The following is a 576,716-nucleotide window of genomic DNA, read 5'->3' on the forward strand; positions in this document are numbered from 1 at the left end:
TTCCTGCACTCTGCTGCTCCAGGCCCACTCAGATGAAATGCCAACCTGTCCTTGGAGGCACAGCCTTGACCAGCAGATGGTACGTAAATAGGCATGAAAACCACAACATCACAAAGAGCTTCCTTCTCAGGCTGCATTCCTTGCTTGCTTTCCTCTCTTTTTGTTGGCAGATGGGATTAGCAGTTTGTCCTGTGCTGTAGTAGGCTGCATCTTGCCTGGCTCAGGATGCCCAGGGATGACCCGGCACTGCAGGGGTCTGCTGAGCAGCTGGCCTGCGCTGGCAAAAAATGAAAAACTGGAGTAAGTTTGTTGGGTTTCCTGAACTGCCTGTTTTCTGGGAAGGATGGCAGAACTGCCAAAAATTTAGGATGCTACTGGTTATGTCATCAAGGCTGTTTATATCAGTGAAATAAAGCTGAAAATCAACTGAAGAAGTCTGAACTGATGAGCGATGACTGGCGTTGGAGTAGTGGTTTGAGTTGTTCACAACAAAGATTAGCTGTTCTGCCAGATACGAGTTTTTAAAAATGGTACATGGAACCCCCAAATAGGCCAAGAATGGCTTAAAGAGTGAAATATGAAAATATTACCTTTGAGTTGTTATTTATATGTTGCATTAAAATACTGAGGGCTCACATTTTTGAGATTTTATCTGTATCTAAATCAGCTAGAAACATTTTTAAATGTCATGTTCTGGTGATAAGTTGAATGTAAATCTCCTTTTATAGATCATAACATTCACCATAAAATTATTAGCCTTGCCAGTGCGGGATGCAAGTTGGAAGAGACTGATACACCAGTGATAATGCATCAAACTTTATGTTCATCAAAACGAGTAGAAAAGCTGCTCCTGGCTTCAAGTAAGAGCCAGCTCTGACCTACGTATTTCTTTAAAAGTTATGTCGGGGTGGTAAAAATTGAAAATATTAATAAAAACAGATTCTGTCATTGTTGTCGTCACGGCAAAGTCCCAAAAGCTTTTGTATATATACCTTGTACCGTTCATTATTGTATTTTGCCTGCATGTGAAGGCTGAAAGTGGACTGATCAGTAAGCATCCTGCTTATTCAAACCAAGTCAGGAGCTAGGTGCTGAGCCCAGCTGTTAACGGTACAGCAGCTATTGTACTGTGAGAGCGCGGTTAAAAAAGAGCTAACTTTAAAAGTGTTTTCCCAGGGAATCCAGCCAGCTTTTGAAATCAGACTATCACTGTCTTCAGTAAGCTGTCCAAATGTTACAAAATCTGGAAACAGTGCGCAGGAAGCCTGCCAGTCCCCTGGCGCAGAATGATCATCTCACGTAGCTTCGCTGCTTGGCTGTCAGGGCATGCCGGGGTAGATGCTTGTGGCGTGTTGTGGTGTGTGCTTTCCTTAGGGAGCATCTGAAGAGATGTGTGTGTGTGTGCCTCTAGGTCTCTGATGTCCTCGGTGCAGCCCACATCCACAGGCTGCCCTGCAAGGCCGTGGGAAGGCAGAATTCAGCAGTGCTGGCAGCAAGGACAAGACAGGAGGAATGAAATCGGCTGTCTGGGATTCTGCGAGGAAACGGAGAGGAAGAAGCGTGGGCAGCATCTATCTGGAGGTGGAGGCAAAGCAAACCAGGCATAGGTAGATGTCTGTGCGGTCCTGAGGGAGGAGGTGGGCGTCCGCTCGCACGAAGGCACAACCAAGCATGAAGGAGGAGCAGAACCGCTTCGCGCTCAGGAGACACAATCAACGGCCCGGGTGTTTTTGATCTGTGCTTGGGAAGCAGATGCCTGTGGAGTTAGAAGCAGAGCCTTGTGGTTTCCAAGTGCTCATATTTAGCATTCTAGCAAGTTGGAGCAGATGGCAGGTCTGACTACCCTGGGCCCCATTTCTGGGCAGCAGCTAGAACTCCTTCAGGCCTCTCTGAGCACTGGTGCGGATATGCCTGCTTAAGGAATGGCATCCTGGGATTCCCCACTCCCTTCGCTGCCTCCCCCTAGGTTTTGTACGGCTCTCAGCACGCAGGAACGTGTCCCCGGACACAGTGCTGCAGGCCGGGGACACCCCGATGGGCTGGAGTGGGGTGGCGTGGGTCTGGCTCCACGCCAGCCGTGCTGCGCTGCCTCTCAGGTGGAGACGTGGGAGAGCAGACGTATCTGGGCTGCCTGAATGCCTTCCAGAAACCAAGTCATCCGTGAGCACCGCTGAAGTGAAGTCAGCACGCTCAGAAAAGTAGGGCATGGCTGGTTTCCCATCACCATTCGCCCCTAGAAGCTGAGTGCAGGAAGCTTCAGAGCAGCCTTGGCTACAGGCCTCTAGGATGTCTCAGCCAAGGCTCGCCACCACATGCACCCACCTTCCCAGCGAGACTGTGGGGCACACTGGTGGGCAACACCAGCTTTATGCCACCTATTACCCCACACAAGCCAAAATAAATTCTTTTTTTTCCTTCACAATTTGAAGGGACCCGCACAAAGGAGGTAGAACGAAAGGCAGGTTTTCACCTTATGCATGTAGTTTACACAGAAACCTGCAGCTTTTCAAATGGCTTTCTAAACTTTGCTCACTAGCTTTAGCAAATTTCAGTGTGCAACAAAACAGCTGTTCTTCCCAAAGTACTGTCACCCTGAATAAGGCTTCTTATATTCTCCAGTTATTGGTAGAGAATCCGTAAGATGAGCACCACATTTACACCCTTCACAGTCTGTTATATCTGTGCTTTTGAAGAGAACCAGCACAGAAATTGTCCAGCTATGTGGCAAATAAGCCATGTGCTTGATTTTTGTACAGGTTTAAGGTTCATTGTGGGCAAAGAGAGAAAGGGGAGAAAGGCAAGAACCTGTCAGCAAGACTGAGGAAGGGGCTGGAACCAGTCCTGGTCAATCCCTGGTTTACCAGGCTCCACGCTGGGGATGTGAGGCGGTAAGTGAGGGCGCGCAGTCACCATGGAGCATAGCCACACTGTGGGGATTAGGCACTTCGCTACACGTTCACCAGCAAAAACTAATTCTGGAAGAAGAAAGAGACGAAAAGCAACTCAGAAGGAGAAGGCTGTCATCGGTACTAGATGTGACATAGCAAATGAAGTAGCGGGAAAATAAAATGATGAGAAGTGGAAATGACCTGTCGAAAGCTGATACACGGAAAATTAATTTCAGATTGTAACCACCACTTTACTAGGATGAAGTCAGAGAAGTTCTCTGAGGAAAGAAGCAAAATGCTCAGAAATTCAAGTTTCAACAGTGAGGTTCCACGTGAGCTGACAATGCCTCAGGGAAATGGCAGGCAGATCAGCAAATAACAAATTACCAAAGTGAAATTAGCATGTAATAAAAGTCTCAGTACCCCTTTGAGATAACACTTGCTTTTACCTGTAGAGGTTCCTGAGAGGGTTGTGGGAGCTTGAAAGAAAGCAGTAGCTCCAAAATCTCAAACCTCAGAAACAGGAAGAAAAGAATTGATTCCCATCGAAACACGTGGGTAAGAAGATGCCTCCGCTGGGAGAGGTCGTGTCAGAACAACCATGTCTTTAGTCATCACTGAAGTCCTGAAATCAGAAAGGCAGTCATGCAAGACAAAAGGAATTGCTCAAAGGACTTGCTTTCGTTTCTTTCATTTCTTTCTTTCTTTCTTTCTTTCTTTCTTTCTTTCTTTCTTTCTTTCTTTCTTTCTTTCTTTCTTTCTTTCTTTCTTTCTTTTCTTTCTTTCTTTCTTTCTTTCTTTCTTTCTTTCTTTCTTTCTTTCTTTCTTTCTTTCTTTCTTTCTTTCTTTCTTTCTTTCTTTCTTCCTTCCTTCCTTCCTTCCTTCCTTCCTTCCTTCCTTCCTTCCTTCCTTTCTTTCTTCCTTCCTTCCTTCCTTCCTTCCTTTCTTCCTTTCTTCCTTTCTTCCTTTCTTCCTTTCTTCCTTTCTTCCTTTCTTCCTTTCTTCCTTTCTTCCTTTCTTTCTTTCTTTCTTTCTTTCTTTCTTTCTTTCTTTCTTTCTTTCTTTCTTTCTTTCTTTCTTTCTTTCTTTCTTTCTTTCTTTCTTTCTTTCTTTCTTTCTTTCTTTCTTTTTCTTTCTTTCTTTCTTCCTTTCTTTCTTTCTTCCTTTCTTTCTTTCTTCCTTTCTTTCCTTTCTTTCTCTTCCTTCCTTCCTTCCTTCCTTCCTTCCTTCCTTCCTTCCTTCCTTCCTTCCTTCCTTCCTTCCTTCCTTCCTTCCTTCCTTCCTTATCTCTCTCTGTATATCAGAGATGGGGCCCAGCCATGAAGTATGGCTCAGACTTCATTTCTCGATCCAAAAATAGATAGGATTTGGGATATGGGCGCTGGGCAAATCCCTCTGAAACTCATGGTGTTTGGGAATTCATTCAGTTCCATGGTTTTGGCTCAGATTTTGCTCCAATTCATCCTGACTGATGTATAAATCCTCACTGGAACTGAACCAGCAGAGGACTCAGGAGGTGTGTTTTGTGCAGTCATGCGCTAGCTGTGTTCATGAAGGGCTGGGACGTTGCAGCATTAGTGACTTGCTGTGTCTGTGCTCATCCTGCTCTGTGCTGAACTCAGTAGCACTGCATGGCTGCTGCTGCTGTTGCAGCTGTATAGCTGTGCATCATTAATTACAGGGATGCCCACAGTGCTAAATGCCAGTGAGGCTTTGGGGCTGGGAGCGTAGATGGAAAGCTCTCTTTCCTCACTAAAAGCTCTCTTTCCTCCCTACACTCATCAGCCAATTTTGTCTTGCAGGGCCACACAGTCTATTCGTTGGGGATTTAATCACAGGGAGCCACAGGATGTCACAGGGGACAGGAGCAGTTTGCCTTCTGACCTTCTCCACTCCATTTTGTGGGGACACCCCAGTCATCCCGACCCAGATCCATTTTGGGGTCCTCTGATTCCCCCTGCATGTCAGAGAAAGAGAGGAATGCTGGTGGCAAGGAAGCAGGCAGGCTTGGAGGGAGCGACACTTTGCCTGTCCCAACACACGGGAGCACGGAAGGGAGGAACCGTGCCATCCAGGTGGCTCAGAGCAGGGCCAGGCAGCAGCGTGGGGCACACGACTGGTCCTACAGGTTGTGCTGCTATTGCCTCAGGTCCTGCCGCTGCCTCATAGCCGCGGCAGCGTTTGATGTCCTCGCCGAGTCACGACCCTGTGGGATTTCTGGCACTTGGGCCAACCTCTGACACGCAGGCCGGCCGCGTTCCTCCCACCCAGTGCGTGGGCAAGCCTGCACAGACAGCCCGTGCAGAGCTCGTGCCTCTCTGGCATGATGGCAGCACACCAAAATGTCCTTCTATATATCAGACGTGGCTGTTCCTCTCTCAGGAAGAGCTGTGGCCCAGGCCTGCTGCTGCTGGGGGCGTGCTAAAGGCCCTGCCTTGTGCTGCTTGCTGGAGTGAACCTAGGAGGCCTCACAGAGGTTTCAAAAAATCATCCATGGAAAGAGCTGCTGTAGCCAGTATACACCTGAAAGCATCATCAGTGCTGAAGAAAATAGATAGATAGATAGATAGATAGATAGATAGATAGATAGATAGATAGATAAAAAGGAAGTGGGAAAGGTGGTTGCTCGAATGGTCAAGATATATTGATAGGGAACACCAAAACTAAGGGGGATTTGTCTGGAATATTCTCATCAATTTCTTCCTTTTGGAGAAGGACAGTAAACGTCTCTTCTAGGTGAATTTTGACTTTATTGGGTAAAGATTTCCTGTCTTTTTGATAAATTCAGGGGAAAAAAAAGTCAATGAACAGCAGCAGCACGAGTCCCAGGTGTTTATAGATCCTTTATGGTCTGTTCTTAACATGTGTGGTTTCAGACACATAGGAAGGAGCTCCTTTCTACTTTCCCTCTTACCAGAAGGCTTTGTTCCTGTGTGCAGACTGTTTATATTCTTACACACTAAGCTGCTGTGTCCAAGATTCCAGTCAAAGGTCGAGGCCCTGTTGTGTAAGACAGGATATTTGCCCAGAAGTTGGTTCCTGCCCCAAAGAACTTCCAGAGACAAAGACCATGGCACAGCTCATGGCAGGGAAGTGGAAGGCACTGTTGAGACACTTACAATTACGGTAATGAGCATCAATTAGATGATACAATAGCTACCTAATCTTTGTCAGGTACTTTTATGGGCATTACAACACAGCTGGATTGCAAGGAGAAATGATAGGGGTGTTAAGTAGGGACTACTTCCAGGACAAACTCTTTCCACTCCTAAATGCAGGTTTATATGAGACCACATGAAATAAAAAGCAGAGTAGCAGCAATTAATTGGGATATACCTAAGCTGTGTGCTGCCTGTTTATCCACAAGCGCTGTGATCTCCCATCTACTACCCACCTAATGCCTAAACGAGGTCCTGGTTCGAATGCACAGTTGCGGAATACTAATCTCTGTTTACAGATTTTTACATGCAATGGAAGACTGAGCCAAAATTAAAACCACTCTTTCTAACTAGAAAATGCAGGCACTAGATCAATTGTATTGTCAGGGGAGACTTCTAGCCAGTGGAATTACCTGCCATTCACAATCAAACTGGTTTTGCTTTGTTTTGTTTGTTTAATTGTGTGTTTGTTTTTAAACACAAATCCTTGCTGAGATATTCTGGAAGGGCCTTCCAAATTTCTCACATGAATTTTTAGAACATCTTTACCACCCACCTCTGCTTTACATTTACTGCCACTGCATAGTGAGCTAGATTTTGGGGGCAGCTTTTCAGCATGCAATCCCTATGTGTTCATTCACAATTTTCCATGGGTGAATTCCTTTTCCAACAAGAAATGAATGTGCACACAAAATTGCAGTGGGTTGAAATGAGCACTGAGCCAGCTTGGGAACTGTGGTTTTACAATCCCCCTAAGACATTGACCCAGAAGGGACATTTGCCTGTTGTGTGTTGTATAAAAACCTAAAGGAGACTAGTGGAGGGAGATGAATTCATTATTTGTGAATGATTCAGCATTTCTTATTCTTTGCCCTTCTCTAAAGACCCCATGGTGTCACTCTAGTCAAGGCAAGTTTAATCCATACAGGCAGCAGACCACAGAGCACAACTTGGCTGACCAACATTGGTGTCTGGTTTGGGGCAGCCTGAATCCCACCCTATGCAACAAGCCAGTGGACGTATATGTTCAGTGACCACGGTGTATATGAGCTGAACTGAAACTGTGCCTCACACCCTCTATTCTGTTAGCAGGTCAAAGAAACAAAGAGCTCATGGAAGTTTTCTCCCTACTGCTGCTGCACACACTGCAGTAAAACTAAGAAGAAGCAAACTCTCAGACCATAAAGCTGAAAATCATGTTGTATATAGCTGAAAGGTCATTTCCTTGTATTTAGGAGGAAAGGCACAAACCTGCTATAGCTAAGCCTTGGAAGCTATGGTAACGTGTGAATTTTTCATAGGCCTGCTTCCAGGATGAGTACATCATTTAATTTATTTTATATGCAATATGAGAAGGTTGAAGTGATGTAGCTTAAAGTCACACAAAAAGAACCACACGCCATATCTGTATATATTAATAGAGTTATCTATTGATGTATCATGTTACATACCAATATGCTCTGTGTTAATATTATTTACTAAAATTCAAGCAATAAATATTGTTCTCTGAGACACAGAAAATGCATACAAAACCAAAGCCTATGTTTTAGTAGATTTATTGCATCCTTAATAGCTCAGAAGTCAGATAATCAATATACCTGACATAATTTAAGCTACTAAGGCAAATGAGAGCTGTTCTGTGGTGAGCTGATTGCAGAACCATAGCAGTAATCATTCATATGCCTGTGAATGAGAAAATAAAAAGGCAGGCAGGAAAAACTTCTCAGCATTACTTCCTTGGAATCACAGGAATACTTTGTGAAGTCGCAATGATTTTTCTGTTATTGCAGTATTCCCTTGCAGTGCTTTTATATGCCTAATTCATTTTTTCCCAATACGTGCAATCAAATATCTGGTTTGAGTCTTTGGTTATTACAGTATCTAACAGTTAAAAATTTCATTCCACAATTTACCAGGCCACTGTCACAAACATGTTGCTGGGTGACTGCAGATGTTATCAGCCACTAAAATACATGCGTTTTCCAGATGTAGTCATCAAATAATTTTCACCCGAGTGATTCTGTGTTGCAACAAAGTTGAATATCTATTTAAGGGTCTAAGTGCTTAAAAATACACAAGCTTATTTGACTGATATTAAAAACTTTTGTGCTTCAGGAAAGTAGAGGACAGGGATCCAAACGTGGGGTAATTTGACCAAGGGTTTCTTCAGATTCAGCTCCCTCGGAACTGCAATTTTATGCTATCCTCCTGCTTTTTTTTTCTTTTTTTTTTAACTTCTCTGCATACCTAATGCTCACATTCTGCATCTAATTATTCTACAGCTGATCTCTGCTGATTGGCATTTGTATCAGCTAGTGATATGACTCATTAACCCTTTTGGAAAGCAGCATTTCAAAATTTAATAACCGTAAAGTTTGAAACTTCAGGCTGATGCGATACCCAGGCACAAAAATGCATGAATTTCCAGGCAGTTTTAGGTGTCATTCTGCAAGCTGATTTTGTCAATCATAACGAGTGTGGTTGAGCTTGCAGATCAAGATCCCCAGACGTGTCAATGTCATCCATGTCACCGGTGGGGCCAGGAGAGCTGCTCAGCCAAGCAGATGTTGGTCTCTACATCAGGGTGAAGAGCTCCCAGGCTCCTGGAGTGTGCTAGCTGCATTGGCAGTGACAGCAGAAGGGAGTTAGATACTTGGCTCACATGTAAAAACATTCATTAAAGTGTTTTAATCTGCAAGCTGACTCCATACTCCAAGTAATAGAGGAAGTGCGAGTAATTTGGATAAAATTATTTACTCTTTTTTGGGGGATACAATTATTTTTTACCTCCTTTGGCTTTGGAAGTTCCCAGGCCACCAATGGTGACAAGGCTGGGAGGTTGTTCTGAGAAAATACCACTATTTATTTTCTATATTCTCCATTTTTTTTCCCTTGACATCCAGTTTTGGCCACGTATCAGAGACAAAACATTGTACTAGATGGATCTTCTCCTGACCTGTGTGGCTGGTTTTTGGCTATGAACGTATAGGTGATTTCCAGATGTGTATGGCACCCATATCATTGGTCTCCAGGGTGTAGTGATAGGCATGGGAAGAAAATATCGGAGAAGAAATCCTTAATCCTTTTGGCAAAGCTGAGAGGACAGCAGTTTGGGAGGTTTCTGGTTACTGTAGGTGCAACATCTAAACATAGCTCAGATAGCTGTTTGCTATGCCTAAGCTAAATCTGTCTTTACCACATCAAAAAAAGATCTAGACAACATATAATAATGTCCATGTGCTCTCTTCTAAGAGAGTTACAAAGCATTTCACAGACTGTCTGTGAGATGCCGTGTTATTATGCCATTGCTCCGGGGAGAAGTGGAGCTGTAAGACAATCATTGCTCTTCCTGTCTCAGTTTCACTGGCATCAGGTAACAAAAGGTGAGAAAGTTACCGTGAATTGTGGCTTGGGCTGCTCAGTGTGGACCAGGCAACCCCTGGAAGTCCCCTCCAACCAACATTTCTAGAGTGCACAGAAGACCTGCACGCGTCTGAGTCAGTAACTCCAGAGCATCTCAAGTGGCTCTTCCTATTTACGTGACGGCAAGTCATGGTGCTCCCTGGTCAACACCAGTACTGGAGAGTGATGCAGCTGACCAGTTCCTCGACAAACTAGCTGACAATTCATCAGCCAAGCAGGTGTACATAATGAGTGGGTGTACATGCGCCAAGCCGGTGTACATATAATCAGCTCCTTTTGGGATAACCTAGCGCATCTGACCTGTCCACTGGATGTCATTTTGGAAGGATATGTGTCCATCATAGGTTCTGTGTCATATCTATGTGAACACCTCAGGTACCTGGGGGTGTCTCCAATGGCCTGACACATGGCTAGGCAACTGAACAGAGCCCTGGATGTTTCCTGGGATGAGCAGAAAGGATTTGGCTTTTTCACCTGCATGAGAGCGAGTTTCAGGATTTCCTCAGTGGCTTGCTTACCTTAAATGATTGTTCTCTGTGGGGCTGTGGTTGGTATATTTAGCTTACAGCATCACAGCACCAGGTCAAAAAAATACACAAGCGCTCTGCTACACAAATGTTGATCTGGGATAAAGCCCTGCTGTCAGATCGCATTTGTTCAAAAACCTAACCACAAGTCACAGTCGTGTTCACTGCAGCTCATTTACACGTTGGTTGGGTTTGCTTAGTTCTTCTTACTGTCATCCAAACTGGAGCTGGGTGGAGGTACTGGGCCTACTGGTTTTATGGGCAAAAGCCACTCTGTAGCAGCTCCCCCAGCAGCAACACATCGTGCCACAGTGTATATCCCATTTTCACATTGATGCTTTAGCACAAACATCAAAGGGACTTGAAAAGCTGAAAAGCAGCTGTAAGAAGGCCACGCGCAGCAGTCTGAAGTGTAGGGATGATTTGGTGGCCCATCTGTCCCAGTAAAAGTTAGTGGCATCACCAGCTGGGATGTCTATGTTGTTCCAAAGTGCAAGAGATGCTGCATGGCTGAACATCTGGATCCCTTGAGGCTATCACTGCAGGTAAGAAAGAACATTGATGACTAAATTGTTGCCCCAGATAAAGCCACTGTACAAAAAGAGCAGATTCCCAGTAGCCTCTTCCAGATGTCAGCACCTCTTCCACCAGCTGGCTTCTGAAGGATTCAGGCCATGTGAAGAGTGCTGCTTTTCTGACCCTTTCCTGACTTCATTTTTGTGTTTGTTTCTCCTCTGGAATCCAAAGCTTTTATTGGGCATGCAGCCAGGTCTGGCACTTTGCTACCAGGGCATATTAGTGTGGCCACTCATAAAATATCCAACCTCAGCCTCGGGAGCTGGGCTTCCAGGGCTCCTCCACCTTGCTGGTTTTGCTTGGTGTAACCCTGTGTGAAATCCTGTGCCTAAAAAAGAAGGGAAAGTGGTCACACACACGCACACACACGAAGATGTTGGAAACCCAGCCATTTAGAGACTTGTTTCTGAGTGACACAGGCAATTGAATCGGCATAATTAAGGGTAGCAGGGGGTGGGGATGCGACTGAGTGGACAGTGGGGACGGGAGCTGGCGTCAGACTGGCCGCACAGAAGCGGTGACTGCGAGTCCAGCGTGAGCCTCACCTCTCCCCAAATGACGCTCCTGTCTTTTGTTTACCTGCAACACCTTTATTGCTAGAGTGGACAGAGACCATGGGTCATAAATGACGTATGCTACCACTCAAAGCACATGCTTTTACCTTAGCTCTAATTACTCCTTTGCATTCCTTTCAGGTACAACCATAGCCCACAAGTAGATCTAAGTCCTCTCCTCTCCTCTCCTCTCCCGTGACAAAACCTGAAGCGCTGATGGGAATCTTCCGTCTCTGTTAACAATTTCAGGCACATAACAGTAACAAAGGATTGATACGGCTTTGCTTAAAACCAGATGTTAAGTTATTAATGTAAAAGAAGTTTCATTGCTTTGAAGTATAAATTATTTACATGAAAATGTCACAAACTAACGTTTACTTGGAAAATGCAATTTTGTATTTTAAGACTCCTTTTTAGCCTTTTCCAGAATGAATAATATCTTATAGAATATGTTTAGCCTAGAACGAGCAGTTCTGGGTGATAGGCTCAATGAGGAAACAATTATTCTGTATATTTAATAATATTAATAAACTTTTCTTAATTCCGAATACCTTAACGTGTAGGAAAAGCTCAGTTTTATGTTTTGTCTTTCTTTTTTTGTGAAGACACAAGTTTCACGAGCATCATTTTCCCTGCCTAACAAAGGATGTGCTTACGGGGATCTGTTTAGTTTGTCCCCACGCTGCGAGACGACTTGGTGACAGTACATAAGCACCATCAGGGAACAGAATGTGGGAAGCCAAGGAAGTGTTTAATCCACCACAGGCAAGACTAACAGGGAAGAAAAGCTACGAGTTAAAGCCTTGTTGGTAGTGAGCACTATTTTAACAACATGTGCAAATAAGCTAAGAACAGATCACCTGATGAAAACCAGGCGTTCCCCAACACTTTTTGTCTTCAGAGCAGGCACATGAATGTCAGGGCAGTGCTGGCCTTTTTTTGTCATAGTGCTGTGTTCGGTCCTCCTCACCAAGCTGAGGGAGACCTGGGGGGGACCTGTGCAAGGAGCAATGTCCACAACGCCAAATTTTTCTAACACAGTTCCCAATCGCTATCAAGCAATTATCTCTCTCCACTGTCTCTAAAAGGAAAACAAGTGATCATTTAAATGAGCTATATGGCTAACAACTTTCCAGAGATGTAGTGCCTTCATAAACTTCACTAAACCGAGCAGACTGGATCCCACTATAATTTAAATACACTTTTGGTGACCAAGGCTACAGTATTGCTCCCTCAGTTCAATGGACTAGGGCCCAGTGCTGCTCTGCTTAGCTAACTCTTTGGTAGTAGGGGGATGGTTGGACCAGATTCTCTTGGAGGTCTTTTCCAACCTTGATGGTTTTCTCATTCTCTGATTCTCTTCTCATTTGGCTGCATACTGCAGGCACTCTGTGCTAGCAGCCTGATATATTTTAAATAAACTTTTTTTAGTGGTGGATTGTAGTAACTGTCACGACATTTTAAGAAGTGTTGTTTTCCTACAGCCCACTAGAGCAGAATTAAGTAATTAAAATAATGTATATGTGCATGTTTATTTATTTTTACGACATATTAACTGGAGTTTAATGGGCCAGGAAACTTTGCTTTTTCAAAATAAAAAGTGATTAAATATTGAATATGCTTTCTAAAGCATCTGCATCTGCATCCGCTGTTCAGAGTGTTGATCTGATACTTTATTATTTTAAGAAGAGCAAATTAAATTAATTCTCCAATGTTAATATACAAACCACATATACACATGCACAAATATTCTCTCATTTCAGATGAGACTGAGTTTATTAATAGAAACATTTCAGATAAATCTAATTACCAGTTTATCTTCAAGACAAAACACCAAATATTATGGAGCAAATATTTTATTATTTTTTTTCCACTTGGTGACGGTATGTTTTTTGTTTGTTTGTTTTGTTTTGTTTTTTGTTTTTAACGTGAAGCACATGGTCCCAAACATCCCAAGACTGGTGGTGGCAGGAGTGCATCACCTCTTTCAGGGTGCAGTTGTCGCAGCTCCTCTGTTATGTGTGGCTCGTGGTGCTTCCAGGAAGCCTGGGTACTCTTGCTTTTCTCAGTACAGATGCTGGGATATCTTCAATGAAGAGCATTCCTATCAAGATCCCTTTTAATGCAGTGGAAGATGGTTCGAAGTATAAGTTTAAGCTGTAGAAACCTGCAGGAGTGGCAACACTTAAGGACCAAGCCTGCCTACGGCACCACTGATGAGAAATTTTGCTGTACAGTGTGTGCTGTTGCTAAGGGCCATGTTGTACAACAAGGATCATTAAAAATAAGAAGAGAAATCCTTATTTCTAAAGCCTGTCTTGTTGGCCTTACTCCTAACAGCTTTTGACATGATTCGGTAAATTTTCTTCATTCCCACTGTGCTGGAAGCATGCTCCCCAGTGTTCCCATCGCATCAGTCCCCCAGGTAAATTCAGCTTGCCTGTAGGCTTTGTTTATCAGCATTTTGTAGCCTCTGAGCCTGATTCAGCCTGAGTGGCACAAGGCTGCTTTGGGGAGTGGACAGACCACGTGAGCTGCTGAAAACAAAAGAACTGTGTATGGGTTGAAGTTGGGGACATGCTAATAAGTTCAGATGAAGTATGGATTGGTGTTGAGAATTTGGCTAAGTTAATGGGAATGCTACCTCTTGGCTCTGGGGTACTCAAAGGAGTAGAAAGTGTGGGCCTGGAGGCATTTTACTGGCACACTGATGTTCTGGCAGGGTACACTTTGAACACAGGATGAAGTAACTAGGATTTGTTCAGCTTTTTTAAAATTTATTTATTTCATTTGACTTGTCTACACATGTCTAAGCCTCAAATTCCATGCCAAGCTTTAATCCTTTCTCCTCTGGAGCCCTTGGAGGTGGAAAACAAAGTTGTGGTAAATCATATCGTTAGACTTTAATAGCCAATGAACAGCAAGTAACATTTTTTCCTCCCAAGGGAGTTATTTAATGTTTAATGAAAATACCAATTTGCATAATTCACTTGCAGTCGAAAGGTCACCATCAGTCTGTCACTAGGATAACAGGATAATTACTTAAGATAACTATCTTCCAGCCATAAAAGAATATTAATTTGTTGAAAAGGACAATTTAAAATGATCGTATTTTAATTATTAGATCATTTTTATTCTATTTTTAAGAATGTCTGAACTTCTGCAGCACAGCTATCAAAGCTGTGTATCACTTTCTCAAATGCAGTGGATACTGAGACCAGTCAGACCAGCTTTCTGTACTAGATCCCAAAAGCCTTTGCTTTGCTCTATTTTTTCTGTCTGTCATGTTCAACTTCGGCATTTGACTGCCAACATCTGTAAACCTGGATAAATGGCAAAAACAGCCGTAAAAATGAGAAGTCTAGGGGAGCCAGAGTGACAGACCAGCATACATCGAGGTGTCTCAGGGAAAGACCCGGCTGCCCCGCTCTGTGTCCCCCCTGAACACAGGGAACGTTCTCACTGTGCTGTGGTTAGGAAGACCCAGCTCCAAGCAGACCTCTATGTCAGATCCCATCAGCAGGGCCACCAAACCCTGTTAGGTCCCAAATAAAATATTATATATTTAATTACAGGCCCACTTCTTTTGAAGTTGTGGTCTAAGAGGAAGTAGAGAGCGGCTTTTAGTAAAGCACATCTAAGCCAACAGCTGCAAAACTTCTGAGCCATTGCACGGCCAAGCACAGCCGAGGGCTTAGACATCAATGCATTGACACAGGAGGAAGCAGTTTATGGAAACATCTGCTGTGGCAGCATGCGAACACCAGCTATTGATTCCCTTACAGCTGCACACAATACGCTGCTTGGGGCAAGGGCCGCCACCAGGCCCGAATGGCCTGACAGGATGATCCCAAACGGGCATCCCACTGCCAGCAGTGCTGGAGGACTCCGTATTCCCCGAGGAACACGTGTGAGAGCTGGCCTGTAATAGGGACTTCCTAAATTGCTGGTACGTGCAATGCAGCCACACTCATGCATGAGTACTTGTGGCGCTGGAGCAAACGGCGTCGCTTTGTGCTTCTCCCTACGTCCTCCTCCTCCTCTGGGAACACTCCTGCCAGGGCCATTGCAGTGCCTGGAGAGGTGACACGGTGCAATTAACTCCTTTTCCCCTTTTCCTGTAAAGCTGGAGCGAGATTTTTCTCTTTGTGTCATCTGATGCACTGCAAGGGTGTCTTTAAAACTGGGAAGTGACCCTGTGAGCTGAAGGACAGACCTACATTTTCAACTCAACGTCACCGGCCAAAACCACACTATGTCTCATTTAATGACTGCTCCTACACAAAGCTTTCAAATAATAGACACTAACCTATTTTAAACCTGAGCAGCCTAAACATTTCATTCAGCGTTCACTCGACTCCACTTCAGCTCATTAAATCCTCTGCTGTGCTGGAGAAGGAGAGAAGGGCGATACGATTAGGACAACAGGATTAGGATTGGACAGACGGGTTTCTTTCAGCTGAGAGCTGAGGAAATGCTGCTCGTCCCCTTAAAGAGATGCAGCAGGGTGCTGGTGGCCCCTGCCAGGACAGGGGAGCTCCAAGCACTAGGTTCCTCTGCCTCTCAGGTGCCCTGGGGGGCAGCATGTTGGGGCTGAGCATTGCACGGTATGGAGTGAACCCCGCTATTCACCCACGTGTCTCCAGAGCAATATCTGTTAGGGATACAACAGTAGTAACTCAGCTCTCCTCTGCTGTGATTCAGAAGGTGTCTTATTGCATTTACACAATGGACACAGATGTAAATGTGAGATTTCTGCAAAATTCGTGTTCTGTTTGTGTTTAATCACTAAATGTCCTTTTCCACCTCCTCCCAAACTGAGACCCAGAACAATAGTATAGAAGTCAGTGCAAGCCTTCCACCACCCCATGATAAGCCGGTGTACGATGATCTCTCCAGGCATAATTTCCACCTCCTTCCCTTTTCGGTGATCTGTGCAGAAGCCAGCTCTGTTGGGAGCAGGGGGTGGTCAATTTAGTTATGAATTTAAGTCTTGTATGACTTCCAAATGCAGAACTCCCATAAAGAGAATTGGAGCACAATAAAAACAGGCTTCACAGGACTGGGCCATCCAGTCTGTCAGGAGGGCAATCCAAGAGCACGAGGAAAAGGAGGTTCCTTATAGGAGGGTATTCCTGCTACGAAAGTATATAAATACACACCAGTGGCTTTTTTTGGTATCCTTCCTGACAGGAGCCAATAGCACATATATGGAAGAGTTTCTTAACAGCAGCAAATGGTGATGCTTCTCATATAAAATCCCAGCTTTAAGCTGTCTGACACAGGCCTCCTTAAGCCAGCAGCAACGTCTTCATCTTTAAAATAATTAATGGAGCTCAAAATCTAAAAATAATCCCAGAGTCATACATTCTCTTGTTCTTCAGCATTTCAATCATTCCAGCTACACCACAGTGTCATAAAACAGATTTTGAGGAAATAAAAACCCCAACCTATTCCCGAGGTTCCCTAGAGCAAAATACAGAGTAAGTGCAACCTCTCACTCTTAAAGTGCGTACCTAAATCCCATTGTTTCAGGAGGCACTGAAGGCGTGGGATGAGAAGCATGGGGATGCCCTGGTCACCTCACTCCTCAGGAATGCGGCACAACGGCCGCGGGTGCCCGTCAGATGCAGCAGGTCGGCGTGCTGGGCTCTCACTCATGTTCATTCTCCTGTGTGAGTTCAAAACCTAAAAACAACCCAACTGGTAGAAATCTGATTCTTCTCCAGAAACGAGATCCTTGGCAGGAGTCCCAGGAAAGCATCGCATCAGAATGGAATTTGGAATAAACACCAAAAGTGCTGGCTACAAGCAATGTGAGGCAGGGAAATTGTCTTCATTAATGTTACACGCTTTTGCCTTTTCTACCCAAAGTATGAAAGTGGCACAGAGGCATGTCTGCACTTCAAATAACTTGTTAACTTGATGTGTGTATGTGTAAAACCCTATTGTTAATACTCTGCTGTTCAGGTGCGTTTCTGGTAGCCCCTAAATCTACAAGCATACTGTGATCATCTCTAAAAACCTCCAGTTATTTAAAACAACAGTATTTGGTTTACATACACTGCCATTTTATATTCATTTTCTTTGGGAGTGTATGAAGGAAATGAGGTTAAGCTAAGACCCAGACTTAGGCATGTATTTTTTCTTCAATCTTATGAGAAAGAAAAGCCTGAGACACCTTCATCCCAGTGGCCCTGATACATCACCCAGCGCTAAGTCCCAAACTTGCCATGCATCATCAGCACTGTGTGTGATGAATACTGTTGAACACCTGGACCACCACCAGTACCCAAGACCTGATGCTCCCTGATTTACGAAATTGGGAAATGTTGCCCTCAGCAAATGATGGGTGTCTGATGTGAGACCCTCAGTGGGTGCTTGGAACAAAAGCCATCTGCAGGGTGCTCCCACAGAAAAGGAGGCAGAAGCCAGAGAGCATCCCCCTTCCCCAACCCCTTCTAATTAGTTTTGTGACCTGAGAGCTCATAATCGCCCTGGAAATAAATTACACCGGCTCCTCCTGGTGGCTGGCTGCACCAAGCTCAGCGCACAGGGATGTGGTCACCAGCAGCACGCTGCATGCATTTACACTGCCACGGAGCTTGGAGCCTTCAACCCAACCACCTGGCCTCCTCCTGCATCTCACAGTCATGGAAACGATCACCACATTTGACCTTTGCTTCGTGCATTTTTTAGTAACCACTGAGTGCTGGTAACAGGCCTTCGGGGGCATGGCAGGAGGCGTGGGGGCGGCTGTGGGGTATACCCAGCTGCTGGTGCTTCAGAAGGAAAACCAGAATAACGCAGCTGCGAATCTTATTGATGGAGGAGATAACACACGCAGTCAAGTCATAAAGGAAGCAGCTGGATTATGACTTGAGCCAATCTGTGTTCCCTAAACAAATCCACCTGGGGTTCATTTTCCTCACGGAATGGCATCCCCCATCCGGGGAGGTCCCTTCAGGAGGGGGAGCTGTGGGAATGCCAGAGGACACCAAAATTTGAATAAGTATTCTGTATAAAGCAGGCCCAGTGACTGAGCGTGCCTGCAGGCTGGCCTGGGGACCTGCTTGCATCTGAAGGGCTGTGGTTATAATGCTGTCACCACTGCTTGCATCAAGAATTAAAACCACGCGCGTTTGGAGGCTCATCGCTTTTAGTCAGCGCCTTAAAGATGGCTCGCTTTTATGCACGCCCAGTGCTTTCCTTGACCTATTTTTGGACAGTTAGAAGTTATTTTTGTATCTAGACTTCCCAATTAACTATGACAATAAAATGAACAGAGGACTAGGTGTGCTGAGGAGGAAGAGGAGAAAGGCAGCAGCCGGCTGTGTTCTCACCCAGGCCATGTAACACAACACAGAGAGGGCACTGGGTGTAAGGCTGGTTGGTGTCACAAAAAAACATCTTACAGCACATGCTGATCAGTGTTACAGCATACAGAATGGTGGATGGGGATTACCTTGAGGCTATGTTTGTCAGGTGATCTGTGAGGACTACCTGGAAGAAAAGAAGAAATTTGCACAAGACACGTTACAGGTGTGAGATATTAGACCTCTACCAGTTCTTCTCCATCTGCCCCTCTCCTGACAGCTGAAGTGTTTAGTAATTGAACAGTGTTAAAGGTTTATCTGTTCGTTCTGTTATAGTTTCAATGAGCATCTGTCTGTAGACCTGTCTGTAGGTACCCTCGACACAGCGCTGTGGCATCTCTGGCCAGGCAGAACGGAGGAGCACCAAGTCAGAAGAAAAGCAGAAAGCCAGAGGGCAAATGAAAAGGGAAATGGCTGCCTTTCCACAAGAAACAGAAAAAAAAAAAAAAAAAAAAAAAAAAAAAAAAAAAAAACTGGTTATGAAGAGAAAAGACAGAAAATGTACAGATGTTATCACAAACCTGGGCCAGAGACACAGAAGAACCTGTCTGCTAATCTTCTCTTGAGCAATAACACTTTACTCACATTCAATTTGGAGATCAGGTGAGTGATGAAAAATATACCCCAAAATGTGTAAAAAGAAAGAAAGTTTGAAATAATTCAGATACATACTTTAATGGGAGAAATGTAATTTAAACAAAGAAATACGAGCAGTAGTAGAGGCAGTATATACATATAAGCAGTGGGAAGCTCTGAGAAGTTGGGTGCATCTGTAAAACTTCGCTTCCCCATGCCTCAGGGGCTGGCACAGGAGGGAACACCTCTTAAAGTGCAGCATCTCCACGTGAAACATGGGAGTGAGTGGCCTGGACCAGACTAAAGCTCTGCCCAGCATTGTGCTCTGCCTCTTTCACTAGCTTACAGCAGATCTCCAGAAAATAGCATAAGAACCGAGCAATGTGTAGTTTTGCCTCCCAAAATTGCATATATACTGGCCCAGGCTCCAGCAATGTGTGGCTCAGGGGCTTCCTCAGCCAGAGGTAATATCTTTACGTTTAGTACCTGCTCCTGGACACCTTGCTGATTCTATTGTTGTGGGGCGCAAATCTGAGCCATTTACTAGCATGCTGCGGTGGCACTTCACTCTAAGACCAAAGTTGCTGTTCTAGTCAAGTGGCATGTGCTGTATTTTCACTTTTTCTAGGCTATAAAGTCAATATGAATTTTTTACAAAATGCAGCCCTGATATATTGAGAGGATTACTGCTATAGGTGTGAAGGTGGCAGTAATATATTTCTTCAGGACTTACTTCATGTTTGTGCCTGCAGTGCCCATTACCATGATACCAAGTAGCATTTTCTGAATAGCTCTGCTCCACAAAAGATATCTTTTCCCAAAACATATCAGTGTGTAGCTCCCTTCATCTCCATATTTAAAGCAAACGGTCCATTTTCTTCTAATTGTTATGCAGAGTCAGAGCAAATATTGATAGATAGTGACAGAATTTAATTTATTTCTTTGTTGAAGATTGATTTTTCTTGGGCTTCGACAGTACTGGCTGCCTTCCCAGAAACATCACTTAATTTATCTTTGCTGGGTGCCAAACTGAGTCAGAAGGAACAAGTTTTAAATACAAAACTCCTCAAAGCATGGGGATATCTCGGCGTGATGGAGTTCCAGCCATGGCCCTCGGTGCTGTGGTGCAAGGACAGCTGAGAGGAACCGCGGCAGGGCGTTAGTGCCGATGGTGAGGGGTCAGCGTTGGAGCGGGGTGTCCCTTTCTGCCAAGGGGTTATTAACCCTCACCACTAGCTCTTGCCTCATACTGAAGACCATTTCAAAGACACAGTTATGTCTAGGCAGGGAGTGAAGGGAATGGAAGCGTAAACTAAGACAGACAGACTTGCCCGTGGGCAATACTTTGCAGGGTCCATCACTCGGCGCCGCCACAGGAATCCAGCTGCTCCAAGGGTGGATGGGCAGCAGTCTCACTTCCTATATTTTCCAACCTTAATGAATCTATGATCTTCTAGCAGAAGAAAGCTCATGGCCTCGCTTCTTCAGTCCTCTTCTGCCCACCCTCATCAGCGTTAGCAGCTCTCTCCTGATGTCTCCGCTGAGGAGCAGGGCGAAGCCAAGCAGTGAGGCACAAAAGGGGACATTCCCCAGGGGCACACAGAGATGCCGCTGGTGGTGTGACATGCACTGCACTTCTCAGTGTGTCACTGCAGCTGCACACGCCTGCAACACGGCTGAGCTGAGCCTTAGTGCTCTTACAGAGAAGTACAGCTTCAGTGCCTACCCTCAGTAACATCCCACAGCATGAATTGGGAGCCAAGGCGAGACAAGCTGAGTTTCACATGAAGCTGCAAATGTTATATACTCTGTTGACTTAATTAATCTGGACTTAGAGTGAGGATATTTCAGCTGCCAAGATGCATGGTTCATATCTCAGACTGTCCACCGCGGGTAAGGAACGAGCGGCTGGCAGTGATGCCGTATGCACGTGCCAGGCCATTTGGGCCATGAAGGTAGCACGGCATCTTTCTGAGTAAAATGGAGCCAGCTTCTCCTTGCTGTCCTGATCTGCCTGGTCAAGCTCACGGTGCAGCCAGGTATCCTTGGGTAAACGTGGAGCAGGCACAGCAGAAGCAGAGGAGAGGCTGTGGAGTGGTGTCAGGGGAAACAGCTTTTTTCATCAAAAGGATCAACAAGGAAGTTAACAAAAAGTCTGGGAACCGACAAGATGAAATGGGATCCCTTCTTTTTTTAAGGGAAGCAGCTTCCATTTGTGAAGATCTCTGGTTTCCACCACCTCGAGGAGATGTAGGGTGTCCTCATTTCCCAGGTGAGAAAGTGAAAGGCCACAAACCAGGCCCTTCCCTGGAGAAGTCCCTTACCAGTGGCTTGTAGTCATAGAACCACAGGATGGTTTGGGTTGGAATGGACCTGAAAGGTCATCTAGCCCCAGCCCCCTGCCATGGGCAGGGCCCCCTCCCACCAGCCCAGGCTGCCCCCAGCCCCATCCAGCCTGGCCTCGGGCACTGCCAGGGATGGGGCAGCCACAGCTCCTCTGGGCAGCCTGGGCCAGGGCTTCACCACCCTCTGAGTGAAGAATTTCTTCCTTGTATCTAATCTAAATCTACCCTTTTTTAGTTTAAAGCCATTATCGCTTGTCCTAGCACCACACTCCCTGACACAGAGTCCCTCCCCAGCTCTCCTGCAGCCCTCTTTAGGCACTGGCAGGCCACTATAAGGTCTCCCTGGAGCCTTCTCTTTTCCAGGTTGAACAACCCCAAATCCCTCGGCCTGTCTTCATAGCAGAGGTACTCTAGCCCTCTGATTATCCTTCTCCTCAGGGCTGCTCTCAATACAGTCCTCACAAGTATTGCTTCCTCTGAGACACAGGAGAGACCTTACTGCTCACAGGAGAACCTGGTTGTCTCTTTTCTAGGTGAGAAGCTCCTCCCAGCTGATTCATTCTGGCTTGAAGAGAAGAAATTCTTTGTACCAAGGCCCTCACCTCTCTGGAGATTGTTCTTTATGTTCTGCTCCCCTCTGGGCTCTTGCTCTGGCTTGGTAGTAATGGCTGGTGCTGTGAAGCATAGCAGGCTCCACTGTGAAGCCCTGCATCCTGCATATCTTCCTTTCTTTGAACATTTTCCATCAGAGTAGCAACCAATCTCTATTTCCTACAAAAATTGCTTCTGGCTGCAAGGCTGGATGGGCTTTCTGCTAGTAGAAGAGCAATCAGAGAAGTGACAACGTGCAAGCCTTTGCACCCCTCTCATTCCTTGCACGGCTCAGATCTGCTCTGCAGAGGTTTGGTGTGCTGCAGAGCTTTGCTCTTACACTGTGTGACCATCAGGCCAGCACTGTGGTGTCACTAGGACATTAGGCAGGGAGCAGCAACCTGCCTTGGGTAGGCTGAGCATCACAGATCTGTACCTTCCTGGGCAATGCCACTGCCAGCTTCTCTGGATGTGGAGAAGCTGTTTGCTCCTGGCACCAGATCTTCAGCTGCACTTCCAGACAAGCCCACAGCCCTGAAAATCCCAAATAAACACCAATCCTCACAACATTGTCTGAATGTCAGATACTCTCACCCTTTAAATGAGCAAGACTCAGGGGTTCTCTGCTTCCGACAGCTCAGAATAAGCAAAACTGTATGAAATGTTTCCACCCATCTCAGGCTAGTGTGTCTGATCTACCCATAGCACTCCTAATTCTGTTTTTTTACAAAACCAAAGTAGCAGGGCTATACCTCAGGCATTGCATCTCTGCCTTCCGCAGCAGCTGGCTCTGCCAAAGCGAGCACAGGGCTGCCTCACCAACACTCGTTTCGAGACACTCTCTTTCTCTTCTCCTAGCACTGGGCTTTCTATTTAATTTCTCCATTTGAATTTTGACAGCATTCTCTTTTAAAGGAAGCTAATTCCTGCATCATCCTCAGCCCTGCTGATGTGAGCCGCAGACACTGGCAGTGTCCCCAAGGAGGGAGGTGGGACAAGGGGGGACACTGGCAGTTTTGTACCCTTGGGAGGTGAGGACAGGATGAACTGCAGCCAGCCCATAGCACCACGGACTGAATTTCAGTACAGCTGAGGCACTGCAGTCACATTAAGCTGTAAAAGGCAGGAAACGTTCTTTATTGCTTTGTCTGGCAGCTTTCTTAAGGAAAAAAGAAAAAAAAAGAAAAAGAGCTATAAAGAGCCACTGTAGACGTGCTGCTTATACTAAACGTAGCATCATACCTGGAGGTCCTGTGCGCACGTTATGGCCCAGTCCTGCCCCGTGTTCTCTGAGGTTTTCACGCCTGCCAGCATCAGTCTCTGTGCCTGGTCTGTCTGAGAGTGCAAGGTGACCTGCTCGGGGGAAGCAAGAGACATTCTTCATGCAGGAACAGCATGCTTTTCCCTTTAGCACTAATAATGTGCTCAGTGGATTTCAGTGTAAGTGCATGGGAGAAGCTCGTACCCCAGGTCTTCGGTCATACACACCTTTAGATGACGCTGAGATGCTCCTTGCAGCATGCTGATGCTGTATTGGAAGACTGATGAATCTTCTGAAGAGCTCAGTCTGAATGAGTGCAGGGGGACTTCTGTTACCCATCTAGCTAATTTCATAAGGCATGGGGTAAGATTTCAGCTGTTTAGGAAACAAATATCTTTACTGTTTAAAAAACCTTAACAGCTTGCCTGTGCACTAGGAGCATCTTTAGGCAGGTTTAAAACTGTACATGTCTTACTGCTTGAGAAGCCATGTAAAATACAGAGTGTACAAGAAAACTGGAGTAAAGAAATCGTAATACCATAACCGTCTTTTTAAAAAGTGACCCTGGGCATAATCTTTAATATCTCCAAACTTAGCCCTCAAGAATTACCATGAAGAAGGATGATAATTCACTACCTATAACAGAGCATAACAAGTTCGCAAGCAAAAATTCATTAAGGAAAACTCCTTCCATGAAAATGACTGCAGGGATTCACGTGTGCCCTTGAGATGTGTCAGTTCTCTGGAAATGTAATGCAGAATTTAGTGCTCTCAGACACCTTCCTCGAATATAGAGAGATAAATCACGGCTATGCCTAGCCCAGACAGCAGACTCCATTTCTTTTCTAAAGCAAGCCTTGGTCTCCAGAAAGTGAAGGAAAGGGAAGCTCATAGATCTTCCTAGGTGTCTGTTTTTTGAAGGGGACAGACCCACAGCCAAAGACCCTATGAGCCCCTTGGCTGGTGCAGTAATCATAGCAGCGTATGGAGAGGAATGAATGACAACATTTCTACTATAAGGTATGTAAGAGGTAGGACAAACCAGAGGAAAGTAAGAAGTGAATGTGCAAAAAGTATTTTCTTCCACTGAGATCAGTAAGAGCGTGGAGGAACAGCCTTAGGCATGCAGGGAGACCTTTCCCATGTGCCACTTGTAGCTGCACCTGGCAAAGCACCAACACCTGTGCAAAGAGAATTGCCCTTCTGTGCTCAAAGGTGATGGAGTAGTTGTTGAGCATCTCTCTTCCATCTCTAATTTCAGATTTTAAAACTGATCTTTGCTTCCCTTTTGCGACAGAAGTAGGGTGTACAGATAGGAACAAGCTCTATTGCTGAAAATATTTTTTGTTTGGGCAGACTCCTAGAAAAATTGCATTGATGTCTCGGTGCCTATATGCCATGCGTGTTGATATATTCATGAATACATAAATACATATAGAAAGTTAGGTAAAATCCTTCCTCTTCTGAAATCACTGAAATCGTTAAATTAGCTTGTTTGTTATTAGCAGAGCACTCAGAAGCACTTAATTATGTATGCGTATGTATAGAATTCTTTCTAGAAGAGGATCTAGCCTTTGAACTCAGTATAACCAAGATTTCAGCTTAACTTGTACCTTTACATGATTTTCTCTTAATTTCTGTTTTACCTAAATCTTGAGAAAAGTGCTTTTAACCACACTGTTTTCTGTGAGGTAGGCAATCTCCTGATTATTAATCTCCTGTAGGTAATCTCCTAAAATCTATTTCCTAGCATGCAAAAATCAAAGTTAATGATGTTGGTTAACCTCTAGGATTTGGAAGATGGCTGTGAGGGCATCAGCACAATATTCCTCAGGATTCATCTAGTTACCAGCATTGATTGTTTTGCCACTATGTCGTTTCTGTGGAAGGTAATCTGGCACAGCCCGTATGTTCGCAGGGAACTCCACCCACATTGTCACGGTCCGTACAGCTGATCTCATCCATCTGCACACCTCTAACCCAGAAGTTTGTCTTTCAGTGTAAAATGCAGTAAATATATCCAAGAGCTCACGTGTCGTTCAGTAACAACTTTCACTCATGGCACTTGGGCTGTGTTTCTTTCCCCGTGTTAGCACTGAGCTCTGTTTTCTCCCTGTGGCTCCTGACAGAGGGGCCAGACTGACACCATTTGCTGTCTTTTCAGTGCCAAATCCAAAGTGCCCAGCCCAGCCTCCTAACTCGGGCTCACAGAAAGGATGCGGGCTGAGTACAGCGTGTCCCTCTTTGTTTAAAGGCATCATCATTGGATATTCATCCTCCACCCCCGGATGGTAAATCCCAGCCACTGAAAGGGCTGCATGTGAGGGCAGGCTGGGTTACTATTGCTCCATACTCTTTTTTTTCAATAGAGTCAGCGTTGATCTCTACCTTTCTGCTGTCGTAACATGTCAAAAAACACTGAGAACCACTGACCTAAACTGCTCAAACTGGATTTTACCTAGAAACAAACAGCAGGAAAATAAATATTTCTTTGTCAGCCACTGCAGAGGTGACCACTACAGATACATCACCACCACCTGATGTGTGGTTAGCCCAGCCCTTAAGGAGCAGGGGGCTACCTTTGGGGAGGCCTGTTCCTTGTTCAGGGTGTGTGCACAGGCAATTGCACCAATCCTGAACCATGCCCGAGCCCGGCAGGACACTCTGGAGCAAATCTAGTGTGGGTGGTTTCAGCCCCATGCTGCAGGAGGCCCTCAGAGCAGGGGGCACCCGAAGAGCATCATTTCCATTCACTGCCAGAGTCCTTCAGATGAATCAAGTGGCATAGAAAAGCACCTTAGCTTAACTGACAGCCATACCCACCAAGTGTCCATCTTGCTCAGAGGGAATTCAGCAGGCTCTGTGTTCAGCCCGTGCAGGATTTACAGTGAACAGCTTCTGGACTCCAGCATTGTTCACTGGAAAATGCCATGCTCGACACTCCAGCTGTTCCTGATGGCTGGTTACAAAACTGTGTTAGCAAACATCCATTTCTTTGGGCACTGTGGGTCACTTGACAGGGAAGATGAATGATGTCATCAGGTGTCCTTTATTTCTGGATGAGTGATGTGGGGTTGCTGACATTAATATGCAAGCATTGTGCAAGGTCCCTTCACGCAGTTCTGCACTTGGAATTGGATAGCATCAGCACTGCTCTCCCACACCTAGCTCCTGGAGATAGTCCTTTTAATTGGGTGTTATTTTTGGTCCTGTGGACAGTGAAAGGTTGAGGCTGAAATTTGAGAATTCGCTTTGATTTGTAGACATTTCCAGAATTGAAATTCAGATCTCCCATACGGAAAAAGGAAAAACAAAACAAAACACAAAAACTCTAGTATATTGTATTTCCTCCTCCATTATGTAGTAGTTAATAATTAAAAACACGCTGCAATTGCTTTTGTGAATTCATAATGCGGAGATAAAGGATTGCTCCAAGTTGTAATTTGACATAAAATAATTGCTATATTTCAGTTATTCGTTAGTGAAGCTTAATTTCTATTTTTTTTTCTATTTTAATGATACAAAGAAAGAATTGACATCAGATGTTTCCCCTGCACTTGTGCAACTCTGAAGTGCCTTTATTTAAAAGGAAATAACACTTCATACAGTTTGCTAGAGCACCTCTCCAAAACCCACCCCACACGGTGGTGTTTTACCACAGAGCCCCTGGGGAACAGCACTGTGCGACTGGCTGCCGTGGGGACATAGCAGGTCCCTTCATAGCAGGTCCCCCCCCACCACAAAATACAGGTCTCACTGCTCTGATTCGTGCTCAGATTAAAAAAGGTGAATTAGCTGGTGAATGGGAAGGAGTCATATTGCTGGGTAGTTATTAAATATGACAGTACAGACCGATAGACTTTAGGCAGGGAGGGGTCCTCTGGGTGCTCCTGTGTTGTTGTTAGTGGGGCTGTGGAAACTTCACCTCTCAAATACCTGCCAGCTCTGTGGCTGGGCCTTCCAGCAAACCCCAGGCTAACAGTCTCTGTACTATTTCCTATATCCCAGGGGGTAGGAATCACCTTGTGGCTTACGGCAAGTCCAACCTCATTTGGTGGCAGCTGTGTGGTGCAGGACCAGGGCAGAGGATACAACCATTCGGTTCTGGTAACTATGAAGAAAAGCTGTTAGAAGTGAGCAAGACGAATGAACAGCAGGCCATTAAACCACCACAACTGCTTCACAAGCAAACCAGGCAGGGGACCACCCCTGTGAACAGACAGCAGTTGGCTTTCTGTGTGTGCTGGCAAGGTCAGGACAAGGCGAAGTGCTTTTGGAAGGCACCCTCGGGGTACCAAATGCAGCTGATTCTCATCCTCTGGCTGCCAGGGCCTGCAGGCCACGAGTCAGTGAGCTGTCACTGAACACAGCTCACGTGTCCTCTTCTCAGGCCCTCTTTATCCTACAGTAACATGGATGGCCTCACCAAGAGCTTGCTGAAGCGAGGTTCCTGCCCTGCGATCTGGTGGCGTGCTCTCAGCTAGCTGATCTCTCCAAGGCTGCCTCCAAGGATGCTTGAGTAGAGAACATACCAGAATTTGGAGCCTGGGCCTACATGGTCCTCACTCTTCCTCTCCCTTTCTTGGTCTTTCTCTCTTCAGCTGCTTTTGTGAGTCTGAAGAGTCTGAAAAGGAGGCCGGCATGCACACCTAACTGCCAGGGGACCATGAAGCACCATCATGGTCTCCCAAGTACCAGATAAGTTTTTGGTGCAAAAGCTGACCATTCCTACCTGCAGCCAAGGACTGTTTCCCGACCTTTCCATGTTTATACACAACTTCCAACATCTTTAACACAATACAGCACTGCTCATTTTTTTTATTTTTTATTATTATTATTTTTTTTTAATATATCTTCTATTTCTTCATATTTCTGTTGGAAAATCTTCTTGCCAAAGAAGCTGTGGGCGCAGGCATGGCTCTTGCAGATGTTGACCACAGACACAGCTGCTTCCCAGCCAGCCAGATGTGTTTTTTTGCAGTGTAACAGAATGTGAAACATGTAGGTAATGGCACAATCTATATCTGATTAGGGAGAGGCCTGGGATGCTACATGGCTGGCTTTGGATGGCATATGGTAGCTAGGTAAGGTCAAGGGGAGCTATTTTGAGCGGGACCTATATGCCAAGGATGGGCTTTTAATTCTCTCTAGTCTATGTCTGAGTTTTCTTGGCCAGTCTTTTCAGAAGAGGACTGGATATGAGCTAATATATGTACAATTTTGGAAAATAGGCAACCTGACACCCTGCATGAGATGGAAATGCCCCAACAAGACACTGTAATGATCAGCTCTGATGTTCTGCCTTGCATGGACCAGGCATTTTCATCCAGCACTCCCATCCTCAGTCTTGCAGCTTCTGTCATTGTATCTCATGAGAAATTACTCACTACTGCTTTAAAATTTCCAGTTGCAGAGGATCCCCAACTAGAACTCTCCAGTTACATACCCTTTTAGGCTGGATTTGACACTTTCAGTTTTCCAGTCTGTTTCATATTAGCTTAGAGTCTTCTAGTGCCAGGTGTCTTTTTGTACTAGTATTTATATGCTCTCCTCTTTGTTGGGATTGAGCTGCCTTCATTTCTCATTGGAAGAAATTGTCTAGATCTCACAGAATCACAGGATGGTTTGGGTTGGAAGGGACCTTAAAGGTCATCTAGCCCCTAACCCCCTGCCATGGGCAGGGCCCCCTCCCACCAGCCCAGGCTGCCCCCAGCCCCATCCAGCCTGGCCTTGGGCACTGCCAGGGATGGGGCAGCCACAGCTCCTCTGGACAGCCTGGGCCAGGGCCTCACCTCCCTCTGAGTGAAGAATTTCTTCCTTGTATCTAATCTAAATCTACCCTTTTTTAGTTTAAAGCCATTATCGCTTGTCCTATCACCACACTCCCTAACTGAGTCCCTCCCCAGCTTTCTTGTTGCCCCCCTTTAGGTACTGGAAGGATCTCAACTATTATAGATTTTTCTGACCATTTTTACATTTGCCAATATTCTTTAAAGAAATGGAAATGAGAAGTGAGGAGCCAGTATTCTAATCATGTCCTCAGCATTGTTGCTTTCAGAGGAAACAACATTGTTTATACCAGACTCTTTTTTTTTTTTTTTTTTTTTTTTTTTTTTTCTGGCTGCTGCATCACACTGGGAGCTCATGTGTTCTTAGTTAACTCATCAGGCTTTCACAACCATTTTCTAAGTCATCCTTTTCCAAGTACCAATCTATAACTGCAACCTACATTTTCATTTCCTACACGTATGACCTCACCATAAGCTTTCTTACAGTGCCTGTTGTTCAGCTGAGCTTTGGTTTCCATGATCACCACAGTGCTCACGGGAGCTGACCTTATTAATTATGACTCCAGTAGCTCTTGGGTCATCTGAAAGCTGTTATGGCTAATGGAGATGCCAGCTGCCTTAGTTGTCTGGCACTTCTTGCTGCTCATATTGGAGGTGGACTTACATGGTTGCAACCTGACTCTTTGGGAGCTCTGACCAAGCTCCATGCTTCAGAGAAGCCCCTGCACCTGGGCTCTCCAGGGGGAAAGCTGCTGAGCCATGCTCCACGCAGCACAGGCATCCCCCTTTGATGCTCTGGCTTTCTGGTTGTGGTACCAGAAGGCATGCCCTCAAGGCTCCAGAGCTCACCCTAAAATGGGCAGAAGGACTCAGGAGCTGTCTGAATCACCACCAGGTTGTGCTTCTGGGGGCTGTCGGAGCCCTTCTAGAAGTGATTGCAGGCCATTCTGTTTGCCCTGGGATGGCAGCACCAGAAAATAGCTGGACACAACCCAGTGCTCCAGAGCCTGACCATATGCAGCAATGTGCCATATGCACACACTAAAGCACACCATTCCTTTTATATATCCTGTCTGGATTTGACCTAATTTTAGTCCCAGTTCCTTGGAGTACACAGAGTGGGATGTCAGAGAACAAGGGCTTCACATGAGGGCTTGACACTGTCCTCAACGTACACAGTAGATGGGGCCCCAAGTTCCTTCTGGTCATCTTGAATGTTTGAAGGTGCTCTAACTGTGATTTTATCCATCTTTTGCACCATCCCTAGCACTAGGGGTGACATCTGGATCAGATGACCTCCAGAGGTGCCCTCCAACCTCAGCGGTGATTAACAGTGTTCGTGTTAGCAGTCAGTAAGACTGTCCTTTTACTGCTGAGCAGAATAAAGAGGACACTGAGGCGAACAGTGAAGCTACATCCCTAAAAAATATTTTTCTTAGCTTAATTTTGTAAGGAGATGATGGATCTTTACAACCATACTGGCACTTAGTGGGAGATTTCCTTTGTGTCAGTGCTCTCATCCCAACAAAACTCCCAGTTCAGTGACTGGACATTTCAGGTTGGCTTCTCTCAGACACAAGCACAGAGCAGAAGTACTTCCCAGTCATTAACGTTAATGCACTGAAAGCAGGAGTAATTGAACGCTAATTACACTTCTGTTTGCACTTTGTAGTCCAGGGTAGCAGCTGCTCTGGGTCAGATCACAGGCACGCAGCAGCAACGCGTGTGCAACCATTGCTGCTCCTTCCAAAATGACTGTCTCTTGAGCCTCCTGTTGTATCTTTTTTTGGGGCTGTTCAGAAATCTGCTAATTAAGGTGTTATTTGAGAATAGTACTTACTTTGCAGGAATGTTGCAAAGATTAATTAATCATTTTTTTGAAAGTTGGGAAAGTGAAAAGTGCTATAGAAGTGTTCCTATGTGTTATCAAGTGTTGTACAGCAACAGCTCGGGACCTTTTGCCCCCCTGATATTTTGTTGCAGTTTTAGGTTCCCATCATGTACCATGCACATTTCAGTGAACAGTAACAGCCCAGTATACCACCTGACAAATGGTAATTCCCTGAAAATGTGTGAAGTAAACTAAAGACAGAGACTATGTTGTGATTATGTAAGTCTGTATAGGTATGTAAAATTCATATATTTACAAAACAGTGTGTATATATGTATACACCCACACGTGTATGTACTGCAAATTGTATGTGTGTCTGGGAACTATAAAATATAGGGAGGTTTAGTACTGCTTTACAAATGATGCTGTGGTAATACCTTTCCCAAGGAGAAGTATGCAGGACCCTTTAAGGTTCAATATTCCTGTGTTTCTGATGCTACCTTTGTAGCAATTATTTATAGCAAATATGAGATTAAATAGCAAATTATACATGTTAAAACACTCGCTATCATAGTTTGCTACCAAAGGTGCTCCTGGATTTACCCCACTATTATTTAAAGAACTGCTGAAGACACTCAGGTACTTCTGCAAGGCTCTCTGACAGCACAGGGACAAGGTGACCTTATAAAAACCCAGACAGGAAGAAAATGGTAAGGAATTGTGTATGTGTGTGTGTGTGTGTGTGTGTGTGTTTGTTTTAATCTCTGTAACACAAATGTTGTCTTTACAAAGTGCAGGGTGTTTGTGTGGCAGATGCAAATACAGGAGAGGTGACAACAAAGGTAAGCTTGACGTGCTGAGTACTAATTCACGTTTATGTCTCAGGGACTATTGTTGATTTAATGGCTACGAAAAAAATACTGCAAGGACTTTCACATAGAGCAAGAATCAATGAAGACTAAGGAAAAAAATAAAAATAAATGAATTTCTAGAAGGAGGAGTGACAACACTGGCAGACATTTTTAGATTTTCTTCAGGAAGGATGCCAGTCAGCATGCCTGTGATTGACAAGGATAGCGTCGGTGTGACCGATATATGGATCTGTACAGCACCGAGTGAAGGATGTGGAAAGAAAATGTTTGCAATGGGTGGAGAAACAGGCAGTTGGGAGAAAGAGGTCATGAGCAGAATGTAAAGAAAATGTGAAATTCAAATTGTGAAACATCGGCTCCTTTGGTGCCCTTGTGTTCAGAGGAAGGAAAGCTGCTCTCATCCGAGGAAGTCTGTGTTTCACGTCAGGAGGAATGTCCTGCCTCTTCTCTCACCTCAGTGACTGCAAGAATATGGACCTGCAGAAATGTTTCTGACTAGCTAAAAAGCAGGCTGCAGCCTTTTCACATTCCTGATTGTGGCAGCTGATTTTGGCCTTCAGGCTGCCGGTGGTCTGGCATGGCAGGAGGACTGCAGGATGGACACGGCCGCTGGCTCCAGCCCTTGGACAGCCAGCAGGAGCTCCCCAGACACATCACGAGCACAGGAGATCCCGAGGCCACCTACAGAAGTTAGGTCTACCTGGAGTGGTTAGGCCAGACTGTAAAGCTATAAATAGCCCCAAATGCAGCACTTGGCCAAAGCATCACTGCCACGCCTGGAGCCAGAGCTGAAGATGCTGCAGGATGCCACAGAGCTCCTTTGCTTTGGGCAATGTGGAAGAGCTGCGACTCGAAAGCACCACCTGCTGACTGCTGCCACAGCGGCACGGCTGTCCCAGCTGCCACCTCAAATCCTCCTGTATCTACTTGCAGTGAAAACTGGCTGTATCACCACGTTTAACAAAAACAGGGTGATATTTTATTTCTTAAATGTCATTATTGGCACTTGTTAAATATACACTGACAAAGATCCGATATTATACAATCTGAAACCTACCATTTTCGGTCCAGCAATGTGAGTTTGAAGGCATCACTTTTTAAAAGGACATCAACTTGGTGTCCAATTTTACATCAAGAACACGTCTGTAGATACCATTTATGTCATAGCTGATTGCAGGGGCATTTAGATGTCAAATCGCTTGCTTTCCAGCCAAAACAAACTAGACATTTAAGTACAATGAAATGTGCCTGCAATTACATGTGCCAGCAAAATTACACCTGCAGATGTTCTCAAGTGCAAGAATCTGAGAATGCTGGAAATCATCTCCAAAAATATGAAATGTGAAAGACGTAGATGTGAGTATCTGAGCACAAAGCACACCCTGCTTCTGCACTGTAAGGGATATCCATTCAGTAATCCTGATTCGTTCTGATATTTACACTTCTGGATCTTAAAGGTTCTTAAATCTTAATTAAGGCCAAATAAAATAATGATGAAATAAAATATTAATACTGCCCTCCTATGTCTTACTTTCCAATGCTGCTGTTACTGTTTGTTCTTTTTTATTTCCTTTCCTTTTCTTGCCTTTTCCTTTCTCACATGGAAAAATTTTCTGAGGCTAATTCCTCCTATTGCCATTTAGGGCAGGTTTGCAAAAGTGATTAGCCTTTTGTGAGTGCAGTTTTGTCCTTAGTGCCAGGAATTCCACACCTTGGGCTGCTCTGGAAAAAGCCTCTGGTCGCAGGCAGTGCCAGCACGGACCCTGCCAGCACTTCATTTTCCATGGAGCCACAGGGAGTCACAGACGGGTCAGCAACTTAGGGTTTGCAGTAATTTTAAATTAGAGTGATCATTCAAAGTTAGAAAGCAAGTTAGTGGAGCATAAAACAAAACAAAGAAACAAAAAAAACACTTATTTTGGACCTAAAAGGTAGGCAATAGCCCACCATGCCCTTCAGGTGTCTCATAGAGGTGCCCAGGGCACACGGGGTTGCACTCACTTTGTGAGCTGCTTCTTCCAGCAAAGAAAGGCTGGGTGCCACTCCTTTTGAGAATATAACTCATGGATGTTACTCTGTCTGGGCCAGAGCACTGACAGAACCAACAAGGGGCCCTATTTTTGCAGAGGAATTACCTATTCCTTAAAGCATTATGGAACTCTGCCAGCCCTGAGGCTGAGCATCCATATGCAGAAAGATTAGCAAAGCAACTCTTTCCTAACCATAATAATCAGCAGATCGGATTGATCCTGAGGATATTTTCACAATACCAGGAATTAGGTATCAGTAACTGATCTACTGAGGCTCTCTGCTTACTTCTGGCTGTTGACTCCTTGGGGAAGGTGGGTGAGACAAGGTATTTTGGAAGCTCTCCTCAGGGCTCTTTAAGGCTTTTGAGGATTGTCCCAGCCTGTATGCTTGGGCAGATGCCTGCACACAATCAAGCACAGGAGAAGGCAGCCCTTCATGAGCGTTTCCCTGGATGTACAGTTGTGACCCAGCTCTGGCAGCACGAATGTAGCCCCTGCACATCCAGATGCCGAGGATGAGGGGCTGCTTCCACAAGGCTCCCCCAGCTGCCTTTTGGTTAAGCTATCTTTTCCCTCAAACAACTCTAAAGAGGAGGAGCTGGGGAAGATAACACAGCATGTCCTCATTATACCTCCTTTAACAACTTGAAAGTTTACCCAGGATTACAGGGCAGCTACAACCATTAGCATGCATACATTGCATTCCTTGGAGTGTTCCTAAGCGTGTCTCAGGCATGTTACCAAGACAGATCAGAAGGCACTGCTCATCTGCAGCAGCATTGCTGTTCTCCAGAGCTCTTTGATCTGTTACTATACGTGCCCTTTGTAATGATAATTTAGTAAAAAGTCTGATACTTATTACTTCAATCTTGAGACTTCCCCTTACCTGCCTTTTGTGTGCTGATACCAACTGACACTGTTTCAAAATAAAATCATGCTCTTGCTATTTCAGACACTGCAGGTATGTGTAAGCACAGTTGCCTGTTTATAGCTCTATTCTCTGTACTTAATGCAGTGCTACTGTGTTGGCAGCTTAGAGTCCAATGTTCTCTGATCAAGGCCTGAGTAGCAGCGAGAGAAGAAGCAGTAGTTTCTGCTACTGCCTTCTGCCAGGATTCCTTGGCCTCGACCTTTGCATCCATCTTACAGAGCAAGAGGTAGGGGAAGCTGCCAGGTCCGTCCAGGTCTGTGTCTCTTCATCGCGATGGCCAGAATGGCACTGGCTATTTTTCTGCAAGCTGACAACTGATACAACGCAGCTTTTAAAATCTGTCATGATCTTAAGAGTTACAGAGATTACAATGGTGGGTTCACAGGAATCTGTAATACACAAGGAGACGGAGGCTTCATTTCCTAAGTTTTTCTACTTTATTAAAGGTCACTACAAATCGCCACTATCAAGTATAACTATGATTAATACAGCAAGCATATTCTAAGCTATTATGAACTGTTACCAGGAAAGTAAGTGTATATATATCAATCATAGCAGAAACCTATAGCATAGTAGTCAATAATACATCAGCAATGTGCCACTTTTTGATTGGGATAGAGTGGCTTTCTTTATAGAGGATTCTATGGTGCTGTGTTTTGGATTTGCCATGAAAACAGCAGTGATAACGCACTGGTGTGTTTAGTTGTTGCAGAGCAGTGCTCACACAGAACCAAGGACTTTTCAGCTTCTCGTGCTGCCCTGCTGGCGAGGAGGCTGGGGGTGCACAAGGAGCTGGGAGGGGACACAGCCAGGATAGCTGGCCCCAAATAACCAGAGAAATCCCATACCATAGGATGTTGTGAACAGCAATGAAACCTGGGGAGAAAGAAACAGGGGAGAAATGCTTGGAGTTATGGTTTTTGTCTTCCCAAGCAACCATTAGGTGTGATGTACCCAGCTTTCCAGGAAATGGCTGAGCATCTGCTGCTGATGGGAAGCAGTCAATGAATTCCTTGTTTTGCTTTGCTCATGGGTGCAGCTTTCATATCACCCATTACATTGTCTTTATCTCAACCCATGAGTTTTCTCACTTTTAATTCTCTGTGTGGTGCTCAGCTGCCTACCAGGGTTACACCATAACAAGTATATACACATTAATAGTACAAGTTACAACAAACCCAAAGTAGCAAATCTAGTCAGGACTGATTACCTATATGCTCACAGATCTATCTACTATTAGATTAGTGATCTATCTACTAGATAGATCAGAGATCTATCTACTATTTTATCTACTAGCTATCTACTATTCTGTCTACTCAAAATGATACCGGTACCAAGCACTAGCAAACCCATCTCAGAAGGGAGATCAAAGCAACCTCAGAAATGGGCCAGCAAAGGCCAGCCCCAGCTGTGGGCTCAAGTAAGTAAGGAACAAAGTCTCACTGCGAGGGGGATCCGCGTCACGGTGTCTGGAGGCAGCCAGGCATGCCCAGCAAAGGGTCGATTTATCGGGAATCCCGGAGGGAAAGGAGAAGTCCGTGCAGCATGGGATGTGCTCCCAGAGAGAGGCTCCATTTGGGATGGAGACCAGGGCCCTGATATACCCTGGAGACCCTGGGGACGTAGGGCACCACCTCTCGGAGCACCCAATGGATGTGGCTGGTTGCCCGTTCTCACCCGAGACAACCAATGGTCGTGGGTGTTTCCAAGCCCCTCAGGCAGAGCTGTCCTTTTCCCAGACTCTTTTCCTTTCTTTCAGCTAACGCAGACAATGATAAGTTGTTGTTGCAGATCCTCGCTTTTGCCCTTATCCGTGGTATCTGCAGGATGTCTCCAGTTCCGACCTGCTCAGCTGCAGTTCAGAGGTGCCAGTGGTGCTTCGCAAAGATGCTTTGGGCTCACAGGCCTGGTTCCCAGGCTGGTGGCTCTCAGGCTGACAGGCATCTTCTGTCCATGCTCCAGCAGTCATTTCCTGTCAGTTTGTCTCCCATTATAGCCAGGTCACCTTATGGCTGCCCCCGTCTCTCCACCTTTTGGCCTACGGCCACCCGTGGGTCACCAGGAGTGAGACTACACCGTGCTTGGTGCGTCTCTCTTGCCTCCTAGTGCGTGAGGCGGAGGAGACTTCTGTCCCTCTATGTCCAGTGTTGTTTTGCCTCCTGAGGTGGTTTGTTAGTTGAGACACAAGCATATGGTACCGGATTACATAAAAGTGATACAGACAGTGATTTGATACAAGATACAATACAGAAAAGCACAAATCCTACAGCTAGTTTGAGAGCTAATACCATTAAAATGTGCCACACCCGTGGTCTGAGGTCTGATAACCAAGTCCATAGCCACGATCACTCTGCTAACAGGCTTCCAAGCAGGGCTTGTTGTTGGTGTTTTCTTTTTTTTTTTTTTGTGAAAGGTACAGACACTGCTGAATAATGTTCGAATTGAATTCAATTTGTTTGGACTTGTTAGCATAAAAGCAACAGGCAGTATTTATGAATACACAAACTCCTCCTTGTGAGGCTGAAAGAGGGTCCAAGGACCAATAATTATGGATACCCAACTGTTAAGAATGAATTAATCTCAGTTTGTAGAGTCTTTAAAGCACCTATAGTAGCGTTTTGGGTGATTTTCAAGGTGTGGTACAAAAACTATTAAAATTTAAGATCTGAGAGGTCTCACTAGGAAGTTTATCCTAACAAAAGGCACGTTCCTTTTGACCAAAAGCTGGCAGACTGATCCTTTCTAACTCCCACTTCTGTGTCCCTTGTACAAGCCCCACCACAGTGTCAGTCATGGCTGTTAACAAGATATTCAAGGAGCCCATCCATGCAGCAATGAGCACTTGGCCTCATTAACATATATATTTTTGGCTGCAGTCCATTCTTCCGGACAATGCACACCTGGCTTTGTTAACATTACAATGGCTTTCCTTACTTCTTTCATTTCTTTGAAACAGTAAATGAGGTGGGGCTCTGCAGCCACTGGGTGGAGAACACAGGGGCACAGGGACAGGTGCTGCCCTGGTGTTCTCTCACTATGACCGTAGTTATTAAAGCCTCTGTCTGGCTTATCTCAAATTGCTTGTGTTGTTACACACTCGGAGTCCTGATATTCTGCAGCAAAGGGTGGCAGAAATGTTAACAATAGCTCGTTCCAATTCAGCATGCCCAAGTTTGGACACAGCGCATGTACAAATTTCTGAAATTCAATTGGTCTTGTCACTAAGGGCTTATGCACTCTGCGCTTATTACTTACGGTTGCATTGAAAGTTTCATGTTAGATCTTTAGAACAAAAAGCATGGAGGCCAAGATGGGCTGTGGTGCAAGTACTGCCCACTGTGGTGGTAGACTCTACAGGTGCCACAAAGCCAGAACCATCCAGGTACTAAAAAAAAGAAGGAAGAAAAGTTACCAGCCCTGTACAGAGTTACTGCAATGTTTGCATAATGAACATCATGGCTTAGAACAATTACAGTTCATTAAGCATCTTTGGCTTGATGGGTTTGTCCGAAAGGGGTTAAGATCCACACAGCCAGACCCATTGTGCTGCATGTATCCCAACTGCTGCCAGTACTCTGCATGGACTGTAGTGTGTAGAATGAGGACTGGTGAAATTGTAGTGTCTTTGACAGTTCATATGATTAACATTTGATGCAATAGTCCAGAATTTCAACCCACTGAAACCACCTTTGTTTGTAAGTGCAGATTCATTATCACAGGTCCATGAGGTTTTCAGTTCAGAATCAGTGTAAGTTTGTGTTCTGTCACATCTAAATTGAAACTGCACTTGGTTGTGATTGCAATATCAGATGTAATTACCATTGCTCATCTTTCTCACCGAAGTTGAACTTGTACCTTGGAGCATTTCATTGCTCCATGGGGCCTTATCATATGAATGTGCTTTGAAAGGTTTGTTGTCAGTCACAGAATCACAGAATGTCTCAGGTTGGAAATAACCTTAAAGACCATCTAACTCCAACCTCCTGCCATGGGCAGAGACACCTCCCACTAGACCAGGTTGCCCCCAGCCCCATCCAGCCTGGCCTTGAACACCTCCAGGGATGGGGCATCCACAACCTCTCTGGGCAGCCTGTGCCAGTGCCTCACCACCCTCTGAGTGAAGAATTTCCTCCTAACATCTAATCTAAATCTACACTTTTATAGTTTTAGACCATTCCCCCCTTTCCAGTCATTATCTGATTGAGAAGAGTTGCTCTCCATCATTTTTATAAGTCTCCTTTAAGTAATGAAAATCTGCAATGAGGTCTCCCTGGAGCCTTCTCTTCTCCAGGCTGATCAGCTCCAGCTCTCTCAGCCTTTCTTCACAGCAGAGGTGCTCCAGCCCTCTGATCATCTTTGTGGCCCTCCTCTGGACCCACTCTAACAGCCCCACATCCTTCTTGTGCTGGGGGCCCCACACCTGGACGCAACACTCCAAGTGGGGCCTCACGAGGGCAGAGCAGAGGGGGATAACCACCTCCCTCCTCTGCTGGCCACTCTTCTGTTGATGCAGCCCAGGATGCAGTTGGCCTTCTGGGCTGTAAGCACACACTGCTGGCTCATGTCGAGCTTTTTGTCCAGAAGAACTCCCAATTCTTTCTGTGTAGGGCTGCTCTCAATATGTTCTTCTCCCAGTTTGCGCTCATGTCTTGCATTGCCCCAGTCCTCAATAATTTGGAGTACTGGGGAGTTAGTATGCCAAATTATTTTGAGACCAAGATGCCTCAGGGCTGCTAACCACCAAAATTTAGCAATCGGTGTTCGTGGGTGGTATAAGCAACACCAACTGCTTGATTCATTGCCCACTTCAGAAATTGTACTCATAAATTAACCAATGTGATTGCTATTCCATCCCAGGGGTAAGTGAATGAGCGTGATTATAATTATTAGGTATAAGCCAATCATTGCATATATAAAATAACAATTATAAGAAGGGAAGCAAATTGCTCGTGACGTTGTTTCCTTTCATGGCAAGCTGCCAGTCAATCAGCTCGCTGAATAAGGTAGGACCAGGATCCAAGGAAAATGATCTGAGTTTCCCGTTGCTGATGTTGCAGCTCGGATAACCTGAAAGAAAAACAAAATCGCTTCATTCCTTTTGGGTATTAGGTATTTGGGACATTCATTGTTCAGAGGTAAGATGCTCATCACCCTGCCGATTGAGCACCTTCCATGTTGCAGTTTGGAGGGGTGTTTGTAATATGCAAGGGAAACTTCCCTTTGTGGATGATTTAACAGGACAGTTTGTCCAATATATAATTGCTGATGATCATTTATGCCTGGAGTTGAGGTTACACGAAGTGGGGATGCTACCAGAAGCTTTCCAGTATGGGAACCACTGAGCCCTTGCTGCACAGGACTCGGTGCTTCCTGCCCAGGGCCAGCACCGTGGCCAGGAGCTTGGTCACTTCAGCCGCCCCATCCAGCTCCTGTGCTTGAGCTGTTCCATCCTCAGGTCGCCAGAGAGCAGCCTTGCCCTTCCCTTCCCCTCCAGCCCTCTGAGCTGCCCAGCTGTGAACCAGATATCAGACCAAGCCTCAGCATCTCTGTGTGAACCAGACAGAGGTGGTGCCTCCTGAGTGAGTGAGGGTGGCATTTCCAGGGGTGCTCTTTGAATATTACAGAGTCATTCAGGTTGGAAAAGACCTCTAAGATGACCTAGTCAAACCTTTAACCTAGTACTGACAAGTCCACCACTAACCCATGCTACTAAGTTTTACATCTACGCATTTCTCGAAGACCAAAAGCTCCGTTCGTTTCCCTGTAAGGCTCGGCTTCACCTTGATCCAGCTGCACTGTGCTGTGTATGTCCCCATTTTCTTAACTCGTCTGAGCATGCAAATTGCCTGCAGAATTGGAGTAGAATCCCTAATTCTTTAAAGAACATGGAGCAGGGTTTGGATTTCTAAGGGTGCATCTGATGTGATGGGCTCAGTATCGAATAGGACTGGGTAAGCAGCTGGGAATGATTTTTTCAAAGGCAAATATCACACCTGGGAACTCTGCCACCTGTTTGATTGAAATGATACAGGAATGAATTGGACTTTATTGGGAACTCATTGCCATATTTCTCACTGATACCCTCTTTCTGTCAGTCCTACATGTAGGCTAAATGGGGCCTGGTATTACTGGCCCCATAGCCTGGTGTGCTGAAACATGGCATAATAAACGAATGCAATGCTTCTCCAGGAAGACTTTCACCCCTGGTTCGTGTCAAACGTGTTCTAATTCTTTAGCCAAAGCCAGACGTGACAACACAGGGCTATATTTGAATTCCTGGGGTAATCAGGCGAAAGTGTACTTGTTTCTGCTGAGGTAAAAGCAAACTTCTCTTGATCCTCAGCTTGCAATGAGACCATGACAAATGCTTCTGTCTTTTCCAGGGGAGGCATCCAAGGGAGGGGTGCTTGCACTATAGCAAAAATAAGATTTTTAACAGAGAGAACAGCTGCACATAAGGATCCATTATTTTCAGTATTTTCACACAATTTTTGCTAATCTACTGACAAATTCCAGGTGCTGTTAGGCTTATGGACAGGCCACATGGGGGAGTTATATGGGGACAGAGTTTTCTGACTAACACCCTGTTGTTCTAAATCCTGACTGACAGCAGCTACACCTTGCAGGGCTTCAGGGCTAACATGATATTTTGTGCATGAGTTAAGGTACTTCCAGGTAATTTAGGTGCAGCCTGTAATAGAAAAGCAGTAGACCCTTCAGCTGGTATTTCATCTACAGAAATTACAGAGTTCTGAGTTTGATGGCTTGGCACTCAGGTGCCTAAAGGAACCTTCATAGTCAGAGATTTCAATATATCCATACCTAATACACCTGAGGGTCCTGCTGCCACTACAGCTCTCAGTGTTCTTCCATTGGGCAAAGTCAGATTTATCTTGGCTACAGGAACCTCTTGTCTTTTTCCAGCAATTCCTGTCACAGAAATCCTTTCAAAGTCTTGTCTTTTATTAATCCAGGGGCATGCTCCGCTTTGATCATTGATACTGGGGCTCCCATACCCATGAGAAAACAGCAACAACAACAAAATATTTACCATTTACTATTAAAGGCATACAAAGACTTTTGCTAACACTAATTCTAAAAATTTCAGCCTCTTGGGACAGGATGTCAGAACTCCCTGGGCTGGATGCTGGGGGTTCCCCCATCAGTTTCCCGAATCAGGGACCGGGGGAGGGGATGGGTTATCTGGGGTCGGGATCAGAGAAGCAGATGGATCAACGCTGTCTGTCAGCTTCTCTTCACTCACACTGGGGGTGCAGGAGCAATCCCTTTTGCGATTATCCCACAGTCTCTGTAAGAGGAACGTGGGCATCTTGTCTAATTGTCCTGGTGTGAATCCTATCCCCCGCAGGAGACCCCACAAGCGTCTCCGCTCCAGGTCTCGCTCCTGTTTGTCAGGGGATCTTCTTGTGTCAGGGCGATTCATCTCAGCAGGGAATTTACGAATATTTTGCCCCTTTTTGTGATTTCCTCTTGGTGTTTGGGTGACCCTGACCCACCCTTCCCTTTGGCGAGCTGTTGATTTGGGGGTGTTTTTCATAAAGGCTACCCAGTACTGCAGCCCTTGGACCATTATAGTGTTCCAGTTGTAAGTCCTGCTGTACAGCATTAAGGCCAAACCCTTCGCTCCCCCGTACGCCGCGTTTTCCAGGAGCCTCGATTTCCCTGCTTCTGTAGCCATCATAGACATCATGTCCTCTGGGATGGCCCCCTGGGCCTTAAGGGCATCCCAGGCAGCCAGTCTCATCGTCCACTTGGCAAACCCATTGCGGGTGTTCCAGGGAGGAGGGGGGCTGTATCCCCACCGTACCTGCATTTGTCTGACAGCGTGTATAATTGAAGATAGTAGAGAAAAGGTGTTCTGTTCGGCCCCCTCATCGGGGTTGTGAAGAATTATCCCCCCTCCCAGGAATATTTGTCTAGCCTCGTTCTGATTAAGAATGAGTGTTCCAGCCCCCATCTGATAGCATCGCGCCACCCACCCCAGCCAGTCCTCGCTGGATTTCTTGCTGAACTGCATGAACTTCTGCCAGAGCTGTCCTGAATTAAAATTTAAAGCGGCCATCGCCACCTGAGGAGAGCCTTCGTCCCTGGCAGGAGCCGGGAGCTGTGTGATGGGGTACCGAGAGGCTGTCTCATCTGGGTTAGATTCGGGCATCGAGGTGGGTGTAGACAGCCCGTTGCTAAAATCGGAATCCTCGTTGTCGTTTTTCAGTGTGTGCATTTCGTCAATGATCTCACTCTCGGAGACCGGGCGCGTATGCTCTTGCTCCAGCTGGCTTAAAGCCAGGGGTCTGAGGTTCGTCTCTAATTGTTGCAGCAAGTGGTCCTTAATAAGGCTGTGAGATTCGTAGGCAGCTGCTCGTGCTTCGGCATCCTGCGCTCGTGCTTCTGCGTCTTTCGCTTGCGCTTCTGCGTCTTTAGCTCGCTGCAAGGCATCCTGCGAGGCAGTTTCTAGTTTCTGCCGAGTAGTTTTAAACAGAGTGCCTGCAGCTGCTAATGCCTCTGTGAGGAGCCCGATGAAGGACCCTTTCCCTTCCTTGCCTTTGCTTTTATGACTCTCCTGCCACCTCTGGAACTCTGCTCGCAGCGCTTCCCAGTTGAAACAATTCTCGGCTACCCAATTCCTGTCCCACCTAGGGGTTTTCCACCCCTTATCCTGTTGCCATTTTCTCTGCTCTTCTACTGCATCCTCCCAAGCATCCATGACTTGTATATTTTACAGAATCACGTTTCTTACACCAATTAATATCACAGCCTAAAGGCTCACCGAGCCTGCAGCTTTATAGAGATCACAACAGTGGGGTCACAGGATTCTCTAACACATGAGGACACGGAGGCTTTATTCCCTAAGTTTCTCTATGTTATTGCAGGTTACTACAAAATACCACTATCAAGTATACCTACGATTAAAACAGCAGTATATATCAGGCTATTATGATCTATTACCAGGAAAGCAAGTATATATATTGTTATTAATAGCAGCAATCAGTACCAGCAGCAATCTATAGCAGTAGCAGTCAATAATATAGCAGCAAGTAGATATATATATACATATATATTAATACTACAGGTTACAACAAACCCATCACCAGGAAAGTAGCAAATCCAGTTAGGACTGATTACCTCTATGCTCACAGATATGCTTCTATCCGCGTCACGGCATCTGGAGGAAGCCAGGCGTGTCCAGCGAAGGGTCGATTTATCGGGAATCCCGGAGGGAAAGGAGAAGTCCGTGCAGCACAGGACGTGCTCCCAGAGAGAGGCTCCATTTGGGACGGAGACCAGGGCCCTGATATACCCTGGAGACCCCGGGGGGCGTAGGGCACCACCTCTCGGAGCACCCAATGGATGGGGCTGGTTGCCCGTTCTCACCCGAGACAACCAATGGTCGCGGGTGTTTCCAAGCCCCTTGGGCAGAGCCGTCCTTTCCCCAGACTGTTTTCCTTTCTTTCAGCTAACGCAGACAACAGCAGTGCTGGCTCCCGCTTTCTCAGGATGTTTTCCCCTTTCTTCCAGACTGTTTTCTCTTTGCCAGACGATAAGCTGCTGTTGCAGATCCTCGCTTTTGCCCTTATCCGTGGTATCTGCAGGATGTCTCCGGTTCCCACGTGCTCAGCTGCACTTCAAAGGTGCCAGCAGTGCTTCTCAAGGATGCTTCGGGCTCACAGGGCTGGTTCCCAGGCTGGCAGCTCTCAGGCTGACAGGCATCTTCTGTCTGGGCTGCTCCCCTCCAAATCCAAGCACCACACTGAAGTAAAATTGCCTTCAGAATTAACAGAATTAATTGCTGACCAGCTCGTTAACGTTTTGACCAGCTTGACTTAAGGTGTTGATATCAAAGGTGAGGGGGACTGGATATTGCTGCCAGACCTGCAGGTTATCTTATAAACCCCACTCAGAAATATTTTTGGTAAGGAAACAAGAGTCTGAGCCTTTCACTTGGGCAAGGTTCAGTGCGTGCAGGGTTTGCCTGAGAGATGAGCTTTAAAACTTGAACACATACATACATAGGGGCTGACACTGGAAATAGCTTTGCAACAGCAAATTGTTGAAATGATTTAAACTTTAACTTAATTTGGATGAGATTCTACAGAATGAATGTAGTACAGGTGGAAGAGACCTGTATGAGCATGGGATCTTATCGATGTATAGGATTATCTGAAAGGAAGGCCCAAAGGGGCAGAGCCAGGCCCTTTTTAGTGGTGCCCAGTGACAGGACAGGAGGGATTGAGCCCAAACTGAAACACAGGAGGTTCTGTCTCAATATCAGGAAATATTGTTTTACTGGGAGGGTGACTGAGCACTGGTACAGGTTGCCCAGGGAGGCTGTAGTCTCCCTTCCCAGAGATCTTCAAAACCTGCCTGGATGTGGTCCTGAGCACCCTGCTCTGTGTGGCCCTGCTTCAGCAGGGACCAGAGGGACTGAGCTCTTCTGTGATTCTCCGACGCTGTGAACGCTTCTCATTTTGTGGGCTAAGAAAGCAAAGATATGCTCTATCTAATTGAAACACTCCAATTTGTTAAGTATACCCAAAACAACAAACCCTTGAACAAATCAAATTCAGACCCAACCACCTAAATCTGAGGCTACTTCGGGAATTTTCAGCTGACACTTCAGGGGAACTATGCCACAGCCAGGCACAGCACAAATCTCACGTGTCCTGCAGGGGTATTTGTTACAGAGTTTTCTTGGTTCCCTCATGATGCCCATTCCCATGCTGATTTTCCTGAGCACCTCTCTGAGCATGTTCTGGGTCCTGCTGGGTGCTATTAGCTGCTCTTGTACAAGACACAAAAACAATTTTGTTTTTAATTTCAAAGTGGTATGAATTACAGTATAATGGAGCAATGTTTTTAAAACATAAAACTATGCCTTGAGTTTGGCATGGACATCGGAGTGCAGAAGGCCAGCTGGGGAAAGAAGCATGTGGACCGAAAGAAAAACAACCTGATAAGGTCTCATCTCTCTTGGCTCCTGGAAGAAGTCTCCAGAGGACAATATCCAGCACAGTACCCACATTTCGTCTTGGAAGGAACTAGTTCTCTTCAAAACTGCTCAGAAGAGTAGCAATATACAGGCTGTGTGAGAACGGGGCACACAGGGGGCAGCTATTGAATGATCCCAGTGTCTGGGTTCAGTTTTGTGAAGGGGTGCACAGTGCACATCTGTGTGTCACTGTTTTGGGTACCAGCAAGTGCAGCAGGGCTGTGAGGATCAGAGTCCACATCTAAAAGTGACAGAAACTGGGAAGACCTGGGGATATGCCAGGGAAGAGCTCCTTCTGTTCTCTAAACCTATGTTTTGGAAGCAAAATGTGACACATAAAATGTGAAGCCAAATCTCACTGCTTCAAGAACGCACCAGGAAAGCAGACTGAAGTATTATTATCAAAATATTTATGAAGCAGCGCGCTCATCATAATGGGGCAGCTGCAGCATGGTTGAGAGGCTATAGCAACAGGGATGGTTCTAACAGCGTGTTTATGATCAAATGATGTTCATACAGTCATTACGGAAATTAATTTCTGGAAAGGATTAGCTACTGGCTTGACTGATTATAGGGACTCTTAATTTTCTAATACCTTAAAAATTTCCACTGCATTGGAGCGTGTCAGCAAAATTAGTAACATGATGAAATAAAGCAACTCTGGAAGGAATTGTGCATTTGAATTCTAGTACTGTAGAAAAATGGGCAGTGGCAGAGTAATACTTGACTAGATTCTCTCAAGTGGAAAATGTCATGCTTTGTGTGGAGAGAGGAAAAAATGTGTGGAAGCCAAAGAATTTCCAGTTCTTAATCTAACTTATTTTCCAAAGTGTATCACATAAAATGTAATTTATCTAAAACAGATATATTTCAATGCATGCCAGCTTATTGTTAGTGTGAAGTAGAAAACAGGGACAGACAGGCACAGTGCATTACACGCCTGCATTTAGGTGCGTTTCAAGTTTATGTCCTTGGTCTATGTATGGGTCTCATGTTTGCTGGAGATAAGCAACAAAGAACGGAGCACAAGGTGTAGTCAAGATCATGAACTGCTCCAGAATTCACTCAAGCTATGCCTTTATCTTAAAGGTTTTACAATTTTGTGTGAGACAAGCCATCAAAAGTTATTATTAAAAAAAAAAAAAAGTGAGAGGATGTGTGTTTGGGGTTGTTTGGGTGCATACCCAGAATGAGCACACACACACAGACACCAAATGGAATGTCCTGGTCCTCGTCCCCTTTCTGCCTGATCAGCATAACTAGCAGAAAATGTACAAAATATATCAAGTAGCTGGTCTTGGGCACTCAGACCGGGTAGTTTTGGCTCAGTACCTCCCGATCTCCACAGTTCCTGGCACTTTGATGTCTGAACCTCACAAGCCCACAGCCCTGCTCCAGCTGCTGGTGCTCAGGACTCTTTCGCACAGCCGTGCCCTGTGCACCCCTTCACAAAATGAGCCCCAGACACAGGAACCATCCCGTATCTGGCCCTCAGACCCCCAGGTCTCCCAGTTACATGCATACACACACTGATAGACAAAACCCTGCTGGATCCGTGCTGCTGTTCTTGGTGCCCCACACGCGGCCCCTCTGAGCCACTGCCTTTTTGGTGGCAGCTGGATCTGTACACACACACACACACACGTGCAATGAAAAAACTCCCAACAAGGTAAACAGTTAGAAATGGAGTTTAATAAGACAGCAGGACAGACTGTGGTGGTTGGGCGTGCAGCCTGAAAGGCACCCTGACCCCTCCCGTCATGGCCGGCCCCCCTCCCTCCCTCTCTCCCCGCCTCCCCGGCACGGAAGCTCGGGGCTCTCGCGAGAGGCACGGCCTCTTTTCTCCCTTTCCGGCAGCGTGGGGCTCGGGCAGCCTGCCGGCATGGCGCTCTACAACTTCAAGAAGATCACGGTGGTGCCGTCCGCCAAGGTAGGGCGCCCGTCGCCATCCCCCCCCTCGTCCCCGTCCCTCAGCCCCTGCGCCCGCCGCGCCTCAGGGGAGCGCCGCCCGCGCTGCCCGGCGTGGCCGCGGCCTTCGCCTTCTCCCCCCTCCCCCCCCCTCCTCGGGCTCGTGGGCTCGCCCAGGGGCAGTGCGGGGCGGCCCGGTGGGCTGTACCATGCAGGGCGCGGGGGGGGGGGGGGCGCCTGAAGGGGGGTCTCGTGGCTCTGCCCTGGTGGGGCTGGCCCTGGCAGAAATCCCGTCTGTTCCCTCCCCCCCCCCATCACGCTCAGCCTGATTGCCGTGCATTTATCTAAAATAAAGTTATTTCCTGGTCTAATGAAGGAGTTTCGTTCCATAGCAGCAGGCTTGCATTAGTGGGGCCACTTCCTGAGCTCTGCTGGGGAGAGGAGGCCAGCCCTTCAATAATTGGCAGGAAAACCCCACTCAGAATGCACGTTCTGTTACTGCTTGGAGATAAAAGTCTGTGTTTCAGGTGTTTTATACTAAAACATGCTCAGTTCATCCATTGCAGAGCAGTGGCGTGGGCCACATCGCTTAATGGGCCTAACTGCTCTGCCCACTCCTCCACCAAAATACAATTAAAGCTTTATCGCTTCATTAAAACTTGACAACTTACGTGATTAATAACATTTATTTGATTGCAGGACTTCATAGATTTGACATTGTCAAAGACTCAGCGAAAGACCCCAACCGTCATTCATAAACATTACCAGATCCATCGGATTCGACAGTTTTACATGCGAAAAGTCAAATATACTCAACAGAATTATCACGATAGGCTCACTCAGATCTTAACAGACTTCCCCAAATTAGATGTAAGTATTTGTTCGTTTGATCATAAAGGAACTTCAGGAATCAGAAATTATTCTGCAACAGTGGTTTTATTAGAGTTTATTTTGGCCTGAGCAGCACACTGCTTATTCTCTGCATGGAAGATTTAGAATAACTCTCAGTAGATTTTTTCAGAGTAAATTTAGGCAAACTTGTTCTACAAAAATACTTTATTCCTACTAAGAAAAGTCAGAATTGTGCCCCTGGGTGATTGCCAAAGGATGCATTTTCAAGGTTTTAGCTGATCAGCTAATGTTGGCCAGAAACTGCTGTTAAATGATGAGTAAGAAAGTTTCTTTTTCCTAAGTATGTTTATGTATTTCTTCTTAATGTGTGTAAATGTAAGTCATTATGTGCCTGTGGTCAGTCTTTCCTACAAAACACCTACTGGAAGTTAGAAATTCCAAAAGTATGTCACATTGCTTCCCATCTTCAGTTCTTCAGAAGTGCTAATTTGACAACAAAAACCTTATTCTTGGCCACACAAAGGATATTGTTGGAAATGCACTTTGACAAGACACATGTAGCCTTAACTTCCCAACAGCTACAGCTGCATCCAGGTGTCCAGTGGGACTTCTTTATGGACAGCTGTACATGCTGCAGCCCTATACCTTCCTGCTGTTTTTGTATCCAGTGAAGGATTTCCACAAATACCTTCTGCATTTTAATCTCTCTTGATGAAGTTTCTGCAAATAAATACATAAGTAACTAAAATAGCCTTCTAAGATGAAATCAGAAAGTATTTTATAGTGCAAGAGAAGAAATGGAAACTATATGAATGAGTCCAGGATATGCTTGCAGAAGAAATTTGACATGTTGAGAATTAGGCATGTAATGACCAAGGAGATTGTTTTCCTTAAGTAAGATGATAATGAAAACAGTCTAGATTGTATTGTCACTTGTGTTGCTATATTAGAGAAAAAGATGAACTTACATAGTTGCCAAGACATAGTCATCTTCAAGAAAATATGAACCTTAATTGTATTTTATGCTTTTTTTAAGGACATCCATCCTTTTTATGCGGATTTGGTGAACGTTCTCTACGACAAAGATCACTACAAGCTGGCTTTGGGGCAGATTAATATTGCCAAGAATCTGATTGACAAGTAAGGAACATTTATTTCTTTGATTTTCTACCTGTGTGGTTGGTTGATAGCTAACTTCCTATTTCATTGTCTCTGCAGTGTTGCTAAAGACTACGTGCGCCTGATGAAATACGGTGATTCTCTGTACCGCTGCAAGCAACTGAAACGTGCTGCTCTGGGACGAATGTGCACGATTATCAAAAGACAGAAACAAAGTTTGGAATATTTGGAGCAAGGTCTGTGTAATAAGTAGGCTAAAACAAAGGAGTATAACGAGAATCTGAAATTTATTTGTACAAACAATAGCAGTTAGAAAGAGAAAAATGTGTTTAATATGGGATGTAGATAAAGGAAACATAGAAATAGTTCCAAAACCCCCAAACACATAGAATTTATTTTTCAACTGAGTGCTTCTCTCTTTTTAAATTCAAAAATGTATATTGTTACTAACAGTTATAAAATGTTTTTCTTCACTTAAAGATCACAGGCATGCTTTTATTTATCATTATTTTCACTTACATATATTTGAAAGATTAGTACTAGACATTTTCCAAACATTACTTCTTACTTCAGGCTCATTATTCCTTCAGGCTGTGTTGCCTGGTTTGATTGGCTCATTCTAGCTAAGAGACAGTGGTCTTCGTTTTTAAAATACTTACTAAGTTTCTTTATTGTTGTTGTGTGTAGATACTTCTGTAGTTAACAAGCAACGATATATTTTCATAAATAATCGCTCAATAAATTATGATGTCCAAAAATATTAAGTCATGAGTAAATACTTCAGAATATGATTTTTTCTCCCATTCAAACTGGAATTATCCCAAATACTTAAGATTTTTTTTCAACATTTCAGTGCGACAGCATTTGTCTCGTTTGCCAACCATCGATCCCAATACAAGAACTCTTCTGTTGTGTGGCTATCCAAATGTTGGAAAATCTAGCTTTATAAATAAGGTGTGTGAATTTTTTTTTAATTATACTGAGATATCATTTAATTAAGATAAAGTAACATTTAAATAATTTGATTTAATTATAGCACTGTCTGATACAAAGGATGGGAAATTTAAATGTGTGGATAGAGACTGAGTGAAATTTTTGGAGGGTTATATGGAAAATTGCAACAGATGGCACTCATAAAATAATTTTTTCCAAAATAGCATGTATATAATTAACATATTTTCTCATAAAGTCTTGCAAATAAACAGTCAGAACAACTAGTTTTTAGCTTTTCTGTAGCAAAGGAAGTGTGTTACAATTATCATGTCCTTCTTGGAAGTTCAGGAAATTATCACTAAATGTGTGAATAACTTGTTTTAAGGTCACAAGAGCAGATGTAGAAGTGCAGCCTTATGCCTTTACCACCAAATCTCTCTTTGTGGGACATATGGATTACAAGTATCTGCGTTGGCAGGTAAGGACCATCACTGTTCTGCATTTTCTTCCAGGAATTAACAGGTTATAATCTGATTTGCCATTTTGGAAAGTGAGTTGCATTTTTGTATCTTGGAACTATTGATTTACAGTCTATTGGTTTACAACTATTGTAAACTATTGGTTTACAATCTTGTTTATGAGTGAAAGGAAGGAGTACTGCTGTCTTTAAAAGGATAAATACTGACCAGATAAATATGGACCAGAAATTGAGTACATGTTACAGCATATCAATTACCTTGTAATAAAGCCTGAGTTAATTCTGTTCGTTTTAGGTAGTAGATACTCCTGGTATTTTGGATCATCCTTTGGAGGACAGGAACACCATCGAGATGCAGGCTATAACTGCACTCGCACATCTCCGTGCTGCTGTGCTTTATGTGATGGATGTCTCTGAGCAGTGCGGGCATAGCCTAGAGGAGCAAGTAGAACTCTTCAGAAACATTAAGCCATTATTTGCCAACAAGGTAGGTTTGCTTTACATTATGAATAAAATCCATTATTTTTTTTTTGTAATATGATAGCTTGGATTATGATTTTTTTTTTTTTCTTTTAATTAGCCACTTATAATTGTTGCCAACAAATGTGATGTGAAGAGAATTGCAGAACTTCCTGAAGAGAGTCAGGTGAGACAACTACTCCCACCTCTCTTTTTCTTCTGAAATTTACAGAAATACTATGCAAGATTCATGGGTTTGCATAATTTATATTGGGCAAGAAATTGTACATGATCATTTCTGAACTTCATTGTCTAATAGTATAATGGAAAGTAGTTTTCCAGGTCTTGACCCAGGTGTCTAATGTATGTACTTGTATTGTCTAAAGCATGTACTTGCCTGCCTATTGTAAATGCCAAACAGAAAGCAGCTCGCTAATGATTTCAGAAGTCTTGGACACACTGAGAACTGCTATTAATTATTACAGTAGTTGGAAGACTGAATGGCCTTGATCAAAAATGCCATTTCACTAAGAGTTCAGGCTGAACTGCCAGTTGCTGCCAGTTGCAGTAGGAGCTCCCGTTGGGCAGCAGTTTGTGTATATGCAGGGCTACTTCTTTTGTATCTGTGACTTCAAGGACATGTTGAACTGGTGTTTCTTTATCACTCTTTTTCTGTTTTTTATTCATGTGTCATTTACAGTTACCGTATAGGAAGTGTCTAATTACTTAAAAAAAAAAAAAAAAACAAAAAACAAAAACACACACACAAAAAAGATAGAACTATAGTTGTAAATTCCTCTCATGTTTTTAGAAACAGATTTTAATGAAATACTTAGTAATGAGTTCCATATATTTATTGATGTTAGATTAAAATTTCAGTTCTTAATGTAATGATATATTAAGAAATGGGCAGAGTGTAATTATTTGGCATAATGTTTCTATTTCAGAAAATATTTGAAACTTTTGAAGCAGAGGGATTTTCTGTCATAGAGACAAGCACTCTAACAGAAGAAGGTGTAATCCAAGTTAAAACAGAGGTATGTCTCCTTTCTCTCAGTTTCATTCAAAAGGAACAGCTAATGTTTTTGCCTCATTTGCATGAATTTAATCTCAGTTAAACTGTGCATTATAGTGACAAGCTTTAAGCACACTAGCCTTACTGTCCTCTTGAGTCTCTGTGGACTTGTTGCAAATGGAAACTTACTTATCTAATACTGTTCAAAAATGTGGTGGTATTTTTTCAGGGTCTTGTTGCTTTTTCTTATAGTCAGCTCATTATAAAAGATGGGTTATACCAGCAAAACAGTATCACATGCATCTTCCTGTGCTGCTTTTTTATATAAAATAGTTTGATACTTTCTTAAAAGCTAGAGAGGTAAAACACAAGATAAATATAAAGCTAGATATTTGGAATTGGAAACTTACTGTATCATTTGCTGGGTCAGGATGATTTAATTCCGTACCTTATGTTGCCATGTGCACTTTCAGGCCTGTGACAGACTGTTAGCCCACCGTGTTGATACTAAAATGAAAGGAAATAAAGTGAATGAAGTGTTGAATAGATTACATTTGGCCATGCCAGCCAAAAGAGATGACAAGGTATGTTATATATTTACACTTCTTTGTATGTTTTCCAGTACTCTTTAAGAAGGATAAGAATTCTCTCCTTGCTTAACAAGTGAACAACTTATATGATGAGATTTGCTTATTTTTTGAATCTATAACTGCTGTTGCTGGTGGGTGAGTCAGCCTGGGCCTTTGCTTTCATTCAAAATCCGTTACTTTAAAACCGTGATTTATAGCATTATATAAAATTGATTCAAGACTTCAAGACTTCTTCTTTCTGTTTTGTTTGTTTGTTTGTTTGTTTGTTTGTTTTAATCGGAATGAATTGTTGCATTAATTTCAGGAGCGGCTGCCGTTTATACCCGAGGGAGCAATAGCACGGAAGAAGCGCATGGAAGTAGACACACCCAGGAGGAAAACAGTGAGTGGCATCTCTTAATTAGGAGATCAGCGGATGGTTTTTAAATGCTTCATAATAGCACATAGATGTACAGTTATGAGATACATAAAGCTGTGTATGTCTTTGCAGGAGAGAGATCTTGAACTGGAAATGGGAGATGATTATATTTTGGATCTTCAGAGTAAGTGTTACATAAGTCTCAGTATTATTATTGATCAGTAAAGTTTAACTATTTCAGTCTTATTGGAGAATGCTTAACCTGGACTCCTTTCAACTGAGTAACAGTGCCACCTTTTTATTTCTTACAGCCCTTTTCTTCTGTTCCAAAACTGGTGATCTTTATTGATTCTTCCTTGGTTTTTAAATTTTCTTAGTGGTTACCCATTTTAGAGTCACAGACAGAGTGACTGGTCTGTTGATTCCCTTTCACTTTATATTGTGGTGTTTCATTAATTGTTGATGCTGACTTTGTTAAGAAAGCATCAATATGAGAACTGGATATCTGTTGCTTATTATAGTTTGCAGTGGACTTGTCATTACTGAACAATATTTAGCAGTAGGCAGGGGATCAGAAGTATTTATGAATATGTCAGAGATGCTGTCACATTTTTGCCACAGAGGGATCTGATTTATTTATTTTTTTATTGTGATGAGTCTTGTTTTCTGTCATTGAATATTCTTTGAAATTGTTTTTGTCTTCTTATTAACATCTGGTTTTGTGTGTTTGCTTTCATTTAAGAATACTGGGACTTGATGAATGCATCTGAAAAGTATGACAAGATACCAGAGATATGGCAAGGTCACAATATCCTCGACTACATCGATCCAGATATAATGAAAGTGAGTTTTCCTTTGTACTTTTTACACATTCTTGCCTCTTTATCCCTTTATTCGTTTAGCATAGATTGCTGTATTCCTGGATAAAAACAGTATGTTACGAAAACAAATTCTTCTACACTGTCTGTACTTGCCATGGGAAAAGAGACTGTTTTCTGAGTGATCAAGGACACAGTTTCAGAAGAATGGAAAATTACTTTACCCTTTCAGACCAAACGGTGATCTTGTCTCTTGCATCTTAAGTTGTTTCCTTACTCTATCACTGTAGCTAGAAGGATTGTAGTTATCAAACAAAATAGACTGAATTCTCAAATTTATAGCATTTTTATTAAATAACAAAAACCTGACTTAAGAACCTAATGGTTCTTAAGAAGAAGTTCTGAGTGCAGACAGCAGAGCCTGCTGGTTATGCAGTTGGGTTCATCTGAATTGCTAGTGCTCCAGAATCACTCTAAATTATAAATAGAAGATTTTTTGAGAGTGTGTTACTAGAAACAGCACAGCTAGTACAGGTCACAGTACGGTACATCTGAACTCACACAGTGGGCTACTTCAGGGCAGCTGTACAAATACAGCCAGACAACAATGTGATGTCATGTGATCAAGTTGGTCTTCATAGGACTTGAATCCCCTTGGATTCTTGCTCAGTAATCTGTATCACTAAGTGCACTAAGCATGGCTGGAGGGACCCTAAAATAACACAGTTCCATCTTTGAAGTGTCTGCATGCTGTCTTTGGAAAGGCCCTGTGCCATGTAAAAATGTAATGTTGAGGATTATAATTCAAGGATTTGATGAGCATCATGGTTTTCATTTAATCTCTTCTAAGAAACTGGAAGAATTAGAGAAAGAAGAGGAGCTGAGAGAAGCTGCTGGAGAATATGACAGTGAACCAGAAAGCGAAGATGAAGAAATGATGGAAATCCGACAGCTGGCAAAACAGATCCGAGAAAAAAAGAAACTGAAAATCCTGCAGTCAAAGGAAAAAGATACTCGAGGGCCAAGGATGCCTCGAACGGCTAAGAAGGCAAGTATAGAACATGTTCTGTAGTAAGACTATATTGATGTATAAAAACTTATAAAACCACGTACTAATTTTGGGCAATGATGGCTTTTTCTCATGTTTGACCCTCTCCCTTGCTGCTTGCTTCCTTCTGTGCTCCTAGGAGTTCTGATAACTTAGTTATGGAGGCGAAACCTTTCTTTCTTTTTCTTTTTCTGGAATACAAGTGAGTCTTTTATAGGATTCCATACATATTATAGGAAAAATTTCTAAGAGTACAGTTCAGTTGTTCAGTTGGGTTACTGCATCTTTTTTTTTTTTTTTTTGCATATTAAGACAAAATTAAGATATTTATATCATTTTTTAAACTAAACATGATTTCCTAACTGTCTTTTAACAGGTCCAACGGAAGGTGCTAGAGAAAGAAATGAGTGATCTTGGACTTGACATGACTAACAAAGATGATGTAAGTTTCTGCTAATTTAACATTGTTCATCTAAGAGAGATCAGTTCCGTTACATGCTAAATTTCCTTGTGCACACTTGAATGGCATATCACAGTTGAGACGAGAGAGAGGTGGAATCGATTAAGGACAAAACAGGAAACCTAAATGAGGCAGTTGATGCTGGAATTTTTGAGTGATGTGATAACAACATAGTGGGTTGGCTGAAAACATGTACTAATGTGTATTTCTGTAGAATCACACATGCATATATGCAATGCTTTCTGTTAGAATTCTTTTGGAATTGTATAGGATTTAAGAACTGGGCTTAATTTTCAGGACTGCGTTGTTGGATGAGACACAACTATAAAGTAGTGATATTTCAGAAAGTGGTATTGGATCAGGCTCATCTTTTTACAGTTCATTAATGTCGTGACCTGTAATTGAATTTCAGATACCGTGACTGGCATTTTTAGATGTAAGTCAGTCAGAGTACTTGAGACCTAGATTTGCCTTAGGGAGCCATTTTCTTGTATTTCAAGTTTAAAAAAATATATTTTTGCACAGAAAATCCAGCAGTATTACGGATATGTAATTGAATTCTTTAACTGAACAAGGGGTTAGGAAACAAGGAGTGTCAACAGTGCCCATCTGAAGCAAGCATTCGCGCTTCTCAGGGCCAATATGCCATGTTGACTGAAGAGCTATCTCGGTGAGGAGGAGTTTCATTCTCACGCTGTGGGATGATGGTTCCCTAGGGCTTGGTCCTGTAAACAGGCTCTAATCAGGGGAGATTTCTGCATTGCTTTTACGCTGTTGCAAATTCGCTTCAGTATTGCTATCTGTTAGTCTGTGTCTTTTTATCCATTACTTATGAGCTTTTGAAAAAAATATTATAAAAATGGAATTGATAATTTTTAAAAGAATGTGCTAATATTCACTGAAATTTGAATATTACTCTGGGACAGAAAGACAGTGACCACCAGGTGACAAGGTCTTTATTTCACTGTGGAGTAACCAAAATGCCGCAGGTATCATTTTGTCTTTTGGTATACAAAGTAACTGTTTGCATCACGACAATGAATCACAGCAGTTTACTTCTTGTTTTCTCATGTTAGTCTAATTAGAAATGGGGCATCTGTCCGAGCCGATTGGTTCCGTTTTCAATAACCAAAGTGCTGTTCTGAATTTCAGGCACATTATGTCAGAAGGTCCCGCAGCGTCACAAGGAAACGTAAACGTGATGAGTCCGAAACCCCCACATCTGTGGCACGCAGTCGCAGCTCCTCTCGCCCACCACGGGATGTCTCCGGGCTCCGTGACGAAAAGGTTTGTAAAGTCATCTGCCCTTTACAGCAGGTGGAGTTGTACTTAAACCAGCTTCTGGGAAACTTGCAGTACTGGTTGGTTGTGCTTCTCTTTGCAGTTTCATTGTCTGTTTGAACTCTAGCTTTAAAAATGCCTAGTTTGTTCTTAAAAATAAGATGTAACAGTACAGACTAAGAAAGTACTTTTTATTTCTCTTGAAATACAATTATGCCAGAAGAGATCTAAAATCTGTATATACTCCATAATCTAATAGTGGAGTTCCACCTTCAGTAATGTAAGATCTCTAGGGATAGCATAATTGTATTTTTAGTATATTGGAGGGGGGGAAAAAAAAGAGTTTTTCTATAGCAGTTAATTGTTACTTACCCTTATAATATGCTAGAGTAGCAGCAGGTGGTTATGTTGGGCATTATTTCATGTCCCTGTTAAAATCCTCTAGCTTTGGTTTTTTAAAGGTAAAGCTGGTTACCTGAGTTACCGAGGAAGTCACTCAGCATATTTGTGTGCTTGTTTTTAAATAGATGGTGAAGAAGGTCAAGACTATGGCAAAGAAAGCTCAGACGAAAATGAATCGCATGGGCAGGAAAGGAGAGGCGGACAGGCACATATTTGACACCAAGCCGAAACATCTCCTGGCCGGAAAGAGAAAAATGGGTAAAACACAGAGAAGATGAGCGCCATTCTGAATTAAAACATAATTTTATTAAAAGTCACTTCTGGTCCTGTTTTCCTTTTTCTGTAACAGAGAATATCAAAAAAAGCACATGGTATTTGAAGCTCAGAAACTTCTGATATGCTGATCTTACAGCTCTAAGTTGTTACTAAGGGTTAATAATAGCAGGAGAAATTTGTCAGTACTGGTGGCAGAAGCCATTTCTAAATAGACATGACAAATGACACTGCTGGACTTTCCTGTAGCAATAAAGCATTTGCTATTTAATGTAAAACTAGGTTTAAAATGAGGTTAAAATATATTAAAAAAAAAAAAAGTATTTGTTAATAAAGCTGCCACCAGAATTAAAAGTGCAAAGCTTTATGAGGAGCTGAATTAATGAGGCTTGGTTTTCAACGTGCCTGTTAATTCTCGGATGTAGGTGATGAGTTCCTGTTGCAGGTAGGGCTGGAACTGGTAGGGAAGGGACAGGAGACAGGCAAGCACTGCACTGAGTTGGTGTTGAGCACTGAAAGGTGTTTGGGTGAATGAAATGCTTGCCAGTTAACTAAGCTGAATGTTGACTGCAACTGGAGAAATAGTTGCAGATCTAGTGCTGACCCACAGCCTAATGGTCTGTAAAAGTGTGAGCAGGGCAGATTACAACCTAGATTACTCATATTTCAGATTATTAATTTAAATAGTGTTTAAAAATATGGATCAGACTGAAATGGCTTGAGTTCGTGTCAACACTTGTTTTCCCTTCAGAAGCTGAAAACTAATCTGTATACGTACAATGCAAAATGCATTGCCAAACTTTAAATATTCCCTTTTTGTCCCTAGTTGGTCAAAAACAAGGTAGAAAATATCTGTACATGAGTAAAAGTGCATTATAAATGTGGTGCAAGAAAAAAACACAAAGCAGTTTTAAAGTTTATACTGGAGTCTAGTGAAATATGTAAAAAAAATATAAAAGGCAAGGAGGAGAATCCTTGATCTTGTTTTTACTTCCAACTATTTTTCAATACCAGAGGGCGTTGTGGTTAAACCCCAGCAGGCTCCTACACACCGCAGCTTCTTGCTCACTCCCTGGTGAGATGGGGAAAGAACCAGAAGGGCACTAGTGAGAAACTCCTGCATCGAGACAGAGACAGTAGAGCTAAAACAAGCAAAGCAAAATAACAAAAAAAAAAAAGCAAAAATAGTCACCGTTTCCCACCGTCGGCAGCTGTTTAGCAAAGAAGGAGCCATCACACTTCACAAAAGACAAATGCTGTAACTCCCAATGCCCCCCTCCTCAGCCCCCAGCTTTTATTGCTGCCCCAAAGCCCCATGGTAGGGAACATCCCCGCGCTGTCCTGGCTGTGCCCCTCCCAGCTCCTGGTGCACCTGCAGCCTGCTGGCTGGCAGACAGTGTGAGCACCACACTTGGCTCTGTAGGTGCTGTGCTGCACTCTGTGAACCTCACTGCGTGAGCAACGCTGTGTTTTCCATCACAAATCCAAAATACAGCACCCTGTGAGCAACTGTGAAGACTATCCCAACCAGGCCCAACGCAAGAGGAACGGGAGTGTTCAGGTGTCAGCTTGTACATACTGGAGCTGTATTTGTGGATTTACACTCGTATTCCTTCCCTCATCTCCTTCATGTAATAAATTCAGTATTAAAAATGTCTTTAATGCTGCAAATAAGTTCAATGTCAAGAAAAACTTTAAAGTTCTCTAAATGTTTTGATGTTAAAGAACTGTTTGGCACAACTTTGTTCTCAGCTTCATGTCTGTTATTCAGGACATGCTTTGCCAGCTCTCGCTCCACGTGGCTCTTTGAAATAGAGGAGACCTGTGTTAGAACACATGTGCCCCGTTACTCCCAGCCATATCGCTTCAGTGATGCGTATTAGGAGGCCTGTTCATGGGGCAATTAAGTCTGCAAAAAAAAACCACAAAGACCCAGTTCACATTTTTAGGTCAGGAGTTTTAATACTCATCTTTTATTGAAGACAATCTTTAAAAAGTATTCCAGGTATTTCAAAAGGACTATAAAGACATTAGTTGGGTAACGTGGCTGATTGAACTGAATTCAAGAGCTGTTACACTGCATCACTATTCCCTCCCAGTTATTTGCTTCATGACAATCAATCTTTTCAGGTCAACATACAACAACTTGGCCCTAAAAACTTTAAGTGTAGAGCTGCTGGCACAACTGGGATGAGAAACACAAAGCATTTGAAAATCTGGGTTTTACCTTGACACCAGGCACAGGCTAGTTAAAAGCACAGCTCACAGACACCAGTAGGAACAATACCCTATTTCACCAATAAATGACCTGAAGGTACCTGGATTGAGTGATCTACTAAGAGAAGAAATCAATTTAAATTTTTTGGGGGTGGGAAGAAAATGCAAGATGACAATGGATTGCCTCTTACACTCTGCTGGAATTTCTGATCAACTGAAATTAAGACTTGGTATAAACCCCCAAATTCTCAATCCTGAATTTTGGTATTGAGGTTTGCATTTTCCAGGACTCTGGAAGGATTATCACAGCAGATGTTGCACAAAGAAACAACTTGTAGCAGGATGCCTTTGTTTGCTGGAAGATGAGGAAGAGCTACCTAATGCATATCCCTTCCCCTCCTGCAAGGACACGCCACTACCTGCATTAGGTACCCACCATCTATACCTAAAAATTAATGGTTAATTATACCAATTAGCAATGTCCAGTATTTGGTTGTCAAATAGGTGTGGGACAGGGAGAAATCAATGTTTTGATTTTGCCCACCACGTAGCACTTGCAGTCTGTGTGGAAACTCAGTCCACACACTCCAATTACTGAACCTTTATGTGCTCGGTTAATTGTACAGTACAGTAGTTGAAGAGTTGCACACTCTGCAATTAAAATCATCCTAACCACTTTGAACTAATCACCTCTCCTTTGGTGATTACTTTTCCCAACATCAACACAGAACCCTAATTCCTTTGTAATCGCTGTTTAAGACATTGTCACCTCTAGGGGACGAGCGGGGCAGCAGGCACCCAGCTCCCTCCCCAGGGCACGCGGCTCTGCCAGGAATGGCCAGCCGGGCACACACAGGCTGAGGATTCTTTAATATCACACGAGGCAACGGAGGAAGATGAACCCAAGGGGGATTCTTGTATTACTGTTGCTCATTTTAAATGACATCAAGCTTAATTCACTCACGGGGAATGGGGCTGGAAGAAAGGGGTGAAGCAGCAGGAAAAAACGGCTCTAAACACCTCTGTATAATATTATTTGTTACACGTGCTCCATGTGGGCCACTTTTCTGCACCTGAGTAGTGAGTTACCATGCTTAGCACATCATTGCTAGCCTTCAGCATCTTTCACTGCAGCTATTTACATTCTGTGTATTTTTTCATGATCAACAAACTTGTCCAAGTTAGGCAAGTTGTCCCACCACTTAAACAGAAAGGTCTCTGCAATCAGTTTAAACCACGGAGTAATCTTGACTTCGTTCCTGGAGGCTTTGTCCAAGAGCTGTTTCAGTTCTTTCTGCGTCACGTAACAGTAGCTCTGGATCTCGTTCGGATCAGGGTTCAGCGTTACATCCTTCTGCACAAACAGGATATAGTCTATTTCGTGTTCACCCCAGATCCCATCAGACTTGGCCTTGTAGTGAATTCGGGTCAGGTAGAGGATTTCCTCCGGAGTTACCTACAACCAAAGCGCACGTCAGAACCAGGAGCACGGCAGAATAATTCAACTGCTAGGAACTGCTGAGAGTTACCAGCTATTACCATCCTCCCTCATAAATTATTTCTCCCCTCAAGGATACAGCTGCACTGCACTTCTTCATAAATAATTACTAGGAAGAAATCATTTTTGTTGCGCTTTGATCAGATAAATTGCGCAGCATTTCTCTAGGCAGATTTACCTGACAATATTTTGACAGGATTTCTTCTGTACACTTAAGTTTCAAATAACGTTTCCCAGAGCTCACAGCACGCTTCTGGAAGCACTGATGGACAACCCTTCGTACCTGCCCCTTATCTCCCAATATCTGACACCACGACCAGAAGTGCTTGCTGACAGACCATGCGTAACGCTGACCCAACAGGGACCCGTGCAAACAGCAGAGCAGGGAATTAGTTCAGGGGATCACCTAACCATCGTGTTCCCCAACAGCCCACAGCTTCTCCCGTGTCCCATGACACAAATGTACCTTGTTACAAAATGTGGAAGGAGATTTTGATCGCCAGCATAAACCAGCCAGCTTTACCCTGCTCTCTGTGCACTCCCAAAATGCCACTGTACCAGAAGGCAGCCAGAAGCAGGGAGTGCAGTTGTTTTGGAAGGAAAACCAGGTGCCCAGGGCACCCTTTTTCCCCCACAGGAAACCTGGGATCACAAAGGGACTCATAGACAGATGGTACAAGTTCTCCTGGGCGAGCAGGATAGCCTGCTTAGGAGAAAATGCAGGCACCCTTAGTTAGACCTGAAGCAGTAAAATCCTTTGTTACTGCTGAGGCCTCAAATTCATTAAGTCCTCTGCATCTCCAATATTAAAGGCATTTTTAGGTTTCATGCTGCCCCCATCTGCCAGCTGCAGCTAGTCTGAGTCAGCACACACTGTTAAGAACTGCCCCCTCTCCTTCCTTTACCTGCTCCATGGGGATTCCTAACTCTGCTTTCATTCGTCTTTGTGCAGCTCTTCGAACACCGACGGCATCATTTTCTTCCAGTTCCAGTGGGTGGCTCAGTGGGTGGCTACAGCAAGTGTTGGTAAAACAATCTGCAAGAAGTTTCAGTTAGCACACTTTTGACATGTATAAATCATTAAAACACACACACACACAAAAAAGCCTGAGACATTGACTAGCTAATCAACATACCACATTTTGTTTCTCATTTGGAGAAAAGGTTCAGAGAGGAAGGAAGTTTTCCTTATTTTTCTTTCCATTTATGTACCTGGATTTGGCTGTCATGCACTGCTTTGCAGGTTAGTGACTGACAGACACTAACACACGTGTTCTGACTGCACAGCACCTACTTCAAAAGCCAATTTGAAGAGACCTTGCAGATGCTGATTGAAGCAGCTTTTGAGAGTTGATATGCAAAAGAATATTGGCAATACCTCTAGAGCTTACAAGACCAGCTGACAGGAAGTAAACAGGCAATTTATGTTTGTAAAAAGTTGTAAGAACGTACCCTCTATACTCTATTTCAAGTATATTAAAAATTATTTATCAGTAACGTAGAGTAACTGGTCAGCCAACCTTTCACCTTCAACAGTCTATCTCATAAAGCATCTAAAATGGAATCTGATTACTTACAGGCTACACTCGAGTATTTTGATTAATTAACAGTCAGGGGAAAAAAAAAAATCAATCCGTAAAATAAAAATTTGCTTGGAAGGAAAGGTCTTTCTTTCGCAAGTTGAGAAGGGTTAGAAACAGTTCCACAATAAACCAAATGCATGTCCTTCCCAGAGGAATTCAAGCATTCTCTAGAGCTGCCAGAGCAATTTCTCTTAACGCCATACAGATCTCTTACAACAGATAAGGTAAACAGCATATGCCATAAACAGGATCAAACAAGTCAGGGAACAATCATTTCCCAAGAACATGCATACCAATAAATTCATGTTCCCATTATGTTGCTTCATCCACAAGAAAAGTGCTTTAAAATACTTTAGAGATGCATCTCCTCTCCAAAGAGAGTAAATTCTAAAGCCTCAGAAGGAGTTACTCTACAAAATTACACTGACATATTTTAAATATAGATTTAAACGTAACATTTACGTGCAATGTGTTTCAGAACTAACCTGGAAATGTAATTTTAGCATTTGACCTCTGCTGCAGTAACAGTTTGTTTTCTGTATTGAATAAGAAAACGCTGAATGCTCGGTGCAATAATCCTAAAAACAAAAACACGTTATTTTACAAAGGAGAAGAATCACATGAAGACAAAATTTCAGGGCTTAGAACAGCCTCATTTTTTGATAAACTGAATTCAAAAATTTTCAAGTGTTACAAATAAAGGATTTGATGAAAAAGAGTTATTATTTAGGTTACTGTGTCAGTATACACTAAACATCATGAAATTAGCAAGGTGCTACAAACAACAATGCAAAAATTACATCAGAAAATGAACTCCCTCAAGCACAGTACAATTATTATTATTATTACTATTAATTCTGAGCTTTTTATTCCTTACTCTCCAGGAAAATACTTCTGATGACTAGAAAAAAGGAGGTCACAAACTGCTAAGAAACTCACAGATAAGACTAGCCTAAAATAAAGCCCATCATTAATTAAAATGACAACCAAAAACCCTTTCCCATTAGAAGCAGCTGAAGCAGAACTCCACGTTCGTTAATTAGACACCAAAGCCTCCTCTCCGTGAGAACCCGGCAAAGAAGCAAGTGGCACTGTTTAGAAAAAAATTACCTAAAATCAGGTGTCTATAACAGGAAAATAATACCGTTTTACCAACAAAATGCAATTCAGAAATATTTATCATAGCATAGAGCTTATGTCCGTGATCACACATCTCTCTACTTTGCTGCTGCCTCCAACTGCTTGTTCCTCCCTATTGCAACATAGACATTAAAAGGCAGGGAGGCTTTCATTCAGCCACATTTCTATGACTTGTATACTTGGAAAAACCTTCAGTCTAACTCAGAAGGTGGTGAGGCCCTGTCCCAGGCTGCCCAGAGGAGTTGTGGCTGCCCCATCCCTGGCAGTGCCCAAGGCCAGGCTGGATGGGGCTGGGGGCAGCCTGGGCTGGGGGCAGGGGGCCCTGCCCATGGCAGGGGGGTGGAATTAGACAATCTTTAAGGTCCCTTCCAACCCAAACCACTCTGTGATCCGGTGGCTCGAGGCGCAGCCCTACCTTTATCGATGTTCTCGTTCAGGTGGCAGTTCTTCTTGGTGTCCGCTCCCACCCTCCGGTCGTTCTCGTCGATCAGGATGCACATCTCGGCCAGCAGCCGCACCTGCTGCTCGTCCAGGCTGTCGGTGCTCACCTCGGGCATGGCGGTGACGGTGCTGAGGGACAACGGGACGGGATGGGACGGGGCGGGTCACACGGCCGGGGCCCCTCACAGCCCCTCGGCAGGGCGGCTCCTGAGGGACCGGCTGCGCTGAGAGGGCTCTCCCCGAACACCGCCCTCACCCACCGCCCTCTCCCTCAGGAACCCTGCTGATGGCCGCTGGGGACCCGTTGGGGACCGTTGGGGACCGTTAAAGGACCGTTGGGTCCCCGCCGCCACCGCCGCGCCCCCCTCCCCGCAGCCCCTCCGCCCTCACCTGAGGGCCCGGGCCCAGTTCCCGCGCAAGGCGGCGGAGGCGGCGCGCGGCAGCGGCTCGCGGTAGCAGCGCGTGCAGCAGCAGCAGCGCGTGCAGCGACGCCCCTGAAGCACCGCAGCAGCCCCGCGGCGGCCCAGGGCGCGCAGCAGCACGCGCCACATCGCCCGTCAGCCCGCCGCCACCAATGGGCGGGCGGCGGCACGCTGACGTCACCGCATCGCCCGATCGCCCCACCGTGACTGGAGGGAGGGAGGAGAGTGGGATGGGGGGGGACAGGCGTGAAGCGCAGCCAATCGGCGCACAGAGGGGTGGTGGCATGGGCCAATGAGGAGAGGGGGGATGGCGAGCTAGCCAATCAGAGTGGGGAGGGCGGGACCCGGCTGAGGCGGGCGACGTTGGTGTCCTGGCAGGGGGCCACACGGGGGCAGGGCTTCGTGAGGGGGGCGTGGGGTGGGGGCAAGGTGAAACCGGGTAGCACCACAAGAATAATTAAAATAAAATAAAATAAAATAAAATAAAATAAAATAAAATAAAATAAAATAAAATAAAATAAAATAAAATAAAATAAAATAAAATAAAATAAAATAAAATAAAATAAAATAAACCATCTGCTGCACAGCCCACTCGCTAGGTTCATTGCTCCATGTGAAAAAAATATAATAAAATAAAATAAAAATAAATTAAATTAGAATAAACGAATGCCAAAAAGGAGCCAAAAAGGCTGTGAGAGCCACAATAAACCCTCATCACAAAACAGACAAGTGAGAGACCTCCCAAGCATTTCTCTAAGGATGCCCTCAGGACCAAGCTTCATGCCACCTGTATCATCTCTCATCTCCCTCACACCCCTCCTGCTTTGCCTTATATCTGTAAACAAACTATTTGTGTTGGAAATAAAAGACTCTAGTTGTGGTAATGGCATGCATTACACTGAAACCTCACAAGTTTTGCTCTGCCCTGCATGAAAAGAAGTGTGAGTGAAGTGACATCTATATAGCTTTACGACTTGATTTAATTTATGCATCTCTTGAAGTCTGCTGACTGTTTTCCGATACTCTACCAACAAGGAAAACACTTGTCACCACTGGGAAGTCTCTCGTTTCACCTGAAAATCCAACCAGCTGCAAATTACTGACAGAACTTTGCTGTCTACTGAGTTGAAGGGAAATGCAAATACACCAAACTGGAGCAAAACATTGTAATTATCCAGGAAGTTAAACGAGTAGGCAGTAAACGGCAGGATAAATAAATGCAGAGTTCCATGGGATTTGACCTCAGAAGACACAGACTTGCGGAGTAAGCCTCTCCTCAGTTCTCAACTTGCCAAAGGAAACAAGTTTTTATTTTTCTCCACCCTTCACATCCAATCTGCCTTTGTTTAAGCTTCCTTTTCACTTGTTTTAAAGCTTAAGTCTTCCAGTTCGCCCTTCTTAGCTGTAGACCGAGCTGCTGATCTCCCTGCAGCATCCTTGTCAGAAGTCAGCTTCTGCCTTGGAGTCATAGCTCTTCAGAAAATACCTGTCTGAAGGCTACACTAACGTGCAGAGCTAACACCAGCCTGGAATTTATCTGTATTGGCAGGTAATAACTCCCTGTCCTAAACACTCTGCTGTTTGATTTCTTAAAAGACCAGCTGCAGGAAAGTGGATTGGTTTTAGCTTGCTTCAGAGAAGACAGATGGCTTCGTAGTAAAAATGTAATACATGTATGTTAAATATATAAGATGCTGTATTTGCAGTTTGCTATCTCGAGTGTGATGGGAAGACTTGTGATGGAAAATTGCATGTACGGCATAAGGTGATGATGAGTAATATAGGAAACAGCTCTTATAGCCAGGAATTATTAAGAGGTTTCTTATAAGAAGGACAAAATAACCCTGGAGTGCTTTTATCCCCTAGATCTGGTTTTCTTTTCTTTTCTTTTCTTTATTTATTTGTGTTCTTTCTTTTTTTTTTTTTTTTTTTTTTTTTTTTTTTTTTTTGTACTGGGCAGGAAGTTCTGCCTTTTCCTGCTACATTTTCAGGCTTGGAAAATTTTTATGTAGAGGATTCAATTATTATTTTGTTCCATTGCTGATTTCCTAAGCCTCGTATCTCAAGTCCAGTTATGGGTGCAGAAGTACAGCGGCAGACAGTCTGGAAGGTGGTGTCAAGGACAACCCAATGTGTGCCACTACTTTTACTGTAGCACTTAAAACAAACAAAAGAAAAACAAACAAACAAACACCTAGCTGTTGGTAAGACTCATGCTAACTAATCCTGTCCCATGTTTCCCTAGGCTCCTGTACTGGTACCTGTGCAAATGTCTTTTTTAAAACAAGTAATTTGTGAAAAGCAGTTTGTTCTGTATGTGTTTGTTAAATGGTGCCTTGCTGCCCTTGTCATGCAGCAGCAAAACAAAACCAGGCCCAGGGCTAGGGTGACAACAGTGCTGCTTATCACGCAGTTCTTGTGAGAAGGCAACTGCATCCATACCAGCCCTGTTGATTTTAGGGTTAGTCCCCCCGTGTCAGGGAAGAAGTTGCTGAAAGCCCTGTCTTTCCCTATTGCAGTATTTTGCATTGCTTCATCAGTAAAAAAAAAAAAAAAAAAAAGTGTTATCTTTATTGCCCCCTGCTGTTAGAGAGTGAGCTGTTCCAGGGAAGACAGTTGCCAAGCATTTTTTTTTCAGGGAAATCTCAAATGTGGATTCTCATTTGCTTTCTGGACATTTTTTCCATTGCATTACATTAACAATTACATTAGGATGAAGTCACTTCGGTAGGAATAATGAGGCTTAAATAAATTTTTGCTTAGGGACTAAATAGTGGTGACTCCAGTGGTGCCTTAGATAACACGGCTGAGATAACTGCACCCGCAGTAACTATAAGGAGAATTCAAAGCATCAAACGGTGCCATTTGCTTGGTTGTGCTCAAGCTTCTTCTCAGGTGATGCTGTTCTACCCCTTCTCCATCTTCTTTTGCCCATGCTGTCTGCCCCTTTTCCTCTCTTTAATGCCACTCAGCCACTCTTTTTGCTCCCTTCCTTTTGGGGGCGTTGAAAAAGGGAATGGGTGAAAGCTATGGGAAGTTCTCAACTAGTTAGGCTGGTTATCTTCTGCAATAACCTCCAGTGAAGAAAAAGATGCTAGTAAATAGGTGAACCACACTATTTTTTTCTGTTAGTACAGTTGCAATTAAGACGTAAGACGTGGCTGCACAAAAGGAGGTAGAAAGGAAAAAAAGACAAAAGAAGTCAGAAGGCACAGTTGTAGCTGGGAAGCACATGAAAAGAAAATGTGATAACATTTGTAGCCCTCACAACGAGGCCCATATTCTTCTGGCCTCTTTACAGACCTCTTCAGAGGCGGCTAGATAATCTGAAGAAAGAGAGCAAGTAATTAGGCAAAGGCCTCTTCTGACTTTCATAATCTGCTACAATGAATTTTACACTGGGGCTTCTTCTGAGCGTTAATCAGCAGAGGAATTAATCCCATTTCAATTACGCGTTGTAAGCCTCAAAGCGAGCAGCCTGCGTGCAGACCTTGGCGGCTGCCTTTGATTTTCTCTTTCTGTCACGGTGTCGGCGGTCCCGCTTGGCTGAGCACCAAGGCTCGGCGTTGCTCTGCCTTTCCTTATCGAAAAGTAGGGAATGCTGCTGGTGGTTTTGTGAAGTTTCATCTCCCTCCTCAGCCAGCTGTGGGGCTGAAGTAAGGAAAAGCAGGCTGGGTTGTTAAATGCCAACATAAAGTGAGGGTGAGGGGGACGGTGAAGGGAATGCTTAGGGGAACACTTGGGGAGATGCTGAGGGGGATGTTTAGAGGGACACTTGGGATGCTGAGGGTGACATTTAGGGGGACACTTGGGGAACAGTTGGGACACTGAGGGGGATGCTTATGGGGACACTTAGGGGGATGCTGAGGGGAACACTTGGGATGCTGGAGACCATTTAGGGTGACACTTGGCGAGACTCTTGGGGGACAGTTGTGACGCTGAGGGGGATACTTGAGATGCTGAGGGGGACATTTAGGGGGACACTTTGGGGGACGCTGAGGAGGATGCTTAGGCAGACACTTGCGGTGCCTCCCCGCCTTACTCCCCACACAGCTGCCTCCCTGCTGGGGGCTCCCCAAGCCCCTCAGCAACTCCGCGGCGCGTTTCGCCCATGGCGGCGGGGCAGGGACCCCCTCAGCGCCGCGCTCCCTCCCCGCTCCGGCCCGTCCCGGCCCCGTCTCCATGGCGGCGGAGCGGGGGCCGCGCTGCGCTTCCGCCCGCCGCCGGATGTCACCGCCGGGGCTGCTCCACACCGAGGCGGGTCGCTGCCGGGCTGCTGGCCGCCCCTCCCGCCTTCCTCCTCCTCCTCTTCCTCCTCCTCCTCCTCCTCCTCCTCCTCCTTCAGCTACCGCTGCCGCTGCTGCTGCCACCCCCCCCCGCCGCCGCCCGCCCGGTGCTGACAGGTGAGTGCGGGGCCTCTCCCCTCAGCGCGCCTCCGCCATCTTCCCGCCCACCCGCCCGCCGCCGGCAGCGGCTGCCCTGAGGGGACGGGACCGGGAGGGACCTGTGGGGACAGGGGGGAACCGGGGAGGAACGGGGGGACCCGGGCTGTGGGCTCCCAGCGCCTCAGGGCCCGCTGAGGGAAGGGGGCTCCCGCCGGCAGCGCTTGGCGCATCCCTCCCTAAAAGCCAAAATCGCCCAAAGCGAGCCTGCACGCTCTCGTATGCCTGCTATCCTATATATATATATATATATATATATATTTAATTTTATTCTTGATAGGGCGTAGGGATGGTCCAGTGCTGCAGGCGGTGGGAGTGGGAGCGCTTCCTCAGGGGGCTGCTGGCGAACTTTGTTTACCTCCTGCTGTGTGTGCTGAGGACAAGCCCAGCGCTGTGGCTCACGGTTTGCTTCAGAGCCTCTCATCACGCAAAAATGGGGTTAAAATCCCAAAAGGCCCCGTTTTACACCCCCTGCAGCGGGGCACAGCTGGGCAAGCCAGGGAAACGCTGGCTGGGGAGGCATCGGGTAGACCTGGCCTCCGGCAGTGGGAGAATGTTGCAGAACTAGGCAAAATGTGTGAAATTCAGGCCTGTGAAGGTGCACTTGCAGTTTGTCGTTATCCGTCCCGGAGCTAAAAACTGTGGAAACAGATTTTGGGGAGGAATTAATATGCTTCATGTGTTGAAAGGTGGAGTAGATTTGTTTCCAGTTGTAGGAAATGAAATAGATGGTGCGTATGTGGAGGTGAGGAAAACTTTTTCAAGCTAAGCCCTGAGATGTTGTTCAAGGATGTCTTGTGAAAAGAGGGAAACTTCTATGTGTGTTGTTATTACTTGCTGTCCCTTCCAGCTTGTGGAAGTTTGTTTTGTTACAGCGCTTCCAAGCACGCTGCCTATAACAGCAATTCATGGAGGATTTACCTAAAGAACTGGTGGAACAGCCTTTTTGAGGTGATTCAGTGTCACTGAGTGCGCCTTGGAATTATACAAATCTCTATTGTTCAGCCGCTGGGTTTGAAACATCACTATCCTTCTGCCTAAATCAAGTTCTGAGACTGTTTTCCAAGCAGGCCTGCTGTTGGCATTTTTTCTAACATCAGATTTTAAAAAGAGATCTGGCAACCTCAAGAATCCTGTGGTGCATTTTCTTATGGGTAGTTTATATTAGATAAGATCTTCTGTGCATGTGTCAGCCCAACCCTGTCTTTCGGTAGTAACTTTAAATGTAGCTTTATGCATTGTGTACTTGGGCAGGTTTTTTAAGAAGAGCATGCACAAAGTATTAGAATTTAAGGCAAAGGCCAGTGTAAATTATTTTAATGCCGCTTGTTTATGTGTATACTTGTCCCTAAACTAGGTTTATTATGTTGAATTTAAAGGTAACTCTGAAATGAGACTTTATCTCTCTAATGTAGACATGCTTGTACATCATGTTTCTTTTAAATTTAGGACATGTTTAATGGATGCAGTGCCTCAGGTATGGACTGAAGTGCTTGGGAGCTTTGGTATAGTCTTGTGAGTGGGATGAAAACGTGTTAAAAGAGGAGTTTACTGTTACACGATCCAGGAATTGCAAACCAGAATTACCACGTGTCACATAGCGAGAAGAGAAGTAACGTTGTATTTTATATGTTTGAGATGAGGTAGGGGTTATGCTGTGCAATTTGTTGGTCTTGGAGCTAAGGCTTGTAGCCTGTGAGGTGGAGGCTGTGTGTGGGGCTTGTTCCAGATGCCAACACTTCAAACCCCTGCAGGGTGAGTTTGCCAGTGCTCTGCATGTGAGCAGTGAGGAACCAGGGCCGTCTCCTCAAGCCAGAGGAGTTTCTTGTTTTCTCCTCATTGATTAACCCCTGCTGACTATTTTGAGACCTGGTGTTTCAAAGTGGTGGGACTGGGTACTCGCAGGGCTGTTAGGTGTGCTGATGAAAGATTTGGTAGCTCTCCCTGCTCGGTAATAGGAGGAAATGCTTCAGGAGTGTGCTGTCTGAGGGTTACTCGGTGCTTCAGAAAGGCTTGCTAGGTGTGTTACAGTTAGAGTCCAAGTTGCTTGCTTCTGCTGACATCTCATCAGTAAAAACCTCTGATTTATTAGCAACTAATATATTCCCAAATGAAAGGCAGTGATACTTGAGGTCGCTTTGCTCGCAGAGAAATGCGATGGCAATTTATCTAGTACTTGGTAATAAGCACCTATGTATTGTTTGGAGAATTGCAGAGCAAGAATCTGACCTCTTAATTAGATGCAGCGCTTCCTTAAACAAATACTTGGCTAAACCACCTTTGTGCTCCAGCTTCCTTGGGATTCCTCACCCTCAGGTCTTGTATTTGCATACCCGAGCACACATCTAGACTGCTTCCAAGCTATTAGGGATTTGCTGATACAGGAAGGAGAGCTAAAGGCTTTGTGAAATGGCTAAGGAAATAAAGTATGTTTGAAGGCTGCTCTTTGGGATTTAACCAGCGGAACGTAATTTAGCAGGTCTTGATGCTCTTTATTGAGCTCTTCAAGAAAAGTCAGCTAATCAATACTTATTAATAAAATAAGCACAGTGTATGTACTGCAGAGGTAAGTAACTAGTGTTAAATGTAAGCTTATATTGTGCACTGTGCTGCTTAAACTAGTAGAAACAGTGAACCCATTCTTCTATATTCTAAATAAAAAGTAATCTACTTTTATTGATTATTGTTTAATGTCAACTAAAATAAGTATGTATGGCTCAGGGTATAATTTTTTGCTTTAGTAGACAGCAGCCTAGGTCTGTGTTGCGTTTTGATGGGATCACAACATTTGCTGACAAAGTTGAATTAACAAGATCAAAGCTTGCTAGCAGCAAAACTGGCCTGCTTCACTCTTCAGTGTTGGTATTAGAAACTTGCTTGGGGTAGGTTCCTGCTAGTGCATTGAAGTTTTTATCATCGCTTCCCAGCTGTATAACATACTTAAAATTCATCGATGCAGTTCCTTTACCATGCTTACTGTCAAAGGGAGGTTGTCTCCTTTTCACTGGGGGCTGCTCTCCCCTCTTACGTTTCAAGTAACATCCAGTTTTGTTTGAGAGCGTGCTGTTCTAAATTTAGGGGAAAAAGATCATGTTGTAACGCTCGAGTGGGTTTTGTTAGGTTTGAGCACGCTTATCAAGAGGTTCTAGCATCATCTAGGATGATCCGGAAGGGTTTTGTTTCCTAAATATTTATCTTTAGAAAAACATTGAGTCTTGCAAAGAAGTCTGTTCAGTGTGATCCTTCTCAGGTGTGCTCTGTTCCTGGCATTTGCAATGAATTAACTACACTTGAATGTATAGCATCCTCGAAACTAATTGTTCAGTGAAAACTTCAAAACGCTTTTAAATTTGATTCCTTTGCATATTAATAAAGGTTGTAGTGGTGTAGGTTGATTTTTAAATTCCCTTAACTCATGAGTAATGCTGTCAAACTCAGTTACATGTGATTAAGAACTTCATAGCTGCAGTCATTCTTCTCTCTTTCCTGTTTCCTTCCCCATTTATGAAGATGTGTTATTTGCATCTTTGTACCTTAAGGTTTTATTGTTGCACAGGACAATAATTGCTGTTGCAATAAGCCTTTGCTTCTTGTATAGTATATGCCAAAATAGTGTTCTCAAAATATATTTGAAACAGAGGGACCTGAAACTGTTTAAGAGATTTAAGAGCACACGCAAACCCAGTAAAATTGTTTTGTTTTGTTTCTGACGATCCTTTAAATAGTAAGTGTTAGCATTGCTAAACTTTAAACAAAATGGAGCAGGGAGATCTTGGGTAAGAGATGTTGCTGAAATTTCCTGATGCTTTCCCTTTCCAGCCTTGCGTGTTGTCTTGAATGAACAAAAAAGGAAATGCAGTACTGTAGCCATTCTGTCTGCGCTCTGACACTTCTTAAAACAGATTTTCTCCTTGGCTTCAGCAGTACGCATACCCCAGGAATTCTTTCCTTTCAGCAGCCTGCTGCTCTTGTTCCATGCTCGAGAGCAGAAGCATGCAAGGGGAATCAGTTGATGGCTGCAGTGAATTAATTCTTTAAGTCGAGTAAGATCTGTGTGTGCAGGTCTGTTCAGTGCCCTTTGTTGTAGCTGAATAAAGCAGTAACTGGTTTGCTGTTAACTCTGATGAAATATTTCCTGTGACTGAATACATGGTAACATCTGTTACAGAAAGGTAGGTGGCAGAACTTTAATTTAACACGCTATAAAATATGATAGGAGTTTAATTAAACAGCATAATTGAAATGCCAGAGTAGCTTTGCGTTCAGAAAGTGGTAATCACCTATGGTCTAGACTGTTTTCTAGGACACGTTTTTTTTCCCCTACTTCTGCTGACTGACTTTGTTGGAAATTCATTTGATAGCACTCCTGAGGCTCTGACAGATCGCTGTGCGAAGAGCCCTGTGCAAGCAGCCTTTTCCCAAACAATTGTGCAGGAATGTTCCATGTGTCCCACAAGCTCGCTTTGTAATAATACAGTGCTGGTTTAGTGGTGTGCCTTTATTGAATGTAGTTTAGTAATACAGCTGTCTTCCCCTTTTTCTGTTGTTTTTTCCCTTGGGAAGTACTTTTGTTCAGTTTGTGTACTCTATGCTAATTTTTAGCTGTTGTGAATTCAGCCTCATTTGGTTCAGGAAACCAGTCCCATGCCTCTTGGTGACTTTCCGTTCCTACTGGTAGTCTTGCTAAGCAAGGGGAAATGAATGTGTCTTCTCACAACCCATTTATAGCATTCCAAAGCTCTGATTAACTACGTCTGACTAACAGTATATAATGGGTCATTTTGATGCCTTTTTTCTTACTCTGTTTGACTCAGATTTGGTGCTTAGCCCTAACTTGTATCGATATATCCCCTTTCCCCCTTTCCTGTAGTCTTCTGTGTTCTAACCACAAACGTTTCAGAAATGTGAAAAACTTTGGTTTGCATACTACTGACTGTGTCACTAATCAATATTTAATATGGTTTTCATAGGATATGTAACATGACACTGATATTCTGGACAGGTAATTTTCACTGCTTGAAAACCTTACGTAATGAGGGGAATCAGGTAACTGCTAGAAATGAGCACCTTATTTATTTATATTTTAGTATCGTATTGCCAAGGATCTGTTCTACGAAATCTGCTCTTGGAAAATCCCTAGCTTCTCACTGTTGCGTCCAAACACTTCTGAAATTGTCAAAGAGAAGTCAATATTTAAAGGGACACTGTCATTCCTTTTTCTATATGAATTTACGTCTTGCTTTTATAAGCTCTTAATGACTGCTCCCTTCCTGGAAGTTTGAGGCTGTTGGGTGGAATTCTGACTAATATTCCAGAAAGTTGAGCTGGTCCCCTTCGGTTTCTCCTTCCTGCCCTCTGTATACACGTGCCTGCTTGTTGCCTCTCCGGCTGCAGCTTTGCTCTGGCGGTGTCCTGGTGCTGGGCCTGGGGAGGAGCGTGCATGCTTTGCTGGCTCCAGAGCAGTGCATGAGCGACGTGGTCCTGCTGGTGCATGAGGAGAGTGCGGCTCCTGGCAGTGACACTGGCTGCAGGTGAAGTGCATACAGTTTAGAAGTGTCTCTCACCTTTCTGTTTGCTTAGCAGTGTTGAAAATAGCATCTCTCGTGCAGTTACTGGGAGCGTTTCACTGTGTAAAAGTACAATCTTGCCTGACTGTGTCCCTTTAAATTCTACGTGGTGGGATGTGCTGGTGTAGAGCTGCCGAATCTGTACATCCTGGAGCAGCGCAGAAAAGAGTGTAGCTTGGTGACGTCTCCTAAAATGAAGGAGCTTGGCAGCGGAGGGCAGGTGGGAGCTAACACAGTTAAAACAAGGAGTAAGTAAACGAGCCTGGTAAGGAATAAATATAAATGATGTTAACATCTCTGTGGGTACCTACAGCTTAGCAGCTGATGTCTGGCAGGATCTAGAAATCAGATTTCTTTTCACAGAGTTGAAGTGAAACAGTGTAAACTGATTTATATGATTATATGCAACTGTGTGCGTGTGTAGGTATAAAACTGTTCAATGCATCTATGTGTGTGCACAGTTTGTTTTACTGGGCCTCAGAAATTAATCACGAACACCACAGAAACTGCTAAACTGGAAACAACCAAAAGAGTGGCTCCCAGGTGAGATAAGAAAGAGGAGAATCTCCAACAGTGCTTGGTGCCTAATTGTAGTATGGAAAGAAACACAAATGTGAGGAGCACTGAAAGCCTATTCCTGATCATTTACCATATGTTCAAGAACAGGAAAATACTCAGTGAAGCCTAGAAAATTGGCAATAACTTGATTATGGGGTTGACTTTTTTTGTAATTTCACCCCTGTCTTTGTAATGATAGAGGAATCCAGCCACAGGGGAAAAAAGAAACCTAGTGAAATACGAAACTACCCGATGGTAGCTCTTCCTCTTCTTTCTCCTTTGGTTTGTGAATATAGGTAATTAGTTACTACTGCTTAATCACACATGAAGAGCTCCAGTGGGATTAGGTGCATGGGGGGACTGTGCAGAGTCCAGTGGAAATGAATGAAATCATTTCAGCGAAGGACAAGCTGCCAGGGCTGCAACCTGAATTTTGTTTTAGATCCACTTGGGGATTGGTGTCAGGTTACTGGAGCTCAGGTGTTCCAGCAACTAATTGAAATACCAATTATATTTTTAGAAGGTCTGAGGATTATGGGCATCAAAACCTTAATTACATCTAGGCTCCTTTATACCACAAAATGAAGATACAAAAAAAAAAAGTACAAAAAACAAGGCAAATTTGAAGCTGTTTTTATTCACGGTATACTGTGTTTTTAGTAAGCTCTGCTTTTCCTTGGCTATATGATATGTTAAAAAGTTGGAAAAACCATGTCAGAAACACCAAAGTGGTTAATGCCTCATCTTGTTCGTAGCTATGGTGCTCATTCCTAGCTTGAGATCTAGTGTGTTGGCGGATCTTAAATTGGAAGTGGCCCTGGGTTTGCTTTAAATTTTTCTTTGATCATCTTGTCTGAAAGGAAGCTCAGTTGCCTTGTTAGCTTTGCCAACTCTGCTCTCCTATTTCTCTGCAGACTGTTGCAGCTATTTTAAGTTGTAATTGTTGTTTCAGAAATCTTTTATGCTGGAGAATGAATTTTTATTTTCAGAATAATAAATCCTGAAATTTTCAAAATGTTTAACAGCTGGTGCCCCATGAAGCTAAAATAATTGGTGTTGAATATCAGGTTTAATAATAAAAAGAAATCCAGAAATTAAATGTTTGTTTAAAAATAATAACAAATTGATGGTAAAGAACATATTCTCCATGTATTTATGCAGAAATCAAATATGATTTGATTTTTCTTACACAGGGGAAAGCAGTAGATCATGCATGGTAATGCTCTTTGGTGATACTGTCAGGTTCTTTTAAGGATATCAGAACGCATAATTGCCTTTAAAAAGTTGACAAAGTTTGAAAATTAACAGCAACAACTTGGTAAGTCAGGCTCGGTTTCAGTGGTCACATTAAGGCAAGTGCACTTTTACTGTCCAACAAAGTGAAACCATGAGCTGTCAAAAAACAGTGGAAAGTAGTTTTCAGAATGCTATTAAAATTAAATTCTGCTATATGTGAACAAGCACATGTATTGACATTCATATGCTAGTGCTTGAAGATGCATTACACAATTTGAACCTGACAGTGTCCTTAAATTATCATGTCTGTTTGCTTTCATTTTCCAGCTGGGTTTTAATTTCTGCATGCATTTCAGTGAACTATAGTATGCATAATAATTGTTTTCTGGAAGCATTTTGGGGCTATTGCTGCTGGTATTCACCAAAATGAGCAAGGTAGTGGAATTTGTTTTCCTTTTGTGGAGGTTGGTAAGCTAATGAAACAGTAACGTGAAAATGATTCCATTATTTGCATTTATGCATATGATTTTGAACTTATGAGTAATAGGATCTCTCTATTTTAATGACACCCCAAAGAACTCCAAAATTTAGCAGAATTTTATTTTGAGGAAATAACCAAAAACCTCCAATTAATTTGGGAAAGCAAATTGTGACATTTAACGCTTGTCCTTAGTTTATCATAGGAGCCTCTGTGAAGCTGTTTTTTTGAAGTAATGCCAATAGAAAGTGGAAGTTGTGCATCTGCTCGCCAAGCAAAGCAGAAACGTAAATCGCACAGCCTTTCCATCCGAAGAACCAACAGTTCCGAGCAAGAACGGGCTGGGCTGCAGAGAGACATGCTGGAAGGGCAGGTAAGGTAACACGCTACTGCTCGGGTAACTTCCTTAGCTTTTTTTTTGTTTTTAATGAAGTATTTCCTACGTGAAGAAGCTAAGTAAACTTAAATGATGAAATACACCCAGTGAAGTTGGAGAAACAGCAGACATGTTTGCTTTCAAGTGCTGACTGTCTTTGAAGACCATTGACGCAGATGTTGAGCGTTTCAGGTTGTTTTCAGACCTGGGAAGCTTTTCGTTAGCTTTTACGTATTCTTACACGAATGATGAAACCGTTAACAAATACAGGGGAAAAGCCTGTTTGGATTGCTGCACCTCCCCCTGCCATCTCCATGTACCTTTAAGGTGAAGACTGGTTCTTGATTTCATAAGTTTGAAATTGGAACAGAAGTAATTTAGGAGTATGATAAACTGAAATACTTGTTTATTACAGTTCTGATAGGGAAGGTATTAGTGAGAACACTCTTCTGCATTCCTTTCTGTAAAATAAATAAATATTGCCCACTTGACAGGCTTGAGCTAACTTAGATTTTTGTTTGTGGTGTGTTTTTTTGTTTTTTTTTGAACTTGGCTCAGATACACGTGGGATTTTCTGTGCAGTTAATTTAAGGGAAAGGACAACAACCACAAACTTCTGTAGCTTTTTAAATCGTGTCACTCTGTACAGTGCATGCAGTTTGGAGCCACTTGGAAGGCTTCACCTTAAACATTGAAATTAACTGTAGGCAGGACCCCTTTAGGAAGTGCTTGTAGCAGTGCTGGCAAAGATAAGCAAGTAGCAGTTTGAAAACTATCTGCTTTCAAGTTGAATATGCAATATTAGCATGGGCCTGGCAAAGATGATGCAAAACTTGATGTTTATCAGAGAGTTGGTTTGAAATTGTAACGGCGTTTAGCTATGGGAAACCTCACTTTCTCTTCTGGTCTGCAGATACTCTGAAGTGAACAGCTTGTGTTTGTTCTGGTGTGACAGGCTTTTGTGCTGAATCTATTTATTCAATTAATTACACTGTTAGTTTTCTGAGAACTGACAGAGCTGAAGTTGTTGCTGCTTGTCATCTGGAAGTTGGATGGCAATACTTCCTCAGACAGAAAAGTGCTCGTGCGTTTGGGCTGTTACAGCCTGACTTCAGGAGGGAAGGGCAGCTGGGAGGTCATGCTGTCACTTCTGTGCAGTAAAACAAACAAACAAACAAAAAAACACATTAACTTATTTTAGTATTTCCTATCAGACTCCACAGGTGTATTGCGCTGTAGTATGTAGATCTTTTAAATGTTTTGTGTGTCATCTTAGTGAATTCTGTTGACCTTTAACCTTGAACAGCCAGTGGCCAGCTCTAATGCACAGAGAGCATAGAGCAACTTCATAGAGGAGCTGCAAACCGCATGAAATCCAGATAATGCTGTCTGCTTATCGGCAAAAATACTTTTTGCATGGTATTTTAATAAGCTAATTGAAGCAATGCCAACTTACAAGTTAGTCTAGGAAGTGGATGGGTTTTACTGTGTTGGTTACTTTAGGACAGGTTTAGATTATTCTAATGCTATCCATCTCTGAGAAGTAGAATAATAACTTCCCCTACTTTTCCTTCCCTGTCTCTACAGTTTTAGAAGGCTAGCTTAGTATCTTTTATAACCTTGCTGCTTGGAATTAGTGGGTATTTGAATCAGAAATAATTGTTTGAATTTCAGTATTTCTTTTGGTAGTGTTTAATTTGTGTAGTATTCTTGTTTAGTCAATTTTATCCCGGGCTGGTTTTAATCTGGATCTGTTTGATACTCTGGTTCTCTGTGAATGTGTGAAGAGAAGTACCCTGTCTTGGGGGGGAGGCAGATGACGATGGAGAACGGAGTAACTGGGGAGGCATGAGGAGCGTAGGACTGCTTCTTTCAGCACTGTGCCTGCTTCTCCCCGTTGAAAGTAGCCATGAAACAGGTGTAAGACAGAGCTGTGCACAAAGCGGGTGTGCTCTGTGTTGTGGCTGGCGGTGGTTTCTCTTGCTCTTCTCTTTAAGCTGGATATCCAGAGACAACCTATTAGCTAATACAAAATGAGGATCATGAGAGGCTTTTCTGCTTCTCTGTAGTCAGTCATGCTGAATGTATGAACCAGAACGTTAGGCTAAATTCTGGTCGCTTAGATGCTGACTTGATCAAAGATGCATGCTGCCCTCTAATGGCTAGTGTGCAAACGCTTGTTCATATTTCAGTCAGTGTATATGGAAACTATTTCTTTTGGTTTGGGTTTGCTGGAACACGTAAGAACAAAACAAGCTATAATCATTCTGTAACTTGCATTGAAATAATGAAGTTCACTATAATTTGGGTGGTTTTCTGTATTAATGTTCCACTCAGTAATGGTTTTCCTGTACTTCCAAGACCTCAAGTAGTGGTGGTTTGTGCTGTGGCAGGAGCTGACTCAATTTCTTTTTTTTTTGTTCAGAGCTGATGGTTTCAAGACTTTGAAGGTATATACTTGTACTTTTTTCTTTTTTAAGTTGCTGATAGGCACATTCCCTGTATTTGCTAGATGAACTCCAAGATGACAGGCTAGATATGCTACAAAGGAATAGTTGAGCTTTTTCAGTGTTAGGGTAGGGCTCACTAAGTGGAAATTTCCAAATAACTGGCTAAGTAGGTAAATGATAACTGCAGTAAGCCCATATTGTGGTCTATCAGCAGCAGAAGAAAAGAACAGTTTTAGCATAATTTATTTGCATGGTGTACAAGAACAGCTCGTCCTTCAATCCATATTTGTAGATTAAGCCAGCTAGTGGATTAATTTACTACAGTTACCATCTTTATGACAATATTTTTCCCTTCTAATGTACCTCTTTTTAGTAGCATACCGTGCTTTAAATTTTATAACATGTTTGTTAGTACTGGGTCGCAAGTTTATCAGTGTGCTGCAGCCTTCTCCTGTACTCGCTGTCTTCTCAAAGCTCTTCAGTAACTGATAGAGTGGGGACCTTGAATCCCAACAGAAATCAGTGCTCAGCTGTTGGTGGTACGGTATGGGTTTCTTCAGTGACAGTGTGGTATTCCAGAGGCAGATTAATAAAATTTAAGTAGTTTGCCTTCAGAAACTTGTGTTGAACTGCATACTGAAGCTGGGCCCTTTAAATCCCGCATTAGTGGTTTTATCACACGTTTTTATGCCTCAGAACTGTGGTGTTGATTATGCTGAAAAAAATTCAGCCTTTCTCTGCAAATTTATCTCAAAGCATTTTCTGCAACAGGGAGGTTCTTGAATAATATGGAGGAGGGATGGGTTAGAGATTGCTGTTTATTTCACACTTAGTTATGGCTAGTGACAAAAATAGGTGACTGTTGAAAAGCTTAGTTTGTCCGTAGGTTTAGTAGTAGATATCATCACAAAGCACTTTTTTCAGGTAATGCATAGTCAACTTGTAAGTTACTTTGTCAACCAGAAATATTTTTCTTCTTGAACTAGAAGCATCTTGACTTTATAATACATTTTTTCACCTTCTTTTTTCCTTTGTTATATTTTTCTCTAATAAAAATAATAAAAAAAAATGGTCACTTGAATTCTGTCCCTTGAAAGAGAAAGCATATGTAAAATGAATTATTTGCATAGAAATGTCCCCAAAACTTTTTGTTTTGTGTTCGGTGCTAGAAGAAGCTTTAATTTCCCTCTTTGCTGAGAGGTAGGAAACTTCTAAAATTGGCATAAGATTGAAAGGCAAATGCAGCTCAGAGTAAACTTTTCTATGTATGCATATATATATAAATATATAAATATATATATATATATATAAAAAAAATATATATATATATATAAAAATATATATATAGTATCTATGTCTATACATAGATAGTAATATCTAAATAAAACTATAAAACCCAGTATTTTGCCTTCTAGGATTCTAAGCTACCATCTTCTGTTCGGAACACACTCCTTGAACTTTTTGGACAAATCGAGCGGGAGTTTGAGAACCTGTATATTGAAAATTTGGAATGTGAGTATATCTTTCTTTCAGCAACTTAAGAACTGTTTGGACTTAGGAATTGGAAGAGTTTACACTGGATACTGTAATTTAATGTATTTTTTGGTGAGGAATTCAAGAACTGTTTTGTAGTGAACTTGTAGTGAAAGATGGAGTTTGTCCCCTTTCAGAAAAAATAACTTTCTTAGCTCTTTGACGCAAGTAGTGAGAACTAATGTGTGATATCCTCCTTGGCAGAGAAAGGGAAGTGGCTGTCTCCTTGTTGCTGCACGTTTGGTTTTATACCATTTTAATCTGGCAGTAACTGTGCAGCCATTGATGTTTGAGACTGTGACTGCAATATATATTTACAGGCTTCATTTTAATGATGTAATTTTAGTCAGAAATTGTCTTAAAACAAAACACACCACAACAGTATAAAATGTAGTGTTTCTGGATCATACTACCTCACGCATTGCATAACCAGCACCTGCAGCTGCTCATGAATTTTGAAGTTGAGCACTCAGTTAAAAATCCCAGGTGTTATCTGGAAAAAATGTTCTACGTGTAATGACTGGATTGTGATATAAATGATCTAAAGTGATGTAAGAGGACCCAGTAACACAAGCAACCATATTGTGAAGCCCCTGCTAAATTTTTCTTATTGGGTTCTGGAAGCTGCATTGCATGGCTTGGCTTCTGAATTGTGGAATCTGTCTGTCTTGGCTCCAAGTCAAACTTTTTTCCAAAGCTAATCTGTTATCACAGTTAAAGCAAACACTCATGTTACAAAAACACTCTTGCATGCTTTTGGAAAATGTGCTGCTTTTTTCTTATTTTAAAAACTGGAGACAGTGTTGGTTAAAGGCCGTCAGAAACACTGCACGCTTCTTGCAGTAGTGACAATTTGCACACCTCAGTTTTCAGCCTCCTGCTGTGAAGCTGGCTGGAAGCAAGAAAAGTATTTTATGACCCCCTTCTCCTTCCAAATTTTTCAGAAATTCACAAATGGCTGTCAGAAAACAAGTGGTAAATTTGGTTGTACCCTCCAGAGCATGGTTATTTTCCTTCCATCCTATTTCTGTTACTTCTGCATCCTTCTTCACCTGGTAGTTATATTTTGCTCCTGGCATTTGTGATCTCTTTCTGCCTCCCTGACAACTTCCGAATTTTTCTCTTTTGATGCCGAGTGTGTTACTGTGGCTCATGATCTAACTCCTGTGTTAGTGTTGCAATTATTTTATGTGGAGAATCTCACTCAGTTTTTCTTTCCTGGCTTTTCATATATTCACTTTTCCTTGTTGCAGCTAATTTCTAGTTTCTTCCTTTTCTGATTCCTTCCATGTTGCAGTCTTGATTTTTTTATATTTTTTTTCCCAGCCATTTCTTTTAGTCTGCCTGGCTTGTCTGTTTCAGTCATTTGTTACTACAAGCTTGTCTCTCTGTTTACTTCTCTTTCATTCTGTGTTTAGTAAGTTTAGGTGCATGTGACCTGGAACACAGGAAAAAGAACCTTGCTTTGCTCGTTTCAGGCACTTGGATTTGATACACAGTTGCAAACTGACTCCTAGTGCTTGTGACTGAGACTTCTCTGAATTTCTTAGGAATGTCAGAAAACACTCTCCTGGTGGATTATTCTCCCAGATCTGAAAGCTTTATTCCAAAGTCTGGGGATGAGTGATTATTTATTTATTTATTTTAAAAATAGTAGTCCTAAGAATTTGTGGAAGAGACAGACCTAGATTTAAGAACAGTTAAAAACTGCTTGGCTAAAGCCTCTCAACCAAGTTTCACCTAAGGAAGATGCTTGAAGAATATCAGCCCAGATTTTGAGGAAAAAACTCTAAGCCATCTTCATCTTTATAAAATGAAGCTGGGGAACTTTAAAACCAACCCAGCAACTGGAAATCACTTCCAAGTACCTGAGCTGTTTTAGCTATGCCATCACTCTGGTGTTCAAATGGCATTAGCAAGAGTCATAAATAATTGACAGATTATTCTTGCATACATGCTCTGTGTAACATGCACAAACATTTTGATTGTACTTGATGTTTTGAAAATGCTTAAGTGCAAATTTATGTGTCATTCTTCACTCTGAAATACAACAAAAGTGTTGTAAAATGCATGTTTGCTCTACTTTTTTTTTTTTTTTTCCCCTGAAACTAGCAGTAGACAAGCATTTGGGGGAAAATACTATTTCATGATGAGTAAAATCTTTGCCAAGAAATGACGTATTAATTGTGTGGCTAAAATATTTCTGATGATGTAAGTTTTCTGCCTTCTGTTGGATTTAAGTCAGTAAAGGTGGGTCATTTATTTCACAGAAGTTGCTTTGTTAATCTTTAGTCACGTTTCATAGTAAAAGCAACAGTAATTAGAAGCCAGTAATACTTTCCTTGGAATCTGGGTCAAGGTTGATCTCTGGAACATTCAGCATGAGTCTTGGTTTATGTCTTGGTGAGAACTGCTTCTATAAAATCACAGTTAATCTATTTTCCTGTCCTTAGTGCAAAATACATTGTGCATATGTTACATAACAATTCTTAAATAGTATGTTAATGACATTGTTAATTATAGTTATATTTTTTTGTATTAATATGAATTTTTGCTCTCATCAGTACGTAGAGAGATAGATACACTTAACGAGCGTTTAGCAGCCGAAGGACAGACAATTGATGGAGCTGAACTGAGCAAAGGACAACTGAAAACAAAAGGTAAGAGATCCACAAAGATTTCTGTATAGTCTTTTTCAATGTACTTTTTTCGTATGTGGCTGGCCTAAACTTAGAATTTATTAAAAGGAATTAATGCCAGATACCTATTACAAATAAGCTAATGCTGTATTTGAAATATCTTCCTTTAAATTTATTTGTCTCAACAGCCAGTCATAGTACCAGTCAGCTTTCTCAGAAATTAAAGACAACTTACAAGGCATCTACTAGCAAGGTATGAGACCAATTAAACCTCTACTCATCACTGTGTACTCATGAGACTAACATGGCTGTCCTGAAGTTGTAAATCGTGGTTTCTTTAAGCTGAGTAGTACTGTGCTTTATGTGAACCTGCCTAATGAGGAACAGTGTCTTTATCTTGGATTCATCAATTACTCATTGCTTCAACCACGCTACCACCACCTTTTTACACTAACTCTTCACATTTTTAAAGAGTGAATGTTGGAGGGGAGAGAATGTGCATGTGTGTGTATGTTTGTGTGAGACGGCTCTCTTGTAAAGATAGCTAAAGGTTTGATGAAGGAAACAGAAATTAAATGACTGTGTTTTTCTGAGCAGTTGAAATTGGAACCTAAGATATCAATAGGCATTGTAGTGTAGGTTTAGATTTTTTTTAAAAACTGTGAATTCCTTTTCTTTATGTCACAAGCCTTGCAAATTAGTAGCTAGCTATCTTTTTGTCAGGTCTCTTAGCACAATTACCCTGTCTGATGTTTTTCTTTTTGTACAGCTACATTTGTTCAGTACTTTTGTTTTTCTCTTTCGCATTTTTCAGTTTTCCCTGCTGCTCTTTCTGCCCTGTCTCAGGGTAATTTTGTGATATGCTAAGAGTAAATAAAATATGAAGTCTCAGAGGAAAAAACAGTGAGAGCTGGTTGTGAACCTAATTATGAGAAGCTCTGCAGAGACTGTTGTTGCAGGCAATAGAATGACTGCAGGTGTCTTGGAAGTACAATCTATTAAGTAGTTTGAAAGTGAGATGATAAGAATAGTGTGGTGAAATACATCTGAGTTCATATTTTATTTGGTCTCCCCCTTTTTCCTGTTGTTTCTCAAACTTTCTTTTTTATTCTTGTCAATATGGTGAACAGAGATACTTTTTTTTTTTTTTCTTTTAATAGCTAATGACTCATAAATCCTTTAGTGAGGCCACTTATATAGGGACAACATAGTATTAATAGTACAATACCATGGAGTTATCAATTAATACTTTCTGCTTTATTTTTTTAATCTTTTCACCTGCTGTTAAATGCTTGCCTTCTTTTACTTGCTAGCAATGTAGTGCTCATATTATTTCCTGGGCAAGACAGGTGAACCTAATAACTTCAGTGCAGGAAACTGGGAGAATCCTGAGTACCTGCTTTGTTTCCCAGTGTTCTGATATGCATGCGCATTGAAGTAGTCCTGAGTAGTGTAACAAGAAGAATTTAATTTACAGTGAGCATCGTATTGATTGTATCAGTTGGTAACTAACACGTCTGAACGTGGTGGAGTATTTCTTTCTGCAACTTTAAATCAGAATTTACTGGGATGTAAAGAGGAGAGGTGAGAACATTCAAGTTGGCAAAACTCTTATCGGAGAATAAGGATACTTTTGGCACCTGGGGTAACTCACTGGTGCTCAAATCCCAGAGAGAGAGTAGATTTAGTGCTTGGTACTCTAAAAGTCATTTTTGTGTATGTTAATGGACAAGATGCTGTTATTTAACGTTAAATTAAATGTGCTGCAAATACAAGAATTACTCTATGAAATTCATGCATTGATGGCAACTTTATTGCTGATGTCAACAACCCCCAGCTGTAACAAATTATAAGATGTCAGGAGCACGTTAACATCTTATGCAGAATCCGAAAATAAACTGAAATTGCATAACTTGCTTCGTCATGAACTATCTTCCAGGATCTCTGATTCTTTTGGACCAGGAAAAGGACTCTTAAAGGAAGGAATTACTTCACCTGTCCATTGAGCAGTTGAAGGGAATAAAACTTTTTGGTAGAGGTAGTGTTTAACCTCGCTGCTTAATGTTCTTTGACAGTAAATTCCATTAGTCAGCCACAGTGCAGTGTTGCTGACCCTGACTTGGCCAAGTTTTCATTCTTCTAATGTATCCTGTCCATTTAAGAGACATCTTTACAGTGTTTTGACACTACGTGCAAACAATTGCTTTCTCACTAGCAAATCTCTGTACAGAAGGAAGTACAGGAAACTATCGATTTAACAAGTAGGACAAACTGGAACACTGTCAAGATATTGCCCAGTTACTTGCACTTGCATATGATAATATGAGGTCTGCTCAAAGAATTTAAAAACTTTCTGCAGTGCAGAGGCGTCTAGCAAATTGCATAGTATTGAAATATTTCCTTTCATTTTCTGGAAAAATGTTTGTGAACGTGTAAGGAACCAGGAAGTAACCCAGGGAAGATCCAGTTGATCCAATTACTGGTATGTGAAGTGAGAGACAGCAAAAGAGGAGTGTATATGCGCGTATATATATGTTTTTAAAAAGATTCCATGTGTAGAGAAAGTGTCAAACAAATTTATGTATCTATCTTTAAACATGTAATATTCCTGAGCTTTTATCCCTTGTGTTCATTCAAAATGGTTGATGCTCCAGCAGGAGTATTGTGGCCTTTCTATTAAATAGAAACTGCCCAGCAGTTTTGGAAACATCAGTGCTTGTTGATGAATAGGAGTTAGGTTTCCCATACAACTTCTGCATGAGGATTCGACTCAAAATTAGAAAAACAAAGTGTAAAAGGAGCTTGAGTGTGGGTCTGAGAGCTGAGAAACTTCAAGTTTGGAATTTGAGCTGAGTGCTGTATTAGTCCTTAACTGTTATTTAGTTCCTTACTTAATTCTGTTGTTTTGTTTCTCATAGATTGATTTTGTTTAGTTCAAGGACAAGATTCAGTGTTAAGGCTGCACCCATAGGATTGTATTCATCACCTGTGAAACTCTGTAGTATGACTGAACTAATAACTTTTCCATTAACCCATTCTCTTTTCAATGCAGCCTTAATAACCATTGCTTCTGCTGCCATGAAACATTATCATTTTGCCACTGTAAAGTCAGTGTGCTCAGGATTTGGAATGTACCCTGGTTTTAGGTCTGGAAGATGCCCTTTAAGAACATTTTAAAGAAGTAATTTGCTTTAATGATATGCGTCAGAACTTCTTTTTTGATGCCACAAACTAATGAGATTTTAACCTTAGTTTACTGTATCTGAAATGTAGACTTAATTTCTAACTTCTGCTAAGTTGTAGATGTCTTCATTTGATTTGTGTTGAAGCATTTAAAGGTTTTGAATCAACTGGTCAGATACTTTCCCATAATCGCATGCAGGAGAAAAGATTTGTAGGATAATAGGGACTATTAAATGAGACTTTGCTCTTACTGAAGTAATCTTTCACCACTCTTGTTTTCAGTTGTCTCTGGAAGTGTTAGAGTGAGATAAACTTTTTTTTTTTTCTTTAAAAGTATTACAGTCTTCTTTCAGCTGAAAATACAGAATTTCTGCAAGTGGATTACTTTTCTATAGACACCAAGTGGTTTTTATTTTCTTGTCCTATAATGTCCTGTAGTTTTCCCATTTTTGCTGTTTTTTTTCTTCCTTTGATTTACTATTACTTATGCGTATACTAATTTGGATTTGTTGAGTCTTCTCTGTTTTCCCTTAAAAACATTTAGGGAATGTATTTATCAAATGCTTAGATGAGTTTGACATATCTTGAAAAATGTGTTAGTGCAGAAATAAACTGTCAGATGCTCTCAGATTACAGTTTGATTTAATTAGCTTTTTGCAGTTTAAAAAAAAATGGTGAAAAAAAATGAATGTTTGTGGGTTTTATTATAATTATTTAATAGTAGATTTTATCAAAGATTGCACTGTCGTTGTCAATTATAATTGTTTGGGAGTGGACAATTGGAATTGTTAAGGAATTGGAATTGTTAGGGAATACGAAGGTGTCTTGTTGTTGGCAGTCTTACCATCGCTGATGGGAAGTGTGCACTGCATTTGTGCAGTATTTTACTTCAAAGAGGTTGTATTAGTGCAGTACTAAGTTGTTTAGCCGTCTGTAAAAAAAAAAAAAAAAAAAAAAAAAAAAAAAGGACATGTTATAAGAAATTGTGGTATGTTTGCATCCAAACTCGCTTTCCTGCCATCAAGTGTCAAATTCTTGACAACAGTGAACTGTTGAAAACTAAAGAATTGGTGTGAAAAAATTGTTTAGCTATTTGTATTTGTGAAATAATTACTTAATCTTATGTTAGTGTGGAAAAAAAGATTTTGGTCTTTCTGCTATTTCAGATCGTCTCCAGTTTTAAAACTACCACATCAAGGGCAATCTGTCAACTGGTAAAGGAATACGTTGGCCACAGGGACGGTATTTGGGATGTCAGCGTTGCGAAAACTCAGCCCGTGGTTTTGGGAACTGCATCTGCTGGTAACGTTTTGTGTTACTCGAATCTTCAGAAAATTGTGGTGTAGTCTCTAAACAATAGTAAGTGTAGATCAAAAGCATTCCTGACTACTTCACTCCACCAATGAGCACAGCTCTGAAAAAGTCGATACAAAGAAATTCCTTGTCTCAAAAATCCTTAAATTGGATTTTTCTTGAAATGCATTTAACCTTCAGAAAATTCAGGCATCCTTATTGATCTTTCTAAAGTCTGTGTCAGTTTACTTCTGTGTGGGTCACTGATGTACCTGTTGTGATCCAAAAATCAAGTTTTCAAGTTAGGAAAAATACCACAAATAGAACTTGCCTTTTGATACCTACTGCAGATTAATCTGATTGGGGTAATTTCTTTTACTTGTTTTGAGAGTTGCTTTAAGTTGTAATGATTGGAAGCTTTTCTATTTTATGTGTAAGCTAATAGTCAAGAGGAGCTGGCATTACCTGGATTTGAAGTCGTTTTTGTATGGTATGCTGTACAGCCCAAGATAACTAGCTTGTTGAATCGGAGTTAAAAGTGAAAAGTTTACACTTGTAACAATATTTACAGCTGTTTTTTAATCTTGTAGATCATACTGCTTTGCTCTGGAGCATAGAAACAGGGAAGTCCCTTGTCAAGTATGCAGGGCACGTTGGATCAGGTAAGATAAGGGCGTGTTATGTAAACTGGAAGCAGAATGTGTTTGGGAGGGGGACGTGTTTTGGACAACTGCAGAAATGTTTATTGTGGTTTTACTGTCAGGTTTGCCAACACCATTAGCAAGTTAACTGTAAATTTCCATTAGTCTTCATACTGCGTATGTTTTCTAATGTGATTCTATTTTAGAGAGGAATATTAAGACAGTTCTGCAAATGCTGAATGAATAAACAGCTCCATATAAAGAAATGTAACAGACACAGGTACAACACTTAGAAGTTAAATGTCAGAATTCATTAAGGCCTTCATGCGCATGCAGAACAAAGAGAAGCTTACACAATCAGAAATTGATTATTTTGTAGGATCTGTGTTTTATTTGGGATTCACTATACAGGTGCTGGGTGACCATTGATCTTCACTTCTTTGTTCAATGTGTGATTTGATATATAATTTATTGCATGGTATTAAAATCTTATTTTGAAGACAGTTAATTCCCTTTTGTCTTCCTCTATACCAGTATGAACATTTCAGAAACGTGACCTTAGTGTTTTTGTATTGCTTCTTGGGTGGAAAGATGCAGTGCAGTAAGTGTTCTGATGTTAATCTTCATTTTTGGTATCCAGTTTGACAACGAGCACCTGTTTAGCTCCCTCCTACCTCGTAATGGGTAAGAATATTGGGTTTTATAGACCAAAGGTGGTGATGTTTTCCATAGCTTTAACTTGCTGATGAGAGTTAAGCTCTCATACGCATATGGAGCATTGAGTCATGCAGCCAGAAGATGAGGGACACCATTATTAACCTGGTGTGTTTGGTTAGGTAATGCAGCTGGCACATCTCGTGAACTCTTTGGCAAGGACACAAATAGGATTAAGTTCTGTGCAGTAAGGTCAGCTGCTTTCAGCCAGGAGTTCTACTTTTGTTTCTTTGCTGCTACGACTATTAGCTCCTGTAGCATAAGGATTCTAATGCCCTATACATAGATGCACAGAGACAACAGGTCACACTTAACTCGTGCAGGTCGCTCAGGTTGCTTACAGTGTGGTGAGGGTACAATTGGTGCCCTTTTGGCCACCAGGACTTGTCTTTGGCTCATGCTGATCTTACCATCAACCAGAACCCCCCAGATCTGCAGGGCTGCATGCCAACCTCTTGTCCCCCAGCCTGCATGCGCAGCCAGGATTACGCTGTCCCAGAAGCAGAATCTGACATTTGTGCTCGTTAAATTTCATACGATTGGTGATTGACCAGCACTCACATCTATCAAGATATCCCTGTAAGGCCTCTCTACCCTCAAGGAAATCAGCATTTTCCTCTAATTTAGCATCACACATAAACTTAGTTAGTAAGTACCCAGTTCCTGTGTTGAGGTGATGATTTTTTTTGTTTATTTTCTTTTTAAATTGCTCTTTGGGTAATCATGAAAATAATAAGACTCCAAACTATAATTAAACAGTTTGTAAACTAAGTTTTAACGGAAAAGAATTACAGTTAAATTTCAGTTCATATAGCTTGTATTTAGTTAAACTTTGTTTACTTGTTTATGTTTGACAGTTGGTTGGAAATAGAGCAGGGATGTTGGATGCCAGCAATTAGTAGACTTGAGGTAGTTCAGTATGAATAATGAGTAACTTTTTCAATTTGCTACTAAATTCTAGCACTCTCTTCTGAAATCATGAGCATCTCTTTTACTTGTATGATAGAAATGATTTTCAAATTCTTTCTTGAAGAACTATTGAAGAGAATCTCATGGATTTTGAAAATGAAAGTGCTTAGTAATGTAAAGTAATTGAATTTTAAACATTGAGCTAAGAACAGCTTTGTAGGGTGATAGAATTCTTGCAGGACTGTGTTGTAAAACAATCATGCTTCAATTACATGTAGTTTTGCAGGACTGAAGTCTAATTTCTGTTATTTCCATTGGATCTTTAGGCATTTGTTCCAGTAATCTGTAGCAATAAGCAGGAAGTTGATGGTCCTGTGTAGGAAGTTTTCATTATGTTATAAATGATTATGAATACTTAATGCTCTAAATTTCCCTAGAGTGAATTTATCTCCAGCCAGCTTGCACACAATTACATGAATATAGTTTTTTTTTGTCCTTTTTAACATGAAACACTTGCACTAGGTTTAGGAAATAACTTGCTAGAAAATGTGTACTGTGGTATCTGTGATTGACAATAACTGCTTTCTTTGATACTACATAGGCTTACGTACTCAAATATCATTGTGGTTTCTCTCACCTAAGAGACTATGATCTGACAAGAAGTTATTTAAAACTGAAGACTTCTTGATGTCTCAATACTTTATGATAAAGCATTGTGAAATAATTCTTTTAGTATGCTAGCTTAAAGCTTTCCTTTGTCTTACACAGTAAATTCCATAAAGTTTCATCCAACTGAGCAAGTGGCTCTTACAGGTATGTACATCGTTTTCATCTGCTGAGTACTTTAATTATGTTGGAAAAATAAATGCATCATTTACTACTGTCTCCCCTCTCACCACTTTGTCAGTATCATTGCTGATAGAATGATCTTAATATTTGAATGTGTAAGAAATCAGAGCTAGATCTTTCCATCTGTTTATCATATCATACTGTCAGTTGTGCTTACCTGCTCCAAAACAGACCTTTGGAATCATACATCTTAGCCTTTTTGGATTAAGTTATATTTCCAGAAGTGAAGGAAAATGTTGATACTGAATGTGCAGAAAAAAAGAAGGAAAGAAAATATGGATGGTAGTGTAACAATGTTTTCAGGATTGAGAATTTTGTCATTAAGCTTTGGGTTTGAAAATTGTCTAATGTGGTTAGTGCTGTGTTTTGTATGGGCCAGCAATTAGGGTACTACCCTTGGGATTAAAGAGATCTGGATTCAATTTGTGGTTTTTGGGTAACTCACTGTAAAATGAAGATAATTGCTATTGAGGTTAGAAATTAAAATGCTGCTGCTTTCTGCTTCAGCAGTGGCTACCTTAAAAGAAGGTAGGTATGATTTCTAGCTAGGCTAACAGTGATTTAAGTTTGGCTAATTGGATTTTCCTGTTTTCATACGCTAACTCTATAGTTAATGTTGCAGTACCATAAATAATATTGTTATGTAAACTGACTTATAAAAATAAATAAACCAAAAACAAAAACCAAAGCAAAAAAATAGCCATAGTGAGACTTCTGTTTTTCTGAGAGGCGTTTCCGCAAAACATTTCCATTGAAAATCTGTGTCACTCGATTGACTTGACTACTTTACATGAGAAAAAAGGGGGGGGGGGAACAAGTGAGAAAACACCTCCCTCCCTGATCCAGAATACTGACACCCAAAAGCATGTAAGGCTGAACTTTTTTTTAACCTGTCTTACTTGGTCTATTAAAAAGAAATTTCTCCAAATGTTTTCACACACATTTTACTTTCCAAGTCTGCGCACACACGTAACAGACTGTTTTTCTTCTCAGTATAGCACTCTCAACATTGTACTCCCTAAGTATTAGGAGCATGTTTGTTTTGTCCATAACAAAGAGAATCTTGTTTAGTGGGTAGGTTTCTTTGAAAAACAGGTGAAGTCTAAAATCAAATGATACCTGCTGAGCTGTGAACTGGTGCTAGTTAAGCTGAGTTGCTTAAGGCAGAGGCAGAATAGCTTCACTCTTGCTGTTCTGATTTTCTCATTAAAAATGTGCTAGAAACATGTAACAGAAGAAATCATTGAATGAAAAGGAACCCTAGCATTTTGGGAAATGGCAAATGAAAGATGGCTCTTGCTAATGCATTAAGTAATTTCTTCAGATGTTATGTACTAGAACAGCAGTGATACTGGTGTTCTGATTTGTAGTATTTAAGTAGATATTTTTCACTATAAGAAGGATTAATTTGGTAGATACTTACATTTTGCATGATTAATTATGTTCTTATCTGTATTGAAGCCAGGGGCCATTTCATTGAAACTTGCTTACCAAAAAAGTTACAGTGGTGTCTGCTTTAAAAAAAAAAAAAAAAAAAAAAAAAAATGCCACACAGACATTATTGCCAAATATGTAACATTAAAGCTTGTTTTTATTTTTAATGGAAATGCTCTTATTCAGCCAGTCTTCCTCTCTCTCTCCCCCCCTCCATTTTTTTGTGCTTTCTTTTCCCTCTGCAGCATCTGGAGACCAGACAGCTCACATCTGGAGATACATAGTACAGTTGCCTACACCTCAGCCAACTGCAGACTGCAGTGTAAGCAATCAACTTACTGCAACTCAACTAATTGCACAGCAATTTCATCAGATATGGGTGTTATGATAATACTGAACATTAAATTTATACATAATTAAAAAATTTCATGATTTCAGGACTGGAAAAGGTGGGGTTTAAGGTTTTAGTTGAACAGGTATATTTCAGCATATTTAAAAAAAAGATTCATGTTATTGAAGATCAGAATAGAAGTGCAGAACAGACTATGAAACTGCAAGCACTTTGACTTTTTTTCTGAAGGTGCTGAACATGTAAGTAAATGAGGTGACAAGTATGTTTTTTGTAACTAGTACAATCGTAAGTAATTATGAAGTTAACTTAAACTAATTAAGTTCTTGTACCTTACCTTACCGAGGTACCTGCATTAGCTGTAGTTGCTGTGAATTGAAAACTGATGGTAAAGGTTCATATTTTCAGCAATTATTTAATTGTATCTCTAAATCTGATTTCTGTTTGACCCTTGCCAGTATTTGTCATACTAACTGACATTTGCTGACTGAATAAAAGCCTGGGAACAACATTTACTGTAGACTGTCAAGTGCTGTATTTGACTTCAAGTCACCCTTACTAAATTGTGAAGACAAATGTAAAATGTAGTTCGTAGCGTGAGCTTCTCAGTAAGCTGCGTAGAGACAGGAGATGGCTGTGTAATGTGAGATACGTAGGTTGATTTCTGAATGGCAAATGTTTGATTCAGCTGAGTTGATTGGTACAAATGTTACTTTTTCTCCTCTGAATATGGTGAAGGAGAAGTGTATTTGGCTTGCATAAGTGAGGTAGGTTTCAGAGCTGGATGCTTTCACCTTAGCAGAAGAGTTTATTTTGTTTGTGTCAGCATGCAGTTCTGATGTAAGGACCAACAGACAAATCCTGATGTCAGGATTTGAATTCTAAGGGATAAAAATATTACCGTAAATGATTGTCTTCCCCGAGATTAAAAAACAGCATCCTTCTAGATGCTTCTGATTTTTAAAAAAAATTAAAGGTAAGAAAGTCCCTTGATACGTGCATGGGAATGAAACTCAGGGTAATAGAGTGAGAGGATTTACAGAAATGATTTGCCAGACTGTAAGGTGGGCAGATATTCAGAGCTAAACAGTTCAGGAGAGATTTGAAAATGAAGAAGCTATTAAAAATGCATTTAACTCACCTGCCTTATCCCTTCAATTAAGATTTTCGTAGTAGATACCTGAGTAGGCTAGGTTCTAGAGAATTAAGCTACCCACGTTCACAGTAAAGGGGTTTGGATGCATTTACACTGTAAAATGTGACTTTGAGACATTCCTTCCCATTTATTTTTATTCCTTTTCCTATTGCATTTTATAGCAAGTGTCTGGAGAAGATGAATATGAGTTCTCAGATAAGGATGAACCTGATGGAGATGGAGATGGTTCTAGTGACTGTCCCACTATCAGAGCCCCGTTAACTTCGCTCAAAAGCCATCAAGGAGTGGTCATAGCAGCTGACTGGCTTGTGGGGGGAAAGCAAGCTGTGACAGCTTCCTGGGATAGGACAGCAAATCTGTATGACGTAGAGACTTCTGAACTGGTCCATTCCCTTACAGGTATTTCTTCAGAAAGATAAAATTGGTGGCTTATTTCTATATGTGGGATTACTTTTAGATATCAAAACACTGGGGAAGTTAAGTTGTTTTGCTGGAGTATGGTGTGAGCTTGCGAAGGGCTTACGCTGCTGCTCAGTTCTGAGTGGCTTCTCAAATTCCAACCTTGTGAATCCTGTGAGCATGAATTTGTGTTCTTTCATGTGATATATGGCCAATGAAGCAGTTGTTTTTAAAGTGAATGTAGCCAAATTTTATCTCTTGCAAAAGTTTTTGTTAGCTTCGTGGCATATTAAGTAGCAATAATGTATTGCTACTTAACATTTGTGTGAACTGAGTGGTAATTGTCTGATTTTTCTTTTTTGTTTTGGCTTTTAAATATAGTTCTAAACTTTTACAGCAGCAGTAAAATGAAAGTTTGGAATGATGATTATTATTGTTTACTGTTTGTTTAAAAAAAAATCATCAGCATTTCATTCCAAGCATATGTGGAAATGAAAAGTCTTATTTTCATTACCTTACATGTCCTCATCTGTGCTTGTAGGGCATGACCAAGAGCTAACGCATTGTTGTACGCATCCCACCCAGCGTCTTGTGGTGACATCATCCCGTGATACAACTTTCCGTCTGTGGGATTTCAGAGATCCTTCTATCCATTCTGTGAATGTCTTTCAGGGCCACACAGAGTAAGTGACACTTGCTTCAGAATTAATACAAAACAAAAAAATTGTTTTAGAAGTTCTAGAAGTATAAATGTCCTCAGTTGCCAATCTGAACAAAGTTGTTAATGTGCTCTTTGAGGTACTAAGTTAATTCCCCTGTTTTATAAGACTTTTTTTTTTTTTTTGGCGTTGGTTATACTGTAGTTTAGGGTTATTACTACAATTGATCAAACAGGTCATCTCTGCTTGTTGTGGTTTCAGTGTGAAATAAATCACTGAATTACAGAATAATTAAGGTTGGAAGGGACCTCTGGAGGTCGTATGGTAGGTCGTAAGGAGGACAGGTAGGAGTTTCTGTGAAAATTGTCTTTATTTTCACCTACAGTCAGTATTGTTACTGCCTTTTTGTTCTCATCTGAGATCTAAACCAACATCGAACCCTACTGATGTATGGTTCATAATTGAAGTTTTGTTCCTTTCTACTACATTTTATACTTCATAGCACTTGCTTCGCTCTTGAATGCAGTAAAACTTCTGGTGGGAGAGTAAAAGCAGCTTTTCCTAAATACTTCGCTGCTTGGTGGCAGAGCCAGGAGCACGGGCACCAGAGCGCCCAGCAGATGGCACCACAGCTCTGCTGGTGGCCGCCAGCCTGGGTGCCTGCAGCCCCAGCTCAGAGCTGTCAAAGAAAAAACTCACACATCAAAGAGGCTCGTAGGTGCCAGACTCTGAACTCAGAGGGTGGCATACCACTTCTGCCTCTTAAAACTTTGCCATCAGACATGTGATTTCGTGGTTCCAAAAGCAATTTTTAGTTTTGGGAATGTGAGGGAGAAAGTAAAGACTTTAAACCTGCTCAGAAACTGCATTTTCTGTTCACTGCCGTATTATGCTTTGTGTCTGTTTGCATACTGAAGATGTAGGTGGATAGTGTAATTTCAAATTCCTTTTTTATTAGCTGTAATGATTGCAGATTTAGTCAAAATGGCACTTTATCTTTTAAAAATAAACTACAGTGTAACAGGCTGAGACTGTTACATACAAAGTATGATTTTATAAGTTGATTTCTAAAACCAAAAAGCAATTACTGTGTGTTGCCTTGTGTGATCAACTGATACTTGCTCAAAACAGGTGTATGTATACCAGAGGTGAGTCTGTTTGTATTTTAAATGAATGGACTAGGAAATCACGTGTTATTTTGGTGTCCTGCGCATGTAACTGTTTGTTTTATTAGAAGTGGGGTATTTCTTGTAGTTTACTCCTGTCACAGTTCTGCTATAGTCCAAGAAAATAAAACCTTGTCCAGTAAGGCCAGAAGGAGCCTGTTGTGATCATCACATCTGTCTTGGGCTACTTATAGTGGTGCCTATTTTTAATTAAGAGGTAATTTTAGAAGACTTGTCCAATTTTATATTAAGTTCTTCAGTAATAAAGATTTCAACTTAGTCCTTGGTACATCCTGTAAGTTGCTTGTTCCAACATTTAACCTCCTTGTTAAACTTTTTGTGCCTTTCTAGTCTGAGTTTGTCTAGCTTCTTATACCTGGTATACCTCCAGTTTGTATCACTTACTACTATTCCCTGTCTGATTTTTCTGTGTGCACCACAAGGAATTTATATTCCTAGTAATGTTCATTTCCAATCATATTCTTCCATGAGACATTTAATAGAGCCCTGGGAAAAGGATGCGGTATCATCCAGACGTTGACCTGTTGCAAGTTAATTGAGCTCATTTCCCGAGTTAAAGCCTCTGTGTTTGGCACTCAAGTGGTTTAGCCCCAGCAGGCAGCTGAGCACCACAGAGCTCCTTGCTCACTCCTCTGCACTGAGATGGAGGAGAGAACTGGAAGGGTAGAAGTGAGAAAACTCCTGGGTTGAGACAAAGAAAGCTTAACAGGTAAAGCAAAAGCTGCACCCACAAACAGAGCAACGAATTCATTGACTACTTCCCGTCAGCAGCAGAGGTTCAGCCTCTGAGGTGCAGAGGTTGCATACAGCAGATGAATTGGGGCTTTCCACTGTTGTCATCTGCAGTCACACAGTGAAAGGAGGGGGAATATACAATAATCTGAAAGAGCTAGAGAATGTCAGTGTTTTTCTGTCTCTTCAGGTATTCTACATGTGGTGAGATCTTTCTAGATTTACACCTTCAAGGTGTAAAATACTGTCTTCAAAAGCAGCTTTGGGTAGCTCTTAGTTGAATGCCTTTTGTTAATGCTTCTTGACTGTGTAGTGCCTCGTTAGGCACCAACTTGTCATGGCAATAAGCATGTTTCTGACTTCAGAAGCATCATCTGAGCAGGTGCTTTTGACCTAGGCTGAAAAAATTGCAAAATTTGAGTTCTCAGACTCAAATCTTCATTGCTAGTTTGAGCCATTACATCAATGTGAAGAATGTGCTAGTTGTTGGTCTTATGTCTTTGTGGGCAAACTCAGACAAAAATTGCTCAAAGTGGATCTTGTGTTATTGCTGCTGAAGAGCAGAATGGGGTGCCTTGTAGCATTTCCAGACTACTGCATATGCCTTCGACTTTCATTCCAATTGTGTGGCTATAGGAGATGTGTGGAAAGCTCCAGCACCCCTGCTGGCTGTATATCTCTGAATATACAGCTGACGGTGAGTTGTGCTTTGTGAGCGCTGTGAAATGAAGGAAGTGCAAACTTCCTTCACTTCTTCAACTTTTCATCTTCTAACTCCTATTTCTGCTGAATTAAAAAACGTAAAAATACTTGATTAGTGGCTGATTAGGATGCTGGGTTGAATTCTGACATTTAATGAGTGTGGAATTAATGTCAAAATGGCATCCTGTATTAAGAGACTAATAATTGTTTTAGTTTCATGGACACTCAAGTTTGCCAAGGTCAGCAGGCTTTCCCAGATCCTTTATTCTGCAAGATTTAATTCTCATACCTGCTATGTGTCTTGTTCGCCTTTGAAAGCCAAGGTGATGTGGGTGAAGGGGGAATACCTTGTTGGATGCTGTCAGTGAAACTCAACCAGTTTCAAGCACTGGGTGTTCTTGAGATACTCCTGGTCTTTCCTCAGCTATTAATGCCATCAGTGATGCTTTACTCTGTCTTTTGTTTATCTACTGTTCCTAATCAAGGAGTGCCTTTGGCATTCCCTGTGTGTGGGTCTCTCAACTCAGCTTCTGTAGGAAGTGCAAAACTTGTCTGTGAAATCTGTTGTTTTTCTGCCCAAGCCTGACTGATTAACTTGATGATTCTTTTCTTACTGTATCTATCTTGTTCTGTCTCCTCCAAAAAATTAGTTTTATTTAGGGTATCACTACCATGTGTGTAAAAAGGTAATGTGACTGGGTTTGTAAGCCCCAATAATCAGTAGTATTCAACTTAGCTTTTTTCGTGTAAACATTGTATCGTCAGACTAAGAGGGAAGGCATTAAAATGTGATGCTATGGAGCTGATATCAGATTCTATTTTTTTTTAATGACAATTTCTGTTTTTGAAATATTTTTTGTCATCTTTATTTTGAGAGAATAGTCAAGACTTGAAGTTTAATCCTTTCTTCCTGTAAAAGGAACGTACATAGTGTTACAGAGAAAATCAGTTACAAGGAGGTTTTGCTGTAGGATATAATACTAACAGTTCCAAGTAACTGACCTTATCCTAGCAAGTTCTCTGCTATACAACCAGTAGTACGCACTCGGAAATAAAGAGATGTACTGCAATCACTTTTGAAATTCTGGCAAATGAGTCATTCCATAAATGCTAGCTGAATGTATGTCAGTATTTGAACATTTTGACAAATAAAGAGAGTTACTGCACCATCATGGAGTTGAAGTGATGAAAAAGCAGTTTGAAAGATAATATTCTTTGATAATTTTGTTTTCTTTTTGATTTTTAATTTGTCACTGACTAATCTTCTTGTTTACTTTTTTATATTTATTAATTACAAAGCAGTTTCCTCTACGTCTCTTTAAGCTGGAAGAGTAACTTTGAAATTAAAAACCCTGTAGCTCCTTAATAATAATAATAATAATTAAAAAATCCATCATATGTTTTATTTGGGGGAATGGAGTATATAACATACAGAGTTTGACTGTACTTGATGTTAGCCATTGGAGATTTTGTCAGCCACTTCAAAAAAAAAAAAAAAAAAAAAAAGCTGAGGGCAATAAATCTATTTAGCTGTTTGTGAATGCTCTCAGCTTTACTACAGTAGATGGAGAGAATCTTAATTCTATTTGTGAATGCATGCTCTAAAATGTACTATGATTTTTTTTTCAAATGACCCACAAAAAGCGTAGCCAAAGGCCTTTTCTTTATATCCTATTCAATGGAAAACACTTCATAGTGTTTTGTTGTTTTAAAGCTTACCTAACGCATGCAGCAAGACTGCAGGGATAAATGAACCTTTTTTATCCATCATAAAGGTAATGGAATTGATTTTAAAGACATCTGCACCTTAACTAATTTGCTAACTTGCCATTGAGTAATTCTCATAAAAGCTAGCAATTGGTTTTCAATCCTGTATCGTTTTGTTAAGACAGAGAAGAAGAGACACGAGGTGTTTTCTCTGAATGTCATGGAACGTGTATCTTTGAAAGGCATTGTTGATTTAAGTGCTAGAGATGACTTTTTGGTGTGAAGTTGTCTCTGAATTCCCACCGTTTCTGTGTTAATTCTTTCATGGTTTGTTTTTAGCACTTCTCAGGTGGGAGGAAGAAGCTCTGCTGATATTTGGAGATAAACGCAGAAATAGACTTGGGGAGTTGTGTGTGTAGCTGCTCTTGGACTTAAGTTCCTTAGCACTTCTAAAACCTGAGTGCGCGGTCAGATGTGGAGGTATTGGGGTGCTCCTTACGTGGTACTCCTATGTCCAGGGCAGACTGTCCTCCATAAATGGAGGCTTTAAATCCAGGTCCAAGCTTCCCCACAGGCTGTGGGGTGTTCTGTGTGAGGATATGCTTAGTTCCCCAAACAGAAGGTAGACTCCCGTGTACAGGAAAGGCTGCCCCAAATACCTCTTTCTTTAGGTTTCATTCCTAAATTTTACCACTTGCAATATGAAACGTGAGTTGGAACGCTCTCATTTTGTTAACTATGATTTGCTGTACGTTGACTGTGTTTATCCAAAAGCTCTCTTTCAGCTCATTTTCTCCAGAACCTTGGCCCACATGCGGGTTAGTGCTTTTTAGTAGCTGCCTTCCCACTGCCAGGAAAACAAGTCCTCTCCAAGTACTCAACAGCAAACCCCAGCATAGGTTGCAAATCAAAATGGAAACAGCAGTGTTAACTTTCTTCTTTGGTGCATTGCCAGTAAGTGTTCTGCATCAGCATTTCATGGTCCAACATTTTCCACATCATTTTTTTTTTCCCTGTGTGTGAAATTTCAGCAGATTGTTATGCAAAACAGTTCTGTGTCTCAGTGTGACTGGGGAGACAGCTGTTCGGCCTAATGAGGAGTGCTAGCACTACAGTATTTCTGTTGATTGAGACCCACGGAGGGAGCAGAATGTTCGAGGCCAGGCAGCGGTGTGTGGTGAGGAAGTGCCACGCTGTCAGCTGGAAGTACACGCTCGGCTGCTCCCTACGACAAGATAAATGAGTTTTGCTGGGGTTTGGCGGGGGCTGAAGCTTTTCTGGAGAATGGTCGTAGCACACCAAACTCCCTGTGGGACCCGTGGTTTGAAGTGTCATAAGACTGCTGCTTCCTTGCCAGTTTTTTTTTTTAAATGTCCTATAATACCTGTCATCTTTTTGAGTTATTAAAAACCTAATGTCTTCTAGCATTCCATTAACACGGGGTTTGATGATCTTTTGTTGACACTTTTTATTAATTTTGCCAAGGGGACGTTAACCACAATTTCAGTTGGGTTAGAATGAATTGAAGACTGGTATTGATGGAAAGTAAAAGCAGCCCCATGAAAATGCAGAAAGCAGCCTTTTATTTTTGTGATGTGGGTGGGATTAGGGAGGCAATACTTCTGAAAGGTTATTGGGATGTTGGCTGCTCTGCCAACTTCTTTCTTCCCACACAGACTTTGCTTAGCTTGCTTCTCAGGAAGTGGGTTTTCTCAATGTTGCCTTTTTGCAATAAAAAGTGCTTTTATATCTAGCCTTTGAATTCAGAGCTCCTTATGAAAAAGGCTATTGTAGTCACGTGTGCTTGTAAATAGTGCATATCTCAGTCTGCAGTGCCTTCCAGTGAAGCTTTGGGATGGGAGCCAGAGGATGAAGACTAGTAAATGCCTTTAAGGACATCATGGAAAACAGCATGGCAGCTTTCCTTTTGCCTTTCTACCCTTTACCCAGTCATCACAGAGAGCTACAGGAGAACTCCGTTGCACTTCTATTTTACAGGCTTCTTCCTGATGTGCCCAGTAATATCTGAATGAATTGTCAAACTGAAAGTAGTGCAGAAAAGGATTTTGGTTTATTTTGAAAATCTTTTTCTTTTGACAGGAGCAGAAAGAGCTGAGCGAACCTAGAGCTGGCGTTCTGTTTGCATGGCAAAAGCTTTGAATGTTTTCATTTGAAAGATGATAAATCTAAGAAAGAGAGACTTTATGTGGTCAAAAAGACTTAACTGTTTGACAGTGATAAGTGATAAAGGAGAGCCAATACGAGATCAAAGAAGCTGGAAAACTGTTTAAAGTTGTGAAAAAAAGCATCCAAAATTGGAGGGTTATTTAAAGACAGTTTGGGAACATATTACGACGATAATTGGAACAAAATGTATGATGGGAAAACAGATCATATCTGTGTGTTGGTAGCAGAATACTAAAATGCTGCCTTTTCACTCACTTGGAGTCTTTCTACAGCTTGAATTCCTTATGCTGTCATGTACAAGGTGGTCTTGCAATGCTTATGCAAAGTGTACAGATTTAATAGTCAATTTTAACTGCTAAACAGTATTTCAAATGCGTTACACCGATACGGAGTGCTGTGGAAGTCTGAAACGTTTTACTGTGAGGTATTTTGCAGCTTGCGTTCAAGAATGTGGGGAAGGAAATGCAGGAATTAGTAAGTCGTGTGGAGGTCAGGCAGGTGGAAGGCAAGTTCTGTGCTAAGAGCATACCAACTGTATGTCTGCAGTAACTTGATCGTGTGGATGAATTTTCTTCCCAAATGTGAAGGTGCTTATTGAAAGACTCCTCGTTTGTGGCCTTCGTGTATCTTTTAACTTCTTGACTTTTGGTTCATGAGTCTAGAAGATTAGGCAAAGGCCTGTTATTATAATCATCTCCCTGATAGCTTAGCTGCACTCTAATAATGCATTAGGAAACTTGGTGTCATGAATAAAGTGGACCTTCATCCTAATTAAAACTTAATTTGGTGTCAATTTAAATTAAGAGGCTTGCATAAACTGGTCCATTGTGACCTGGCTAGTGCTAATCTCAATCAGCAGCTTGGGTAGGACATGAATTCAAATTTCTGCAGAACAACCAAAGTGACAGTAACAACTGACAACTTAAATTAAAATTACTAAATTCTAAGAAATTGATGTGCATGACCCAAGTTACAAGATAGGTCATTAAATCAAATCTGCAGAAACAGAGTTGAGAAGCCTTTCCTAATGATTTTAGGGAGAGATTGTATGCTTTCTTAGTATACTCTGTGAGCAGAAAATAACTGGTTTTAGGTTAAGAATTCAAATTGTACTACTATTTTCATTTAAATACTGAGTACTACTGGTATGGTACAATATGAAATAATAGGTAAAAGATGTAAATAAGAGAAAATTCTAAAATAAAATAGTTTATGTGAGTAATATTTAATAATATAAATATATATTTAATAGATACCTAAATATATATAAAATAAAAACATTTTCTGAAAGTAATATTTTGTGCTTCCAGTTGGTATAAATATTCTTGAGAGTCCTTCTCTGGTTGAACTTGTGCATTTGAAGCCATAATAGGTCGAATTTGAAGAGTTGGCTCGTCATGCTTCTTCATATTACTGCTCTCCATTTTTCTTACCTGACTCTCAGACTTCAGCTATTGTTGAATAGGAATTGAAATCAGAATTGGAAATTGTTAGGCTGATGTAGTCGCTGCTAGTAGAGTTGTTCTGGAAGCTCTGTGTACGTAGTAACATGTTTAGGTGTGTGCACACAATAGCATTAGTTACATCTCAAGTTGGGTATTTTGGATCTCCTCTGTGTCTGCAGTGTGAATAACAAATGCCTGAGGTATTTCTGCAGAAGTTTTTGAATGGAAAATAAAAACAACTTGGGTTAGTGGTCTTAAGACACTTGAGAGAAAGAATTTGATTGTATACTACTGATTCAGTTTTGGGTGTCTGTTGTTCAGCGTAGTGAACGTTGACATAGAAATTGAAAAGTGAATTAAAGCTTCATGAGGTAAACGTGCCCAGTCCTATTAGGATAAATGGAGTACGAGTGGTGCCTCCAAATTGACTCTGCACTGTTGGGCTTCTTTTCATAGCATGTTGGCCAGTCAAGGCCTTTAGACCTTAAATGAAACAACCTCTCTTAAGATTGCTTTATTCTGAGATACCCCCATCAAGGTCTGTATTTCAGGTTATTTTGGTTTGGGCAGGGGCGAAGGCAAGCTGTATCTTTTAATGGAAACATAGGAGCGGGAAGTAGAACTCTAAATCAGCAGCTAGTTTAAATACAAAATTCAGAGCTTGATCTTTTTTCATTTTTACTCCTGTTTGTTCAGCACTGTGACATCTGCAGTTTTTACCGTGGGAGACAATGTTGTTTCTGGCAGTGATGACCGTACTGTAAAAGTTTGGGATTTGAAAAACATGAGGTCTCCTATTGCAACCATCCGTACAGATTCAGCAGTCAATAGGTAAGCAGATCTCCAAGTTACTATTTTCTTAATTCACTGAACAGAGATTTAGTTTTAGTCACTATAATTAAAGCTGTGCAGAGAGATTTATGAGTTTTTGAACGCGTTCTGAAGTGGTTTTCCAAAATACAGATTTAGTCAACATTCATTTTCAATAAATATATTGTATTGATTTTCTGAGATTTTTATATGGGATGCAGAAGTTAAACCTGTTAGAGCATCTGGTACAATAAAAGTCATCTTAATGATTTAATACTTTATTTTTTTCCACTTTTGAATACTAACCAGGAAAAATTCAGCTATATCACTTCTTGTGAGCTTAAATTTATATCATCAAGTTTTGTTTGTCAGGCTGATTATTTTATGCATAACCTACTTTTGTCTCTTATGTGCAGGATTAACGTGTGTGTTGGCCAAAGAATCATCGCGCTTCCGCATGACAACCGACAGGTTAGGTTATTTGACATGTCAGGGGTGCGATTAGCACGGCTCCCTCGCAGTAATAGACAGGTAACTGAATTTTTTTATAGCCTTAAAGTATGTCTGTTCTTCTCTTTCATACAAGGTTAAAAATAGGGTTTGATATCTGTAGTGTAAAAGCTGAAGAAATGCTGAAAGACACTTGTCTATATAAATACACTGTTGAAAATGACCGAAGTGCAAATAAGTAAAATCATATTTTGGAATTGGAAATGATGTTTCAACTGGATTTCATCATAATTTTTCCTCTTGTGAAAGTTACCCTAATGTCTGCCTTCTCTATTAAATGGATAAAAATGTTTAAGAGCATTTTAAAAGTGTTTTAACATCTTGCTGTGAGTCTCATCAGAAAAGTTCGATTTGAGATTTTGAGGTTTCAGGCTTTTTTCAAATAATGTGTGATGAATTTGTTTTGTAAATAAATATAAAAGGAAAAAATGGGACACAGTTTTAAGAACTCACTTTATATGATTTAGTGAAAATCATTTTTTCTCCCATGCTTATGCAAAGAAATTCTTGTTATTTGATACCAACTACTCAACCATCCTTTCTGTAGCCACCAAGTTTATTCATTTGTGGTGCTATTTGGCACGGCAAGCACTGCTATTGTAGCAAATTAGACTAAGTGAAATTAATTGGATTATGTCACTCAAAGGGACCTTTTACAATACCTTTTTTAAAGACCTTAGTTTTCCAGCACATTTCAAGTATTTTATAAGAAGTAGTATGCTTAACCATCTGAAAGGCAGGGTTTCTGACTGTCCTGTATCACTCACAGCTTTGTGGAAACCAAACACGTATGTGGATACAACACCTGTTGACAGAATTGAGGAAAGGATTTTAAGAGCTGTTTAGTGCTTACCTATTTTTAAGTCTTGATATTGTGACTTTTCTTCTTTTCTGTATTTTTCCTTAATATTTACATTCTGGTCGACACTACAGAAATCATGGATATTTTTTGTACTTGAATGTTTATCAGAATCCTCCTTGAGGTATTTTTCTTACTATTGGACTTGAACAATAGATAAGGCATTGCTTTTCCTCAGTATGACATTCCTCCTGCTGTACTGTTATCCTTTCTGAATTATAAACATGACAGACAAAAAAAAATCAACAGTAAACCTTGGAGGTTCATAAGAAATCAGTTGCCAGCAAGTAGTTCCTTATTTTAAGATTGCTTTTATAAGTAAAAGTTTCAAAATCAAAATTCAGTTTGCTTTTGTAAATAAAGTGGCAATTAGATAGCAAACATACTGTGAAAACATCAAAAGTTTTGATTCACCTGTTTGTAGGCTTCTGTCTTTATGGACCCAGTGCTGGTATTAAGCAGTCTCAATGTCATAAAGATTTTACCTTACAGATGAAAGTGGCTATAATATAATAGGAACCTCAAAAACAAACAAAAAAAAAATTAGAGCATGAACAAGTTTCTATTTTGACTTTATGTTGACAACAGAGGCTTTCAAATTTGTTGTAAGCAGTACTGATACGTCTTGAACTGTTGCAGGGCCACAGAAGAATGGTATGCTGCTCAGCGTGGAGTGAGGACCACCCAATCTGTAACCTCTTCACATGTGGATTTGATCGTCAAGCTATTGGCTGGAACATCAACATCCCCGCTTTGTTACAAGAAAAATGAAATGCTGGAAGAATTTTTGCATTTTATGTTGCCATGGACTTCTACACTCCTGCAGACTTCTCCGAATACTGGTCTGCTATTTCTCTAAAAGCTCTTCCTTACATGGAGACTTCAGCAAATGTTGTTCTTGTTACCACGTTGTGCACAGTTTGCATGAATTGTACAGAAAATGTGATTTTTTTAAAATTAGTTCGTCTCGTGTATGAACTTTTATATTTTGGCATCCACTGGTCAATATGTTCACTATTGCATAGAGCACATAAATGTTCATAAGTTATTTAGCGTTTGATAGATAAACAGTAGGGCATTACATTTGTGACATAAATGTGAAATTTATGTAGTAAGTGTAGAGAATGTATAGCAGTCTGTTACGTTTTTCCATGAGTCTACATATCTGCCTTGGGTTAAAAAGAATCTGCAGGGCTAAAAGTTTGAAATGAAGTGTGAATTTCACTAGGTATATGATTGTAAACGTTTTCCTGTTTGCATCTGATTGGAATAGTTTTTTTTTTTTTTTTTAGTGCTGCAGTATAGTGCAACTTCAACTCCATTTTTTAGTCCAGTTACTGGAGAAATAGTAGATTTGAGAAGGAAAATACAAACTACTTGTAGTGAGCATAGGCTGCAAGGTTTATTCTGAATGCTTTTTGTACTTTTTCTTTTGAAAAAGAAAAACGGTCATTCTGCCCTTCTTATATAAAGTGATTCTAAAAATCTCATGGCATTTCACACTAGCAAAAATCCAGAATATTATGGTTCTAATCACTGAAATCTAGTCAAGCAAATTTTGAAGCACTTTAGTTTATAGCTATTGTTATAAACCATGTATGAAAGTTTGACTTTACCAGTGAATGTGAGCTGACCTTTGTAAGGATTGCTTCTTTTTGGTGATCTGCCCAGAAAGGAAATAGTTTTTTTTTTTCTTTTCTTTTTCTTTCTTTCTTTTTTTTTTTTTCTTATACCTACAGTGAGCATGTTTTTAAATGTGCTCACTGCCCGGATTTTTTTTTTTTTTTTTTTTTGAGCCAGCAATACAAAATAAATTAGTACTACCTCAAAAGTGAATGTTGGTCAAGATGCATTGAATCTCTCTGTAGCTTAGAAAAAAGCACTTTTGGTCTCTGGCTGAAGAACTATCTCTGACATGAGAGGAAAGACAATCATACTAAATGTGATCCTTAAGATAATTAACACTTAAGGCTAATGGAGCAATATGATAAGCAAACATCATCTGTCACCTTTGTGTTCTCAGCTGTGGCGAGGGCTGCTGCAGTCCCTATCCTGTTCCAAGGGGGATAATTAACACAGGTCTCCCTTCTTTCTCCCAAATGATCTTACTCTGGTTTTGCTCCTCACTGTGCTCAGCCTCTTTTGCACTGGCAATGTGGTGTTACGCCACGGCTGCTGATTATGTAAGTAAATGCAAGTGTCGGCTGACATCTTCAAAAGAACAGGAAGGCTGCTTCAGACAGACACTTCTTAGCTGGAGCGAGATACTGCCCCTATCTGTCTGACATATCACACTATAAGATGAAGGGTGAGGGAAAGCACTCTGACGGTGGGAATCAGAGTATATTGGGTTGCTGTAAGGAAAGTAGTTGAAACTTTTTATCACCTTCTTAGGATTACATGAAGCTGTAGCTGTGCTTGTGTCCCGTACAGCACTGTTCATAATGACATTAAGGCTGATGTGTTTGCTGGTTTGCCTGTTACCTAACATGTAAAGGCATTAGAGTGCAATGGAAGGGGATGGTGAATGCATCACTGAGTAGTTACAGGGAAGCTGGGGTCCTGGAAATGGTTTTTGAGTGCATAATATTGAAGAAACCCAAGGTATTTAATGGAGTAGTCTAGTGTCTTTATAGTATGGGTTGTCATAGCTTTTTTTTTTTTTTTTTTTTTTTGAGGTACAAGATATATGCAGAATTGTATTGAAGAAATCTTAAAACACCAAAACGAGTGAGGTTGAGGAAAGCAGCTGCAGAGTTTTAAGCCTTTTGATAACAAAGGTTAAAGGATGGTGTCAAAGTTTGTTTTCACTTTTTTTTTTTTTCTGGGTTTTTAACTCTTGGGTAAGGCCATTTGATGTTGGCTTGCAGGTTTTATTCTTTAAGAAAAAAGGCTCACTTCTTCTTTCAGTTGGTGATGGAGAGAGCTTTAGGCAGGTTGATGCTGCTTAGCAAAGAGAGAGACTTCTTTCCAGCCAGTAGAAATGGTTTCTCCAGCATGGCCTGTGTAGCATCTTGAGCAATGACTAACCTTTAATTACATGAGGTGGGGAAAGTCACGGTTTTGGTCCTGCTGAACTAAATTGACAGCTTAGGCTTCTCTAATATACATATGTAACACAGGACCACTGGATTCTATGCAGTTTAATCATTGCTGCAAACTTTTTATATCACCAGAGGGACACTCCTCTGGCACCAGGAACAGGATGATTACACACTTCTACTTTTGAAAAATTAGAAAGAATCAACCAGACAAGGTGCTAGAGCCACGTTCTTATGAGCAGGCTAATACTCAATCAGCTAAATACTGAACTATCCCTTAGCTTTATTTTATATCCTGTACTGAGGATATATCCTATATCCTGAGGATTAACCCCAGGCTGCCATTCCCCTTGAAACACATCACCCTTGAGCAGTAGTAGCGAATACTACTGCCCTGGCTAAACACGTGGAAAACATCTCATGGCTTTGAATGTTCTAGAGAGAGTTTTTCAGCATTGAACAATGTCCAACATTTCATAAAATGGAGGAAAGTTGCAGTTTCAGTATTGTGCAGAATTTCACAGGAAATTGATCACTGGGCAAAATCAAGCTTTTATGTCTTTCAAGCAATGCACATCAGTTTTCACAAGTTGTGTGTATACTTTACAATCAAATCTGGAGTGAAACATTTTATTTGTTGCCTAAATCTGTGAAAACCATCTTTTTAGAAAAAAAAAAAAAAAGAATTTATAAGTTATGTGGAACCACTTTTTATTATTCTGCTAATTTGTTTTTAGATGTAATATGTTATTCCTCATTATGATTCAAAATGCATTAAAACATTCAACTTTTTTTTTTTTTGCAACCTGCTGTTCTTCTGTTCTGCATTAAAATTGCTATTAATATTTCATCTTGTTAATAGTCAAATGATCTTCCTATCCATTTTCCCCTCTTTTGCTCAAAAAGTTCACTTCCAGTGCAATGATGGGTGCAGTTCTTCGGGAAGAAGGCCAAGTCTGCCCCTGAGGTAGGACTTCTGGAGTGCTTTTGGTTGTGCTGGCAGTTAAGTGTGTAGGCTGAAAGGTGCTCAGACTTGGCATTTATGCTCTCATCTTCAGTTTTGTATGAGACATTTTGTAATCACATTTTGTTATGCAGATTAAACAGAAGTCTCCATGCGATTTTTCCCAGTACTCTATAGAGTGATATTTTAAATGCAGTCTAAAACCTTCCATCACTATTTCTTTAGGTTAATGATGGTTTGCTTGTTGCACCCATATCATTCGAAACAGAGTTTTGCAGTGATAAAATCAATCCTAAGAAGCTTGGTGTCAGAGCAGGCTGTGCCATCTGGTTTCAGGTGCCTTAGCAGAGTCTCAGCCAGTACCTGAGTGCAGAACACAGCTGTAGGACACTGCAGTAGGATACTTCAAAGTTCTTCGGGATCCTGTATTGCTACTTCAAATCGTCAAGGTCTAGTGCTCTGGAAAATTGTTATTCGTGTCACTGGTGATATGGATCAGAAATAAAAGACCAAAGTTACAGGATGACACAACAGACTTGGGGGCTGGTTTGGGATAGAATGCAACTCTTTGGTTTATTTATTTGTATTTTTGGTCAATCTTGAGGGATTCAGATCAGGACTTACTGCAACTTATTTTAAACTTGCAATACTTACAACCTTAAATCTCCTAATGACTTAAGTAATACACATTTACAAAGGCTATTCCTGCTCATATTTTGGGTTGAGGGGGGTTGAGGATAAGTATTCTGAAGCCCAGATTTATTTCTTTTTTAAACCTGTGAGTAAATCGCATGCACAAGCGAGTGGTTTCAGTAGGATGTCTGTGCTCTACCTTGAAGAGCTACAGGAGAACCGCTCTCAGGCGTCACACTGTGCTTCTTTGACTGGCACGGAATTTTTATTTAATGCTCCATTGAGACTAAAGTATGTCACTGAAAAATTACTCAGCCTTGTGATATTTTATTTTTAAGTAGTGTTGTTACCTTTTCTAATTCCCACAGCTCATAATTTTCAGAACATAAGTAATTTGCAGGAGCTTACACAGAAAATCCCATTTAATTCAGACTGTAAATCCTGGTCAGAAGGTACCAGCGACTGGGAGAGGCACCGTGCTGGAGAAGGGCATCTTTGCAAGCGTGCCATGGATGCTGCTCATCAGTGTCCTACAGAGAGTGTTCGTGCCAGGACACGGCATTTCTCAGCAGTCAAAAGCACCTTAGGCTCTTCGTACAACTTGTGGAGGTTTCAGAAGAGCGGTTCACTTTGAGGCCCCATTTCCAGCTGCTGCTAACTGCGTGGTCCCACCTGCTTCCAGCGGTGAGGAGAAAGGGCCTGTGGTGTGAGCAGGGATGGTGACCCAGCATTTGGGAGCTGATTTGAGAAGGAAGCAAGGTTGTATGAGAACCTAGAGGGGCAAATTTGTGATGAAAGTGTTTGTATTGCAGTTGAGGAACACAGAAAATGAAGGGAAATGCAAAGCTGAAATAAAACCGGGGCAGCTTAGGAAGACAGGTATAATGAGAGAACAAAGCAATGAGGAGGAGGTGTGTGCCTAAAAGGTGAAACTGTGACCCTCGTGGTGGTCATCTGGAGACGAATGGTGCTGGGAGAGCAGAGCCCAGTGTGTGCCCTTGACTTGATGAGGAGAAAAGGAAGAAGAGATGGGAACCGGGCAGGGAGAAGCAGCAGTTCCTGAGCTGCTGGGAAATGTGGATATTGGGATGTCCTGGTACCCAGATCCCAGTGTGGAAACTGCTGGATATTAAAGATCTTTGCGTTTTTAATAAGAATAGGTTGTTGTTTTCAGTATCCTTGGTCTGGGGAAAACCTCAGTTATATAAACACAATGTTAATGATATATGTTCAATTTTCTACTTCAACTGTTGCAATGGTGCTGTGATTACTGGAGTAGCTGATGGCTGCACTCCTGGGATGGGGCTGTTCCAGTGGAGGATTACAAACGGTGCAGGCAAACAAGCTCCATCCTGCAAACTCAAGGTATGACAGCATGACATGAGGCTTATTAGGAGTCACTCAGACTGGAAATCTCTTCCTTTTTTTTGAATGAACAATTGATTTGCAAGAAAGACATGGTGTTTTACAAGGTCCCTTTGGGTACGTGTGGCTAGTCTACAAAGAAAGTTTCAGCATTTTAAATTCCAGCATGACTTCAGGCCAAAATGCTCTAAATACTTTCCTTAATTCTGTTTATTTCAATTTAATTTGAATTGACTGGGGATGCTTCCCAGCCAAGCCAAAATAGAGGCATTTGATTGCATCAGGGAGATACGGCTGTACTTCCAATAATTCTCTTAGTCCTGGGAAAGACAGAACCAGCCCTTCCTTCCAATTTTCACTTTGAGATGACAAAATTTGACATTCTCCATCACAAACCCAACTGAGTAAAAATCTTACTCTTGGCTTCAGTGGTCAAATTTTTGATTCCAGTTTACCTGAATTTTGGTCAAAATACACACCTAAGGATACAGGCATTATCAGTCTTATGCAAACGTGACATTCTGTGTCTACATCAAAACCATTAGCTGATAGAAAGGAGAACAAGTAACTGGTCAGCTCCATGAGGTTAATGTTCTAAACTTACATGCTTTCAGTACTTCATATTTTTAATTACTATTTTTCCCAAATGCTTAATGTGCCTAAAGCCAGAAATCCAAATTCTTATTTTCCTATTATTTTTTTTTCATCCTTATCTAAATTTTTATGATATCACTAAGATCAGCCTCATACACATGTAAAACTGAACTTAGAGTATTTTGATGGAGTAATGCATGTCCTCTGAGGCTGTAGTTGCTGAGTATATAGCAAACAGACTAATCCAAAAAATAAGAGAGAAAAAAATCTGACACAGCGGGCAATAAACAGCACCGAAATCAGGTTGATAGTATGATAAAAACTTGAAGGGCAGGATTAAAGCATTAAGGTGCAGGGACAGAGATGAAGGAAAAGCAAAACTTTTCAGCAGCAGTTAAAGGGCAGAGGGAATAGTGATGATATCGTTATTAATTAAGATTGTTTTTCAGTGGGTAATTGCAGGACATGTTGTTTTGGCCTTTGATGTTTTATGAGGCTTGTGCAAACTGCTCGCCAGAAGGCTGTCAAAAAGTCAGATGCTGCAGTTCAGTGGTGCAACTTCCAGAAATGACGAGCTCCCGTCAGCCTTCTGTGCAGGCTGGTGGGTGGTTAGTAGTTTGGAAAATCAGATTCATACGCCTAAATGTGGAATTAGAAACTTCATCTTAGGTTCCTGCTTTTGAAAACCATACCCTAATTTTGTATACGTTTTATGTTGTTGCTGAATTAATGTACTTGAAAAGTTCTTGGACACAAACGCATAGTTCAATGAAACGTAAGAAAAGTAGAGAGATTATTTTCCCTTTGAAGTTATATAAGGCTTCTTGGAGTTTGCTGCAGAAAAACTGAAGCGACATTGTGTCAGCTCCAGATACAACTATTTACTGATCAGGGAATAAATACCTTTTTAGGATACTCATTGCTCCTCTTTCAAATGAAAATCTGCTCCCCAGCGTGGAAGTCATAGCATATGTTTTCCACAGAAAAGGAAACCAAAGGTTTAGCTACAGACACATTTATGAAAAGTTGAACACTACAAATATTACGTTGGTGGCTACGTGTGCTTGCTTTGTTACAGAGCCTTGGCAAGTCTGTCACCTGAATTGGGTGACTGAAGTTGTACTCATCCATATATATATATATGGATGGTGTATATATATATATATACACATATACATATATATATATGTTTTTTATATTTATATATATATATATAAATAATATATATATATAATATATATATTTATATACACATATATTTTTTATATATATACATATATATTATGTATTATTTATATATAAAATCCTCCATTGTTCTTCCATTATGTGAAAAATGAAGGAAATCAAATCCAAATGCATATATTTATGGGGACCGGACCTTTCAAACTGATGCCTTATTTCTGAGAAACCGCCTGTACAATAACTTGGGTTGCAGTTTGGTCTTTTCCGTGCCTACCTTGAGGGTAGCACTGGATGTCCGTCAGCAGGTGAGCTTACTGAGGGGCACTTTCTGTGTCAAAGTACTGATGTACAAGCAGGCAGTGCCAGAGAGGAGGTGTGTCCAAATGTTTCATTTACCAGAACATACAACCTCCTTGAAGTGAGCAGCATTTATTTGCATTGGTGCAGGCAAAGGGTCTTGGCGATGAATATCAATTACTCTATATGAGATGGTGTAAAATGAAACTTGGTCTTAACTTTTGTGCCAATGGGAGATGGAGCAAGGTGGGGGCAATGTCAGGGGCTTTGCCCCCAGCAGCAGCTCGGGCCTAGGCAGGAGGGAAGGGCCCAAACCATGAGGGGGCCGCCTGCAGTGCCGAGGGCCCGCCATCTGTTCCCAGGCCTCACCGCAGCTGGAGAGAGGCATTTTTGAGAAGGCTTTCATGGCTTCACACAGCCTCCTTTCCTCTTCAGTACTCAGACATTAGTTTGTCCACATTCTGACCTTGCTGCTGTGTGCTGAGCACTTCTTTGCAGCACTAAAGTCTGGTGTTGTGGTGAGAGAATAACCGGGCTGCAAGGGGCCTCAGCACTTGCCTCTTAACACTGCACTTTTCTCGTCATTTACCTGCTCAGCTCCAGTGTGTCTCCCTCACGTTCATGCAAGTTCATGCTTGCAGTAGTATTTTCAGTAAATCAATTTTTGTCAGACTAGTATCGTCTTTTGAAAAAAGCATTGGCAAGTTCTTAAAAGGGGCAGCTATAAACAGATCAACAGCGCACTGAAGGAAAGCTTAAGAGCAAACGCTAGATAGAGCCATATCCCTGCAGATATTAGCTGTGGCCCACGTAAGTCAAGCGCTCATGAGAAAAATATGAATATCACAAGAGAAGATGACCCAAAATCCTTGAGTTGTGCTCTGCTGGGAATAGAGACAAGTAGGTTGAGGTACTTCTGGGGAACAATGTACAGAAAATTAGTGTTATTTAGCCCTATATCATTGTTACCATAACATATAGAAGCCTTAACTGTAGATACAGCCAGTAAGGGAGCACGAATCTGGCCTTGGGGTGCTGCCACGCTGGGCACAGCCACCCGTCAGCCCTTTGGGGTTCCCCACTGGGGACACATTGGGACCAGGGTGACACAAGCACAGCCAGGGAGCATGAGGAAACATTGAGTGGATTTTAGAGGGCTTCATGGTGAAAACAAGGTGGCCCAGAAGAAAATCAGCGACAGGGCCCTGTGGTGCCACAGGGACAGGATCTGATGTCTCCCAGGAGCTCTGCAGGAGGAGGGATGGGACCGGTGGCGATGGCTGGCCCCACAGGATGATGACCTGGTGAAGTGCACATCAGCTTGGGCTGTGAGGTGTGACAGGAGGGAGGTGGCTTGCTGCCTTGGGGACATAATGAGGGACAACATTAGAGGTGGTGGGAGGGGGTGCAGAGGGGTAGCGGGGGCTCAGTGAGGAAGATGAGTGAGGAGGAAGGCTGGAGGGAAGCCTGTGGGACTCACAGTGGATTGTTTAGGATATGAAAAACTGATGAAAACTTTGATGTCAGCGGAAAAATAAAATTAAAAAGAAAAAGAAGAAAGGACACAAAAAGCTCAGAAGAGGATGAGAGTGTGTGTGGGTGTTAAGGCGATAGGCTTGAGTCACTAAGGCAAGTGAAGGAGTTAGAAGATGAAAAAAACACAAAAAAGTCGGCGTCTGTGAAAGAGGAGGAGGAGTGGGCTGTGGGACAGGGAAGGTGACGTTGTGTTTTTGCCAGTTTTCTGATGAAGGAAGCTGGAGTTACTCAGTGCAGTGATACCCAGAGGGGCATGGGATGCAGGAGCATTTCAGGAGGAACCCACTGAGGCATGAGTCTCAGGTCAGGTAGATCCTGACTGGTGTCTTCACAGACTGAGAAATCAGGGTAATCTGAGCCTTTAAAAATGAAAGCAAACAAAGAAAAAGCCCTCACCCCTCATTCGCCTAGAATGCTGGCTTTATAACTGAAATTTAAGAAAGATTGGAATAATATTCTCCTTAGCAAAAAGACAGCACTTTCTGTTATTGATCGTAAGAATCCTTGCCTAAAGGATGAGCATCTGTTCTAGTAATCTCCTTGAGGGTAAGGTCCTGACCCGACAAGATATTACTTGTGTTTGTACTGCTGCTGTGCATCGCCTCAAGTGCTTTAGGAATGCTGTTTAATGTTACATAGATACAAGTACGCTATTCTGGGGGGGTCTTAACTATCCAGATGTGCTTCACCTCTTCCAAACCCTGTGCCTCCATGCAGTGCTGTTGTACTCAACAGGCCTTTGGCAATCGAGTGTTTGCAAGAGTCTCAGCTGCTCACTTGAGTTTTCTCTTTGAACCACCCAGGAGTGTCTCTGAGATATAACATATGTCTGCTCTCTCACTTGAAAGCCACAGCTACTCAGATGCCCCCTTCCAGTCTCCTCTCCTCCACTGAAAAAGTGATTTTTTCCTCCTTTGGTGTCTTCCTGCCTCAGAGTGACTTGAGAGGGGAGAGAAAGGTAAAAGCAAGCACTAGAACAAGTCCGTATCAGACTTCCTTTTTGCCCCAACCAACCTGCTTTGTAAACAGTCTCCTTCGTATTTATTTTCCCATACTGAAGGCCAAAGATTAATTTATCTGGACGTCTACTCCATCTTGCAACAAAGCCTTGTGTTGTGCTCAATAACATGTAGAGCTGTTTTAATCCGGCTTAATTTGATCTTGATTCTTATTAAATATCCTTTTGATTTTTCCTCTGACCTGTTTTCCTGAAGTTTACAAGTATAAAATCATAGGAGAAATGGTATCTAGCTTCTGATCCACTTTGTTAATAAGCTGATTACAAGTATTTAAAGTTATCTCCTTTTCTCCAGATGCAACGGAAGGAATGACCTCTAAACACTGTCGGCCCTGCCAACAACTTCCAGAGCTCCTGCTGGAAATAAACAATGTCAAAACGCAAACACTGGCCCCAATCCCACAAGTCAAACCATTGTGCGGGTCCAGCTGGGTACCGTGGAGCTCTGTTAAGGCAAAGGTTTCCAGTTCTGGAGCTCAAAGCTGCAGATGCAGCAAACGTGAAGTCTTTGGCTGGGGGAAGCTGCTCATAAACTGTGTGAATAATGCAAAATATTTGCTGAGTGTTATGTCTCCGCAAGTACAGTGCGGAGATTTTTCCCCCCAGCTTAGTCTAGAGCCAAGCCCCGAAAGTAGCAAAGATGTTCCTGCTGACTGTAGTTGCCTCCTGCCTCTATTCCCTCGTCTTTCCTTTTCCTTTTTTTTTTTTTTTTTTTTTTTTTCCACTGTAAGCTCTTGGACAGGGACAACCCTCTATCCCCCTACTGCATGTTTAATTACTGACTGGTGAGCTGGAGCATCCACACATGGGTCCTACATCTCTGGGGGGAACAGGACTCTGGTGTCTGCTGTTTCCCATGACACAGAGAAGGGAAGGGGCAGTCCTGGGGGTCACCTCCAGCAGGGGGTGGAAATGTGGGACAGTCCTGGTTTGGGGAGCTGGGACCGGTGGTGATGGGGCATGAAGACATGGTTGGGATCCTCCTCTGAGGACCTGTGGAGCAGCAGTTAGAAAATGGTTGAGACCAGCTTTTTTTTCTTCAGTTTTTATCATCCAAGTGCTGTGGAAGGAACATCCTCACCCTGGGGTCTGCTAAAAGCACTGCCTTAGGGCTGCACCATTTTTCCCCGTAAGAGAACCCATCACTTCTCCGTGACGTTGATTTTATACTGGTGCAGCTCCATTAGCAACATCGTCTTTCCATGGGATATCTGAGAGCAGAGCCAGATCCTTTTTTATTTGGGAAGAAAACAAGTCTTTTCTTCTTCATTAGGAAAGGCTCTGCGGGGAGACGATTGCAGTTTCCTGCCCATATGCTCCCTGGTCCTTTTTGACAGAAAGTTCTGATTGTTTTAAAAACAAACAATCCTTCAGGAATATATAGACACTTAAAAGGCATTAAACGAGGAAATCTCTGACTGCCCCCAGAGTTGCATGATCTGATCAAGAATACGCGAGGCTGAATTCTTCTTTTGGGGGATTTATGTTTCCATTTTCCCAAGTGAGCTGGTTTTCCAGGGGTAAGTCAGCACCAAGGTACATCATACCTTTGGGGAAGAAGGAAAGAAATGCTCTGGCTGTGGCAGGACAGAAGCTACGTGCGTGGTCCCTGCCAGAAGACAGTGTCTGTTGGTGTCTGCTGGGTGCCTGTCTTGCCACTAAGCCGATGGAGGATGCACTTGCTTTAATTTTCTCCTATTTCCAGAATTTCTCATCATGTGCATTTACCAAAACCACCCTTTCTCGCCGAGCAGAGCTGCTGGCCCCGGGTGTTCCCAGCAAGGGGGCTTTGAGCAGGCAGCGAAGTGCCACCAGAGGGCACGCCGAGATGCGAGGATGGGAAAAAAACGAAATTACGTATGTGCAGTTTGTCTGAGGAGTTAGGCGACACTCGGTTGGTTCATAATTCATGTGCCTGTAGGACATTGTAAAGGAATATAATTGGTCTGTCAGGGAAGTGGTGGTATTTTGCTTTGAAAAATGCTATCAACAAAAATATCTTAAAACAACCACAGAAGCAGCATAATTTTAGATATGCTGATGAAAAGCGCCTCCCTCCCTCCCCTGACTTACCTGGTCTTTTCCCATTAGCTTTTCCTTCATGACATTTAGTAAAAGGCAAAACTAAAAGCCAAGATTTGCTGTTATAAAAGCACAGAAGCTCTTTGTTTTTGTTGTAATAATTGCATCTCTATTTTTTATATCGTGTTGATTCTGTTGCTCTTCAGGGCTAAATTTACAATACATGGGTTTGTGGCGTTAGGTGTTTTCCAGTGCAGTGTGCTGGTCTAGGTGGGATTGTACCCATTGAACATCTTACTGATTGACCACACAAATGTGAGTCTTTATGGGGAATAAAACCTCCCCCGGCCATCCCGCTGGCAGGAGACACAAGCAGCCAGCTAGTGCCAATACACAACTGCATCCTACCAGAGAGATTAATGACATTCAGTGATTCACTGGCTGTTATTATAAATCACTGAATGAATAGATCTGCCCAGAGGACCCCACGCAGAACCATCAAGCCCAGGGTGTCCCCTGTCCTCTGTGTCCACAGGGCAGAGGCTCCAGGCTGGTGCTCGCCTTGTGCTGTGCCGGTGGGCTCAGGGTCTGATGGGATGAGGTGGTGATGGTGCAAGGGGCTGGTGGAACAAATGTGTGGTGGGACCAGGGGCTGGAGGGACCAGGTGCTAAGGTGACCCTGTGGCCCGGGCCATCCCAGGTGCGTGGGGGCTGATGCTCGCTGCAGGAGTGGAAAACCTGCACCACTTAAAAAAAGAAAAAAAAAAAAAGAGAGAAATCGCAGCTTGATTTCTAAGTGTTTAAAGACAGGAAAAGTGTTTTAGCTAATCAGGCAAAGTGCTTAATCAAACTCTCCCGTGCTGTTTAGTTTCTCATAGATCAGAAACACAGTTCTCACCTCGGAGTCACTAAAATGAGATTTCATTTCGGCAGGTGGGTACAGGGGGCATGGCCCTTCCTTGCACCGAGCTAACATCGCTCTGGGGCTGGCACTGCTGTGCTCAGGGTCATGCTGCACACCTGGGGCAGGGGCAGACCTGGAGCCCCTGGCACAGCTGCTGCTCATCAGTGTGGGGTCACAGCCCTGGAAGCACTCCTGCCCCCATGTACCTCTGTCTTTTGGGATTGAGGGAATAAACAGCTGCCCAAACCGCTCCTGGTTTACATGGGAGGAGTGTCGTTTAAAGGAACGTTGTCTGCACAAGTTTTTAGGGGGATGAGATAGGATCCCTCAGCAAGTAAAGTCTTGTGCACTCAGATGGACACCTGGGGACAGCCCCACAGGAGGTGGTAACCCCAGCACCTCCAGTGACTTCCCTTCCCTTCCCTTCCCTTCCCTTCCCTTCCCTTCCCTTCCCTTCCCTTCCCTTCCCTTCCCTTCCCTTCCCTTCCCTTCCCTTCCCTTCCCTTCCCTTCCCTTCCCTTCCCTTCCCTTCCCTTCCCTTCCCGGTTACTGGAAGAGCTCCAGCAATTAGAGTAGTTCCAAGGTGTTCGTTGTTACTCATTTAGGATTTATTTCAAGGATAGCACAAAGTCTTTCTCCTTGCTGTCTTCTTAGGCAATATTTCTTTAATTGGCCACAATAGTTTGTGGTTGACCAACAAGGTTTTCAAACACATCAATTTCTACCCCTGAAAATTAGTGTTGCTTTGAAGGAATGTGTTTTTCAAAGTAACTAAGCAGTATTTGTTTCTTTTAGCTAACCAGTAAAATGATCCCAAAATTAAATTAGGAGTTTGCAATCAACTGAAACGTCTTTCTCAATCCAGCAGAAAATCTGTTATTTTTCCCTTCAGAAAGAAAATAACCCAAGACTTAAATATATTCAGGTGGTCCCAACTACACTTGTAAAAGCAACGTGTAGGTGGAAAACATCACGCACTTTATGAGAAGATTCCTTTTATACAGATACAGGAATATTTCCAATACTGCCTTTGGTACACAATCAATTTCCCAATAAAATATCTTCTCCTGGATCAGAACAACAACAACAAAATCCCCCCAAACTTGTTTTGTTTGGCCAAAAGATGTATAAACTCTAACTAACAGAGAACTGGTGGAGCAATAAACAAACATGTTTAACACCTAAGGCACTGGTACCCTCCGTGGACTCTAAGAGTTCATTAAACCTTGCCCTGTAAACTTATGGACCAATTTCGTCTCATGCTGTCTGCTCTGCCAAGTTCTTGCTCGGTAATTCCCCAAACAGGATAAGCTCCTAAACATTCAGCCGGCAGCCAGAGGAGCAGCAGCTGAGCATAACCAGCAGTCCCACCACCGTGCTCATGCCGTGCCTGGAGCTCACTTCCATCCCTGCCTTAAACAATCATTATAATCAATGGAGCAGTCCGGGAAATAGCCTGACTTTCTGCTGCTATTTGCTGCGTGCCCCAGACCTTCACTAGCACCAGGACACCCCTGGTTTGGCTCTGGGGACCGGGGACCTCAGCCAGGCTGGCAGCACGTGCTGGTGATGTGTTAGCAGCCAGAGGTCATCCCACATCCCTACAGCCCCCTCCAAAACAGAGCATCGTGATGGTGACAGATAGCTGTGCTGCTGGTGTCGTGAAGGCAAGGACAGGTATCTCCAGAGGGTGAATTTTCCTTCCTGAAATAGCTCGCCAAGGCAGATGGGATAATCTTCCCCTGGGAAGCGCCTCCCCAGCATCGATAGAAGCCCCTGCACGCCCAGCTTACACCGAGTGTGTGGCTTGTGAATGGCAAATGTCATAGCAGACACACTCCCATACGCACTCTGTGGGTTTGTACACAAAGTTTTAAGTAGCCACATTATTCCCAATAAACGAGAAGTAACTGGGAGGTCTTTATGAAACATCTACAAAACCACAAATGTAAGTCCAAGCCGCTTGTATTTTTACATCTCTTTCCATCACGGCAAAATATATATTCAGTAAAATGCCAGTTCTGAAGTACAGGAAGCTATCAGGGTTTTCCTAGCATAAGAGAAGTAGTTAAAAAAAGCGAAATATCTGCCTATAATTATCTCCTTTTTTTCCATCCCTCATATATTTATTTTCTTCTCTGTGCACTGGGCCTGTGTTTATCACAACTTAGTGCCAGGCTAAGTGGCAGCCACTCTACATTATTAACCTAAGCTATCGTATATTCTTTATAGATTACAGGCCTTAGAAATGCCTTAGAAAACTTGGAATACAGTCATTAGGCTGATTTTGTGCTCCTCTAACTGGCAAATCGTGCAAGCCTCCTAGAAAGAGAAAAATGTAAGCTAATAGATCATAAGCAGTCATTTCTTGTAAACAGCTTTCCAGCCCTTATAAAGTTAGGTTTTAATAGCCTAATAGATGGGGCTGTGGCTGGATCTGAGAGGGGATCTGTGAATGTCCTTCTCCTCCCAGGCTGGAGCTTCCACCCCTGCCTGTGCTGGGCACTGGTGTCTCCCATGGGTGGACACCAATGGCCACTGCGTTTCCTTGTGTCATTGAAGGGACAGCAGTGAATGGGGCAAATCAGGGCTTTGTTTCAGAGCAGATCCTGCCCTGGACCAGAAGGGGGGTAGGTGTGAGCAACCCATGACTTGTCCTCCTGATTTGACCATGGACTCGTCCCCACGGACTTGTCCAGCAATTGCTGTCCTCGGTTGCCATCACTGGAGCTGCTCAATCCTTTTTTTTTTTTTTTGGGATTCCCAACCTTTTTGTTTCCATTGACCAGCATTCAAGCGTGAATTTAGCTGCATAGTAAGCAGGGTTGGCTTTCTGATTTGGGGCCAAAACCATCTTTGTAGGACAACAGTGCCAAGTTAAGATGATTTGGGATTTGAACGTTTCCTATTGAAATCAACACCAGAGTCCAGCTAATTTCAATAAAAGCTATAAAAAGAACCAGAATTATACATATATAAGTCACTAGGTGGGAATAAAACACCTGACTCTGATACAGCTATTGTCTATTGTTCAGAATTTCAGAGAAATTACCTTTGTGCTGGCACACATTTTCAAATAATGGGAAAAATTATATATACACTTCTAGTAAGGGGTTAATACAAATTATATGTTCCTACAGAGAAAGAATGAGTAAGTTTGGTAATTATGGGGAAAGGGAATTAAACCTGACTAACTTCCTGGGCACAGTAGAATTGCAGTCATGAATTTTTCTTTTGATTGATACCAAGAACACACAGCTGTTAGAGATGAATAATAACACTGAAAAATACATCATCCCAAGCAGCAGCTTAACTCTGTGTACACGTGTGTCAAGTCTCAGTTAAATGTTTGTTTTGAAGTGTGTGATTATTACAGAAATACAAACCTTAGGCTACAAAGATCAAATGTGAATATCTAGTACATTTTGAGAAATGTGCAGCAATATTTTTATTTCAGACTGGACACCAGCTGTAGGTAAATTAATGGGGCTTTTGAAAACATTTCTTTGAAACATTCTGTTCAGTTTTTGTGTACTAAAGCTTCTAGTACAGCACCTCATACAATTAAAACATTGATGACATTTAGAGCCTTCCTAAGAGCATGGGGCTGGACTGTGACAGAGTTCATATGGTCGCATTTCCATGTGATTTGCCCACAGGTTTTTTCTTTAGTGTATTTCAGAATCCGTGAAGTCGACATGGTACAGGAACTGCTTGATTCCTAAAAGACTGGTGTCAGTAACAGGTGCAGACCAAGAGGGCACCAAAGCCAAGCACGAAGCTCTAGGTGACACCATCCACAGCCTGGGTAGGGCAGCCAGCATTGGCTGCTGGCAGCTGTGGTAGGGAGCCCTGGGGTGGTTGTTTGCAAACACTGAAATACTTCATGCTGTGTTTCCCCTCGGAGCTCTGCTGATGCAGCCAACAAAACCTGGAGCGTGGCTTGCCTTCTCCTAAAGCCAATGACTATGATCATCACCCCAAGACGTCAGGCTTCACTCAAGCCTTGCTGTTACAGATCTCAGGCATGTTGTCACACAGGACAAAGGTGCAGCCAATGGCTCCTGAAAGCCATCTCCACAAGGACACCTTTTTCTCTATCCTTAGATATTTAATTTTCTGTGCACGCTCCACTCCTGCCCTGCGGTACACGGGGCCGTACCTTCTTCTCAACTCCCTGAAGCCCAAGCCTCTTTTTCCTGACTGGTCTGTGCCCACCAATGTCAACAGGCAGGTACTGGGACTTCTCATTTCAGAGCATTTTGGGGATGATTTCTTACCGAGTCTCTCTACAAGCTCTTTTGGGGAAGCTGCTGCCGCTAATTAATCTTGCAGAGGGCTAGGCTCACCCATGGCACTTAATGAGCAATAACATTTGATCACTTCTGTAGTGATTAGTGTTGGTCATTCCTGTCTGAAGAAGGGTAGCTTGTCTGACTCACTAATGTTTTGGGGCTGTAAATTGTCTTTTAGCACATTAGCGTTGCTTCATGGCGTGATATTTGATGGATGAACGTGTACATTATCTGTAGCCTATTTTCTCTAAGCTCAGCCCAGGAAAGCAGCATGCTCTGCTCTCCCTGGGAATATTGCAGAGTACCTTCATTTTAAGTCATAACCACATTTAGACATAGTGCTGCTGTTTTAAATTGGGGTAATGAAATCTTGACAAGTGGTTTGGACAAACACAACACAAGCAATAACATAGACTTTAATAAAATGAAAGGATTTCCAGGGAATACCTTCATTTCTTCCCTGCTCCAATTTAATTCTTTCTGAGAATAATCAGACCATAACATAAGACTAAATTCAAGAAATGAAGTTCAGCTGGAGAGGAAATAATGTCCATAAAATGTTTTCAAAGGTTGTTCATTTGTCTGAAATGAGTTCTGTGAGTCAGACTGATGTTCCTTAAATACTTTATAAGCAAATATACTTTGCACTTGAACTATTTTTTCATCTAGGGATCTCAAAGTGTTTGGGAGGAAGGGGGAAGGAAAACTGTTGCTATTGCCTATTGCCAACTAACAGCAGGAGGCCAAGCCTTTCAAGACAGCTTTAAACCCAATCCCAGTGCTGTGTGGGTGGAGGGGACCAGTCTGCTACATCGCCCCATGGCCTGGAGCATAGATTGCACGGGGTGGCCACATGCACCTTCACAGCAGAGCGCTCACTGCTTGAACCTGCAGTGTGGGAAAAGTACAAAGGTTTTTTTGGTGTTTCAGGGCATTTGGCTGGAGAGCCAGAGTTGATGTATGAAAGTAATGACTTGTTTATTAAGGAAACCTTAGAGTAAGCTTGAATTCACATGATCAAAGTAACCTTCATGTAGGTCCAGAGAAACTCTAAATGCTTCCCTTCCCCTCCTTCCATGATAAATACTTAAAAAAACACACTCAACAATGCCCAAAACACTCTGTTTTCAGCCTCTTCTCTGAACGTGTTCCTTGCCTGCCTTGCTCTTTGTCTGTGGCAACTCTGGTGAGCTTCATGTGTGTGGAAAGGGTGTCTGAACCACAGCTCACAGCTCATTTTCTCAGTAGGATGGGTATCATTTCCTAAATCCCGTAGTCTGACAGCCAGCAAAAACTTTTCCAGAAGTCCAATGACAGCAACGTGTCCCATTGAAACAGAGAAAAAAGGCAGCCTTTGTCTGTCCTGCTGCTGTAAAGGCTTGAACGTCTGTGATGTACAACATGGTAAGGGAGTGATGGCTGGGGAGGGACTGGGGTCACTATGTGCTGCCTTGTAGTGTGGGAAGTGATTGGGAATTATTTTGTATTTTTGCCTTGAGAGTCTCACTGAAGGACGTTTCACCCTCAGAAGAAAGTTGAGGCCCTGTACTGAGTTCACCATATTCCACAGTTTCCTTTGGATGCATAACTTAGAGCAGCGGGCTAACGAAAGTCAGTCTGAAGATGATGAGATTGTGTGCTTCATTAGTATCGTTTGTATTTCAATGGACAGTGGGGCAATTAACATAGGGCTCATTACACAAGAATTTTGATCATTTGATCTGCTTATTCATCATAGTATTTCCACTGAGAATACCAGAGACTGTGATTAAGCACAGGAATAATTCATGTAGTTTCTTCATTGAGATTTCTATCACCTTTTTTTGGGGTCTAATTATTTTAGAGCCTTCATTCCTGATGTACTTATGACAAATATGTGCAGTGCCTTGCACATAAACTGTGCTTTTCAGCTTCTGGTTGAGGTTATTGTCTTCTTCTGCCACAGACTAGTGGATCCAAATGAAAAAAAAATAATAAAGCACCAGCCTCAAGGTCCAACAAGGTCTAATGAAATATTATAAGGACCCTGAGACAAGCCATAATAAGCCCAAGGGAATACCTGCTTTGGTCTTGATCCAGTTATTAATTAAAAAACATTATTAAGTAAAAGCATTACAGAATGGCTTTATTGGTCCAGGCAAACCTCTAATTACCCCCGTTTGTTTTCAACAACAGATAACTGATGCCCTTAGAGAAGAGTATAAGAACAGGACAAGCAGGCTGTGATATTTATCAAAGACTTTTTCTCAAGCCTTCAGCAGCAGGACCTTGCTGAGTCAGTTATGACATCTTCATATTTCATAGCTTTAGACAGATTTTTCTTATACAAATTTGTTTATTATACATATAACGAGAGTTGTAATCCATAGCCCCTTGCCAGGACATGAGAGGGATCTAGAAAGCCCAGTCCTCCAAAGAGCAATATGATCTTCTGCCTACCGTCCCCACAGTCTTTTTCTTCTACCAGTTTCCTTTGAGTCATCTCCAAAATCTCTCTGCAGAAGCCAGACATGCTCTGTTGGGAGTTTCAGGCACAGAGACACAGGTTGTACTTGTCCAAAATGTGCCTAGGGAGGACTCTGAGGGCAGCAAAGGGGGACGCACCTGGAAGATGAAAGGGCATAAAATAGCTTTAATTCTGGCACATAACTTCTCTGGGCCTCTCTCTCCTGCATCTATAAAATCCTCCTCACTCTGATATCTGGGGATGTTGTTGAAAAACCTGCCTCAAATGTCATACCAATTTGTGTGCAACACCACACGACACAAAGACACTGTAACGGGACTTTTAAAAAATGCGAAGAGAGAAATTGCATAGAAATGACATAATAAATCATTTTCTGTTGGAAAGTTGGCTTTTAATGTATGGGCACCGTGCAAGATTTTAAAACCTGAGGAAATACAAATACTTTCATTCCCAAGTGCTGGGATAATCTCAGGAACAAAATATCTTATTTTTTAAAAGCTGGAGAGTGAAAATTTGGGGGCATTTCTCAAAAGCTTTGACCAAAAATCAGTCTTGCATTCCTAAGTTACTTATTTTTTACCTCTGTTTCAAATTGCTGGCAACAGTTATTGTGAAGCTGAAAGTCTGCGTTGAAAAGATATGGGTCATTTTTGCTAAAATCTATGCAATTATAGAAGTTTTCAAACATTCAGAATAAATTAAATGAGTATCAGCTGAATGTTCACAAATGGAATATTTTATTTTTTAGAAAACTGGAAAACCAGTTTGACTGCTTGTTAATGAGTATACGAACAAATCAGGTTTCCCATTATTTGATTAGCGTGGGCACTAATATATTCTGCCTACGAAGCTAAGGCAAGGAGAAATTCTGGCTCCAATGAGTTCAGAGATGGAAGAAGGTTTCCTTATTTCTGCAAAGATTTAATTTGCTTTTCCTGCTCAGCTGCAAGCTGATACAAAGGCCTCTCCGTGAGAAAGATAATTGTGCTGGGGTCTTGGCAGATGGGAGAGGCGGGTGCAGAGCCTGAAGGTGTCCCAGCTGGTGGGAGAGGCTGGAGAACTGCTGGCTCCCCTGCCACCTTGTTGAGCAGCACCTCAACATCCTCCTACATCTGGCTTGGACTCTGTGAACAGGTTCACCAAAAAGCAACCAGCCCTGATCGATGGGATGGCCACGGCTCAGCATGGAGGGACCAGCCATGCTCCAGGGGTGGGCACCATCCCCACCACCCTTCGGGAATGGGAAAAGGGAGATCCAAGGCCTGAGCATGCATACCTAACAGGCTAGGTCCTGGGATGATGCCACTCTGCTTGTGTCTGCCCAGGCCCCAACACGCGTGGTACCAAAACTCCTGGGGGTGTTCTGATTCTGGTGAATCAGCAATTTCTGATTTAAGAAGCAGTTGTCTCAGTAAATGTTTCCTGGCTGCTGCTATTGAACTATTTTAGTCTGCGCTAACAGTATCATATTGCTAGCAGGGGAAGCTCATTCCACCTAATTGTTCTAAGCGTGTGGTGATGGAGATGGGAAGCTAATTATCTTCATCAAATTGATTTCATTTTGGTTACCACATGGCTATTAGAGGAATGACAATAAATTTTGGTCTCTTTGATCAGGACTGGAGTTTAACCAACATTTCTGAAGTCATTAATGTGTTATGCCTCCCCCAGGCTAATGATCTGATGGCCACATAAATGTACTGGAGCCAAACACTTTCGCTATACATTGCAGGTGATAGATAGGAGGAGCAGAAAAAATGCATGTTGAACCTAAATACTCCAGCAGAGGAGTACGGGAGCTTTCGGATAGTTGCTGGCAGGCAGGGAGAGGCACTCACCTGGCTGCTTCATTGCAGGTCAACCCAGAGCACAGCAGGGTCAAGGCAACCCTGAGAGCCAAGTCTTGGGTGCTTCCCTGTGAGAAGGATAAAAAAAAAAAAGCATATATTAGTGTAGTGCTCAGGGGGATTTTATTTTAGAGGTTTTAGTGCTAGTTTTTAATGTGACAAGAATATAGGTTACATCAGGTAAAGCATCATATTTTTCACATTTGTACATATTTTAAAATATGTGTGTGTATGCATGTTGCTAGCATGCATGTTACTAACATACACACAATAACGTGATGTGACATAATAATGTTACATTTAAAAATTCCATTAAGTATTTTAATGCGATTTATTTAAAACCGTTTCTGTCTGGCTTGCTGTTTTTGTTTTATTTTATTTTATTTTATTTTATTTTATTTTATTTTATTTTATTTTATTTTATTTGTTTTACTTTCTTTTATTATACTTATTTTACTGTATTTTATTTAGCAACTGTATTTATGTGTAAAGGAGACATTCTGGTGCTTTAGCTCAAGGGGCTTAGGGTACCAGTTCAAAAGCTTCGACTGTTCACAGGACACCAGCTGCTCAATTATGCAGTCCCAAACATTCAGGGCAGCTCGATCAATATTTTAACTGCTGTCTGGAAGACACCCCACTGCCCAGCTGAATCCTTAGCCACAGCACTACACACCATCTCTGCCTCACTGAGTCCTTTCCCCCCAGCTCCATGCCTTGGTGGCAGGAAATCTTGCAGAGATTTCTCCATCCTGATGGTGCTTCGGTGTGGAATAACACAAAGTTATCTGTCCCCTTACAGTGCATTTGTAAAGAGACTTCAACAGCAGGAGTGTGCCCGTGGTCCCTGTGGAGGAAAAGAGAGGTTCAAGGGACTTTGCTGAAGCTTGGAAAGAAGCACGTGGGGACAGTTCCTGCCTCTCGTGCTGCCTTTTGCTCAGTTATTGTGGAAGGCAGCAGGAGGGGAGAAAGCAGTGAGCAGTGCTGTGAGGTGGGAAATACCAAAAAGAACCAAAACGCAACAAATGGGAACATCTGTGAATAAATGCAATTCTACAATTGACAGAAATATATTAAGTGCAGGTGCTTATATCATGGTGACTATCTGAGGAACTGCTCCGTTATGCTGGTGAGAGCAGGCATAAATAAACCTCTATTCACCAACCAACATGGACAAGCTCCTGTGCTGTGCCCTAGATAAAAACTTTACAGCAGCAGTTTCTCCAGTGGGGAGCGGGGAGCTCTAAGACATAGGGATACCACATGTGAAGACCACATGTGCCACATGTACGGTGCTGCAGTGAACCAGGCCAAGTGCTTGGACCTTCTCTGAAATTATATACCAGACAAAAAAAAAAAAAAAAAAAGAAGAAAAGGTTTTTGGCTGGATCAGGTTTCCTGCTCTGCATCACTTGGGTACCTCTGTGGTCTCCAGTGCCAGTGCAGTGCAGGGAGAGAGAAATGGGGGGACACAACGGGGAACACAGAGAGCAATACTGTTTTCAGAGGCTGTCCTGGCTTAAATGCAAGTAAAACTACTGCTTGAACAGCAGGACATGCAGCACCTCACCCCCGGTTTTCTGGCAGTGGAGGCACTGAGCAGCTGATGGGCCATTAAGTACCAGTGTCCTGACACAGCATGTGGGAAGGGGCCCTTGGGAAAATAAAATAAATATGTATGTATACACATCCATACACTCCCAGAGAGATCTACACATACCAAAGCTACCAGCCCGTGAACTACAGCAGCCCCGTGGACACACTGAGGGTTTTTCCATTTGAAAGAAGAGCTGGAGGCACCTGGTTCGTTTGCTGGCTTTTCCTGGGCAGCCCCCGCCTTTTCCCTGGCACCGGCTGCTGCTGCCAGTGCTCGGGGAGAGGGATGCGAAGGACTGAAGGGCTCCAGTCTGTTAATTTATTTTAATGAATATAAATTAATGCAGTTTTCTTTTCTCTGGCTTGCAGATATTAAAGGCCAGTATGACTCATGAGCGTGCTCTATCTTATCGCTGGTGGCAAGAAGACATTAATCAGCTCTGACGGTGGTTCCTACAGCCCTGCTACAGGTGGGGAACAGACTCGAAGGGCTGGGTGAAGGCACAGGACCACACACTCTCCAGCTACTGCAGGCACAGATCTACCAGCATGGGGAACCCCAAGTGATTTTAACACCCAGCATCTCTGCATTGGCTCATCCCCATGTGGCTTAGGACTCCTCTAGCGATAAAAAAGATAACCTCGGAGGGTGGAAGGACTATCAAACTGGTTGACCACTGATAACAATGGTATCAGAAGCTATTGCAAACCTCCCTGTAAAAGATGGAGAGCTGCTTCTGTTAAGACATATTTTTAGTTTGTTCTGTTGTTTCTTCATGAGTTGTTTTACATTTATCTCTGTTAGCTAGCAGGGGACCCCAAAAACACCTGACCTCCTCATGAGTATGACAATGAAAGCAGTTGGCTTGGGGCATGATCAGGGATCTTTCTGCCAGGGATATCTGGAACAAGAGACAACAAGGTGAAAGAAAAAGCAGCAGAAACCGAGCATATTGATTAAAACAAACAAACAAACAAAAAAAAAGGCAACTGAAAAAAAGTGCTGTGGACCTGTTCTCAGGACAGAGGTGCTGAACTGCTGTGACATGCAGGATCACACTAAAATCTCCCACCTTCTCATTAGGGTCCAATCTTCCCTGCAATGGCTGCATAGCACTTTTTCCCCATGAAAACTGGAGGAAAGATGACAAGAGAAGAGAGAAATTAGAAGCAGGAGTAAAGTATGGCACTCCTTGGCCAAACCTATAAGCACTAAAATGCTTCACCAGTTTAATGTCATTTCACAGGGTAATCCTTAGCCAGCCTTGTCCAGAGACACTAGCAGGCTGCTTCGGTGCTCAGTGGTGCAAATCATTGAGTTGCACAGGGAAAATATAAGGAGAGGGAATGATTAAGTGCTTTCACCTACCTTTTTTTTATGTGACCTTAACCCCCTGACCCCCTTCATAAAGTGAATTCTGCTCAGTTACAGTAGTCTGAGTCCTCTGAAGTCAACGGGGTTGCATTAAAGCGACAGAGTTTTACCTTAGTTGGACAGTCCCATAGCATTGTGGGCCAAAATTATTATTTTAGTACAGCTGACCAACAGTTCTGGGATAGAGTGATCTCTGCATCACCTCTTGAGTGAACACGGGGTTATTTCCAGAATTAGTCAGTCTTTGCTTTTGCCACAATGCTTCAAGAGAAACAGGTCAGCAATGAGACAAATAGATGAACAGTTTAATTACTTCTCATCTCGGCATCACCACCTGAGTAATCCACCCAAAAGATAAAAGGATATTTTAAGACAACCATGCACACAGAAAACAGAGCTAAACTTGTACAATGAATGTTTCAAATAACAAGGAAGGTTCTTCAAATGTATTCCCACCTGTCTGAGGGTCGAAAAGTTACTGGGTCAGATATGAAAAAATAGAGCTGGGAAACGCTGAGCCACCACCAGGAAATTCTAACACAAAGGCTCGGATGGCAGTGATGGATGGTTTTCGTTTTCCAGCAAGTACAGGTGCATCAGGGCTAGGAACCAAGTTTTGGCACAAAAATAATAGGAAGCTGTTCTCTTAGCTCTGAAGCTGAAACATTCATTTAGTATCAGCCCAGTCCTGCTACTTGCTGCCAGCAAGGACCCTTTCCATGATTCCGGTGGCAGCAAAGTCGTGTAAGAATAAACTCCCTTACTAAACCTCTAAATATGTACAGCTATGTAAATTTAGTCAGCTATTGAAACTTAGAGCTGGAATGCCTTCTTCCCAGAATATGAAGGTCACACTTTAAAAGCAGACCAACCTACTTCATGTATAGTATACACATAGAAAATTAAGAAACCTCTCTAACAGTCTTTGATTACAGCCTCATGGCATTAATTAATACTCAGAAGAGAGCTCACTGCTTTTTGAAACGGAGGAACAGGAGGTCCTGTGGCGTGCAGGCTCCATGGCTGGGAATCACCTCCCCATGTGTCCTCCTGCGAGACCAGCAGGCCGGGCACACTCTCCTGTCAGCTGGGAGAGGCCAGACCCTTGAGATAACAAGTTCTTCATGTCTCTGGGACACTGTGTTGAGACAGGTAACCTCCTTACGGAGCCGCTTTTCCCTGCCCATGAAGCTTGGAAAACAGGTTCGAACCAGACACCTAGCCTTGGATGGATAAAGTGGTTTAGGGGAAGATGGGCCTTGCCATTTTGTTCTGAGAATGTTCTTCCATGTGCTATGAACTAGGTGCTTGAAGGGCAGGAGCTCCCCTATTCTGAGCTCAGTTTGGGTCTCTTACTTCCTTGTGCCTCACTCGAGAGACAGAACACGGAGAACTCAGAGCTGCCCCTTTCCCAGGCAAGTGTCCTAAAACCACTGATCTTATCATATATTTTTTTCTCTCTCTTGCCAACATGTTATTAAATTATAATACCAAGTAATCCAACTTTTTCCATACAGCGTAAAACAATATAAATGTGAGGCACATCCTTTCAATATCTTTCTTTCAGAGTGCCTGTCTTTCTGGTGACTGCAATACCTCCTTGTCCCTTTAGACAGCAGCATCAATCTTGTACCAATTTGGCTGCTTTTTCTCTTGGGCATGACCCTGTAAAGGCTTTGAGAGGACCACAGCTAGGAAGTGTAGGTGTGTTTCATGAATCTGGACAGGTCCAAGCATGGTGGGGATCAGCAGCAGGCCCACAGCAGGCAGAAGGACAAGGCTTGTCCAGAAGGCATGCAGAGGATATTTAATGCCAGAGGCTGAGTGGGGAGGGTGGTACCCAACAACATGGGATTTAGGTGTTGACAATGACAGGTAGAGTAACAAGACCCTTTTGTATGTTACCGTGTCTCCCACTGAAATCTGAGGTGGAGGAGCCCAAGTCTCACTATTCTGGGTAATGGTCAGGATTTGAGGAGCCTGTGGTGTCAAGGGTATGCTGCCATGTAAATTATGTTGTTACTTCTAAACATGCTTCATTTCACCACTGAGGCCAGGATAAGAAAAAGCCTGACTTAGAAAAAGCAATTTACTTCAGAATACACAGTAAAAATGTATCTTATTATAGATTTAAGAGTTGAACACTAGCTTAGTGAGAGCACAACTTAAAGAGCTTGTTAAAATCAAGTGAAACAAAAGCAATCTGTGGCAAACGATATGCTGTGGAAGGCAGGGGTGGGTGTATTTATGCTGGTGGTGCTGATGGGGCAAGGCACCAGAGGTAAACTCCATCCTTGGTGGGTATGTGAAGTGCAGCCTGTGCCTGAGCGTGACTTTGAGGACCCCAGAGAAGGAGTGGTGGGCACCAAGTCCTCTATGAGGGGGACTGGTCAGACCCAACAGCTAATACCACTCTTCACATCTTTATTTGCCTTTAGAGGAGGTTGCCTCGGTCCTGTCGGGTGTGAAGGAAGGAGCTGCCTCTTCCTTTCCATGGCAATATAGGCTCCTCAGTGATCGCTGCTGTGAAGGCATCTGTTCGGGGCCAAAGGAGAATGAGCAGGACCTTCTCCTCTTCTGGGCAGAACAAGGCGTTAATGGTCTAGTGGAAGTAATTCTGTATCGCAAAGGAAGTTGATAAAATAGAACATAAACTTCTCTAATGGAGGATTTAATTACCAGAAAAGCCAGACTGAATGAAGCATTTGAGCAGAACTATTTCATCACTGAAAAGGCGATGATCATTAATCCCCCTTCTCCAAGCCCAAATTATTTATTCAGGAGGTCTCAGAGTGCTGAGACTTAACACGTGTCTGTGTGTGTGGATGTGCTTGCATGTCTTTTGTGTGTGCATGTGTCTTTGTATCCAGGCTGTCACCGTGCTTTAAAAAGTCTCAGATTTTCTGTGACTTCACACAGATTTCCAGCTAAACTGGTGTATCCACATGATCAGGCTGAAACTAACCAAAGTAATCAGGTCTAAAGGCTGGAAAGTAGGCACAACAGTAATGAATCAAAAGGCTTAAAAAGCTCTTAAATTGCTATTTCATTCTTCCACACACAAGCATGGCTATCAAGGTTTAACTGCAGCAGAAGGACTTATTTATTTTATTTGAGAAACAGGCACTTCTCCGAAGCCCTCTATTAGCCGATATATCAGCTTGTTCATGTTTTATGTTGTTGTTTTTCCAATATACAGTTGGAAAAGAAATAACTGTGCCTGACGAGGCCGGGATGTATGCCTGTAAAGTTTTAAATGCAGTTCTAGTATTTAGCCTTTAAACTTAATGAGATTAAACACAGAATCCATCCATATAATTTACCCTAATGACTGCTTTGTAGTTGTTTTCATCAGCCAAATCGCGTTAGAGTGTTTGCCATGGTCGGGCACTAGCAGCTACTTTTGGAGGCAAAAACAGGCTGGGAGCCACCTGCAGTGAACTCAGCCATGGCCAAAGTGCCCAGCTGTGGGCTGGGGGCTCCCAGCACGCCGGGAAGCCCTGGCAGAGACCTCCAGGTAATGGGGATGAGGACACGTGTGGGGCTGCCACCTCCGTGTCCTCTTTTGCCTTTCTTGGCCCATGCTGTGCTCAGGAGCAGGGCTGAAGCTGGAGCATGGCCCCTCTGAAGCCTTTCTGTGGGGGAAGCCAACGCTACTGATGACCCAAGCAAGGGGTGTGAGAGTAACCCGAAAAGATGAAGTTAGAGGTGGACCCAGCTCAGCCAAACCCACACTGAGTGAGAACAGACTGCAGATCTGTGGCACCTACGGATAAAAATCTGTTTGTGCAAGTGCACAAAGCCACTGTGAAAAATGGTCAACAAACATCGAAAGAACAATTTTACTTGTCATTTTATTCACTTAACAGAAACATTCACTTATCAGGTATCACTGAAGTGCATTTACAGAACTTAGCAGCAAATTCACATATGTAAATTCGGATTTATTTTCTCTTGTTGTCTTTTTTGTTTCTTTTTCTTTTTTACAAATATTACAAATGTACATCCATTAGTACAGTATTGCCATTCACTCATGCGTGTTATGTACAGAAATCTTCGCTAAAGAGTTACTACTGAGCGAGTTTTCCTTTGCTTCAGGAAATGCTGCATTGTAGGTCATGCGTGCTTCTGGGAGGTGGTCCCACCACACTCTGTCGCTGCACATAACGAGAAGAAGTAGACATCTAAGGTCACATTCAACCCTAGTGCAAGCAGGTGCAACTCCACTGCCTTCAAAGGGATCGGCTGGTGCCTGCCTGCAGCAGGGGCTCAGTTCGATCCCCACCGCTAGATTTGTTCTGGCAGCTGAAGCCAAGATTAGGTTTAGGTATTTCTTGCAACAAAGGATAATTCAATCTCACCACACTTCTCTTTTTGTCCGTAGGAATAACCAGGCATGGCATTTTGTTGTCACCTTAGCAAGCTGATGTCGTGCCAGGGCTGGAAGAGGGCAGATGAGGGCAGGGAGATGTAAGGAGGAGCCTTTGAGGTCTTTTGTGTGCTAGGTAAAGGCTAACTTGAAGAGGAAAAGTAGAAGACATGCTTCCCCATGTCATACGGGTCTCTGCTAGAGCCCTGGTCCTCCTCTCCGGTTGCCCAGTGGCTCCCCTCTCTTGGTGGGAGCAGCTGAAGCCCCTGGCACCACCACTGCTGGCATCACCAGCAGCATCTCCTGCCCCACCAGTCATGGGACTGACCACGAGCCCTCCCACCACCCCCGTGTGCCTTTGCTGCCCAGGATTTGCAGGGCAGCTGCAGCAGCAATGGCTGTGTTGGAGGAAAGGACCACGTGAAGGTAGTGGGAAGCTTCAGGAGACATTAGAAATATTCCGAGCTCTAATCAGAATTCCTGACAAAGTGGTCAAAGCATTGACAAAGTGGTTACTACAAAATGCTTCCATTACTGACATGTCTCTCTCTTTTTTTTCTCTCTATTTTTTTTTTTTTTTTTACTATTTCTACTCTAAGTCTTTTTTTTTTTTTTTTTTTTTTTTAATATTTTTGGTAGTTAATATGGAATGTATTATTTTGTTGAAAAGGTTTCTGGAAGGGGAGAGCTTTCTTTTATCTAATTTAAAAATTCTAATTTATCACAATTGTTTTTATACAAGACACTATAGATACATCTTGTAGTTTATAATCTAAAAATAAAATCTCATCAAAATACTGTAGCTATTCTATTGTGGGCATCAATAAACAATGTATTTACTGTATATGGCTCTCCAAACATGATAAACCCTATACAAAGAGCATCTATCTTTATTGATAGGAACAGTTTCCCGTGTAAAGGAAATTACATGGAAAAATATGAGCCTTATGTTGTTTGAAAAGTAACTCAGCTTGACAGTTCTGAGAAAATACCAAGACAATTATCACAAATCAGTAGCAGCATGTTATATACAGATTTCAAGAGAATCACAGGAATAAAAAGAAAAAAAAGTAGTTATATACCCGCAAATTCTGTCATTTAAAAACAAAACAAAACAAAACAAAAAACGTTTAAAGAAATATACAGGGCATTTGAAGGTTGGTTCTGCAGTGGGACTATCAAAGCTCAGTTCTCCCATGACAGTATCTTCTGCCTTCTGATTAAGTTTGGGATGGTTTGAAGCTGAGATAATATTAAACCCAGCCACAGTTACGAAGGAGATGTTTAGCTGTTAGGTGTTACTTATCTCCTAACTGAAAAAAACACCTGATTTTCAGGCAGCAGATGAATAATAATAATAACAATAATAATAATAATAATAATAATACTTGCCATTTATACAGAAATAGAATCTGGAAACTCTTGCATTGAGTAAGATCTTCCCAAGCTCATAGTTGTACCTACCACACCTCCATCAACTGGATTATGCCAGTTGTGCCGAGGTGAAACCCACTGTAAGAGTGACTGCACCTTACACTGTTGGTGTATCTGACCAGAGAACTTTTCTCCTGCCAAGTTCTTCAGACATGAAGTAGGTAAGTATTATTATCCCCATTTAACAGATGGAGAAACGGAGGCAGGAAAGAGACAAGTATCAAACGTGCTGTCTAGTTTGGGATGTCTCAGTTGTGGCTACCCAACCCAGCGATTTTTCAGCTGTAGGGAGCATCCTGAGCTCATAATGACTCAATTTAAAGTGGTGGACCCTTGGCATCTTTGTGGTCTGAGGCTCTGGGTGCTGGCTTCAGCCTGACTGATTTGGGGCAGAGCGGTCCTCACCCCCAGCCCTGGCAGAGCAGTGTAGGGGTGGACAGAGGAGAGCATCTGCCCTGCGGTGCAGGCTGAGGGAAACCCAGGTGGCCCTGCTCCCCGTTGGTGCCTAAAGGTCACGCGGGATGAACTGGGCTCAGATAATTAAAATTTGCAGTGTGCAAAATTCATGGCCAGAATTGAAAATTTGGTGGAAAGTAGTTTGGCCACGGCGCCAGAGGGAATAAATGTAAACACCAAGGGAAAGCCAGTGTCTGGCATTGTGCTCAGAGCCAGCAGTGGGAATCGGTTTAAAAATGCTGCATATCTTCAAGGCCCAAATTCATTCTCACAGATTTAGGCAGCGAGCTGGGTGATTTTTGCATAGAGGTTAGACGCTTTTTTGTTTGTTTTTTTTTTTTTTTTGGTGGATGATTATGGATGCTCAGAGACCTGCTGTGTGCCTGGGGTACTTCCATCTCTGTGTACTATTTTCTGTTATTCGGTGACAACTCTTGCACTGATTGTGTGAGGGAAAACAAACTCTATTTGGGATCAGCCAGGTGGCCTGCTAATGCCTCAAATTGTTAATACCAACAGCAATAAACTATGAAAAGCAGAATCTTTGTGGGATTGGCATTATTATTTGGGCAGGTACATTCTTGGGAAGGGGTCGTTAAAAAGCAGTTTTCTAAAGTCGACTTCAGTGCATCATACACATTTATATTTGTGTATTTCCAATACAGAATCAAAAGAAAATATTCCCATGGAGTTTGCTATTAAATACCAAGCTGTTTCAATTCTCTCGGCTCATGCATCCTGCCTAGCCTCCTCTCCAGCTGATTTGATCTGGTCACATAGCAAAGGTCTCGAGTGATTTACACAGTTAGTAGGAACTGATCTTGCTCTGGGGGTTTCTTCACCCAGGTGCCCAGACCGGCTTTCTGAAACGCTTTAAACAGCTGCTGCTTGACAGACTGGTACGTCTGAGCCACCAGCTTCGCCTCGCTGTACACCGATGGCATGTCTCCATGGCTTGGTGTTCGTGTGCTCAGCTGCAGAACAAGAGTCAGAGAAGAGGAAAAATGAAATAATAATAAAAAAATCAACCCATGAGCCAAAAGAAACAGGAGGCTTCAGTAGCCGTATAATCTTCCTGTCTACATTTCATAAGCAACAAACAAACTATCACTGTGCTTTGTGTGTTTGCTTTTGGTTTAACAACAACAACAGCAAAAAAAACCAAAAACAACAGGAAAGCAATGAATGCCCATGACACTGTTTCAAACCGTTGCAAAGAGGAATGAAGTAAACAGCTTTGCCTTGGAGTGGGCATCATCATCAGCAAATCTTAGTGTGCTTTGCAGTGGCAAACATCTGCCTCTCGGTTAGAATGATTTTTAGAAAAGAAAGAGAAAAATCTTGTCTCGGAATCTTTAAAGAATGCACACAGGTTACCCCAGTAGCTCAGGGCTTCAAAGTAACACTAGGAGGCTGCAGGAGGAGAGTCTCCTGCTGCACCCTCCCTTTCCCTTCTTTAATCTGTTACTGTCAGAAATGCTGTGAAACCTGCCTGGGATGGGGCAGAAATCAGTGTCAGGATCTGTGGTGGTGCTGGAGGGAAGGAGGCCGGTGCAGGACAGCAAAGCAAGCGCTGTGCTGACAGACAGATGGCCACCTGCAGCCCTCATGGCCCCAAGCACGCACACAGCAGTACGCACCCTCTGTTTTCACAAGGACCAAGCAGAAAACCTTCTCTGACCTGCCAATGCCTTAACAGCGCCAAAGCAGTGGTGAGTCTTTGACATTATACGAAAGAAACTGAAATCTGGAAAATGCCTTAAAGCTAGAAGGCAGGTGAAAGTCCAACGCTTACAAGCCAGGGAAATAGCACCCTGTAGGAAAAAACACTGTCAAAGCACAGCCTTGGTGAGCAATCAACACTGCTTTCCTTCTCTGTAAAAAGCAGAAATGCTGAAAGAGGGACTGCAGGAAAAGTCCACAGGAACACACAGCCTGAAATGAGCTGCTCTGCTTCGCTTGGTGCCATCTGGGCACACAGCACAGGCCTGCTCAGCCCCGGGGTGTGTAGGCCCAGCCAGCGAGGGAGGGCGATGCTCCAGCTTGGGGTACACGGGCTGCAAACTGGCTACGGCCCTGCCATAGGCTTGTCCCGGGATTTGTTCCTGTGAGGATCCCTCCATTTTGGGTAGCAGTTGGAGTGTGCTTCACCTCCTGTCCCATGCCTGGTCAGGACCCGTGTCACCACATGGTGACAGGGCACAGGGCATGAAGCCCAGGCTGGTCCCTTCTGCTGTCCCCAGCCTCTAGGTCTCTGTTACTGCTTGGTATGGATGAGTCCTGTCAGACTCCTTTACCCAGGTGTCCTGCAGAGCAGAACAAGCCCTTTGGGCTCATCCTTACACCTCCCCACCATACCTGTCCTTATGCCTTCTTGGATGACCTTGGTGGTGGAAGTGGCTGTAGACTTCCCTGCCATCATTCTGCCTTGTTCTTTCCCATTCATTTCCCCATAGGAAAAAGATTTGGACACTTAGTAAAATCGTTTTTGTCTTGTCCTCATTTTCTCTCACCCTACATGAACTATAGGATGATTCTGGACAAGCCTCATTATAGCAAAACAACATTACAGCAGTGAAAGGAGGAGGGCTGGAGAGACAGTGCTTTTTTCCTGCTGCTCCTCCTGGAGGTGGCAGGGTCAGGCTTGCTGCCTTAGTCCCTGCCTCCACCAGCACCTCCTTGAAAGGTCAGGCAAGAGGAGAAACAGTGACTTCAGAACTAGGAATAATGACAGAAAAATGCCTCATACAAGCATTCAGGAGACAATGTACTCCCTGATAAATTGCCAAATCCTATTCATGTAAAATAACAACACTGGCTTGAAATTACTTTTAAAAACACCCCTTTTCCCTGGGTTGGTTTGGAGCCTGAATGCAGAAAATGTTCTTTTTTTTTGTTAGGCCCATTTCTGTTTCAAAATGTTCATACTCAAATCTCCTCGGCTTCATGTTTCCCACCTGTCAACAAGAGGAAGGATTTGAGGCACCACCCAGTCCTGGCAGGAGGTGGTTGCTCCCTGCTTCCCACTCCATATCACTCTCCTTTCTTGCCCAAACCCTATTTGCTTTCATTTCCTTATTCCATACCAGGCTTCTTCCTACATTTCCTACATCCCTAAGCTCCACCTTCTAGTTTTCGGCCATCCATCTGACCTGCCACTGTCTCCTGTCTGTGGAAACTAAAGTGAAGTGTGAAGGTAGGCTGACCATGGTACCATTTCAAATGAGGGGAGCTGATGGCCATCTTTCCTAGAGAAAGTGGGGCTGTTGAAGGCTGGCGGCTATGTTAACTAATACAGCTTGTAGTTTTAATGCCATTAGGTTGTACTGCTGCTGAGTGTAATGAAATCAGAGAGCCTTCACCTTGTGACAAGTAGGTGTGTCATTGCATGGATTTATCAATATTAAATAACTCATCTGGGGGAGTGGGGAAGGAGAGGGGAATGGGCAATCCATAGCACCTGCTTCCATCAGTCAACTTGGGTGAGACAGGGAGCAGTTTAAATCCTAAAGTCTAAATCCTTGTGTAGGCCATGAAGTGATTCAGATGCCTCCAGGACAATGACAAATACATCCCTCTGAGACTTGGTGAGTTCAACACTTCCCTTGGAGACAAGGAGATACTTGGGGTAAGACATAAAAAATCCCCAGTTCTGCTTGTGTGGACACTGTCTTGGCTTTTCACTGCTCATTGGAGCTTGGCTCCAGTGCCATGAAGAGCCAGAACATCCATCTGCTCTTCAAACCTGCCTGGGTTTCTGCTGCTGGCTTTCTTTGTGCTCTCAGCTACTGCAGCTGACCCCACAGGGTCTCTTACCATGAGATTGCCAAGACAGGGCTGACTCCTAGGTAAGGACTAGACCATGTGTGATGGGCAGCAATGTTCAATTGTGTCAGGCTTACCTTGCCATGAAGCTTTGCCCACCGAGCGAAGAACATGTGCTTGCAGAGCCGTGAGGGGCTCCCGCAGTTCCTCTTCCCCGTTGTGGCGTTGATAACCTCCAGGTCGGCATTCCCCACAATCCAGTTCACACTGAAGCCAGGAGATTTTCCAGGCTGACGAGCATCAGCATGACTAACCCCTGGCAGGAGAGAAGGACATCAGTAACACCCAGAGCCCCAAACCTTAAGAGGATGAGAATGTTTGGTCATTCACTGCGGCACATGTGACATCCTCGGGTGAATGCATTGCATGTGCTCTTGTCACCACTGGTTAAATGTGACTGGTCTGAGCACCCTAGAGAGAGAACGTGCAATTCCTATAGAGCTTTTCCTACCTGGCAGACAAACCTTTTGTTAGCCTGAGGAAAGAATTATAAAATTATATTGAATTATATTGAATTATAAAATCATAGAATGGTTTAGATCCAAAGGGACTTTAAGGACCATCCAGTTCCAACCCCCCTGCCATGGGCAGGGACACCTCCCACCAAACCAGGTTGCTCAAAGCCCCATCCAGCCTGGCCTTGAACATTTCCAGGGATGGGGCATCCACAGCTTCACTGGGCAACCTCTTCCTGTACCTCACCACCCTCTGAGTAAAGGATTTCTTCCTTATATCTAACCTAAACCTACCCTCTTTCAGTTTAAAACCATTCCTCCTTGTCCTACCACTGCACCCCCTGACAAAGAGTGCCTCCCCAGCTTTTCTGTAGGCCCCTTTAGGTACTGGAAGGCCACTGTGAGGTCTCCCTGGAGCCTTCTCTTCTCCAGCCTGAACAACCCCAGCTCTCACTCTCTCAGTTTGTAATGTATGGTGTTGACAGTAGTGTCATGGTTGTTGAATGAAATCTTCCGGGAAGGCTTTAATGGGATGACCATTTTTTAAAGGAACTAAACAAAATGCTTTTGCCATGAATTACTTCAAGTGTGCTTTTCCTGGTCTGGTGTATTTATCTGTTATCAATTGTGGGGACCTTCTCTATGATGGGTACTCTTGATCATAGGTGATATAAATGGGGGATAAGAAAATATGAATCATGCATTCCAGCACCACAGAGAGATTATTATATCCAAGTTAATGAAGATCATGTTGACATCACAGACCAGCACATAAAACAACTCCTCACATTGTTTCTGCCTGCAAGATTCCTACCCTGCAGGATGTGACAATTTCTTCAAGATCTAGTTAAAGTCACCATGGCAGTATTTCGGACATGCTTAAGTGTGATACCTCTTTACTTCCAGACTGTTATAGTGATGATGTTTTCAGTTGCCTGTGGTGACTGAATGACCTCTGTGTCATTCATGTGGCCAGTTTTGGACATCTGATAACACTCTGCAGTCCACTACAGAGCCTACGTGGGTGAGATCTCCCTTGGCTATAATGAAGGGTGGCCAAAAGGTCAGCTGTGGATGTCTGTGTGATGGAGTTATTGTTAATTAGGTGTATTCCTAACCCTTTGTAACCATTTACTGTACATCGTCCTTTTCATGATGTCTACCTCTTTCCCTCTTCTCTTACCTGGAACCAGGAAAAGATGAGTCTTTGTGAGGAGATAAGAGGAATAAAGTGTGTATTTTATTTTCCAGTACAGGAGTGAGCTCTGCTTTGCCCTGCTCACTAGTGCTTCTGGGAGCAGACAGTTAACATCTGGAGCTTCCCAAGCTGGAAAAGATGGAGCAATCTGAGGCTGTCCAAATAGGTTGGACAATTTGGGCAGTGGATGATGTGGGAGGAGATGGGGACTGGTAGAAACAAGGCATCTGCCACCACCTCTAAACATGGTGAGTTCAGTAGGCACCTGAGAGGGACTGTGATGGAGGAGGAGAGCTATGCAGGGCTGGTGACGATGGGGATGCTGCCTCCATGGCAGCTCCTGCCCATGGCCCTTCAGCAATGTCAGTGAGGGATGTGCTCCCCGTCTGCTCCTTCCACCATGGTCCCTTCTGCCCTGGGAGGGAGCTGCAAGAGCCTGGCAGAACTGAGCACACACAGTGAGAGAAAGGTGGCCAGTGAAGGGAAAAGAATATATGGCACATCCACTTTGTACTGGTGGCAAAGCTGGAACTGCAGAAATCAGCTCAGTCACTGGGACCAAACTCATTGCCGTGTAGAAGAGAATTACAGCTAAATCATAACCTCACCCAGGATTTGTAAACACATTCATGGTGTATTAATACCTCGTTCATTTGGTTTTTTTTTTCACCTGAGATAGCAGATCAGTCTGCATCTAAGATTCCAGTTCACCTAGGCAACAGACTATAAACTGAAAGCCTGGAAATCAGATAGCTCCTGGAGCTATTGAAACGCCTCTGTACAGAACAAGATGCAAACAGATCAAAATCTGCTGTTTGACACTACACATCGGCTCTGCCAAGATAGCACCCAAAAAGAATGAGTGCCAAAAAATGCGATAGCAAACACCCTCCTGTGAGAAGCTGCCATGGGTCACAAAATCAGTAAAAAGGCCGTGAAAAAAACTGTGCAGAGGAAATGGAAAGGTGGCACTGGGACCAGAGCAGGCTGTGGGTGCCCATCAGTGGGGAGGTGTGGGCTGTACACCCGTTCCACGTCCAGCCCCAGACCTCCCTCTGCTCCTGGTGGGTGTCCATGAGAGCAGGGGGCTTGCACTATGCCTGGAAAGTGCTCTGTGCCAGTTCTGCTTTCACACTTTTTCTTCCCAGTTATCATATGTCAGTATACATATTTAGCTAAGTGGAAGATATTTTCACATCGTTGTCTGAATGCAAGAGAAGAGGCTTCAAAGCAAACACCATGAGACTCATGCCAGACGCGAATGGGATGGCAGACCTGGATATATTCTGTGATTGCTGTTTTTGATCCTTTTTGTAACATTTTTCTTCAAGTTTTCCTTTTGACAAGTAATTGTTCTGACTTTGTTTGAAAGGTAACTCCCAAATAATCTAGATCATTTTCTCTCCTTTATGTAAAACATCCTCCTTAAAACCAACACAACAAAGAGTACAATAGGAGACTGTAGGAACTTGAAGGAAAAGAAAAGTCTTTGTACAAACAATACAAACTTGAGCATTGTGAGATATGAAATGAAATCTATTCTCATTCTCCTCTCCCTCCTAGCAAAGCCTCATGCCTCTTCGCTATACCCTTTAGAACGGCCTCAGTCTTAAGAGAAAGAGAAATAAAAATTAAACAGTGTTTTTCTTTCTTCTAAACCATACACCCAAGAGTAATTCCAGTGAATGAAAGGATTTCCATCTGTCTGGGACTACTATGAGTAGAAAAGCTCACTGATTATTTATCTGTGGGGCCAAGGAGATATTTCACGATATCTCATCACACAGTATGACTCTTCTCTCCACTGAAATGCTTGTAGCATTACGATGAAGAGCCAAAATAATTGGTCTCCTTATAATTGGAGATCTCCTGCAATTTAAAATCCCCAGCTGGTCTGATCCCAGGGAGGGGAGAGGGAGGTGGAATAGCCTGGTCAAGGTTGCTGTGGTTTGGTGTTTAATGAATTCGGTATGGCTTTTGGTAGGTGGTCATTCCCACAGTCACTGAATATGTTGTCAGCACAGTTTTCCAGCTAAGAGAAATGCAGCACAAGGCTCAGTGATGTAAGTTCTAAGCAGGGCTGCAGTGTGGGCTCCCCGGGACTTGTGGGGGAGGGAAGATTACAAATAATGGCTTTAGAGACAAAAACAATGCAGACAGAGAGAGACAGATTCCTCCCACTGCTTCTCCTAGGCTGAAGAAAACCCACAAACACTTCTGAAGGCAAAGCAAAAGCTTTTTCAAACAGCAGTCTCAGGGAAGGAGGAAGCCAGCCACGAAGCATGCAACTACTTGGAGTGCCACCAGTGCCCCTTTGATGCACTTCTAACTGCCCTGAAATCTCTGGCAATTACTTACAGATATAAACACACACTTGAGCAATTATGTCTTCTCTGCAAGTCCAACCCAGCCAAACAATGGCTATTCTGTGGTTAAATCCCTTGTTGTGTTTCAGTCCTCCAACGGGTCAGCCTGGGTGTGATTTTGATCTTAACACATGGGTGGGCTTGCAATGACCTAGGGCTGGCAGAAGTGGCATGGGATGCAAACTGCTTCCCCGGTGGGAGATGCAGATGCCTCCTGAAAGCAGGGGTGTGTTAGCAAAATAACATCCAGGTTTGGGAAATGGAGAAGTTTTTCCTTCCTCCCTCCCATGGCATGGTGTGGGAAGAGGGGGCTGAGTGGTGCCCAGGCTGGACCAGGGCAGGAGGGACACGGAGGAGGACGAGGAGTGTGGAGCACAGTTTCCTCATACTTGCATTACACAGGCTTTGGCTAGCTGCACTGAAGAGTTAAAAATTGAGATAAGCTGTTCAAACAAGATAAGCCTTTTGACCTATTCACCTTATAACACGTACATGCATATTACACTTACCAGATGTACAAAACCACACAGAACCTGAGAATTTCCCCAGTGGCTAAACTATCACTTCTGCCTCAGCTAAACTAATTCTGTCACAAGGACACAGAAAAAGAAAAAGAAAAAAACAAAAAACAAAAAACAAGAAATAGATAAAGGGGTAAAATAACAATTTCCATGACTTCAGGACCTAGAGGGCTATGAAAGGCAATGTTACACCCCACTAAAGCATCCCAACCTCCCATCTCTGTACTCCTGACATTGTACCGGTGTCTCAGTGAATCCTCCTGAAAAAGTTATCAGTGTCTAAGAGCAAAATAAAGGTCTGATTGTGCAGAGCTAGTGTCCTTACACTCACATGCCTCATGGGGATCTGAAAGGCATTCAGGACTGTGAGACTTTGCTGGGGTGAGGCTGGGCAACTGCTGCCTGGCTGGGGGTTAAGTAATCTGTGGTGGAGATGGGGAGAGATGAAGAAGAAAGGATCAGAGACCTGGGGCAGGGAGAAGGGCTGGAAAGAAGTGGTGGCAATGGAAGAAGCCCAAAGAATAGCTGGGAACCACCAAGCTGCTCGCACAACTGGCAGCAGCCTCAGTAGGGAGCAGAAATGCCTCCAGGAGGTGTCCTAAGCAGGCAGGGACCCCTGCATGAACCCACAGTCCTTCTCTGAGCCATCTGCTCTGAGTACAACTGGTGAAGGAGCAGGGCTCCAACTAAGGGGCACTGGTTGGGGGTTGCATGCATGGGTCCAGAGATGTGAGGACTGCTTCTCCTGACCCCAAACCTTTGTACCCTCTCTGGGTGTGGGAGAGCAGGATGAAAGACTTAAAACTAAAAGGTACTGAACAGTTCCACCTCCTTAAAAAAAAAAATATATATATATATATATATTTTATTATGAATAACTTTTTCCCAGTTAGTGTATTGACAGGTTTCCTAGTTGGCTTATATCCACTACTGATCTTTTTCATGGTCACTGAATTTAAAAGCACGCTTCTTCATTCTACAAATTCATACTCAGCAGGAAAAAAGGCGGCACGGGCTAATCATTTACTCACAAACATGTAAACTTTCCTGTTAGTGACCTGAGCAATTAGCAGTGGGAGAGGGGCTCGTTTGTCTTGCAGGCAGGTGTTCACTTACCACTGAGAAGCAGCTGATTGCGCCGGTATGAAGCTGGCAGCTGACCAATGTCTTCTATTCTATGGCTCATTACCCGGGAAAGGTGACCAGTGTGACAGAGGCTTCCCACAATGATGCTGTGCAAGTACATGGGTTCGATGAAGGAGCTGAGGAGTGCGCCTTGGAGCCCAAGGATGTTCCACCTAGAAAAGAAATTCGGGAGAGAGAAAACACATGGGTGGAGGAATGGCCACAAGAGAGCAGTCCTGGGAAAATCAGCAAAGGCCAACAAATGGATTGGAGGGATGAGGGGTGAAACCATTCCTGTCCTTGTCCTATCATGCATGAAGCACTGTGCTGATGGTTTATTATACTCCCGTAGGACTGATTCTCCCCACACAATGTTTTTAGATTACTGTCATGCCACTGATTCAAGGGATGTATTTCTATCTTCTGTTATTGCAGAGGCTTCCTGTTAAGAACTGTTCTTTATATAGGCATTTTTGTTTGACTGAAGTTAATTTTGCACATTTTTAGCCTCTTTCCTTCCTTCCTTCCTTTCTTTCTTTCTTTCTTTCTTTCTTTCTTTCTTTCTTTCTTTCTTTCTTTCTTTCTTTCTTTCTTTCTTTCTTTCTTTCTTTCTTTCTTTTTCTTTTCTGCATGTATCCTTTTTCAATTGCAAGGGTAGAGCTATAATGAGTGCTTTTGTTATTCTTCCTTTACTTACCCTTTGTCCTACATTACTACCATCCCTATTCATACAGCCAAGATGCCATGTGACTTAGGATGCCAAAATTATCACAAAGGTCTTGTGAATATTTTTTGAGAACCTCATAGGGTGGCACTTACTTGCACAAATGGACATGCAGATATGAAGACATATCTAAGAGACATATCTAAGTGCCTGTTCCTGATAAGCACTTATAGGCAATTTATTTGTAACCGATACTAAAATGTTCCCAGTGATGAACCTGTCTCACATTGCTGATATCTCAAAGGTGCAAGAAAATTATGGTGAAAACCTTGGGCTCTTCAGTCTCTTTATGACTGAGCTCCTTACTGGTGGATTAGTTGCCAGAACTATCATTTATTTTAATTTCCTACACATTTTTCCATCATGCTAGGCACATATATGAATGGGTTGTGAGTTCTTCAGGGGACAGGTGACTGGTCAAAAATTGGAAAAAAAAAAAAGAGGACGAGATGTTGTGTGATGCAGTTATCTTCTGTAGCAAACCTGCTCAGCTCAGCCCATCTAACGAGTTGTTCCCTACCACACAAACACTAACATGCTCTCTTACAATATTTTTATGTAAGCTGAATGCTGTCAATCTGTTTGAATAGTTTTGAGTTCAGGAGTTCAAACTGAAAACTCCTCAGAAAATGTAGTTTTGCAGAGTGTATTTTGGCTCATTAAAAACCAAAACACCGGCAACATTTGGAACGCCGTGGCTGACTGAAGTAGAGGGTAAGAGGTGCCTGCTATTTAAGGCAACAACCAGTGGCTGCCATGCTAAATAATGTGTTTAAAGCACAATCTCCATCAGCAGCAAGCATTATGTAGCTAATTTCTTACATCATTGTTCTTTTCATTAATTAACATTTCTCAACCGTTAGTGCAATTATTGCAGTGCCTCAGTGCTGTATGTCTCTTTTCATGATTAATAAGGAGTCATTATATTTCCCTTTCCTGAAGCAGTCAATTAACACGGAATACTTTCCATTAATTACTGAATGTTTAAAACCAGCATGCTGTACCTGGAGAGCAATCTGCTCTAGGAACCTGTGACACCAATTGCTTTAAAAAGTTCTCTTTAAATTTTATTCCAAAAACACAAGCAATTTAGCTGGCTATATTAATTTGCCTCCGAAGCAGGGCTGTGAATGAGAAACATCTTTTAATCTCATGCAAGAAAAGGCAGCCATCTGGCTGCCGAGGATTTCAGAGTCAGACTCTCCCTGTCTCCCTCTGTAAATGCAGGTCATTAAAGTAATGTGTTCATCTACATAAAACTCAAATGGAATATAAAAGGTAATATTTATATACAAACAATTTAGTCCCACAATTTAAACAGTCATTGGTTTTATGAAACATTTACTTTAGTTGATCAGATTTGCATAACTTCATTTCAAAAAAAAAAAGTGTGGTCATTCCTGCAAATAACATCACTTTTAAAGGAAAGAACTAGCTGCCTCTTTGAATAAATGTCTTACCATGATGCAAAATTAATAATGCAAGCTTAAGAAATTGAGTTGAGTTCAGATAACAGCACTATGCCTCAAATGAGCTTCTGAGGACAGTAAAAAAATTAGACAGTGATATCTTTGTCCAGTTGGAAGCTTGTGAGATTTTGGTATTGTTTTTAACATTTGACATTTCCTTAAAAAAAAAAAAAAGTATGTTTGATTGAAGGAGAGAATAAAAACAGCTAAACAGAAAAACAACATATGTTCAACAATATTGGAATTTTAATGATATGCACATCACAAGAAATCATCTGAGCTTTATTTACCAAAATAGGAAATCGTGTTCAGATCATAAATTACAAGGTAATAGTGATTATTTCATTTAAATTCTTTGCAAGGAACCTGCCTTTTCTTTAGAGATATTTCTCTGCCTAATTCTGAACATGTTCACCCTAGCATATAAAGGGATTCGGATGTCAATGGAATTACATTATTGTAAATCATAGTATAAGCACGATCAGGTCAGCCCCTATGTGTCAAAAGCATTTCATAAACATTAATTAATTCTCACAATGCTTAAGGGAGGTAAAGCCCCATTTTTATACACACTGGGAAATCAAGGATGAAAGGCAGCACGATTAGCTGAAGTCTGTGGCATTATTCCCGTCCCAAAAGAAGACCCAGGCAGGTTTGGTGGAGCAGGTGGGGGCACAAAACTCCTATATCAGCAGTGGTAGGTATAAGTGGCTACAAAACAGATTGGGTGGAGAGGTAAGACCAAAGAAAACAGGGGACATACAGGGCATGAGAGCAAGTCACGCCTGATGGGGAGAAGGTGGTGTAAAAACCACGCTGTCCTAGAATCAGAGAGCATCCTATGGTAGAAAGGGAAAAAAAAAAAGCAGAAAAGGTGCCAATATCGGCAAGACAAGATTCAGCAGCTTGGATGTCTTGCTGGATCTCCTCAAGCAACACCAAGGCTGGTGTCCACCACCATGGCAGGGGGGAAACAGTATGAGGGTGGCACTGGCACTGCTACCGAGGGCAAGTGATGTACTGCTGGTGGCTTTCTGGTTTGGCATGACCTTAGTTTGGCTGCAACCATGCAAGAAAGAGGAATTAAAAAAAAAAAAGAAAAAAAAAAAAGAAAAAAAGAAAAAAAGAAAAAAAAGAAAAAAAAGGAAAAAAAAAAAGAAAAAAAAAAAGGAGCTTTGCTTGCAAGTCTGGCCCAGGTTCAGTGTTTGGCTGGTTACTTCGTTCTGGAAAGCAGCCCTGAACACAAGTCCCACCATGCCAGCACAAGCCCTAGGAAAAGAGGTGCCCTGTGCTCAGATGACCAAGCAAAATGAGACCCTTGCACTGCTGCTCCTGTCCTTCAGAGCACAGGAAAAGGATGTTACTGTTGGCGGAAATGTTGACTTACTCATTCTGTTTCTGTTTTGGGGATAAACAGATCTGCCTTAACAGGCTGCCAGTTCAGCAGTTTGCAAAAGGAATAGACTTAACTGACAAATATTGGAGTACTGGGGAGAAGGTCTCCTGTTCTGTGTGGTGTTCATCCCTCGACCAACAAACATGGATACTGCACTGAATTGTAACAACAAAACTTGGTCCTTTGATAACTGAGAGCCTAAAAAACTTTTTTTTTTTTTTTTTTTTTTTTTTTAAGGTGGTTGATAAGGAAAGTTCTCTGAGCAACAGTGTAGCTATCAATATGGGTGTTCATTTCTGAAGGAGCAATTTCTCTATAGCCTAATTTAGGTGTATGAAAGTAGCTGTGTTCCCATCTGTAACAAAGTGCTCACTTCAAATGCAGCTTTTCAAAATAAAATTATTATTCAGAGCAATGCAGTGTTACATTTTGGGTCCTCAATATATCAAAGTGACTTTTCTCACTATGAAGAAATATGCTGGATCATTCTGAATTTTCCTAATTGAGCAAGATTTTAAGGGCTGTTTTCAAGGCCAGGCATCTCTCTAATAACTTATATGCTGTGTGCTCCTTAATAACCCTTACACTAAAGAGAAAATCAACCCACTGCTCCCTTAGTCACAGATCATTAAAAAAAAAAAAAAAGCACAACAAAATCTTCAGCAAGCAGGATCAACAAAAACAAATGTCTCCCCTTTTCACCTAAATGTGGGAGCTTTCAGTGCTTAAATGGAAGGAAAGAATACCCTTCCTTTTGTTCAAACAGCAGATATTACTGCACTGTTTACAAAGACAAAATCCAGCGTCTGGTTTTCAATATAGATAATCCTTAAATCAATATATTTTTGCCTGTTTGTCAATCATGGAAATGCCAGCAGCGAGCTGGGAGGCATCCCAGACCAAGGCAGTCTTTCTTTAATGAGACGCCGTGCTCTCCTGGCCCCACCGAGCCCCTGCCGCCTCCTGCGCTCTTCGCCAACCAATACCACCTGTGAGGCATTCAGGGAAATATATCCCCAAGCCACCCCCAAGTTATTTGCAGCCTTGGTTTGCACGTGGCATCACTCAAAGAGAAACTTTGGTGCCTGCCTACCATCAAATGGCTTCAAAACAGAGATATGGAGAAATTGGCATCGATGCTTCACAGCGTTTTGGGGAGCACTGTCCACCTGCCGTTGAAGCTGAGGCTGAAGTGTCTCCTCGGGACCTTTGGAAACCTCGTCTGTTAAAATGCACTGCTGATGAATTTCAAAGCTTATTTTGTTAAGGCTTTTAATAAAACACACACTATTTGTGTTGTTATTAAGAGCTTTAAGTCTTACCCACTTGGCGTGTTGTTAACCTCCTGTACCACAGTTTCTATTACTGATATTTCCAGCTATGCTTCACACAATATAAATTGTTATTCATGGTGGCCTGTGCTCAGCAGAACACCTGTGGTGTTCCTATTTATATGACCATTTAGCTATTATTGGTTTGGAAACTGGAACTAGTGCATTAGTTTTTGATCTGTATTTTAACAGTGGGTGGTTTATATATGTTTTCTGGAATATACCTCGTGGTGAAAGATTGAAATTGAAATCTCAGTCACACAGAAAGGGGTTAAGAGGGAGAATTACAAATCATGTGCACAAATCATCTCTAATTGAAGATCTCGCTGTGCTAATTGATTTTCATTTACATTAATATGCAGTCTTTGAAGTAGCTTTTCTTAACAGTTACCTTGTCAGGCTCAGCCTTCTGTTAACAATGGCTCCGGTCGACGGGCTAATGCTAAAATAGATCTAAGAATGCCAGTTTCTAACACTGACTTTTAGTCTTGCATTTTTATATGCTATATTTAAATATAGTTTAATGTGCCCAAATCATCTTGTAAAGTGCTTTCAGATTCCCACTGCTAAATCCTGAAACAGTGCTTTAAGACCACATTACCTTGCAACACTTTAAAGATATTCTCAAAAGATCCCTCTAGCTTGTGGGCCCACATAAGCTACGAACCTTAGCCATGGGACAGGAACAGACTGTCGGGGCTGTAATGCCAAGTTTGAAGGTCCTTTGTTACTGTTTGTGACATTTTATAGGTGAGGTATAATTTAGATGTTCTAGGTCTTATTTAACCTCCAGGCTTAATGCCGCTGTTTCTGTGAAGTACAAGGAAGTTGATGACCATTAACCTGGTAGCAAGAAAATACACAGTCTTTTAAAGGTGACCTTTTAAGAAGCTGTAGTAAGAAAACAATTTCAAGGCCAGAGCTTACAAGATACACACCGAATTCTGGCTTTTATTTGCTGTATAAAGACAATGTTTGTGAGGACTGTTTCCCCCAAATCCTGTGTAAACACTTTCTTCAGGCCTGCATGCTGCAAGGGCAGCTGCAGATTGGCAGTTGGCAGAGGCCACCTTCTGGAAGAGGACAAGTGCCTTGTCTCGTGCATTTATTGGTACATTCATACACTATTAGATGCACGTTGGATGCACAGAAAACTGGCACCTCTCCAAAGTAAATGCATCAGCTAGGTCAGAGTTTAAGATCTCCAATCCATTTGTTGAGATGTATCAAGGAAGAGGGTCTTGGGGAAGAGCAGTTCACTACACAACTCAGCCTCCAAAGGGACACACAGATAAGAACCGATTTTTATGTAAACCTTAGCTTTGAATGCTCGTATTTAGATCCTCTAAATAATCTGCACACATTTCTACAGTGATGATAAATGACCTGGAAACACTGCTTTATGCTATGAGGCTGCTGTGTCATGGTGGCCTCCTCCTTGCACTCCCAGTGCTATTGCTCTTCTCTGCCAAACCACAGGCAATGGTCATCATTAAAACTTTCTGTGCAGCTATTCAGGGGGGAATGCCCCGCTATTACGGATTGGCTGGTGATGGGAGAAATAATTTCTCTACTTTCTCTGCATGGAAGATGAAGGGAGACAGGTGCTGATGTATAAGTTTGATGAGCTCAGAGTGCAGAGCAAGAGACCATACAGGAGGAAGGACAGACAGTACGCGTTGGCAAACCAGGGGCATGGTGGGACTAGGGCTTGAGTCATGGTGGAAGGAGCTTGGCCTGAAGCTCAGACAGAGTTTCCATGAGCCAGAAGACAAAGCTTATGGAAAAGAAGTTTCTGGACTCTGGCAGATACTGTCTTTCCTCTATAAGTCTAACCAAAGGATGACGGACTTCAGTAAAAGAAATATACCATTCTTTAATATTTTTTTCCCCACTATATTTTTCCTACTTTAAGAAAAAGAAGTAGAGACATTTGGGACTTCTTATTTTATATATGAACGTATTTGTTTGTGCAAATTATTACCTGCAGATCTGGAGTGCATGTATATGCTTGATGTGTTTTGGGAAGCCAGAAGAGTTGTGCAGGGGAGCGTGGAGGCTCTGGGCTCTCTTCATGTAGCTTCGTGTCACTGAAAGGGACACAGACAGCCTCTGTCCCCAAGCCCCAGGGCACCAAGGGAATGCTGAAAAGCTTGCCCCCATGGCTGGTGGGAGCCTGAGTGCCTTTCAGACCTTGCTATTCTGGATATTTATGAGGGTCCAAGGTGAGAATTTAGTGCTGGACTTTACAAAATGTTGATCACTGCACTTGAATCTTTGAAGAGCAGCTGAACTCTAGACACATCCTTTCTTTATCTAATTGTGTGTCCTTTAGTGTGTGTGCTTGTACGTTTTCCTTCAAACATCTGGACAGCAAATGTAGAGGCTTCCACCAGCAGCAGCATTAACTTGGCATTGACCTTCTAATAAGCAAGGTATGAGCTGATTCCATGTCCAGCCTTGGTGTGAGAGAGCGAGAGCAACAGAATTTTAATCTAGTCCATTGTACGAATGGGTGTGATTCCATGAAAAAAGAAAAAACTAAGCTTTTTTAGGGCTGTGATGTTGACCTAGGATATCTTTGTTGATATAAAGGCTAATAATAACTTCTGATCAAGAAAATGTTGAATTACTCACATTTTTCCCCAAACAGTTGATCTTTTTCAGAATTATTTAGCTCATGATATTGCTCTTTTTCACGGTGTACATTACAGAGAGAAATGAAAGTCAAAATCCTAGGTGTTAGTGTAACTAATGAATTTTGGGTCTAAAGAACATGGTTTAATCCTAAAATCTGTGGCACAAAAAGGCTGAACTGACTTTAGCTGCACTGTGAGACTCACAAAAGTTCTGAGTGTAAAAGCTAACACTCTCTCAGGGTGGGTTATCTGGGGATTCATGGCGCCCAAACCTTAAATTTGCACATATAAATGCATAGGATTTTAAAGCCAGAAGGAACCACCAAGATCTAGTCTGACCTCCTCTATAATGCAGTTGCAGAATTTCACCTCGTAATTCCCTGCCTGAGCCAAATAACATGAGTATTCATGCTAGAAGTGTTTGTGCTTTAATTCAGTAAGGGAATAGGTATGATACCAGGCTGTTTATCCTGCAATCTCAACACAGCCACAGAACCCGAATAATGCATACCAAGCATCAAATTCTCTCAAATTTGTGGTGATAGTAATAAAAATTGCTAAATGCCTTTGAATAACAAATAAATCTGATTAAATCACTCCCTGCTTGTGGCTATCCTCTGAGCAGGAAGAACATAAATTGTTAGATATAAGATTTATAGAATGTTATTCACTTTTCTGGGTAACTCTATTCTTGGATCTTTGATATTCTGATAGCAATGTCCTTTGCAAATAATGCAAAATGATGTATATTTTAGCAGCTGGTTAGGTTCTCAAGAGGAAATGTTCTCTAATAGCCCAGTGTTCCTGAGGGGCTTTTACAAGCAATAAAATCCAAAGTATACAAGTCAGATTTTTGTCAAATCTTGGTTATACAAACATGAATTTCAGCTCTGGAGATTTTTATTTTTCTCATTGCTAGACAAGTCCAGATGATGTGAAACTAGATTCCTGCATCCTGCAGACATTTGACGAGTCAACTCTCGTTGTGTTAGAGCAAATATTTGAAATCTGATGAATGGCATGGAAACCACTTTCTGATTTCTCGACTGGGGCAGAGAGGGGGGGAAAGGGCCCTCGCACACCAATATCATTGTTCACCAAACTCCACTCCTGTCTGTACTTTCTACATCCAGAGATAAAGGCAAAAAAGTACTCTATATGTGATGACACATAGGTGAGGTGAAATCTTTGACTTCTTCTCTGTATGGGTGAGGAGGATAAGAAGGACAAAGGTTGATCATAGATCGTATTTAATATGGTAAACTGAAATTTGGGATCAAGTTTATTGAATATGTCATATCCAAGCCTTTTCTCACCAGTCTTTGCTAAGCCCTACATAACATTTCTAGCAGCCAAAAATCACTGACAACATACTCACCAGCAGCTTGCCCTGCAGGGACTGCTTATTTTCTACCATGATAGACATGTTTTTGTGAACATTTCCTGTATTGGTGCTTTGCTTTCAATACCACAGTGATTCCCAAATTAGAACTTGTGAGCCCAACAGAAGTTATGACGCAAAGATGAGTAGTTTGGAGGCTGTTTTTTAATCCTGGAGTTTTGTAATCCTGGAAAAATCCTGGTAGATTCTTTTTTCCTCACAGACATTAATGCTGCTTAGACATGTGGCAACAAGGAAAGGATTCACTGAACGTGCTTAGCAGATGTGCTTGGAGAAAAACTAGCTTCTGCGAGTGTGTATTACAGTCAGCATCCACATCAACACCGTTTGCAAAGCTGATATTTAATTCACTGGCTAATGACATTCAAAACCACGGAGAGTGCAATATTTCAATTCTCAAACTTGAATTTTTTCTTTTATCTTTTTTTTTTTTTTTTTTTTTTTTTTGAGTCTGAATTTGGAAAACCCAGCTGCATCTAAAACAGTGTGGGAGATCCACTGAAAACAGTTTGGGTTTTCTTTTATCTCTTTATGAATAAATGAAAATATTATAGCAGAAGATGCTCTTTATCTGTCATGCAAGCACAACATTTGTGATGATTACGCTTAGCAGAGTGTGGATTTTGTGTTCTGTCTTTTGAGCCTGTTAGTATTTACATTTGCTGGTTCAGTCGTACATTTTTTTGCCAAAACGCCAGGCTTTGCTAAGCCTACAGACCAATTGAACTTTAGTAGGTCATCTGGTTAAAGCTAAGTGAATAATTTATACATTTACATTAAACAAAAGCTTTATACTTTTTAAAAAGATTTTGCTTATATTGGCTTTTAATGATTGGGCCAGATTCTCAACTGCTGTAATTTAGCTGAGTTCTTAGGAACGATATTTCAGCAGAGAATTTGATCGTAACATTTACATTTTTATAGTTATAATGCAGTGTATTTTACATGGAGAGCTGCATCTATACACATTATATATATAATTATGAGCATAAGTATACATGCATGTAGAGGTATATACTGATTGTATAAGTATGCATCCAACTGCACATGCTTTGTTTTCAGTTTGTGATAACCATCATTTGTTATCACTTAATGCTCTAAATAGAGAAAGGCAAGTATGATGACATCTTAAGTGCCACCATGGAGTAATTATGAAATATTTGTAAATGGCAATTATTCTCCATAAAGATATGTCATATTTACAAGACAGAGTGGAAAGCCACGGAGGTGGCTGTGACAAGAGAGCTCTGCAATGACATTCAAACTATTAGCAATATTCTTAACAGTATTTAGGGCACTTTATTGGTGCAGATGAGGTAAGCTTATCTGCATGATGGTTGGTTTGCAAGTTTTGCAGTAAATGATCCAATAAGAGCAATAAGATGTATTTTATTTGCACACTGAAATTCTACTGGCAGAAAATGCTGAAAAGAGGGTTTATATTTTTGTCACACTGTAAAGAGCAACTAACGACCCATGGAGAATTTGGGAAAACGTCCTATTTACATTCCATCCTATTTATAGGGTCTATCTTTGCATACAAAGGCAGTCTTTGTTTCTGCAGGTTTTGTCAGCACCTGTGAGTTATTCCCCCACCAGTAGCCATCGTTTTTTTGTGGCATCAAACTTCATTTCCACATGCAAAGAGATTCATGATGCACATGCATCTGGTGGTACGGTACCTGGCGATTTTGTCTGTGCAGGACATGGTGATGAGCTGCTCTCCCAGCAGCACGCCGTCCCATGTCTGCGCCGCGTTGTGGCACCGGACGGGTATGGTTCCTTCTCCAGACTCGATCTTTGTTCGGAGGTGCCCTCGGTATTTTCTCACTATGTGCTTGCTGCTGTTCACTGCACAAAATGAAGACAAAAATGGCAATAGTTAATTTTTTCAGATGCCTTTTGAAAGAAACAGGCTGTGGTGACACCATGGCTTGCATTTGCCTGTGGAAGGCCTTGAAGTTGGGTGCAAAATTAGGTGAGGCTATAGCTGAAGAAAGGAGTACAGTGGAGAAAAGCATGATTTATTTTTCACATAAATCAAAAGTTTTACATCATAGATTCACAGAATCATTAAGGTTGGAAGAGACCTCTGAGATCATCTGGTCCAACTACCTACCTACTGCCAATGTCACCACTAAACCATGTCCCTAAACACCACGTGCAACCTTTCCTTGAACATCCCCAGGGATGGTGACTCCACCACCTCCCTGGGAAACTTGTTCCAGTGCTTGACTGCTCTTTCTGAGAAGAAATGTCTCCTAATCTCTAACCTAAACCTCCCCTGGCACAACTTGAGGCCATATCACTAGTTATCTGTCTACTAGTTACCTGTGAGAAAATGCTGAGCCCCATCTCCCCACACCTTCCTTTCAGGTAGTTGTAGAGAGCAATAAGGTCTCCCCTGAACACCCTCCAGACTAAACAAACCCAGGTCCCTCAGCTGCTCCTCATATGACTTGTGTTCCAGGCCCTTCATATACATGTATGTTGACATCACATAAATTGAGGTCACATTGACGTTCTCTTCCATATTTGAAAAGAACAGAGATGATTTTCTTTTTTAAAGAAGCAACATGATATTTTTTTCTCTTTTCTTTTTCTTTCAATCTTATAAGATTGAGCTGTTTGCTTAAATTCCCTCTGTAGTCCCCCTACACAAGGGAGGTACGCTGCTGTCTTGTGCCATACTGGTCTCTGACATTGCCATTCGTCACTTCAGCGATATCACACATTTGAGGACAAGGTGACTGCTGTTGGGGTGGTGAAGGGCACACAGCTAATACATGTACCCTGTGCCTCGGTGAGCTTGCCTCACAGATATACAGTGAGTGAAAAATATAGTGACATTTCTGAAGTACTTTGCCATAATTTTTTACTTTTTATAAAAGGTCATTATTGAAATTACTCTTACTGTCTTATCATGCTTCCTTGTTCCTGAGTATTTTGGTAGTAAAAGAACAGCATTGTAGGAGCAAGGAAATCCTCTGGGTCTGCTCACTGTCTTACCTCAGAGGGTTTTGTTGGAGGACACCTGAAGAATACCTTTTCTGTGCAACAGACCTTTTATATTTTAGCTCAAAGGAAAAGAAGCAGAGATGGTACAAGGTGGCCTTTGCTTTCCAGGAAAGGAATACTAATTCCACAGACATGAGGGTTTTGACCATATTTGCAGGTCTCCCGCTTATTTTTCCATGGCCAGCTCCTTAGCTGGACCAGGAGGTTTCTGCTGGTGAAGGCGATGCTCCTCAGCCCTTAGTGTGCTATGGGGTTGCCTGGCCTCATTCTTCACACTGAGTAACACTGGGATGTCACAGGTTGACTGCTCAAACCTCTGGCCATGAGCGGCTGGGTGTGTGGATGCTCCCCAGCCACCCGCTCTCTCCCTCCTGCCACTTCTCATCTTTGCCTTGTAGGACTGCTACCTGCACTGCGAGCTCTGGTTGAAGCAATTGATTGACTTTGGCTGCTGCCAATGGATGGCTTACAAAAACAGAATGGGAAAATAAATCACTTCAGCCCACTGGGATTAGCAGAAGCAGCAAACACATGTAGAACAGCAGAGTCAGCTGTGACCTGCCAGCAGACGTGGTGGCTGAGCCCCTGCAGATCATTCCTTTTGGATCCCTTCCTGCTTTTTTAAAATTCAATGTGGGGATGTACATGTGGGCAGCTGGCTGGACCAGGTATTGACTGGATTAAGCGGCCAGAGCCAAAACTGATTCCCACCCAAAACCAGGCTTCATCATACCTGAAAAGTTTGCAAATGCTGCAAACTGCTGCTCTGGGAGCTGACTTGGGGGAAAGTGGTTATTGCACTGCCATCCCCACTAACTGCTGTGTCCCTGGTGGGAGACATGGTGGGTACTGTCAAACTTTGGTCAAAAAAATAAAAAAAAATCCCAGCCTCTTGGAGACGTCTCAGATCCCTCTGCCCTCAAGTTGGGTTGTGCCAGCTCTGGAGGGAAACCATCCCCATGGCTGTGTGCTCTGCCCACAGGTACATCTCTCCTGCCGGGGGTCCCTCCTGCAGTGTTGTTCAGAGGATGTTATGTGCATGGGATTAGCTGTCTGGGAACCAGTCCATATTCTTCTGGTGTCTCTGCAGGCAACTTTTTTAAATGCTTCTGAGCAGTGATGAGCAGCGTATTTTATTATTAAACAACAGAGGGATGGGGAAGGAAGCATGAAATTTGGACAACAAAAGGAGAAAGTGATCACTTCTGCCTAACAAATGTGTCTAGCTGTGCAACAGAGGAAATGTACAGCAAAGCCACTTTGCCTCAGTCTGATCACACTGAGATCTGGAGGTATGGCAGAGCCAGACCTCTGCCAGGGGAGCAGTGAAGAGTGACTCAAGAGGCTATAGCTGTTTCGTCTGGAAGAAAGTTTTACTTTAAGTAAATTGGTTCTCTTTTCCTAAGCTTTCCCGCAGGTAAAATGAAGATAATGATGCTTCCTTGTTCTGCGAATTCATTTAAAGGTACTGCTCAAAAGCTATTTATGAAAGCCAGATGTTACTCTTTCAATAAAGATCTACCACAGGAGTCCACCTGCAGGAAATCCCCTAGGAAAAAATGATTTGTTAGTGTTTCTTTCCTCATCTTGTTTTTTTTTTTTTTTTTTTTTTTTTTTTTTTTTTTTTTTTTAAGAATATTTTCTCTAGCTGGGTCTCTCTCACATTTTTGACCTCTCTCTATTTTTTTCTTATTTTTTCAGCTCCTGCTCTGAACCTCTCCTGTACAAAGACTGGTCTCCTTGACCACTCTCTGTTTCAACTAGTTCTCCATATGCTTTGCATACGTGCAAGGGGCCATGCAACTGCTAGGGAATTTTATTGACCACATGACAAGATGAGCATCCCATTGGGTACGTAATTTTGATTTCACTATATATATATATATTACTTTATCTAGGGAGTGGCAAGGCATCCCCCAGCATGGTGACAAAGAGGGGGAGAGAGCCAGTTCAGGAATAAAAATATCAGCAGCCCTGCAAACAGCTGCTGAGCATTTGAGGAATTTAAAGCAGAGGCCAACAAGTTGAATGCAGAGGACCTTAAACATTTCTGTGAGTTTTGAGGGAGTTACTTATCTAATTTTTATTTGTCTGGATGTACAAAGGCCAAAGTACTCTAGGTCTGGTTGCTCTTGTAGCATCTCAGAGCTGGCCTTCAAGTACCAGGAACTGAAACTAAAGTTTTTTTAAAGCGTTAAGAAGTGTGTGTGACTACACAGATCACCTCACTTTCCAAATGCTCACACTAACTCAGCCCATGTATCAAACTTCGCTCCCCGCACTGTGTGCCCTGCCCAAGGTGCAGCCAAGCAGGCAGCATTAGCTGATAGGATTCAGGCTGCTGAGGCCAGCGTACACTCACCCTGGGATGCACTTCCACAGCACCGATAAGGGGTTTTAGCTGCTCAACTGCTATTAAATTCAATGAATAGGGTGTGACTAAAACCCTCTGCTGTGCTGCCTGTCTCAGGCTGCTCTCATTACTGGGATAGCTGGCGCATATGCCCCAAAAAGAGCCGTAGAACATACAGAAAATACTAATAACCCAGACTTCTGAATACTTTCAGATTGGCAACAATTAAATAAATCCAGATCCACATTTGCAACACACCTAGATCCTTTTTAATGTCATTAAATAGTGCAGGGAGATACAAATATTGAGGAAAGAAAAAGATGTCTCGTGTTTTGCACTGAAGCTGCAGACAGACTCCAGCACATGAGCTGCTTGCTGGCAGTAAGAAATGCAGTCTGCTTGCTGGAACAGTCTGCTATGGATCATTTTAAAGCAGCCTCAGAAATATATTTATTTATGTAACAAAGTCACAAACTACAGCCTACTGCTGTTCTGCTGTTCAGTATGATCAAAGCGTCAGTGACTACGAGCATTTCTGATCTTTGCTGTGCTGCTCCTCCAACTGCTTAATCTCAGCTAATTGCAGGGGAGAAGGCGTCTGAGGATGCCACTTCAACCAGAACAAAATGTCAATTCAAACCGGAATTGGAAAGGACAAATTTAAAAATCATTTGGAGTGGATTTATGATGTGTGCTGTGCTCAGATGTGGAAATTACTCCTGAGAGTTTCTAAGATAAAAAGGTGCTGGATTATTAATTATTGGATTATAAATTTACACAGGTGGCTTGTATTCAAAATAGCATCTTGAAATCCACTGATTTCAAGGCTCGACCCTTATTTTCACATTTTCTCCAGGACCAGTTCTGGCTTAAATGGTAATGAAAAAAGCCACTCCATATTTATTATTTAGTTGAAGAGTGAAGAGGAAATGGACGGTGATTAAACAGAATCACACGAGTAAGGCTCTGTCTGAAATTTTGCTTGACTGCCTCCAAGGTTCATTTTCTATTTCCCTGCTTCAGTGGAGGCCGTTCTCTCCTCATGAAGGAAGAAATAAAGCAGCATATCTTGCATTTTTTTTTTCTCAGTGCTGGACCTTCCATTCATCAGCATAGTTTATAAAGCTTCCTTAAAGTGGTTTGAAACAAAGGGGTGGAAAGAGAGGTGTTAACATCTGACTACCTTTGTACTTTGATGGTTATTAGAGATGCACATTCCTCAAGCAGATGCTGGATAAATGTACAACATTGCAGTTTCTGGAAGTGTTGCAGTGAGCATCGCAGCATTCTGAGAGCCTTGGACATGTCTGCTTTGCTGGTAAGTGGCTGGCCAGATAAATCTCTGCCATGTTGTGCTTTGGCAACCAGCAGAGAGCAAGGCTAAGGTGCAGTGGCCCAGCTTTTGGAAGCAAGAAACTTTAGGGATATTTTGAAAGGAGGCTGAGTTTAGGAAAAAAGAACAGGGCTTCTCACAAAGGGCTAAGTTGAATTGTGGCTACTGATGGTGGGATTCATCGCACCCAGAGCCAGGTAGATAGAGGCAAAGGTCTCATCTGAGGGTCTGTGGAGCTCCCTCTGTGGCAAGTGAAGCGATGTGTCCTTCACCTGGGAATGTGCACCTGGCTTACACTAGTCAAATGTACATGGAGGTGAATCCCTCAAAGTCCAGACGTTTTTTAAATGCAGGCCAGGAGGCCTGTTACATATCCAGGAAGCTCTTCTGCTCACTGCCAGAGCCATGCAGTGCCTACAATGTCGTGCCAGAGCTCAGTTCACATCTGGGGTTTGGACCATGTCATTAAGCCAGATATACACATCTAAGTACCGAACACGTACTTTATCCAAGAACACCTGTGATCTATAGAACTGGAATTAAAAGTTGAATTTGAACTTCTTCACCCTTTCCCTCCACTGTGCATCTTTCCTTGCTGAAATCCTGGCTTTGGACAGCAGTCAGGTAGCCCATGGTCTGATGGAAGTTGCTAACTTTACGATGGTATTCCTTCTTCTCATCATTAATCCTCAAATAACATTTATGAATCTTTCTACTTCTTCCATAATTTCTCATCTATCAGTAGTTTCAAGTGATGTACAGATAACGTACAGATAACAAAGTGAAGGGAATCCGCCCATTCATTCTGCATCAATATGTGGCACTGCAAATGCCACATGGAGGCAAATGCCTCCACATATGATCAATGAAGGGCAAAATTTCACCTCTTCAGGTGACACAGAACTTTTATAAAGACTTTTTATTATATTTGCAGAACAATATGAAATGCATTGCATGCTCATCCTAGGGGGAGGAGTTGGCTACTTTTATGAAACTAACTGCTAGCATAGGAAACTGTGCTCTAACACAAGAAACCCATTTTGATATTGGACTAACTTCTAAGTGAGCCCTGGTCTCTCATCAAGCTTTAACCCTTTGGGACAAAAAAATAACAAAACAAAAAAACAAACCAAGCCAAACCAAAAAAACAAACAAACAAACAGCAAAAACAAAACAAACAAACAAACAAGCAAACAACCAAAAAAAAACAAACAAACAACCAACAAACCACAGAAATACATCAAAGTATGTACCTTGCAAACAAGTTCTCCATAAAGTCTTTGAGGAACCCCTGGGATCAAAATATGAGTAACTAATGAAAATTCTCTTTAAAACAATTTGTTGACAACAAAATCATGCCCAGTTTTCTCTGAGAGCTATAAATAACTGCTACAGGCAAGGAGGAATGAACAGTCCTGGGTCAGGGATCCTTCACGCCACCCACAAATCCAGGCTGGAGACTCCAGCCTGCTCTGGAGGAGAAATGCATTAGTATGTTAAAGACAAAAGCACAGGATCCGTCAGTGGAATTAAGATTCTGTGCATGTGGCAATCAAGGAAAGTAAAACTCAAACACTTCAGGATTATTATTTTTAATTACTAATTGCTCCTCTCATCTAAAATTAGATGCGCAGTGCCATTGCTTTGGAAGTATAGAGGCCCCTGAAGAGAAAAGTTTGGAGACCTGGCAAAAGGTTGTGTCAGCACTGTGAAACTCCATGATGGAGAAAACTTCTGCCTTTCATTAGCCTCATCTCCAGCCACAGAGGCAAACCAGTTGGACTCCAGCAATGATCAGATGTTCTCTGGTAGCATGGACTGCTGATGCCTAGGTTATCAGCTGAGCAAAGCCAGGGCAGCAGTGGGAGATGCATGGGGACAGCAAGAGACTTGGTGGTGTGCCATCAGCTGGAGACCACCAGCAGGGACCAATGCGTCACCTATGTAATCAGCTATGCATCTTCTGCCTGTTTTCAAAGAAAATGGAAAAAGCTTTTCTCTTAAAGCTGGGCTTTATCTTTTAAATGTGCTTTCTGTGAAAAATTGTCAACATTCCTGGAATTGCCCATTTGGTGACAATTTTATTCCCTGCCATGTTTTAATCAAAAAGTTTACACAAACAGAGGCAATGTACTATTCATCATAACCCTCTTTTCTTTATCAAAGAAACATGTTGTTATTCATGTGAGTTTGGGGTTTTTGTTGTTGTTTGGAAATTGGAATCTTCAAGAGTGATTTGGAAAAAAAAAGTTAAGAAAGAAGCCAGCAAAATATGAAAATAGAAAACGAAGCCCAGGAGATGGAAGGAACAGAAATCTGTCAATAATATTTCTGCTTTAAGATCAGCTTCAGCCCCTGTGAGGCTGGTACGAGCCTAGAGAGGCTGTGGTTCCTGCTGCATCACTAGACGTACTCAGCTCAGCTTCAGCTTCTGGATCTGCAGATGAAAATCACTGAGTCCTATGGTCTCTGGGTGGACAAATTTAGGCTAGATCATAAGAAGATGGTCCCCATTGGTCTTAAAAATCTATAAATTGTAATTGCTAAATTATCCTGAATAATGAATATTCTGAATATAACAGTCTTTAAAATATATAGTGCTTTCCACTTTAATACCTAATCTCTGCATTAATTACCCTTCCTCAAAGTTGTGACAGCTGGATACCTTTTATTGCCATTTTACGGGTATGGAAATAGAAATAGCCAGAGTAAAGTGAGTTCAAGGCTAGCTAGAGAAGTAGCAGCAGTGTCATAGTTAAGATTAAGCTGTGTTTGTCACGCTTACATAGCTGTCTCCAAATTTCTCTCTTCAGAAGACTCCAAGAAACTCCCCAATAGTCCAAGGAGTTTGAAAAGCCCCACAGAGATCTCAGCTGGACCTGGCGGTGCCTGACAACCTTTATAAAACTCAGCTCATGAGCTTTACCTGTGGCTCCTTCTCAGTGGAAGAGTAAATTGGACCAAATTAGAATCTGAATGGGTGCAGTTTTTACCACAGGGATTTTTTTTTTCCAGTTATGGTTTGATCTTTTCTACCCAAAATACATGCCACATTTAGATGTGTATCTCAGTCTCTGATCTCCAGTGGGCTGTTGGATGTTGGGGGTGAAACTGGAGCAGCAGTGTCCTGGAACATGTGGTCTGTTGGGCCATTCTGCAGAAGATCTCAGAGAACCTTGGAAATCATGGACAAATTCTGGGATAAGCAGCTTGTCTGGGTGAAAAGTTCTACTGCTATTCTGAAAGCCTCTCAGCCATGACCTTTTGCTGAATAAGTTAGCCTTTCTGTCATATCTGAACACTGTGTCCGAATGCAATGTTTTACCCAGCAGCAAAACCCAACAACAAAGAAAAATCAATAAATATGGTGCAATTCTCTTTGGTGATTCAAGCATTCTGTTAAAATTAGGATCTGATTATAGCTGTGGAAACCTGTGTTCCTGAGTCCTAACAAACACATTTTGCTTTACATGAAAGCTTTTCAATGCTGTGCCCAATGCTGGCTTTGAGCTCTCCATAGTTTCCAGACTCTTCTTTCTCTTTTCCAAGATAGACACACACTACACAGACATATCCATCTACAAAATCTTATTTTCTACTTTAAAACTCCCCCTGAAACAACAGAACCCAAATAAGCCAAAGCAGCCAAGCATATTACAAGGAGAGTGAATTGGGATATTTTTAATGCACTGTCAAAGTCAAAGAATTTTCTCATAATGTATTGGTTTTGACAAAGTTTTATAACAGAAACTGAAAAGAGGAGACCTGCTAGACTGTCATTTTACTGGAGATTTGATATAGGACTTGGGAGATACAGCTTCAAGTTTCTCTTTGAGCCTAAGTGCTCTTGGATGAGAAACCCACCCTAAACTAGGCATGGAAGAAAGTGAAGTTTTTTTTTTTTGTTTGTTTGTTTGTTTGTTTGTTTTTTTTTTTCCTACCTCTAGCTAGTATGCTGATAGCAAGGAGACATGAAAAATATGGGATGAGATCCCATTTTCACACAGTTACTTTATTTCAAAAATTTGCCCAGAAGGTTTTGATTCATCTCCAGCCAGTCAGTACTTTAAGACCTGAAAGTTGCCCACGTAGTTGTTATTCTCCTGTCAGCTTTAGCAAAATACCACTAAGATGCCTAACTACCCGGCCTGACAGAGATTAATAATAAAATATAAAGCAACAGCAAACTTTGAAAAGATGAGTAATTGGTACCAAAATCTTCTTCCTGTATAGCAAAACCTCCTTCAAAGGCCCATTCTGGGCATGATAACACCAACACCAGACCCACCTGTGCTTTTGCAGCCTCACCTCACCCTGACCTCAGCCTTTCTAAACCAGGGGATTACTTGTTTCTCTGCTAGGTTTAGGGATTAGAGATGAATTTAGGCATTGGCAAACCAACCAGTACGGCAGGCTGTTTAGGACAACAGACATCCTATGGATTACCAAAACCGATGGGATTTTCAGCAGTCAGATGCTGGGGGAGGAAGAGCTTCTTGCAGCACCGCAGGTGAGTCAGAGCACTGCCTGCAGGCCTCGTGTAGGGTGTTGGAAGAGGAAGAAAAGCTCTGCTCATCCCAAAGCTCTGTAGAGCCCTCCCCACTCCTCGCAGGCCTTACGTTGCTGTCTGTTACCCACCAGCCACTGAATCTGACCATTACCAACCCCCTCAGGCTTCCCATCCTCTCCATGGCCCTCCTGTCCAAGGTCCCACTCCTCCTTCACCACACTTCCTTCTCCTCAAATCCCTTTTCCCACCTCTTCCAGAAGAAGTTTCCCCATGCACAGACTTATGCTGGATGTTGGGGAGAAATCCTTGAGCTGGCTACAAGCAGCACCACCTCCACACCATGAATGTCATGCATGTGCAGGAGAGCACTAGCCAGAAGTGATGGGGCTGTGGCCATGGTTTCCATACAGAGTTAATTTCAGCAAAAGCAGCCACACTGAAACAGCATTTCATCACTGTGGGAGGACTGTGTTAGAGAAAAGGGCAATTGTATTGGAAGCTGATGAGTTGCTACTGGATCTGAGCAGGGACATAAGTTCCTTGGCAAGCCAGCTTCTAGCTACCTGTAGAAAGTCTTTGTGTTTCCTCTGTATTTACTTTGGCAAATTGAGGCTATGATGGTGGTACATGCAGAAAGGGGCCATTGCTTCAATAGGACTTGAGGCTGGCAAAGATGCTATGCTCATCCCCCAAACCCAAACAGTTTGGACCATCCCAGTCTAGCCCTAATGAAACAAAAGGAAAATTTCACCTCAACTTCTTTAATAAACAGATCCCAAGTCCCTGAAGCAATTCAACAGCCTCATGCTGCGTCTGCCATTCCTGCAGTATCCTGTAAATGACAAAGCAATCTGGGCTGACTACAAAAATTCATCCAGTGCTGGGATTATTTCTCTTGAGGCAGTGTTCAGTGTTACAGCCTACAGTGCTGTGTGTATTTTTTTTTTCATTCATGTTACTTCTGGGCATGGTTCTCTATGATAATTTTTTTTTTCCTGAGGTCCCCCAAGGTATTATTCTGCTCAGTCACATGAAAAATAGGAAAATAATGCACCTTCATCCCAGTGCCACAGACGGGTCATTCATCAGCGTAAAATCAACTTTACAACCTAGGAGGAAGCTGCTTCACGCACTGAATAACTACGAATTTCCACAGTGGATTCCCAAGCTGCAGCAGGCCAGCAGTCACAATGGAACAAAATGATACCTGGGAGAACTTGTACAATGGAAATAAATAGTGTCCAGGCCCCAGTGATGACAGATAGCTACCCCTGATTTTCCTAACAAGGGCATCTATCAATCTGTTAGAACCTGTGATAGCTACAGATATTTGATTTCTTTTCAGGTCACTGAGTTATTTAGATGGTTCTTCTTGCAATGCCTTTTCTTCCTCAGTGTCTACTCACAAGAACAGATTTTTTTCCATTTAGACAAAGCATGGGATTGGCAGAAGGAAGGCGGAGATTTCTCCCCTTGCACTTCTGTAGTGGGTTTACGTGGCAAGGTTTTGGTAGCAGGGGGCCATAGGGGTGGTTTCTGTGAGAAAGATCTAGAAGCTGTCCCATGTTTGGGAAGGGCCCCATTGTTTTCCAGAGCTGAGCCAATAAGCGATGTTGTTTTGTGCCTCTGTGAGAGCATATTTAAGACAGGGAAAAAACGCTGCGCCACACAGCAGCTGGGAGAGTGAAGGGAGTGAGGAACGGCACCAAGGTCAGTGTAGAAGGAGGGGGAGAGGTGCTCCAGGTGCCGGAGCAGAAGTCCCCTGTGGCCTGTGGTGAGGACCATGGTGAAGCAGGATGTCCCCCTGCAGCCCATGGAGTACCACGGTGGAGCAGAGTTCCATGCTGCAGCCCGTGGAGGAGACCACGGTGGAGCAGGTGGCCCTGCACCGACGGAGGCTGCCGCCTGTGGAAGACCCCTGACGGAGCAGATTCCGGGCCGGACCTGTAGCCCGTGGAGAGGAGCCCACGCAGGAGCAGGTGATCTGGCAGGAGCTGCTGCCCATAGGGGAGCCAGTTTGGAGCAGTTTTCTCCTGAGGGATGGACCCCGTGGTATGGACCCATATCTGGAGCAGCTCTGGAAGAGCTGCTGCCTGTGGGAAGCCCACGCCGGATCAGTTCATCAAGGACTGCATCCCGTGGGTGGGACCCCACAGCACAGGGGACGAGAGTGACCGAGAAGGAGCGGCAGAGAAGTGCTGTAGACTGACCATAGCCCCCATTCCCCCATTCCCCTGCGCCGCTCGGGGGGAGGAGGTGGAAGAGGGTGGATGGGGGGGAAGGTGCTTTCGGTTTCTTTCCTTTGTTTCTCACTTCTCTAGCTTGTTAGTAATGAGCAATAAATCTTACTATCTTCTTATGCTGAGTCTGTTTTGCCCGTTACAATAATTATTGCATGATTTTCTCATCCTTATCTCAACCCTTGAGCCCTTTTCACATATTTTCTCCCCATTCCTCTTTGAGGAGGGGGAGTGAGAGAGCGGCTGTGGTGGAGCTCGGCTGCCCACTTGAGCGGAATCACGACAACTTCCAATAACATTCCCCCAAACCAATGCTGTTGGGTGTGATTCTAGCCCAGGTGGCGTCTGTCATAAACACCTTCACTGTATTTGCACCCTGCTACCTGCCTGCAGGACCCTGAATACAGAGGTCTGGGGCTGAGAGTCTCCTGATAGCTGCAGATCATTTGTGTTCCTCTCTTGCAGATGGACAGGTTCCTTAGCTTCTATTTGAACCTGGCCCTCTTCAGATACTTTGCCCAGGACAGGACTTTCAGATAATCTGGTTTGGGTATCTTATGCTGCTGCAATCTGGGTCAGCCCCATCTGAACACAGGGCTGATTCTCTGGTGTGAGCAGAGCACCCCTTCAAGGCAACACCATCTCTGGGGGTTAACAGAGGCCATCTCGTCTGAGCATGGGACGTAAAATCCAGCAGCCAGAGCCGCAAGCAGGGAAAGCACAGGTTTGTACAGGGAAAGCATGCTCGAATTAGAGAGGGCAAACTTGTCTTACAGGGTACTCCTCAGCTCTCCAGCTTCTGGGAAAACTCCAGTGCACATCTTCTCCCCACCACATCACCTACTAAGGCAATGATCCAGCTCACGTGGTCGCAAGTGGATCCTGTTTAGATGAGAGCGCTGCTGAATGTGTGTGCATGAGAGCTTCAGCACAGCTGTAGGTTAATAGACAAGCAGGAGGAAGACCCCATGTGGAGCAGATGCAATGGTGTGTTTCAGACCCAAAGGGAGTGTGGGATAAAACGGGAGCTGGGCTATCAAGGAGTCAATGGTACAAGGCAATACAGCATGTTAGCAAGAGATAGAAAAACAGCCCAGGGGACAAGAATGGAGACAAGCCCTGGGGCAGATTCTGTTCATCTCTTTCACAGTCCATGTAGTGAAAAAAAAAGAGAGTGCATCTTTAGGAGAAAGATGGACAAAGAGGTAAAATCCTGCCAGGGAAGGACTAGTGGAGAAGTGGAGGATTTATTAGCTCAATTTTTAAGCAATTCATTTTGCTTTTCAAGAGGTTCTTAAATAATAATAAAAAAGAAGCCAGCGAGTCAAGAAGCCCTAAATTAGCTAGAAAGGTACTTCAGCAAATCAAGGGCTTGATTGTTCTATGGCTTGCCCTAGATTCAGGAAAAGGTGTAAAATATGCAACAGTTACTGTAGGGCTAGCTGTCCCCACGGCTGCAGCTCCAGCTCAGGAGATGGAGTATGTGTGCTGTAATGGGAAATGCCAGTCTCCTTGAAACCTCCAGGAAATCAATGTTAACTTTGTGCTGGGATACTGCTGGCAGAAGGCAGAAATACAGGCATACCTTGCTCAGATGTACACAGAAGAAAAGAGTACTGGAGAAGGAGATGAGCTGGCCTCCAGCACCAAACTAAAGCAGGGCAGATGTGTGTGAAGGAGCAATTAGAGAGAGTGGTGAGGGCATTGGGAACTTGCTGTTTCATGATATAGTTGGGCTACAACCTTGTGGCTGGAAAATAAGGAAGGGAAGAGAGTCTTTGGATGGAGAGTGGCTGAGAAGAAGGAGCCAGGACAAATCCATATAAACTCTCACAACAGCCTGAAAACCCTCTGGTATTTCCCAGCCTCTCATTCCTGCGACACCACTGAACCTGGCTGGTCTCTCCTCCTGTTCACTTCTTTGACCCTCATCCCCTACTTTCTTGGATTTTACCAGCCTCTTCCAAAGCTTCAAATTTCCTTGAATCCCCTCAGAAACTCTTCCAGCTGCGTGACCTAGAGACAGCAAAAAGAGTTAGAAAACTTCACTCCATGCTCACAGCAGCCCTGTACCAGCTGGCTCTTTGCCTCTTTGTTAGAGCTGGCTTGGGATACATCAACAAACAAGTTGGATCCCCTCAGACCAATGAAGGGCATCATTGCAAATCAATGCACAATTTGCTCTCTTTGGCCCTAATCTCTTACTTTTCTGAGTGAAGCTAGCATGGGTGTGGACTCCCTGACCTCTCCTGCTCTGCATTGCAGCCATTCCCAGGAACCATGGTAAGGTCAGATTTTTACACATGCCATTGACTTGGTACCCAGCACTATCCAGCAAGAAATAAACTGGGTTTCAAGTGCATGCTAGCTTATCTCCTCCCTTACCAGAACAAAGCTCATAAGAAGAAAATGTGAGGCCTCCCTGAGGGTGCTGGGAAGACACGGTGGATAATAGGAAATTTTTGGAAGGAGATTTGAGAAGTGGATTTTACTCACTCCCTATATTGATAAAGGCTTATCATACTCCTTTGCAAAAACAGAAACCACATGGCGAGACACTGTTTTTAAATGTTAATGCATCTTTAGAGAATAATCAGTAACGTTTGATGGCTTGTGCTAGCTCTAGGAGAAGCCTCTTTGTTGTTTAAGAAATGAAACAGCATTCATCTGGAGTTCCTTGTCATTACTGGATGAAAGAAAGGTTATTTCTGTAGTTAAAAAAGAGAGGGAGAGAGGGAGAGAGAGAGAAGATCTGAACGATAAACATTATAAAATACTTATCTTTCCAGATGTCTCTGGGATAATGTGAGCTAAAAGGAAATGCTTATCTCACTGAAGGACAGCTTTTGGCAACATTGCTTTTTATACAAAGCTAAATTCTCTTAAGAGCATGGGACAAAGGTAGAGGGAGCTGCTTATAGCAGTGAAATGCAAACCAGATGTGGTGCCCCTTCAAGTCCTGTTATTGAATCACTCCATAACCTTTGGTAAGCCACACAGCCCTTTGTGCCTCAGCTTCTGCATCAGGACAACAATTGGTATAAAAACCATCATGAAAAGTATTTTTGTGGCCCTGTGAATGCCAGGTGTTGTATGAAAATGTATCTCTAATGTAGCTTTCTGTATGTTGTTATCTAAAGAAGCATTCCCTCATTAGTTGGCAGATTTATGTGTTTGTTGAAGCAGTCCATGAGCCAAGCAGGGCCTGAAGCACCTGCTTCCTTGTGCATGCGAGAGCTGCATCCAGTCCCAGATAGTCCGCAATTGTTCTCAAGAACGAACCACATTTTAAAAATAATAACTAATTTTGGTGTTTCCAATTCTGGTGTTGAGAATAGAAAGCCCCAGGAAGCCTGTCTCCTGGAAAACTTGAGGGCATTTAACCAAAAATACATCTTTTCTGATGTCTTTTAATATGCACAGAAAGTGTGAGGCCAAAATCGTTTCTCATTTTTGATATTCATAGGTACTTGTTTTTAGTTTTATTTATAAGGTGATGCCTGTGTATCCTCATTTTCCTACCTCACCACAAATTTGTCTATTTGCTGCTTGCCTTCTAAAAATTTCCTTGCTTTTCTTTATTTTATATGCCCTACTGACAGAATGTAGAAATCATGTCTGGAAAGGAAGAGTATTTTCTTTCTGAATAGGTGCATTCTCTTTTCTCGCCCCAGCAAGCTGCCGTTTCACACATGACAAAAAGATTCCAGTCTGGGGAGAATAATACTTAATCGTTAATAAATAACTCATACAAATAAGAACCGGGAATGAAACCACCATCTGATGAATTTGCCTGTGAGGAAGTTAGGCCATTGTGTGACCTTGGATGATTAATTTTACATTCCTGTGTCTACGCTTTCCCCTCCATCCGTTCTTCTGTCTTGCCTGCTTCACATTCAAGGTAGTCAGGGCAAGGACTGTTTCTCATTATATGCACATTTAGCAATGAGTACTATGAGCATTATGCCACTGTAAAATGCAAGTATTGGAAACAGTGCCTAGGGGCAGCAATAAGCGTGCACCTTGTGCAGCATGCACTAGATCATGGAGTGACAGACACGTGTGACAGCAAGACACAGATCTCTTGAGTCCCCCATCCCTTGGTGGGACCAGGCCCTGAGGCCAGACAGAGGCAAAGGTGGTGCCGTGGGTTTGCAGCAGGGACATGCCTCCTCGCTGGTGGGGCAATGACAGGGATGTGCACGTCTGTGGGGGGCTGACATCATGAGATCACTGGGACGTGTGGAAAAGATGGGTTGTCCCTTCGTGGCCAACAAGCTCTGCAGGTCTCTTGGTGGCATCCACACTAACTCAAGGTCTGATTTGTTTACCTCAGTTGTGAGATCACCTGTAGAGGACAACTCCCTGTAATGTCATGTGCCTGTTTAAATATCATAGGTATGGATCCAGGGACTCCAAGGCTGGCCCTCTGGTCTCCATCTAGTTCCTCTGCCATGCAATGACCGTGTAGTTGGTCTGACCCAGGCAGGATGGTCTGTGAAGGATTCTTCCCAGAAGGGTCTTGACAATGTTTGCGACAAGAGCAGGTGGCATTTGGAGTGAACCCAACCTTCGACCAGCAGTGCAGGTGCCTTATCTCATATAATGATCTATCTCAGGCTCCAACCACTGCAGGTTGGACAGCTCAGGTCTGGCATAAACTCAGCCCCTCAGACCATCCATACTGCCTAAGCCTTGATGCATGCAGCCCTGGCTGGATACCTGATCCTCTAGTCCAGTCCATGGCCAAGAATCTGTTTGATTGTGAGGACCCTTCCCAAAGCATTTTTTTTAACACTGGGGTTGCATTTCCCAGCATAAAGTGAAGGCTTTGGGGTATTGCCCAGCAGAGCCACGGAGCCTCAGGTAAGCAGAGCAGTTCCAGTTCTGCCCAGCTCTGATTTTCCCCCTACACCTTCCTTCCCAACACGCAGGATGGAGCACCAGTCCCACAGCCACACACATGCCACACAGCCCTGCTGTCGACTTAAACACATTTTCTGTAAGCAAACAAACAAAGAAAGAAGGTTTGGTCTTAAAACAAACAAACAAACAAACAAAAAACACACAAAGGGGAAAAATGAGAGAGAATTTTTTTCTTACAGTCGGTTGTGATTTCATAGGGGGAGTTGAGGCGTGCATCCCCGCAGGGCGAAGTGCTCACGTACAGATGGAACAGGATGTTCTCCTGCAGCCTGTAGCCTCCCTCTTTTAATCGCACAAAGATTGATCGCTCCCAGTCTTCTCGCCGTTTGCTATGATCACAAAAGAGGTTCCAGGTCATTTGTTACACGCCAAATCAGAAACATTTCTGCTCTCTCTCTGTGCTTTTCTCCCTCTGTTTGTTTGTTTTTATTAGCACCTGGCATCATATATTTTGCCTGGTGACAAGAAGAGAAAAGCAATAAGCTTCTCCAAGTGAATAAATGTTTGAAGGGGGTCAAAACTGTCAACATGCTTTTGGCTTGCTTACCTGGGATATATTCTAATGACAAAGCACGTGGATTTTTGAAGGGTAGCTCTCTTCCTCACAAGCACGGATGCATAAACACACTGATTTTAAAGAGGTTCTGGCACATAAAGAAAGGTGAAGTTTTCTTAGGCAAATCAGATCTGCTTATCAGTGTGTCGAGCCACATGTTTAAATCCTGTTAACATGACCATAACTGAGATGTGTGTTTCTATGCTCTGTTGGAAAAGGTCTCTAACAAAGCACCTAGAGTTTCTGACCCCTGCCAAGCCTCCCACTCTCCTGGCACTGCTTTTCCTCCCTGTTCAACCAGAGCCACCCATGAGCACCCCATCTAAGCCAGCAGCATCTCCTTGGTCCCTTGGTGTTTCTGGAAATCAGAAGATGTCCTGAAAAGTGCAGAGAGGACTTCTGCAGGCTTTTCTCAGCTGAGATGAAAAAGATACTTATTAAGATGAAGCTTTTATCTGCGAAGTGGTTCAGCAGCTAGATGGGGACACAGCGCTCGTATTCCATTAGCAACAGCTGCCCGGGAGGCCAAACCCTCCCCGTCCTGCAGTTTGCATCAATAGCTCACATTAGGGCTATGCTGTGGTGTGGTTTCTCAGATGATTTACATTTGTGAAGACATGGGTGATTTCTCTGACAGACAGCTGCCTCTGATATGTACATTTGGGCAACGATTATCACTTTGAAGGTGAAAATGTGATCAGTGAAATTCTAATGAAAGACTTCTTTCCCTTGGATGCCCTGGTCCTTCCCTCAAAAACTCGAGGGTCTTTTTATAGGAATGTCTCTGAGTGGAACTGCGTTTTCAGGTGATGGTTTCCCTAAGAGGCTCCTAATAAAGCCAGAGTCCTACCCATTTAATTCACCCTAGGACAGACCATTAACCGATGCAATTTCTGCTGGTCTCTCTGCCTCCCGTTAGAGCAAACAGGGGTGCTTTTTACCCAGCCTCAGAGCAAGTCCTTGGATTTCATCCAAGCTGCCTCTGCCTGTTTTCTCCCAGAGCAGCCTCTGTGCTATTGAAGCTGTTTGGCTGTCACTCTTCCGTGCTTTGGGTGTTTTGTCATTTTTTGATGCTGGGATGCGTTTGCTGTCAGGAAGAATTTACAGGCACATTACCTTGCCTGCCAGGGGCAGGGAGCCGCGCCGGCTCCTTCCTTCTTCTGTGGGCTGCGGTGGAATTTCCCAACCACACTAATTATATTATCGCCCTGATGCAAGCCTCTGAAATAATAAAATACCCGTAAGTCCTCCTGCTTGGATTTTACAGCGAGTGCAGTTGGTTTTAAATAATTCACTGCAAAATCAGATGGGAGAATACAAAGCTGTGCAGTCCTGGTGCCTGCTATTAGTATGTTAAACCGTATTAGTGTGGGGGGCAGCTTGTACGACTTGGAAACAGTTGCTATGTAGGGTTGGAGCAGTCATGTTTTGGGCTGGGTTACAGGAGTTCACAGCAATCAGCACCCATCCTGTGGCTGTTTTTCACTGATTAACCTTGCTCTCTCCCTCATACCTCGAAGGGTCTGTGGCCAGTGTGGTTGATGGGTTGGGCGATGGACAGCTGCTCTAAACACAGGCAGCTGGAGGGCAAGGCAGCTTGGCTCTTCCTCCAGGAGGATGAAGTACTCCGTACTACATATGCTCTTGACCTGCCGCTGGGGTGGTTTTTCTGGGGGTTGAACGGTTGATTCATCCCTGCCCAGTGGCTGCATGGGCTTATTAACAAAACTCTGAGGATATTGTTATAAATGAGTTCTGCATTTATTAACTACAGTGGCTTTGCAGGGAGTCTTGTCTGTCGGAGGCTTGGGGACCCCATAAGGCTTCAGACCCCAGGGGATGTGAGGACCTGGTAAAAGTGGGCTGTGTGGAGCATGAGAGGCACTTCTGTAATGCCACTTCTCACCCTTGTGAGGGGGGAAATGAATCTGAGGTGGTGGGACCTTCCCAAGCCACGCTGTATAGCCATGCACACCTGCTTGAAGCAATGAAGAGAGAAGCCCATAGTGAGCCCACAATGTCATTCATTCAGTGGGTGGCATTAGTGTGTCACTTCCACATGCTGACAGTGACTAAAAGAGCAGAATTTGTCCCTAAATCTTTGCCTGTTATGAATTACTGCAGCAGAGTCAGAATTTGAGGCTCATTCAAGAGAAATACTTCAGAAAGTGCTAATTTTAATCTTGTGCTTAAGTTCATTATTTAATAATCATGCATATGTTTTGAGATGACTTCAAAAAGATTTCAGCATGTACTAATGGTTTAATATATGTGAAGTGTTTTGCTGACGCAAGGCCTTACTCTCTAAAAGAGGAGCAGAGGAGCTATTTTTAGCACATAAATGTAGGTATGGGGAGTTTCTAGTGCTACGTGGATTGCTTGGCATAGAGCACAGCATCCTAGAGAAGTTAAGAGCAGGCTTATAAAGGCTGTATCCATTGAGAGGCTAGTAGGACAAAAATAAGAAATAGTAGATGTACAACAAATAGCTGGCATTTCCTGGAAAAAAAATAAAAAATTGACTGTACTGGATGAAGACTGTTCCTTACTTTTTACATATAAAATCAATAGTGGTTTTCATATAAATCTCTCAAAGAACTACTGGTAAAATCAACCCTCTGGTACCAGTAGGGCTACTACAGTAGTAAGACTGTTACAGTGCTGATTTGTTTGAAGAATAGCCCATTAGTTTTAGTTTTCTTTAATAAAGAAAATTTGGATTTTGTTTCTTCCCTATTGGCCTGTTGATGTAAATAATCCCACTGAAGTCAACGTGAATTTTACTGCCATCATTGCAAGATAATCAGACTAAGATATTCGTGTACTTTTTGATGGTGAATTTTAGAAAAAGCTTCTCAAACAGTCTTTCTCATCCTTCTTTTGTATATCAGAAAACTTGTGTCTTACTTTTCATCTTTTTTGTGAAAGTCTTGAGAACTTGAGGATTATGGTTGTCATAAAAATGAAATCTGGGAGGGGTAGGGGTTTTAATCAGACTGGTTGGAAACTGTCAGCTTTTAGTTGTGCTTTTAGCTTTTATTTAACTCAAGCTCTTGACAACAAATTGTTGAAAGAAAGTTTCCTTTTGAAGTATTTGTCACTCTTGCTTCTTAGAGAGGATAAAGTTCCCATTCTGGAACTCTCTTCCACAAGAAAATTAAGGAAAGCTGCACCTTTAACATTTAGCAATATGAAGAGAAGGAAAAAAATGTAATTTACATATTGCTGCAACTTTGTCTTGTGGATGGGATTATTCTACATTTTAAATATCTGAAGCAGTCACCCTGTACTATCTTTACAGCAATGGAAAAAAATTACCCCAGTACATGGCAATTCACCTCATCTACAATAGATACTTTAAATAGGTCTGCTGAATCACACTCCACAGAGGCCCATCTCTCTTCACTGATGATAAGAGGAGCCTTGGGGTATCTAGTTCACAGTTGACTAACTTGTAGACATCTCAAGCAAGGTGTCAAGAACTAAAATCAGCTCAGTGAATCCGTCTCCCCTGGACATTCATTCTCTATCCTGGCCCTCAATCTCTCTAGCCTCCCTGTTCCTGCTCTTCGAAGCTTCCACGCTATATTCAGAGAAGCAAAAGTTTTGTTTTCTCCAAAGCTAGTGGAACTATTTGTAAATGATGGAGAAGTGGTTCCTTTACAGGGAGAACATCACTTAGAAAAATAAGTCTTTTACTAGAAAGTCCTGAAGTTTGAAATCCATCTGTGGAGATCAATTTGAGCAGGCAGGCTTAGTGGGAAGATGTGTGACAAAATAGGGAATACTGTCCCACAGAACAACCTTGTCTCTTCCATAGGGAGGGATGGAAAATCTAAGCTGAGACATGTACTCTGCTTTTAGTATGGTTTTGGTTAGGGAACCATCTCTTTGATCTCAGTTTGTACACCACTTTGTACAACAGATTCTAGGAGAGGACTTAAATTTGGGTTAGGTTAATGTAAATGCATAACAACACAGAAATCCTGTCTGTGTTTCCCCCAAGCTTGAGGAGCTAGTATACAGGGAGTCCCAGTGGAGCTGAGTTAACATATCTGTCCTAAAAAAGCTGTCTTTCTATGTCCTAAAAACCTCATCTTTAGCTATGCAGTAGCACAACGTGGCTTCTCTACCAGTGGGAGTTCTCTCCTTTTATAGAGAAAAAGGGGTAAATGCGACTTTAATATTCAGTATATGCATTTTTCATTTAATTTTAAACACCCCCACTCTCTTTCATGACAAAGCTCCTGATGATGGCCTAAAACTGAATGCAGCAATAGATACTGTAATGTAATTGGAAAATATATTACGGCATGCAGTTTTGCTTCCACATGGATTTTAAGAAAGCAAAACCTGATTTGACAGTATCTTCAGCCCTGTCTTTCAAAGGTGCTTAGACCTGACAATTTTTGGTTGAGATTTTTATTATATGTGCTGGTCAGGGAAGCAGTTGTGTCCGCTCTTGGCTGAACAGGGAGTGATTTGAAGTTATTGTGAACAAAGCTTGTGCTGCGCTGAGGATTCTCTTAACAAAAGACTGTTAACATTGATCCAAATAAAATAATAATATGACTGAACATGTTAGGGAAGTGAATCAATACAATAGTTTAAGATACAGTGGTAACACTTGTTTCCCAAGAGACTGTAGCACAAAGGAAGTACTAGGGTTGCTACACTGCTGAAAACATAATAATTTAATGTAAACTTGAAAGCAATTCAGATTGAAATAGGGAGAATATTGTTTTTTATTAAACCCTTCAAGGCTCTTGTCCTCCTTTGTCAGCCAAGCTCATCTACTCAATATACTCTCTTGTCTTCAACCCCAGCCTGAAGTGAAAATAACCACTACTTCTATTAGCATTGCTTTGGAGCCAAAAATATCATAGGCACTCACAAGAACACACAGTCTTTGTGCCTGTGACCTGATGCAAAATCTTCTGAAGACAAAGGCAGTTTTTTTTCACCACAGTTAATGGCCTTCAGTTAAAATTCCATGAAAATGCCAAGAAGAATGGAGGGCAGAAGAATGGTCAGGGCTTTTGATTTCTTTTCTTCCTTCCTTCCTTAGTTCCTTCCATACAAATAAATGCCACTTCAGCTTCACTTCTGCTTGGGTTTCATAGAATCATAGGATTTATAGGATTCAGACTGGAAGGGGTCTCAGCTCTCTAGCTAGGTAGCACAGGGCTTTATCCAGTTGCGTCCTGAAAACCTCCAAGATGGGACTGCAGAACCCTGCTGGGTGGCATGTTCTACAGTGTGCCTATTCCCATGTGGACAGTTTGTCCTTATATATCCAGACTGAGCTTCTCTTGTTCCAGTGCTTGCCTGTTTGCCGTCATCCCATTGTGCTCCCCAGTAAAGACCCCATTTCCCCCATTTTGCTGACCTCCTATAAGTTCTTCTGGGTCAGCCATCTTGTTCCCACATTGAGCAGGCCCAGCTCCCGCAGCCTCTCCATACAGGCCAAGGACCTCCTTGCATGCAGGTGGCCACCAGATTACTCCCCCCATCTCTGTTCAGCAGAGTTGCCCCAAACTGTGCTGTTGCAGGTCATTCTTTCCTTCTCAGTGCAGAACTTCTTGTTTATCCGTATTGAATTTCATGTTGAAGTTCCTGCTGGCCCATTTCCACAGCCATTCTGAATGGCAGCCCAGCCCCTCAAGGTTGTCAACTGGTCTCCCCACAGCCTGGTGTCATCTGCAAAGCTTTTGAGGAAGCACTCCATAACCTTTTCCAGATCACTGATGGAAATGCTTAGCAAGGTACCAGGACAGACCCTGGTGGTACCCTGCTGGTTACCAGCTTCCAGGCAGTGTATGACCAATTAATCATTTAAATGGTAACAAGGTGGGTTTGGCTGAAGACAGGAACAATAATTTCTCTATAGTAACTCTACATGCTATAACATTTTAGAACATCATAAAGAAGGAATGAGTGATAGCATCTTGCACTTTGGCACCAAGTTTACTGTAATGTTAACACTCACTGGTTCTCTAGTGAGTCAATGAAGGCATTAATGATCAGTAAATCACTTCCTTGAGGTATTTCAGCAGCAGCAAGGAACACAGAAAAATGTCTGTAGAGAGCAGAATGACCCCCTTCCAGTCTATGGTTAGTGAGTGATGTTAATAAGCCTGCACATAAAGATTTGTACAAAATCATCAGGCTTCATAAAACCAAACTTTATGAGTCATGTCTAATAGCTACTGAAAGAAAATCAGCTGAAGTAAAGGAGCTCATGACCCAACACTCCAGACTACCTAACACTCATTTTGTACAGTACAGTATGTGGGTCCTTCATCAGCCAAAGACTCAGAAACAACAACATCAAGAAACAAATAGTTCTAATGTCTGGAGGATGGATCTGTTCTATTGAAGGCCATATAACATTCACTAAGCATCAACAAAATTCATTTACCTTAAGTGTAGCTCCAGCTGTGAGTAAAGGAAGTGAATAAATGCCCTTCTTGCAACAATTTCTGCATGGCAGTCGTTGACCGCAAGCCCTTGGTCATTAATGTATTCCCCATTTATACATTTGGTACCCGATGACAGCACAATAACCTGAGCTTGCCTGATGTCCAAACCTGCAGAAAGAAAAACAAAAGTGGTATGAAACTGCCTGGGGGTGAGTATGATATCATAATTTTTAAAGTTCGCAAAGCCCACACTGATGTGGCAGCTGAGATGGCCCTAACAGGATGCTTGTAGAGTTGCTGATATGGTCTTTGGAATATGCGGGAATCTCACATGTCAGTGTTATTAGAATAATAAGGGTTCTATTTCAGTCTTCCTGCTAATTCAGAAATAAAACCTTGCCACAATGTTTGCTTGTTAAATCAATAACTACATCATAGCAGTGCATATGCTGTAGAGAGGTAATAAATATCTCCTGCAGTGCTGATAAATGGCCAGGTTTTTATGAGCTGTTGAAGACATTTTCTGGTGGAAACACACACTCCCTGTAATGCTGGTTTTCATTGCTGTTGCACTAGAAGTGCTAAATAAAATGCAAGTAACACTTCTAGAGCTGCTCTTTAAAATGTCAGAGAACAAACAGATCTGATTTTCAGTAGAGTCTCCTTTTTGTTTCTTCAAGAGCAGTTACATCAGTGCCTCTTCTACTGTGGCCCCCAGGGGTGGAGCGTTCCTCTCTGACACCAGCTTTATTTGTCTACTGGCTTTCCAGGTAACAGTGATAGCAATTGAAGAACATGCCTTTCTTGGTTCAGATAGACACTTTCTAGGATTAATTCCTCATTTCTCTGGAGTTAGTGGCAAAGTGCTCACAGACTTCAACAGGACCTGGGTTTCACCAGAAACGTAGCTCATTCAGCCCTGCAGACAATTTGGAAGAATTGCTAAGAATGAACTGAGCCCAAACTGAAATTACCTACTGAACAGCACATTTCAGAATGCATCTCTCTGAAAAAGAAAGAACAGAGGAGCAGCTCTTGGGGAAAAAAAAAAAAAAAGTTTTTTTTTTTTTTTTTTCTGGCAGATGGGTGCTTCCTCTAGGCACAACAAAGCAGTCTAAGAGCATAGGACTGTGTTTGACAACTGTACATAAGTGTGTATATTTCAGTATTTATTTTCCAGTAATATGTATTGAAGTCAATGTGCGTAGGCAAGCACATTTACAGACAAGCAAGCCAGGAGTTTGGATGTGCCCATGCAGAGTCACTTGAGATGCCCTTGGTGTCCTGCTTAACCTTTGGCTGCTGCTCCAGGGAGGAGGGGGTATCCAGGTGGTTCTGTGCCCTCCCCAGTTGTATCACATAGAAATACAAGAGGTGACTCAGTGGAAACAGATGCCTGCCTTTAGGCAAACAAATGAAGCCCTCATAGTTTTCACCACAGAGTGAGTAGAAAAAAATCTCACCACGGGCTAAATGCTTCTGACACATTTTACTGGAGAATGAATACTGAATCCATACACGCTCTTGCTTTGTTCTTATTTCTGTGATCTTATTTTAGCTGTAAAAAAGCTTTAGGAATAATTTTATAGAGTCAGCAATCTTTATTTTTCTAATGATGAAGTCTATTGAGTGGCAGAAAAAAAAGATGCAGAGACTTTTCTGCATAGGAAGCACCATGCTTGGGGCCATGTTCTCTCATAAGACCTATAGGTTTGATCTGAGAAAACAGCTGAACAGAGAAGAAATGAGTATTTTAAACTTAAAGGCCTGGTGTTGCTGATAATGTCCCAGTTTGTAAACAGAACTAATGATACATCTCAATCTCAACAAAGCACCGGTACTAGCGGTTACCATGCTTAATATCTATAATAGGAGATGACTCCAAAATTATCTCATGTCTATACCAATATGAGAGCTACATTGCAGTCCAAAAGGTTCAGTAGTATCATGGCATGGCAGCATTGTGACATTTGTGGGTGAGGTATAAGTGGTGTGAAAAAGTTCAGTTAGTCACAACTGATGCCTTGGTCATGACACTCTCAGACAGAAGTTGTTTTAGGTCTTAGTGACAAACTGCACATCATGGTATACCTGTGTCTGCAGTTTCATTTCTTGTTATTAGAAGAGCTCAGAGTCTCAAAAACCCAGAGAATCTTGCTTTTATTACCTGATAAAAAGGTACAAATGGCTCTGTCCATACAAAGAAAGGTATTTATGCTCTTGTATATAAGAATTGCTTTGGTGGTTTAAGGGCACTGTCTTCATGAGAAAAATAATGGGTTTAGATCAGATTGATGTCAGTCTAGTTAGCTGTGTCCTTTGCATGGGTTAATACCAAGCATTTCACGAGGCATTGCCTGCAACAAAGGTGTCTGAGTCCCGCTCTGCATCTCAAAGAGTGGCTTATACTTTCCTGAACAGTACATAATGGTTTCCTTGGTTGGAGGGTGCTATTTTATTTACTCAGAAATGTCCATGGAATCTTATTTTCCCCCATACAGTAGAAGGAAACCAGCAAGAGGCAGTTCCCTGATTCTGAAACCCACGACCCCTCCCTCTGCCATCCTGCACCTGAGGAGACCAAATCGATACTCCTCAGGGCAGTGACACCAGCTGCTTCTTTCTCTTTTTATCCTGACTTTCTGCTTCTTTCACCCTCTGAAGTATGCCCATAATGTGCCTCCCCTTCTCCTCCTTCACCTCGCAGTCAGTGCATCAGTCTCTGCACCACCTGGGGGGTACTTTACTCACCTACCCCCCGCCTCTCCCATCAGTCCAGTGCTCTGTGTGATAACTTTCATTATTTCAAACATTTGTTTTTCCATAAATGATCTCTTCTAGCATGAGTGCAAGGTGATTAGCATGCTCAGTGTCTTCTGTGAGGTCTAGATTTGTTCACAAATGAAACAGTCTTACGGAGGCACCCAGCACTTGTTGATGCAGCTGTGGTACGAATGTCTCTGATGTTATTTGCTATAACAATGTCCACATGCACCGTGATAACAAAGTCTACTTGGGATGTTTGTTTTAGGGTGACATTAGCTCCATATGTCGGCTTTCAGTGACACAGGGCCCAGCAGGTAGTTGTGTGTGGGCACAGCCTGGGGTGTCTGCCAGTCCTGGCAAGGTGCACATGTTTGCTCAGCATCACTTTGATGGTGCCTGGGGCTGTAGGCAACAGTTCCCAAGAATTTGCAGAACTGGTCTGAGCAGTAAACATTAAAAGTCTCCGTGTATTTTTCATTTACAACGACAGAGAATATTATCCATGTTCCTCCATGCTCAGAAATACCCAAGAGTGATATCTCACTACTGAAGCACTCCAGAACACAGGGGTAAATGACTTATGCACTCTCTCTGAAATATTTACACCTCACTGGGGAGCCAAATGGGGAAAGTGATCTGTGACCAATATACCACCATTCAACACTGCATGTGAGGGTACCCTTCATGATGAGAAATATGTCCAACAGCCTGATGTGTTCGTGGGCATATATGCTAACAGATTGTCCTCTTGCATGCCTTATCTCAAGTGTGTACATAGAGCTGGAGGTTTATCCCTTGTCAAATGCTTTATAATACTTCCAGTGAACATAGGGGGAACTAGTCTGTGAGAATAAGGTATATGATGCCCAGTTAGTGCAGCCAAATTTTTAACACAAACTGAACACATTGACATTTTAGGCAGCATTTCCAAATCTTGAGCCTACATACTTTCTGCAGTGATTCAGAATTAATAGGCACTTCTGTACATTTCTCTATGTTACATAAAAATGTCATTACTAACTTGTTAATATTTATTTCCTATTTTATTTTGTTTTCAGAATACTTCAGATTTGTTAGGGGATTTCTGTTTACGAGAGTCAAGCTGCCTCCTAAACACTGATTAATTTAACCTCAAACACGTGGCAGATCTAGACAGATCACAACTTCAAGTTATGCCTAAGAAAGCGTTGGGTGTGGCAAAATCTAAAAAAATTAGCACTGTCACCTAATCCTGTCACCATCAGCCCTGTGCCTCACTCCCTGCTCCAGGGAGTACATCAGGATATGATCCTAGAGGAGGATTATTCTTGCCAAGATCCACGTTCTTACTGAGGGAAGCCAACCTCAGATTAAAGACCCAGGGTTCTCACCGTGTTCAAGTCATTTGACAAACAAGAAGAAATGGGCTACATTATTGTGACCTTAACTCCTGACCCATTGATTGTCAGAGTTCTTGAAGCATTTCTTTCCTTCGCTGCCTTGCGAGAAGTAATGTTTGAGAAGACATTAGGTTAAAAGTAACTAGTGAACGATTTATAACAGGCACCTGCATTAGGTTTCTATTATTTGCCTAAAGCCTCCTAATAGTTTTCAATTTGAAAAGGAAATGGAGCAGAGGAAGGGAACTGGGGAGCTGTGTCAGTGTGCAGGCTGGGGACCAGCTAACACCATGTTCACAGCGACAGCTGGGAGAGCAGGAAAGGAATTTTCATTCCCCCTTTTATTCCCCCAAACGATGCCAATTAATTAGTTGTGTTACAGAACAAAAATACAGTCATAAATGCCTCACCCACTCGGCTGACAGGTCCAGTCTCATGGTGTGGGGAGGTGACAAGTCCTTATGTGCTCTGCTAGACGTCTGAGCCCCTTTGAGCCCCCCTGAAGGCCAGGAAGGCTGGGTCCCCTCTCACGATTAGGGGGGACCTCAACCCTGCTAATACTAAATTTTTTGATGTCAGTGATACTCCAGACTTCCAGATCATAGCTGAGCAGTTAAAAAACAAATTGGTTTCATTACAGGCCATTTTCAGTTTGCTGACACCAGCGGTGGGATTCATTTCATCTATTCCGGATAACTAGAGTTTAGATGTCTGTGGCTGGGCTAATTGCTGCAGACTCTCTTTACAGTCAATGGAGAGAAACTTTCCTGGGAGGTGATTCATCTGGCCTATTTTAGATATTTGCATTTGGATAGTCTGAATTACACCTCAGTACTGACACTTTCTCATCATGAGCTCTGAAGACCTGTAGGCAGCCAGCAGCAGTACAGTTTTCTGTACTGTAGACAGCTGCTTGCGGTAAGATTTCTCTTATTACATGCATTCATGCATGAATCAAAACTTCCCAAATCATGAGAGGGCAAGCAAAACAAAACAAATTCGGTGCCTTTTAAAATTTTGTTTTCTGATGTTTGAACTTTCTGAGGTAAATCTTTATTCCCCCTTCCCTCCCCCCATAATAGCTAAGGATATTTTTTTCTGTTAATGTTAATATATTCATAGATTGTCATATTGTCTGAGCTGGACTACTATGCAAATAAAGCAAACAATGCTGTCTTTTCTACTTGATCTCCTATAACATCAGTCTTGAAGCCACAGAGCTTCCAACGTAAATGGTTCAGAAAGATGCTGACAGAAGAGACAGTAAACAAGAAAAAATATGTAAGTTTGTTCAGCAAATAAGTTGGATATGGAGAACTGGCTAACATCTTCTAGACTACAGTGATGAGCTCAGCCGTGGCCATAAATGCAAACTGTCTACACCGATCTGTTTTGTGACACAGCTCTACCAATAAAAACAGAGAGGCAGAGTTTTGGCTGGCCTAATTGGTGTTTCAGCTGACCTTAATAGAGTTACTCTCACTTCTAGCATGCTACAATCATTAAGGCCTTCCATAAAAAAGAAGTTGTAGCGCTGCATATTTATGTGTTGGAAAAGGAAAATCAAAATCACCGGGTAATTGCAAGAGGTGTTGACTGTTAACGTGCAATCAGAAGACGGTATTCAGTGGCATGAAATCTGACTCACACCTGCTGTATGTTGGAGAACTTCCGTGGAGCTCAGTGGGCTTAATTCACATTGAACAGGATGGAGCTTGCAACTGCTAATGCCAGCGTACGACTGGGATCACACTTTGATTTCTCAGCAGCTGGCGTAACACGGAGAGAAACACCAGTCACTATGCATGTATCTACTTTGCTGCATGTTTTAGACCCTGCTAGGGATAATGAAATCTGTCTTCTTTTCAACTTGACACCGTGAAGACATCTCACTGCTTGAAATATATTCATTTTAAATTAGGAAAAATAATCAGAAAAATCAGGTGTGATTAATTAAAAAAACTCCACCTCTTTTATTGTGTTGGAAACAACTGACACGAAATACTGTTCAGTGAAAAGGAAATCCAGAAATAATGATAGTGTAACATCAGCCCTCGTGAATAATTCATGGGGTACAATTTCATGTTATTTTGAATGGTGCTGCTTCTCTCTTTGATAAGCAATAATTTTATGTTCTATCTTTACCTTTTTTAACAAATCAGTCAAAAGGATTGTCTATTGTTACCTGAAAAAAAGTGTATTTGGAATAATGTTTGAGGCAGCTTAATAGAGCTCTGATCACAGAGGAGTTTTTTTTTTTTTTTTTTTTTTAAATACTCTCTACTCGTAGCTGAGTAAGTTCAGGTTTCCATTTCAAGTTTGTTTAGGGAAGGAAAAATTTTTGATGCTACATAGCACTGACAAGTCCCGTATTATTTTCTGTTATCTCCTTCCCTGGCAGCTCCACTACATCATTCAAAGGGCTTTAATTTTGTAATAGGAGATAGTCAAGACTATGAAAATGCACTGGCGCTGGAAAAGCTGCCCCTGGGGATGTGCTGTGGGTGTATGACCACCCCAAGGCAGGCCCTTGAGCCCTGCAGGGGCAGGCACGATAAACATCATGCATTTAACTATTGGCTGCATTTATCTGCCAGCCCCATTCAAATCACAGAATCACAGAATTTTCTAGGTTGGAAGAGACCTCAAGGTCATCGAGTCCAACCTCTGACCTAATGCTAGCAGTCCCCACTAAACCATTTCCCTAAGCTCTACATCTAAATGTCTTTTAAAGACTTCCAGGGATGGTGACTCCACCACTTCCCTGGGCAGCCTGTTCCAGTGCCTCACAACCCTTTCAGTGAAGAAGTTCTTCCTAATATCTAATCTAAAACTCCCCTGGCTCAACTTAAGCCCATTCCCCCTCGTCCTGTCACCAGGCACGTGGGAGAACAGACCAACCCCCACCTCGCTACAGCCTCCCTTGAGGTACCTATAGAGAGCGATAAGGTCGCCCCTGAGCCTCCTCTTCTCCAGGCTGAACAAGCCCAGCTCCCTCAGCCGCTCCTCGTAGCACTTGTTCTCCAGGCCCCTCACCAGCTTCGTCGCCCTTCTCTGCACCCGCTCAAGCACCTCGATGTCCTTCTTGTAGCGAGGGGCCCAAAACTGAACACAGTACTCGAGGTGCGGCCTCACCAGAGCTGAGTACAGGGAGACGATCACCTCCCTAGCCCTGCTGGTCACACTGGTCACAAAGTCCAAACAAAAGACAAACACACAGCTAGCTAATATTAGCAGTACAGCACGTGCTAGCAGCAGGGTTAAAGATATTTAGGGGTGTAAATGGAATATAGATTTTGAAATGCTGGAGTTGTACAGGGATTGCTTTTACTGTCATCAATACTTCGGGATATGTACAAGTAAATGCAAAATTCCTTTCTGACACAGGCAGTTTTGAACTGCTCGATCAGATCTTCAGGTGCCTGAAAAAGGACTTAATCCATTTGGCAAGATGCCCCTGTGCAGGTCTTTCCAGTAAGTCTCCTTCACAAAGACGATTTCCCAGCTCAGAAAAGACTGGGGAGGAGGTTGCCCAAGCGGAGATGAATCAGAAAACAGGGAAAAAATGGCTGAAGAGAGTGACCCAGCTGGAAAGAGTGCAAAAATTAAATGTGTAAGCCTTTGCTAAGTGATGCTTGTGAAAGTAGTGTCAGTGTCTGCATGTATCTGAAGGGTGCTAAGAGGTGGGTACCAAAGAGGAGTGGGTACCAAATGGACAATTTAGGGCAGTAAGACTGAATACCTGGGATGAAATTGCAGAAAATAAAGACAGCCTGAATAACTGATGAGAATGATTAACAATGAGATCTACTAGACTAGAATGGTTTCCCAAGGTAGTGTTGAAATCTCCATTGCTAATAGATTCATTTAAATCTAGACCAGAAAATGCACTCAGGAATGCACCACGGGGAGCCATTTTGTACTTGCAGGGAAATGGACTGGATGTCTTAGTGGTCTCTTCCAGTTCTCATTTCCATGGTCCATTTCTCTCCTCCCCTTAGCAGACAGAAAGGATAAACCCCATCAGAACCGCATCTGAAGAGCCTGGAAGGAGACAGGGCTGTGCTTGCGAGTCCCTTCCCTTCCCTTCCCTTCCCTTCCCTTCCCTTCCCTTCCCTTCCCTTCCCTTCCCTTCCCTTCCCTTCCCTTCCCTTCCCTTCCCTTCCCTTCCCTTCCCTTCCCTTCCCTTCCCTTCCCTTCCCTTCCCTTCCCTTCCCTTCCCTTCCCTTCCCTTCCCTTCCCTTCCCTTCCCTTCCCTTCCCTTCCCTTCCCGAAATGTGGAAGGGAAGGAGGGTCAGACAGTCCAAGCCTCTGAGTGCTTCATCCCCATATCAAGTCCACAAGATTTTTTTCTAACTTAAATTAATATCAGCAGAATCAATGGTATCTGGCAATCCTTTCATGTGAGTATGAGCTCCAGTTTTCTGCTCAGGAAAAGAGTTATGCTTACAGATAATTCCTAATTTTAAAACAGGACTGAATTGCACTCTCTTGCTAAGTCCTCACTGCTGACTGATATCTGTGTTTCTCTAATAAATTCTGGGCCACTAATATTTAAGCATTAGGTAAATTGACAGTCTTATGTGCTAGTGAGATCCTTAATTGGAGTGAGAAATGATGAAATCCTGAATGTGGATTTTGTACAAGAGAACCTTATTCTCATCTTATTTTTATTAAGTATACCTGCATTTTAGTCTTCCTATCTGTTTTACTGGATCACAACGTAAAAGCAATGGCTGATGTCACTAAGCCTTTATTCACCTGAGAAACCTCCCTGGTTTTGGGATCAGATGCACTGTTTGTAATGGGACTGGGACAGTTTCCAGTTTGGCTTTTCATAGAGCAGAATAAAAATCTGCACATTCCAACTCCTTGCCTCACACAATCAGGAAAGGACCAGAAGTGTCTATTTCTCCTTTCCATGTTTTACATAAATTATTATTACCTAGAGGCTGACACAACAATGTGTGAAACAACCAGGGCCTCGCATGCCTCCAGACTTTGAGAGGCATCAGAAAAATCCTTTAAACAAGAACCTAAAGGTCCAGAGACTCTCAATGATTTGGGATAAAGGCTCAGGGTCTGTGAAAAGCTAGGTGCTCTGCAATGGAAACCAGAACAACCAGTGGGCGCAGTGCAGAGGAAGATATTTGCCACTGGAGCCACCCAGAAGGCTCCAGTAGGAAGAGCTGAAGACACCCACAGCCTATGCAGCAGGTGGACAACGGGGGTTCAATTCCCTTCGCAAACCTGTGGGCATTTTCTCCTGTTCTTGTTGGATCTGTGCTACCAAACATATAAGAGGACAGAGGCAGGTTAGTTAGCAGCTGGGAGGGGCTGTACCTTGAAAAGGGAAGCCCTGGTTCTGTACTTCCAGCTGGTGCATATGTATTTCTAATTTCTGTTTAATGTAAAATATATAACCAGGCCCGATTATATATTTGAGATAACCTTCCACCCATTTTTTTTTTCCTACTTTGTGAAAGTACAGCAGGCTACACAGCTATGACCCACCTTATATTTTCTGTCTTTAAGTCAGTACATCTTGAGCTATTTTCTGCTCCTCAGCAAGGATGTAACAGACAAGATGGAGAGACACCCAGCGTCACTCCTGTTAGGGGAGTGACTGCAGTGTTTTCCCTTTCAAAACAACCCACGTTTTGAAAGAAGAGGTGAACCTGGTGGAGCTGCAGTTTTAACTGCAAGACCTCAGACCTTCCTTTGTACCTGCTGGAATTTGGAAACTTAAATCTTTTGGGCCACAGAGATCCCAGACTCCACATCACACAATTTAGGAACAGAGTTGCAACTGCAGAACAAAGATGCTTTTATGGAGTTCAAACTTACTTATGGAGAATCAGAAGTTGATTGGTTTAAGGCTTCTAACCAGAGAAAAAATGATTTCTGAGAAACTGAATTACATACGTGGTTTCTATCTAAGTAGGTATTTACTTATTTTAAAATGGTTCAGGAAAACTTGTCATCTAGTAGTGATGTATCACATGGGAACTTGTACGCAGCAGATAATATTCTCGAGAATGTCCAATGAGTTTGAGCCACCTCAAGAGAAGTTTAACAACAGCAAACAACAGAAGCTGAAGAGACTTCATGAGAATTTTAAAAGCAAGTCAGCAGCTTGGGCACCCATTTTCCATGTCAGGAATCTTATTGAAACCCCAAGTCTCAGTGGCTCTTAGCATCCATCTAACTGCGCAAATGGGACTGGAGACCCTAAATTCTGTGTCTCTCTTCTTGAAGACACCTGCCCTTCTAATCTGTTACTTAATCACAGTTGCCCTAAATGTTTTTTGGCTACTTCAGTCGGGGATGGAGCAGATTGATAGTCTACATACGGCCTGAATTTTCTCCTGTATTTTACCAGTTTCCAACTTCCTATTTAAGCTAAGGAGCAGAAATCAATTGCCCATCAATATTCTTGATTGTACTTAGGTGTCAGGCTTTATGAATCTTAATATGACTGTAAAGATCTATGGAGACATATTGTCAACTTTACTTTTTTCTGTTATTCCACTTAGCAATTATGAAGATCTGTTCCATGAGGTATAGATGATAATTTGCCATCTTTTATCACAGCGTGAAATAGCTATTTAGGGCTCTTTTGTCCAGTTCATCTTTATTTCATACAAGATAACTGAAAAGACCTCCTAGTTTGCTTTTAACATCAAAATGATTGTCAGCCTGAAAAAAAAAAAAAGGATAGAAAAGAGAAAATTGAAGTGAAAAATCAACTTATAACCTTTTTCTATGAATGCCATGCTCCTGTGAAAAGGAATGAACTTTCTTAATGCTTCATTTTTAACAGAAAGCATGACAGAAAGTTCCTATCAGTATTTAAACTGCTAAGATTTGTCAAATACAAATGGAAAAATAGTGTTTAAATAGCAGCCTCATTTTGTCCACACTGATTATGGGAGGGTTTTTGAGCAAAAAGAACCTCAGCAATCATCATCCTTGCAATGAGCGGCAGTTTTTCTTCACCATGTCCGGTGATTTCATGTAGAGCACAAATGTGTGCCCATATCTCTTCAGAGCTGGCAAAGACAAACTCTGTTAGGATATAAATAAACACTGTGAATTGCACCAGCCTTTAAATTGCAGCACTTCATGTGCAGTTCCACTTCTAACTCCCACCTGGTGCTGCCCTGGACTGCGGCTTCCAACCTCCCAGCTCCGATGGGCAGCACTGTCTGCCCTCTCTCCTCGAGGATTTACCCGTGTGCTGGTAAATCCTCCTGACCTGGCTGGGCCAGACCCATGGTGGGGCCATGCACTTCACTGAGCCCTGAAAGAGCTGCTTCTGGCTAGAGCTGCTCATCCTTCTGTCATCAGATAACCTGACTTCATGCATTGGGGATGATGGTACATGAGAGTGCTGCAGTTTCACGTTTGCTGGCCTGTGTTAGAAAATATCAACTTGTTTGCCTTTTTTTTTTTTTTTTTTTTTTTTTCCCCAACTGTTCTAACTGCCCTAATAATAATAAATTTATTTCTCCCTGCAAACTTCACTAGAAAAATGGTAAAGCAGACCAGTGGATCAAAATAAGATGTCTAACTTGTGTCTGAGAGGCAGAGTCACATAGGAGAAGAGGGAACTGGTTACCTTAATCTGTGACAGCAAGAAATGCTATGTCCAGCTATTATTGCTACACACTGAAATGAAATATGTCCCCCTTGGTGGCCTGTCATCAGCATTTCCCAATGCCCTTTCCTCCCTGTACTGTGCCTACCGTCTTTGTCTTTCTGTAGGATTGCTAGCTTCAAAATATAAAACACAGTCCCTGGGTGCATTGGAAAAAAGGCTGGTATAAACACTTGGATCACAGATATTGTCCTGAGAGCCTCAGGTCCCATCTGAGCTGAAGAATCCTATGATCCTATGGTCCTTAGGCTATAAACAAGACATATAAAAAGTAGAAGAATTAAGGATTTTTGAGATTTTTTAAAAGATATGTCTGCTTAGCAGCAACTAGAAAATCTGAATATGAAACAGAAAGCCGAAGTCTGAGGATCTAGTCTCATGCACAATATTTTTCTCAGTTACATGTTTGACTCTCACAGCTGAAATTTCAAGGAAAACCTCATTAACATCACGAACAAGGTATATATATGTCTACATTGTCTAATCTTAAGATTTTGTTTCAAAACTCTGGATCCAGTTTTGGAATCCAGAAATTAACCCTTTGATGGAATGAAATCTGCCTCTTCCTGTCTTGGAAGAGTTTCTAGGGAACCTAGGGGACGAATAAATGGGAGATGCATTTACATCCCTTTTGACTGCAACCAGTACAGATCAGGAAATCTGGAAATTTGGATGGTATTTACATGCATGATACAAGACTCAGTTTGAGGACTGACATCCTCAAATGACAGAGCAGAGATAAATCATTCTGTAGGTGTTAGCTAGTGCTCCAGTGGGGAGAGCCTAGAGGGGAATAAAGTTCTTAAACTTGGCAAAAATATGTTGTCACACTCCATCTAGAATTATTTAGGTATAAGTTTGAACTTCTACACTTTCAGGAATTTTACAACCTGTGCCAAAACACAGGTCCATATACAGACAGTATTTTTAAAAATTCTGTTATACATGATCTGAATGATTTTCAGATCATTTCACAGGTCTGAATATATATGTGGTGGGTTGACCCTGGCCAACAGCCAAACACTCACCCAGTGTCTTGTTCACTCTCCTCTCTTGTGGGTTGGGGATAAAATGGAAGGCCAGAAGACTCATGGATTGAGATGACACCTCATGGTTGCTTGGGAAGAAAATTGCCATAACCCCAAATGTTCTCTTTTTCTTCTCCTTTCCCTGAGCTTCTACTACTTAGTACAATGTCATATGGCATGGAATATTGAATTCTTCATCTTTGGGACAGCTGCCCTGGCTGTGTCTCCCCCAGCCTCTTTCCCATCCTCAGCCTACTTGCAAGGGGCAGGAAAAGAAAGAGAAAGCCTTGACACTGTGCAAGCATCGTTCAGCAACAGCCAAAACATTGGTGTTATCTGCAGCGTTTTAGCCACAAACACAAAGCACAGCATTGTACATACTGCTCTAAGGTAGATTAGCTCCATGCCTCACATGCATGGATATGTGTGCTCTGAGCTGATGGTGTGTAGTTGATGAGATGTGGTCTGGACTGTCTTTCGCACAGGTGAACCAATGACCATAGTTTACCAGCTGTAAACCGGTTATTTCTTCAGTGAAGTCAGAACTACTGTGGATAGTCCTTACACAATAAAATGTAGGTCCTTGTATTAATATTATGTTACAACAGCAAGAAGACTTATTGTTCTTGGAGATATTCCACTTATTCCAAGATATTATTCTGCTTGGATATGTGGGAATATGGCTTGCTATACATGGAAGATTTGAATGGAGTGTCTTACTTTTTAAACATTTTTTTCCCAGAGTAAATCAAATGTTTTTTTGATAGAAGAATCTGTTAGAGGACTGGTAGGTATTAAATATATTACAACTGGAGAACCGTTAAATAATTTACTTAAACCATTCTATCTTTTTGTTTTGAAGCATTTAGTTCAGATCTGTTATGTTTGTTTTTGATTTATTATTATGATTCAATTACTATATTACATCAGATAACATCACATCAGCTAGTATCCAATGTGATAATTTGCTCTTTGGTATTAATTCTAGGCAGAGGTTTTCAAAGATTATCTTGATATCTACTAACCAAATGTTTTGAAGACTTACTTTCACAAAAATGTATTGAGATTTTAAATTTCATAAAAATTCAGAGCAAAGTATATGTAAATACATTGAACTGACATGCTTTTCTGACTGGCAATTTATTACTTGAGAACATTCACAGTCAGTCAATAACATAATTTTCTAAAGTTTTTTTCTTTTTCCTGCTTTGGAATATGCCCTGGGTGCTACAGTATAAGTCAATTACAGTGCCCAAATGTAGCTCTCTTTGGTTTCCCTGGGAAACTGAAATGGCAGAAAAAATGTCAGAGTTCAGGAAAAGAAAACCAATCTAGCACACTTCTGTTTTCTCTGTAGAGATTTCTGTATTATCTCAACAGCAGTTATCACAGAATCACAATGTGCTTTTTACCAGCTTTGTCTGAAAACTCTACAAGCACAGATAAATCTGTTTCTAGTCACGATGACATTAAATTGAAATGAAGGCAAAAACAAATCAATTTCTTTACCGTAATAGTTGTGTATGATACCAAACACAACAAGACATTACCAGATTTGTTTTTATTGATGTCATTAGTATATTGTTTGCAGAGATCTAAGGGTTTTCAGCCAAGTTCTATGTTAAAAACATGGGAAATCTGTACTTATTTGAGTGTTTGATGTGGAAAACCTGTCTGTGCCATCTTTGAACAGAGCATGTCAAGATCCTTGCTCCCTCTGGGGATGACAGTGGGGAGCAGACCACACTGCTACAACTTTAGTACAGAAAATGACACAAATGGCAAATGATTCGTCTTGCCATGGCTGGCAGACATTCTCACGCTGGAAGGAACTCAAATCTTCCTGGAAAATGTATGAAAAGGAGTCTGTTTCTAGCTTTGCATCTTCTATGAATCACATTATATCTGTGAGTTTCTTTTTTCGGCTTCACAAGACCAGGAAGATATTGACAAATTGGATGGCTGACAGATTGGGGAAATTCATAAAAGGGAATTCAGAGTTAAAACAAAAGCCTTGAGAAAAATGGGTTATGAACATAAGAACAATTATACTTTTCTTTAATGCTGACTAAGAATAAATATGAAATAAAAAATGTGCAAAATCTTACTAAAGGCATGTGGCTCATTAAAAAAACAGTGGGAGGACTCTTTCAGTTCTTCCCCAAAGACAATGCACAGATAGGCCCAGCTGGACAGAAGGACTGGCAGGGGTCTGGACATGCTCCTTCCTCCCCCTAGCACTGCATCCCCTCAGCAGCTGCAGTTTTAAAAGTTAAGACCCCTTTGGGTGACTCCTCTTTCCCTATGATGTGGGGTCTTACACTGTCCTTCCCATGTGCATTCCCATGTCCATCTCCAGTGATAGAGCAGTGAGACAGCATCAGCTCCATCAAGTTTGCTTTTATACCTGGGTCTAAAGGATGCTGGTGCTGTAGCAAACTTAGGAATGAGGTGAGATTCTTACAAACAAATTCATATTGAGTGTAAGAAAAATGAACAGGAACACTGAGGACTCCCCTCAGAAACTGGGGAAAGCAAAAGTTCTTGTGTCCTGTAACTTAGCCTCTTCTAAAAGACATGCTTAGACTTTCTTTGTTGTGGTCCTCCTGCTTGAAAAGAGCTCATCTAAATAAATTACAGCACTTTGTTTAGATCTGATGAGTGCCATGGTCAAGAAACCTGGCTGTGACAAGGCAGCTAGTAGGCTGAGCCTAGTGTACATCTTTCACATCCCACAGTCAACGGGACTGTCTCTTTTATTCTTCTTTCTTGGTGCTAAATATGTCTCCTGGGGTCCTTAGGGCTCGTAGACCATGTTGAGTGTTTGTATAACCGTAAAATAATAGAGTCATAGAATTTCCTGAGCTGGAAGGGAATCACAAGTATCATTGACACCAACTTGTGGCTCCACAATGAGTATCTAAAAGTTGAACTATGTTCTTTTTATGACACATCAGAAATAGAAGTCTCCTCCATTATTGCAAGTCCTGAAGTAATACATAAAACAATCACCGGAAACAGATGATCTGTAATGACTTGAGATTTATCCAGAGAACAGTTCATTTTAAACCAGAGGTTGAAAATGTATTTATGTCAGCTTTTCTGCTTCTGACTTCTGGATCTGATTGCTCACTCTGTCCACATCAGAAAGAAGTTGTTCTGCAAAAAATGGTACCTAGGCTCTGTGGTTGGAAAACGTACAGCAGATCATTCTGTCTCTATCCTGTTGTCTCACAATATTCACAGTTGTTTCTATTGAATCTAGCTAGTACATGTACAATTGTTGAAAGGAACAAGTAAGACAAGCCTGGATGAATTATACATACCCTTCCCCCGTGAACTTATCCTCTCATTTCTAAACTCAATCCACTGCACCACACACCTGAGTGAGAAGGGATTTTACGGCAGCATCTCAGCTGCTGACATCTTCATAAATACTGAGGTGCCTGAACTGAGGTGTGCTCAGAAGGAAGGAAAGGCCATTTATGCAACAGTTTCACCAAAGGGATAAAGACTTCTGTATGGCGTGTGCCGTTTGGGTAAATCTTAATTGGAGACAATATCAAATGATGGCCCTGTTGATAAGTACTTTACATGGTCAGAGCAGAACAGAATTAAAGCTACATGTGCTCTGGGTTTCCTTTATTTGGGAAGGAAAAGGGTTGAGATTTGCTTTTACTGTTGGTCTAAAATAAGGTTTATGGTGGCATAGTACAAAAAGAACTCAGTATTTCCAGATTAAAAAAAAAAAAAAAAAAGCAATTAACAAATAATATAGCTTTTTATTGATAACTAAAAAGAAAGAAAACCCCACACCACAAACAAACCACAAAAAACATCTACTAGGAAATGTGAAGTAAGACAGGTCTGCATTTTGTCCTGTAAACACAGCAATGGGGGGACATAGTTATGAATAAATCTTTACCTCTGTTGCCAATATTTTTTGTGTGAACTTACTTGAGGTGTAAATATTTAATGTGTCTTTTCTCTGCATTACTATTTATTTTTTCTGTGTGGGAGCAAAGGCATCCTTCAATACTGCGGACTAGGTAAATAATGTATTACTTAGTCATGAAAAATGCCAGAGGAAAATAAATGAGAGGATATCTTACCTTTGGTCATCACAATTCCTGCAAGAGATTTGTGGCGTGCATGCATGGAAGTGAAATTGTCTGTCAGCTCCTGGAACTTCTGTGTAACCATTTGGTACACGGAGTCTGCAAAGTCCTGAAAGACACAGTCAGAAAGAATTCTTTCACTTTCTTTGATTGAAGCACCTGGGCGTTTCTGCAGATTAATCACCTGCTGTCAACTGCTGAGCAGTCCCTTTTAGAATTAGACGCCACCTACCTGAGCAGAGATGAAAGGAGCATCTCTGCCGACTACCCTCACCCCCCTCAGAAATGGCTGGTGTTAGGTTCTAAATCCAAATTAACTGAATTAAAGCGAAGGCCTGTATTGACTGGGATTAGTGGTAAGGTGGAAAGATTTCAAGGTTGACTTTTCTTTAGCCTCCTAGTCATTGCTGTGGGATCAGTTCACAGAAATTATGTTAGACCTTCAATAATTTTGTTGTAGTGAGCTGAAGAGATGAACACATGTCCCATAAAACCACTTAGACATGGATTAGGTACCAACAACATCAAGGTTTAGTAATTTTCAGGATTTTTGTTGTTAAGGAATGCTAAGGAAGGAAATTTTCCATTACCTCACTGAAGCCTAAGAGCGGAGCTGAGGCCTGGGTTATGAGTAAGGTATCAAAGGGCCATCTTTTTCTGCAGTCAAGGTGAGTTTTTAATGATGCACTGCTACTGGAGTAAAATGATCTGTTTAATACTGTCAGAGGAGCACCATGGTCTGTCTTGTTTCTGCCTTGACTGCCATCAGAAAGGAGGGGAGGGAAACCTCTGCTTGCACTTCTTACTGAGCGGGGTCAGCATGGTCCCTTTGGTGAAAGGTCAGATTTTCCTGTGGACTGGGCTCTGCAGACTATGTGCTCTGAACCCTTAGGCGTGAGTTCAGTCTGCTAGGACACCTTCGGGAAGGTGGGTATTGAAGCCAAGCAGGGCAAAAAGTTTAAAAGGTGAATTCTGAAGACTACATGTGGATGAATGTGAACCTAAAACATCTGTGATGCTCCTGAGAGCACCACTACTTGGACTGTTTTCCTCCTGCAACATTTAGTATCTTTTAATTTACTTAATCTCAGCACTTTGTTTGGCACAGAGCCTTTCAAGCATACATTAGAGATAAGTCAGAGGAATGCTGTTTGTGAGCATGAGTTGTTCTTCAAATGCTTTGCAAGTCTAAGCATAAAAAAGAAAGATCCAAAGGATATATTTCTTTTTTCTTATTTGAGCCATCTGACTTCTAATGTGAAACCATGGTATGCCTACAAATCCTTCTGGGAGCCTCTCTTGGAGGCCAGAGCTTACTCTGGGGTACTGGTTTGAGACCTTCTGTAATCTGGTTAGTCCCAAGTGACTATGCCTGTGGCTTGGCTGAGCAACAGTTCCTGTTCTTCTCGTGTTGGACTAAGCCCACCTGGTATAGCAGGACCTCTTGAGCACCCCTGATTGAGAGGCTGAGGCTGATAATTCTCCCTCCCTCACCCTGAAAGGTCCATCATCATGCAGAAGTAAGGAAATGTCTTTAAGAAGATCATATCTTTTTTATTTTTTTCCCCTCCCTAAACTGTCAATGGCTATAAAAACATGCTGGCAAAAACACGTTATCTTAAACTGGGAGAACACACAGCTATTTTTCAGAGGAAAGAAGATTCTAATTCACAAATATTATCAGTAATACTACTGCCACTGAGCACCTCTGCAGGCTGTACGCCATATGTTTCTACAGTTTGTTGCAGAAAATCATCTTAATTTTTAAACATTATTATAGAAAATATATGTATAATATCTAATTAAATAAAACATAAAAACATTAGGCAACTGTCTTTTCGTAAAACCTTAAATATTTTTTTTAACAGATGATCCTTGCAAATAATCTCGATTTGCTCATAAAGAATAGGATTTTTTCAACATGATAATTTTTCGTTGTTTTGCTAAGTGCCGTTTTCCAAGGTGTTGCTCTGGGAACCAACCATTTTCCCATAATAAGGAAGGCAGTTTAATATAACATAGAACAAAATGCTCTGGCTTGGTGCAAATAAAGGAAAGAGGCATTAAAACTCATCTATGAGATGCTCACAAAATTCTACACAAGAATTAGATGAAAACTAAGAAAAATTATCAAGAACAGTTTGACAGTTCCTAAATGGAATTTCACTTTGACTGCATTTATACCTCTTCTAATCTAATTGTCCACAACCACCATGTGAGCAAGGTATTGCTAATACAGTGCTTCTGAAGGATGAATTTTGGGTCAATTCTCATTTGTCAAGCATCAAGGCACCCCTGTGATATAAATGCAATTATAGCTGTTTTACAGATGAATGAATGCAGGCACTAAAAGGGTGAGGGACTGGTCCAAGGGAATAGCACAGAGCCGGGCAGAGCCAGGTGTTCTGATTTCCTGATGTTCTGGCTACGTGCTCAGCACTGGAACGCTGCCTGTCTTTCATAACATGAAAGTTTGTTTCCAAACTTGTTTTCCCTACTGGAGGGTGACTTCATCCATAGCTGAAAACTAAACTGTATTTGCAGGACTGATGTAACTGGGTCCCATATGGTGGTCTGAAATCTGATCAGCTTTATTTAGACTTGAAAAAAAATGGGAAAAAATAAAGAGCATATAAATAAAACTATCTGCACATCATTTAAAAAAAAAAAAAGAATCAAATCATAAATTTCATCTCCTACAGTATTACAGTTCAATCCATGCCTGCACTTCTAGAGTACCCTCCAAATCTGCATCCCAGGGCATTTTGCGCTCATTAAGAGTTAATTAGCTTAGAGGCACATACAATTCCTAAAAGAATCATTTTAAAAATGCTAAATAGAACAAATAACTTTTAACTTTGGATTTAGAAATCCCTACAGTCAGAGCTTTCCTTACTTCATTTGGCAGTAGGTTCCAAAGCCAGAATGCAAAGAGACTCACTAAAGGCAAAATAACGACATGACTTCAGATAACATTTAGGGACGATAAGAAATTCAGCATTCACTGATCTCAAGGAGTGACCTGGGACATTAAAGAATAGCAAATCCATTAGATGTGAAGCCTCTTAGCTAGAATAAGTCAGGCGAATATTTTTTGTCTTGAATTCATTGCCTAAAAGGATGCCAGTGAAATCAGTAGGAGCAATGGAATACATGAATAAATGGAGGATGCAGGAAAAACAACCAGAACCATAATGTCTTATCTAGAGGTCACTTAAGGGCAATCATACAGCCCTGACTTTGGGTATTGCAGAGTACAGAGGAGAGCAGTCTGTTCTATGTGGAGAAAAATAAGAAGTCAAGACAGCCCTGTAAGGGGTTTGATAACCTGAGGATTTAGGCATGTGTAGTACAGTGTAATCACAGGGTCTTGAATAATGCAGCCCTGAAAGCTGGCCCAGTGGTGGGGCTGGGTGTAGGTTTGGTTTCCTGATGCCCTTAAGTTGCAAGATGCGTAGTGTGCTGCCTTCACCTCTAACACACACCAGAGAAGCTATTTGTCTTGAACCAGTCACACCCACAGAAATCAGCAGAAGCATTTCTTCCTATTTAGAGCCTTTAAACTGGCCTTCAGTGTTTGCACAGAAACAAAAATGGTTACAAATCTACTGAATGCATACAGGAAAGATATGATGGGTAAGTGTTCCTGCATTTACCCCTGTTCAGTTTATAACAAGAGATTTCATTTTAGAGATTTTTTTGCTTTACACTTGATCAATAATCCTAGATTACTGCAAGATATACATCCAAGTGATCATTCTTGATGGGATATAAACCAGAAAGATCCCACTATTGATGACCATTGTGAGCCTGGTTGAGCTTTGGGATACAGGTTAGCTGACGTTATCTGCCATGAGGAATAACTTACAAACTATGCACAAAAGAAACCAGTCTTTTGTTACTCTTCAAAAAAATTAATCTCATAGAAATGTTGCATTTGGTGATACCACAGTTCTTACTGCCAGATATGAGTGAGAATAAGAGTCTCCATCTGGAGTAAATACAAGAGCCAAATACATCTTGGCAGCTTCTGAACAACTATCAGGTTGGTACCAGAAAAAGGGAAGATTTTAGAAGATGGAAAAAAAAAAAAAGAAAAGAAAAAAAAAGAAAAGACTAGAAACATTCCTTGGGAAAAGAAGAAACATGTAATAGCAGAGAAATAGTAGCTGGGGGCAGAAGAGAAAAAAATAAAAGAAATGTGGACAGTCAGAACTCTGCAAATTCATACCGATTCTTGAACACCACCTGAATGCTTGGCCCTGGGGAAAATTTTGTTTAAGTGTTTCTCCTTGGAAAACTGGGGTCTGATCCAAAACTCCACTGAAGCCAGTGGAAATGTGCCTGACTCAGAGATGCTCCAGATGAGGCTCAGCCTGCAAGGAGGGGAATTCAAGTGGTCAGGCAGGGCAAGCTTGGCGACACCAGCTTTTGGCGCTGTGCATGGGCAACCCAGCATGTTGGGAGGAAAAACCACCTCTGTCCAAAAGGACGGACCTTCCAGCCGATGTGTTTCTTTCAGATGGCCTGCTTTGGTTTGTCTGCATTCAAAATCTTGGCTTTTATAGGCCCTTACTTATATTTTTTTCTGTACAAATAATATTTGTCTCAGTAGCAATGTCTTTGAGATCAAAACTTTTCTCATTCTTACTAATGGAGTAGGTGGTAGCAGCAAGGCAAAGAAGGCTGCTTGACCCACACTGAAGCCCAAATCTGCTTTTACTTGCACTCAGGTCATTAACATTGCCTAAATGCCATTGACAGTGGTGAAAGGAAGAGATACCTGTTCAGGTTCCTAGCAGAAGAAAGAAAACAGACAATACTAAAATTTCCGACATGAAGAAACACTGTGAGATATCACAATATATATATTTTGTCATGTAAAAGTAGGCTGGAAAAATGAAAAATAGATGTCATTACCACTAAAACTGCACTGTGTTGTCTGAGGAATTCATCTGTCCTTGATTACCATATCAAATTACCAATGTTATTCACACAGGAAAATTAAACTTTAGATCATACCATTACAGAATCAAAAACTTTTAGTCATTTCTCAGCACTAATATTTCAAATGGCATAAATAATTAAATGTGTTCAAGTTTGCAATGGCAGTCTTCAGGGTAAAACTGACATTCAACAGGAGTAGTAAGGATATTAAAATCAATAGATTATAAAGGAGAAAGCCTTTAGTAAACATTTTCTATTGAAATCCTGTCTTAGGGTTTACGGGGTTGAAATATCAAAAAGGTTAGATTTGCATATGGATGGGAAGAAATACTCTACTATACAGATATCACCAAGGGCTCTGTTTCTCCTGTCTCCCAAGTACTTTATTTTCCAGAAAATTACTGACATTTGGGGGTAAATGTTGAACACGATGAATGGGGATTGGGTTGAATTAAGTTCACAACTTCCTTCACTGATAAAAGGAGATGCACACCTACTTCTGTTTACTGGCCAAGGGGGAAACAGGCGCTCTTTGACAGTGGGAGTTTGTATTTTTTCCTGTGGAGTACTCTCAGTGCCTAAATGGGAAGGGAGGAAAACAGCACAGTGAATATCAATCCTGGAGTGCTGGTCCTGGTCAGGGTGCACAGCAAATTGCTGCTACACAACACACTTTTTCTCAGGCTTGTGAATAAGTTTGCCGTAGCCAGTTGGAGATTCATCACTAAGAGATTGCACCCCAGAGCCAATGAATTAGTCAGGCTCTTCTCAGGTACTACATCATCTTCAAGACAGCCTTGAGAAGAGAAATGGCAGAGGGTCGTGGGCTGCCCTCCACCATTCATCTGCTGGCATCAATTTCGTGTAGCCAGGAGCTCCCCCTGTCCATGGGGAAGGGTTGAACCATGACCAAGAGGAAAGAGCAGGCAGGGGTGGCCCATGGAAGGAGGGAGGGAGGCAGGTCGGAGGTTGGGTTCACTCCTTCCCGCAGCCTCAGTGCAAGCTCTTTGCTTTACCACAAGTACCACTTCTCTAGAGGTAAAAGGGGGTGATTTTTACCCTCCTCACAAAGGAGGCAAATGGCATTAACAGCAGTGAGACCTCCAAGCAGGGTCATGCAGGTACTTCTGGAGGCTGCAGGCACTCACAGCCCTCATAACTCAGCCTTCCTTCAGCATGCACAGGCATTTACAGAGTATTACTCAAAGAACAAGGCATTGCCAAGGAATTCATTGTGGTCCTTTCCTTGAGATGTGCAGTAATTATTTCTCTCCGATCTTAACTCCTACAGTATTGATCATTATGTCTGGTTCTGGCTTATCCCTCAGGGCCAGCATATATGGGCTTTGTTTTATCTTAGATGGACGTGCTTTTATTTTGTCTGGCTGTATGTTTTCATTTCAGCTGGACGTGCTCATATATCCTGTGTACATCCTGACTCAGAGAGGTCTCCTCATTCACGCTCCTCAGAGGGGACTGTGCTCGTGCTGCACAGGCAGCAGCTGGGTATGCGTTCCCACACCGAGCTTCTAATGAAAACTCCAATAACAATAACACATTTCTGACACTGAATATCCTCATGGTTTTCTTATCAAGATTGATGGGGAAGATCAACAGCTCCTATCGATTCAGTCAAAAGAATCCCTTTCACCAACCCTCGCAGCTGTTCATGGTCCTATTACAAAGTTTTAGCTACATGTGATGCTGTGTTACCCTAATAAATTTCTCATTTCTGTAATCACCAAATGCTCTGAATTTGCTCTGCATTTGTAAAGGCTCGGCTGACCTCGGCTGACTTGGACGTCTTGTCTGGACTGTGCAAGGGGCTCATGGGCTCAGAGCCATCATTTGCTGGCTGCTTGCCTCTCCTCCTCTCACCCCGGCTGGAGGCTGATTGCTCTGCTAATTTCCGAGGCCCCACAGAACATATTTGCCTCCACACCATTATTTATATCATTAGTGATCATTTACTAAATTTCAACGCTGTGCTGGCTGCTGTATGAAGCAGAGTTTAAAGACAGACACTGTGCAGCAGATGAAAGAGTGACAAAAATGCACTGAAAGACCCTGGAATGGGAGTTGGAATAGAAAAGTCCTTTCTCTACCCAAAGGTTTTGGGGTTTATCAGTAACCCAATGGCTTTATGAAAATGATAGGTACTGCCCTGACTAGTGTTGAGAGGATATAGCGTGCACACAGAAATTAAGATGGGACAAAGGATGAATGGGAGGGCTAGTTAAAGTCCTTCTTTAAGTCCTTTTTTTAAGTCCTTCTTATGAATGTCAAAGGGGTACTGAACAAATGTCAACTTTTTTTTTAATGTTTTTTTATTTTTTTTTCACAGATACTAAGTCTGAAATAGGGAAAAAGAAATGTTTGTTGGAATATTTGGAGATGGATGGACAAATTTAGAAAGAGATAGATATGATGTGAGTTCTGCTATACTGAATCAACTCGTAAATTTGTCCATAAGTACAAATATGTGATCTTGTAAATGAGATTAATCAATGCTAAATATCTAAAGAGAAATTTGTAGCCATGGTGGGGAGTAATGAAGATCAAACAGGAATTTATTCTAAGAGCTCAGTGAAAAAATTGGTCTGTTTTCTCAATATATCCCTCGACTACAGGAAATCAATCAAACTTAATATAATGTATCTTTTTATTTGTTTCAGAGCCCCCTGGAGTGGCTGTAAGAAAATAGAATACATAAAATAAGCATACTATACAAAAAGGCATTAATGTAAAATCCAAATGTCCCAGCTCCTCCAAAATGTACGGTTTTCTATTCTGTAGCAAAACATTTCGTATGTAGGTTTAATTAGAATCTTTAAATTCACATTAGTGTGTTAATGTTAGGATGCTAACAGATGAGCCCCTCTATTTGAGGTTGATTCATTACTGTCTGCATTCATCTTGCTCTAAAAAGATGCTACCAACAAGTACCATTTCAATGAATTTAGAGGAAACAAGCTTTTCCACCGACACGAACAGTTGTTCCCTAAAGGAAGCCATACTCAGCTTCCAGCCTCTGCTGCTTCTGAGTACAGCTCTGCATTTGTCGCTCTGGTAATGAAGGATGTCCACACCAATTTTGCAGAATCATTCTTGAAGTCAATACTGCACCTGCTAACAAACGCCGGAAAGGAGGGGTTGTTTGTTTGCCTTTTTTCTTTTTTTCTTCTACTGATCCTTAACCCAAAATCCTTCTTCCTACAGAGACACACATAAGGTTGGCTGCGAGTGCTGAATAATTCAAAACAATGAAGTAGTGTTCACTTTGCAGCCTTGTGCCTGCTTTAGGACAAGCCTCAGGTGTCAAGCTGTTGTACACCACAGATATTAAATTAGCACGAATGGGTTTTCTTTAACTAGATAAAAGCTCTATAAAGCCACCAGTGCCTGGGAATGGCTAACTCTGTAAAAAGGCTTTTATGTTCCCTATAAAAAACTAGATTTTAGATTCATATTATGAGCCGTATCTCTTTAATAAAATCAGTGCTTTATCTGAGAAATGTCCTTTCAGTTTTCTGTTTCCTTGCTTTATCTTACGTGCATTAAAATGTATATCCTTTGGAAACTAACAGGAGCAAACCCCTCATCACATACAATACTCTTGGCTGTTTGAGGTCCACTCTCTTCCTACAGCCTAACCAGTCAGCAGCTCTTGGGTACATATTGAAAGCTGTGAGAGAGCCGTGCTTGCTCAAATCCCTCGAGCACCACTTGGAAAATCTACGCCTGTGTGTTTATGGTTCTCATTAAGGAGCTGCACCATTAAGAGCCTTCCCCATTACACATATGCTTTGTTAGATAAAGTGGGGTGCAGGCAGTGTCCAAAACAAATTGAATCTATTCTGAACTGCTGATCCCAGCAAGGCACTGCACAATTCAACTTTCTGAATCACTGCAGAGGTGTATAATACACTACTCGGCAATTACGATACAGACATTGGAATTTTTCCTTTCTTGTTAAAGATCTTGCTATCATTTGCTGTAATGATTCTTGAAATCCAGCTGTAACCTTGCTAGCCACCTTTCCCTTGGCTGGGAGGGATATTAAGGCAAACTGCATTTACCTCACCCTTCTCTGGGCTTCTCCTCAAACGTGTAATTAGCAAGGTTAATTTTCCTCATCTGTGGTGGCCTGGGGTGTGTGTGGCTGTGGTGATTGGAGTGTGTGTGGCACCAGTGCTAAAACCCGTTTCTTCCTCTCTTACTCTTCTTCACTGGACAAACACAGGTCATTAACATGACATTGCTGAAATTAATAAAGGATTTTACTGTTGCATGTTGGCTGAGAACCTGCACTGGATGCTAAAAATTCGGCATTAGTTTTAGTCCATGATGATCTGCCCCCAGATGGATGAAGCGCTACAGATTTCAATCACAGTTCAGATTTCTTACTGCACATCAAACCTTGAAGATTTCCTCATCATATGAGAGTGATCACTGTGGCCAACAAAAGAAGAACTTATTGGGAAAAACAAAACAAAGAATACTTGGATAAACCCAGTAATGAAATTCAAAAGAAATTATTTCTATGTATTTAACTGCTTAGAAAAAATCTCAGAGCAGTTTACCTACAAATTGGCCAAACCCTGTAAGATTTGTTAGGTAGGTAAGTATATTTACTCCTATATAACTGATGATTAAATTGAGAGGTAACCAGCTTTAATATTGTGCTCAGGTAAGTCAGTGTCAAAGACAAAAAATAGAATATGCAATTCTTCCTTTAAAAAAAAAAGAAAAAGAAAAAGAAAAAAAAAAAAGTATAATACGAATAAGAATAAATTTCTTCTATCGACACACCACTCCTCTGGAAGGATACCTCTACAGGTCTCTAAGGTGTCAGGGGATACATGTTTGGGCTCCTGAGTACAGCTATGAGATGACTCAAGAAGGTCCCAAAATCCAAACGACTCCAGAGAGAAATGTGGAACAATCCACAGTTTCCTACATTCATGCCCAGCTCTCATTACCTATAGAATTGTGTCACCAGTGTGTGTATTAAGGTAATTGCTGGATGTTGGCTGATTTGCTAAGATGCACCTACCCTAAAGGGCACCCCAATAAATGACATCTAGCAAGTTGCTCTCTCCTGCAGTGCTCACAGGGCTCATCGGCAAGAAGGAGCTGATGCACAGCCTTACTCTGCCCTCTCTGGTCCACAAAACTGTCCTGGGGGACTGTAGCACAAAGGCTGTAGCTACATAAAATTCTTGGGCTCAAGAGCTAATATGGAAAGCAAATCGAAATATTCTGCTCAGAGCCGCTGGAAATAATTAAGGCAAAAAGACAGAGGATTTAGAGCTGTCTGCCATTGCACCTTTGTCTTGTCTTTCTTCATCCCTTCTGCCCCTATGATTATATGTTTAAATATTTTTCCCTTTTTCAGAGGAAAAAAAAATCCACTCTTGCTGAGTGAATCTATGCTTAGCCTCACAGAGGCATTGCCTAGGTGGTCTGGAAACCCAGACAAACTATTATACAAATCGAAGTCTGTCCAGTTTCTGATAACACCAAAACTAATTTATTTTTTGTTTATACTCTGCTACCTTTGACAAAGCTTTCTCTAGAGATTTATATCTCCATCCTTACTGCCTTCCAACTGTTTGTCAATTTTTTGTTTTGCAACCTACAAAAGAAAAAAAAATCTGACATCAACCTTGGAAGAGGTACTGTGAGAAGAAGTTTTTTTTTTTTTTTCAGATGTGATAAAATCTTGCCTAAAACCATGTCCAACCTTTTCAGTAGAAAGTCCAGATGGCTTTGCAGCCTGTACAACAGACTTTATTCACTGACGCTTCTCTAAGTGTCAGCAGGGTGTTGTCTTCCAGAACTAGTAAATGCGCAATGAAAGGCAGCTTGGAGGGGAGAAATAAACACAAACAAAAAGAAAAAAACAACCCAAAACCTCACTTAAATCTCCTTGTCTCTCCCAAAAAAATCAAATTAATCTGAGTATTTCTATGTGCATCGGACTGAAAATTCCCCCTGGGTGGAGTAAGGCTTTGCAAACAGCTGGAGGTGTGATGGCTGGCGTGGAAGCTCAGGCAGCCACGGGGCAAGCAGCGAAGCGATTTACGCAGTCGCTGCTGACTCCGGGTCACCGTTGCCTGCATCACAAATATTTCGTCTGCAGGATCAGGACCACTCCCATGTCTGTATGTAATCTCTGAGCTACAGCAACTTCCAGTATTATCCGTGGTATGAACAAATCAGCACCAAAAGACTTGCCTGTCCTGCAAGTCTGGTGGGCAGGCAGGCAGCGGTGGGTTGAGCCTCAGGGATATGGGCTGAGTTTCTGCCCCTGTGCCCTCATACCAAAGCCAGGCCTGCTCTCACCCTGCACCTCAGTTTCCAGTTCATAAAATGGGAAAGGAAAGGAAAGGAAAGGAAAGGAAAGGAAAGGAAAGGAAAGGAAAGGAAAGGAAAGGAAAGGAAAGGAAAGGAAAGGAAAGGAAAGGAAAGGAAAGGAAAGGAAAGGAAAGGAAAAGAAAAGAAAGAAAAGAAAAGAAAAGAAAAGAAAAGAAAAGAAAAGAAAAGAAAAGAAAAGAAAAGAAAAGAAAAGAAAAGAAAAGAAAAGAAAAGAAAAGAAAAGAAAAGAAAAGAAAGGAAAGGAAAGGAAAGGAAAGGAAAGGAAAGGAAAGGAAAAGAAAAGAAAAGAAAAGAAAAGAAAAGAAAAGAAAAGAAAAGAAAAGAAAAGAAAAGAAAAGAAAAGAAAAGAAAAGAAAAGAAAAGAAAAGAAAAAAGCCTACTCAAGGCCCCAGAGAAAATCCCTTCCAGCATGTCTCCTGCTTTGTTTCTGTTGACATGCTACTCTTTCGTTTTGAGATGACAGCTGTGGTCCAGCCTTTGTCAGGTAATTAATCTATGTAGTTCATTTTCACAGGTGAGTAGCAGGTTGGCAAAGTCTCCTCCAGCAGTGCTTTGTGGATATTTCTGTTTCTTTTCAGAGCAGCCTGGGTAAAGAGTGTATGAAAGCATTTCTGCATGTGAACGTGTGTGCAGAGTGTGTTTCCAGCCTGGTTGCCCATTTGTCCTTTCCTCATCACAGAATTGCAGTGAATTGAAACCTAATTGAAACCTAACTGAAACCAGGACACAGTGGCCATTACACCATGCCAACAGATGCTGCTCTTTGGAGGGTAAATGGAAGGAAACCTCTGTTAGGAGCTGAAAAGCATCAGACCTGCTCTCATTGATTGCAACTGACAAAACATTTAAAGCCACTGAGTTCACTTGGCAAGGTTGAGCACTGCTAGTCTGACTACCACAACAACTTCTGCATGTATTCAAAAATGAAATTTATTAAAAAGAAAAAAAAAAAAGAAAAAAAAAAAGAAAAAAAAAAAAAAGAAAAAAAGAGAGAGAGAAGGGGAGAGAGAAAGAAAGAAAAGCCATCACATCCCCTGGCATGGAAGTAGCGGGTGATGCACTGCATTTTAACATTTGGTTAGCCATGAAATAATGCAGCAATAATAATAATAATATTCTGCCCATACAGCAGTGACAGCTGAAATGAGCACATTTTCTGTTTCACAGCGTAGACAGCACTCTGCGAGGTCACTGAGCTGGGAAACGCAACTCTATGGTTCTCGTGCCAGAGTGCCAAAATACCCTTACACCAAAGCTGTATGCCTTCGAGCTGTCCCTGAGCTTCACAGAGTCACTTCCTTCTGACTGATGGTTTCTTGCCACTTCCCTCTGGTTCCCAGAGATATCTACCTCAGTGAATGGCTGGGTAATACATGGCTGGACAACATGGTTTTACCTCAAGGTCTCTGCTCTTGACAGCCAACACTACCATGAGGTTTTCTTTATTGCTTTGTCCTTATATTTTTTCTTCTTTCCTTCTTCTTACAACCCAGTATTTAAAACCCAGTCTGCGTATTAGTCTGTATTATGTGTCCCGGGAGACCCCATCCCCCTGTTTCCATGGGACATCAAGCGATGGCTCATTTCAGACTGCGCTGTGAAAGGATGCATGTTATGACATATATTTTCGTCTCCTTGAATAATAATGCTAAAAGGTATTTTGAGCTGTAACCAGCCTCTGTGGAGGATAACAAGCTTTGGATCCTGGTGCCGGGTGCCTTGATGGAAAGCAGTGCAATGACCCCTAGGCAGTCAGCTATGGCTGCATTAGGAAGGTGGATTTAGGGAACTGAGCACCCTCCTCCTTTGATTGAGTGTTTTGGCTAGTTATTTCTAGGTAAGCATTTCAGCAGTCACCCTCATTTCCAATGAGGGGCCGGTGTACCAAGCATTACCCAAGTGATGGCCATATCCTGGCCACCTCTTCCCACCTGGAACTGTTTCTCTCCCCTGACAAAGTGGGGAGCCCAGACCTACTGGGTTTCAAGAGCAGATTAAAATCATTTCTCTCTCTCTTCAGTTTCAATGCCCTAGTAATGAATAGGTACCAGTAGTAGGTGATCAGAATAAAGTGATTTCCTTACACCAGAAAATGGAATAAATAAAATCCCCTCTCCTAAATCCCATTTAGCTCTACATTCATTATATTGCAATGCTTTTGTAGTGAAATGTTCAGATCCTATTGAAATGTCCTAGATATTAATTTTCACTGCTAGTAACAGGAGCCCCATGCACTTAACGTTGTCCTTGGAATGCACTAACAATATGTTTCAGTAACTAATGAAATTATCATAGACCCTGAGACTTGGGAAACAAACAGAATAAGAAAGTCTTTCCCTTGCAGGCAAAAATGATGTGGTTCAGCTGCATTTTGTCACGTACTTGGTATATATATATATGCATATATCATGCCAAGTTGTAGATTGCCATTTTTTATACATTAAGGTGGTTAAGTAGACTTTTTTTAGCTGACATTTCCAACACATCTCAACAACTGTTTTGCTAAAATTTATGTCATGTATCACATATTTCATGGTTTCTTTAGCACGTAGAGGTTTTAACTGTTGAAAGATTAACACTCATCTGCTTCTAGCAGTGATGCGGTAGTGTCATTCCATGTCTATCCAAGCTTTAATAAGACACGCTTTACTACTTTTATTTTGAACTTAATATTTTTGTCTAATTAAACTAAAAAAAAACACACCACAGAACAAACTTTCAACAAAAAAAAAGATGTAAAGGTGTCTTTCAAGGTAAAGACAATGGGAAATCTCTCAGGGTACAAAATTGGGAGATTCTTCAGGGAGCTTACTGACATTGCAAAATGCATTGTAGTAGCACAGGAAAGGATAAAAACTGAGCTCCCCTGAGGTATGTAAGCACTAAACTTGCATAGCTGGATGGTTGGAGGTCTTTGAAGAGCTCAGCCTCATTGCATACTGAAACTAGTTGTACATTTATCCTTTAAAGTTATGTGATGTCAAGGATATTGGTCCTTGTTAGCAAATGGCCTCAGTATGGAAATCCCTATGGGAAAGTGAAACACTGCTGCCACAATGTCATCACATCAGCAGCACGGGGTAGCACATTGGGGTCCACATCAAAGACATAAAATGAATGCTTACTTCCCTCATGGGTGAAATATAGCTCTTAGTAACACTTGGTTTTGTCACCAGCCGTTCAACCCCAATGGGAGGTGGCACCCCATATCCATCCTTCTGTCCGTGTGCCTCTGTATTTAAGACAAATGGGTCCATGTGCTGCCTTTGCTTCCTTGATTGCCTTGATGGCGGTGTGGTGCATGGGCTGCCACACGCTGCAAGAGGTTGGAGAGCCAACTTCTCCTGCAGGACTCTATCAGCAGCTCTTTTCTTTACATGTGGGCTGGTAGCAAATCAACAGCTGGGAGCTCTCCAAAGAGGAACACAGCTGTCCATCCAGAAAGATACAGCAGGTATCGATTTGAACATCACCAAGGGAGGCTGCCCCTGGGAAATGGTGTTTGGGAACAAGCCTCCATCACAGCCAGCAGTGTTAGCGCCATTAGGGGCTTCTTGTTTTAAGGAGAAAATGGTTTATGTGGGCTATGGGAGACCACAGGCTGTTTCTGTTTCTGGTTCAGTACCTGGCAGCAGTGAAATGCTTTGGTAGCTTGCACCAGTTTTACAGGTATAACTACACTACAAAATGCAGGCTAGGGGAGAGGGAGGTCCCCCTTGCTGGTGCTGTTATTCTTCCCCAGGAAGGCTGAAGACCCAGGAGCATTCATACCACAAATATCTCTACACATCCCTAAAGAGATTAGCAAAGTCCCTTAAAGGGAGCACAAAGCAACCTACTTTGAGAATTTTAGATTAGAAAGCCTCAAATGTAAAACTCAGCCCAAAAGACATGGACTAGCACAAAACAAAGAAGAGGAAAGAAATAATTGTGAATGACTGGCAAATTTCCACTCCAGCTTTGGTAAAGGAACCACAGCTGCTGATCTCCTCCGTTGGTAAGAACAGGGTGAATTATGTTCATTTCAATGTGGCAAGACCAACTGGACTTGGCTGTCCAACATGCTTTCTTTTTAATGTTAAAAACACTTCAAAAACAATTTCCAAATCTACCACATTTTAAAATGCTTTTGCTCTTGCTTTTTTTTTTTTTTTTTCTTTTTTCCCACAAAACCTCCCTGCCAGACTATAGTTATACGGCATATGGAAAGAGTTTAGAGCCTGAGCCAAACCTTGTAGAAATCCATAGAAACATTTACTGTTACTGAAGCAGGCTTTGTTTTGGACTCCCTGTGTCTTTAAAAGTGGAAGATATTTGCTATTCTGTAAGTTCAGCTTTTTATGCAAAGCTTTTAAAAAATTTGCTTGTGCATTTAATTTCAGACTACATCTGTAGAAATTTGGAATAGCTAATGGCTATCAGTGATGCCTAACAACCCATTTTGTTGGGCCAACTGGCACTGATATACACCCCTAGCATGTCTTTTGCTAACTAGTACTGTTTCGAAAGATCTCAATGACTAAAAATCAGTCACTCAGAACTTACTGCAGGGGTTTGCAAATAGCAGTTCTCAATTATGGAAGGCAGACAGACCACAAACCACCGTGTGAAACAAGGGATGGGATATTGAAATAGCCTCTGTTCTAAACAGGAAAAAAAAAAGTTTACAAATGTTTCTTGTACAAAAAAAAAAAAAAAAAAAGCAAGAGAAGACAACAGGCAATAGTTCTTGTCCTTTTCCTTCCAGATTTCTCTACTCTTTCTCTTGTACTACTGTCTTCTTTCATTTTTTTTTACCCTTTGGCTTTTCATTGTTTCTTCTGAACCTCCATTTTTTAGATGTTTATTTTTCCCCTTCTGCCATTTCTAGTCCCCTTGGAGAAGAGGGGATCCTCAGCATTACCTGCAAAAGGCATAAAGGCATGAGAAGGAAAAATATGTCATGATGGGCTCAGGTGGTACTTAGCAGAGGGCAGAGACACGACCTTTTACACAGGGAGCCAAGGATGCCATTCAGTGCCTGCTCTGGAAGGTGTGATCACCCTTACCATCAACCAGAAGACCTTATGGAAATGGATGAGTATCAGGGGTTGTCAGAACTGCTAGTGAGATGAATGCATGCCCTGGCTTTGGATCAGGTACTGGAAGAGGAAGGACTGCTTGTAACAAAAATATAGCTCATGTCTTGCAGGGATGGCTTAGCTTTACCCTGTTTTTAGAACCTGCCAAGAGGTTCTTACCACCACCCATGGGTGGAAAAAGGGAGCAGAAAATAGACTAGAAAGAGTGAAGTCCCTGGCTCTTTTCCCTTTTCATGCTAGGAAAGATAGCTAGAAACTAGGAAATCACTGTTGCGTATTTTACAGAAACCACACAATTTCAGGATTCTGATCTAAAAGCTCCAAGTCAAGTCACATATGGAAAAAAGTTCCAATTTTCACAAAGATTAACTAGAATGAAAAGTTATGAAGTCCGGGGTGAGTGATGGATATACAAGATGAATAGATGGATGGTAGATATGGATTTCTTTGTAAGCAATGCATAAATAAATAAATAAATAAATAAATAAAACCTACGACTGCAGAATTTTACTGATTTTACTTTCAGCAAACTACAGCTCTCCTTTTGCTTTCCTCAGATGAATTGAGCAGCAGAAGGGGTTCCAGTACCAGGGTGAATACAGGCACTCCTATTCCTGTTTTGGTTTCACTGTTGCACAGGGGTGCACAAGCCCCAGATAAAACAAGCGTGGCAGAGATTTGGGAAGAGGTGAACACTTGCTCTTGCACACACGCCTCTCTTCTCCCACCCGTGCCCCGCAGCAGCTCTGGGCACGCAGCATAGCTGAATGAGCGCAAAGCACACCGGGCGTCACCGCCACCACGGCCGGCGTTTCCCGCAGCAAGCCATACATCATCAAACATTGACACGGCTCCAGCAGGCTGCCATGCCTGACATTTGATGTATAGCTCTAGGTGCTCTCTGTTTAATTTGGAGGAGCCGGTGAGGGATCGGAGGAAATGCCAAGGTGGCGAGGGGGGGACTGCGGGGTGCTCGGTCCCGCTGGCCCTACCTGGTTAGGAGGAGGAAGGCCAGGCTTGCAGCCAGCAAGTGAATGCTGCTGCCTCCCCTCCGACACCTCAAATATTTATCGTGTTAAATATCAACCGGGAGAATATTGCCTTCGTTTAAGCTTTTCACGTTCCAATGATTTTTTATTATTTCCATCGACCGAAATAAATGAAGAAAATGTTTCAGACTACACATGAAAGCATGTAAAAATCAATAACGGGATTTTAAAAGATCTAGAATGTCTTGAATACATTCATTTTTCAAACATTTTTCTCTGATCTTTAAATAGCTTTTCTTGGAGCATAACATTTTTTGAAAAGTCAAATACAGAGCATTAAGGGTATAATTACCATTTTAATTATAACTCAATCATCCTATCTGCTTTGCATAGAAATTACAGCTTTTATATCAGGATTTTGGGTACTCACAAACATTCAGGAGTAATTAATGCTAAAGGTTTTCAATATATATGAACTTTACATCTAATTCAACGAGGCTTCATTCAAAAAATATAAATACACTGAATTTTATATTTACAATTTTCAAGCAAAAAATTCTTCTCCATAAATGTCTTTAAAGCTAGGACAATTTAAAAAAAAAAAATAAATCTTGTTCAGATGTGATCTATCTGTGTAAACTTGGCCAGATCAAATTCCAGTGGTGATAATTAAAAAAAAATCACACTAATTAGTTTCTGATCAGACTCATAAAGAATTTCTGATAATTTTGCAAATATTTCTGGAAAGCATTAAAGACTCAAAACTTTATGTCTAGATGCCTTTATAAATGTTTTTCCTGTTTGAGATTTTATGAAAAATGCTATTTTTAACAATTTACTTTAGCAAGTGAGCTGGTCCCAATGACCTTGCAGAACTGCCCATTATATTCCTCTGCAGTTATGTGTGTGTGTACAAATGAAAATTAGTAAAATTAATTACACCAAAGTTGTATTTCTTCTAGCTAACATCACAATATAGGACTGAAGCTATTTCTCCCTATGCTGTCAGTTTTGAGACAGGAAAGAAAATATTTTTATAATTATAAGGAGATAAAATGATCTCCCATATACAGCTGGGCACTGTTTCTTATTTTATTGACTTTTTGCCTTTACCCCACATCACAAAAGACTATCCTATGCATTTCTATTACTCTCCATGTGCTTTTTTTTTTTTTTTTTTTTTTTTTTTTTTTTTTTTTCTTTTCCTTCCCTTTAAAAGCACTGTAAAGGCACACCAGTTTTACAAGGAGTCTCACAGTACAAGTCCCCTCTCATTGCTTGGACAGAAATGATATTGTGACATTTTCTGTGTCTGTTTTTCTTCTCCTTGCTCAAGTATTTTTTTTTTTTTGGGGGTGGGGGAAAGAAAATTCTGTTCACAACAAGGCAGTGGCTCCAGTGACAGTGCTTCATCCCCCAGAAGTGGCTGTCTGTCTTTGTGTGGTGCAGTGGCTCCTTTGTACAAGGAATTGCTTTTGCCTTCAGTGAAAGCCTTGCATGAAAGCCCAGGCACAAGCAAGCCCCTCAGCTGGGAAGTGCTGCAGGATGGAGAGGGAAGATTCATGATGCTTATTATCAGCCTGCACTTGAGATAGATGTCTGACATTCCCAGTTGTGAAGCTACAAGTAGGTTACATCTGAAATGCACGCTATTAAAGCACTTATGCCAAATCACATCATGCATTCTGCATATATATGTGTAAATAGCTCTAGCTTTTTTGATGGATGAATGAAAAATATTTTCTTATTATACCGATCAGCAGCAAAAAGTAAAGGTGAATAGATTTTACACTTGGACTGCTCCATGTTCTTGACAGTTTTGCAAACAACCCTCTCAATCTCTCTCTTCTCCTAATCTTTGCCAGATGAAACTAGGATCCTGATGTCATTTTAACACTGGTATCTGAAAAAATAAATGAGGGGGGATGTTAAGAGGGAGGCAGAAAACAGATTTTATCCGAACCAGTCCACTGGCCTGACTCGGCATTGACCTGCACCTTGTGTAGTCACTTACCCCAGTGTTACAGGATTTCATACTGCCTTGCACAGGGGAGAATTTCAGAAATGGCTAAGCCCATTGATTTCCAATAGTCTCGAGTTTTGTCCATACAGAAAACTTACACTTGCTGAATTTAAATCAGCTTTTAAACTCTGGGTGAAGCTAGACCAGTATGAACCCATGTGTGGCTGTGCTATTTTCATGTACTTAGAAGATGGCAGGGAGACAGGAATCAAAGATTTTCCCTTCCTTCCTTGTTTCATTTTTAAGCAAGAGTCAATTTTAATTTCACCTCCAGGCTCTGGAAAGCAGGAATTGGGCTGACAAGGCTAGGTTATCCCAGAGGACCGCCCCAATTATCCTGCTGGACAGGTTTCTGTGTGTTAGATCACTAACTCGATTGCTGAGGTAAAATCTTTTGCTCAGCATGAGCTATCCTAGCTCAGGGAGTGGATGCTGTCCAAGCTCAAGAGCCCAGATGGTGGCGAACTCTCCCTGCGTACTGACCTTGCTAAACCAATACATTATAGGTGGTAGGAATGGACCCAAACTAAATCTGTGTGGCTTAGCTAGGGTCTTCCATCCAGCAAAAAACAGGAGTCAGTGAGGGACCTGGCAGACCCTGTTCAATATGTAGCCCTGTCGTGGCAGGTAGAGGACTGAGCTGGAGCCTAATTTATCTGGTGTTGGTGGATGTTGTAGGTAGGAGCCCTTTTCTGCTGCAGAGCTGACAGCTGCTGTGGCTGAGCCAAGGGAAAAGGATACAGCCAGAGCCTCTACGTGCAGCCCACTGGAGTGGCACACAGTGAGAACCTCCTGGGCATGGGGAAACTCTGAACCCAGTGCCCCCAGTAGGCTGTGTGTGATGCCAACCACCTGCCTGAGCACATGGTGGGCTCTGTGTTGGGGATATGCTTGAAAGAGCATTTTTCCTGTTTTGAGTCACACTGTGTGGGCCTTAATGGGAGCTGGAGCTGCCGTCAGGCCTCATCCTCCCAACCCAGCAATGCTGGCTGGAGACACTGCATTCCCCAGCAGCCCCTCATCACATCCCAGCTCTGCTGGCAGCAGGGGTCCAGTCCCTGCTCCAAAGCAAAGGCTTCAAGCAGTCTTTGCTCTGGGTGTTGAATAATCCAACTGCCTCCATCTCCAGTGGATTGCAGCACATTTCTGTCCTATGTTTCAGCAGCCAGGCAATGGAGCAAGCAGCTTCAGTGCAAGAGACACTGAAAACACCTGGGAGGGCTTGAGTGCCTTCACCAGAGTCAGAGCTGTGGCAGACCCTGTCCTCCAACCCCTTGAAGACCTGCTGCCTCCTTCTTTGCCTGAAATGCTTAGGAGTGGTGGAATATGAGATCACAGATCCTGAGGCTGTGCCTGGATGCCACAGTAAGATATTCGCTGGCATGGACACCTGAAATCACTGGGCAGAGTTAAGTGCCTTGAAGAGTTCAGGGAGCACTGAAAATGTTCTGAAAGGAAAGGCTACAGGAGGACATGGCTGTTGGGAAGGTAAAAAAGGCATGGCAAAAATATGGGCATTACACAGGCCATGGATGCACTGGATAAACAGTCTTAGATGATACAAAATAGTATCAAAGAGTATCACAACTGTGAATGCTGTCTTCACAGGGACCCTTTCCTTCCTTCCTTCCTTCCTTCCTTCCTTCCTTCCTTCCTTCCTTCCTTCCTTCCTTCCTTCCTTCCTTCCTTCCTTCCTTCCTTCCTTCCTTCCTTCCTTCCTTCCTTCCCTCCTTCCCTCCTTCCCTCCTTCCCTCCTTCCCTCCTTCCCTCCTTCCCTCCCTTTTGTTTTCTTTTTTGAATGGGTACAGTTGTGTTGATCCATTATTACATCAGTACTCAGAACAGGCAGATCTGTTTATTAGGACTACAGATCTGCTGATGACCTTCTAATAAAACAAAACACCTTGCAGTCTTCAGATTACAGGAGATGTTTCAGTTGCTATATTGAATTTGTACAGTAAAGTTTCTAAAATGAAAATGTAGGCATTTGAAAATGTAGGCACTTTTCTTAGTAAATAAAGCCATTCACCTAAATGTGTTGATTCTAATCTGAGTAGAGTTGTAGTAATTTACCATTAAATGCCAGTGAAACCTCAGCTTCCAACTGAGGTCTAGCTTCTTTACTACAAAAAAAAAAAAAAAATAAAAATAGTAATATTAGAAAGCATCTGAAATCATTAATTTTTATTCTTATGTCACTCTACTGCAAATTTTAAAAGGGCTGTGCTCAGTCCTCATAGTCCATTAAAAAACATTTTTCCCCAAACAAGCCTGGACTGCAAAAGAACCCTGATCTCAAGCCTCATGTGGAAAACAGGGTTTACGATGAAAACACTAAGTCAGCATAAACCATAATGGTGCTGCAGTGCTGCTGAGGACTGGACTGTTTCTTTCAGTTTGTTCCTTCCAGAAGGCAAAAAAAGAGGCGGATATTCTTACCCAGAGAAAAATGACCATGGAGCAAGCAATAATTCTTACGTTCTGTTTTGGTAATACCTTCAATTTAACAACTGTCTGTGAAAAGGAGTTTCTCACAATGAGTTATTTAGTCACTATGCTGTCTAGGGTATAACTGTCATTCTGAAGGGAACATCCATGCTATGATTTGCTGTCAGTCTGTTGTACACTGTAAGTCCATTCATTTTTTCCCCTAACAGGTGGAGATAATGCTGTGATACACAGTAAAAGATAGATGATAAAAACAATTCTTTAAGGAAAAAAATAGACACAAGGGGGTTGGCAGAAAAATATGATAAAACGTTCCATTCTCCTTTTTAAAGTACCATAATAAAACATGTCTGAAGTGAAGTAGAGATAGCATAAACAGTGGAGCATAGGTCTGCAATCCCAGCATGATATTGCATAAGGAGCAATCACGGAGCATTCCCACCACACTTGCCTGTCACACGTTATTAACAAGAGTGTTTAGGACTATTAAGTAATCCTGACAAAGGGACACGATCAACTTAAAAAGATGTTGCATTTGTATTGGCTGCATTTGACGCGATAGCATTATAAATAATTTATGAGACTTTAAAGCCAGAAGGTGCCATTTTGATATATATATATATATATATATATATACACATTTATATATATATATTTTTTTTTTGGTCCACAGTCCAGCACAGTGCTGACCATGGTGTGTTGCAATAGGTTTTCCTGAAATTTGCTCAGTTAACTTGCAGCTTGTAGTAAAACTAGATGGAGAATATTATTCTGTATCCTGTTGCTGCTCATGATGACTGGCAAAGGTTGCTGAAGACTGGAAGAGAACAAACACCAATCCTATCTTCAAGAAAGGCACGAAGAAAGATCTTGGGAACCTAAGGCCTGTCAGCCTCGCCTCTGTACCTGAAAGGTGACAGACTAAATACTCCTGGAAAGCAACTTCCAGATACAGGAGGTACAAGCAGGTGATTAACAGCAGTGTACCTTGATTTATGAAGGGGAAATCATGCTTGACCAACCTGATGACCATCTACAATGGGGTATCCAGCTGGGTGGATGAGAGAGTGGTGAATGTTTTTTACCCTGACTTTAATAAACCCTTTGGCATGGTCTCCCATAATGTTACCATAGACAAGCTGACAATGTATGGGTTAGATAAGTGGCAGTGAGGTGGGTCAAAAACTGACTGACCCAGCCCGGAGGGCGGTGAGCGGTTGTGATGGTGTGCCCCTACTTCCACTACATCACCTGGTCTGAGCAGAGTGCCATCAGTGGCAGCTGTGATGGATATGTCCTGCTGTGATGGCTGTCTGGGATTCAGGGGAGACAGAAGACAACCCAGGGCTAATTTGAGCAATTTTGAGGCAAATTTAAAAGAAAGTCCAACTAAAGACAAATTTGGAAGAAGCTAACATCAGTATGCAAGTATGACCATAAATCCATCACCTTACCCCATAAATAGTGAGCAGCCCTGGAAACCTTTGAGCTCTCCTGACACAACAGTGGGGTTCACACCAGGACCCCCCTTGGTTAGAGATGCTTCCCAAGGTTACTTCTGTAGATTGGGAGGACCCTTATTGCTACTGATAGTTGGTAAGCATGATAATGTGCTATAGTGGTTCTTTGTGATCATGCTTTATAAACTTAGCTAAGTAGCATAAAGGATATAACTCAGCCACAGTGGATTTAGCTGCACCTAGGTTCAGGTTCAAGTTTAGAAATTAAAAAAAATAAATAATATTTAGAAATCTCACTGCTGACCATGAGCCAGCAGTGTGACCTCATGGTAAAAAAGGCCAACAGCTTCCTTGGCTGTGTTATAAAGAATTGGCAGCAAGTTGAAGGAGGTTCCCCTCTGCTCAGCACTGCTGAGGCCACAGCTGGAGTGCTGGGTCCTGTGCTGTTTTCCCAAGTGCAAGAGGGAGATTTAGATCTTTCAACAGCAATCAGGGAGAAAAGAAAGCTAAAACAAATAAAGAAATCACAAGCAAGATGCAAAGCGCTGCATTTAGCACTTTTTGGTTTCTTGCAAAAGTTTCAAGTTGACAATATCCCCTTAAACTACAAAAGCAAAAATAGCTGGTGACAAAACCAGTTTCTTTTTTTTTTTTTTTTTTTTTTTTTTCTTTTTTTTTGTCATCTTCTCTTTAGGCCACTCTGATATATCTGCATTGGCATTAAAAAGCCATTATAAGCAATTTAAACTCTGAATTGATCCTGACGCATATGTTCAGGTCCTCCTCATATGGCCTTTCAATAGTTCTCGATTCAAACTGCGAACAAGCATCACCCTGTAAACAGAGGAGATAATTATGCTTTATTGATCAGACCCTCAGGGTATGAATGGAAACCAGGCAGCTATTTGAGAACAGCCATCAATGTGGTTTTTAAATTGCGGTATCTCAGTCTTTTCCTTTCCAAATACTCCCTAAATATGGTCCTCTAAAATGGAAACCTGGAGCCAACAAAATTTTGCCACTGGCTTCAGTGGAAACCAATATGTCAATGTAGATTCACAAATGGTGATTTTATACGTTTCCCACAGGCTTCTTCCCATGTTATCTGCTCAGTTTCCACCCAATACTGGCTCAGAGTCATCTCCTGGAATATCACCCACAAAGCTCTCAGATGCATTATTGCAGGCTGTCCCTGTCCTCTAACACACCTCACCCCCCTTCACAGCTGCCTAGAAAAACAAAAGTCCCTGTTTAATCCAGTGTCAACATCAGTTTTCTTCAATTTTGCTAAAGTAAGGGTTTTAGCACCTGCCACACCTCTTCCATAACAAATGTACCATATTGGACTCATGAACAGACATTTCCAGCTGAAACTGTAATCATCCATTTCTCAATCTCTTTCTTTCTGCCAGTTAACACCCCCAGAAATCAGGACCAGATATGTTAGAAAAAAAGGGAGAGTTTACTAATTCCATGTCTGAATTTATCCTACTATCTGAGAGAAGGAGAAATAGTTTTGCTATGATAGCTAATAGTCCCTTAAACTAGCACCACACTACATTAGAAAACAGTGAAATTGTTCACAGCTGTTACTGCAATGCACTTAAACCCAGATGATCAATTTGGGGTTATCACCATAAGTAGATGTAAAATGCACCTGGTCCCCTGGCCCCACCATTCAAGCACTGAGATAGCTGAGCTCATATTTTCACTTTTCAGTCTCATCCCAGCCTGAGATGTGGGTTCATCCTCTCCATTTGTAGGGAACATGTTAGAGTGCACTATCCCTGGTTCAGTAGGGCCATGTCCCAAAGTTCAACTGTGCTGTCATTCTGCTTTGTTGCTGGTTGCTCCCTTGGGGATAACTGCCTTGTCCCCTGTCCACTTCTACAAAGCCCTTATTTTCATATTGTATAGACAGAGACTGAGTGTCTCGAGATATCTGCTGCTGTCACATATAGTTGAACAGTCTGAAAGGTTATGAGGAGCAGCAAAAAGCATGATCACTAAAAGCTAATTTTGCTAGGAAAGCAGTCTGAAAACATGCATGGAAATCTCTTCTGCAGAAATATTCACATTACACAAATAGCTGCTACCATGAAGGGAGATAAAAAGATAGCAAACCTCTTTGACTGCTTCACTGGCCCTCCTAGCCCCTGCACTGCAGCAGCAAAAAATGTCTATGTTACTATGTATGTCATTAAACACATCTGTAAAGAGACTGGCTTTGGACTCACAGGGCAAATAGTCCCTTGCCAACTGTTTTTAATTGTTTTAAAGGATTTTTGTCCATGAAACCCACAGTGAGAAAAACAAACAAACAAACAAACAAAAAACCAGCAATTATTTACACCCAGAATTATCCCTGTAACTAAACGTACAAAAAGGCTGAATGATACACAGGGCTTACTTCCCCCGGTGATAAAATGAGAATGACCTCTGGGACTTCATTTAGTTTCCACCTCTCATGAGTTATGAGCCACTCTTCACTCCTAAGGTATAGCCCATATCTCACTCAAACCCTCAGCTGACCACAAAACCCCCTTCCAGAAAAAAAAAAAGAAAAAAATATTACTCTTCCCTCAGTCTGCGGAGGATTACCCATGTCATGGGAAGCTATATTATTGTCTTTAGTGCTGCTAGGAATTACTTTCAGGATGTTTCAGCTCATTACCTCAAGTCTTCATCAGCTATTTTCTGAGCGCAGTAACCTTTGTGATGCAGGTACTGTATATATCTACGGTATTGATTCTGTTTCTCCTGCTACATTACATGCAATACATGTAAACAGACAGCGGTGTTTCATTCCCAGCTAGCAAGGTGCAAAATGGTAACGGATCCAGCAGCTACAAAGCACAGATAAAACCTTGAAGTAATCAGCTGAACTGTCATGGAACTAATGCCATGATATAGTGGAAGCAATTATTTGTACTTATATATCTTACGGTAAAATGCAATCGGTGCTTAAACAATCCTGTTGGTGTTGTCAAGGACGCATTTAGCTTCAGATGTTCCCCTCTTAATCAGTAACTAGTTATTAATTAATTAGATAGTGATCATGGCTGTTTTTCATATGCAGTTGAAGTATTATTGCACTTGATTTTGTGCCTCAGCACAGATCATTGCTAATTTACTGCACGTGCAGTTGTGTTAATGTGCTCTAATGCAAACAATTATCACAAGGACAGGGCACCTAACATCTGACCTAAAATGTTACGGAATTGTTCTCGCAGCTGCTTTCTTATTTCCAGCCCCAGCCTGGATAAGGCACACCAGGGGGGGAGGCCATTCCCTGTAATGGGAGGGTGAGAACGGAGACTGGAAATCAGCACTGGGGATTAAGGCTGGGGATTTTGGAAAGCTGCGTGGGACAGTCAGGGCAGCTTGTGAACAGATGAGTGAAGTAAGCAGAAAATGCAGCAAACTGAGTGGTTACAGACTGACAGCAAGAGGGTGTCTCACTGTTCTTGCTTGTCTGCTATGCTACAGGTAAAGATGTAGTAGTCCCCCCCTTTTTTTTTTTGGTCTCAGCTCTGCAAAATTATCAATTCTAATGGTGCCTGTAGAGAACAATTTATTTGTTAACAGTTAACAAAGAGCAAGTTCTCTGTCCTCCCAGGATTAGTAATGCTTAGTTATGCTGGCTAAATAATATATTTTTCAGTAGATACCAACAGTGTCAAGAGAAAAACAAACAGTAGCAGAAAACAGCGTTTATCTGAATTGCATTTAATAGGGGCCAGAAGCAGTAAGCTAAGAATATTCAGCTGAAGTAGTTCAGTCAGATATAGCTAAACTTTTTACCGTGCCTATTTAAATAGAGAGGCTTGAGATGGAGATTAGCTATTTATCAGCTGCATGGTGGAATGAGAAACAGCTGCAACATATTTTGGGGGTAAGTTTGATATTTTCTTCACTATGAATCCACAGGTTCATATTCTGCTCTGGTTTACGCCTGTGGAAATGTGGTATATCAGCATTAGCTTCCCATGTTGCTTTGTGGTTCCATGCCCACATATATCAGAGCAAATCTAGTTTATGTTGGTTCAGTTAATCAAATTAATTTCACAACCACATAAAGGACTTTAAATATATTTCTAATGTTAGCAAGTATAGGTGCAAAGAAATAAGTCCCCAGAACACAAAATGTAGCATAGGCAGCAAAACACAGCTCCCAGCTCCCAGCAAAGCATGTCCCTGTATGTACCTTGCAGCCCATCAGTAGGATTGTAGGATTTCACTTCAGGGATGTAAAATAACATGAAGTTTCCCTTCCAGACTTTTTTTTTTTTTTTTTTTTTTTTTTTTTTTTTTTTTCTTCTTCCTGATTTTCCACCAAAGGTAAAAGTTTTGCGCCTTACCCCCAAACCCAGCTCCCAGGTCCTTGACAGAACCATTTCTACATTTTGAACTTTTATTCCTGACCCCACCAAGTTCCCCTCGCGTCTGAAGCTGGGAACAGGCAAAACAGCTGCTCTCATCTCCCCACTGACAGCTTACATTTTGAAAGGCTAGAAAAAAAAAGGCTGCTAACCTCACCAGTATGAGTGTTTAATTTGCTCGGATCAATTTCTGTCAAAGGCAGCCTGGAAGCCTTTTTTTTTTTTTTTTTTTTTTTTTTCCCCTGCTTGTCTTTGCAATGTTTCTTTCTCTGCTGCTGATCAGTTCAGCCTCACTGGCGTTCAGCTGGTGACCTGTGGATATCGAGGGCTCCCCAACAGATCCCTCTGATTTGCACAAGTCCTCCTGTTTTGCCACAGGGTAGCTTTGCTCAGATATCTGCTTGATTTCAGCTCATTTACATGACAAGGCTGCTACTCTGCCTGCAAGGACTCTTGCTTTGTAGCTTGGCTTGTTGGCTTGATTTTTGATACATAAAGGACAATGAACTTTTATGTTTTTCCTTCTTTCTCTCTCCCTCTCTCCCTCTTTTTTTGAGGGAGGGCTGAAGATCTCTCCAAGTTCACAAATGTCCAAGTAGAAGCTGCAGGTAAAGATGTAAGTTTTGGAAAAACTAAACTCATTTTAGGTTCCTGCCTATTCATAGAGACAAAGGTTTCAAAATATCAAAGACTAGAAAATCTGAAAGGCAGATTATTTTCTTTTTGATGAATACAGGATTTAAAAGGAAAATTTATGCACTGCAGCTTGCCAATATTTCGGGGAGTGCTGTTCTGTTCGTTTACTCCTGCCAGTGTTCTCCAGAACTTGGGGACTGCAGCAGCCTCATCCCTCTTTTACTCTGATTACCCTCAAAGGCAAACTGTAAAGCACACAGCTGGAGGTTCTTACCCTGGGAAAGCAAGGGGCATCACCTGTTATTATGATTGTGACCAAAAATCTCTCTCTCTCACACACACACACACACACACACACACACACACACACACACACACACACAAGGAAAGTCTTTCAATTTGACGCTTTGTATGGCAAGGTGAAATGTCTTTCAAAACATTTTTTTTTTTTAAATTTTGAGTAAAATAATTGGCTTATTTTAGAAATAAAGGTTATTTATTTATTTATTTTAAGAGGTCTTGCTATCTTCTCTGCTTAGTAGCCAGAGCCTAGAGAAAGGACAAATAGAAACCACAGATTTCTCTAGCCATGCTGAGATACTTGCCAGAATAAATATTGCTGGTTTAGACCATAGAGTAACTCAGAAAAATGTGCATGAATTATAGTCAGAGGAAACGTGCTGTGGTATTGAAGAAGGTATATATTTGAAGATGAGCACAAAATGGACAAAGATATCTCTGTGTTAAGAACTCATGTCTGCCATTCTGCTAATGTCCACGTAACTCAATATAAATATATTATGATATGCTAAAATGAACCTTCCAGCAAACCCCCAAGTAATCCAGCACCAGAGATGGGCTCCAGGAGAGCAGGGCTATTACCAGAAGTCAATATCAGAAAGTCACGACAATCAGGCTACACTAATAATGCAATGCTCTGTGGATTTAAGGAAAAGATGCTGAGTTGCCCTATGCTGAGGGAAAACATCCATCCAAAATGCAGCAAAATTTGACAGTGTTGTAATGTTTTGCCAGTCCTGGCTGGGAATAGCAAAACTCTAGGGCTGAGCTGTAAGCTCAATGATCCATATGATCCATAGTTATGTGCGTGCCAGGGATTCTTTTTTTTTCTTCCTTTTTTTTTTTTTTTTTTTTTTTGGGTGGGAGGAGAGCTCAAAGTGTCATTAGCATCTGTGAAAGTGTTTTCCAGAATTGTGTTGCTTGTGAGCCATTTCTCTCCTCTTCATGTTATCATGTTATGAGCCACTATTAGCATTATTATAGGAAAACATCTTTGGTGAATCATGCTGCTATTCCAAGTGGTACGGCAGCTAACTTTTGGCTCACAGGACAGCCATTTCCATTTTAATCTGGATTGTTCATACACAGGCACACAAGCTTTAGTGTGGCTCTGATTTGTGTCTTCTGGGGTGTATCAGTCAGCTCATCTGCCCCCTTACTGCTGCCATGACTATGAGGCTGCATGGAACTTGACTTTATGCTTGCTGTGTTATCAGCCACTACTCCCTTTCATTTTCTAGCTTGCTTTTTTTGTCTGCTGCGTGTTGATGGCTCCTGACTTGGTTTGTAGAGGGTTTCTGGGTAGCTTGATCAGGTTTAAACAAGAACATTCAATTCCTGCATCTCTCTTGGACACAGTTTCTCTGCAATGATCAGGACAACCAAGCCCTAACAGTTTAATTGTGGTACTATTATGAACTATTGTTCCATATTATGAGTGTACATGGGTCATTAGGCACAGAGGGTTAGAATGACTTGTCTGTGTGTATCAAGGAGACTGGAAGAAAGGAGGGGGCTGATTCAGGAGTAATGAGTTTATTCTCTGATATCCCTGAGAGGATTATTCCTTAAAAGTATAGGGCAGAGTTGGTTTGGATAAAAACTAATTATGAAACAAGAAATGAAGCCAATGCTTCTGACTTCACCCTCCCTGCAAGACCCTGGAGACTCACATTATTCATTGTGTTTAACCTAATAAAGCAATGACCCACATAGGAGGGAAGGGAGTGGATTGTAATTATTTCTGTGAGTAGTAATGTCCAGTTCAGAGAAGATAGTCTAAAAATAGGAACTCAGCAATGAAATGACACGAATGGAAAAACCTAGAAACCATGGGACTTCTAGGCTACTTCTCTGAAGAAACTGAAACACATTCATTTTGTTCATTTGAGTTTGTTTGTTTAAAGGAATACTCTCCTTCGACCTTTAGTTTTTAGAGGTGAAGTAGATAAAGGATAAAAACAGCACACAAGGAATTTATACAGCAAATCAGTGTGGCTTCAGTAGCATATGTTCATTTGGGTGACATCTCAGCATGGCACTGATTTTAAGGTATCATTGTCTGAATTCAGGTCTGATTACGTGACTCGTACCTGCAGTAGATGTGATGACAAGTAGGTTAAGAGCAATCATGGCTAGGTGATTTCATATCAAATGTCTTCTCCAGCTCAGAAAGCGAATAGGAAACAATGCTTAGCTTGCTTGAAAGTAAACACTGATTTATCAATTAGAAAGCCAAAAAGGATGAAAAAGCAACATGATTTGTCTAAAGGCAATATTGAAGTATTTAAGGTGGAGGAGGAAAGGTTCACAGACACATTATCATTTTATATTTCTTAGAATTCAGCCTAAGAAGCTGATGGGTATCATGAGATATAGAGAATATTGATGGTTTTCACTGGATAAAACCTTGTGATAAAAGGAGGCTGAGAATTTACCTACTCTATCATTTCTATTTCTCAGGAGTTCATAAAAATATTTTATCTTAACAAAAGTTCACATCATGTATGCTGCATGTGAAAAAAGGGAAAAAAACAAACATCTCGCTCATAAATTTTGCTCCCATCTGAGCAGCAAACACTTGTGAGGAGTTCATATAAAGAAACCACTAAATGAACAGCAAATGGTATTACTTTCTAGAAGAACTTCAGCCAATTCTCTAGCTTTGTTTGGTTATATAAATAGCTGAACATATAAAGAACGTATAATTTTGTATCCATTATAACAAGTCTGAAGTCTGTTGTGTCTGTTCTCACCAATCCTAAAATTAAGTTCTAATTATATTCCGTATTGAGTTTTACGATATGCCTATTTGGTGTGTTTGCATGTGTGCAATAGCACTCTGCATGAAAAGTTTAGCTGAGATAAATGGCAAGAGAAATGTTGTTTTTATCCTGAACTACTACACACGTGCAATGTTGTACTGCATTTACATGGCAAGGTTTTGGTAGCAGGGGGGCTGCAGGGGTGGCCTCTCTGAGCAGAGGCCAGCAGCTGCCCCATGTCAGATCAGAGCCAGTTCCAAATAGCTCCAAAAGGGACCTGCCACTGGCTAGAGCTGCTCCATGGCTGTTGCTGGTTGGGAGTCTGGGAGAGCAGAGTTAAGAAAGGGGGGGAAAAGAACTGCTGTGCTACAGCAGCTGGGAGAGAGGGGTGAGACCCAGCCCTGCAGCCCCCAAGGTGCGTGCAGCAGGAGGGCAGGAGGTGCTCCAGGCACGCAGCACAAGTTCCCCTGCAGCCTGTGGAGAGGCCCCTAGTGGAGCAGGCTGTCCCTCTGCAGCCCATGGGTCCCACATGGAGCAGATCTCCACGATGCAGCCTGTGGAGGAGCCCCCGGTGGAGCAGGTGGATGTGGCCTGGAGGAGGCTGCGGCCCATGGAGAGCCCCCGCAGGAGCAGGGAGTCTGGGGGGAGCTGCTGCCTGTGGGGGACCCGTGCTGGAGCAGTTTGCTCCTGGGGGATGGACCCTGTGGGAAGGAGCCGTGTGGGAGCTGTTCTTGAAGAGCTGCTGCCTGTGGGCAGCCCCCGCAGGCTCAGTTTTGGAAGGACGGCATCTGGGAGGGACCCCGCATGGAGCAGGGGCAGAGAGGGGCCGTGAGGGAGCAGCAGGGATGAAGCCTCAGGGACTGACCACAGCCCCCAGTCCCCTGCAGTGTTCAGGGGAAGGAAAGAGAAGAAAGTGGATAGTGGGGAAGGTGTTTCTTGTTTGCTTTTATTCTCACTGTTCTAGGATAGGCAATACATGATATTAGTTTCCCTATATTGGGTCTGTTTTCCCTGTGAGTGATGAATTGTTGAGTGATCTCCCTGTCCTTATCCCAACCTTTGACCTCTTTCCATTGTATTTTCTCACCCTTTTCTTTGTGAGCTTCTTTTTTTTTGCTTCCCAGCAGCATCACCAAGGATCATAGGCTCTCCACAGGTGCCCAGGCACCCCTCTTCCCTGGCCTTCCCCCGGCACCTGGCAGTGCTGCCTGCCACACAGCTGGCACATGCACCACAAGAGGGAGGTAGTCATCGTAAAATGGATGGCAGTGGCGGGCTTCTGATCCTCCGTGCATGGAGCGAGAAACCTGTTTGAATAATTAAGGCTTCCTAGATGTGACTACAGATAAAAATAGAGAAACAATGCAGTTTTGGCATGAGTGTAATGCTCCAGCTCGGTCAGAGAAGGCTTTGCATGGAACTTGACCAAAGAAAAATTCACTCCGGGCACTTGTATTACAGCTCCATTTAGCAGAGCAGAACAACCATGGCTCGTATTAAGTAGATAATAATGAAGCATCATAAACAATGTCAGGATGCGAGTCCAGGACGAAGCAGGAGCTTTAATGAGGTCCAGCTTGCCGGGAGCTTTTTGAAGTGTCTCTAGTTCAGTTACAAAGCCAGAAAGCAACAAAGGCGACTCTGCCAGCTGTGCGAGTATCTGGTTTAGGAGGAAGTTTTATGTGCGGATGACACCACGCTGGGATTCAGCTTTCATGTACTAACTAGCTCTGCTCATTGCCTGAGCCCTGCATAAACTCTCTCCCCATAACATGTCGCACAAATAATAATTCTTGACAAATCAGATCCATGCCACCGGCTCCCAGGATAGACAAAGCTGGTTCATTGTGGTAAATAACAGGAGCCAGCAGGGTCCTTTCTGCCCATCACTAGCCATATTTAATAAGCAATCTAGGCTGTGAAGGGAAGAAATGAAACACTGGTTCTGTGGCAGTATCGATGGCACGAAGTATTTGTAGTTACAATAAAAGAGCAGTCAGCAGCCAAGTCAGATGGCTAAATCAGATTCGCCCTACTCTAAATGCACGTTAATCACAGTGGACTCAGATTCTTTGTAAAGGAAAATGGCATGTTTTTATTGTTCCCTTTTTCAGAGGAAGAAGGGATTTAGGTTGTTTATAAACTTAAATTTATATAAATAAACACTTGAGAAAAATGCCTTTATGCCTCAAAGATTTTTTTTTTTCTTGAAGATATTAAAATCAGTTTTTCACTTTTGTAAATGGACATCAGCCATTCATTAACTAATTTTCACCATTATTATGGCTCTAACTATTATTAGTTAGGTGAGCAGTGTACTTTCTGTCAGAAGCATTAGGTTTAGCAGAATTCAGGTACTCTGAAAGCCCTGAGCACACTCTGCATCACACAGAACTTAAAGATAAGTGCAGAGGAGTCCTTTTGGGGTGATGCTGGAATTTTCTATGGGCAGGAGGGAGCTGAGTTACAGGGTACTGCCTCAGAGGAACAAAAAAGAGAGGTGTAGATGGGAAGGCTCCCAAAATGCGTTCTATGGCACAGACAGGCTCCTGCTGCTTTTGGTGGTGTTTGGGTGGAGATGCATACACTGTCTCTGGTGCTTGTTCCTGCAGCAGCTTGCCAGACAGTTGTTGATGCAAAGTAATGTGCTATTGTGTAATGATGACTGTACTTCATGTGCAGACCCCTTAAAGTGTCTACACTTATGTGTTGATTCCATAAGAGCAAGAGATCAAAGCCCTTTCTACCCTATTAATTTGTTTCTTCTGATTCTGCGTAGGTAGCACATCTCCCTTTGATCTTTCTAATATACATTAAAACTTGGTAATTTCTTCATCTGAGACTCTTGCTGTAATGTCTATGGGGCAATAAGCCTCTTTTATGTTGGACGTATATGAGGGGTGCGGAGATGGTCCTAGTTCCTCAACTGTGAGCCTAGAAGTGACTGCAATCTTATTAGCAGCCAGGAGAATAATAACAGTATCCAGTGCACTAACGCTGTGCCTCTAATTTTTTTCCTCTTGTTTTTCTTAAGAAACTGTAATCCCATAAGTGTCTTGACTGCCCGTTGCTGTGATTATAAAAATCAGCTTCCCCCACCTGCAGAGTCAGAAACAGATGGTTGAAAATCAAACAATATTTGTATTGCAGAGGCATTTCTTTGGTCCCCACCATTTCCCTTTCTTGCATCTCACTGTCAGGAGCTACACACATACCTATCAGCTGCTTCTCTTTGCATGATAGGAGACAGAAACAGTTATAAAAAATGTACTTGATCACTCGATGAGACAAAGCTCTTCACATAAGCACACTGGAACAGCTTCTCAAAACTCAGTGTTAGTTCTGTGCTGTCCCTCCACACCAGAGTCAAATCTATCACTGCCATCCTCAGCACTGGCTTAATTGCAACACAGGTGAGAGGACATGGTAGCAAGGAAGTTGGCAAATTAGGATAGTTAGAGAAATAAAATGAAGGAGGCAGGAACAAGTGATACTGAATGGAAATGAAGTGTTTTACAACCCAGAGGAACAAGCTTTTGGAGGGAAGCAGATGAGAGGCATGGGGTACAGGGCTTTCCCTGATGTGGTGCTTGCTCTTCCCATGACATTGTTCACTGAGGTGATACTGTGGTTAGCTGGCAGGAGGCTTCAATCAGTGCAATGTGAATACTCAGATTGCTCTGGTCTGCAAATGGCACTTTTGAAAAAAAGGATTTAACTGGATTCAAATGGTTAACCTTACTTGCAGAAGGAGAAAAAAAATTTGAATCTTTCTGATGAAACTAATGTAAGTCACAATGAGGCTTCATTTAAATAAATAAATTTGCAAGGACTGCTCTGAAGGCTCTGGATGAGAACCAGCAACAGCAGTGTTAAGCAATTTCAAAGCCGAGCGAATGTGATTTTCACACCTATTCGTTTTTAATTTAGGTCCATTTGAAATCCAAGCACCCCTCTATTATTAATTAATGGTTTTGCTCTACAGCAGTAAGAATACTGTTTAGACTGAGTGAGATAGATTAGACGGACCGTAAGATTAGAAAAACAATTTGTAAACTGGTCAGATGCAGTTGGGGGTCACCTTGATCTCCTGAAATGAGCGCAGGGCACTCAGAAAGTCTGGGAGCGTGAGCACAGATATCTACAGTGCAGACTCATTAGGGCTGGCTGGGTCAGCTCTCCTCGGTGTCATATCCCATTCTGGATTACAAGAATATTAGCTAACAATGTGAGGAGAAATAATTGTCAGACTTCCATAAAAGCTGATAATTGAAGAAAGCGCATACTATTTGATGGACAGTTTGAGTTCAGACCAAGTATGCCAGGAAACAAGAAGCAATTATTTAGTGACTTAGAAAAGGCACACAGTGGTGCATTGTACTTCCCATTCTCATGACTTACTTTATCTCTGCTGTTCTTCATTAGTTTAGCAGCTCTCCAGGCTCCTCCTTGGCTACTCTGATCAACATGGTATGCCCAGTCCCAGACCATCAATAGTATTTATTTCGTGTTTCGGTGGCCTAGCACAGATAAGACATCTGGTTTGAGGAAGAGCAGTTGCTGGCAGATTGATGGACAAATCTTGTGATCATTTCAGATGGTCCCTTGATAATCTCAGTTACCTCCTATTCACCTTATACATGTTCAAGAGCTCGGAACCCCATTGTACATGTACGTGAATCACAATAACGGATCAAAACACTGTTGAGGACTGCAGAGAAGCCACAATTTGGATTATATTATCTTTAAATTTTGAGTTAATATATTTTTTTCCTGGTGTAAAACGTGAGGTATTGTTTATTTTGGGGTATAATCTTGCAGTCATGCCAAACACATAGTGGAACAATCACAGAGAAGAAAATCAGAGGCAGAGAGGCTTTTACAAAAACACTGGCAGTGTAAAGTGCTCAAACTTTCATGGTGGGTTTTCAGCATTGGCAGGTGAGGGGCAGGGGAGACAGCTGAAGAACCAAGTTTGACTGCAGTTGCCCCAGGGAATTCATCTATTTCTGGCTTTGCTGTTCTTGCATTTCTTTGTTTTGCCTGAATCAGAAGAGATCAATATGGCAGGACTTTACAGCTATGCTCCAAATTTCCTGCCGGTTCAAGAAGCCTACAGTGTAGGCAGCACCTATTAGAACAGACTGGAGAAAACAGTGCCTTTCTTGACATTTTGCCTTGAATCTCCCTTGGTCAGCATGGAAAGTGGCTGTCAGGCTGAGAGCATGCCTGAGGGCCAGGCTGAGGAACACCAAGTCCCCTGGGAGCCTTGATGAGCCAGGCACAAATGTCGACGGTTGGAGTTCCAGCTGATAAGAACCTGTGAAATTTTTGACACTTCCTTGGACCAAGTCAAATCTGTAAGTTCAGCACAGCTGGGCTACCAGTGTTATGAGGTTTTGGGCTTTTCCTGTTTCCAGTCAGGCTATAATCAGGAAAGGCCAAATTATGGCCTCCTGTTTATAGCCACTGAGAAATGGGAACAGGAGCAGAGACACACAGAGGCATAATATTCCTTGGGAAGGACAACCACAGAGATAAACATCCGCCTGTATTCTACAAAATATTCAGAATATGGGTGAAACTGATCTAGTTTGTCTGTCCTCACTGGATATCCTGAAAAATAAGATGGAACACACACACACACACACAAAGAAAAAAAAAATAATAGTGGTGGCTGCATAGGAGAATGGTTACTCCTTGTTCTGTGAAGAAATTAAAAATTCCTAATATTTCAAATTCTGTCCCTAAGCTGTTTGAGTTTCAGAGTGCTTTCATGCTTTTAAATAGATTTGGACACAAAACAAGCTGAACTTACTAAATGAAAAGTAGGCATAGCTTTGAAAATGTGGCTTGAAATGTGTCCTTGAAAATGTGTTTCACAGAAGATCAGAGAGATAGGAAGGAGCTGAAACAACTTTCAAGTCATCTGGTTCTGACCACAGCTCAATGAGAACAACACTCTTTCCAATACAGTTACCACTGCTTCGACTGACAAAACAGCCAGATGGACTGACCGGAGCAGCGAGCAAAGAGCCACTTGATGAGATGCTGCATAGCACAGCTGGAACAAGTAGATACGCTTCTGTATTTAGTGCCTAAGGAAGTCAATGGAAATACATTTGCTGGTGTCAGTGGAAGATGGGTTACAACATAACCGACTATTACAAACTCAGGTTTTGTGTCATGGACACTGTGTCTGTTGATGGAAAAAGTTAGTAAGGAAGTCAGAAGAAATCAGTGTTAAGGCTTCTCTCTCAACGAATATGCTGACTGCTGGCATTAAAAGTGCCTGACTAATCTTTTAGTTGGACAAAACACAACCATTTAAAAATACTGACAGAGAAAGTTTGATGACACCTTTTCACTGACATTTATACTTCCAGAACAGTGAGAAAACGAAGGTAAGGAGGTCAGAAAAAGCCTTAAAAAAAGAGAGAGAGAATACACGATGAAGAATGTATTGTACAGTGAACAATCTGGGATCCAGGTAAGATGTGATATGTGAATGGAAGATATCAAGAAGCCAAACAACCGGGAAATACTTGAGAGATAAGGAATCAAAATAGTCGTACTTGTCATGCAGTTTCAGAATATGAGATACCAAGTTATCTGTTGATGAATGCATGGTATTTACCTGCTGATCCACCCAGCGAAGTTCACTGAGGGCAGTAAAGCAGACAGTAGGACATGAACAGAGATTCCTTTTTATATCCAATTGCTAGGTTTCCATGGGGAAGGACAGACATGTTCCTCAAAAGAAATCACTTTTTTTTTTTTTTTTTTTTTTTTTTTTTACCAGAACTAATTAAGATAGGAGACAGCATGGAGTTCTCAATTAAATCTCATCCTTACTTCAGAGGAGTACTAGGAGGATAGAAATGCCAGGTTGGCCAAAGCCTCCAAAATGCCTGCAAAGCAGCCTGTGAAGATCACTGCTGTTCTTAAATTATGTTAATATCCCGCTTGTGCATGGAGTTTATAAACCAGAATTAAAGGGAAAGAGGTGGAAGATTATGATGTATTTTAGAATTCCTCACATTTCTTATGTTTCCTTTTTGGAAACACAGGAAGGAAAATTCTGGGTCACCAGATAAAATTCCTGGGTTCTGTAGGCAATCATGTCACATAAAGAATTCATCTCCTATCAAACTCGGTCTTGCTAATGAACATCTTTACTAACGTTAATGGAAATTGCTACTAACAATTTGCATTTACACACTACTTAAGGATCTTAAAGTGTTCTTTCATATAATATGCCCATTTTTTATTACAGGAATATTGGATTTAAATGACTTGCCTAGGGTCTCACAGCAAGCCAGCAGCAGAATAATTCTTAGAGCTCCCAGTGCTTTGCAATAAATCCTGGACATTAACAACTCCCTTCAGAAAGGGAGCTTTGTGGTGGTAGATCACCTCCTGGTGCTGGTGGATCAAACCTTTTATGATAGTGGAAACAAACCAAGAAATCACTTGAGCCCATGTAATGCTTCTCAGTGTCTGCAAATCCTGGCTTCCTTTGAACCTAGAAAATTGACACAAGTCTGAGTAATGCTAAGATAGCCTTTGGCATATAACCAACTATGAAATTTTGATGTCCTAAGGATGTACCTCTGATCTGTATTTTCTGTATGATTACAGCAGGAATATCTACATTTATTCCAGGAAAATTTCAGAGCTTTCACCATTCCCTGTTAGAGGCATATTTGGGAAAAAAAAAAAAAAAAAAAGAAAAAAAGAAAAAGGGGAAGGGACTGGGGGCAAAACAAAAAATGTAAGACTATAAAAAACAAAAATTCTTAATTTTTCTAGTGACAGAATTGTCAGGAGAGTTTGCTCTAACAAAGGCACATTCCGTGTCATTGCTATCTCCTCTGGATGGTGCTGTCCACAGCAAAAAATAACTCTCAAAGGAGAATATGGGACATCCCTTTGTTTATGGACCCACATCAAGAAAGAGGCAGCATTACAAAATGACCTGCTTTTTCTGCATGTGTCAGCGTCACCATTCTCTCTACCTAACATTGACATTTTGCCCTACCTTCTGCCCTCCCATCTATGCCTCATATGGAAAGGGCCAGCAAATTGTGCCCAAAGATTTCGGATATGATTTTTAAGCTTTTGCCTGTGATAAACACTTTTTTTTTTTTTTTTTTTCTATGAAAAGGGAGCTATTTTGTGGCACGGCTCATCAGAGGAGCCATCTGATAGGACAACAGCAGGAACAGCGACACCGATCGCACTAATTGAAAGAGTTCCTCCAACGTGGTGGTGGCTACTCAGGAGCTCTCACCTGTGGCAAATGGTGACATTTACTCCTGCTGGGAATGTGGCTGGGCAGCCGAATGTTAAAGAGGGCCTGCAGCGCAGCCTGCGCTGCTTGGCCCTTGGCCAGCTTCTTGCTACGTCCTGAGCCTTCAAATGTTCTCCCGTCCACTCGCACCGCCATCACAAAGCTCTTGATGTGCTGCTTCTCCACGGTCTCTGACAGGCAGACATACCGCAGGCCTGACCGCAGCTCATTTAGCAGCACCACCGGGTTCTTCTCGCTCTCTGCTTTGGAAGCCATCTTGTGCCTGTTTTGCTTACTGTGGCCCATTAGGTCCAATGTATGGCAGAGTAAGCGCCCGTGGCGATAAGCGGTGGAAAGCAATTCGTTATTAACCGGGTTATAGACTGAAAAGTCCTCGCTGTGTGTGGATGGTTCGAACTCCTTGAACAGAGTATCTGGGAAGTCTGCCTGATCAGAAGTAAAGTCCGTGGATGGGTTGATGCAGTTCCCCATGGCAAAGTGAGCTTGGCAGGCGTTGGGGAACTGGACAAATGACTTCAGAGCTAGCTCTGCAGCACGCATTTTGGCTTTCTTTTTCGTGGGCCCTGTGCCTTCAAATGTAAGTCCATTTACTTCCACAGCAACAGCAAAGACTGGAGCGTGTACTGGACCTGTCTGGGAAACCATTTTGTATTGTAAACCTGGTTTAAGTTCATGTAGCTGGACCAGAGCATTCTTTGGTGTCACTGACCATGAGACTTTCTTCCAGATGAGTTGGAGTTTGCAGAAATGGCCATTATTGCCATCCTCTAAGGGTCTTTTTCTCTTAATGCTAGGTGTTCCCCCTCTTGCCCTCTCATTAGAGGGTATTGGATGATCCTCCAGGTTCCCAATGTTTCGATTTTCCTTTACTTCTGCACTGCTGGTACCTGTCAGTAAAGAAAGAAAAAACCTCACATTACAGTTGTCATCAGAGCAGCTGACATCATGCCTGGGGCTGGAAAAATAGCCAAAAAAGAAAAGAGAAGTTAATGATAGATATCCTTGCTTGTCCTCTTTTTGGCTGGTTTCCTTGTCATAGCACAGATTCTCTGCATGTCCTGAATGATTATTTGTTCCTAAGGTCCTACTTCTGTTAGTCAATAGCCTCCTGTTTAAAAAAGATTACATCACTCAAAGATAAAGTATAACTGATGCCTTGATGCCATGTGATTTAAATAAAATACTCTATTCACACTGGGTAATTATAGTGAAAAGTGAATAGTTTGCAAAGCTCCCTCAGGCTTTTTTTTTTTTTTTTTTTTTGTATAATCCATGTGTGCGAATACTTATGAACACATTATTAGAAATCAGAAATGATTCACAAATGAATCACAAATAGAAAAATGGGTAAATGCATTGAATAATTTATTTGCTATGAATACATTAACCAGTTCTACTCACACCATAGGTTCTTTTGTTGCTAACATCACAAATCCAGCTTAAAAAATGATCAGAAAGACATTCCTAGTATTTGAAACAATAATTTGATCTGGCCTTGGATTCCAGTTTAATAAGTGAGAATCTTTCTGTCAAGTTCAATTGCAGATACTCTTAGCTCCTGCATCAGCAACAACTAATATTGCAAAAAATCTAGGTAAATCTAAATCAGAGTAGGAGAAGCCAGAGCATCATGACGGGAGTGATTACTGTTGTAAAAGATGATTTATGTCAAAGAAAGCAATGGGAGAGAGTGACTGCTAGGAAGCACTACGGTGATGGGGGAAGGGGATGAAATGACAATGGGGAGCTGTGGGGGGAGCACTCTCCTGCTGTTGTGACAATGAATCACACTGCTCTAAACTTCCCTTGTGCAGTGTTTGTGCTGCTCTTTGCTACAGCAGATGTATGACTGAGAATGGAGATTCATCTCACTGATGTCCTGAATGAGACAGAAAATGTGCTTATATCTAAATAAGTGTCATAGAACATTTCTGTCATTTCTGATGATTTTGTTTAAACGTATTGCATCTCTGATGCATCCTTCAGCCCTCCTGTGCCTTGCTTGGGGCAGAGACCAAGTTGGGGAAGTAAACATGAATTTAATCAACCCGTGAAGCAACCCATCCCTGGAGCGATGCACCTGATCCCTTTCAGAGCACTGCCTGGCTGCCTGCTGTATTCCAACCAGCATTGCTCGCAGAGCCTTTTCCATGTTTTGTTGTCAGACACGAGCATGCCACCTGTGCAGGATGTGTGAGTCCCAAGTACAGGGGAGGTCCTTAGAGGACAGAGAATCCTCTTTCCTCTTTCTGCAGGGCCATGGCCATGTTCAGCTTCCTCTCTACCCCGATGTACAAGCTGGCTGCAAAGATACAAGAGGTGAACAGTCGTCTACGCCTCAAGGAGCTTCTGTTGGAGCAGCGTGTCTTTGCTGCAGCCCAGTATTAGGCTGTGCTGACAGATGCACAGGGGCCTGCAGAGAATTATGTGGAACCAACCATCATAATTAAAAACCTCCTTTGTGTCCTGATGAGTTGCACTTTTATCAAAAGACTTTTTCTCATCAGAGTGATAAGGCTGCACTCATGCAAATCATTCCACAGAGAGCAGCTTACTGCTTGGACCTGAATAAAAATCCTGGCATGACTGCATGTGTGAGAGCCCATTTGCAGGGCTGAGGCTTTTGGCTCCCTTTCCTGAACACCCTTGGGTGCTCACTGCACTTCCAGCCTGTGTCTGCGCCTCACCGACGTTACTTGCTGAGCTCCATATGTGTGCTGAAGTGCCTTGCTGAGGCAGAACACGGACTGACAAATTAAGGTCTTAGTGACTAGTTAATTTTTACTTTCTAAAGCTAAGGGGAGAGAATGAAGACAGGTGAGGAAGGAAAGAAAAAGAAATACATAATAGAAAAAGAAAAGTTTCATCACTTGGCATTCAGCCGCATAAAATGTGACATCTTTAAACCAGCCTAACTGGAAATAAGACATTTAAAAGGTCAGGTTAAGTAAGACACAAGGATAATGTGGTCTTTTCTCGTTGAGTTCACAACACTATTTATGGAAGTTCTGATCTGAGAGGGAAGGAGACGCCAGCTTTAACTTTGCTCTATTTGTCTTGGCAGTGACTTCGTCCAGCCATTTATTTTCCACTCTGACTGTTTCTCCTGTTTCCACCCATTCTAAATACACCTCTTTGGTTGCTTGCTTGCTTTTTTTTTTTTTTTTTTTTAGAAAAAAAATAAGGTGAAATATTTCAAGCAGACACTTTTCTGAAGCAAGTGAGTTTGTTTCTGTGTTACACACCTCCTCTCTCCTCTTACCTAGCAGGTTTTTACAGACCCAGTTATGGTACATAATGATATTGTACTCAGGAAGCATGACAAGAAAGATAGCTTGTGCTTCACACTGTATTCAGGACTGACAAGAATTTGTATTGATTATGCACCACTGAATAAGAAAACTCAGGGGTTATTTCAATTTGTAATTCTTACTGTATTTTTTCCAGCTTTTTTTTTTTTTTATTATTATTTATTTTTATTTTTTCTTTCACAGTCAGAGCACCATAAATTTGTGAACAAGAACGTGTGACCTTAGCATCATACCTTAATCACCAAAATATGGCAACATAAAATAAACATTACTTTTTTGTCTTAAACTCGGTCTGTGAAATTCTTTAGCCCAGCTTTTGGTGAGCAGAGTGTTTGCACTGAAGCAGTGAAAAAATGCTGTGATGTAAACACAAATCTTCTAGAGGTTAGGCACAGGATAGGTGGACAGGATAAGGCATGTGTGAAGGTGATGCATGGTGTGCCTTGGCCTAATCACAGTGAAGGAAATCCGTGCAAGTGTCCCTACAGACAACAAGATTTCTGAAGGACCTCATCCTGAAACACCAGGACAGAGCTCAGTTCTTCATAGACTTCAGTGGGAGCTGCAACAGGCCAAAAGTCATTGCATCATGTAAAACAGAAGCAGCTGAAACTCTGAGTGCCTTAGAAAGCCTGCAAGCCTGATGGACTTGTGTGATATCTGGTAGCAGCTGGACAAAGTGAAATTACTTTATACTTTCAGGTATCTTTGAAATAGGAGGTCTTTGAAATGTGCCTTTTATGAGACCTCTGTATAGCAGACATGAGATTACCTCTCTAATGGTGGCACATGGACTTCTATTGTGAAAATCAGACAAAGCAGGCAAATGACACCAAACTACATAAGATAAATACAGTAAGCAGCTGTAATAGAACAATCACAAGCAATTTTAGAAATGAAGAGCACTAAAAGGAAAGGGGTAAGTCGGAGGATACACATGGGGAAAATGCAAAACTGTGGATCATTTTCAGCCCTGTTATCTCTTGTAATGTCTTTGCTCTTGAGTTCCCCAAACACATTCTCTACACATTTGGAAGTAATTATAATAAAATATGGTTCTCCAATGATGAAAGGTTGGAGAATAATAAAATTGTAAGGGGGCAGAGTTAACAAAAAAGGAGAAAGAAAAATATTACAATTTTTTTGGGGCAATAGATTCTAACCTATTGTGTAAGATCTCAAAAAATAATTCTGCACTGTAAAATGTCCTCAGATAAGTTTATTCATTGATTTTGCAGTTTTACAAGCAAGAGGAGACATTGCAGTCTTGTATTTGCTTCAGTAATTGAATAGGAGAGAAGAAAGCAGTTAGTGAAATGTATTTATTTATGCACTATTCCTCAATCTTCTGTCTGCTCTTTCATGTTTTTCTCCTTTTGGTCATTATGCACAGTAGAGTTAACCTAGAGAGTCTGCATCATCAAGAGCTTTTCAGAACTATAATGCATCACTAATAATGACACTGCCTATGTCTCTGGGTCATAAGGGCTCTACAGAACTAGCCATCCGATACTCCACGCTACATTTGAAGAGATAATATTGTTCCTGTTGAAGGTTATTCTGCTGCCAAGCCAACTTCCAGGGAGGATGGGAAAGAAGAGGTAGTAGGTGGCATCTTCACTCTGGCTGGCATCTTTAATTTTGAATCACAAGGGGCAGTACATTATTGATAAGCTCTGATGTTGCAAGAAAGAATTTGCAGTCTCTGTAGCATAGCAAAATTCTGATTCAACCTATTTGTCTGAAACAGCGAGTTACTGCTGTTAGAAATGTTTAGCAAACACAAGATTGCTACCAATGCATGTTCCACAATACAGGTAGGATTTAATTTTTATTTTCTTGTGTTCTGCATTTTAATGTCTAGCCCTTGTTTGACCTGCTTACCTAGAGTATGTTTTTGCTGTTCATCTACATTACATTAACTGCAGAGGTTAAAAGAACTGACCTCCATAATTCCTGGCATACTTGAAAGTGAAAAATTTTAAATCAGAAGCAGTAGGTATGAACCTGGGAGACAGAGCCACAATACTTTTGTCCAAGGTCAGCTACTACATCAAAAGTGATGTAGGGCAGCTTTCCTCTTGCAGGCAAGATGACATTTTCATACACATATTGAATCCATGACAGAGCTTTGGGAACTCTTCTGCTGGGGATTTCTAGGTTTATATTATTGACTTTAGAATAATAAACTTGTAGATAACAACAGAAATCATTCCTTCCTCTCTTAGATGCAAGCACACAGACATATATTTTAAAATCTTCATGAAAGAAGTCATTATGTAAGTCTACTTAAGGGAAACCAGCTCTGATCTCTCTGTTGCAGCTGTAGCCCTCCTCACCAGCTCACAGGGCTCAGGCTGCTTAAAACGATATTGCTAGGATTTACTGGTGTGTAACACCACTCTGTGAAGGAAAACATTGCCTATGCACAAAAAGTACAGTATTTTGCTGAGTTGGACTGGAGACTGAATATTTTTGAAAGGTGTTTGCCATTGCCTGTGGCTGTTCCAGCCACAAGTTGGCAGTTTGTCCACCATAGTCAGATACTGAAAATGAGCTACTGAGGGTGCATGGACAACTACTTTTGTCTAGATGCCAGTATTTAGAAACAATGCCCACCCCTGGCCTCTGATTTATATGCCATATCAAATCTGGGATATATACATGTATCCTATTTTCCACACCGTCCATGCTACTGGTAATATGTAAGATAAGGGGAGCAGGAAGGGAAGGAGGAGAGGTCATTTTTGAATAAATAAAATGAAGATACTCTACTTTGATCACATTATTGTCTGAAATAACTATGAAATCCATGCATCTCTAGTAAAACTCTCACCAATTAGGGAAATTATTCAAATAGCCTGACTTAGATGATGCTCACACTCTGATATCCTATGTCCAAGTTGGCAAACGAGCACGTGCAGCAAAAAACATGGGCAGCTCCAAGCAGAAATGGATTTAAGTACACGCATGAATCTGGACCAGACTAGAGCTTAGCTTTAAGCACAGGAGAGATCTGAAAGGGGGTAATAGATACAGTTTTCAACATGAAACCGGGGGGTTTGGTTCTCTTATGTCAGCTGGTGTGAGATAGCTTTTCTTGCTGGAGGAGGGTGTTCCCCGCATTCTGGGAACCATGGTCCTTGCTACATCTCAACTGTGCAATCTGAGAAGGGACTTGACCAAAAGGCTCATAACCAAACATACTTCTAAACACTGAATCATGGGCGGGGACTCATCCCACATGATTTTTGCTGTTTCTGAGATCCTTATGTTGGGGACCATCATCATCAGGTCTTTCTGCTGGCACTGAGAAGAGTTCTGTGCTTTCAGAAGGGAGCTGCACCACTTCTATGCATTTGGCACCATTGCACAATGACAGACACAGGAATCATATGCTCCTGTAGACCCCAGATTGTGAGTATTTGTGTCTAGTGATGGTCTGCCTTGATGTTGTAGCATAGTGTGGATGGAATGATTAAAGATCAGGGACAGGCGGAGGTCTGTAGCATCATGAAAGGCAAGCAAGCAGTGAACAGGGAATGATTATTCACTGTTTTGTACAATCTGAGCCCTAGAGACAGCAGACTTGAAACAACAAAAGGGTGAACTTCTTGACAACACACAAAATCGCTGAACTCCTGCTCCTTACTGTTGTTGAGATCAAAAGCATCAGTGGGCTCTGGAGAGGACTAGACAGGTCTGTTGGTGTATAAGAAATATGATGAGTCAGGTGCAAACTCCAGCTGAGTAAATTCCTTGCTGGGTGCTAGAAAGATATACTGAAGGGAGGATCACCCTTTAAATGTCCTTTTTCTCAGTGCATCACTAACAGTAAATGTTGAAGACAGTGTACACAGCTAAACATCCTATTTCTAATCCCATATGACAGTTCTTACACTTTCAGGTATATCTGACCTCTGGGAATGAATAGGGTGATCCTTTTCTCTCATGGTCAGGGTAAAGTCTTCACTGGAGAGTGATTATTAGCCTACCCCAAATGCCATTCCAAAGGTACCTAGGGCCTTCAGTATCTTTTTCCAGCAGTAGTTTATGGATCATAAACCACATTAGTACTGTCTATATGTTAATAACCACCAGTTTAAAATGCACTTGCAGTTAACCTGCCATGGCTCCATTTCTAAAGAAAACCTAAAGGAAAGTGAAAGAGAATTTGAATCAATTTCATCTGTTGGGACTCTGCCTACTGATACAGCACGGTCTGGGCAGGGTGCTCTCACAGGATGCTCAGTTAGCAGCTGGGGTTGATTGGACACGTTGTCGGTGCTGTGATGATGTTATGTTTATTTTGGTGTGGTGAATTCTTTTTCTTTTTCTTTTTCTTTTTCTTTTTCTTTTTCTTTTTCTTTTTCTTTTTCTTTTTCTTTTTCTTTTTCTTTTTCTTTTTCTTTCTTTTTCTTTTTCTTTTTCTTTTTCTTTTTCTTTTTCTTTTTCTTTTTCTTTTTCTTTTTCTTTTTCTTTTTCTTTTTCTTTTTCTTTTTCTTTTCCTTTTCCTTTTCCTTTTCCTTTTCCTTTTCCTTTTCCTTTTCCTTTTTCATTTAAGTGAAGTTTGTGAAGGTTGTTGTGATAATTGTAAAGTAAGAGTATATTGTGAGTAATCTTAAATATGCTTTTAACAGAGGCAAGGGGTGGAAAGGATGTCCCCCTGCAGCCCATGGAGTACCACGGTGGAGCAGAGTTCCACGCTGCAGCCCGTGGAGGAGACCACGGTGGAGCAGGTGGCCCTGCACCGACGGAGGCTGCCGCCTGTGGAAGACCCCTGCCGGAGCAGATTCCGGGCCAGACCTGTAGCCCGTGGAGAGGAGACCACGCAGGAGCAGGTGACCTGGCAGGAGCTGCTGCCTGTAGGGGAGCCAGGTTGGAGCAGTTTTCTCCTGAGGGATGGACCCCGTGGTACGGACCCATATCTGGAGCAGCTCTGGAAGAGCTGCTGCCTGTGGGAAGCCCATGCTGGGCTTCATCAGGGACTGATGAACAGATCTCTCCTTTCAGATCTCTCCTGTGCCTTGATGAACATCAGTTCATCAAGGACTGCATCCCGTGGGTGGGACCCCACAGCACAGGGGACGAGAGTGACCGAGAAGGAGCGGCAGAGAAGAAGTGCTGTAGACTGACCATAACCCCCATTCCCCCGTTCCCCTGTGCCGCTCAGGGGGAGGAGGTGGAAGAGGGTGGATGGGGGGGAAGGTGCTTTCGGTTTCTTTCCTTTGTTTCTCACTTCTCTAGCTTGTTAGTAATGAGCAATAAATCTTACTATCTTCTTATGCTGAGTCTGTTTTGCCCGTTACAATAATTATTGCATGATTTTCTCATCCTTATCTCAACCCTTGAGCCCTTTTCACATATTTTCTCCCCATTCCTCTTTGAGGAGGGGGAGTGAGAGAGCGGCTGTGGTGGAGCTCGGCTGCCCACTCGAGGAGAACCACAACACAGGGATAACTCAACCACTGCTCTACCTTCCTAGCATTCTCCTAGACGTCTGTTAAAGTGTTAACACAATAGAAGGTTCTGCTTATTCAGAGCAAATCACTGAAGCTCTTTACAATGCCTAGTTAGTACACAGGTACCTGTGTGCTATAGGAATTAGTGGGATCTGTGCCATTATACTAGAAGTGAACAGTGAGGTATGGATGATTGCAAAGTAGTTCATCTTTGTCTTTTTTTTTTTTTTTTTTTGAAAGGTTCCTAATAGTAGCACTTAAAATGTGTTGTATACATGAAGAAGGAAGTTGCTGTCATTATCACTGAAGTGAGTGTTTGACCCAAGAGAGGATTAGGCACAGTGTTCCTGAAAACTAAAATTTGCTATTTTTTTTCCAGAAAATGTAGCTTACCCTGTCCATGTGAGCTATTTTAAAGCCAGCACAGGCTTAGCTTTACAGCAGCAATAAGAAAATGGTGTTACAGTGTTTGGCTTGTACAAACTTCCTACATTACCTAAAAATAACTAAGTGGCACTTTTGGGAAGCATTACGCAGGAGGTGCCTGCACAAGCTCATCATGTGCATAATATGTTTCCTGTGTGCACTCCTCATATCTCTTCCTGAAAATGTAGCCTCCCTGGGACCAATCTGAAGGATTTTCAGGATTTTTTCACCTTTGCTGAGATATGTAAAAACCTGCCAGTCCCCCTGCAGCAGTACAGTGTGATGTCCATTTGATCCTCAGCAGCAGAAAGTAGAGGGCTGTGCTCAAAAGCTATTACCCTTGTGCTGCATCATGATCAAACCACAGCAGATTAGCAACAACGGGGGAAAAAACATTCCTCCCACCCACTGCCTCTAATAGGGCAACATATCAGTGTGTGTCTGGCTGGGAAAGAAACCCATCTGGTAGGTGATACTAAAACTCAAAGAGTTGCTCATTTAGTTCAGAAAACTTCCCACCTTTTTTTTTTTTTTTTTTTTTTTTTTATGATTTGAGATATGTTACTGTAAGCAGGGCTGGATAACACATGCCAATTGCTTCTGGGTGATAAATGGGAGGGCTTGCTGAGGGCTATTCAGCCCTAGGGAGATACTCCTGAGCTGGTGGGTGTTTTGAAGACTTCACATCTCCTTCCAACCAAGCAGCACTCCCATCCAGCTCCACAGCCACAGCACGAGGAGTATCAGTGCCTTTCTTGGAGTGCAAGTGCTCGAGACAATCCTGTGGCTAGTTTGGGGGTTACACCTAGTTCATTTAAGCCTGGTTAAATCCCTTCTCAACTGAATTTAAAAGTATAAACTGGGGAGAACTTTCAGTATCAAAAGTGTTCTGACCCTTAGAGACTGTGAGAAAAGCAAGCAAACAAAATAAGGTAAGAAGCAGGAAAGGAAAAGGAGCTTCACAGTCCTGTGACTCTAAATGTAAACATTTCCTTCTGTAATAATTTTTCCCTTTGTATTTGTTTCACAACACTTATAAATCCCATTTGCCAGGCCTGCATAGGGAAAAGTGGGAAGGCGAGTTGAGGTTAACCCCTCCTTTCCTGGATATCGGAGAACATGTTTAAACTTGGTACCTGGGAACTTTGCATTCTGCATGAGGACTGGGCCCGGGGCCTGCCAGTGTTTGCAAGCCCACCTCCTTTCCACAATTGCCCCTACACTACAGAGCTTGTATTGTTGAACTTTGTTATTCATCTGTTTGTAAAGAAAAGAGACTGCTTACTTAAATTGTCTTCATCCTCCATGGTGCTTGTGCCAGGACTCAGATACTTGAAGGGTGCTATAAAGGTTGACAGTATGCTTAATTTTTCTAGAAGAAAACAGAATAAAAAATACATATAAAATCAGTATTTTGTCAGTACACCCTGACAAAATACAGATCTACTCTACACTTCTTCTCAGGTGAAAACATTTTGGCAAGTCCTTTCCCTTTTTGCTTTTCCCAGCTCCACATCTCCACCAAAATCCACAGAACTGAATCACATTTGTTACAGCTGGCACATGCAAATCCCAAATGCATGTCCCTCCTGATTTCTGTGTCTAAGCAGTGCTTCTGGCCGTGCATCACAGCAGTGGTGCCCAAGCACTGCCCTCCAGCCTGGACCTGGTGTGAAGGCCAAATAAGAACTGATACTGATTGATACTAGCTCAAAATTTAGCTCTTTTTTAAAGATATACTTATATATATAAGGAAAAGTTGCTGATAGCACAAACTCTAGAAACAGAAATATTGAAGATAAATGTTTTGTTTAGATTGTTAGCTCATTGGTTTAGTTCATTTAATTTGTTGAGTCTGAATTCCTTCTGGAAAGCTACAGATGCTTTGCTGGGGACCTACATGAACATAGTGGCTACTTCAGGGAGCGGAGGCAAGAGAAACACACTTTATAAAGGTGATTCATAGATCTGAAGGACTTATTTGCTTTCCTAAAATACCTATCTGCTTAGAAAGCCTTAGTGAGGTGGAATGGCTCTGAATCATGCACATTGTGAACAGTGCTGGGCTTTCATCTTGTGGCAAAAACATAAAAAACAATCTAAGCATGTCTTCTTTCAGGTAGCACAGGACAAATGATTTGTGTGGGCACTCTATTGGTGAGAAAGTACTTCTCTGAATTTCCTTGAATTACCTGGCTAATAAATGTACTTTTCTCAGGTAGCCACTGGTCTGGAAGGCATTCTGTCTGAAGAGCTCTTAATCTTTTTCTATTTCAGCAGCACATCTGTTAGCTTTTCAGCTTGGTTATTCCTACATTTGCAATTAATCCTTGCTCTTGTTAAAGACTGTTATCAGAATCCATCAAAAAATGACTGCAGATGTTTGCCTTTAGCTAGGTAACATTACTGCTCAACTCTATTACGAGGAAGCACAGTAAAAGCTGACTGTTCTTTGTTAAGTAAATACAATAAGAAGAATAAAAGACTGCCTGAAGAAAACCTTTTTCTGTCCAGAAACCTTTCAGCCCAGACTAATATATAATTAGAGCACAAATTAGCCTCCTTGAATTGCAGTTTCATTAAGGGATTGTAGTGATGTCACAAACCGAAAGAATGAAGCTATTTATGAATGCTTCAGCTAAAAGATTTTCCTAAGTGAATACTTTGACACTTCTTGCTAAGGCATAGCTCCCTGAGAAATGCAGCATCTCTGTGAGATGCTGTCTCAGTGTAAGGGAGGCTGTTGGGTTGTGATCAGGATAAAGGCTGTTATTTTCTCCAGACTTTTTCAGCTAGTTTCTTTTAGGAAAGTGAGAAGAACAGAGACTTTTGGGACCTATTCCAAATGCTACATTGGGTAAGGGGAGTGCTTCAGATAGACTTAGGACCAGGGTGGTCCTTGACTTCAGCACCAGCAAAGGCCCTTTGAGGTTGTTAATACCTACCCCAGTCACCAACTGGAAAACAAAACCATATAGTTTTATTCCATATTATTACTGGATATTCTATGAGTCGTCTTTCACCCCAACACATTCTGTGCATGCAGTAGGCCGGATTTACAAAACAACTTTGAACGTTATCAAATTATTTTCCTTTTTGCCTTGGGTGGCCCTTTAGCCACCTTAAGGTTTTGTTGTTACTGTTTCCCACTTGTACCTGAAGACCTTGCTCGTGCTTTCACTTTGTGTGGCAGAGAGCCATGATGGCCTGTAAAATTTACTGCACTCTTAGATCAGCAATGGATGCGTTCATGTCAACCAAGCTCATGCAGGCCCTAAAAACAGGATATCCTTCAATCAATATGGACAATAAAAATCAGAATTTAATATTTCTGTTCATTGGTGGAACAATGGAAGATTTAGTGTATGTCTAGAAGGGGGAGGAGGGCATTTTTTTTGAGTGTGTGATGCAAGAAAAGAGGAACTGCAGTATGCACATAGCAGAGGTGAATTATGGAGCCTATGGAGGAGGGGAAGATAGATGGCAGGATAATTAAATGTAGGTGTTTACAGTGAAGTAATCTGGCTGGGTATATATCTTCAGCTATGACTGTGCACTTCCATCTTTTGCACGTTATTGCCTATTAACATATAGGCACCATAGGATGCTACTTCAGCCTTATTGTCAATGGTGAAATTCAGTGTTATTTTTGTTTACTATTTTGGAATATGATTAGGTAAATTCTGTATTCACCCTTTACAGTCCTTGTATATTTTAATGTCCATCATAATTAGTCTTATCTCTGCCAGTCTGATGAAATCTTATGAATAAAAATAAGGGATATGTCTGGATATGAAAAAGCAACACAATTTCTTAGAGAAATACTTTTAAAGTCTCCTTTTCTTTCTTTCTTTCTTTTTTTTTTTTCCTTCTTTTTCTTACTCTCTTCCCTTCCCTTTTTTTTTTTTTTTTTTTCCCCAAAAAGAAGCAACAACAGGAGGCCCCAGATTAGAGCTGCTATTTTTTCTTTTTAATTGTAAATGTTCTCTGTATTTGTCTAAGGAAGTTGTTTTCCAAGGCTAGGAAAGAGGGCCTAGGAGAAGAAAACAAGACATTTTGAAAACTTTTCTCCAGAAAGGTGGAATATATAACCCTACATTTATGAGAACCTGTAAGAGGAGCTATTATTGCTTGTATTACAGTTGTACCAAAAGCCTCCAATGACAAGAAGGAGCTATTTCATGAAGGCCACAAAGGAAGTTGTATTTACAATGGAAATTGTGAGACAAAGAGCAGTTGGTAGTGGGATTTATTTCTAGTTACAGTGGAATGCTAACACAGGAGAATAACATCTTATTTTGTAGCATATTCACTATAAAAACTTCCTTCCGATTGATGACACCTGAAACTCTACTCCAGTACCTTAAACACAAAAATCACCACTTCTACACATGAGAAAAACATTATAGGAAGAAACATTGCTCTTCTCTGTTTTGGGACAGAAAAATATTTGAATTCAAACTTCTTCAGTATATATTTTCCAACAACAGCAAATAGTTAAAAATAATTGTGAGCATTGTGTTTACAGTAGCCATATAAATCATGCAAACAAATTAAAAAAAAAAAAGAAAGAAAAAGAAAAAGACAATGGCCAAGATATTTTTGTGTATGAAAAACAGAAAATAATTCAGTCCAAATGTTTCAGCAAAGCTTAGCATATCGAGCAGACAAATTTCCACTAAAATCTGCTCTTTTTGTAAAGTTGCTCTTGCCCTGTGGATGCAGGCAGGTCGCAGGTCTTGTAAATGCACTTTTATTGTGGAGACAAGAATACACATATACAGCTATAAATAGCTTTTGTGCCCTTCATACCTATCAGTATTTAAAGGGCATCAGACAATACAGCTTGATCATCACACGCACTGAGGTTCTTTCACTCTCAATCACCTGAATAAAAGCAATGGGAATGGCAGGAGTTCAACACTTTTAAAAATCAGTCCTTATACATGTTGGACAACTTGTTTAGCTTTAAGAAGAGCAGACTGAGTGGGGTCATAACAACAGTCTTCCAAGACATAAAAAGCTGCTGTACAGAAGAAAGAAGCAAACAGCATTCCATGTGCATTAACACAACTAGAAGTAATGGACTTAAATTGCACCATGGAAAATTCACTTTAAACATTAAAAAACCCTTCCTAACAGTAAGGATAGTGCAGCACTGGAATAGATAGTTTAGTAGGGAGGCTGAGGAGCTGTTACTGCAGAAGGGTTGTAGGAAGATGGTTGGCATCTGCTGGGTGTTTTACCTTTCTTTGGCTCAAATTATTACAGTCTCTCCTATCCCTCTAGTCCCCATTCGAAAGACTTGTCCTGGCTTTGATATCACACAGTAAATTTTAGCCCAAACTTGGAAAAATGAGAAGTATTTGTTAATATTAGCTAATCTCTGAGCAGAAGTGTGTGGCATGCTCTTTTGCTTGGCAGCTAATGAGCACTATTAATAACATTTTTAAAATTTTTTTTTTAAACACAACTTCTGAACACAAGAAGGATTAGACAGATGGCTACCAGTGGTTTGCCAGATCAGCATTAGCAATGTTTTACTAAATTAGTTTCATTCTCATATTTTAATTGATTACCATAAGCTACTTTATTTGTCAGAGGTTTCTTTAACAGAATTATTTTAAAAACAAAATGCAGACATTATAAACCAGTCTTAAATAATTCACTTGGTTTGCATGGAGTGTGAAATTGCTCAGGACAGGTCAGTTCTGATGCAATAATACAAAACTTACTGAAAAAAAAACTAATTTGATTTCTCTAAAGCAGTATTTGCAGCTGTTCAAATAGTTGCATTTTTAAAGCCACATTAGGCTGGCTTTATTTTGAAAGGGAGGGACATGGGGAGGGAAGAGATCTTGCACATCAGGAAATGATTTTCTACCTTCCTTCTGATATCCTACTCAGTTCAGGCTTGGGCTGACAGTGATTGACAGGAAGAGGGGATTCCTTACACAAAAGAAAAATAGGGCAAATTTGCAGGGAAAATAACAATGTCTTTAAACCACGGAACTTACTGAGAGAGGCTCACAGCCTCCTAAACGATGGCCTGTACAGCCACTATGCTGCATAATTTAGTTTAAGCAGCCGGTTTCCAGATAGGGATTTACTTGCTTGGTTTAGAATCAGTGTGTACAGACTAATTTGAGAAACAGGCATTGAGTCATGAGTTCCTGAATGTGCATAGCTGTAGCAGCATTGCCCAAGTGCTTTTGGCTGCACTGACAAGTGGGAAGCCTCTGTGTGATGTGAATGACCACAGTGATGCCAGCGTGGCTGGGAAGATCATCTCAGTCCATCCCCTCTAGCTGAAGTGGTGAAGTTTTAAGTGTGGATGCTCTGAATACTTTCAGATGGTTCATGTATCTGCACAGCCATGGCAGCAGCCTTGGCCTGTCTGTGTCAACACTGGCATGGCTGTGTTCCTGGTGCAGGAGTTCCAGTTTAGTACCTTACACTGGAAGAATTCAAGCCTGCATATATTTGCAACACATGTTGCAAATACAGTAACACATGACAACTCCTCTTTGGTTTGCTTTTTGTTGTCTGTGTTCTGCACAGGGAGGTCTGAAGATGAGGCCTGTCTGGCATCATGTGCCCTCCTTGAGAGCCATCAGTTAATGCAGCTAGAGCAGCAGGTCCAACTGAGCAGCCCAAGGGTTAAAAAACAAAACAAAACACAAACCTGTGTTCTGGAGGATAGAAAAGGGTTAAAAAGTGTGGGACTGTTTCCATCTGCAGAAATGGTGCTTGGCATCCCTGAGAGTGTGGCCTCTGAGGTGGACAGTTACTAACGATCTGCTTTCTATAATTGGTTTTCAATCCAAGGCATTTGTGATGATATCCCACACTGGCCCACATGGGAACAGCAAGGAAAGCTTTTATTGGAGGTAGCAGAGGAATATGTTGAGAGAAATATCTTCTGGTTGAATAAGATTTTTGCCTGGAACATTTTTCATAAGTGTGGAGACAAGGGAATATTCAGATTAAGGAATCTAGGTTTTTAAAAGAAATAAATTTTAAAAAAGAAAAAAATAAAAGAAAAAAATATTCAGCATTACTCTTTGTTATCTGCTTCAGCAGGGACCTGAAATGAAGATGTGAAACATCAGAACACATTTTTTTTTCAGGACAAGGGGACAGGGAACACTGGGATAGTCAGTGCTTCAGTGGAAGGCTTTTGGCTGCACAAGGCAGGCTGAGGTTTGAGTCAGAAGCTGTAGGTACAAACCCAGAGAGATTGATGCTTCCTCTGAAACAGGGCAACAAGCTGTCCAACATAATGCAGGAGCCACACAGACCTCAAAAAAAAACCTCGAAGGTGTTTTTACCTGCCTCACCTGGAAGACTCCACCAAGAGAAGGAGCCTGCTCTAAATGGATCTACTTACTCCCTTTATCATTTATTTATCTGGTTGTTTGGGCAGGGAATATGTCTCTGCTCTATCACTATTTGAAATGGGGTCCTCGTCCAAGACAAGAGCTCTGAAATGCCAGTATATTAAATAACAGGATCACGTTATGGCATACTGCAGAGACCACTGAGTGTGAAGCACCAGTGGGCTCAGGGGACTGGTAACTGGACTAATACTTCTATCTCTGTGCTCCCTATTTAGGCTGTTAATTGATCCAGAATTGCTGTTCTTGGAAAGCTTTTGGGAAGCTCCATGAAATGCTTTGCTGGTGGTGATCCAGCCCCTAACATGCAGCAGCCAGTTCATCTCCTGTGCCCTGACCACTTTGCACCCAGCATCCCAGCAGGGCCTCCACACGTGCCCATTTCCTTGAAGGACAAAATAACTTCCAGTTTATCACTTAGGAAGCAGAAAGGACCGTCCACAAAGCCATGCACGTGAGTTGTACAAACTTATAAAATACAGCTTGAGGTAGAGGACATACGCTCTGGGATGTGTTGATCACATCATGGGCCTTAGCCAATACTTGCAGCATTTAGGGCGTTATTTCTTTGCACAGTAGGCTGCCCTGCAGCTCTCCTCTCCTGCTTTCCCAGGATGAAGGTGGTAGGCTTTAGCTCAATTTCACCATATGAATGTAAATAGGCATTTGAGTAGACAAATCTCTGGCTGTATTTTAGTGCTCCATAAAAGCCCCCTCCCAGCTCCTTTGCAGTGGAAGACCATTTACAGAATGAAGCACGTTATGTTGTGAAATATTAGTTTCTTATTACTTCCAGTAAAGAGCATAGTAAGTAAAAACACAAGGTGGTTGATGGATTTTATATAAGAAAGGCAATACGTATGTGTGTTGTTCTCTATTAGATTCCACAGAAATCAATCTGAAATCTAGTTCAGCCTAGTAAAATTAGATCTAAAACTGTTTAATTTTGTTTCAAGAGTGTTTTTCTCTCCTGATGCTTTGCTTGAGGATACACAGAGATAAAAACTCTTGAGTTATTATCAGTTTATGTGCATCTCCATCTGCCTGTGGAGGGTACTATATTATGTATTTTCTAAGTGATCTGGCTCTGGCTTGGAAATAGCAGTTTAAAAGTCACATCTTCACAAGCTTCTTATGCTATTTGAACGTTCATTTTGGAAATATTTTTATTTTGTATTCTATAACCCAAATCTCTCTTTTTTTTTGGATGTCATCACTTTAGGAAAGAGAAGTACAAGAGAGGATGATTATCTAAAGCTACTAGTGCTCAGCTCTCTGCTGAAGTCTTGCAATGGAGAGCATAAAAATGACCAGTAGACTTATCAGGCATCTCATAAATCTGCATAATTGACACTACCCATGACTTCGGGTAGCATGCCAACTACATATCAAACAATATTATCAAAGGGCATCTGTCTACATATTTGAAGCAAACTGAAGGGCTTCCTCAGTCATGTGGGAAACTAGTCTGGCTAGAATTAAGGTGAATGAGCTTATTTCTCATTAGCCTGTGTCTACATGCAAGTTTGCATTACCTAAGGAGCCTGAGCTAAACTTGGACAGAAAACTATATGAAGCTCAGTTACCCACCATTAATTTATATATTAACTGAATTATGACCATGTGAAACAGGGATGTCTATGCCAAAGTAAGAGCACCAAAGTTAGCAGAGGTGTTTAAAAAGACACTGGGAAGCAGTGGATGAAAGTGATGCTGCTCTGTATGGAGGTGTGCTTGGTGGGGCTGTGATGTGGGGAGGTGAAGCAGCTGCCCATGAAGGCATCGCTCCAGAGCGTGCCTTGGGACTGTGCCTGCAGAACAGCATGGGGGTGCAAAGCACAGAGATGCACTATCTGACTTTGAAAGGTTTTACCATCTTCTGAATCCAGCAGAAGGATGCCCGAAGTCTTAGGTGGGGTTGAGCTGTTAAAGCCAAATTTCAGTTCTCCAAAGTCTAGGTCTCCAGGTTCAGCCATCACCTGCTGTAGGAGTGGTTTAAAACTGTAGGAAGGATTGACCTCACTTTACCTTCTGAGAGGAGACATCAGCATTAACTTGTACACATAAATGCCTGCTGAGATAGGTACAATAAAACCCTCTCAGAATGTGTGCATTGATTTTACTGTGAAACCGGGCTACTGATTCTGACTAAAAGACTAACTTGTAGGTGCCCAAAATTAGGAGAGATGATTTCTACCCTTCCTTGGTCATCTACCTTGCCAGGAACACTTGATCTATCTTGTGGTGGGTGTTATCATGGCCTGTGGCTGCACCACAAGGTGCAGAGGCAGATGTCCCAGTACCCCCAGCAGCTCAGCCCCAGCAAGAAGGCTGTGTTGCTGGCAAGTTTTCTTAATACTTTTTCCTTGATCTTCATATTGGTTTGGGCAACCAACTGGGTCACATGTCACTGAATGAAGGATAGGGAGTTCTTTATGCTCACAGGGCTCATGCTGAGGGCACTCAAAGAATGAAAAATGTTAGGAGTTATCTTACATGGGATAAAAATCACAGAATCACAGAATATCCTGAGTTGAAAGAAACCCACAAGGATCATCAAGTCCAACTCCTGACTCCACACGGCACCAACCAAAATCAGACCAAATCAAGCAATAAGAAAATGTTTATATAGGTGCAGTGTAGATGAGGTATTTCTTTTACCCTTTACAGGATGATGGTTTCACTGTGTTGTGTGTGGATCACCCAACATTGCATCAAGATGTGCCTCACCTCAACAAAAACTGCTCTACCAATTCCTCTAAACTATTAATCTGCAATGTGTAGTGATGCCTACAAATGCACATACAGCTAGATATAGCTGTTTGTCTCCCCTCCATAACCCATGAAGAGACAAACTGGCCATGGCCCAGCCTAGTGCAGACATTGCCAGTGAGGCTGTCAGCTCTCCTCCTCAAGCTGTACCCAACTCTTTCCCAAGCTCAATACCTGCTTAAACATCAGGAAATAAATGACCAGCATCAGAAAGTTCTACTCAGCAATTAGTGATTAAAGACTTTGTTTAACCTGCTCTCTTCATCTATTGTAAGACAGCCAGCTGTGGTCTTTGTCTCTTGTACATCTGTAATAACATATATTTAACCTGAATCCTGCCCTGATTTATCCTAATATGAAGCAGTCCTCTGCTAATCATTCTGTTCGTGGGCAGAATGTTAAAGGTACCACTGTTATAATCTAGGAATGCATTTACTGAAAATGTGCACATATTGAGAGCAAACAATTCACTCCAGGTGCTACAAGAGGGCTGAGCTTTAAAGGGTTTCCTCAGACAAGATATGTCTGCTAATTGAGTCAGTTATTTAAGCATTTAGGCACTTAAATTCACATTTGATTCCATGGGAGCTGAGACAGCTAGTAGGAGTTAGGGGCTGCCCTGGGGCTGTCCCTGGTGTTGCTGGTATTACAGTGCCATTTGCTACAACACAGCTTCTCCATTTTCACCTTTTAAGGCATGAGTCTTTAATATTCATTAAACTTTCCATCACAGCTTGCACAGAGTCTGAAAGTTTCAGGTTCATCATTGCTACTTGGTTAGTATTTTCTTTTTGCTGTTTTTAGTTTTTATTCAATCATAGCACAAGTGGCTTCGAATCTGCCCTTCAATTAAAAGCAGCAACAAAGGAAAAGTTGGCTAAAGCTTTACAAAGAAGGCTAAGTTCTCAGAGTGATGCAAAGGAAACTTGACACCTGACTCCCATCAACAATAATAATGGGGGCTATGCATCTAACTCTTTCTGCATTGTGCTGACATTGTACCCTTGAATGTTAGTACAGTCCAATAATTCTCCAAAGATGAGGCAGCTTATTTTCTCTGCCATTGCTGCTTTGTTGGCATTTTTATGGCATTCCCAGAAGTACTACCTGTCAGAGTTAGTACTTCCAAGGATGGCATTGCTTTGGGGTGATTGAGGATTGATGTAATTAAAGAGAAGGCAGTCTACTGTTTGCCTGTGGGTGTTTTATATCAAGCGTTTCACTGCACAGCTACGATTGATGATTTAAATGATGACAAAGTTGGACGGCTCTGTATGTACAACAACGATTTGAGCCAGGAGTTCAGGGATGTGAGAGGCTTGTGTTTTAAGCTAAGAGAATTCTGAGAATGTTGCAGAAAAGGAGCTTTCTAGGAAAGCTGCAGCCTTCTTATAAGCAATTTAATATCGTCACTGAAAATGTCCCAGAATCTAGTCACAGAAACGGACCAGTCCTAGTCACAGCTAGGGACAAAAAGACTGTTATTTGGGAATTATATGGAAAGGAAAAGGGGAAAAAAAAAAAAGAGTATACAATATTACATCATTGAATAAATCCATTGGGTGCATTGTGTTGAGTTCTTGTTTTCTTTAGGGGGATTATCCAAATAAATCTCCTTATACTTTTGTATATATCAACATCTGGAGCAGTAGGCCTTATTTATAATCAATGAAGACTTAGTTAATATATCCTATGACATTAAAGTACATTAATTTCATCCTAAAGTATGCTCTGTGACTTAAACATGTTAAAAAACATATGAAATATTAGACTTATGATTATCCCAACATTTACTCCTTAATAAACTGGTGAAGTGGTAAAAGCCCATAAGAAAACTGCTCTTTAACAGTGCAGATAGAGTTTGATAAGGATGGTCTGGGAGCATAAAACAGCTCTTTGTGTAGAAAGAAGAAGCTTATTCTTCTCTTCCCTGCTGTAATGTCCATAAACTCCAATTACATTTATAACTTTGCATTAAGTTAAATATGTTATTTTACACAAGCACTTAGAAAGTCTACTAAATATCCAATAATAGTTTGCTTTATTCCCTTGTTAGCAGCTGCCATGGTGGCAGGACTCGCACAGGAACGAAAGTGATTTAGTGCATTGATTTGCAGTTGGCACAGCCCTTCATTCTCAAACAGAACTGATTAGCTTAGCAGGAAAGTGCCATTTACTTTTTATCGCGTTTCTCCTCTGCTCATCTCCCTTCAGTGACTGCCAAGAGGAACAGCAGAGCTGTAACCTCCTGATCAGGTTGCTTACTTTCTTCAGCTCTAAATTCTGCAGTTCTGAGGACGATTTTGTCTGGATGGTGCTGCAGCATCAATACAATATGCCAGGGTTACTGCTTTGATAAGCTGAAAACGGGTCCCAGCGAGCTCTTTTGGACTATTTCAACACAAAATTAACCCTGACTACGACATCCCTGTATGTGACAAAAAATCTTGTCTAAACCATGATTTTAGGTTTCTTTTTTTCCACCATTTACTTGGAAAGCTAATAGGACACTGAGGCATAATGTCTAGCTGGGAAGATTTCTCCTGAGTATGTCACTTTTGCCTGGTGGACTGACCCTAGGGCTTGCCTTTTAATACACAACATTTGGAGGCCTATGTATACACTTCTGCCCCTCTGATCTTCTGTGTATTGAAGCTGCTGGGGAAGCTCTTGATTCACCAGTTAAAAGTAAAGATTTTCCGCTGCACAGAATGACTAGCAGCTGCAGTAAAAACAGTGGGAGTCATTGAATTAGCAATTATTTTCCCTTGAAGACCAATTCACGACAGAAGTTCAGTTTGCTTTGGATAAGACTCCATAATTTCACGGGTCAGATCCTCAGCTGGAGTGAATCTGTGTGGCTTTATTGAAGTCCACAAGCATACATGGAGCCATATCAGCTGAGGTAAGTAGAATAACACTGACTCAAACCAGTTAAGGATCCAATCCCATAAATTTATCAGGACAATTCAGTCTTGATAATTCTTCACAATTTTGATGCAACCTGATCAAAAAATGCCACGATGTCAAAACTTCTCAGGGGTTTTAGATATTTCCAAGTCTGTCTTTGTTGAGAAATAAGAAGAAAAAATAGGAGTGGGTGGGAGGCTGAAAACCATGGTTCAGAGTTATTTCTGGAAACAAAGATGAAGAGGGGAGAGAGAATTTCCTTCCTTCTTTTAGCTGAAATTCCCTCTTAATAATATTAATCCTTTTGGACTCCTTACAGTTAACAGAGATGAAGAGGCTAATCCCTGACTCTTCTACACTGGAGCCTCCATTAGTTCTACTAAATAGCTAGTGCAGCACCAGAGAGAACGAAGTACAGACACATTTACCTCCCCTTCTCCTTTGATCTCAGCAAGAGATTATAAAACAGCTCCCATGCTCTGTTCTTTCATTTTAAAATGCAAAAGCAATCTGAAACCTTCTTCCCTCTGGCACAGGAAATCCTGGTGAGGAGAAGGCCCCTTTGCTAGAAAATGTATAGCTCACACACTTCAAATGTATCTAACTCCATTAGTCATGTGAATTCAGTATCCTTTTTTTCCTCTTACAAGCCATCTTCCCTCTTTCCATAACAACAAAGAAAATCCTCTTTTCTGGTAAAGCAGGATTTTTTTGAACTGAAGTGATTCAAAAGACCAGAGTACCTGACGTAGCTAATGAGCTCCTTACAAACTAGGGATAGGGTAACATGATGGCTACAGCCCTCTCCTAAACCACCAGAAAATAAAAGCTACCTCTACAGAAATTAAACTGCCACAGAATTGGGTACACTCACAGTCAGCAGCACCTTACTCTTTTGGTCCTGTACCTCTTTTGCTCTGCCACTGGTGGCAAACTTTAATAACCATGACATTAATTTTATGATAAGATGTATTGTACTTTAAACTTCATTGATAACAAAGGAAATCTTGGGTGACTGGCTCAGATACAGAGGTATACATTTAGTCAGATAAAACCAACTCTATGTGTTTGCTCATCTGCAGACCTCTTCACACTTCATGAAAAGTCCTCCTTAGCCTACATCTAGGTCTTCTCATCCTGTGGAAACTCAGGCACAATGTGACAGAGGAAGGAAGAGTACTAGCACTAGAATATAGGTATAGCATGGTGTCAAAAGATAACTGAGATTTATACCTGTAAACAGACAGCGTAGAAATCTAGGCACGAGGTTCTGGCTTCCAAAGTGGAATATGTGACCCTGCATCAGAGCCTAGGAGACACACTTAGCTCTGAGAGCATCAAACACCTCGGAAAGGGACACACAGGAGACGGACTTCTTAACAAGGATTTGATCAAAGTAGACAGTAATGAACACTGAAGATTAGAGTATGACCTAAATCCTTTCCCTCTTTGGGGCTTGTGGAGTTCACTTAGTTACTAGGAGGGAGCTCTTCTGTTTGGGATTTCCTCCTGGGGGCTGATGTCCAGGCCCTGTCTTTCAAAACAAGAGAAAATAGGAGCAGGGATCATGCCAGTTAAAAGACGGTGTACTTGAGGGATGAAAATGGAGAGACTTTAACCAGTGTGACAGGGTTACTGCATTTATCCAGGGCAGGGCTGTGGTGGGGCTGGGAGACCAGCACTTCTAGGGCAGGGCCTGCCTGCCTGCCTGGAGGGGGATGAAATCAGGGCTGGGCAGGGCCAGGGAGGCCCCTCAGTGCCCTCAATCCTGACAATAAGCAGACTTTTAACACAGTCTGTCTACCTGCACAGACAGCTACTCTTCTGTGTATAATTTAATGCCCCTCTCTCTACATTTTAACCTTTAAATTAGACCAGTGAGTTTTTCAATGCAGGCAAAATAATAATGAACGCTTAACAAAGAGTAATCCTGCTCTTCCATGGTGCCAATTATGGCAGGTACTAATCCATCTAAAATACCAGTCCTTGTGGTAATCATATGCTTAATGACCATGCTTGCCATGGCCTTGCTTGGCTTCCAGGCCTGTTGATTAAAATATGCCAGGTTCTTACACACAGAAAAGACACCGTGAACCATCACCGTATGACTTTTCCCATGCTGAATTTCCTACTCCTTGTACCAGAGTGTGTGTACCCCTCATCAGTGTCAAGCACAGCCCCACTGCTGATGGATGACAACAGTACCCTGCAGCCTGACATCCTGCACCCAGAGTCTCTTAAATAGTTCCTACTGGTCACTTCACTTTGTGCAGGTGGCTTTTTTGTCATGACACCAAATGCTAGGTATTACAGCAAAATAATTCTTTAAACCCCCCAGTTATTCACTGCAAGAATCAGGCTATGCGCTGATTTGTTCAGTTTTGAAGTATTCTTGATCATATCTTGAATGCTGGTCATGGCAATGTATTTGGAGTTATGGGGGTCACATCTCGAGTGCCATGGCTAAAGACCAAGACACTGGAACTATATTTATTAACTTTTCCAAGCCATTTGATTGCCCAGGACCATTCATAGCATCCAGGATCATTTGTGCTAAGAAAATTGAAACACCTTGGCCTTGGCTGAGCCTCAGGGGATGGATTTGCTTCATATTTGTTAACAAAAGAGAGAATGAGAGGGAGAGGGAGAAGGAGAAGGTAGCAATTTGTCTCCAGAAGTAGCCACACAGTAAATCTCCAGTGAACAGAGTTTTAGGAAAGAAAGTCCATCAAGCTGTGTTCAGCTATTCTGCTTCCAGACTTTATAGATGGTTTTCATGATAAATACAATTGTCTAATGCTGATGATTTATATGCAAACAATTCCATTATTCATTTCCTCAGCTCTGAGTGACAAAATTTTCAAGCTGTAATGTGACCTTTGCCACTTCCACAAATGACTTGCTAACAAAAAATGAACTTGTTCAATTCAAAAGGAAATAGAGAACAACAAAGCTATATCTTCTCCCCAAAGGGACAAGAACATAAAGTCATGCTCCATGTGGCCCTGGCACTGTAAGGTGATTCAGGTTGTAGACTGAAGTCTGTGCCATCGATACGTGTAAAGCTTGAGATCTGTCTAGCTCGTGTCTACTGCTGAGAGAGTGATTTGTACACAGTAATTTGCTCAGTGGTTTTAAGCTTTTTTCCTGTTTGCATCAGACTTTGATTTTTCCAGATATATTTGTCTGTAGCATTTGTTCAAACGCACTTTGTAAACATATTTCAGCCTATGCAAACTATTTGTTTTGACTGTTCACTACTCATGCTGTGTAACCAGCCACCTAAGGCAAACTGCAGCTTTCCAGTGCTTTCGCAGATGACTGATCCCTGAAGTCCCTTGAACTGTTTTGCAAATCTCCACTGTAATCTGTCTCCAGTCACCCAATAAAGTTACCAAAAGCTATTTCTCAGTCACATAACAGGGGTCACTATCTGTTGACTCTAACAGATATGCTTAGTGTCTTGACAGAAATGAAAAATAACAATGGAGTGCATTTGCACATGCACAAAATAAGTTGTAAAAGGAACATTTTCATGATTCTTCTTAATCCAGATATTTAAAATGTAAGACTCATTCCCCAAAATCTCTGTAAAATCTAATAAAAATACAAATACTAGCTTGCAGAACTCGTTGTAGAAAATAAGTACAGTAAAGCTTCTTTTCTAATACAAAAGCATTATTTTAAACTATCTTTGCTTGGCATCACCTATCTCTAATCAGGCTGCTGATTAAGAGATCTGGAGGCCTGGACCACCCCAGTTTGAATCCATGGGTAAGGGATTCAGTAAGAATTATGGATGAATCCATGGGAATGGATTCATAAGTACATAGGTGTGTATGTCAGTATGCTATGTTTTTTACAACGGAAAAAGAGATGAGATTTCTGCTGATGATGAATGGCATTGGACCTTCTTTCCTACTGAATAAAAACAGATGGCCTCTAAAGACCAAACTGTAACAAATCCTTTGACTGCCCCAGAGTCTTCCTTCTGGCCAGATTGATGCTTAGCACAGCAAAGGCTGAGGCTAGGTGAGGTAAACCTTGCCCTGACTGACCTGACTTGTAACGACTTCCAGTGCCAGGTTGTTCAAAGAAGACTGCTGGATTAGTACAGAAGGAACACTGCATTCATCCGCAGAGTTCCCCATGGAACCCAGATGCTGTTTTTATGGTTAGTTAGGCTTTTAGGAATGAGTTTATAGAAGAAATGTGACTGCTAATGACAAATCTGCAGGCAAAGGTGCAACAGTGTTCAGAGTGCAAGAGAACAGGGCTCCCGAATGTGCGTCATTTGCCATAGCTCAATGTGTTATCTCAGTGAAGTCCCAGGCACCTCTTGGGGCCATGTTTATTTCTGACAACCTTGTTAGAAACATATGCTATGTATCAGAATATTTTTCATTTTTTTAAATGTCTAGACTGAGGTTGCACCTAGAAACTTCCAGGCTCTTGTAAATGACAACCCCTGACTCAGTGTTCATAACCCCAAATACCTTGTTATGACTCCTTGTGGAAAAACATTACAACATCATTACATGTGACATAATTAGAAGAAAATAAAGATATCTGAACTAAAATAGGCAGCATGTATTTTTAAGTGCAGAGGAAGGTCATTCAGCATTGTTATTTTGAGGACTCTGCTGACAGAGGCTTTTCTGTAACATTCTAATTTCAATGCTACTATCTATAGCCCTTTGTGTAGATTTGTCCTTTCAATGTGCACTGTTGTCAATGAAAAGATACTGTAAGCTGGTTTCAAGGTGTGACTCAGGGAAAGTTGGCAAAAGGCTGCTCTGAGATTTTCAAAGCCGTGCTGCTTATCTTCAATTTTAAAGTGTCTTATATGCATGCAATCCGCAACAGTTTGAAAAATCTCTTCCGTAAACTGCCTCCAGTCTGCAAGCAAGAGCCAAGGTCATAGAAAGGAATTTGATCATATGGCCACAATGATTATCTGTCAACTCTTGTGGACAGCTTTTGAGCTGTCTTATGGATGATGGCCATGAGAGAGTGTATGTGCACATCACCTTCACATGCGTACACACACAAACTTACAGAAACCCTTGTGATTTTCTGAATACAGATTTCTGGTTTGTACATTATGGCTTCTGAACACCCAAATACATACAGGGGCTATATGCACCTCAGAGTTCTTGGCATCCATCTCAGGTATTCGTGTTTGAAATGGGGTTCCCCATGTCCAAGAGAAAACCTTCATGTTTGCACCAAAGAGTAAGCCTCAGCAGACTCAACAGTTTCTAATGCAATAAGCATGCTTATGGAAGAGAAAACAGGGCCATACAGAGATCTGAACAGATGTAGATCTGTAAGAATGGTGGCTTTATAAGTAACAGCACAGAATGCATATTTAGAAAAACATCCCATTTTGATTTGATCCTTGAAATTGCTTACAAGCTCATCAGAAGAATAAGACTTCCTGGCCCCAAATGATAATTTTCTATTTGAAATTAGGCTCTAAACTACTATCGAAAACACACACACACAAAAAGTAGCTTCTCCAAAACAATTTAGAACCACAAAAAGGAAGGTTTCCCTCCACTCTTTCCTCTTTCTTACATGCTGCCCAGTCATGACAGGCTGTTCAGCAGGATGACAGGGATTTACTACTTGTTCCATGGCACAAAAAAGGCATTAAAATAAAAAGTCCTCACATAAATGATTGTATCAATTTTGCAATCAACCAGAAACAAACAAACAAACAACAAAACGAGGTCAACACCCACTGCAGTAATCTTGCCAACGCTGTGTATAATTAAAACAATTTCACCTTGGGATCTAGCATTAATTATAATATGGAGCAACTCCAAGCCTTAGCATTTCAGTTTGTGTTTACGGACATAGTTAGAACAGAGGTTTGTACATAATTTTCTGTTGCTTTCTTTTTATTTTTGATCTATTTGGCATTCTTTTTTACAGTCTATTTGCTGTGTGTTAGATGTTGCTTTTTGCTGTTGCTACACCTGTATGACTGGGAAATGCCACGATGCATCTCACTGGGCAGCAAAATTCTTCACAAAGTCATGGACACCAACATGCAGGCAAAATCCAAGTAAATGCCAAATCAGTGTTTGCATTTATTGCATACAGCATTCAAGAGATCTGCTGCTGCTGTTCTCTGCACAGCAACAGGCCAACAGTTTATAAACAGTTCTCAATTTTCAACACTAACATTTTGGATTTCCCACCTTCACAGAGGGGTTCAGTTTAAATAAGAAGTTTAAGAACGCCCTGAATAATTGTTGGTATTTTTCTGGAAATCAATTTGCGTAAGCCAAAAAGGAGGCACTGAAAGTCACAGTAAAAACTTTAGTTTTATCCTTAATTTTAACAGAGAAGATGGATCTTATCTTCAATCCTTAGGGGAATGCAGCTTTTATTTTAAGATTTAGCCCTTAAACTAACTTAGGTAATTCAGGCTTCTTACTCAAAATGTGTACTAGTCTGATTCCTGATTTAGATTTAAGTTTTGTTAAGTTGGGCTTACCTTTAATTTAAATACAGAAGATTTATTCACTTGCCTTCATTCATCCAACATCGAGAGGTTTCAGTTAAAGAGATTTGTACTTGAAATGCATGCATTTGGAATTGGTACTGTTAAATTAATAGTGATGTATATGTGTTTGTAGGCACAGTGACCTTTATTAGCTTCTCATTATGTTCGAGAGTAGTTCTTGTTATCTGACTGAATGAATTATGTTGAGCATTGTTATGGCTCAGATAACCTATTGAAACTAGTTATTTTTCATCATATGCTAAATGTTAAAACTAACAAGGAGTTAGTTAAGCATTACACTGGAGACTAACGTCATGTCTTACATTCTGGAACATGCACTTTTAAAACTGTTCAGATTAAAGATGAATCAAAGCACTCCAGCTCCAGGGATAGGACTGGAGGTGCACATCCCCACAGACAGAACTGGAGTATAAAATCCAACACAAATTGCTTTTAAAATTTAATAATTCACAAAATCTATGGTTAAGCACAGCCTGGCTGTGGTAGATAAGTTAAATAAATACTGCAAAGTCAATTTTTAATAATCTGTGGCATGAAATTTAAGCACAAGAGAAAACATTTCACAATCAAGTCAGAAGCTTTTTGTAAATGATCAAATGAGAATTTTAAACCCCCTTACCTACCAATGTAAAATACATTCAGTTTATCCTTTAGTCCACACAGCATCTTCCTACATTTCTTTGTTTAAATGCCTTTCTCTTCTAATAGAGCCTTTGCTATAACCCCTTTTTAGAACCACAACTATTTACAACAACATCAGAAGAAGACAGGCAGATACTGAAGCCTGTTATTTGACAGTGAATTGGTGCATCACATGCAACCACAGGAAATAATGCAATTAGTTCCTGTGCTAGTCTGGTCACAAGTGGTCTGGTGTATTTATCTAATTATTGAGACAACACATTTACAACTGAAGGGATTTTGTTATAAGAGGTTTATAAAACTCTGATTTAGGCTGATCTTCAGTCTCTTAATGCCAAGTAAAAACTGGCCTTCGAGCCATTTTTATATGATGAAGAATAAAATCCCAGATGGATTATGACAAGTCCATGTCGTCCTAAAAGAGAAATCAAAATGAAAAGCAGGGAAAATTAAATGGCAAGGATAATATATATACACACACTCGTTCAGGGAGAGAGAGAGAGAAAATGTGAAGATTTGTACATATTTTATGCATCTGGAATCAGTACGCTAACATGCTGTTTATGCTAAGAGGTGTACCATCTGCAGGGAATAAAGAAAAGGGAGAGATTATGCCATATTATGGGGGAAATCATATTTCGACTTTATTATTATGACTGTGGCTATTTTACGAAGAGGAGGTGGATTAATAATTGTCTAACCAACCAAAAGGGAAAGAGAAAGCAAAATGGATTTTTTCAAAGAAACAGATTACTGCCCATGAAATAATAGGAGGTTTATGCAAGAGAGCAGAGGAGAGAGGAAAGGGACAGTCAGAATAAAAGGAGACCGAGTCTGATGGTGGGAGAGAGGCAAGAGCTTGGGTGGCTGTGGGGCTCTGAGAGGCTGCAGAGAAAAGAGTGAGCAGCTATCAGCAGCCAAGGGCAAATGTGCCCAGGGAGAAAAGAGGTCCTTTGGTGTCCTGGACTCACCACAAAGATACAAATGAGACACAAGATGTGGTTGCACATCTCCTTGGCACACCTGCCTCCTGGGGTGCCCTGGGCACACAGAGAAGGGGCAGGAGAAGAGGATACAGTGCATCCCTCTGTGCTGAGAGCAGATCCTGCAGCCAGGGCTCAGTGGGGATGAGACATGGGCTGGAGAGGTGATGCGATGTATGAATGTAAAAGGGCGTCTCTTTGTAGCAAGATTTCATTAGAAGCAGTAGGGATAACATGCATCATATCAGCCTATGTTAAAACAGTTTAAACAGCTAAAGCTCACCCCTTCATGGAGGATCTGGACCAGGTCTCCCACTTGCTATGTCCTTGCTATTTGTCATACATTATTTCACCTCTAACCCCACCCTGCTCCCTATGTGGCCCAGCAGCCTTCTGTTTGGAATGGAAGGACAACCCTCACAAAGGGCCTTTTCCTGGGAGACACTGGTTTCATTTACAGTGGGCTAGAAATGCATGTGCTGCAGTGCCCTGGGCCTTTCAATCACCTGCTGAGAGCACTCGCTGCTCATTGTTTCCATTTCAGCGCTGTTCTTGCAGCTGCAGTTGTAGCCTCTTTGAATTAAATCTGGGTTAACAGTCTGAGGACAGATAAGCCCCAAGAGAGGGAATGATGTAAATCCAAATAGCAATTCTTTAACCTAGTGCTTTTCTATGACAGGCATGAAGCCCTGCATGCAATTGGAAGCAAAGTGCATTTTTGCAGTCTATTCAGATTTGCATAAACCTTTCTTTGGCATTTGCATAATTTTTCAATTAATCACCAGGACAATGCACTAACTCCTGAACATCTCTCTCCCAGGTATTTAAGGTATTCTTGTTAATATAAAAGCTTTAGACACTGATGATGAGGCCAATACCTGGGGTTTTCCATTTATTTCATGTGTAAAACCCAGTCCAAATGTTTACTGCACCTTATACTCCACAACTAGTGCATCAGTGATTACTGAAAAAGCACAGATGGGACGTAGACAGTTTTTCATTCCTTGTTCCATATGATAGAACTCAACACATCTGGTATGCTATGAAAAGCATCTTTGCACTAATTTGTTTGTCAGTATCTATTGAAAGGACTATCTGTCATCCTGTCGTATTTTGGTTGCCCTGAGATGTCTGAAGACAAGACTAGTCACAAATTGCGACTGCTGGCCACTTGGGACTAGCTGGTAGAAACCACCAGCTGTTCCAAGTATCATCAGTGGCGGATTTGTTTCTTTTTGTATTTTCTATAAATGGGAATTTCAGTGTAATCTCTTCTCGGGCATTTTGTATTTGAAAGAAGAAACCAAATCACTTGAGTAAGAACAGTCTGTTTATTCTTGCTGTCTGTGTGCACATTTCCTTCTGTTTCTACAACCGGGTGAGTATTTGACTGCACAGGAGTGATATGGGGGCAGAAAATGAACTTGTTGGTGTGCGTGTGGTGATCTTAATACTTGCCTTTGTATGCTAGGTCTTTTATATCATGAACCTGGCCATTAATAGGTTGGTTTGTCAAGGAGGAGTAAAGATCCTAAAAGACCTCAGTGTTTATATGGGTTGATCAATACTGGCTTGACAATGTTTTCTCCCATAACTCTTCATGCTGATCATCTTCTTGAAAGACAGCTCTGTGAGTTATGATTTGTTCTGTTTATTTTAACTCACCTCCTTACCAATGAATCAAAGTGTTTGATGTCATTTCTTTTTCAGTCTGAGTTTTTTATCTTATTTTGTTTTCTTATTACAAATGCTTTACTGTTTTTAATTCCAATTGTGTGACTGATTTAAGTCATTTCTCTTCAGTCAAGAGCTATTCTGGCATGAGTACGCAGGTCTGACTGAAGGTGTGAATTTCAGGTTCTATTAATGGCTGGGCAATATGTACAAAAATAGCTTTCAGAAATGTGAGAAAATCTGTGAAACACAGTAGAAGCATCCATGTTTAAAGGGCACACAACTTCCAAAAATACTGTTTTGAACTGTCAATGGTTAATTATATACTCATGCATTTTTTTATAATTAATCTGAATGATCAGCAATACACCAGCATAACTTGAACATAATGCCAGGCATTTAAAAACAAAGAAAAGACTTTTACACTTAATAACATACGATCCTTTGAAACTACTGATAGGAGTAACAGATGATACCTTGTTTTTCTAGCATTAATATAGGAAGAACCAGTACCTTATCTGTACTGCAACAATAGAAATGTAGTGAATGTTTATCATCTTTTTTCCCACAAGATTATTCCAAATGTCTGGGTTGTGCTCCTAAACTTTGAACATGAGTTCCATATGAGTTCTGCCTAAAATTAACAGTAGGTTAAAAAAAACTGTCCAAAACACTCCATAAGTGTGAAGAGAAAGAAAGGTGCTCATACTTCCTTTCTACTAATAATTATATATAAAAGATTGAAAACAAAACCAACATAGCAATTTGAACACTGTCAAGTAGTTGTCTTGCTCTATGATACATGCAGCTATTGAATAGTCTAGGGCTCTGACCAAAATGTGAGCAGAGCTTTCTTATTGTTTGTGAATCTGTGAAGTTTACTTCCATTTTGGGCCACATTTTTCAGATTGTCTGAGACAACACACGCCTGTTACCATCATACAAACAACTGGCTTCCTTAGGTTCTCTTGTGTCATGTGAGTTGTGCCCTTACCACATGACAATGCTCCTCTTATCCAAACATACTCTCTAAGCAGCACCAATTTAAAATACTTGGAGCAGTGGTTATTTAAGACTGGAATTTTTAGGTTGTCTCTGGTTTGTGAGTATGCAATTTAGAGAGATAAGATAAATTAGCAACTAATTTTATTTAAAGCAAAATCCAGCTCAGTTTAACTAATGCAATACTAGCAAGCCTGAGAAGAAAAAGCAAAACTGAAGTTGGCTAAGTGTCAGATTCACCTTCAGAGAAATGTTGCATACAACAGGACCCAAGATGCAGCATGATCATGACCAGGATTATTTGAGGGAAGGGCTTTCTCTGTGAATGCACACTGCAGAATCAGGCCCAGAACTGGCAATCGGATGTGATGGAAGAGAATGTTTCTCATTTCTGCCAATACCTAAATTACAGTGTATGAGTGCTGCCAGTGTGTCTTGTTCTCTTAAATTCATTTAATGTCTTCAGTGGGGTAAACCTTGCTGAAGTTGTGTATGACAGACTTTCAGTTTGCCTTGGGAAGAAAAATAAATCAAGCAGCCTAGTAAACCAGGAATGGAGATGCAGAGGGAATCTTTATAAATTAAGACAGCCTTCCATGGCTGCAAAGCACACTTTGAACTGAATAATTTGAGGATTAAACAGCCCATAATGTAGCTAGTTTCACAGAAAGTCTAATTTGATAATGAACTGTTCTCACACAATTTAAGCTTTCCATACGGCTGCTAAACACAGAGGTGTAATATATGCTAAAAGATACTACGTTCTAAAATGATTGCAATGAGCAGGTAGCTGTTGTGTAGAGCAGCAGTATGACTGTAAAGCCTGCTGCACAACAGCACCTGGGAGAACGGAGTGAGACCCAGCCCTGCAGCCCCCAAGGTCAATGCAGGAGGGCAGGAGGTGCTCCAGGCATGCAGCACGAGTTCCCCTGAGGCCTGTGGAGAGGCCCCTGGTGGAGCAGGCTGTCCCCCTGCAGTCCATGGATCCCACATGGAGCAGGTGGATGTGGCCTGGAGGAGGCTGCAGCCCATGGAGAGCCCACGCAGGCGGAGGCCTTGGGCCAGAGCTGCTGCCCCATATCTCAACCCATGAGCCCTTTTCATCACATTTTGTCCCCTATTTCTTTGGGGGGGGCGGGTGTGTGTGTGTGTGTGTGTGGAGTGAGAGAACAGTTGTGGTGAAGCTTGACTGCTGAGCAGGGTAAAGCCACCACACCATGGATGGAGACTCTACAGCTAGAGCTGGTTCAAGCAGTGGCTATTGCGAGTGCCCAGGAAAACGATCAAGGCAGAGATGTAAAAAGGCAACTAATGTTAGAAGACTGTATATTGAGTGCCAAAGTGTTTTGCCTTGGTTCTCCTATTCCTATCCACTAGTTTAAAAGAAATCTTCACATAACAAGATAATATTTTCCCAGCTTTTCAGCAGGTAAGTACACATGAGTAATATTCTTATACTGTCAGAGAAAGCCAGTGGAGGAGGTGGGACTCCAGCAGCTCAGAGACTTCACTTGCCTCCTTCTCCTCTTATCCTGTAGGTCTTTTTATTATACATCCCATTCCTTGTAGGACTACAAAGCGTTGGAGGAAATCTGATGAGAAGGTCTTTTACCAGGAGACTTCCTGTATATTTTACATTCAGTGGAAAAAGAAAATCAGATTCAATTTAGAGAGAATTTGATTGATATTGCTTACAATCAAACTCAAAGCTAAATGGCACAACCCAGGCACCTGAGAAGCAACCCAATTTTAGCATGATTTGATTTAGACTTCATAGGACATTGCAAGTCTGGGCACATTTTTTTTTTTTTCCCAGTGTCATACACTGATTCCATCAGGGTCAAACAAATAAAACTTTATTTAAAAATTCCTTACTTGTCTGCTTGTGTTTGCCTTAGTGCAAAATTGATGTGACAGAGATTTCTGAAAACCCTTTCTTCCTGCAGGGATTACTTCTGCTGGGACTCTCTGTGTTAAGGTTTTTTATAATCTCTGTTGGCTGTGAAAAAGGACTATAGCACCTATAGAAATGATCATGCTGTTTGCTTCTGTACTTGCTGTCAGTTTTCAGTGAATACAGAAAGACAAAAGTACCATAGGCTGAAACTGGTGCATCACGGGAGAACTCATGGTAGGAATTTTTTCTCTTTAAAAAAAAATGGATAAAAAAATAATTTCTAGTTTCCTGCTTCTCTATCACCTTTTTTTAGACCAAGCGAAAAAGAGGAGAGGTCTGGGAGAAGAATGGAAAGTGTAAAATATAAAGAATCAGTCTGTAACTCTTGAGTCTGACCTATGAAGGGATTATTTCCCTAATGTTCACTCCCAGCTGTACCCAAAGCGGCATTTGATCACACATTGCAAGAAGTAGCCCTTGCTATCAACAAGGAGGGATTAAGAGGTTGGCTATGCCTGACTGTATTGGTGAGACCATCCAGAAAGGCTCGATGGTGGTTAACATGTTTTCCCTCTGCTGCTGAGTCTCCTTTCTTGTTTGGGTGCGTGTGCCCTATTAGCCAAGTAAATGTTAGCTGAGTTGGTTTATTAACCATGGAAAGGCAAGAAGGTATTTTAGGTTCACCGCACCAATCAGAATCTCTTTTAATATAATGTCAGTTTATGGTACATATAAATCTTTAAAAAACTTTCAGCATCTTTTATGAACAGAATGAATAGTTTTATGCAAGTATGAGCTGTTCTCTAGTCACTTACATTTATGAACTGTCCATAAATTTCCTAAAGGTTTTCAGCACCAGGACACAACAATAAGCCACTAGCAGTTTTTGCAGTAGTGATCACTATTTTTGAGACTAGCACAAGACCTATTTTGGAAGATGCTTTACACCTTTCTGTAGTTTAAAGTTTTTATTCCTGCTCTGGAGATTACCTAAAAGCTATGTAGGACTGGTATCTGAAATGTCATTCATCATTTGGTAAAGACAGAAGAATAAGCAACAGCAAGTGATACTGGGCTGCTAAAATTAATCAGTCTTACACAGAGGCCAGTCCTTAGAAGGTACTTAGTGATATTGCACTTACTGCGTGGCAACTTTAATACTGAGGACTGGCTTTGTGAAGTCCTTATGTGGAATGTAATATAAAAGCACTTATTAGACTTCTCTGTTGCTGTGACTTTCATGTACTTCTTCAGGACTGCCACATCCCTGTCCCTACAATTTTCCTAGAATCTTTATTGAAATGGTTAAATTGTTAAGTCTTTAGGTTCTTAGGTGAGCAGCCACAGTGGAACCTTGGCCATACTGAAGCCGACAGAAAATTTGTTATTGACATCAGCAAGGACAGGCTTTCACCACCTCTCAAGACAAATACACTGTTGGGAAGTAACACTTCTTTTAGGTCTTTAGTATCTTAAATTGCAATGGCTTTGAGGGGGGAAAATCAGTGCTGGAACTCTTAATGTATCCAGGTACATCTAAATTTCCCCTGTGGATGGGATGACTTAACTGTCATTTCAAGTTTTACATTCTTCCTTTAAATCAGCTATTTCATTTAAATAAAAAGGTTCTATTTTCTAAGATGGAAATGCAGCTGCTTCAAGTAACCCTGCAGCATGTTGATTTATTACTGACTATATACTCGTTCAAGGAGAAGATTCCTTAAGAAGACATTCTACACCCAGCTCCATATTTCTTGCTACATAGCACTTTATATTAATCTCACCATATCTGTATCCATGAAATTTGGGAGGAAGAAATGGAAAATCAGGTAATTACATATTTGGATAAATACATTTGCAGGATTTAATGCTTTATGTTCACATGAATAAACGACTCAGCTGTCAGCTCTTAGAGATGCTTAGAAAAGTTATCTATCTCAAAAGCATCTTTTCCTCATAAATTTAGAAGTGAAAAGATTTTCAAGTTTCCACTTTGACTTTTCTGAAGTTGTTTCTTACTGACAGTAAAACTGGGTTTAAGATATACCTTTTTATTTATTAAAAAAAAAAAAAAAAAAAAAAGGAACAGAATTCTTAGGGAAAAAACATATCTTCTTATTAAGAGTCTTTATATTTGCAAAAAACCTTTCCAGTTGCAGTTCTTCTATTAGATTTAGAAATGAAGGCTATAATGTTATATACCTTTGTATGAACATGACTTTAAAAGGATTATTATGCAGTAAAATTGGATGAACTCTCCTGGGGCTGGGTAGCATAGCTTTTCATGAACTTGAACACAAGTTCAGATCATGCATAAACTGAACATTGTAAATTCCAAGTGCTTGCACACCTGGGAAGACCTACCTTTTTATTGGAACAAGTGTAAGTGCCATAGCTGTAGCTCACATTAATTGTTAGGAAAGTGTCTGTCCTACCAGTTCCAGTGTTACTAACAGGCAGTCAAAGTCTTACTGAATAGAGCTTTAATAATAAATTGGAAATGGATGGATGGCAGTGGAGTATGTCTCTCTGAAGAGAAGTGAGATGTAGAAAGTTTTCTAAGACCACATAATTCACCATTCAATGTTGCTAATGATGGAAACAAAGCTGAGGCTTTTTGATTTCAAATCATAAATGTATTCTGTCCAAAAGATCCATGTATGCCGAAGCAAAGGTTGCACAGACTCATAAACTTCTACATGGTTTGGGAAGGACCATGAACCCTCGAAGGGTTTCGAGAATGAGTTAGAGGTGGGTTGTTGAGAGCAATAGGCATCTAAATAAATACCTGAAACTTTACAGTGTTAATAGCCCTAATGACTAATAATGTTTCCTCAACAGACTGTGCTACCCAATGTACTAACCATTTGATTACTGCTCTGTAAAGGAGGCCACCCTTGTGACTCAGTACTGGTGAGAAGCAGGAAAAAGAGATCTAGTTAGAAGGAAAATCCACTCGCCCTTCTTGGATGGAACTTCTTTTCTTGTCTATGGTTTTGATGCAAACACTTCCACTGATGTAAAGAATAGGGTGTGATGGCTGATGAATGTCACTCAGCAAGCAATTTCTCACACTGGGTGTGCATGCAATTCATTGCTGGATCCCATCGTCCCCTGGGAGGAGATTTCATGCAGTTAAACAGATGACCTGATGTCTGTCTATAACAGGGCAACCTGAAAATCATGACGTTCATGCTCATATCTAATATGAAAAGGTGAAAGGGGCCATTAATATTATCAGACTAGCAAAAGCAGGGAGCCATCCTTACCACTGCACATGTTCTACCTCCAACAGCGACCTCAGGGAAAAACCTTACTTTACATAAATAGCAAGACTTTTTCAGTGCTTTATAGGTGCTAAGCCTCAGTCAGGTTTCACATGTGTCTACATAACATGATGGTTTGGGATTTACTAATTGTTATTGTGGGATCAATATCCATAAAGTGCATTCATAATATTCCCTGTTCACAGCAACATACAGACAAAATGGCCTAGAAGCAGCTGAATGATGGGAAAGAAACAAAACTTAAACACACTCTAAATTCCTACCTGCTCTTCAAATGACATATTAAGCAGCCATTTGAAATTAACTATCTCACTAAATTAGTCACTCAGTTTTTTTTCACTAGTTTCACCTGGAGACCTGAATTTAAAATCATAAAATCTCCCTGTGAAAGTGTGTAATTGGAATATGGCCAGGCCAATTCTAAGATGGATTGTTATATCAGTATATTTAAGATGCAATTTTATCCTACTTTTATTGCCCCAGTCATGAAAAAAAAAAAAAGAAAAAAAAGAAAGAAAAAAAATAGAAAAAAACATAATTTACAGAAGATAAATGAGATACAGATTCCAAACAAAACATGTCTACAATATAATATTTCTGCAATAAAATGTATTCCAGCACTGTGTATGTTGAATCGTAGTATTTTAGGATAAACACTGGAAATATTTTATATAGAGAGTCAATAAAACATGATGCACTGAAATAAAAAGGTTTTTTATTGCTGTGAAACAAGCCAAATGCTGCCAGTCAAACATGTTGAATAGGGCAGACTGGTTACAAATGCTCCTTCTATACAGATCTTTAATGATTAAAACTTTTCCCCACACGGTGTGACAGCCTGGTTTTTAAGCTCACTTGGTAGTGTCAGCTGAATCACTGCTAAGTACGAACTGTCAAGTCTAGCCGACAAGTGCAAAACTGTATAGTTGTTACCTGGTTTCATTTGTTATAGGCTAGTTAATAATATCAATCCCGTACACCACTTTTTTTTTCCAAATGGGTAGTGGAGGGAATCCCTGCATTTATATAAATTCAGAAGAATGTAAAATCACACTCCTCTCCTTTTGTATACAGTTTATGTTATTTGCTTCTCATAGTATGGATCCTATTATTTCTCTTACAATAAACTAGTTTAATGGGTGGTACTTTGCTTAGTTAAAAGGGCACATGCAAAGCAAGTTGGCACTTTTGTAAAATGAGATGGGTAATTTTAGAAGAGGCTGCTGCTTGTAATTTATTGTTATTGTACAAATCTTATTTTTAGAAGACATCTCAGATAGTAAATCCTCATTTGCATTCATATCTTCTAGCTCTGTATTTCAAGAAGCATCTTAATCTCAACAGCAGTAGAAATGACGATGAGCGTCTGTGCTAGACCTCTGTGTTACACTCCTTGTCCTCTTTTCTGCTCAGTGTAATTTTGTCGCGGCTGACAAAGATGCCTCGCCACCCTTCCCATTGCTAAGCAGGCCGAGCAGCAGGAGGCATTCGTTGAGTTACGGGTCAGAAATTAGCTGGGTCACCTGCAGGACATTTTGATGCACTCTGGGAAAACCTGGAGCAGAAATTCCAACAGGAAGACTTCCAGGTGCTCCAGATTGCACACAGTGATTGGGTTTGTTTTTAGAAACACTATAACATTCCGAAAACAAACATGCATTACATATTGTGGAGGATCTGGGCCATGGAGAGGCAGATGGTGAAAATTTAATTTGCCTTCCACATGCAGCAAAAAAAAAATTATTTCTGAAATAATTTTGTTTGAATAAGAAGCTGGTCAGGTTATTAATTAGCTGAATATTTACCTCTAACCTTATCTTCTATGGCCTTATCACACAGAGTGCTGACAGAAGCCCCTCAGAGCCCTGCTCACTACATCCTGCAACTTCCTTCTGTTTCATTTGATTTCTGCGGCCATTTCCTTCCATACTTTAAAGACACAAAAAATACTGAAATTGCTCAGTGGCCTGACTTAATAGTAGAATAGTTCTTTTTGTGCAGGGCATCATTCTCTCTGCTTTGCTTCCAAAAGAAATACTGGATCATATTCTCCTGGTGTACAACAGCAACTCCTCTGGACACAGTACCGACACAAGCTGTGCTCAGATGAAGAGATGGTCCTGGTGATTTTATAGGCCTCTTCCATCCACAGCTTTCTGTCCTGCCTGGGCCTTGATATTTATTGTATAATCACTAGAACCTCAACAGAAAGTGAAGCAGCTCAACAACCGACCCAACAGATGAGAGGATCCTCCCACAGATCTCATGGCATGACTACACACGTTGTAAAGAGCTAGGGACAGTGGGTACACTTTTCTGCCCATAAACGCACATTTCCTGACAGACTGGAGATGCACAGCTCTACAGGTTGTAAAACAATGCTGATGATGAAACACTAGCTTTCCAGCAGCTGCTGTAAAACCTTAACTGCAGACAGAGGAAAGAACCTAGTACTAAATACAACTATATAAGGTACAGATGAGGTTTGGTAATAGTCTAAACACTCATCCTAAAAGATTGGGCAAAACAACTACCCAGAGATGGACCGACCCCACTCAGCTATTGACATCTATGATGCTGCAAAACACAGATACCACAAGCTGATTAACCTCTGAGTAGGTTTTATAATGTAAACACTCAGAGGACTTTAGGTAAAGCAGTGCACCCTGCCCAGGCTACAGTGAGACCAGTGGAGTACGGGATGCATCCTCAGCAGCCTTGCCCAAATCCAGAGCCAGCCTGGGGATAAAGGGCAACAGCAGCTACATATGCTACCTGCAGCAATAAAACTGTCATGGTATGAAGCTGGGCAGCTGGTAATCTCCCAAATGGGCAAACAAGTAATCTGCAGCATCTGAGAGCTTGAAGGGGTAATTAATTCCTTTGGAAGAGCTAAAATGACACATACTGATTCCTATGTCATCTTCTTGAACATTGGGGGAATAAATATTGACTACATCAACAGCAGTCCTGTAAATCATAAACAGGACAATTTCCTTTAAGGACTACTGAATTTCCAAGGGATAAACTCCTGATAATCATAAGAAGTTATAAAACATTTTGTTCCTCTGCTCATGTCTTTCAAAGTCTTGCCCAGGCAGGCAGCTTTAAAAACAGAAATATAAATCATTATAATCAAAGTAGGGAGTAATATTATATTTTAATGGTAAAATAATATCAAGACTGCAATAAATTATACAAAAACAGCTTTAGAAAACCTAAGATGTTGAATTATTATCTGAGGTGAAGTTGTACAGCTATAAGTTCATAAATAATAATGAAACCTCTGTTGGCAACAAAAGTAATGTTTAAACTGTAGAGTTTAAACTCAGCTTTTACTGAACAAGAGCTTAAAAAGAGGAAGGACAAAGTGGAGAGGGCACAGCCTCAGATAAAGCTGCTGTTATCAGCTCTTTGGGGAATGGTAGTCTCCTACAAACAAAATGAAAGTAAACAGGCAAGTGGTGCAAGCCATGAGCCATCGATAATACCATCTCTAAACAAATCAGCCTAGGGAAGCCTGTAAATCCTGGAATATTTGGTAGAACAGAAAGCAAAGCACACTAGTAATTGCAAACAAGATGCAGAATAAAATGGACAGACATTACCATTCCCCTTTGCATTTGACCCCCAAAACTCTAACCTGCTATGGATATGTTAATTCATACTAGCTAAGGTACAAATGGCACCTCCACAGAGCAGTTTGATGAAAAATTAATGGTAAATCTGAAACTCTAGACATAAGAAAAGGCCAAGCATGACCTGATGTTCTCCTGTAAGCTGATGTTGCTGGGTCACAAGAATGTGTGCTGCAAATACCAGCTGGTCTCTGAGGGTTTCCACCACCACCTGGAAGGGTGATCCATCACCTGGTTTGTTCCCTAACATGAAAATACTGGTGGGAAAACCATGGTGGTGCTACACCGAGGCTGGGAATGCCACGCTTAACTCATGCAACTTTGAACTGACATTTCCACCTGTCCCAGGGGACACTTGCAAACCTCCAAAGCAAGAGACACTATTTTCCAAGCTGAGGGAAGGATCTCCTACTCCTCCCTCCTTGTATGTGGCTGATGACTTGGATACGCTGAGACAAGCACTCCTGGGAGAGCTTAAAAGTCCTATGGAGGCCTTATCTAGGCATCAGCACTGCACTTGTGGTTCACTAATAAGCTTCAGGTAAACTGTGCCTGTAGCTGAGTGTATTGAACTGAGAAGTAGTTATGGATTAAAATCTTAATAGAAACTATATTGTACCACTAAACACAGGTCTGTTAATGAAAAACAAAGAAGCTGAAAGAGGGCTTGGGTAAGACAAACAGGTTTCTTCTGGCTGGGGAGCTCAGACTTAGACCAAACCCACATGGCAGCAACCCCCACATCTACAAATACCTTTACTACTTCATTTTCACAACAGTTCCAATGAGGGGTTTCAAAACATGATGAGTGAAAACCTCATGCTACTGAGCCCATGGCAAAACTGCCTGGACTTCTGTGGAGTTATACATGTATACATCGTGCTGTGTGTATTTATCTATCAATCTATATCTATATCTATTCTATGATTTATTTATAATATTTTTGAATGTAAATGTCATGTCCTGGACAAATAAATAGGATTAAAACCATACTATTTATAGTCCAAGTAATCCCAAAATAAATTAGATAGCTTGTTGAAGGTTGCTCATCCCACTTTTGGCAGAAAAGAGATTGAATTTGAGTGATTATATTTTTCAGGTTGATGGAGCCTGAGCAAGGGTCATCACTCTATCAAAACCTTTCCAAATTTTCCCTCATTCTTTACATGTAGTTGGGTATTCATCCTGTCACTCATGGATGCAGGCTAGAAAAGCTTACATCCTGCAAACAAAAATGTACACTTTCTAGCTTCTCAAACTCAACTAACTTTCTCTCAAAATTTCAAGCAAACAAAATATTTTTAGGAAATCCTTGATTTGATTTTAAAAAGGATGGAGAGACTTCAAATTACATGGTTAAAAGTTAGTGACCTTGATATGTGCCTCCAGATGCTCTGACAGAGGAGAGTTCATACTTCTGATAAGCGGTCTTTTTAAAAATAAACACCAAACAATGAAGAAGTTACTGTTGCATTTAAATTACCTATTTATTTAGAGTAACCTTCAAGACCTGATATTTACTTTTGCTTGAATATAATTTATCATGAGAAAGAAAGTTGCAAGAGAATACAGGGACATTTAGCTGTTTTTTTTCCTATTTATTAGTGTAAATATTTTTATTATTGTCTGCTTTGTTGACTAGCAGCTTGCCATGAAGGAAGAAGCATACAGGGTATTTTATTATGCAAAAAGACGAGGAAGCTTACACTGGATTTCTGACCTCAAATCTGTCTTTTGTCAATAACACTGACAGCATTTTATCTTTGTTAAGCTGAACACTATCTGCCAAAAGAAAAGCTCCTTACATACAACAACTGAATGTGTCTGTCTTTCCCTCAGCCAGCTATGAGCTGTTGCAATGATCTTTGCAATTAGTGATGATACCATGCAGCAGTGGCCCACAGGGATTGCTATGGTAGTGGTGATAGGTTCATATTTACCTGAGTACCAATGGAAGTGCCCTATGCTTATGCAGAAAGCTTCCCACTGGAGCACCACTGGGTGCTGGAAACATTTTCTCCTGGTTTTTAAGTGTGATTTTTTTGGGGGGTATATGGAGTGAAGGCACGGAAATGTAATGAGCTCAGTGGGAATGGGTGAAGGGTGAGGGTTCTGAGCAGAGACACTAGCAGTATGGTGAGCACAGCCAATTTGTTCCTGTCCTTTATCATACCTGAAAATTACTTGGGAATCTGCTCTGTGGTCCAATTGCCTTTTGTCCTATATTTCGTTGTTGTTTTATGCCTGTTCAGACTGGGTTATTTGAAGATTTGCTTCTCCACGACACAGGTTTTGCTAGTTGAACAGCTTTGTCCTATGTCCTCTGCTCAAGAGCATACTGAGAAAATTGTGACAGCCCTGAGACTGCTGACATCTCTGAAAAAATATGACATTTGTCCCTGGAGCACCAGTTGGATATGACCTGGGCACTCTGCAGACACAGCAAGGCCTGTTCTGTGCAGCATTTGTTATTTTGCCACTAATCTAGTAGCAATTCCAGAAGGCAAGGAGTACTGCAGACTGCTTGTTATTGGGATCTGCCAATGCACAGAGAGAAGTTGGGAGACTTTAATGGCACCAGCTGCAGAAGATCTTCATTTGGGCTACAGTGACCCTCTGTCAGGACCTAGTGTTTAAACAAGGAGCCTGTTAATCTTTTCTGGAAAACTTCAATTTCATTTGAAAGCCAGCAAATGGATCTTAAAATGCACTGGCTGGAATAAACTTTGAGATGGTTGCCATGAAGGTTCAAATCCATTTTCTTCTACATAGGGTCTTTCCTTTTGCAATGAATAAAAGCATTTCCCTTTCCCCGTCTGCACCTTCTGCCTTAACTCCCCTCAAAACCAGAATCACAGAATTGTCTAGGTTGGAAGAGGCCTCAAGATCATCGAGTCCAACATCTGACCTAACACTAACAAGTCCTCCACTAAACCATATTGCTAAGTTCAACATCTAAACATCTTTTAAAGACCTCCATGGATGGTGACTCCACCATTTCCCTGGGCAGCCCATTCCAATGCCTCATAACCCTCTCAGTAAAGAAGTTTTTCCTAATAGCCAACCTAAAACACCCCTGGCACAACTTTAACCCTTTCCCCCTCGTCCTGTCACCAGGCACATGGGAGAACAGACCAACCCCCACCTCGCTACAGCCTCCTTTAATGTACTTATAGAGAGTGATAAGGTCGCCCCTGAGCCTCCTCTTCTCCAGGCTGAACAAACCCAGCTCCCCCAGCCTCTCCGTGTAAGACTTGTTCTCCAGACCCCTCACCAGCTTTGTTGCCCTTCCCTGGACTTTTTTGAGCACCTCGATATCCTTCTTGTAGCGAGGGGCCCAAAATTGAACACAGTACCCAAGTTGTGGCCTCACCAGAGCTGAGTACAGGGGGACAGTCACTTCCCTAGACCTGCTGGCCACACTGCTTCTTATACAAGCCAGGATGCTGTTGGCCTTCTTGGCCACCTGAGCACACTGCTGGCTCATATTCAGCCGACTATCCACCAATACTCCCAGGTCCTTCTCTGCCTGGCAGCTCTCCAACCACTCCTCTCCTAGCCTGTAGCTCTGCTTGGGGTTATCGCACCCCAGGTGGAGGACCTGGCACTTGGCCTTGTTGAACTTCATGCAGTTGGCCTCAGCCCATCAGTCCAGCCTATCCAGATCCTCCTGCAGGGCCTTCCTACTCTCAAGCAGATTAAACACCCTGAGATACCTTTGTTTTCCCTCTTTTCCCCTTTTCAAAGTTCTCCAATGCCCTCTGTCCTTTAAATGTTTTGACATAAAAGGCATCCATTTATTAGAGGGGCTGCAGAAGATCTGGGTTAGCAGGACTTTAGCTTACACCAAGGTTAAAACACTGCCTGAAAGAGTCTTCCCCCTCCCCTCTTTCATACTCTGTAGAGGGGAGAGCTGCACCACATGATTTTCACAGGTACAATTTATTTACAAGCAAAATTCACGTCCTGCTTATCCATACAGCCAGCTGACAGATGCTTGTTAGCAGGTGAAAAGACGGCTACTTGTTAAAGTGCAGCTGCCTCAATATTATTTTTGCCAGCTGCATATCAGACACCACCTGGCAGGAATTTATTCATTAGATATTACTTTAAAAAACAGCAATGTGATGAATTTAAAATGTTAATTTGGAATGTTTGAAGGAGTAGGTAATTGATGAGGAAATACAATGCTAATTTGCTGTGACTGGTATTGCTACTGGCTATAATATTTGATTACTTTTTTTTTGGGTTTGCAAATGAAACAGCCATTGTCATTCTGAAGCCATAAAATAACAACAATCCCTTCCTGTATTTATCAGTAAATAAAATAAATAGTGGATTCTAGGTCATGGAGATTCAGATGAACTTAGGCTCTTGATGGAAAGTTAAGCTCCTGTTAATAGCCGCAGAAAGCGCCTGCATTCTTCGTATTAACATTTTACCTCACCATAATGTGACAATTTGAAGATCTTGCATGGGAATTGTTCACAATGCCTTCATTTTACCTTCCTGATGTTGTATGTTTAATGAGGCTACTTGTCCTTTCCTCAGTTTATTGTAACTAAAGAAGGAGGTATTGTATGAATGAATTTGCAAATCTCTAGGCATAAGTAAATTCCATCCAAGTTATAAAGCCCAATCATAGAGAATTATCCAAAATGAAAAAAATGTGTTTGAATGAAATACAATGTGTACATTTTTAAAAAGCCCACTGAAGTACTAAACACAGGTCTTTTGTTTGATTTTTTTTTTTTTTTAAATAAAGATATTAAAATTGGAATAAATGAACATTATTAATTGTGTAAGTTTTCTTTTCCATTGCATCTTAAAAATATAATGATCGTCTCTCCCACAGGACTGCACAGGACTGATTTGAATCCATATATCATCCACAGTGAAAAACTAGAATTTCCAGGAAGAGAGTTCATTTATAAGGCAGGGATTCAGCTCCCAAAGAGCATAACTCAGTTCTGGTTATTATATTACTGGATCTTTTCTTGGATAATTAATAGATGGGAAAATCTGTAATATATAATTACAAGAAGACCAAAGAGTTTCAATCTAATTTATTGACTTAGTATTTTATGAAATGAAAGTTCATTACAAAAGAAGAGGAAGTCGTCTTTGTTTTTGACCTTCTCTTTATCTAATTGATACTCCACAGATACTTTCATGTCCATTTATTTTCTAACCGTGTCATATATGCTCTGCAGAAGCAGACTTTCTGTTATCACTTCTTTACAGTAGCAGTGCAGCTCCAGGACCTCAACCTGAGAAGTTTTAGATGCAAAGGTCTCCTCTCTTTCCTCTTTAATCTGACCCCTGGAGGTGAAGCAACACCTCCTGTAAGTCTGACAGATGTGGCTTTGGAAGTGCCCTGGCGTCATGGCAAAGCAAGAAGGCACCTGGATACAGTATAAAGGGAGGGGAAAAAAACTTGTGGGAAAGTGAAAAGGAAAGGTCTGCCCGAGGTTTTCTAGAGACACTAAGTCTTTGCCTGTTAAATCTTCCTTGATGCAAAGGAAAATGGGATCTTCCCAGTTCCATCACAAAGAGGCACCACCTCTTGCAAGTTTCAGGAGCATGGTACACAGTAAAAGACAAGTGTCTGATAGATTTCCAGGCACGATCTTTTACTGGAAATCATGTCTCACCCACTGGAATTTTCCTTTAAAATTTGCTATAGTCCTGATGTATTCAAAAAAAAAAATAAAAATCTTACATCAACAGACTATATGAAGTCAGGCTAAGGTGTCTAACAACATTCAGGTCTTTTGCTTGAGGAAAGCTGAGGCTGTAAAACCCAGGAAGGCCATGGGTGTAGGCTCAGTCCTAAGAGGAGGAAGTGACTGTGCACTGCATGGAGGCAGGCCAATGCCAACAGGGGTGGAGGAGAGGAGCTGCAAAGCCTCCGGTCCTCTCCAGCCTATCAGTGATTCCCAGCTCCCATCCAGGATGCTGCTGCCTCTGAGCCCATACAAGGCTGATTGTTGGCAGAAGACAATAAGACTTGAAAACTGAGGTTAAAGGGAAGCGCAAGGTCTCATGCTGCTGGATGGCTACCTTTGCTTGCAACTGTGTTCTGTGAGGCAGCATATTTGGGGAACTGCTGACATAAATGCTTGGAAAAGCAAGGCTGAACCCAGAACATTTCTGATGTGGCAGCCAGGAACATGCACAGCTTAATAACGTTTTTTTTTTTTTTTTTTTTTTTTTAAGTTCAGTTTTCTTTTTCTGTTTTCTTTTGTTCATATGCTACCATTACAAAAGACCTCAGCTGGCCTTACGATGAAAGACACAGTAACATATCACTGCCTTTTGAGATTCCCTGTTATGTCCTTAATAGATATCTATGGCTCTTCGCAATTCTCCACAAGAGCAGAGTGCACCTTACACTCAAGATTTCCTGCAAATAAATCCCATGTGCAAAGCAAGCACTTTGTACTAACCCCCCGCTAGACACAAACCTTCTAGCAGCAATAAAATGTTAAGCATGTAAGTGAAAAATTCCACTGGAGTAGATGGTTTCACATAGTTTCACCTGTCTCCCCAACTTCCCCCCCCCCCTTTTTTTTTAATTTCATTCTTTTTCAAGAGAGATAGTAGAGCTGCCTTTGTTTTATTAATATTTTTTTTATTATTATTATTTTTCTCATGTGTTCAGGTATTTCCTGTAAACTGCACCAATATATTTCAGATTGGCAAAAATATATGGTTAAGGAATGAAAAAATACCATTGTCCTCTTAAAGTCTAATCATATAGTTGCATTAATTTTAATTTTTATAAAGATTTTTTTCTCATATATATGTTTTTAAAGCATCCTGTATAATCATAACTTTATATTTACTCTGCTACCACTAAAATCACTAGTAAGAACAAATCTGTAGGAAAAGCAGGATTAGTTTTCATAAGAAATAATAGATGAGGTTGGCTATACTGTACGTTAATTACAAGAACGTATTCCTTTTAAGTACCTGGGACCAAAAAAAGTACAAGAGAAACTTTGGTGGCTTCTGAAAAAATTAAACCAGGAAAAGGCATTTTCCCTCTGTACATTCATTCAAATACTCAAAAGCTCATTGTATGATGCTTAATTACAGAGAGATCTAATTAAGTAAACTGGAAGTGAAGATCTGAAGAATGCTAATAAAAAATTAACTAATTTTTTCCAAAATTTGAAGAGCTGAATGAAGTCATGTTATTTTTCTGCCTTTTTTTTTTTTTTTTTTTTTTTTTTTTAACTTAAAGTTGAAAAATGTATGAAATACCTAACCTACCTGGTTAGCTAAAGGTTATTAAAAAAAAAAAAAAAAAGAGAGAGAGAGAGAGTAGAGAAAGATTATGGTATATTTTTGGATCAGTTGTCTCAGCATATAGATTTATCAGCCAAAGCTGCTCACAAGACAGTAAGTGTTGGTATGAGACTGATAACTATCTCTCAACTATCTCTCTCATCAGATTCATACTGCTGCTGTATGCAGGGAGACTGTACAGAAGTTCTCCAGCACAACAACTCTTTGTCTTTACATTCAGGAATATGACATAACAACACTTTTCAGTCCCATACATGCTTAGGAAGCTGCCTGTACAGGCATACAAAGGTGTGCACCTATGTACCTGCACACACACACACACATTTATATTTAAAGGACATAAAAATTCTATGGATGGAACAGATTCCTATTCTCCTCAGGGATAGCAGTGTATTAACAGTCTGAAGACACAATGGGGAAACAGGAATTTTTAGTGTGTGATTCAATCAGCCAATTGTCTACTTTAGAAAAAGATTAACAATGCCCCAAAACTACCAGTTTCTCTCCACCAACTGCAAATGAAGTTTAGGTCATTTGTAGATATCTACATGTGTTCTGATGAAGCTGTTCAAATGCAACATGGGGAAACAATGAAGGTCTGCTCTGTTAAAAAGATGTAGGGGATTGTAACCCAAGAAATGCAGAGCCACAAAAACATTTGGAGTAAGCCATCAGTTTGATCTTCTAATTACTAAGGGGTAAAGCAATAGTAGGAACACATAAGCAATGAATAAGAAAGTTGTAGCACATGGTGTTTGATGTGGTATGGCAAGTTGCAGAGAGCTTCACTAAGTTCTGTCTACAGAGCTGATAACTTAAGCAAGGTTCAGAGAAGAATTATAAAAAAGACTCTGAGCCTAGAAATAGTGATATATTATGGATTATTTAAAGAATGCTGGGAGGTGTGCAGTGGACACATGCACAGCAAAGACTAAAGATTACAACAAGAGAAATTCTGACTGCATACAAAGAAGAAAAAAATCGAAACCAGGATGGAAACTTTTGGATTGGGTAGCCCAGGGTTGTTGTGGAAATGCTGTCTTTGTATATTTTCAAAACCTGTCGGGACAGTGTCTTGAGCAACATGATCTAACTTTGGCAAGCAAAAGTGTTGGACCAGATGACCTCCAGAAGTCTGTTCCAATCTAAATTATTCTGTGCTGAGACGATTAATTTTGGGAATGTGTTGTAAATAGAAACTTGAGTTTAGCCATAAGAAATGATTAACTTGTGCTTTTTATCATCAAAAGTATGTATTTTCATTCAGGAAATCATTCATCTCATGGGCAGATGTCATCCTTTTCATTTCACTCACTTACTTCATAAAACATGTTGCAGTAAAGTGTTGTTTTTTTTTCTGCCTGTAATAGTAATAAAATAGAATACTCATCTGCTTCCCTTTTTTCTCTAAAAAGCTCTTGCTTACAAATCCAAAACAACCCCCAAAACAGCGACTTCAGAAGCATGATTACTCCATTTATCTGTGCAGTAAGAATTTTCCCCTGACTTGAGAATGTCTGTGTAAAGAAATCCCAACAGCCTGGAATTTAATCAGATATCAGTTTATGGTTTCCAAATGTTATGAAATCATTATAGTTTTCCCGTGTCTTCCTTTAGCACGTTTACATACATCCTGCTGACCTAAGAAAGGAAGTAATGCTTTCTAACTGCAAATTCAGTTTTGCTCTGTAAGAGGGCAACTGCTTTCTTTCTGTTGCTGTTAAGTGTAGGTTTCCAAGAAGGCCACTTAAGAAAAGAATGAATTTAGGAGCACACTGCCAAAAAGAGTCAATCTAATAGCAAAAGAGATTACCTCCAAAATCTATTTAATACATTGAGAAACAATGGATATGCATTTTAAAAGGACTATTTTTTATCCCAGTCCTATTTTACTAGTTTTGTGTAGTTAAACAAAGGTTTTCCAAACTGTAAGTAGTCGCTTTCATCTAGAATTATACTCCAGTCCTTTAACAGATAACTATCCAGAGACCTTTCACGTGAAAGGTCATTCAGATAAACAATATTATTTTCATTTATATTTACCAAAGCTTTGATAAAGAGAACTAAGAGCAAAATAAGCCTTGAATTAGTCCTTCAGCTAGTACTGTTACTGTACTTCTATTATTATTTTATTTCTGCAAAACATGCAACCTCCTCTCTTCTCAATTCGTGAGAAAATAACTCACCAAGCCCCTCTTTCACGAACTATGACAGTGCAAACACACACCTTGGTCACACATATGCTGATGGTTGTCTTGGTGTGGGATCTGTCCACGAGCATCCGAATATGAAGGTGAAAGAGGCAGGTTTCTGTGTACCTTTACATGGATGTTTTTGACACAGCTGCATGTCTGCTCTCACCTGGGGAGGAGGCAGACTGCGACCAGTGAAGGGTGCACAGGCATACATGGCAATGTTCTTCTTTATAGTATTTGAATTAATGCCTAGCTTCTTTATGGCTGAAATGATCTCAAGACTGTTAGGTGATTTTGATCTTCAGGTTTTTCTGTTTAAAAAAGTTTCTTTCTTGTTCCTGGTAAAAAGGCATTGAACATATATTGGACATTCTGAAAAGTATGTGTCATTGGTCGAGCTTCCATTGAACCTGATCTGATAGATTTTTTCAGAAGGTAGATATGACTACTACAGCACTGGCATATTTTCCAAAAATTTTCCAGCAATTTCTAACTTTCATCAGCACACTTCAGTAGCACTTAGTGTTTTCCCGTCTCCCTTAAGAATTTTGAACGGTACCTCATAGCACTGCACAAATATGTTTCAGCAACAATGTAGTTGTTTCTGCAAGTAATTTAATCTCATTGCCCATTTAATTCTTGACCTTTCTGCTGAGTCTGAATCATGATCAAGGCAGAAATATTTTTTTTCAGCACGCATATCCAGAGCACCATGGTCATTCCAAGCCTGTGTGCCCTCAAGGCAAAGGAGCAGAGACTTCTGCTGGCCATGCAGCAATCACCAGCCCAAGAGCTCCAGCTGTGAGCATCCAACCTTGAAGATGGAAGTCAGGCTCATGTTACTCACATCCTCCAGTTTTTGAAGTGAAGCTGATCTCAAGCTTACGCTGATTTGAAAAATCAGAACCACTTTATATTGTCAGCCAGGATGTTCAGTGGGAAGTTGCCCATTGAATGTATGCAGTTTTGTTTTAGGTAGCTATTTATACACCTAAATATGGCTTTAAGGGAATGCACTTTCTGCACAACACACAAGTCTGTTTTGCACAAGCGGGCAGAGTGCATATGACATTTCTCAATCTGTAGTTACTTACATGATTTTCAGACTTTGCCCTAGACTACAACAAAAGGATTTCATTCAGAGTATTTTGCCATGCTTTAAAAAGGTTAAATTAGCCTCTAGGACTGATACTTATTTTTGTTCTGGACTTCAGAAACAATACTTAGAAGATAATAATGTGTCAGAAAACTAAACCTGTTAGAATCCACTGCAGTGTTTCCTGTTTTTTTTTTTTTTTTAATTATTTTATTTATTTATTTATTTATTGTGTGTATGTGCTTATTAGGATTTCTACTGACAGAAGAATGACACTGAATCAAATGTCCATCAACAGGTTCAAAAAGCCCAGCACGTTGCTTCATGCAAGAGTTAAACCCATTATTGATACAGCATCCAGTGCAACTAATAAAAACAAGCTATTAGCTGGTACATTTTGTTCCTGGGGATGTGTAAAACAAAAATCAATATGAACAATGTGAACATTTTGAGGCAACACTGGTGCTACTTGTTTTTGAAAGCAAGAATTGTTGTTTATGTCAGTATATTGTAAAATATTCTAGTATTTCCTTTAGTTCACCTGCTACTTTTAAATAGAAGACATTAAGCTCACTGGGGAATCTGCCTCTGACACAACACTGAATTTCTCTTTATGAACTGAAAGCAATCTGTCTGACTAGGACACTGAGGACCAGTAATTTACTACCTCAGCTGTAATTTTAAGTGCTCACCCAATGCAGGGATTGAAGCTTTCATTCTATAATTATAGAGGAATCAAAGACTGGCACACTAATGTATTGAGCTACAATGCCAGCTATTTATAATCATCACTTTTCAGGCAATACATTTTTAATATGTTAGTATGGTATGGTTGTCAGAAACAATCTTTTTTCTTTTTTTTTTTTTCTTTTATTTTTTTAGGATCCTAAAATGTTTCATGGCTGAAAAAATGCAAATGAATTTTTAAGCTTACAGTATTACAGTGTTTTTAAAAGAAAGAAAAGATCCTATGAAATTTATTGGGATTAGAAAGGATTAGATTTGGTCCTTTGTAATAGGGTACAAGGAACATCAGAATAAGACATACACATCTTAAAAAGAAGCAAACAAGCCACCATGATGTGTGACAGGGTTAAGGCAGTAGTTTGAGTTCCAGATCAGTCTACTAAGCTAAAGCACTTCAGACCACTCAAAGAGTCCTGTCACCTCATTAAAACTGCTGGCTGAACTCTCTTCTTCAAACAAAATATTTTTGCTACAGTTTTACAGTAATTGTCTAATAATGAACCTCAGGGATGAGTTTGTTACTTTTTCTGATCTGATTGCCTGTGAGCTACCCAGTCTTTTCTATCAGCAGCTGAAATATTTGTTACAAGTGACATTTGTTGTACAGTTAGCTCCAGAGAAAGTCATGTATATTAGTTTTTAAAGTTTGACTGTAAGAAAACATCAACTGCATAAACCCAAAGCTTTTTTTTTTTTTTTTTTTTTTTTTGGCAGTATAAGGGTATAGAAAATACAACCACAAGGAAAGTTTTATTGAATTCCAGTGCAGAATTTATGGCCAAAGAGAAAAAATTTCCTGTGGAAGAAAAGCAAGGAACAACTAGTTATGGCAATGTCCTTCTTAGAAAAGAACCCATTTTTGTTGTGGTCTTTGACCTTCCTGATTTGCATTGAGGCCTGAAGACATGCCTGAGTGCTTTGGGGTCCCATATTTCCAGATTTATCAAAAACTGCCTTTTCCCCTTACTATACTCCTTGTATTCAGGAAAAATGCCCCCCCTGCACGTACACTATCCAAGGTGAGATGTGTTTGAGATGAACAGGAGCTGCTGTTTGCATGCTGTGCAGCTGATTGGTGTGGTCTCAGCCCTGTGAGTTCAGGGTGTATCAGTTTCTGCTGTGGTAATATCTGCACAGGGCAGTTCTCCACCAGGCTTAGAGGGAACACAACCAACCTGGCAGTTCTTCCCCTTGTGGCTCTCTCATCATTCCCCCTGTGAATTCACCCTAACTATCCAGTTTCTTTCCCTCTTTTTGGCCAAATGTTGTTTTAGACAAAGTGTAGAAGTCCCACCAGAGAGTATTCAGACAGAAATATGTGCTGAGAGCAAAACAGGATTTTCAGGCACTGGGGGCACATGAATAGCTCACATCCCAGGTGAGATGCTAGCCTAGTCATTTTTTGTTATTTCTGTGCAGCTTGAAGAGCCCTGTGGTTCCTCAGGAAGTTGGGCCAAGGCACTTCTGCATTCTCAGACAATTCTGTGGGAAATGAGAAACATTTTTTCACAATTAAGTCTTTTCACTGTACAGGAGTCTTTCCAGATAATGCTGATCAATTCTTTCAGCCCGCTAATAAGTCTTATCAGGCTGCCCCTTATGATGTTGTTTGTAGAGTGTCCAGAACAATGAAGCCTTACATTTATTAGGGCTTTTGATGTCATATTGTTGTACAAATAATTATTAATAATGGAAAAAACAGGTTGGAATTATTCATGAATAACCTGTTATGAAGTTGATTTAGTGTCTGGAAAATACTGACTCGCACAGCCAATTAATTAATGCACGAGATCAAACTTCGAGCAATGCAGTTTTCATCAGAAGCTCTCTGCACTGCTCCCTTGCTCTGGCTCTGGCTGAGCCCAACGCTCATTCAGCAGGCAATGGGGTTTTCTGCTCTGTTCCAGTTCAGCGATCTGACGACACTCCTCTTAACTAGTTTCCTTGTATCAGAGATTGACTCAGCTGAGCATTTTCAGGCAGAAAGCTGAAACATGGAGAAGGTTCTCTGGGGCTGGCTGACAACATGTCCCTGCAGTCCATCATGCTCACCCAGAAACATTGAGAGTGGTTTATTCTCGTCTGCACTCAGCTAACAGGCACTTATAGGCTCTGACCCTGTTTTCTGTGGCTGTCTCTGTTTATTCCTAGACCTGAAAAGGACTGAACCCAGGCAAGTCATAGGGAAGCCTCCTGCCCCGCTACCCCATGGAGGTGAACCATTTACGAAAGAGATGGGCCAGGGACTTCTGTTCTCTCTTGGCACCATCTACATCCCTGGCACACGAGAATACCCACAGTTGCTATCATCACACTCAAACGCTACATGCAAAATTTCATCTTCTTGGCTGGTTGCAGACTTAAGGAACGTGCAGGAGTTAAGCAGCAGCCCCCTATATTCATTTATATTACCCTGTTCACTTGGTCAGATCTCTAGTATTACTGACTGACAGGGATTGTCTGCATATCCAGTGCTGACAGACAGGTTACTTTTGACACCCTGGAGGAATTTAATTGCTTTATACATGTATATATATACACACACACACACATATATATACATATATATATACACACACTCTCTCTATACTGCAATCAATGTATATATATATGCATATAATATACTCTGATTTCAGTGTAGAGTGTGCCCTTGATAGCAATATTAGCTTCAGGATAAAATAAAAAGGCAATGTACAAAAATTCTTGCCAGCAAGCATGAAAGCAGAGACAAAACCTAATATTTTCTTTTCTTTTTTCCTTTTTTCTTTTTTTTTTTTTTTTTCATTTTCTCTCTTTTTCTTTTCTTTTCTTTTCTTTTCTTTTCTTTTCTTTTCTTTTCTTTTCTTTTCTTTTCTTTTCTTTTCTTTTCAGTCAAAAAAACATTTCACTATGTTATTTAGAAAAGGGAAATATTCTGTAAGGACAAATACAGAAAAATATTTTTTGATACAAAACGATATGAGAAGAGTAAATGCAACTAACGTGAGACATTACACTTATGAAGCTAATCTGTGATATTAAACACTGGGCCCAATTCAGAGATGTTTGTAAGGAGGAAAGTCCAATGTATGTGCCATCCCTGTCTGTTTCTTCTATGTACCATTCAGTATCTATCTCTGAAACCCTATGCTACTATTTTCTCTGTCCTTACCCACCCTGACAGGTTGCTCCCCGAGCTAATTGCCATGAATACCTCTGGCTTAGGACATGGCAGGCTCTGTCTGGAAGTTTCTGTCTCTCATCATTTTACTGTACAAAAATGTTCTTTGGGACCCCACACCTTAAATTAGCTGAGACAAAGCCCATCACAAACACCTGAAATGTCATGCACTACTGGCTATAGAGATCTCTTCCTTGTGCTGTACTCCTAGCTCTTCTTCAGTAAGAACAAACACTAGTTCTCTCTGGTCTTGACGCACAAAAAAAAGAGATCCAGGACTATCAGTATGGGGGAAATATAAGGTGCACCAAACAAAGAAACAGGAATAGTTTGTTGCCAGGTCAGTGCACAGTTACCCATTCTGTGTCATGTACATGAACTATTTCTTTTAACTGCAAAAACAGTTGCCAGTTTTTCACAAGCCTGGAGATTGGAGGCCTCTGCTTAGCTTTAAATCACTCAGCAGTTTACAGCCTGTTTCAATTTGTGGTCCCATGCAGAATTTTCAGCAGTGACATGGGCTGCTTTTTCAATGCCGTATCCTCAAATTGCCGAGTAGCAGATAGTATTTGTTTTTCTTAGTCACCTCTTGGACCCCTTAGAAATATGCCATTTTCCCTGGAAGGGAAGAAAGACCCCAGATTGAACCTGACTGATGATGAGGCCAGAAAGCAGTCCCTATAGTAGCCCTACATGGCACAAACACCCTGGCCTGCAGTCATCAGTTTACTTCCAACATCAAAATCATTTGTTTCAACTGCTGATCAGTCAAAACTACACAACCACTATTAGAACTTGGAGAGGCTGGTGTTACTCATATTGAATCTTATTGTATTTTTCATTGTGCTTCTGAAGCTGAAGAGAGATGTGCAAACTAGAAAACAAACAAACAAACAAACAAACAAACAACAAAACACATCAGAAGTTGAGTTAAGGTTCTCTCTGTTAAATGCCACATAAACTTAGGAGAGATCTCTCATTATATACAAATACATGTGCCTCATTATATTGCATTGTGTGCACATGTATGGGTGTATATGTGTGTACATCCCCATATACAGGGTACTACATAAATAATACATAGAAATAGGATGTATTTGCTTGCCCTTCTATGAAAACGGACTGCAGAAAGAGGAAAATAAGATAAAGATTTTAGAATAATTAAGAGAAAAATATCCCCTAACCTTTTCTTTTGTTATCTGACCTTGGTTTCCATGGAAACAGGATCAGAAACGACAGTAGCAGGAAGAACTCTCGCTTAAAGGTGTCACCCACAGAGAGGAACTGGTACCCAGCACAGACACACACCCCAGCACAAACACTCAGAGAGCACGAAGCACAAATGCAGTGGTTTGAAGCAAAATACGACGCTTTCAAAGGCAGAACAGGAGGACCAGACCCTCTGCCCTCTGTAAATTAAGCCTCTTAGACATAATTCCTGCTAGGCAGGCGAAAAGGGATGTGCCCAGCATCATTAGTTACTTTGGGTTTCTCTGGCTTCTTTACATCAAAAGTATGTACCAAATGTACACTGAAAGGGCAAAGTCTGTTTTTGTAAATAGGAGGGGCTTTAAATGTCTGCTGCAAAGCCCTTTTCCTGTTGGACAAGCTGACAAAATCCTAAGAAGGCTACTGCATGGAGAACATACGAGGCTGGAGGTGTCTATGGAAACATCGCACCCAGCTGCAGCTGTGACTAAGTCCAGGCTCCCATTTATAGTACATCCTGCAAGCAGGAAATGGATGCTGACATGGCTTCATCGAAAACCAAAAAGAAAAAGCAAAAGGCACCATTTTCCATTAAACCCTGGCCACATACAAGTGGCTGACCCTGGCCACATCATTTACTTCAACTCCTTATTGATCCCATGTCCCTGGGTTCTCACTCACTCGGGCCATCCATCTGCTGTGCCGTACGTCCCTCCCTCAGACCTGACTCTCACGGCTCCCACTTGTGCTCAGAGGTTTCCCATCCTAAAGGCAAATTTTGCTCAGGAATAACTGCATTACAGATAAAGCTTTCTTAATTAAGGTATAGAACTAATTGTCTGTAATGATGTCATCAAAGGGCTGTTTGCTAGAGTCCATCAGTGGAACGATTTACAGAGAGAAGCTTAGGCACAGACCATAAAAACTCACAAAGCCACGGCCTTCTTTGTTTCATTATGAAACAAAGCATCTGGGCATCTTGGCATCTGGGTTGTTGACAATACAGATACACATCAAGCCTATTATAGAGCCTGACATTCCTGGTTTATTTTCCCTTTTGATTTTTTTAACACCCTATGTTTCTTGTTTAACAAATTGTTCTCAATATGACGTATTCACAATAAGCCCATAAGCACAAACTGAAACACAATTTCCTGCTAGCTTCAGTAGAAATACATTAATCCACTGGATATTTCCCAGGACAATATTATCTCTCATGTGCAGGCTATATTTCTCTCATTCGGCTGCAAAGGGGAGAAAAAATCCTTGAAAATCTGTTTGAAAAGTGACACGCAAGAAAGTCATAGGCAAACTGCCTCTCGCTCATGTGAAGACTTTCCTATCTATTTATCTATCTATCCATCTATATATCATCTGTCTGTCTCACAGCACACCATTATACTAAACTCCTCCCTGAACATGACACTGAAGTTAAATAATGAAAGAAAAGCAGGAAGGTAGTTAGGCTGCTGCACTGCTGATTGCTTTGAAATGTTACTGTCATCTGTTTCTAACTGCTTTGTATCACAAGAGCATTTTGCATATCAGGAAAGAAAAAATACTGTCTGCTCTGTGCTTAAAGACAGGCATCTTTTAAATACCCACTGCTGTTATTCACCCTCAGATTTTCAAGGCTGTATATGCAGCCATGCCTTATAAAGATGCAATATTAAATGTTACCAGGACTCGAGGGGTGGTTGATTACTGGCCTCTTATGACCCCCAAGGCTAAAACACTAACTTGTTCTTCACTGTCTTGTCAGCTGGTAATGATAAATGCTTTTCTCCACAATAAATAAAAAGGAAAACTATCTTAGAGTAAGTTTTATTTTTAAAGACAAAGCTGATATTTTCTTTCTTTTCTTTTCTTTTCTTTTCTTTTCTTTTCTTTTCTTTTCTTTTCTTTTCTTTTCTTTTCTTTTCTTTTCTTTTCTTTTCTTTTCTTTTCTTTTCTTTTCTTTTCTTTATTCTTTTCTTTTCTTTTGTCTTCTTTATTCTCTTCTCTTCTCTTCTCTTCTCTTCTCTTCTCTTCTCTTCTCTTCTCTTCTCTTCTCTTCTCTTCTCTTCTCTTCTTTTTTTTTTTTTTTTTTTTTTTTTCTTCTTTTGCAAAGTGCTCACATTATGCAGAGCAAGTATTAATGTCTCTGCAGCTCAGAGAAAGGATCAAGTTTGGACTTGGGATAGAGACCCATATAGATGTCATTCTGGGTTGAAGTTAAGCACATTCCTCCTTGCCTTTCCCAGGCATTTCAACAAGATATTTTAGAAGACCTGCTGGTGAGCTACCAACTAATTCAGATTTTGCTGATCTTCCAGAAAAATGTTCTTCTGGTCTATACCAGGTGAAATCGAGCAGGTCAGGTCACTAATCTTCCTAGGGAAAGATGTGAGCTGTGAGGAATGTCTGCATATCCATGCATCTAGCAGATATCTGCCCATGTGTTTTCTAATGGCAGTCTGAAGAACTTAGTCTTAGTTCTGAAGTCTTAGTCCTTCCTGCTTTGGAAGGGGTGGACCTGAACATCAGCAGTGCTGAATGACATGAGGAGGGGAACAGATTACAGGAGGCTTGGATTTCACTCTGCCTTCCAAGTAGCTAGCTGTCTGGTTTCGAAGTGAGGAGACTGAGAACCTTATGTCTTACCAATAGCTAGTTCCAGCTGAAAACAAATTCCACAATCAGCCTGCTACAGGGGCTTGTCTTGACTGTACCTTGTCATTTGTTGGGGAGAAAGAGGATCAGTAGTTGTGGCAACTTTTCTACCCGCCTGCCCATGGTTCAAGGTCAGCCCATAAGTTACCCGGTTCACACTTCAGCATTATAACTGGATTTAGTTCACATTTAATTCAACCACTCATTCGTTCTGCTAAAAAACATCCTTGTCTTCCCTGATACTTGCAATATGACTGCAATTTCACAGGCACCACCACCATCAGGTGAATGCTTTTGTTTCCTAACAACTAGTATTCCTGAGTATGTCTGATAAGAAAACATTTTAGTCTTGGTGAGTAAGACCCACCCAAAATAAGCTCCTTTTCATGATGGGAATAATTTCATTAGAATATGAACTAAAATATCTATTTTGCTGGTGGTGTGTGGGCAGAAATATCCCTAGCAAAAATAGATTTGCTGTTGACTAAAGAAAAGTAAATCAGAAAACCTGAAAGGGGTCACTTATTCTGGCACTGACATTGTAACTACCTCTGAAAGAGTGGATTTTGTGCATATGTGCAACCTCACAAATGCACAAGGGCTCTCCCACAAAGACTTGCACAGGAAGGTTTGGAGATAAGAGTGGAAGGGGTTAAAGAGATGGATGAAGCAGTGCAGTACTGCATAGGTTCTTTTGCTTTTGCGCATAGCTGGAGCTTTGGGTGCTTTGAAAAAAAAATGCTTAAAAGTTCTGGATATGTTGGGAAACACGTCCAAACTGAACTTTCAGGCTTGGCAGGCAGAGAGGATTTGTCCTTGGTTTGGGAAGACTAGCCCTTGGAGCTCCAGAGGGAAAGAGCAGAAAAACAGATGGAAGGAAATTAATTCAATAAAAATAAATTAGACCTTTTAAACTGTATTGTTTTTAATATTTATGATGCAAAGAAGATTTGCATTTTTCTGTCAGTAAAGTATATATCTCCATTTGACCTTCACTCCCTAAGTCAATGCTTTATTTAGCCTGAATGGCAGACATTTTTCTGTCTTTTCTTGAGCATTTTAAGAAAATCTAGATGCTGCTATTTTTTTATTCACATTGTAAAATGATCCTTGGCGATATGAAAATGGTAATATTTGTTCATACCACATGACTGGATCAAGGTAGCCAATGATCTGTATCTGGCTTGCTACAGTGTGATGTATTATACTTCATAAGATTTGCTGCAGGCAGAAATCTTAATTAAGGCCTTTCCTAAAGAGTGACCTTCAGGGACTGCATTTTTGAATTGGTGTAAAGATAGACAAATGCCCTAACAGCATTAGGGAGTTGTGGGAGACTGTTAAATGTACATTTCTGCTTCCCCTCTACACAAACAATTATTTGCTGCTCTTATTGAATGAGTTGTGAGGCGCTTTCAGCAAACACTCAGCTTTAATGCATGCAGAAAGAGATTTCAACCCAATGTGCAGCTCAGTTACATAGTTTCTCCTCCACTTCCTACGTAAGTTGCACATTTAACTTGAGAATATAATCCCCTGTGCTCTATTCATTCATATTTTACCATGCTCATGGATATTCATTGTTTTGGGATGCCTCTAATTAGCTCACCACATGTGGTGTCTTGCTCAGCTTTCATCAATATCCCCAGTACCCAGCACACAGTGGCACCTGGGTGGGTTTGGCTGGGCAAGAAGGGGATTGTAGGCAGTGCTTGGAAGCAAATTAAACCTATTCACAACAAAGAATTTGTAACATCAGCTACAGCCATGCTGGCGGGATGTGTACAAGTATCTCCAGGCTGTTTTGCAATGAATCCTGTGCTGAAGCATCCTTGCGATGCACAGTTTTAGTGTTTCTTCCACCTGAAGAGACTGGCAGCTTTGTGCTGGGGTCACACAGGGGCTGAGATAAGGCCACCAGCTTCACTTCCCACTGCAGATCCCAAGTGAGATTTGATGTCCAGGGATGACAAGAGAGAACATGCAGTGCCTGCACCCTGGCACCCTCCATGGGGCTGTGGCATGTCACAACACACACGTTCTCAGCAGTGGTGGCTAAAGGCTGGCTTTTCTGATGTCCCCAAAACTGCTGCCTCAGCTGAAGAGATATTGGCAACTTGGCTGAGGGACACCATACACTGAGATAAGGAAAGCCGATTTCAGTTGCCACAAGTTGGATAAGCCACTTAAATTTTGAAGATGAAATATACTTTCAAAGTAACTTTTAAAAAGCTTTTGACACGAGTTCTCCCCACCTCGCTCTATAATACAGCTTTCTTCATGGGCAAAGATGAAATGAAATAGCTGCTGGAGCTTATAGAGAGCTCTTGTCAGAGACAGAGCTTTTGTCTGCTTTTTTTTGACAAGCAGAAAACCCCCAGCTTTTTCAAACTAAAGCCTATTGTGAGAGGTACAAACCAGGCTCTGGACTAGACTCACCCGGCCTATTTCCACTGAGATTTGACTGCGCTATCAGTGTACATGTGCCGTGGGGCCGGCTGTACCACAGTGGACAACCAGATCTCTCTCAGGTGGGCCAGGGCCCAGGAGCTAAGGGCCCTGCCCATGGAGGAAGCTGAGCCCCATGGAGCCACTCTCGGCACCATCAGACCAACCTCCAGGTGTCCATTAATGTGTAAAATGACCTGCAAAGTCATGACCTCCATGGCTTCATGGCCTGCAAGAAATGCCCCATGCTCCTAGACCTCATCACAGCACTTTTGTGGAAATAAATTCACCTGCTTGTTCCAGAGTGTGCAGCCTGATGGGTTTGTTCCTGTCAGGGCTGGGACACTGTGCCATCTGGGGGAGTTTCTCTTTTTATTCGCAGTTTTACTTCTAACATGACCTGAGGAAAATGACCTCATCTCACCGTTATGTGTTCCCAACCTACACAATGGATCTAATTTTGCTTATCTGAGTGGGACAGGGGAAGTCCTAATGCTTCCCAAAGAGCTTAAAGGTGCTCAGATGAAAGATGCTGTGGATACAAAGTCTGAAAGCAGCAGACTTTCGCTCTGAAACACTGTCCCATAAAACCTGACTGAAAACCTCATCAGAAAACCTCCTGTGAGGTCCCTGCCCTCCCGTCACTGCTGAGGTGCAGGGTCAGCCCTCCAGCCCTGGTGGGGTGCTGTGAGGGCCATGATCTCACGTCACCTCCTCAGCACGCTGTGCCAGATCCCAAGCTACTTCTCTGTCTCTGTTCCAGGCTGCTTGGCTGGCAGAACCCTGAGCGAAGGAAAAATAAATAATGAACCAAAGAGACAGCTCGCTCTCAGCCTCACACATCGTGGAGGAGATAACAGGCCAATGCGTATAATGATCTGTGCTGAATCATTTGCCACATCGGTATCAGAAGCTCTCAGCTTCATTCAGGGGCTCTCTCATCCAAACTGCATGTGAGATGACAGTGTTAATACATCAACGCCTGCAAAGGCTGCTGTAATGAAATCTGTCAGTGTTGCCCCTGCACCAAACAGTACTTGAAAAAGCAGATGTGTAGCTCAGATTCAGTTTATTACTGTCTGAGCCTTCCTCACTTACAAAACCAAAGGGTGAATAAGGAAGGAAATCCCTGGATCCTGAAAGCTGCAGTAGCTCTCGCATGTTGCTTGGAGCACAGCAGGAACACTGTGTGGAGCCTGCTGCTGTTTTATTATTATTACTATTAATATTTAGAGCTATCTATCAGATCAAATGTCAAAGACTCAAAAATACTTCAAGTTGTTTAAAGGAAACCACATCACAAGCTTTCTGCTATTAAAGCGATGGGCAGGTTGGTACCCCATGGAGCACAGAGCCAGGCTGGCTGTTAAAGTGGGTGTTGTGGCTCAGAACTATGCCTGTTTTTACAAGTGATCTGGTAAGTCACCACAGGTAACATTTTCATAAGCATACAGCACTTTCAAAGCTCAAAATGCCATTTTACAAACCCAAGTCCTTCTAGCTGCTAATGACATACAGGCTTAGATGTGCTTAAGTCACTTCTGAAAAGGAGAAGTAAGTTTCCTTCATCATTTTGGCACTTCCAAAATGACTTAACACATCTGAGTTAGTTACCCTGTATTTCCTTTACAGTTATGGGACTCAAACAGGCCATGGGTACAACACAACTGATCTGTCTCCCTTGAGATCCTTCTCTGCATTCAGCTCTAGGAGGGAAGTTGCACTAGAAGTTCCCAACAGTAGGCGAAACGCATTCATACACCTGGAGTCCTGCTGTGCAGTGATGATAGCAACACGTCCCACCTCCTCAGCATCACTTCTCTGCCTGTCTAGCCCTATAAGTTTGTGCCATGAGCACAGTCTTGCTCTGGGTTTTCTGGGATGCAGCACTCAACAGCAGCACAAGTGAGACTGCTCAGACACAGAGGAGGAAAAGCACCCCAGCCTGCACCCTGTCATTTTTCTACAGAACACACAAAATTGCAAGCAAAGGAACTTGCCAAGCTCTAGGAATTCTCTTTTCCATTCTCTTGCCTTTACAAGGCAAAATGAAACCTCCAGCTTTTCCCCCATGTTATGTGCAGAGAAAACACCTGCCTGTCCTTCACAGAGCACAAGGAAAGCCTCACTCTCCATCCCCTGAGCAGAGCTGATGAGCAGGAAGATGTAAAAGTTTCTCTTCTTGTGCCTCGTGTATTCTGGTAATTAGAGTGAGTCAAATGGATTCAAGTAGTCGGTTATTTTGGTAATTGCCTGTCTCCAAGGTATAAAACACTGTATCACATACTACCTACAAATTAGGATCAAAGCAAAAACATGTGTTTAATTTTGATTTTAATTGCATTTTTACTTCAAATGTCTATTTTTCTCCCTGTGCAAACAGACCCGAACAATCTTGCAGAGATCAACAAAATCTTCCACAAATGCCAAGTATTTCTCTCTTGATGGTGCTTGGCTCTGTGAGCATTTAATCTGCTAACTTTGACAGAAAGAGCTGTCTAATTTCTACAGCCTACTTATTTTTAAATCAACAAATATTTACTGCACACTGCATTTTAAAGTATACAATTATTAGTGTACCTCTGTTTGATTACCAATGACACAGTAATAATACCAGCAGCTGCTGAATTGTAAGTGAAAATAACCCTTTGTTCTCATTTTTCTTATCTGTAGACTATAACAGCACTCATGGGGACAATAACCTATGAAATAGATTAAAAGCCTGTTAAATGCTATTTTCAGCTTGGCAGATCACCAAACCCTAGCTTACCCTTAAGCTCTGTTTCCTTTTAAATATTCCTTTTACTATAGCCATGTGACATCAGTAATGTGCAGTTTTACAGTGATTAAGTAACTGTACAATCAAGAGGCTTTCGGTTTATAAACTGAGCAGTGCTGTTCTCACAGGTGAAAAGGACTGTGCTCCACCAAAGGCACCATTGTAAGAATGTTATAATGGTCTAATGGTCTAAATTGCAGATTTTCCCTCTTGTGCACCAACCCTCTTGATATTCTTTTTCTGTCTGGCAGTGTTGAACCTCCTCTTTTGACTCTACCCCCCTTTTATAATGCTATATTCAGATTAGCAAGGAAATACTTCATATTGATTCACTGAGTAATTCTGATGAAAGTTTCCAGTGGGGTAACTGCTGAAGGGGTCATCAGAGGGAATAACAGCCTGAGGCCATCCTTGGTGTGCCAGTCTGCTTTTCTGAACCACTGCTGACATGGCATTGCTTTATCCATCTGAGCAGGAGAACGGAGGTAAAAAAGAAAAAGAAGGACTAGGGAAACCAGTAAACTGCACCAAGTTTCTAATACTGAGGGAGGGCTTTGTTGAAAGAAACAGATGGGTAAGAGAGGGAAAAACAGGTCTAAGGGAAAAATGGGAAAAGCTTTAGTACCAGTAGAGTACTAAAGTGGAGGAAGAAGGGCAAAGGCACAGGTGGACAGATACAGCCCTGCTGGAAACATTTGCTTTCTCAGGATAGATTACTTCTATTCAGATGTGTGACAAAATAGATATTTTTCAACAATAGCACAACAGGAACTGGGTCCCTCAGAGCTTCGAAACTCTTCCTAAAGAAAGCTCAGTTGAAACTGCAACCTTGAACTCCCATTCAGCCTTTCTGAATGAAAATAAGTTTGTGGAGAAAATCCTAACCATACCTGAATTAAGCTAGTGGGAATGAACATAAATAAAAATTATCCCATCTCTATCCCATCCCCGCCTTCTGAATTGTCTGGTTATCTGTGTGTTTATGGACATTTCTTTATAGGCATTTTTTTTAAATTTTTAAATTGGAAATTATCAGCTAACTTTCAACCTTTTCAAATACAAAACCCTATCATCCTCTCACTGGAGGGACGATAAGGGTTCATGAAATGTTATGCTGTAATAAGTAACACTTCTCTACTTGAACTGCAGCTTGCTAAAAGCACAAAGGCCTCCCGCACACCTGCATGTTTCAAAAGACGTGAATTTGCCCGAGAAACTAAGAAACTAAGAAACTCCTGTTTATTCAGGCAAGTCTGCTGCATTGAAAGGATTGAGACATGAGAAGAGGACCAGCCTCTAAGAGCATCTAAAGCACTCTGTCCCCCTCAGCAACATCCTAACCCGTAGCTCCTCCATCCCAGGTAGATCCTGTCTGGCCAGAGCTGGAAAAGGAGATTTTGTTTTTATAACAAGGCCATTATGTTCCTTAACAGAATACAGCTAAAACATATATTCTCCAAGTCTCTCTGCATTCTTCTGTGCTTGCTGCTGAGCTGTGATACTCCCCCACAGACTTTGTTCTCCCTTCCCCTTATCTCCTCATCCTTATTCAATGCAGTATGATTTTTACCATGTAGTTGGATGTCACACTCAAATATGTTTTTACTATAACCTATGCATCATGATACACTAAAGAAAAAAATCAAAAAGCTTTCTTATCTGTCTATCATATGTGTGGCTACTGCAAACCAGTTTTGAGGAAATGACAGGTGTTTTAGCACACACACTTTCTGCTCCAACGCCAATATGCATGAGATTTGGTTGTGGAAAAAGAGGGAGGAGACAGTCCTGCACCCTCAGCAGCCGCCCTGTGCTGGACAGGGTGCTTAAAGCTAGAATTTCAAAGAAGTCTTTTCAGGTCAAATACGGAAATTCCAGTGCAGTTTTAAAAGATGGTGCCTTAAGTGCACAATTGAAATATTTCTGCACATGACATTTTAACGCGCATTTCCAGCTTTTTGTTCATTTTTCCAAATCCCAGAGTTTCACTTTGAGCTGTGTTGAAATGAGCATGAAACATAAAGTGAAACTCAAATGAAAGCTCAAACTTTTACCTACTTTCAGAAGAAAACTTCAAATCCCACTAGATCCTTCTGTGAAGAATGTTTTTGAAGCAAAAGCTTAGTTCTCTTCCCCTGATGTGCACTGTTATCTTTGTGCCTTAATTTCACCCATTTGCTTGTATCCCATAAGGCAGAGAGCATATTTCTGTGTACTCAGATGACCTGGTTAGGGAGACAGTGTTTGCAGTTAAAGCAATAATATCACAACTCTGAAAATGAATCCTATTCTAACTGTGTTCCTGTTACTTCAGGAATAAATTGAAGATACAGTACCTAAACTTCCTCCGGTTGTTTTGTACTCTGTGATACCAGCATCCTGGGTTTACAACCACAAGGGTGCTGGGAAGCTACTGACGATTGTTGAACACGCCACAATTCCTGCAAGGAAGGCAGGATAAACATACAGTAGTTCATTGTAAGCAGTGACCTGGGTACTGGTACAGGAACATAAGATGTATCAGCTGTATTCTGAAAGTTATTTTTTCTTTTCTGATTCACCATCATTTTTTATTCAGAGCCTCAGGAAGATTTTCTGGGGAAAGCTGAAGGAGCCCTAAGCTTGAACTCTAGCTATTGTACAACCACAGAGCTGGAGAGATGGACCTCAGAAGGTCGCCTAGGGCATTTCTCTGCCATTTACTATCCCAGAAGAAGAAATTATTTTTTCTTAAATTATTTTTAAAAGACTGATCCAAAAAGCCAGTGCAATTCAACAGTGTAGAATTTTCTCCTACTGTCATAGATTCTATTTTTTTTAAAGCAAACTACCCGGACTTTGATACCTGTGTGATGCTGATATGTGAATACTGTAGTCAAACTGTGAACATTTATAATTTGATCCTAAACAGTCAGTTTTTTAGCCAGACATTCTAAAAACATAGGAAATCCCAACCCCACATGATTGTGATCAGTTTGCAGCTTCCATTCCTGTGAAAGGACAAGCTTCACTTTCTTGAGATAGGACAGATGGCAGCCCCACAGGTTGCCACTCCACAGTGCCTCTGAGCAAACTTTCTGTACTACAGCCATTGTTACAGCAACATATGCTTGAGAGATGCAAGCTGGTTACCCTGAATCTAGCACTACCTCTGCATGCTGGGCTCCCTTGCATCCATGATTCATTGCTTGCCTTCCAACGCTCTTCAATTTTATTTTATTTTATTTTTTTTAAGTGAACGTTTACTTACCAGAGATAGAAAACTACAGGCACAAATTTGTGTGTATAGCTAGGTATTTTTTGTATTCCTTATATATTCTATATTATGTGTAGTTGAATGGGTGATTCCAAGTCCCCTCTTAAACAAATAGAGGTACAGTTACTATGTCCTGTTAGCAGTATTATCCTAGAGAAGCTATAAAAAGACACTTGTTGGGAATCTATAATCTTCAAGGACATCAGAGTCATCACTATAACACCAGAGAGCACCCACACTCTCCTGTTCATTACTGTATGAACAGAACAGATCTCTGCTCAGCTGTACAACCAGGAGAACAGGTCTTGTTCCTAGAGGTAGGTGCAGTCCCTTAGGATCCAGTACTCAGTCTCTGGGAAAAAAAAAAATAGCTACTTACATTGTTTGTCAAAGGACAGCCGCTATATAAGGCAAGGTGATGCTTTTTGCCACATGCATAGTTAAGCTGTGGGAATTCTTGCTGTAGGATGTTGTGTACAGTAAATGGTTTCCAAAAACAATTAAATGAATTTCTGGAAGAAAACTCTAACAAGAGCTACCAATAGATACAGATAGATACTAATAGATACAGATAATCATGATCCTGTAGATCACAGGATGCTGAGACTGTACCAAGAAAGTACTGCTATATACATTCCCTATTCTTACACTCTTCCCTAGACATTCAGTGGGGCTATCACTTAGAGGTGATTTACTGAAGAATGGTTGATTTGACCCAGTGTGGCTGCTACTTGGCTGCTCATTGGAAGCTGACACAAAATGCCTGTGATGTTGTTTTCATGTAGTAAATCCTGATAAAGAATGATGCTATCATGGAGTCAGCAGACAAGGGAGGTGAGACTGGGTGGGATGTAATGTCCTAGATTTAGGTGTTCAGTGTTGTTTTGGGGCCTGCAAATGCTTCTGGTCTCATCTCCAGCTTCATCCCATACAAATGGAGGTTCAATTAGCTCAGCTCCCCAAATAATCAATATACTCAAGAGTTGGGAATGATTTGTCTCCTCACTCAGAGGGTGGTGAGGCACTGGAACAGGTTGCCCAGAGAGCTGTGGATGCCACATCACTGGAAGTGTTCAAGGCAAGGCTGGATGAGACCTTGGGCAATCTGATCTCATGGGTGGCATCCCTGCCCATGGCAGGGGTGTTGGGACTAGGTGATCTTTAAGGTCGCTTCCAACTCAAGCTGTTCTATGATTCTATGAAAAGAAGACAACTAAAATAGGTAAGATGAATCCCACATGAAAAGTGTCTATTGCTCTTCATTGGCCACAGAAGGAACTGATGATGACTAGCTTGGGCCTGGACATTCCCTCTGTGGATGTTTAAAACACTGAGGTTTCATGCTGTGCAACAACACATGGATACCAACTCAGTTTTCTTGTGGGTGCCCAAATGATTTTGACCCAATTTTAGCTTGAAGCATCTGGGAGTGACTACTGGGACCTACCTTCATTAACTGGGACCAGAACAAGCATCTCTGAAGCCTGTCCCCCAGGGCTTCCAGCACTGGGTTTAGTACAGGTGACACTTGTTCAAGCATCCCATGAGCAAGTCTAAGCTGGGAAAATATATAACAGCATCTCAACCAGACTAAGAGATAAAATGCTGAAATACTGTACTTCCGTGCAACCACAACTCTCCCCAATGCTAACTTCTGACAGTGTGACAGCAAAGTTAAGGCCCAGCACCTTTAGTTGACAGATGACCTTTAGCTGACTAAAGCTCTGGTAGGTTTACTCCTTGAGCCCACAAAAACAAAGCCAGGCTTATAAAGATTTGCAAAGGCCATGAACATACTGTTTCTGTAGATTTTTTGAGCAAGGCTCTTTTTACTCACAAACAGTAGCAAAAGCTATTCTGGTAATACTCTGTGAAAAACAGGGCAATAAATTGGTGTCATTTTAGTGGATTAGTACTGTCACATCAGCTGCCACAGCTTTCCGCCTGTGTCATCAACTTTGCAACTGCCATTCTCCGTATCCATTACATTGCAAAAGTTGCAGACATTACAATTAAAGGTGTAGTCAAGCCAAGACATGCTCATTCAGAGTGGATCTGGAAAACAAAGTGGGGAAATGCTGGTATTAAAATAACAAAGGAGGGGTGACCTTTTGGTAAATTCAGCAGATAATGCATAGGGGTTTTTATTTATTTATTTATTTATTTTGAGTGTTATCTATGCTGTTAATCATTAGAACATTTTTTCTTAAATATATTTATTTGCATCAAGACCAGGTGGAATCGGTATATTTTGATTTCTCAATATAAGATTTAAGTAATTTATCTTTCTTGAAACCTCTAGAAGGAGGACTGATGACGACCTGCTTGATACTTTCTAAGTAGGAGAATATGAACCAATTGCTGGAGCACATATGATCAATATTTTCTAGGCTTGGCCCTGTCTCCTTCTGGATATTCATTGTACCTTGAAGACTGAATCCAACCTTTTACACCATGAGATGATCTGTAATAAAGCAGTCTGTCATCAGAACATAGATTTATCTGCTGAACATGGGTGAGAATATTTCATATTGTGTAGAACTTAAGAACTTGTTGAAAGGACAGCTCTTCCGACATCACTATTTTCCTAGTAGACATTTGTGATATGGACACAGGAGCTTGGCTGGAACACTTCTGCATATTTTGATGAAGACTTTATAACTTTATGTAGATAAAACTTATATTTCTCAGTAACTTCTCTCACCTTGTTTCAAAGACAGTATCAGAACAAATGGAAATAAAGGGGTAGATTTTGGCATCCCAGACTTGAGACAAGGATAGAAAGAGTTTTTTGCTTCCAGTCCATTAAAACAAACATTGACATTGATAATCCAGGTAGAAACCCGTAATGATGGGGAAAAATGGATTTCAAATGTGTGAGAAAGCACTACCCTCTTTCAGTTAAACAGAGGAAATCTCTTTCTGTGATGTTTGGTCATCTTTTTTTGCTGAGGTATGGGGTGAGGAAGGGATTTAAGATCTGATTTATTGAGTTACCTTAGACCTTCAACAGTTTTGCCCTTATCTGTCTCCTGTTGCTCTCTTCTGATTGAAGAAGTGCTAACAAAATGATTAATTTACTTTCCAGTTTTGATATCTTTTAAAAAAAAAAAAAAAAAAAAAACACACAACTGAAAACCATTCACTACAAGAGACTTCTTGCCACACAGATCTACTCACATTGACCTGTGTCTTTTAGGCAACATGATGGGTTCAGATAAATCTGCAGGTTAAAGATGGATATTCACCTCATAAGCCTGAAACAGTAGTCAGCTATGGATTTGTATTCCAGTGCCTGAACATAGCAGGGCCAATGTTATTGTCAGGCAGGCACTTAATGAAGCTTTTGAATGCATTGTGAAAATTGTCTTTGATAATGACACTTGTCTGAGCCGACAACCTCTTGCCTTGCAGATGATGAAATGCTTTTCACAGTACAATACTATCCTGCAGTAAAAGAGTGTTAAAGCAAAAGCCTCATGACAGTCTTTGGGAAACTTCTATTTAAAAATGCTTTTAAGTGTTATGTTTTCTTTATTTCCTAATCCTCTTTATTAAGGCGTATATTGTCCCCTATCCAGACACTGATACAAAGGGTGACTGTTTCATCTCTTGAACTTCAAGCCTGCAAATATTAGAATGTAGCTCCTATGCCCCTCTAAACATTTTCTTTTTTCTTTCTTTTTTTTTTTTTTTTTTCAGGCAGAACTTGAATTTTTCTTCTTTTCCTGTACTTGCTTTTCTTACTAATATTCTTCTTTCATTTGCCTCCAGATTGTCACTCTTGGAAATCACATTATGGAATGAGCATTTTATGTGGTTCTATACCTCATTCTGGATGTTGCCAGGGCATGGTTGATCTGATGTTTAGCCTTGACTCTCTTTCAAAGTCTGTTTAAAAGGTCCTGCCATCTTTGTTGAAGTCTTGTTCTCTTATGTCAGCTCTTATTCCAGAGAACTTCTTGCCATAGGTGATTATTGCCATAGGTGATTACTGCTATAGGTGATGAGCACAGCAAGAAATGGGGTCAAGCAAAGAATCAAGATCTAGACAGCTGAAAGATGTGAAAATAAAGGACTTAAAAATAAAAGTCAGTACTGAACAAGGAGCAAAGGGTGGTCTGTAGTGAACTGAACTGATCAACTCTTATCAATCTGTGTTGCTGATGTGACAAGTCACCATGTGTTGAACCATCTGGATCCTCTTCATCATATTCTCCATCAAACCCTTGTACAGTAATGCTCAATTTAATACAAAGGTGACAAACACGAGGCTGGTTGATCTTTTTACCACATGGCAGAAAGAGATGCAGCCTCTTGATTACCTAGAGCAAGACAATTCTAACACAGACACCTCTTGTGCAGTCAGGAACATCAAATAATATGGAACCCGTCAGAGACTTCAAAACCTTAATGGATTCCCTCCCATCAAGGAAAACTTCTGTCTTAATCAGTTCTAAGGTTTTATTCTTCTTCCCACCTTCACCTATGTGGTTTACATTTAATGTCTTATTTGTTTCAGCCAGGCAATGGTGCATCTGGACCATAACACAGAAATAGGGATGATGATAGAAGTGGGTGACTGGCTAAGAATTCTGATCATTTTGACTTTTAACAGAATCAGTAAGCTGACAGAAAGAGAAGGTTTTAAAAATGTTCTACATTTTGAAGCTTTTCCTCAATGCACACCACTTCCCAAAGCTACTGTCCCTGGCTCCTGACCCATCCTCTGTCCTGCCAAGCTCTGCCAGACACATCTTGTTCCCACTGCTGAGCCCCATACTGTCCTGCTCCAAAAACAGCCCCCTGGAACCCATCCTTTCCCCTTGTCCTACACACAGCCTGGGCTGCCCTGCTTCACAGCTTGCCCTGCAGCATACATCCATGTGGATGCTGAAGGTGTCTCCATGAGGAGAGATGAGGACTCAAGGAAGTCAGGGAACAGGGCATTACAGCTTTACAGTGATAGGTTCCAACTGACCTGGCAAATCATTGAACAACTATCTTTGAAAACTACAGCAGAAAAATAGTTTTACATTTGGAACCTTCCCTTGCAGCCATGTCTGACATGTTGACTGTGTAACAATAGAGAAGGTGAGGAATGGGGTAGGAAAACATTAGGTACTGGTTTGCACACAGGGGCTCTGTAAAACACGCTAGGTGATGTCTGGTTGATACTTTTGGATAGGAGGTGAGCTAAGGGATAACAATGGTTCAGAAATGCATAGGTTTGCTTTTGGTCCATTTTAGAGAAAATACAAATGGGAGTGAATGAAAGCAGGGTGGTTTCCGAACAAGACCAATCCATCCCTAATATGGCACTGGCCCATCTTTTGAGAGAAGTGAGCAGTTAAAATAGAAAGAATGCAATTTTCACTGTCATGTATGCAATACAAAAATTGCCATTTTTTTCCCCATATAATAAATGAAGCAACTGGAGAAGGAAGAAGAAATATAAGACAAGGAGTGACAGACTAAAAAAGATTTGAAATGGGAAAAACTGACAGAACAAGCTAACGTCTCTGCAGGAAACACTTGGTGTGTCACTAGGGCTTAGGATTTTGGATATATAATAAACTGCATGAGAGTATGAAGAGGTAGAAAATATCCCAAAGACCATGTTTGAAAATCCCAATAGTAACTGCTAAGGAGCTGTTGGCCATTTTCTCAGGGTGCTAAATGGGAGTTCTTTCAGGCTTTGTTATGACATTTTCCTGAACTGTTTTCTTTTACTATTATTATTATTTTCTTATTCTTCTCTGTCTCACCTATTTATACTGCAAACACTTCAGTGGAAATGATACCCATATGAAGCCCAGCACAATCATGCCTGTAGTCTTGGCTATCACCTTTTGGTTCTCTTTCCCAACGCTAGTAGACATTACTGGTACAATGAGGGAGTTCAGGCTTGGAGCAGAAAACATTCCCAAGTTTCCTTCAAAAGCTGAGCAAGTCTGGATAATTACATCCCATTTCACACATTTGCTTCTTGCCATGCATTAGCCGATCAGTATGCTTCTGTGACTAACAGTAACAGTGCATAGAAGGAAAATGCCACTTTCCAGATAGAATGATCAATCTCTTTGACTTTGCCTGTAAACATGTTTCATCAGGGGGTCACTAATATGCTTTTATTGCCTCACTGTCAGAGATGATGCCATTACCAAGCCTGATAGAGTATTCTATAGAGGGTTCCTTTTAATTTTATTTTTTATGTGATCATGAGAGACCGTAACCGATAAATTTAGTTCAATGCTTTCTCACTATTAACTAATTCTGAGTAAATCCGTTGGGGCAGCCTGGATACAAACACTTCAAAGAATTTTTACAGGATATTGAAAATGATATTCACTGTGGGACAGAGGTTTAAGTACTGAGCTGCTAGTGTTTTCTTTACCATTAAAGCTACAACACTGCTAAATGTCATTTAGTCAAAACATTGTATTCCGAAGGATTTGTAGCACAAGATGACTATTTGCTTTTAATAAATTTGTCGCATCAGGGTGGTTATGTTAGCTTATTTCTGGGGGAAAGGGAATTTGGGAAAAGATGATGCTTCTTTTCCCTTGTTTTTTTTTTTTTTTTTTTTTCTTGGGGCCCAATCCAGCTCCCCCTGAGGGCAATGAGTTTGTTATTGCCCACAGTAGGACTAGTCCCATGATCTCTGAAGACTTTGAAATGTTCATATCCAAATTAAAATACAGGGCTTTTTCAAGAAAAACAAAACCAAAACAACAACAAAACCAAAAAACAGCAGCAGCAGCAGCAACAACAACAACAACAACAACAAAACACAACAATGATAGCAAAAAAAATAGATAGATTTTTTTTTTTTTTTTTCAGGCTGCTTTTACATCCCATATAGCACCCTAAAACTGGCACACAGGATGTGATACCATGGAAACAGCTGGATGCTACAGGATCTGTGAACTACTTTTGTCAAGGTTTATACTTTGGGGATTTGATTTTTTTTTTAAAGTTTAATTGATTTTTTCCCCTACTGAAATCTGTAATGTGTTGAGCTTGTTAAACCTATGTTAGAGGTCACAGAGTAAATTTAATTGGTAGTATTTCTTTTGAGCCTAATTTAAAGGTTGATTTGGCTTTATGGACAGATTCTCAGCTGTCATAAATCTGTTTAGGTATAATGGACCTCTGTTTGCATCAGTAAAAAATATGATCATCTGAGATTCAAATCAGTTCTAAAACCTCAGGAAAAAAAAAAAAAGCCAAAAAGCAAAGTTTATTTTTTGAAGCACTGTTTTAATGAAAACTTCTGTAAAGTTAAATATTCTAAAAGGAAATAAAGATACTTTTGTGATTCTATTCCCATTCAACCCAGTAAGACAGGGCTGTCCTGTAAATACAGTTTATGGGCTGTATGGTTTGGTGTTAGTTGGTAGAGCCACCTCATAAATCACAGACAGCTCTCCAATCAGTCATTAAAACATTTTCCAGTAGAGTCCATGGCCCCTCTGGGGAGTCTTGGACTGAATATTTATGGTCTCTTCTCCTCTTTCTCCCTCCTCTGTTTGCTTGGGCTCAGATCTGATGTCCCCACTGCTTTGGCTCCCAGTGTGGCTTTCCCCAGCTTTGATCCTCATCTTCCTCCTCCTCTCCAGGATCCTTCACCTTGGTCCTGGAAGATTCCCTCACAACAGAGATCTCTAGTTGCCTGAGGGAAGATCAAAGTCAATTAAGTGGTCAAAATCAACTGTGCTGCAGTGAGAGGGCTTAATATTTATCTTTTTTTTTTTTTTTTTTTCCTGAAAATTGTTCCCTGAAAATTGATGCTTGGAGAGATCTTGGGCCTTGATCCTATGAGATGTTTAATTTCATGCATTGTGGACAGTCCTAATTTTTATAGTCCTATTCATAGTTCACGTTCATAAATCTTTCCAGATTTAAAGACTATGGAGTACACTCAGAATCACTGCTGTGAAACAGGAAGCTAACATAGGATGCAAGTGGCTTATAGACCATGTGAGGACCATGAGATTACATTGCACTTACAAATGCAGTTTCAGTAACATGTGGGCAGGATTTGAAGTTTCAGTCATGCACCCATGGAGGAGGATGAGCTGAAACATGTAACATAGAAATATGTGCACAAAATTCAGCCTGGTCAAAAAGATTTTAGGCTGTGTTTGGTTAAGATTGTATTTCCTGAATCAGATGACCTGGAAGGAAGTACACAAAAAATAAATACTATAATAAATGCCAGTCTGTTAGCTTTTCTAACTCAATCAGAAATTGTGCTTCAGAAATTGTCTTGAAGTGCTTTTTCTGAGCAGCTCAGCAGATACAAAAGGCACTGATAAGATTTTGAGTGAAAGAGATGAGTCTGTTAATCTTTTGGGATTCTCCTCTCACCAGAAAATGTGCAAGTTACTGGAAAAGTCCTGGGACTACATGTTGAAATCATTCATTAATACCCAGTAATGACAAAACTGTAACCTCAGCATGGTGTGTTAAATAACTTACTGGATCTGGGCAAATCTGAGAGCTGTGATCTGCATATCAGCACCCCATTTTTAATCCATGTAGTCTTTATGTAGAACCTAAAGAGCAGTGCAATAATGCTGATGATATGGCACTTAGTCTATTTTTCCCTATATCTAGTACCAGAAAAAGTATTTCCATATACATCATGCTTCAGTTAGCTCCTCTTGACAGCGGTAATGTAGGCTGACAATCTCTTGAGAGAACACCAAACTTCCCACCTCTGGAATATATACTGGAAACCCTCTCTTCTGATACTTTCTCTCCTAAGCACAGGTTTTGTTACTCAAAGTACTGTGGTGTCACAAAAAGTACCATAATATTCTAGCTGTGCAAATAGGTATTCAAAACTGCCCTTGAAAAGCCGATGTTGGCAGAGAAGCATATTGAGAATGGGCTTTTGTACTGAAAGGAAATATTAGAAACATCATGATTCACACAGTATAAAGGTCTTGAAAGTAAAGGAGGAAAATGTGTGGAGATTCTCCAAATGATGATAACTCTAGAAAGGATGAGTCTCATCAAAATGAAATACAATAAAATTATCCTAAGGCATTTTCTTCATGGTGGATACTGATCTCCAGGGAGGAACTGAAATCTTCACAATGACTTTAAAGGACTCAGGTTATGTCCTAGCAAAAAACAATAGCAGCAACAAATGTGTCTCAGAGATAGAGTTTTATCTTTGCTACAGATGGGAAACACCATCCTAAGGGCCCCATTCTCATCAGAGCAGACTTTAAGAGACAGACATACGAACTGGAGCTGAAAGGAGGTCTGAGTTAAATCTTAGGCTGATAGCAGTGCAAGAAGTTTTATCTACTGTGGCTGTGACATGCCCAACACAAGGTAAAAATATTTCTTTTATTATAGGATGTTGCAACGAGTACAGAGAAAATACCTGAGGGTGAATATTTGGTCTGGAAAAAATCTCCTTAGTGAAGAAATGGAAATTTGGTGAAAACCAGTGCATGGCTAACTGACTTGTGACCAGCTGAAAACTGCCATTATACATTTGCTTGATACTTGTGTAATTTATATTGTTCACTGTCAAGGCAAAATGCTTTAAGAGGGCCTGATCTTCAAGTGACAAATGCATGAATTTACTTGGAAATCATCTCCTGGAAGACCACACTTCACAATATTGCAATGAATTACACTCTTCCACAGCCCTACTCTTCTGTTGACCACACATGTAGAACTACATGTAACTGTCTGACACCTTGTATGTCCAAGACATGAGCTGCTGATTCACATTCACATCTGATTCTGTTGAACTTAAATATCCTATTTCAAGAATCTGCTATAAGATAGATCTTTAGGTGTTTGTCCAAATATCTTCTAAGGTTTTAGACAGTCAGTACTTACTTAAAATGTTTGTAAAACAAGCAATCAAGCAAGATTTTCTGTCTTCAAAGTTTAAATTCAAAGTCAAATTCAAAACTTTTTTAAATCAAGAACAAAATGTAAATTTCAGACTCAACGTTCGAAGTTTGAATCAACTGCAAAGAGTGCATGTGAGGCCCTCTCACTCACAACTTAGGCCTTAATAAATACTATAGACCAAATAAATGAAATAAGCTGCAGGATAACATTAAAAGTAATAAGCAGAATTATTACCAAAATTAAATAACTTCACTTATGAAAAAGGACCTGGATGAAAAGAATGATTGCAACACTTTTCTGGGACTTGCATATCTAACTGTTTTTTTACAAAACATCTATGCTTGCATCTGATTTCAGCAAATTATTCCACAAACCTGGTGAAGAGGAACAGAAAGTGTAATATTTAAAGGACAAATAAGGTACATATTTGAATAAGGTGCAAAATTCAATTAAAGTCAGCAAAAACGTTATTTGAATAAATTGTAACTATCCCAGAGTCAATAACATTACAGAGCATTTGCTTAGCCTTCTGCTTACTCTCAGTACCACCTGAAATTCTCATTCCCAGATGTGCCAGCAGCTTCATTTCTGTTTCACTTCTGGCCTTACGATGTCTAGTAGTTTAGTGGTCACCTCCTGTTCTCCAACTGAATTCCTTGTGGGTTCATGACTTGGGTTCACGATGCTAAATTTTGGAAGTTTTGATGCGTGGCCATCCACACGCTGTCGTTGCAGACAGTGGAGGCTGTCCCAATGGAGACTCCTTGGTTGCTCTACCTAACTTTGCTGCCAGGGTGAACAGTGATGCTCCCCTCATCCCCACCACTGTCCCTCCTGCTACTAACAATAAATTAGCACCTGTTTCCAGAAAGCAAAGCAGTAAATTAGAGAAGAAACTGAAATACGAACCTACATTCTCAGGTGCTTCTAGAACAGTGTAGCTATATATTATCTCTAACGTGGTTTAATGTGGTTTAATTGTGAACCAGTCCTTATGGATGCGTGAAATGCCTGTTTAAGAAGCAAAGCATCTGTCCAGATCGTGTTGGCATAGTTAACTGTGCCTTTGGGCAACAAGATGGACTAGTTAACCTTTGAGGTCCCTTCCACTTCTGCTTTTTCTGACTCTGTTTTCTACAATGAAAACTAAAGTGCTTTAACACTGTCCACAAGTGAGCACAACTGCCAAGGAAATACACACTAGATGGAAAAATCCTCTTTGATTGCTCTATTTTTGTTAACGTAATGTACAGGTAGATCTTCTCCAAGAAAGAGACTAATTTTTTACTGTTTCTTGTGAGTACTGGCTATTTTTATTACTTTTATATCTTTCATAAAGACATTTCTTTCAGACAGAACACTCTTAGCCCTGGTAAGTATTTGATCTTTTTTTTTTTTTTTTTTTTTTTTATCAAAGCAGACCACATTTTAACCTTAATGCTTTGTATTGTGATTTTTTTTTTTCTTTTTTTATTGGGAGCTTCTGTAATCTAAATGTCTTTATTTCTAAGAGGATGACTGTTTCCTAGGGAATGACACTGCTTCTGCCTGAGACAGAGGCTGTTCCACCCAAGGAAATCTTCTGAAGTGCTAAACACAAGGATGTACTTTTCATTTCATCCTTGGTGCAGGTAGCCTTTCTCTTCTGCATGAAGACCTCAGCTGCTGCAATACCAGGTCTTCACATGTCCAGCTTCATTTGTTATTAGCCTCCTTGGCACTCTGCCTTGCTAGTCATTTAGAAAAGGAGTCAAGCTGTAACAGCAAAAATGGTGAAACTGGTTGCAGAGACCTTTGAGGTGGGTCAGGCCCAGACCTGGTCAGATGTGGGGCTGGGGCTGGAGGTAGCTAATGACTTGGTGGCCACACTGAGTTTGTGCCCTGAACCCTGATGGCAGGATCTGGTCCCAACTAACAGCAATGTCAACCCTGGCTGGAGTAAAAACAAGAAGTGAAGAGCTCCCTTGGGGTCTGCTGCGCTCTCTTCTTGACCTGCTTTTGGGAAGCTAGCAGTAACGTAGCAGGGCTTTGAGCAGTGCCGAGAAAATGGGGTGGTATGGCTTCCTCCCCCCTGGGGGTCCTTCTGCACCCTTCTGCAGAGCCCTTCAATGGAGCACTGAGTCATTTGGTGAGTGAGTAGTAATTTGAGTGGGAAATGAGCTAATAATTCACACTTGGCTCTGACCTAGGCCTAACATGAAATGACAGAGTGACTATTGCCATTTTCAAAGAATTGCTGTCAGCTTGAATAGAGGATGAAATCGTTTTCAGTTAGGGAATGACATTTTGTTTAATACACACAAACAAAAACCAGTTGCTCGTGTTGGGTGGAAAATGAGGGAAAGGGAAGTATCTGTGTAATAAACATAGAACCAAGAGTAACTGTGCTCTGCGTTTGACTTGCACTGTGCTGACATGCTTCTCTTGCATCCTGGGGAACGCAGTGCTGTCAGACTGATCCCTGGTATACACACACCTGGTTCAGGAGAGTCCCTGCTTGCTGCAGAGATGTACGACAACTCTAAAAGTCACCTCCCTTAGCAGAGAGAAAAACTGCCAGGTGAACAAGTTCATAAAAACAGACACATTTTCTATTCTGTCAATAGGGTAAATTGTAATAGGAAATATATAATAGGAACAAAAATTGTATCAGGGGAAATTCAGGCAAGCTGTAAGGAGAAAATGCTTGTAGTGAGAATGACAAAGCATGACAGCCTCAGCTTGCTGACAGCTTGTGGATCTCCATCCTCAGAGATTTTTTTCCTCGTCAGGATGTGTCCCTGAGCAGCCAGGTCCCCCTGTGAAGGCAGCCCTGCTTCCAGCTGGGGCTGGGCTCTGGTGGTCCTTTCCAGCCTGCATTTCTCTGTCATTCCAAAGGGGGATAGGAACTTACAAGTGATAAAAACTTACAAACACATGAACATGAGGCCTCCATGAAAAGCAAGGACTTTTGACAGGAAGAAAGTGTGGAAGGGAAGGCAAGGTGAGAGAGAAAGGAAAGGAGCAGGTACACGATGTGGTTATGACAACTTAAATGTAAAATGTCATTGACTGACTCATCTGACTGACATTTAACTGAGGAGGGCACTGAGTTATATGGTTTTCTCCAGTGTTGAATCTTACTGTGTCTTAGTTTTTCTAGGATGGTGTGCTTGGAGATGGTTGATCTTCCAGAATGTCAGTGTTTGATAAAATCATTTTAATCAAACTAAAAAAGTGGTGGCAAATGTTTTTATTTAAACTTCTTTATTTTTTCACCTTTGGTGGGATAATTTAGTTTTGGTGGGATAAAGTAGTTTAGTACCAGTTTCTGGTGCACACACTCACTCAGTAGTGCTCCTGATTTCTTGAAGAGCCCAGCTGGGTTTGGCGGAAATACCCAGGCTGTTCAGTGCTGTGGAATTTGTTGTCAGTCTTTGATCCCCACTGAGGGCTCAAGAAATACAGTGATATGCCACCTGGGGTGTCTTTACCATGTTAATTGCTGGAGAGATACATACCACAGTCAGTATGGGTAAAAAAAAACCCTGATATTATATTGAATTCTGTAGATTAACAAAATGTACTTTTTACCATCAAAAGGAACAGTGTTTTTGTTATTACTGTTGTTTTTAAATTAGGGAATCCAAAATTTCCAAAATATTAAGAATATGAGTTTGCCTTTTTTTTTTTTTAAGGATTTCATCTGTGGAACCCTTCAGAGTAATACTGCAGAGTACTCAATTTATCTCGTTCTGAGAGATAAAAGGATGAAATGAACCCAGCTGGGATTTAAACCTGTAGTTTCATGGAGCCTAGGTGTTTCAGATTAGATGCTTAAACCACTAAATCATCCCACAAAATAGAATACTTGTGTTCTGCCTTTTTAGTTTCTTTTATCCAAAACTTCTGAGCTTGGTGGAGTTTTGTAGCTCTGTCTGAATTGATTACCACAGCAAATAGCACAGTATAGTGGTGAATGCACAGTGCTGTCATATACTTTGTGCAGTGGGCAAGGATTTTCCATTTCATACATCATTTGCAACTTGCTTCAGCAATTCCACAAAGTTATTATGTATCCTTAATGCAGAAAGGGGTTAAAAAATGCTTCTCTATTCCTTCATCCTCTTCTCTCTATGAAGAGAGGACATCACAACACACACGCATGCATACTTCCCCGAAACCCTGTAACTTGGCACGTTTCTAACTGCACCCTTGTCATTCACCTCATGCCATTCTTTTTTGGTCCCAAATGGGAGGTCAAAGTAGGTTGCAGTTTTGATGGATGTTAAGTTTTTTACTTGTGCAGTCAAATTTGTGAATTCAAATTTGCAGATGTTCTCTGTGGCTGTGTGAGCTTAGGTGACCATTCTCATATTGGACTGGCACGCTACTCGTTTGACTCAGTAGTGGTTACAGACCACATAGCTCCCATCTCTTTGCATCCCCATCCACTAGTTTAAATCAAAGAGGTGGCATTTGTTCCAAATCTGCAAAAAATGGCTTACAAGATGACAGAAATATAGGTTTCCACAGACCTTGTTACATGAATGCAAGCCTATGAAATACTTGAGGTTGAAGCTGAGTGCGAGTTTCCTTAAACCTATCATACTCCCTGAGATTTCAGAAATCCTACTCTTTGCCAGTGGGATGAAGCCAAGATCCCCTGGAGGTGTTTCAGAGAAGCCAGAAATCCCTGCTGTGAGTATCAGGCAGCCTGGCACATGCAGGCAAGTGGGAGACCCTGGTTCAGCTGCTCAGTTTGATTCACTAATGAGATATTAATAGGGACAGGGAGCAAAAGTGATTGTCTTGATAGCTCAGTGATTTGGTCACTCATCTAAAATGTGGGGGAACCAGGGTCATGTCCCTGATCTAAATCAGGCAAAGCAAGCAGCTAAATACACATCTCCGGTACTCTGGTTGAAACTCTCATCATTAGATTAATGTTGTATAACTTCTTTTTCTTGAAAAACTATTCTCTGGAATTGAGAAGGTGCTAAATGTGAAATCATTTAGTTAAAATATTTGGAGTGCTGGCTGCTAGACTGTGGTGTGCAGAAAGGAGACAAGAAGGGGCTGCTTTGAAATGCATATGGTTGTCTGTTCTTGACCTGTGATTTGGGACCTGGGAGTGACAGGACAGTCCTTTCAACCAGCTCAGCTGGCAGCACAGAGTACTGTCATTAACACCTATCGGTGGGTGGGACATTATTTCTTGTGCAGGGTAACTGAACTGTAGGATTTTAGAAACAAGGAAGTCATTTGCATGGGTTGCTGGAAGCACAATGCACAATAATTACAAATTCTCCATTCTTCTGAAGTCAATGGAAATAATGAATTCAACAGAAATATTTATTAATATTTGAAATCAAGGCTTTTTTTGAAAAAAAAAAAAAAAAAGCCTTGTTTAGTGAGTGCTTTTCATTTGTCTACTTTATTTTATTTTTTTATATTTATTGATCTGACATGTAATGAAGACAGCTGGGTCGTGTAGTTAAGAAGGAACACTGGTGTGTTCCTGAGAGAGTAGAGAATATCCTGGTCGATCAGAGTTTGAATGGACCGTGACACCAGCAAAAGTGCAACAGCACAGAGATACTGTGTGAGGGACTTATAAATGTCTGTGTGATAAATACATAATGAGGTAAAGAAACAGCAAATCCCACATGGAATCTGATCACTCATCTTTCTAGTCTGCACATGTTTCAACATTGAGTACTTGAGAGTAACAAGCTAAAAACAAGCTGTAGAAATCCTACAATAGAACAGTTTTTCCAAAAGATTTCCTTCTAATCTTGATGAATTAGAGATTGGCTTATTCCTTGAAGCATGGAGATTTGTATCACTTCTAAAATCTTTTTAAATCCTAATATTGCCAAATATTTATGTTTTGTGTATTAATAGCAAATGCTTTTAAAATCCTGATATGTTCTTGGCCTCAAGATACCATGACAATGAGCCTTACAGACCAAACTGTCCCAGCTAAAAGGAAGCACTTCTTATATTTTTAAAAGCTTTTCTCTCATGGAACATACCTTGTTTTTGTGTTACGAGATTGGGTGAACTAGAATTAAAATTAAAAGTAGTCAAAGAATTGCATTGTTATGAGTGCCTAAGTGACTCAGAAGTGCAAGACATTTGGCAGATGAGTAGGATGCTTTGCAAATGTAATTCTAAAACTTTATTTAAAACAAACAAACAAACAAACAAAAACCACAACATTTTAAACTATCTCTTCTAACCAGTTATAAGGAATTAACATGGATAGACAAAAACAAAACAAAACCAAACCCAACAAACTTCTAATTTCTTCCATGGAGGAAGCCCTATTCCTTACTAAAGACTCACTTACAAGCATTATAAAATGTATAGAAACAATTCGTATCCAACTGATCTTGCTTCAGGCAAGCATTTGTTTATCAAGTGCTGGAGGTTTAGGCTTGATATTGCATTAGCATCTTGCAATGTCACACCATCTACAACAGTGAGCAAAATAATATTAGATTCTTAATTCTGAAGAGGTTCTGACCTTCAAAAAGCAGTGGGATCAAATGCCTTCTGGGAGATTTCTTCACTGTATTTTAGGTACTCATACAGTAAAGCACCAAGCCCCCTTGTGTGTTTAATGTATCTTCTTTACAAACTCTCCTGTACTGCAGAGAAATATTATTATACCCATTTGTCAAATGAGGAACTGAGAGACATTGATTTGCCTAAGGTCACTCAGAAGGTCCTTGATGAACATCTGCATCTTCATCAGCACTGTAACTTTCCTTTAAGTGAACCTTTTCCCTGTGCTTTAGTCAGACCACCTCTGCATTTCAAAACAAAATCCTTTTTCTGATGTTCTGCCTATCCCTTTCCTGCCACCATCTCCAACTCAGCCTGCCATTGCAATCACTTGGTTTTCCTTTACTTTTATGGTCCTTTCCAAATCCTGTTAAACTTTCTGCAGCTTACTTAGTGGACCTAAAAATCATTGCTTTGTCACCAGATCAGTGGGATTCAGACTCCCGAAACAGTTTCTTATTTGCCAGAAATGGAAAAGCCTCTTCAGCACAGTGACAAGGCAGAGCATGCCATAAAGCTGTGACAGTGATGTGGCTTGGAAGTACTTTTCTTATTTGCATTCTCTAAAACTGGGTCACCTTTTAGAAGATAGTTATTATTGTAGTTATGCGCAGCTGCTTGCATATGATCAAGTAAACACTGTTCAAAGTTGTGAATAAACTAAGCTGTCATGACTGACTGGGGTAGGCACCAAGACAACTCCAAGTGTGAAGGAAAACATGCCAGCCTAAACCACCCTCATGGTATTATAATAGAAAGTCTGCATACAAAGTCCAAAGATACTATCTCCAGCCTCTGAATGCTCTGAGCTGCAGTGCTGGATTGAAAAACAAAGGTGTAAGTGGCTTCTATTAATGCTTCCACTGCAATAGCATCATCTAAATGGCCATCTGAAACTTGACAGGTATGTGCAATGGAGATGTAGAACATACAATTTTATTATTTTTATTGCAATACACCGAGATATGTTTCTCACACTATGGCAATATACTGCAAAGTAGATTATATTGTTTAGCTGTCAGGAGGCTGTGAGGAAATGAGAAACTACTGAATGGTCTCCAGTGTCTCCTCATCCTCTGTTACTCCACAGCACAAGGTAGCTAAGTGGTTATATTAAAGAGGGTAAAGCATCATTGTCTGCACTGGTTGGCTGTTAAGCAGAGTTTTACTCATAACAGATATTGTGTTATATGATACACCCATTGGGTTATTCGCACTGATTTTTAATCCAGCCCACTGAATGAGAAGAGGCTAACAACATTGCTATAAAATTATATCTACCATCTCTCCAAGGACAAATGCAGATAGAGGCATCTAATTTACCTACTAATTAGCATTTCTCTACTGGGTTATGTGAACACTACTGAGTCAAATTTAAAAGGAGTCATTGCTCCCTTTTATTTCAGAGAAGCGCTACACTCCCAGGATAACTACGTGCTTCCAAATAGAAAGATACGAAGCTATGAAGCCCAGCAGCTCTCTGCTGTAATAGGTCCATTTTCATGGGGAAAAAAAATACACACAACAGAAACAAACAACAGCAACAAAACAAACATTCCTCACAGTTGCCTTCCAAGCACCAGTGGACACTGTGCTGGCTCATTATAAGTACGCTCTTATCAGCAATTAGATGATACGAGGTAATTAGCGTAAGGTAAGAATGTACTGACTATAGGAGCCTATCCACCTAACTTAAACATCCAAGCTTCATTACATTTAGCACTTAATGAAGCGGCCTACACAGGGTGAATTTGTAATATAACCAATGAAGAGAATCAGATTATTGTGATCACCTTCTGCAGGATCTAAGGGATCTAAGTACAGACGGTCTGTCTGTGTTTAGGTACTTCAATTAGACAGGAAGGATCTTCTGGAGGCCTCCAGAGGCACTTCATTATCTGTATTTCATGTATAGGGAATATGGGCTCTTGTTTAGCTGTTTCATCAAGCTAGTGAAAGTTGGGCATAAGTCAGATCTAAAAATGAGGTTGACAAGAGACCACCTAATCACTACCATCATCATCATCATCCAAGAAAAGTAAAAGTTGTATTGATGAGCCTAGGTGAATGATACTCTTCCAGCCAATTCTGGTGCATTCAGTCCTTGTGTGCTGTTCCAACTGCAGGGGTGCTGAATGTAAGGACAGAAGTTTTCCTTCCACTACCTTTGCACTACATTACTGAAAACCACACTCCACTGCTTTCTTCTTTGCAAATAGCTCCTGCATTCAGCACTCCACTAAAATCAGTTCTTGCACTACTTAATCCTATACTTGCATGCAATCATAAAAGATCACTACGATATGGTAAGGAGTTTATATTGTTATGCACGCACCAGAAACATGGTGCCATGCCTTTTTCATCTAAAGAAGATTGTAGGAGATCCCTGATATCCTTGTTAATAGCTGGAGTTTGGATAAAATTTTGACTAATCTAATATAATCCAATAATGGTTTGTGGACTGAGGCTACCTGGAAGAATAAATGACTCAAAGGCTGTTAAATCAGCATTTCATTCCTGACTGGATCAAAATGTGAAATGCTACAAGAATACAGGGAGATAGTCACAAATCAGCATAGCCTGCTGCTTGTTCCTGCTTTGGGAGGACAGAAGGGCACAAATGACATCGTCACAAGAAGACATAGAAGAAAAAGAAGCATGAAAACAAGTTTCCCTGAAAGTTCTGTGTTCTATGCAGGTTTTCTGAGCAGGAGCAGACATCCCATGCAAATTTATCCCAAGGATCTGAGCGCAGACTTTCTGATTTTGATGGAGTCTGGGGAGATGCATTGCCTGAGATGGAGATAGGTATCTGTGTATGGTGAAACTGAGCTATTTAAACCTTGAAATAAAGCTATATAGATAAACTTCTGTCAAGACCATAAAAGCAAGACTCATAGATCTGCAAAATCAGTTACAGTCATCTACAGTGCTGGTTAATCCACAATTCATTATTAAATATTACTAAGTATCAGCAAGCCACCAAATATCTTTTGTTGGCACAAAATCATTTAACATTCTGAAGACTTAAATGCATTTGGCTGACCTAAGTTATTGGTCTCAACTCAGAGCTAACTGGAAGAAATTTAATGTCCTGAGATATATAGGATATCAGACTAGATGATCTTTTCTGGCCTGAGCTTTATAAATCTATGGAAAGTGAGACTTTGCCATAAGTTTCTCACAAAGAGCTGTCACTGCCAGGACACATTGTCCTACTGGCCTTCTTTCACTGATATACAGGGTCTGTATTAAGGCAGCTGCTGGGCTTGCTGAGTTGTGAATCCTCTAAGATTTCAGCTATCCTTTGCTTCGATTATTGTTCTTGGGATGTTGACTCTCTGCATATAACTGTGCTAAATCATTTTATTGTATATGACTGGGCTAAATCATTTTGTTTCCATAAATCTTTTACTAGTGTATGCTTAGTCCTCCAGAACTCAGAAATATCACGTAACTATCCTACTCCATTATTCCATTCGAGAAACATTTTTTTTTTGCCTAGGTTGATACTGTAATTTTCATTCATACACACCATTGGCAATACATCTATGCCTCTGACACAGGAAAGAAGCAAAAATATACACAATAAGTTTTCTTTGACTCACCAGGACAATAATGGAGACCTGTGACTACTGAAATTTTCTATAGCCATCTTCCAATTGCATAGATGTACATTTTTTTTTTTTTTAAATTTCTCACTAGAAAGCTGAAAGCAATGTCAAGTTCCCAAGCATGTATTTGGTAACAACATCCCAAGGAATTATGGAATATATTTAAAATGAATAGTTTGCAAATGATTTATCTCACCCCAAATTAGACCTCTGAAGTCTTGATCTGAGATAGTTACCTTCCCTTGTAGGCAGTATAGAGAAAGGAGTTCTCCTATTTGCCTTTGTCATTTCCAAAGAATTTAGAGATCAAATGTGCAGCAAAGGAAGTGTGTTTTTTCTGCAGGCTGGAAAGAGAGACTATGGTGACTAGCTGAAAGGCAGATGCAGAGATTTCTAAAATTAGATGAAATAAATCCCATCATTTGTAAATTCTTAGGAACACCTCGTTTCTCAGGACTAAGATAATTGCTTTGAGAGGAAGGTAGATAGCAAGGTGGATCAGGCTAGATCCTACTTCTACACCAGGAATAATCCACATGCACTGTGCTTTCTCTCAAATATAAAGGTTAAGAGAGTTTTTGGAGTTTATATGCTTCCCACAATGACTGGAAGCAGCCATTTGTAGGAGGAATTCAAAGGCTGACCTACCCCAAACATCCCCTTAACATCACCACCAATGTCTGTAACACTGCTCCAAGTCCTGTAACAGGTATTTCCTTTGCTAGCAAGAAGCCATAGGATCTGTACAGAGTTTGCAAGGCTTCAGGACTGACACTTGCTGGTTTTGCTCTGGCTGCACTTCTGACCTGACTGCGGCTTTGTTTTTCCTGGTTTAGCAGTGACAGCATTTTTTTCTAACTGATCAAGTGGATATGTTTTTTTTTTTTTTTTTTTTTTTTTTGATTGCATTGTACAGAAATAGTTCTGCGTAGATAAGAGAAATAAGCAATCATCCAGTGTAGAATGGGATTTTTATGACTCTAATTCAACGATGTACCATACTGAAGCACAGACTTGGTACAAGGTACCAGCAGAGGTCTTCAGTGGTGGAGACACAGAACAGGGCATACATGAGTGCAGACATGGGGTATAACAGACAGGGCATGGGCTGACACTGGGGATCCCTAGGCTACAAACAATTCATCTATGGGAACTGAAAGAAATACTGACTGGAAGCTGAACAAAGCTGCTTTTAAAGGTAGCAAAGAAAACAAGGAAGTCGTGTCTAATGTATGCAAAAGACAACATATATAGAAATTTGGATGTAATTTGGAGCTGCAGACAAATGAGGTAAGCTTAAGATGTAAAAGCATGATATCAATCATGTAAAAATGACATGGAGTGGATCCTGGACTGAGAAAGACCAAGCCATCAACATGAACATCATACTCCTCCCATTGAAGGAGTCCAGATGCTGACTGACATTCTGCTGTAGCACCAATTCTATCATCAGAGCGATCCAGAGGATCTGGGGAAAGGTAAGCATAATGCTTGCAAAAGGGGCAGAAATGATGAAGTGAGTGTATAACAATTTTGACATTATTGAAACTTTTTCTGCAGAGATGCATTCTTTTTCTTTCTGTAATAGTGAGATTTGGACCAATAGTGGTTTTTTTTTTTTTTTTAATTAGACTATTAATACTCAGTCACAGTAACAATACATTCGTGTCTTTACTTTTAAGGTGTGTTTTCTCTCCAAATGCAAACAAGATTTCTAGTAAAACAGAAACCAGAAGGAAATGGATGAAAAATTGGTGATCCCCCTTTGCTGTGACATCTGTCAGAAACAATGTGATTGACAGTGTGCTGAGACCACACTTCACCATGCTGAGGCTGCATTTCTTTTAATTTGCCACCACCTGTGCTGGGGAGAAACAACCCCATTTCACTGGGGTTGAGACTGACTCTCCAATGAAGCCCTACTTTTATTCTGTTTCTACAGTGACTCATGTGCCCCAGAAGGGTTCCAGACATCATAAAGACAGAAAAATTAGAGAAGGGTAACATTTAATTTTTTTTGTCCAGAACATTTCTTCATATCAATACGTGTAGTTTTCTTGGCAGTTGCCCATTCCCTAGTTCTATAGATGCACAGATTACATTCAGTCTGGCATGTTTGAGGATACTAAATTAACTTTAGAAATACAGATGTGTTCCTCTAGAGCATACACTGCTTTTTTGTTATACAGCTGTGCCACTGTTCATGATGAATACCTCAGCCTCACCTCCCAAATATATAAAAGTCCAATTTTTTATCATCCATTTATATATCAATGTCTTTGCAATGTCCTCTTCTCAAGGATGGTACTATATTGAGTAGAGAATAGATCTACTCCCTCATCCTTCATACCTCTGCTTCCATGGTTTTTAAATAGTGCCAGGCAAACAATGCTGCTGCTTAAGGTATTTTGTAATTTAGATTGATTATTGAAAGATCCAGTGTTCAGGCAAAGAGTCTATGAATTATTCTGAAATGCAATATCTTATTACACAGAGCATCCAGAGAAGAAGCAGTGAAAGTGAAAGAGTAAATCCATACTGTATTAGCTGCGTATAAGGAACATCTTTCTAATTAGAAGATCAGCTGTATTGCAGGAGGATCTGCCTGGGGAAGGTTTGAAGTCTGACCTTCCTTTGGGGACACTAGAAGTGCAAGACAAAACAGTAAGCAATAGACCTACATACTAGACAAGAAACAGATACAGTAACCTGCAAGAGTTTATTTACTTGTATGGTATGCATTATTTACAATACATGTTGTGCCAATAAAACCAAGTGAAAAGGCAAGGGTACACTAGAACAGCCCTCTAAAATTCTGAATGATTGTGTTCCTGTAATCAGATTTCTCAGTCTCAAAATACACTTGTAGTTCAGACACAGTTACTCTGCTCTAATAAACTGTTCCTTTACAGAACTCCTGTGGCCAGACTACAGACAGAGAGAAACAGAGGATTCCCTAAAGAAAATGAACACTAATGAAGTTCACATTTCCAGTAATTTTTAGAGCAGTATATGCTCTTTATTATCAGACTGATTTGAGGGCACATTCAGAGTGATTGTACAATTGCTAGGTACCAAATTAGCATTAAATTAAATTACTGTGAAATTGAGTTTAGCCCTAGAGCACAGGGAAAGCTTAGCAGTACACCCTTTCACCTTTTGCCTTTTGCCCAGCTGGGACCGATGGAAATCTGTGTGCCCACGAGAGCAATGGGATGTCCACCACCAGATCTGAGAACCAAGGCATAATGCTTCTCCTCCTCCTCTCCCTTCTGAAGACTGGGCAGCTGTCCCTATCCTGGGGCACAGTGGCTTTCTACTGATGAGAGTGCTCTCCTAGATGACAGGCTCTCCAAGTTTTGTCTCTGAACCAAGAAAAGTCAGCTGGAAGGCTGGGACCTCCACTCTGCTCTATTTACTGTACTTCACAAAGGCTAGAACTGGCCCAGTACTGGCTTACAAAGAATTCATTTTCTGTCCAATAATGCTGTTGACAGAAAGGTGTAAGGAGAAAGAGGACAACCCTCAGCTGTGGAGTAGGTGATGAGAAAGAAGAGGTGCAGTGGGTATATAAGCACAAGACAACTTATTTTTCATCTGTGTTTGCTGTCTCTTGCACCAATTTTCACTGAGGTGAGTTGTTCTAGGTAAAGAGGCTGTAGTCAATTCCCTTAAAATCTCTCTTTTTTACCCCAAAGTGTAAATCTTCGATTACTTTGTGAATCTGATTCCCAATGCACTAAGAAGAGAAGACACACTGATGTTCCCACCCCCCCAGCCCAATTTAACAAGCACAATGCATGCCTTTCCTAAGGGAGCAGGAACTGACACAGCTGGGATGCATCTTGTGCATCTAGTAGGATACCCACAAGAAGTCTGCATGCACACGGTGCTTCTCAGGTGCCCTCTGGTTGCTTATTGTCTCGTCTTCTATTGTGCTGACACACATTTCAACCAGTCTCTGCATAAATTGAGGGGTGGTGGATAACTCTTACTGCTCTGATCCCAGGCACTGGGGGTCTGCATCAGGTCTCTGTGAACTTGAACAGCTTCAGGTCCTCTTTGGGCTACATTCACACTGTCAGCTGTGTGCCAAACTGAGAAATCATGACTACTCTTGTTTTTAAGGTCAAGGGGATGAAAAAATAATTCAGACTGTCTGCTGTTGAGAGCTGCCAGACCATGACAATGAAGACATAGTGACAATGTCTTACTGTAGGAGATTTGAACACAGACAGAGTGGTTAGGCACTTATCCATGTTCATACACTGACACAAAAAAGAGAGAAAAAAACAACAGCTGCACTTCTAGGCTTTTGCTTAATGTTGGAAATCATGTCCATTCCAGAACTAAAGCAAATGTTGTAAGATTAATAATGTCTAAGAAATAACATTCTGCACTGCCTTTGGCTTAGCTAAACTCAGGGTATCTTAGAGCTCTCTGCGGTGAGAATCAGTAACAGAAGTAAAATATAAAATGATAAAGGCAAGTACAAGTACAGGAGAAGAAAGCTGCATATATAAAGCTGGAGGAGGTTCCTAAGCAGTGGCTGAATAGCTGATTTGATCCCCCTGCCAGCAGGCCGGGCCCAGGCTCGTGAAGCATCAGACACCAGCCAGCAGCACTTCACAACTCTTTCTCACTCCGTCTGCTCTGGAGAGCGCCCGCAGCATCTCACAGACTTCTGCTCTCTCCTACAGCTCCCTCTTCCTCTTGTTGACATTGCCCGCAAACCATCCCCACGCTGGCAGCAGCTTTATGAGGTCTGGCAACAGCCTGCACGAAGTGATACCACTGCGAGGACGTCGCTGCTGCTGAAATGCTGAAGGCGTCAGGAGCAGGAACAAAACCCGCATGGCCTCGGAGTTAAAGGTTGGCTGAGCCCCGTGGGGGCAGAGGGGTGGGAATGGTAGGGGAGAGGCTGGCACAGCGGTGTGTGGGCTGGGGGCACTTAGGGAAAGCTGTGTTTTGTGCTGGAGAAAGGCCCTGCTGCCCTCACTGCTTTCCATTAGTGGCGGCGCCGTGCTGCTGCGGGGGGCCCAGCCAGGTGAGGATGTCTCCTCCCACTGCCACTTCCCTCCGGGAGCACTCACAGCAAAATGGATTGAAACGCGCTCTCAGAGTGCTTCCCTACGACATGAAGGTCAGCTTGGAGGCAAGAAAGTGAGGACATTTCAAAGCACAAAGGCACAAAACTTTGTGTTTTCCCTCAGTCTTTGTGTCTCGCACTCCTTTGTCACGCCAGGGATAATACCAAGCCTCCATTCCACCCCTCCGGCTCCACAGGCCCAGGCCCAATCAGGCTCCAGCCATGCCATCCCCTCTGCTCAGACCTAGCTTGCAGCTGAAAGGAGATGCCCCACCGTGCAAATTCCAGCTGCACAGAGGCTGCCCAGCTTTCCTGCAGACATATAGACCCTTCCCTGCTCCCATCCCACTCCTGCTGCTCTCAAGAGCACAGCAGCTCTGACCACTCAGGCAGTCCCGGCATGGCTGCAGGGAACAAGGTGCAAACCTGCCCACCCCGCTCCCAGCATTTAGTTTAGCAGATGTTTCCACGCTCACAGTGTGTGTAAAGTGTGTGCGTGCCGCCTTAACTTTCCTTCCAGTTGCTACATTTTTAAAGCAGTAAATTGGCTTATTTTTCTGCAGTGGTCTTTAAACCATTTTTCCCCTCTAAATAGACACAGCACATCTTTAGGAGAGGTATGGGAGACCTGTGAGAGCATTCTCTGCAGTAGCCAGAAGCCACCTGTGAGGTCAGACCCAAGAAGCTTCCACATGCTATTCCTACATCATTTCAGCAGGGAGAAGGAGACTCTTCCCTCTCTGCTCACATGATTTTCATTCCATCTAAAGCAGGATTACAAAACCACTGCAGGTCGCCTAGCATCAGCAAAGACGTGCCAGTTGGCACTTGCCTGAAAGACAAGCCTTTTAGAAACATACCTCACTTTTCATGGGTAGTAGGCACTCACAGTAGCTCCTCTTTTAAGAAACAAAATGAAAACATAATGATAACACAAGCATGAAAACAAATGCCTCATTATTATCGTTGTGTATTGGATACACTGACAAGTGCAGAGCTCAGGAAATCAGAATGCAACAAAGGCAAAAATTGTAAAGGCAATTACTGTGGGCTGCCCGCATGCAGTTGTTAGACTTCATGAATGGCATCTTGAAGGGCTGAAACAAGCCAAACTCCATCTGTAGGACAGTAGGAAGAGGGAAAGGCAGCAGCAAAACCTTTCTTAACATTTGCTAAAGTTGCTGTCATTTCTACAAGCTCAAAGCACCTGCCAGTTTTTTCCAGAGTAGTGAGCTGACATACTGAGAGCTCTGGCTAAGAGAGTGTTTTAAGGAGGGTGATCCAGTTTCATCACATATGAGCGACTGACTTCTCAGGCTGCAAGATTTTCATACCATCACACTGCATCACTGGAGTTTGATTTATTCAGTAGCGACTGCAAAACAGAAATGTGTTTCATCGCTCTCCTGATAACATCCAAGTGTGGAATGGGTGAGCATATCATCATCTACTCGCTGACATAACAACGTTGGAATTTATGGAAGTAAAAAGCCAGGGCATGGGGAAGGCTTATCTAAGTAAGTGCCAAATCAGTACTTAGAATTTTTTTGCTATTTTTCTAGCCTTTAAAAAAATGGTGTGTAATGTGCCATCATTCTTTCACCTGGGAAATAAAAAAGATTGCTATTAAATTGAAAACTATTAAAAAGGACTTTGCACTTTTCTTTGGAAATCTTTTTACTTATGGGCCACTCAAATCATTTTACAGGAAGGGTAAGGAAGACTACTATGTGCTTATTTTATGTGTGGGCAAATGAAGGTGCAGACACACTAAGCAGCCTACCCACGAGCACACAGGCAATGATTAGCAATTTTGGCTTCAGCTACACTTTGAACACTCACACTCCTTTCTGTGTGCCAGAAAGAGGTACCTCAAATGGCATCTGTTATAGAGCAGACAAAATCGATGATCTATACCGTGACCACAGAAATGTCACAGGGTAACACCTACAATTCGCTACTGATTTTTCCAACGTGTCTTTTTGGACTCTGCCATTGTCAATGAAAGAGAAAAAATAAAAAGAAAAAGAAATGTTTCAAGATACAGCTTTTGGGAGTAATGCTCGTGACCTGCACAATTCCAATAGGAATAGTATGCCAGTAGGTTTGTTATTTTAACAGCTGCTAAACGGGAATGGCTGTAAAGAGACAACCCAGAATGTGTAACGGTGTGCCAGCTCTCTCTGGAATATCATGTATTGTATAACCCCCCAAAATATTTCTTTTGTCAAAACTGAGAATAATAAATGTTCAATTCAAACCACCTTTCAGTGGCGAAATACAAAATGTACAGAAGAATCTTGTTTCCTCATTAGAATTTTTTTTAAAAGAGTCAGTTTGATTTCAAAGTGTAAAATGAAATGAACAACCAGCAATACCATAGCATCTCTGCAGCTAAGTTCTTGGTAAACACAATATACCGAGGTTATATTCTGCTCTGTTTCTTCAGATTAAATATATCTCATCCTTAGATTTATACTGGCACTTTATGGCTTCTGCAAATGACTGTCTCAGCACCGCAAAGTAATTCCACCCTGTCATATTTGTCTTTGGAAATTGTAACAAATTATGGTGATTTATAACATCAAACTCAACTCTTCCATTTTTTCCCCAGATGGGAATGTCGCTGATGGCAAGGTGCTGGGCCATCCATTTACACTGTGTGGAGGGTGACAGTGAAACATGTTTCATCTCTCTTGCCTGACACTCTCTTTCCCTTTGAGGGGAGGCTGTCAGCATAACTCAAGCTGTCAAGGAACCTTTGTAAAGGGCCTGAAACAAATCTAAAGCTCTCCTACCTGCATGCCTACTAATGAGGTGTGACCTGGCCCTCCTGGCTGCCTGGCCTCGCTGAATCTCCTTGCCTGTGACCCCTTGTGGTTTCTTCTCAGTCAATAGATGTCAAAGCATCATTTGTCTTTGGGTAAGGACAGGCAATGGTCAGAGATGGGAACTTCGGGGAAACTCAGTCCACATATACTTCTGCTATGCTGTTCTTTGTCCACAAAAAACAAACAAACAAAACAAAACGAAAAACATTGGGGGTTAAACCGTCAGTGTAATATTGTCCTCACCACTTGCCTACAGCAAGTAGATTTCCTAACTGGCAAGTCAAGCACTGAGGTTTTTCTCAGCAAAGTATTTCCTTTCATAGCAAAGGATGAATAATAGATTACATTCCTAAACTGATAAATTTTCCTTATAGACTTTTAAAGCATAATTACAGGAGAATTCTGACTTCATCCCAAAGCAAATAATTATTTTGTTTATTCTAACATTAGGAAAAGGGAGTAAGATGTGGTTCAAACAGTGTAAGTTACATGTAGCTTTACTTTTGCAAATAAATCTCTGTAAGTTTCCCCCAGGGAGTGGGAGGATGCTGAACCTTATGAAAAGCAGGTTCCTACCTTTTGTTGCCTTAACAAGTACTGCAATATTTTGAAAATCACTGTTTTGGCTAAAGAAAGAAATCCCTAGGAATTCTTCCCTGCAGAGTCCTATGGAGCGGCAGAAGCAATATATGATGCAATAAGGCTGAAGCAGAGCCACCTCTCAGTCTGCCTTGCTAAGATGTATTGCTTGCAAATTAGGAGCTCAGCAAAAAGTATATTTATTTGCCACCAGTGATGGTGTTACAGATCCCTGCTTATGGTAGAGATCACTTACAGTGCTGTGCAGAGAGAGAAGTCAGAGAGGGGAAGAAGGGCTTTAACAGTCTCCGTAGGAAATCTCTTTGCTGAGCTCCCTCTGCTTTGAAAATAGATTTCACATGATGAAAACAGAAAAATGGAAAGCTAAGGAAGTGTAACATCCAAAATCCGCCAGCCAGGCCTGATGTAAATATGTCATGTGTTTTATCACAGGAGTAGTGGAGCTTCAGTCCCTCCAGCTGTAGAGCAGAGCCGTCATGCTACCTGCAGTGGCTTGGAGGGTGGGGGCTGTAGTGCTCACTGGCAGCTCCTGCCAGTGCCACACACACGCAAAGAGGAAATAAATTGATCAAGGATATACTAGATACGTGTACCCTCCAAGATTAAGTAAGTAAGCAAATAAATAAATAGGAAGACTGTCAAATACAATCAGTCCTGAAATTACTCCTGAAAAGATGGTTTTATTTCTTTCCTCACTACGGTTGCAGAGAACTAACCATCATTTGACAATTTTTGCTTGTATTTACAGTAGCTTGATGAAATGTGTGCAGGCAAGTGTGTATATGTGTGTGTGCGTGTGTGTTTATTTTTAACATACCAAGTTGGATGTGTCAAACTGAACCACATGTAACATTGCAACAAAGAAAATGATTTTAATAAAATTACATAATGTAAAACAAATAATTGGTATACCTACATTAAATACAATTTGCATGCAATATCGCATTATACAATTGCTGACATGCTGCAGAGAGGTATTAGGTTTAAAGTAACTACGTTTAGAAAGCAATTTGCAGAATTTCTGCTCTTTTGCTGGTTTGAAAAGCAGTGATAATATGTTTTTTGCAGCTGACAAGCGAACAAAAAACAATAATTGAATGGTACCATTTTACCCACAAGGCAAGCTGATAATTAGAGGTTTAACAGACAGTTTGGATTTAATCTGAGCAGTGGCAGATACTCCTTTTGATTTTTTCTTGGTGTTTGGGGGCGAAATAAAGGTTCACCCCCCCCCCCCCCATTTGCCAATAAAAATGAAAAAAAAAAGTTATTTATTCTTTCTGGCTCATGTCTGACAGTGGGTCCCTGGAGTGCAAACATGGTGAATGATTATGCACTAGGGGACAATGTCAGGAGAATGTGCATGTGAAAACAAATGTAAGAAAACAAGAGGAAACAAATAACTACGGTAGGGAATTGGCAGACATGCCCAGCCACATCTTTCTAGGTCAAAGGAAGGGGTTACTGACCACAGCCTCCTCCTTCTCCCTGGGCCAGAAATGAAAATACTTCCTTCAGGTCAAAAGGAGCAGGACCACACCCCAGTTATTTCATATTCTCCTCTTCCAAAAGGAATAGTTGCTCTTTCAGTCCAACAAGCCTTTTTGTAACAGCAGGTTTTATTTGCGCCAGCTTCATGGCTGAATTTTAAGGAGTTAACAACTTACTGATATTAACAATAAAATAAAACCACCACTGGAAAATATTGACTATTAAACACTAATGAGTATATATTAACCAATTCTATAAAAGCTCAGAGACTTCCTGGAGGGCTAGTCAGGCTACATGAAGAGTGAGGGCTAAGCAGGCCACCCTTCCAAACAATTCTGCATTGTTTTTATATCATGTCCAAAAGCAGAATTCTGGTTTTGCGTTTGTTTTTTAATAGCTTATTGCATCTGAAAGCGAGATCAATTAAAGCATCCGCAACAATCTTAGGCTTAATTGGAGGCCAATTAAGAACTTTGGCAGTCTACAGATGATAGTACCCATTGTTAAACATGTTTGTTCTCCAAAGAATTCCCATTGAATAAAAGTGTTCTGAATAAGTTCAATTTCTATAATTGATAGTGCTTATTAAAATTATCAGACAGATAAATTTCCATACAAAACTACCAGATGAAGACCAATTTGTGGAATATGGACCATATCCAGAAGAGTTTGGTGTACCACCCAAAAACAAGAAAAGAAAAACTTAGTGTCTTTTCCAGTAACTGAAAGCTTGCATTTGCTGTGAGCACACTAGGAGAGAGATTACCATTTCAACTTATTGGCTCGAACAGCAAAACAATGTCAACATTTCTGGTTTCTCTTGTGATAGAAGGCAGCACCTGAAACAAACAAACAAACAAACAAACAAAAAACCACAAACCCACAACAACAAACAAAAAAACACAAACCCACAACAACAAAAAAAAACACATCAAAAGCAAATAAAGCACCACCACCACCAAGAATAATAACACTGCAGAACAAACCAAAGCAATGGATTCTGCTTTTATTGTGTCACACCAGTGTCACCATGTATTTTAGTAAAACTGACCCTTGCATCTAGAAAGCAATATTGCTCAGGAAATGCACTAGATTGACAGCCATGGAAATGAAACTCTTATTCCCACAATGGGTTATAAAACACACACACACTGGACAGCAGCTATGAGGGCTACCTCCTATGTAGACTGCTTCTCACTGTCACCAACTTCTGTTCCCAGTTCCACCAGCCCTCCTGCAACAAACACCTCAAAGAAGCCACTGGAGACAGCTCTGCTGTGACTGGAGGGAGGTCACCAACCCAATTTGGATAAACAGCTCCATACCTCACGGCTAGTCACTTTAGAGATTATTTATTTTCCTGACCTTAACTTTAAAAAGATTTGGGAACAAGGCAGAATAAGTGAAGTTTTAAGTATCAATTATTTTTCTTGAAATAAAATTAGAAGCAAACCAGCTTTTCAGTGGGAGATTGTATTAATACCCAATGCATAAGTCATTATTAATATTACTGTAATGAGTACCAAGTGAATTAATGATGGCTGGCTGCTTATTTTAAAATTATTCACATTTTTTATGTTTATTCTCAGCTCAGCCATTATGCTCTTTATATAGGACATGTGCTTAAAGAGTAGTTGAATTCAACCTGTAATAGAAGCACAAGAAAAAGTCATTGGGAAAAATAGTTCAGATGGGAACAATTAGCTCGTAATATTCCCTACTATTTCACCCCTTGCTTTAAAGGAGTATGCCAGAGTGGACATTCTCCATTCATCTGCAGTCCATTAATTGACAGAAATACTGGCTTGCATACTTTCAGAGGCAGAGTGCTCCGACTCCAGAGCACTCCTTTCTCTGGAGATGAAAGAATTGAAAATCAAATGTGAATCTTCCAAATAAGAATGCAGTGTATTACGACTCAGTTATTAGGGAAGGAAAGTACTCCTCTGAATGCCCAACATCAAGGTCTAATTCCTAGACCTACCACAGTAATGAAAGTAATGAAAGACCTACCCGAGTAATGAAAGTCACTGACAAAGTCACTTAATCTCCCCATGCCTCAGTATTCAAAGTCACACAAGTAAGTCGCAAAGCTAAAGAGGGGACTCACGTTAAATTATGCCTCATGAAAAAAAACTTAGGCATCAAACCTGCAGCTTGATTTTCTGAGACTGCACATTTGTGGCAAGAGGTATAGATGAGTGGAACTGCTGAAAATCGGGCCGTGACTTCAGGCTGTACATGAACATTCAGGAGGCTGACTTTGGGAATGGCTACATCGAGGCTCTGTGCTAAACCTCCAGTAGAGTGCCCCAACAATGAACCTATAGGGTGCGTTTTGGTCTGTCCTTTACTAGTTGTTTAGAGAGGGCTATGTGTGGCCTTGAGTTGCTTACCACATCCCTGTTAGAGTTCATGTGGCCACTTTCCCCTCCACTGCAAATCTCTGTGTCCGGTTTGATGATATCCATCCTTCTGGGACATGGAGCTCTTGACTGAGCTCTTCAGAGATTCCAGTGCTATTCCCAGCCCATTTGAAGCCTGCAGGAATATCTAACCAGACAAAGGCTCTTCATGTGTTGTCGACTGGAAATACCTGTGTTTACAGAGCAATAAGACAACAGGGATCTCTGATGAGCCACATCAAATACTGTTTTCCTTATGTCAGCAGCCCAGAATTGATTGTGGGGCCTTTGTAGCTGCAGCAACTGCAGACAACAACTCCAGAAATAACATGCTACATGCGAGAGTTATTTAGAAACCCCAAAACCAACAACACATTTTATTATGCTGAACTGGTGCACAGCTTCTTTTATATTCAATTTGTGGTGGCAAGAGGCTTAGTAACATTTTGCCTACAGTTACAACTCAGAATAGACTTGCCATTTTCTCACAAATCCTTTTCTGGTAAAGAAATCACCACGTGGGATATTATGTATGGAAGTAAAAGGATCTATAATGCATTATGTATGTAAATTTTTGTGTATAAGGATATGTATGAAATATTCACTTCATACATCTATTGCCTGGAGGCTCGCAATATGAGAGATGCAATTCAAGTGAAAAATAAAAAAATTAAAAAAGGCTATGCTGTAGTATTTTGGTTGGTGTTTTCTGTTAATTTTTTGGTCTTAAGCAGTGCACCAGACTGACAGAGAACTACCAAACCCTGACTGTTCTTGGCAAGTTGAATCTTGTTGCTCAGCAAGTTATTACACAAACCTCCAGATTGTCTATCAGCAACAAAGAGTTAATGTTTCCCCTCCAGTCTTAATTCACCCCATTGTGTTTGGGATTGCAGGAATGGAAATGATCACACAGTGAAATGCTGCAAAGTGCTGCCTCTCTAGACACAATGCGGTTGAGTTAAAGGACACCAGGCACTTAACTCTGAATTTCCTTGCTTTTATTCAAACATTGTTACTTTAACAGCATGTTTTTGCAGTTTTGTTTCTGCTGGGTTTATTTTATGGCATGGAAAAAGTTAGATGCTCATTTGATTCACAGTAGAATTGTTACAGGCCTTCATTTCCAGCCCAATGTGTGCTTGGATATGAAAAAAAAAATAAATTATAACAAAAAATAAAACCAGAAAAAAATAAAAAAAAGGGAAGCTGCATGTAGAAATCTTGCCTTTTCCATGTCAGATTGAACCCAAAGTGATTTGTTCAGACAAAGAAAATGGGGTGGCTCTAGGCTTATGTCACAGTAGAATGCGGTTCATATTTATGAAAGCTGATTTACATGCTAGAAACTCACATTTTTTTTATTTTTATTTTTTTAAGTGTGCTAATTTCTTTCATTATCCCTCAATACAGATTTTTAGATGCCATGAAGATGGGCGGAATCAGCCTTCCCAGGATCAGTATATAATGGCTGTCAGATTACAAGGAAACTGCCTTTTCTGTTATCAACACTGGCATGTACATATGAAGTGAGCTCCTGTACAGAGACACCCTCAGAACTGGCCAAATCTTTCTTTGCTTCGTTTTCCTCTAAGGTTGGGGTAGATGGCCTCAGGAGGGTTAACTGTGAATAAATTTTGGAACGTATGGAAATGCCTCTTATGTTAACATGAAAATATGCAGCACTCATGTTAAAATAGAAATAACCCCACAGCAAATTATTTTCTTCTGCATATTTCTTATACAATGTAGTTCAAGCTGCATCTTGCCCCTAGACAAATATCCGCAGGGATAAGCTGACACCTATATGCACTTGGAGTTGTGCAGAAATATGCTCTGGCCCAGTTCACACCCTTCCTGCACCAGTGGACAGGCTTCGTTTTCTGCAGGTCTGTGCCATCTCTGTAAGGGAAACCCAGTCCGAAATTCCCAACTTCCCCATGGCTCCCCCGACATGTAGTTTCTTAACTTACAGTTACCACTTAGAGATATCATTTAGTTGTATGTAATTGTGGGTGCCTTGAAGGAATGCCTGTTCTAATCATTAATTACATAATAAATGTCAGTTCAGCAATACAACACAAGCACTGATTTTTGCTATAAATTGGCATCTGTATTTCATAAATTGGTTCATTTTAATGGCTTATAATTGCTACATTTCTGAAAGTTATATGGTGCAGAAAAGCTGGATGGGATTCAAAATATGTTGGCATGCATGCAATTTCTGAAAACGGGGAAAAAAAAAACAGAGCAAATATTTAATTTGTTATTTGCAGCACTGTAGTGTTATCAGCCTGCACAAATGCTATAATTGTCATCTGTAAAAAGACCAGAGCAAAGTGCTCTGGAAAAAGAAAATACATCTCACAAGTCATGGCCTAATCCATCAGTCATTGCGTTCACACGTAATCTTTACTCAACTGAAGTCAATAGTGTTAGTTATTGAACAGGGGTGACAGGGCTGAATGGAAGTGATAAAAAATGAAAACCTTTTAATGAGAATTTTTTAGTCCCAGAGCCTGATCCCGTCAGCATTTTCTATTGGACATGCCGTTTATTTCTGCGGGCAGTCTTACTGACTTTGGTCTCGTTATGCTCTGTTATAAGTGCTGGCAACACTACTCTACTCTCGGTGCATAGCGAAAACAAAATATGACAAAACAGAAAGAGCAGCCCTAATGGACCTGTCTATCACACATCTGCAGCTGAGGCCTCATGCAGTTATACCTCATTGCTCAGAAACATACCAAGACATGAGTGCTTGCTTTCCTAATGGCTATGCCAGGAGGACCATGAGCACTTGTCTACCTGGGGTAGAAAGGCAGGGCGCGTTTCCTGTGAGGTTGGTGTGCCTGCCATGGATAGTGATGCTTGTGGGGCAGTGGGGCTGCACTGTCCTACCTAAAGCTCTTCCCTGATGCTGCATTGCTCACAGGATTTAGGTCTGGTAGGAATGCTTACTTTTTATAACATTATATGCTTATAATAAAATAAAATAATACAATAATATAACAAATTATAAAAGTGGTTTAACATTCTCATTAAAAAGAAACATTTTTGTATCAAAGTCAGAACTGCAGTTTCTCTTGCTGATGTTTCAGAGGGTGACAAGCCCAGGGAAAAGCCCAGCAAAAGCCCTTCCCACAGATGCTCCCCCATCCTCACCTCTTCCTGCAGCACTGCTCACTCTCCCCACTTTGCACTGCCATCCCCATGGCATGCTGTGCTCTAACCACAGCTCCAAGTTAAATATAACTTCTCTCCTTTTCCTCAGAGCTCTGTTTTGCACCTGGACCATTCTGCTTACAGGACAGCCCCTCTGCCAGGTGGCTGGCACAACCCTGTGTGCAGTGGAGGCTGCAGTGGGAGCAGAAAAGAGCAGACGAGGACTGCTGTGCATGGGTGTCCCAGAGTAATACTATCATGGTTTCCTTAAAAACCTCACTTCACAGTAGGATGTGGCAGGTATGGGAATAACCTGAGAAATGTTTCACTTATAGGGTTTTCATAAGCTCATCCATCCCTGTGGATCAGGAAAATTCTTCCATGCCACAGAGGAGGAGAAGATGTAACCCCACTGATCATGGTGCTTGGATCCCCCAGGATCCTTTTGCCCTTGGTGGTGACAGCAGTTCCTTCCCACAATGACAACACTTGGAGTAGGGATCGGGGGAACCTTTCTCCACACTGTGTAGTGAGCTGAGCAGCCTCTGCACAGCAGCCAGGTTGGTCAACAACACGCTGATGTAAAATGATTCAAATGTCAGTGCACACAGGGAGAAAAACTATCACAGTTTTCCTCAGAAGAAGGGAATCACTTCTTGTAAGATGTATTTTAAGAGTATCCACAAGAGTATTTTTTGAAGACCATATGCTACTTATTCACATGTGTGTGACAGAACTCATATATGAGGAATGATGCATAACACAAACGTAGGTGTTGCACATTTCGTATGTGCGTATGTTCATAGACTATTCCTGAGCTCTGCTTCTGAAATTCTTCACTACACATATGTCATTTTCAGGTTCGGTATTTGCTTACATTTGGCTTAAGAAAAATGCATGAAATAAATGAATAACGTGTTCAAAAAGGTGTGGGGTCTAAACCACTTCTATTGGCAGAGTTAGTATGGTTGTTTTTATAAGTGAATTATGTGAAAATATGCCTAAAAATTCAGGCTGATTCAATTTGACTTTGTAGAAGTTGGGACCAAACCAAACTAGAACACCATAAAATCGCATGAACTCAGCTTTTGTCTCCCTTTCCTTTCCTCACTTAGAACAATTCATGAAATTCAGGAAACTGCTTTGTCTCCAAGTTGATAACATTTTTCTTAATTGGCCCGAAAGCTGACCCTCATCCTACAACGACTAAGGCAGAGCATGAGTCATTTAAATGATGTAACTCAGAGTTTGTGAAACTCCAAAGATATTGACAGCAGTCTCAGGGAAATTCAACTTATTAGCCCGTGCCTCCTACTCTCCTGCCTCTACTCTGACACCATGACTCAAGCACGTGTACCATACGCACACAGTCACAGCAAGCATTGGCTCCTGAAGCAGGAAAAAACAGCAGCATTTGCTTGGTATCCAAAGAGAAGCCCCCAGCCACAGACCTGCACCCAGCTGGTCCACTCCAGCTCGACCCGAGCCCTTTGGGCAACCTGTGATGCTCGGCCAGGGCAGCAGCTCCAGTGCTCCTCCACAGCTGCTGCCTTTTCCACAGAGGAAAGGGTGTTCAAGGGACTTAGGTCAGAGAAGTTATTGACAGCAATGACCAAGGAAGTGGGAGGCAGTCAGCCGAGATAAGGAAGTGACTGCCATGAGAAGACTTGTTTTTAATTAATACTCAGCTTTTCTCTCTTTTGACCACATTTAGATCATAATTATTTACAGAACGGCATCAACTCTGTCTGGGCTTTGCCACCTGTGAAGTAAAGAAGCAGGAAGCAGACAAATCAATGTTTTGCTATTCTGACTTTCTTCTTCCACTACCACGTGAAAGGTAGTGTTGTTTTTAAAAGGCCTGGAAGCTTTCACTCTGTAGTGATGCTACAAGCATTCAGAGGCATCTACTCACTATTGCACAAGATACTTTCAACCATACAAACACGAGAGGCTCTGGAACTGCACTACTTCTTAGCATGAGAAGACAGATCCCTGTCTTCCCAAGTAGCTTTCCTTAAACTCAGTTGAATTTAGCATTAATACTCCATGGAAATTTCTCATAGCGCTTTCCATGATCTTGCCCTTCATCTGGTCAAAGGCACATTCTTCTCATCTCCATGAAAAACATTTAGTATCTATCTGAATATTGCTTGTTATTTTCTATCAGACAGATGGAAAGACTAAAGGAATTACTCTTACAGTCATAAATAGAAAATAATGTCACTAAGGACAGTGGTTTAAAAATAAATAATGTTATTTTTCATATGACAGCTTATTAACTCTTAGTTGATAATACTGATAAATTACATCATAATGACATCTTCTGTTCCCTACAGAGAAGACACAACTAGATTTTGTTTAGGAGCAACAACACAAAGCAAAGGCAGTTGCTGAATTAAAAAAAAAAAAAAAAAAAAAAAAAAAAGTGAGTAACACACCACTTCTATTTGGGAAGAAAAACGGTTGGAACAACTCATCAGAAGGGAACAATAAGGAATGGTCCATCGTGCCAATCCAGACCAGAGTTAAAGAGCGAAAAGCTCTTTATGAGCAACTGGGAAAAAAGTAAGAACCAAATGGAACATATTTTTAAGCAATTTCTATATTTTCTCTCTCTTTTTTTTTTTTTTCCCAGTCAAGAATTATACCTAAGAATTATCCAAATGTAAGTATTTTTGCTTTCTTCCATTTACTTACAATTTTACAGTATTCTTCACAGATCAGTTTAAACAGGCATTATTCACATGCTGGATAGCCCTGGATGGTAAGGGAACTCCATCACAAATCAGTTACTGTGATGTTCATTTAATTCCAATAAGGAAGGCAAGAGAAAAAGCCTGGCTGGCAGATTTATTGATTACATTTCACCAATGACCAGCAAGAGGCAAGCACTCTGAAAATCCCCAAAGGTGATCATTAGTACTGAGTAACTGTCACTAAACATTAGCACCATCAGCAGACTGGAACTAAAAGAAAGTGTGATGCTTTAAATGTGAGGCCCAAGAGGGATTGCCTGTAGTCTAGAGGAAAAGTGGAAAATGTTACATCATGGCACCTGTGTTTCAGACAACTGAAATACTTTCCATATAATTTAATAGGAATATATATATATATATATATATGTTTTAATGCATATGTAGATATACTCCTAAAATCAGTCTAGCACAGTTGGGCAAATTGGGCAGGGCTACCTACTATAAAACATAAAATTAATGTGTCAAGCCAATTTCGCGGTCCGCTTGCCTGGAGCTGATTAAGGACCAAATTAAACTTTGTCCTAATCAGCCCGAGTCCTTTCCAGGTAATACAGAAATCCATGGGATATGCTGATTACTGTAAAAGCACATTTATCTGCACAAGTAGTGTAAGAACAGTTTTACCAGAATAATTTGTGGTTACACACTTTCTAATGCATTACTAGTTCACCTATTTCTGGTGGATTTCTATTTGAAGGTCCCATGTTTCTGTGACACAGAGGAACTAGACATCAAACATGATTTTTTATTTTCTATATTTGAATCAGATCTGATCCTTTGCTTGGCCAAAAAAAACATGTTACATATTCAAAGTGATGAGTTTAGATATTACACGAAGAAAGAGCATATGAACAGTTTTGCCACTTCCCATTAGCTCTTGGCGTTTTTTTTTTTTTTTTTTTTTTTTTTTTTTTTAATCACATCCAGTGACTTCTCTATGTGTGCTTTTGTTCCGTGGGAAACAGCAGGAACAATACGCTTTGTACTGCTGGCAGTTTCTGATATAGACACTCTGCTGTCTTTTGTGTACTTGAAGCATAGCCTCAGCCAGGAAAAAGAGACTATTTGAATTCCACACTCTTGGTCAGTCTATAATCCTTGCAAGCCCTCACTCTGAACACAATATCCCAACAGAGAAATTTATTTCTTGCAGTGACCTAGCACTAGCCCCTTTCATCAAGGGGCCACAACAACAAAGTCACAGGGCAGTAAAAGGTCCTTCCTCTGCCGGTATTACCTGGCAGTCACAGCAGAAAACAGAAGATGTGGGAATGGGCTCTGGGATGGCACATTCACCAAAAACATCACCATGAGCCTTTTCCTGTCTTGTGAGTCTGTGTGAACACGAACACAGCCACTGTATCATCCTACACAGGCACCTGTCTATGATACGTAACTCAAAGAGGGAGCTGTAAGGATGAGGATTTCATGAACTTGTTAGACTGATGTTTATGAAGCATGATTCTGCAAGTAGATTAAAGCAAATGAGTAGTCTGTAAGTAGATATTTTCCAGTGGATGAGGTCTAAGGCAGTGAAAGGAAGATGAGCTCCCTCACAGCCTTCTGCTGGTTCTTTGGGAAGACTCAAGTTCTCCACTACAAGGAGTGAAAACTGGCAGTGTGGTCACTGGGTTTCAGGAGGCAAGTGCTCAGAGTGGCAAGTCATCACTGTGGTGGCACAAACAAGTGGTGGTAGATCACACAAGTCTGTATCAGAAAACAATTCTTTAAAAACAAAACAATGATGAAGACAAGTGTTAGCTTACTAAAAAGACAGTGATTATTACTGGGGATGGATTGAATACCACAAGGTCCAGGTAAGTAGTCTCAGGCTGCTTTACTTTGCATTTTTCAGTTCCAATTTATATTTCCAAGCTTCCATCCCTAGGGAGATGCATAAGAGGCAGCTTTACAAGCTGCATACTTTTATGCCAGAACCTATATTTTCATATTCAGAACCTCTTAATGTTGCACCTGTTGCAATGAGTTAAAATTTGAAAAAGGACCACTGGCTCAAAAAACCTGACATCTCCATTTGATCATCTTTTACTTCAAGGTGCCTCTGACAGCATTGCCTCTCAGCATTCAGGTGGTGTTCTTAAACCGTGACATTTTCACTCTCTTTAAGAAATGCATCCTTTCTGTGTAATGAACTCATGCTGATAATTGCTCTCCTCTTTAAAAAGGAAAAGAAAAGAAAAAAAAAAAGGAAACTTTGCAACACTTTGACAAGTCTTATCCCCATATTTTCATACTGTACTAAGATAATGGCAATTATTACTTAAGTCAAAAGGGAAAAACAATATAATTTACATCATCCATCACAGTTCCATTGTATGCATAAATTACAAGACACCAGGACAAATTAGTTGTGGGAAAAGGAACAACCCTTTGTATCAATCACTGCATTGGTGTTTATAATATTTTTAATTTTTTCTGACCCCATATATCAAAACAATACATGGAATTCTGTGAACTTTAACTCGTACAAAGCTGTCTATTTCAGAATCTCATGGAGAAGCTCTAACCCAATCAGTTAAATGTAGGACACAGTTGTACGAATGGAGATAACTGACTTAGGATAAATTCCAAAATCTCCTTGTCTGCCCTCTAACAGTAGGGATCTGAAACTTGTTGGTTTGGGAAACCTTGGGCTCAGACAGACTCCATCATAGACTTTTTTTTTTTATGTCTGAGGAACATTGTTTCTTTCCCTAGCTTCACTGTCTGTTCACCTAGTCCACTTGGTTTGCATAGACAGTAAAGTCTGTTTTTTTCCTTTAAAAAAAACATTTTTTTCCCTTTTTGTCAGTGTTGGCTAACAGGGCAAGGACTGTCTGTCTGGGCTCAACCTGTTGCTTTCTTGCTATTGGAGGCAGCTGCTGCTCCAGGTCAGGAAAGCACAGGTAGTGGTGAGGATATGTAAACATGTTATCTTCAAAAAGACAAAAAGTCCTGAGATAAAAAAGTCCTGAGTCTAAATTTGCCAAGGAACACATTTGTGAGGAACACCAGTACAAAGAGTATACATGTACATGTAAGCATGAATTACTGTATTTTACTTCAGGGCTTCCAGAAGAGTTGGTGTTGCAAAGCCTCCACAACTGTGGTCTTTCCATTGTTCAGAAAGTTTGTATGCAAAAAAGGGTTTGAGACTGAGTAAGTACAAGCTACCTACATCTACTCTTTGCATTCATATCATTCTCCAGGAAAAGATCCTAAAAGGTAAAACTTCAGTGGGAATCTTGGCTGTCTTTCCTACAAGAAAAACAAAAATGTTATAGGACCTTAACAGGTAAGCTACAAAAAAAAGGCATCCATCACACTCCTGCCCTCCCACTGAACAATCACTCACTATCTTCTAACATTTACATATCCACTCTTATTCTTTCCTATATTTAAATCCTCTCTTATAATCCCCTGCCTCAGGGTCACAGCTCTGTAGGGACCGGTATTAAGGGGATTCAAGCAGGCAGACTGAAAGCAAAACAGACCTCAGAGTTAATTTTGGTAGGTACTGCATATATCCATGGCCCGTCCTTGCTTCACAGGGTTTCTGAGTGAACTACAATAAATGGAGACCTAAAAGAATTACGATCTGGTCTTGTTTCACAGATGGAGGACTGGAGCACAGTTAAATGCTAACTGCTAAGTGACTGGTTCAAAATCATAAAGTAAATTTCAAGCACATAAAAATTTGAATTCAGATCACTCATGTTCTTGTGAAAATATTTTGGTTTAGGGCATTAGTAGAAGAAAATCTGATTTTTCTTTCTCCCTGGAAAAAAAAAAAAAAAAAAAAAAAGAAACGATAAAACTCATGAAGTCTTAGCGATAGACACAGAATTTCCTATTGTGGAAAGATTCACAGCATTATCAATTGTTCAAAAATTTGCCTTTACTGTTTCTGCAAGTAGGTATCTATTAATGTGTATGCATAGGTGTTGAATGTACATTATAAATGTCACATCCCCCAGTCTATTTTTCTTCCTCTCCTATGAACTAAGTGTCCTAAATTTAATTTTTCCCCTTACAAATTGGCTGCCCTTTCATGCCAGGAGAGAAAACGCCCACTCAGCATAGCTTGAAAGAAACCTGTCTGCAGCTGGGAGGGAAAAGTCGAGGTGCTGCTTTAACTAACTAAATTAAATACAACTAGAGCTCTAAGCAGCTGGCAGGTTTGATTTGGATGTAGGATGCTGTGAGGTAGTGATAAGTGAGTGCTCAGGACCAAAGGGAATTAAAAGGCTGTACTTTGGTTTGATGGAGTTGCTCTCTTTCTGTGGTGCATCCATTAAGGACGCCGTGCTGGTGCGCAGCGGTGCCTGCACCACTTCAGCTGTGAGAAACCAGCTTCAAATAAAGCTAAGTGTGTGGCTCCAAAGGACATGCGTGGCTTTCCAGGGAGATCCTACAGTGCTGTTCTTTTACTTCCTCATAGCCCTATGAAGGACAGCTTCAGGCCATATTCTCACCAGCCACAGGTTTGGATACTGCACTGGACCACATGGAAATATCTGTCAAACAGCCCAAGAGGTGGTTCAGAGTGAAAAATAAATAAATAAATAAAAGAAATCATCACTTTACTTTGAATGAGAAATTTATCTGTCTCTATTAAAACATCTCTTAAACCATGTAACTAAAAGAATTTAGAGAAAATAGTTTCTTCCCCCATCTTTTCAGTTTATTTAATGGTGCATTAGACAGCAGTTTATGTATAGCCAGTATTACCTTGCTCTCTCCTCGTATTAGCATTTCTCTTATTCACATAAGCCCTTCCCTGAGGAACAATGAAGATGGAAAAACATTTTTAAAGATTATGATTCAACTGTAAAATATTACTATTTGTCAGTGTCACCAAGAGGCAGGTGTAATGCCTGAAAGTGTCTTTCAACTCTGCTTTCTAAAGGGACTAAAAATATAAATGAAACTTTGATTTCATAATTAGTACAATAGATTTGACACTTGTCTGCCTTCGCTAACAAGGGGAGCATTCCTTACATTTGCAAAGTACTCTGAAACCTCCTCAAGGAAGATGTTGCAGAAACTGAAAGCTGTGACTGAATGCTGTAATACGCTATGTTTCAAAACAGGAACCCAGAAAGAGACCTCTGCAGACAGAACAGGTTAACAACTTGAGGGTTTTTATTTCTTTTCCTTTAAAAAATACTATGTTTTTTCTCTATTTAAAGAACTTAAATTGGAAGTGCTGGAGCATGGAAATATTGGTCACTAGACACAGATTTTGTTTATCATCATAAGCAATCCTCTTGAATGTCACGATTACTAACTTACATTAGTTAGAAGACTGAACATTAGAGTAATTATCATGACAATGAGTTTGACAACTCCCATTTCCAACAAGCAGTCATTACAGAATGCTTGGTCCTTTGCGCAATTCAAAGCTAATCTTTAATTTTCATTCTTTTGTGCCAATCTATCTTATGCAGTAAAAATGCTCAAGAACATGTAAATATATTTGTTTCCTCATGCACAGAGATGCATATTTATGAATAATTTTCTATAAAAAGTATGATGAGGAAAAAGGAGAATTTGTTTTGAATAAGATTTATTAGTTCTGTGTAGAAAAAAATGCATTAGATTAAGGATAAATGCCACATAATTTGAATGATGATTGATTTTAAAAGGAAAAGCACCAAGTCATGTGAGATGGTACATAAAGTACAAGCAAAATTGAGACATTCACAATGAGAAAAGAAAAAAGTATCCCTCCAAAAAATTGACTCTTCAACTAACTTCAATCTTCTTCACCATTAATTTATTTTACCTGATTAGCTCCCTATTGCAGGTGAAGTCATTATGACTCTCAGCATTACAACAGTAGCTGGAAACACAAACTTTAATCTAGATACCATTTTGTTTTCCATTTAGAATGGAAAGAGAAACTTTCACTAAAAATGTCTTCACTAAAAAATGAAAATTTCTACTGTATGAATAGGAGTCAAATGCCCTAGTTTGTGTACTTGCCTAAGTGAACAGTGCAAACAAATAGGCTGCATTTATGCAATTAGAGATTGCAATTATGTAGTGAAAACTATGATTTCAGCAAAAATTCTCCTTGCTTTAAATTGCTGGAATTATGCTCACTATTGTACTATAATTGGTAAAGATGGTTGAGAAAAGTAATGGCAAGCTGTGACAGTTATCACTTTACATGTAATTATATTAGTCTATAACAAAGATAATTTGTTGTGTATCAGTAAAATTTTGTGGGCTTTGAGGCTGTTTTTTTTTTTGTTTGTTTGTTTGTTTCCTTGTGAAGCAAAAGCTTTTTAAAAGTTGTATTGACAACATGCACTGCACAGAAAAAAATATGTATGAAGGATGAAGGTCTTAATGGAGTTTCTATACACTAGTTCTAAAAAAGTTTATGTTAGATATTTTAGCTGTTGCACCTAGATCTCAAGATACTTTTGGCTAACTTATGTGTGAAAGACCCGTAACACAATGCTCTGTATAAACACTGAATTGACAGTGATTTGGAGTTAAGCATTTCGTTGTTGATCTGTGGTAAAAGCAGGAAGAAATGAATGGCTGTTTAACATTTTCTAGGTTAACAAGCTTTTTAGATGACCATTATTTTCCCAGCCAACTTCATTTTGATCATTAGTAGTGTCAAGGTTTCCCAAGACAGAGTACGCAGGATATATCTACCATATATCAAAAAAATATGGTAGAAGAACTTGAAAATCTTGGTGTTAATATGGAATTTAATAATAAACAAGTTTGGGAATTGACACAGCAAATGACATTTTCTAGAAGGCTAGATCAAAAATGGATCTGCATGTCGAGGTGCCTTTAGGTATTTAATCCAATCACTGACACTGTTATGTACATAAGGCTCTGTCAGTGAATTTTTAGCTGATTTAGCTGTAATTTAAGAACATTTTTCAGCCCTGCCCTCAACTGGAGGTGTCCATTGTTTTGCCACAGACGGTGCCAGAATCTTCATCATCCCAAAACACAAGGTTGTGCTTTAGCTCAGCCAAGAAAAATGGATTTCTGCTGGGTGACCAGCCTATGACTGTAGTGGTTAGACAGACATGGCCAACTCCATAACCAAGCCATAAAGGTCTGAAACCCTTATTTTAAACCCAAATTAAGACCCTCCATGAAAACAAGAATATGCGGGGCCAGTCCTAATATTTTCTGTTACATGAAGGTATGGCTTTGCAAAGGAAACATTTCACACAGTATTCAGGGAGTGATGCGTTCTCCTCTCTCACCCTGAAGGGGATATATCTATTCAGAGCTTTAAAAGCCTACTTTTTTCTCTCACAGGATCTGGCCTACAGTTTTCAAATTCCATCCTTCCATTTTCACAGCAACACTCTAGGAATCCTGAAATAGCCTTTGCAAACTGTCTTTAGGTTTGGAATAATTGTTCAGACTAATCTGGCAGGGCATTTTAGTGATATAATTACAGACATGGTAGTTAAACGTCTGTAACACCCCTTGGGGATCTCTTATTCCACAATATAATTGCTTTGTCTGGTTACTTTTATTTTATTTAGCTTATGAGGTATGAACTCTGACCTATTCTACAAGAACTTGTGGAATTATTTTTTTTTTTTAAAGCCAAACACCTTTGGTTCCACCATAGCCCCACATGACAAGCAGCCACACTACTTCTCACTGCATTTTCTTGAAGCTCCCACAGCAACACCAGAGGCATGACAGAAATGCAAGAAAGAGTGATGAACGAATGGAATTAATATAGTGCAGAAAATTCAGTTAATAAAGCAATATCCGGGTACAGTTCACTGTGAGACAAATCTTGTTTTCCATAAGAAATAGAATAGTAATTTTCCAAAGACACCTTAGCAAATATAATACCTTCCTTATATTAGATTCAACATGATCACAGGGAAGGCAAACAAATATAGCTAGACCTGAAGTAGCAGTTCTCTTTCTGGAGGTATTTCTCCTCATTTCTGCAGAATTATTCACTGTTCTTTTGGGATACTGCAAATGTTGCATTAAATCTTGTTTTTAGCTGAGTTCTAAATATGCTTTTAGGACAATAATAGACTTTTTTTCCCCGCAGTGTCCATATATAGTATCCGTGCAAATTGAACAGAACTGCCAGAAACTGGTTCACTTTTCTGTACATTGCTGTCATATGTAGTTATACATCAGATGAAAACATACGCTGACTTCTGACTAAGTACTGAAAAACTTTATAAGCATTTTTTTTGTAGTATTGAGCAAGAAGTAGTTTTATAATACATAGCAATACATAGTATATTTTATTTTATTTGGTCATGCTGGTACTATTTCACTTCCTCCATTTGCTACGGTTTTCTGGTGGCATCCTTAAAACCAATTATTATCTATCATTGTTGCCTGCAAGGAATAGCCATACATTTTCTCGCTGTAGAAATAATCAGCAGTAACAACGCGATATCAGGCTGCTACATTTTAATGAGCTGAGAAACATAACCATTAATTTATTGCAACTTCTCATGTCACAATAAAAATACATCCATTTTTATTTTAATAAAGAAAAGTCAAAACCTCTGGAATTACTCTACCTGCAAAACATGCTTATAAGCATTTGATTGAATTAATTAACATTACCTGTTATTTCAGTGCTCTTGATGAACTAGAGATCATGAAATCCAGACCAATTTTCTAAGTCTTACAAAGTATTTTATAAAATAGAAAATCACAAAATTCTAATTAGAGAGTTACCTGCCAATTTCTTGTAGTTTAATGTCACCAATGATAAAATATCCAGAAACAGTTAAGCAGACAAAGAATACCAAGGCTTTGTAAGTAGTCCTTACAAATTTAGAGTTGTCTGAGTTTTATAAATAAGATGATGACATTCTTAAGGACAAATTTTAAAAGACTTTTGGTGTCTAAAGATCATTGAGCTATGTCATTTTCAGTTATGCCTATTTAGCTCAAGATGTGTTGAGCATGCAGTCTTGAAAATGCCTGCAGGCCATATATATCTTTAGTACCTATACACCTTTAAAAACATTACATTTTGAATAGACATACCTAATGCACTGTTTCCATACTTTGTTCCCCCCCACTTTGCTTCCACAACTGTTAGATGTAGACACAACCCATGTGCCTCTGTGAGGCGGTGGCCACATCTGCCCAGACATGGCCTACCAGCAAAATAGGCAGCATAAAGCCCACCCAGAGGGCCGTACCTCATATTGGCTCTGAAACAGCATGCTGTTACCCGGACACAGCCAGTTTTACATATGCCCATTAGCAGGCACACAGATGTGTTGGGCATTTGTTCAGCAGAAACAACACGCTTGGTGGTCAGGTGCAAACGAAGGGCCCTGACCCGCATACATGGAGGCAAGCAGTCAAGGCAGTGAAGACAATCTTTCCTGCCAAGCTGTCTCTCCTGCTGCCTCCCAGCATGACAGTGGGAAGGAAAATGCACAGCTCAGAGGAGTCTAAATGTGAACAGCTGAGTTCAAATGAGAGCTTTTTACCTCCTCAGGACTGTTTTATAAAAGTAACTATTTGTCATTTTTTTGTCGACAATGGGCAAACCAGCAGTGGAAGACACCAAAAAATAATTTCAAATTAAAACCAGTGTGACCTAAATTTACATTAAATTTGCCTACTGGGCTTTTATTTCTTTTATCAGAGGCTTATGAGCCCTTGAAAAGTATGTAGAAATACTGGTACAGCAGCATTATTCCAAAGTTATTGACCTTATTATATCAACCCTAGTGATAATGCTGCTTTATATTCTTAGTATTCTTAGAGGCTTTTGTTTATTGCTGATTATGGTCCTTTTTTTTTTTTTTTTTTTTTTTTTTTTTTAATAATATATATTGTCTGTAAATAAAATGAAAACATGATGCTTGGAATCTAAAGTCCATGTATGTATACTTAATCTAGTCAAGTTGAAGATACTTGCTTTAGCAGCCTAACAACCTCTTGCAGAAATGTGCAGCATGCCAGTTATATGATGATTAGAAGGCAAAAGTAGTGGCTGATCACCTTGGGACAGACAGAGAATGGCGGATCCCGACTGCACCCTGAACCCTTTAGGCACAAGGCCCCAGTGCCTCTGCTGTCTGTGTAGGGGATAGACTTTAAAGCACACTGCCAACCTGTTCATCTTTTCTACCTCATCAAAGTTCACAGATCTTGGCGGAATGAATGAGCATCTCTCCTGGGGGTCTTTACTCATGAAGTCCCAGCTACGTGCTGAACTGGACAGACTGATGGTATAAATTTGTATAAGTGCAAGACCTCTGCTTCTATCTTCCCATAAATGTTTGTCTAGATCCACCATAAAAGTCTCTTTTAGGAGAAGTAATCATGAATAAAGTTATACACACAGAATGTAACTCCTGCCTTAGATGCCATTATAAATTGAGTTTTTATTTTATTTTATTTTATTTATTTATTTATTTTCTTTTGCTTTCTTGGTCACTGTGACCACACAGCCCTGGTGGGAGAGAAGAATGTGAGGTACCCCTCTGAAACATCTGCATTGTCTCAGATACACCACTGTTACTGCTGATCCCAAACCAGTCTTTTTTTTTTTTTCCTATGAGAAAGCAGGAATCCCATTGCTAAGCGTTCAAAGGGGAAGGGGAAGTTACCCTTAACTAGAATGAAAGTTATTTCATTCAAGCTTTCTTGCCAACTGAAAGCTCATTCAGCTTAAACAGACAAGTCCATGAGAGCTGGCAAAAATATTTCTGCTGCTCTGGGGAGTGTAAGTACTTCCATGCATGAGAGGCAAAAAAGTAGTTGATATGTGAGGTGACATTCAAAGCAAGATCATTGCACTGCTGCCTCTGCAGAACAGAATTATTATTTTCTGTTGTTGTTCTCTGTGCGCAAATCAAGGCCGCGAGCCAGGCTGGTGTCTGTGGCAGAGAAGTGGAAAGAAACACAAACATGTTTTCATGCCCTATAGCTGAGTTTTGCAAGGCATAACACATCTTTTTGGAGGTCACGAGCCTCCTCAGCTAGGTCAGATCAAACACCTTCTGGGTTTACACCCCTGAGGAGAAAACATACTTTTTTATGATATAAATGTCAAAGAGCTACATACAGCCTGTTAAAACGTGTTAGTGCCTTCTGGGTAGTTCTACACTGACTTTAATTATGCTCCATCTTCATTTGAAAGCCTGATTAGTGTACAGTTCAGCTGAAGACACATTGCCTGTCCAGCTGTATGCAGCTCCACGTGGGGGGGCGTTGGGGGGGGATTGAGAGACATGCCAGAGACATAGCAGACACTGAACTACACTGTGAGTCTCTCACATCTGTACCAGTTTAAAACCCTGAAGAAGTAAAAGGCTCTTCCGCTCTTTCAGACTCTGGGATACAATGACTAACTCAACTTTGATGCTAGAAATACTGCTCTGACTTAAAGCAACTCAATTAAGCTAAATTCCACATTCATGGTCCTTTAGGGATTTATACCAATAGAACTGTCCCATTTCAGATATAATGAAGACTAACAGTGGAATTTAAAGCTGTGGTCCATACATGATAGTACTCTAGAAAGAAAAACACGCAACTATTTTCTATTCAGATTTTATCTCTGTTATGCCAAGATAGGGGATATTATTGTTCATTAATACCAAACAAACACTTGTTTCACTTGACTTTCTTCCCATCTAGTGCAACACTGAAGCAGAACAGAGCTCTAGATCACCTTCAGTCCAACCAGCTTCTCAGTATTTGTTTTTAATGTTAAGGGCAGAATATACTAGGATTACTTGACAAAGATTACTAGCAGAACAGAGTAATATATTTTCACCATAATGTCAAATGTAAATTTTTTTTAGAGAAAATCTTTAAGCAATATTTCAGTTCGGTTTATCTAAGCTGGTAGCTTGACTTATCTGTGAAACAACCATATCTTTCTGCCATTGATATCCAGCTTGTACCTCCTCTGTGTCCTGTATCATACCCTTGCACACTGTCATACCCTCTCAACACAACTGGACACCTAAAATGCTGCTAAACTTGGAAAACACCGCAAAACTACTTTAACATTTTACTTTAAAATAGTCCTTTCCTCCATCCTATGTCATTATATTTGTGTATGCCTATTCTTCTGATCCATACATCTTCCAGAATGACTCTCTGTAAATAAGCTGCTTAAAAAACCCTATACCCCAGTTTTTCTGTATATATTTCTTTCTGTTTTTCTTCTGCACATCACATCTCTGCAGGAAATCCCAGTTATCTGTTCTCCCCATTATATTTTCTATGCAGAAGTGGTCAAGTCATACCAAAAAAAGTATGCAGATACTTATTCAATTTTCTTAAAATACCAGAATTCACAAAGAAATACTCTGAGAACACCTATTAATTATTGATCTAGATAGCAAAGCCATGAAAAAACTCACAAACAACTATTTCACTGAAAATATACAATATTCTTAAAGACCAGAATTTTCCAATAATAACACATACTCTATAACTGAAGCAACAAAGTGTACAACATTGAAATGATCTGAAATCTCACCAGTTCTCATTAATTTGGATTATCAATTATGAAGATACTTTAGGACACAATGAAACCGTGATGGCAACACTGGAATCCCATTTTCCAAAGAATTGTTATGCTCAAACTCATGGGCAAACACCTATTAGAAATATATATGTATATATAAAACCAAGAGTTTACTGCTAGTATAATTGAAATCTTAAGAGTATAATCATTACTAGTCCAGATCTAATTATTTGCAAAATAAATAAATAAAGAGATACAATTAAAACTGATATACACACCCTGAGTTTCTACCCGTTGTCCTTGTGCTATGCTCAGTGTTCCCAAGTGCCCAAGGTGAGTGCTCTCATCTTGGTGGCAGTGGTGGTGGGACGGGTGCTATGGTGAGTCACAGCAGCTGGAGACCTTCACGAGATGGAGCATGATGTCCATAAGGCTATTTCTTCTTCACTTCAGGATCCACTTGAGTCATTTTTCTATGTTTGATAAGAAGCATTTACACTGTTCCTCATTCTTCCTTGGCCTGCAGATCCACATTATATCCAAATTTCATTCCATGGTGCCTTTTACTTGTGCTAGGTACTATTTCTGTGTTCTCTGAGTTATTCCTAAAACCATCTTAACCAGCTCCAGGTTTGCATTTCTTTAATTGCTGGGGTCCCCAGTGCCAGTCCGCCCCACCTCTCATCACAACATGCCTGCACTCTTCTTTGCCTGTCCTGTGTTTCCATCTCTCAAGGCCTTTGTTATCATACCAGGCCTGAATTTCTCTGCATGACATCACTGTGTTAGAGCCATGAATGTCTTATTATGCACAGCAAAACTTCCTGTTCCTGCTTTCTGTATAAAGCTATGGTTGTACCACACAAATGTAAACAGAAGTAAAACAACTTAGCCGTAGGTAACAGAAATTGCTGTCACAGCTAAACCAGGGAAAACAAACCTGCAGGCAGGTCAGGAGAAGTGCAACCAGAGCAAACCTAGCAAGCGTCAGTCCTGAGGCCTTGCAAACTCAGTACAAAGCCTATGGCTTCTTGCTAGCAAAGGCAATACCTGCCATAGGCCTACGTGGCTAGTGGCATGAAACTGAGCTGTGCAAGGAACAGCATATCCTGTGAAAATTGCAAAGGTGTGACTTGAGGCAGGGGGGCAAGACCATGGGGAGACAAGATCCTATACACTTTTGGCATGTCTACATTTCCAAGTTGGAGCATAGGCATTTTTCTCTTAATAGTTTATTAAAGGTGTCTCAGGCTCTTGAAACTCTCCTATTTAAACTGCAGTCTCTTGTATAGGAGAGGTGGACCCTGATAAAGTGTTTTCTTTGAGGGCTTGCAGCAAAAGCAGGTCATGATCAGGTGAGCTCAGGTGCTATATGAACAGCACTGTTCTATTTCATGTATCTTTTAGCAACAGTGGGATGTATGAAGGAGAACATTCTAGGCATTCAAAGATATTCAGAAAGAAACTATTAATTCCTCACTTTTGGAAGGCTTCCGCTCTCTTTTACAAGGGTTGGCTGCTCTGATTAACCACCGAGCTACCTTTGGACAGAAGGAAGTGTTGACTATTTTTTTTTTCACATGCAAAACATTCAGCTAAATTTAAGAACCTGCCTAAATAATTATAGCAAAGAAGGAGAAGATATGCCATGTCACTATTCAGTTTTGTTACATGTGTAAAGTAAAGATATAAATTGAACAATTCCTCGATTGCTACCATTTACATTTTAATGAGCAATAAAAGTGTTATGAAGCACTGTTAGACAGCACCAATATATAAATCGCTGCATTTTTAATTAGAATTGGAATTATGCAAAATAATATGATCTATTAGGGAAAAACAAGCTTCTAAACAATGTGTAGACACAGTATTTTTTTCATAAGTACATACATATTTAAAAGCGTGAGCACTGGCAACTACTGGCTAGTCTGTGTTAGAAGAGAAAGAATGAACCTGACATGCCCTCAGCCACTGGACAACTGGAGTCAAACAAGTACAAATGCTGTTGGTAAAAAAAAAAACATCTTGAATAACATTTTGCAAGAAAATTGAACATGTGGTATTAACTTTGCCCCAGATGAAAACTAGTATTACTGAACTGTGGTATCACATGTAGTCTTATTGAAATAAGCAAACTCAGTAATGCTTGAAAATTACTTTCAGGATAGGCCTTAGACATGTTGGATTCCAACAAAGTTTACGACCAAGGTGTGTCCTAAAAATGCAAATTTGTCTTCTCCTTTCACACTGTGAGCTCTCCTCCACCCAAACCTGCTTCATTCTTGACTGCACCTTGAGTCCTCAAGCAATGACTTGCCCCCTGCTCCCACGGTTCACCAAACCCTCATCTCACCCATCCCCAGCCTGCAGCCTTTCATGGCTGATAACACATTTCCCAAACTAGAAGCACAGCTCTTGGCTTATTTTCTGCTCAGAGCAATGAAGATGCAGGAGCACGTTTCCACTCAGCTCCGCAGCACCCTTGTATCTCCAGCAGAGAGTTCATCACCAATCTTAGAGACTTTACCAGGTAAACCAGGTACTTGGTCAGGTACCATGAAGTAATCTGGTGATCAGGAAACTGGCCTGGATGGACTGGACAGGCCTGTATGGTCCCAAATAATCCCTTGAATTTGTGTCTAAGGCTGGCCTTGTCTGCGTACTATTTATAAGAGACATCAGTAATCTATCACAATCTTGTGTATAATAGGCACAAATGAAATAAATAGCACTGCACAATTTATTAGAGATATAATATAGCAGAAGAACAAGGAACGTGTATTATCTTATCTTTGCACTCTCACATTTCCTGCTTGTCTTGGGCCTATCAGTGTAGCCATCTAAGCCCTTACATAAACATCAACATGAATGGCAAAGTCCTTAGTGGATCACGAGTGAGGTTTCATTAACAGCATCTTATTACTCAATAACCAAATACTCTCATTAGAGCTGAACTCTGACTGCAGAAAAGACACTTAGTACTTATTTTTCTCCAGTCCACAGCCATCACTAATATCAAACCAAGTGGAAAACATAACTGCCAAAGTGATGTCCCGACATCTCTTTCAATGCAGGTGTTTGAGAAGACAGGAGGAGTTGCCTACACCACGTCTATCAGCCTTTTATTTTGCATTAAATGCCATAAAATAAACTTAGAACTTCTGTAACGGATCAGACCTGGACAGTGCGGCGTTTCTCCAATGAGCTCCAAGTTGGGACAACACGCAGAATGTTGGTACTCCAACAGAAGTCCACCCAGGCAAACCATTTCATATGAATTAAAACACTTGAAGTAAAGTAAATATCTCTATATGATGGATGATATGAAGCTTTAGGCCTTCCATTTCACAGACACCATCAAAATGCTATCAGCTGTAGTGGTTTTCAGTCATGATATCAGTCAAAGCCATATTTTAGTAAATTTTAGTAGAAACACCTTGCATCTTGAATTATCAAATCTCTGCCTCTCAGTGCTTATGATACTGTCACATTTTTCACTGAATTGCTCTAGAAAAAACAAATACAAACCTTTCTGGAAATGAAATGAAATCATGCTTGCTTTTAGCAACCATCTGCAAGAATTAATACCCCAAACTTACGTTTCTAGCTGGTTAACACAGTAGCTAATGAATAGTTTTCAGTTAGAGAGAATGACTTACACCTTCATTCAGACAGAAGGGCTGGATATCAGCCTTTCTTGGAAGGACAGGTCTTCAATTTTTAAGAAGTTTAGAAAAAAGAGATCTTTTTATGCCAAAATCAGAAAAAAAAAATGGAAACTTTGCACAAGGTGACTCTTGGCAAACTTTTTTTTTTTTTTTTTTTTTTTTTTTTTCTCTCTTTCTTTCTGTTCTGCAGATGGGAGAACAGAGAAAAGGGACAGAGAAAACATGAAGATTACAATTTTGCACTGACTACCCATAAAGACAGGCTGCCTTGAGCTTCAGGCAGGACAGACAGAGATTTGGATCCTGCCGAGGAGCTGGGTAGCCCCAGGGGAGTGTTCATTTTTCTCATTTAAGGAAATGAAGTTTGTCTTCATATATAAGCAGCACAACAGCTGTGATGAGGCTCAGCAGGTATCATCTGTCCTAATTTTAATAAGGTTGTTGTTTTTAGAACAAAATCTCCAAACAATGTAAATCAAACCACTTCTATGAGCTTTCATGTACTTATACCAGTTGGTGGCACCAGGTGGGTGCATGTCTCATTCCTGTTACATCCCTCATGATCTTTTGGCCATGAGAGGTGAATCCAAATGTGAAATACTAAAGAAAATAAAGAAAATACTAAAGAAATACAATAGCAAAGCACTCAAAATCCAGCAGAGTCTGAGTCACCACACAGAACTTGCAGCCTTCTACAAAATCCCTTCTCAAGGTGCGAGAGCTAGTGAATACGGCCTGTTTTTCCTGTAACTAATCCATGTTTCATGGCAGAGTATCAGCCTATGAAATTCCTATGTCTTTGGACCTCTCCTTCAAAACACACAGTGACTTGCATCACTGAAGACTATCAACAAGTCTCGGGGAAACAACCCCTGTATCTTGATAATGATACCAGAATGGGTTTGCTTTGAGCCTGCTCCACCAACTGTTCCTAATGACTTCAAACAGCTCCTGCTCATTGCTCTCTCTGATGTTTGCTTACCTGGTTAAGATAGGCAGCTTCATTCCTTGTTCTTGGAGGCGACCCAGGTACAGAAACAAAACTATCCAGCGGATCAGGGCACAGATGTATATTTTGAAGAGCCTTTGAAAGCTGGAAAGTCTAGTCAAACTCCCAGCTACGCACACTGATGAATTTGGGGAACAAGTAATAGCATCTACTCTTCTAACTCAGATCCACCCCACACAAAAGCCCATGTCACGTCTACTGGTACTGGTACTGAAAAGTCACTGGAGTTGCCTGCCTGTTGCTGCGGTCTATGGAATTAATTTGAAACTCTTTCTGTTCCTGGGGATGGAAATGCCAGCTCATATCCAGAAAGTGGTAATAAAAAAAAGAAATGAGTAAACACAAATGTAATCGTATACATTCCATTATGAATGCCTTTATCTGTAGGTTCTTTGTGTTTTATAACTTTATTAATTAACAACCTGTAAAGACAAGCAACACAAATGCAGAGCTTGAAATTACTTGGTATACTGGATTTTGTTTTCAAAGGTGTCTTCTAATAGTTCTTTACAATGTATTCTGGAGTATATCATTGCATATGTTTCTTAGACTGAACTGAAATATAGTCTTTTTTTAAAGTTAAACTTGATATCATATTTTCTTGAAAGCTGTCATCTTAAAAATATAGCGGTGTTTCAGTTTAGCTGAGATATATTGAAAGAAAGGAGGAACCTTGTGCACAATTTTAATATGTTTTTCAAGGTCTACTGATGTTTGCTATATTTGTTTTTAGCTGGTAAGGAAAATGAGACAGAAAAAGAAAGTTGAGCTGGGTGAACGGTTCATAAAATTAGCCTGAGCTTGCCTAAAAGAAATTTTATGCATCCCAAGCCTCATTTTTTACTGAATGTTCAGCTACTCTACTCTTTGTTTTTGCCTATGTCATTATTATATAAAAAAATAACCTTTCTGTGATTAGAGAGAGTAAAATGTTTCCTTGATACATCATTTTTTTCTCTCACACTCGTGTGAAAGAAAATTCAACAGAGCTACATTGATATGAAAGCATTGTGAGTGAGATCAGACTTAGTAACCTCCTGGTGACTAAGAATATAACTAAAAGTCACAGAAGGGGTGGTTACTGATGGCAGGGAGAATACCAATAATCTCAGCTATCTTCCTCCTCATGCACATCAAGAAAAGCCTGATAGTTTCCAGTGGAGCTACACTTTGGGGATATTCCCCTGAAAGTTTGGGAGCCCATTCCCAGCTCAATTCATCACCTTTTTAAAGTGTACCTTAATAAAGTAGTGCTACAACCAATACAAGCAGGCAGTTGGATTACAGAAACCATGAGAAACATGCTGAGGAGACTGCCTGTGGAGATCACCCACAGGAGCAATCCCTGCAGGTCAGCATGGAGACATACCAGTCTGTAGCTGCCTGGTAGATAAATAACAGAGTTCATTTCCTGGTACTGTTCATAGCTCCTTTTATCAGACCTAACATTCACTAATTTCTTTTAAGATGTTTGCCAAACAAATACAATTCCTGAAACATTTCCATTCCAGTAATTGCAATTGCCTTGTCAGACTTCATCAGGAGGATGACATCTGTATGAAAAACTAAGCAATACTTTTTTTATAGGAGCTACTCCAGGGAGTAAAGGCTTACAATCATTATTTTTAAACAGAGGGAAATGAGAAAACATTATCAGGTAAAAGAGGAGCAGCAAAATTAGGCTGAAGATTAATCCTTTTGATTACTACTCTGAAAATAGGGGTAACTCTCTAGATATTAAAGTAAAACCTACATAAATGGAAGGGAAGATGGCTCATAAGCCTTTTGTTGTGATCCAAATGCATGAACAGTTTGCTTTGATGCTCTGAAAGAGGGAAGCTCTTTCAAAGATATGGACAAGGATAAGTAATAATCTATTGCTGTTAGGAAAACTACAGAAAATTCTACTTATCTAGCGGGCACTGGACAAATGTGGTATTTGGATAAAATGGTTTATAAGAGCATGAAGGACACATATGCATGGTGCAGGATGTATATCAAAATCATTGTGCTGTATTCTTCCAGATTTGCTTGATCTTGTCAGTAATGTTACTTTTCTTTCCACCTCTCCTGTCTAAAAACTCTTTACTTGGTAGTGACAACTACTATCAGAATACAGGTAACAAACAAACAAAAATGTAAGAAAGCCTCCACTTCTGGCACAGAAAAATTCTATAATAATTTTCTGAAACCCTAAAACAGTTCCAGCCACTCAGGTGTACAAGAAACAAAGCTGAGGAATGATTCCAAAGCTTTGGCAACTTGCTTGATTGCTCGGCACTGCTTTGGGTAGTCTGAGGACAGGCATTTCTGCTGATGGCTACCAGCCCAGGACAGTGTGCCACCCTCCCCAGGAGACTGCAGCCCCAGTCCCACAGGCTGGCCCCCCACAGTGTTTGGCTCCAGCTGGTTTGGTTGAGCAGCTGACTGAGATGGGACTGCATGTGATGGATGCCTCAAACATACTTAGTCTTTTAGGGTGAAGTTGGCACTCTACATTTTGATATTTAATGAAGACATTTAGACTTAGTGGAAGGGAAGTGTTCCAGGCTTTCTCACGGTATTTGCTAAAACCAAAGAATCTGTGCTTGGACTGAATCCTGAGGATGGGACTGGAGATATTTACTAAACCTCCTCTGATGAGATTTTTATTCTAACGAGTTTGTTTGCAAGTTTTCTATCAAAGAACAGCTGCTAAGGGCAACATGAAGCATTCATGGCACGACTAGGGAGAATGACAAGCGCATTGGTTATTTATCACTAACAGAACAGTGACAGCTCTGGTCCTACAGCCTAACCACATTTCCAAAAGGAAGCAGGTGGATATAAAACAGCAAAGAGACTGAAAGTGAATCCTGGGAGATATCATATAGATTGACTGTCCAGCCCTCGAGCTACCAACTTATTCAGGATAACAACATGGCAATGGTTCTGCAAAAGGACTTGAGCCAACTCTAAACAACGATGGATAAGTCCACCTGCTCATTCTCCAAGATACTCCCTCCACATATGCAACCTGCCAGAAGATTTAATAAACTAGAGTAAAACTGTCTCATGGCTACTGTATTAGTTAAAGCATCAAGTCGGTCTCTTTTTGCTGTCATCAGCAAACAGCAAGAAACAAATGAAAAAATGTTACAGGATCGTACAGGCCCTTCAGGTTTGTGTTCTCTCTCTCCAAGACCCTTAGAAAAACACATTCATCTGACATATAAGCAGTCAACACTTCACATTAGTTACCTATCTAAAAGACAGTTTTAGACAAAGGTGATTCTTTCCCTGTTTGCTACTAGTGAAATGTCAAGAATATGCTTGCTCCTAGAAAGTGATGAGGATGTGTGTGAGAGAGAGAGACAAGAGAGTGAGAAACAGAGAAATCTAAAGAAGCGTAGACAACTTTGTTTGTACTCAACTGGGGGAGATTCATCCTCCCCTGGGAGCAGAGGAGGGATATTATTGGCAAAATTATAACCACAAAGGCAGCAAGAAAGTCTGAGTTCTCTTGCAAGTAATGTTGGAGACTTGGCCAAACTTCCTAGATGCTTCCTGTCTAAGGAGTAGGTCTGGGTTTGCATGTCCATGACCTGACGTGAAGCTGAACTCCACCTGCATTTCTGAGAAGAAAAGTTTTCCTCATTTTTTGATATGTGGAAAGAGACATTTTTACCAATAGGCTTTAATTATCTAAGTCTTCTCTTTATCAAAAATAAAGAAAATGTGAGCTTCAACCTTCCCATGCAGGAAGTCTGCTGACTCTATAAGCACAAGGGAAGTGTGTACTGTAATTTCTGGCTTCATTCAGACTTGCATTTGCTCCCAGTCTGATCTGTTTGTGTCTCATTCTGAAAAATGGTACTTCAAAATAGATATAATGAATATTCACTTCAATGGTGTTGAACTGGAGTTGGCATAAGTCACTTCTGTGAAGTTGTGCAGATAATTAGTTATCAGCTCATTTTCTTAGTACAGGATGAATACTAAAATACCTGGTGTGCCCAGATTTGAAGTGAACACCTGTAGTTTGCTAGCAGTAAAGCTCTTGACAAATACCCAGTGCTTTTTCTTAAACACTAATAACATTTCACAGAAGCTTTTCTGTACCTAGATGGACTTCTGCAAGAACAGGAGTTTCTTTAAATGACAAGAAACTTATGGTGCTTATTAGTTAGCAGGGCTCTAAAAAAATCAATTCTGTTCTTTCAAAGTTATGACTTCTCAATACAAAAGTGAAACCTTTCTAATAATATTGATTACTATTGTTAAACTGTGAAAGAACAGATTATCTACTCATGCAAATAAGGAGAAAAATCATTTCTAAATTCAGAAGAATTATATGAAGAACGATTCTACCCTAATGTAAAAGGGTATTAGGAATCTTTCATTTACATGATTATTTTTTTTTAATACTCTTTTGGCAAAGTGAAATAAAGCTATTGTACTACATCATGAGGACTGCAAGACATTAAGTTCTTTGGTGAAAATATCCCACGGACTTCTTCAGGGCTTATGTTGTTTGATATCTTCTTCTACCAGGATGATGAGACACAATGGTATCCTTATAAATGATGCCAAAATAGGGGTAGTGGCTTATCCTCCAACAGGTAATGGTTGGAGAAACCAGTGGCTGGAAAACATGCAGAATCTCCTGGGATTCAATGAGATGTGCTGGGCAGGACTACCAATGGGAAGTGAGTGGCTGAGCAACAGCCCTGCTATACAGGACCTGGGGTAGTGATAGACATTGAGCTGAATGTAAGCTAACAGTGTGTGCTGATTGCAAATAAACCAAAACATGCAGCTAGCAGGTCAGGATAGTTACTACCCATCTCCACAGGGTGCTGGTGAATCTTTATATGGAACATTGTTTTATTTTATATTTAAGCGTTATCATGAGAAACAGGACAGAGTTCAGCTCAAGGCTATTCAGATGGTCCAGGGTCTAGGTCACAGGATCCTAGACATCTGCGGTTGTTGGTTGGGGCAGGGAAAGCTAAGGGGTAATCTAGTAGCAGCCTATGACTACTTGAAGGGGACTTGCAAAGGTGACAGAGTGAAATTCTCCTTGGTAAGAAAAGGTGGCAGAACAAGGTTGTGGAGGCTCCATCGTTGGCTAATAGGTCATCTCTATTGACCTAATCCACTGTTGGCCACAGGCCCACTTCAACTGGAATATTGGACTAGAGACCTCATGAAATTTGTTCCAACCACCATTTTGGCATTTTGATGGTTTTATGACATACACCTTGTCTTATAATTCAAAATGAGTACAAAAGAACTCTGAAATGAGAATCCTCTCAATACATGGCACTGTCATAGCTGGATACAGCTTCATTATTAAGGTGGTTGATTCTGGAATGGTTAAACATGATTTACTCTGGCACATTGACATTGCTCGGTGCAGTTTTCAGAATATTTTTCTCCACATTTTTATACCATTTAAATATGCATATATATATGTCAAATATTCACAAGAAATTTTGAAATAAGCAAATTCTTTTTAAAAGTTCAGTTCAGTTTCACAGAGTATTTTCCACATCTCTTCCAATTTATGGCAAAGAAATAATGACAGGAATTTTAATAGCTCTAGTGTGAAGCCAAGTGAGACTAAGTAGTTTGAACTGATACATTCAAACTTGAAAAATCAAAACAAATTCAAAAATGTGAACATATACAACTGGAAGAAAGCTAGGCAGAGTAGCTGCCAATGGGGACAACTGAGTTTTCATGGGACTAATTAATTTTAAGCAAAAAATATTCATGAACTATTAAATGCAAAGATCAGAAATGTTCTGCTTTCCCTCTTACATGATACAGCCCCATCCTATTGTCCTTGTCTCCTGACTCCTGAGTACTCATCTCTCTCATTTATTTCTTACAGAAAACACCAAAGAGTAGTGCTTTTCTTGACACATGAAATTAAGAACTTCATTGACTACTTTGCTTCATTTTCCCTACTCTGAATTTGGATTTTCTAAGATACACCTAGATTTAAGACAAATTTTTAGATTTAATAAAAATTTAAAAACAGGACTTTGAAATAAATAAAAATAATAAATAATAAAACCATGTGGTTATATTAGCCAAATTAATTAGCCAAATTACATTCTTTCTGGAGGTCAGAATAAATGAGCAACTAAGTTGGATATGAATTTTCCGTATAACTTAGATCATCAAGCTAGGGAAGAGTGTAATATTTTTTGAAGTAAGTAACAAATTACTCTGCTGATTAGAAGAATACTGAATGTGAAGTATCCAATATTCAGCTAAAAAAAACAAATAAACAACACAAAACCAAAATAGACTTTGTAAACTGTCTATAAGTTGAATCACTGTTAGCACAAAAATCCTGAAAATTTGAAAAATATGCTTTATGTAGTTACAGGAGCACTTCACTGCAACCCAAACATGTTTGTCTTTGATATTTAAAATCAAACATCTGTGAATTAATGTTCAATAAAGAGAGCAGTAAGCTTGCCTCCCAGGCAGGAGGGGATTTTAGTCTTCCTAGTCTAATGGTTCATTGTCCTTTTCTCTAAAACTCTACCACTTGTCTGACTCTCAGCCAGAACTTTCCTTAAAAATGTTGGTAGTTATGCAACAGACATGAATTTCACTCCATCCTTACGTGGAACCAAATAAATGGTGCAGGTATGGATGCACTAATGATGTAAGATGCAAGCCAGGGTAATGATTGGTGCAGAAACCCACAGCCCTTGCAGGAACATTTCATACTATTTCCACTTCTGACAATACTAACTTATCTTGTGCTTTTTGAGCACACAGCTCTTACTCTGTGTGAGGGACTAAATCAGTGGCAGTGCTCCCAAGTGCTTTAATGAGGCAAGAGAGAACCACACTAACTCCAGTGCTTCGTTGTATGTCTGAACACATGTATAGTGTTGATAATCTTGTCCTGCCTTGACAAGCATATATTTTAAATGGATTATTCAATCCATTTAACTGATTAAACTAGAAAACCCCAATTTTAAAGCCCCATATTTCTAGTCCAATAAAGTTTCTCACACAATGGTGCAAAGCTTCAGAGAAGTACCAAGGACAAGCTAAAATTACGATGCTGAATATCCTAGAAGGAGATGAGCTCATGAGTTATCCCAACTGGTACAATCCCTGCAGTGCTGCACAGTGAACTTCTGGGTGAGGGATCAGGAAAAACCCAAGTAATGGGTCTATGATGAAGAAAAGCCTTTCAGACTTTGCTGATGAGGGCTGCTCACATGCTAGTTACATCTCTAAGTAACATAATCCAGTTCACAGAGTAGAACTGGGATGGGCTCCAAAGAGACATGTCTGCCTGTCCTGAGAGCAGGAGTAGAGATATTAGAGTATGGTCCCAAAGGGAAGAAGAGATAAAACATGTCAGCAAGAAGAGAAGCAAAATAAATAATTTAGTTCACTGGCAAAAAGATTTTTAATGTCACATTTCCAATCTTTGAACTATTTTGGCAATACCTTCATTGGCTTCTTTGCCACTTGTCATATACAGAAGAACTTATCTCCATGGCAACACGTTATATTAAACGTAAAAAGCAGAATCTATCTATCTATCTCGGCATCTAAGCTTATTAAAGTTCATTAAATTGTAACCTACAGTAAGAGGGGAATAGGGACCTGTACTGGAGCATTTGTTCAAGGCAAATAAAATACACTAGCAGATACCAACTAAAAATGTAATATTACATATGTTCAAGAGGTTGAAAACAGTATCCAAACAGATTTGAAATAGGAACAGCTTTCTAGGCAGCGAAAGATCTGCAGGTCTGATCAGTACTCTAAAAGTGGTGTGCAATGGGGAGAAATGAGCTGCTGAGACACTTTGTGTCTGTCATTCAGGAGATAGAATACTATGAACAGCAGAAGCAGTTTTCTGAAATCCAGGCAAGGGAGTGAATCATACAGTGAATAAGAAAACAAACGATCACAGGGACTGGGATTAGCAGCTGAATTCTGCTGGTGGCTTGTGACTTTGACTTGCATTGAACTAGCTAGGAGTGGAGGGCATTTGGCACTCACGGGAATAGACCCATAATCAGTGAAACTTGGGACAACTTGCACCAAGGCTGCTCCAGACAGAATAGCTCATAAACAGGAAATTCAAAAGAGCTCTGAAATCAATGGATTCTGTGATTTTATGCAATGTTACCAATTAGTCCTCAGATGGATAACCTATATACACTTCTCAGGTCATTTAAACAACACCATTTTTTAATGTTATGCCTGCAGTGGTGCAAAACACAGTGCATAGCTCAGGCAGTGTTTTAGCTGCTGCTCAGTGTGGGGTGAGAGCCTGTTCAGAGCATCCTTTCCTTTGCCCCCATATCCACCATGGACTGCAGTCAGACACAGGGCTGAGCTGTGTGTACTGCTGCTGCCAGCTGTAGTGACCCTCCTAGGTTCTTGCGATAAAATTGCTATTCACAAGTCTCTGGGTCTTTTCATTCAGAAAACTAGTGTTACTGAAGTGTATGTCTCCTTTTAACCCACACAGGAGTGTTGCTGTAGTTTTTCTCCGTCCACTATACATTGAAAGGTATGTTCAAATGTTACTATGAAAAGCTACTTGCTGATAGTTGCATGCCTGAGATTACAAGCACTCCTTCTGCTCTTGCAAGTGAGAATTCCCCATTTGGCTGAGTGTTAGTGGCTTGTGCTTGGAGAGCCAAAAGCCCTCGATTCTTGTACTGTTCTTGACCCACAGCTGACTGCTGAGCAGTGCATGTTACAGAAGCTGCTAAATACCTTTTCTTCCAGTATCAGGCAGTTAGAGCTTGGGATAAGGTTAAAATGTGTTCTTAATCTGTCTGAGCAATTTTGCACACAGCTGATAACCAACAAACATGAAAATCAATTAATAGCTTGCTTTGTCCACTTGGTTCATTTTCACATGCCTCATTAATGAAATATCTTAAGGCTTCCTATTCACAGCGGGCATGAGGAGATAAATGAAAGTACTAAAATGTATGAACAAGGGGTTTGTTCAAAAGAGTTCCCTCTTGTTAAAAGTTAACTGCACAGGAAAACGAACAGAATAAATGGAACAAATGCTCAGTAGAAAGTGAATCACACCACAACGGTTCATGCGTCTTACAAATTGGTGCAGGGCTCCTGACCACAGGTGCAGTGTTATTTATATTATGCCTCTCTTACATTTTCTGCTGGGAAATACAGAAGGGGAATGCAAAGCACAATGGGAATGAACAGGAGAGACACTTGACTGGGTTTTAGTCAGCTGAAAGCTGGCTCCTTATTATCTCACCTAGCTATGGGGAAAACAATCTTGGAACAAGCAACCTGTGTCAGGAGGCTTACTTAGGAGGTGCTGAGTTCACTCAGGGCTGTGGTGGGCTTTCCCTCTGCTTATTTGTCCATCCCAGCATGCCCCCAAGTCCATTTGTCCTTTCCAGCATCCCCACTCCTGCCCCCCAGCTGTCTAGCCTGTGCCCCCCAGCTGTCTAGCCCGTGGCATATTTGGCTTCCCCATCCAACAGCCCATGCCCATTCATGGCCATCAGCCACAGTAACATCTCAGAGATAGATGTTCCCAGATTATTTATTTTTTATTTATTTTTTATATTTTTTTTTTGCCAGCCAGTTAGTGATGCTAAAAGACGCAGCTTGAATGATGCTTGGGTAATTTATTGCCATACACATACAGGCTTTACTGTTTGTGATTTGTATATTCCTTAGGTACAACAATGACAGCTTGTGAGCTGGCTCTCTTGCCTTTCAGACTGTGTTACCCAGGACTCACACATGGGTGTAAAAAGGTAGGCTGAAGTCAGAGTGAACCAATTATGCCAACATTGTTTTCAGGAATGAGAACAGTTAGTGCTCTAGTGACCACTCTGATTAATAAAGGACTGCAACCAAAACCATACTTGAAAAATTAAATCAATACTGTCTTAAGACTGTTTTGGCCCCTAAATACAGCCAGCACAAAATAATATGTCCCCCAATAGACACAATTCTATATAGGAAAATACGACCTCTCTTTCCTTTAAATCAAAATAATCATGCAATGACTTCTTCAAAGCTCAGACTTATTAGACAGGAGCAACACAAGAATCGCAGCTACTATATTTTCTCTGTCTGACTATAACAGTTTTATGAAATCCATCTGTCTGAACAAGAAAATTTTGACATTGGTGGCTCAGAGATGTAAGTCACTACCAGATGCTACTATCATCTTGTTAGTATTATTGCAATATTTTAGGAATCTTTACATGACCATATTAATACTTACAGTAGTCTGTAGACTGGTGAAACAATGTTTGTCTCAGCTTTTCATAGTTGCTTCTCTATGGTATAAACGATGATAGTCAGTAGGCAGTATATCCCTGAAAGATCTTGCCTAAAGGACAGCGTTTTGATGGAGCGGGGAGGCGAGACGAGACACTTTTTTTTTTTTTTTTTTCCAAATGCCTTCCTTCAGCTTCTAATTTGTTAAAGGAAAAATGCCAGCATTCTTCCAAAGTTCCAAAATCATTTCTTCCTATTTTAAAAACAGCTATATGACACATCAAAGGAGTGCTCTAAAGCTGATAACCTGGCAGGAAATGACAGCAGAGAACTAATGAGATGCTTTTTTATTTATTTATTTTTCCAGTGAGGTGGAATTTACCATTGTTTGGGGATTTATGCAACAGTTCAATCCCATTTCATCAGACAGACTAATGCTTTGTGCTCACTCTCCATCAAAGCAGAACAAAAGGTACATTTTCTTAAGCATGTCCTGGACTGCACAGAGAGCAATCAGTTGGTAGAACATGAAAAAGAGAAAATGTATTTGAAACCAATGCACTTGGCATTACTATAGTAATGAGATTCTAATACTACAATAGATTATAAACACACTTCCATAATTATAAGCACTTTAAAATAACACTAGATTGTATCCAAATTCAGTAATTACTAAATGTTAAGATTTCACCTTGAAAACAACCATTTGAGCCTATGCATGATGTGCTTTCGTTAAGAGCATCATGCTCTTAATGCTACAACATTTAAGCATGGCTACCTTAGAGGAATCAAACCAGAACAAAGAAAGAATTTCACCTAAAATAAAAATCTGTTAAATAGTCCAAACACTACCTAACACATATTAACCTGCACAACAGGTGTTGCACAACCTGTGCGACCTGTGTAATAGGAAGCTATGTTGGTATATACAGACTACTTATGTTTACAAACCAGAAAATATTACAGGGATAAGTACTGGACTGAACTTCAGGTTAGATGTGCTAAATGTAGTTTTGGGGTAAGCTAGCAAAACAAATATCTTAACTATGATGCAATTTCTAGCTCTAAAGATCCATGTGATGTTCCATGGCAGTTCAACTTATAAATTCATAATAAATAAATAAATAAATAAATAAAGAGATGCTACATGTATATAGTTCAGATATTGTTTAAAATGTGTATTTGGGCATAACCCCTTATTCTTCTAGAGAACTTTTATCTCTCTCTTTTTTTTTTTTTTTCCAAAAAACTTTTCTTCACTGATGTGAGGACATAACTTCGGAATTATTTTACTCTTAAATAAACACTGCAGTCCGTTCACCTTCCTTCTGAACAGCTTTATTTGTAACCAGTACCATATCTAAAATAGAGGATTTTTTCACAAGAAAATCATGTGCCCTGGCAATTCTGTTTTATTTTATATATATATATATCCCTCATAGATGCATAGAACTTTAATATAAGCAATCAAAAACATCTAACTTGGGATTTTGTTTCTTTACGTACATTTGTAATTTCACAATTGACTATGGCTCTTAGTTTTTCTAAAAGACATTTTCAGGACAAAAATCCAAATGTTTTCCATGAATATAGATGATAGAAATTAGCCCTTAAGTTATCTGTGTGATTTTGAAAGATGTAGGAATAAACTCTACAAAATCCAGTACTGATTATATATTATTATATATTATATTTAGTTATTATTATATATTACATATATTTTACAACATTGTCATTAAATCCTGCTGTACAACAATTAGAAAGATTTTTGTAGTATTCCTGAAGTTATCCAGTCAAACAGAGAAGGGTTGCTCTTTTGAAACATTATCCATTAATTAATCTTGATTGCTATTCTGAGGAATAGTGCATTGACATTGCCACCAAGCTGACAAGAGAGCAATATACATAAGAACCAAAGAACCATCACACATGCCTGTGCTATGTTTCTTCCTACGCTTCTCCCAAAAAGAACAAGCTGATGAATTTAATGCAAAGAAGCTGTGTTCTTTTCTGATGTCCCTAGAAAATTCATGTCAATATTACTGCTTCTGTCTCTATTAACAGAACAACAAAGTAGAAATCCTTCAAAAGCCACAGGAATAAGGCTCTCTGAGACATGGGAAGAAATGAAGACATGGATGAGAAGACGTGTCTGAGAAGATGCCCTCAGCCAATACACACTTCTTCAATAACATTTTGTGGAGAAGAGGTTGAACACTGCCCTTGAGAGTGTCTACGTTCCTAGTTCAGAGAGGTCCTACAGATCACCCCCTGTACAGGAACCTTTACTGCAACCTCTTAGCAGTTATAACCCCACCAGCCTGGTCCTCCCTTGTGGGTCCTGAGGACTTGCTCCTTCATTTCACCATTATTTTACCAGGAGATGTCCAAAGCAGGGATGAGGGGAGCAGCCACCCCGCCACTTTGGCTTGGATGGGTTCTCGGAGGCTGGCTGTGCTGCCATCCTCCCACTGGGAAGAGGTGAAAGCGTGGCAAAGTATTTTATTAACAGCCCCTGTGAATGAGCCTACAAAAGCAGCGTGACCTCTTTCTTTAACAAATGTGTTACACTTCTAGAAAAAAAAACTAGTTTGCTCCAGTCAAACTAGATTAATTTTCCTTTAAAGCTATTTCAGTTTGCTTAAGGCATCTTAAGCACCCTGTATAAATGAATTAGGAATGACAGTTTCTCTAGCAAGGGGATAGGTGACCATGTTCTTTTCTTGTACAGTACATACTTTGTGAGAACAAAGAATAAAAGGCAGAATGTTATCTGTATGCCTGTAATTTAAATGGCTCTCTCCCCTTGCTTTGTGAGAGTTTAACATTCCCAGTGATGTGTGGAGAAAGACTTTGAAACATAAAAATAGGACTTCAGATAACATAAAATTACTTCGCAGCAACAAATGCATGCGTCTGCTGGTCTATAGACATGCTAAGCAAAGCACAGTGGAATTTTACAAACAAATTTACAGCGTGTCAAAAGCTTCAGCAAGAAAGCAGATTGAGTGATGCTCCATAATAATGGTACATGCCTGAGAGTGCTGCACAACAGCCTGCCTGTGCTACGGGACATCTACTGCTGCACGGGGCAATCTTAACACCTTAAATAAGACAGACCCTTATTAGATTTGTTCAATAAAATTCTCCTGCTACACTCATGTGCTGCATTCTTATAATTCTGCAGCCTTTTTCATGTCTTTCAGGGAGACGCAAAAATTAAACTAGACTTCAGAAGACATAAGAGGGCAGAACCTTTTTCCTAGGCAAATGAGATTTCTGTTTACCTTAAAATATTAAATAAATACCAACTCTTAACTCCAAATTTATGTAGTTTTGGGCTGCATGGGATAAAGCACCCCCCATGTTTCCTTTTCTGATGCACAATGCAGTACATGATAGACTCACAGCAAACCTTATAGCATCTGTAAGACAAGCTAATAACACATCCAGGTCTCCTGGACCCCCAGTGTCCCCCAGGACACAGGCATGCTAGAAGGAGCACACAAGACAATGACAAGAGAAGGCATGCTGCGAGGCTGAGACCACACAAATCAAGTTATCAGGCTGGCTCTACACTGTCAAGAAGGGCTAGGGAACAATTTTCAGTTTTGCTCCTTTCAAAGCAAGTGAAGGAGAACAGCTTCTGCTAAGAGCTAAACAAACTTCTGGGAAGTATTTATGTGCCCGGTTTGAGGTTTGCCAGCCCCTCTTCTAATCAAGGGATTTGGGTTTTGTGTAGCTGATGCTTTAGTTATGGAGTTACTCATTGCAGAAACCCGTTGCCTTGGTAGCTGGGTGACCCAGGGGGTTAATAAAGTGAGTTTTCACCCCAGAGATCTGTGATTCATGCCTGGCTTAACAGACAACATTAAATGAGTTTGGTGGTCTCAAACTAGCCCACAGACTCAGTGTAAAATCCCAGCATCATTTCAAAGGAATTTACCATAGCTGGGATTTTCAATTCATAAGAGAGCTAAGGCTGGAATAATAGGGTTATGTTTCAGGGCAGGATGAGAGGCCATTAAGTAATCCTAGTATATTATTAAGTAATGTAAGTTTAAATACATGTGCATAAAATGTCTGGAATTAAATTTTAAAAAAAATCTAATTCCATTACGAGTTTAACTTTTGACCAAATAGTTGCAAGGAAAAAGGGAAACGGTCTTTCCCTTGCAGTGTTGAAAACAGTGATATTTCACCATGTAGTGACTGCATACTGGATCAGTTGTGGAAATTCCAGTAGTGTCTGAAGCTGTTGTTGTTATAGGTAGTCCTACAGAGATATTTAACTCATTCATACCAAGACATGAGAAAGTTTTTGAATATTTCTGCCAACAACAGTCCTTCTGTGCTTATCCTCAAGAGGCTAAAGATTTAAAATTCACTGTGGACTGTTGCTGGAAGACTGAAAGCTGTCTGACGGCACTATCCCACGGATATACCACCTTCTGAGGAAAATGCGTATTTCAGTCTCACGTGTGTTAGCACACTCAGCATTGTGCGTCAGTCACATCAGAAGCAAAAATACAGAAACAGCTGCGTATAGGTAATTTTGAGACATAATCCCAGAGCAATGACAATATCCTTACGTATACAATATTTTTGCCTCCTTCTGGGGATATACATCTCAAACATTTCACATGTTCAACAAAGGGACAGACACAAGGCTGGAGCATGTTTTGCCCCTGCCCATAGCTCTGGATGGATCCCAGGCTGCTATGAATCAGCGTCATTAGTTTCCAGGTGAGGACCTGAATCTTTTGTTACCACCTTGGTCCATGAGCAGTAGTGTCCAGACCTGTCAGAGGGATGTCACTAGGCAGGTATATCAAGAAATCCAACAGACTGTAGTACATTTTCTCTTTATAAAGTATAAACAGCCCACATGTTTATGGATGACAGTGGTACTGGGGAGGGGGCTGGAGGGAGAGATGTGGGGAGTGACAAATAGACTGTAAATTAAAATTAACTGCATCAGAAACTTGAAGGAAAGATACAAGTTGGATGCTGTGTAGAGAAAATATCTTCTTGCAGTCAAGCCTGACCCTGTTCCTTGAAAAGCATTTCTCTGATTTGTTCAGGTCACAAGTGGGATGGAAATGAGCCTCCGTACTGCTTCTTCACACATCCGGATTTAATAGACTTTTTTCCACTGATAAAAGACCACTAATGAGTTCATTTTCAAGCTATTAAATTGGCTAGAATAGCTAGTTCTGCTGATGATTGCACAGAGACCTGACGGTCACAGTGGGTTTTGTCTTTGCCTGTTAACCATTTGCTATCTCAGTATTGCAATACAAATATTTAAGTAGAAGAAGAAGGGAAACCAAGCACAAGAAACCTTGCCCTGTCACCCCAACCCTTTGTTTTACCCTTCTCATTTTGTGACTGTGTATTTCTTAGATGTTTGTAAACATGAATGCTTCTTCCCCAAATAACTCTAGTATCAGTAATACCTTGTGTGATCCAAACAATTAGAAGCACATTCACATAGGAGCATTTGAGTTTGGCTCCTATTTTCATTCCTTCACAGAAATGTTTTACTTCAGCGTATCTCGTTTCCTACCCAGACCTCAGACTCCTTTTTCTGCTGGGCTGAAATCTGTGCCTTTATTAAATGCATACAGGGGATGCCCAATGTTACACAATGCTGCCTGAAATCTTAAGAGAACAACTTCTTTACCTGTACAAATGAACGCAATAAAGGAATCACTAGGTGATTTCTCTGTTGGTTTAAATACACATCCCTTGCACTGTTATGCAATCTATCAGCCTTTTACAGGCAAGCAATTAGCTGCATAGCTGCTCAGTGGTGTAAACTCTGCCCTTTGCAGTGCTTGAGGGAGGCAGAGGGAGGTTGTCAGAGTCTTTTAATGCGGTTGTGTAAAACGCATTAGAAATGGATTTGACCTCTGCCTTTCATATGCATGGGACTGTGGATTTGGCACCATGGAAAATAAGCTGCATACCTGCCTTTCAACATAGATCTGTATCCTGCACCACTTTTCCTCTACCTTGCTGTAACTCATCATTGCTTTTGGTGAGATACCGCTGGAGAGAGCCACGCACAGCAGCACAAGCTGCTTTAAAATGCACTCTGCAGTAGGCACAGCAAACAACCCTGAAATATGTCTGAAATACTGGAAAGCTGTCTGTGCCAGGTATTCAGCATGAATGAAGGTTGTGGCTTTGTCCTTTTCCACCTGCTCCAGGGGAAAGGTAAGGAGAAGGAAGGGTAGAGGGGAGGCTGACTTTGGGCTCTGTCCTTTCACACCCCTGCTGGCTGCTTCAGGCACAGTGACTGCAGCCTGTATTACAGGTATTAAACTAGAAAATGTCATGCTGTTAAGATCAGAGATTGTGCAGCAGTTTTAGAGGCTTGAGCACATGTTCATTCCCTCCAGTGGCTTTGGAAATCTCAAGTTTTGGGTTTCTTGCCTGTATTCCACCAAGCCCCTGCACACACCACAGACTTTCATCATGTAATGAACACAGTCCTACCCATTCTTCCCTCTTTCTGGGATTTTCAGCAGATATCCCTGCTTATTTGTCCCTGCACTTACATCAAATCTCTTGCTGTACTCAAACCTCTTGTTTTGCAGTCCTCCCAAATCCGTTCCCTTAATGAGACAGGATTTGTAAGAGGCAGAGAAAAACAATGCTAGAATCCTTTTCATATCACAGAAAGTTACAGATTTATGCATTTGTGAATTTTATGCTCATTGAAGATTTTCTTTCAAGCTTAACTGATGTTTTCACACATAATCAACCTGCCTTTCCAATGATACAGCCCTTGCTTAACTTTAGAGAATATAAAAAAGCATATGTTGCCACATAGACTCTGACATTTGTGTGGCCCTCCTTTGTTTTTTACTGAATTAACTTTATTACTGTCCCTTTTCTTTTCCTGTCCTTTCGCTCCCTGACTTCCAGACAATCTTTTGACCACTTTTATCATTACCAGAGTGTAGACGGCATACTGCTTACAAAGTACAGTTTGTTCTTGACTGAGCTTGACATTTCCTAAACTAAAAAAAAAAAAAAACAACACATTTCTAGCCACCAAAATAAATCTCCTGTTTCCAGATCTTCACATCACTATGTTGGAATGGTGCCTTTGTGACTTAGAGGCCAAAAGCATAGTTTGAAGGCCTCCCAGGCCACAAGGTGGGAGAGCAGCCTACAGTTGTCCAACTGCTCCAGCTGCCATGTGGGGACAAAAACTGCACAGAATAAATTAAATCCATTGTTTTCTGCACTTGCTAGCAGAAGAAGATCTCAGTTTACTCTTAATGTGAATTTTCTGGATGAATATTTCAGAGAATGTCCTCATTTCTGCTTTATTTAGTAATGTCTATTTGTCTGAGACTCGCATCCAAAAGACACTGGAGGACTTTGTTGAGAAGTGTTAGAATCGTGTCCATCATGACATTGCCAATTCAATCCATTTGCTTGACTGGTTGTACTAGGACTGTAACACTGCCAGCATGCAAAACACCGCCTTGTCGATTACGTGCCATTCCTGTCCTGTAGCACCAGACCAAGGAGAAGAGAAAAAGCAGGCATTAAATAAGGAGAAAAGGGCAAGGAAATTGCTTAAGATTTGGGGTATGGTATATGGGTCAATAAGGAACAGATTTGCAGACAACTTTGGAGAGAAAACATATGAACATGTAAGATAACCCAACACTTGTCATCACAAGTTTTGCTCCCAAAGATTGGTGTATCCCATTTTCAAATGTTGATCACAGAATCTAGCAAGTAAGTCAGAGTCTACACTTCATAAAAGAGGAAAAATTTGAAACTACTTTTTTTTTTTTGGCCTCACTGCCGCCATACACGAAGTCCATCCACAGTATCCCCTGCAAGAGGACTGCAATCAGTCACCTCATCCAGCATGGAGCTGGAATTCAGATCTTCACTCAGTGATCTAATTCCTTCTGTTGAAGGAATTCAACAGAATTTGCACTAGGTGACTTCCCCCTTTCTTAAGGAAAAAATTCTTCTAACCTCAAAGCTTTCAGTTCAGTCCTCAAGTACTTCTTGTCGGAGCAAAGCTGTGCAAGTTGAAATCTATATTTAAGCAGAAAATTCTTGTCTTGCAAATGTTTGTAACTGGGTCTCAAGATAACGGTTTTTGACGCTTCTGTGCCTGCTCGTCACCAGGATGATGGTGACATTACTATGAACATAATAAACATGAAGCCATAGAACTTTAAATGTAATTATGCTCATGACACCTTCCATTTCATATGTGTTAAAATTTTGTGACATCTGATTTCAAACATAAAGAATCTCTTGATATTTCTGTTTAGGTACAGAAATACTATTTTCTCTGTGATGACACAAGCTAGTTGTTCATAATTAGCTGAAACTGAAACTCACCTTAGAACAGGTTGGCACAGGAACAAGTTCCTTCTTTCTAAAGACGGGAAAAAATGCCTCACAACCAAAAGCACTGCTTTTTGGATAGTATTTAAACAGTTTCAGTAGGCAAGAAAAAATAAAGTAACTGGAAGAAAAGATGGTTACAAACTTGAGATCTAAGACAAAAATGAATAATAACTAAAACACAGTGGATTTTCCTCATTTCTCAGTGCACACCCAAAGAGTCTACTTCTGAAGAACCTGTGTCAAACATATGGAAACATCTCTTCAATTCTCTAGAAATTATAATTTTCTAAGTTATTCAGGCTCACTTCACATGAGCCCTTGCTTCTGTGACCTACTTAAAATGTAAAGCAGGGCCCCTAGCCACTTGCACTTGCGAGCTGTTGGATTTGTGCTTAGATGGATCAGAGTGCTCTGCTGGGCTGGGGTTTCCCACTGTGTGGCAGCAGCTACAGAATAGTAACCCACATCACACAGTGCAGCAGGCAGCAATGTGTGCCTTTCAGAGGTGAGTCCTGGGTGTTACAGTATTTTACTGTGGAACCCATTCGTGAAGCAAGGGGTGTTCAACTAAACTAAAATATGGTGCTTCTCCTTTAAGGTTTATGAAAAGCACCAGTTCACCAATATGTTTTTTTATCAGAGAATGTGATATATAGACAGAGGAAAGTACTCTTATGCAAGCAATGCTCAAGTAAATTACGTTGAATAAGGTTTTAAAATTGATTAATTAAACTGCATTGCAATCCTATATGGACACTTCCAAAGTGAATTAAGCTAAATCCAATGAAGACCACTTTAATTTCAAATAAATGATTTACATCATATGATTTAACAATCCGGTTTAAATTAACATCTTTATATAGTTTGGATTCAAATTCTGCAGCATATGTTGTATAGGCAAAATGTAAAGCACAGTTCTAGCAGTGCACTGCAGCAAGTAAATCTCTAGCAGGTGAGGAAGATTTCTGTCTCCATGACAATATTGCTTAGGTTTTCTGATGGTACTACTTATCATTTGGTAGCTATTAAAAGTAAGAAAGACTATTTAAAATAATTGTTAGGATTTGAGTGTCTCCTTATTCTAGAGGTTCATAAGTGTAGCCAATAACTTCACACTTTAACCACCAAATTGCAGGCAAAGTAAATTTTGAGAAAAAAAAAAAAAAGGAAAGGTCAGTGAAATTAATAACCAAGACAGGCATCACTGCCACATCACCGTGACTATTGCAACTATCCTCATCTATTCTGAGACAGACAAAAAGTTCATCATCAAGAAGCCATCGACACCCATCGCACTAACCATCCTGTCTGGCAGGCCCAAATCTCAGCCGTTGTGTTACAGCTTAATAATTCATCTCCTCTCACCAGTCAGATTGTACCTTGACTCTAAGCCAATTCATAACAACTGCTACTATAAAATCACAAAAACCTCAGGTTAATCTAACGTTTAAGAAGATAGATAGCTGTAGTGGTGATGCAAGATTTTCTCCTTTTCTCCAGACTTCTCAAGGTTTAATAGCTCCTTTTTGACATACGGGTGCTGTTGAACAACAGCCAGGCTGGATTGCTTCTGGTGCACAACAGGGCATGATTATTTTTTAAAATGAAACACAAGAAAACCTTAGAAATTTCATTTGCATGTAATCAGCATCCATTTCCCACAAAATGCAATGCCCAGTCAACCAGAAGAAAAATGTCTTTTAAAAAAAAGCAGGTGTTCTTTCTAATTACGGTCGATTCAGGAAAGTTATTAACACTTATGTGTATCCAGGTTTACAATATTGTAACCTTGTTTGGTTTAGCGCAGACATCTGATCAGGAACACTATCTTTTGATTTAGTCCTCAAAACTGGAGTTCAGTAAATAGCTAAAATTAGCTAGCCCTGATCTTATATGATTAGCACATTATACCTTAAAACACAAAACTAATAACCAAGATAAAACCCAGGCTGCTCTGCTGTTGCAGCTACCATATGAACAGAGCAGCAGAAGTTAAACATGCAGACAACACTGATATAGTCAAGTAGTTTATTTCTCCAGGCTTACAAATTTGATTACCATGAAGTACAAAGCTATTAAAAATATGACCTTTCTATACTGTACAACTTGGCTAAAAGCCAAATAATAACTTTGTTTGACTTGGGTAATATGATTGAGTGCCTATTCAGCTGAAAATAAAATGACTTTTCTTTACAGAAAATTGTATCTGAAAGACTTAATGTCCATCATGACCATAATACACATACAGAGTCATTAATTCAGACTCACTGCAGCCACTGCCATAGAAGTAAAGGGACAATGTTTCTAGGTGTAGCAGAAAATGAAAAATTCCAGTGCTTGCCTGGCATTTCCTCTGTCATGGGGAGAAGCTAAGTATGCACTGATAACAAGTGGTAAGGCAGAAAATAAACAAATTTTATATTATGGCACTGATACATCCTAACTCCTTGCCTTTAACAGTTGTTTTTTTTTTTTATACTTTTTGATATGCAAACATGGGAAAAATATGAGTAGTACTCTGATGTTAGATAGACATCTGATCTGCTAAAACCTCTCATTAGTGCTTCCATTAATACCAATGGCAAAACTAACAGTTCTCTTTACACTTAGGAGTACAATCAATTGGATATGCATGAAAGAAAAATGCCTGGATATTTCTCCTGCTTTCAGAAGCATTACACTGGTTTCTAGGTTTGGAAAAAAAAAAAACAAACCAAACCAAAACAAAACAAAACAAAACAACACAGGAGGATAGAAAATGGTAGGTAATACGAAAGAAAATGATCATTTCATCTTCCAGGTAACTTTGGTTTTAATTAGACTTGAATGACACATGACAAATAGAATCCTTGACAGAATTTAAAATAAAATCCTGTAAAGTGAAAAATTTCCCTTTACTCAAAGCATAGCGATTAAGTATTTTGCTCACTTCTATTGTTTCTTTTTTTCCTTAATATTTATTTATAAATAATAAATATTTATTATTAATAATAAATAGGGGACATGAAGGATTTTTCAAAAGATCAATTTTTCCGGGAAAGCAAAATAGCAGTTTTTGGTTTCCCAGCTTGCTAACTAAAACACTCCCATCTATTTCACTTACAGGCAGAAAATGAACTTCTGGAGACAAGTCCAGGCATTCAACCATGGAAGTATCATTTCAGTCTTCCCCACTGCTTAGGCATTATTTTTTGTTTCTTTCCTTTTCCCATGTTCTATTTCATTTTTTTATGTTTTCAGTAAAAGAATTCTAATCGGAAAGAAATTATTAAAGGAAATCCACTGGAATTTGTGGGATCATTGTAAAGTCATGCCTATAAACTGATTAAGATATCAGAATAACTACCTTCTGTGCAAAGTTGTGTAGAGTTTTTAATGAACATGCAAGATACTAAGTTTTATGTCTTGTCTGAAAACTGGATTTCCAGTGGGCTGCGTTCTTCAGTTTAACTGTGGAAACCAGGCACAAGGCAATTGCACTTCACTTAAAGCACTGTATTAGGAGAGCAATGTCCATTTATTATTCTGGAATAATAAATGGTGGAATGGATCAAAAGTGAAAACAAAACAAAACAAAACTGTACTGTCCAACACATTTTTATTTTATTTTTTTGTCTTTTCTTATGAAATTCCTTCAGGACATAGGAGTTACTCCAGAAAGTTGGACAAAAGTTGCATATCATATAATATCCTAGTGAAAGCAATCATCCATATTGTTCACTCCAGTTCTGAGGAAATTCAGCTGCATAGAAATGGAGCAGTTTGGACACATGGGGATTTTCTTTCCCATTCCCTCAATTTAATATTGTTTTTTGCCTAAAACCCAGAAACGCAGCCCTCTTCCATTCATTTTCTATCTTCCAAAAGTAATAAAAAACACATCACTTTAGTGGAGTTTTTGCTTATTGTCTGAAGTATCTTCTCAGTTATGGAATTCAATTATGCCTTCATCTTAGGTAACATTTCATGTCCATATACTCCACAGCCTTATTGTGAAATATAAAAAGGAGTGGATAGCAGCAACAAGAAAGAGGTATTCTAACTCTGTAGCTGTGTGCTGAATGCCCATCGGCATCAATGGATTTTCAAGAGCCTGACTTATGAGTCAGTCCCGAAGAGCCCTTCAACCCATATCAGCAATTGTTACTCACTCTTTTGGCCCCAGTATTTTCTAAAAAACCGTTTGTTGTCTTGTTTTCTCTTGCAAGTTCTCAAAGACACCTTGCTTTCATCAGCAGACGTTTACTCCTGAATTGGTTGGTGACCAACACGGAGCATTAAGATTCAAACAGTATATTTCACTTCACATATTCAGTTTAAGAGTTTATAGTGTACAAGACTTTTGATCAGCCTGCCAATGACCACATCTTTTATCAGCTGGATGACTATATATATATATATAATATACCAGTATACATATATAATATACCAGTGGATATTCCTTCACATTCAATTTTTAAGTTGAACACAATACAGACAGGTAAACACTCTTCTTTTTGAACACCGAGAAGATAAGGGTGGTCCTTCCACTGTGAGCTCCTTGAATGTATATGCAACATCCTACAATTTAGAAATCAGTATTCCCTGCTCTTTTCTTTCTTGGGAATTAGGTGAGACTGTGAGCTGTGTTTGATTCAAGTTTGGAGGGAGAGAATTCTGTATGTTGAGGTCCTCTTCACTCATCTATAAAGAGCTTCACGTCTGACTGAAAGTGTGCTGCAACATGACAAACTCCTGCGCCCTTTTACTTGCTCTGAACTCACTTCAGGGTTAAGAGTCTAGTCACCCGTCAAGTGCCAAACAGCTATTAGAGTGGATTGATCAAGTGGAACATGATGGCAGGAACAACAGAGAAGGAAAAGAATGAATGCCATTTTATATGAATTATGAAGCCGCCAGTAGGCACACTGCACTAATCATGGTTGCTTACCCTAAGCAAAGCTGGGCAATGAAAAGTTGTTTTTAGGTAGGATAAAGGTATCCCACAGTGCTGGCACTTATACACCACTTTGGGATTGTGCATATATACTGCTTGTTGTCATTTCTGCCGGAAAGATTAGAGGCATGAACTGCTGCTGCTTCTCTGTGATACCGCTTTCCTAGGAGAATATCAGCCACTAACTGCATAATGGAGTGATAGTAAACATATTAAGAAATACAAGTCTCAAAGCATTCCTCCTGCTTTCTTCTGCTTATAGAGAAGAGATACTCTTAATACATACATTGTGAAAGATCGAGAGGGGACCTCATCAGTGCTTTATAATAACCAAGTATAAATCCTAAGCTCTATGGGTAGTATCCATGATTAATTGCATTCAGTCGACATTAGACTCTGTCATTATCAGCTACTCGCTGCTCAGCACTTGCTATGTTGTTAATTATTGTTGTGTGGCTCTAAGGGATGTTTTCAAAACATTTCAAATTCTGCTACTGTAATAGCACAGTAAAGAAATCAATAAGCTGCCATTTAGCAGAGGAAAGACAAACAGATACTTTTATTAAGATGTTTTGAATAATTTTGCTTTATCTGAGACCCGACAAGCTATCACTGATAATAAAGGTGCTTCCAAGACAGCGCTGACATTTAACATAGACTTCTCTGAAACTCTTTTTTTCTCATCCACCCACACATAGAGCAGTACCCTCTGGTACACAAGGCAAGTGGGAAGATTAAAAGTGTTGTGTTCAGATTCCAAGGTATTTTGGAATAGATATTTTAATCATTTTTTGTAAGCATTGCTTGGAAAAAAACAGACAAACAAACAAAAATGGTAATTTTGTTATTACTATTATTACAAAGATGGACAAAGTTCTAACGGTCTTTTCCTAGAACAGAAAATACTGCTACCAAACTAGAAGACAAGGAGCTGCATACTAATACAAGGTTTGCCACTCTATATTGTGCTAGTACTTGAAAGTTAACACTGACTTAACCAAAATAGATGCAACTGATTCTTTTCTGTGGATGTCCATCTGTTTATAATGGTCAGCCTTAAAAGTTTTATCCATGATGCAGCCATGTGAAAGTCATGCAAGACCTGTGCAATGTGCAATGCTAGTAACGGGCTGCTATACCCTATAGTAAATCTGCAACAGCAATTACCTCTGGTAATAAAAGAAAGATTAAATTTAGGTAATGATCCTAATAATAGGAAGAATATGAAAATGAGAAAAATACTCAAAAACCCCTTAAAATTTATTTCATGTTAAGTTTTGCAAAACATGATTTTCTTTTCATTCTAATCTGCAAAAAATGTTGAAATATGTTTTTGTCAGAATTAAACCAGTTTTTGACATGCCAACATTTCTAGAGTTAGGAACATTACTTATACTAAGTGGAACTGATCTAGTAGCTGTAAAAAATAGGCTCCACATTTAGTTTGCTGAAGTACATAGTTTGGGTGTGGGAAAGCAGGAAGAGCTAAGAGCAGAATATGTGGGATGCACAAGTCTGATGTACTGGCACTTGCCCATTCTGGGATGCTGTCACTAGATCATTCTGACCACAAATCTCACCCTGGATCAAAGAATCTGTCACGATCAAGTTTACAGAGCCAATGGCCTCTATCCAGGAAAATGCTTAGATACTTTCAGTCAGTTTGGATTTCTTCAGTGTATGAGAATGCATTGGATACTGTTCCCAAATTAGAGCTAGATTTTTTTTTTCCAAGTAACGTCAAAACTGGTGGAACTTCCAAGTGTTTCATTTTTATTTCTTGGATTTTGTTCTGTAAAACTCTATAGTTCCATATTGGAAGAGGTATAACTAGACCAAAACAGCAAATATTTAATAAGAAATAAAGTGCATAAATGATCCATTTAATGAAAACATCAAGACACTACATAAATCAATTCTGCTATCAGCTAATGCTATTATCTAAACGAGATGTAGTGCCTGAGAGCATCTGCATATGCCTCCCTAAACCTATACAATGAGATTACACATACACGGGCTGTGTACCTATGTGCAGAGGAGCCTAAAGCAATACAGAGACACCAGTTCTACAGGGCCGCATTTGTGGAACAGAGATCTGGATTATATGTGTCTGAACCATCGGCGAGACAGCAAAATTGCATGTCGATTACCATCCTGTTGAGAAATGGGAGACTGTGCTAAGGAGAGAAGGAGAGCAGAGTGTGCCAGAGGCCAAATGATTAATACATTTTCTCAGTATTAGCATCAACAATGTGCTGCCTCAGAGGAAGTCACAGTTAAAGAGTATCCACTAACCTGATGCAAAGCTCAATAAAATATTAGAATAAATAGGATAAAAAATTACCCTCATATCTTTCAGAAGGGCTTTCCAATATGGCTCCTATTGTTTTGCTGGGCAAATTTCAGCCTTACTTTCTGCTGTTTATGAAAAATCAATTATGTCACAGGAAAAGTGAGGATATAGGAGACATCCACCTCTGAGCCCTGTGACACCACTGGCTGGAAATTGATGCCAGACAACTTCTAATTAGGAATACAGCATAAGATTGCAACAGTGAGGGTGACTAACCGCTGGATAAAATATTAAAGGGAGTAGAAGGTTTTCTGCCTTTGTATCTCTTCAAGTGGTAGTAGAGGACTTGCTGGAAATCATGCTTCAGCTAAGCACAAATGACAGACCTCAACAGAGGCAGTGCAATCTAATGACTCATAATAGACTGGTCAGACTGGACAAAGTAATGATCCCCCTGATTTAGTTTTCAAGAGCCTGCTACAATCAGGAAGCTACCAACTTGGCTGGGAAGAAGGCAATGAAGAAAAAAAAAAATCTTTCCTGAATTTGACATTGCCACCTGCGTAACACTGTTTGGAAGATTTGCCCCCAAACACCATGCGAAAGAATTGTAAAATGTTATAAGAAGGGGAACTTGTTTATATTACGCTTAAAGTATAAAATCCTGTTATCAACAGATTTTTGCTGTTTGCATCTGAACGTCAGCTATGTTTCTGCTTAAACATCACCTCAGCCACTCAAACTGCAATAGGGCTATCACAAAATGGAGCCGCCTAAAAGGAGACTGTAGGTGGGTAGCCTGTTATTATTATACTTCTTTTAACCCCTGTAAAATGATAAAATATTGATAAAAATTACACATTTGTTTTTATTCACCTTGGAAATGAGCAATGAACAGTTAGTGAAGAAGCTAAGGCATTTGTGATCTATGCCACATACACAGTGGAGCTTTAGGCAAGTTCTGCCTTGGTAGCGAAATTAGGTTTTGGAATAAAACCAAAACCCAGGTGTTTCTCCGTGTTTCCTTCACAGAGATGAACGGTTTTTAAGTAAGACTCCAACCATTACACAGCCCTACCTGTAAACAGGACAGCTTTTATGTTTTCAAAGCCTGCTATACTGGCTTTCAAGAAAATAGCTCTCATTTCTCTTCCTCCATTTACATCTGAGAGATTAATTAAGCTCATCTACAGTTGATTAATGCAGGTAGAAAGCCTGTGGCTTCCTCCAATTACATTCAGATGATGTGGTACTACTAGATATATTTATTTGGCTTTTAAGAAATATATCTGTAAGAATGATCTAGGCAATTGTGGTGTCAGATTAAAATACATTATAAAATCATTACTAAACCAAACCAGCAGTACATTCTGCGTAGCCATCTGGAAAAGAAGATGTTACGGAACAGATCAACATCTCTTCTCAGTGTGTGAAGGGACCCTGGTTCTAATATATATTCTTGTATTTTACTAATAGCCGCTCAGCTATTTTATTACTGTGGAAGAAAAGAGATGATGAGCTATGGAAAAGGGATGCAGTAGCAGGAAATGTTTATTACAAAGCAAATTCTGTGATCTGCTCCTTGCCTGGAATAAAATTATAGGCTTACTGGTACCATACTGGTGCACTAGATGAAACTATTGCCTATGAATACCTCTGCATCTCTGACAGATTCATTTGCTGAAGAAGGGATCTACTGGTTTCACTGGGTAAAACCCCAGCATAGGAAGTATGTTAAAAAACACCCTTTTTTTTTTTTTTTTTTTTTTTTTTTATGGACTCGAATATGAAAACTGTACCTTAGAACTCTGCTGAGACATGACAGTGACCTCTCACTTTGAAATCAGAATACCTTGATCCTAAAAAAGGTATCTTATGGCTCTGTCTTTATGCACCACATATGGAATCCAAAACAAAACTGGAGAGCTCTCTAGCATGAGAAAAATGCTTCTTTTTTGTTGTTTTCCCTTGCCACCCACAATACCACCAAAGTGAGAACTGGGGTCTGAAGCTTTCAACAGGGATGGGATGCACCTCCAGAGCTACGAAGCTAAGCTTGGAGAACAGGAAGAGACTTATTTAATCACACTTCCCATCAGCTCTTTGAGCTACTTACACTACGGATGAATTTGGGTTTCCTGAATACAACAGAACCATTCCCACAGGCTTCTGTACACCCTGAACTTTACTGTGAGCTCCTTGATGTGCCTGAAGTAAACATGATGAGAACACATCATGCTTGGGCAGGAACAGGATGGTTCCTGCTTGCACAGAGCACTCCTCAGTGTGACCTTGCCACCGCAGCGTATTCTTCAGCCTGGAAGATGACAAAGGGCAAGAAGATCGCAGAGAGCATTGGCTCTCCTCTCTATTCAATCTTTGGCTCATTAATATACTTCAGTTATGTCTCTATTAAGTCACATGACGAAACACTGCCTAATGCACTAAAAGCTATGGACATGTTTAAAACTACATAAAAGAAGGAGGATAATAATGTGGCAAATATTACATCAACACGCCTTACTGTATTGTCAGACCTTCCCTGAATGCCTTGATTTTTTACGTTTCTTCCCAACCTCATGCATTTCCCAGCTACATATATATTAACTGTTACAGCCATGCTCAAGTACCATGATTAATTACTGCTCACAATTATATACTATACAGTATAAAAAATGCAGAAACTGTACATCCAGGATAACTTCTCAATTCATTTATATTCATTTCAGTACCTGGAATTTATTCTGTGCTTATTTTATCATTTTCAATGGGATTATTCTTTTTGCATCAAAGACTTAGGTGTGATACTACTGTTGCCAGTTTAATTTTTCTAATTGATATGGTTTTTCTGAACCCACTTAATTGAATTCATTTCATTAAATGTGGAACTGATACTGATATATTGAAAGAAAACAGTTTAAATAAATGAACAAATATTCACCACTTTCATTCACCCCAGCACAGCTTTTCACTGAAATCAGTAGTCACTTCTCAAAACAAATGCATTTTAATACCTTCTGATTTATTTCTCCTCCTACCACTTCTTTGTCACAGTTGGATGCATTTAAGTAAACCAATTGGTATTTACAGAAGCCAATTTTCATTTAAATCCTTGAAAGATAGTTTAAATATTTCTTTAGCACCCACTGCACATTAACTGCAACTAACATGTTTCTGAAATGCAGTAGTCTTGCTACTGATAATATTAACAGATTTTATTTTAATGGTATTTTCGTTTTCCTCTTCCCCACAGTAATTTAGGCAGATCAAATCTGTAAACATGACAGATTAGTTTAAATTTTCTATTTTAACTTAAACTTTCATGTATGTTAAGATACGGTTCATCACATTTTCACAAAGCTGGTTCTTTCTTTTTCTGTGATACTACTGGACTCTGTAGATCTAGGCATCTCCACTATGGCTTCCCTTAAATGATCCTCAGTGCTGATCCAGACGTAGGCAGCAACTCTTTAGAAACATGGAGTTTACTTAACACATCCAGTAATCCTTGATTTATAGTGTCAACAGGACAGCAACTTTGAGAATTCAGGACTGAAGTTAGAAATGGAGCAATGTTTCTAAGAAGTCACAGGTTGGCACAGATCAAAATACATGCTGTGCTCCTACAGGAATACTAAGATGCAGTGCTTAGGTAAGAAGTCCTACTTTTTAAGACAGAATGTCACAAGGCTGTCCTGGAAGCTTGGATTCAAGGCAACATCTACTTATGGCATGCAGTGCCGCACTGACCTGTATAGTCAGAGTAGGATACACACTTTTCCCAGATGTCACAGCTGCTTTTCAAAGCATTCTAAATACATTCTGGTTTTATCCTACATCTCTTATTGTTTTTTAACACTACTTTACTACCAATAGTTGTGCACCAACCCCAAGCACATGACAAAAGTAACTGTCCTGTGATGTCTCGTCATCTTTTTGCACAGCAGGAATATATGCAATAAAGAAACCTGCTGTCAAGTGTTTGAAACTCGTTATGAAGGGTTCCAGAATTCACCTCACTTCTATGCATCAGTTACAAGATTTTGCTGCTTGTGGTACTGGGGACTAATTAACATATAGGTGACCTCCTCCTTCTCTTTGGCAAAGTCAGCCCAGTATCTTTCAGGAGTTCATATGAAGGGACAATCTTCCTTGAAGTGTATCTACAGCTGTAATTAATAGTAGACTGATCTGATAAAGAAAAAACACATCCTGTAGAGATAACATTCTTGGTTTTTGTTTCAGCTGCCAGCATTTCAACAGCTTGTATACAAACTATGGAAAATTGCTGCATGAATCCCAGTTTTGATAATGTTCAAGTCAATTTGCAATTAGAAGGCCAAATCCTTAGAGATGCCATTTTCCTCTGACTCCCACTATCATGGGAAAGTTCCCCGGCCTTCGGAGACTACTTATTTACTCTCTGAAGCCACCAAAACACTAGGCAAAGGTATGTACTGATATTACTGCATTACCTAGAAGGTGGCCTAATATGGGGCCTTTATTAGGGTGGGGGAGAAACCTGAATAGAAGGGGAGTGACCTGTGAGGATCCCTTCACTACCATTCTGTCTGTCCTGAGTTTTTTGTCACCTACTCATTAGTAAAAAAAAATAAAAAAAAATCTTTGTATTCCCTGATAACAAGACATTAAGGACCATGCTCTAGGTGTACTTGGCCATTGCTGGCCCAAAGAAGAAGGGACTGCTGCAGAGCAGAGAATGATATTCAACAGAAATAACACCACACAGAGAGAGCTAACAGTGTGTTATCATAGCTAAGAATCAGGGAAGGCTCTGTTTATACATATAAAAAAAAAAAAAAAAAAAAAAGGAAAGAAAAAAGTGAAGGGTCATAAAATGTTCCCCAGTGTCCTTCCACAAAGAAATTATTTCCAATACCAAATTCCCTAACAGCTTGTAAAACCTTTACAAGTACTCCAGCTTCTCTGCAGCCAAGAGCTGAGTGATGTGCCCATATTTCAGGTACCAAGGTCAGCAGATGAAGGAACTGGACTGGAGGACACCTGTAGATCATATTGACCTCACACCTGCGAATCTGCTCCTCTGGCTTCAGGCACAGGAGGAGCCAAATCTGCCCCCTCACAAACAACACAAGCATTGTTTTGTACTTTTATAAATGCGTCACATCTCCATGTTTCAGCAGCTTAATGAAATGCTTCGCTAAAATGTCAAGTTAATGATTTACTAGTTTAAATAATTTACTTTACAACTGAATTAACATGCCAGCCATGTTGCACACTCTACAAGGGAAGCAAATCTTTTTAAAGTGCATCAGTAATCTAATTAGCATGTTCCTTCTTTTTATGCCATGTTTCAACAGTTACTGTATATGCCTGGACCTCAAAGTACTTCTCCCTTTGGTTAAATGAGGGGAAAGTGGTTAATTTGGGTGTGCAAGAAAGAGAAGGTGTTTAGGAAGCAGCTCTGTGTCATGCTTTGATAAAAAGCTCGGCAAAGGTTTCAAATGAACATACACGACTGGAGTTGATTTTGAAGCTGACAGCTTCAAAGGAGGTGCAGGATTGTATGATAATAATGGGCATTAAATTACCTTTTCTCCAGCAGTATGCATCATCTGGAGTCAGGTCATAACCAGGGTAAGGGAATCTGAGCTTTCTACTCCTCGCTATATAGCACTTTGAAACAGCAGAAGACTCTTCACAAGACTCAGTAGCTGCCATTATTGTTCTCAAAGGACTATGTTAATCCTGAAGCTAAATAGGAAAAAATGAACAGATTTCTAATAATTTATAAAAACAAGAGTGCTGTAGAAACTACATTGCAACACAGAAAAGCAGCTTAAAATACAGATTTCACCCTTAAAAATAATAAAAAGTCAAACATTTTGGAAAATAATGCAACTTTCTAGGTATGCAAGTGAGCAAAATGTTTGTTTAAAAACAGGAATACTGTTTAGATATATTTGAATCAACAATCTAATTTTTATAGTTGTCTACACAAAAGCTGGAACAAACTACAGCTCAGGGTCCTGCAGTCATCTTCCAAATGCTCCTTATATTTAAAATCCAAATGCAATCAGATGCAGACTACTTTTTTTCTTTTTTTTTTCCCTTTTATTTGGTATACATTTTATTAAGCCCTGTGTGTTGGTGGGTTTTGTCTATGACACTTTAAGCAGACATTTAAAATCTTTTTGGAATCAATACATGTCATCCCAAACCTCAGTGGCTTCAGTGAATGTGGCAGAAAATATGGCAAAGTTGCTGATTTTAGTTTAAACTTTAGTAGCAACTAGGGGCCCTGTAAAAGACTTCCGCCAGATGAACTAAGTACTGAGCATATACACGCCATAAGACAGTGCATGTCCTATAAAGCTTAGAGTTAGAATACTTAAGGTACTTGGAAGGAAATTACTATTTCTGTTTTATATACGGGAAACTGAAAATGCCAAGGAGGAATGACACATACCTCAGGAATTTTTCAGCTCTCCTGAGACCCGGGTCAGTAACTTAACTCTGGCCATCTTTCATCTTCCTTTAATAAAATATTTGTGCTGCATACTGTACGCATGATGTGTTGTAACTTAGTGTTGTATGGATATTGCTATTCCTTAGGCCTCCACAAAACACAGCGCCATGAAGTACACATAGTTTGAGCTCTTACACTGAATAGGAAGTCTTCTAATAAGGAAACAAAGGAAAACCTTAGAAAAGCGGAGAAAGAAATAACTCTGCATTTTCTCACATAAATGGGAAAACTTTTGTTCTCTGTAAATGTACCTTGCTCAGAGCAGCCAAAGTCTGCTGTCCTCCCTCTGCAATTTTATGCAAATTTAACGACCAGTGTTACATGTTATAAATAATCTGCCATGGCCGTAACCTTATCCTGGATTCAGTCTTCTGTGATCCAAAGTTCTGACAACAGAAATAATGCAGAATATGTCATATGCTGCCCCGTGAAGTCCTTCTGGAAGATGCAGAGACAGTCAGCAGATAGCTCACGGGGCTGTCGCTGATTTAAATTGAAGGAAAGGGGCTGGGTCAGTGCCTCTTCTTTTCTACAGCTGAATCACATGCTCACCTCAAGCCTCTTTCTTTCCCACGTGAGGATTTGACACAAGAGGGAAAGAGTAGGGGTGAGAGGAAGGCCTGTCTGCATGACGGCCAGGAACTAGAGCTGAGCTGCCTCTGGCAGCCAAAGGACAAAAGCCCACGAGCTCTCTGCCACGTCATCAGAGAAGTAGGAACTGAGATGAGATGCAGAGCAGGAGTGGCTGCCAGAGCACAATGCTTGGCAGCCTTCACCCACCTTGAGGAGGGATTTGAGGAAGGGACGTGGCAGTGGGGAAATGATGCCAGGAGGCTTAAATTGGACATTAGAAAAAAATTCTTCATGGGGGTGGTGGTCAAGCTCTGGAACAGGCTTCCCAGGGAAGTGGTAGAGTCCCCATCCCTGGAGGTATGTAAGAGATGTGTGGATTTGACTCTAAGGGACATGGGACTCAGGAGGTAAGCTGATGGTTGGAGGTAAGCTTGATGATGTTGAAGGTCTTTTCCAACCTAAATGATTCTAATGATTCTGTGATCTATGACTTTGCTGTTAAGAACTGAGGAGCACCTTAGACACCTCTGTGTGCTCAGCAGGGCCAGCAGCTGGATCGTGAACTCTGCCATTTGGGGAAGGTGGCTTTCAGAGCTGGCTGCCGATGTCAGATGGAAGAGAAAATGAGATAACTTCCAGGGTACTCTAGGAGGAATGCATAGGAAAAGAGCAATGAGAGGTTAATTTGGCATCTGATTTCAGAAAAGTGCAATTTTCAATACTAGTAATTTGGAACAGGAAATCTGACATAAAGACCCAGTGAAACAGCAATGTTTAAGTAAAGAAATTTAAATGTAGCTATAGCAGGCAGTGAGGTGTCTTTGAATAGGCTGGAAACACTGATAAATGGTGTTCAAAGAAACACCCCAAAAGATGTTAAGTTTGGCAAAGGCAATGACCAGGTTTGAATGGAGCACAACTGAATGCAGATGGTATAATCATAGTCTCATTTAAACTAATGATGTGAACAAGCTAATACTAGTCCTTGTAACAGCACTAGCTCTTTTGTTCACTAGAGTACATTTAAATAAGAACGCGGTGGGAAGGAAGATACGCCTGAGCTATTTGCATAACGAAGGAGAGCGTGGCTATAGCCTGCATTCATCATCCAGAGAAAAGGATTTAACCCTCCTCCCATTTTTAGTTTTCTTGAAATGGGAGAAACAAACATGCTGAGTAGAAAATGCACTCCTCTTAGGTTATACTGCTGCAGTGGGGATGCAATTCACAATCTACCACTCAGCTCAGGAATTCAGACACCCTTCTCCAAACAATTAACACAACTGAGCATGGAAAGGGCAGAGACCCTGTTTGCATCCCATAAGTAGGTTCTCTGCCACCACACCCCACACAGCAGGCTCACTTCCCAGCTCTTCCCTCCACCGTCCCTTGTACAGTAAGTGTGGTTAGGATACAGAATTGTGTCCTTCTGGGGCATGGAAACCTCCATCTGGCAGTGCAAACCAGAGGCAAAGAAACAGGAAGCTATAAAAGTTTTAAAAGGATTTCAAGCTCCCCAGGGAAACTATTCTATTCCTTATTTAGCACTAAGTACCTCTTGTAAAACTCAGCCTCCCCCACTTTCCAATTAGGAAGGCACCTCTTTTATTCTAGTTGTATCTTCTCTGAGCCTAATCAGACTTTCTGAGACAACTCCATAAACGAGGTCGACTTGATAAAAATATCCATTGCTGAGGGATCTGGCTACCTGCAGGTGACTTACGATCTTGCACAATTCTGGGAGTTAAATCTGTCCTACTGCAGTCAACGGGAATTTTGCTCTTTGACTTCAAAAGGATCAGGACTTCATTCCAGATGATGGAAACCACTGCTAGCAACAGTCAGCATGGCATCAGGGCACTAAATAATAATGGAATTTATATTCACTAGTGTCAAACTGAAGCCTCTATAGCAGATTTCCTACTTGTCCAAAAGTCAGAGTATAATTCTGTACATGAAAACTGTTTTTGCTGCTATAATTTATACGAAATAAATTCCAGATGCAGTACTGATGATATGACAGGTACAACCAGGAAAATGTGAACTCATCATGATGCGTTCTTCCTAGATTCTGTCCAGCATTCACTGTAATTATTCAACTTTCATGCTTTAAGACAATTACAACCGTAGGGAAATATATATGGTGTCCTCTTGGCCAGAAACAGAGAATCTAAAAATCCAGGAGGTAGAAGCTGCAACAAGTAATATAACAAGAACTATCACTTGTTACTACAGGGTTCCTACGCTGCAAGGATAAATTATCAAACTCCCAGCATAAAACATGTATATCTCAAGCATAATTTTTAAATGCAGGGCGCATTTCTCCAGGGCTTTTCTTTGGCTGCAGCAGCATTGGCAAGTGTGCCAAGTGCTCTGCCACTGATTTAGTGGGCTGGAAGCCACACTCCATCATTGTGCCTTACCTGCCATTACCTTCAGGTTTTCACTGTCCCTTGGCATCCTGCTTACAGCAGAAAATTATTCACTTGCTTGTATGGTACACACGAAACACACTATTTTTAGCCACCTGCATCTATCACAGCAAGTTTATATCAAGACTTCAGGAATGAAGAAAAGGGAGGAGGAAAAAGAAACCTGTGCAGAGGGTTTGCTTCTTCGCAGCCCCCTACATGCCTGCTCTTGCATGGTGCCACAGGTTCTCACAAGCGGTGACACAGAAATTCGCAAGCTGCTCCTTGAGCTGTCACTCCAGCTTTGTCTTTTCCTGGAGAGTGCCGCGCCGAGTGGACAGATGATGATCACAGTGGTATGAATGCAATTTTTCTTGTCTTCAGTGGCGTAGCTCAATGGGGTTTTGAAGACACAGTCATGGCCCGTATTTTTCACAATGACTCAGAAGCATTTTGAATGATTTTCCTGATGAAAGTGAACCTTTTGTTGGTGGATGGAAATCTCTACTACAGGCATTTTACATTTTTAGAGTCTAACTTTCTGACAGGAAGAGATCTAATTTGCCAAGTGATGAAAAGTGCATACGAGGCACTTTCGAACAGCATTGTGCAAATATCACCTCTAGCTATGCTCTCTCTGAGAAAAGCTGTCCAACACATTGCATGTTCCCCCCTATAATACAGGAAAGACAGTAACACCAAGATGATCTTCAAGTCCAGAAGGTTTTGATTCTCCACTTAAAAGAAAGGGCTAATCACAGCAGGACATAAAGGCTGTCCTCAGAGGGCTGCAGTCAGTATGTGATCCTATGATTCTGTGATCTAATTCAATGCATTCAAGTCATGCTATTAGTTTGAGAAAGATTATCAGATCTTTAGATCTAAAAGAGCCATTAGGTGGATCTAAAAGTCTGACCTATCAGACAAGCCATGCAAAGGAATTTTTCGGACCATTTTCTTTTTCTAAAAAAATAGCAAACAAAACTTGCAGCTTTCCCTCAAGTCCACCAAAAGTCAGGAAGTGCTGAATCAGCACTGCTGGAAATTCAAATCCTCTGCCTCCATATGGTAGGTACAGAACAGACAATAATACTGAAAGTTTCTATATATTATGTTAAAGCCCCTCTGCTGAAATAAACAGCATAAATAAAAGGTAGACATTTTGTTCAACTTCTTTTGGAGACTTTCTAGACCATAATACAGGTAGCATAGGATAGTACCCTAATAACTTATGCCAAAGCATCAGTGCTGTCTGGTTCCTCAGTGTGTCCAGTTGCCTAGGAGGAGATGGGGGACAAAAAAATATTTAGAATTAAAAAACAAACAAACAAAATACAACACAAAATGAAACAAAACCAAAAAGCAACAAAATGTTTTTTGCTGTACTAGAGTGACATAAGGATTTCTCTGAACAGAGGAATCTTTCTTTAATTCAGAAGTCCTGACTCTGTTTCAGCTAAGTCAGTAACAACACTCCTGCCAACAAAACAACTTCTGGTGGATCTTCTGGTAATCCTGGTGGTCTGGATTCTGGCCGGCTCTAATGCTACAGGACATAAAATTACTCATTGGCAATGAGTGCAGGACTATGAAGAAGTCAAATCAGAGATTCATGTCAATACATATTGTCAGTGTTTAAATTCAAACACCTTTATTACATTCAGGTTTTGGTTCAGCCCTGTCTTTGAGGGAGGGAAGGAAGAGGCAGGTGTCTTGAATGGCACGTGGGGCTACAGCAGTCCCTTCTAGAATGATGATAGTCAGTTAACCAGCTGATATGCACTTGGTAGCTTAATTTGAATAGTTCTGATCACTATGAATATTTCCAATACAATGCCATGGTGCTTTTGGCTTTGACATCTCTTTTTGGAGCTGATAGCTTCCAAGAAGATAAAAGTAGGCAGAGTATAATATTTACATTCTAACTGCTCTGTGCATGTTAAGAAAGTTGTTTGCTATTCACTAAGACAACTTATATAATCTGTTCCTAATAAAAACATAGTAAAAATACAGTGAAATATGAATCTTCAAATAACTTCTCTATATTACAAATTCTGCAAATCATCCTGCTGTGACTATTCATTTTGCTTTACATTATTACACTATATGGTTAAGTTGTGCAGAATATATTCAACTTTCAAGTTATATCATTAATTATTGTTTCTGATGGGGAGAATTTTCTCTGAGCACTGCAAAAATATCAAATCAGAATTATCACTTTGGAAAGAAACTAGAGAGGGCATACTGGCATTTTCCTTTATTATTGTCTTTATTTATTTTTTTTTTCATAGGGTTGAAAATTTATTTCAGAGACCTGACATTGCACTTGGTAAAACGAAATATGACTGACTACTACAGGACTGCAATGTGTAGACGTAAATCACAACACGGTCTTATCTTTTCAGTAGCTACATCAAATCTGTTAACAATTGAGAAGCCATTAAAATGCTAATGAGTATGAAGGATGATCTATGATTCCACACTCCAACTTCTATTTTTACAGAGGCAAAACATACGTGAAAATCCCAACAGTTCTCTGCAGCTGAAAGGAATATGAAAGACTGCTTAGCTTTTGAAATTATGACATTGTTGTTAGACTTGTCTGTAAGATAAATTGTTACATTACCGCTAGCATGATTATAAAAAAGCTTTAGGGCCACAGTTATACCAGCAAAGGTCTTAACTAATTCTCCTTAATTTGCTCCCAAATGCTAAGTATCAAGATTTCCAAGAAAGAGCAGTGAGTCTAACTGGCCAAGCTGTGACAAACTTTCAGAAAAATGCAAACTTCAGAGAGAGGCCATTCACTCAGCCTTCAGGAAATCAACCCCCTTCATGAGTGCCCTGAGCTAAAACCTCTCAAATGAAGCCCTGCAAAATTAATTACTTCTGAAAATTCTTACACCATGCAAAGGACCTGGCCAGACACAACCCCTCTGCAAAATGATGCCTTTGTAGCTGGCATCTTTGGAGCTGAAGTGAAAAGCATCCTTCAAAGTTACAGGAACTCTTACAAGAGGTATTGTTGCCTTCCTAATCCTAGTCAGGAAATTTTATGTCTTTTCTCTAGCACACGTGATAATAAAATCTGCTCAGGCTTTGGTGGAAGTGCCACATTTTTTTATGTGCTCAGATGTGACCATGTGTGTGTATCTGGCACTAAATTTCAGAACTTGCTGGTCCCTGAGTAGCAGCACATGCATCATACTAATGTAATCCTGCCATCTCTTGTATCCCCTTAATCAGTAAGCATCTGTGTTTCACTTGCTTCCAGAAATAACACAGTCCTGAATATCTCCAAAAAAAAAAAAAGGAAAACCCCACACTTCTATGGAGGTTAAAATGAAGAGGGTGAGAACAAGTTACAGTCCGTTCTTTGTGCTGTTCCCTTCATTGTTGCCTGATGTTATTTATTGCAGCACCATGTTCCCCTTGAAGCATAATTAAAAAAGATAAATAACCATACAGTCTTCCACAAAGACAAATTGATAGCTTGAACCTTTTCCTGTTGGATTGCATTTTTCTAACATGCAACTGTGAACGAACCTTTGATATCTTTTCCTCATTCTCCATAGGAAAAAGATCCCTTTCATCTACTTTGGGGTTCTCTGAGGTCCCTGAAGTAATCCAGCATTTTACTCTGGGTCACAGTAAAGTAACCTATTATCCCAGTACCATTTTTGTCCTTCATTGCATGCATTGGGCTGCAGCTCTGTTCTCCCACAGGTGGACATCTGGGCAGCTCTGTTTCTGCAGCATGCCCTAATTTCTGGCACGTGTCCCCTTTGCATCTTCTTGAGGCACCAGGACTCTAAGATGCAGCTCCAGTGGAAAATGCGCTTTTGGAAAGCCAGTCTTGCACCATCTAAGCTGATAGGGATGTGGCTGTTGTGGTCCACGTCTCTCTAAACTGTAGCTTCAGGCTGCTCTCATCTCCAGGGCCTCACTCCTGTGAGCCACCTCTTCTGGCCTAAAGATGATGGCACACCAACTCTGTTCCAAGTTCTGCAAACCAAAGAGGCACTATTGCTCCTTTCCAGCAGTAAGTAGGTATATTGCTGAGTGGTTGTGGTAGCATTTCATTTATTGTAAGTTATTTGCATCATAGAAGTACCAAGGCAAGACCAAAACCAGACACTATAGACATAAGACATACCAGATTCCAGTCGGACAACAAAGAACAAGAAGAAGCCTGTCCCACTGGTGTTGACAAGTGAGACAGGTGAGTGAAGAGAAAACTGATCAGTAGGAATCAAAATTACCAGATAATACCACTCAAGTGCACATATAAACAGGAAAATGTCTCCACTTTATCAGCTGTCTCCTCTACTCTTGTAAGCAAACCAGAATTCAAAGCGCAGCAAAACACACAGCAACGAGCTTTCAAAACAGATTTGGCTGAAGGCAGCAGATGATCAGGAGGCTCTTACACTGCAAAAAATTTTTGTTACTATGTTTTTAGCTTGCTCAATATACATGTTTAGAGTTATGTCTGGAAGAGACAACCTGGATTAGTGACTTTGTTTTAAGAATAGATAATCTCTTGGTAAATATTTGCATTGCGTGCGTTAGCTTTGCCGGCAAAATTGTCTTGACAGTTTATCAGGCTGAGCACAAAAACAACTTGCTGATTCCTTCATGATGTTGCTAAAAATGATACAAACTAATGATGCTTGTACTTACATATGAAACAAAATTAATTAATGGGGAACTAGACTGGCAAAATTTTGATAAACTGCGTTATTTCCATAGGTTTGAAGCTGCAGATTGAAACTCTCTGAACTCACTTGTGTTAATTCTAAAACACGTGTCTATCCATTGTAAAAACTATAGGCAGAAATTAGCATCTATCAGGTATGAATGCATGACTGTGTGCCTGCCACAGTATGCACAACCAGGCAAGGTAAGAAGAGCAGCTGAATTCAGAATCCAATTTATGGAATTCAAATGCATTACTTTGGTTCTGCAATGTCTAGCTCATGAAAAAAAAAAATCCTACAGTCATAAAAGAGTACTAACCTACACCTATAAAATTATGGTGAATATTGTCAAGCATGGAAAAATAATTTAAAGATCCTAATATTTTTTGGTCAAGAGATCACAATGGACTGTTTGCCCATGAGATTAATTGAAACAATCGCTTCAGATGCTTTCATCTCTTAAGAATCTTTTTTTTTTTTTTTTTTTTACTCTCTGTATTGTCTTCATCTTTTGTTTCTTAAGGTACAGATAGGTACCTGAGATCTATAAAACTGAGTGATTTACTGACTTACAGATTTTTTTCAAGCTATGATGCCTCCTCTGAGGCTACTCAGACTCTCCAAGTGTCGTTTACAGTGGAAACTGCTATGTTTGCATTGGATGAGCTTTTTGCTTCTTTTAGTTTAGTCAGCACTGACATTATGAGACAGGAAAAAAATTAAAAAGCTGATATTTGACATATTAAGTGTTTTAGAAGTTTTGGAAAAGGCAGAGGGTTATACTACAATGACTAATAAGAAAAAGTGCCACGTCAATACTTGGGGGTAAACAAATGTGAGACACAACTTTCTTTGGTGTCTCCCATGCTTTCTCAGATATTACCCCTGCAGAGGCTACAGTGGTTTTAACATCTTCTAACACCAATACTGATAGTAACACCAGACTGAGAAGCAAATATTGATTTCAGCTTTTAAGGCAGCTGCTGTTCCAGTTTTGAAGATTTTTTTTTCTTTCTTCAGTTGAATTAACCCATAGTTTTATCTATTTACTTAGTTTACAGACTGGTTATAGCTGAGTGAAGTCTTGCACTGCTGCTCTCTATTTGCATCACTTAGTATAGTTTTGTAGAAATAGGATTAATTTAAAAGAGCATGTTTTTCCACCCAAAAGGGAAATTCTTTTGTTTCAAGATTTTGTAGCAATTGAATTGGTATCTGAAGTAAAGATGCCCCTGAACAGAAACTAAAATAAAACATCTTTACCGTGCTGCCTTATCAGGACAGCATGGAAGAAGGGACATTGGGAAAAAGGGAGGAAAAAGCTTTTCCCTGTATTTGGTTTGGCTGACAAACGCAAGATTGACTTGACTTTCAGGGACTCTGCCTGAATCTCTCTGCTGAGGTTATCTCAAGGATACTGTGGAATAGTGTCATTTCTCCTTGGTGTGCCAAGGTGAACCACGCAAATGCCTCCAATAGCTCTCAGCTATTCTCATGTGAGACAGATTGCTGAGCTTCTGTTTGGCTTTAGAGATGTTCGCGTGCCAGTCACTGGGCCACAGGATGACAAATTACCTCTCTGCCAATATGAGAGCTGGGACAGTTCTTTCCACAGCCTCCACCAGATGGGCCTAATTAAACTATTAGCCAATGAGTGAGGTCTGATGGCTCCATTAGGAATCCTCCTGTGCTTAAATAAACAGCTCAAAATAAATAGTTTTCTCAGTTAGAGTGTTGTTCACGTCCTGTTCTGGGATATTCATTAGCAGAGTGTCTCCTTTGTCTCCTTACCCTGATGGGACAGGGCTCTCTTGACCTTATGCAAGAGTTGCAAAAGGCTATAACAGCATTAACCAGTTTGCTTTGCTGAGCAAAACTCTCTTCTTCACCTCCCCCAGATATCCATTTTCTTGGGCTTTATAACAAAGATTTTACCCTTATGACATGCACTTTTATTTGCTACTGATGGGTTGAAGCCCGACAGTGCCACATGTAACAACACTGTAGTCTACATGTATGATGCCTCTCCTCAAACCATGATACTATGTCTTATGCTGGCAAGGAAGGATCCTCCCTTCTTTTTCTATCTAGTCTCTAGAACTAACTTCTCCCACCTTAAATACTCTCATGGTCCACAATTAGTCCTCCCTCTTCACCTAGATGAACATTTTCACCCTAATTCAGTTGTGACCTGTACATATCTCATTTTGAAATATGTTTATCCACCACAGTCTTTCTTTTGTGTACCTCAGCTTTCTGATGAAGAAAATCCAGTTTGAACTCAAGCTCTTAAACAACTCCTTCCCCTTTCTTCTCCCTTTTCAACAATTTCCCTCTGAAAGGTTCCTCCTACTCATTTCTTGAGTTACCCTTGGCTCTTAGTTTCTCAAGGACATTTTCATAATCCAGAACTTTCTATCTTTTGTGCCCAATCAATGTAGGGATGATGAGCTCTGCAGTGAATGCTAGTCGTGATCAATTACTTTTTTCTGACTCATTCTCAGAGGAGAATTGCTGCTTCTGGGGTGGGTGTTGGTCCCACAGGAAAAAAAATGGATACTTCACCCATTAATAGCACTCCTTGGCAGCAGCGTTTGACTCACTGTGTGAAATGAGCAACTAGGATTTTACATAAAACAAATAGTAGATGGATTCCTCAATATACCTTATGTCAAACATGGTATTATCTGTGTAACTAATTAGAACCATTTGAGCTCAAAAATAGTAAGATGCTGGCACCACAGCTCCACGTATTTAATTATAACTCATTTGATATTGATTCCCCATTTGCTCTGATAGAGCCATTTAAGATGCTCTTTATCTAACTGCTCTAGAAATAAATTGGCATTTAGTTCTATATGTTATAAAACATATTGGGCCATGAACCCCAAATTGTTTCTATTTAGTCACTGAAAAGAAGCAGATAATTAAATCATTAACTCTGTGTAAGAAAACAGGATACTTCAGAGGCATATCCTGTGACAATTTGTACCAGCCAAGGATCTGTCCCTCAGTGACTTCATGTACGATTTGCAAGTAATAAAAACCTTCTCCATTAAAACCAAATTAATTCAATATCACCATCGGGGACATATTTTTATTTAAGTAGGGTACTTTTTGTCTGTTAAATCCTGCATTTGAAGTGGAACACATAGAAAGCATTTTGCCATTTTGAATCAACTCCTGAGATCTTTATTGAACTCCCCCTTTAAACAAGCCCTTCATCTTCCTATTGGACTGGGATGAAACCCAAATGCCTCATCTTGTTCATTCTCAAGCAGCTTCAAGGAAGCAGGTGAGTTCAGAAAGTGACTAAGATCACTTATACATGGAGATGGTAATACCAGTAGAATAAAAGGTTCTGATAACTTTGTGTCTAGGTTTTCTTTTTAACTCTGGTGGGGAGACTGCAGGTAGGGAGTATTTTGGAGAGAGGCACTTTCTGCACATCCTGATTCCTCCTGGTACTCCACCACAAGTCAAGTTAGGGATGTGTCTTACTTCCAACAGAAGTGAAGACCTCAGAGAATAAAGGGTAATATGGGAAGGGGCGTGGACATATTTTGATAGCTGCAGAGGATTAAAGAAGTAGAATTTTAAAAAGATGTGCATGAAGCTGCTTTTTTTTTTCTTTTTTTTTTTTTCTTTTTTTCTTTCTTTTTCTTTTTACTGTTATCATGATCTAGTTTGAGGGTTGATGGTGTTTCCACAAGATGAACCATCAATGGGAAGAGCAAGGAGCCAATTCAGAAGCAGAAGATAAAAGAAGCAGGTTCCTGATGAAAGCACATGACTTGTTGGGAAAAAAAAAAAAAAAAAAAAAAAAGTGAAGTAAAGTTAAAAAATTGCCTATATAAAGGGAAGGAAATACCCATGCTCTTCAAGGAAGAGAGCTTTCTTAGTCAAAATCTAGTCTATTTGCATTTAAAAGATAATCTTGTTTCCCTTACAAAGTGGATGTGATTATGTATCTTAATTTTCAGAAATGACCTAAGAACACATTACTTCTGGTCCTTTCAACTGCAGCCAACCAGAAATGTGTTTTCCCAGGCTGTCCCACCAATTTATCTTAAGCCTGGTAATAGCAGGCCACTTTTTATCAGTTGTCTCTTTCTGTACGCAAGCTCCTTTCTCTTGCTGAGCACTCTAACACCCTTACTGCCTTGTGTCCACCCAGCCTTCTCCATGTCAGGATTGCCAATAGCATTCAGTGGATAATGATCCCAGAGAAAATTCAATCAGAAAGAAGGGCATTTTGTATCACTTGAGTGGAAGGTCAGATTAATGGAAAGAGCCAGGAAATTCCCACCTGCTGCAGCAAGGCTGCTGTAACACTTCTATTCACAACATCACAGTTTGTACTAAAATATGCAGAATTCTGTTGGGAAAGTCACATGGGTTTCATCAACGAGCACAGTGAAACCAGATGATGTATTTTCTTTGTCCTTGTCTTAACATAAAGAACTGAGGTTATCTTCAGAGCTAAGATTGGTGGGGTTGTTTTGTATGTTTTCATCTTAGTCCTCAAAAATGAAAAAAAAATGAAGCCTAACATGAGAAAAAAAGCCCAGAACATGCCCGTGTTTGGCACATCATGCTTAATTGCAGCTTTGAGCTAACATGGGCACATTGCTTAAACTTCAATTGTTGGAATTGTCATATTGTAAAATTTCATTGAAGTCCCACTTCTCTGCCTGAAGTGCCATAATGCTAGCCAAGTGGGGAGAAGGGTTCTTCTGAGATTGATTTTGCAGACACCGTAGTTCAATTCAATTGAATTCACTCAAGTAGTGGTTAACATAAACACTGTGGAGAGTATGACATGTCAAATTAGCAGCTTTGCAAATCTCCTGTTAATTGTCAGCCTAATTAAAAAATTGCTAATTATAATGTTTATAACTTCAAATAACTGCTCAGCTATAAAGCACTGGCTGTCAGGTGTAAACAGGGGGGACCGAAGGAAAAAAAAATCAATCGACATCTGTTAATTTATCAGAGGCAGTACACTAAATTGAAAAATGGATTGCCTAATGCACTGTAAATCTGCATTACGATAAAAGACCAATTCATTTCAACACCTGCTTAATAAATGATAATGGCCATCTTTAGTGGCTAGCCCTAGGGTTTCTTCTGCCAATCACACTTAAAATCCTGCCTTTACCTACCAACATCAGACCACAAATAGATTGCATGGTGTTAAAATATATATAATATCTCCTCCCTTCTTTATGGTGATAAAAATGAATAGTCTTTGCATATAATTTTTGTAAAAAAATCTCCTGGATTTTCTCATGTCATAAAGAAGAAATCTGCCTCATCCTTCTACAGTTCCTCTGCTTTAGATAGGCTTAAATGCACTTATGAACTAGAAAAAAAAATAAAGTACCCAAGTCCAATCATTCTCATGTACAGACTTTCATGCTTTAAATAGGAGCTATATTGCTTAAAGTCAGTACTTTGTTTTTTGTATGTTTTTCCTTAAATATTTACTTTGATCAGACAGATGACGATCTTCAGTAGCTTACAGGACAGTGAATATTACTAACAGCAGAGTTTTCAGACTGCCCTCTTCCACTACACCATTCAGTTGAGAGAACTGCAAAGTTTTAAACAATCACTGCTCAGTTCCTCAAAAGTAGATGGGGTTAAAGATTATATTTATTGGTAGATCTGTATTTTTTCAGGGCACCGCAAACTGCTTCTAATGACTGACAACAGTTTAGCATCTGGGGGGCAAAGGGTGTATTTAAGTAACTGGTTGACATTTCCTCTCTGACAAAGTTTCTCTCAACCAGGGCAGACAGACATCTCAGGAAAGGGCTTAGATTTTCAAAAGTTTAAGAAATATCTTTTTTTTTTTGGAGGATGATGCTGTTGTTCCCTAATGCCTGACGGCAGCAACATGCATTGATGCCTCTTGACAAACCAATATCAAACTCTTTCCTGTTCATTTTGACATAGACATGCCTTGAACCTACATGTCTTTCTTGAACTCTGTGTTACCTGTTAAATGATGTCCTTGGCAGCGCGGTGGCAGTTGCCGTCTCTCCCTGAGATGCATCTCATGATGCTGTGTTAATGGTTCTCATTTCATTGTGACATTTCTAGCATGCAACACTGCTTCTACTTCACATTTAAGCACATTGTGAGGGATTAGGCAGCTTCTGTATTCTATGATAAAATTCATCAATAGATCTCACGCATTTCTGAGATGGCAAAGCTTTCATAGCACATTATCAAGTCACAGTTAATACCTAAGACTGTTTTTAAATTGCTGGTCATGATGATAGGGTCAAGTATGGCTTAAGATCCTTCTGATTGTGTTTTGCTTTTTGATTCCTATAAAACTCTTGCCCCTTCCCCCTCCCCAAGATTAAAATGTTTTCATTTCCTGTAAAGTTTTATTCCGTCTTTTATTATGCTATGATATGGCTTCATTTAAAAGTTTCAAACAGTATTAGGACCAGTAGAAAGATAAAAAAAGGTTAATGCTTGACCCCAGTAGATAACAGTGAAATCAGGGCAGAGACAAAGTGAGAGGGGCAAAATAAACAAAATAGTTCATAATCAAACACTGCATCCAAGCCAGAAATGAGTGTAAGTCCTAACTCTAACATCAGATGATGCTGTCCGTCTCAAAATTTAGCATATTTTCATGACTATCATAGTTATGGTAAAACTTGGTCTTTTCCCATGTTCTTTTTTTCAAAAAGAGACTCCTGCTCAAAATCAAATGTGAAATCAAGGGCTTTACACTGAAGAGGGGTAGAGGTGGTGCAAGAGAAGTGGGATGCCCACAGAAACTGCTGCTTCTGTTGCTCCTGCACACACACACTACTTGTAGCAGGGAATGGCAGGCTGGGGAAAGGTGTCCAGACATTGCTTTAAAGATTCAGTATGCTGTATCTGTAAACCTCTTGTAACTAAGGACACAGTAGCAGCCTGCATTCCATGTTTTTGGGTTAGATTTCATCTATAATTTATGTTATAGTTTCCTCATGTTGGAGAAGACAACTACAAAATTTGATTTTTTATGGAATCAGCAATAGTGATTTCAAACAGCTTGTAAGTGATATAACAAAACACAAAATAATAAATAATCCAGTCTGGAATAAACAAAGCAATTGTTTTATGTCATGCCTAAAATTTCCATGTTAAGTCATGTACATTTACTCACAGAAACTTCCTTTATTAATACATTGAGATGCATCTGTTTTCTTAAGCCAAAATACGGATGTTTCCAGCTATTATACAATTATTGACTTAGTTTTACAAGTCTCTATGGAAAGCTGTTTTGGAAGGCTTTGCTTTTTCCAGAATATGGTTTTCATAATAACACATGAATTTTTACAGCCCCGCATGCCTTTAACAGCCCTTGTGCCTAATAGCTTTTCATTACTATTGCCTTCTTCCCCTCTGAACTCCAGAAATAAAACATTATGCTTTTCCTACTGCACATGAATGCTATGTCTTTGGCACACCTATGTACACACCTTTTAAGGCAAACACATTAAAATTAATGTAACAGCATGTACATCCATCTGGTGTACATAAGTTAGCCAGAAGCAAGTCCTTTGATAGATTTAGTCTGCCTTGTACATCTTATGAATTCAAATAGTTAACAATGTTGTGAGCTTTATGCCCAATATTGAATATAATCTTCTAGATTATAGAAATGCAATTTATCTGTTTTCTGAATTTATTTTTGAAACATAGGCCAACAAGGAAACTTGATTATTTTTTTTTGGTAAAAGAATATTTTAATCTTTTAACACTCCCTATTAAAGTGTAGGAGAATTTAATCTGATATCACAGGTGACATTGTTTTGATCAAAAATTCCCCATTAAATAGCCAAATAAACATTAGATTAAATGCTGCAATCAATAAAGACCAAGGTAATTTCTAATTTGTTTTCTGGGTAAATAAACCAAACTGTGATGCCTGAAATGAAATCTCTGACTGTGTTGTGCAGCTATTTTTATTAAAATTATTATAAGGTAATATGTCTTATATTTTACCCAGGTTGCCTACAGATTTTAAAGTATCAGCAGGACAGTCAAATACCTTAGGAAGCAAGTTAATTCTGCTGATATGTGATAAGAAAAGTTATTTTACTTTTAGACAATGCAGAACAGGCAATTTTTGTATCTATAGTGATAAAGTGCAAATAGTTTCCTGAGTTAAAAATTCAAAGCAAAATATCCTAGAATTGCTGCATATCTGACCCCTGCTACATCCCTCAAAACAATAACCAAAAATATTCACTGCAGGCACATTAACCAATTAAGAAATAGGATGCTGGTCACACTATATGAACCCAGATACTGCACTGTGTTTTAACCGTGTCTGCAGATGATAAGGATGATTTTTGGAAACCTTGGCTAATGTAGAAAAGAAAATGCATAATACTCTGAAAATGAAAATGCAGACAGGAGGGCAATTCAGTTTTCAGTGGGACCTGAATGTATAACTCACCATGATATTTTCTTTTCATTTTAACTGGAAGGAAAATAAGGCTTAGAAAAATTTCCATACCAAATGCAGTAGACGACAGCATTGTACCGGAAAATTTCAAATTGTTTCTTCCTATGGTAAAGTTTTATTTGAAAAAAGGGACAGAACTGACCAAGATAAACGACCACATACTATGAATGAACAACAACAAAAGGCAATTAAAGACAAAAGAAGCGGAGGAAAAAGATCACTTTTTGATTTTACACTGGTAAAATCAGTGCATCTGCCCTTACCGATCAATGTGTGTGATAACATGTAAGGTCCTGATAGCTGGATCTCCCAGTTTTCCACCATTTTGTCTTTCTGATTTACTTATGTAAACTTTATCATCATTACCCTTACAGATGTAATGGGAGTTACTCTGGCATTGTGCTGAAAAATCAACCTTTTCTTAATGTTGCAAGGCCCTCTGGTAGAATATGTTATTTTACTGCACATCATGTATCTCCTAAAACATGGTATATATACTATTAGCATAACTCTTTATATGTATGTATGTATATATATATATATTACTGTGTAGATATATTCAATGTCTAAGAATGTATATGCATATATGAATATATTGAATTGCATCATTATAACTTAGACTATTATTGATTTTAAGTAATCCAAATGTAAAGAAGTATATTTATTCTTATAACTCTTTTTTCCCCTCTTCTTAATGTTAAAGGAGTGTTGAATACATCAGCTTGGGACATTATCCTGTTAGTCACCACATTTGGATAATTCATTTGCAATATCCAATTATCCACTATGTTAATGCCACACATCTGTGTGCAAACCCTGCCAATGAGACCACATTCACATTCAAAAAACACACCGAACTCATACTACTGCAAAACTAAATCCCATAATTTCCATCCAGTATTCTCAGCCACTTGGTCTTTCTACAGGGAAAAAGAAGAAAAGAGTACAAACATCCCAAAGTCAGGCTTATTCACTTGAAGCATAAAATAAAACCTCCTGCAATTATTTTTGCCAATTTCCGTAATCCTCTGCATTGCAAAGCAGAATTAAATATTTTGTATGTATTCTTGCATTCCTACTCAATGGCCTACCTGAAGGTTAGAGCTTCACAAGATATATGTTACTAACCTGGGCCTATTAGCATTTAGAGGTCAAAAATACTGTTCAAGATATATTGAGAAAAGCAGAATATAAGGTGCATATGCGAAAAGATAAAATCATTCTGTTATTAGTTCCTTACACGTTAAGGGGAAAAAAAAAAAAAAAGTATTTTGTTTGAGAAGAAGATTATGAATAAAAAGATCAGACATTACAGTAATTGTTACCTAACTGCATTGTCACACCTTCTAAATTTCCTCTTTTTGCAAACAAGTGCATGCTTAACTTGAAGCATTTCATTGAAATTAAAGTGAATGAACTTACAGGAATTGCCAACATGCATAAGTACTTGTATTTGATTTTATAGATTCAAGGACAAACATTATCTTGAATTTTGGACTGAGGATAAGAATCAAGTACTAGATCAAGATCCAAACTAATAAAAAGGCTCCAAGTGAAGTAGCAGGGGGTCAGTCAACATCAAACATCAAATACATCAGAAAGCAAGAATAAAAGATCCAAGAAAATAACAAGCAGAATACAGATAAAGGAAGTTTCCGTGAATTACAGCTGATGCATTTCTTACTTAAATATGTGAAAGAAGGGCAGTCTGTATGTCCTGTTCCAGATCACACCATCATCTTTATACAGCCTAAAAAATCACATACAGTTCCAGACTACAGCTGACTTAGAGCTCTTCCTGTGTTTCAGACTAAACCTCTTAGAATTAGGTTAGGTAATGTTTTTCTTGTCTTTTTTAGTCTATTATTTTTTCTTTTCTTTTTCCTTTTTTTTTTTTTTTCTTGTCTATCAACCTCAGACAAGCACTGGTCACCGCTACAGTTCCAGTCTCAAGTCATTTTAAGTACTGTCAAGACCATGAATGCTGGTATAGCTTACCAGATATTTGTTTGTTGGAGCTCTCAGCTTATCTATGGTGAAGTAAACATAGGTATTTGAGTATGTAACAGGTAACAAGGCTACCTGACATCTTTATTGCTTCCTCATAGAGCTTTCTGCATTCAGGAACCATTCATTAGTTCATGTCTTCATCCATCCAACTACAATGGAGACAATATACTGGAGCCCACAAGTTCATTTGCAGAACTGCTCAAGGGCTGTTTTAGAAGACAAATCAGAAGAAAAAGTAACCACAATGCCCTTTTTGTGTGTGTGTGAGTATGTGCGTGTGTCTCTTCTGTGCAGCAAAGAACAGCATTATTGGTATTTTTAAATTTTCTGAAGAAATGGCACAAAAAAATTATCAATAAAGCAAAATACGTAAACCAGTAGAGAAATAAAAGTTTAGTACAGTTTATATATGAAAACAAGAAAACACAGCCAAAGCAGTAATTTTATGTATCTATTTATTTATTTATTTTGCGGGGAGAGCAATAATGCAAAATATTTCATTTACCTTTTTAAAATTACTTTATTTCCCCTTATACTCTCCTCCTTTACTTTTTTTTTTTTTTTTTTTTTTTTTTTTCCCCCTAACTCATGTAATTAGCATTGATTGGGAAGTACTTTTGGAGAACTCAACCCACATTTGTGCCTGAGTTAGCTCTTTATTTACTTTTTGAGCAGATGCATTTACAGATCCCTGATAAGAGAGAGGTAACTGTTCACCAGTGTAAGATGCTCTCCAACATGAAGGATGCAGCATGCTGCTTGCCTGACCTTCTAGAAAACCATTCAAGCCTGGTCTCACACAAAGCACTTTCAAGAAACCCAAGGACTTCAATACAAATAATCAGAAAAAGTCATTTTCATCTTCTGTTGAATGTCATCATAGTAAACGAAAGTCAATTTTATCTGTCTACTGCATATATCCTATTGGGGAGTAATGGCTTATGACAATGCTCACCACAGATCCTCTGCTGCAGTTACTTCCAGTGTAATCAAGGGTTGCTGTTCCCAACACATAAACATATCTGCAGAAATCAAATACCCAACAGCTGTTTCTGAGGAGCCCTGAAGTCCGCAGACATTGCTTTGACCTGAGATCAGAAGAACAAGCTCTACAGTATGAGAAACATAGGAAAATAAAAATTAGCAGCTCAAGCCAAAGAAAATAAGGATAGGTATCATGTTCTTGCATCTATCGAGGAAAATTCAGACACAACAAAACCGAGGAGGGATAATTCATAGGCACAAACACATCTCAGCTCTCCTCTGCAATAAAAGCAAATGCCATCTGAGCTCAGCCTCTGTGCCCCTGACTGAAAATGCTGTGAATGGCAGCTCTGTAAGACAGGAAAGGGTTGATGTACTGTGAGAACCAGAAGGCTTTGTACGCTGTTAGGCTTAAATAACCTACGATCAGATATATCTGAAATAGACAGATATATGTGAAATAGACATAAACATGATAAACATTTTATCATGTTTAAGTAAAAACAAAACATCCAGCTTGCTCTGACAGTCGTTGAGAAACAACATCTCCACGGAACTTCTTGCAGCCTGCTTCCTTGAGTCCTACAAGGAGGATGGCTCTGATTTAAGAGATGAATGATTGTGTGGGCCATTGAGTAACAATGCAAAAAAGGCATTGCATAAAGGAGACTCCTTAAATATAATTATTAACAATTATGGAATTATTAAAATGCAAGTTCCAGATGGAAATTGTCATAATGGTTACTTTGCTAAGGCCTTCAGAGAACACTCAGGGGAAGCAGAGCATTGACAAGACAGGCTGTAAGGCTGTTATTACACAAAAGGTCAAAGTTTCCTGTAGATTATGTCGACTCTGTGAGTCATTGACTTTTATAGACTGAGGTGTTTGGAAAAAAGTCTCATGAAATTTATGGCAGCATAATGTTCTGGCTATACACTGTAATCTTATTTTAAAAGAAAATATAGCTCATTAAGTATAATATTCAGACTATATCATATATTATTGTTTTTCATTTAAATGGCACCATAAATGTGCACTGGGCTTTAGAGCCTGGTCTGAAAGATAATAACCCTGCTAGGGAAAATTTACACCCTACAGACTTCTTGAAACATCTACTCCAGTGGGTAACCTGGCTGAAAGTCTGGCAGATATCAAAGGACTGCGCACACAAGTAAGGACTTTAGGGCTCAGCTCCTACATCTTTAGGAACTGCGGAGGAGACAGAATGTAGTGGTGAAGAAAGGGGGTTCTTTTTGTCCCATTCTTAAGGCATTTAGCTGTTCTTCCTTGTTGCTGACTTTGAATGTCAGTCATCCTGCCTTCCCACAGCTTTCACAACTTTGTTCTCTTAAACCCTTTTCAGTTGGCTCATTCGTGTCTCCTTTAAGGATCATGCTCTGTCTTGGGATCCCGTTTCTATTTTCCTTATATCTTGTCATGGTTTAGCCTGTCTCTTCATATCTCCTATATTCTTATTCATGAGAACCTTTCACCTATACAACTCAGCTTCTCATTTTACCTCTCTGCAATCTCTACCTGAAGGTGCAAATAAAAGTGACTAACGTACCTTTTTCCTTCTTCAAAAAATATGTTTTTTTGAGAAATACACAAATGAAAAATTGATTTAGGAACTGATCAGACACGTTCTCATTTCAAAATGCAGCGTTTTTACTAGAGCGTGTATGCTCACCATTTCAAAGAGCATTTTGTAAAAAAGAAGCATTAACTAGATAGCAAATGTTTTCAGCATTCAGTACAGAAAAACTGCTGTTTTTATGACTAAAGCTTAAAATACTCAATTTAAAAAATAAAATAAGGTAATGAGTGCTCTTTAGTCGACACTTAGCACATCAGTTTTCACTCCAAACTGTTTTTTGCATGCCTGAGGCCAAATCTGTCTATGCATTACTGAGCAATTTTAAGGGATCATAAGTGTGCATTAGGTTCAGGCAGTATAGTGCAAATGATTTGGCTGGATTTTCACAACTAATTTTCTTGCTATTGAAATGCTAAAGCAGTTTAAGTAGATTTGTGCAAATGAGCCATGGTAATTATTCTAAATAATTTAATGTACTGAAAATTAAATGATTTGCAATCTTGCGCGGTTACAATTATAACTATGACGCATTCTCCTTTCGTTCTCTCCACCCTCCTTTTTTAAGAAGCAAAGAATTTATTACTTCAGTACTGAAAGGAAGAAAAGAGAATTCAAACTACATTATACTTTTTTAAGAGTATGAACACTGCTAATAGCTTATTAGTCTTAAAATAACTCTACTACCCGATTAACTTTTCCTTCTTATTTAATGTATTGGATATCAAAGAGTTAAGGACGTCATTTTACATGTTTTTCTTTGTTCTTACTTTTAAAGCTCAACCAACAATCATGCATTTGCATAATTCAATTAAAATTTTTTTTTATATGTAGTGTATATATATATATATATGTCTGCTTGGCAAGACAATCACTTGCCCCTTAAAACTAAAAAATTATGTGTCAACCATCTCCAATCTCCACTGATTAACAACTGCATATTCCAAATTTATAGGGTCTATTACAAGCCATCTGAAAAGCAGCCACTGTGCCAAATCTCCCTTACTCCCTCTCCAGGGAATCCCTTCTCAGATGCTCTTTTCACAACTGGTAAACAACACTTTATGTCTTTTGCACAGATAGCAGATAATTACCATATGGTTAAAAACATGCTTGCTTCATTCACTTTCCCACTGTAAACTTCCTTCATTATGACAGCTAAGGAGCATCTAGGGAGGTAAACTCTATAATTTAGACCCCTATAGGCTCAGTGGTTTAAAAGGTCAGTGTCTATTACAATAAAGTTAGAAGCAAGTGTAAGCGACTTTGCAAGAAATTATTTTTATTCCAGCAGGGCTGAAGAGAGAAACTGATGCAGGTGCAGGACTGAGAGCCAGCTATGTATTGCACTGAGCACTAATATATTTTCTTGCTGTATTCCAGTACAGTAACAAATGCGTGTTCAGGAATAATGTAGCAGGAGAACAGCTAACAAAGATTTGGGAAAGTGCTGGAAGGGGCCTCTTCTTTTGTTCCCATGCTGTTTCCCTGCCTAGTTCATTGCATAATACTGAGTTAGAGCTAGGAGAAGGAAATTGGACCAGGTCTTTGAGCAGTGTCTATGGAAGAACGTGACCCTTCCAACCCTGCCTGTCAGCACCCTGGGCAGAAGAAGGACTTGCACATCTTGTGCATGTAGTGCAGGAGACAAGAGCTGAATCCCCAAAAGAGTAACAAACCCAGAGGTCTGTCACAGTCCTGGGGAGCCTCTGAGGCAACATTCCTGTGGAGTTGCTTTACAGGGAAGCTGATTATGATTTCTCCCAAGCTGAATGATTGATTCATCAGGCTTCCTCTCTATTGTGGTTGCTTAATCTGTGCTCTGAACTGAAAGGTTGCTTGGCAAATGCTATGGCACTTTTGACCTCTGCAAGATTAATTCTTTGTGACCTGGCTATTTACGTAGAAATGCAGGTGACAGATGAGCCCATCGGGGAGAGAAAGAGCTTCAAGTGTGTTGCATCCTTTTGGTAAGGCTTCTGTCACCTTATATTCCACAGTGCCTGGAACACAAAACCCTCAAGGACAGGGAGTAGAGAAGAAAATCTTGATTCCTCTTGTATTTTATTTCCTGAGCCTACTAAGAGGCATATTTTTTTTAAATCTTCACCTCTCGAGTCTGTTTGAAATGTGATTTAATTCTATCTCCAATTTTCTTTGCATGCTAATTTTATCCTCTTTATTGGTTAATGTGGAAAAAAGCTTTTCAGGTTTATTCTAAGTACTAAAACACAGTAAACCTGGAATTACTAAAGACCTGATACCAGTCATTCCCATTTTACACTTTATCAAAAACCTGATAACAAAAAAAAAAAAAAAGCTGATGATTTTGAATGTTTTCATTTCAGCTATTTGAGTGATCATTTTTGCTGCCACTTTTGTTTAAGTCTTTCAATTCCATTCCTTACTGATTACAGAATCGTCTAGGTTGGAAGAGACCTCCAAGATCACCTAGTCCAATCTCTGACTTAACACTAACAAGTCCTCCATGAAACCATATCACTAAGCTCTACATAAACGTCTTTTAAAGACCTCCAGGGATGGTGACTCAACCACTTCCCTGGGCAGCCCATTTACGATTTCATATAGAATGTCCTTCTAAGAATAAACAGGCAACAACATCAAGGGCTATGCAGAGATACTCAGCATCTCACACAAAGCCATCAGAAGACAAAGCAAGTTCCTGAACAGTCATCAGAAGATTCAGAGTTTGGGTTACAACTCCTCCAAGGCCTGGATGCATCCAATATATGTGTAGTGGATTTGGGCTACCCAAAAAGGGTAAGATCTCACTTATGCCTGTGTAACTGGGACCTGTTAAAATAAATAAACACTAAAGTGGTAAAACTAAGAAAAGAAGCCAAAGGATTAAAATAGTGAAATTTATATTAATAAGAGGGAGGCCACAGCAGGTCAATGTCCATAATGTCAAATGCTGGGCAAGCAATGGGGTACAGACAGTGACAAAGTAGACCAGTCAGAGCAGTGCAGCTGCTGCGAAGGCAAGCCCAGTGATAACACCGACTAATAGTTACTAATGTATTTCAAAGACAGAAATGAGAATGATGGTTCACCTGTTATAGACATGTCATCCATCAGTGGAAATTGCCCTCAGCAGTGGACATGCTGTCAGCATTTCATTTGCTGCTATTGCACGGCTTGGAATGGGGGCAAGGAAGAGCAAGAAAGAACAAACAGGGACCTGATTCGGTAGTATGGCAAGGAAAATAAGTTGTTTTTTTTTGAAGTAGGAAAACTAAAACCTTTTTTTTTTAATCTATCTGTATGGCCTTTAGGTTAAAGCAGCACAATACAAAGACAGAGTTAACTCCCTAAGATAGCCCTGCATATGTAAAAAGGGTCCCAACATTTTGTTAGCTATTGGGTAAGGGCTTTCCAAAACTGTTATACTAGCCACAAAATAAAAACTGAGGACAACAGGGGCTTATGTCACATACAGAATGTTTTAAGTGGTACTCAAATACAATTTGGGCTCCTGCGGTGTCTTCTGTTTTACCTACAAATTTGTGACATAAAACCCCAAACAAGCATCTTCCTACAGACAACATCTATGTTGCTGGTGCTTGCTGAAGAAGATTTGGTTTATTCCATTCAGTCACTTGAACGATGATATTTTTTTAAGCAGAACATTTATGGTATGTGTAAGTGAACTTACACTGCCATATACAGACTTAAAAAAGAAGAGATTTTCCCCTGGAAATAACAAAGCACACTGTTTAAACAGCATTACAGAGCAATTTGGGCAGCTGGCGCCCATCTTATTTGCTTTATAGATAAGTCACCTTTCATATGAAAAAAGAACACCTGTGGTTTTATCTACACAGACCAAGTAAAACAAATAGCAGTACAGTATTAGAACTGACTGCTTGGTGATTTACTTAGGAAATGATCTTCTTACATTATTATTATTATTTATATTGCAGTATAATGCAGAAACCCTGTAATGCTAGGTATTAAATAACACAAGAGGAAAAACATGCTGTGCCTGTGAGGTCTTGTGCAGTCAGACCATGGCTATTGTGCTCACAGATTTGTTAGAGAAATTAGACACTCACACCTCAAGAAGATGTCATTTCACTGCAGAAGTGGAGAGGGGTAGGGGAACAAGCGTAATTTTAAAATGCTGGACTATTTTGCTGTATACCCTGCCAGAAAAAAATAGACTAGGAAATATCTCCCACTTTATAACTTATCTGGTGGTCACCATTGCTGAGATAGATTTTATTGGAAAACTTTCTTCATATTGTTTAATGACGGGCCACTTAATGGGATAAGATCAAAGTAATGAACTGTTGCAACCAAGTACAGATCTCCTGCTGTAACAGAAAAGGCAAAGGTGAAACAAAGACATTGACTTCAAAGGTGAAGATACTGAACATTTAGCTGTGTGTTCTTTTCATTAGCCCTATATGACTGTTATAGATGGAGACATCAAATAGGAGTTGGCACAATCACTCGGCATGGGCTGTTACACCACTGCTGTCCAGTTATGAATTCCAGTGGGCTCAGAGAAGAGACTGAGTGTTTGCTTTAGGCATACAGGGCTCTGTGTAATTCTGTAAGTAGGACTTACAGAAGGAAGTCCTTACAGAAGTCCTTCTGTAAGTAGGACTTACAGAGTTACAGAAAAAAAAAACTCAATTAGAAACAAATCAGTTTCGGTCTGCTCAATACCCCTGAATATCTCTCCCATTCCCAGTGTCCACCACATGCAGCCCAACCCCTTCAGTGTGCAGAGGGGTCTGCTGACTGGCAGTGCTGACTTTCTCAGTGTCTCACATGAGCACCTTAATGCTCTCCACAGCTCGCCATAGAAGCCCACTAGCCACATCCGCCCAGTTCTTCCTTCGTTGGTCATTTCCTTTCCCAATAATCACCCACAGAAATCAGTGCAACTACATTCACCTGTGTACAGCTGCTGCCCTTGCTTCCATACCCTTTCCACCAACATCTATCCTCTATCATTCAGCATCTCCACTGCTTTGAAGGGCCTCCTGTGACCTTCCCTTACCATAACACTACTTAATAACAGCAATAGATATTGCTGGTGGCAAATTTGCTCTGAGACTTATTTTTGGTGGGGAAAATATATATATATATATATACATACATACATATATATATTAATCACTCTGGTCATGAGCCAGTAACCTGGTACCAGCAGGTTCATGGATGACGGGGCTGTAACACACAACCTGGTTAATCTGGCCAAGGCCTGTTGCAGATTACATGGTGATGCATAATACTGCATGGTAGCTGATGGGCTACAGGAGCAGAAAAAGCAAGTGGGAAAGGAGAAGAAAAGTCATAAGCTTGTTGGTCATAACCAGCTAGATGGGCTTTGTAAGCCACATGTCAGAGATCAGTGCTGAAATTCAGAAGAGATGATGGTAACTTTAATCATCAGGGGATCCAAACTCTAGCAGAGAAACACCAAAAGGCATGCAAAAGCCTGACTGCCATCTGCAATGAGTAAAAACATATTTTGTACACTGCAATTTTAAAAACAGTAATCTGTATCAACCACATGAAGCCTGAAAAGCTCTTGGGTTCAGATCATGATTTCACTCATGTTCATATCTGGATTCAGTGATGTTTTACACTGTAACACTAATGCAAACTTAATGGAAGTAAGCTTAGTGCAGCTGAGAGGAGGATCATTTTAAACTCAAGGAAAAAAAATAGGCTTGTTGATTATTCACGGTAAGGTGTTTCTGGTTTTGTTTTGTTTTCTTTTCTTCTTTTTTTCTTTTTTTTTTTTTTTTTTCTGGAGAAAATACAAAGTGAACTGTGCAGAGAACTTACATTTCATTTCATTTCCAAATGAAACCTACAGCAGTTTTATCACCAGCTGAGTGCACACATCCAGAATGCATCAGATCTAAGACACAAGCCAGACAATAATTAACAATTTCTGTAGTCACGGATATCAGCTCTAAGATCTTCAAGCTTTTTTTTTTTATTATTATTATTATTTTCTTTAACTGCTTTCTGAAATTTTCACAGAAGCTAGCTTAAGTTTTTATTGAATATGGCAAGATGGGATAAACAATATAATTTTGAATCTGTGAAATAACCCATGTTGTTTCAACACCATTAGATTTTGCAGTTTATATACCTATTAAAATATTTCTTTTTAATGGATACTTGTTTCCTGGTGATGATACTTTAAATTATTAAGGCCTAACAGTGTTTGTTAAATAATTGATTTAAGGGTGTATTAGACACAGACGGGCCCAAAAGATACAAACATATGAAAAATTATATAAGGCCTTTGACAACAGTGAAATTAAATTAATAGTAAAATTGGATTGAGTTAATCAATTGAGTAAAATGACAGGAAGGTTGCATAAGAGAGCTGGAACTGAAGGAGTTTCACAGTAATGAGTTTCTGCAGTGCAGCTGCTACGCGTTTGTGTAATAACAGAGTTGATGAGCAGCTAATTTGTATGAAACTGGAAGCAAGTTTAATGTTGTTTGGATTATAACAGGAGTGTGCATGAGCACTACATGAGGAATTTCTCAAAGCTATTAGTGATGGGTTTGGCATATCAGTATGTGGCCAGGAAAAGCCACCGGCAGAGTAATGGAAAACTCAATAACCACATTTTCTTTCCCTAACCTTGTGCCCTTTCTATGGCTTCCAATGCTATTTTTTATTTGAAAAGAGCAAGAGAAGGTGGGACTACAACATTATGTCAAACCCGCCCAGTCCTACTTGCTTTCCATCCTTGGCAACACACCTGTGTCAGAACGATGTGTTAACAAAGCAAGGAACACTAGAAAAAAAAAGAAAAAAAAAAAAAGAAAAAAAAAAAACTTCTCTTCAATATATCTGTATGAGCTGCAGGTGCTGTGGGACACAAAGATGCAGACATAACCTCATCTTGAAGGAGTACAATGAAGAGCATGTTTTCTCAGCTGAAAACATACAGATTTAACAACAGCCACTCCTTTTACCAACATGGCAGTATCAGTAAGTGTTCAGTTTAAAACTTTTTAAATTATGCACCAGTCTTACAAATGGCAACTAAATATTTTATTCTCCATGTCATGCTTTGTTTCAGCCAGTAACAATACTTCTATTTCTTGAGAAACACGTTTTTTCTGGATCTCCAGTTGAACATAAATGTCGTGTTCTTTGTCAAGAAAACACATATCCCCCAAAATCTGAAACCATAAATGGACTAAAAATAATCACTGTCTATGACTGATCAGCATAGAAGGTAGTAGTCAATAGATAAAGTTAGGAAATATTTAATTAGATGCACATGGGCTCCATGCACTTGAGCAAAAAATAAGTGTGTCCATAACCTCCAGCACAGCTTGTTAGAAATGTACATATTTTAAATCAATAAAGCCACACTTATTTTAATGGGACATGCATGTGGTTAGATGAGAATAAAGCATATTATGACACCTACCTGTGCTTGTATGCCGGCTATCTACTATTCATAGTCAACTGTCCGTGCCTGATCTAAGCTTTTTGAGTCCATCAGATTTTTGAAAATACTGTCAAGGTAAGGGGGACTAATGGAAACATGCAGTGCAGCCAGGTTGCAAGCATAACAGGGCCATGTACAAAGGAACCAGTCCCCTGGCACTGCAAGCTGAGGATTCAGAGCTGCTCTTGCTCCATGGGAAAGTGACTTCTGTGGGCTGGATGGATTGTAAAGCTCTGGAGTTTATATAAAAAGAAAACAGCTGTATTATTTTTCTTCTCACACTATGTTGTGCTACTAAACAAATAACAGGAATCATTAGAGCAGGAAATTTGGAAATAAATAGGATTTTACATGTGAGTATACACAAACCTAGTACACGGTAGAATAATAGTAATTAGTCATAAAACATGATAAAACAAGTTTGTTTGTTTTTTAAAGTTTAAATCTCTTAATAGCAAAACCAGAGTCAGAGCCTCATTTTGAAATTACAGATAACCGCAGCACTGATGTAAATCAATGAAATCCACTGACTCCACTGGGGTTTCAGCAAAGGAGGACATCACTGACTTTCTTCTGTGATCCCATCTGTCCCACACTTAAAACTTTGTAGCTCCAAAGAACAACATCGCAGTGGCAGCCATCTTCATTATGCGTTCAGGTTTAAGTTCTAGCCCTGGCACTCCCACAACTTCCTTGCTTTAAATATAGGAAGATTTCCTACATAGCTTGTCCTGTGCTTAGCTCCCTTCCTAAGCATCCATGGCCGATTGCATCCAGAGGCAGGAGGCTGGTCAGCTCTGAGCTAGGGCAGCAAGTCCTCCAGGCTGCAGGATCTGAAGCTCCACTCCAGCTCCACTGGAAATCAATGGCCAAATTTTCCTTTCAGCCAAGGAATGTGAAAAGAAATCATTTTTTTTTTGAGATTCCACAGTTAAAGGCATTTGGCGATGCTGAAATTTCTAATTTCCAGTCCATGCCAATCTGAACAATGCAGACCCGTGATTATATGTAAGGAAGTTTTGAAATTGACAGCTCAGATTTTCTTGGCCACGTTCTATGAGATCAATTTGTTTCTCGTATCACCACCTCTAGTCAATTATGAATATTTATTGCAAGATGTCAAGCAGTAATGATCACTGGGTAATACAGAATCTAGAGACAGGTAGGCATACGGTTCTGATAATCCAAGATCTGTATCCACATAAAAACGTTCTTCCTTGAATTCAGCCTCAAGGTTTATGCATTCCCTTGAACTAAAATATCCACTCTGTTATTTACTGCATTACTTAAAAAAACTGCTTTCCTATATTTAGAGAGCCTCATAAATGGCATACTTTGTTGTGCGATGTACTAGCCTGTGTGCCGAAAAATACATCACTACGCTTTACCAGATGTCAGAATTTAAAGCAGATCTCAGCTCTTTCTGCATCGAAAGACAGACAGAAAACTGGCAGCTCATGCCACTGCAAGCTGAACTACTGCTTTTTTTCTGTTTCATTTCATTGTGGCTGCAGCAACTTGTTGGTTATTAAACCTCAATATAATTATCTAGACTGAGATCTTTTCGGTTTTGATTTTCTCTCCCATTTTTTATTATTATTTCCAAAATAGAGGCTTTATGGTTGCCTGCTCTTTAAGGGAGAATATACAATTATACAGAATCACAGAATGGATGAGGTTGGAAGGGACCTCTGGAGGTCATCTAGTACAGCCCTATGCAGGTGGCCCCATGCAGGGCCACCAGAGCAGGTTGCCCAGGACCCCGTCCATGCAACTTTTGAAGATCTCCAAGAAGGAGACTCCACCACCTCTCTGAGCAACCTGTGTCAGTGCTCAGTCACCTGTACAGTAAAGAAGTGCTGCCTGACACTCAGATGGAACCTCCTGTGGTCCAGTTTGTGCCCATTGCCTCTTGTCCTGGCACTGGGCACCAGTAAGGAGAGCCTGGTTCCATCCTCTTTGCACCCTCCCTTCAGGTACCTATAGACCTATAAGATCCCCCTGAGCATGCTCTTCTCCAGGCTGAACAGTCCCAGCTCTCTCAGCCTTTCCTCACAGGAGAGGTGCTCCAGTCCTTCAGTCACCCTGATGGCCCTTTGTTGGACTCTTTCCAGCACGTCTGTGTCTCTCTTGTACTGGTGAGCCCACAACTGGACAGAGTATTCCAGGCATAGCCTCACCACTTCTGAGTAAGTGAAAAGTCTAGAAGCTGTGAATGCATAAGGTCTCATTTCAACCCATCCGGGGTCACTGGGAGGTAAAGATAAACACTATATTTAAAATTAAATATGCAATGACAATTCATCTCTATCATGACACCAGAACCTTTGCTATCTGGGAGAAGGACAGGGAGAAGCAGAGGACTGACTGGTAAATGAACAGATCCTTTACCAACATTACCGACATGCGCTTTGGCTAAACTTTGGTATTTGCAGCCTAGTATTTATGCTGCAAAGGCACATGTACATGCCACAGATGGTTCAGAGAGTGGTGCTGAAAATGAAGCTGTACATGGCACATCAGACTACTGGGAATTCATCTGTGATCTGCTTTCCTGGAGTAAATTGCAATGTTACTATAAAACCTTGTGTATCCTCCAAGACCAGAAGATGTAGGTTGTACGCTGACTGTCACCTCTGTGGAATGAAATGACATCCATATCTTGTTTTCTTGGGGGGGAATGGCTTACTCACCATGCTGAGACCAGATTAAGAAAAGGCATTTGGGGTTCAAGTGAATTCTCTGTTTCTGAGAAGAAAGTAAAACAAAACAGAAAATAGTGTGTGTGCATGCCATAAATAGGTCATCTTTACATTTTCTCTCCAGGCTCACCAGAGCCACTTCAATTTTTACAGCCTGTTCTACCTGCTCATTGTTTCAGTATTCATCAGTGGCACAGTTCTTGGGTATGTTCCACTTATTAAATTATGACCTACTGAAATAACTCATCTCTCCTAGTTTCTGTTAATTATAAGGCTTCCAGTGGCTACTACAGTATTTTGCTCGGGGACAAAGAAGAGATATCCTTAGCTCAGCATGCAATGGGGAATTTGTTTGACTTTGGCAAATGTAAAAGAATGGGAATATTTTTGCTTGGTTTAGGAAACAATTTAGCAAAGCCTTAGGTATGCTGTACTGAAAGTATTCCATGTTCATATGGGTTCAGAATCTAAGGCATGCCCTGACACAGTTTCTAGAGGTTGAGAATGTAAAACAGCTAAAAGCTCTTCTTGCCCTTTACCTGCTAGTGGATTTTATTACTGCAGATGTACATGGGTGTTATTATTGTTGAGGTTGGGGTGGCTTATGAAAGGGGAGGGAAGAAAGGGATGAAGGAGACACCAAGAGCAGAAAGGATTCCTATTTCCACAGGCATTCCAGGGTATGAGACGGGACAAGGCACAGCCTGTACAGAGAGTGTGGTGTGACGGGGGAGGCTGCACCCAAGACCATGGGAAGAGTCTAAGACTCTAAATACAAATGGTTCCAAAATACTGTATCAATGGATCCAGTGCATTAAATGTATTTTAACATGAACTGGTTTGAGGTATATATGTTAAATTGGTCTCTTACCAATTAAGAAGAGCCTGAGAAAAAGACAGTGGTTTAAAGTGCAGAATATGAAAGAAATCTGTCTACTTTTTTGTGTGAAACTGAACAAGTTTTTCACTCTTTCCAAAGATTTTTGAAAGCTTTTTACTCTTTCAGAAAAGGTATGAGTGCATAGCCTATGTCTCAACCAAAAGCTAACAAGCAAATAAAAAGAATCCCAGTTCCTTCTTGTTTCATTCATAGCTTTCCAAGGTTCTGCATGAGAAACTAAGAGTTTCTTAACTGTGACACTAATTTCAACGTGAATAAAAAACTTAGAATGCAAAAAAATAAATAATAAAAAAATAATCCATGGTATTTCATGTGTATATGTTTATATACTCTGATTTGTGTCAATAAATGGACTCATGCTAATAATACCACACAGACTAACATTCTCCTGAACTTTATTTTATAACGATCATCTAGCATCCCTTGTGCCTCTAATCATCCCCTGAGGTAGGCACCTAGCTAGTAAAACAAAAAGGAGCTAAACAAGCAAGTATTTCATAGATACAGCAGAACCACCAGGATGGAGCCAGATCACAGTAGTCTCTAGTAGTTAATAACCACTCAGAGAGTTAAATGGAAATTATGACACTATTGTATAAAGCCCATCATTAGCACCTCCTGAGCGTTTAATAGTTGATCTGAAGCTAAAGAAGTACACTCTCTCTTTCTCTCTCTCTCCCTCTCTATATATATATATACATGTATATATTTATTTTTTTCACATGCCATTTCATTTGTACTTTAGTCTTGATGAATACAGGAAATCAAAACTAGGGTGTCAGTTGATGTTACTTGCCAAATTTTATAGGTGCATTCTAGTGACATACAGCTTAATTTTATTTTTTACCCACTTCTCTTTTTCTTATATCTTTCCTGATATCCTGTTCCACTATTGCTTAACCAGTCATTATCTTTTATTAGTAAAGCTAAAATGAATGACAGTAATGTGAACAGCATAAAATATTGACGTAGTTTATTAAATGAAGGAATAGGCCAGACCCTATTGGTCTGTTAGGTTGACCAATTTACTCTTTCACTTAAAATTACTGATATTTCCTTACCATGATCTGTATATACAGGCTATGTTTAACTCTGTTTGAAAGCAATACAAATGCAATACACAGTATGTTCTTATTCACCCCCTGTTCTGAATTACTAGCAATTCAAGAAATAGCTAAAATTGATGGTTCCAAAAATTGGAAAAAGGAATGAAAAAATGGAAAAGGTGACAGATTATCATCTTAACACAATTAAATGCTACCTATGAAGCCAGTATGACCCAATGGCATTTTTAAAGAGAAAGAATTATCCTCAGGCATTTTTCTGCTCAGGCAATGTTACATGTTTCTCCTCTTCCTTGCTTGGTCCAATTTTAAAGGTCCAATCCTGACGGAACTGCTGAGCACTCACTGGTTTTAGCAGAACAAAAATGCTCTTTACACCTCACTAAGGTTTGTCAAGCATTGCAGAATTAGGTCAAGTAATTAGTCGCTGTCAGACAAGATCAAATGTCAAAGAAGTAGCCTTTGAAACTTCACCTGCAGGTTACACACTCAGTTCCCTCAATGCCTAGAAATGAAACTTAATGCCATTTAGTAAAGTTGCTATTACTTTTACAATAGTAACCAGGAGGTCCAAAATCAGATCAGGACCATGTCATTTCAGACATAATTTAGTGGTCTCTAAAGGGCTCACAGCGTGCAGAGATTATAAATAGTAATGACGAAGGTATTCTTTCTGTCCCCATGGACTCCATGCAGAGGTGAGACAAGCAGATTGTCAGAATCAAAAGGACGACAGCAGCAGAACCAAAAAATCAAATTCAGGGTTCTTGAATTTAACAAGATCATCTTTCTAATGAATTGTACAAGCAAGTTAAGACAAACATGCAACTACTCAGCCGGAACTCCTGTATTTCCCCATATGAAATTTTACAGCAAATTGACAAAGACCTGTTCTGAAAAATCTTCCTTAAAAAAGAGTTTGGGGTACCAAAAAAAAAATCAACACTCACCACTTCCAGCTATATGCTCTAAAAAAAATAATAAAGAATCAAGCTAGTATTCACAGATTATTATTTTTTAATAGTTCTGGCCTTGAAGCAGCAGCTCCCATTCCCAATATTATAGGGAAGGAGGAAGGCAGAAACATATCAATCACTCAACAAAGAGGCTTGTCAAGGAGTGGGCATTTTTCTTTTGTAGCATTTTCTTCTCAGCAGCTGCCCACGTACAGCCTATCAGGAGATATCTCAGGTGTCCGTCAGAGTATTTTTCTGTGTTCTCTTCACTGTTAGTGCTTGAGCTTAATTTATTTGTCAAGTGCTCATTTGGGAGTAGGGCAGTGGGGAAGAACAGGGAGCAATGTGCACATTTCGTTGTGATACTACCCCATCTCCCTGCTTTCTGTTGGCTTGCAAATATTTACATCAGACCTGCTGGATTCTTGCATCTTTTAGGATTTTTTTGTAATTAATTCTATCTCAATATTCTCCTAATTTCCATACTTTTCAAATGTCATTTCATCTCTTTTGATCTGCTTCCATTTCTTTTCTCCTTTTTCTCTCTTTGCCTTCATGCTCTTTTTGAATTTTGAAATGGATTTTATTGGTTGATAGAGGCATTTGAAATGCTTTCAGAGGCTGGGCCTTGGAAACACAGGATAGCAGATTGCTTAATCACATTTCTCACCTAGAACCTGTATAATAAGGGTGATACATAGGGTGTGAGGCTGCAAAGCTACTCGTGAAGACGAGCTAATGGACCTTGGCCAGCCTTAATTAGAATTTCTAAGCCAAACCTTTCGCTCCTCTGGCCATGAGGGTGTCAGCCTATCAGTTTTATAACAGCTGCCAACCTCCTTGGACTAGTTTATCTTCATCATTCCTATTTTGTGTGTTGACAAGGCACCAAAAGAGAGTTACTTCCCAGCAGCAAAGGGGCTCTCCGCTCTGCAGGCAGAGCAGAAAGTGCCTCTTCTCTGTGGGACCTGATCCTACCCCAAGAGAGGCCATCAGCGGCATCATCCACTGCATGCCTACACCTTCAGATTCAGCAATTAAAAGAAAACCCACAATCCTGTCAAAGCAAAACAACCCCAACCAAAAACAAAAAAACAAAAACCAAAAAACAAACAAACAAACAAACAAAAACAAACAAAAAAAACACCCACAACAAAAAGCCCTCTGCACAGTCACTTCAATAAATCTAGTTTGGGTCCATTGGCCCCCTAGCATGAAAAACCTGCCTGTCGAAGGAAATAGGGTGAAAAAACCTTTTTTTGCTGTTTCAAACCAATTCAGGAAGGTTTATCAATTGCATATGTGTTTCCTAGTGGAAAGTCTCCAACCAGCTGTGCACCACGTAAATCAAAAAGTGCCTTCTCAACAACAAAAGGCTTGTTCCAATCAGTATGGGCTCATAAAATTGCTTTCTGCTTAAGGATAAAGAGAATTGGGGTTTAGGTATGTAAAAAATGTAAATATATCTCTCCCTCTTTTGTTCTTTCCCAGCCAAAAGCATTTAAAGAGAACCATCTGTTTTCTTGCCACACAAAGAAAAAAAATTAGGGTTACCAGGTGCTTTGCTCATTCATCTGATTTTGCCTTGAGTGAAATGCTGGAGAACAGTACCCATTTGGGCAAAAGTTTCAGTTCTGCCACTGGCTACAACAAAAGCTGCTGTTTCTGTCCACCCTGAGGCTTGTTTGTCTCAGGGGTTTTTATTTCAGCTAGACTTGCAAAAGAAATCACGCCATTCTAGTGCAAAATGGATGGGATTTCCTCGTTTTAGTTTATTATCTTCATCTATTTCTCTCCATTAAAGGAGAAAAGTCTCTCATCCTCCTGCCCTCCCCTCACCCCCAGAGAAAGTCGCAATTGTACCATTAAGCCTCGAGTGCTTTGCATATGCAAACACAAACACAGTGCTTACAGGAAAGATCTTTGCTATCCATATGTTCATCTCCTTCCCTTTACCTAAACCAGACGATTACCTCAGCAGCTCAGCTGTGTTATTGAGACATTTCAGCGTGAAATTTGTTTTTCCTCACTGAACTTTAAGCGGAATTTCAAGTGCCAAGTCTCCAAAGCCAAGTGGGGCTATTAAGAGATAATTACTAATTATGCTAATTTGAGAAGTTGTGCTATTTCTTTCCCTGGTCATTTTATCTGCAGCTCTCCTGAGAGAACAGTCCCCATTCAACGTTAATAACCTTTCCCTGCTAAGCATTCAATGGAGGACAGTGTGTCCTAAACCTAGGAATATTTTACAGTTAATCTAGATATGTGGCTGTAAATTGGAAAGAGAAGCAAGTTGCACTAATGCTAATGACTTGCGTTATTAATTTTTTTGCAGTGGCAGAAATATCTGATTCCTCTCCATTCATGTATTGATATAGCCTTTTGCTGATGGTTTTATTTTAAATGAAAGTCCTCAGTGATTTGAAGTGTTCTGTATACCGATAATATTTCTCAGTAATCATTTTCTAATCCTACCTATTGCAAGCTCCCATAATGATAGATTAAACCAGAGAACAGATATGATTTGCATTTTCTACATTTCTCATTTATTTTTGCCTTATTTATGTAAAGGTATGAAACAGCTTTCCCAAGTTCTATACATTTTTTTTTTTTTTTTTTTTTTTTTTTACATTTTTGAGAACATGGTTATTAGGTTGATCACATTAATCTGTGGAGTACAGTGCCCAAATAAGAGGCTTTATTATTATTTTAAATAAAATAACAACTTGAGGTGTGGGTAGTTTTTATTTATTTATTTTCTAATATGAAATTCCATCCCTGTTCTATGGCAAAACATACACATTTTACATCTTTTATATTTCTGATTTATTTGTGAGGTGGCAAGTACTGAGAGCCTCCTTGGGTTGGCTTACCTTTCAAACAGAGGCACTGAGACAGTCCTCCTGCTGCACTACTTGTTGCCAAAATCTTGTTGCCCTTCTCCTCAGAATGGGTCTTTCCAGGTGAGTCTCAGGTGGGGTCCAGGAGCAGAGTGTGAGGAGATTTTGACCACTCTGACAAGAAGGCAAAGGCCTGCTCCTACCATGCCAGCTTGTGTCATTATCCTACCTTGCTGTGTCAGAGCAGCTCCTGGTAATAAGGGCTGCAGGGTCACACTCTGTGTTTGTTATGACAGCATTAGCACCATGAATATTCAGTGTGGGGCAGTGACATCTGAAAGGGGATGATGAAAGCAGTTGCAAGTGGTGCTCGAAGTCAGGAACGGCAAGGTCCAGCACGCAACTGCAGGCCTCTTCTGCCTGCAGCAACAGCGCTAATGAGAACGGTGGCTTGTTTCTGGGGTAAGTAACCTCCTGTCTTCTTGAAGTTCATCATCTAGCTTTATAGCTTGCTAAATGTTGCACCGGCAGGGCTCTTTAATTAGTAGAAACATACCAAACTCCATGCTTCAAAGCCACGGTCACTGATCCAGGTACTGGAGACTCCTCTGAAGGCCAGACACTGCCCTTGGCTCCCAGAAGGAGATTTTTGGCTGAGCTTACCACCATGAACACCAGCAGCAGGTGCTTCAGTGAGTAAGTAATGTGGGTATGTCATTAGTTTTGGCCTCACACTGACCACTGAAGACAGTGGGGCATAAATAGGTTCATGTACTGATGGGTGCCAACCACTGTGGTACTGCAGCTCAAAACAAGACTGGGGAAAACAGGAAACATACTTTTTTTTTCCCCCTCCAGAAATTGTGACTATGTTTGAGACATTTTCCAGTTTGCAGCAACTAGATGCAAACTACCTAAGCAAAGATCCCCCTCAAGCAACCAAAATAAAAATGAGGATCAAGTGATAGGACAAAAAAAGGCTAGCAGTTCATACTTCAAATTTTCACTATTTTAAAACTATATACAGGCCTCAAGTCCATGGACACGTTTTTTAAAAAGGCAAAGAATGTAAATATTCAAATTTTTGGGTAGCACCTATTTCTGGAAAATGTAACACCCAGCCCTCAGACTCCAGCTCAGTACTCCCAACGTAGCAGTGGGTGGACTGCATTCACACGAGACATGAATTAGGTCCTAAAAATACATCCTAGTAATAAAGGAAGAGATATTTTTAAGTTTCAGCATTGCTAATTTTAAAATAGAGCTTCCTTTATTTGAAAACCACTTTGCAAGTGTGTGAACTGCCCCCGAGCCCCACGTGAACACCAAGTAATAGACACATCCTCCTTGCTGATGGGGCTGGGAGCACCACCAGGCCACAGTGCTTCCATCGTATCACCAAAAGACTTGAGGCAAACATGGCTGCAGGACTCCTCACCCAGGAGTACATCCATCAGCAGCTCACGTGCAAGTACCTCCAGGAGACCCGCTGCTATTTGAAGTATCTCATGACCACCCCAGCATTTCAGCAGCACATGCTCAACTGAAGTCATTGACCTGCACCTGGATACACAAACAGGGTTCATGGACTTCTTTGTAAAACAAACTTTCTGGCCACACATGGTAAAAAGCAAGTGCAGAAGACAAGGAGTATCTCATGTGTGAGTCTCACGTCAGTTCTCCCTCTGGAGTACAGGTTTGTTTGTGCGGTCTTATATTTCTCCCAAGCACCACCAACACTGTGTCTTCCACAGAAATGTTTTGTGGCCCCTAAATTTAGCCTAACCAAGCTTCATCACTCAGCTTGCTCCTTCCCAATACACTGCTGTCCAAAGACGGCAGCTGAGGGGACCTACCAACAGTGTAGGGAGCCTGAGAAGAGAGTGATGTATCTAGGCAATATAATGCTGTAAGTAAATATCTGTGAGATGAGATCTCTTAAAAAAAAAAAAAAAAAAACAAAAAACAAAAAACCAAACCACAAACAGCAAAAAGATGCAGTCAGGGGAAAAAGGTACCGTATCTCCAGAAAGGCCTGCTGGAATATTTGAAATTAGTTCTTCCTGGAGAAAGAAATGAGCACTAGAGACAATTTCAAAATGCTTCATGGGCTCCATTGGTCACAGACACACTTGTTCTGTGCACTTTGGGAAGCCAGCAAACTGGAATCAAAGCTCCAGGAAGGCACCTCACATTTCCAATTCTAGCTGAGACAAAGCTTTCTGCACCTGCTATTTCTTATTCATGTTTGAAATTAATTTTCAATATAGTATCTAAAAAGCTCATGGGTAACCACTAAGAGTTGTGAAAGAAAAAAAAAAATTAAAAATCAGAGGCTGTTTTCATTCCTCTCAAGTTTACATAATAAAAATACCCATAATGATAGTATTATTAATTGACATTATTAATTGAAAACCTGAAGTAACCCAATTGAGAAACATTTGGCCCTGCAGCCTGCAATCACTTCACCCAGGACCCAAGTTTCAGCCTCACTGCCACTGCCCTCTCTGACCTGAGGTTGCCCAGGGTAACTTATATCCAGAATTTGTCCTGGCCCAGGCTGGGACCAGCCATCCAACAGGACACAGAGTGGCAGAAATGAGGCCAAAGGGTGCTTGGGCTCTCCTTGAAGTTGATGGCCAGCATCCCCTTGGGTATCAACAAGTCACCAGCCCCTGCCCAGCCTGTCCTCTTGGGGCAGGAACACCTCACCTGGGCTTTTGGCTGCAACTGCTACAGCCAAAATCCCTGGTGCAGCTGCAGGCTCTGCCATGTGATTTTTCTGAAAGCCACAGATTTTAGCATTCAGAAGTTGGATGGCTGGATGGAAGTGTTAGATGTGTTTACTTTTCATGCATATACAAATATATGAATGCTTCTAGCCCACATATTTGTGAAGAAAAATTGAAAATAAGCTGATGAAAGCTCTGCAAAGAAACAATTTCTGTCATTACCCTCTCCTAGTCAGTTTCTTTAAGTTGATTTTTGAAAAAATAAATAAATGGATATTTGAGGTCCCAAAGTCTACAGTCTAAAAAGTCATGAGTGGTAGACTTCCTGACTTTTCATGATTTCCCACCTGCATGGATTTCTTTCAGCTAAGAGCCCAGATAACAGTTAACATTTCATGCTTAAAACAGCGCTCATAGTAAAGAACAAACAATATTTATGGTAAGTACAAGATGCAAAGAGTTATGAAGCAGACATTCACTAGTGTCCTTTCAGCTGATGCTATAAGTGATCTGAGCCTGAGAGAAAGATTCAGAACCTGAAACTGAGGGGCTGATAATTAATCCATTATAATGGCATAGGGGATTACAGTGTGTGGTCAAAATGCACTGAAAATAGAGACAAAGGAGGATGGACAAGAGCGTGGAAGCAGCACTGTCACCTCTGCACAAGCTTATACAAGTGATGTAGCACATGCAAAACATGCTTAGGAACAAAAGAGATACTGTAACAACAACAAAAAGACAACATTATGAATCAAACCAATTCCTGGAAATTTGGCCCAATGTTTATTGAAAAATAAGGATTTGATTCAAAGTCTTTATGAAACCTGGGACAAAACTCCTTTGAGTTCACCCCTTTATATGAATATGCATGTACGTTAATGTACGCATTGCTGAAGCACATATTGGCACATTAATATTCATAGTACTAGAGTGTCTGTGTTTAAGTATATAAATAGAAATTGAATATAAACATATGCATTCATAGCTTTGAAGTTTCATTAGTAACAAAACAGCGTAGAGAAATTATTAGCATTTTTACATGATGATTTCTGTTTAAGTCAAATACTGAACTGCTACTTACTAACAAGGCATTCAACAGATGGGGAGTCTAGACTGGTATCTTCTGTGGTATGCAAGTGTATTTTTAAACCTCCTATAACATTAAATTCTGATGTTGTACTGTAGGAATGAAATAAAGTGCTTTCCTGAGCGTGCAATTTTAACTTCCTTGCTTTCTTTTTGAAATTCTAATTTGGCAGTGATGCATTACTGACAGCGCCAGTTAGCATGACCGTAACCTGCATGATGATTACCACTGAGGTCAATCTGCACAGCAGACATGACCACCCATGGGAGAATGACCCATGGGATGAAGGTCCCCATAAGCAGTAGTGCCCGGTGCTTCTGAAAAAGAGATTCCCACGTGACAGTGCAGGATCAGGCTCCTATTCTCTTCATCTTGACTCTGCTTTCAATCTTTCTTTTCTAGTGGAAACAAAAAAGGAAATAGTGCTTTTGTTCACAAATTCACAACAAGCAATGTTGATGCATGCATATTACCTACTCAACAGAATTTAGGCTATAACCTTAATGTACATAATGGATGACAGTGATCATTACACAAGTGAAGAGAGAAAATATATATTTCCTAGACCTTTTTACTGTTTTGGAAAATGAACAATAAAATCATATCCCTTTAGTAATACTGCTGCATACTCTTTATGCAATTTTAAACTATATTATTTAGATAGCATTTATTTGTGTGGTTCACTGCTTGTCCTAAGAGACATTCATTTGTTCAAAGTATGAACTTACTCTAAATTTAAAATGGTAAAAGCAAACTAATGTAAAAACATAATGAAATCACCTTCCAATCTGCTTATGTTCTCACTTTCCATACAAACCTCCATCATAAAAATAATCCCCCAAATTTCTGAGATTATTCCAACAAATCCCATGCCTATCAAATCCTAAAACATGCTCCACCTGCTAGTGAAACTATCACAGTAATTGTCTGGGCTTTTACCTAATGAATATGCATGAAAGCAGTCAACATGAAATTCAGACTTAATCTACATTACTGGGAAAAGTTTGTGAAACAAGCTGTTGCATGGAAATTTATGTAATATGTTGTCAACATTCAACAGAGACAAGCTGTCTGTTAGGACTGATGGACACCAGGTTCCTATATTTGATCAGAAGCCACATTATTGTTACCCTCTCGCCATGCTTTTGGTCACAGATGTGCTGACAGCATCCCATCTCACTGTGCTGGCTGCTTGTGCCTCATGTCTATGCCCTTACTGCGATGGTGATTACTGAAAAATCTTTTTTGCCATGCAGGTTTCAGTGAATCATCCTCATCTATTCTCCAATGCACAAACTCACGGATACCTGCCGGAGCACAGGGAAATGACAGATGGAAATTCAGTGCGCTATGTACTGGCTGCAGAGACATCCATGCAGGCTGCGCCCGCAGGCAGATACGTGCCCCATGCCAAGGTTTGCAACAATATACAACAGCACAAACTAACAGAAATCAAATGATTCGGAACCAAGATTAACAAAGTACTGCTTCCACCCTACAGCCTACATACGATGCACACACTGCTTTTGCAGTAATTGCTATTGGAAGGATAATCTTAGCAAAAAAGAAAAAAATCAAGGTAAGGGGCTATCTCCTATTTCTGTCTAAACAGCATTGAAAAGAACTTTACACAGTAGTGTCACAGAAGCATTTATTCAGACAAGAAAGTGTTAAGAGGAGCAGTTTAGATTTGGTGAAACAGAATGAGACTGGAGCCCTAACTGCATTAGGAACTTCTTTATATAGAGAGAAAAATAAAAGAGTAGTAATAGCTTCCTATTCAGTTCCTGATTCCACAGAAAATTTAAGCACCTGCATATCTGTATGCAGATCTTGCTACTCATTATTTACTGCTTTTCTAAGCAGTGGTGGAATGACTGAAGTGATTTTTATGAACCAAGGCCACACACTATCCTGAAGACCTTTTATGAGATATTGGTCTGATCCAGTCACCAATCTCACATACTTTCACTGTTATAATTTGTATGAATAACAGCTGGGGAGGATACACACAAGGAGACTGAGATAATGACAAGAGCAGGAGGTATTGGGTAAAACAAGAAGTTTAAGTGCCAATATGTGATAAATACACAGATTTGAGTTTACATACACTGTGCTTTGCTCTAAGAGTGGCTTTTAGCAGCCTTTGTAGTTATCTTGGTCATTAACATAATACACTGAGATGGCCTCTACAGTGTAGAATCCACAGTCCCCTTAATAAAGCACTCTATAAGACCCAAAATAATTTGTAATTTGTTGCTTCTTGCTTTCATTTCATTTTGGAGACTCTTGATGAGGGTTTGGTTTTATTGAGGCAAAGTTAAAGTAATATAGGGAACAGATTTTTGTTAGTAATTGTTTTCAATTTCCAGAATTTCTTGCCTATGCTCAGAAACCAGGGCACCTTTTTTCCTTTTTTTTCCCCCATCTGAGAATTTTCTACCACATTTTAGTCAAAGAATTATCTTATGGTTAAAGAGTACCATCAATTTACACTGGTCTCAACTAAAATGAAATAATCTCCTGGCCTTCCAAGAAGCACACATATACACAAAATTGATACAGGCAAAGCACTATAAGCTCCGCTACTTTTAGTGAAGAAGCTATGAAATTTAGGTAACACTTGCAAAGAATCCACTCCCACACATCTGTTTACATACAAAAAAATAAAGTAAATCAAGAGGCCCCTTCTTCCAAATGCTGCAGACAGGCAGAAAGTGCTTTGCACAGCCCCACAGGCCACCTTGCTGGCAGGGCCTGCTGCTGCCAGCACAGAGCTCCGGCCTGCAGCCAGGCCAGGAGCTGCGGTCATGCTGGGCCATGGCACACCAGGGTCTCACTCCGGCCTAGCCAAGCGATGCATTGCCACTACAGGTGTGAGACAGCTATGGAAGAAAAATATGTATGAACTACAAACAGGCATTCATCTGCTGCTTGAAACTAAACCTGCAGACTCCTGAATGCACAGCTCCTGCTAATTAGTGCTCCAACACTTTTTACTCCGACTCAGTTTCCCTCTCTAAACTGGGAGAATGTGGCCTCAGATCTAATAACTTTTTTTTTTTATAAGTACTTCAGGCATGTACCTAGCATGATTATACTGATATGTTTTTGGGCAATGAGTCCTTGCCGGCTAGGATGAGTTGGAATTATCTGAAGGGAAGAACAAAAAAACAGTCCAATGTGTCTTGCATCCTAAGTGTAAATTTAATAAGGGGTTCACTGGTAACATTCAGGAAAGGCTGCCAGAGCTTCTTTGCCAGTGGTTTCCTGCCTGGTACCATTTCAGAATGCTGAAATGCTTACAAGTCCACCTCGGTAACTAATCTAGAAAGCAGTGTCCTGTTAAACTGCACGTACTACAAACCACACTGCTGAACGGCAAAAGGCTGTTTCACTTCTAATCAAAACCAGTGTACATTTTAAAAAATCCCCCCCATTTGTTTTTGGCACCTAATAAGCATCTTCTGGGAACTGAGACTGTTAGCATCACACTGCCTATTTTTTTACCTTACAATTTACACTTTGTGCTGTAACATGCAGAGACTCCAAAATGCTTCAGCTCTTTAAAAAAAAAAATAATGCAGAGCTAATATCTTATTTAAAACGAATTATTGGCAGAGTAAAAGTTAACCTAGAAAGACCTGCTTTTGACTTATTCTGCAGAATGGAAATGCTTCACATTTATGCTTGAATACTGTATATTCCCTTTTCTTGCCCATGTATAAAATCTAAAGGATTTGCACAGTGAAACTTTAAAAAAAATCAAATGTGCTCATGAATTTCAGCTGAAAGCACAAGAAGTGCTCCATGTGAGCACAACTTAAGGTAAAACAAACCTCTGTCATACACCTGTAAAAGCTGTTCATTATGAATGTGAACTGAAAATGAGTCATGTCTTAATTTTAGAAACAGATTTTACAGAAGCGTATCAGATGCTTTAGCATAAATAAATGATAAACATGGATCAATCAATAATCTTTGCAGCAGTAGTAGCTGGAGGAGACCCACTGTCAGTGATATTAGAGGATAGTCTCTTTTTGTACTGCTTCTTTTAAACTCCTAAATCCACAAGCAGCAAGAGCTGAGCTCCAATTTAATTACTGTCTGCACTGCTCAACAATGGAGCCAACACAGACCACTGCGGCTCTGCCCCTTGCCTCCCAAAACTGCCATTCATGCAAACAAATGCAATTCGTGATTGGCATGAGGGAGGTGAAATTACAACCTGGACATCAGCTAATGAAAGTTAATTTTTGTTAAATATTGTTCAAGGATCCATAGGCATTTTTGCCTGGCATTGTCTGGCAGGTCTGCTGGCATGGATGTGAAACAGAACACAAGCTCAGGGTTGCTCCTCTTCACAGTTATGTCAGTTTTTCCATACGGTTCTGCTGGAGAGAGATCAGAACACAAAGAAGCTTCAGACCAAATCTGCCTTTTTGATGAAGGTTTGGGGTTTCCTGACATGAATATTACAGGGTCCTGCACAGGCATCTGTCTTAGCCATTCTGAATTACTTAGCTACTCAGAAAACATATGTACAAAGTTAGCACATAAATATCCAAAAAACCTGGATTATAGTAAGTTTCCTTAATTTATTTCTCAATTGAAACAGTCTTACAATTGTTGCGTAGTTATGCCTTTGTGATTTGTCTGTAAAACCATATTAGAGGGAGATCATACAGAAATTGTATAAAAATGTTTACATTTGCCTACATATTTTAAACTACAAATTCACACAGCATGCACATGTATGAACACACACATGCTGGAAATGTATTTTATCTTTATGTCTTTAAACAAAATCATTTAACTTAGTACGAAGATGAATCCCTAATGAAAATAAAGCCTGTAAAGTTCAAAAAAAGACCAACCGTCTAATAGGACCCAGTGGTTATTCAGTTATTTTTTTTACACAGCTAGACAAATCAAACGTCCATATTACATATAAAAGTGTTTCAGCACAGACACACATGTACATAGCAGCACAGCTCTGTCACCCTGAGTCATGCTGAGAGGCACTTTGAATTGTAATTTTACTGTTAGTAAGTGCAGCAGCGTAAGGTCTCACACAAAGGTAACACATTATTAGAGTTGGCTAGATAGCCATCATTTTACATTTGTTAAATCCCTCTATTTAAGGAGTAAGTAGCCATTTCACTTGGTAAGAAGCAGGCAATTGCATAAAATTAGTTGTGTATAAATCTCTTTCTATGGAGAGGGAGATAAAATGTCTGTCAAAACCTACTTATTTCTTTCCCACACTTCCCAGCAGCCTTGACTTCTCATGGTGATGTTTCATTAGCAGGGACAGAATGGTGGCTCTGCTAATAGTTTTGAGCACCTCATAAGGTACAAAGATGATGTAAGAATGGAGAAAAAACACTGTCCTGAAGCACTTTGAGATCTACAATCGCTCACTCCTCCTTCCTGAACTGCACATGAAGCACCATCGCCACACACGGCAGCTTTTGAAACAGCACTCCCATGCGGTGTGACTCCAGTATCAGTGCAAGGGCTGTTAACAGCTTTAGCAACAATTCCCAACACCTGCACAACGGCAACCACAGTCTGTGGAAGTCATCTACTACACACCATTCATCTCATGGTACACATTAGCAGTCACATCAGTAACTGGCCTTCTGAAGAAGAAATCATGTTTACATGGCTCATTTTCAATCATGATATCCCACCACTTTGTTCCTTTTGTGGAAAGAATAAGGATGGGGACGACACATTAATTTGTTATCCTTCTAAACTCACCACAGCATCATGGAATCAGTATCAATTTCAGCCTGACTTTACATATGGGGAGATGAGTAGAAACAGAGGATAAGGACTAAACAAGTCATCAGGAAAACCAAGGAAATACACCTGCTTTCCTCCAGCCATGCTTCCCAGTTTTATGAGGCACACAGGTAGCCGGGCAGTGACAGCCTCAGTGACCATGATCAAATAAAGCATCTACAAATTGCCTTTCCTCTAAATCCAAGTCAGGCACTTTCCTGAAAAAGAAGGCTCATATCTCATTAAAAAAAATAAAAATCCTTCTGAACGCATCCTACCAAAGGAAACAGCAAACTTTCTAGCTTTAGTCTCAGCTGAGCTAATGAAGCACCTCCTCTCCCTACACATATTGAAGTTTTGGTTTTCTGTATCCGGAAGCAATGCATCCCACAGGCCAGCTACATACTGTCTCTAAACAAAGTCCTCTCACTCCTTCAAAATGTGAAGAAATCCAGCTTCCTTAAAGGCCTCTGTCTTTGTAAGTAAATCAGGAATACACCAGAGTAGCCTGTTTATTTTCTTTGTAATCTTTCCTTCATTAATATGGTTTTGCTCTATTCCTTCTTATGTTTATCTCTAAAGTAAACGATATAAATCTCATCAATTTTCTTCTACTGAAATTTTACACATCTCTAATCCCTTTGCCATATGTCTCTGAATCCTCACTATTTCTAGTATACATTTTTGAGCCAGAACAGCCAAAATGAAGTAGAAAGCATTTTGCAAGAATATACCTTTCATTCACTAATGACACCATAATATCTTCAATGTTGGGCATCCTGCTCTTTATGCACCCTGCCCCGCTCTCTCCTTTCCTTGTTATCACGCTTTGGTTAGCAGGGATTTTCATTAAACCACCCACAGCAATGTCCAGTCCTTAGTCCAGAGGAGACATTAACTCGGGGCCCAAAAATACACCTTCATATTTCAAACCCATCATAAGAAGCAAGAAATTTGAGACTGACTGAACAATGATGATAACAGCATCCATTTAAATGCTCACTGTTAAAGCATTAAATTTGGTTATTTTATGACTCAGGGAGGGCTGCCTATTAGTATGGGCTGACAAGCTGCTTCCACGAGTTAACAAAGTAGTCTTTGTAATATATTACATATCACAACATGCTGTTAGAACACCTCTGGGTTGGCTGCTTCATTTAAAATTCATGCAACGGGAAACAAAGGTCAGCTAGAGAAGAAATGTAAGCACTTTCTTTTCCTATTGGAACTTACATGATCTGCAGGCAAACCAAGCTGTTTTACACAAAAAAAATGTCAAGTTTATCACAGATGCCTCGAGAATGATCTATCTACTGATGCGTATCAGCTTTTTTGTCTGGGTAACTAATAGTTTACATGGGAAAGAGTGGTAAACTGCCTGAAAGGTTGTAGAGATAGTTAGCCGTGAACACAGGGATCAATTTAGGTTCATTACTACTTGCAAAACCTAGGCAATATTGGACAGCGGTAATTCAAAAGTCGTACAATTAATGGAGATCAGACAGATATTCTAACGCTCGCCTTTTAATGCAACTTGCTAACCTAAAGGGCATTGAAAGAACCTAAGAAAACGTTTGCACAGACCTTTAGTACCTTTGATATTTCACAAGGCAATTTCATATGACCTTTAATTTTTAGTGCGGGGTTTTCCATTTGTAGGGTATCACTTCAGAAAGGGCTGCCGCTAAGTATTTTAAAAACTCCATTAATACCACTTAAATTGGAATTTGTAAGCAAAGCTGTAACAAATCACCTTATGGGAGAATTTCCCCTACCCAAATCACAAAGGAGAAGCTGCAAAATTTTAAGCAGTGTGAAGCTATTTCCAACACTATGGTATTTTGCCACTGCCTTTAAATGCCTTTGCATCACTACTGAAGAAAGCAAAACATCTGATAATTTATGTTCAAAAAGGCTATATCTGTAATTGTTCATTTAAGATACGGTCAACTTTTTACATTACTGCTTTTTCTGCTTACATAATTAACACTTTAAGGTAAAGTTGAAATATTTTATTCTGTCAAAGTAAAATGCACCATTTTATTGTTCTTGCACTTATGTGCTGTTGCTAGGAAGACAACTGCTATAACCTAATTGTCTGCTCTTTAGATATGGACTCATGAATCCCATATTTTTATTCTAAATTTAAGTTCAGTCATTGTAGCTAATGTCCTTGATGCTATCTCAAATTGCTGTCATTACACGGATCACTAGAAATTGGAGGTAATAGTAAAAAAAAAAAAAAAAAAAGAAAAAAGAAAGGTACCAAATTAGATGATGGATAAAGGCTTAATCAATTTAATTTTATCACCAAATCCAGTCCCTTTCCCTCAAGCTACCAGGGGACGAGATAAGCGGAACACATCTTGAAGCACGACAATGCTGTTGTGGGGAAGGAGTTGTGTCCCTGAACCTCACCAAGATGAAATGCGCTCATTTATTACTTTGGTGTTGCAGGATGATGAAGGACCAAGTTCATTTCTTCCCTCTGTCCTCAGTACACTCTTCCTATTGCATTAATTTTTCATGAAATTTAATTTCACAATCATTTTTGCCTCTCATCCTCTTGCTGTCCTTATTTACTTTATTCTGTCCACTTTTATTTCATGTCCCATTGTATCAGCAGCAACCCCTGGCCCAGCCTTCCACCACATCAGGGATACCTGATTCCCTCCCAATCCCCGTAATTAACTTTAATTGCTAGCTCTATAAAAAGGCATTGCAACTAAGGTGGCTTACTTGTAGTCTTACACTGCACAATAACTAAGTGGCATATCCCTCATCACCCATTTCATGTTTAGTTTCTATATGATGATTTCTAAGAAGTTGCAGGAGGCTGCTGATGTGTGGCCTTTTTAGTATTACCAGTAATTGCAACTCTGCTTTTGTTCTGTCTACTCTTAGTCATTCATCTCAGAACACAAGCTTTCTTTCCAAGATCTGTACTGCAGGCTAGCAAGTCCATATAAAACATGCTGAGGCCACTGTGCTCAGTTCTGCCAATACTCTGCCATGTTCCAAAGCCTAGGGGAAAACACAAGAATCCACAAATCCAGCAATTTCCTTTAAGGATTTGAAAATTTAGAAGTTAGTTCATTAAGTCATTTTTCTAACTTCTGGTCATTTTATAACCACAGATATAAAATAGAAACAATATCTGTTTCTGCTTTTACATGGAATTAATATTCAGGTATTCTAGCAACCATCTGTATTTATTTTGCATTAGGTCTCTGAGAAATTAAGAAATTAATTCCCCTGGGAGTTAACATACTGATTTTCTAAGTGGCAATGAAAAGATTCCTACCTATACTAATTTAACAAAAAAGCTATAAATATCCAGCCAATTTTTTTTTTTTTTTTTTAAACACGCTTTCTGCAAGTAGTGTAAAACTGAATGAAATCATTGGGCAAATATACACCTGCAATGTGATATTCTGCGCACAGACATTTAACATTAACTCATCAAGGCAGAATATTTATACTGAGTAGTTTGCTGGATTCCATATGCTTAAAATAAAGTGCACACAAATCAATTACAGGACTATGTCTTTGCACACTGGAATCACACAAGGTCTTTAGTGCTCTATTTGCATATAGGGAAATTCTGTCTTTTGCAGCACAGCACATGGGTTTTATTGTTTTTATCACAAACACACATGGAGATTTATCTATTCAAAGAATTCTTGCTCTCCTTGCTTGAACTTGCTTACTGTCCCAAAACTCCTATACCTGGATGCTCTGGTTTAAAAGGAATGGAGCAAAATGCTATGCCCAGATACATTAATTTGTAATTCACACTACCCAGGACAAAAACATGACTGAAACCACAGAGTTGAATCCAAAGAGGTAAAGAAAATAATGTTATTAAATAGAAAATAGTATTTTCTTCTGCTGCTTTGCATTCTTAGATGTTCTATGAGGCAATGATTTAAACTGTGTTTAAGCACTGTTCACATTTAACACTTCTAATATATTAGTGTATAAATCTGTTGAGCCTACCTCCCTGAAGAGTAGGGATGCAAAAGGCAGTATCATTTCCTTACTCTGATTACTATTCGATTTAAATTTAAGATTACAATGAATTTCTTTGTGTACATGTGTCCATAGGTATCTGTGTCTATGTACATACATGCACATACTTTAAAGCATCTTCTAAAAGTGTTTTTACTATAAATAACAAAATACATGCTGGAGAGCTGTTTAAGGGAGATGCCTTAGGTGTAACTACAGAAAAAGATTTTCCACAAGCTATTAAATAGATCAAATCTGCAAAACAGTGGAGCCCATGTTAATTCTCAGGAAGATGTAGTAATTTGTGAGCCTAATAAACATTTGCTTGACAAGTGTTCAAGAGAGCCGGTTTGTTAAGCAACACCTTTGTTATTAGTTACCACCTATATATATATAAATAAACTATAGTAATAGTCAAAACTAACAGGTTTTATACTTGGCTTACCATAAATTAAAGCCATTTTTGGCCAACATAAATTCACAGGAATGTGCATTGTTAATGAATATATAAAGTGGTTATATACAAAAGAAAAATAATACAAACAAAAGCTTTGCTCCCTATAATTAGCATACTAACCAACTGGTTGGAAAGATGTTAGGATACCATGTTTGAAGGAATAAAAAATGAATGCTTCAAATGCACTCATTGATACTGGTCAGACAAGTACTTTTCTTGAATGCCATCAGCCTCCAGCTGTGCGCTCTGCAAATAGCTGCATTTACCAAGTTATTATTTAGCAAATTTTTGTGTTTTGTTAAGGCTTTCAACTTCCACTTTATTTCAGCAAAACATTTGGCAACAAAGAAAGCAGCAAAAGAAGTCTTACTGAAACACCCTCACTTTTGTCACTTTCTTAGAAAGGGAAACAACATTTATAATTTACCTTTATAACAAAGAACCTTTTCCCCACTGCATGGATTAATGACTGCTCTTTTCTTGGCCAAGCATAGGGTATCTAAGGCTAGGATACGTTTGTAAACCCCGGAAAAGTTTTTTTGCTCAAACAAATACAAGATAAGTCTGCAGAGCACAACTTAAATAGAAGCAGCTTTAATGGCAGCTCTCCCTTTGTTTAATATTTCAAAGTTTGTTTGGTAATAGTATAAAACAGCCTTTATCACCAGCTGTTACTGCATGCTAAAGATACAGAGTAGCAAGACAAGATTACACACCTACTGGAAGCACAAGCACATCTGCATGCCTGCTGTTCCCTCTTGTGCTCAGGTCACTGTTTATTACTACAGTTATGGATACTGAGAGTTCAGGCATGAAAGCTGAAACAGTGACAACTGTACAATACACTTCAGCATCCAGCATTTGACCCCTTTTCACTTGTTACTACACAAAACCTGCTTTGACACCCTTCTGAAAAGTTCCCCAGTAACACGCTTATTGGCTTTGACATAATCAATAACCAAAAGACTCCTAGCTAATGATGTTTCCAAAGGAGGGCTTCTGGAATCAGCAGAACTAAGGTATCTGAGTGCCGGCTTGACTTGAGAAGCCAGCTGGGTGAAGCTTGTGCTAGTCCCAGGTACTGGTGACAGCAATGGGCTGGGTGACATTTGCTGGTTAGTGGCACCCTTGGAGTTGGCATCGCTGCAAGCAGATGCGTTGCACCTGCCCATTTCCGGACCTGCTTCCCGTACCGTTTCACTTTAAAGTGCTCAGTCTGTTAACTTCGGCTTTTTCAGGCAAAAAAACATCAGAAATCAGGCAGTAGTGTGTCATCCTCTCTACAGGAGAAAACAGGACTTCAGAAGAGCTTTTATCTAGGGCACATTCCCTGTTTGCAGTGACACCCTGTAGCTTTACTTTTCATGCTCATGACAATTAGCGCTTTCCTAACAAAGGTTTGCTTGGGGAAGCGGAACGGGCCCCAGAATAGCAAAACTTGGCAGACCTTATTTAAAAAAAAAATGGTGAAAAAAAGCCAAAAAGGGGCGGTGTGGCGCCTGCCTGCAGCCGGGGGGCTCGGCGCAGCTTTCTGCTCCTCCACAGCGGGACACCGGGGCTGAGGCACCCGAAGAGTCCCCCACGACCCCAAATGAAGATTGCGGGGAGAAGGGGGGTGCGGAGACACCCCCCCCCTCTGGCCGGCTCCCCCCGGGGAGAGCCCCGGGGGTGCCGGTGTGCTCCATCCCCAGACAATGACCGGCGTGTCCGCGGGGCGGGCGGCAAGAACAAGCACCCAAACAAACAAACAAGGAAAAAAACAAAAAACAAAAAAACAACACAAATCTCCCTTACCTTTCCTTTTGGCTCTCCTCCTCCGCCTCCTCTTGGGCTTGCATTTCAGCTGGCCGCTCGGTCCCCCCGACGCCCTGCCGCTGCCCAGGACGGATGTCATGGCCCGAAGCCGGCCGGAGCAGCCCCGCTCCGCTCCCTTCTCCTCACGCCGAGCTTCCCCCCTCGCTGGAGGCGGCTTTTATAGGGCGCCGTGTAGGGCGGCGCTGCCCGGCGTGGCGGCGAGGGGTCGCTCCTCCGCCCCGACGGGCCGGGGCGATGCCCGGGGGCGGGGGGCGGCCGGGCCGGCCCCTCGACCACTTTTTTTTCTTTTTATTTCTTTTTTTTGTGTTCTTTTTGGCACCTCTGCGAGTTGCCCGCAGCCGGCCGAGCTTTGGAACCGACAGTGAGGAGTCTGGGGGAGGCGTGTTGGGGGGAAAGGGGGGCGGATTTGCTGCTGCAAAGTCTCCCGCAGCCCAATCGCTCCCGCCGCCCTGCGCTGACATCAGCGCCGCCAGCCCGCCGCCCCAAAACCCGCACCCCACGGGCCGGAGCCCGAGCAAGCCCCGGAGCCAGGAGAAGCATCCTGCCCGGGGATGGCTGGCCAGGGGGCTCCAGCAGGCAGCATCTCGAGCCCTTTTCTCCTTCCCTCCCCCCCCCCCCCTTTTTTTTTTCCTTCCCTCCTTTTTCCTCCTTTTTTTTTTTTTTTTTTTTTTTTTTTCCCATTTTTCCTTTTTTCCCCTTTCCTCCCCTTTTTTCTTTTTTTTCTTTTATTTATTTATTTTTATTTTTCTTATTTTTTTCTTTTTCCTATTTATTTTATCTATAAACCATGTGGACGCTGAATACTCCGCTTCCAGACACACACGAACGCCGCTGCATCCTTCCCTAACCCAGCACTTGCCAACTACTTCACCAATTGCTTATTGTTTCTAGGGAAAGTGCATGAGTTACAGTCGAAGGATCCCTGTACCCACAAGCCTTACGCAAGAGGCTAAGTGTAATTGAATCTCCGCTTATTTTTAAGGTACTCGCTTTGCTAAATTCACGATCAAGGGCAAAAGCCTTGTGAAAAGAGGAGCGTGTTGTCGCTCAGGCTGATACATTAACACTCCGCAGTGCCTCATTTAGGCAACTGTGCAATTAACGTGTCGGGAGCAGAGGGGCTTTTACCAAGAGGAAGATGACACCAGCATTCCTCTGAAAAGCTTGACTACAGAGCATTACGCATTCATTACAAAAAGCCAGCGTATGCCACAGATAAGATGTTGCTTTAAGTTACAAGGGACTTGCTGCTTCTGTACTCTCCCCTCCTTAGTTATTATCTAAGTTAAAAATATGCATTCAGAATCATAGGCAGTGAATGGAAAACAGAAGAATGTCAAGAAAAAAATATGCTAAATAATTAATGTCATCATTAGTGCCGACTCTATTTGTAGTCGGCTGGAGGAGCACAGTAAAACCCTGTTTATCAGAACTCCTTTAATCTAAAACTTCCTCTGTCGGAATGTAGGTTACTCAGCGCCTGCTGCTCAGCACTTCCACTGCGACTCTCCCAGCTATTAGAAACCCTCTGCGTTTGGCTGCTTTAGGCCTCTGTCAGTTTCGGATTAAGCAGAGCTACACGAAGTGCAGATTTTTCAGGTTAAAAACGTTTCCAGAAAAATCTAAAAAAGCATTCAATTAAGCCAGAATTTGGATGACACCCTTGAACCAAGATGATGTCACCTCTTGGACCCCATCCTCTGAGGAGCAGGTCTGCTGTTGCTGCTTGTGGCAAGCGTGCCTTGTGTACCTCCAGTTTTAGCTATGTGGCACAGCACAAACACAGAAGAGAACCGGTCCCAGTATCTTACTAGCTAAGGTAAGAGAGCCTGAGAATTTTGACCAGTGTTGCTTGGGTGTCAGATATAATTCGGGATGCCCTCTATGGAAGCAGGTTTTTAGGCGCACAGCTTTTATGGGTTAATGGCTGCTGTTTTTCTGCAACATCATACCCAAAACGTCATACACATCACCCAAAAAAGTCAAACCTTTGAACTATAGCCTGAGTAAACATCTTTTTAAAAGCTTCTGTTTATTTCATGAAAAAACATGTCTGTGGGAAGCAAGAGAGACAATCACAATTTTTTCTTTTCTTATTTTTTTTTTTTTGCTTGAGCCTTCAGCCTTTCTCCCCTTTTCCTTCTGTTTTTTTTTTTTTTTTTGTTGTTGTTCTCACCACAGCTGACACTTGTCTATTAATATAATGAAAATTTGTATTGCATGTGCAATAATAATGCTACTGCAAAACTCAGCCACACATTCAACTACATATCAAACTCGCATCCAGTCTGGAACTTAAGGCGTTCAATTTAGAAGCCAGATTTAGAAAATAGTGCTTTCTGTGCTTCAGTACCAATCCGTGCTTTATCCATTAGGGATCTAAATGAGAAGCAAGGCCCAGTTAGAAACAAAATGAGCGTCCCAGAACATTTACCTGTTCTTAGGACTTGCTTCAAGCTCAACACATTCTTTAAAGTTTCTGAAGATTTTCTTTCTGATACCATTTAATTATTCTCTCAAAAAGACTGGAACAGGAAATCCGAAGTGTAAGACGATAGACTGCTGAGGTGGTGTTGCCAGTCCCTAGATAAGATGTGCTACCAAGCCAACCTGAAAAATGTGACAGTTTACCAATTCTCAGCAGCTCTCCCTCAGTGCTAACAATTTCATGAAATACTTTCAGTTCTAGGCACTAGCCTGGTGAAAGCATGAAGACAGCTGAAGTCATGCTGGGGGAAGGTCTCCCCTTGGACATGAGCTGAGGTGAAGGGCAGTCACTTTCAGTAGTATCCAACAACAGAGTCAATAGGATTCCTTAAATGTGCTGTTTATTCCTCTTGTTCTCCACAGTGGAAGGAGTCACCCTCTCCACCCAGCGACACCCCCTGTTTCAACACCCTTTTTTATCTCCAGTGCAAGGTTACTAGTCCTGTGCAGCTGGGTCTGTCTCTCCTCCCAGGCAAGCATGTATATGATTTCAAGCACTATGGTAAAGGCAGTGACATAAACTCAATCCAAGAAATACAAAAGCAGTAGCAGTGAGGCAGAAAAAAAAATAATTTCTAAAATAATACCACCTCTCTTTCCATTATGTGCTCATGCCCACTAGTGGCCAATGAACTCGACAGCCTCAGTGCCCCACAGAAATTACGGCTATTCCTGTGTGCCCTGATAGTAATCATCAGCGGTATTACATGCTCCTTGTCATAGAGTAAAGCAGCTCAGAACTTCACCCATCTCCCCGAGCTGGGAAGATCGTTATGTTTATCACATTCCAGCTGAAGCATTTCAGGCTACTAAAGGTAGTGACTTTACACACCTTAAGTTACAGCCTGCAGAGTCACACCACACCAGTGCGTAGCCACCCACGCAGACTTAGGTGAATCAGAGAGGTAGGGGAACTTACAGCATGAGTTCTGATGCAAAAGACTGCTTCCTATCTGGTCTGAGGAGCGGTGACTTCTCTTGTGACCCACCACAACCCATCCCAGTCCGTATGTCAAAACCAATATTCCTGTTTCTGTGACATAGGTCTCTCAGCACTGGAAATATCCAACCAAGGAGTTCAGACTTTGCCAGCCTTGTGACAATTCACTTCTTCACTCAAGTTCTCTCAAAATTCAAGAGCTGAAGGACAGGCCAAAAAGTTTATTAACTGGAAGACTGACTGGGACTGTGAGAATATACTAGAGAGAGAGTAGGAAACCAGATGCCAGAATGCACACCTTAATTATACATTCACACATAAATTGCCATACCTAAAAATGCATTATAGAGTTAATAAATAAGAGAAATGGAGAAAAAAAGAAAATGTATGAAGACAAAAAACAGCCCACCCCCATTTCAGCAACGTATAGCTCAGATAAGCAACTCCAAGAACACAGCAGTTATCCAAATCTGAATACTAAATTCATCAGTATTATGGGTGGCCAGAACTTTTTTATATAAAAATATTTAATTAAAATAAATATGAAATCCATTATTTCTTTATCCTTCTGTGTGTTTTTTTTTTTTTTTTTTTTCTAAAATTTGGAGTAACTTAATTTTCAAAGACATGATATTACAAAAATTGTGTGTGAAACAAACTTTTTTTGAAGAAGAAAAAAGCTGCACTGAACTTACAAAAATGAAAATGTTTAAAAAAAGTTCATCTAAGACACATCAGGGATGCTTCACAGGAGGGTTGCAGTATTTGCAGGGGGTGCTCCTCCCAGAGCAGCACAGCCAGCAGCAGAAGCAAGCTCCAGCCTGTTCAGATCCTGGGATGTGCACAAATACTTGCAGGAGAGGCCTCCTGGCTGCAGTATTCCCCAGTTTCCAGCTGCATCACCCCTTCCATGAGGAGCTGGGGACACTGAGCACAGCAGGCCATCACGGAGATCTTTGTAACATGCTGCCTGCGAGCACACAGGCCCTGCAGGCTCCTTGGGGGAGAAAGGGATGTAGCAGCAATGCTCCAGTTTTCTCCTGTCCTCCCCACCCCACTTCTGCTTGCTTTTGCTCCCTCCTGTAGGGCCCTGCCTGTGTAGGTGGAGAAAAAAAGTGAGGTCCCTTAGAATTTGGAAGATAAAACATGCTCAAGGGCATTAAAGCAGGACGTGAACACGATCGTGTGGCTGCGCAGGTGAGGCTCCAGAGCCTTCTGCCGCAAAATGCCTGCACTAATCCACTCTTGCCCTACTTAAGAGGAGCTGTCGGTGTGGCTATTTGCAGCAAAAGCCACTTTCGCTTTGGGGCCAAACATCGCAGGGTGGCGATGAAGCAATGAGGATATGGATCCATATTCAGTGCATCAAGTTTACCAGTCAAACGCCTTACTGCAGGCAGGTCCTGTCTGATTGCTTTGCACCTTCCTGTATGTTAAATAGCCCACACTGGCTGATGCTGTGGTGTTGGATATTAGGAGGTTAAGATAATGCTAAAAGGATTTTGCCCCTTCATTAAACTGCAGAAGAACCAAGGTGTTCAGGTTGCAATGCACTGCTGTGGAAAAACCACAGGAGCTGGGACTCAGCTCCCACAGGAGAAGGTCCCCTTCTTCCCCTTGTTTTTGGTGGGTCCCACATCAAGCCTGACAGGAGTTCACCATGCCATGCAGCATGCCAGCAGCAAGCTGTGTCAAACTCCCTGATAAGCATAAGGTAAACATTTCAAAGCTGCTCAGACAATGCTCTCTTTAATGGGAAAAATACCTAGATGTCAAAGACTGCAAATCATTGTAATTAGTAAGTCTGTATATGCCATGCAAAACAGCAGCAGTCTCTGGAGATGAAACAAAACTTTCTGAAAGATGTTTGTGTTGGCATATTAAAACATAACTCAGCAGCTCTGACTCTGGAGGGGAGTAGAGATACACCTCATCACCAGAAATGCTTTTGATTTTAATCATGTTTTCTGTGTTTGTAATAAACTAAACCAAAACATGGAATGAAGGTGTTTCCAAAGCAGGGATGTCTGAATCCTTATTTTGTCTTCAGGTGTTGCAGTCCTGGCTCAGCCTGAACATTGTTGGTTTGCTCGTGTGGCATTAAGTTGGTCACAGACTTTCTGTAAGCCTCCATCGATTGTGTTTCTTTCCATGCCACTTTCCCAATATGCAGAAAGGTAAGTAGGTACACTCTTTCTTTAAGCACTTGAAAATGGATCAATGCTACAACAGCTAAGCATTATTATATTTTAATTATGCAGTATTTGTTCTCTGATATCGAAATCCTGAAAAAATCATTTTTGTCTCTCTACATCCTTTGAATAACCCACCTGAAACACAGAATCTGCCGGGGGGATGTTCCCTGTGCTGCAGCATGCCTGCCCAGAGCAAGGAACTGCAGCCCTGTTTTTTTTTTGCCCTGTGCACATCCCAGCACTGGCTGAGGGCAGAGCAGAGGGGTATGGGATTAGCCTTGAGCAGGACTAGCGGGTCCAGTGCCAGTGTCACTGGTGGGTCCCCAGCCCTCCTCTGTGATTGTCTAGCTGCAAGGAATTCCTGAGAGATGGAACCATGGCATCGCCCTCCTGGTGCAGTTGCCTCAGCTTGAGAAATCTGGCACTCAAGAAGCGTCTAAAACAGTGGCCAGACTTAAAAATGAAGACCTTCATTGCTCTGTGCTGACAGCTTTTTCATCAATAAAGTACAGATGCAAATGCTTTCCACAGGGGATTAAGGAAATCTCAAATGACCAGGGGCTGTTTGCATACAATATACTTTTCACCCTAATCTTTCCAGTTCGGAAATCTTGCAGAAATTATGTTATGAATAAATTCTCCTCTTAGCAGCTGGGTGGCTTGCAAAGACTTGCAAAGTTTTTGATGAAAGACTCAACCATCTTCTAAAATGAATGCTGCTTGCCTATGTCACGAGAAACCATAACCAACTTCTCTGGGACTCTAAAAATGCTTTATAGAGTAATCATGCAGTAACTGCATTGTAGAGAAATAAGGCAGCACTGAAAAATACTATAGCATAGTTATTGTACAGCATTATTTCTGTAATTCAATGTGCTAGAGTTTAAAGAAGTTATTACAGAAGTATAATTTGACTAAAGTTTGCATTTGCAGGCATGCATTTGTTTAGTATTATAGCCTATTCCTTTAGACCTCCAGCACCAGTCACTGACCTTGTTAATGACAGTGGCTGAAGCTAAGGTGCAATAACAGTTAGTATAAGAGTAGTGTGGTAAATTGCATTAACCTCTGGTTAGATTCCCTAACAGATCCATCAGGCTTCAGTGATATCCTATTGCTTTATGAAAGGTATTTCACTGCAATTTTTTCACCTTATTTTTAAACATGTTTTTTGAAAAGGCATTCTGATTAAGATGACATATAATCATGGCACAGCCAAAAGCAATGGTTCAGGATGTAAATGCAGAAAAATGCATGAAAATAAAAGAGCACCTCTGTATTTACATGTCCTTTCTAATACTTGGCCAGCAGTACCAGTCAACTACAACTTTCTAAGATTTGTAAAGCCCTACAGCTTATACTGAGTATCCTACAATAGGCAGACAGAATGAGGCCATTCAGAAAAAAAAAAAAAATCTATGTTTTTCTGAATGAGCTAGCTTAGAAACTCTCTAGTGAAGAACTTAAAAAGAGTTTCTTTGTCTCTGCACATCCTCCTAATAAACCTTCTGATGCAGTGGTTTGCCTGGGGAAGGTTGTCTGTATTTCATAGTATGGTGATTCAAAAGTCAGAAGCCAAGAGGATACATAATACCAATAGGAAAAAAAAAAAACAACATAATGGCTTCCTAGTACTACCAAACAATATTGTGCATTTTATTTACAATATGATAGATAGAATAGTTTAAATTTAGCTTGAAATTTTGGCTAGTTTTCTCTTCAATGCCACCCTCATCAGCTTGTGGGTCCCTTTCTTCACTACGACTGTTGTAAATGATGACGTTGCTAAATGGAGGTGGGTTTCACTTCACTGAAGACTCCTCTCATAGACATCCATCCTGTATTACAATATCATAATCGAACTCGCGCAAGATTGAAACATCCCCATTGTGAAGTCAGGTCTCAACTCTAGCAGACATTGTAGCTGAGGTAAGTCATCTATGTTCTACAAAATGACAACAAGCCACATTGCTTCCTGTAATTTTTGTTTTGTTGGTTTGTCTATAAACTATTGAGATAAATGCTGTCTTTTGCTTGTGGCTGGGTGCAGCTCTTACAAATATGGACCCCAACTCTTACTTGAGATGTCTAGATGACATTATAATGTGAATGAAGAAATGTCAAGGAGATATAACTATAATCACAGCCCTAAACTAATATCCACCAGCACCACTGAGAAAACAGTAGCAGCTTCTGAGTCAAAAAATAAACTTGTATTATCTTGAGTAAGGAGAAGGTATAATCCAGTGCAGTCAATAATATTACAGGTCTATCCTATACCTCTAACATCAATTTCCCCTTAATTTCCCTGCACTAAAACTGATTTTGCTTCATTAAAAGCCTGATCTCAGGTAGGCGTCTGGAAAGTAGAGGTGCTGAAGCATGTCTGCAGAAAAAAAAAAAAAAAGATACCTAAGGGTGCTGGCTTGGAGGTCTTTTCAAAAACTATACTGCTGAAGGATAATGATGTTTACCCTACTAAGATGAGCCATGGAAACTCAAGCAATTGCAAAAATGAACAACAGATCCAAAATATGCATCAAGAGAAGCAGAGGCATCAAGAGAGGCAGCAATAACAGTAATTAGTCTGTATATGTCCCTTGCTCCGGAAGCCCCAGCAAACAACCTGATCTCTCTGGATTATTCAGCAGACCAAAATCTCGGTCCAAATTCAACGAACAGATGGAGGCGGGAGAAGTTATTTTAAGACACCAGGTAAAACTATTGAAGCACAACATGTCCATCTCAGTGATGAATCCTGAAACCTTCATTCATATAAGTAGGTAAACTCACTGTACTTTGCACATGGTTCCCTAGGGACACAGTGGTTCTGCCAATTAATGTTCTAATTAATAGTAGCTACCGAGTCCTTCAGCCTGAAGTTTTTGCCTCTGCCCTCCACCGAAGACCTTCTTTGAGTTTTTCTCACTGAATCTGCATTGAGGCATCACTTTCTATGTGTCATACCAGTAAAAATCAGCTTTACATCAGGATGACAATGACAGTCAGCCACTGAAGCCTTAAAACACAAGTGCTGTATCAAATAAAAGCTTAGCCAAACTGACATGAATTATTTTAAAATAATGAACTTCTCTTTATTGCTGGGCAGCTGCTGAATAAACTTGGCAGATGTGAACTCTGCCAAGCTTAGAGGTTGGGAAAGATTCAGTGGAAATACAACTTTAAAGCTGTTGTTTAGTCACAAGATGGGAAACCTAAGTTTGGATTCATCCCACCTAATTTTGACACTTAGCACAGGTGAAGACCTAAGTGAAGAATCTTGTCATCCTGTGCTTCTTTGCACACACTGGAGAAAGACAGGTCTCCAGATGGTAGAAACATGGTAGAAACAAGTACATTTTGGAAATACTTTTTTTTTTTTTTTTTTTTTTTTTTTTTTTTTTTTTTCCCTACAGGTAAGTTGAATGTTGAGTGAATTATGGGCAACTTGAACAGAGTTACTTTTAACCCTAAAGGTAGTCAAAATCGGTAATAGTAGACTTTGTCTTAAAAATGGGAAAAACTGGATGGCTGTGGCTCATTTCTCCCTAGAATTTATTAGAAACTAAATCCAGTGTGAAAATAAAAGAGAAATAAAAGAGAGGAAAGTTGAAGTGACATCAATGTAAAATACAAAATAGTATCCTGGGTTATAAAATATTATCTTCGGTTTTTTGTTTGTTTGTTTGTTTAGAATCAGTTTCATAAATATCCTTCTTTTCAAATGCTCATGATTCCTATTAAATCTTTTATAAAGGGAAAAGCAGTTAAAGAAAATTCGACATCAGTGCTTGACTTAGTTGTTTTTTTTTTTTTTTTTTTTTTTTTTTTTCCCAGCAAGAAGTATTGGGATCATACATAAGATGCTTTATTTAGAATCTGAAAATTTATTTTATGTTTTTCTGTTGACAACCAGAAGCACTGGCTGGAAAAAAATAGCAGAACAAAGAGCTCCCTTGAGATATTTCACGTTTGCTGACTCACTACATCATCACATACGACACTGAATTATTAGTTTCAGCAAATACTGAAATAGCACAAGAAAGCTTTCTTGCTCTTTTATCTTCACCATTGTTCTCGGATTTAAACAACTCACATAAAAACTTTTGGGTAAAACTACAAATATTGAAAAATCATAATTTAGAGTGGCGTTTATTGTACAGGATGCCTCCTTAATCATACTGAGATAGAAGGCTGAGAATATAGTTTCCTTGAGCTCAGAGGACAATGTGGATAGAAAACATGTTTCATGCTGATAGCCTGACCTAGAGCCCGTCAGGACTTTAAGAAGTTTTAGCAGGATTCTTCCTCTCTTTCCCCTCATCTGCCTCAGTGCCTCAGCTCACCCAAAAAGACCAATGTTGTGGCCTGATTTCTACCAGGATGAGCTTTGCCTGAGAGGCACCCTTCTCCCCAAGTCCAGCACATTGTTCAATCATGTTTTACTTTTGAGTTAGCTATTTTCAAAGTCCTTTACAAAATTTAATTACCCGTGACTATCTGAGGTCAGAAGCCATGCGGCACATTAGCTATGTGGGGTCTCAAAATGGCACTCCCTGTCTCCGTGGGCAGCACTGCACAGTACCACTACCGTATGGATAACCTGTCACCACAGACCCTTGCACTCCACTGCTTGCATGGGTTTATTTGGTTTCCTGGCCATGACCTTAGTGTAAATTTTTAAAGCAACACCATGTTGCTGTGTATTGCAGGAAGAGTGAAAGGTAAGTGGCCGGGTTGTGTTATGACTTTCATGACCTTCTGACTAGGAATAGAGGTGTAGTAGTGCTTTACAGAAGAAAACCAAAACAACTGCAGACTCAGCTGTATGTATGAAGCCAGTAGTTTAATATCACCTACTCTGATACAATAATAAATAAAAGGATAATATTTTACACTAATGCAGATTAGTGCAAATACTGAAATAGTGTACATACTGAAAATTAGTGCAGATACTGAACATTTCTGAAATGAGAATCGTTACATATTATTTAATGTTGAAATTATGAAATAAGTAACACCAAACTGAGGCATACTTGGCTTTTTTTCAGAATAAATTTTCAAATGCTAGTTCATGTTTTATGTTTAGCTATCTGACTTTCATCCCCTTAAGACAGTGACAAAATTCTCAATTACCACCATTTTACCAGGATTAGATTTTATTATATTTTTTTTCTACAAGCTCTGGCTTTCAGATGCACTAGTGTCATTTCTTTAAAACACTGTGTATGGCAACAAGATAGAGGGGAAAGACAAAACACAAATGACTTGAATAGATCAGTAAGTTAACCAATGTCATAAACTAAAAGGAAGAGCTAGGGAATGATCAGGAATATATATGTTACAATTTAAAATACTAATAATTAGGATGGATTTATTTTAACTTCATGTTACAATTTACTGTGCTCATCTCAGTCGCTCCCTTCTCTTTCTATTCTTCCCATACCCATTGAAAGATTTAAACACCTTACTTGTTAGTAATAAGCATTGATTCAGCATTCCTCATGAAATGATGCATGATTTTACTCCATCACAGATAATTTCAGAAACATTTTGCTGCCTGCTTTTATCTGCACTCTACTTGTGGAGAGGATTTGAAAAGGTTTGCGTAGTTGCCTGCTCTGCAGTAATGCGAGGGTTTTGTTATCCAGCTGAGCTACCATAGTTGGTCCAGATAGCTTGGATTCTTTCCTTCTGCAGCCAAAATCTCACAAAACCTCTCACTGAAACACACAGGCATAGGAGAGAAAGGGCAAATGAATCACCAAACCTTTCAAGAGACTATTGATATTCCTCCTGGAATGTAGCAATTAACGCTTCTCTCAGCCCCGCCTGATCACCTTGTTGTCCTCTGCCTGTGTACCCACTTAAACAATTTTTGGGCAGAGATCTTCAGTTGCTTTTGTTATCACATTCAGTTCTGCTTTAATCAGAGGCAGCAGACCGGTTACTACTGACTTCAGCACAGACAGAATTGAGAATCACGTCTCTTTGGATCCAGCAACAGTTCTGCAAGAGCCAGGTTCACACATGCACTCATGTTCAGAGTGCAGTATCCCAGGTTCAGGACGTACTGCACCCCAGCTGTGGGACATTCTTGTCCTGGCATATGCAGCGGTGTTTGCTGATACCAGCTTGCATCTGTGAGAGACACCCTCAGTCTCACAGGCCAACTTAGTTTGTCTTTCATTATGGCAGGAAAAGAGAAAGCCTACTGCAGCACAGACAATGCTGAGATGTCTCATACAATTTTCCTTTCCTATTCCCTGTGTCTCAGTCTTTCCTCAAGCCTCTGCTCTAAAACACTTACCCAATTAACTGTAGCAGTTAATGCCAAATAACCAACAGAGGCATTTGGGTATTGAGCTCCTTGTGGCTATCACAGTGGTTTGCATATACCCATTACTGCGTGTGCTGCAGGGCAAGGGCAATGTCTGGGGTCCTCATGGATGGGAGATTTCGGATCCTCACCACAGGCTGCCAGCTGCTGAGGAGATTCCCCAGCCCTTGCCCTTCCTGTCCACAGTGCGGTGCTACAGCTGGTCAGGTGATGACAGACCAAAGAACCCTCAGCTCTGGTGACCTGCTCTGGCTTTCAGCAATTTCGTGATTAAGGTCTCCATCTAGTGAAGGAGAGCAATAGGTTTCACTGGATTTGCCTCTCCAAAGGTTCAGTGCCAATGGGTTCCTTGGGGGCATGATTTTCCCTGGCCTGTATTCCACTGGCCGCTGCACCCTCCAAAGGGACATCATTTCCTGGAAGAGGTTTCAGTCCCCAGAAGGAGGGCTACAAGAAGTACCCTACAAGAAATACCAGCCCCTATAAGGGTATCAATCCCTCTAAGGGGCATCAGTTCACAGCAGGGTTATCAGTCCCTGCAAGAGGTGTGAGTACCTGGCAGGGGTATTGGTCCCTGGCAGGGGTGTTAGTTCCTATAAGGGGTATCTGTCTCTATAAGGGACATCAGTCCCTGTAAGGGATATCGGTCCCCAGCAGGTGTATCAGTTCTTGCAAAGGGTATCTGCCCCTGCAAGGGGGATCAGCCCCTACAAGGTCTCTCAGCCCCTGTAAGGGACATCAGCCTGTCTGAGGACTGCCATGAGTGATCCATGCAAATTGCAGCTGGAGTGCAATCAATAGATGTGACAAGCAGCCAGCGCTGGCAACCAGGGACATAATGAAGGTGTGACTGTGTAAACGGCTAACAGATAACAATGCTATAGGAAATTATAGGGCAGTGCTGTATTGAATAAGTGCAGTGCAAAATGAGCTGCGGCTCGCAGGTCATGCTTCCCCGCTGCTGAAGTGTCTCCTGCTCTTGTCCTTTGTAATTGTAAGTGGCAGCAGTGGCGGCTGAATGCGATGAGGGCATGTATCCAACCCTCATTTGTTCTGCATTACAATGCAGCCCTCGCCGCCAGCAGCTGATCCGGAGTGTCAGTGCCCACCTCCCAAGTGGACCAAGACACTGGTGAAAACTCCATTCACTGAGGAATTCGGAAGGCTGTCATTAAAATGGGGCTGTTAACATCGGGGCTGGTCCTGTAGGGGACAGGATGAAACCTCTATGCTTTGTTTTAATAAAAACTGCTTTCCCCACAAAGAAACAGTTTTTTTGTTTTGTTTTGTTTTGTTTTTTGTTTTTTTTCCTACAGAAAGCAAAGGATCATGTGTAAGAAAGTAAAAAAACACTCATTTGATTTTGTTAGGTTTAAAGAAATATCTATGATGTTTAAAATATTTTTGTTTTATACTCAGGAAAGAAGCTTTGACTACACAGTTTAAATACAGCAAATTCTCCAGCTGCTACAATGCCTCTTACCCTCTCTTTAATATTCAAGGAGAGAAAGAATGGATAAAAACAATTCATTGATTTTTAATTTAATTTCCAAGTCCAGCGATATGAAGTACTTCTCTGCAATTTTGTTCTGACATTCGGATCAAACGTAGTGGTTGTTTTCTGGAACCTCGGGTCTTCAAGACTCGGACTCTTTGGTCTGACTTCCATTTAAAGGTTTACAGATTAAATTTAACATTTGAACCTAATCAAAGACAAGGAGGTAACTGAAAGTGCTCTGCAGAGTTCCCTGATATTTCACCATCACTGATCAATACTTTCTGCTATTTATGATCACTCCGTACATCCCTTTCCTCCTCTTCATAATGCCAGGCAATTTTATTTATGCTTTTCTTCATGTTAGCCCTGAAAATATCCATTCTTCTTGTTAAAGTAAGACCTGTGTTAAACAAAACACTTGTTCTATTTCTTTACTAATGCGCTGTAAACATAGATTGGTATTTATTCTGTAACCTTGTTTCCTGCCATTTAAATGTGGCTGCTTGTTTTTGCTGTTATGAGAAATAATTCATTTCTTACAAATGTGTCTACCTACAAACGAAAATGAATTCAAGGCAAACTAATTCAAGCTCTTTATTTTATTTTGTTTTGTTCTATTTTGTTTTATTTTATTTATTATTATTATTATTTTCAATACAGTGAGCAAATCCTGCCCTCTTTTTCTTCTGGTTTCTTGAAGTTGGACAGCTGAATCAGGGTGGGTGTAATTCCCAGGCTCCCAGGAGTCCACAGCAGGATTTGTATCATCCAGTATACTACAAAAACACAGTTTGGCAGATGCCCACATTTGCTGACACAAGAAGGTGCCCCAGGAATCAAGAGGACAAGTGACGATATAGTTGGTATCTGTAAAATCCATTGCTTTTATTTTTCCTTGTTTTTATTGTCCTGGTTATGTAGAAGTTCCCAAGGAAACAACTCTGCGTGCTGTCCACCTTCTGCAGATGCAGACACCAAGGAAGACCACACAGTCATCCACAGAGCCTTCAGCCCCCCAGCATCTCATGGCCATCTCAGGAGCAGGGGCTGGCTGCGCTTTTCACAGCAAGGGGCAGCATCCTGCCCTGGGTGCATGGGACCAGACCTCCACTGGGAACAAAATGAAGGTCTGCTGGAATTAATCCTGGGCTTCGTTATCACTCCTGCACATCACTGCGCTTTGTGGCTGGCCTGGGCCAGCTAACTGCGCCGCAAAAGTGTGTGAAGAAAGATGGTATCAGCCTCTATCTGTCTAAGCCAGAAACAGGCAATACCAGAAAAGCCTGTCTTGTCCAATTTCCAGTTCAGCTTTGCAGACTCGAGAAGTGCAGATAGTTTGGACATGCTTTAGATAAGAAGCTGAATATCTGGGCGTTTTCCTGAGCACAGAACGCTACGCTTCATACAGTTTACTAAATTGTGTCACTAAATTTTTATCCTTCCTAGTAATAGACTTTTTTTTTTTTTTTTTTTTTCCTTCAGTGTTTCTTTTCCCTCCCTCCCAGCCACACTGTTGGTAAATGCACAAATATATGCATACAACCATCAGTGTACACACTCTGGTTGCCTTAGTACCAAACTGTGCATCTTTGCTCAGTGCACTCAGCTTCTTCAGAAACAAAACTGTGAAGTCAAGAGCAGGGGTGCAGCTGCTCACATGCTCACAAATCTCCGGGCCCAATGTGAGAATTCACTTTTAAACACACGATGAAAAAACAGCTCTTGCCTCCTTGTCTTTGTAGAAAAATCCCATGTACTCCTGTAGTATAAATGCACTCAGATGCAAAGATGAAAGTGTGTATTTGTGTATGTGATTTTCTTTCTTTCTTTCTTTCTTTCTTTCTTTCTTTCTTTCTTTCTTTCTTTCTTTCTTTCTCTCTCTCTCTCTCTCCCTCTCTCTCTCTTTCTCTCTCTCTTTCTCTCTCTCTCTCTCTTTCTCTCTCTCTTTCTCTCTCTCTCTCTTTCCTTCCTTCCTTCCTTCCTTCCTTCCTTCCTTCCTTCCTTCCTTCCTTCCTTCCTTCCTTCCTTCCTTCCTTCCTTCCTTCCTTCCTTCCTTCCTTCCTTCCTTCCTTCCTTCCTTCCTTCCTTCCTTCCTTCCTTCCTTCCTTCCTTCCTTCCTTCCCTCCCTCTCTCCCTCCCTCCCTCCCTCCTTCCTTCCTTCCTTCCTTCCTTCCTTCCTTCCTTCCTTCCTTCCTTCCTTCCTTCCTTCCTTCCTTCCTTCCTTCCTTCCTTCCTTCCTTCCTTCCTTCCTTCCTTCCTTCCTTCCTTCCTTCGAACCAGATCTCCTTCTATGACAAAGTGACATGCTTAGTGGATGAGGGAAAGGCTGTGGATGTGGTCTACCTTGACTTCAGCAAGGCTTTTGACACTGTTTCCCACAACAGTCTCCTCAAGAAACTGGCTGCTTGTGGCTTGGACTGGCGTACGGTTCATTGGGTTAAAAACGGCTGGATAGCCGAGCCCAAAGAGTTGTGGTGAATGGATTCAAATCCAGTTAGAGGCTGGTCACTAGTGGCGTTCCCCAGGGCTTGGTGCTGGGGCCAGTCCTCTTTTAATATCTTTATTGATGATCTGGATGAGGGGATTGAGTGCACCCTCAGTAAGTTTGAAGATGACACCAAGTTAGGTGCGTGTGTTGATCTGCTCGAGGGTAGGAAGGTTCTACAGGAGGATCTGGATAGGCTGGACCGATGGGCTGAGGTCAACTGTATGAAGTTCAACAAGGCCAAGTGCCGGGTCCTGCACCTGGGGCGCAACAACCCTAAGCAGTGCTACAGGCTGGGAGATGAATGGTTGGAAAGCTGCCTGGTGGAGAAGGACCTGGGAGTATTGGTGGATAGTGAGCTGAATATGAGCCAGCAGTGTGCTCAGGTGGCCAAGAAGGCCAACAGCATCCTGGCTTGTATAAGAAGCAGTGTGGCCAGCAGGTCTAGGGAAGTGATTGTCCCCCTGTACTCAGCTCTGGTGAGGCCGCACCTCGAGTACTGTGTTCAGTTTTGGGCCCCTCGCTACAAGAAGGACATGGAGGTGCTCGAGCAAGTCCAGAGAAGGGCGATGAAGCTGATGAGGAGTCTGGAGAACAAGTCCTACGAGGAGCGGCTGAGGGAGCTGGGCTTGTTCAGCCTGGAGAAGAGGAGGCTCAGGGGCGACCTTATCGCTCTTTATAAGTACATTAAAGGAGGCTGTAGTGAGGTGGGGGTTGGTCTATTCTCCCACATGCTTGGTGACAGGATGAGGGGGAATGGGCTAAAGTTGCATCAGGGGTGTTTTAGGTTGGCTATTAGGAAAAACACTGAGAGGGTTGTGAGGCATTTGAATGGGCTGCCCAGGGAAGTGGTGGAGTCACCATCCATGGAGGTCTTTAAAAGACATTTAGATGTTGAACTTAGTGATATGGTTTAGTGGAGGACTTGTTAGTGTTAGGTCAGAGGTTGGACTCGATCTTGAGGTCTCTTCCAATCTAGACAATTCTGTGATTCTATGATTCTTAGGAGCAACTACGTTGTTTGCACCCATCTTGTTTGTGAGAAATTTACTGGCTATTGTTGCTGTTTGAAGCATGAACTTTTGAAACACGGATCCTTCCCTTTGGACATGGAGGCTGGGCAATGTAATACTGCTCTTCCAGCCCATGAGTCACAAGTCAGTGTTTAATTTCTGGGAAATTCACAAGTAAAGTGTTTTAGTTATCCCACATTAAAAAAAATAAATAAACACCACCAACAACATACTGAGAGCACTAGGGGGTTACTGCAAGGTAAACCAGGTGAACTCGACCTTTGGGCAAGAGGAGGAGATGGAAGAGTGAATGATGCAGACAGCTGACTCCAACAATTATTTTCCAGTAAACACTGCCAGGTTCTTTTGTCTTCATCACATTTTGCATTTAGATAACTTATCTCCTTTGTTATCTCGCTGTAGAACCAGACTTTTGTATGAGCAGAGACAAAGCCTTAGTCACTGGCAGATTTACTGAAAGTGAAGATGAAGGGACAGGGACAGGGATGGGGTAAGATTGGTGAAGCAAAGATGCCTAAATCCTGCTACACAGGCTCAGCACAAACAAGGCTTTACTCCACCAACATCCCCAACGCAACCAGTAACACAGCTTGCCAACTGAGGTATTTTTTTCTGTATGTATAAGCATAACACAAATGGTCATCAAAGACCATTGTTTTCCACCATGTTCCCCTTGTTCTTGTACTCAGTGCCCTGAAGATGTGCAAGCCTTCACTGTGTAATGACAAACTGTTTGGGACCTTCAGTGTCACAGCATATAGAAAATTCCAAAATTCTCTACAGGAAAATATTTCAAAGGTTTGGATTTCTGGGATTCAAACATAACCTCATTTTATCTGTTGTGAAGATCACAGCAGACACTCAAGCTCAATGCTGAATTACTGTGTTTTGAAAAGGCTGTTTTTACAGGCAGCTTCTTGGCCAACATTATGGCTTCTCTTTACCCCAGTCTTCAGGAACCTGAGCTGACAACATATTCAAAATAGCATATTCAGCAGCATTCAGCAGAGGTGGGAAGCAAAGGTTTATATGGTATGCTATTTGTTTGTATGGATAGAGACCAGGGAATACACTTAAATCAATCATGAGGAGCCCTTTGTTGTTGATGTTAATTTCAACATTATACATTTTTATGTGCACAGCCTATGAATATACCAGTAGGAATAGTTTTATTAAACTGAGTTACAAAAATAAATGCTTTCCTCTCACATGCCAGTTCTTCTTTCTGGTCTAAAAGTCTGATTTCTTCCTTAGATATGACTCATGCCATATCTGTCTTTTTTTCAATCAAAATGTTCGGGGATGACAGACAGAAGATGTGTGCTCCATGACTGAAGCTAAATGTTAACCACCAATTGCTTACAACATGAGGAAAGCAGAAGCTGCAACTGCTGACCTTGCCACTAACTCCTGCAGAGTGCCAAAGAGGAGCATTTCCCCATACTTGTGCATTTTATTTCCATGTCTGATTACATGCTTGCTTTATACAAATCACACACTGACACAAAATGTCTATGAGTCAGTCTTTTTCCTTCATGCATTACTCACGTAAGATCCGTAACAAAGTCCTCTATTTTCTGCCCACTGTGAAGCCTTGTTAAATTAATCATTCTGCAAATTGGAAAGAAGAATCATGTCATTTCTCTTCAGAAAAATTAAAACTTTTGACATTTAAATAGTATATTTACCAAAGCACTTCACGAAATACTGTCATCTATTTTCTGTCTATTAATAACATGTTACAGTGTAAAAATTTTTTTTATCTCCATTTGTGCAAAAGCATGGCCAGCACTGATTCTATTTAACATTTTATCAACTGAACTAGAGAAGAGATATTACCTCTTTGAGCACCAGCCAAAGGTCTTGTAGCTAATGCTGACCTCTGTCAAATATAACACATTGTATAGGAAGGATTGACAATTATTGTTCTACTGTATTTTGCAAGACACCGAGGGTCAGAGCAATGGAATTGTAACGTTGCAGCAGAGCAATAATTCAAAGCTTGTTTGCCTGTGCTGGTTAAAGCTACTGGGGTCAACAATATTTACTGCATTAGAGTATGGGCAAAATGATAAGGAATTTGTAAGTTAAGCTTGCAGTTTTCTTGGTTGTTTTATTTGCTTTCTGGGGTTTCCTTTCTGGTTGACAGGTATTCCAAATCAGCCCACTACCCTCCTATGACAGCAAGATTCTTCTTGTTAGAAAATGATAAATCAGCCTTTTAATCTCAAAGAATCAGATTGCATTGAAGCTTTATCTAGCCTTCTGGAAAGGCGGGGTGAGGGTCAAATTAGAAAGCAAAAGCCCTTCTCATTCCATAGGAGCATATATACAATAGTGACATAGGATTTACAAATTCATAAAATACATTCTGTCTTCTTGTACTTACTTTTTAAGGTCATTTTAAAAAATAGGTATCCCAAGATACGCTGTCTGCAAAGACATGGATTGTACCTCCCTGTGGTGCATGGCCATCTTTATACTGCTAATTTCTACTAAGAACATTCTGCTTAGTTTAGAGAACATAAACTTGTATTTTTGGCATTGGAAGTACCAGTAGCCAGTTTGATACCTTGTTATCATCTTATATGGATGCATCTATGATTCATTTCAAATACACTATAAAAAAGAAAAGTATAACTACATGCTTATACATAATCAACAGAAATGACAAACCCATTCCCATTATGTTAAAGTCAATAGGGGTTTATTGCAAAACCTCAGTGTGAATAGGATTAGCAATAGTACAGAATATAGAATAATTCATAATACAGAAGCAAAATATGGAGAATATCAATGAGCTTGTCTAGGTCATCTCTTTCACCCACTGTAGTATGGTTTCCTGTGTATATTTCCTGTATTTTGCCTCAGTCAGCCTGTGTTTGTTAGCAATATCACCCTGCTGCAAAACCAGCAAATATTGTACTGAACTATCTAAACAGGACTACCATCTACTGGGCTCAGACAGCAATCTTTCTGACCTGCTTAGCACTGATAATTCCTCAGGCTGCATATGTGTTTTTGTGCACAGTATGTTCAGAAAATACATGGACCAAGAGGGGAAAGGGGCTGTTCAGGAACAGGCCATATCAATTAAAAGGAATTTTAATTGCAAATGCTTAAAAGAGAAGCAACCCTTATAGCTTAATGAAAGAAAAAATATACCCTGAACTCCAGTATTAAAACAGGATGACTTTCCATGAAATTCCCAGGACTTAAAATTGCAGCATGAGGTTTTGGTATCTCTCTTATTATTTGATCACCCATCTTGTATAAACAGTAATGTTACAAAGAGCAACCAAATGTTATGATGTAGGATAAAAGTGTTGTTTTCCTCCAGCAGGGGACAGTATGGAAAGAAGGCATGTCAAAAGCTGAGTATGCTGATTATAGCTTATTCTGATTGTCTTTATCTTCCCAAAGTTAAAGTCAAATGCTGCCTGAAAGCATCTGTTGCTTATGTGCAGGAGGCACTTAACCTGTGGAGAGAGTGAGAATGGATTTCAGTCTTAAAAGCAGCCACACAATCACTTTTCATGGATATTATGCTCATACAAACTTTTAAAAAATGCCTTTAAAATAAAACAAAAAATAAGTGTAGGACAGCCAAGATTCCAATGTGCAAGTTTGCTCTATATTTCAAGTTGCAAGTAATATCCTCTAAACGCATGCAGGAATTTTGACCTTACTTTCAAACCCATTTGTACCTAAACTTCTCCTGCCCAAGAATTATGTGAGAAACCACACTCATTTATTTTCTGTCCCAACAGATCACTGAGATGTGCGTACAGTACTGAAACATACATGTAACAGCAGAACAGTTCAACTACAGTAAAAACTGTAAAATCATAGAACCATTTAGGTTGGAAAAGACAGGATCATCAAGTCCAACCATCAGCCTGGTCTATCTGCTATACCAAAGCTTCAACTTCCTTCTGAAGAAAAAAACAAACAAACAAAAAACAACAACAACAACAACAAAAACAATAAGCCTAATTTGAGGAACATTTAGATAAGGCATGATTCTTCATATGTCTTGTTTGATTGGTAATGGTCTTTTTCTGGGCAAACTATGGCACCAGTGGTGTGGCAGCTAAATAGTTTGGTCAACTCCTAAAGCCATTTTCTCTTATGGAAAATATTCTAAACTTCCATCACCATCACTGGAGAAATAAACTCAAGTTAGATGATGATTCAGGAAGAAATGTATGAGAGAAAGCTTAAACAATAGAACTAATTTGTGTGGTGAGAGCAACGAAATCATAGGCATGCCAGAAGCCAAGCATTGAAGTTACTTGAGAGCCTGGGGTTTATGACATCGAATAATTCTGTGGTTGTTGAAATAGTCACAACACTGTGCTGCAGTGCAGGGAAACTCCTGCTTGCCATGAGACTTGAGATATCCTGCAGAGAAACAGAAACACCTGCCTTGACAAAGCATCCAGCTAAATGTCCTTCAAATCCTTGATTCTGAAGATCCAGTTTGCATGCACTGGACCTGGTAAGACAAGGTTTGAAAGACAGTCAATATTCAGATGAGAAAAACCCTAATTCTAGTGATAAACTAAAGTGACTACTTAAAATCCTGAAAATCACCCAGCTCCATTTTGCTTTGAAGAGTTTTGAGAGTTGAAAGAAATATCCAAAGCTTTCTTCTGTTATCTGATCACAGTAAAGTTCTGCCCTCAAGGACCAGAGGCTATCAGTAATTTTGGTTCTGTAAGACATCATGTGAGACATGAAGGGGACTCACAGAAAAACAAAGTTGTGGCAGTGCTTAAGAGTTTGTCATTGACATAACATAAAATAAAAAAAGTCAAAGTGAAGCCCAGAAGTCAAAAAAACTAAATTATTGCATCTAGCTTTCTTTTTCATCAAAATAGTTGATGAAAAAGCAGTACCCATGACAATGGACTTCTCCCTAAATGGATTTAATTAATAGTATCAAAGATATTTTTTTTTCCAGAAAAATACTTTTTTTTTTTTTTTTTAATATACAAGTTGAAAATCATGATTGCTTTGTGATATCAATACATTTTAATTAGTATTAATTTTATTCTTTACCTGCCACAAGCTAATAGAGATGGGGAGGATTTTTTTTGTCTTTTTTTTTTTTTAATTATTATTTTTACTTTTTTTTTTTTTTTATGGCTTACCATTTAAAAGATATAACATGAGTATTTATTGATAAACTAATAGAATGCTTGATGAAATGGCTCTAGGATTAAGCTGTTAAACATTGACCAACAAATTAATGTTATAAAATATGTGCAAACAACAGTGTGATTCGTGTTTATTGAACCATGGATGTCCTTGCCAGATAAGCTGTCAGTAAATATATTATCAGATACACATATGTAAATTAATGCAATTAAATTAAAGAACAGTTCATCAAAGCATTGTTACATCTGGTTAGAAAACAATACTAACAGTAATTACCATTGTTAGATATAGCATACAGTATATGACATTACACCAAATGGAATTCAAATCAGCAATAAAATTCTGTGTAGAGGGTTCTTATGCAAGTGAGATTATAAATTACAGCCAGTCTGTCTGGCACAATTTCTGCTACATCATTCACTTTTTTTCGCCTATACATATCTTATCTTGTCTGTCTTTTTGGGGCAGAAAGCTTTTGGGGCAGAAACCCTATATTGTGTGCTCCTGAATGAAACTGAAAAGCGTATAGTCAGTAACAATTATGGTGTTTATAGTCAACCACCAAACATTTGGGTACCTCAACTGGTGAGTCCTGGTATCTTTTGCTTACTATTAAACGTCAGGAGTCTCAAGCCAAGATCAGATTTTCCTGTAAACCAGCAACCCAATTAACTATGCTCTACATGTTTGGGGAAAACGTGCAGCAAAATACAGCCAGGATAGTGCATGTTCCACACATGAATGGGCTTCATTCTCCTGTCCTGTCAATCCATTACAAATTTAAAAGGAAGATGTCCCTTTTACCTTACTCCAATGAAGTGCTGGAAGCTATCCATTTCCTTCTCCTGTCAGCCTGCCACTCTTTAAAACAGGCAGAAAGGGGGAATGGTGATCCTCCACAGAGGCCAGCCCTATCCTACATAACAATTCTCTCACAGAAGTGGAAAATATGTCTTTTCTGTTTTACTACTTCTTGGAGACAAATGCAGCTTTCTAGATGTCATCCTGGGCTAGATGGGCTTTTGGCCCACACCACAGCAATTCCTCTGACTCTGTCTTCCTGGCCCAAATGAGGAGGTCCTGATTTGCAGAGGAATTAAATGAAATATGAAACCAGCGAGATATTTTAGTTCATGCTTTAGGACCCATGATGAGATGCCTTAGCTACTCTGTGCTCTGCCCTCTTCAAGACGTACTTACAGAATAAATCTGAATAATGGATGAACTAGAAGAGACTGTTATCTGGTCTGTACGTACAAAGAGGCTAAGTTTGTCAAATGAATTATTCACTGTGAATTATTCACTTAACTCCAGCAACCTCTCTATAATCCATCTTCTTCTGTCCATCCCAAGTGCTATGAACGTGGTCTATACCTAGTTCATATTGCAGCTTTGAACTTAATCTTTTTATTGCAGTTCTTTACTTGCGTGCATGAAGCAGAATAAAAACATGCATGGAGCAAAGAATCATTACAGCATTGGGCAAAAAAATAAAATAAAATTGTTGTATCTAAACTTAACATAATAGCTATAAAAAAAAGAAAGTACAAATGTCTGTAATGAAGTACATGTGGGCATGTACTTAATCAGTAGCAAACCTGGTAAGATCAATGGAAAGAGGCATGGTGCCAGAATTAAAAATATATTTATAAAAGGAGGAGCCAAAATCTCTCAAGGATTGAAACATGAAAGCACTTGTGGGGTTGTGGCAGTTGAAAAATTAACACAGTTTAATCTTTTATAATTAAAGCCGTTCACATGTTCACTGTGTTCTTTCTTCTTTCTTATGTTCTTCAAGTTCATTTAATGCTTTTGCATTACTAAATCTCAACAGGTTAACTACTTTAAAATATTCAGATTTTGATAGTGCTAGTAGTGCTGAGCAATACCTTAAACTCTGCTATTGCATGGAATTGGAATAAGGATGACACAGTCACATTTCAATGCAAAGCCCTAATGTAAAAAATTAAATATGAAGAATGTGAGCTGAAATCATAGCTCAGAGAGCTGCCTGCAGCTTTCTCCTAGTTTGGAGAATGTGTGAATCCCAGAAAACAAAATATTTTTTAAGACTAGGGGCACAATGTAGGCTTTCTTTTTATCAGGTGAGTTTAAAGAGATATTTAAAGCTAATACTTCACTTTCTTTATGGCATATTTTGTTTTATGCTAAGCGGAATCCAAAAAGACCCTATTAATGAAGATGGTTTAATGCCTGTGCATTATTATAATGCACTCCTTTGTTCTACACTTTCTCTGTGTGTCATAGACTAAGTCATTAATCAATGGGTGCTGAAAAATAATTGTCTACTTCTTAACAATCTTCTATTGTTGAAACATTTGGAATTTTAAGATAAAGATGTACTGGCTGCTCTGAAAAAAATGTGGTTTAAGATTACCCTTCATGGAAATGTGGGCTTATTGTTAGAAATGCAAAGCAGATGACCTGGTTTTAATGTGTTTTAGTGCACTGTTGTTCAATTGCCTATTCAAATTGTGCTCGAAAAGTAGACTTCATTAATGTCACAAAATAATGATTTTGTGTGTTATTTTATTGTACTGGCACATTAATTAAATGGAGAAGCATCATAGAATTACACAGGGTTTAAAAATAGAAGTACAAAATCTTTTTCGTAATAATAATAACGATAACTCTTAGTCCATTTAATACAATTTAAGAATTATATTCTTTTTGTACTTCTATCCTTGATGCCAGCTATAAATACAAGACACACACTGATTACAAATCACCTAGGAATACGTGTCCATAACAATCCACTTTAGTATCTCACTAAACAGGTATGTCTCACAACCTTCCTATAGACTGACGAAATTTTATGGAAAATCTTACAAAGCTAAAGATTCCCAATCAGCATAAAACATATACACACATATACATATACATATATATACATATGTATACATATACATATACATATACATATACATATACATATACATATACATATACATATACATATACATATACATATAATTTTTTTTTCTTGTGAGAGGAACACTAGAGAACCAGAAATCAGACAGCTTCTGCCTCGGTTTCAGCTTTACCAGCACGATGGTTTAGTTGTGAAGGTCACCAGAGTTGCCAGGAAAAGTACCACATGCCCTCTAGTACACTTTAAGATTTCTTAACTAGAAACTAAACAAAAGCAATAACAGCTCTTTTATCACAGCTTTTCTCAGAAAGATCAACTACCATTATAGCTGCTCAGGATGCTGGAATTGGACACACAAATGTGAGTCACATTTATGAGATGTGAAGGGATAAAAGAAAACAAAAACAAACACAACCCAACCCACCCAACCCACCTAACCCAACCCAACCCAACCCAACCCAACCCAACCCAACCCAACCCAACCCAACCCAACCCAACCAACCAACCAACCAAAACAAAACAACAACAACAACAAACACCCCAAAAACAACAATGTACCAAAACTGCCAGATGAAACATAAGGAAATACTTGCTATATCTGTCAGAGAATATTAGCAGCAAGAGAATCTGGACCATAAAGCTCTTCCACCTAACTCAGTCAGTGGAAAGATTCTTAATAAGTTGATGACCATGGATTATGCCTTTTTCACCTTGTGATTACTTCTTCAGTATCATCTACAACTTTTCACAGATGCTCTGTGTGAGGTGGTGGTCCTTGTGTATTCAATATCATAAGATGCAGGTAAATCCTGAAAAAAAAAACAGGTTAGCTAAGTGTGTAGCAAATGTGCAGCCCCCAAAAGGAAAATATATGATGAAAATAGAGAGCTTGAGTGTACAAGCCAGGATGATAACTTGGATCTTTATGGTATAAATATGAGTGCTCATTTATTGATCACTACAGTAATGTAATCACTAGGAGCTTGGTAGATGGGGGTTTAGGACAGAACAGAGAGAACAAAGAACGTGTAAATAAAGCATTGTATTCATGGCAAAAAGGCAAAGGAACTAACAGAAATGTATAAAAGAATCACAGTCTCCTTACAGATGGAAATAACATAGGAAAAATGGGAGGAATTACTCTAATACTCTCTCCTAACTAACCCCACAGCGTGTACACAACAGTATTTCTTTCACTACTTTTTAATTTGCCACTCAGCACTGCAAACTCAGCAATGATATGTTTTATCCTTAACATCTGGGTTGAATAAATGAAAATTTTAAAGTCCAGTTTGTGTGTTCTGCTCCAACAGAACAATTATGTAGCACTGAGTTGGAATAAACCTGTATGCAACAGTCCTGTGCCACTGTTTAGCAGCCAGTACACATATGAGTGCTATGGAGATGTCTTGCATCACTCAAAGCAATGCAGGTGTTATGTTTTGGCCTCATGCATTGTATCCAGGTCATATATCATCTTGTTAACAGGTAACTTAAGAGCTACAGGCATGATTTCAGTCATTGTTAACTACTTTCCGCAGTATGACAATCAATGTGGGAGATTATTGAGTTAGTAATGACATGTGAAAAGAAACAAGAGGAAACAGAGTGGGTGGAGGAAAGAAACAGAATATTAATTCTATTTTTAAAATATTCTCAGTTTGCTGGTAGTCATTTGAGAGTGGGTTGATTATTTACTCCTATGATTTTTTTGTTTGTTTTTTTTTCCCGATTACAGTTTTGAGGTGAAGTATTACCCCTTTTTGTTTAACTGATGAACTTTCACTGATTTCAATAGGAACAGAACAGTAGCACTCAAATGTACCATTTATTTTATTAATACTGATCACAAATTTAGTAAAGCCCTAAAACCAGTGGCTGTACAGATTATTGTAACTATGCTCAAAATTTAAAGAACAATGAACTATAAATTACATACACACATACAAAAGAGCAGATGTTTTTGTAAACATTCTCTCTCTCTCTTTTTTTTTTTTTTTTCCATACTGGCTATTATTTTTCCATGATTAAATAGTGAACCCTTGAAACGAGCAAAATACTTCTTTCAGTGACTGGAAAGCATGTAACACATCGTGCAGGCAAAAAAATACTAAAGACCTTTAGTCTTTAGAAGATGAGTTTTGCCTTTTTTTTTTTTTCTTTTTTTCTATTTCACTTGCTCGAGGAATGTGTGTGCTCGTGTGCTTTATTTTCATTTTCTACATGTGCTTATATAAATACTGAAGAACCCATCTCTCTATATGTGTCCATACCTAGGGCCAACCATGTAATCAAGTCAATAGCCTCATTTTCTAGTAAGGTGGCTACAATGAAGTAATTTCTGTGCCTAGTAAACAAGGCAGAGGGCAGGAAGCTGCCAACTTAAATATACTTTCCTCCTTAGCACCTCAAACTCTCATGGAAAGGTCTCCTTCTGTGTCATAAATCATTGAGAGATGAAGAATAAGTGTCTAGTTCTTAATCGTTTTCTATTGTTGAAACATTTGGAATTTTAAGATAAAGCTGTACAGTCGGTACTGCAAAAATGTTGTTTAAGATTATCCTTTCTGAAAATGTGAGCTTATTGTTGTAAATGCAAAGCAGATGACCTAATGTTAATGTATTTTAGTGCTATTTTAGTGCTGCCTATTCAAATTGTGCTAGAAAATAGGCTTCATTAAAGTAAAAAAAAATAGTGATTTTGTGCATTACTAAACTTAAATATTAATTAAATTTAGAAATACCTTGGATCTATACAGCATTTAACAACAGGCATCTACCATATTATTGTAATAATAGAAGGAAACTGTTCTGAGACCATTGAAAGCTTCAGTGTTCTTTTTACTTATTTTTCCTAGATGTATGCCATAAATATAAAGAATATGCTGCAAGTGATTACAACCCAGCTAGGAATACATAATTCTGTGTAACTCAGTTTTAGTATTCTTGCAGGCAAAGAGAATAGGTTAGCAGAGTTCATTTCTTTCCTCTTGCTTCAGTGCCACGACAAAACTTGAAACATGGAACTGCAAGACAGGCAACTGAGGCCAGAGAGGACTCTATATTTCCTAAGTAGTCAATAGTATTTATGAAAAAATAATGCATTATATAAAAGTAAGATGTTGTCTTTCAAGAAAGTCTTAATAGGTTCCTTCAAAGATATAGCGAAATGGCATCCAGATTTGCAAAATCAGTGACTTTGGTAACAGAATCCCTGACAGCAACTTTCAGGATGAAGCAAAGCTTGGATAAATGAGCTAGTTAATTCTCCCTCATTTCTCTCTCTCCCTCCCCTCCACCCCCTTTTTTTTTTTCCCTCAGAAATGTATTCATATACCATGTTTATACAGAGAGAACTATCATTGCAGAACTCAGACAGTTGAGATCTCACTCTTTAAGGAAAGAATTGGCACAGTATAGAATAGCATCTGTGGGTAAATTAATTCCTTCTACATGTAAATTTGGTGAAGAACAATTAGTTAAAATGAAATCTACAAATGATGGAGGGGATTCTGGTAACAGGAAAAGATTGTCTGCAAAATCTATAACCAGTCATATATAGTTCTTGATCTGCTCCTGTTGTGGGGGTCTGTGTATGCAAACCCTACAGCACTAATATAATAAAACTGCAACTATGAGTATGTAGAGCTCATTAATCAATCTGCACCAAGCCTTCGGGCCAGAGTTGGTGAACAGGAAAGGACAGTTGACTATTGGGAAAGATATTACTGACTCTCAGTCTTACTTATCCCTAATATAATTAAAAAAGCTGAACATTTGGAGAATCTACACCAATTTCTCACCCCTCGTTATAATCTGTCATTATAAGAAAGACCCATTCTGCCCATGACTTCGGACAATCCCTGTCACCAACAGCTTTATACTCTAATAAGGCTTAACACTTCTCAAAGTTAAGATTTTAGAACATATTTCACAGACACAGACTCTTTTTTCAGTCTATACATAGGAAACCTGAAGGCCTAGAAATGAGCTTCCTAAAATCATACACATGAACTTGTAGGGAATTTTTTGTAAGGAATATGGCCCAGTGAGACAGAGATGCGTATTCTAGAGGAACAGGACCTCAGATTTAACATTTTAGTCTGTTCTATTTCACAAAAAATCACTGAACTACAGTGGGTGTCATTCACATCAATATTTTAATTTAAACAGGATTTGTCCAGGTCTAATTTGTCATCTTGGTGAAAAATCACATTGCAATTATATGTGTCTATTTTCTATCTTGGAGGGGAAGAAAGCAGTAATGCTTCTGCAATAGCCTTCTAAAACCTCTAAAGCAGTGGTACAACCACTGCAGATAGGTTAAGGTAATTTTACACATAAGCTTTCAACAAAATAGTTTTCTTTCATGCTGGCTATGAAAAAGCCAAATGATATAAGACCTTCATCCTTTTGTGTGCTGTATGTACATGGAAACAGAAGTGAAAAAAGGTTTAAAGTTAAAACAGTCTATGTCCAAACAGTTGTTGTCCACTCAAAATAAAGCACTTCCAAAACTTTTTCTCAAAGTTCTTTGGGGAGAAAAAGGAATATTACTTGGTGCCCATATAACAAGAAAAAATGATATCTTGTGTATATTTTTCCCCAGCATGCAATGTCATATGATCAATAAGAAAGAAAATATCTAACAACAATTTTAAATCTGCCAGACACCTTTACCTTTGTTTATATTTCTCCAAAACTTCATTAACAGCAGAGTAAATAAATTATGATATAGGATTTATCATCATATTCATGATTTTATATTTAATGTCTGGCCAAGAATATTTGAGTAATCTTCTGCTTAAATGTGGAAGGTGGTTACCTTCCTCATTGCAAGGACTGACCTCAGTGTCATACATTATCTGCTCAGCAAATTGCACCAATAGTCTCATTGTATTTTTTCAGCACATAAACTTATCATGAAAAGTCAGAAAGAGAAAAATTCACCATTCTTCAGAAAAGAAATTGAAGTAATAAAACAAAGATAGAATTATTAACAAATCTAATTTGGAATACAGTTATATTAGCAGCAGGACCAGAGCTACCTGTTAGTCCTTTAACAATGTCTTACAAAGTCCTAAACACTAGTAAGTCAGCCAAGCTTTTCTCCTTGTTCTGTACCCACTCTTATTTTACCACAGATCCTAACTTCAGAAACACGAGGATTTGCACAAGTTCAGCTCCTTGGTATTACAATTATCACTCAATACCCAGAAGTATAAAACCATCATACACAGGGACAAACTAAAGCTGACATTCTTGTACTAAAGAAACAAAAACTTTTTCCTCTCCTGCCAGGAGTACATGCCCCACTCAGCACTGACCTGCTCAAAGAGGTGGTTGATACAGAGTGCTAGCAAAGTGAGTAAATGAGGCAAGGTCAGTGAATGTACTTGCCATGTATATTTTTCTAGCATTTTCTCATCCTGTGGGAAAAATAAAATAAGATAAAATAAAATATGGCTTACCTATCATAGCATTTTTGAGAAAGTCTCTCACATAAAGAACTTTTATTATGATATATAAAGCTTTGCTTCTTATCGAAATGTGAAGTGCGAACAAGTCAACCAATCCACACAGTTAAACTTGTTTCTTCAGTTGATCCTGAACAGTACAAATGGCAAACCAAGGCCCTATTACATCGCTCTGGGATGTGATCTCATAACAAGGGTAAACTGGTCTGTGTCTGTTAGCAGCTGGTACTCACCAGCAATAGGCCTTGTCAAATATACCTTGCTTGGAAAGGCAAGCCCCCTGGAAAAATGGTAAGGACGGATCAAGCATCCTCTTGCACAGGTAAATCACCTCACCTGCTTTGATTCCCCTCTGCCAGCTGAAGGCAGCAAAAGGGCTGTGTCCTTTTGTAGCTGAGACAGGCATAAATAGGCATAAACACCCCAATCAAAAGAAATGGGAGCTCTTGCTTTTATTAAAGAGGCTTAAGGAAAGATATAACTTAGCTCTGCTTGAAGTTGGGTAAGCCTATGAGAGCAATTTCAAATTGCAGGTTGAGCACATGGAAATGAGAGCAAGGGAGGCCATATTATAGAAGTTCACAGCTACAGGACTTGGAATTACAACACAGTCAGCATTTGACTGCTGCAGATCATCTTAGAGCATACCTAGCCTACCTAGGAATGTAGTTCAAGTACTGAATTTGCACATGTGACAGCAGAGAGCTCAGGGCAGATTCAGAGCTGTTGTATGGCACAGAACTTCCAGAGGAGCCTTTTGCCAAGGAGGAGGAGGATATGATCTGCCTGCATCATTTCTCACACAGATCCATCCATAACGCTCCTTCAGACCCAGGTGGAAAACGTCCTACCATTGCTTCAGCCTGGAAAAATACTTCTGTGTTTCCCAGCTGTCAGACGCTTTGCCACAACCAGCAGAAATCTTCCCCGGGAGAAAGCAGAGCTTTTGGAAAGCTTGGCTAAGGGAGCTGGCCCAGAGGAGCAAGGCAGGGTGTATATATATAGCATCTTTTACAAAGTATTCTTTATTATTTTATACCTTCTAGATGTAAGTAGTTTTTGACATAAGTAAAGTGCTTGTCAGGGGATAGCTATATGGCTTTAAGATACTGTACCTATAAGAATATTATTTCCCTGAGAAGGCACAACAAGCTGAAAGGAGAGGAGAAAATTAGGGTTGAAGGAGTATCAGTCTGTGGGAACTCAAATACATATAGAATAAAAAACAAGACAAAACAAAAATAAGTTCTGAATCAGCAAAATGTGTCTCTCCATCCCGCACTGCTAACTCCCAGCAGCTAACTCCCTCATTAAAGTATACATTTTAAACCTTGAAGTCTGAGTTTTCAGTGCTTAAATAGGTAGCCAGCTCCCTCCCAGATCAAATGATATTATAAATCTGTAAACAAAACACAAAATACAAATTATTTACCATAGAAGAAATAATAATCTCTCTATCAGTTACAATTCCTTAACTTGTGAACTATGCACGTAAATGTGCACACAGAGCAGAATGTAACTATTGGTAAATGTTGACTTTTTAATAGGTGACCTTTGTAATCCCACACAGATGATGTGTCCTGGATATTAAATTCATACTGTGACTAATTTCATCCAGAGTCTCAATTCTGTAGTTCAATATTTTTCATTTATCTCAAGTTTTCATGGTTTGTTTGTACAATGCTACAAAGCCATTTAAGTTATTCTTCATGCTACAGTACTTACTTTGGTATTCATGAAAAACTTTTTTTTTCAAACAACAAACAAAACCCAAAAATCCTTATCTACTTTTTGCCCCTTCAGGGTGCAAAGAGGAAGAACTCTAAAAGGAGGCATTTATAACTCAAAAAAGCACACATCTGTAGAAGCATATAAACCGAAAGGAGAAAGTTCCCTTCATTAACACAAGGCAGATCTATTTTGTATTCTAGCCATTTACATAGAACAGGATTATACTTCAGCACTAAATAAGTGGTAAAGTATATATTATCTTCTTAAATTTAATCTTATAATCAGATGTAGAAGCATCTTAAACAACTGTATTCCTCAATAGGTGATGTTATACCATGCAAAGTAGGGGAATCATTTCACAGGAATTTGATACACTTTTGCTGCTTTTATCTTGTTCCTAAGATGTACTATTGTTTGGGCATTAGAAGAATATTAAGTTCAAAGTTGCAAAATGCAGTTTGTAGCCTCTTTCAGTGTTGTTTATTGTGTTCTACATATTTGGCTTACAGTCTCTTGTGATAGATTTGAAAAAAAAGAATGAACAAAATCCCAATAACAGTACAGTTTATTTTTCTTCACATTAAGTTACCACATGTCTACTTCTGTTACAGGGAGTAAATTTTTCCAAGGTTAAGGCGAGCATGAAGAAAGACAGGCCACAGGTAGCCAGACTTGTACAAGGAAAGCATAGTTTCCACAAAAAATCTGGGGGACACTGTTGAAGAACAATTTTCTAGGTTATGAAATATTTTTGCAACTTAGTACAGCATATAAGAAATGTGTTATGTCACCACAACTGCTGTCTTCGACTATACAGCATCATTGACACATTTCAGAGAAAATTGATGTACATTAAGTGTCTTCGGTAAGTTTGTCATCAAACATTGGACAACTGGTTCACAGCAATGATACTTTGGCAGTGTCTGCTCATTTGCCTTTTCATGCCAAATGTTCTTCATCCAACTGACATCTTACACAAGACAATCTCTTCTCATTAAGCACAGAGCAAACTTACTACATTGACACGACTTGTACATTTTGTGCTAGTGAAAATTGATACATCTCAGTTGATTAAACAAGAACACTTGTAACATTTGAAGCTCTTTAAAAGAAAATCTTGGAATACTATGAAAATATAACAAGCTTATCTCAGGAACATCTAGCAGCCTTGGCATGTTATGTATTACATACAGTAGCCATGGCTTCGTGGCTTAAATGATACTGAGTTTAGAGTAAGCTGAGGAATCACAGAATCACAGATATCCTGAGTTGGAAGGGACCCACAAGTATGATAGAGTCCAACTCCTGGCTCTGCACAAGACCACAGTCAGCCCCTATGTCTGAGAGCATTGTTCAAATGCTTCTTGAACTCAAGTAGGCTAGGCACTGTGACCACTGCCCGGGGAAGCAGTGCCTGACTGCCCTCTCGGTGAAGAACCTTTTCCTAACACCAGCCTGACCCTCTCCTGATGCAGCTTCATGCTGTTCCTTCTAAGGAATATCCTTCTAAGAGTTGTGGAAGTATCAAAGTACCTTAAATCTGTGAGAAACTTGTGAAAACTTGTGGCAGTTATATGAAAAGACAATGAAACCAATCAATTAATCAATCAAATCAAATCAAAACAAACAAACAAAAAACACAAGCCAAAACAACAACAAAAAAAGAAGCAAAACCCACTAAACACCACAAAACCAAAAAACTTCAGCAATCCATTCTTCATATCCATGTGTAACTCAGAAAGTGCTCCTTAAATCTCTCCCTCCCATTTACCCCACAGTCTGGAGCATGGTGATTGCTCCTTTACAAATGCATTCCAACAGTAAGAAAAAGGTGGTTTTCCGTAATTTACTTTTTTAATTTAATTTAATTTAATTTAATTTAATTTAATTTAATTTAATTTTATTTTATTTTATTTTATTTTATTTTATTTTATTTTATTTTATTTTATTTTATTTTATTTTATTTTATTTTATTTTAATTATTTTATTATTTTATTTTTTTTTCCTGAATCAAACCGTCATAGTTCTTTTCTGTAGAGTGGTATCAGAGTACAGTTGCCACTTCTGTATTTGCTCCACTTGCACAGAATAATCTGAGCAAGGTAGGTGTGGGTCATTGTTTGCTATTGATTCATTGTACAAAGACTCAAATACTCACCATGACATACCTGGAGTTGCACCAGGAATCTTTCTATAACTTGAAAGGTAAATATACTTAGTAAGGTGATATTAACCATCTTGCTGGCAATGGTCAGCACATCGACAAACTACAGAGTGCCCAGATTTTTGGATCTATATAAATAAAGATAAATAAAGATATTCATCTGTCCTGAGGCTGAGCAGTGACCGTTGTAGACACTTACATGCATCTATAGACAGCTTTAAGAACTGAAACTAAAGGGAGAGCTTAGGAAAAAGCAAGGAGCTTGAAACGTGAGTGGAACAGTAACATATGAAAAAACTATATATACTTCACCCTCCTCGCCCCCACCATTATTTTTGAATTGCTGAGAAAACCCAGTATAGAAGATGCTTGTACTTTTCAGTCTTGACTCATGTACTTATTTTGAATAGGACTTTCTTCAGTTAAAGACAGGTCACTACAGTTACATGTAAATACTAACACGACTGCTTTACAAGTTAGAAAGCAACACAGGCTTTCTATAGAGAAATATTGTAATTAATACCTCTGTTTTGCTAACACTTACAGTCTGTTTTAATTCTAATCATACAGTTCTCCCATCAATGTAATCAGGATTACTCTTGTGCCTAAAGATGCACAGATGCTTACGGGTTTGCAGGATTGGCTATTTAGTTAGTAGTTAGCAGTCAATTGATTCCACCAACTAATTAATAACAGAAGCAACATTGCATTTCCTATTTCAAAATCCAGTCATGAAGGTTGTTCTGTCAAAGGATTAATGAGATTTGTTTTGGCAATTCCTTATGCTTATTTGTGCTTCAGCTCAATGGTTACTTCCCAAAAGGAGACACCTCTTAGAGGTAAGGATAATGTTAGACTCAGAAAAGCTGGGAACATAAAGGTGTGCGCATTGAGAGGACAATCTTATATTTATTTATTTTTCCAATCTAGAAATAATCAGCTTTGATTTAAGGAAAAAGTCATTCCTGCAGAAGAGGATCAGTAGAAAGATAAACAGATTTTTGCCAAGTAAATTAAGATTTGTAAGGAATTCAAACCATTGGCATTACTGTCCTCACTGACATCAAGAGGAACGCCATGCACAGAGTGTCTAGTTTGGGCTAAGGATCTCATTTTTTATCAGACTGCATTAACCTGTTTCCCCGTCAATATCAGCTGGCTGTGAATTCTACAGCTTATAGCTGTGCTCATTTCTCATCCACTTTAAATTTGCAGAGGATTAATTTAATTGACTGTTTCATTAGCCTTATGATACAGAAAAGGATAAAAAGTAATCCCTAGCTGCCAAAAGATCATTGCAGTAGAAAATGCGCTTGCACTCATACAAATATATATATTATAAACACATGAATGTATTTGTGCTGTTAAGAAGAGATTTTTGCATGGAGAGCCCTGCTCATACAGAATTATTCACTCTGTCATTCCTCCTGTTTTGCCCACCTGTGTCATTGAATGGAGTAGGAGCTGAGCGCTTAGCTGAGCTGTCCCCAACTGCAGAGTGGGGAGGGGATACTGAGCAACATCTGCTCATGTACTTTGAAAGTGCACGTGGATGCTGACTTTACTTGCTGGGTAAAGTCCTCACTTGCAGATGCTCATATCTCAAAAATTAGAAGAGCTAATTATTTAAAAATTAGGCAGTACTTTCATCAGTCAGACAGTAGCTTAAGATGTGCAATGTTTCTGAAATATGTTCATTTGTCTAGACTACATCAAAGGCATAAAACCATTTTTTTGGAGTCTGATGTGTGTGACAATTGCATATTGCTCCTCAGATTCTCTTTTCAGATTGAAAATCGCTCAGTGGTTCAAAAGAAGAATTCAAAAAACAACTGAAGTATAAAGGGATAAATTAAGATTCTGTGTAAAGATTCCCAATACAGTTAGCGGGTTTTGAAAAAGCATACATTTCAAATGACTTGTTAAACATTCTGTCTGCCAAAAGTAATAAAATAATAATTTGCAATAGTGAAATCTCTTTCATCAAAGAACCACAGAATGTGCTATAAAACTAGCAGCAAACTTATTTTGACTAGGAAGAAATTAAGATACAAAGAGGTTTAGGCCCAAATATCTGTCACTGTCACTGATATGATGTTATTCTGTGCCAGGATGGAAGAAATAGACCCTTTTTACACCTTCAAGAAATGACAGGCTACCCTTTCTTTCTGGCTTTGTGTTGGTTGACAAGATGTTCTCTTCTTGGTCTAGATTATCCTTAGGTCAGTGTCATCTCTTTCAAAGCATAAAATATTTCCCAAAGTCCCAGTGTATCTTCAATCTATTCTTCCTACTGAAATAAAAATACTTGAGCATACCTATGCTCATAATCCCTCCTGGACAGAGGGCAAGGGAAAAATGAAGTCCTTTGCTCAGCAGCTTCTTCAGCTTCCCTGGAAAGGGTAAAGGTCTCTAGACTGCAGTCACAACAGCAAGTCTTTCTTGCATCAAGTCTGTAGGCACCTGAAACATAATGTTTATAGACCAAAGAGGGTGAGGCAGGTGGGTGCTGTGTAGAAAATTGGCAGTTGTCTGCCCATGAGGTGATGTTTGTGTCCACATGCTGTCCCCAGCTCCTGGGCTGCTCTGGCCCCAGCCTGTGTCACTGCTAGGGGGCTCCTCCTTCCCCAGTGCAAGACTGGGCGTAGGCCCTGGCTGCATTTCTTGTGGCTCCTGTTGACCTATTCCTCCAGCAGGTCCAAGAGCCTCTGGTCATCAGTGTTACTTTCTCCTCGCCCATGTCCCAGCATCAGTCATGAACCTGCCAGCTAGCTGCCCCAGCGCACCAGGGAAGAAGAGGCAGAAGCAATCTGCTGCTCACATGAGATACTCACAGTACTGCTGAGGGGACCTCAAGATGGGAGTTAAAAATCAAGAGTCTCACATTCATCTCTTGATCACTTAGCAGAGCTCCATCTGTGTGGGAGATGGTTCCTACACAGCTGAGGCAGCACGGGATGGGATCCAAGGCCACTTTCTGTCACGAGGTCCTGAAATCAGAAGCAGTGAGATATCATGCGAGGCTTTGTGGACTGAGCTGCTGTCAAGCAAGATAAAACATATCCCCCACCAAGATGTCCAGCGGAGAGTAAAAATGCAGACTTTTGCATTTATTTCAAAAATAGGTTTCTTCTGATAAAATGTTTCCTGGAACAAATCCCAAACCTGTCTTTCTTTTGGAAACATTCCCAAATGCACTTACCTGTAAAAAAAAAACAAAAACATTAAGTATTAGAAATCTTAGATATCAACAATTTGAAACAAATATGAATCAAATTTCTTTCCTTGTGGGGTTCAGGTTTGGCATCACAGCAGATGGCTGCAATTGGCAGCTCTATCCTGACAAATGTGAGCAAAACCCTGGACCTGGACAACCTTTGGTGTGCAGTTTCAAGTGTCATCATCTCTAATTATGAAGTTTTGAACATTTGGTGGAACAAGCTAAAAGAAAGTAATTTAACACTGGGTGTTGCAAGATTACCAGATCCACTGACCATTAGTATTTGTGCTAATCACCTCTATTCACTGCAAGTTCATTTTGCAAATAATACAACACATCATATACTAATTTATTTTCAAGCACCAGCTTTCTCAAGAAGCACAATGCAAAAACTGTCTTCATAAGAATAAGTGCCCATTAAACTGTTGCTTGTCAGAGCTCTGAAGCTCACATTGATGTTGAACTAATAGTGCCAAACAAAAGCTCTGGAATATTCCACTTTTCTCATCTTGGAAATCTTGGGAATCTCAGTCTTGGAAACTAAAACCCACTGCAGGACTGTTTTCTTCCTACATCTGCATAGCTCCAATGGGCCAAAGTCCTCTTGAGGCCTGTCTGCCAACACCAACAAAGTACTATTTGTCTTTAGAGATGCATGGAGATGAATGAAAGGGAGGTGTCTGGTTGAGATACTTCATAGAAAGAGGAAAAGGTGGTTGTGTATTAGACAAACTAGAAAACAAAATAAGGGCAGCTGAGAAGGCAGGAGGGAAGCAACAACAGAGAGGGGAGATGGCTGCTATAGAATCATATGGGTCAGCAGCAGGGTTAAGGAAAGACCCCAGCCTCTCAGGCTAAAGTGAAGTTCTTCATTTAGAGGTCTATTTTTCACTGGCTAAGTCTGAAATGGGCTCACCTTCTACCCATAACATGCCACACTGTCACAGCACACCTGACTGGAGAGCAGGACACATGGCAAAGCACATGGTTTCCCTCTCTGTACAGTTTGTGTGGTTCCCAAAGCCCTCTGCTGTGGCCACAGCACTGCTCATGTGCCATGCTTCTCTAGCTGAAGATGTTTAAAAAACATTATAAAATACAGTCTTCTCATAAAAGTGTAACATAGGGTCCAAAGAGTGTTTTAATACAAGATGTGGGGAGTTGCTCATGAATTTGTTCCTTCAAATGCTAGCATTCTTGCATCTTAACATAAGCTTCCATCATTTTTTGAGTATTTGTGCACTAGGGGGAAAACACACAAACAAGTCTATATTGTGAAATTTAATTTAAATTCAACAGTAAGCTTCAATCAGCTACTGCTTCAACACATACAATTAGGAGCAAAACCACATAGTTAAGAACCTTAATTTGATTTTAGAGAAAAATAAATTTACTGCAAGCTGTGAATATGGAGGATGTCTGAAAATCAAGCCTTTGCTGCTGCCAAAATATTTCAGTGTCTATCTTTAAATGCTGAGCTTAGGAAATCTGAATTAAAAGCAACAAATGCAACATACACATAAACACAAGCCCTGCCTATAATTGGAATGACTTTATCTAATTTTTATATCACCTGAATATTCCAGATAAAGATGGCTTTACAACTTTGCTGACATTACAGCATCTTTTTTTCTTGTATTGTGTCTATTCAAGTCAAAATTCATTTATTTGCAAATACTGGCCTAATGTACTTTTTAAATGAGAATCTTACAAGCAAACTGAAAACATAATTCCAGGCATTCCAAGAATAAAACAAAAATGCAACCAGCTTTCTGAAATTTCTGTGCAAAATTAAGAAGATAGATTATACTTATTTTATGACTAGGTTACTTTTTCTTCTGTTTGATATTGTTATTTTTAGACTTTTTTTTTTTTTTTGCAAGTCATGAGAGCAGAAGATTTTTCTTTCCTTCCTTCCTTCCTTCCTTCCTTCCTTCCTTCCTTCCTTCCTTCCTTCCTTCCTTCCTTCCTTCCTTCCTTCCTTCCTTCCTTCCTTCCTTCCTTCCTTCCTTCCTTCCTTCCTTCCTTCCTTCCTTCCTTCCTTCCTTCCTTCCTTCCTTCCTTCCTTCCTTCCTTCCTTCCTTCCTTCCTTCCTTCCTTCTTTCTTTCTTTCTTTCTTTCTTTCTTTCTTTCTTTCTTTCTTTCTTTCTTTCTTTCTTTCTTTCTTTCTTTCTTTCTTTCTTTCTTTCTTTCTTTCTTTCTTTCTTTCTTTTAACCCAGTTGTCTAAAAAATCTGATTCATTACCCATGTGGGAATTCTGGTGGTACTTTGTAATGGAAGAGAAAACAAGAATTAGGAAAAGAAAAATCAATGTAGTCACTGAGCTTAAGGGCCACAGCTGAATTACTTTCAGTACTGATGGCAAGGTACTATGATTTGAAAGGACCTGATGAAGTAAGAAAGAGGTAATAGTCATCAATGTTTTAAATTTTCTAGAAATAACTTAGTACATAGAATAGCACCTCTGCATTGCATAAGCCCTACAGGCATTCTGTTTTTCTATCAGATCTTCACATTTCTTTCAGAAAACAGGAGGAGTGAATGTTTAAAGACCTGAGTGAGAGGGAGATATGTCACGCAGCAAGACAGCTGCCAGCTTGGTGTTTCATAGCACTACCAGAGCAAAGGACATGACTCAAGATACAGCAGAATGAGAGAGGAGACCAAAGAGAGAACATGACCAAAGCAATGAGACATCATTTATTCATACTTTTATTGCCAGAAGTAAATAAAGTTACGCTTGTAATTACTGCAGCATATGTGGAACTAGAAGCAAAACTGCTGAAGCTTTATTGTCCAAATAGCACTTAAAGGTAGTTAATTTATACACAGGCACACTAAAGAAACAGTACCCATTATCACTGCTGTCCACTCTAACACATTAAATCTTCAGCCAGATTTAATTTAACAAGAAGAGCCTCAATCTGCCACTGCTGCAGTCTCTCCCTTCTGCACTTCACAGCTTCTTTTATGTGCCTGGAGAGAGAAGGAGGCCCTGTAATTAGCTGCTGATATTAACAGCCTTTCTTTTGCTTTATGAAGTTGGAAATAAATGGTCGCATTACCAAGCAGACTGCTGGATGCTCATCATATTTTGTTTTAAAGAGCTATTTCAGCTGGGCATGAGACCCGTTGTTTCTATGCTGCTTGCTCGGAGTTTCTTGCCTTCATGTAAGGGAGTTTTTCATTCTGTATTAAAGCAAATTGAAGCCCTGGTTCTGTTTATGTTAACAGCAATTCTCCCGCCAAGGAGATTACAATCTCTAACATGAGAATATGAGGAGGAGCAGACAGCAGAGCAGTACAGAGATGTGTACTGATATCCTCTTCAGCAAATTACACATCAGAGTCTGAAACAAGCTATTTATTTATTTTTTTATTTTTATTTTGTCTAGTAAAAAATCAGATAGAACTTCCTAGAAAGCAGGATATTCTCAGAACAGTGTGGCAGCAGTTTCAAAAGTCTTATATTGTCATTGCTTTTCACAGTACATTCAGGAGCATAATTTTCTCTAACCTCTATCTCCAAGTCGGTCAAAATTGGCCAGAGGGCTAAAAAATTATTGGATGGGGTCAGAATACAGAGGTAAGTTGGCAGAGGAAAGCGATTAGTGGTGGAGGGCTCCCTTTAGTGCTTAAAACAATGCAGAAAGGGGCACACCTGGGTGAGTCACAACAGTCTCAGCAGTCGGAGGCTCACACCACACACAGTTTTCTGTTAAACGGGCAGAAAAGTAAAAGAAGAAGCTGCACCAAAGACAAAATTTCCCCTTTACTTTTGCATGACCAGCTTTTCCTGAAGCTTCCTGAAACAATTGGCCCTGCTTTCATTTCAGCACTTTTTCCATCAAGGATGTTTTCTTTTGTCCTCTCCACACGTTTATTTAAATAGAGAGAACTGCTATGATTTAAACAACTGGAAATATTTCTATAATGTTCAATGAAAAGCAAAGCTCCTTGTTTAACTCTGGGGAATCACATTTACATAATGGATAAATCTTGCGTTTCGGTGAAGATATTGGCAATGATCAGCAGAGAGACGTTAGCACTCATTCTAAAACATACGTTTGCACTAATGTTTGCTTAAACTAAGTACCTGGGGAAGCTTGTTCAGAGATTTGTTGAACAATAAGAACACTAACCTTTCAGACTGAATCTCTGCAGTGGGAACCTTAGGGACAATATTAACTGACTTAATGGATTCTTGCATTTGCTCTAACATATATGCTTTTCTAACCCACTTTCACTCTTGCACAAATTAAACTCAAGCTCCCTTTTCAATACTCAAGTTTTCTCTTTCGTATTGCAGCTATTTTATCCTGCTATCTACTCATTTTAAGCTCTTGATATGCAAAGACTTTATGGAGCAGCTTCCACTTCAAACCATTCTGGAAGCTGCAAATTCTGGGCAGTGCTTCCTCCTCTTGGCGACCTACAGTGAAATATCTCCATATCCCTGCCCGCTTGTGGTTTGTGCGTGTGGGAGTGGCAGCAAAAACTTGAGTTCACTACAAGTGTAGAATAATGCTATCTACAGAAGTTTTTAATAGACTGAGTCTCTGCACATCCCTGCTTTTTCAATAAGTGATAGATATCTTCTGAAATCCCAATTTTTATCCTTAGTTGTACAGCAGTACTCTAACTGATGGTATCATCTACCCTTTCTTAGAGAATATTTTCTCTGCTGGAATGAAGAGCATGATTAGTTTAAAATTGAAGATCCTTATTTTACATAATTATATGTAAAGGCAGAAAATGTATTTCTATCATTTATTGAAGCTTTTTACAGGAATTCATCCCTGAATTCTGAAGAAAAGTACATTTTATATGTATAGAAAATATCAGCAGTAGCAGTCAAGAATAGCTATGGTAACAAGTCTAAGAGATTTTGACTCATATCATAGTCAGTGAATACAATCCCTTTATGTGAAATATCCCTGAAGACTTTTTCTGAACAAAATCATACAACTGTTTTTCCCAAAGTGTGACAGCATATTGCGTGGCTGACACAAGACCTAGGAAATGGGTACACTGCAGAGTGCTCTTGTCACAATACATGCTTAGCGGTGTGCATGCACACGGGCTCTGAATGCATTGCATTACAAACAGAAGGCACTTTATTTAAGAGAAATTCATTTTACAAGTCATCTTCTTCATAAATTTCAGGTAAAATTTTGGAAAGGAAAAGAAATGAAAAAGGCTGCTGAAAGTATCTTTGCGCAGAAAGTTGTTTTTAAGCTGAGGTCAAAAACTTGAATGGCATTTTTCATTTTACGTGCATCATGAAGAATGCAGATCCTCATTGTTGCATTATCAGTGAATTTCAAGTAAGTTTGTTTTTATTCTCAATCCATAACCTATTAGAACAAGACCAGAGGAAGTCCATGAGGATGATAAAAGCGCTAGAGCACCTCTCCTATGAAAAAAAGCTGAGAGAGCTGGAGATGTTCAGCCTGGAGAAGAGAAGGCTCCAGGGAGACCTTATAGCAGCCATCTAGTACCTAAAGGGGGCCTACAGGAAAGCTGGGGAGGGACTCTTTGTCAGGGAGTGTAGTGATGGGACAAGGAGTAATGTCTTTAAACTAAAAGAGGGGAGATTTAGATTAGATATAAAGAAGAAATTCCTTACTATAAGGGTGACGAGGCACATGGAATATGTTGTACAGATAAGCTGTGGATGCCTATTCCCTGGAAGTGTTCAAGGCCAGGTTGGATGGTGGGAGGTTTCCCTGCCCATGGCAGGGGGTTGGAATTAGATGATCTTTAAGGTCCCTTCCGACCCAAACTATTATATGACTCTATGATTCTATGATTGCTGTTTGGAATTGAAAATAAAAAGTTGTACTAGACATTATGGACAGTTTGCACTTCAAGGTCATCTACTGTAGGGTTCAACAAGCAAGTCCCTTGTTGAAACATCTATGGAAATTAATAAGAAGTAAACTAATGATGAATTTTATAACCATAAAGCAATTATAGTGTTATTATTTTTTTAATCATGTCTATTAATAAAATAGTTTCATTTGTAGATAAAAAATGTTATTTAGTACATTCATATAATGTCTCAAAGAGTGAAAAACTATGCTTTTACTAGCTAGTGTACATGAGCTTTATGGGAAACTTAAATACCTTCATAACTATAAAGAGGTTACTTTGACTTCTGATAAGTTTCACTGGTGAGTGAAGCCTGAGCTATGGCATCCTTCAAATGTGGCTTTGCCTCTGCTGAATTGACGTTCTCCTGACTTATTCCCTTAGGGATCTGCAGCTTCAACCACTCAACTCTCTGTTGAGAGTTGTTTTAAACAAGAAAAAAAAAAAAAAGGCAAAAAAAAAAAAAAAAAAGCATAATCACATACTGAACTTTCTATCAAATGTCAGAAAATGAGAACTTGCCAGGAACAAAAGTTTCAACCCAAAGCTTGCTTTTAACAAGAGATGTAGCACCACTGTGATGGTTTTATTTAACCTGTATTTAGAAAGCTGTAATGCATTCTTGGATGCTCCTGTGATTTACACTGTGATATGAATAGCCCAGCAGGCAAATGGTTATACATTCTGAGTTTTTCTCTAGCTTAACAGAAGATCTGTCATAGTATGTCACCTGCAAAGTGCATTTCCATGTCCTGTTTCTGACTGGCAGATGATTCCCTTCTGGGGAAGACAGGCCCTTACTTGCTCCTGGTTCCTAGTCTGATGGAGCTCGCTTAGGTAATGTTATAAGGTCACATCAGCATACCAGTGGAAAAAGAGAAACATTTTCCAGCCAGATACCTCCAGACTGCATTTTGAATACATCATCCACCCTCATGATTTCCACAGCTTTGTGAACAATCTAAACACCAAATAACAAGGTATCTTATCACCTTATCAAAAGCTCAAAAAATTCTCCTTATGTAGACTTTATTCCACTTTATTTCTACATTCTTCCACTGAAAATATTTCCCATGGAGCAGTGAAAATTCATTACACTTTTTGGATCCATTACTCTTTTTGTATCCATTATAGCAAGAGGAAAATCCTCTTATTTATGTAATGTCTGTGCCAGCCTGCAGCTCCTCTGGATCTTCCTCCTGATATTCTGGCTGAAGTTTTTCCTGTGTCTTTCTGCTTACAGACTCCCCCAGAAAACCAAAGGTCTTATCTCTTTTATCTCCTTCTGGTTGTAGCTATAACTTAAAGGAGAAGCTTCAGTTTAATTGGTAACAGCTATGCACATCTATGCACAGCCCTGTTGGGTGCCCCCCCAGGTCTTCCGATGTTCTCAGAGAGTGCTAGTCAGAGATTTTCTGCTTAATATCCCAGCTGTTTCCTCCTTCTGAACATCCCTTCTGTCTCTTTCTTCATTTGTTGGTGTGCATATTTGTTGGTGTGCATATTCATCTCAACCCTTAGTTCCAAGCCCCAGCTACTTTCCAAGGGCTATTTGTTATTCAGCATAGCTTACCTCCAACTCTTTCTATATATTCTCCAATAAAGGTGCTCAGAAGAAGAATATCACAGCTGGACAGACACACGACAGCACCTTCTTGGCCCTGCTCTCATAACCCTGAATCTTAGATGGATTCTGAGCCAATATTGCATGTCATCACTCCACTTCCATCTCAGTTACAAAGGTGAATAATAATGTACAAACTGCTTTTGAATTCCAGGAGTTAACAAGCCTGTGTAGAGAATTTCATGTTCTCTGAGGTATCACCATGCAGGTAGACTTCTTTAAAACTCAATAACATGTGATTGTTCTGGATTATGTTTGAAGACCTCATTAAAACTTCTGGAGATCAAAATTATTTAAAAAGATCTCTAGAAACTTTTTTTTTTTGAAGCTACAGTTTATCATTTTGACCAAACAGTCTGCAGCCTCAGACTCATTTTGCTTATATATAGAGCCAGCCACACCTCCAGATGGACAGAGACCAACAGAGCCCCACCAGGAAAATACATTCTACAGAGACTTAGATGTCTGATAGGATAAGCTGAAAATACCTTTGAGTTCAGGCAGGTAATTTTCTTAGGTTTGGGCAGTTTAAAAAGATGGGTGTCCTATTCAATCATCCCCTTTTCTTTATCTTCCCAAAACAGGAACAGAAAGAATTACTTCTTAATTTCTGTCTGATAATTACATGTTGCTTTCATCTAAGTATTAAGGAGCATTGACAGACAGCCAGAAAGCAACATTTAGTACTATGTAGGGCAGGTTGATTGGCTTATGTGACAAAGTAATCCATGACCAAAAAACTAGAATATGTTTCAGTCCTACCCTGCAGTCTTCTAATTACAGAATGCAAAGCAAGACTGCATGCTTAGCAGAGAGTAGAGCAGCCCCTTTTGGCAGCAGCACACCAGATGTAAAATGAAACTGCACACTGAATTTACACTTATCCATTTCAACGAGCAGGGTTGTATTTGTGTAGTAAACGACAGAATTTGATGTTAGTTCCTCACATGCATCACACTGAAAATCATGTTCTATTTTTTGGCATAACAGAAGTAAAGTATAAAGCCTCCTATTCAAATCATTGATCAAATTATAGTCATAAATAAAACTATGTGTTCAAAGTAAAGAGGAATTTGGCCCCGTGATGGATTTTGTCTGGGAGATAGATTTATCACATACAATTTGATTATGCCAAATCCTTTACAGTAAAATAAGTAGTTCAGACTTATCACCCAGTATTTAAAAAATAATCGGGATTTTGCTATTCTTCACACACAAGCTTTCTTTGCCTCTATGGAGCTACACATTTGAGTTAAATGTCAGTGAAAATCACCAGTACAAATATAAAAAGTGTCAGTGTGAATCATATCAGCAAATTTATGTGGTAATTGACACTGGCGCAAGCTTCATCTCATTCTTGTATGACCCAGTCTATTTTGGGCAGTCTATTTCTTCCATCCAGTTTCCTGAGAATTATGTACATATTTACTTCTCTAACAGTCACCTTTACAGCTTCTGGGATTCTTTGGTCAATTTCAGCCAAAGCTAATAGGAAGAAATTTTAAAGATATTGTATATGTACATACTTAATGGAAAAAGGTGATCCCTACAGATCAAAGACCTTGTTAACAGGCTTACAAGAGACAGGCAGTAACATGAGCCCTTTATTACATGGCACAGTACATTTGTGACCATAAGTCACAGACCCATAGGAAATCAAATTTTCACTGTTTGAGGTGTTTGCACAATGGTCCAAAACCAAGAATTACGGGTGTCACTCAATGTGCTCCTACACTGAAAACCCACCATCACATTTCAACTTTTCCAGATCTTTATTGATGATTATTATATATTCTTCATTTATAGTCATCACAGAGAAACAAAATTTAGATAGCTGTATTACATTTTTTTTTAATAAACCCTATTGTTACATGTCTATTCATATATTCAATTGATAATGATAACATTGAACAGGTTTTCTTTGAACTATTTTTTGTTAATGCAACCAATCCAATTCAATTTCTCTGTTGCTTACAGATTTATTTATGTATGTGTCTTTCTAACATATTGTCCCATAAATAGGGACAATATATGCCATGGCAGGAAAGATAAAAGCCAGATTCTCATCTTAAAGAAACACATTAAAGTTTGTCTAATACAGGGTTGGTGCAGATTGTCTTGCTTTTCAAGATAATGTTAAGCATCCTATGCATTTGGTTGTTTACAAAATCCATTCTTATTAGGGGACAGTTCATCAAACTCTGAGACAGCTAGAATCAAGTTAAGTGCATTTAACTGACCTTGCCAGTCTTCAGGATTACAGACTGGTTTGTGTTTGTTCTGACATACAGATGTCCAGATTTTGAGTAGAAATCATTCTTGTTTCCACAGGCCATGCAATTTTCCCCTAGAGAAGAAATTCACCCAGTTGAAAAGGATGAATGAATACCGCTGGGTCAAAAAATATTGTAAGTTAGGGAATATAACAATATTAGGGAAGTTAGGGAATATAACAATATATAACAATAATTTTCATTGTTATTTTTCCCCTCTTATGAGTTTTCTGTCTTTTTCAAGGTTGCACTACTCAAAAGACTTCTTAATGAGTGGTTTTAAGAATTCTGTAGCGATCCCACTATTTAGAGATAGGATTATCATGTCAGGTTTCCAAAAGTGTATGTTTTCTGATATATAAAGAATGTATCAGTAGTGATTCAATACAGAGGAGGAAATACAAAGCATCTGACATCAGGTCCAGATCCCGTGATGTGATATAACTTATGAGCTCATGGTGTATCCAGTTACATTTCAATAGGAAAAACTTTCATTGAAGGAACAGGCTGAGAGAAGAGCAGTCACTGCATCTTTTCTACAAGTTAATACTTCAGCATTACAGACCTGTCTCACAGATGAAGGAGCTAGCTGAGAGGCTATATTAAGATTTTAAAGCAAAACCAGTTCCAGAGCCCAAGATGGCTTATATGCAGTAAAAGCACTATCCTGAGTCAAAGTCCACAGAAAGCCACTTACTTCTCCAAGCATTTGATTAGATTAAGGTTGTGTGTGCAGCAGTATTTACTGCTGGGCTGTTGCCCATATCTTAATGGAAACAGAAAGGTGAATTCCAGTAGGAGACCCAGGGATTTATACAGCTACTTAATTTGAGCCTTGTGGCTCTCTTGTATGTGCCCTGTGCACAGAAGAAGAGTCAGGTTTTCATCTCATCCTAGCTGCTGAGCACTCAAAAGACACATGAAGGGAAAGGATTTGTACATCAGAAACTGATGAGGACTGAACTCTCACCTTAATTTAACATGGACTGAACAGGCAAAAACTTGTGCATTACAGAGGAATATCACCATCTGAGCTGTTACACAGCAACAGACATAAATAGCATCTATTTGTCCACAAGCAGACACTTCTGCAGAAAGTCTTGGTCTTAGATTCCATGCACTGAAGTATAATTTTCCACAGAAGCAGATATAGTTCTGCAAGATCCCAGTGCTTTAACATTTACTCAGAGAAACCTTTCTGAATTCAGTGGGCTTCCTATGTACAAAAACATACTAGTAAACATGAGTAACTGGAGAACAGAATTCCAAATTAGTGGAAGATGACTGCTGCATCAAAGTGTAGAACAATGGTCTCAAGATGTTTTTGTTAAGAAGGATTGTCATTGGTTGCATGATTACATATGCATGTCCTTCCTTGCAACCTATATATTTATTTATCTTCCTTCCATAAATGTCAAGAAATTGCTTAGCAACGCACAACCATGCCATCCTGCAGGACAAGTAGCAATATTTATGATGGTGGTGAAGAGAGAAAACAGTGTGTAATTAAGTGTCATAACTGCTTTAAAATTAAAAAAAAAAAAATAAATAGAAAAAAGGAAAAGCCTAGATTAATTTCTCTGCTATATTTTCTGTATAAACATAATGGTCCAAAACCAATAAGCACTAGCACTGTATATGTCATGTGAAGGGTCTCTATAATGAAATTTTTCTCTTGCATTTAGTTGTCCCACTTCTTTATTGGTGGCCGTTATTGATTCTCCTGTTGTAATCACATCAGACTGCATTAGGAAACGACCTCAGTTTTTAAACAAAACCTCATTATCTAGCTTAATTCCTATTCCCATTTCCAGATACAATATGACAGTATTGGAAATGATAATATTGAACATTTCTGAAGTAAACACAGTCTTTTGGTTGCATTTGTTTCTTTTTTATCTTTAAACTATAAATTACCTTTTTCTCACAGTCATTTATCTAGAGTTGGAATGGACTTTATACAACAAGTACCTGTTCAATCTGGTATTGTTACCAAGCAAAATCTTTCATATTCTAGTAGCTCAGCACGGCTGAGACCGCCCTCACTATAGAACTAGTACCTCATATGCTTTCCTTACACAACAGCTGGGATTGCTAAATGAATCACAGCACTATATTTAATAAAAAAGAGGAGTAAAATGGATGCACAGAAAGTTAATGTAATTTATGTTTGGAGACTGAAAAGAAATTTATTTGACTTCTGTAATCCCCATACTATGCTATAGCATTGAATTTCTAGTGTTCTGCAAAACAATTCAGGAAGAAAGGTTTAATTTGAGGACTTAGAGATGTAAATAGATTTTTTCAGTCTTAAACAAACAAACAAACATCCAAACCCATAGAAACATCAAATTCATATCCTAGGTCCTCTTGGCTGCAACAATCCCAGCAGCTCTACAGAGCAAACAATCTCTATGGCATTACAATTTCTCTGCTTTTCAATATGCTTCGATTTTGTTTTTAAAAAAACATCTTGTTAATTGTCTGGCTACCACATGCAATGTTTCCAATGAGAGCTCTCTCCAGCACTGAGGGCGTGAGAGAAGAACCCTGTCCCAGCTGCGCTTAGCCTCCCTCAGAGCAAACACTCTTCTGGTTCGAAGCCTGTGGGGAGGAATTAAGCAACATTTGCTGTCTGAAGCAAGATGTACAACAGCCCAGTCAGTAACTTGCCTTTTTTTCCCCCGAGAAACAAAAGTGTTTATAAACTCCTCACAAGATGTACAAGCTTCTTTGATTAAACAAGCTATGTCCATTGATGATTTGCTGAGGGAAACTGTGTTAAGATACAAAAGAAGCAAATGGAACTATAAATTATTTACCCATGTATTTACTTAGGAGCTTTAATATTGCTAAGCATACTCTGCTATACAGAGATATTAACCTAAGCACAGAGTATGGCCTACATTTTTAACAGAATTGCTCTCTCAGTTTTATTTACTTGGTCCACTTCAAATTCAAATCTGCAGATAATATGACTTTGCTTTGCAGGTTATCACTGTAGAAGCAAAATTCACCTCACCCTTGAAACTTACCTATTTTCCTTTTGTAAATACTGCCTTTCCATACCCAGTTCTCTCACACTTACATTCAGTTAAACTCATTCACTTGTCCTGTCCATGCTCAGTTCAAGCATTTCACGTGATTTCTCAGTATTTGTTGGCATACAGGGTTGTTAGCTTCATCTTTTATTCCTTGCTGGGTTGATGCTTACAGCCTACCTCAGTCTCACATACTTTGAGCTAAAAGACTTAGGTATTTTATTCTCTTCAACAACTTTTTCCATATCATGTCATTCTTCAACTTTGTACCAATTTCACAACCCCAACTGAAATTATTACTTTGTCATTTCATCAGCAGAACATTAAATGATGGGGAACTTTTCTTTTTTTGACAACCTTTACCTTAACCTTCAACTACTCTATTAGGAGGCAATGATCATTGCTACAGAATTTTATCACATATATTCATATCTTATGCTGACTTTCAACTTTCCCTTTTCCCCTTAGCTTGAGTTAAAGTGCTAAATATGAATTACTTCATGGTGCACTGTAACTAAATGAGGGTAAATAGACAGTTCACGTTTTAAATCAGTACCTTGCCTCTGCAAAGGAATTTCATAGATTTCCATCAGAGATTTTTCTGTTCCAGGAGATGAGATTTTAATGGAAATGTTCTATATATACTTTCATTATACATTTTGAAATTGCCCAATGGGATGTATTAGAACTTAATATTGATATTTGCAATGTGAGCAAACCTGGACAAACATGGGCATGTATGTTTGCATCCCTGGAATCTTTTCCTTATGGAAATTTTAATAAAATGAAGGAAAACAAAACAAAACAAAACAAAACAACAACAAAAACAAAACAAAAAAACACAAGCACCTTGTATTTTAACAGAGAGTCTCACAGTTTTCCCTCTTCAATTTTACTTACTGAAAACTACATTGACCTATGACAGCTATCCAAATGTTTGTTTTTTGTTGTTGTTGTTGTTGTTTTTCCTCTGCCTCAGTTGTTTCTAAACCTATTGCACTGACTAAATCATTTCCACCTTCAGATTCTTCAGTTACATGCATAATTTAAGTATGCTTTCTTAGTAAAGAAAGAAAGTTCTGTTCCAATCACAAACACTACTGCTCAGCACAGAAATAAGAAACTTGCTGGGACTGGAGTGTCAGAGCATGTATGTACTTAGAGTGGGGCTCTAGAACTCAAACCTGATTTCCCAATTATCCCTACAATTTAAAGTGAAGCTGTCCCCATTTAGAAAAGTTTGGAAAGAGATCTGTATTTGTGGCCTTCAGGTAGAAGGTGAACATGGGGAGAATTGGTATTTTTGAGTTTGTTTCAAGACTGGGTTTTGGTTTTAAGAGACTGGAAATTTATAAAAAGGGAAAAGATCATTCAAAGGAGACAGAGGGTGGTAAAACAGGGTAATCAGAACATGTAAAAACCTATGCAGACTTTTCAAGGTACCAAAAGAAAAATAAAATCTTACAATTTCATTTTTAAAACCCATAGCTCCTTTCTTTTTGGAGATTGCTTCAAGAATCAAAACTACTGTCAAGGAACTCTTTCTTTCCAAAAGCAAAAATAAAAATAAAATTAAAAATAATAAATGAAATTACAGGCTTTTGCCTTTCCACATGTCCTTACTAGATGCATTCTCTTCTGTGTAGTAATGGGATGTGACATTAGGTACTTCAGCATAGATTTAACCTCACTGGTAATTCAGCACAAATTTAATGTAACTAATAATTCTCAATTGTCATTATTCCCATTATGCCATCATCTTCCAAGGAGGACCATGTGCTGAATTCCCATTTTGTTGCTGCTACGCCCTTCAGGGAACTTCTTGGCACTCTGGTCTTGGCTCATTTTCTTTCTTGTTGTCTACCTCCACGGCCCTGGTTGTGGGGATGCTCCTTACAGGTACACATGGGAAGGATGAGATGTTATTCACTTGTCTCTGCCTTAGCTCCCAACAGAAATCAGGTTATACCTTACAGAGCCCTTGTCCATTCCTTGCAAGCAGCTGAACTAAAAATTTGTGTTTCACAGGTACATTGTTCCCTCCCACTGATTTAAAACACAAACTTGAATATTTTAAAGTTGCATTTAAGGCAAAGTCTGCTCTCAGGAGCACCTATGTAACAGCCCTACTTTAACTAGGGCTTCATACTTGTTTCTCAAGGATGTGGAAAGAGGTCTCCACCACTTCAGCAACATTTACTCTTGTAAAGAAAATGCAAAGTATTCTACTCCAAGAGAAGATGGGAAATTTGTAGCCTGTTCACACATATGTATTAAAAGTTTATTTATTTATTTATTTATTTTTTTTAAGATTTCCAAACCTTGGTTAATTAACCCATTGTTACCTGAAAAATGTTCAATTCTGAGTCTTTAAATGAAATAACACTTATGGTAGAACTGTATACAATCTTCCTGTGGTAAATTAAACCTGACTGTGACAAAACCCATTGTCAGAGCCTGAGGTCTGCAGGTTTTACTCAAAAGAATCACCTAAGCCAGCAGTTTTTCTTTTTTGTTTGTTTTTCAGCTTTAGTAAAATCTTCATGATTTATAGGCTAGAAAGAACAAAATCAAGAAAATTAAATGTGGTTTTGAATTTGTCTGAATTTTTTAAGGTTTTATGGCAAAATTACAAAAGCTTTCTATTTCATACTAAGAAACTGAGAATTGAGTATATCTTAACTTTGAATTTTACCTCTAATTTAAGTTTTTTAAAATGAAATAAATATTGCTTAAATTTCTTCTAGGTAGCTGCCACCCTCCGTGATTAGGATTCTATTCACTGTTGCCTTTCTGCAGGTATTGTAATTATAGCTTGCAAACTGAAAGCAGAAGATAATCATTATCTGCACATATTTACAAGTTAAAAGCAATGCTGAAATATATTTTATTGTTCCAAACTGAAAGGGTGAATGTTCTCACACATTTCTTACCCCACTGCACTGCAGTGCTATTTGGTGTTGGTGCACAGATTCCTATCCAAAATTATTCTTGTGTAATTTCTTCAAGAATCAGATGGTAATTCTGAGCATAGACATAACAAAAATGTTCCAGAGATTGTTATAGCTTGCTCTACACACTGGTGTGTTTAGCTTTGAAACAGAGAAAAGTCCTAACAGTTCTAGTTGGTGGTTTCAAATGCATGTAATCTAGCATGGTTCTGTTTAACACACAGTAAATGAATGAAAAAAATAATCTCTAGAAATGTCATCCAGCTGCAAATGTCTGCTGTAATTGTTTACTTGACTGAAAATCTTAAAAAACCTTATGTGCTTGAGACTATACATTGATTAGAGATGTCAGAATCCTACAAGAAGCTACATTTTTTCTAGCATTTGAAAAGTAAAATAAGAAAAAAGGTTTTCCCTATGTATTTTTTACCAGAGTATTTGCAAAACAATATATCAACCAAGCAGTGTTCTCCAAAAGTGGCACCTAATTCTCACATGTGTTAAATAGCTGTTCTGTGAGAAATCAAGACGGAGCAGGAAGAAAACGAGGTGTTTCGTTCCTTCCCTGCCTCTCAAAAAGTAAGGAAGTCTTCATCCTCCAAAACAGAATAATGTAAAAAGCAGCTATTAGTAACATCAAAGCCCATTTAGATTTCTAATTGTATTGTTGTAACAACTAAAGGCTGCGCATCCATCATTGTTCCCCACAGAAACATACACAAACAGTAAGCTGCTAACACACTTTCTTAGCTACAGAACTATATTTTGTGGCTGGGTATGTTTGTTTGTGTATGGATTTCTTGATTGGAAGCCTATGAACATAAGTGTACTTAAATCAACTGGTGAGACAACATATTCTGTTGTTCTGTTTATCTTACCTGTACACTTTATACAAAGACTACATTCCTCAACCAGCTGAAACTTCAGGGACAAATTCACCTCAAAGTGATTTGTTGTTTTTGAAAGTGAAGATTGATTTGATACAAGGTAAGAAAAAATTTCCTGTAGTAGTAGTCTGATATAGTTGGAAACTGGCAAATTTTGAATATCTCCGAGGCTTTTACAAATGTGCAGTCAGTAGGCTGCGGCTATTTTTGTGGACCTTTTCTAAAGACCTTTGCAGGTAGCATTTGGAAATGAAGGCACTTACCACCATTAGAATAGCAGTCTTAATGCTTTGGGAAATACTTTCAACTAATGTTCCCTCTGGCAAATTGACTATCCATTTCTTCTCAAAGAAGTCTAAGATGTAAATGGTCTTTTTCAGAGTACGGAGGTTGTGCGTCAAAACCTGCTGTTCAACAATCCCAGCTGCATGCATCTTATTATCCCAGTGCTGATTACAAGATCCCATTGACCACAAGCTGCCTGTCTGCCTGTCTAGATGGTGTGATTAGTGTATAATCAATCTTTAATCCAATCAGAAAACTCTCTGTCTGCAACAGATAAAGGTCTCGGCAGGGTACTGATGAGGCCAGAGCCTTGGTATCTCTAAGGGGACACCTGCAGCATGTGAGGTGAAGAAGCTAAGCAGGCTGATCTAAGAGAAAGGAATTAAGGTGGTCTGTAAAAAATCTGATAAACAACATTCAAACAGAACAAACTAGGTAGCTAAAGTGTAGGGCTCAACATTCCAAGAGTCCCTGAAATGCTGTTCTGCTCTAAATCGTAACACAAAGAGAGAATCATCTTTTAGCTCAGAAAGACCATCCAAGGCATAACATTTAGTTTTTGTTCATTAAAAGCCACCAAAATAATTTATCGGATTATCTGATTCCCTCCAGTGCATGAATTCATCTGTGCTACTTCATTTTTTACTTTGTTGTCTCTATGTCTTTAAAGGATGCTGGAATGGTGTATGTGACTTTCTAAATTATAATGCCAGAAAATAATTGCCTGTTCATTGCTTTTTCTTTTTTTTTTTTTAATTTCTTGACCCAAATTAAATATTTTTTCTCACTTTATCTCAGTATTCTTTCCTAATTCTGCAAATGGGATACTTATAATTACAGCTCATATTAAAGCTGTTAAAAAACAGCATATTATTATATGATAAACCCAATGTACTTTATATTAATCTCCATTGCTCTGCTTTAGGGCAAACAGTTTCTCATAACTTCTTTCTATGATATGACTTGTTCTTACTATATTAACATTCAAAATTAATAGTGAATCCTGACCAACTATCCTATCAAAGCTAAAGAACTTCCAGTATACCTCTTTTGTCACCTTATAAACATCTTTTAACTGTTCAGACTGAAACCATTATTTTTATCATTGTGTAATTATTTTAAACATAGTTCTATGAATTATCTTTATTTCTCCAAATACAGATTATTTCCACATACCCCATGGATTTACTCTTTGTAACTTCTGAGTGAGCTGCACTCCTGCTTTCTTGTTTTCCAGTGTATCTGGCACCTATCTGAGATACCTGCAGCAAAGCTTACATTTATCTAGGTTTATAATGAGCTTAAGATCAAAAGAAACAAAATTATTATTTATTTTTTCTTTTCTAAATGACCATTTCCCATGTATTTTTTTTCTGCTTTCAAAGTCTTTCTGTAATCAGAAAACAATGAACAACATCACAGTGAAATAATCTAATTGTTACAGCTCTGACTTCTAAAAAAAAGCTGTCAAAACTACTTTAAACTTGACAGTTTATGCAAAACCTTTTATTACATGTTTAACGTGGCCATAGTACCTACAAAAAGAACACCAATCAAATATATGTAGGTATTTAAAACGTGCTTCAAAGTCAATATGGACTACTGTAAACAGTCTTATATCAAGCTCAGAGCATAGTTTTAAAATTTGCCATGAACTAAAATAACTTATACCCAGCAGGACTGATCAAGCCTTTAAAGATATATGGAAAATATCCGCTCTTCATAGAATATGACCTTCATAACTCAATTTATGAGTCATTCCCTCACTTGTGGGATATTTTCAATATCATAATTGTAAAAAAAGAAAGAAAGGAAGGAAAAATGTTCAGTTATTCATTTTGCAGGGCCTTTTTATTAAAAGCAGAAATAACATTAGATGAAAATCATTTCACTGATAATTTTAATGAAATATGAAGTGCTTTGAATATATTTTATTGCAGGCAATATAGAAAAAAGGCACTGGCTGCTTAATGTGTCATTTAATGAATGGATTCCACATTGCTTTACTTTGCTACATTTGGAAGTGAGGGCCGTGCAAAGATGATAGCGAATGGTTTCAAAAGGGGGTTTCTTCCCACATTTTTAAATTGCTCTTCACCTAATGGAAAGTGCAAAGTATAATACAGCAGAAATGAGGCTGAACCAAAACACTGGAGCTAAATGCCTTAACAAATCTCACTGAATTTCATCCTGTAAACCTATCTCTAATATGGAAAAAAATGTGCAGATAATGTCCTAGCTTGCTGAAGGTCAGGCTGCAATCAGAAGGATTCTAGAAAATCTGATATCTCATCTAATCTGCAGTGAGCTAACATGGCAGTTGCTCTGTTAGCCCAGCTGAAGATGAGGCCCCACTTGCTTTGCTCCAGGGTGGAAGCTCTGCCTGCAGTAGTAATGCAGGAATCGTTACAGGGAAGTCATTTAAGTTAGCTAAGTCATTTATTCTACACCTTTTTTGCTTTTAATGTCATCTCAAAGAAAACCAAACCAAGTGGCCATTGCTACAACAATCCTTTCTCCACTCTGTGATGTACTTTTGTGAATGACTCTCTAATCTACCTGTTATTTATTTATTTACATATTTATACAGAGACATACATGTCTCTGTACCAGCATATTTCCCATGTTTAACCCCAAACTATACAAGGTTTCCTCTGTTAATAGCTACCAGCTCTCATCTCAGGCTTTTCTTCCTGTAAGATGCAGATTCACTAGATTTGTCTAAAAGGAATGAACCATAAGTGATAACCATTCTCTGGATGGGTCTACGTGCTGCGGTAGCTTGTGCTTGGTGTTGTCTGCATGTTATCCTCCTGACTGCCAAGAAGAGGTGAGGGCCAACAGTCTCTGACTCAGAAGTGCTAGCACTTAAGCAATAAGTGATCTGGGCTCCGGAGCTCAAGCTTATACCCTGACACTTTTTATTTAGCAGTGCATAGTCATTGGTACTTAGAAAGCAGCCCTCCACAATCACAAACATTGGGTTTTAAACTAAAAAAGAAAAGTTGCAGGAATTCATCAGAAAAAAATGCCAGAGAAAATTTTATCTTACCATTACAAACAGACTTCTTGTGTACTAGACACAAGAAGTGGTTAGAGAGCAGAGTTTACATGAAAAAAGAAGGTAGAGTGTATGAAGAAGGTCTGAAGCTGGCATTATAAAAGAAGGCTAGTCTTCATGTGCTGGAGAAACTTCTATATCAAGCATAAGAAGGATGCTACATATATTCCACAGTCATGAACACAGATAAAGAGGAAGAAAGTGAGAACTATCCCAGATATTCAGCATGAAGTAGGGAAGTGGCATTTTAGTCCCAAGACTTCATCTCCATGAACCTGAACATAGCATAAATCGATGCAACACTGCAGTTCTTACCACAATGCTGATTGTAAGAACAACTGTGGGCCAGCAAGCACTCTGGAGGTCTTGTGGATGTGACTGCAAAAGGGAGGACTGGCAACCTCATCTTTTCTCTTACTCTCATCATTGCATTTTCATGGTTGTCAAGAGAAATGATAAACTGAAAAGGAAAATGAAGACAGCAAATCAACCAACAAACACGCAAACAAGAAAAAACAAACAAACAAACAAAAAACTAGGCAAGGAGTCATATAATTAGTTCTTAACTTCTGTTATACTAGTGTAGTGTTTTACACATCCGGGCAGCTGAACTCCATCACAGCTGCTCTGTCACTCTTTCTCATCAATGGAAAAGGGGGAGAAAATAAGATGGAAAGGGCTCAAGGGTTGAGATAAGGACAGGGAGATCACTTAAGAATTATCATGAGGGGCAAAACAGGCTCAGCATAGGGAGATAAATGTAATTTATTGCCTATCACTAACAGACTAGAACAGTGAGAAAATAAAAGCAAACTAAAAACAACTTTCCTCTCCCATCTAACCTCTTCTCCCTCCTCCCCCCAACCAGCACAAATGAACAGGGAATGGGGACTGTGGTCAATCCCTGACACTTCTTCCTCGTCACTCCTTCATGCTCACTCTCTGCCCTTGCTCCACGTGGGGTCCCTCCCATGGGATGCCGTTCTTCAAGAACTGCTCCCACATGGCTCCGTACTACAGGGTCCATTTGTCAGAAGCAAACCTGGGGGGGCCCTCCATGGGCCGCAGCCTCCTCCAGGCCACATCCACCTGCTCCACCAGGGGCTCCTCCACGGACTGCAGTGTGGAGATCTGCTCCATGTGGCAGCCTGCTCCACGAGGGGCCTCTCCACAGGCCACAGGGGAACTTGTGTTGCGTGCCTGGAGCACCTCCTGCTCTCTTGCACTGACCTTGGGGGCTGCAGGGCTGCTTCTCACCCCTCTCTCCCAGCTGCACAGCAGTTTTTTTTTTTCCCACATTCTTAACTCTGTTCTCGCAGAAGCCCAACCAGCTTGGCTCATGGTTCAACTCTGGTCAGTGTAGGGTCCCTTTTGGAGCCAGCTGGGGCTGACTCTGATCTGACATGGGGCAGCTGCTGGGCTCTGCTCATAGAGGCCATCCCTGTAGCCCCCCTGCTACCAAAACCTTGACACATAAATTCAATACAACCACAAAGCATTCTGTGTATCAAAAGACTGAAGTTGCAAGTGAGAAATGGACTGTAGATTTTTCATCAGAAATCTTTTAATTGGCCTTGTTCAGATCAAAAACCAAACCCAATCAAACCAAACCAAAAAACACACAAAGCTTTTAAATTTCATTTCTACTTTAAGTACTAGTTAAGCTGGTGAGGACTGACTTCATTCTGAATCAGTAGATATAAACCTCAGATTCACATTCCTGCCTCTATTAAGCTCTAGAATTACTAGATAAGAATGCATATATCAGAAACTCATGAGATGTAAAATAATAAAAGCTGTGAAAATTCTCTCTTGGTAGTGATGCTCAGGCAATTTCCCAGCAAAATACATTAAACCTGATCCATAACTTTCAGATAACTTTAAAGGAGATCCCATACACACATACATACAGGTGACCCGTTTCAGTCAGGTCTGGATGGATGCTGACCCTACACCTGTAGAAGCTGGACAGGCACATCTTTATGGCACAGGATGTCCTGAGATGGATGAACAGCAGAAAATCCAGAATAAAAAAAAAGTGTCTCTGACTTGTGTATATAAGAAGCAGAGAAGGAGAACAACCTTTTACCCTGGGATTTTTCCATTTTTACATTTCTGATGCCCAGAACAGACACTGTAACAGACACTGCTTGTTAACAGGAAGAATATCTTTATTTTAACACATACTAATGAAAAGGAAAGAATACATTTGGAGATGTAATTCACCTTTTTCAATTGTTCTAAAATAGCTTTTTCTTAACACAAAACCTGCAAACTTAACACCATATGGTCTTAGAACCTGTCAGTTACGTGCAAGCGCCAAGTATTGTTAGAGACCACATTATCATACAGATCCATAAACAAACAGCTGCATAATTTCTCGGATGATTATCACCTCTGTACACCTGGCGTGTATGTTATATATAAAAAATTAACAAACAAAAGTGAGAATTTTACTATACTGCAATGTTGTCATGGCAAATTTCACCATCAAAATCCAATCGCACAATACAGCTTTAGGCATCAGTATGACGAGAGAACTGTAGTATATAACTGTAGAGACAGTGCTCCATTAAATAAGATGTGAAACAGGCCAGCATGGAGCCTGAAAAACCCAGGAGGTGCTGAAGGCAATATAATAGGACCCCATGGTCAACAGTATCAAAGGCTGCAGATAAATCAAGACAATGAAAGAAGGAACTTCTCAGTTAGCTTGAAGCAACATATCCTCATTACAAACTCTCACAAGAGCAGTTCCAGCACAGTGGCAATATCTGAAACAAGACTGAAATTTATTAGAAAGATTTTGAGTATTGAAGCCAGTCTGTAATGACACAACAGCTCTGTTTAGGGGAAAGAAAAGGAATGGAGAACCAAGGTGAGCTGAGGAATTGCCAGCAATTCCAGATTAATTGCCAGATTAAAACTTTTTAATCTTCTAATACAGTTAAAAAAGATTATTTTAAAAATATTTCAGTTCTCAGAAATATTCTTTTCTGGATTATCAGTTTTGGCTTTGGTCTGAACTGCTAAGAAGGAGGACAACATAGGAAAAAACTAAACACCAGTCACTAAACACCAAAACTAAACACTAATCTCTAAAATGTCCACAAGATTTAGGATCAGTGTGACATAAAAAGGCTGATCAGATGGCATTCACTAGGTGTCTTCCATCTTGATCTCAACACCTGAATCTTTTCTTTGGGATCTACAAATTCTCAAGCTCAAGAAACTACGTTATATATAAATACCTCGTTAAAATCATAGAATCATTAAGGTTGGAAAAGACCTCCAACATCATCTGGTCCAACCGTCCCCCTACCACCAACATTACCTGCTAAACAATGTCCCTAAAAGGGACACAGAAAGTAAGTGTGAAGGGGATTGCATGCTTGCAGGTTCAGTCTGGCAGACACTAGTCAAGTCAGACCTCCTCATAACTGTTCTTGAAAAGACAGCTACAAGACACAAATATTGACCTACTAGATAGTCTCCACTGCAGGACTGGAGATATGCAGGACTCCAAAGACTGAGGTACACAATGTCCTTTGTGCACTGAGGTTTTTACCAAGCATGTGAACTTAAAATATGTAAATAATGCCAGAAGCAGAAAACTGAGCTCAGAACTCCCTCAATACTATATCTTCCAGGTTACAGATTTCTCTTCACCCTAAGGGTCCTTCCTGAATTTCCCACAGCATCATGGTTTCACTAGGACAAATCAGATAAAATGGTTAAGGCAGTTTCTTGGGAATTGAAGGATTAGAAAGCCCTTAGGGCCCAAATCGTGGCCCTCCACCTTCGTTGTCTGGAATAACTGCAATCATATATATAAAATACCATAAACCTATATTACAAAATACAAAGTGGTGCTAGTGTGAGATTTGAAATATTAAATTTATTCCTAACTAAATAGAATAACAAGGGACAGGACAGGGCATGCATATGACTTCCCATATTAGAGCAAGTCTTAACTTTAACCTCTGCATTAAATTTTTTAGCTTAGGATATCAGCTTTTTAAAATGGCTATTGTAAGAACTTTTGAACAGTCACATACAAATCACCTCTCTGAAGATTAGTTTATTATTTTTCCATAGAAATTGATAACAATTTAGTATAAATAATTAAAACTAAATGTTTGCAATGAATTTGACTGAAACATATGGTAAGAATGCAATACAAATCCATAAGGCAGGGAAATAAAAAGTTATAGACTAAATCCAAATCCTCTGCTAGCATGAGCTGCTTAGTGATAATGTTCACATGGGGCTCCATTGTGCCTGCACAGTTTAAGTTTGGAGCAGTATCCTACAAACAGCTTCACAGCTCACAAGCTGCTGAGCATCCTCAGCTTCACTGTATCAATATGAGGCTGGTGATAATAACTTACTTGCTATAAGAGCATTCTGTAATATGAAGGATTGGCCTCATGCTCCTACTGCTGTGCATTTCCAAGGATTTGTGAGTTTGTCATAAACATGAAGTGGTAAATACTAACTAAAGGTAATAATACAGATTTTATCCTAGATATTCCATTGAAAGTATTTCTCACTTTAAAGGTTGAAATGGTTCAGCATTTAGCAAGAATAATTAGATCACATTCCAGTTGTGATTAAGTAAGAGCTATTGCTAACAGCCTTAGTTAAAAAGATATAGGTACAGTCATGTATGATTTCATAGGTTGAGATATATTCAATTTGAAAATAAACCAAAAGGAACATTACTGTCTTTTATTTTTCTGTCACACAAAGAACATATTTACTCCAACATATTTTGTATATTCTAAAGTCATGCCCTATATTCAGCTGTTCTGTTGTTTACCTCATTTGACTCTAATGCAGATATTTCAACTGATGTGGCAAACTGCTTAAATACTTTCATGTCTGTCCAGGATTAACATAAAAATACCAACATTCTCATTATCAAAATGACCTCTATCATTCCAACATAAAGTTTAAACATTTCTTTGAATGTTGAATAGTAAGTTGTTCGTAGTAGTCCAGATCCTGGTAACTTTCATTCAGCTTTCACTCATTATCTATAGAAATAACAACAACAACAAAAAATCATATAAGAATTTTGAAAAAATCAGTGACCTAGGAATTTGTCAAGCACAATGAAAAAGTAAATATTTGGAAGATGACTAGTAGCAGTGCTATGATGCTCACAGAAGATGGATGCAATGTACCTTTCTTTATGTTCTTATCCTCCATTCACATAAAAACAAGTAGTTTTAGCTTATGTAAAACTAATTTATGAATCTAAACTGTGGCAAATAAAGTGATACCCTCACAAATTCTCTGCTAATTGGAGGCCACTGAAGAGTCCTCTCCTCTCTTGTGAGATACTCTTCTCTGCTGAGGACTACATGTACTAATTCATTTTTCTGGATACAAAACAGGAAGAAACTCCTATAACACCTGTAAGGGATTCTGTAAGGTAAAACTCTGCACCACTTAAACAATGCAATGATAAATATACTGGAATATGTCAAGAAGCTTATTTGTTAAGTAACAACAAACAAGGAGAAAAAAACAATCCCACCTTCTTTTGTCCTTAAAAACAAATTAAGTAAGTGACATAACTTCAGTCTCTGAAATGTCATCCATCAAAAGTTTGTAACATTTTTGAAGCAGTAATGATCGAACCTGCTGTGACATCTTCATTGCCTCTGGGGTGCCAGAAATTCTGCTGCTTTCCCAAACTGACAATCATATAACTATTTAGAAACTCTCTGGGGAGGTCAGCATTAAAGCAGGCTGGAAGGAGCAAAAGTAGCACATTCTTAAATCGAAAAACCTGTTCAAGCTACTATATGCATAACATCCCTATTTTCACTTTGTAAAAGCAATTATTTGTAGGAACTGTGTATTAATAGTGTCATTCAGTTGGTCATTTGAAAGCATTTAGCAGGGAAAAGATGAGTTGACAGTCTTCCTCAGACTGCCTTAGTCACGGTGCAAAGAGTGCCATATGTGACACTCTGGGTTCAGCTGCCTGTTAGCTCTTACTGATCCTGTGAGACTCAAGGGTATGCTGCTCACTGAAAACACTTAATACATAGGAACACATGGGAAAATATATATCATTTGCCATTGTATTTCTCAAAAAGGAACAGTTGGATAGATACATGTAAATGGTGTTATAAGGACAACCGCCTGGTTTGAATTCTTTATGCCACTTGACTTAATGTCAATTGACAGTTTATCTCAAAGCCTGATTTATACATGCAAATAAAAGATTTTGGTTCCATAAAAGCTTTCTGTAAGTGGAAGAACACATTTATTTATATATTTATTTATTTTTAAAGTTATTTCCAGCTTTTTTAAAGATGAGACATTGAATGATACATAGAAACTGCCCAGCATCTTTTATTCCACTGTTGTTGTATTTGAAATGAACCTTTTCATTTTAACCTTTTAACCTTAACCTTTTCAGGTTAGCACTCAGGATGGTCTGCATGTGAATCTAACATGTTTTGCTACCTTTATTTTAAAGAGAGAGTAGTAGCATTAAAAAGACAGACTTCTGGAGCAAAGAGGTACATTTACCACTGGCCCATTCTATACAAGCCAATGGGCTTCTTTTGTAAGACACTAGCACTTTCTGTTTAATTTTGGTGAATAAAGATCAAAATAAAATATTTTTACTAGAAACTATCTAGGCAGAAGAGAGTAAAAATGACAGGATGTGTGCATTTCTTTTCTCTCCTGCAGAATTCAAGAGCAAACTTCAGCACAAACGTGTTCTGAAAAGCAGTTGCTGATGTCTTTCTAAAGCAAGAACAGGTAAATAACACTACTCTTGTGTGATATAGCTGCATGACTGCAGTTATCTGGGAAGGCAGGAAAAGCAGTAATATATCTAATCAGATTTCCTGTACTTCTACAACATCATTTTCCGTGCTTAAGCAGATGTATCAGAACAAAAGAGACCGGCAGCAACTGTAAAATAAAGCTCAGATTCTTCTCATACTTGTGTCTGATTGACTGCTACACACTGACTTATCAGAGGAACTGGGGAAAGATGTGTCACATACATACATCCCAATCTGAAAAGCAGGCAGTTAGTTCTGATAGATAAATAGAAATGAAAAATCACAGGCAATAGCTGACTGAATGAAACCTAACACTCAAATTAATAGGATCATGCCATGCCGTTGGTACATGATAAACTTGGGAAGGACAGCTGGGAGATTCTGGGCATGTCATAAACCACAGTCAGTACAAGCTTAATGATGGTGATGCTCTGTCAGAAAAGCTCTATTTGGAAGACAGTCACAGACCTTCCTCACTATGTGGTGCCACAGGCTGGGGAGAAGCTCTACCACTCCACGCTACAGCTGAGGGATGTACAGCTCATGGCAGCAGCATAACTTCCTACAGAAAGAAATTACCTGCAGCTTGCTCTGCGGGAGAAATAAAAGCCTTAGATAAGAACAGGAGCACTTCCTCCTGGAGTAGAGGAGCAGTTGCCTAAGGCATGGGTACTAATGTGAGTCAGGAGCAGCAGCAGGAGGGAGAACGAAGAGGCAGCTGCATTGGAGGGAGGAACCAGCCAGGAGGTGGGCAAGCTGAGGTATTGCTGACTTGTAGGAGCAGGGTCGGGGTACAACTAATTGGGGATGATGTTGACACTCTCAGGGGACTGAGGACTGCGTAACTGCTGTGAAGGTAGTATGGACCATGAACAAGGTGGCTGGGTATGTAAAGATAAGAATAAAGCTGGGGAAGGCAACATCTAGAAATTTTTGTGTTGAGTGGGATGGGAACAATATTATGGGACAGGAAGACATGGAAATTATGTCAAAACGATTAAAAGAAAGGTGGAAAAATCCTTGTGATGTTAGAAAGAATGGAGTGCAAGGTGTTGTGGTGTATGATTTTCTCAGGCCTACAGGAGCTTCAAAATGTGTCATATCCTACAGAAACATGAAAGTCTGATTTTTCTTAGCCCAGACAGCTCCAATCTGCTCTCGTCTTGCATGTACTACTCACTCCAAACTCACAGTATATACAGAAGTGCAGATGGCCCCACAAGTAATTGAAGATACCTGCTGAGTGAATGCTAATGGAGAAATACTCCACTTTTATCCTTTCTTGTAAGCCATGCTAAGTATTCTAACCCTTCTTTCATCTGTTACTTAAAGTAATATTGCAGTAAAGCCCATGTGACTGGAGACCATTTGACTGTCAGGTTACATTTAACATGTTTAATGAAAATTTAATGTTCCTACAATTGATTTTTCTCTCAGTGGCACTGAATTACTTATGAATAACCTCATCTCTACTTAAACAAAACATGTTCCCCTAATGAGGTACAGCTAAATGGAGATCAAAGTGATCTATGATACAGCATCTAACCAGCAATACTCTGAATTGAACTCCTTCATATTCTGGGGACAAGCAAGCTCCAACAGGTGGAAAAAGAAGAAGAAAGATGAAAGCTGCTCCTATCCTTGAGTGGGGAAAGAAGAAGTGGCTGGGCTTGAGAGGAAAGCCTTGGTGAGTGCTCAGGCACTGGGGGCTGCTTTCTCTTGTGCTTCCTCTTCCCTTCTCCCACCTGCATTTATTTTATTTTCTCCATAGCCTTTTTCCCTTCTCTTAAGAAGAGATGTACCTGTTCCCATGCCTCTCATTCATGACTTGTTTTCCATGTGGCTGTGCAATAGGATGGACTTATTTCAAAGGGTGGAAAGGGGATCTAGCAAGATGAAAGGATGGTTTACGCTGACTTGCACTGGTAAATAACTTGTGTTCTCAGACTTAGGAAAAAATGAAAAAAGCCAAAACAAGAACAACAACAACAACAACAAAATCACCACACAATCTCCTTCTGGAACAACTTCTAAATCCTCAGGGAGTTTGGAGGCACCAAGGACAAGTTAGGATTTGTATTGATGTTTCTTCCTAGGCATGATTTCTATTAGAAACCTGCCTTAATAATGATGGAATAAATTGCTCTTTCAGTCTACCCTAAGGCTGTCAATTCAGAACTCCCAGCTCCTCACCATGCTGATGCTGCATGCTCATGGCAGGACCACTCCAGGCCAGTAGGAAAGAAGTTATTTTGGAAAGTACCACACAGATGCCAAATGATTAAAAGTACTAAAATTGAGGTTTAATTTTAAGGCAGGTTTCTATGAAACACCAATATGAATGGTGAAAATGAAGAGGCACAAAAAAATAAATATTATATATTTATGGTAAAAAATAATATAAAGCCAATTCAATCAGTCAGTAAGTGCCATCAAAGCAGCATACACACAGATTTCTTGGACAAAGATTTATTTACATTTTTCATAGTAAGCTAGTTTCAGAAAATGAAGCGTGTCTTTCGTTGCTGGATTTATTGGGTTTCACTTTACATGGGAACGTGAAAGCCAGCCTTTAATGTAATACACCCAGAGGAGCAGCATTTACTAAGCAAAATCCTCCCCTGAGACAGAACAAACCAGTTTCCATTAATATTGTTGATCATTCATGATGTACAAATTAGGGCAACTGTGCCAACCACTTCAGAAGTAGCTCAAATAACTCATGTTTCAGTTAAATACTCAATTGTGTAACAAAGAACAACAACAACAAAAAAAGAGTAAAGTATTTGTTTATCAAAAAAGAAATTTAATGAAAAAGTTTCATAAAAAATTAAATTTCCTACTTAAAGTAGAACAGCACTGCATCATATTTTTCAAAACCATCAGCCTTAAATTCTGGTACATGTATATGAAAGTAAAATTTTGAACTGTGATTTCTGCACCAGTGAATATCAATCCATTATATAATGACTAATGAAACTTCCTGGCACTTAGGTCCTTGTGACAAGCTTATTAAATAATAATTTGCTGAAGTGTGATGCTTTATGGATCATCAAAGATAAAAAACAGCTCTTTAAAGTATTGTTCTAACAGCTGATTACAGAAACTGAAGACAAAGAGATAGAAGCTCCAGTGAAGAAGAAAAAGTCAAAGTCTTTTCCAGGACTGCTCTACTTACTTTTTAAATGCATCAATATGTATTTCATAGTTGTGAAATTGTGCAAAATAAATATATATTATCATTATAGAACTGATTCACATTTATAATATATAAATTATCCTACTATCTCACAAGGTTTAACACAGAATGGAGAATGTAAAATGAGGAAAAAGGAATGAAAGAAAGGTACATTTTTGAGATTTATCTATGAAAATGTGTTTTATCAAAAAATGACGGTATGAACAATATAGCAGAATAATTGTACCAGAAAATCTTTAATGCAAATTAAACATATCTGCTGTACCACCTACTTACACTTTCAGTTCAGAATGACATCTCCAAGAAACAAGACTTCTGTAGTAGTTTAGCATAATAAAAAATATTTACTGTATCTACAGTGTTTTGCTTGCAAGATCTTAAGAAATATTAGACATTTGCCAAAACACCAAAAAAAGTACTTAGGCTACCTATCATTCTCTCTAGAGCTCAAGATAACAAACCAAACTTAGAATTTCAAATATTGAAGAATAATTGAAGATTATACTGATAATAAAACAGAAAATAGAAGAATATGAGAATGAATCAGATCTCCATTGCCATCTTTAGTGCTATGTCTAACTCTAGCTGAGGTACATTTAATTTAAAAATATGACAATGTACATATGCTTTCAGGAAATATCAGGAAGTTTCAGGAAATGGAATTGATTTTTTTTTGATGAATTGGGACATATATTGATCATGAAAATGCAGGTGACTTTGACTCAATTTGACCACAAAGGTCAACATAATCTACAAATTAGCTACTAGTGTTGACGTCTTATTGGTAAAAAAAAAAAAAAAATTCCCTATTGTAACATTAAGAGTGCATTACAGTCTATTTAAATGCATATCTGAATTCATAAGACCACAACATGCTATTAATTAACTCTTCAGTGTTCCTTTCACAGCATCATCAGCATGAGTGTTTGGAATTTAAATTATATCAGTTACCCTGGCTGATACATAAATATATGAAATCTCAGTGCAAGTGCACAGGTTTTAACATTACACACAGTTCAAAAAAGAGGTTTTCAGTATTTTGCAAAACTGAGGAATCTATACAGAAAGTCTAGCAACCTCTAATGTTTATTGATGATTTTTAAAATGTTGATGCTGGAAATATAAAGCTCCAGGTAACTGAATTTCAAACATATTTTTTAAGAAAAGAAAATTTAAAATGCTGTGTATGCTAGTTGTTACTTTGAGATTGGAGACCTACACTGATCCAACACTACATGACATTTATTTTTGAAAAAATATAATTTAATCTATGTTGGTGTAATTTTCCCATACAACCTTCTCTTTAGAAATTTGCTATTAAATTATTTACTTTAATGCTACAGTATATCAGTTAAAGCTTGAATAGAATGGTTGTATCTGAAATGAACTTGCATGGATGAATATTTGTCATGAATCAGGGATACACCATGTTTTCTTTGAAGACTGGGACCTGAGCAGCCGTGGCAATTTTTCTACCATATATTCTGTCTAATTACTCAAACTGATACTACTGTCAGAATGTCTTCCACAATTTTCCATGTGGACAGAGATAACCATTGCCATGAAAATCACTAACAATGTACTACCCATGATTTCCAATAATCATATTTAATGAATTTATAAATTGAAATACTTCTATATTTATATATTAATTTTGAATCTGTAAAGACAGTTTTTATTTTCTCTTCTGCAAAAGCTCTATCTATCTTCTTAAGGACAGGTAATGTCTCTCCCTGCTGCAGACCTCTCAGTCCTCAGGTGTAAAATTGAATAGCAGTATTTATCAGTACTCTGAAACATAAATTTTACAGTGTAGGAAATTAAACACAACATAAAAGAAGAAGGACATTTCACTCACATGATGACTTTAGAAAAAACAGGAAGAATAGGCTTAACTCATTCTACTATATTCTTATTATAGTTATTTTTATGAGAGCAAATTCAATTTACTCCATGTTAAGTTGTCATCAGACAAAGCACATACTCAGAATTCTAATGCTCCAGTGAATGATTGTTTAATGTTTGTTTAACTACAAAAAACAGAAATTAAGGAAATTTTTGGCCATTAAGAAATTGTGTAATACTAAGGTCTATTCACAGAATCACAGAATTTCTAGGTTGGAAGAGACCTCAAGATCATCGAGTCCAACCTCTGACCTAACGCTAGCAGTCCCCACTAAACCATATCCCTAAGTTCTACATCTAAACATCTTTTGAAGACTTCCAGGGATGGTGACTCCCCCACTTCCCTGGGCAACCTGTTCCAATTAGACCACTGAGGTATCTCCTATAAGAAATGAAAGCTCTGTGTGTGAATACATTTCAAATATACATTTCAAACCATATGAAAGAATATGGAGGATAATATATATATCTATATAGCATGAAAAATATGGGGTAGATGAGATTGTTCAGCATTGACTTTGGATTTCAGAATTCAGTCTTCAAAATAAGCACTGACAAGAATCACGAAGAGACGTCAGAGAATAAAGGTGGTGATCAAAGCTGATTAATTTAGTGAAAGGGTGGTTGCCGGAGAAGAATCTAGAAGAACTGAGACATTCTTTGAAACTTTTGCAAAAAGTCAGAATTCTATTATGGACAGTTCTGAAGACAGCTACATGTGTGTGGGAGACTGACACCAACTGTAATTTTCAGCACATCTCTTCTGAAAGGGCTTCAGGGAACATTTATTTCTGTTAATTAAATACACAAAGTTTTAGGCAGAGTTTTTCCATATCTCAGGAAAATCGACAGGTAGGTCCTGTGCTGTTCATTGACTTCAACCAACCTATCTTTATATATAGACTTCTGTATATAGCAAGAGAGGAGAGTGTCTGTAAACAATAACATTTCAATGTGTTTTGTGAATGCACCCTATTCAAATGCATACCCAAAGTCATAAAACTACATCATGCTATTAATTATCTCTTCAGGGTTCTTATCACAGCATCATCAGTGTGAATGTTTGGAATTAAAACTATATCAGTTTCTCTGGCTGACACATAAATTTATGAAATCCCAATGAAAGTGCACAGCTTTATCATGGTTCAAACAGATTTGCAGTAGGAAGGCAGTAGGTGAATGAAGTTAATTCAGGAATTGCTGGAACAAACAAAACCAAAAGTTTCAGTATGATCATCTTCTCGCTCTAAACGCACAGAGTAGAAAGGCACCAGCTATGCTTTACTTTTCTTTTAAAGAACTAAGAATTGTAGAAGATACTACTCCTGATTGTACACATGTAACAGATTGAAAACATTTTCTTCTGTTATTTGTTTCTTTTTGTGGAAAGGTAATTTTAACTTAATGGGCCAAACTTTTCATCCAGGTCCCAGAATGAAAATACTCCTGCTTCATATGCTAATTGGATAATCCTAGGTGCCAGATTAACAAAACCATAGTGTTAAATCAAGCAGGAAATGCATTTATAGTTGTGAGGTCATTATTCAAATGAAAGATTTCCCTAATGCAAGAGGAAAAGAAAGTTTGGAATGAGTATTAGTTATACAGTGATGTCCCTGTACATAACCCCAGATTCTGCTGTGAGAGCTTGTTCAAACACCAACAGCCGGCAGTTGCGTTCTCTGTGAACATCTTCCATGAATGCACACAGCACTGTTCTCTCCATTGCTGTGATGTGCAAACATCAACAACTTGACAAACAAAGCTCTTAATTATGAAAAATCAGAGCATTTGATACCGTAAACAGAGCTACAGAATTCCTCTTCATATGATAAAAACAGAAATTAAGCAAACATTATGGAATAAATAGTAGTTTCTCAGTGCAAAATTTTCATTTAATAAGAAGGGTTGTAGAGTTGAATGCCTGGAAATTTGTCATTCTAGACTGTGTGACGCAGTGTAATTTCATTTCTCTCTAGACACATAGCATGGGAATCATCTTGCAAATAGGTGAAGGACAAAAGGATAAATTATACAGTGTTCGACCAAAGAATGAATGGAGCCACCAGCCAAAACATTTATGCTTGGGAAGTAATCTCAAGCAAAACTATTATGCACAATACTGACTTAACCCCTAATACACTGTAAAAGTTTTTCTGATTATCTACATACATTTACAAATGAGTAGTTCTATTATACAATATCCATTCTACCAAATAAAATGGGAGCATTTTCTGATCTCAGTGTCAATTCACTCCATGGTATGCTTTGTATCCAACTGATTAAAACCTCTCAGCCCCCAAAACAAGGTAGCGACATCTAAACTCCTCTGGAAATGGTTTCAAACCCCTGCTAATTCCTGAACTGTACATAATCTAGGAAAAAAAAAAAAAAAAGTTAACTGTCATGAGCCTAAACTAGGACAAGTGTGCCTATGGTCTGCTCTGCAGCTTGGCTCTTAAACTAGTAGTTTGTAAAACTACACTATGGAAACAAAGAAGTTATACTTTGAATCATTTGCAGTTAATGGAAATTGAAATTTGAATCATATGCAGTTAATGGAAAACTACTGTCAATTTAATATTCAAGCTACAGGAAGATCTACATTATATTTTATAAAATGCCTTTACATGAATGAGGTAACCTCAAAATACATTGCCACAATCTGCAGTTTTTCCATCTTTGTCTCCGACAGCATAATTGATTCCTTAATTGATTCCTCCCTCCAACATTTTTACTTTTTTTTTTTTTTATAGCAATTCAGAACTGTTTCTTTATATATCAATCAAAAGGTTACTGCCTAAAACCACCTTGGACAACAGCTGACCTGTTAAGTTTTATTTTGCTCTAAAATGGCATAATACCTTTCACCAGCAAGTCACTATGCCACCTTGAAAAAGACAATCAAATAAATCTATTCAAGGGCTTGGATATGCCATACTACTAGGTTAGGAGCTTTCATTTTATATTTTATTTTATTTTATTTTATTTTATTTTATTTTATTTTATTTTATTTTATTTTAATTTCTTCTGTCTTTATTTTTGTCTTTTTTTTTTTTTTTTTTTTTTTTTTTGATGTGCAAACTGTTACTGGACAATGCAGACTTGCACTTTAAAAGCTAAAGCTCCAAATGAAATTTGGAAAACAAGCATTACTACATGATCTGTAGAGAGAAGGTAGAAATTCAAACTGGAATAGTTTTTCTGAGTTCAAGTAGTTGCAACAATGACTACTTTACATACCATAAGGGAAGAAATCTCTAACTTTTATGATTTCTCTAGCCAGTTTTGACTTAACCACAAATTATGTTTTATGAGAATGAAATCTGAGGGCACTGGGACAGTAATTATCATGCTGAGGATAAGGCAGGGCTCAATATTATGTGTATGTGTGTGAGTCGTCCTGATGGGCTTCTTTCGATAGTAACAGTAATGAAGTTAATGTGTAGGTTATAGGTGCTATTATCAGAATCAATTCTCAAATGAGTGAAGAAAGTGAAATGTTTTCCTGCTTGCATAATGTTTGATTCCTATTAATTATGATTTATATTATATTATATTATATTATATTATATTATATTATATTGTTATACTATGTTAATTTCCCATCATGGCTCCATTTTCTTTTGTCCAAGCAAGGGTTTAAAAATAGTTACTTGTACAAGATTTCTTTCTCTAGTCACTTTGCCCATTAAGAGAAGGATTCAAAGGTTTTCCCAAAATAGATCTTTTACAGATACTCAGCAAGGAAGGATGACTGGGGACCAGCACAATCAGTATGGTCCTGAACATGACTAGTTTCTGGGAACTACAACCTTCCTATGGGTCTTTTATATTAATCTAGGCTTCATGGAATCCTCATAGTTCTTCCCAAATAGTGCTTGTCCCACCAGCCTGATCCACATGCCAGCACACCCCAGGACACATCTTTACACCAAATGCCACCTCCTTGAGCAGAGCAGGATGAATAGAGGGAAAGTGGATGTGGTTGTGAGCTGGAGGATTTTTGACAGTTGTGACAATAAACTCACAACCCCTTGTGAAACCATACTTACAATGCAAATTCACCAGATGCTTACAAAAAGAGAGACTCTTGCTGTATCCAAAATCCCAAACTGAAATTGAAAAACGCTGTTAAGATTCCTGTACACAAATATGGGGAATTATGTTCAAATAGAAGTTACTCAAATTCCAGAGAGGTTTCTATTTCATCAATAATTCATGAATTTGTAAATTCATCATTTGTAATACTTAAATGTTTCCTTGAAACTAAGTAGCTTTCATGTTTCTAGTTAAATATAGTGAGTGCAGGTTATTGCAATGCTCTCTGGGATTCTGCTTTGACCCTTATTTCTTTAAAATTGCTGCATATTTATAGAAGAACAGCTGAACTACATCCTTCAATTTTGATTTGAGGCTTTGGAGACACAGTAACAGCTTTTGGATTTAAATCCTCAGATGATGCCCATAATATAGTGGGTGAAATGTCAGGGGGGAAATGAAAAACTTATGACAGAATAAGGGATTTGCTAAACAATTTGAGAGGATAAAATATGCAACATTATTAAGAAAGAGGCCCTTGTCTTCTGTGAATTGAAGTTGTCTGGAAAAAGGCAATTAATAAAAGAGCAAACTGGTGTCTTTTGAACAATGCCTAGCTTGCCTCTGAATTACACAGAAAAAGGGGAAGAGCAGTACCAGAGATCTAGCTGGCGTCAGATAGTGCTGCTCACTGTGAAAGCCTGAAAGCTTTATAAGGCTTTTGGTGATGTGACAACATCAGAAATATCCTGCCAGTCATTTTTATACAGCTTGTGGTTTTGCCTTTCTGTCAGCTGCCATGACCTGTTTGATTTTGTTCTTAACATGAATTTTGCATTTTCAATAGAAAAAGGGATCGATTCTGCAGACACACTGGTCCAAATTTTGTAAAACGCTGAAGGGCAAAGCAAGTTGAAAACTAAGCAAGCATGTAAGCCTTGCTTAATGCTAAAGCACCTGGTGGGGTCAGCTTCATAGAATAATAAAGCATACTTGATGCACAGATCTTCTGCAGTTGCAGAGCTTGTGTCAGATCCAATTGCCTTCAAATTCTCTATTTCTTTTCAGTTTAAACATAAGGTTAGATCTTCATTCAGTAAAAGGTGCTCCATCCCCCATGAAGTAAATAGAACAACTTCATTGACCTCTGCTGAACTGCAGATTATAATTCTCGTTGCTATACTCAGCTGCAGAGAAGAAGAACACAAATACATTAACCATTTTCAATTTTTCAAATGCTTTCACTGAAGATTTCAGTGGAACAAAATCATATGGAGACCATGTGATGGTACCTGAAGGGTTCACCACTCTTCAGTTTTCATTTCCAATAACTAACAAAGAAGTAAGTAGAAGTAAGTAAGTCACACTCTAATTTCTATGCCCCCTACCACCTGATTTACTATCCTGCAGGTATATCGTGAACACACCTGCAATGGAAAATTGCAATTAAGAAGTCATTCTCATAAAAGTTCAGTTCTGTTTTCACATCTTAATCCACCCAAACCTCTTTTCTTTCAAGGATGGTGCTGTAGTTAACATAGGTTCAGATCTTCTGAGTCACACTGATAACCATACTCACTGATGGTCCTGCATGTTTCCCAAAGTACTGGGGGATGTGACTGGATGATCTTTGTTATGGGAAGTCTTATTGGGCTGGTTTAAGTAGCCTGTTTCATTGCTCAAAATATATATTAGAACTCAAGAGACTTAATATTTCTGGATCAGCTTTGTTGTGTAATACTTAAAAAAGGAAAATTAAAAATTTAAACCTTTTTTTATTAATGACTAAATATTAACATTTGGGAATATTTCTGTGGCCTTGCTTGTCTGAGTTTTTGTCAGATCAAGACTGCTGTTACTGACTGTAGTAAGTCCTCAGGGTGACAGAATCACTCAGTTTTATTTCATGGCTTTCATGCTTTAAGAACATAAGGTTTTTAATCTGACAAGAGACTCTGAAGCATATCCAAAGAGTTAGAAAAGATTTTTGCAATTCCAGAGAAATTTAATCTGTCACTTTGCTTTTTGGCAGCTAATCAGCAGCATATGCAAAAGAAAACAATTAAAACAACCAGCAACTTTACTGTGGAGGAATTTATGGAATTCTCATTGCTCTTTTTTGTTTGTTTGTTTGTTTCCTAGCATATTATTTTCAATTTTTGGAGATTAAAAATACTGTATGTATTGCTCTATTTAGAATGGGCAGAAGGTTTATTTGCTGTATGCACATTTGTATATAATTTATTTCCCAAGAAAGTGTGAGATACGGTGTCAATTTCCCTTCATTGTGACTGGGTTTGCATCAGTTTATTTTCTGCTAAAATGTTCCAAACAGAAACCAGGTATTTTGTCATAATGTAAAAAAACACTTATGATACTTAAATATATATATTTATTTCTACTTTTAATACAAAAGATCCACATACATCTTGTATTTTTTAATATAAAAATATAGTCAATATGTTCAATAAAATAATTGGAGTATATATGGGTGGTTTCATGAAAAGATTTATGAAACTTTTCTTTACTTGCTTTTTCACATTCATTCTCTGGTATCTAGCAAGAGGTAAATTTTCACTGTAAACTTTCAAGTGTAGAAGGTCTCTCTTTCTCTCCTTTGTCTTTAGGCAGATTTTAAGATTGTAGTTGCTCTGGGATTTTTGTTGTAATTAATCACAATTGTTATATTAAAGATATGTGAGAAAAGAGCAGAAAAACTGTCAGCATAATCATATACTATGATTTCTCCAGAAACCAGACTAAAACCCGAAACCACCTAAATAGAAGATTCTCCATATCTACTCCAACTGTCAAATGCATAAACTGAAAGGCTCCCAGTAAAAATACTTCCATCACTTCCAGTGACAGTACTTCCAGCGGCACATAACCAAGAAATAATTCAGGAGGAAATTCTATACTATACAATCATTCTAAGTCAACAAGTTCTGCACTTGAGCACTTGTTCTGCACAGGTTCTGCAGCTGAGAAAAGAGACACAGGCCTCAGGGAACAGCCAGATTATGGTTCTTGTGCTAAGATTATGGTTCTACTGCTAAGCTAGAGGACAGTTCACTATATTTTCTGATGATTAAAAATAATTTTTACAAAATATCTCAAACAGAGGTCAAACTGTTTAATAATCTGAAAATCTTGGCTGCCTGTGACCTATTTTCTATGAATTCATGGCAATTATTACTCAGTTTCACATTTCTAAGTGCTGCCTGGACCTTGCACATTGTTTGATAGTTCCAAAAGGATTTAGATACTGGAAGCAATGTTTTCTCTGTAAAAGTATTTTGCACTGAGAAATTTTAGCCAAGTGTCCAGTTCCCTGTATGTCATCATCTTTAAGAGTACCACCAGCCACCTCTAACTTTTATTGCTTCTTGATTCCCCTAAATTTGCAAACAAAAATATTTTTTCATTGTTATCTTTCTAGATGTCAAAAGTTCAGAATTTGAGGTTGACTCTTCTATCAATTGCTGTTGTCCTGGATAAGTATGATCTGTTTTCCATTTTCAGTAGTGAAAGTGAAAACATTATTTTCTCTAGAATAATGGATTTCATTTTCTAGGGGGTTTCCTTCAAGTTCTCTCAAATAGCAAAAAGAAAAATTCATACTACATTTCAGGATTACTACATCATCTCCCATCAATAACAACATTTAATAGTTCCCCTAACTCTGGTGATTAATTTTACATGTAACTATGAAGCTTATTATTTAGCTTTAATTTATGTGTTCTCGTTCACTACGTTATGTTTGTTTAACGTATGTGAATTTTAACAGTCTGTTCTCTCTAGTGTTTTTAATCTCTATTTTTTTTCTCACCTATCCACTGATGTCTTCCTTTTTTCCTAAGTTTTGAAAGAAATTTATTATTTTGAAATAAATGATAAATTTCTTTCAAAACTTAGGTCTTTCTGAGAATATAGTATTTTTTTTTTCCTTGATCTAGAAATGAGAGTGGAAGCTTTGTTTTAATGAAAATTAAAAAGTGTTATGAATGTCTGAATTCTTAAAATATTAAAAAAAAATGAATAAAATATTTTTTAAAAAATGAATTTACCGTAACTCTAAATTAAAGAAAATACCAGTTTAAGACATTCCATTGCTGCAGAGAGAACATTTTTATAGAGAATTTCTAGATGCCAGAAGGCCTCTCTGGCAGATATTATTGACTAAGGTAACTGACTTTTCCTTCACTTAAAAAAGTTTTTTTCCAGTGCAGGTGCACAACTGCTCACTGACATTCAAAAGCACTCTGCAGACAGAGAATAATGACCTGTTTCTGTAATAAAATTGTAGTTCAATTGGATATTTCTTAGAACTGTGTGAGATCTTCACTTATATCTCTGGTCTGCAAAGTCAGGATGGAAATGGATCCTCATGCTTACAAGCTTTGTTTGGTGTGAAGGAAGTCAATGGAAGTGAAAAAAAAAAAAAAAGAAAAAAAAGAAAGGGGAACTAAAATGTCAGAAAGGGAAAGCATATCGTTCTGAATTCTTTCCATTTTCCTTCCAAACCAGAAGTGCAAGTAGAAACAGACAGAATGAAAGCTGACATAGTACAACTATGAAAAATTGTTTTAACTTCAGAGATCATTTAATTTGTGTTAGATATGAATATTCTGTTCAGATCTTATTTCAGATGAACCGACTATACTACATACTAAAGTCTGTGTACTTAGCCAGAGAATATATTTTGGAAAAGTGGAAATCAAGGAAATGAATAAGGAAAGATACTATTTTATTATTAATATAGACTTGAGTCTAAAATATTATTCCAGATTTTTTCCAGAAAGATGGTTTGCTACCTAGCTTTTCTTTAAATTTGAAGGCTAACATATAATCCAAGCAAACACAAAATTGTAAGGCAAAATCAAATTTAGAATCTATGAAGCAGAAACAAAGATCACTCCTGTAATCTACCTAACCCAGCAGAGAGAATTTTATTCCAATAGTGTTTTTCATACTGTTACTTCTTTACAATTACTGGATCTTTGTATAAATTAATTTGACTAATTCTCCAGTAAGACCACATCTGACATTTTTTCACTAATGTGTTTCCTACTGAGCAGGAAGACAAGGACATTAAAACTATTAAGAAACGAGTATGTCTTAAACTGTAGCCCATAATCACCAGTATTTCAGATTTCTGCCTGAATGCAAAAAGAAAGGAGTGTTATATGTAAAAAAGGAGTGTTATTCTTAGAATACTTCATTTTTATCATCTTTACCTCTTACATCAGTGATAACCACTTTTTTTTTTTTCTTCAGTCTTTTATTTAATTTGATTTGAAAACATTATCTTTTTGAATACACTTTAGCATGCCTTGCAGACTAGAACAGCTGCTGTATTAACTCCTTTTCAATCTGGGATGGGCTCCAGCAGAACCAGTCACCCCAGATTCCCCTATGGTCACTGAAATTCTGGTTTATATAGTTAAAGGAAGGTAAGTGAGATTCATTCTTTGCTAAAGTGGGTCAGATAATTCACACCTTAAAGATGTGTATATCTTTAAAGACTGTAGCATTTGAGGGTAATTTGTTACGCTTGTAAGAATTTCTAACGCAAATCTCCAAAAATAAGCGAGTGGAATTCTACAGTCTTAGCCCACTCTGAGAATGCCTTTGAGTGGACTAGGTTAATCCATTTCAACAGTGCTTTAAACCAGATCACGTAGTTTTTAGCATGTTACGAATTTCAAAACAGAAGAGGAATTTTGCTCAAAATGCAAAATATGTTATTTTATCTAGGAATTTCCTTATGCTGATAAGCATTAGGGTAATTTTGTGACAGATATATAATATGACTATTAAATCTGTGTTTCAGAGGACTTCAAGTTAATGACATAACATCTGTTGCAAAAATAGGCCATCCAAAATCTTAAGTGTATACACACACACACACACACATATACACATATGGTTTCTCATACTCAGAGCATAGATTAAATTCTATCACCGCTCCCCTCCCCCCTCCCCCCCCCAAAAAAAAAAAAAAAGAAAATAAAAGAAACAGAAAAACCCAACACTTGTTAGACATCACATTGAGTGGTCCTAATAGAAGGAATCTGTCCTTTTCAATAGTTCCAGCATTATGGTCACTAGGGAGACTGACAGACTATCTTTATACCAAATTGGAAAGTACAAATAGATTTTCTATGAAAAGAAACCCTGAAAAACCTATGCATATATATTTTTCTCTCAATATTTTTTTTTTCTTACATTCTTCTCAAACATTATCTCTCTCACAGGATGTAGAGGGTATAGAGGGAATAAACAGATTCAGTAATCATAATATATATATATATATTAAGTTATCAAAATGTGTTTTCATGAGAACAGATTGGTTGAAAGGAATTTGTGTTACTGAGTAAATACATAAAATGTAACAAAATGGCAGATGAAATTCTGTGTTCATTAGTGCAAAGTAGTACAGTTGGGAGAAAAGAACATAAATAAACACAAGTAGTCTCTGTACTACAGATTGCCACTCAGGCAAAAAAAAATGATGTCAGAGTTATAGCTGACAGTTTTATGAAAATAACAGCTCCATATTCAACAACAGTCAAAAGAGCAAATGAAATGCTAGCAATCATTAAGAAATAAACACCACATGAAGCAGAAAACACTGTTATGCAACACTGCAGCTCAATGGTTTGCCCACTCTTTGAGCATCTGAGTACAGTTCTGGTGTCTCTTATCACTAAAAACATATAGGAAACTATAAAAAGTAGAAAAAAAGACAACTAGTGAGATCAAAACTAAGAAATAGCTTCTGTTGATAGATTAGAGCTCTTTTTATAGGAAAAAAAAAAAGATGATTAAGACAGAGATTTATAAAATCGTGAATTATTCATGTGGTAGGTGAACAGGAAACATTTATTCATTGTTTCTCACAGTGTAAGATTTACAGGGCTTCCAAATGATCGGGTGGCAAGTTTAAAGCAAACAAAAAGTACGTTTTCACACCACATAATCAAACCATGGAATCATTGCCATAGGACATGTTTAACACCAAAAGCAGAATTGGGTTCAAGAAATGGTGAGACAAATTCAAGGAAGAAAGAAAAAAACTTTAAACAAAAATCCAATGCCTTCATTACCAAGGCTTTCTAAGCTGGTCTTTTCTAGAACTGGGAAGTCTTCTTTCAGGAAATTCCTTGCATGCTTGCCAGTTCTTTCTGCTTTCCCTAACAATGTGCTGTCAGAAACACAACACAAGGCTAGCTGGGCTTTGGAGCAATTGTGGTCAAAATTCTATAGTAGCAGCCATCATAGTACAGTTTGTAAAGTAATTTGCAGCAGATATTTACATTTAAAGTCAGAGCATTGTCTCTTTTCTATAGGTTCTCCTTCTCAGATCTATAGCAGTCATAAATAAAAAATCAACTGTGAAATAGCCATGTGAAAAAGAAGTGTTATCTCCTTCAGGCTGCATATCAGAGCAATATAATCTTGATTTTAAGAGCTTGAACAAGTGATGTGCTGCTTACTCCATGAAGCTTGACAAGAGATTACATTATCCTTCCAAAGCATGACTCCTGCATGTGAAAGAGTAGGCTAGCATGCAAAGGAGCCCCACAGTGCTTGGTTTGATTAGCCAGCAGCACCTGAATTCAGTTCCTGCTCTTCTCCCTCATTTTCTCCATCATGCCTTTTTTAAAGATGTCTGCAATGCATATTCATATTTCATAAAAGTAAATCAAGTTGAAGAGAGCTTTTTTTTTTTTCCTTCTGAGTAGTACATCCTTGTTTTTTTTTTTTTTTTTTTTTTTTTTTCACTTATAACTCTCAAAACTTTCAAAAGAAGTTTAACTTTCTTTTATTGACTCCTTTCCCTGAAGTTAAATCTTGTGCTGCCTGTCTGTGCACAATTTTATATGTTTTATTTTTGTTTGTTTGTTTGTTTGTTTTTCAAATGAAGGACCTTTGAAGTGTTAAGTGCCTTTCATTCCTATGGAGGTCTATGGCAACTGAGGCATTCAGTATGTCAATTTCAGACCCTTAAAGAGTAAAACACTTGCAGACATACATCTGAGTATGCCCATCACTCTGCATACATGTATAATACTTGTAGAACAAGTAGAAATGCATAAATGGTCTTTTGGCATCTCCTTATTTTATGTACAGAGTTAAGTTATACATCTAATACTCTTTCCAAGTTTATACCTCACTTTTTTGGGGAGGGACTCTTTACCAGGGAGTATAAACATAGGGCAAGGAGTAATAGTTTTAAACTAAAAGACGGTAGACTTGGATTATATATATGGAAGAAATTCTTCACTCAGAGGGTGGTGAAGCCACAACAGTTTGCCCTGAGAATCTGTGGATGCCCCATCACTGATGTTCAAGGCCAGGCAGGATGGGGCTTTGGGGACACCTCCTTTTGGGGACACCTGGTCTGGTGGGAGGTGTCCCTGCCCATGACAGTTGGGTTGGAACTGGATGGGCTTTAAGGTCTCTTCCAGCCCAAACCATTCTATGATTCTATGACTGTGTACAGTTTGCACACTGATTTTGAAGTTCATTCATCTGCTGAACTAAGGAATAGTGGAAAAAACACCCACAATAACAGTCTTCTTTCGAACATCTCTATATCATACCTGAAATATCCTTTGCAATTAAACTCTCCCATTTCACCAGTCTGCATACATCTCCCTTTCTTTTCCTCCCTCCCTGTCTCCTCAAAACTCAAATCTCCTTTCACAGTAATCTTCTCATTCTTGTTTTCTAGCCCAACCGGACTATTCCCACAATACCACAAGTTCCAAATGTGTGTATGCTGTCAGCTCTCTTATCTTTGCTGCTAAGCTCTTTCCATTTGTACATAAGCACTTTAATAACCCTCTTTTTTCTCTATGTGTGTATGATCTTTTCTTCTTTCATATTAGTGTTCATAAATCCCCAAGTTAATCTGACCTTTCTTTAACTCCTTTTCAGTAAAAGTTTTTTTTTTTTTTTTTTCCTTCATTTTCTATTTATCATCTTATGTTCCCAGTTTTGTTTTCTTTGCATTTTGGCTCTTCCTTTGCAGCCTGGTTTCCTCCCATCTCTCCTTCAGTTTACATTATAATTATTTATGCAGTGAGATCAGTGACTGATAGGGTGACTATAATAACGTGTGGAGCTGTCCACCATTTGCTTACTCAAATTCTCCAACTTTGGAAATTCCTAAAAATTGTTTATTGCATTTACTGTTCTGCACTCAATATTTTGGTATTCCCTATACAGTTAACATATTTATGTAACAAAAAACAAGGGAACAACATTATGAGCTGTCATGAGTGAAGATAACCTTCACATTTGTATTTGGAAAGCAGAATGGACATCTACTGAAACATTCTGTTCCAGCTGCAAAAAATCATCTTCTCTCTTGCAATAGAAATGAAAAAATACTGAAAAGAAATGATGAAAAATCAAAGAAGTTATGGGGAGCATGAAAACCGTGCAGGAGTTAAGCACTCAAGAGTGTATGGGCAACTGTATTGGTTGCTAAAAGGTACTGAATCCTTAAGTGAAACATCTACTCAAATTGTACAAAAATGCCTTAGTTCACTGGAAAATAAAGCAGGCTCACAGACAGTGAGAGATTACAAATGCTTGGGCAGGAATGAATACAGAGTCCACTTCTGTCTCTGTGACTACTCTTTTTCTCATACAATATACTTCTGCTACAGGACAAAGTTACAGCAGTTACTACTAAGCATTACCTAATTCAGGTTTATAAGGAGCTGAGTGGATTTTCTTGTCTTAAAATATCCTGCAGCACTGAACATGAAGATAAAGACCTTTCTTTATCTCCAGGAACTTGTACCATTGCTCAAAACCTAGTCATGGAGAGCATTGTCTGGTGATAAGGACTGGGTGCTGAAGGGTACATGGTGCTACTGCATTATACGTGGCCTCCTTGCTCAAGGTTATGAAAACAGCAGCTAAAAATGAGAGTTTCCTGGGAAAGCTGTTGTTTTTCAGGAAGATGTGGTACAGACATTGAACTGCATATACTTCATATACAATCTCAAGATTGTATAAACTGGCAAGAGGCTGACTCAATGAAAGGGATCATTGTGAAAATTGCCCCAGCCCTCAGACCAAGTTCACATACTTTTCATTCATCCCAGTGGAAAAAAAAATTGATTTCAACATTTATATTTTCTGATGAAAACAGAAAAGAATTGTCACTCTTTTACCCCAAGGCTTTTCATTCTCATTTATTTTGTTTATAAGAGATCCAGGATGAACTGGAGAGTTTTTCAGGTTTTAGAGATTTCCTGTTAAACTAATTATCTCAGCAAAAAATGCTCATAAAATCATTCTTTTACTATAGTTATTTTAAACTAAACACTTTCTGATATTCTTGATGAGAATGACAGGGAATAATTACTCCAGCCAAAGTCTCATCTCAATATTTGCTTGTCCTTCCTTCAGACTATTCAGCAAATTGCTGACAGTAGTAACAGGACAGAAGACTATACATGTAATGCTCTCAACTCATTCTTTTGCAAAAAAGCGGGTCTTTCAGCTTTTTTTCAGAGCTTAGCTGAAAGTAGTATCTATAATACTGATGGAAATTAGAATCAAGGCAAACCAAAAATTATAGCAGAAGTCAATAATTTCTTTTAGTGTATCTGGATTAGGTATGGGTTTTTGAATCACTCTAGGCTGCGTATTGTTATGGCTTGTTTGAAGAAGCATGACTGTAAAAATATCTAGCCTGATGTTTATTTATTATAATCTTGTTTTCTTAGCACTCTTTATACTGCTTCACTGTGTGTAAGCATTAGAATTGCCATATGACGGGTGTGGAATCAGTATCACTTAGCTGTAAGAAAAGGAAATTCATGAAAAAAAATTGCTGTTTAATGTACAATTCACAATGGAAAATATCTGAGAGCCATTTGTCAAAGAAAATTAGTAATACTCTTATCACTCTACATTAGCCACCTTTCCTGGTAAGCCCTAATAAACATCATAAACAAAAGCTCCCTGCTCTGTCAGACAAAGAACTCTTTTCCAGCCAAAGATATAATTTCACATTAAACACTAGCATCAGAACTGTGATACAGTTTTTTGTCCTCAGGCACTTAGCTGGAGATTGCACCCAGACTGACCATTTTTAATAACACCATAGCAGTTCCAAGCAATACTTTCTTCCTTTATCTAACCTCATAGCAATTCAGTTAATACAGAGGCACCTTCCCATTCATCTAACTTTTTTTTTTTTTTTTTTTTTTTTTTTTTTTTTAAGCAATACCTTAAATCTGGTCTATTTATTTCTACAGAGTCTACATTCAGAAAATGGTGCTCCACTGAACTTAAAAATGGCTTTCATTCTCCAGAAGGGGCTTCAATGCAGAGAGCTCTCATTAGCAGTGTTAGACACAGCCTCTGACCTCTGCCTAGCGATGCTGAAGTACACAAAACATCTTCCTAAGCACACAGAGATCACTCCCATGTTATACAGGAAGCAAAAAAAACAGGCGCACACACACACAAAAAAGCATTTTACACACTTCTACAGCTTCCAGCCATTTCCACTGATCTCTGGAGGTCTACCGAGAGTACAGGCTGCCTCATTCCTTACTCCTTCAGACAGAAAGTAACTTTCAAAGTGCGATATATAAATAACTACAGAGATCTGTAGTGTTGACATTCTTTTGACTCCTAAATTCAAGGAAAGTCGAGAAAGATCCAGAGTTTGCTGCCAGATACTATACTTACTATTAGTTTCACTATATAATGAATAATTCCATTGCGTCCTTTAGCATACAGACTTCTTAAGTCTGGGGAGTCCTAAAATGGTAAAAATCAGCACTTTTTTTTTTTTTTTTACCTTGTAAAAGCCCTTGTCTCCTCTGAACACTGCTACCTCTGTTTCTTCATATAAATTTTATTCTAGCTTGCCATTGCACAAATAGAGCCACAGCAGATAATTGGGATTCCCTCTAATTTGATCCTCTGCTAATGAAAGCTGTCAAAGCTGTGCTCATCCTTTCTGTGCTGATGACATTGAATTAAGTTATGTCCTTCCTTTCAACTGATCCTACTCTGGGAACAAAGCTTTACCATATGGGGACTTCCTTCTGTCTGATAGGTGAATGTGGCATACACTGTCAGGGCAAGTGAATTTCCTAATAACTACAACAGAATACATTCTTCCTGGAAAAATTGACTGTGTAGTATTTTTACTGTAACTCTTTCTTTTTTTTCCTGCACATTTACCAATCTCAGTTTTTACAGGCAGGTTCATACATGTTATTAAGACAATTGTACTTCTGATGAGTGTGCCTTTAAGCACAAAAATAATTAGGTCACCAGTGCAGTGTTGTACTTCCAGAAATAAGCAAGGGTGTCTCCCACTGTGTTTTTACTGATACAAAACATTATAATGGGAATAAGCTCTATATATGTGTGTGCTTTTGTGTATTTTTTTTTTCCTTTCTGGATCCTGGATTTAAACATTGTCAAAGTAAACTTTTTATATATGCTGCTTTTAAAGACACAGTGGTGTACTCAGTATCTTTTACTAATTACAGGCTATCTTATTTCACCAGTAGAGTGAAACCATGAAGATTTATTTAAAAAAATGTTTTAAACATTTTTTCCTTGTTTATCAGGACAAGGTTACAGAAGAGCTCTTTTACATAAATAAAATGCTGCAGGCCTAACTTGTTCCATTTCTCCCCTTCCATTTTGCATTATTGATGGCATAATTTTTCATTATGCAGTTCCCTACACTTCATAGGAATTCATAAAACATTTCTTATCTGAAAGAAACAATATGTTCCTTGCATCACTTGCACTTATATTTTTTCCTCCCTATCTACATAACTAAATGACGGGTAAACCCAGAGGAAATGTGTCCTCATTCTTGAGTTTATTTGCCTAACTATTCTGGGAGGTCTTGCATTATAACCCCAAATTTAAGGAATGCATTAAAATAGTTGCTCTTTATTTGGCTGGATTTCTGATCTGCAAGGTGAGTGTCAGCACACACTATGTATTTCAGTACAATGTGAAGTTTTAGGTATAATATTGCCTCATCTGGGTCCCACATTAGCCCTTCTAAAGTTGGTTCAGTTATGTCTGTTTGGATTGCAGTATAAAGAATGCACAAAAACACTTTTCTAAGCTACTTGCACAGATGTTCATTTGATTATTTCACAAACACTGTTTAGTGTTTACTTTGTATTTACCAGTAAGCCTGTAAGAGTAATTTAGCATCCAAATCTTACATTCCCATTTTCAATTGGGTTATTGGAAGTCTTTTGGAGATATCTACCTGCCTAGAAAAATTCAGAGAAGCCAGCCATAGTAATAGCAAAAGCAAGCTACATTCTGGTCTACACTAGCATGCAGCTCTTTACATCTGTTAAAGAAATGCACCTGGGATATAAGTGAATAAATGAATTTTCTAGAATACTTGATCCTTAATGGCTATTTAAGCTTTCCAGACAATGTTTGAAAAATTCATTTTGACCATACAATAATGTCACAGTGAGATGAAGCTTGCCTTTACACAGCTTTTGAAACTTGCCTTTAAATGCAGGACCGGGACATAACTTTTTTCAAATAATTAATGTAAGAAAACACTGCAATGTTTTGACATTGAAGAAATAACTGTTAGCTGCGTTTAATACATCTTTTTATTTTTATTATTAAATGTTTTTATTTTTTTATTATTAAATATTTTTATTTTATTATTATTAAATATTTTTATTTTATTATTTTTATTTTTATTTATTTTTATTTCTTTCTTTCTAGTCTTTGGGCCTGCAGAAACTCTATAGTTTCGAGGCAATTACAAAATTATCCAAATTAAATACCAATCATCCAAAGGCAATTACCTATTCTTTCAGCCCTTGAACTGAAAGAAAAAACTTGAAATTGTCTTCTGTTATCAACCTATCATCACGACCAAAGTAACTTCTACATTGTAAATACTACCTTTCCTAGGTAATAGCTTACAGGCAGCACTTACCATTTAATGTTTCATCCCCTAGTTCAGATATGTGATGCTTTAGAAAGAATAAATGCATCTGACATAGGACTAAAATGAAAGAGCACAAAATAACTCACTTTTAAACACAATATATATATTAAATACCACTGTAAAAAAGTCATTTGGTCTCATTTCATGAGCGAACTCTTCACTTAGACTCCTGCCTTGGCTTCTTGAGGGACCTTGACATATATCCAATCATTGCCTACCTGTCACAGATGTGTATTAATGAACTTTGTTCTTTTGGTACAGGTATATCCCACTTCAGAGATATATTGGTAGAGTATATAGAGTACGTTTTTGTCAATCTGAGGGGCAGGTCTCGTGCTTAGGGCATCTGCTATGGACACATACTGTGAACATGCTATCCTGGGGCACTCAAATAATGTTTAGTGTTCTCTTTGGAGCTGCTGGTTGTGCAAATTGGAAAGGCCTAGGTTCTGTACATGAACCCAACTTTAAATTATATGGACAAAAACTTTGATTTCTTCTTGAACCTCTGGATATTTTTCTTTGCTAAAAAGAATTCTGTGTGCAGGAGCTGGAGTAAAAGACAGCTGTGGAAGGAGCTTAGTTCTGTAGATTTTGTATTTCTTGGTGGCATGACTGCAGACACTTTAATTTCTTCCAGGCTTTTTTAAACTCTACCGTCAGTGCAGTTTTTCCTCTCTTAAGAGCCTACCTAGTTTTTTATCTAACCTTTTTCGAGTTGTCAAATGAATTTTTGAATCTCTCTGTTCTGTTCGTTTTGTTCTCCGTCCTCATTTATGTCATTTTACTTTTAAAGTACAGGGACCAGATACAGAACTGTTTTGCTTGTGGTCACATTACACTGTTTGAATAATTTCTTCACATTTATATTTGCATTTGACATTTTCGTGTACATACAGGAATTTTATTTGCCTGTATGAATTGCTGTTAGGCACTCTGACAGAGGGCTTTCAGCTAGCAAAACTCTCATTCAGTCATGCTTCTCTTGATCGATGTTTTGTGTCTTCTGCACTTTGAAAGTGTATTGCTTTTCATTATTATTTTTCCTACCTAGATATACTTGAACTTTGAACTGCTTTGGCAATTTTACGTAATAACAGAAATCAGTTATGCAAATAACTTTGTGTGACTAAGTGTAGTTCTGATCTATTCAAGTTATGCTGAAAAACTTATGTGTTCTGTGAACACGTTTTGATGCACCATGAGGGCAACAGGCATGTTTTAAATTCATGATCTTATAGATGTCAGAATATGACGTTTTATATGAATAGGGATATATTTATCTGGTGCTGCTTATACACATTAGAAGAGTAGTACAATCTAAAGTAAATTAAGAATTGTTTCAGTTAATGTGTACACATTTATAGGAAATACGGTCTCTATCTTACTGCTGTTGCTAAGAAAGGATGTTCATAAAACCCCACCTGTGTAATCAAAATCAATAGATGGTACTTGTCTCACATACATATATAAGGAAAAACTGATTGTCACACACAATCTCGGTCAATACATGTTCATAAAACAGAAAGACATATACTGATCAATAAACTCCTATCTCTACACAGCTGGATACATAAGATTTTACCTCTTGCAGCAAGCAAAAGTCACATCAGTAGGCAGCACCACTGATAAGTGACAAGTATTTATCTTGCTTAGGGCACCTTTGGATAGTGGCAGTGTTATTGTTTAGACTGCTTAACATTTGCTTTTAATATTCACTAAGGTATGATCAAAGCCTTTTTTTTTAATTTTATTTTTCTAATATATATAAGATGTATGTATTAATAAAATACAATGGAATTAATGTGCAATTAATTCACATATTAATCAATATACATATGCATATAGGTAGATAGATAGACAGGCAGGCAGACAGACAGACAAATACACTGCCCTGCATAGATGGTTGTTCTTATCTGGGCTCTGCTCTGATGCAAACCAAGTAGTCACCACAGTATTAAATCCCATACACAGACCAAAGAATAGTCTGGGCTGGACTGAGAGCTAGATCCTAGATAGAAAGTTGATGCTTTCCTGATCCTCATTATGGGATCCATCTGTTCTTCTTAGACCCCTAGAACTTCAACAGTACAGCTGTGAGCTGTTTCACAGCACTTGGGCTGTGGAGTTCTATTTCTTCGCTGTCTTGACTGGAAAAAAAAAAAAAAAAAAAAAAAAGGCAGATGTAGAGAGGAGGACATGAAACATCAGCACTGTTTGGAAATCTTTCTCCCCATGAAGTTCCAGTTAATTTCAATAAATATGCATGTAATATATATTCTAGATGTAATTTATGTTGTCTTTATTGTCAATGGAGATAAGTTGTAAGTGTGACCTAATGTAGACATTAATTTTTGGATAAGATGAATTGCACCCTAGCAGTACTTACTTCTGCCAAATCATTATGTCAGAAAAAGACAACTATCTCAGATATGGATCTTCACCTTTAGTCCCACACGGTGTCTGCGTAATGCTGTGAGCCTATATGGCGTGGCCAGACTGAAGCAAAGTTGTGGCATAATCAGCTGGGATAAAGTACTGAACTCTCCTCTCCTAACCTAACCACAAAAAATTTTTGAAGTGTATATATCCCTCTATTACATGATACCAACACAGGTGTGTGCCCATACCACCGTGCCACTGGCACAGAGTGGTGGCCCAATCTATAGCATGACACTATGTTTTCTGGGGTGACATGGTGAGTAGTAGTTTCTTTGATTGAAAAATTCTACTACAGCTGCAATCTAATTTGAGGTGCAGCCATTAATAATCCAATAGGGCTATACACTGGTTATTACTCTTTTTGATAATAAATTTTGGCTACTTCATCCTGATACTCTGCTTCAGTAGTCTTCCTGCATTGTTTGCATTTTGAGCTTTTTTAGAAGGAGAGTTAAGTGTTGATAACAATTTGCCACCAATAAAGATAATCTATATGAAGGGTTCTAAAAACTTCCTTTTTGAACATAGCTGTATAAAAGCTAATTAAGTTTGGTGTATTCAGGCATTCATTAGAAAGTGGTTTATACATTGGCTTGGTATAAAGACAGTGTGCCCTGTATCCTTATCAACAGTTGACTATTCACTATATTTACAATTCAGATGGATGGTGAAACTGCAAGGAGTTACCCCAATGATCAACAATGCAAAGGACTAACCTGGGGTGTTATAACCCCAGGTTATCATTTTTTGCTTGTTTGTCTGTTTGCTTTTCCTCTTATTTATGAAGGTTATGCTAAATTTGACTTTCAGTAGAAGCCTAGAACCTTCATCTTGTAGCCTATAATTGAGCAGGTGCCTCATTCAAGGTCCTTCTGTCCTTGCTGAGCCCTCACATGTTCTTTTCAATAAAGGACTACCCTGTGACCAGTAGATTTATTCTATTAGTGTGATTATTCTACCTTTAAGTGAGTTTCAGTGTAATGGATACAGGGCTGTTCATAGACTGATAAGTGGATAGTAATTCGTTGCAACGTGCTGTAATAGTAAATTATAAATTCACCTATCACAAATACCATTATATAAGACTACAATTATGCAATTAACAAACCCACTCTTTTCACCAACACTCTAAAAGCACTAAGTGCAGTCTGTTCAGAGCTACATAGCTGTGGTCTTTACAGATTATGTGTTATGTGTAAAAAATTGCAGTTTCTTTTTTGAAATATCCATTCTGAAGGTCACTTTGTTAAAATGATGGTTCCTATTATTTCCTTGTTACATTATTTTAAAAAAAGAATGTAAATGGATATGAAGGCTTAGTACCAGCATTTGATCGGCGGAGCAGAGTCTGGCTGGAGGCCTGTGACTAGCAGTGTTCCCCAGGGGTCGGTGCTGGGTCTGGTCTTGTTCAACATCTTCATCGATGACCTTGATGAGGGAATAGTGTCCGCCCTCAGCCAGTATGCCAATGACACAAAGCTGGGAGGAGTGGCTGACACACCAGAAGGCTGTGCTGCCATTCAGCAAGACCTGGACTGGCTGGAGAGATGGGCAGGAAGAAACCAAATGAGATTTATAAGAGCAAGTGTAGAGTCCTGCACCTGGGAAGGAACAACACGAAGTATCAGTACAGGTTGGGGGACGACCTGCTGGAGAGGAGCTCTGAGGAGAAGGACCTGGGGGTCCTGGTGGATGACAGGTTGACCATGAGCCAGCACTGTGCCCTTGTGGCCAAGAGGGCTAATGGGATCCTGGCGTGCATTAAAAGGAACGTGGCTAGCAGGTCAAGGGAGGTGATCCTCCCCCTCTACTCTGCCCTGGTCAGGCCTCACCTGGAGTACTGTGTCGAATTCTGGGCTCCCTGGTACAAGAAAGAGAGGGATCTCCTGGAAAGAGTCCAGAGGAGGGCCACAAAGATGATACGGGGCCTGGAGCATCTTTCTTATGTGGAAAGGCTGAGAGACCTGGGTCTGTTCAGCCTGGAGAAGAGAAGATTGAGAGGGGATCTCCTCAGTGTATATAAATATCTGAGGGTGGGGGACAGAAGGATGTAGCCAACCTCTTCTCAGTGGTTTGTGGGGATAGGACAAGGGGCAATGGTTGCAAGTTAGAGCACAGGAAGTTCCGCACTGACATGTGAAAGAACAGTGAGGGTGATGGAGCATTGGAACAGGCTGCCTAGGGAGGTTGTGGAGTCTCCTTCTCTGGAGATATTCAAGGCCTCTCTGGACGCCTACGTGGGGAGCCTGCTCTGAGGAACCTGCTTTGGCAGGGGGGTTGGACCCGATGATTTTTCGAGGTCCCTTCCAACCCCTACAGTTCTGTGATTCTGTGATTCTGTGATTCTGTGATTCTGTGATTCTGTGATTCTGTGATTTGTCTCAAGGTGCTTGTCTTTTTAAAGAACTTTTGTGCTGTCATAACACATGGACAGATTTTTCTACAGTCAGTAGAAAATAGAATAAATGCTTTAGAATCTCTTTGATTTAGTTTAAGCAATATTATATGTTAAAAACATTAATGACATCAGCTTGTTCATAAGTGTAATCCCTCAGAAGTCGATGTTTTTTGTGGGGGACAGGATCAAGTGGCTACAAATTTGCAAGGATGTCTAACTGCAATGCCATTTGTAGCCTTCCAGCCCAAACAGGGTGTCTCGTGTATCAGGTATGGTCAATATGTTCCCCTGTGCTGGTCCTCTGATCATCTAAATTACAGAGTTTGTGTGTTGTGACTGCCTGTCTTTTAAGGAAACTAGAGGACATAGTCAGATTGTGTACATCAATACAGTCATGACAAGACATTCATCTCAGGACTCAGTCTGGGGATACATATATCCTAAGGCATATTCATTGCTTAAAACTAGAACTTTGGTAAAGTACATTGTTGATTCAGGACCAATTTGTGGGAGAAATAAGATATGGCCTCCAAAGAATCAGTGTTTTCTTACGAAAATAGGCTGTTAGCAATATAATTCATATTGTCTTTCCTGACCTCTGCCTTCCTGACATAGCAATAAATGCAGAGGGAGCTGTAAAAAAGTTGCTGCTGTTCTATGGCTAATCAGTTCTATGACAAATCAGTTCTATGGCATATCCATAGGCTTCTATACAATAATTATTCTAAAGGATTTCATGGGTCTAAAACAAATACTTAGAGTAGCCAACTTCGTTATTCTTCAAGTTTCTTGACCTATAACACATTTTATTTAAAATATATATATATATATATTATTTATTTATTTATTTATTTTAATCAAGAGCAAGTATTTATCCAAGAAGAGTCAAACTCTTCCTGCCTTCCTTATTCTGAAAGGAAGGATAAATGTAATTTTTAATTCAGAATCAGAACCCAGAAAACATGCAGGCAAACACATCCCTAATGCCCCTAGGGAGTACTACTCTCCCAAGTTAAGGTGGGAATTACTTTGCTATCACAATATTATGAATGTTCTATGAAATATGTTTGTAGGTAAAGCTTGCTAGCAAATAGAGAATTCATGTTATTAGTTGTTATTAGTTTCTAGTCCTCTCTAGGAATTTTTTAAGCCTCATTTTCTCTTTAACCCTTTCAGTTACCTACTGCCATTTTTTATTTTCCTTGCATATTTCTATTAGAATCAGTATAGTGCTCTTGCAGAAGCAATTAGATTTTCAAAGGAATGAGTAAGTTATCTTGTGTAAAGCATAAGGAATTTCAAACACTAGTTTCTTTCAAAAAGGAGATACATTTATAGTTTTACACTGATTTGTGATTGTAGAGACTACTTAGTGCACTAGATATGATACAACACTGAACAACTATTAACCAAATGTGGAAAAACTGATTCACTATGAGCTTTCCTGTGCTGAAGGACTTATTGTAATAAATAACAATTATTGTGATATTTATTATGATGACCATGGATAAAATTAATTTCTCCAAACTTCAGACATCAAAAAGTTAGGTTCCTGGGCCAAGGCTGTCAACAGGCTTCCTCAATAGCCAATAGAGAGAAGCAGAAAGCTTCAGAGGTATTTGTTATGGATGATTCTCTATTGCCGATTCTCATCACAGGTAATGGAGAAGTTTAGCCTTCACTGAGCTAAAGATGGATATGATAAATCTCACATCAAAACCCTGTGTTTGTCTGACTGCCTTCCATTTCCAAGACATTAGAGACCCCCTCCTCCCTCTTCCTCCCACCATTAACTTTTTCTTCCCACACATCTTTTGGTGAAGGTTACTGAGGTTGGGTTTTAGAGGACCAAATGTGGAGAAATGAGTGAGAAAAAAAAACAAAAACAGGGGTAGGAACAAATATACTGCTCGGGTAGAGTATTTGTGTGAAGGATGTAACAACATTCCATGAACTATGTCAAAAACAAGTTTGTGGGTTCATAAGAAAATTGAGTCTATTCCTTCAGTGAGCTTTATCAGAGTAGGCTTAGGAAGTTTTATATTACCATAGATACCAAGCATGTTAATAGATGTGTACATATATTCAGTCATTAAAATTTTGACACCTATATGCAAAACCTGTCTGGACAGCAGTATGAAGGCTCCACTAACACGATTCATCTTTTATATTCCTGCAGTTTGTATAGCTCTTAGGTTTAAGTGCAGTGCTCCTTCTAATGCCATACTGATCACTAGAAACATGTATTCTGTCATATAGAAGGAAGCTGACATAACTTGGGAGCATGAACACTGATTCTGAGAATTAAGCATAAGGATCTAGTATGACAATCAAATATGATGTTATTTACGACAGCTCATCTTCATTCTGTTGTATGCACATGGGTTTGGCCAGGTCGAGTGAGGATGTGACAGCCTTTGATACAGGTAGCAAAATGATGTCAGGATAGTGCTGCTGAAACAAACAAAAAATCCAAACATTTCCTACTTGTTTCCTACTTATTCTGTCAAATAATTTTATTTATCTGATGTTTATTTCCTTTAACTATTGGTGGATTCACAACCATAAACATTATGTTCCTGTTCAGTTTCAAATGATCATTAAAAAAAATTATTTAAAAATAGCTAAAAGTTTGTTTTGACCTTTCACCATTTCTATATGTTATTACCCACAGTGGGAATAATGAAATTGTTTTGCAGTCCTTGTATACGTTTAACAGAATATCATTTTAATAGAAAACAGAAGAAGAATGACAAAGTAGGAATTAAAAGCCTCAACTTCCAATGCTTGGCCACAGCTACACTTTTTTTCCTGAGTCAGCTGTCCTGGGGAGGAACAAGTAGAGCCTCTTACACATGTGGTCTAACAAGCCCAGCCAAACCTGACCTGCTTATCTATACATGCACTCTGCAACCCTGTGCAACACTTTACGTATCCTTATTACCAGTATACCTGATCTAACTGACTAAACATCGTTGCCTGAGGCTGGAAAAAAATTGGTTGTTGGCAGATCTAGTTCAAGGACTATGTCTTAGGATAAGAATTTCAGCTATCACTCTTGAATTGAATGAGTGATTATTAAATATCCAGGAATACACAACTGGCATTAATGAAGACCAAATCAAACAAGATATATGAACGTTTGATTTTTATGTTTCATGAGACTATTCTCACTAACACAACAGCCATTGCTCTGGGCCTCATTCCTTGCTGCCTTCCCTGTGGAATGCAAGACTTCAAGGTTATTCTTCACATTCCCCTTGTATGGGTTTTATTGACTACATAACACAACAGGAAGATATAGAAGTTAGCATGGATTACTAGATAGGACTTTAAAATGTAAAATAGCCAAGGAAAGCAACAAACAACAAAACAATCATTCCACCATAGAGACACAAACCCAGAGTATATTTCTTCTAAACTTTTTTTTTTTTTTTTTTTTTTTTTAATTTAGTTTTAGTTGCTTTTAGAAAGATTCAGGACTATCTGTTTCTATATAAAAGCACCCAAGAAACTGAATTCTTGGCTATAGACCCTATATAGACCTAACATAGACCCTAAATGTAGTATACAGGACTACACACAGCTTTGAGCTCACAATTGTACCAATTCTCATGGTATTATACTTCATGTAGAAATGGCTGTATGAAACAGATCTCTTCTGATATATTGTGTACTTGTCCAGATGAGTAAAATACCTAGAATTAAGATTTAGGTGGAGGGAAGGGGGAAGGAGACTTTGATTTTTTTTTTTATTTTTTTTCCTCAGGAGATTTCAGGATTTCAGCATGGTATTCTGTTGATTTAATTTCTTAAATCTAAAGTACCTTACTTACTGTTCCAGATCATCCTTGATTGTTCCAGGTAGTCCTTAATTGTTCCATGCCTTTAGAGCTAGCATTTTGCAGTGAAAGAAATATACCTTTATAGTGTAATTTTATAGCCTTTATAGGAGCAGATTTAAGAAAGAGGAAAAAAGCCCACCACCAACAACAGCAAAAGCAAACAAAACAAACAAACAAAAAAACTTGCTGCACAACGGCAGCTGGCAGAGAGGAGTGAGACCCAGCCCTGCAGCCCTCAAGGTGCGTGCCACAGGAGGCCAGGAGGTGCTCCAGGCACGCAGCACAAGTTCCCCTGTGGCCTGTGGAGAGGCCCCTGGTGGAGCAGGCTGTCCCCCTGCAGCCCATGGGTCCCACATGGAGCAGATCTCCACGCTGCAACCCGTGGAGGAGCCCCTGGTGGAGCAGGTGGATGTGGCTTGGAAGGAGGCTGCGGCCCATGGAGAGCTCCCACAGGAGCAGGCCCCGGGCCGGAGCTGTAGCATGTGGAGAGGAGCCCACACAGGAGCAGGGGGTCTGGGGGGAGCTGCCACCTGTGGGGGACCCGTGCTGGAGCAGTTTGCTCCTGGAGGATGGACCCCGTGGGAAGGAGCCTTGTGGGAGCAGTTCTTGAAGAGCTGCTGCCTGTGGGCATCCCCCGCAGGCTCAGTTTTGGAAGGACGGCATCCTGTGAGAGGGACCCCATGGGGAGCAGGGGTAGAGAGGGCCCATGACGGAGTGGTGGACACACAGCCTTGTGGACTGATGACAGACTCCATTCCCTCTTCCCTCGTACCACTCGGGGGGAGGAGGTGCAGGAAGGTGGATGAGAGGAAGGTGTTTTTAGTTTGTTTTCTTTGTTTCTCACTTCTTTAGCTTGTTGATAACAAGCAATAAATTTCTCTAATCTCACTATGCTGAGCCTTTTTTGCTCATGACAAAAATGGGGGTGATCTCCCTGGCCTTATTTCAGCTCTTTAGCCCTTTCCATTGTATTTTCTCCCCCTTTTCCTTTGAGGAGGGGGAGTGTGAGAGCAGTTGTGGTGGAGCTCATCTGCCCAGCTGTTTAAAACCACCGCAAAAAATAAAAATAAAAACAAACAAGCAAAGCAAAGCAATGAGAAAACCAAATCCAGAAAATAACAATTTTCTAAACCAACCAAACAAAAACAACAACATTATAAATCAAATTTAGGAACAGATGCATGAAATATTACAACTACTACTAGAACAATTTATTTTGCTATCTACTTATCTAGGTCTTGGAATGGAGTATATAACACTTTTAAATCATTCAAAGAAAAAAGTCCTCATGTACTAACAGTTCAGCTGTTAACACAAAATCATCATTTTGCTTGGTTGTATAGAGAAAGTGACAAAATTGTTAATTTAAAGGAAGTTACTTTAAAAATAGAAAACCAAATAATTTCTTTAATGGCAGCTAACAGATCGGCTCCCATCATATGATGGATCTTATCTATCCATCAAATTCATACGATAGAATAGTGGCAGTGATGGATTTCTCAAAGCACTTCCCTTCCTATAGGAACATAGTCTGCATGACCTTTGTAGCACAGGAGGGATGGGAGAGAGTTTCACTCCTCCGTAACACTGCCAAAAAGTGCATACACAACTGGTTATGGTGGTAGCTTCAGACCACACTGTAATGACGTATTTTACTTTGACAAATAACAGCATATTGAAGCACAACAGTTTCCAAGAAATTCAGTCTGCTCTGAATTCAAACAATCTTGCAGGAGGAAGTGCTAAGATTTTAGTCTCCTAGACTAAAATCACATTTTCGCTGAATATATTCAGAAAAAATATTTAGGTATAATTACATGATCAGTACTGTCCTCGATTTAAACTGCTTAACTGTCTTCAAAATGTGGGAAATGAGACCATGCTGATGAAATCTTGTCATTTCTCCCTTTAGGTGACTGAAACTTTGGAGAACATTTCAGTCTTGCAGCCTGCCACTGGCTGCAGGACTGCAAGCAGGTCTCTGCCAGGCTCGGATTGAACGACCAGCATTTTGCAGATGAAGACAGTTTGGTTTTATCACTTGTGTGCTTAAGATCTAGCCTCAGGAGAAATGATTTAGCATCAGGAGAAGTGACTGACATTGGCATCAGTCTCTATGCTGTCATGTGCTGAGAATGTTAGCTATTGAAACAGCTGTTCTGTTAACCACAAGTTCCACACCAGGTGCGCTATGAGAGACAGGATTATTCTGTTTTCAGCATGTACCTTTATTGTCCTTGGCAACCATTTTCATGGACAAAGCATATTTTCTGGCACTGTTGTGCTTCCAGTGGCATATCATATAACTTACAAAATACAGATTCCTATCCTATCCTATCCTATCCTATCCGATCTGATCCAAAATATAGGATAATCATTGTTTAATTTTAGACACACTTTCAACTTCTAAATTAGTTAGTCCTTCTTCTTTTTTTAACCAGAAAGATCGTCTGTTCTAATTTAAAATCTACGAGGCACTTGGTAAAATTTTCTGCCATCTCTTTTTTTTTTTTTTTTTTTTTTTTTGAACTATTGGCGATTACTTCTGCTTTATAGTGATCTTATTTTTCAGATTCGTGGTATAAATACAAAATGAGAATGATGAAATGAGTGCTGCAAGTAAATTTTCAAACTGCTCTTTAGTTTTCCTGTATCTGTATCACTGTCCTGTCTGAAGATCACTTCAGAGACACATAGCAGGAACAAACAGCATGCTTTATTGCTGGAATGATCAGTGCTAACTTTATAGCAGCTCCCATTGGTTTCATTGGCCAGAACTGTAGCTTTTAACCAAAAGTTCACCTTGCACTACCTTTTAGGATCAGAACAGTGGAAACCAATGGATACAATGACACTTTGTATGTATTAAATGACAAGTTTTTCTGTTCCACAGAAAAGTACAAATATTTGTCTTCAGAACATTTTTTTTTTTTTCTTTCAGGAGTAGGATATAGAGCTCCCCCACAGAGAGGGAACAACACTACAAAAAGATAAATGCAGAAAAGGGATATATAATTCTCTCTTTGTGTAAAAAAAAAAAAATCTCAAGTAACAGGGCATCCTCCATTCCTTCTTTTTGACACTAAGTTTTTGTGCAGAAGTTTACACAAAAAGCCCTATTCCTTGCTGCCCTACTGAGATGGTAAAATGTCATTGCCATGGGACAGTGCCATAGATGAGGGAAAAGAATAGTGAAGCAAGATAGATTAAGGTGTTAATAAACACCTTCATTAGCAAGAGGCCAGTTCATACTTTACTTTTTCTTCTCACCAGAAATGTCTGAAGACTTACCTCAGTTTTCTGTACCCTCATGAACCAACACACTTCTGTAGCCAAATAACCTTACATCTCATTTTATAATTAGTGCTATTGCATAGAACCTAAGCTTATACATATGTCCCAAGTGACATGATTAACTTCAGAGATACTAGTCAGCAGGAGTCAGTCACAAAGCATAAACTAATTAATGTTCGAGGACAAGGATAGGACAAGGGAGGTCACACATCTGATATGCTTTTGAGGATTGCCAAGTAAAAATGGAAAGGAAGTATAGTGCCTCATCTTCAGGGAGCTATTTCAGCAGTAACTGAAGAATCTGTGATTGTGTTCCTGAGTGCTTCTGCATTCTTGGTTTTCTCTTCCTTGAGCACATATTAAATATGGCAAAACAAAACAAAACAAAACAAAAACAAACAAAAAAACAAACAAACAAAAAAAAAAACAAGAAAAAAAAAGTACAAATGGGGAAAGGTAACTGAAATCTTTATAGGGACCATTTCAGCTGACCAAGAAACATATCTAATAAAACAAATTTACAGAATGCACTAAATTGACAAAAGTACATCAAAATTATTATTTTTTTCTTCTTCTTCTGGTATTCAGCTGTGACAAGGTGTTGTGTAAAAGAGGAATGAATTTGTTATTTTTATCCCTTCATATTTCTTTTACTTTTTGCACAGCAGACTGGTTTTCTTCTCAGGCCCAGATGCTTCATCCTAATTCTATTATGGTAAGCATTTAAATATTCTCTTATATGCTGACCTCTGTGAGAATTAAAGTAAAACATCTGCTGAGTACTTTGCTGAATAAATATAGATGATTAATATATGCTAAGTGCCCTGATGAAATGGGACTGTGTTGGCATTGTTGTTATTTCATATAAAATAATGGAAAGTTTGGAAATACAAAATAATGTAACTATGCTACAGTCACATCTGATTCACTGTGGTGAGCTAACCTTGCTGCTCATGTCTGGGTGGGAACCCAGCAGACACTGGTGTGAAAGCCCTTCAGCTGTAGGCCAGCAGCTAGTCCTTTACTTCTGTACATAGTCAAGAGTGAAAGCAGGGCAGAGGAAGCAAATAGAGACAACATGGTCAGCAGGGGCAACAGGAGATGGCAATGGGTGGGGAAAAGAGTCTGGAAATAACAGATGGTCCATGGGAAGGACACTGGTGAGGCAGCAGTACACAACTGCTGGCAAGGAGTGAGAGTGCTAGAGACTCTCAAGGGATCCATGGGCAGTCTGCTTAGTGGTAGATTCAGGCTATCTGACAAGAGATTAAACTGGAATAAACTAAGTGGGCTGGGTAGAAAGGTGGAATTACTTCTGTCAGTGCCAGCTTTAAGAGTTCATCAGTTTACAGAGGTGGGTTCAAGTTGGATGTCCAGGTGAGAGCTGGTGGACCTGAGCAATGAAGTTGGGCTGAGGCCAGCAAAGAGATGAAACAAGGCAAGAGGAAAGGGAAGTTGGAAGGGGCCAGGTAGCACAGGTCCAGTGTTCTGGAGATGAGAAGGGGTTGATGCCAGGAGAAGCACAGGTGGTCTGTGACACATTAGTCATGCTCCCAGGATTTGGGGCAGATGTATACCCAAGTCTCTGTTTCTTGCTGTAACTCTCAGAGTAATCCAAACTAAACAGATAGTCCAGTATGATAACTGATGTTATCTGTTCTTCCATTGACTTATATAGCATATGTTGGGTGGTAAATTTAAAAAACTACATCACTTTTGATCCATATCAATATTTCACATACAGATTTTTTTCTGTGTCACTTCACAGAAAGTAAGAAGTATCTTCCCATTCACACAACAACAAATAAGCACTTATAAATAACATCCAAATTACTCAGTAAAGATGTGGGAAGCTCTGAAAAAAAAAAAAAAAAAAAGAAAAAGAATTCATCCAGGCCATTTTAATTTGTTCTCATCATATATATGCATGCAAAAAGTAATTTTTCCAAACGGAGTCACAATTTATACAGAAAAGCATCAACTGTTTTACTTCTGCTTTTATGTTTCCTTTCTGAATTCTTCTGTGGAAGAACAAGAATTCTTTCAAGTGATCTTTTGATGTTCAGTCTGCTTCTCCCTTTCCTGTGCAGTTTTCCTGCTGCAAGAAAAGAACTATATGCAGAAAGAAATCTTGACACAGAGATTTTGCTCTAAGCAAATGCGACCTTAGAGTTCAACGGCTCCATTGGCTTCTACGTTTCCAAAAATAAATAAGCAGAATTCTTGTACAGACATCCTGCCCATTAAATAGAATTGTTCTACCTTTTCCTTAGGCTCTCAGCTAACAGAAAGCCTAATAAATGCACATTTGGTGAGAGACAGGCAATGAATTTGAAAGATGCTGTAAGCATGAACTCCTCACTGAAGTTTCACTTAAGGTGCAAAAGTTAGACTTTTTGGCAGTGTCTGAAAAGAAGACAAATTCATATTGGATAAAGCTGTCGAAAGGTCAGTGAGCTGTAGAGATTTTTTTTTTTGACAGTCGTACATTTCTGTTTATTGAATTAGAAGTGACATTGGACAACATTCTGATGTAGGAAAAAAGCCTGTTCCTTTCAGGCTTAAAGGAACAGCATAGGAACAGTCTGAGAATTCAGTGGGGCTTCAACATTTCACCCTAATTCTGCTTTCTAAGTACTGCCTTTTATTTTCACTCACTCACTCACTCACTCACTTAAAAAAAAAAAAAAAAGGGAAAAGTAGATCTTACACTAGTGTGTTCTTGTGTGCATAATTTATTGGGCAAAATTACCTCCCCTTAAGCAGGGAGAACTGTCATTCATATTTATTCTCATAAATATTCTCATGCATTCTGCTTTTGTTTATCGCATCCCTTCAAAATTTTATGTCTAGTGCATTGCCTCACTTGAAGCCAAAACCTCAGTACATCAGTGCAGGCTGCTAGAAGACACACTCCCTGGGTCAGATCATTAGAGAAGCTTTAATCCTTTAGAACAATTTTTCAATACTGTTTACACCAGGGACTTCCTTGTACAAATCCTCTTTACACAAGACAAGAATAACACAGGAAGAAACTATTTGTCTCTGATCTCTGCAAAGAAGGAGAGCAAGCCTGAGTCCTCAGGGGGCTTTCTATCACTTAAACTAACCAGGAGGGGATTAATCAAAGATATCTTTGCTGCATGATGTACAGCCAGCTTCAAAGCTACAATCACATTGATCAGTGTACAACAGAACAACACTCACAGCATCTTGTGTTTTAAGTTGAGGTAGAGCAGAGCTGAAATGCCCAGTCTGTTTCATCACTTCTTCTTTCCCATCAAAACAACAGCAGGGTATCCTGATGTCCTGGAATCCAAAGTGTCAGCTGTTTGCATAGGAACTCACTCCTGTGTTGTAACGAAGAGCAGTAGATCCTTGGCGGTGGTTTAATGTATAAATTCCTTGCAAGCAAATCTAACCTTCTTTTGTGTGGCCTTTTAAAAACTGTCTTGTATGCAAAACAAGTTTTCTACATAGATAGAAAGTTGATTACCCCTGTGTAACGTCATTTTAACTGTTGTATGAAAAGAGTTATTTCCATCCTATCACAATAGCACGGATCTAAGATACTGTAGGGGTGAAGAAACACTGCTCCTGTCATTGAGGAAATCTAATAACCTTTTAATCTTGAATGAAGAATTGTACTAGATACGTGCTAAATAAAATATTAGGCTTAAAACTCATTAAGAAAATAAAATAAATATTTCTGAAAGAAAAATAAAACTTTTTTTGTGACAAGAATCTCAATTCCAAGAAAAAAATATCAATTTTACTAGAATATCTTTGTTCTGTTGTTACTGTTGTTAAAAGTAAATAATTTTCTTATATTTGAAGAAAATAAACAATGCAAAAAAGTTTCTCTCATGAAACATCCATTTTCCTCTTATGAAACATCCATTTTCATCTGTTAACTTTACACAGAATCCAGCTTTTTCTGTAACTGTTTAGAAAATTTTCAATAAAGACTTCTGCCATTAAAACTTTATGGGGAAAAAAAAAAGTGTTTTCAAAATGTAGCATCTTATAGGATGAATATCCTATAAGAAAAAAGAAAACCTTCATTATATGACAACCATATGCTGGTATCTACAAGATTCACTTAGATTCACTTGGACCTTTTGGACAAGTCTCTGCCTAAACTAATTAGGAAAAGGGACTTCACTATACATGCCTTGCAGTCTAGGCTCTTTATCATCAGCCCATAGACAACCCATCCCCATATCTCTAATGCAGTGAATTTTTAATTGATTATAAAAGCAGAAACAGTTGTGAGAAGAGTTCATGTCCATTCTAAGTGACCAAGTTAGCTAGACCATTGACTGTGTTTCCATATCTTTATGCCTTGCTTTTCTTCTCACCAAAAAAAAAAAATCAAAATATTTTGATTCTACAACGATATTCTACAAAACCAAATGTCAACAACAGAAGATGCTTCAGTTGAGTGGAATTGTTTTTCTAAAAATAATGGGGTCATTTCTAAACTTAGAAGATTGAATAGGTGATGCTGAGAACAACATCAAAGATTTTTGAGTGCTTTTGCTGAAAGTGTTACCATTTCTTCTTTTTGAGATATGCCTGTTTCTTCTGCTGTTGGTCTCGTAGGATGGCCAAACAAACATCAGTAGAGTAACAGCTTCAGCTCAGATTGTTGTTTCCCTTGAGATGCAATTGTTTTCTTCTGCCACAGTGGCTGTTCGTTGAACAGGCAGCCCGGAAGGCATGAAAAGGAAGATTGCAAAAAGGAAAAACACTGTGCTAGTTATTGAGGCCCATTAGCTGCTACTTCTGATTCTCTTACCAATGTCTTACATTTCTAGGTAGACCACAAACAGTTCTGTTTTCTCCATGGACACTCTCATTTCATCTTCTCTATGTCTTCTCCCTTGCTAACGCTCACTTTATGGGAAACTCCTCATTCAGGATGTTTTTGCCTGGGATAATTGGAAGCAGGTGACACATTGTGAAGGAAGAATGACTGCAGTATTTCTGTGCTTCAAGAATGCCTTCACCAAGTCCGCCAACGTCTGCCATCTCCCTGTTCTTTGTGCAGCTGCTGAGTGAAACACTGGATCAGGAATAAAATCAACTGAGCTTCACCCTGCACAGAAGAAAGGAGTAGTTCAAGGCCCCAGCAGAGTTAAACCCTTGGGAAATGTGGAGGACAACTGAAGGAAGTTTAAAAAGAACTACAAGCAATGGGCACCAGCAAAAAGGTAGACAGAAGGCAGCCTTATTTCTGACAGTAGGTGGTTTTGAACTACTTGATGTTTTAATGGTTTTCAATAGCTCAAGCAGAGGAGGCTAACTGTGAAAGTGCAGTACAAAATTCAAGAAGTACTTCATACTTCACATAAAAATGAAACGTGGAAGATTTTTAGACAGACTCAGAACAAAGGTTTGCCAGAATTTGTGGAGAATTTCTACAATTTTAAGTTGCACAAATCTATCTTTCAGTTCTGGAGTTAAGTCAATGCTTAACATCTGGCTAAATGAGAGCATCTAGGGTAAAACAGTCTGAAAAAGACTACTAAAAATTTAGAACTCTCCATTGACAACGTATTTTTATTCAGTCCAAGAAAATCATCCTCTAAAGCCTTGAGCCCCGGTGAGTGTTTGCACATGTTGGGTTTGATGAAAGATCTGAATTGCTGCAAGGATGGATACCTAAGGCATAAAGACATGTGGAGCAGTTCACAATTAAAAGCACAATGGTGGTTCACAGATGGAAAACTGCAAAAAATACTTTGGTGAATTATGTCAGAATGTTCCAGTTTGCAATGTCAACCGAGGAAGTATGGCTCAGACAAGGACAATAATGGTATCATTTTCAGTCCAGAGGAACTCTTTCTATGAAAAATGAACAGTGCCACAAATTGAGATACACGAACTTCAAATTTGAAATCATATGGAAAATGTATATATTTAAATTCACAGATGTACAGGACAATGTGACGAAGGAAACAAAGTAATAATCATTGCCAAAAGGAATCGTGAACACATGAAGGTAAATGAATGCAGTTCAGTGTTTAGTATTGATTCAGACTTTGGTTATTTCGTCCAATTTTAGACACATAATCAGAGTGTCTATGTGGGGAGTCCACATGCCTTATCTCTGCCAAGGGTTTTCTTTTGTAGTCAGTGGAGAAGGAGGATTGCCTGCAGAGAATCATGTAAGATCAGTCCATGAGGATCTCCTTTGTCTGTCTTTCTCACTCCTCTCTGACTTTGAAGAGAATCTCTGGTGAATGGGCACTTGACATAGTCTTTCTTTTAAATTTTGGAAGTGGAATTACATGGAATAGATTTGCTTCCAAACAATTATGCAAATAAAATACTGTAAAATACATTTATAATGCTTCTAGGAAAAAATAATCCAGTGCAGGTGAGAAATACACAGGGCTCAACCAATAGGTCAAATGAAACAAACAAACAAACAATAAAACTGTGGTAGGAAAAAAAAAAAAAAAAGAAAGAAAGAAATTATCTGGCTAGACTAAAGCAAGCAGAATTGTTTACATTGCACAAGAGATAAACAAACAAACAAGCTATAGCTTGTTACTCTCACTTTCCTAGGTCTGTCTTCCTGGAAATTAAGCTGCCATATTCACGCATATCGATGTTCTTCAACAGACATAATAATCTAGCCTAGTAGTGTCTGTCAGTGGGATGAAGAACATGAGTCTATGCAGTTAGCAAAGAAATTATGGTTTAGACATTTCACTGTTTGTCTTTGCTATCCAGAACCCTTGAGAATGGTACAGAAGAGTGTTGAAATAACTTCAACTTTTTGTTAAAAGGCAGTTAGGTCACACTCTGATCTGTTGATTTATAAACCAGCAGGAGGTAAGTATGCGTTGTTCCCTGCTGAGTTTTCTGCATATCAGAAAAACAGCAAAAGCCTACAGTATTAGAAGTAATGATAGAAATCAGTGGAGTAAATGGGTTTGTCATAATAAGAGGAAGGACAAAAATCAGAAAATGAATAAATGAAAGAATGAGTATTTCCTTTTGCATCAGTCCAGGTGTCCTGCCCTGGAGCTTCCCAAGGATCCCTCTTCCCTCAAATATCTTCCCAGTTCCTAAAACTCCCAGTAAATAGTGAATCTTAAAGGAATGCTCTCCTGCAAGTTGATTAGTTTGTTTGTGTATGCTTGTGTTTTGTAATATTTGGAATACCAGTAAAGCCTCTTTTAGAAATTATTTTTAAACAATTTTCATGTTTTAGAGCCCATGTCATCCAGACTGCACAGAAGACCAATTGCTAAGAGAGCATAGACAATGGAAAGTAGTTTCCTTGTCTTCTGATGGAACATACGACAGTTTTCACTGAATTTTACCAGAACGATTGTCAACTATTGTCAAGTAATGTCCTACAATGTTAGAAGATAACTGATATATCAAAACATATGAATTCACAGCCCATTTTATTAGGAAAAGTCTTAAGTTATCCATGTAGTTAGTATCCATTTTAAGCAAAAATTCCTGGACTGTCAAAGTTATAGATGGAAAAAACAGTTTATGTCCTACTTGATTAGTTCTTCTGATAATGATGTGTGCCATATATACCCTATATATATTTAGTACTTTAGAATTTAAACTTCTTCATACCCTTCACTTCAGCTGACTGAATACAAATTCTGTCATAAAATATTGTAATGCATAAACTATATGTCCTCATGTGTTCTATGTGTTTTTCTATTAAACAGATGTGAAAAGATAATAAATCCTACAAACATCAGAGAGAATGAAATGTATGAAAACTTTGCACCCCAAGACTGGAGTGTTATGCTTCAAAAATAGTCCTGGAGGTAGAGTATGGCCCTCAGGCTGAGATCAGTTAATGACTGCAGACTGGAGTGCAATTCACAGATTACAAGCTGGATTTAAATTTGAGCTCCTGAGTTTGCAACTATAAAACTAAGTACCCTGCTAACAACCCACAGAGACCAGATGGACCTGTAATTAATTGGAAATATTTTGTATTCATGCGTTCTCACGGTGTGATTGCTGATATGTATTTATATATGTGTGTATATACCTATTAAGATGTACACTGTCTTAAAATATATATATTTATATTAAAAGATGGGGTAATTTCCAAAGTTTCATGGAGCATTTAAAACAAACAAACAAACAAACAAACCCACACCTCTTTCATAATATAATTCTCATTCCCTGCTTGGGATACCATGTAGAGTATTAATTAGACAAAACAAGTGGTATACAAAGAACATTGCCTTTGTTTCACTTGCTTCTGGATTGAATTTGCACAGCTCACTGAGAGATGTGTATTTGCAGGAGATAAACAAGAGGAATAGCAATGGCTTTCAGCACAGCTAGGCCTGGAAGAGGGCATCTGCTCAGAAGTAGCGTGAGTGAGCCATGTAGACATGTGTCCTCATCCCTGGTCTGAGGACGAGAAGCAGACTAAAACACTTGTAAGTTAGAGACACCATCTTCAGGCTGCCTAGTTGCTGGTTCATGGGCCATGTCCTTTGTACACAGCTGATGAATTCAGACACCGGTCCCCCAAACTGGTCAGTTAAATGTAGTTTTGGGGATGAATTGCTCCCTAGAGCTGTCAATTTTTCTAAACTGGCTACAGGGAAAATGTAGGGACACCATGCTCCTGATTTAGAGCCTTTTGATAGATAATATCATGTGAGATGAATATGGGCTCAAATGAGTTTTGTCAAATGGAGAACTCGTCCATATCTCCTTTATTCAGTCCTGAATTTGCCCACTGTCTGAATTTTCAGAAATACTTCTGCCGTTTTTTCTCCTTATATAAGCCTATGAAAAACAATGGAGTGAAGACTTCATTTATAACATAATTTTCTATTGGTTCTGGTGATTTTTACAAAGAACAGCTACAGCAAGCTGATTTTGTATATTCTTATATGCATTATATGCTAGATGTTTTTTGGCACCTGAGGCTACACCTGGAATATGGTCTATGTTGATCATGTTTTGTACTGGAAAAAAGACAAAAGGAAGGCAGTAGGGATCTACCTCATTTTCCCCCTTCTGCTAGGAGGTCTCACTGTGTGACAGAATCATGGAAGTGTTGACCTCTGGATGTCATCTGGTCCAACCCTCTTGCTCAAACAAGGTCACCTAGAGCAGGTTGCCCTGTGTCTTGGGAAAGCTGCATAAAAGGACTTGGTAGAAGGGGCCACTTTACATATGACCTGACAGAAGGGTTCCATAAAAATTGATTAGAATTAAAAAAAAAAAAAATAACCTTAATACTGCATTCTGGCACAAATACATTTGCTATGTTATGTCTTTGTTGCTCCAAATAAGCAAGCTCTAGTCTGTACCACTCAAGTCTAGAGCTTTATGAAGTAGGCTGGCCATATTCGTACTGCTTGTATGGTGCAACCTACTAAGCAAACCTAAGCAAACTGATATTCTGGCTGTTTTTGCTAAAGATAGAACTTGGTTTGCAACATATATGCAGTGCAAATGACTTGGAGATATGTGTCATGGAGTGAAAGAGGCACTGAACCCATCTGACAGTATAGATGTGCACTATGAAATCAGTAAGATTGTGTTACCTTTTTTTTTTTTTTTTTTCCAAATATAAACTTCACAGATTTTCCTTTGCAGAAAGTGTTGATTTTTTTTTTTTCTTTTTTTTTTCATAGCTGCAATAGTGGCATTATGAATCTGTGCATTCATTACCTACATACAGCAGCTTGACTATTTTTTTTTTTTTTTTTTATGGTGACTCATTGAAGCCTGAGGTCACTGAGTGGGAAGGTTTCAAAGATCTGCTAAGAAAGCACAGTCCCTGTCAGGAATTTTTGATATAGATTATCTCTACCTTGTGCAGCTGAGCTACTGACAAAGTGATTTCACAGGATATCTTTATATATATTTAAAAGGTGATTCACTCAGCCTTGGAGACAAGACATTGAAGGCAGTCGACTGCAACACTGGAAAAATCACTCTATGGTACTAAATACCTTTTTTGTAACTGACAGAATCATTATTTTTTGTGTGCACTGTAGTTCCTTTGTGTCATATAAGCACTCATTATCCTATACTTTTAAAGGTTAAAAATCTCTACTGGATGACACAGGGAAACTTTAGCAGCTAGGGTAACAATTAATGGACCTCAAAAGGTGTTAAGGTTCCATGTGGATAAATGCAGATGGATCTGAATGTTCATCTAGAATGTCTCTCACTCCTCTCCCCCTCCTCCCCCCCTTTTTTTTTTATTTAAGCCAAAATGCTTTGATTTCAAAATCAGTCTACAGATCTAACAATCTCAGATTTTCATTTCCCATGTTGCTAACTTTTTAACTTCAGTCTAGTTGAATAGTTCACTGGTACAGCCCGTATCTCTTGATGGGTTTCATTTCTGTTTCATATCCAGATAGGTTCCTTTTTCCCTAGCTATAATAGAAGCAGTATGAATCATTACCTTCCAACCAGCAAACATGACTTTGGAAGGTTTTTACTTCTGCTGCAGATCTGCTTTGAAATCAAGAAGTGCTCCTAAACTCTCTTTATTTTATTTATTTATTTATTTATTTATTTATTTATTTATTTTCCAAATGCGTCAATGACTTGGAAATAGAGCAATTGAGGAATTCACTGACATGTCTTCATTGAAAAATGTTAATTCATGATATATGAAACATTACATGTCAATGTTCTGATATCTTTGAAGCTCTGCCCATCAATAGTCAGCATTCTGGCTGAACTCTACTTCTGTTATGAAGTAGAGTGTTTTAGAGTGTTTGTTTTTTGCAAAATTGTATAACTCATTCTTAGCAGTCTTCCTGTTGGACAGCAAGGATATGGCTCTCAAGTAATCAGGATCATGTCCTTTGCAATTAACCTGACATGTTAGGTTAATTGCAGGGCAATGCCCTAACATGCCTTAACTAGGGCATGTTGTGTCAGAAATCATGGGCATAGTCACTTCCATATTTCCAGCTTGGTGTCCACAAGAAGCATTGCTTTCCCTGAACCTGAAGGTCTGGGACAGCCAAGATCTGTGGTCTGCTAGATTTTCTTTTTCATTACAAAATTTGGCAGATTTTTCATTTTGAATTGAATTAAAACTAAATATCAGCTTCACAAAATCATTGTGAAAAGCCTTGAGTCTCTTCATATGGATTAAAGAAATACTACAAACCTTACTATCATGTCAAAAGTCCACAATTTGAGCCATACATAAAAAATGCATGAAGCAGTTTCTCATGGTAGAAGCTATACTGTCATGACTGCTTAAAGTTCTTTTCCAGAAAGCTTTACAAGCTAACTTTTACAAATATTTAGGTATATCATTGCTCCCAAACAGATATTGCTATTTGTTAAAACTTGTTTCATTTCTGTAACAAAACCAGCTCCTGACAGTTGGATGGTACAATGCTGATTTACTTTATTTACCATAGCATATAAGTACATGCATGTTCTTTACAGGAAAAGTTGTTAAAGGCAATGAAACAGAACAGTGATAAAAATGGGAACAGTGTAATGAAAGGTGCTTGTTCTACCTACCTTCCTATAAAGACTTTGTCCACCTTCCAGCTTGGTTCCCCCACTCTCCTATAGTAATGCCATGCTGCAGTGTCACTACAAGGTGCTGCAGGGGACTTGTGATAATGGTGTATCTGAGAACTCTGTTTCTAGTGCTGGTGTTAGCTGTCACAAGGCTGATGTGGGTGGTTAATGAGTGGTTAATGGTTGTGGTTAACAAGAGAATCCATATTGGGGTATATATTTGGGGCTTCCACTTCTAACTTTCATGGGAAAGATCCCCCAAAAAGGCTAGTTGAGTGGCTGTTAGCTGAATTGGCATTTCTGGCAATACCTATGAACCATTGATAGAAAGATATAAGTTTTATAAATCACTCATTTACATGACTTTTTCCTTTCTTCCGAGCAAGTGTTACATACAGTCTTTGTGGTTTATATCCTTTACCTCTGGAGTCAATTCCAATGTCAGAGGTCATGTTTAAAAGTCAAAATAAAAGGACTCTATGTCTCTCTGATGAATCATAGAACCTGGCGTTCCTGCATGCCTTACACACCTTTGCTCCATGTCTGCATGCCTAACATCTCCAGTGCTTTTGGTTGATGTGGGTTATAGTGGTATGTGCACACTGTTAAATTAGATTTTTTAAAAAATTAGAAATAAACATACCACTTGCACATATAGCACATATAGAATTTGTTGCCACTTTTTTTTTCTACTGAAAATAAATTTTGATTTTCCTCCGTCATTGCTAAGGAATGTTATTACTTTTGGCTTCTAGGGTCCATCTAGAACCAACCTTTTCATTTGAGATTGAAATAAACTGCAATTAAGCATCACAATGTACTTGCAGAGATATGCCAGCTCAACACCCTGGTAAGCAAAGATTCCATCAATTGGAGCTTATCTGTGATTTTGTGCTGTGGTTCCTCAGAGGCAGTTTTACTCTCAGACTTCAGGCATAAAGCACTATTACTTGTTAGAGTTGTTCAAAAATTAAAGAACTCAGTTTTGGAGAACTCATTTACTGTTATTGTTTCACAGGTGACTGTTGCTGTGCTGACCGTTACACCCCCCAAAACAGGGGAAGAAAAGAAAATTTGTGACTCTGCACTGACCAGAGATCACAGTCTGTGGCAGCAGGACAAATCCATTTTCTTCACTAGTAGAGTCTAATACACTAGAAAATCAGCTGAGGCAGATGAGCTACAGGAAAAAAAATTCCTTTGTCTGCCTTCCAAAAGGTGTAGCAACCTTTGACAGCAAGAGAGACGTGGGGCTGGAAAGGCCATCACGACAGAATTGTTATCTAGAAATTGAGTCACAGCAGCCTCAAAAATGTTTGTTATATAAATATATATATCTCCACCCACAGTTTAAAAAAATAAAATAAAATTAAAAAAATCCTTAGTTTAAAAACATATTCTTATTGCAGAACTCTGAGGCTATGATGACAGAGTACAGTTAAATGGACAGTACCAGCAAGTGGATTTACCCTGTGCTATTTTAAACAGAAAATGTATTTTAATATTAAGTAGCCTCCCCATCATATTGATCCACTGCCTATATAGAGAAGGAACTTACCCATGTGGTTAAGGATCATTTTTTTCCCAATCACATCTGTGCATGTTGTGAATGAATAGGCATACAGTTGAAGGTATACTGTAGAAGATACAAGAGAGCAACTAGATTATCTCACTTCTGATTTGAACAGCAGAGAACTCACCTATGTCTCACACCCTAATCCCAAAGTAAAATCAATACGTTTGTCCACTTTTTCTACGTTTTCAACACTAAGTTAAAAGCAGAGTGTGATTTTGATAGCAGGAATTATTCAGACTATAATTTATTTGACTTGAGGGTTGTCTTCCTATCATGCACCTATCTGTTCAGCATACCAAAATCTTGATTATCTAATGGTGACCCTGAGGGCTGACTAGAAAACATATAAATAGTCCTAATGACAGTTGAAAATAGATGGATGATTCCATTAAGATCCAAAACAGAACAACAAAAAAATGGCAACAACCATCTACAATTTGTATTTGATGGTTCTGTTTCCAGATTTTCACAGGACAATTCAAAGCAATGAATTTGGATTGAAAATTGCAGAAGTTTTCTTTAAGCATGACCATGACCATTAAAGACAAAGATATCAAAAAAAACAAAACAAAACAAAACAAAACAAACAAACAAACAAACAAAAACAACAATAGACTGCTCATTTTGGAGAGGCTAACTTGAATGTAATTACTACACATATGCTTGAAGCAGTAAAAAGAAATCAAGCAATAGCAACTGAAATATATATATTCAGATAGAATGAATGATTGAAGAGAAATGATAACTGTTTTGATTACACCACTGTTTAGCTCTTAGGACACTGATGAAGCCATAGTGACTCACTTACTGAGGGAACAACCAAAGCAGGCAATGGGCTGACTTCCATCTCAAGATCCCTTTCAGTGCAATAAATTAAGTTCATTTCATGATTGGGCTAGGCAAAAGATTTCCAATATAAACACAATTCTACATGTTTTCCTTTTCTGTTAATATGCTGTTATCTTAATGGAAGAAAAAATATTTAATGACTTGTGCTATAATTAACACAATTATTTCTACTTCTTGTAGAAAAAACAAAAAAATGTGTTAGTAAATCCACAAATTTATACCATGGAAATTAAGTTTATTCCTTCATTTAATATATGTGCTATATTAAAATAAAAAGCAGTATTCATCAGAATTAACTTACACTTAAAGATGATTGGAAGGTCCTATAATTAAAATAAACATCAGAATCAGAAAAACTTTGTTAGGGGTATTTTTAACATTTAAAAAAAAAATCACTTCTTATGAAAATTCCTAGAATTATTAAAGAACACTGAAATATGTATGGATATTTTGTTTCTGATAATAGATATATACTAACCAAGAAGGGAGTCAGTAGGAAATACTGAGCAAAGGGCCTGGTTTTGAAAAAAGCTGGCAGTACTCACAGTCTTTACATTGGTTTAGTACTTAGAGACTAGTTAAATGACAGAGACTCAAGTGCCAGGTCCTGCACCAGGGACGGGGCACCCTGGCTGTACATACGGACTGGGCGATGAGACACTGGAGAGCAGCTCTGCAGAGAGGGATCTGGGGGTTGTGGTTGACAGCAAGTTGAATATGAGGCAGCAGTGTGCCCTGGCAGCCAGGAGGGCCAACTATATCCTGGGATGCATCAAGCATGGCATTGCTAGTCGGTCAAGGGAAGTGATCGTCCTGCTCTACTCTGAGCTGGCGTGGCCTCACCTCAAGTACTATGTGCAGTTCTGGGCACCACAGTACAAAAAGGACATTAAATTGTTGGAGAGTGTCCAGAGGAGGGTGACCACGATGGTGAAGGACCTAGAGGGGAAGACATATGAGGAGTGGCTGAGGTCACTGGGTCTGTTCAGCCTGGAGGAGGCTGAGGGGGGACCTCAAGTCCTCATGAGGGGAGTGGAGAGGCAGGTGATCTATTCTTCGTAATCACCAGTGATAGGACCCACGGGAATGGTGTTAAGCTGAGGCAGGGTGAGTTTAGGCTGGACGTCAAGAAGAAGTTTAGGCTAGACATCAGGAAGAGGTTCTTAATCGAGACAGTGGTCACACACTGGAACAGACTCACCGGGGACATAGTCACTGCACCAAGCCTGTCTGAATTTAAGAAGCAATTGGACTGTGCATTTAGTCACATGGTAGACCTGTGTGGTGCCAGCAGTTGGACTTGTTTGATCATTCAATCGGGAACCTCGCAGGGATCAGCTGCAGCGAGGGCTCCTGGCAGGGAGACGAATGAAGCCAACCCCAAATCCCCAGTAACGCGGAAGAGAGCCACAGCCCTGCCCGCCTCCCCACCACCCGAGCAGACAGGAGCTTGGCTTGTGCCGCCGTGGGCGCTGACGTACTGAGGATGGAACCAGGGGTGACAACAGCACACCCAGCCCCGGCGCTATAAAAGTAGTCCCTAGGGAGCACCGCCAACAGGACGCACTAGCAGGACCACCTTGGCAGTTAGTGCAGGCAGTTTGTGCGGGGCAGTTCAAGTGGGCCAGGGAGAAAAACCTAGACCTCGCCATGGTGGGCACCTGTCACAGCAGTCGGTCCGAGGTGGCAACCCAAATGGAGGAGATGCTGCCTCTCTGGGCTCACATGGGCACCCAGGTGGATCCCCTGAGATGGCAGTCTGGACAGGTGACTGTGGGGAACTCCGGAATCTGGAGGTCCATCTGGGCCATGAGGGAGGAGAGCGCTGTCACAGGTGCAGGTGTGCCCTGCTTCAGGGACTCCTTGAGCAAGTGGCTGGGCTTCATCGAGAAATTGGCAGCCTGAGGAAGTCTCTGAGGGTGACAGATAGGAGGGGTCTCCCCACCCCTGCTGTTGCTCGGCAGCCCTCTCCTGTGTCCCAACAAGGGGTAGAGGCTGCCCCCATTGAACACATGCAGAACAGAGGGCCAGACTGTCCGCAAGAGACAAGGGGCTGGACTGTTGTCTTGTCTTGGAGCAGAAAGAGATGTCTGCCCCTGACACCCACGGTGCCACCTATCCCCACGGTGTCTCTGGGAAACAGATTTGAGGCTCTCAGGGAGGTTGCAGAACAGGCTGAGGGTCTGGACAGTAGTCTGAACCCGGGAAGCAAACATGAGAAGAGAGTCAAGATTGGGGGAAGTGCAAAACATAAGGATCAGGGCCAGATGGAGCACTGCATTGTAACTGGTGCCACAAAAAATGAGCAGAGAGTCCTGGTGACTGGGGACTCCTTGCTGAGGGGCACTGGGGCTCCCATTTGTTGCCCAGATAACCTATCCAGAGAGGTGTGCTGCCTTCCTGGGGCACGAGTCAGAGACATTAGGAAGGCTCTGCCACGACTCTTTAAACCAGAGGACTACTATTCTCTTGTAGTCATTCAGGTTGGATCCTGGGAAGCTGCTATTAGAAAAATGAAGAATATTAAAAAGGACTTTGCATCCCTGGGGAGGTTGTTGAGGGGATTGGCGGTACAGGTAGTGTTCTCCTCTGTCCTCCCACTGGGTGACTGGGATGCAGATAGAAGGAGCAGAACAGGACAGGTAAATGACTGGCTGAGGGGGTGGTGTCTGGACCAGAGATTTGGGTATTTTGATCTTGGGCCGTCCTTTGAGAGGCTGGGTATGTGGGCTACGGACAGACACCAACTGAGCAAGTGGGGTGCAAGTGTGTTGGGGAGCAAGCTCTCTGGGCTGATTACCAGGGCTTTAAACTAGGTTTGATGGAGGAAGGGAGGGGAGCTAAAGGTGACAGAGAAGGGCTGGGGGAAGTCGTAACTGCTGTCACTGTTGAAGACAGGGAAAAACTTCTGAGCTCTCCCATAGGACTCCTCAGAAAAGGTAGCCTTTCTGATCCCCCATCTAGTATCTTCTTCTTGCATCCCCCCAGGGGTAACTGCACCTGCTGCTTCCCTCAAGTGTGTGTACACCAATGCACGGAGCATGGGAAATAAACAGGATGAGCTCAAGATCTGTGTTCGGTCGTGGGGCCATGATCTCATTGTGATCACTGAGATGTGATGGGACAGCTCGCATGACTGGAATGCTGTCATTGAGGGCTATGAACTCTTTAGGAAAGACAGGCTGGGGAAGCGAGGGGGTGGGGTTGCCCTTTATGTGAGGGAGCAATTAGAGTGTACCCAGCTTCAGCTGGGGGAGGGTGAAGGACAAGTGGAGAGCTTGTGGGTAAGAATTAAGGGGTGGGCTGGTATGGGAGACATGGTGGTGGGGGTCTACAACAGGTCTCCAGATCAGGAGGAGGAAGTCGATAAGGCCTTCTACGAGCAGCTGCTAGTGGCCTCACGATCATGAGCGCTGGTCCTCATGGGGGACTTCAATTACCCAGACATCTGCTGGGTAAACAACTCGTCCAGGCACAAGCAGTCCAAACAGTTCCTACATTGCGTTGAGGACAATTTTCTGACACAGGTGGTGGAGAAGCCAATGAGGTGGGGGGTGCTACTCAACCTTGTTCTTACCAACAGGGATGGCCTTATTAGGGATGTGAAGGTTGGAGGCAGCTTGGGATGCAGTGACCATGCGATGGTGGACTTCCAGATGGAACTAGGCAAAGGAAGTAAGGCTAAAAGCAGGATTGCTACTCTGGACTTCCAAACAGCCAACTTCAACCTCTTCCGGGACCTGCTTGGGAGTATCTCATGGGATAGGCTGCTAGAAGGCAAGGGTGCTTGTGAGAGCTGGGCTACATTTAAGCAGCACTTCTTCCATGCTCAGGATCGGTGCATCCCAAAGAACAGGAAATCGGGGAAGGGGGTCAGGAAACCTGCATGGATGAGCAAGGAGCTCATCAACAAGATCAAAAGGAAGAGGATGGTCTATGAAATGTGGAAAAAGGGCCTGTCCTCTTGGGAGGAGTATAGATGTGTTGTCAGGGCCTGCAGAGACACGACGAGGCAGGCTAAAGCCCACCTAGAGATGAGGCTTGCAAAAGAGATAAAGGAGAATAAGAAGGGTTTTTTCAAGTATGTAAACAGCAAGAGGAAGACTAGGGATAATGCGGGTTCCTTGCTGAATGAGGGGGGTGCCCTGGTCACGGGAGACGCTGAGAAGGCAGAGATACTGAATGCTTTCTTTGCTTCAGTCTTTGCTTCAAGGACACTCCCCCGGGACTCCTCACCCCTGGCAATAGGACAAAGTGTCTGGGAAATGGAGGTCTCCCCCCTGGTGGATGTGGGAGTGGTTTGGGAGCGTCTGAGTGGGCTCAACGCACACAAATCCATGGGTCCCGATGGGATGCATCCGTGTGTGCTAAGGGACCTAGCAGATGTGATCGTCAAACTGCTCTCCATCATCTTTGAAAGGTCCTGGAGAACGGTCTGAAGACTGGAGGATAGTCAATGTCACTCCTGTCTTCAAGAAGGGCAGGAAGGAGGATCCGGGAAACTACAGGCCAGTCGTTCTCACCTTTGTCCCTGGAAAGGTATTGAAGCAGCTTGTTCTGGATACCATCTCCAAGCAATTGGAAAAGAAGGTTATGAGGAGTAGTCAGCGTGGATTCACCAAGTTGTGCTCGACCAACCTCATTGCCTTCTATGATGGCACCAACAGCTGGGTAGATGGGGGGAGAGAGGTGGATGTCATCTACCTTGACTTTAGCAAGGCTTTCGATACTGTCTCCCATGACATCCTACTAGCAAAGCTGAGAAAGTGTGGGATAGCTGAGTGGACGGCAAGGTGGGTTGAGAACTGGCTGACTGGCCAAGCTCAGAGGGTGGTGATCGGTGGAGCAGAGTCTGGCTGGAGGCCTGTGACTAGCGGTGTTCCCCAGGGGTCGGTGCTGGGTCCGGTCTTGTTCAACATCTTCATCGACGACCTTGATGAGGAAATAGTGTCTATCCTCAGCAAGTACGCCGATGACACAAAGCTGGGTGGAGTGGCTGACACACCAGAAGGCTGTGCTGCCATTCAGTGAGACCTGGACCGGCTGGAGAGATGGGCAGGAAGAAACCAAATGAGATTTATAAGAGCAAGTGTAGAGTCCTGCACCTGGGAAGGAACAACGCGAAGTATCAGTACAGGTTGGGGGACGACCTGCTGGAGAGGAGCTCTGAGGAGAAGGACCTGGGGGTCCCGGTGGATGACAGGTTGACCATGAGCCAGCACTGTGCCCTTGTGGCCAAGAGGGCTAATGGGATCCTGGCGTGCATTAAAAGGAGCGTAGCCAGCAGGTCAAGGGAGGTGATTCTCCCCCTCTACTCTGCCCTGGTCAGGCCTCACCTGGAGTACTGTGTCGAATTCTGGGCTCCCTGGTACAAGAAAGAGAGGGATCTCCTGGAAAGAGTCCAGAGGAGGGCCACAAAGATGATACGGGGCCTGGAGCATCTTTCTTATGTGGAAAGGCTGAGAGACCTGGGTCTGTTCAGCCTGGAGAAGAGAAGATTGAGAGGGGATCTCCTCAGTGTATATAAATATCTGAGGGTGGGGGACAGAAGGATGTAGCCAACCTCTTCTCAGTGGTTTGTGGGGATTGGACAAGGGGGTTGCAAGTTAGAGCACAGGAAGTTCCGCACTGACGTGTGAAAGAACTTCTTCACAGTGAGGGTGACGGAGCATTGGAACAGGCTGCCTAGGGAGGTTGTGGAGTCTCCTTCTCTGGAGATATTCAAGGCCTTTCTGGTTGCCTATGTGGGCAGCCTGCTCTGAGGAACCTGCTTTGGCAGGGGAGTTGGACCTGATGATTTTTCGAGGTCCCTTCCAACCCCTACAGTTCTCTGTGATTCTTATGGCTCCCTTCCAACTAGGGATATTCTATGATTCTATGACATGGGTTTGGTGATTTACTCAGGTTAACGATCTTCAGCCCCCTGTTGAAGGAATATATGGCTAAAGAAATGGGGTGAGATGTAATTTCAACGTCCTTGGCTAGGGATACCCTAGTTTGAACATTAAATGCCATTTTTTTTTTTTCAGTTTGACCAAAGTGTTTTTACCATAAAATGCATGCAATATAGAGTGGAAACCCAAGCTTCTGACTTATAGCATAAGGTACAAGGGAAATTATACAGAAGCTATGTTCTACTTCTCCCCATAATTGTATTTTGTGAGAAGTCCATGCTAGGACACGCTCAAAGTGAAACGATTGGTGCAGAAGGAATTTTCAGGTCAGAGGAGGAGATGCCACGCAGGATAGCTTTAGCTTTCTTTGCAGCAAGGGCACGTTGCTGGATCATGTTCAACTTTGGGACTACAAGGACCCCCAGGTCCTGGTACTTAAGCTCCCATTTGCAATCAGCCTCTTGGTTTGACATTGGCAGATTCTGAAGCCTCACTTTGCTATTATATTGTTGTTGCTTTTTTCGATGGTATTTTGTATATTGCTGTGTTCTGATTTTCCAGACTTCTCTCAAGCTTGCTTTCCATTTGCATAATAAGCATGGTTAATCAACCAAATAACAGATAGCTGTTCAGTTAAGAACATGTGCTCAAACAAATACAGCACATACAAAACAACGGGGTCATCACCTTACATTATTTACTACAACTATGGTATCCAGGTTATTCAGAACGTTATCTACGAAGTAGAACCAACACAGGTTTGCTAAAGCAATGATGCATTGTAAATGTGCCAGAGGGTAACTACCATGAACTTTCATCCATCTACCACCATTATGTCTCAAGGAATTTTGAACCAAACCCAAAAATTTATTTTCTGCTTTTAAGTCTTTATGCAGACACTTACCAGTTCAAAGATATGAGGGAACATCACTCATTTCCTATTTCATTTAATGGAACCAGACATTTCACAGGAAGTGCTCTGGGGCTAGGTCCTGACTGAAATCAAATTTCCACAAAGGAAATGGTGCATATCAGTATCATATGGTGGATATCACACTTGGATATCAGTATTTTACTCAGAAAGGACTACTTGTCATTACTGTTTTCTCAGAGAAGTGAAGTAAACCCTAAATACTTCTCTCTCATGACAGAAAAAAAGAAATTGTAGTTCATGGACTTTAAAAGAGAACCTTGATAACCTGCTTCTAGAAAATATTATTGCTTCATCCAGAACAGGAATATCATAAGGATAGTCTAGTAAGGTACAGCTAGAAAATACTTGTCATTTGGGGCTAATCAAGGATATGTCTAGGTAGAGGAGAAAAAGGTAAGCAATAAAACTAACTGTAACTGAATTTGCATCCCATGTCTAATTACTTCATTTTGATATTTTTTTACCATTACATTATACAAAGAAAATATATTTGAAGTTACTAATGAAAACAAAACAAAACAAAACAAAACAAATGATAATTCATCCTGGGTTAGTATAAGAGAATTATTTTAATACAATAGAAGTGTTTTGATTTATAATTTTATTATAGTTCTTTTCTAAGATAGAAAGAGAAATAAATAAATAAATAAAAGTTGAAATGAAATCCTCAGTTATTTTAAATAGTTTGCATTTTCTTGTGTGATTTTTTGCTAGAATAATAGCAGCATTCCTTTAGATTGTTTAGGCTCCACTGAACCAATAATTTAAAATTGCCCCTTCAGAAAATTATTGCCTAGATTCTCATATAATGGACATTTTTTCACTTAGTTATCAGATTTCACTTAGTTATCAGATTTCAGAAATTAGTCATCTTAAGACCCTGCCAAATGATCATATAAACATAAATTTCTGAAAAAAAAGCACTCACCTTCATTAATATTTTCAAGCAAATGTGCCTAGTTCTTTCTAGGTAGAAGCTGTTATCCTACTAGATTAAAAGAATAAATCATGACATAAACACACAATGAGAGCAGCTAATTTGCAATCTATTTTTGATGTCGAAAAATTTGAGAAAACTATCTTTTTGCATAAATGGGCAGTCTTTTTCTCCATCTTACAATTTTACTATTGTTCCGTAATGAGCCTGAGTTCTTTTTTCTCTACTGTATTGAGGAGAAAAGAATAGCAGCTCAATAACAAATTTCCTCTTTTTTTTTTTTTTTTTTTTTTTTTTTCCTTCATGCAATAATCATACAGTCCTTTTTCTTGTAAAATTTCCCTGTCTTTTCCAGTTCAAAATACCCAGGTGAGAAGACCAAAACAACCAATTACTTCTTTGTCCCTTGTTTAAAATAAGCTTTGACACAGATGCTGTTTTAGCTGCAGTAGAGCTGATCAAAAATGTAGTAAAGTGTTTCAAGAGAATGCTCTTCTTTTATATTAGTAATGTTGGAAATTAGAAATGTTGTAACTTGGTGTGCAAAGAACAACAAACTAAGCAGTGTGATACACTTTATGATACACTCTGTTTTTATTTAATTATTTATTTTGCTTGACATTATTAGACCCACTGCCATCCTTCAGCTTTTGCTGAAAAGTTGTTTTCTACACTGAAAATTTTCCAATAGACTATATTGATTCTCTCTAATTTAGAGAAGGAAATCCTTGTCAGTCGTCAATACCGCAAAAACAATTAACTAAGCTGTTTGCTAGAACAAGCTTTATTTCGACTTAAGTACTCAAACTGCACAGGTATCATCACTGAAATTGCTTCAATATGAGATCCACTTAAAGGAAAAACTATATTAATAGTTATAACATAACATACTTCTGTTATGACAAAAAGATCAAAGAACAAATATAGTCCTTCTCCAAACCTCTGGTAAATTATCTGCTAAATGTAATGTCCTGGAAGCAAACATAAAAGTATGTATTTTCATTGGTCTTCAAAATAATTTTTAGACATACAATCATATTCTGACATTGAATATCAGGATCAAGTCATCCTAATCTGTATCAGACTGTCTTTTATCTTCTTTCTTTTTTTTTCTTTTGATTTGTACATGCTGCCTTTGACCCATCTCTTCCCTTCTGTCATGGTTCCAATTTTCTGGCAGTATTTTCTTTGTGTCTAGCCCTTCTGTGATTTTGACATTTGTGTTTCACAGTTTCCTTTCCTATGTATTGACTTCACAGTCATGTGATGACCTGTACAGACTCAAAATCTCATATTTTGTATTTTGAAATCTTTTGACTTGATTTATTGATTTATCTTTACCATTCTCTGAAATAGTGAAACTTTTTTTTTTTTTTTTTTTTCTTTTACTGTATGCTCTAATACATTCGGATGTCTTTGCTTTAAATATTTACTGAAACAGCACTGCATTTACCTGAAAACTCTCTTGCCTCCTGTGTGTGAATGGACTGCTGGATTGCTCAAGGTGTGACTACTAAGCAGCCGGATACCGACCTGACAAGCAGGATGTCTTCAGTACACCGTGGAGCTAATGAAAGCTTGCAGCTGGAGTGCTGTCACTTTATAATGTAAATGTGCATATTAAGAAATGCCTTTTATGTGAACTGATATATAGCAATGATTTGATTCAAACTTTTTTACTATATGGATAATTAAAATGCTCATTGGATTGGTGATAATTAAAAGACAGATAATTAATAATAAAACTGAATTAAGATTGAAAGCTTTTATCTTTTGGCATCATTGGAACTGTTCTGCTGAACTTAGACTTGGTAATTACTTTTGAAATACCTAAGTTTAGTGAACTGGTTTATACGGTTTACAGTACACCACAACTGTTGATGTCTTATCCACACTTTATACTACTGAAAGTAGTTCAACTATCAGTCTTGAATTTCTCTCAGGAGTTAGTCTCTTTTGATCTGTTTCATTCTGTGCAATTAAGACATTTTTAAATTTTTGTTACTCCAATCTCATGTTCCTTAAAAATCAATTACATTCAACAAAGTTGAATGTAAATCTTAGCCTTAAATTATGTTCTCCTTTGTCTTCTGTGACTTAATTTTTGGGTTGTGCCTCTTTCATCAAACATTCAGAATATGTTTGAGAAGATCCTTCTTAGTCATATTTCTGTGAATGATTTCTTAGGTTGTTCTCTTTCAAAGGCACATTCCCTATGACTTCAAAGGGTGAAATTGATACTATTGACTGCACATAATCAAGGTCCAGAATTTCATTGCAATTTTCCCCTTACATTTTGTTACTAAAATAAGGAAGATAGAATCTTACTAAACCATTTGTTTTCACATTTATTTTGAATAAGTTTAATACAGCTGTTTGTGCTTAATCTGTGTAGAACAACATTCAAACTATTTTGGTGGAAATGTCTTTTTTGAACAAGGACTCTTCATGAGACATTTTCTGTTTCAAGCTTTCATGTGAGCCACAAAATCTAAGAATCAGACAGGCTAGCTGTGAGGATTAATTCAGATGAAAGATCCATTAATATACTGGTGAATCATTTTTTGTGCACATTATACCCTGGAAGTGAACAGATCTATACATTTATATTTGAACCCACTGAAGTGTACTTATACACTTTTAGAAAAATTATCTGTCCCTTAACACTGAGCTCTTTGGAGAAGGCATTATAATTCACATTTTCTATTAAATAACGTCACATGACAAGATGAGAACAGCTAGTTTAGGTCAGACTGAATGTCAGTATCCTTTCTCCAGCAGTGGTTTGCTGTGTGCGTACCAGCACTGACTGTGTGCAGGAAAGAATGTGTAAAAACTGGATATGTATAGAGAAGTCTTTTGCATTTCTGGAGCAACCCTCCCATAAGTTATTTTTACATCTTTTCAGCCCCCAAAATGGTGTATCTTCTATGAACTTCTTCAGATTCTTTGAAGGCTTTTAGAATGACTATTTTTAAAAATAGCAGTCTGAGTCTTCCTCCGCCCCCCCCCCCCCAACTCCCCCATGGGTGGTGGTTGTGGGGGCGGGGGGGGGGGTGAGGTTGTCTGTAAGGTCTAGATTATAGGAACCTTTTGATAGCAAAGGTATGCTTCCTGACTGTACAGAGGACAGTGGAGATGTAGGGATAAATCATGATAACAAAATCACTCCTGACTAAAATTCCACTTAGATCACAGTAAGAACATGGTTGCCATCAATTATGACCTAAAAGAAGTCTTCGTTGACAGTGGTCATTTTTATATCATTATTTCTTGTATTATTTGTCTGACTCCCCCCTTTTTGTTCTCTCCTACTTATAACATGAGGACTTTATTTATTTAGACAGTGACTTGTCCTTATTAGGATCTAATTCTTATTAGTGTGCCTAGATTCTACCCCTAGAAGAAGAATAAATATTATCAACAGCAGTCAGAAAACTGATAAGTTGATTTTCACTGATCCCCCTCCCTCCCTCTTTTCCTTTTATTTGAGCACTGTTTTTTTCTTGCTAACAGAAGCCAACATTTATTTTACAAGGTGCTAGTAGATGTGCAGATTATACTTCACAAGTTCCTGTTCCAGTCAATTGACAGGATTTTGCAGGATTTTGTTATGATATCAGATATTAGCATGAGTTTTTTTTTTTTTTTAAAAACAAAACAAACAAACAAACAAACAAAAAAAAACAACAAAAAAAAACCACCGTTTTCCTATCTTCATCAGCGCCAACAGAGAAGTATCTCTGCTTTACCCTTTCTGCATAAGATAGTATCTGCTAATAGACACAATGCTCAACCAAAAGTGAAATTTACCAATGTGTCACTGTATTAGGAAGACCAAATAATAAAATGTAAGAGCAAGTGTGAATAGCACTGAATATCATAGGCTTTCTTTCAGTGATTTTAAATTTCTCCTTGCTTTTTGGATTCCTTCTGGTATCTTCCTTGTCTACAAACAGAATGAGAGTTAGTTTAATTTAGTTTAATTTATATCTTTTTCTAGTTCCAAAATGTGGTATAATCTTTTTCAACTTTTTGTTTTAAAATAGAAGTGTCTTGATGTTGAATGTCAAGCTAATGGGAGCATTAATCTACTCACCTTTAATAAAACACCTCAAGTTCTCAAGAATGCAGATATTGTCAATTACTAAATGAAGAGAGAAAACCTAGGCCATTACTGTGCATTTTGACAGCCTATGAGCACAGAGTGGCTAGATGCCCTCTGTCACAGCAGAAGTTTCATTAGTGGGTGCAGCTATTATCCGAAGTACTCTTCACCTTATTTATTTTATTTTATTTTTTTTAATAAACACATTTCAGTGACAAAATCAATGCTGAACGATATTTAAAGCTGCTACGACTAATGAAAGTTATTTCACTTAACTTCAAATAACTTACTGTGTCACACAAAAATGTATCTTTAAACACTGACTTTTTATGTCAGAAATTACTTTCTCTTCATTTAGAACATATTTCTACTTTGTGGTACAACATATCTCTAGTAAGACACAATGACTTTGAAGGAATATTTTCATTTTCTCTAGTTTAAAAAATGCTGCCTACCTCTTTTTTATTTGTTTGTTTTGGCAAAGGACTAGATAAAAGTCATTGAGGAAAAGGCTAAAGAATACTTGAAGAGTATGCTAGCTAATAATCTTATAGAATAGAATAGTTTGCTGAAAGAGACCTTCAAAAATATTCTGTTCTAATTGTCCGACCATTTCAGGGATAACCAAAAGTTAAAGCATGTTATGAAAGGCATTATCCAAATGCCTCTTGAAAACAGACAGGCTTGGGGCATAAACCACCTCTCTAGGAAGCCTGTTCCAGCATTTGACTGCCCTTGAGGTAAAGAAAAACTTTCCTAATGCACTTTGTGCCATTCCTTCAGGTCCTATCATTGGTTACCAGGGAGAAGAGACTGGCATCTCTCTCTCTGCTTCCTCACTTCAGAAAGTTATAGACAGCAATGAGGTCACCTCTTAGTCTTCTCGTTTCTAGAGTAGAAAAGCTAAGTGTCCTCAACCTCTGATCATAGGACCTTCCAGCCCTTTTACCAGCTTTGTTGCCCTCTTCTGTACAATTTCAAGTAATAGGTGATTTTAAGATATAAAATGCTGTAAAATGATCACTACAGTGTGAAAGGTAGCGAACTGAAAACTGTATTACTTATGATCTGACAATGTAATATCTATCCATCTATCTATTTATTTATTTGAAATTAATATACAATTAATTACGATTAATAACATAAAATAATTAATATGACTAATATACAGCTATGTATGATTTATGAATATATGGAGATATAGAATGAAGAAGACTGGAAAACATAATTGGTTATCAAAATATATGGAATTCTTCGTTGGTTATCAAAATGTGTGAAATTATTGAAAGCACTGTTTAACAACTATACCTGGATTAAAGAATTTGTTGTCTAGAAAAATCAAGAAAGGAGAGGTATAGATTCACCAAGAAGTGATTTCTGAAAGAAAATATTAATTTATTATGAAATATTAATTACTCATTTTAATACAAAAAGAACTCTTTATACATCTGTGAAAGGGTAGAGGAGAGAAAATTTCAGTTGGTAAGACATATATGAGTATATTCCAGTTACCTGTCACACCGATAATAGACATTGATAATAGCACAAAAAGCCTTAAAAAAACATAAAATATTGTGAATGTATCTATCTCTCTCCATTGATTTCAGAGGGAAGTAAACAACAAGGTTTGTTCTAGTCAGCTCCTGGATATCTACTGGATATTTACCCAGTGGATATTTAGAATGAGATAAGATAGCTCACACCCTTTGGTATACAAGGTGGAAACTTATGCTTTTAGTTGATGGGGTTCTTAGGGAAAAAAAAAAAAGTAATGAACCTAGCTATATATCTGTGTATGTATTTGCATACAGATAACACAATGGAGGCTTAAGACAAAATCAGTGTTCAAAACAAGAACGGTATATGTTATTAATTATTAAGATAATGCCAGAAATATTTAGTTATGTTTTGAAAAATTGGAAAAATATGATAAAATACCCCTTTAAAAATTCTGTCCAATAGTGCATAGTTAGATATCATACTGCAAAAATGTTTCTGAAGTACAGGGAAAGTCTGAAAACTGCAAATGGAAAAACTCTCTGAGGACATTGGGAATATCCAGACTGCTAAGTAGATAAATAGGTTATATTATATTACTTAGAGAATTCTTGAGCATTGTATCCAAAACTACTACTACTACTACTAAAATACTCTTTTCCATGTATATCAAGTTTCTAATGTGAATTTTGACTTATTTTTCCTTTTTTTTTTTTTTTTTTTTTTTTTTTTTTCTAATCCAATTAACCTTCTCTAGAATCATTTAAAGCATACATCATGTAATATTTTTTTTTTTTCCTTAGTACATAAACTACAATTCTATAAATTTTGTTACATCCTTTGTGTTATCTGGAGCTGTGAATAAGGATAAATGGAGATACTTCAGAGATGATGTAAGCAATTAGAAAACTGTATACAACAGGAAGCAATGGGATGTCAAGAGGAAGGACACAACGAAAGACAAATTTAGAGTCACAGAATGTCTGAGGTTGGAAGGGATCTCTGGGTCCATCTGGTCCAATCTGCTCAAGCAGGGCCACCCAGAGCAGGTTTCCCAGAACCATGGTGGCTTTTGAAGATCTTTAAGAAAGGAGAACCACAACCTCTCTGAGCAACCTGTGCCCTTACTCCATCACCCACACAGTAAAGAAGTGTTTTCAGATGCAACATTTTGTGTTCCAGTTTGTGCCCATTGCCTCTGTCTGGGCACCACTGAAAAACTGGCCTGCCTCCGTCATCTTTGTACCTTCCCTACATGTATTTGTAGACTAGCCTACCACTAACAAAGAAAATATGAGGTCAAAAAGAAAACTTAGGAAATCTTACAGAATACTTTATGTCTGTAAATGCTTTCTGTCTGTAAATGCTTTTACTTAAATATTATGGTCGTTATTGACAGTGAAGAGATGTACCAAACCTCTGCTTAACTAGAACTAACTGCATGAGAAGTTCATACTGTTCCATTAAACTATGTGCCTGGATTTATCTGTAGATATTAAAATTACATAAGTCTGCTTGTGTTTTTGTAGATAAGGGAATAATTCTATCAGTCACTGTTGCTGTAATAAAAGACAAATCATATAAAAGCCAGCAACACGTTTCATTCCCTCATTCTGAATCTCCTGCATAACAAATTAATGGCAGAGTGCATGAATAATGAGAAATGCTTCAAACCTGAAGATTCATTTATTTCGAGAAATGATGTTTGTTGACTGCACTGAAGTAGATTGCAAGATGGGAATTATATCTGAGTAGCAAGATTGCTGTAGCTATTACAGTTTACTGTTACTACATCAGCTGAGTTGAGGTCAGTGACAGGCCAGCAAAGGACAGGACCTACTATGTAAAATTTAAAATCTATACAGATAAGGCAGTGAAGGTTTTTAGTTGGAAAAATATGCAGGCAATTGACTTGCCCATTTTCACAGGGGAGGATGGCAGCTGTGCTAACAGTGAAGTCCCCACTTCTTTTCTCCTAATCTGTTAAACCACAAAACTTCTCCAGAGAGCTGAAGTTTATTTTCAACTTATTTATTTATTTATTTATTTACTTGTAATCTGCATTTAAGAAGTACAGAAAATAAAACTTTTATGTTACCTGCTGTGCTCCCAAACCTGGATATTAACCAGCTCATTATAGTCAATAATTTGAAATCGAATTTCGATTTTGAATATTGAATATCGATAGTTATTTTTTTATTTTTATTTTTTTCTGTAAAACTGTGTGTTTCATGTTCATCTTAACCCACATCTGATATAAGAAAAACATAACCCTAGTTTTGCAAGGTTATGCAAACAAAACCAAAACCAATAACCAAAACCAAACAAAGAATACAAGAATTCTTCCAGTATGACTAAAAGGACCTGTGTATATATGTATTAGAAAGAATTCATTACAAGATTGTATTTAGTCAGATACACTCTGACTGGTACAATGTATTACCTGAATGTACGTTTACCCATGTAAATATGCTTTAGCATGTAAGAGGCATATGACTCAGCTTACTTTAAAATGAAAAATGTTTGCTCTGATTTTTTTAGTCTCCCATTCAAAGACATAGAGTATTGTACATCATTTTAGGAAAATA

At 40.2% G+C, this 576,716-nt stretch overlaps 4 protein-coding genes across 4 annotated transcripts; 2 read left to right on the forward strand and 2 right to left on the reverse strand.

Annotated features, from left to right (window-relative positions):
- The first annotated feature begins 47,532 nt into the window (after positions 1-47,532).
- On the forward strand, positions 47,533-57,774 carry GTPBP4 (GTP binding protein 4). The gene is made up of 17 exons (XM_084281328.1): positions 47,533-47,666; positions 48,344-48,514; positions 49,533-49,636; positions 49,715-49,851; positions 50,469-50,569; positions 50,934-51,026; positions 51,322-51,513; positions 51,607-51,672; positions 52,433-52,522; positions 52,974-53,084; positions 53,395-53,472; positions 53,581-53,632; positions 54,191-54,291; positions 55,117-55,314; positions 55,691-55,756; positions 56,927-57,061; positions 57,583-57,774. Exons 1-17 carry the CDS (start codon positions 47,619-47,621, stop codon positions 57,733-57,735), a joined length of 1,896 nt encoding a protein of 631 aa, XP_084137454.1. The 5' UTR covers positions 47,533-47,618; the 3' UTR covers positions 57,736-57,774.
- A 1,918-nt stretch (positions 57,775-59,692) lies between these two features.
- Positions 59,693-65,166, reverse strand: IDI1 (isopentenyl-diphosphate delta isomerase 1). Its single transcript, XM_084281719.1, has 5 exons — positions 65,000-65,166; positions 64,584-64,738; positions 63,514-63,606; positions 62,351-62,481; positions 59,693-61,403 (listed from the first exon to the last, which is right to left on the reverse strand). The coding sequence occupies exons 1-5, from the start codon at positions 65,158-65,160 to the stop codon at positions 61,086-61,088; spliced, it is 858 nt and encodes a 285-aa protein (XP_084137845.1). The 5' UTR covers positions 65,161-65,166; the 3' UTR covers positions 59,693-61,085.
- Positions 65,167-69,379: 4,213 nt separating this feature from the next.
- WDR37 (WD repeat domain 37) lies at positions 69,380-109,718 on the forward strand. The gene is made up of 14 exons (XM_084282317.1): positions 69,380-69,434; positions 77,508-77,685; positions 81,554-81,650; positions 84,236-84,331; positions 84,499-84,563; positions 88,660-88,795; positions 89,377-89,448; positions 91,819-91,863; positions 93,579-93,655; positions 95,000-95,237; positions 95,779-95,920; positions 104,553-104,687; positions 105,083-105,197; positions 106,675-109,718. Exons 2-14 carry the CDS (start codon positions 77,548-77,550, stop codon positions 106,804-106,806), a joined length of 1,488 nt encoding a protein of 495 aa, XP_084138443.1. The 5' UTR covers positions 69,380-69,434; positions 77,508-77,547; the 3' UTR covers positions 106,807-109,718.
- Positions 109,719-138,227: 28,509 nt separating this feature from the next.
- ADARB2 (adenosine deaminase RNA specific B2 (inactive)) lies at positions 138,228-447,324 on the reverse strand (the record flags this gene model as incomplete). Its single annotated transcript, XM_084306904.1, has 10 exons — positions 138,228-138,404; positions 141,333-141,511; positions 146,912-147,093; positions 157,564-157,732; positions 174,439-174,590; positions 181,239-181,407; positions 198,185-198,299; positions 237,896-238,803; positions 248,401-248,487; positions 447,225-447,324. 10 exons carry the CDS (start codon positions 447,322-447,324, stop codon positions 138,228-138,230), a joined length of 2,238 nt encoding a protein of 745 aa, XP_084163030.1.
- Between the last annotated feature and the right edge of the window lie 129,392 nt (positions 447,325-576,716).

Source organism: Netta rufina (assembly GCF_964035555.1).
Source record: "Netta rufina genome assembly, chromosome: 2".
Lineage (NCBI taxonomy): Eukaryota > Metazoa > Chordata > Aves > Anseriformes > Anatidae > Netta > Netta rufina.

Bases quoted from the DNA above. Each gene is read 5' to 3' on its own strand.
- GTPBP4 (XM_084281328.1), top strand. From the start codon at position 47,619: ATGGCGCTCTACAACTTCAAGAAGATCACGGTGGTGCCGTCCGCCAAG. The intron at 49,637-49,714 runs GTAAGGAACATT...TTGTCTCTGCAG, and splicing joins GCCAAGAATCTGATTGACAA to TGTTGCTAAAGACTACGTGC. The intron at 55,315-55,690 runs GCAAGTATAGAA...GTCTTTTAACAG, and splicing joins TGCCTCGAACGGCTAAGAAG to GTCCAACGGAAGGTGCTAGA.
- IDI1 (XM_084281719.1), bottom strand. From the start codon at position 65,160: ATGTGGCGCGTGCTGCTGCGCGCCCTGGGCCGCCGCGGGGCTGCTGCG. The intron at 64,739-64,999 runs GTGAGGGCGGAG...GTTGTCCCTCAG, and splicing joins AACTGGGCCCGGGCCCTCAG to CACCGTCACCGCCATGCCCG. The intron at 61,404-62,350 runs GTAAAGGAAGGA...CTTTGGTTGTAG, and splicing joins TAGGAATCCCCATGGAGCAG to GTAACTCCGGAGGAAATCCT.
- WDR37 (XM_084282317.1), top strand. From the start codon at position 77,548: ATGCCAATAGAAAGTGGAAGTTGTGCATCTGCTCGCCAAGCAAAGCAG. The intron at 81,651-84,235 runs GTGAGTATATCT...TGCTCTCATCAG, and splicing joins GTATATTGAAAATTTGGAAT to TACGTAGAGAGATAGATACA. The intron at 105,198-106,674 runs GTAACTGAATTT...GAACTGTTGCAG, and splicing joins TCCCTCGCAGTAATAGACAG to GGCCACAGAAGAATGGTATG.